This window comes from Felis catus, chromosome C1, assembly GCF_018350175.1.
Source record: "Felis catus isolate Fca126 chromosome C1, F.catus_Fca126_mat1.0, whole genome shotgun sequence".
Lineage (NCBI taxonomy): Eukaryota > Metazoa > Chordata > Mammalia > Carnivora > Felidae > Felis > Felis catus.
In genome coordinates, this window is record NC_058375.1 from 61909158 (window position 1) to 62340907 (window position 431750).

At 37.6% G+C, this 431750-nt stretch overlaps 3 protein-coding genes, 1 non-coding gene and 1 pseudogene across 17 annotated transcripts; 2 read left to right on the forward strand and 3 right to left on the reverse strand.

Moving 5' to 3' along the window:
• The first annotated feature begins 439 nt into the window (after positions 1-439).
• Positions 440-285751, forward strand: LOC101085560 (serine/threonine-protein kinase TNNI3K). Of its 5 annotated transcripts, XM_045036009.1 has the most exons (26): positions 442-609; positions 1197-1305; positions 11767-11852; positions 12979-13076; positions 33263-33373; positions 85024-85122; positions 91415-91553; positions 98229-98373; positions 98460-98564; positions 101858-101952; positions 102790-102939; positions 116079-116165; positions 117250-117306; positions 118279-118371; positions 118456-118513; positions 118640-118834; positions 119585-119689; positions 184953-185005; positions 185327-185379; positions 186229-186327; positions 189206-189338; positions 202023-202132; positions 229236-229295; positions 232353-232522; positions 281928-282007; positions 285221-285751. In XM_045036009.1, exons 1-26 carry the CDS (start codon positions 570-572, stop codon positions 285295-285297), a joined length of 2607 nt encoding a protein of 868 aa, XP_044891944.1. In that variant the 5' UTR covers positions 442-569; the 3' UTR covers positions 285298-285751. The 5 variants fall into 5 exon arrangements, with proteins under 5 accessions (XP_044891946.1, XP_044891947.1, XP_044891945.1 ...); XM_045036011.1 differs by lacking the exon at positions 118279-118371 and having other exon boundaries at positions 440-609; XM_045036010.1 differs by lacking the exon at positions 229236-229295 and having other exon boundaries at positions 441-609.
• On the reverse strand, positions 55041-55144 carry LOC111562081. The gene has a single exon (XR_002745138.1). It is a non-coding gene; the product is annotated as a U6 spliceosomal RNA (small nuclear RNA).
• On the reverse strand, positions 206894-222077 carry LRRC53 (leucine rich repeat containing 53). The gene is made up of 4 exons (XM_045036016.1): positions 221757-222077; positions 218598-219413; positions 212852-213367; positions 206894-209671 (listed from the first exon to the last, which is right to left on the reverse strand). The coding sequence occupies exons 1-4, from the start codon at positions 221845-221847 to the stop codon at positions 207372-207374; spliced, it is 3723 nt and encodes a 1240-aa protein (XP_044891951.1). The 5' UTR covers positions 221848-222077; the 3' UTR covers positions 206894-207371.
• Positions 285752-301674: 15923 nt separating the features above from the next.
• Positions 301675-412021, reverse strand: ERICH3 (glutamate rich 3). 10 transcript variants are annotated; one of them, XR_006584403.1, is made up of 17 exons: positions 410676-412020; positions 385502-385595; positions 382936-383061; positions 379078-379149; positions 377048-377176; positions 372088-372246; positions 367568-367786; positions 354339-354519; positions 346219-346405; positions 339660-339958; positions 334216-334452; positions 323117-323566; positions 312675-312800; positions 306547-308954; positions 305732-305872; positions 302897-303077; positions 301675-302691 (listed from the first exon to the last, which is right to left on the reverse strand). XR_006584403.1 is itself a non-coding variant. In XM_006934846.3 (15 exons), the coding sequence occupies exons 1-14, from the start codon at positions 411248-411250 to the stop codon at positions 306565-306567; spliced, it is 5244 nt and encodes a 1747-aa protein (XP_006934908.2). In that variant the 5' UTR covers positions 411251-412020; the 3' UTR covers positions 303335-305872; positions 306547-306564. The 10 variants fall into 10 exon arrangements, 1 of the variants encoding a protein (XP_006934908.2); XR_006584404.1 differs by having other exon boundaries at positions 301675-302759; XR_006584402.1 differs by having other exon boundaries at positions 301675-303077.
• LOC123379659 lies at positions 365492-366113 on the forward strand (annotated as a pseudogene).
• Positions 412022-431750: the final 19729 nt, after the last annotated feature.

Genomic DNA, 431750 nt, shown 5'->3' on the forward strand with positions numbered 1-431750 from the left:
TCATGGTCTATGTTGAGAATTTCTTCTTACAATTTTGTACTTCTAATATAGGCTAAACTTACATTTATTTCTATTAGTAGCGTGACATAAGATGTGGGTTTCCATATTTATATGGGGAGACAAATTCTATCACCAGTTACTCTTTTCCAATTGGCATTACTTTGACTCAGGGGTAAATGACTAGAAAGAAGCTCTAGATAGTTTTAATAGCTCTTTGTGAACCTCAGATGTAACTGAACCGCTTTCTAAATTTACCTACTAAAGAAATGACCCATGAAAGTATTCATGGGTAGATAATCAATTGATAAGGTAAATAATCCCATTGAAACATTTACTATTTATTTTTGATACAGCTGTTTTAAACAGACTGATTAGTTCCCTTTATGAGTTCACCCTTGAAAGCACAAACTATTTTGTTCTTTGTCATTGTTGCATGACATTCCATTTGGCAGTCAGCTTATTTTTAGCCAGACTATCAAAGTATTTTTCAACTGGACTGTCACTGCACTTGAACTTGGAATCTTGTAACCTGAGGAACTGCACTGGAGACAAGAAGACACCTCTAACAAATGGGAAATTATAAATCTAGACCAACCCAAACTTGCACTGGTAATTATTCTTATGCCCTAAGTGTAACATGGTTCTGTAGTTATAGATAATAAACATTTCATTGGAGTATCTGTTATTTTTTACATGGAGGATATGATAATGTATTATATGAAACCGTTAAGATATCTGAACTCAAATTATTCTTCTCTGAAAGATTTTTAGAGAAAACAGAAAATTTCTTACAAAAGTATATTAGTTGCTAGGTATAATGTTCTTAGGAATACTGTTGAATATAGGGATTTTAGAATTATATCTTAAATATCTATAATTTGAAACCTAAAAACTTTTGTCTAGAAACTAAAGATTGCTGTAATTAAAATGTAATAAAATCAAATGAAATAAGTCAAATATATTCTTCTATGTAAATATATTATCCAATATCAAATGGGTTCTTAATTACTACAATTCAATATAATTGCATTTTAAATATAAACATCTGCATTTTAAGCTCACAGTCAGTAATTTAAATTAAGTATTATAGAATTTAGAATTAAAAACTGGAGTTTTAATTACTTGTATGTTATGATCTGTGTCTACATTTTGCAAAGCGCAGCTATGAATCAGTCTCATTTGTTTTTCTTTACTAGATGAATGGAAGAAGAAAGTCAGTGAATCTTATGTTATTATAATAGAAAGATTAGAAGATGACCTTCAAGTCGAAGAAAAAGAACTTGCAGAACTAAGGCACATATTTAGGTAAAGTTCTCAGAGTTATTATTTCTTCGTATAAGTACGTTTGTTACTTATCTTGTTTTTAGATACATCTATATTTAAAAACACAACCCGTATAATCTCAGATGTCACTAATCATGGTAAGCCTAAAAATGTAAGGTTACCCCTTTCTTGGCCATTCATATAGCCCCTAACATGCAAATATCTTATCTCCTTAAAATATGACTTGCATGGTCCCATCACTAAAGTTTAAAAAGAGAGGAAAATAAGGGCTGACTTTTGAATACAAGCTATTGCTAATATGAATATCTTCCCTGGAGTTAGATTTCTTGTAAACCATGCCAGCAACGAACAGCAGGACTTCTCTTCTATTCTCAAATGGTGGTAGAATATTTGCCATGTTGTTCTTTTTGAGCTACTAGGGTAAGTCCAATTTTTAACAAACCTTCTGGTCTCTTGACATTTAAGGGCTGTCCCCTAATGGAACTGAGTATCATTCTGCCCCTGAACAATCATATAACAACATGCAATACTGGCTTCAAACTTTCAGTGAGTTTTGCTCATGATAACAAGAGAAAAATAATCTGGCATAGTGTCACAACCTTGGAAGACACAAAATGTTCAGAAAAGAGGGGCAGGACCCTTATATACACAAGCAACCTACTGGAGAAATTGAATCTGACGTTGAGAAACTAGATGCATTTTTGAGGGTCAGTTTAAGTTAGCTGCTTGACTGAGGAAAAGTTCCATGTAAGCCAGTTAAACATGTTGACTTATACCTATGTTATTAATCTAATGTACTCATGACAAAGGACCTCCTCTATTTTACTTGGAAAACAAGTGTAAACCAGTGACCAAATGATATATTCCAAAAGAATTTTCAGATATAGTAAATATATAAAGTTAACATGACTGGCAATTAAAGTTATCCACATATAATATAGTTGTCAGTGGGTTAATAAGGCTTTTTCAAGTGATCAGTTTACTGGAAAAGAGATACAAATGTAGAACTTAATCATAAGTCCTCTAGCTCTTAGTGACTCAGATAAATATGCTGAATGAAATGTGGTTAAACTGAAGAGACTTCCCTCAACTTTATGAACTCAAAATCTCATTTATTAATTTATTTTTTAATTTAAGAATTACTGTGCAAATATGTCAAGAATAATTTAACTAGACATATCCTTTTAAGGATTAAGCTTAACAATGGACTCGAGATGTAGGTTTTATTCTGTGTTTTCCATTTATTCTACATCATACCCTGAGTTCATCAGTACATCATACTCCATCAGCAACGGACAGTTGTTTTTCCAGCTCCTGCTATAGCTGACTTTTCCTACATTTCCACTATATGCAATAAATGTGACCTCCTTTTTACTAATCAGTATTGGGGATGAGAGGCAGGAAACAGTGTCAGAGAGAATATAGTTCAGTATTTATTGTGCCAAATACATTCAAGTTGTTATTCCAGACACATGAAATATGAGACATTATGTAATTCTCACCATGACTCTGTGTGATAAATATTAATTCTGATGGATAATAAACTAAGGACTAGAGACATTGTATCTTATAAGATCATATGGTCAGTAAGTGCTGTAACTCTGATTTGTAGCAAGGTCAGCCTGAGTCCATAGAGAGAGTTCTTCCTACTTACTATACCCTTCTTCTTGCTCCAGGAGTTCATAATCTGGTTTAGGGGAAAGACATATATAAAGAACTCACAGAAGACATTCTATGACAAGTGATAAATGGGAAGAAAAATAAAATGGTTTCAAATACAAAAATTAAAAAAAAAGAAGATTTGGGAGCTCTTGATTTATCCATTTTAAAAAGCATGCCAGGTAAATGGCATAGTTAAGTAAAGATATATAGGCAAGAATGGATGAGTACCATGGAAGGTCGAGAGGAGTCAAGAAAAACTAATGTCTTGACCATTTTATCTAAGTTGAGTAAGAAGGTTAGGTCAGTCAGTATAAGGGTTTTACAGTGATATAGTTTTAAATGCAGTTTCTTCTTTTTACAAACTATGTATCCTTGGATATATTATTTGGTGTCTTTGTGCCTCATCTGCATCTGTAAAATGAGGTTAATAACAGCCTCATGGATATTTGCAAAATGATGTTAATTAAAAGCTGAGTAGAGAACTTAACACACAGTAGGCATGAAATAACTGGAGGTTTCTATTTTCATCATTGATTGGGTAAATAAGGACAGTTTGAAAGACTGAACACTTTATTATCCAGTAGAAGTAACAGTTTATTAAAAGTTAGGAAGTAAGAAAGTTAGGATTAAATGTTTTTATGTAAACAGGATGTTTTTAAACGTTAAAATGTAAAATGTTAGGACAATTCAAGATGATGCCAAAATCTGAACTATAACTTTTAAAGATTGTGATCAAGAGAGATTTGGCTAGGGTACTAGAAGGCTCATCAAAATGGATGCCAAATTCCCTAAGAATAATGGTAGGGCATTTTGGGGAGAGGCAGACTGGTGGTAGCCTGGTGCTAAAGCTGTTAAGGAAGTGACAGAAATGTTGCATTAGCCAGAAATGGTAATAATGAAGCTGAGGAGAAGATTACTCACAGCCTAGAATCATGTTTCTCCAAGGGCTAAGAACCTCATACAGTAGAGTAACCAGCAGTGCTTGCTAAAATTTTAGATTCCATGATTCCACCCCATATCAAATGAATCAGGATCTCTGGGGCTGACTTCCAGAAACCTGAATTTTTAACAAGCTCCCCAGGTAATACTCTTGCATGCTAAAAATTATACTTCTGCTGAAGTTTAAAAACTACTTTAGAAAGATACTCAAGTTGCACTGAGAACTCTGCCTGAGGTGTTATTGGTGAAAGGATGAAGAACATGAGAAAAAAGAAAGCAGGCAACTAGTATGGTCTACAGAGATTCAAGGGAGCAAACAAACAAACATAAACAGAGTACTCTGTCTGATTCCATCAAGACTGATAGCATCATCGGGAAAGAAAGGCAGTCATGCCTAGGGCAAAGTTCTGAGGATTTTCTTTTCTCTAGAATAAAATGATGGATGACAAGGAAGGGAGAGAATGGAGTGCTGAGAATATAAATTGTCTTACTCATTGACTCACATGCCAAAATTTTATGGCATTTGGGAAGATTAAACATAATATTGTATGAGATCACATTTGAGTATCTAGGACATTTTGGGTGTTTCTTTCTCATCTTTTCCCATGCCTTGTATGATGTAATTAGTATTTCTGTGGTGAACAACTGTGTTATGCCTTATGACACCAGGCTTTCTCTAAACATGTCGGTAAGAGGAAATGGTATAAGATGCCCAAAAAGAAGCACTTAACACCAGAATCACAGGTTGAGGATCACTGATATAAACACAGATTTGGGAGTTTTCTGGAGGTTTTTTGTTGTTTTTGTTTGCTAACAAGTTTATTTATGGAATTCTTGGTAGATACTAATTGCATTCATTCAAAGAGATTTTCCACACCATAGTACACCAAGGCTTCTGTTAGCTCACAAACACAATCTCCTTGTATAGCTTTCACCCACAATATAATATAGAGCAATATGGTACTAAACTTTAAAAATATAAAGATAACCATTATATACTTATGCCAATTCGTAGCAGCTTTGGAATGAAAGCTTGATAAGGTAATGAAAGAGAATGGAAATGGAATAATCTCTCTTCTTCCACAATAAAATTGCATTCACTCATAACTTTGGACATTTGTTGGGATAATAGATGGAAGATAGGAAGAAAAAGGGAAGGCAGAAGAAGGAAAGACAGAAGTGGCCCATTGATTACCATTATCTGATTATTTCCTCTTCTATGCCATCTCTAATCTTTATGTTTATCAATATAATGGCACTTATTACAAGGTGTTGTCTATCCATTTACAGGACTGTCTAACCACTAGTATATATGTTTACTAAAGGCAACTTCTTTGTCTTATTTGGCTTTATTTATATTTGTATTTATTTGTAATACCTATTTGCATGGCACTTGAAAGAAAAACAAACTAACAACTTAGTGCCTACCACATGCTAGGCATGCTACCAGGTATTTTAATATGCATTGGCTCATATAATCCTAAATGTATATATGTAAAGTGCTTTGGCACAGTGATCAGCACATGGCAAACACTCAAAAATGGTAGTTAAAAACTAATCATTGTGTTTATGTTAACAACATCTGAGGTAGTCATTCATTGCACTTGCCATTTTATACCTAAGGAAAATAAGCTCATCAAATTAAACCGGTTTGAACTAGGATAAACAACGTGTATAATTGTACTGGGATTGTACCCACTTGTATTTAATTTCAAAATGTGTAATCTTCATGACCTTGGTTCTCAGCTTGAGAGGTGGAGTAAGTATGGATCAGAATTATCTTTTAAATATTTTTATTTTCCCTACACCACTCCACAATTTTGCTATATCCTGTGTATTAGAACTATCCCTGGGTGTGGGAGTAGAAAACTATATTTTAGCCCCCGACTCCTACCCCTGGTGATACACGTATCCCACCCACAACTTTTGAAAATGTTTTACATAAGTAATGGCCCTCCCCATGTAACTTTTAAAAGCCTCCCAATTACATTACTTTGTTTCAATAAGTTTTAAAGTCATTAAAAATTTTAGAGCTGTGCTCTACTAATTTAATTGTCAAGGCTACTTTTTTATCTGCTTAATCTGCAGTATGAAATTTGACCTCAGTGAGGAGTTCCAGAGAAGTTATATTGTTCCAATGCCACGATATTTCAAAATAATCAAAATAACCCTATTTTTTTCTCATTTTAAATCTTATTTTGACATTGAGTAGACGTACCTTGGTTAATAATGATAATATCTCATTTTGAAATTGATTGGGTTTCATAAATAAACAAAAATATCAAAAGAATGCTTTGTTCCATGAGCAAGCAGTTATAATACTTTCATGATAAAAATGTATTAGGGTGGGGGGAAGGGAGAAAAAAAATATGTATGCCATTCCTGCTCATTTTCTCCCTGAAAAGTTCCTCTGGACCCAGCTGCAGTCCACCATACCTATCCTCCAAATGAAACATCTTCCAAAAATCAACTTTTTCAAAACTATAACCAATTATGAAATTTAGCTATTGTAAAGTGAATAGCTCCAGGCACATGGCAGGCTGACTTAATCTAAAATGAGTGAAATTCTCCAATAAAGTAGAAAATGGACTACTGAGGGAGGACATGTTATCTTATAAAATTAAAATAGAGTGAAAGTATTATTTGACATGTTAGTGCATTGTGCTACTTAGCAACAAAACAAAAACAAACCACAACAACAGAAAGACAATTCACATTGCCCCAAGACTGCCTACCTCTGTACCTCTTTTCTTGCTTGTCTAGGTAAAACTAGTTATGAATAATAATTGTAAAGTAATATCTTGCTAAAACATTATGAAGCAGCTGATCTCAATCTCTCTCTTTCAGCCTCTTTCTCTCCCTCCAGCTTGTTACCTCACTAGCTTTATCTTTCCTCCTTTTATCCACCCTCTAGTCTTCCCTTCCATCCTATACTGCCCCCCATCTTCCTTTTTTCTTTTCTAGTCTCCCTTCTCAAATGCAAGGCAAAGCAATAAAGTTGTTAAAATACCAATATAATAATCAATATCAGTGCATTATTAAAAATAATTATTTTTGTATTTTGTAATGTTTGTAAGTCTTACAAAAATCTAAGCCTCATAATAAATCATTATTGTCTCAATTTTATCATCCTTCACTATTCTTGCTCTATCTGCCACCATATTTCAATAATTATTTATTGTATGATGAATTAATAAATATACTTCATGTTATTAGTTTGCTGATTGGACCTGGGTGATATTGGACAAATACATTCTCGATATTTTGGGGGGATGTATCTTGGGAACAGATCTCATTGATGATTTTTCTGTTTCTGTTGTTTGATGGGGACCGGATCAGAAGCAGCCACAAAGAACTACATTAGGAAGTTATAGCCAGTCCTTTGAAACCTAAATTACCAAATTGGGAAACTAGATGATCTATAACAAATCCATTTCTCCTTTCTACCTTCTTGGTCTTTTCCTAAATTTCAGCAAATGAATTAATTTAAAAAAATGTAATCTACCTATGAGAATATTTTGGACAGTAGTATGTTATTTAGGGCCAGCTATTCAAATGTTACATTTTAATTGGTTTCCAGTTGTGTTCATGTCAAATATTTTCTTGAAAGGATGAGGTCATGAGAAAGGAGTTTAATTGGATCACAAAACTGCATACTTTTCTGGATACAAGGTAAAGGCTAAGAAAAGAGTTCATTATGCTACAAGAAAGAAAGTAACCTTTGGGTACAGAACTACCATTTTTAATGATTAAGGACAGAATTTACTGTTAGAAATATATTCATAATAGTGAGTTCATTTTAATTAGGAACTTCATCCATACCCCAGCAAGCAGTATGAACTCATTAGGATATGTTAAGTTACAGTCTGGCATGGCAGGTGATGAAAAATATAAAGGAAAATTAAAAAATAAATTGAGCTTAGGGTATTAGAATACATAAGTGATGTTCAATTGACAGTGAATTTGACATACACAGTTCCTTTAGAAGAGGCAAAAGAAGAGAATATGAGATATCTCTCCTAGGAATGATTGCATTAAAACCTTGAATATTTTAATTACATGTTTCAAAACAGAAATATTTGACTAAAAGTTAATGGGAAGTGAGAATTAGGATTCAAATATAGCCCCAAAGTAACTCTCATTAAAAAAATTACATTCCAGTTATTAAAGTTAAGATAAAAATTGTACTATTAAAATTGCACTTGACTGCCAAATATTGTGGGAGCCTATTCTCAGTTAATTCATTTTTGTTGGTATTAATAGAAGTTGTATGAGTTCAAGGAGGATATAATTGAAGAAAGAACAAAAACAACAGGAAACAGTTCAGTTTTGAGCAAGGAGCTATTTAGGACTGTACATTGAGTCACTTATGAATGGTCAAGTCTACTTTAAAATTCAGTGAGCTGAGAATTGATTGTTGAACAGAAAGTAACTAATATAATTCATGCTTTCAATGTGACTTATATAAACAATAGATATTCATTCAGGGTTATTCATATTTTATTTTTTTTAATTTTTTTTCAACGTTTTTTATTTATTTTTGGGACAGAGAGAGACGGAGCATGAACGGGGGAGGGGCAGAGAGAGAGGGAGACACAGAATCGGAAGCAGGCTCCAGGCTCCGAGCCATCAGCCCAGAGCCTGATGCGGGGCTCGAACTCACGGACCGTGAGATCATGACCTGGTTGAAGTCGGACGCTTAACCGACTGCGCCAGCCAGGCGCCCAGGGTTATTCATATTTTAAATAAAGCAATAAACTGTGGCATCTTATATTTTGTTTATTCAGTGTTTACTTTCTTTGCAAAGCTGGTCTGGGCATTAGAGATCAGAATTAATGCAAAGATCAGTTGCAGGATTCTATGTAGCATGCATTTCCCCAGGACTGAGGCACCTAAAGGATCCAGAGATTAGTGAGTAGTTTATATCCAGTAGACTGTTGAGAACATAGTAAAGTGAGCATTAAGAACAGAGGTGGAGCATACAGTTGGTGTTGTGCCAGACTGACTGAATACATCATCAAAGTTAGATCATGCAATAAGAAAGCAATTGAATCTATCTTCTTAATAAAACATTTCAGTGCAATCTTTTTTCCCCTTTGGATTTTTAATATCTCCCTTTTCCCTTCATTCTTCTTTTAATGTCTCCAGTGTTGATAATAGCCTTCCCATTGACATGATGCCCTAGGACTTATGTTATAAAATTGTGATTCTAGTAGTTGCTCTGAATCACTGACAGGTGCTAGGTGTCACAACAGTGAGCTTGGTAGCCATTTTTAAAAGCATGTGAAGACAGGGTCAGACATTGTCTAGGAGCCTAAATGAGAGTCACCATGAGCATAAAGTTGTCAAAATCAGGAAATTTTACAGGTTGTCAAATGTGAGAGATTGAAGAAGGTCAAACTTGGTTTGAAAATTATGCTAAAATCTCCCAAGGTATAGACTATGCAGGGGAAGTTGTACATTCAGTGATCTTGATAATACTAGTAATAATAATAAAATAACAATTTATTGATAACATATGTGCTAGATACTATAGTAAGCCCTATCCTCATGTATTCTTCATAACAATACAATGTCTATGTATTATTTTAATCATTTTATAACTGAAGAAATTAAATTTGAAGAGGTTTAATAACTTGCCCAAATTGGAGGGGAAAAAAAAAAGTCTACTTAAAAAGCAGAAGCAGGATAGGATTTCAATCCTGGTGTAAATACAAGGACAAGTTTTTAAGGATTACCTACATTTCAGCTACACTGCTGAAATGATTTTCCACTTTTAAAACATCAAAACATGGGAAATATTGCTGTATAATATTAGAGATACACATTGAAAAACTAATTTTCTCAGGAGTTTATTGCTACAGAGGACTCCCAAGCCTTTCTTCTTTCACCATTTGCCATTAAGTTCATTATGGTTAGCTCAAAAGGTACTTCCTTCCCTGTTCTTCTTTTAGGATGAAGGTTATATATTTCTTTACATTTAACAGAAGGCCTCCCTGTCCTTCTCCACCCAATACTTTGTTTTCTGTCTTTTGATCTTATTGTGTGTTTTCATTGCTGGATAATGGAAGGACAAAGAAAGAAAAGCCAACACAGATCAGAACTTCTAAATCATTGTCAATCAACATCTTCAATTGCTAGTCACAGTTTTCTTTCCCTTTTTATTTACGGACACTGATTTCCTACAAACTTCAAGAGAAAAATCCCATCTACCTAGCTTTAAAAAGCAGAGTTCAGCTTTTCAGAAAACCTGTATTATTTGAAATCATAACCACAGAGAAGACCTCTGTGAATGCACTTGTAAGTCTGGGCTGCTGAGTGCACTTTGTTTAGTACTACCTATTAAGTTTTTTTTCTCCAAGACATCTGTAATACAATCAGCTTTAAGAGTTTAGAAGCCTGACTCAGGCAAAGGCCACACATTTCCAAGAATTGTGTTATTTTGTGAAGTTATTTCACATACCATAAAATAGGTATACCATTTACAATTAGGTTCATTTCAGATAGATATTTTAAAAAGTAGTATTTTCATCAGAAATATTTTTGGGGGGGCATAATTCATTGAACTGTGGGAAAGTACAGATAGGAATGGGTTAAACTCTTAGCCATTTCTCCTGAAATACTTGGCTCCTTCCTCTATTATATTATTAACATTTGTAAAATTGACCCTGAGTTTACTGCACTCCTACATATAGTATTCCAAAGCAAGTTGAGGTAGATTTCTCAATATGAATAAGCATGTCTGTGGACTTGGCAGCTGGGAAGTTGAACATTCAAGGCAAGATGGTTATTAGGATGGGGAGGTTTTAGGATATTCTATGAAAACAAACCACTGGGATTGCCATTGCTAATTACGACATTTCACCGAGATCCTTTGGATGTCTCTAGATTTAAAGGCTTTCTCTTTTTAGCCGCACCCTGGAGAATAGCACCTTTTCTTTTCTATTTTAAAATGCCAGTAGCTTTTGAAGTGCTTAACTGGGTGCCTTGATGATAATGTCCTGAATTTATAGTACCTTTCAAGTGTAAGTACTTTACAAATGATATGGAAGGCTCACTCACCAAAGACTATGCTATCTCACTAAAGCTGCTGGAGATTTAAATAGGCAGGAAGTGGCTTGAAATTGACCTGGGAGGCCAAGGATATGATCTCATTTCTACTGAAAAATGTCCTGGGAGTACCAACGATTTCAAAAGGTCAAGAATTTTAGCTTTACATTCCTTTTCCAAGGCTACCTTTGGCTCTCTAGGGCCCTCCTGGGGTAATGGTCTTTGTTCAGACAAAGGCAAGGATTTTACTAATTGAATCACTAACACTACTCCTCTCAGGGGACTGTGTATCATGGTACCCAATCAGAGTTTAGACCTTCTTTATCTGTGAAACCTGACCCAGTCAGAGTACAAGGAAAACTTTGCTTCAGGCAGAATTTGTAAAACTTTGGGATTATATTACTCTCTCCAATCTCTTACCAAAATGCTTCATTTTTTTTTTTCTTTTTGGAGGGAATTTCTTGACTTTCTCCATAAATATGATGTGAAATTTTGCATGTGAATGATTTACTTTCAAATGTCTGTTTTCTATTTCTACATTAATTTTAATTCATAAAGTTGCCTTGAAACGTTCAAATTATACATAGAAAACAAAATGCATAAGAGTCCTTAATTTGAACCTGGGCTCTCAAACTTCCATATTATTTTCTCTTGACGTAGGTTTTCTTCATATAGATGTATATTCAAAATTATTTTTCTAGGTACAATGAAATCCCACAAAAGACGTATTTTTTAATTTATAGTAATAGTAGTCCCTTTTATATTTTTTCCAGTAAAAAATAATAAACTAAAAGGTGAAATTTTTGATCATATGAAAAAATTCTTTTTCAGCTCCGATGATGCCTTCAGTAAAGTCAACTTAAATTACCGCACAGAAAATGGGCTGTCTCTTCTTCATTTATGCTGCATTTGTGGAGGTGAGCGCTTGAAACTCAATACTTTATAAACTCGTTATATGTAAAGATGGTCAATGATTTGAGCTGCTTTATAGTCTACAGGAGGATTCTATTCATACTCAATTTTCTTTTTTGCTTTATCCCTACAACTCTGATAACCTTCAGGTGAAACAGTAACTACCAGGCAGATGTTCCAGTTGATTTAGCTCTGAATTTAAGTTTTATTGTGTTTGTACCCTGAACCAAGTCACTTAGTTTGCTTGGAAATCAAAAAAAGCATTTTTCAGCATTGGGTTTGCCAGTCAGAGATTAGGTTAATTTCAGAAGCACTTAAAGCATTCCCTAAAATATCATCATGCAATTGCTTTACAATCTACAGTAAGATATGTGGAAGGTAAGATAAATGCCAAACATAAAATCTCAAAGTGAAGATTGATCAAAGTGAAGATTTAGAGTTAAATTTGGCTCATATTTTGTTCTGCTTTGTTCATTAATGTATTCCAAGCACCTAGCATGGAGACTGGCATTTGGTAGGTACCTAATAAATTTATTGAATTAATGAATGGTTAGTATTTATTTTGTTAATCCAAACTAGTATTCATTGAACTTGGGTTTTTAAATAAAACACTAATGTAGAAATATCAACTCTAATCCTATTCCTTAACCATTCCTCCCAAACAAATTAAGCATACTCTACTTAACAGATTTTCCTCCCAAATTTAAACATACTTTCCCCAACCTTCATCATTTCTTCCAGATATCTCTAATCTAAATAAGTTCTGCTAATGATGTTCTGAGGTATCCTGGGCAACTCGATTTCTATCTAAGCCTTTTCACTAATAATTTATTAAGATTTTTTTCCCTTTTTTTAATGCTTTAAAACCAACTAATGATGAAAGCACTATAGAAAAATATAACACAAATGCACTAAAGTAAACAGCATTGATATAAAGTTTTATAAGTGTAATACAATGTTCACTACTAAGGAAGGCTGTCAATTAATAGAAAACTTTACAAATTACTTGTAGAACAGCAGTCTGACATTTTCATACATCAGTGTGAATTTATCATTAAGTCAAAAAGATATTTTAAAGTCACTTGGTCTATCCCCACAACAACATAAGTTTCTTTCACTCTTCTCATTCAGGCAACAAGTCACATATTAGAACCCTTATGTTAAAAGGGCTTCGTCCATCTCGACTGACAAGAAACGGATTTACAGCCTTGCACTTGGCAGTTTACAAGGTATAATATCTTTGTTCCCACAATACTGTATTAGAACCAAGGATGATAATGTATCTTCAGGCTGCTGCTGCTGTCTTTCTTCTTCTTCTTCTTCCTCCTCCTCCTCCCCTTCCTCCTTTCTCCCCTTCTCCTTCCTATTCCTCTTCTTTCTCCTCCAACTCCTTCTTCTTTTTCTCCTTCTCCTTTCCTTCTTCTTCCATACTTTTTTTTTTTTTTTTTTTTTTTTTTTTTTGCAAATTGACAATCGTGTGAAACGTTCAGAGGAACCAGAGCATTATTATATTACTAGATGAAGTTCTTTCTCTATATTTAACAGGTATCATCTATATACCAGACACATACTCTTTTCAATGCTTTCCATGTTGATTTAATTCTCATAGCAAACCTGTGCGTGAGTACTATTATTGTCCCCAAGATTACATGGTCAGTGGGTTAGCCAGGATTTAAGACCTGGCAGTCTGGTCCCCTTGCCAGAGCTTCTGACCAGGAGACCAAGCTGCTTCCATGCAGAAGAGGATGTATTTGAGGATAAAAGCAGCACATTGAAGCTACATTTCTTTTTCTTCACATTATTAAAAATATCTCCAGATATTAAAAATGTCTCTAGATTTCCCTTTAGTCTCCTTCTTTTATATCTCCTACTTTTGTTTTAGTTTGTTTCCAGTCCCTGTTTCCAAGCTAATCTCAGTACCTCATCAGAAAGTAAATGTAAAAATGGATTGGAAAAACTAGGATACTCCATATTGGGATAGATCCTTGAGATTGTCATAAATATAAATTTATAGAATATATAAAATATTAAAAAATAAATTAAAAATTTAAAAAGTTGGAGGCGCCTGGGTGGCTCACTCAGTTGGGCGTCCGACTTCAGCTCAGGTAATGATCTCACAGTTCGTGCGTTCGAGCCCCATGTCGGGCTCTGTGCTGATAGCTCGGAGCCTGGAACCTGCTTCAGATTCTGTGTCCCCCCTCTCTCTGCCCCCACCCATGCTTGTGCTCTGTCTCTCTCTGTCTTTCAAAAATGAGTAAACATTAAAAAAAATAAATTAGAATATATAAAATATATTCTCTAATCGTAATGAGTTTCTACTTACTCTGCACTTACGAGTTAACTATCACACTAGGTTTTATATGCATTATTTCTTTATTAATATAACTTAGTGAGATGCATAATAGGGTTTATTTTATAGAAAAAGGAAATTGAAGGTTAAAATTAGATATCTAGTAAATGTCAGAGTAATGATTAGAATCAAGTGCAGTTGGCTCACACTTTCAGACTCTCATTGTTATATTGCATATTTTGTTCTTTCTCAATTTCATGTGAATCTGTGACAGGATTTTATTTCAATTTTGTATGTGCAGGTATGGGGGGTAGGCAGCTGTTTGCTCGTACCAGGATCACTTTGCACTACATTCTCTCCTTCAACCTTTGGAGTTCATCACTGGGGGAAGAGAGCCATAGTTTGCCATGATTCAGATTCACATATTCCTGTGATTCATAGTGCAAATGCTCTAATGCATACCCTTTTCTACCCCCAGTCAATGCCCAGTCAATTTTTTTTTTCTGGGAGAAAGCATCAGTTATGTGATAACTGCACATAACTGTGCAGGTTTAAGGAGGAATTGAATACCAAGTTTCCTGTGAAACTTGTATTGAGGCTGAGTTCAGGAGGTAGGAAAACAGTGTCTGATGCTGGCTTTTCTGCTGACTAGCAGGAGGTGAAAGTAGAAGACCTCCAAGGAATAGGAAGGGAATGATGGAGAGTTAGGGCAGTATGCAAAACCATGAATCCTGAATCTGACTGGGAGATTCCTTTTTGCATTAGTTTGTTTTCCTAACACTTAGCATGACACAACCACAGAAATGCATTCTCAATGATTTAGTGCTACAATCTTTACAGAATCTATTTCTTCCAATTCTTTTTATCAAACTAAATTTCCATTTTTAGGATTCCCTCTATTTCTTCTGTTTTCATATATTTTACAGAAGGATATATGGACTAGCTTTCTTGTAGCAAGTTTAAAGAAATTTAGAATCTTAGGACACAGAGTAGGCAACGTTTTTAAAAAGGCCATAGTAGAGTACATGATTACTCATTCTTTAACAAGGGCAAAAACAAATTAAATTTATAATTTCCCTTAAAACACAGAAACCATTGCATTAAATCTAGTTCTAACTATCCACTCTGCCCTACCTAAGAAAAAGAAAATACACTTACATAATCATAATACAATGATCAAAATCAGAAAATTTAACATTGATGCAATGCCATTATTTAATCTATTGTCCAAAGTCAAATTTGGTTAATTATCCTATTAGCATCATTTATAAAAAGCTGTTTATTTTTTTTCTTGTTTAGGATTGATTCCAGAATCATTCATTTTTACTTTTCTTGTCTCTGTAATCTCCTTTTATCTAAAAGAGATTTCCTTTCCTTTGTTTCCTTTTCTTTCCTTTCCTTTCTTGATCTAATATTTTGGTGCATACAGAATAGTTATGTATTTATATGTACTTATTTGGATGTTTATAAATATTGCAAATGAACTGAATTTTTTCTTAACACTCACAAAATGAATAATTTGATTTTCACACTTTTTATTGGTCATATCAGCAGCTTTTTCAAGTATACACCCTGGCATGCTGGGCCTGCCTCAGACTTGGGTAGTTTTTACCAGCAGGGCAACTCTGCTTTTATTGATAATAATGGAGCAGATGTTTTATTTTTTAATTCCATATGTATAGTTAGCACTCCTCTGACTTTTTTGGTTTATTTTTCCTTTGTTTCTGCTTAGTTTATTTTTTTAATAGGGATTAAATTTATTGATATATTATTTATGGACAATAATTTCACAATTTTAAGTGGACAATTTGATGAGTTTTAAAAATGTATAGAGTCATGTACTATCATCACAGTTATGACATAGGACTTTTCTATCATGTAAAAGAGTTCCTTCATACCTTTTTGTGGTTAATTCCCTGCCCTAGCCCCCTGGCCTCTGTAAATACTATGTTTTCTTTCACTATAATTTTTCCCTTTCTAGAATTTTACATAAATGCAATCCATTTAGTATATTTTCTTTTATATATGGTTTCTATCACTTAGCAGAGTGCTATTGTTGTGTGTTTAGTAATTCACTTCTTTTAATTTGTAGTTGTATTCCATTCTATGGATATACCACCATTTGTTTAACAATTCATCTGTTACGGATATAAGGGTTATTTCCAGATTTTGACTGTTATAAAGCTGCTATTAACATTCATGTACAGATCTTCGTTTGAACATACATTTTTATTTCTCTTGGGCAATATGTAGGAATGGAATTGATGGGTCATATCATAATGATGCCAAGATCTTTACCAAATTAGCTGTATCATCTTCTATTCCCATCAGCAATGTGTGAGATTCTAGTTGTTATGTTACACACTCTTGCCAACACTTATCAATATTTTTTATTTTAGTGATTCTATTGGATGTATATTAATATTTCAGGATTAATTTACATTTCCCTAATGGCTAAGGAAGTTGAATAGATTTTTATGTGCTAGTTTGTCACCATTTTTTTTTGATGTAGTGTCTGTTCAAATCTTAATTCCATTTTTAAATTTGGTTTATTGTTTTCTTAAATTGTAAGAGGATATCTTTATATATTTTAGATATGGGTTTTTTTGTTGGATGTACATTTTGCAAAACTTTTCTCCAGTCCGTGGCTTGCATTTCATTTTCTTAGCAGTGGCATTTAAAGAGAAAAACTTTTATGCATTATTTTTTAACTGATTACTCTAGTGATTACACTATGGATCTTGAACAAACATGTGCATTGTCTGTTAATATTGGCCTATATCACTTTAAATGTAAGCACCTTCCATATTATAGTTCCACTTTATCTTCATTCTTTATAGTATTGTTTCCATGTACATTATTTCTATATATGAATATACTGTCAGAATTTTCATGATAAACACTTCATATATTTTAAAGAAAATGAGAGAAAATATCTAGCTTTCAGCAGATTGGTTATAATAATATTATGTATGATTGTCTCTGTATAATGCTTTTTAGAGTTCACTGAGCTTCTTAAATCCATAAGTTTATGTTTTTATCAAATTCATGAATTTTGATTATTGTTTTTTCATATATGTATGTTAGAATGTTTGATAATCTTCCATATGTTACTGAGTCTCTATTCATTTTCTTCTCTCTTTTTTTCTCTGTTTTTAAAATTTGATTATTTCTATTTACCTGAATTCAAGTTCAAAGACTATCACTCTGCCATCTCCCATCTGATGTTAATCTAAGAATTATTCATTTCAGATACCATACTTTTCAGTTCTAGGATTTCCTTTGATTTTTAAATATAATCTCAATTTTGCTTTTATGATTACTCATCTGTTTCTTTTATTTTTCTTTATTTTCCTTTAAATTCTGGAAGCTATGATTAATGACTTAAGTTTTTTAATGTTTATTTGTTTGTTTGTTTATTTATTTATTTATAAATGTTTTTTTAATGTTTATTCATTTTTGAGAGAAAGACAGAGAGAGACAGAGTGTGAGAGGTGGAAGGGCAGAGAGAGAAGGAGTCACAGAATCTGAAGCAGGCTCCAGGCTCTGAGCTGTCAGCACAGAGCCTGACGAGGGGCTCGAACTCACCAGCTGCAAGATCATGACCTGAGCTGAAGTTGGACGCTTAACCAACTGAGCCACCCAGGTGCCCCATGTTTATTTATTTTTGAGAGAGAGAGACAGAGCATGGGCACTGGAAGGGCAGAGAGAGAGAGAGAGAGAGAGCGAGACACAGAATCAGAAGCAGGCTCCAGGCTCCAAACTGTCACCACAGGGCCCAATGTGGGGCTCAAACACACAAACTGTGAGATAATGACCTGAGCTGAAGCCGAACACTTAACCAACTGAGGCACCCAGGCACAACAATGACTGCTTTTTAAATGCCTTATCTGTTGTTTCTAACACCTGGATTACCTCAATGTTTATATCTAGTGGACACTTTTCTCTTGGCTGAATATTACATTTTCCAGTTTCTTCACTATTTATTAATTTTTTATTGCATGTTAGACATTATATATTATTTGTTTTAGTAAATCATCATGTTATCTTCCTTTAAAGGGTGTTGAGTTTTGGGGCGCCTGGGTGACTCAGTTGGTTAATCATCAACTTTGGCTCAGGTTATGATCTTACAGTTCCTGAGTTCAAGCCATGCATCAAGCTCTGGGCTGTCAGCAGAGAGGCTGCTTCAGATCCTCTGTTCCCAGGTCTCTCTGCCCTTCCCCTGCTCGTGCTCTCTCTCTCAAAAAGAAAAAAACATTAAAGGTTGTTGAATTTTTCTTTTGTTTTGTTTCTGGAAGGCAGTTACATTTTTGGTGGATTCATTTCACCTACTCAATCTTGATTTGATTTGTTGTTAGGATGGGTCTATTTGAGTTTCAAACTAAGCTTAATGGCATACTTCTTGCTCCAGGATGTGGTCCTCATTCCTGAATATGGTTCTTAGCTTTTGATATCTTGAATGCCCAAGTCACTCAGTAAAGTCTCCATTCTGCCTTCTGATACTCCAAAATCTTCTATTATTGCATGACCTCTTCCATCATTACCACTCACCTTTCAGCCATAAATCAGCTGATTTTATCTACTATAGAGTTTTTCTCTGTTCCTGTGCGGCCCAACTCAAAAACTTGCAGTGAATCTCAATGCAGATATCTGCAGTTCTCTGTCTGTGAAGCTTCTTCTGCTGCTCGGTTACCCTGCTTGACAAATTACAGTCATTTTATAATCCCAGAAATTTCATCTCCATTGTCAATTCATTATGATTGCCCTTCCACTTTATCTTCTGTGACAGGGAAATAATCTCAGGCAGAAAGCCACAGCAATCATGGAATATTGTGGAGGTTTCCTTTGTATCTTTCCGTTTGTCCGAAGATCACAGTTCTTTGTTCGTGTTCTTCATATTGTCATACGTTTTGTTACATTTTATGGGTTTCTTTGACTTGCCAGTAGGGAAAATCTATGCAAGTTATCCAATCATACCCCCATCTATTCTTAGATTACTTCCAAAATGATCTGCAAAAGACACACATCTATAATGTCAATATTCTGTTTAAAACTTACCTTTGTCATCTATTACCTGGATAATAAAATTCAAGCTTTTAAATAAGAGATTCAAAATCCCTTAATTCATAATGTTTCCTGGAATCACTTTTCAGACTTTTTCCTGCAGACTTTTTCTATTCACCCAACTCTAATGATTTTTAAATTTAATATGCATAAGAATTATATGGTAACTACATGTTTAAAATGGATATATCTTTTTCCATCTCACCTCAATCAAATTTGATATATGTAGAATATACTGGGAATCTAAAATTTTAACAAATGGCCTAGGCAATTTTGATGTAAGCAATGTAAGGCTACCTGATGAAGATCATTGTTCAAGTCTTGCAAATCAAATTGTGGTAAGACCAGCAGTACCTGCTTCAATGAGAGATTTTTAGAAATGCAGAATGTCACTTCCTATCCCACCCCTAACCATCCAGAATGTTTGTTTGTCTGTTTGTTTGTTCATTTTTAATTCTGGCTGACAGGTTTGCAGGCTAAAGTTTGAAAAACACTGTTCTAGATTACTTTATTCTTTAGGACAAGGGTTTTTCATACTCCAATGTTTTTATCCTTATTATTTCTTCTGCTTAAATGTATGTTTATTTCTTTTCCTAATAGGAAATTATTACTTATTTAAAATCCAGATAAATTGAGCCTCTTTGAGCTTTCTTGAACTCCCAAGCAGATTTTATTGTACTGTCTTTTGGGTTTCAATTACAAATTCACATTGTTTTATATTACAGCACTTATAATTATTTGTTTGGATATTTCACATATTGGTCTGTGAACTTTGAGCATTAAGATAGTCTTTTTCTTTAATTCCTCAGTGTGTAAGGACCTATAAAAGATCCTTTATAAATACCCATGAGATATTAATGATGAGTATCCAAACACGAGCACAAAAAATACTTGATTGATGTAATGTACTTTAAGAAAGATGGTCAGCTTAGAAGCTAGACTATTTGTTTCCACATCTCAGTTCTGAGACTTGTTAGCTGTGTATCTTTAGACAAATTATTCTCTCCTTAGTCTTGAAATGGAGGAAATAGAATTACCTATTTCATTGGGTGGTTTATAGTTTTAGAAAGACAAACCATATGTAATATTCAGCAAAACACATAGCACACAGTAAGTACTCAATAAAAATTAACTTCGTTGAACTTCCGCTTCAAACAAACGTTTTTTGAAAACCTAATGTTCTGCCATTTTGTACAGAAAAACAAAAAGGATCGTGTCTTTTAGATTATTAGATTCTAAAGAGATGAGAATATGTAATCCTAAAAACATCAAAGTAGTGAAATCTGTACTTATATCAATGAACTCCAAACTTTTTTTTATCATAATCCATATAAAATTAGCATCCTCAAATGCATATATTTGTTTTTAAATTAAAATTATGAACAAAAATCATAAATTTGTGGGTGTAAATCCATATTTCATATATCCTTTTTGATAATATCAAAATATTTTGACATATTTGTTTTCAAATATGATTAGATTGTCATTAATTTTGCCTGGAAATTTGGTGTACAAAAAGCTCAGATTTTTAGAAAGAAAAGTGCCAGCTCTGCCATTTTCCTTCCCTTCTTCTTATATTAATAACATACATATCATCTGTGATGGCTTCACAGGAATCTTTTAAAGATAGCCTCCTAATTTTTTAAGGATAAATTCAGATAAAATTAGATATTAAAATCTATAAATCTACTTAATTTAGCTCACATAGCTATAATGCATCATTATGTACTAATTGCTAAAAAAAAGTGAGGAGCAACTCTCAGCTTATCTACATTTGGAATTATAAGTATTTATTTATTAACTTTGGGTATTGTATGTGACACATGGCTCACTGATGTATGAGCTGAGAGCTGAGACCACCAATATAAATTTTCATGTTCAATATTAGTAAAAATTTAATTATCTTTATTTACAAATAAAGATAAATAGAATTTCTAAATTTTTTTACATATTAATTTCTCACTAGATACCGGTCATATTTGCGTCCCACTTTAAATGGAGCATACTTTGGGTAAATTCCTAGCGATGCTATTGCTGGGTCATAAGGTAGTTCCATTTTTAATTTTTTGAGGAAGCTTTACACTGTTTTCCAGAGCGGCTGCACCAGTTTGCATTCCCACCAACAGTGCAAGAGGGTTCCCATTTCTCCACATCATTGCCAGCATCTATAGGCTCCTGATTTGTTCATTTTAGCCACTCTGACAGGCCTGAGGTGGTATCTCAGTGTGGCTTTGATTTCTATTTCCCTGATGATGAGTGACCTAGACCATGGGGGAGGGAAAGGGGAAAAAAGTTACAAACAGAGAGGGAGGAAGGCAAACCATAAGAAACTCTTAAATACAGATAACAAACTGAGGGTTGATGGGGGCTGGGGGAGAGGGGAAAGTGGGTGATGGCATTGAGGAGGGCACTTGTTGGGATGAGCACTGGGTATTGTATGGAAACCAATTTGACAATAAATTATATTTAAAAAAAAGAATGTGAAAAAAAACCTGTATAAAATTCTCCAGTGCACAATAAATGATATAAATATTAAAAAAAGAAATAAATAAAAATAAATGGGGCATACTTCTTTAAATGGTATCTAGGTTGTAGTCCTAAAATGAAACATAAGACTCTGGGGGAAATCTTGAGATTTCTATGGTTTCAAAGATCTTAAATAAGAATTTTAATGAACAAAACCATATTATACCTTCTAATTAACCTCACATATATCTTTCCTTCACACAGGCAAACCACTTAAAATTTCTCAAGTGAAAGAAAAATAGCATTTTGATTAGTCAACTTTTTAAAAAGCATTTTATGTGATGAAAGCAGGTGTTGAATGGTCATTTATTCCATCCTACAGATTTCTAGCAAGATCTCTTTCCAGTCATTCAGAAGAAGTCATTTAAATATTTATTACAAAGAGGAAGGGCATAGGAGGGGGGTATTTAATTCAACCTATGACAGTTTGGCTTACTAGACCTAGGTTCTTATTACCACAAAACAATGCCTGACAGAAAGCTCTGTGTTTTCTATTCATGGTGATGTATAGCCTGGAAACTGTTGAATCTTTTTTTTCCAATGTTTTTTTCTTCCTTAACATGTGTATTTGACTGCAAAATTGATATTTTTTTCAACTATCCTAAAATCCAGGTCACAAAGCATGTGTTTCATAGTTTCTGAATCCTTTACATATTTAAGATTTTATCCGTGTTAGTTCTATTCTTATTTTAGATTGGATTGTTCCATGTTGTGGGGGCTGTCCTGTGCATTTGTAAGATGTTTAGCAGCTTTCCTGGCCTCTAGTCTCTAGCTGCTGGTAGCCACTGCACTCATCCCCAGTGTGACACCAAAAATGTCTGCAGACGTTGCCCCTGGGGGACAAAATCACACTCTGTTGAAAACCATTAATTTAGAGGACAAAGTTAATTGATATTTTAAAAAAAAGGTTTTTTTAGTGTCTATTCGTTTTTGAGAGACAGAGAGAGACAGAGCTCGAGCAGGGGAGGGACAGAGAGAGAGGGAGACACAGAATCCGAATCAAGCTTCAGGCTCTGAGCTGTCAGCACAGAGTCCATAGCGGGGCTTGAACTCACTGACAGAGATCAGGACCTGAGCTGAAGTTGGATGCTTAACTGACTGAGACACGCAGGTGCCCTGATATTTCTTTAAATCCAAGTTACATTTTATTGAATAGTTTCTTCATTAAAGAGAGCATTTTCTCCAGATGGGAATTGGCCAAGATAATAATAATAAATTTCTTTGGAAAAAAAAGAAACAAAATTCATACCCACAAAAAAAAGAATCTTATTTTTTGCATACTTAACTAAACTTTATAGTTAGTTGCAAGTTTTAAACACTGTTTAATACTTGACTCTTACTTTAAGGAACCAGAAAACATTTATACCCACAAATGAGAGTATACATTAATATTTATATTCATATTTCTTCTTAATAATCCAATATATTTCATAATCTCTAAATGAACATATTCTCAGTAAAACATTGATAGGATATTAACTGAAGACACTAACACATGCTTCAATTCTTATATTAGCACTATTTCCTGGAGAATCTTCCCTGACCCCTTCCAAGTCTGGATTAGGTGTCCCTCCAATGGACTCTTGTAAGCACCCTGTACCTTATCATATTGTGAGCGATTCTGTATTTCATTTCTTGGTTATTTCTCTACATCTTCCTCTAGTTTAGGAGTCACAATCTTACATGCTTGCAGGAATGATGCACGTAACATAAATGAATTAAGATGATAGTGATATGACAAAGTTAAATGGGAACTAACACTCAATGTTTCTGAGACACAAGAAGTGGTGGAGACTTTGGAAAATTAGAGAATTTATGCTCCATGTAAAGGGAGTAGTAATTCATCTCCAGGTAATCATTGCCAACTAGGAATGTAAGCCCAGTATTGCCCCAAATTTCAGAGAATCAGAAATTATATGAAGCTTCCTGATATGCAATTTCCATTCTTTCAAATTTTTAGTTGTGTTATGCAGGCCAAACCATATATATCCCTCCCCTCTGCACCCCCCCACCACCTGACTTGTGGCCTGTTTGTAATCTCTGGTAAAATTATGAGCACCACCAAGGCAGAGACCGGATCTAAATTGCTTATCATTGTAATCTAAATACTTAGAACAATTCCTGGTGTATATTCATCAATAAATACATGTTGCATAAATAAATTAGTAAGTTATAATTCTATGGTGACTAGGAAAAAGAAAAGCACTCCAAAGGAGGAAGAACTATGTTGACATTGGACAAAATATGGTTCTATTTTGGCCATTATAAGTGGAAATTAGGAAATTGTCATATATCTCTTTAAGGGATATATTAGTGAATTTGTGGGAATAGAAAGTGCAAAAATGGATTGGAAATAAATGGAGTTGGGAAAATGTAGGCAATGAATATTGATTGTTCTTTCAAAAGGCAAAAGACTGGGCAGTATCTTGAGGAATGCCAGAATCACAGAAAGATTTCTACAATAGAATGTTTTTGATCTTTTTAAAGTTTTGTTCCTTTGAATAAACATCAACACTCTCCTTTTCGAAAATAAATAAGCATTAAAAAAATTTAAAAAAAAAACAAAGGGAGGGTGCCTGGGTGGCTCAGTCGGGTAAACATCCAACTTCAGTTCAGGTCATGATCTCACATTTTGTGAGTTTGAGCCCCTCATCAGGCTCTGTGCTGACAGTTCAGAGCCTGGAGCCTGCTTCAGATTCTGTGTGTCCCTCTCTCTCTACCCCTCCCCTGCTCGTGCTCTGTCTCTTTCCCTTTCAAAAATAAATATACATTTAAAATTTTTTTGAAAACTCGACATTCACTGCCTGCTTAGATTTTTTTTAATTTAAAATAATTAAAATATAAGTGAAAACAAATTAAAGAAATTATAATATTCAATTTGCTTTTTCAAACAGCATGTATTTGCATTCTCCCAAATTCCCAGAGATTTTGATTAGCTCCTCCCTATTAAATCATCACTATATTATTTGAAAAGAGAACAAGTGTATTCAAAAGCCAACTGGAGGAAGCCCATAGGAAGTCATTATAGAAAACAGATGTGGAAGGGTCAGCAGAGGTGATGAGAAAAAAATAGGTCAAAAGCAAATTTGGAGACATTACCTTTAGTACAGGTACTCAATCTAAGAGTGGGTTCCTTCTCTTTTTTTCTTTTTTTTTTTTCAAAATTTCAAGCAAAGTCAAGTGCTTCTGCCACACTGATACCTTTAATAAGTGATATCTTTTGTGAAGATAAATTCAGAATTATTTCAACAAGAGGCATGTAGGTGTGAACTTTCATGAACAGTTATTTTTATACTGATTAATGGATCCTTTCACTGGAGCTGTCTATGACGCATGAGGCAGCTCTAGTCCATTAAACTTTAATGCTTGGAACTAAATATATTTCATACTGAAGCTCTGCATAGTCCCTTGCCCTAAAGTAAACCTTAATATTATTTGAAGTCTACAAAACTTCTTTATTAATTTTTTCCCTACTAACACAAACTGGCTATAATAATTACTGGGCTGGCTAAATTGTGTTGATACAAAAAAAATACTTAAATAAGCACATTATTAAAATATTTATTTCTATACCCCTGTTTTCACACCCAGAAACCCAGTCTTCTTTCCAAACCCAGTTCAGGTCTTCCTTGTAACTTGATGTGACATTTCAGGGACTATCTGAATATTTGCATTGGGTAGGGTGTTACAGAAAACAATTTAGCCTAACTTACATCTTACAGGTGAAGAAATTGAGATATTTCATGATTAAATATATTTAGAAATAGAGTGGACTGTGATGTAAGGTGAATGTTCTCAAAGGTCAGTCTTTGAGGTGATACGTTTAATATTAATATATAAACTTGTAAACATCTTGAGTTTATAGACATTCATGTATACATTATACAATTTGATCCTGTTACAATGCTATAAGATAGATACAGCAGATATTAGATTCCCTTTTTACAGGTGAAGAGCACTTGGTCAGGGCTTATACATGAAAGGCAAAAAATTGAGAGTAGATTAGTTGGGGGTGGAGGGTAACATGTCATATTGAGAAAAGCATACTATTTAAAATCAGAAGATTAAGTTCAAATCCCAGTTCAGCTTTGATTTAAATGTACATTAAATAAACATATTTTATGGTATGGTGTGCCATTTGAGTTCTTGAAAACCAGGCTCTGAAAGGGATTTTGGAGTGCAAGAGATTTATTTGGAAGTGACACCTGTGAAAAGGAAAGAAAGGTAGTAGAATTAGTCTGGGTAAGATAGTAGAGTTAGACTTGTTAAAAATCTTTGCCACCCCAGTGGGAACCTCAGAGCAAAAATTGCCTATTAGAGGAGTATCACTAGAGTGGCTAGGTCCTTCTACCATCAGCTTTCTCAGTCCATGACTGGGGCCACCTTGGAAAGATAGTGATCTTCTTGGCTCTACTGCTACAGTGGATCCTGAAAGAGCTAGCTAAGGGAGGCTTTCAGCTAAACACACTACCAGTACACTCTTCTTGAAGGGAGATCTGAGTGACATATTTCTGCATCTGCCATGCAAGGGGAAATATCCATGATTTTATAATAAATGAAAAAGGGAGATTACTTACCTCTATATGTAGTATGAGCTCGATTGTATACATATTAATAATAAAGATTATGTGTCAAGCATTATGCAAAAATGCATTACATTTTTTTATTGAGTCCTCACAACTCTATGAGATTGATATTATGATCGCCACTGAATAGAAAAACACTCCATAACCTACGAAGTTAGGGGACCATGTCCCAAATGTAGGAAGTAGCTGTCAGTATGCAAACACAAGTTTACTTTGTTGTGATATTCTTTGCTCTATTTAGTTTCATGAAGGTTTGTACCTAGGGAAAAGAATGGAAGGAAATAAACACATAAATGATAATAGTGATTATATGGTAGTACTACAGGTTATAAATTGTTATTTATTCCTTTACTTTCTACATTTTCTATTATGACATGTTCTAGTTATCTGTTGAGGCATAACAAATTACCCCAACCTTAGTCCTCTAATACAACAATCATTTAATTATTCTCATGGATTCTCAGTTCATAAATTCAGACAAAACACAGGAGGGATGGCTTCATTCTTCTCCACTGTATTTAGGGCCTCAGCTGAGAAGACATAAATGACTGGTGTACTTCATCAACCAGGGAATTGGAAACCTTTGAAGGCCTCATATATCTGGTTGTGCCTGGACTAGAATGACTAAGTCTGGCTTTAGCTAGGTCATTTGATTGGAAAGACTTTATGTGATATGTAGCTTCTCTGTCTATGTGGCCTGGGACCTAGTATAGCCTGACTGCTTCAAATTAGTAAGACTTCTTGCATGGTAGCTAACAGCTTCAAGAGCAAGTTTTCCAGAAAATAAGGAGGAAGGAATGTGGCTTTTTATGACCTAGACTTGGAGGTCATAGTTTACTTCTACCACACTCTTTTGGTCACAACCCACCCAGATTCAAGGGGAAGGGCCACAAATTTCACATCTATACGGGAAGATCATAAATTAATGTGTGCCATGTTTTAAAACTTGGAGAACATATATTTCCAAATCAGAAGAAAGTAAATTTTAGACATTAAAATTCACAGTTTAGTTTTTATTCTGAAATAGGATTGGCAAAACAAAACAAAACAAATGTGTGTGTGTGTGTGTGTGTGTGTGTGTGTGTATTTAACTTATGTAATTTGGTGGTAGAGAATCTGAGCTCTCTAACACTAATGGTTACTTATTTTTGGCTTTATCCATAGTAACAATCACAAAGCTAACAACAGGCAAGATATTAGATGCTGTGTTAGAGTTTTATGCATAATACAAAGTTGGAGTTGCTACCATTACAAAAAGCTTTCACCCATCTACTTAAATCTTTGTAGATCTATTGTATCCTGAATCCTATTTTTTCAAGGATTTCCTGGACAGATTTTTTTGTCCAAGCCTTACTCTACCACATGTGGATTTTCTTTTTCTTAAAAATAAATATTATATACATTAATGCATTACAGAGGCTTATTTGCCCCACACTTCAGAATGCTTCTGTGTTCCACTGAGTAATAATGATGTAAATTTGGCTAGACAGTGCATAAGGGAAAACCTGTCCATTCTCCAGAAGACTATTCCCTATCCAAGGCTTAAGGGTCATTCTTTTAAAAAATTTGCCATTAGATACTTGTTATGTATCATAGAGCAAGCAATTAATAAGATCAGCTTTATCATATTTAAAATTTACCTAATATTCTTATTTTGTATGAATTTTTTTTCTGGGAGCTGTGTACCATATTGCTGAATTTTAAAATTCTTCCATTACAACTTAAGACTTCTGTAGAGGAGGATAGAAATATTTGGGACTTGTCACTTAAATGCAACAAAATACAGCAAAAATCATCCTCTCTTCGATATTGGAACAAAGGAAAGATCGGCACCATGGATCGTCAAACATGCAGCATGGAATTTGGAGTCAAACAGACTCAAATTTGTATCTAGCTCCAACACTTACAAACTAAGTTTCTACAATTCAAATTCTTTGAGTCTGATTGTTATCAGGTATAGTAGGGATAGTTCTATTTTTCTCATAGGTAACTTGTGAAACTTGAAAGAGATTATGTCAAAACATTTTACATGGTACTTAATCATAGTAAGCAAATTTTAAGTAGCAATGAATGTTTTGTTACATTCTCTTTAGCACAGCTTGGAAAGAGAAGACTTCTATTTTTATCGCATTTGGTAAAAAAAAAAAAAATTAGATCAATCAGAGATCAACTTAAGAAATCCAACCAAGATATGAAAGGATAATTTAGTACTTTGAACTGACTCAACATTTGACTGTTCTGGAGAAATCATGACAGGGCACCTGGGCTCAGTCATTAAGCATCTGACTTCAGCTCAAGTCATGATCTCACAGTTCGTGAGTTTGAGTCCCACATCAAGTGATCTCAAGCCCTGCTCCGGGTGAGCCCTATTTCTCTCTCTCTCTCTCTCTCTCTCTCTCTCTCTCTCTCTCTCTCTCTCCCCCTCCCTCCCTCTCTTTCTCTCTCTGTCTGCCACTCACTCACTTTAACCCTCTCTCTCAGAAAAAAAAAAAATCATGACATACTTTCTCTTACATTCCACAAATTTCGGCTAAATAAGAAAAAATATATAAAAATAGTTGAGATTGGGGTGCCTGGGTGGCTCAGTCGGTTGAGCGTCTGTCTTCAGCTCAGGTCATGATCTTACAGTTTGTGGGTTCGAGCCCCGCGTGGGACTTGGTGCTGACAGCTCGGAGCCTGGAGCCTGCTTTGGATTCTGTTTCCCTCTCTCTCTGCCCCTCTCCCACTCATGCTCTGTCTCTGTCTCTCAAAAATAAATAAAAATGTTAAAATTTTTAAAAAAAACTTTAAAATATTAGTTGAGATTACTAGAATCTGCCTGATAAATATTTTATATATTCCATTTTTTACATATAACTATTTTAATATAGTCTAGTACAGTGCTTGTCTAAAGGTAGATATTCATTAATACGTATTTGTCAAGTTAAAGACTATCCATCTTTCTGCTGATTTGTACGAGTTCTTCATATATTAGATACACAAACCACTTGTAAATTTTACATATTACAGATGTTTCTCTAATTTTTCATTTATCTTATTGTATTTTTAATCGCTTTATTTGCCTAAATTTATCATATTTTTCCTCTACTTTAAAAAATGATTTTGTGCTTAAAAAGACCTTCTCCACTTCCTGCATTGCCTACCCATCTGCAGAGAAAAACATTCTAATTTTTCATTTACCTCAGAGACTACTCCTGTCTTTAGCCTCACCATTTAAAATTAAAAGTTATTGATGAGGTTGGAATTAATTCCCATGATTTTTTTTTTGTTTTTATTCCTGGAGAAAGCAGAACTCATAGACATTTCCTGTTTCCAGTACTGCTTTAGAGTTTTCCTGTTTTATTACTTTGATTATTTCAGTGGGTAACTAATGAATCAGAGGAAATGAAGTTGTGGGGAGGAGGCAAGGGGAAAGGAGAAACAGAAGTTAGATGATAGAGTCAAATCACTTGCTTATTTGGAAGCTTTCACTGAGGACCAAACTGAGCTCCAGTCTTCTATGTCCAATGGTGATAAGCTTATTGAGTTATTATTTTTCCAGGTACCTTTTAAGTACTTTAAATGTGTTATCACAGCAGTTGTGAATGCACAGTTTGTATGTGTATCACATCAGGAGATGCAGTTAATGTCCCCTTTATTGAAAACCAACGAACTTCATGTGAAGAGGTTATGTAACTTGCCCCAATTGACACAGTCATTGGCAGAGCTGGGATTCTAACTAGGGAGGTAATTCTAGTACCCACAGTCTTAACCTTATGTTGTAAGTGTCTCAAACTTAACATGTGACAAATTAAACATTTTATTTCTCCCCCAAACTACTTCTTCCTAATTCATCCCTAGCTCATGTCATTCTGTTAGCTATTGCACTTGGGAAAAATTCGAACACCAAATACCCTGGTCTGCAAGACTCTATGAGATCATGTGGCTTTGACCTCATCTCAAACATTATTTTCCTTTCTTGTTTTTTTTTTTAAACCTTCTCTTCAACACTGACCTTCAAACACACTAAGTTTATTTCCATCTTAAGAAATTATATGTTTCACACTAGCTGCTCCCTGGCCTTTAGTGGCCATCCTTGAAATTGTGGCTTGGATTTCTCCTTTTTGGTATTTACTACATATCTCAAGTGCACATTTACCTCAATGAAGCTTTCCCTGATTACTCAGTTTAGAGTAGCCCCTTTATCATTTGCCTGTTTTCCCTCATAGTCATTGGTACTGTATCATTCCATACATTACTTTTTATGTGTTATCTCTCTACTCTTACATATACACAGTAAAAATATAAGCTCCATGAAGGCAGAAATTTAACTGTCTTACTGCAGTGTCTCCACTGCTCATAACAGTGTTTCACATACTATATATGCTCAATATATATTTGTTAAGTGTATGAAAAGTGTATTGAAAAGGAGAATAATGTCATAAAAACTGTGCGTAAGAATATTTATTTGGTAGCAATATGGAAAATGGGCTGCAGTGGGAAAAGGCTTCATCAAGGAGACTAGTTAGAAGGTTGTAAAATGGAGGGTGATGTTAGAAATGAGAAGAAATATAGGAAGTACGAGTAAGTTAAAACCAGAGGAATTCTGAAACTGATTGAGTGGAAGAGATTTAAAGTCATTTGGAGTAAGAAAATGTCATTAACATGAATAAGAAATACTAGAAGATGACAGATAACACTGGGGAAATTATGAATGGTATTTAGAAGAGCAATTTTGAATTTTTAATTTGAGATGCTATTGATAGGCAGGATGCATAGAATTTGGACTTAGAAGATCTGGACTAAAGATAAAGTTATCTGGTTGTGTAAGAATTACCAAAGGTGGCATTTGGAATGAGAAAGTAGCTTGGGCCTAAACTCACTTTTTGGAGGCAGACAGAAATAAAGAAGAGGCAAAGAGAAAGAAATCAGGAATATATGGTTTTAAGACAGCAAAAGAGGTAAGGATTTTAAGAAAAAAGAGATAATCTGACTATAGAGAGGAGATGGAGGATTGACATTGGATTTGGTGAACAAAGTTACCTTCTGAAACTTGAGGAGGTGATTCAGGACCATGGTGAGTCCTTATGTCTGAGGTGGAAGAAACTAGCATAGTGATTTCTCTTGATAATATAAGGCAAGGACAAAGGGAGAACCAATGGTGTGAGAAAGAGCAGAATTCAATGTGTAAGGAGTATAGTGAACTCAGTTGGGATTATGTAAGATTTGTGTATACATGGCTAGGGATTACTAAAGAAATGAGATCGGAGCTGTCAACAGTGAGCAGCAATAACTTTATTCAGAAGCTTGGAAAATGAAGCAAGGATAGAGATAACTGTAAGAATAAGCTTCAGTGGAATAAATTTGTTTTGTTCTGTTTGTTTTGCTTAAAAGAATGGAGAAGAGGAACCTGGGTGGCTCAGTCAATTGAACGTCTGACTCTTGATTTCAGCTCAGGTCATGATCTCACAGTTCCTGAGATGGAGCCCTGTGTCGGGCTCTGTGCTGACAGCACCGAGCCTGCTTGGGATTCTGTCTCTCCCTCTCTCTCTGCTCCTCCCCTGCTCACTCATGTGGGATTCTACCCCTCTTTCTCTCTCAAAATAAATAAACATTAAAAATAATAAAGAATGGAAAAAAAATAATAAAGAATGGAGAAAACTTAAGTCTCTATTCTGAACAAAGGGAGCCAATGGAACAGTAAAGAAACACAAAATCTTTAACTTACTTAGTAGAACAGATGTACAGAGTAGAGAATTTTGAAACTATAACATTAATTTTGCTGTTTGGAATTCTTTACCAAAGTTTTTTCTCTTTTTTATAATTTCTCCTAGACCTTCAGTTATGTATAACAGGATTAAGAAATCGAACTTTTTTTTTTAATGGGAGGATTTTCTTAACCAACAGTATTTGAAATAATACTTTTATGCGTAAATGCAGTGGCCTATCCCATGAAGACTTGACTTTCTTGCCACAGAGTATGTTTGAGATGTTGGTGGGTCAAATATTATACAGAAGTTGTGGTTTGAATTCTTGCTTCGAGTGAGAAATAATCTTTTCACTCAAAAGAAAGAAACATGAAGACCTTTCTTTGCATTCCTTTCCAGCTGTGGAGTTTTATGAATACGTGACCCTCCATATCACTCTTTTGAATGTTCTGACTTATAAAATAAGGTATAAAATAGTAACTTTTCATAGGGTAATTTTAGAAAATATTTTTTTTATTTTTATTGTTTTATTAACCATCTTTGAAGTCTTACCATATACCAGGTTTAAATAAGTTAATGCATCTGAAAGGTTAATTACATAATAAAAATTCAATGAATGTAAATTGCTATTAATATTGTGAAAAAGTTCCTTGTCTCTCCAAAGACAGAAATACAGTGCAAATAATAGTATGAGGAAAGTAAGGACCCCTTTGGCCATTGCACAAATTATTCTAACTTAAAGGCCTAAATACTACTTCAAACATTTTCACTGTTAAAATAAGTCAAGTTAAGAAAGACACTACTGATTGATTATATGTAGGCTCATGACACTATGTGTCATTAATTATGTATAGGTGCTATGACACATATGCAGAGAAGAAACAATTACTGATTACCATGAAATAATCCCCTGCAGTCAGTCCAATACCACAGTTGCTGGAGAAAGCACATTTGTTGGAGTGACCTACACGTAAGATTGAGTTGAGTTTTCAAGAACCTCACCATAGGTAGTGTCCTTTCTATCTTTCATGGTCAAATGATAGAGGATTGATTGTAACTGAATAGCCCTGTCATTTGGTCCTACATTTCAACCATCTCAGAGTTGCTCTCTGCTGTCTCGTGTGCTCTTATGCCAGAAATCACACTTAGGTTTTCTTTGAGCACCTGAACTGGCTGACAGTTAGGGATCAATATATCCTGTTGCACAGTGTCCAAACCTGCTATTAGTAGAAAAGTAACACTAAAGATGTGTTTCCTTACAGGACAGTGCAGAATTGATCACTTCCCTGCTTCACAGTGGAGCTGACATACAGCAGGTTGGGTATGGTGGCCTCACTGCCCTACATATTGCTACAATTGCTGGTCACCTGGAGGTAAGTCTCACCTTGGTCACCTGTAACAAACCTGACTCTTTTAATTCTTGTTCTTAACTGTTTTTAAAGGCTGACTTTTAGGAGCTGGTTTATTTTTTAGCTATTGAACACATCATTTATTTGGAGGGTCAAGTTAAGTTATATAAATGTTCTTTTGATAGTCAATTCAGTCTGTTTTGTAACAATGTAATCAAACACCAATTAATATAAAGATGGCTGGGTACACACAGGCTATATAGCAGTGATTAAGAGCATAGGTTTCGGGAACAAAAAAAAAGAGCAGAGATGTTGGAGTCAGGCAGTTCATTTTCCATCACTTGCTGTGTTTTCCTCAAGCAAGTTACTGTACGTCATGATATCTCTGTTTTCTTCATTTATAAAATAGAAATAGTAATAGGCCTATTGTAATGATTAGATTAGACAATCCATATAAAGCACTTTTCAGATTGCTTCATATAGAGTAAATACTCAGTAAAAGATCATTCATTCATTCACTTATGTATTAGTTGATTTATTAAGCATCATTTGTGCTGTAGATACTGTTCTAGCTCCGAGGTGAGAGTAGCAGGAAAGACAGGCAAGATTCCATTTTCTTGGAATTTAGTTGTAGAAAATGAGACAGACAATAAAAGAAACAAAATATATAACATCACTAGTGAGTACTAGAAAAATAATAAAACAAAGTAAAATGAAAACAGAGTGGAGAAATGGGCACCATTTAAAATAAACTATATGGTAAAACTGTATATAAAATATATATGATAGCACATGCAAAGACCCTATGACAGAAAAGACTCAGGTGTGTCTGTGTGATATGAGTGAGCCAAAGTTGTTTATGTGGTATGAGCTAGAGATAGAGTGATGGAGATTGAAATCAGGTGGATATGGGGCGCCTGGGTGGCGCAGTCGGTTAAACGTCCGACTTCAGCCAGGTCACGATCTCGCGGTCCGTGAGTTCGAGCCCCGCGTCAGGCTCTGGGCTGATGGCTCGGAGCCTGGAGCCTGTTTCCGATTCTGTGTCTCCCTCTCTCTCTGCCCCTCCCCCGTTCATGCTCTGTCTCTCTCTGTCCCAAAAATAAATAAACGTTGAAAAAAAAATTTTTTTAAAAATAAAAAAAAAAAAAAGAAATCAGGTGGATGCTTACAAACCAGATCACAAAGTATTTTAAAGCCCATGGGAAGGATTCTGAGTCATGTCTTAGATTTAATTGTTGAAATATTGATTTCATACATACAAAGCACTTTCATTTGTATTACTTATTTAATTCACTCACAAATTCTCATGAAACAATTTTTAGCAACAGTGCCATTTGATAGATATAAAACCACTACTCTTGTATAGTAATTGTCTTTACATATTGCAAATCCACTGAAAAAAAGAGCCATGTCTGGAATCCTGGTCATTTTTCTCAAAATTTCACACTCTATTAGTTATGGTAACCATGGTACCTTTATTATTAAACAGTTATCTATTTCTCCCTTTTAGTCACATTGCAAGTTAAATTGTATTTTCCTTGCTAATACACTCACACACACACACACACACACACACACACGCACGCCAACTGTGAACAAATAGAGCTGCGTATCATATAAAATACATAAAACTTATGAAGTTGGTGTAATCTACTTCCCTTAAGAGTGTCACTTTAAGGGGCTCTTACACTCGATAAATATTGACATATTTCATCGAGAGAAAAATCGTTTCCTTCGTGCTTACATTTCCACCCTTTACTATTTCTTATTTCCCTCCAAAATAAATCTTTTGGTGAGATTCACTGTAATTATAGGTGATTCTGTGTTATTTATGAGTAAGGAAATTTTATTAGAATCACCTAAATATCTTTTCCAAAAAAGAAACCGACTGAGGCCAGTAATAAAGTAAATGGAAGGTAAACTTTAAGGAGTCTGGGTGGAAGTTTTATGGGATAGACATTAAGTTCCAGTGAGATACATCCAGCCTCTTAATGCCGGGAAAATGGCAGAATATGTTTTGCAAAACAAAATCCTTTTTGTCTAGTGCTGAGCTGATTACATTTGTCAGGGATAGAATTACAACAGGGTCAAAAGCAAGGTGGTTAAGAGCCTGGTCTCTTCTTCTCCTATTGAAATATCTATTTTCTTACTTATGTAAATCATAGTGTAGAATGAAATATAATTCTACTAGCCTTAGGGAAAACTTTACCAGAATAATTCCAAATATGTCTCTAGTCTTGTCTTGCATTTCTTTATAGGTTCTCCAACTTCATTAGCTGTTGTATAATATTTTGTGATTTTTGTAGACAATTACTGATGGTACATAAAGCAGGTGTATATTCATTAACCTTTATTCTCTTTTTATCTAATAGATGAATTAAGTTACAGGTCAGATAATAAAACAAAATGGTATTTAAAAACCTGTAAGTTTCATATTCAAAATACAAAATTTTTTCTCTGAATTATGTTTTCAAAGCTATTAATTGCAATAAATACTTACTATTAATGTATTTTCTTCCGTACTCATATTCATTCATTTAATAAATATTTTTAGCCTCTACTTTTTCCATAGCATAGCATTAGAATATGGGAATGATAGAAGAAAACATGTATGACATACTTTTTCCTTCTAAAGGTATTATAGTGTAGCTGGACATACAAAATGAATACACAGGAAGGGGCACCTGGGTGGCTCAGTAGGTTAAGCATCTGACTCTTGCTCTGTGCTCAGGTCATGATTTCACAGGTCATGGGTTCGAGCTTCGCATCAGGTTCTGCATTGGCAGCATGGAGCCTACTTGGGATTCTCTCTCTCTCCCTCTCTCTCTGCCCCTTCCCACTTGTGCTCATGCATGTGCTCCCTCTCTCTCTCTCTCTCTCAAGATAAACAAATAAACATTAAAAAATGAATCTACAGGAAGAATTATATAAACAATTCAAAAGTAAAATTGTAAGGAAGGAAGGGGAAAGAGTCAAAGATCAGAGTGAGTTTGATAATTAGAAACAATTAGAAATGTGATAATTGCATAGCAAAGAATGACAACACAAAATGAGAAGTGTTACGTGTTCACTGGGAATAGAAATCAATGTAGACTGAAAGATTTGGGGAAGGATTTATGAGAGGGGTTTTGAAGTTGGGCTGAACTTTAAGGAGTGGTAAGAACTTGACAGAAAAAAAAGAGGAATCATGTCCAGAAACTGTAAGAAGAATGAGCTGAACACACTTAGGAGAGAGTGAATGTAATGACAAACAGGTTGTGAAAAGTCCCTTTGGATGTTAGGAATGGACCAGACTAAGGAAACTGAGCATAAAAGTCCAAGGAGTTTCCTTCAACTTAGTAAGCATATATTGTAGTTTATGATGTACAACACACATGACTAAATGGATAAGGAGATAAATAAAACAAATAAATCCCTGCTCTTTAAAGACATTTACAGCCAGTAGGATTTTTTTCTAATAGGAAATAAGGAGCCATTGGGACTTTTTGAGCAAGAGAATGATTGGAGTTTTGATAAGTAATGTATTGAAGAGGATTTCTCTGAACAAAGAATTTACTATGGATTCCAGAGTGATGATATGATGATTAAACAGAGAGAGATAAAAGATTGGGTAAAGGAATCAATTTGGAGGAGAACTCAATTAGTCCCAACATGTTGATCTGATGACATCCAAAGTTTCAAGTGGAAATGTTCCTTAATCATTTAGAAATATACAACTAGCATTCAATGGAGAAGTTGGGGTTTAATGTAAGGTTTTGAAAATTATATGTGAAGAGGTGATATTTTAAACCATAATAGCTGAAAGTTGTAAATTGGGTGTAATAGATAGCCAGGACTGAGCCTATCTATAGAGACTTGAGGACTTGCTGCCCCATTGAGGGACAAAGATGCATTGGTCACAGTGGAATGAAGAAAACAAGGATATTGTACTATCACAGTAATTAGGACTATGGAGTCTTTCAGTAAAGGATCCTGGGTATCAAATGGTGTAGAAAGTGCAATGAGAACAATGGGATAAAATACAGATAGCTCTACTTATTATACCAAAAATTTAGATGCTTATTTCACTCCTGTTTTTCACTCTTGGTTAGCAGAGATGGTAGCAGTGGATCAGTGGGAGTTCCCTTTCATTAGTAGCCACTTTCTTTCATTGCCCACCTGTCTCTGTGCAACAATAAGTGATGCTAAGTCTGACAGCCCTCTTTGTCTACACATATCAAATTCAGAACCTCCATTAGTGTCTCAAGTGTGTTTGTCCTCCCATAATTGTGAATTCTATTAAACAATTTTACAATAAAATTTACATTGACTAGGCAGCTGTCTCCTTCAATAATAGAAGAGAACATGTGCTGTGGATTCCTGGACATGCTGATTGCAATTTGAGAACTCAGATTTAGATTTACTGTGCTTTGAAAAACAGGCAAATACTAGTTATCCTGAGTCTCACTACTTCTCCCTGACCTATCCATCTATCAATACATGTACATATGCTGCTTTATGCAAGGCCTAAGATCCTGTCAGCAGTTTACAAAAATGAACTAAACCCTTTTCTCCCCTTTAAATCCAAGGGGCACATGAGTCATATGTTCTCTCAACCATGAGAAATGAAAAATATTAGCTAACATTTGTTAGTGCTTTGGTATTCACATGCATTTGTCATTTGGCTCTCCTGTTAGTTACCATTAGATTTAGTTTATTAATAAGGAAACTGAGGATTAAAGTAATTCAGTGGCTTCCACAGAGCCATTCAGGCAATGAATAAATGAGATGAGTAGGACCCACACCTGATTATCTATTTCAAATCTGCAGTCTTGTATATAGAAGGACAATTATTCCCTTTTGACTCTTGCATGTGTTGCTAAAACAGACTTACACCCATAAGACACAAAAAATATATTCAGAAAATAAAGCATAAACTGAATATCTTACTATTTAAAGCCCAGACGTTGCTACATATACAAATAAATCAATATTAAATTAATTCAAGAATAGCTTTATATGACACTTAGAATATGGGCACCAGAACCCATGGAGGTATAATGCATATGTGTGAGAATACAACACACACATACACCACACATACACAGACATCTCCCCCAAGTGTAAAACACTTTATACTTAGTCAAATAATTCTTTTAAAAGCTGTTACACTGTGATACTTCATACAGTAGTTTCTAAAGTCATCAAGAGACAAATCAATTATCTGTAGCTGTAGACAGCTGTTTGAATAGCAAATAGAAAAGCATGTCTGGGATGACACAATATGTAATGTATAGGGGATGGGGAGTGTTTTATTTGTCACAGAAAGTCACAGTTTCATATACACTTTGTGCAGGTGAGAGTATTATTTTTGTAGTTGAATTTATTGTATCCTACCTTATCCTTTCTTCAGATTGTAAACACTTCTCCAAACACTGCTTCAGAAAGCCTTCCTAGTTATTTTGGAATTTATTTCTGATTTCAAGGAAATGCAATTGATGTTGTTCCAGTTCATTCTTAACTAAATCATCTGAATGTTTCAGGAGAGAGTTTTGTTTACCAAGAAGCTTCTAACTCTCTCTAAGTTATTTCTTTTAAAATGGCTTTAGTTTTCTTCCCAAAGGCACAAACAAGTGAATGCTTGGAATTATAAAATGTGCTCTCTCTCTTTCTCTGCCTCTCTCTCTCTCTTAAAGAGATAATGTACTCAGGAGTAGTATAACTAAAAAGTATTAGACCTGTCTACAGTCTTATGAATAGACAGTCGTCCCTTATGAACTTCATTCGGAATTAGAAAAAACAGAACCCTATGTCATTTCACAGTGTGCAACACCATTACCTTGTCTCTGATGTCTCCCAAAATTTTGCAAGCAGAGAGACAAATATTACATGAAGATCATGAGCTACTACAATTCTGGTACAAAAAGCATAGCAAGGGCCAAATATACCAGTTAATGCACATTATTATAAATGATTGTTTAAACATCACCTAGTGAATGCCATTAATGATTGATATGTATTCTAATTACCATTCGTTGGCATTCACTTTAAAGTTGGTCTGAATAGTCATTTGCAGTTCTGTGATGCCAAAGTTTAATATACCTTCCTATCAAATGGCTGTCTGAAACTAAATATTTATTATACAAATAGTCTTTAAAAACTGAGACCTGATTTAGGAACAGTACATCTCCTGTGGCCTTCAAAAGTGGTTTTCTCAGAAGTCAAAACCAGAAGTTCTATGTCCTAATTGCTGAATGCGCTACAGAGCATACTGTTTATTAAAGGCAAGGAGACAGTCTCCTACTGTCTAGGTTTTTGGTCTAGAGACTGAGACAAGATCATAGACCATGCATCATAGTCAGTAATCTTATGGTTTCAGAAGAGGTACCTTGTGTATATATCAATTGTAATATTGATACAAGAGGGCATTAGCTTGAGTGTCATTTTTTTTTTGGGGGGGGCATTTGAGTCTTTGCCAAAGGTTCTATTAGCTATCATTAAACATTAAGTATTGCTTTTGGGGTAAGGTAAAAGAGCATAAGCAGGAAAAGCTTTATAGGCTAATAAAAATGTAAATGAACTGTTCATCAGCCTGCTACCATGGAAAATGATGAAAGAAACATTACCTGAGAAATTAGATTCATAGATAATTGCTAATCAAATCAACCTGAATGAGAAATCCCTTTGTAACCATTCAGCATTTTGTGTGAATTTACCTCTCTATGCCAACCCTTCTGTGCACTGAATTTGATTCCAATACCCTAGGTCCTCCATACATTTTTAAAAAGATAGATATAGAGATAATATATATATATATATATATATATATATATATATATATATATATATAAAACGTTATGCAATGTGTCAGCTAGGCAGAAGTAATTTCTGTGCTAGGTATCTGTGACAGTTGATAAGAAACAGCTGTATATTTTGATGCATGTGAATTTAACCTTCTTTTTCAATGCCATACTCCCTACCAGGAATTTGAATGCTGAGTTATGAATCAAAGCTTCTATAGCTTGCTTAAGTCACAGCCCCGGAGTTTCAGAGCTTCTAAGCTCCCTGTGTCCTAAGCAGGCAGGAAATTACTACTCTTCTCCCCCTCAATTAGGAATACATTGGAAGACCAATATTTTCTCTCTGATCTTTAAATACAGTAGTAAAGTAGATGGTGAGTACTACCTACTTTCTCTCAGGGATAATTCATTCTGGGATAGTATTTAGGGAGTAGAGGACTTTAAGTATTTTATCTTTTCTGAACATTGTGTGAGTTATTCTCCCTATGGCTGCCTTTTGTGGATCTCAAAAGAACCTTTAGAAAGTTGCTGAGGTTGGACGAGTGAGAGTGAGAGGCTAGAGTCCCCATGAGTGACTCTCAACAGTTGTGCTCTGTCACAGCATCTCTCTTCTGAGGTGTCCCTCAAAGACACTCAGCACCTCTGCCTCTTATCCCTTATTCTTGCACAACTGAATATCAGACTAATATAGCTATTATAAAGCAGGGAACTGTTAAGGAAATCACACAAAGCTTTCTAGAGTTACTCTGAGATGTAATTCAAGTACAACCACTTGGAGCATCTTTAACCTTGATGCCCTTTTACTTTGTTCTGTGCCCTGAAGTAGGCTACTAGCTCCCTTAGTCCTGGGATGAGCAGTCGCATAATTACTGCAGATTTCCACACCTGAGAAAGATCCTACCAGGAGTTGAAGAATCATTTTCATAATACTTTCCTGAAAGGTATTCATCAAGCTATCCAGGAAACTTGGGGGGAAATTCCAAACTAAATAAGACAAAAGCAATGGATGCAAATCTTTTGTCTAGAACTATCAAAGACATTACTGATAGTGATCAATATGTTGCCTCATTCTGTCATTCATACTGTCATTATCTTACTCTTTATTCACAGTGTCATTATCTTCCTGGACTTCCTGCAATAGTATTCTGACTTATAAGGCCTGTCTTCCAATCTTTTACAGTCCTATTTTATCCTAAATACTCCTGAAATTTTGCCAGGTTCTCTAACATGTGGCTTTGATTGAGTCATTCCTCTGACCAAGAGACTTGCTTATCCCAAAACACACCCAGCAGGGATTAAGTGATAGTGATACAATTCTCCTACCTTTTCAGCCATGGGTTTTCATACTTTTCATTTTGCAGCCCATGCTCTAAATTCAGTGAACTGTTATGCATTTATATTCCCTATGCTTTTTATTATACTATAGTCTCTTTATAGTTTGCCTCTCCCACCCATCCTCAAATTTCAGCTAAAATGCCACTTTCATTAAACTGCTGGATTCCCTTAGCTTGAGGTGTTTCCATGTTTCTAACCATGGTACTTTTTCTATACCTTTCTCGTAGTATTTAACACTGCCTGTTTTATAAATATGGTTATATTTTACTATTTTATTATATAGTTTTCTTGAGCATAGGAACTGCATGTTAAAATCTCTATATAGCTCTCACAGATTCTAGTATGGTGCTTTTGCATATACTAGTTGTTGTTTTTTTTTAACTTAGAGCATTTCTTTTTTTTCTTTATTTCTTTTTAAACTTTTTATTTATTTATTCATTTAAGTAATCTCTACAGCCAACTTGGGGCTAGAACTCATGACCCCAAGATCAAGAGTAGCACGCTCTTCCAACTGAGCCAGCCAGGTGCCCTGAATATAGTAGGTTTTTAATAAATGTTTGTTGAATGACTAAATTAATGATTATGCAAGTGTTTTACAAATCACACAGAATGAGGAAAATGATTTCTCTTCTCCATAAATGCACAAGAGATTATAATGATATCTTTAATAAGGAAAGTAGCTTACAAAATCACAAGCAATTTTCATAAATAGCTTCATACAAATTACTCTTTAAAAATCTATAAAATGAAGTAAGGGGGAACCTGGATGGCTCAGTCAGTTGAGCATCCGGCTTCAGCTCAGGTCATGATCCCACAGTTTGTGGGTTCGAGCCCCGTGTCGGGCTCTGTGCTGACAGCCCAGAGCCCAGAGCCTGCTTCTGATTCTGTGTCTCCCTCTCTCTCTGCCCCTCCCCTGCTCGCACTCTGTCTCTGTCTCTCAAAAATAAATAAATGTTAAAAAAAATTTTAAATGAAGTATATAGCCAATACAAACAAAAATAATGATCAAGTTTTGTTTTTAAAATTTTCTTTTTGCCCATTCAGTATCTTTTTTTAAAGTTATTTATTTATTTATTTATTTATTTATTTATTTATTTATTTATTTTACATATTAATATTATATGTGTTAATATTACCTTTATTATTTTAAGTTAAAATTTAAAAATAGTAAAATACACTTTCATTTAAGCTAGAACTCTCTTTTTCTTCTCTTAATATCTATTGGTGGAATTCTGTATGCTCTTATTTTTTTTCAAGTTTTTATTTCAATTCCAGTAAATTTTTATTTAAATTCCAGTTAGTTAACATACAGTGTTAGTTTCAGGTATACAACTTAGTGATTCAATGCTTCCATACAGCACCCAGGGCTCATGACAAGTGCACTCCTATTTAAAACATAATGGAGGAATTTGGACTTAATCTATTAAGTTTGATCTAACAAAAAAAGTAACGGAGTTTAAGTTTATTCTACTCCACAAAAAACAAGCCCGACATACCCATAAGGGAGCATGGTTAGTCTTTGAGATCTGCATGTCTCTCTCTGTGACTTGGCCGAAATTTCCTAATCTCCATTCTAATCAGTACTGTTGTCTCCAATCTCACATGTGAATTGTGCTTTCTGACATAAAATCAGTTACTGACTCACAGCAGCCTCAGCACTGATAGCTTGTGATCCATTTATGAACTGTCAAGATAAATAAAGATCTTCAGATTATTTATATCTGCTTTTTTTCCCCAGTAAACTTATACTTGGAGAATTACTATATATCTAATCCCTCTCCAACTTGATTTTATGTCTTTTAGCCTAATTGGTTGCCAAACTGAATATACAACTTTCACATTGATGATGCAAGAAGAGTAGAAATGTGTTGTTCCAATAAGGAACGTGAATTGGTTTAGATGTTGGCACTCCCATCAGCAAGTGTGATAACATAAATCCTTGAAATCCAGTCAATAAATTCTGGAACTGTAATATTTTATAGTAAAAGCCTTTGAAATTTTTTTAGCACTTCCTTCTTTTTGGCGAGTAACCAAGTCTAAACCCTCATTGGAACTTCTGGAATTGTTGAGATTGTGTCTAATATAGATAGCCAAATCTTTTAAATCAGAGTTTAAATAAAATTTGTAATTGAACAAAACCCAGTACCAGTATATGAATAAACTTATTTTTGTTGTACTGCTGTCAAAATTATGATGAAAACTCTCTGTGTTTTGGGCCTTAATATTTTGTGTGTGTTATGATCCAGCAAACTGACTTTTAGAAATTTATTTTATGGAAATCATAAGAGATTAGATCGTAAGGGTGCTCATGTAAAATAAATAAGAAAAACAATCTAAATGCCAAGAAACAAATGTTGATTGAATCAAGATGATACATGGGTACAGGGGGATACTATGCAGTCATTAAACATGGCCTTGCACAAGTGTATACAGTTACAAGATGTAAGGTAGTGGTCCTGTTTTATTCTTTTGCACGTAGCTGTCCAGTTTTTCCAAAATCATTTATTGAAGAGATTGTCTTTTCCCCATTGTGTATTCTTCCTTCCTTTGTCATAGATTAATTGACCATATATTTACAGTTTTTTCTGGGTTCTCTATCTTATTCCAGAGATCTATATGTCTGTTTTTGTGCCAGTAGCATACTGTTTTGATTACTCTAGCTTTGTGGTATGTTTTGAAATCAGAAAGCATGATATGTCCAGCCTTGTTCTTCTCTCTCAAGATTGCTTTGGTTGTTTGGGATCTTTTGTGGTTCCATACAGATTTCAGAATATTTTGTTTTAGTTCTGAGAAAAATGTTGTTGGTATTTTCATAAAGATTTTATTAAATCCATAGGTCACTTTGAGCAGTGTGGATAATATCCTTATCCATGAACACAGAATATCTTTTTGTTTATTTGTGTCATCTTCAATTTCTTTCATTAGCGTCTTATAGTTTTCAAAATACAAGTCCTTTTACCTCCTTGGTTAAATTTATTCCTAGGTATTTTATTCTTTTTGATGTGATTGTAAATGGGATTATTTTCTTAATTTCTTTTTCTGATAGCTTGTTAGGATATAGGAAAGCAACTGATTTCTCTATGTTAATTTTGGGTCCTGTGACTACTAAATTTGTTTATTTGTTCTAACAGTTTTTGATGGAGTCTATACTGTTTCCTATATATAGTATCATGTCATCTGCAAATAGTGACTTTTATTTCTTCCTTTCCAGTTTGGATGCCTTTTATATCTTTTTCTTGCCTAATTGCTCTGGGTAGGACTTGTAATACTATTTTGAAAGAAAGTGGCATTCTTATCTTGTTTCTGATTTTAGAAGAAAAGTTTTCAGCTTTTCATTATTGACTATGATGTTAGGTGTGGATTTGTCATATATGGCCTATTTTATGTTGAGGTATGTTCCCTCCATAGTGAGTTTCTTGAGAGTTTTTATCATACATAGATGTTGGATTTTGTCAGATGATTTTTCAACATCTGTTGAAATGATCATATGATTTTGATCTTTCTTTTTGTTAGTGTGGTATATCACATTGATTGATTTGTAGATGTTAAGCAATTTTTGCATCCCAGAATAAATCCCACTTGATTATGGTATATGACCCTTTTAATGTATTGTTGAATTTGGTTTGCTATTTTGTTGAGCATTTTTCTATGTTCATCAGGGATATGGGTCCATAATTTTGTGGTGTCTTTGTCTGGTTTGTTATCAGGGCAATGCTGGCCTCATAAAGCATTCCATCCTCTTTAATTGGAATACTTTAAGATGAATAGGTTCTAACTGCTCTTACCTATCTTATCTTCAAATGTATTTGAGTTACTTCTCCTACTTTTTTAAGAATTTCTTTTAAATTTCTTAAGATGGATACATGGCTTAGCTCATTAATTTTTAGCCTTTTTTCTTAATCACTTACAAGTCTATATATTTTAAACTTCTACTTTGGCTATATTGTCCAAGTTTTGATGTATCATATTTTGTTGATATTCATTTCAAACTACTTTCTTATTCCAGCGTGAATTCTTTTTTGACCCACAAGTTATTTAGAAGTAGGCTTCCAACTTTATAAATTTAGTATTTTTTATTTACCTTTTTCTTAATGATTTTTAAGTTAATTTACACTGTGGTCAGAGAACTATGTCATTGTTTCCCAGTATTTGAAATGTGTTGAGGGTGCCTGGGTGGCTCAGTCAGTTGTGTCCACCTCTTAATTTCTGCTCAGATTGTGATCTCTCAGTTGGTGACATCAAGCCCTGTGTTAGGCTCCGTGCTGACAGTGCAGAGTCTGCTTGGAATTCTCTCTCTTTCTCTCTCTCTCTCCCACCCCTCTTGAGTGCATGCACTCACTGTCTCTCTCAAAATAAATAAATAAATAAATAAATAAATAAATAAATAAATAAATAAATAAACCTCAAAAAAGAAAAGAAATATGTTGAGTGTTGGTATATGGGCCAGTATATGATCAATTTTGTGAAAGTTCTATGTGTTCCTGAAATGAATATGCACTCTGCTATCGTTTGTTAATGTGTGTTGTAAGAGCCAATTAGGTCAAATGTTTATGTCCTTCATATCTTTTATGTATTTTGTGGGTTTCTTGTTTGTTTGTTTAGGCTTATGCTTTCAACTCTGTGTTAAAAATTCTCTACTGTAGATCTGTTTCTTTGTTTTAATTCTGTACATTTTTCCTAATTTATTTTGATACTGTGTTACTAGATATGCACAAATTTAACATGATTATAGTTTCCTGGGAGAATCAATCCTTTCATTACAACAAATTAACCTTCTTTATCTCCAGCAATGTTTTAATTTACCCAAGAAGTCTAATTTTTCTCATATAAATATAGCAATATATACCTCTCTTGCTTAGAATTTATTGGGCATATATTTTTCTATCCTTTTACTATAAACCTATATAAACCTCTTACTTTACAGGAGTCACTTATACATAGCATATAATTGGATTTTATTTTATCCTACCCAGAAATTCATTATTTTAATTAATCCATTTGCATTGTATAGAGTTAAATCTACCAACATATTTTGAACTTCCATTTGTTTCATCTTGCTTTGTTTAAAAAATTAAATGTCTGTATATGGATGGCCTATTTCTAGACACTTTATTTTATCCTATTGTTCTGTTTGTTTGCTGCATGTGAAAATCACTCAACTTTCATTGCTGAAGCTTTATAACAAATTTTGATATCCAGGGGTATAAATGTGATAATCTTTTTATAATTATTTTTAAAATTTTCTTTGCCATGTTTGGTCTTTACATCCATTATAAATTTTATTTTATTTTCTTAAAGTTTTTATTTATTTATTTTGAGAGAGAGAGAGAGAGATAAAGAGAAGGAAAGAGAGAAAGAATCCCCAGCAGGCTCCACACTGCCCACACAGAAGCCGATGCAGGGCTCAAACTCATGAACTGATAGACCATGACCTGTACTGAAGCCAAGTGTCAGACGCTTAACCAACTGAGCCACCAAGGTGCCCTACATCCATTATAAATTTTAAAATCAGATTGTCCATTTGTGTGATATTACAGCTATGGGTCCTTTTTTTGTCATTTATTTACTTTAATATTTATACTTCAATATTTACATATATTCAAAATATACTTAACTCCTCCAATACCCCTCTAAAAGCCACATTCTATTACCACATCATGCTCAAATTCCAGGATCTCCTCAAGTAAATCAGGTTCACGTGTGGATGAGAATTCTTAAGTTTGGTGCTTCTACTATGGTTTATCTCAACTGGAATTCCTGTGGAATAGCAACAGGTTGTTTGCCTCCCACACACCCAGCATACAGTGGTAAGTAGGCATAGATAATCACAATAGACATATCTATTCAGAGTAGAAGATGGACACACACAGCAGATAACCTCATATTGTTGTCATAGAGACTCAAACATCATAGTATGGTCAGATAGTACAAATAATAATGAATGATTGTAATGAGATGTGAGGGCTCGTGGTCATTTATACAGTTTTGAAGAAGAGCATTTTTAGGTAATAAATGGTAATGTGTGTGTATGTTGCATTTAAATATAAATGCACAACTGCTGTTTGATTATTATAATTTTCATCATGCTATATATTCTAATTTCTTGATCCTTCAGCTTTGGGAGTTAAATCATGTAAAGTTTTAGAGATAATATGTATCTGGAATAGATCAGGTCCTAGGTATTCAGCGAAATCTTCCCCTACTGTACCTTTCTCTCCTTTTAAATCTTCAAATCATATTATAGTTTTGTACTTATCAAGTTTGGGCAATGAAAACTGAGGCTCTTCTCCCTTCTACTACATAGAACATGCTTCCCTGTATCTTACAGGGGGACACATGAAGGAATAATATTAAGATCAGCAAAATAGTAGACATCTCTTGGTTAATAAAATTCTATAAAATATTTTAGATGTTTTAATTTTAATTCTGAAGGAATGAGAAAGTGTCCATCTTGGCTTATAAAAGAACATCAGTATCTCTTCTAAAAGTGCCATAAATAAGACAGAAACTGGCAGATTTATTGTTGATCTATGTTTAATTTAAATTTGTTTTTAGAATATAGGAAAAGTGGTGAAAGGAAACTGACAGCTTTGAATAGATATATGGTCTAAAACTCTGTACTACATCACTCATTTTAAATTAAGACTTGATATTATTCTTTCTGAAATATATCAGATGTGGAAAGACACAGAGTGTGGTCCTCTGAAAAACGGGAGAGAGGGGGAGAAAAGCAGAAATAAAGTACCTCTTAAATTATTGATTTTGTGAAACATATCAAATTACTTGTCATCATAAATGTGGCAGCCTATAACTTGAAGTGTGTGATGACCTTAATGTGTTTGGATGCTTACTGGCTTTTGCACCTTTATGGCACAGCATTAAAGTATATTTTATGTTTAGATAATTTATCAATGTATAGGTGTGTAATCCTATTTATCTTGCTATTTTATCAGGTTGCTAGTGTGAGGCCAATATTTTAATAAGCTATGTATCAAATAAGTAGACTTCAGCAATTTGAAAGGCATTTTTGATACAGTATATTTCTATACTAATAGTATGTCATTGGCCAAACTATTGGGAAGTAAATTATAGCACAGATTAAGCTCCCTCTCTATGAAAATAACTTTAATTGAGTGTTTTCAATATGCCAGTTGTTTTCTAAGCACTTTACATTATCTCTTTATATTCTCATTATAACTCCACAAGATGGGTGATATTATTATCCTCATTTTATAAATGAGGAAACTAAGTCACCCTACTGGGTGTGGGAACATTCAAGGTGGGAAAAATAGTATAAGAAACATCATGGTATATGTGGGGAAATATAAGCAATTCTGTGTAAACCTAACACATTAACAAAGTCCTATATTTCACAGTGTATTAAATAGCCAAATCATATCTCAGCTTTATATGTGTTTTCTCTTAACAACACTCATATCTGACCTGCAGCCAATGTTTGTTACTGTTCCTGATTGAAACTCCTTGAGTGGAATTACAGAATTGTCATCTCAGTATTAAAGGTATTAAAGGTGAAGATTAAAGTGCATAAATGATTTGTCAGGGGGCAGAGTGAAAGTCAGGAGAGTGCCTGGAGAAGAACATAGAGCACTGAAATCTTACCCCAAAGCTTTGGTTTTCTAGGTTAGATAAGACCAGCTCCAACTAAGATGTTGGAATAGAATTGAGCATGATTATTTATAAGTCCCATCCCAGTTTCTAGCAGACACCAGTCATGAGGCAATACATCTATTGATTAAAAGTGTAGGTATGCTCTGGAGACCAGAAAATTTAGGTTTAACTGAGTAGGGGTGGGGCAAATACTTTAACCCTAAATTTCTTTCTCTCTAACATAATCATAACAGGATTTACTTTTTATGTTGTTGTGAGGAATAAATGTAACTAAAGAGCCTAGAACCATGATTGGTATTGACATATGCAGGTTCTGTTTCTTTTATTCTTTATAAATATGCTGACAATGTGTGATTGTGCATTTCTATGGAAATGTATACAGGAATTCTGTCAAAGATATGACTATAAAATGCACACATATTCCCTTTGTTTTGTTTGACATTTGGTAAGAACATTTAATGTGACATCTACCCTCTTAACAAATTTTGAAGTATACAGTACCGTATTGTTAACTCTAGGCAGTATGTTATACAGAATTTATGTTTCTAGAATTTATTCAAGTAGCATAACTGAAACTTCATACCCATTAAACAGCAACTCCCAATTTCTCCAACCCAACAGCCTCCAGCAGCCACTGTTGTACTCTCTACTTAAAAAATTTGACTATTTTATATACCTCATATAAAAGGACTCATGCAGTATTTGTCTTGTGATGCTTATCTCCTGTAGCATCATGTCCTCTACATTTATGAATGTTGTTGCAAATGGCAGATTTTTTTTATGGCTAAATAATGTTCTGCTGTATATCCATTACCACATTGTCTTTATTTATTTTTCAATGGATTCTTAGTTCGTTTCCATATATTGGCTATTGTAAGTAATGCTGCAATAAACATGGGAGTGCGAATATCTGTTTGAGGTTCTGATTTCAATTATTTTGAAATATCCGGAAGTAGTATTGCTGGATCATTTGGTATTTCCATTTTTAATGTTTTGAGGAATATCTATAGTGTTTTGCATGACTGCTGTGCCATTTTGTATTCTGCCAACACTGTATAGGGTTCCTATTTTTTCACAACTTCACCAACACTTTTTTTTTTTTTAATTATAACTATTCTAGAGATACCTGGGTAGCTCAGTCGGTTGATTTCTGCTCAGGTCATGAACTCACCATCATGAGGCTGAGCCCTGCATGGGGCTCTGTGCTGAGCATGGAGCCTGCTTAAGCTTCTATCATGCCCTCTCCATCTACCCCTCTCCACTCATGCTTGTGCATGCTCTCTCTGTCTCTCTCTTTAAAAAACAATCAATCAATCAATCAATCAATAAAGGCTATCCTAACAAATGTGAGGTGACATTTCATTGTGGTTTTTATTTGCATTTCCCTGATAGTTACTGATATTGAGCATATTTTCATATTCATGCTGGGTGTGTGTATGTTTTCTTTGGAAAAATGTCTGTCCAAGTCTTTTGCCCATTTTTTAATGGATTGCTTGGGTTTTCTTGTTACTGAGTTGTAGGAGATCCTTATATATTTTGGAAATTAGTCCCTTATCAGCTATATGGTTTACAAATATTTTCTCCTATTCTGTAGGTTGCCTTTTCATTTTTTGAATTGTTTCCTTTGCCATGCAAAAACTTTTTAGTTTGATGTCTCTTTGTCTCTTGTCTCTTTTTGTGATTGCAGTGACAGTAAACGTGTTATTGCGTATGTCCAAATTCATCAAATTGTAACCATTGAGTATGTGCAGTTCTTTGTATATAAATTATACCTCAATAAAACTGCTTAAAAAATAAAATATGTACACATTTCTCTCTTATCTTGTTAGTAAGGAGTGATATAAGGAATTAGGAGTAACCTAGATAATTCTAGAAAATGTAAGAACATAAAAGAAATCAATAACATCAATCACATTAAATGCTCATACAGAGAGGGGGTATAACAGAAGGTGAGTTCAAATTCATAGATCATTTACAAGTCCCAGAAAGAGTTGAGTGTGGAGAATTAACCCATTGTGTCCTAGGACATGAAACTTTTGGATGACCCTAGTGTGACAGAGCTGCTCACCAAAATCTATATTCTCCTTCCTGGATGTTCAGGAAGACTACATTCCCCACTCTTACTTGTGGTCTGGTTTGACCTCAAACTGAGCACTCAATGAAAGTGAGGTACATCATTTTCAAGTGTGGCCTCCAAAATCTTCACAGCTTTCTCTGCATACACTTTTTTCTTTTCTTGTTGACTGGAATGAAGCCAGCTCTTAGAGGAACCTTGGGAAACATTTGGTGAAAATAGCAGAAACTTCTAAACAACTGTGTGGAAGAAGGCTCCATGCCAACTTGTTTACCGAGTGATTATTAGTAAATGAGCAAGAAATGAACTTCTACTGGGTTTGAAACATAAATTTGTGGATCCACTTATTGCAGCAGTGACTATTACCATATTATACTTATTTATTACAATGATAGGGTAATGGGATATAATGAAAGTTATAGTATATAGAAGTAACATATCAGATATCCATTTCTGTGGGCCTCCACAGGAAGAGGAGACATGGAGAAAGGATTTGGAAGTGAGAAAGAGATAGAAAGCAAGCGGGGACTGTATCTCTGGATAGTTTTTAAGTCAGATCTTCATCTTTGACATTGATTCTCAGGCAGGCTGCAAGTGGTTAGATGCTCTTTGAAAGCCAGATTAGGGTGAAAGCACTGTAGAAGCCTATTGTGGGACTCACAGGAAGCAGAGTCACACAGACATTAGGCATCAGGATGTTTATTGGAACATGCCTTCAGAATCCACACCAAGGGAGAACAGAGGAAGCAGGACTGAGCTGGGGAGAGATTGGACTGTGATGCAGTCTTAGTAAGAGCTCAGTCAATCCAGAGAGAACTCTGAAGCTGGGATGACCTTTGAGAGTTTTCCAAGTTGGAATGAGGAGCCTGGGCCTTTATACTGGCAAAATAACCAGTCGTTAGATTCTAGAGACAGGGCAGCTCTTTTTGGCCAAGGGAGATCTCCAGAGAGGGCAGAGAGCTGAGGGCTGTGCTGTTAGCCCAGCAATACTCCTGGCATCTTGGGTAATACATTCTTCAGACATTAGAAAGCCCTCTTATCTTAAGTGATCAGGACCTACAATTAATTGGCTAATTGAAAAAACATTGGTAAAAGAGAGAACTTGTATTAAAAATACATACCATAGTTGAATATTTTATTTTCATTTTAACATAAATGCACATTTATTCGTCACACTTTATTTTTTTATTTTTTTTAACATTTATTCATTTTTGAGACAGAGAGAGACAGAGCATGAATGGGGGAAGGTCAGAGAGAGAGGGAGACACAGAATCCGAAACAGGCTCCAGGCTCTGAGCTGTCAGCACAGAGCCCGACGCGGGGCTCGAGCTCACGGACCGTGAGATCATGACCTGAGCCGAAGCTGGACGCCCAGGTGCCCCAGTTTGTCACACTTTAAATATGAAGCCAAAGCTTTTCTTTACATGCAAGTCCCTAAGTTGGTATTCAGGAAACTCTTTCTTGCTTACATAATGCTTGTTAATGAATTAGGTACAATTTATTGCTTTAGTTTCTTTTGAATAAACAATTTAAAATATAGTAATCGGAATATGAAATACCACTAAGATTTTTACTACTTTTTTCTACTTATATTTCATTAGTTTTTATTAATACCCCTATAAATTATATACCTAAAATAAACAGGAAACTAATATTATCAGTTTGGGAATGAAATATAACTGGTTTTTGGAAAGCACGGGGTTTAAATCAGAGGAGAAATTTTGAAAAGATACCGACAAGCTGCAAATGTTTAAGCAATATGTCACCAAGTCTCTGTTTTGCTGCATTAGAAACAGTTATTTTGGGACTGGCTAAGTGAGATCCCCAGGTAGGTCTTGCTATGCAGATTTTTTTCAGCTTTATTAAGGTATTATTGACAAATAAAAATTGTATATATTTAGGTTGTACAACATTATGTTTTGAATGTATATATGCATTGTGTAATGATTACTACAGTCAAGCTAACGAACATATTCATCACCTCTCATAGTTACAATTTTCTTCATGGTAAAAACACTTGAGATCTACTCTCTTAGCAAATTTCAAGTGTATAATACATTATTATTAACTATAGTCATCATACTGTATATTGGGTGCCCAGAATTTATTCATCATCTAACCACAGGTTGTTAGCCCTGAACAACATCTTCCTATTTCCTCCAACCCTTCCTCCAACCCTGTAACCAGTACTCCACCCTCTGTTACATTGAGTTCGATTTTTTTTTTTTTTTGAAGTCCACTTGTAAGTGAGATCATGCAGTATTTGTCTTTCTGTGCCTGGTTTAAGTCACTTAGCATAGTGTCTTCTAGGTGCATTCATTTGTCACAAATGGCAGGATTTATTTTTAATTTATTTTAATGTTTATTTATTTTTGAGAAAGAGAGAGAGCACAAGCAGGGGAGGGACAGAGAGAGAGGGAGACACAGAATCAAAAGCAGGCTCCAGGCTCTGAGCTGTCGGCAACAGAGCTCAATGCGGGGCTCAAACTCACAGACAGTGAGATCATGACCTGAGCCAAAGTTGGATGCTTAACCTAGTGAGCCACCCAAGGAAAGCCCTTGGATTTCCACTTTTTTTTAAAAAAGCCAGATAATATTTCATTACATATGTATGTCATATTTCATATATCTGTTGGTGAGCACTTAAGTTGTTCCATATCTTGACCACTGTGAATAATGCTGTAATGAACTCATAGTACAGCTACCAATCTGACATAGTGACTTTATTTTCTTTGGCTGTATACTCGTATGTGACATTTTTGGATCATATGATACTTTTTTTAACTTTATGAGGAAACTCCATACTGTTTTCTGTAATTGCTGTTCCAGTTTACATTCCCACCAATAGCATACAAGTGCTCCCTTTTCTCTACTTTCTCAACAACACTTATTTTTGACTTTTGGTAATAGTCATACTATTACTATGAGGTAGTATCTCATTGTAGTATCTCACTTTGGTTTTGATGTGTGTTTCTCTTATGAGAAATTATGAGTATTAGTGATGTTGAGCATCTTTTATGCACGTGTTGTCTATTTGTGTGTCTTCTTTATAAAAAATATCTTTCAGATCCTTTGCCTATATTTAAATGGACTTATTTGAATTTTTTGCTGTTTAGTTTTATGCGTTCTTTATGTAATTTGGATATTAATCTCTTGTGAGACATATGTTTTGAAGATACTATCTTCTATTCCATAAGCTGCCTTTTCATTTTGTTCATTGTTTCTTTGGTTATGCAAAAGCCTTTAAGTTTCATACTGTATGCTTCATTTATTTTTGCTTTTGTTGTCTGTGCTTTTGGTGTCAAATCCCCCCCCCTGCAAAAAAAAAACAAAAAACAAAAAAAAACAAAAAACAAAACAACTTATTGCCAAGAGCAATGTCAAGGAAGTTTTCCCCTGTGTTTTCTTCTAGGAATTACATGTCTTCATTTAAGGCTTTCATCCATTTTCAGTTAAATGTTACGGGTAGTATGAAATATGCATCCTTTTTCTTTTTCTTTTCTTTTCTTTTTTTTTTTTTTTTTTGGTATGTGGATATCTAGTTTTCCCAAAATAATTTGTTGAAGAAACTTTCCACATTGTGTATTCTTGGCAACTTTGTCAAAGATTAGTTGAATACATATGCATGGTTTTATTTCTGGGCTTTTTATTCTGTTCCAATGGTCTAAATATCTGTTTTTAAACTAGTACCATAGTGTTTTGATTTTTATCACTTTATAATATAATTTGAAAGCAACAAGTGTGATGCCTCCAACTTTGTTCTTCTTGCTCAAGATTGCTTTAGCTATCTAGGCTCTTTTTTCTTTTAATTCCACTAGAGTTAACATATAGTGTTATATTACTTACAGGTGTACAATATAGTGATTCAATAATTAAAAATCTGAAACACTTCACAAATATGCATGTCATTCTTGCACAGGAGCCACACTAGTCTCTGTATCATTCCAATTTTATTCTATGTGCTGCTGAAGTGAGTACTATCTGATCACTTTTGTGGTTTCCATATAAATTGTTTTTTTTTCTATTTCTGTGTAAAATGCTATTGGAATTTTGATAGGGATTACATTGAATGTGTGTGCTATTTTGGGTAGTATGGATATTTTAACAATTTTAATTCTTCCAACCCATGAACAGTGGATATCTTTGCATTTATTTGTATCTTAAGATTTTTGTACAACTAATTTTTGTATGTTGATTTTGTATTGAGTATCTCTATTGATTTATTTATTATTTTTAACAGATTTTGGTGGATCTAGATAAGATCATGTTATCTACAAACAGAGACAATTTTACTTCTTTCTTTCTGATTTGGATGCCTTTTATTTATTTCTTTTTCTTGCTGAATTTCTTTGATGGGACTTCCACTATTATATTGAACAAAATTGGGTATCCTTGTCTTGTTCCTGATCATAAAAGAAAAACTTTCAGCCCTTCACCATTAAGTATGATGTTAGGTGTAAACTTGTCATATATGGCCTTTATTATGTTGAGGTACATTCCCTCTCTACCTAAATATTAAGAGATTTTACGAAGAAGGGATACCAAATTTTGTCAAATGCTTTTTCTACATATACTGATATGATCATATGATTTTTATCTTTTATTTTGTTAATGCAGTGTATCACATTCATGGATTTGTGTATGTTGGACCATTCTTGCATATGAGTGACAAATCCCACTTGATCATAGTATATGATTATTTTAACATGCTATTGAATTAGGTTTGATCGTATTTTTTTTGAGGATTTTTGGCGTGCATATTCATCTGGGATATTAAGCATTAATTTTCTTTTCTTTTAATGTCCTTAACTAGTTTTTGGTATCAGGGTAATGCTGGCCTCATAAAATAGTTTTGGAGTCTTCCCTCTTCTCTTTGAGAAGGACTGGTATTAATTCTTTGAATATTCAGAATTCACCTGTGAAACTATCTGGTCCTGGACTTTTGTTTATTGTGAGGCTTTAATTACTGATTCCATTTCCTTTCTCATTATTGGTCTGTTCTGATTCTCTATTTCTTCAATATTCAGTCTTGGTAGGTTGTATCTTCTTAGGAATTTATTTAATTTGTTGGTATATAATTGTTCATAATAACGTCTCATGATGCTTTGTTTTTCTATGGTATCAGTTGTAATGTTTCTTATTTTATTGTTGACTTTATTTGCATCTTCAAGCTTTTTTTCATAATTAACCTACCTAAGGATCTACCCATTTTGTTTATCTTTTTTTTAAAACCACCCTTAATTTCATTGATATTTTCTGTTTTTTTTCTAGTCTCTATTTCATTTATTTCTCCTCTGATCTGTTGTATTTTCTTCCTTTTGCCAACTATGAGTTTTTTTTATTGTTCTTTTTCTAGTTTCTTGAAATATAAACTTAGGATTTTATTTGAGATCTTTCTTTTTTATTAATGTAGACATTTATCATATTAGCCTTCTTAGAACTGCTTTTGCTGCATCCTGTAAGTTTTGCTATGGTATATTTCCACTTTATTGCTTTCAAGATACTTCCCTTTTGATTTCTTCTTTCACCCTTTGGTTTTGCAGGAATACGTTGTTTTATTTCCAAATTTTGTGATTCTCTTTTTAGTTTTACTCCAGTTATTACTTTCTATTTTCATACTATTTTGATCAGAATAGATGTGTGATATGATTTCTATACTGTGACCTAACATCTGATTTACATTGTGACCTAACATATGATTTTTCTTACAGAATGTTCCATTGTGCTTGAGGAGAATATATTGTGTTGCTATTGGATGGCATGTTCTGTGCATGTCAGTTAGCTCCATTTGGTCTAAAACATATTTCAAGTACAATATTTCCTTATTGATTTTTGGTCTGGATGATCCATTCATTGTTGAAAGTGGAGTATTAAAGTCCTTTATTATTATTGAATTTCTGTCAAATTTTCCCTTAAGAGCTGTTAACATTTGCTTTATATATTTAGATGCTCCAATATTGGGTGCATATGTATTCATAATTATTTTATTCTCTTGATGAATTAATACTTTTATCATTATATAATGATCTCCTTTGTTTCTTGTTACAGGTTTGACATGAAGTCTATTTTGTCTGGTATAAGTATAGCTACCCCTGCTTGTCTTTGCTTTCCATTTGCACGGAATATCTTTTTCCATCTCTTCACTTTCAGCCTATGTGTGAGTCTATTAATAGGCAGCCTTAACTTGTGTCTTGCTTATTTTTTTTTATTAAGACTTAATTTTTTAGAGCAGTTTTAGATTTACAACAGAGTTAAGAGAAAAGTACAGAAATTTCCTATACACCCTCTGCCCCCCACAGATGCATATCCTCCCACATTATCAACATAATTCATCAGACTAGTACACTTTTTACAAAGAATGAACCTATGTTGGCACATCATAAATCACCTAAAGTCTATAATTTACCTTAGGATTCACTTGTGGTGGTGTACATTCTTTGGGGGTGGACAAATGTTTAATGATGTATGTCCATCTTTACATCATATAGAGTATCTTCCCTTACCTAAAAATCCTGTGTTCTGCCTATTTGTCTCTTTCCCACTCCCCACCCTTGACAATCACCAGTCTTTTAATTTTCTGTATCGTTTTGCCTTTTCCAGAATGTCATATATTTGGAACTGTACAGTTTGTATCTTTTCAAGACCTTCCTTCAGTTTGTAATATGCATTTCAGGTTCCTCTTTGTCTTTTCATGGCTTGATAGATCAATTTCTAGCAGTGAATGATATTCCATTGTCTGGATGTAGTAGAGTTCATTTATTATTTACCTACTGGAGGACATCTTAGTCACTTCTAAGTTTGGCAACTATGAATAAATCTACTATAAACATCTGTGTGCCAGTTTTTGTGTGGGCATAAGTTTTCACTTCCTTAAGGTAAATAGTAAAGGAGTATGATTGCTGAATCATATAGTAAGAATGTATTTAGTTTTGTAAGAAACTGCCCAACTATCTTCCAAAATGACTATGCCATTTTGTATCCCCATCAACAATGTCTGAGAGATCCTGTTGTTCCACATTCTCACCAGAGTCTGGTGGTGGATTTTGGCCATTCTAATAGATGTATATTGGTATCTCATTGTTGTTTTAATTTGCATTTCCTTGGTGACATATGATGTGAAGCATCTTATATATATATATCTTATATATAAGATATATATAAGATATATATAAGATGTATATGATATATATATAAGATATATATATAAGATATATATCATATATATATATATCATATATATATATATATATATATATATATATATATATATATACATATCTTCTTTGGTGATGTGCTTATTAAGGTCTTTGGCCCATTTTTTTAATCAATTTTTCATTTTCTTATTGTTGGGTTCTAAGAGTTCTCCTGTATTTTGAATAAAAGTCCTTTATCAGATTTGTCTTTTGCGGACATTCTCTCCCAGTCTGTAGATTGTCTTCTAATTTTCTTGATATTGCCTTTCATAGAACAGAAGTTTTTCATTTTAATGAAGTTCAGCTCACCAAATATCTCTTTCATGAATCATGTCTTCAGTGTTGTATATAAAAAGGAACCACTACATTCAAGTTCATCTAGGTTTGTTCCTAGGTTATCTTAGGTCATAGATCCATTTTGAATTAATTTTGTGAGGGCTGTAAGGTTTGTATCTAGATTCATTTTCATTTGCATGTGGATGTCCATTTGTTCCAGAACCATTTGTTGAAAAGACATCTTTGCTCCATAGTATTGCCTTTGCCCCTTCGTCAAATATCCGTTGACTTTATTCATGTCTGTATATTTTTGGTCTCCCTTTTCTGTTATGTTGATCTACTTATGTACTCTTTTGTTAATACCACTATCTTGATTACTGTAGTTTTATAGAAACGATTGAAGTCTTTAGTAGCATCAATTTTCTAACTTTGTTCTTCTTCAATATTGTGTTGGCTATCACAGTAGCCTATCTATATAAACTTCAAAATCAGTCTGTAAATATCCATAAAATAACTTTCTGGGATTTTGATGGGGATTGCATTGAATCTATAGAACAAGTAGGGAAAAACTGATATCTTAACATATTTAGTCTTCTTACTTGAATCTGAAATATCTATTTATTTAGTTTTTTTTTATTTTGTCTATCAGTATTTTGTAGTTTTCCTCATATAGATCTTGTATATGTTTTGTGAGATTTATACTTAAGTATTTTATGTTAATGTAAATGATACTGTGTTTTTTCATTTCAAATTTTACTTGTTCATTTTTGGTATATAAGAAAGCAACTGACTTTTGTACCTTGTAACCTTGTACCTTGCAACCTGGCATAATTGCTGATTAATTTTAGGAATTTTTTGTTGATTCTTTCAGAATTTCCACTTGGATAATCATGTCATCTGAAAACATAGCTTTATAGATATATAGCTTCCTTACCAATCTGTACACTTTTATTTCTTTTCTTACCTTATTGCATTAGCAAGGAGTTCCCATACAGTATTGACAGGCATAATGAGAGAGGACATTGTTGCCTTGTAACTAATCTTAGTGGAAAAGCTTTGATTTTTCTCATCATTCATATGATGTTAGCTGTAGATATTTTGTGGATAGTCTTTATCAAGTTGAGAAAGTTTTCCTCTATTGCAATTTTCTAAGACTTTTTGTTTTGAATGAGTACTGGATTTTGTTAAATGCTTTTTTGCATCTATTGATATGAAGTGGTTTTTCTTTTTTATTCTGTTGATGTGATGGATTACAGTAATTGGTTTTCAAATTTTGATCCAGGTTTGCATATCTAGAATAAATACCACTTGGTTCTAGTGTATAGTTATTTTTATGTTTTTTATTTATTTTCCTATTTTTGTTGAGGATTTTCATATCTATCAGAGATATTGGTCTATAGTTTTCTTTTTTTGTAATGTGTTTGGTTTTAGTATTAGGGTAGCGCTGGATTCATAGAATGAGTTAGGATCTATTCCCTTTCCCTCTTTTGTTTGAAAGAAATTGTAGAGAATTGGTATAATTCCTTCCTTAAATTTTGATAGAATTCACCAGTGAACCCATCTGAATCTGATGCTTTCTGTTTGGGAAGTTTATTAAGCTGTTACTCAAATTCTTTAATAGATATAAGCCTATTCAGATCATCTGTTTTTTTTCTTGTTTATGTTTTGGTAGATTATGTCTTTTAAGCAATTTTTGTTGTTGTTGTTGTTTTATTTTTTTTTCCAGCACTCGGAATATATCCTCCTGCTCTGTCCTGGTCTGCAAGGTTTCTGCTGAGAAAGTTACTGGTAGTCATATGGAGGTTCCCTTGTATGAGATGGGATGAATTTCTTTTCTCTTGCTGCTTTCAGAATTCTCTGATTTTTTTTTTCAGTTTTGACAGTTTTATTGTGATGTGTTTTTATCAAGTCTTCTTCTGTGGCATCGGTTTGAGGGCCACTGAGCTCCCTGTACCTAGATATCAGTATCTCTCCTCAGATTTGGGAAAGTTTTTGGCAAAGGTTTCTTTTAAATTACCTTTCTGCCCCTTCTCTCTGTCTCTCTCTGTCTCTCTGTCTCTTTCTCTCTCTCCTTTTCTTTTTTCCTTTTGGGTTCCCATAATATGTGCTTTTCTTTCTGATGGTGTTCCATAAATCCCATAGAGTTTCTTCCCTCTGTTTCATTCATTTATCTTTTTGTTTTTCTAATTAAGTAATTTCAAATATTTTTTTTTCATATTCACAGATTCTTCTACTTGACTTAATCTGCTGTGGGTGCTATGTATTGTATTTTTCATTTCATTCATTGTATTCTCCAGCTCCAGAACTTCTCTTTGGTTCTTTTTTATAATTTCTATCTCCTTTTGAAACTTCTAACTTTGTTCATATATTGTTTTTCCTGATTTTGTTGAGTTGTCTATGTTCTCTTGTAGCTTGCTGAGGTCCTTAAAACAATTTTTTGAATTCTTTGTCAATTCATAGATCTCTATTTCTTTATAGTAATCACTGGAAAGTCATTGTGTTCCTTTGATTGTTTCATGTTTCCTTGATTTTTTTTGTTTCTTGTAGCCTTGCATTATGTGTGCACATTTGACAGAGCAGTCACTTCTAGAATTTATGAACTGCTTTAAGTAGAGAAAGACCTTCATCCACAGGTGAGCACAAGGGTGCCAGCTGGGTGTAGTGTGGCAGTTCCATCTCTGAGGAGGGCTTAGGAAAGTATTCTTCTTGTAGCTCTGTCAGCTAAGGTCGGCATTGATGAAGATTGTATGGGTACTTAGCAGCCAAGTTTGTAGGTATCCACAGTGGCAGCAATGGCTATTGGGTTCTTTGGTGCAAAGGCTTTTGGGATTCTTTTGATCTTTCTTTTCTCCCATGGGAGAATTTGTGGCCAAGGGGCTCCCTCTTGGCATCACATCTGGCCCATCAGTGCACTCATGGTTACAGTGGCACTAGTATCAGATGCTAGAGCTTAGAGTCCGTGGAGTCGTGGTAGAGCTAGAGGTCCAGAGCTCAGGCAGAAATGGAACTAGATTGGCTCCAGGATCTGGGTTATGGGCATTCTCACTGTGGCAGTGGCTTTGCCATTCTAAGTGAGAGTTCTTGCAGAGTGACCATGGAGCTTGCGTCTAAAGAATAGGCATATTCCAAGCAGCCATGGCTCTGGGGTTTGAGGAGCAGACATGCTCACTGTGGCTCTGGCTCTGGAGTCTGAGGTACACATGCATATGATGCTGCCATAAGTCTGGAGTGCAGGCATGTGTACAGCAGCTGTGGCTCTGGATTCCAGTGCATGTCCAGGGTTGATAGAAGGGGAAGCCCCAGTTCCAGGGTGGTGGAACATGTAGCAGTTCCTTCTGGGGCAGGAGTCACTAGATGTGCATAGCAATATCTCCTTCTCCAGGGGTCTTCAGTGACAGTGGATGTTGTTTACCTTGGTGGCAAAAGCTGCTAGTGTCCTTTCTGGAACAGGCCACTGGAGTCCACATGAGTAATTATGAGCTTCTCCACTGTGAAAGCTGTGAGGGTCTGTGGCTGCCATATGCTTCAGAGGCTGTTGAGATACTCAGGGCAAAAGCTACTGGGGTCCTCTTCAGTGCAGAACACTGGAGACCGTAGTGGCATTCGCTGTATGGCTGATACTGATGGGCTTTGACCTTCTTTGCTCCTAGCCATCTCCAGACATCTCAAGTATGCCAATGTCCCCAGCAATCCTACATGTGTGATTATTCCCATTTTTAGTTCCATTGTGTTGCCACGGGTTCTTAATTGGCCCCTGGGCCCTTCCAGGGCTATTTTCCTTCATGGATAGTTCATTGGGATTTTTTAGGGAGACGAATGGGGCAAGAGAACAAAGATTGGTACCTCCTATTCTACTTTCTTGCTGATACCACTCCCAGATGCTCCTTCACTAAGTTAATTCTGAGTATCTTCTAAAGAGAGAGCTGACTACATGTAACATCATGGAAAATCAACTCTTTTCCTTTCTAGCCCACACATATATGCCATCCCTCCTACTTGAATTATGTGACATGACACCTCTTATTCATTTAGTTTCAGTGTTGAGGCACCTCCTTCTAGCTGGGAAGATACAACGTAGCCAAGTGTAAAAGCTCTACCACCTTACTGTGCTTTCTGTCCTTACCTACAAACAAAATAGGGCTAACTTTTAGACAACTCCTATCACTTAGTTGCTAAACATTGTATCTTTTCAGGATAGAGGTTTCCAGTTGTGGATTAGTTTATTGTTGGATAGATTTCCTCACTCACCCGGTCCCTGCCCACAATTAATTTCAAGGTGCAAGCTTCATTGTCTTTGAACTATGCTCTATAGTAAATTTAGAGCCGTTTGATATTTGAAAATATAACTTTGAATCATTGTTCTTCTTTCACAAATGTGGAGCAATCTAGGAGTTAAACTAAATTATTCAAATAAGTTTTCAGTTCTCATAACCAGATAAATTAATTCAGAAGTTGTAGGCTTCTAGCTGTCAGGGAAAAAAAAATCTATCACATACAGTGAAGGTTTTTTTTTCTTTTTTTAAATTATTACTTAATTAGTTTCCCTCATAGAAAAAAAGAAAGAAAGAAAGAAAGAAAGAAAGAAAGAAAGAAAGAAAGAAAAGCAAAAAGTCATTAGTCAAATTATAAGTCCCCTTGGTTCCAGAGAACTAGGACTAGATATGTTACACCCCCTAGTTTTTCTATGAAAATAGCTAAAAATATATTAACACAGAATATAATACTTAAAACAAAGGATGCAAGCCTTTCTTTCCATAATAAACTCCCAGGGCACATTTTATGAAGGTATCAAGGGCCGTAAATTATTTTTAATATAATTAGAAAATTTCTGTTATCTGGACCAAATTTGAGGTTTCTTTATTCTTAAGATATTTTATCATGTAAATGGTAGTGAGTCTTGCCATGGGTCTAAACATGAAATTTTGGTCTCTTTGTTCAATGGTCTTCTCTGAATACTGAAATTTTGTGTATAGAAAATCCCCTGTTCCTTACCTAAAGGTCTTTGTTCAATGACAAATACAATATATTTTGTGTAGGTATGTGTTGTGAAAGAATTTACAAATTTCATGGCATTCTGGCCTAATCATGAGTAATTGAAAGAAAAATATGAATTTTTTCCTCTCTAACTTTATAAAATAAACAGCCTTTGATAACCTCTGTGATTTCCTTTTCATATTATATGTATTAAGATTGTAGGAGTTTCCTGTTACCTTACTTTTTAAAAAGATGAACAGCTTTTCTGAGGATATATGATTATTATACTTCTTGTGTTAAGATTTACATACATTTATTCATTCATTTATTTTTTTTTTTAATTTATGAAACATATGGCCATGAAAAGAATGTCAGGAGGGAGATGTAAATACAGAGAACTTGTGGAACCTCTCTTCTATAGATTATTAAAAACAGGATAAATCACCATCAATCTTGCTTGTTGTAAGTAGTTACCTGCCTAAGAGACCAGAAGCAGGAGGTCCTTCTAGCTTCTCAATGATCCTCTATCCTAAGATATACATGTCCTACAATGTATGGCATTGACTGGTTTGGGGTTTGGGTTTAGGGAGACAACATTTATGTAAGATACAAGGCTATCACAGAATTTGTTCATGGAATCACAGTAAAGATGAGTTAAGGACAAATAAAATGTAAAGAAAAAGAAATGGGGTGTCTTGTACTGAGGTTATTTATGACTGGTCTTCTTGCCTTTGCAGCTTTACTGAAAGATGGTGATGAGGTCTTATGCATTTTCTGTCCAAATAAACATATGGATTTTAAATGATGTAATAAGGACAGGTTAGAATAAGAGATCAATCTCTAATTATTCTGGACTACTTTCTAATTGGCAAAGTGTCCTAGCTACCCCTCACCAAATGGTCTTTTTTGGCCATTTCTGTCTTCATCATTACCTTGATGGGAGAATTAGGAAAAGAAGAGACCATGATATCTGGCTATTTTACTAGTCACTGATTAAAGTTCCAAATAGGAGAAATGAGTAATCTTAACTAAGATGAGAGCCAGGGATTATGTGTGTATTTCCCAGCTTTACTACTGACTCCTCTATTATTGTCCCTGTTCTCCTTGCCTCAGTTACTTAGCCTCTGCCTTCCTAGTTCATCCCATTGGGCTACTTGAGCTTTCCTAAGAAGACTCAGTTCTGCTTGAAGAGTAACCAGTCTGAACCTAAACAGTATTCAAAACAGCCTTGACCACATTTTACCTGATTTCTTCCTATGAAGTTGAGAATGTTTCACTCTTGTGGACACTAGAGACTGGGAGTTCTGTAGTCTTTATATAGTTGGAACTTCTTTTACCCTTTTCTTGGATAGCTCCTATGAAGCCTAAGCAATAATCAATATAGGCACTATCTCTGGAGAAGTCACTCCCCCAATCCAGTGCCTCATCTTTGCCTCATAACACCAGGTTTATCTCTAGCATACTTCTCTCACTATATTGTCTGTCACCCTAGACAATGAGTTCATTAAATCCAGGACCAGGCATCTCTGTTTGTCTCACAGGCTTGGCACCAAGTAGGCATTAGGCGCTTCTAAATGAATAACTGGCTGACACAGTCTGAAATTGCCCTGGAGTCACAATTTCCTCACACCAATTTTCTAGTCTGGCCTTATGTTTAGGCTCCTCCTTTCCTAGCTCCATCTTGTCAGATTTCTTTCTAAGCCTGCAGTCCTAGTTTTTGTTTTGTTTTGTTTTGTTTTGTTTTGTTTTGTTTTGTTTTGTTTTGTTTTGTTTTGAAAGAGAGAGAGTCAGGGAAGGGCAAAAGGGAGAGAGAAAATCTAAAGCAGGCTTCATGCCCAGTGGAGCCTGACGTGGGGCTCCATCTCACAACCTTGAGATCATGACCTGAGCCAAAATCAACAGTTGGATGCTTAACCAGTTGAGGCACCCTGGCACCCTCAGTCCTGTCTTCTAAAGTCTCTCTGAGGTTAACTGCTTACCCAAAGGATAATAATCCACCTGCTAGACTATCTTAGTGCACTAAGAACTCCCAAGTCCTGAGCTTTCTCCACAAATTCAGCCCCAATGAATGATGTGCCCATTGCAGCTAGACTTGCCTTGCGTTTAAACATGGCATCAGGCATGATTTAGATTCCTGGACATCTCACTGCCTTTTCTATCTGGTAGGAAGGTGCTCTCTCTATCCTGTTGGTAGACTTGATGCTCTAACCTGAGAGCTGAGGAAATTAATATTTATGAATAATTTACTTTAGTCATATCTTTTGCTTATTACACCATTTAATTTAATCCTTGCATAACTTTATTGAAGAATCTGAGGCTCAAATAGATGAGATGATCTGTACCAAATCGCACCACTATTAAGTATCAGAGTATCTTACCCAAACTGGCTGACACCAAAACTGAGCTCCTGATCAATTTTCTGTAGAGCCAAAGACAGAGGACCTATGGAAAGCTTCCTCAGAGAATCTAACAGGAGAAAGTCCATTGCTTCTGTATATTCTATAGTATTTCTACTTCTACATTTGGCTTTGCTCTTGTTTTTAAGATTATTCCCAAGATTTCTCAGCAATAAGACAATTTTTTTTTTGGAAATTATACTTTCTATTATGTTCTTCATCTGTCTTTGGCGAAAGGCTAAAATGCTAAGGATATATTTCAAAAGAACTAGAAAAGAAAAAAATCTTGCTTGTCAAAACTTTTGATGATAAATGTTTTCTTTATCAATTCTGATTAGAACTTATTTTCTGTAGCACTGAAAATGTTTTTTAACTCAGTAACAAGAATATTTTTTAAAAAATATTTACAACAATGAAAGTGTCACTTTGTTTGTCATTTGTTTCTATCTTATCATTGCTGTATCATTTGCTTCAGCTGCTGTCTTAAAACCCAAGATGTTTGGTTCTACGTATTGCTTTCTTCTTTGTTCAGAATTTTTATGTTTTTGTTTTGCTTGAAGGTTCTACTAGTCAATCTACTTGGATTAGCCATCTTTACTGATTACATAATTTGCATCTCTCAACAACAACAAAAAAATATGGAGCCCCTTGTTTAAAAAAATAGGGATAACTTCAAGATAGCAAAGCAGAGCATCAAACTAAGAATGAGGCCATTTTAAGTATGGGATCTTGTGTGACTGCATAGGTTGTACATCATGGTGTTTGACCTAGTTCTTATACAATTTAATAAATATTACTGAAAATATTCTTAGCAGGAAAAATTATCAAAATCACAATTAAATGAAAGAGTGAAAGGGGAAAATTTGTATATGCATATTCTGTGTTCTCTAATTCAGTTAGAATTAAGGGTGGGGAGGACACTGTGTTTAATTAAATAATAATAATGAAACTCCACAGCCTCTTAAGCTATAGGTTATATTTTGCTAGAGCTTTGGAAAATTATTTGGGTTGTTCCTAGTTTATACTTGAGAAATAGGTTAAAGGAAATGAAAGCAATTTGAAATATATGTTTTAGGTCTCATCGCTTGTCCAACCATGAAAGAATTGCAAGGTGCCTTCTACTAAACTTGCACTAATAGTGACCAAAACATGAGCATATTGAAGGATATTTCTGGAAAGGAGGCAAACTCATTGGAACTTCTCTGTTATATGAATGCTGCATATACTCTATGATTTGCATACAAATTGTTCACGGAAAGAAATTAGGTTCTGTTTTGATTTAGTAATGGGAATTTGACACATAGTGAAAGAGAGCTCATAATAGCAATTTTGCAAATAAAGGTGTCTTTTGAGAAGAAAAAGTAATCAGAGATAGTGAAGACTCTATTATTAGCCTAGTTTAAATACTATTTCTAAACATGGTATTTAAAACATTATATACTTTTTAGTCCAGCAAAGAACCACTAGAGAATGAATAATGTATTTATTGTGTATTTAAAATTTATCAAGTATTCCCAAGCACAAAAAAATGTATTATTGTTGCACATTTCAGTCATCCAATTAATGCCTACATTTTTATGTAACAGTATTAGTAAACTGGACTGAAACTTGATTGGTAAATACTGTAGCTTTGGTTCTCTCAGTATATTTTTGACAAGTATGACCGAGTTTTAGTTTAGTTTTTCTTATTTTAAATTGGAGTTATAAGGAAACAAGATAACTTGCCCCATTATTATTGCTTTCCTAGAGGCAATTTTGCAACTATGATTATAAATAAACTTCTATTATCAAGTCTTATTTCCCAAAAGACAAGAAAAAAAATCCATCATTGGTTTTCCCTTGTGTGAGTTTCATAGTTTCTGGCAATATGTAAACCTTAAGAGTTCGTGTTCCTTGTTTAGGCTTTTTAAAGTTTATCTTGACTTTTAGAAGTTTTATTTTGTGATTCTACAAGTTTTTCTTCAAGAATATTTATAGTGTAGAAGATGTGAAAGTTGACCAGGGAAGAACAAATCAAGTTACTAAGTATTTACTGAGCATTTATAGTCTAGTTGTGATAGAAATTGAAAAAAGTATAAATCATAAATTTGAATATCACCTAGGAGCTTGCGATCTGTTAAAGAAATAAAAAATTGGAACATAATAATATACATTCTTCTTTCACTCAATTATTCAACAAATATTTATTGAGGAATTAATAGGTTATAAAATCTTTGTTTGATACTGGTAATTTAATAGTGAGTAGAATTATATACAGTTTGTAGCCTCATGGAGTTTAAGATCTAGCAGGAAAAAAAAGGAAATCAAATAATCATATAATCACCCATAAAATTGCCACTTAATAAGAGCTATGAAGATCACCAAAGGTGCCATGCCTAAAAGAGGGTAATTTGGTCTCCCTTCTACTGTTTTCCCTTCAACCTATTCTCTGACAAAGCAGCCTGAGTGAGTCTTTTAAAATGTATATCAGATCCTGTCACTCCTCTGCTCTCCCCAAAAAGCCTCCCATATCAGTCAGAGCAAAAGTTCTCATTGCCTACCTAACTGTAACACTCTTTTCTTATTCATTCTTCATCCACCTTAAGTTCCTTGAACATACCAGGAATGCTCTTGCCTTAGCACCTTTGCACTGCTCTTCTTTCTGTCTACATGGCTCTTAGTAACGGACTATTTTACCTTCTTATCTTCTTAAGATCCTCGTTCAAATGTAACTTTATCAATAAGATCTTCCCAGACCATCCTATTTTATAATTTCTTTCTTTAGTTTATTTTTGAGAGAGGGGCGCCTGGGTGGCTCTGTTGGTTAAGTGCCTGACTTTGGCTCGGGTCATGATCTCACAGTTGGTGAGTTTGAGCCCCATGCCAGGCTCTGTGCCGACAGCTCAGAGCCTGGAGCCTGTTTCAGATTCTGTGCCTCCCTCTCTCTCTCTCTCTCTCTGCTCCTCCCTGCTCACACTCTGTGTGCGTCTCCCTCTCTGTGTCAAAGATAAATAAACATTAAATTTTTTTTAAAAAGTTTATTTTTGAGAGAGATAGACAGTGAGTGAGGGAGGGGCAGAGAGGGAGGGAACACAGAATCCAAAGCAAGCTCCAGGCTCTGAGCTGTCAGCACAGAGCCCCACACTGGACTTGAACCCATGGACTATGAGATCATCCTATTTTATTTATTTTTTTTTTAATTTTTTTTTCAACGTTTATTTATTTTTGGGACAGAGAGAGCCAGAGCATGAACGGGGGAGGGGCAGAGAGAGAGGGAGACACAGAATCAGAAACAGGCTCCAGGCTCTGAGCCATCAGCCCAGAGCCCGACGCGGGGCTCGAACTCACCGACCGCGAGATCGTGACCTGGCTGAAGTCGGACGCTTAACCGACTGCACCACCCAGGCGCCCCAAGATCATCCTATTTTAAACTGAAACCTCAAATCTCTGGTATCCTAATCTCTTCCCCCCTTTATTTTTCTCTGGCACTGATCACTATATAGTAGCCTATTGTTTATTTACTTTGCTTTACTGTCTGTTTCCTATACTAAAATATCAGCTCAAAAAAGACAGATTTTGTTGTTCTTTTCTCTCTATTATCAGTTCCTAGCACAGGGCCTGCCTGGCACATAGTAGACATACAATATTTGTTGAATGAATATGTCAATTGTCATGGAAGTTAGGAGAGAATCTCTGAGGAACTGATAATTAGGTTTATAACTCAAGGACCTAAAGTAGATATTAACCAAGTAAAGAGAGGAAGAAATAGTACCAGTGATAGTAATGAGAATTACCTTTAGTGCTATGTACTAAGTGGTTTATGTATATTAACTCTGAATCCTTAAAGTAACTCTTCAAAATACATAAAATCACTATCTCTAGTTCACAACTGAGAAATTGAGACAGGGAGAGCTTTCCAGCAGTGGAAATTATATGTGTAAAAGCTTTCTGACTGTAGGAAATACAGCAAGGAGACAGTAAAAGAGTGTGTGTTTGGAACTAAGAGAGAGCTAGGGGATGTGATGGAAAAGGAATAACCTGGAGAAAAAGGTTAGGGGTCAGGTAACCAAGGGTCTTATTTGTAGTGTGACAACATATGCCTGATGCCTCAGGAAAGTCCTGGGTCTATTCCTGTCTGGGTCTATTCCCGTTGGCCTGGTGTAATTAAATGAACTTCCCTTTACTCTCAAAATTTCCGTAGGTTGGATGATAAACTGAGTTAAGGAGTTCTGTCTCCTAAGAGTGATGAGAAGTCATTAAGAAGTGGTAATGTTATCAGATTTCCATTCTGAGAAAATAACTTTGGTTGAGATGTTAAAAATAAACTAAATTAGAAGAATCTATGCAGGGGGTTGTATTAGGAGGCAATAATCTATAATGAGTGACTGAATGCAGGTGGTATTCATAAAGATGGAGACAAGAACAGATTTGCAAAATATTTAGAGAATAAAATCAAATTATTTTAGTGATGGATTACATATGAGGGGGTTTTAGGAGAAGATGGTACCAACAAAGACTTCTAGGTTTCTGGTGTCAGCAACTAAATGACAGATTTCCAGTTCATTATGATGAGGAACAATGAACAATGGAAGACCATTGTACGTAGCTTTATGTAGAATGGGAGGTAAAAATGTTGAAGATAAATAAGTGTGAAATTTTAAAAAGTTCATGTCATGATAAATTATCAAATAATGTCTCCAGTCAGTGCGTAGTATTCTACTATTTGAATTTGCCACAATATTTATTTATCTATCCACTCATTGATGGGCACTTAAGTTTTTTTCTAGTTTTCAGTGATTATAAGGAAAGCTGCAATGACATGTATGGACATATACTTTTATTCATCTTGCACAAATATCTAAGAGTAGAATGGCTGGATCATTTGGTTAATTAATATAACTCTTCAAGGAATTAAAAAAAAACTGTTTCCAAAGTGTTTGACAAACTGTTACACTATTTTACATTCCTATCAGCAGTGTATGAGAGTTCTAATTTCTCCATATCCTCACCAACACTTAGAATATTCACTCTTTTAAAATTTTAACCATTCTAATACATATGCAGTGATGCCTTATTATGATTTTAATTTACATTTCCCTAATGGCCAATGAGTTAAGAATGTTTTCATGTGCTTATTTGACATTTATTTTGATATAGTTTTCTCATCTTTCTTACATTCAGGATTCATCGAGTTTCTTGTATCTATGAATTTGTGGTTTTCAACTTTGGAAGATTTTCTGCCGTTATTTCTTTAATATTTTTTTCTGTCTCCCCTCTAATTACATACACATTAGGCTGTTTGGTGTTGTCCATAACCTCAGTGATACTCTTTTCATTTTTCTTAAATTCTCTTTTCTCTCCATATTTCATTTTGTAGAGTTGCTACTGCTATATCTTCAAGTTTAGTAATCTTTTCCTCTGTAATATCTAATATGCTACTAATCCCCTCTAGTGCCTTTTTATCCCCCGTAATATAACTTTCATCTCTAGAAATATAATTTTGGTAGTTTTTGTATCTTTCATGACTGTACTTCCTTATCATATGGAATAGTTTTAATAACTGTTTTATTGTTCTTGTTTTAACATTCTTAACATGTGTATCAATTTGGGGGCAGTTTTGATTGATTATTGTTTCTTTTTATTATAAGTCACATTTTCATGCCTCTTTGAATTCCTGTTAATTTCTGATTGGATTCTGGATATTACAAATTTTATGTTGTTAGGTGGTGGTGGTAGACATTTTTTAATTCCTATATATAGTCTTAAGACAACCTCTCCAGTTCTAGTGGGATACAGTTATCTTACTTGGAAATAATTTGGTCCATTTAGGTCTAGCTTTTACAATTGCTTGGTGGGACTAGAGTAGTGCTCAGTGTAAGACTAATAGCCACTTTTGAGGGAAGTCTCTTAGAGTATTTTACCCAGTGTCCTATGAATCATGAGGTTTTTCCAGTCTGGGTGGTAGGAGTAGGCATTATCCCTGGACTTGTGTGATCACTGAAAATTATTGCCACTAATCTCCTTTGTTGGTTCTTTTCCCAGTCAGTAGTATTTCCTGACATGCACACACTGATCAATGCTCAGCTTAATCTTCTGGGTAGAAGAGTGCTCCCTCCAGATCTTTGTAGTTCTCTTGTTACTCTCTTGTCTCAGGTACTCTGTCTTATGAACTCTATAGCCATCTTGGCTTCTCCACACTAGTCTCTGTTACTCCATATTGGATGAAAAGTAAGTCTCAAAGTCGCTTTTTTAAAATGCAGATTTGTAGTATCAGTAATTTTGGGGAGATTATCTGTAATGAATTCTTTTTATGATCCTCAATGTGATTCTAAATCTATCAGGCTATTTAATCACATGTCTTGATAATTAGTTCAATGAGCCCAGAGGTGTAAAAGGATTTCATGAGGCCAGTAAGCTTTGATCTAGATTTTAAGAAATAATAGAATTTGGTCAATATGTGTTCTGTGCTAGGTACTACTGGATGATCAAGAAAAGTTTGAGAGATGAACGAATTAAGTGATTGATCTTTTCTTTTCTGTTTTGCGAACTCCTACTTCAAGTCCCATATTTACATTTCTCCTCTATAGCTTTCTCTATCTTCCTCAGACTGAGTTTATAACTTGTGCCCTTTGTCTCATGTTATGATACCCCATACATTATCTCCATGAAATCCATAGTTACCTTATACCATCATTACTTTTGTTTCTTCCACTGACTTATATATTGCTTTTGAGCAATTAATTTACCTTTGACCCCTAGAATGCAGCAGAATGCTTAGAATACCTAGGTGCTTAAAACTATTTGTTGCTTTGAACTGTTTCTTCTCTTATAATACTCACAAATGGACAGTAATGAAGTCAGTTCTGACCTGGGTGTTTTTAGTAATGAACTGAGAGGCACAATAGTATATTAGTTAATTATTGCTATGTAAAATCTTACCCCAAAACTTTGTGGTCTAAAACAACAAATATTTATTATTGTGCAGTTACTGGAGTTCAGGAATTTCAGTTTTAGCTGGGTCCCCTGGCTTAGGGTCTTTCACAGGGTGTCAGGTGGGGCTGTGATTAGTTCAAAAACCAAAAAAGGAGAGAATCCACTTTCATGGTCACTCACATAGATGTTGACAGGCTTAGATCCCCTCTGGCTGTTATCCTGAGACATCAGTGCCTTGCCATGTGATCCTATGCATAGTAAAGCTCACAGTAAGACGTCTGGCTCCCATGAGAGAGAGTGATGGAGAGATCTAGAGTAAACAAGTAAAATGAAGTCACAGTCTTCTTGTAATGTAATCTTGGAATTGGTATTCCTTTGCCCTGTTCTTTTCATGATAAATGAGAAATTATGTCAAGCCCACACACAAGAGAACTACTTATCCTCATATATAGTCAATACCACTTATATTTTCTTAATGACAATAGCAAATATATACAGACATGGATTCATAGAGAGATTATGTGTCTGTTTGGAAAATACACTCTGTTAACCCAGGAAATTTGGCATGATGCTATACTCATGTTCTGTGGCCCAGTTTTCTCCTAGGAGCAGAGGGTCTAGCAAGTCAATGTGGTGGCAGTTTTATTCTCTAAAAACTAGCAGCTTTCTTTTGTGGAACGATAATTTCCAGTATGCATTCTCTGGATACCTAGGGTTTTAGTAGTGCCTCAGATGTCATACAAGGAAAGAAGGAGAGTGCTAGGCCCATGCCCCTAACCCCCAGGTGCCACTCCACCCAATTCTGTCATAGTACCTATGCTCAGTTCTGAATTCATAAATAAAAGTTTGGAAACATATTGTTTGAAATGTCTGAAAAACTGGGATCCTAGAGCATTGGTTTCTCGCTACAGCAATATAGTATAGTGTGGTGGTTAGGCCTTTGGGCTCTGGAACCAGCCTGCCTGAGCTGCTTTGTATTCAGATTCTGCCATTAGCTAGCCATGTTATGGGATTTAGAAAAGTCTGGGCTTGAGTCTCATCCACAGTTATTTCTTGGCCCTTTCTGTTTCTGAAGCCAAAACTACTTGGGCAGATTTGACACTGCGTTTCTTTTTATTTTCCTTGTAGGCTTCTATTATTATCCACTCTGTATTTATCTTAGTTTAACATGACCAGTGGAATGGTTAATGTATTTACCATCGTTATGCCTACTGTTTTCTGTCCTGATAATAGGTCTTTGACTAGATGATGTGTGTTCTTCATTTTAATAAAGTCCTTCTCTAGAAAGAAAATTATCTATAATTGATTTCTATACCTGTCAATGTTTAGTGCTTCATAATCCATTAAAACATTTTTACAACTGTGGATTTATCAATTTCATTGTGTTGCTTTTTCTTATTACAGACCAACATTTTCAATTATATTATAAAATGAAGAGCCATTAGGTTGCAATTAATTACCCACATCTGCTGTTCTAATATGAATTAAGGTAGTATATTGCAGTTCATCTGATAGTGAGTTTTCTGAATTAATGAAAAAGCTCACAAAGGGGAACACTAAATATTTCATATATTGTGATCATAACAGGACTAATCCTTGAGCCTGAGACTTTACTGTTGATGATGCTGGAAATTAATCATTGATATCATTTTTAGGAGGATTGTTATTACTTAGTCTTGTATAAGAGCCAAAATCTTTATGTGTCCCTTCTTATGTTCTATTAGTTGACTCCAACTCACCTTCAAAGTATAATTTAGAAGTTGATTTTTCAAGTGGAGGTAAATCATTTATATTCAAAATACTTTGGCAGAAGAGTGAAAAATGGAGGAACAGGTGACTTGGGCTGGAGAATAAAAGTCATGAGAAGCCTGGTTGTCAGATGGTACCTGCACTCCATAGGATGTCCAGGGTATGAACATGCAGGGAGGAACATTAGTGAGAGGAAACCTAAATGTTACTACAATTTTCACGTCTCCACAATTGGACTATAATGAAAAATGTTGGGCCTTTGGCAAGCTACATAAGTAAATCTCACAAGAAAAAAAATTGTGGCTTTTGAAATGCATAAAACATGATATATTCATAACAGAGTAAATGTTGAAAGCCTGTTTTCTCAGCCAAGGATTTTAAAATAAGACCCTTACATAAGGAAATGCTGCAAAAAAAAAAAAAAAAAAAAAAAGAAGATGAAGAAGAAGAAGTGTATTTATAAAGAAGAAAATAGCATAGCAAGAGGATGATTAGCTGGAAGGCTTAGAAAATTTTGTCCCTCTTTTCTTAAAACTATCTCTTCCATGGACTTCCTTAATAAGCATTCCTTTGTTCTCTTTTTCTTTCTTAGATGACTTCTCCCTTTGCTGGCTCCCTTTATTATCACTTTTTAGCAGTAAATATCCCATAAATATCTCCTTTTACCTTACGGAAGTGATGTTATCTCCTGGTTTCAATTATTACTTTCATAAAATGATACCACTTGTATCTCCAGCCTTGACCTCACTGCTTCTCATTACTGTTTTTCATATATCAGCTTTTCTACTTATGCTCTCATCATTTCCTGAGAAGTGATACATTTATAGGATTGATGAATTCTTTTTTTTATATGTATATAAGTTAATATATGCTTCAGCTCTATTTCTACAACTTAAGAATATGGAGCTTCCCTTTAATTTCTTTGATAATATTATCTTGTGGAATCATTTTCTAAGTAATTTTCAGACCAAATTTAATTTTAACCTTAGATAATAAGAGAAAGATCACATAAGAGAACCTCATTTCTGTGACAGCCTGAAGAAACTATTTTCCAATAAGTTTTTGTACTCAAATATTTAATTAGAGGTATGTCAGGTAAAAAAAAAAGTCATTACAAAAATATTCAGCAAATATTATAAGAGAAAAACTCTGTGACTACATGATAGAGAGTTCTCACCTAACATTTGTAGTAGATGTCAAGAAACGAGTGTACATATTTAAAAATAGAAAATTTTACAGAAAATAGAGCATAAAGCCGAAAGAAATGCTTATTAAATCTAAAGAAAATGCTACTATCTGAAATGTTTTCTAAGTAATATAAGCCTTCAATACAAATGGATAAGCAATTATTGGTATCTTTAATTAACATAATTTTTGGTAGTTGTTTGAAAATTTGAGACTTATGTTCACATCGTGATTGAAGGATTGGCCCCAATCGAGACACCTTATGGTATTGGATAAGAACACAGTGAACTGTCAAGGGGAATTGGAAGAAATTGGCTATTACAAGTGATTAATCTGAGAGACAGAAACTGTAGGTAATGTTCTCACTTCATAAATTCATGAAGAAGATAAAAGTTTTATCTTCACACTCATCTCCCCTAAGAGGCTTCTTTTAAAGACATCATTTGTTAACAATTTCTCGTCATCTCTCATCGTCCCCAGTCTCATCTGCTGAGTCATATGATGCCACCATCCTAATTATCTCTAAAACCCACTCCCCATTTCCAAGCCACTACTGCTACCTCAGCTCATTTTATCCTTTCCTCTCTCTTTTTACTATAGGACCTTGCTAACTGATTACCCTGCTTCCAATCTTGCTCCTTCTTCAGTCATTGCTGTACTATTACTAGACAGGTCATTTTAAGATGCAAATCAGAATATATTGTACTCTTACTTAAAGTCTCTTGGTGAGTTCCTGTAAGGAAAAATTTTAGGAAAAATTCTAACTCCCTGCTGAAGTATATGATACTCTTTAAGATTCCTAACAAACAACTCCTACTTAGAATAAATTTTACTTCATTTGTTTTTTAGTTGACTGCAAATGATTACATAGCGAGAATCAATCTTACTCACATATTGGCTGTTTGACCATGTTTGAAAATCCTTGAGGGTAATATCTACCAAGAGCTACATCTTTCTGCAGGACTGTATAAGGTAGCGAGGAATTGCTAACTGACCACAAATAATAACACACATAAGAAGAAAAACAGCAGGGGATAGTATGGTGCTTTGAACTTCCATAGACCTAAATTTAAACTTTGGTGTTTTTCCTTACAAGCTGTATAATTCTGAACTTCATTATTCTTATTTTTAAAGTGAGACTATTAATAAAATTCCATGAGATTGCTATAAGCATTAACTGAAACAGGTATTCTCATTTAGCTCATAGATATTCTCAAAGTACCCATTCAATAAATACTAGTTCCCTTTGTCTTCTAGTGCTTCATTCACATTTACAAGAATCAAAGTGTAAGTGATAAAGAGATCAGTGCAGGGGGGCTCTATCCTCCCAGACAAAAAGTGGTTGGGAAATAGAGTGGAAATACATAACAGGAATAGCAGTTGCCAAAGGAGGTAGGTCTTATGTTAAAGGAAGTCTGGGAAAAACACATATAACTGGAGAGAGGTGGAGTAGTAATAGTAGTAGATGGGATCAACCAGAGAATGTATACTGCAAGATGGCTAATAGCTACCACTTATTGAATACTTACTATTATGTACCAAGTATTTTGCTAAGTGCTTTGTGTATATTAACTTCAACAAGAGATCAAAAAGAAACACAACGAAACAGTTGTCAGTAAGGAAAAAGCAACACTTCAGAAACACTTAAGAGATGAACAGTCACCTCTATAGAGGAATAATAATAAGTTCGCAGAGGGGTAGGGAGCAGACTCAATGACTACAATGTCAATCAACCCAAGGGAGAATAGAATCTCAAGGAGCAGACAAATAGTAAAATGAATAATAAAATAAGGAAAAGACTAAAAGGTATCTGTTGGAATGGGCAATTAGGAGGCCTTTGATGTCATTATACACAGAAATTTTACTAAAGTGGTGAGGTCTAAAGCCAAATTGTAGTGGGGTGAGGAATGAATAGGAGGTGAGGAAATGTGGACAAAAAGTATGGACTAGTTTTAAAAGAAGATTGTCTGTAAAGTTTAGGAGTGAGGGCAATGGTTCAAGGGGACATAATTGAAAACTGGTTGTTGAATATTAGAAATTTTTTAAAAAAGGAAATAACTGGGAAATATCAATCTAAATCAACTTGCATGTTAATGTCTCTGGGATCATTTTGAATTCATGAAGCATAGACTTTAGAAAACATTTTCCTCTATTGTAAATAACACTGCTATAAACATAGGGGTGCATGTACCCCTTTGAATTAGTGTTTTTGTATTTGGGGGGTAAATATCCAGTAGTGCAATTACTGGATCATAAGATATTTCTATTTTTATGTTTTTGCGGAAGCTCCATACTGTTTCCCACAGTGGCTGCACCAGTTTGCATCCCTACCAACAGTGCAAGACATGGATGGAGCTAGAGAGTATAATGCTAAGTAAAGTAAATCAGTCAAAGAAAGACAAGTATCATATGATTTCTCTAATAAGAAACCAAACAAATGAGCAAAGGAGAAAAGAGATGGAGTGAGGTAACCCAAGAACCAGACTCTTAACTATAGAGAACAAATGGATGGTTACCAGATGGGAATGGGTGGGGGGGGGGATGCTTTAAATAGGTGATGAGGATTAAAGAGCACACTTGTGTGATGAGCTCTGAGTAATGTATAGAATTGTTGAATCACTATGTTGTGCATCTGAAACTAATATAATACTCTGTTAACTAACTGGAATTAAAGTAAAAACTAAAAAGAAAAAAAAAACATTTTCCTCTAAAGTTTTGCCGATACAGATTTTCCAATAAATGGAAATGGGTATTATCCTAAAATAGTCTCATGATTCTGCTCTCTGTAAGTCTCAATTATAAAGTGTAGATAAAGCCATACTGAAGTAAAAATTATGGCTTTAAATGAACTATAAATCCTGAGGAAACATCAGTATAGACATAAATTTGAGGAACACTACAGGGGCCCCTGGGCAGCTCAGTTGGTTAAGTGTCTGACTTTGGCTCAGGTCACAATCTCACAGTTCATGAGTTCGAGTCCCGCGTTGGGCTCTGCCACAGCTCAGCGCCTGGAACCTGCGTCGCCCTCTCTCTGCCCCTCCCCTGCTCATACTCCGTCACTCTCAAAAATAAATAAATGTTAATTTTCTTTTTTTAATTTGAGGAAGACTACAAAAAGTCATGGAAAATGATACCACTTAAAGTAAAGAAAATTTTAATTTAAAAGTAGATATTTACTGGTATAAGACACTATATTGAACTTTGACAATTTCAACTGATATTGATTGCCATTTTATTCCATTCAGAATTTACTTTATTTTACTTCTTTCCCCTGGGACATTTAGTTCCTCTTGATATGATCTTTTTTTCTCTTCATTGCTATCAATGGCTTTCATAAAATGAAGTATAGAGGGGGTGCTAAATGAGACCAAGTCAAATAAGTTAAAGTCATACTGTAGGAGAAGCATTCAGCAAGCAAGAACAATAAGGGCCTTACTCTTATGGACATTCTTTTAGCATCTCTGGAATTTTAATTTATTTTATTTTTTAATTTGAATTCAAGTTAGGTAACATACAGTGTAGTACTGGTTTCAGTAGTAGAACCCAGTGATTCATCACTGCCATATAACACCCAGTGCTCATCCCAACAAGTGCCCTCCTTAATGCCCATCACCCATTTAGCCCACCCCCCACCTACCCCCCCTCCAGCAACCCTCACTTTGTTCTCTGTATTTAAGAGTCTCTTATGGTTTGCCTCCCTCTATCTTTTTATCTTATTTTTCCTTCCCTTCCCCTATGTTCATCTGTTGTGTTTCTTAAATTCCACACATGAATGAAATAATATGATATTTGTCTTTCTCTGACTGACTTATTTTGCTGAGCATGGTACACTCTAGTTCCATCCATGGTGTTGCAAATGGAAAGATTTCATTCTTTTTGATTGCCAGATAATATCCCATTATATATATATATATATATATATATATATATATATATATATACACACACACACACACACACACACACACACACACACACACACATACACACACACATATATATATATATAAAATAAAACACAGATTTTTTATCCATTTGTCAGTTGATAGACTTCTGGCCTCTTTCCATAATTTGGCTATTGTTGATACCACTGCTATAAACATTGGGGTTCTGTGCCCCTTCAAAACAGCACACCTGTATCCTTTGGTTAAATACCTACTATAGTGCAATTGCTAGGTCATAGGGTAGTTCTGTTTTTAATTTTTTGAGGAACCTCCATACTGTTCTCCAGAGTGGCTGCACCAACAGTGCAAAAGTGTTCCCCTTTCTCTGCACCCTTATCAACATCTGTTGTTTCTTGGGTGGTTAATTTTAGCAACTCTGACAGGCGTGAGGTACCTCATTGTGGTTTTGATTTGTATTTCCCTGATGATGAGTGATATTAAGCATCTTCATGTATCTACTAGCCATCTGGATGTCTTCTTTGGAAAAGTGCCTATTCATGTCTTTAGCCCATTTGTTAACTGGATAATTTGTTTTTTGGGTGTTGAGTTTGATAATTTCTTTATAGATTTTGGATACTAATCCTGTATCGTATATGTCATTTCCAAATATCTTCTCCTATTCTATTGATTGCCTTTCAATTTTGTTGATTGTTTCCTTCACTTTTCAGAAACTGTTTATCTTGATGAGGTCCCAATAGCTCATTTTTGCTTTTGTTTCCCTTGCCTCTAGAGACATATCTAGTAAGAAGTTGATGTGGCCAAGGTCAAAGAGGTTGCTGCCTATTTTCTCCTGTAGGATTTTGATGGTTTCCTGTCTTACATTTAGACCTTTCATCCATTTTGAATTTATTTTGGTGTATGGTATAAGAAAGTGGTCCAGTTTCATTCTTCTACATGTCTCTAGAATTTTAAATTGTAAGCACTGGCTATTTTAGTTATGATTAAATTGCAGTGAAAAATTATTTTTCCTGAAGTCCAAACTTCTTACACTTAACTGAGGCACATTTAGAACAGGAAAATAAAAGTTTAAGATTTTGTATAATAGTGGTTTACCCCAGTGATAATTAATGGGAAGGTTAAGTTGTGAGGATAAGTATTAGAATCATTCAGAGAAAGAAATTATCAATATGGTAAAGTATTTGTAGGAACTTCTCATGAAGAACATGAGCTTGATCAGGGGCGCCGGGGTGACTCAGTTGGTTAAGTGTCCAACTTTGGCTCGGGTCTCACGGTTTGTGGGTTCAAGCCCCGCATCAGTCTCTGTGCTGTCAGCTCAGCACCTGGAGTCTGCTAAGGATTCTGTCTCCCTCTCTTTCTGCCCCTCCCCTGATCATGTTCTTTCTCTCTCTGTCTCAAAAATAAATAAAACATTTTTAAAATTAAAAAAAAAAGAATATAAGCTTGATCTTGAGACTGGTTATATGACAGGTGGAAAAAGAGAAGGGAGGCTTTCTAGGAAAAAGAGCAGAATGTACAAATACATGTTTAAATTACAACCTGAAAATCGAAGAGGCTCCACTTTGATCTTTTGGTGAGTCAACTGGTAAATAAAAATATCTGTAAAGTATAATATATATAGTAATTCCTAGTATCAAAATAATCAGGAGCTCTTAAAATAATGATCCACTTTCTATGCTCATAAAACAACTACTTAATGGGAAGCACTTTTTGGTATTTATCCTTCAATCAGGAAAATGTACCTAGTTACCAGACCATATTTGAGTATCATTCCTTTAATCATAATAATAATACTGACATATATGTCAGGTATACAAATCTAAATATAATACAGTTCACTTCCTTAAAGTGTTTAAAGATTATTAAGATATTCTTTCTGTGATAACACTTTTTTCTACTTTACGATTTCACTAGTAGTTTTGATATTGCTTTCAAGGAAAAAAATCAAAACTGTATTTTATCAAAAAATCTTAAGCCAATAATTTTGTGCCCTGCAAAAAATGTTTTTAATTCTTTTTAACATTTATTTGAGAGAGAGAGAGACAGAGCATGAGTGCGGGAGGAGCAGAGAAAGAGAGAAACACAGAATCCAAAGCAGGCTCCAGGCTTTGAGCTGACAGCACAGAGCCCAACATGGGGCTCAAACTCACTAACTGTGAGATCATGACCTGAGCCAAAGTCAGACACCTAACCAACTGAGCCACCCAGGTGCCCCTGCCTTGCAAAAATCTTAATGAGATAATGTATACATATAAAACTCTAATCACAGTTCCTGGCGTGGAGAAGGCACTGGGGTTTGCTAAATATTAATTTAAAATAAGTGATCAATAAATATTTATTGAATTGAATTATTTAAAATTTCTATCATATAATTGAGTCCTAATTGTTAATATATAAATTCCCTTATAAATGATGATATACAATTTCTTGTATATCATTATATATCAAAATTAACATATTTCATAATATATAATTTTTTACCAGAAATACAGAACAATTGAACAATTATTTGGGTGTCTATCATATACTTAGCATAGTGGCAAATAAATAGATTTAGACTGTGACTTTATGGGGCTTCATGTAGTAGAAAGCAAGTGAAATTGCTTTCCCAACTTTTTCAAGTTCAAGAGAAGGGAAGCATGGATAAAATGATCTGATACATATATGTTCCAGGCTACATGCTAATACAAGTGTATTTGTCTTAGCCACATGACAGACATATTTGTACATCACAATACATTACATTCCCATAATATATGCCATATCCCATATGCCAAGAGATACTCTCCCCATATGACTCCAAGAGTCATAAAAATCAATAAGTGCATTCTACTCATATAAGTAACATATAAAATTTTTCAGATAATTCCAATGTACATTGCTCTCAATAGTTAAATATTTCCTTAAATTTTAAAACAAACTAAATAAAGCCTACAGTTCAATAATGACTCTGTGTGGTTGCATTAAGGCTTACATTTTGACAGTTTCTCAGAAGGCCAGCACTCCATAATTAATGAAGTTTCAGCCAAAAGATTGACCTTCTGAATGACTGGATAAGTGCAAACTTAGGAGGAAAAAAGTTTGCTTTGGACCATTTATTGAAGCCTAAGAGCTGTTATCTTTTAAAATGAAAGTAAGTTCTGGAACCATGCCTAAGAAATTGGCTCTATATGTTAACATTGGAGAGTCCCTATTACAATAAAAATGCATGCTGTCTACTTTATTTTATGCTATATTTAAAATAAGAGAAATTGTAAAAAGCTTCATTTACTTGATCTTTTGTGAACTTCTGTAAAGGTTCCTAAGATTGAACTCTCAGGCATGTGAAGTCTAAGATATGACACGCTTTATATAAATGGCTCTGGTATTCATTTCCAAGCTGAATCTACAGAGCTTCTACTGAGAGAAAGTTTCCTCTCATCTGGGTTTGAGTCAGTTCATTTACTTAAAGGTTAGCCTTAATGAGGTCAAGGTCACAGGAGGAGCCTGATGGAAAATGTTTAAAATCAATGGGAACCTAGATTTGAATTCCGGTTCTGCCCTTTACTAGCTGTAGGAACTTAACTAAGTTCATGAGGCTTAGTTTCTTCACCTTTAAAATGGAAGAGTAGCACCTATATTTCTGTGTTTTGTGTGAAACAGGACACTCCAGTTACCATTTATGCACTTAGTGCAGGGTCTGACACATAATATATCCTCAATAAATATTAAATATTAACTGTGCTTTTGATTTGTTATTAGGAAAACAATTCATTGTATACATTATGTATTCTATGGATCATTAGTTAGCAATACCCAAATATCAGCAAAAGCATTATTCTGGGAATGTATAGAAGCCTATACACCTGTTTATATTTTTGAACCCAGCAGAAATTTCACATGGCCCAACAAGAATTCCTTTTTTGTATGTCAATCACTTCTAATGTTATTCTAGTGATTGAATAAATTTTGAGAATAAACATGTAAAACAACACAGCTTTAGCTCATACATGCTCAATAAATTGTGTATTGATGCATGAATAAATGGATGATAGAGTGAATGAACTATTTAAAACTGGAGCACTCAGTCACAAAGCTTAAGCAAGAGCCTAAAGATTCATTTCTGTGCTGACAATTGCTCCATGACTTTGAGAAATTTTCTACTTCCTCTCATTTTCAATTTCTTTCTCTTTCAAACATAGGGGCTTAATACGTAATGTCTGTTCATGGTGCCTCTCCAGTTCTGAAAGGCTATGATTCAAACAGGAAAGGAAACTTGACTAAGGACGCAATTTGTTTATTGGAACAGAAGAGTTGTTAGAACATAAGTCCTTTGAGCTTTTAGATCTTATCTTCCTGTTTTCTCTCCTAAGTCTAACAGACTTTTGAAAATTTTCCCAAATGTATATTATTTTACCACATGACAAATAGATAGTGCATTAGGAAAATCTACAATAAAAATGAGCGCATCTGAAGGAAATGATTCTAAACAATTTTCCAGAGAAGTGAGACATAGAGATAGGTCTTTGAGAGGAGAAGAAATCTGAAGGGCTAGCAGATTTGTTGGCAATCTGTAATTTTCCATGAAGACAGTTGCCCAACAGCTCCTGGTAGTGTTATTTACTTGCTCATTCATTCATTCACTCACTCATTCACTCATTCATTCAATAAATGCTTTGGAATGATTACTATTTGCATGTAAACATGCCAAGGTAGGATTATAAAGATGAATGTGATGTATTTTGTCCTTAAAGGATTTATTCTTTAGTAGAGATGAAAAGACATGTATATAATTTTTTTACGTTCTATGTGGCATGAAAGAAAGTTACATGAGATTTAAGAAGAAGGAAGACAAATTCAGAAAGTCAGTTGGCAATGAAGGGAGGAAAATCAAAGAAAACTGGGAGTAGAAGGTAATTAGCTTGGGTTTAAATATCTGTAGATTGGGCAGCAGATAATTCCTGGCTGAGGAAATGATGTGATCAAAGACTGAAAGGAGCAGGAAATGGAATGCAATCTTACTACATTATTGAGTTTAAGAAAGAGAATAATGGGAAATACATTTAAAGGATAATGCCAGATTGAGGAGAACTTTGGAAGCCACAGTAAGGGATTTGGTCTTCATTTTCTGTACAAAAGCAGCCATTGGAGATTTCAGAGAAGGGAGTTGGAAGAAAACTCATCCTGGATGGTGATTCCTGAAGAAGAGTTGTACCTGGTGGTTGTAAAATGAATTTTGATAGGCAGATGCCCCAAATAAAGGTCTTACCTGAGCTCTCTTTCTTGTCCAGGTTGCTGATGTCCTGCTGCAACATGGCGCAAATGTCAATGTTCAAGATGCAGTTTTTTTCACTCCATTGCACATTGCAGCATACTATGGACATGAACAGGTATGTCTGATGGTAGGATTTCCAAAGGCTGGGGAACCATTCCAGGCTTTTGTGGAACTGCCCTAGCCTCAAAGAAGGAATATTTAAGCTATCCTTTGGATTACTTTTGCCATATTATCATCAGTTCCACCTTTAGGGTCTGATAGATGCATAGAAACATTGCACCTGCCAAGTGATTCATTTTCACTAACTGTTTCAGTACCCAAGGGAGGTACTACAGTAAGTGTACACTCCCAGGAATCACCCAGCCTGTATTTTAAAAATTCCTAGCTTTGTGACCATGTGTAGATTATATCATCTCCCTGATCTTCAGTTTCTTCATCTGTAAAATGGCGAAAATATTATAGTGCCTACCCATAGGATTGTGGATATGATGAGATACTAATTTCAAGTGTTTGGCAAATTCTCAATAACTGTCACTATGATGATACTAGTGCAATAACTTTTAATAAAACAAATCATAGGGGCGCCTGGGTGGCGCAGTCGGTTAAGCGTCCGACTTCAGCCAGGTCACGATCTCGCGGTCGGTGAGTTCGAGCCCCGCGTCGGGCTCTGGGCTGATGGCTCAGAGCCTGGAGCCTGTTTCCGATTCTGTGTCTCCCTCTCTCTCTGCCCCTCCCCTGTTCATGCTCTGTCTCTCTCTGTCCCAAAAATAAATAAACGTTGAAAAAAAAATGTTTAAAAAAATAAAACAAATCATAAAGACCTTCCTTTATGAAAAAATGTGTCTTTCAAAAACTGGGCTTTTTTTCTATTGTCCTGGAATGTAGTAGATTGAAAATATCCCCCAAAATATGTTCATGCTTTAATTTTCAGAACCTGTGAATGTTACCCTAAAAAGGATTTAGCAGATGTGATCAAGTTAAAGATCTCAAGTTGGGGAAATTAGGCTGGCATTATCTGGGTGGACCTGATATAATCACAAGGGTTCTTATAATAAGGAGCAGGAAACCTAAGTGTCAGTGAATGTAAGAGGTTCAAGTGACGCTAGAAGGGGTAACAAGCTAAGGAATGCAGGCAGCCTGTAGAAGCTGAAAATGCAAGGAAATGAAAGCCTCCAGAAGGAATACAACCTGCCAACACCTTGGTTTTAGACTTCTGAACACCAGAACTTTTAAGAGAATAATCTGTGCTGTTTTAATCCAATAAATTTGTGGTGATTTGCAGCAGAGGGAAATTAATACATGGAATAACCTAGAAAAATTTAAAAAACAGTCACTAGGGGCGCCTGGGTGGCTCAGTCAGTTAAGCATCCAACTTCAGCTCAGGTCATGATCTCTCGGTCTGTGAGTTCCAGCCCTGCATCGGGCATAGTGCTGACAGCTCAGACAGAGCCTGGTGACTGCTTTGGATTCTGTGTCTCCCTCTCTTTCTGCCCCTCCCCCACTCATACTGTCTCTCTCTCTCTCTCTCTCAAAAATAATAAACATTAAAAAAAATACTTATATATACAATGGAATACTACTTGGCAATGAGAAGAATGAAATCCTGCCATTTGCAACAACGTGGATGGAACTGGAGGGTATTATGCTAAGTGAAATAAGTCAGTCAGAGAAAGACAGATATCATATGTTTTCACTCATATGTGGAACTTGAGAAACTTAACAAAAGATCATGGGGGAAGGGAAAGGGGAAAAATAGTTACAACCAGAGAGGGAAGGAAGCAAACCATAAGAGACTCTTAAATACAGAGAACAAAGCGAGGATTGATGGGGGGCCAAGGATGAGGCGAAAATGGGTGATGGGCATTGAGGAGGGCACTTGTTAGGATGAGCCCTGAGTGTTGTATGTAAGTGATGAATCACAGGAATCTACCCCTAAAACCAAGAGCATGCTGTATACACTGTATGTTAGCCAACTTGACAATAAATTATATTAAAAAATTAAAATTAAAAATAAAAATAAATAAAAAATAAAAAACAATCACTGAATGTGCTTTAAATATAATTTGCTTTAGATATGTAATTATATAACAGGTAATTATTTTAAAATTTGATATTCTGTAATAAAATAATAATAAATATAGAATGCTTTAAAGTTTATAGTGTGCCTTCATTCAATGAATAGTTTCATTTGGCCTTCACGGAAACCTAATGAACTTAATGAGTTACCATGTGAGTGAGCTCATACTATGGGACAGGAAGTTTATGTGGATTATTTTGTGTGTGTGTGATTTTTCCACAATCCTAAAGTTAACTATTATTTTCCCCCTCTTGCCAATGATATGCATGAGCTCACTCAGGTCAAGTAGCATGCCAGAGTCACACAGTTAATTGGAAGATCTGGAATACATATTCAGGTCTATCTGATCCCAAAGCCTATAGTTATTCGTTGTACCTAAGAGCCTCTTCTTATTTGTTTTTTATTAGTGAGACAAATCAGAAAGTCGAGGAAATTTGCTTGAGGGGTAGGGCTAGTTATTCAAGGCCTAGTGCTCTAACTCCCAAGTGCATTGATTTTTTTTAATAATTGTTAACAACTTTATTGAGATATAAAGAAATTGTGGTTTATATACACAATGGAATACTACTTGGCAATGAGAAAGAATGAAATATGGCCTTTTGTAGCAACGTGGATGGAACTGGAGAGTTATGCTAAGTGAAATAAGTCATACAGAGAAAGACAGATATCATATGTTTTCACTCTTATGTGGATCCTGAGAAACTTAATGGAAGACCATGGGAAAGGGGAAGGAAAAAAAAAACTTAGAGAGGGAGAGAGCCAAACCATAAGAGACTCTTAAAAACTGAGAATAAATTGAGGGTTGATGGGGGGTGGGAGAGTGGGGGTGGGTGGGTGATGGGCATTGAGGAGGGAACCTGTTGGGATGAGCACTGGGTGTTGTATGGAAACCAATTTGGCAATAAATTTTATATTAAAAAAAGATATAAATCATCAATTTAAATTGTGTAATTCAATGGCTTTAGTATATTCAGAGTTGCGCAACCATCATCACAATTAATTGAATGAAGCCATTACCCCCAGAAACAACACTTACTTCCACCTTCTTCCCAACCTCTTTCTTCCAGCCTGAGGAAAATACTAATATTCTTTCTGTTTCTATAGATTTACCTTCTGGAGACTCCCTATAAATGCAGTCATACAATACATGGTCTTTTGTGACTGACTTCTTTCACTTAGCACAACGTTTTTAAGATTCATCAACTTTAGGGGCACCTGTGTTGCTCAGTCAGTTAAGCAGCCCACTTCAGCTCTGGTCATGATATCACGGTTTTTAAGTTTGAGCCTGGTGTTGGGCTCTGTGCTGACGGCTTGGAGCCTGGAGCCTGCTTCTGATTCTGTGTTTCCCTCTCTGCACTTCCCCCACTCATGCTATGTCTCTCAGAAAATGGATAAACATAAAAAAAAAAAAAGATTCATCAACTTTATAGCGTTATACCAGTACCTCCTTGCTTTTTAGTGTGGCATACTATTTTGTTGTATGGATATGCCAGGTTTTATTTATCCATTCATCAGTTGATGGGTATTTGTATTTTTTCCATTTTTTGGCTATTTTGAATATGGTGCTTTGAACATTCAAATTTTTTTTTATTCACATATGATTAACATACAGTGTTATGTTAGTTTTGGGTGTATGATACGATGATTCAACAATTCTACACATTTCTGAGTTCTCAACAAGATAAGCATGTTCTTAATTTCCTTTATCTATTTCACCCATTTCTCCCCTCCCCCGGCCCATACCCACATCATGTACAAGTTTTGATATGGACATCTGTTTGCATTTCTCTTGGGTACATCTAAGAGTGGAGTTGATGGCTCATGTGTTAACACTATGTTTAACATCTTACGGAATGGTCAAACTGTTTTCTAAAGAGGTTAATGCCTAATGAGTTAAAAATCAAATTGTCTCCAGAAAAGAAAGCTTATGTGACATACCTCCCAGGACAAAATAAGCCCATTGATTTTAACCTTAACATATTGAAAGACAAAATTTGTATGTGCTACTTTCAAACATCGCCAATTAGCTATCCTTAGGAAACTAAACTGACCCAAATAAAACAGAAATAACAAATGTAATTGGATAACCAAAACTTAACTCTTCTTTTCACATCCCATTTTCACTCTTCCTCACTTTATATCTCTACATCTCTAGTCTTACTCAATTATGGAGTAAAATTATACCTTTTTACCTTTGTAGAGGTCATGCCATTGCACTGCCTCAGGATCCCAAGTTAAAAATCAAACTTACTTGTGTCTCTGTGCTCTTCTAGTCATTGTGCCTTTATTTCTTTGCTAGCTGGCATATGCTTGGACACTCTCAGACCTGTGAAGCGTGACCTATAGCTAGGAAAGATTTCTCATTTCATTTGATGTGCTGCTCAAAGTGCACTGGAGTGTACTGGAGAGCTGGGCACTGAAAATGCTTTTGAAAGTACAGGGTCTAAAAGCCCAGATGATGAAAAAAATCCGTACTTTTCTGACTTTAGGCAGAAACAGGATATACACAATGCATATTATTTGTAGAGTCATCCTCTTTGGTGATTAACCTCCTCACCCACAGAAATATAAAGAGCTTCTATGCATGTTGGATGGAGAGCTAAATTTGTTTACTTTCCCTGAATATATAGTCACAGTCTTATAAAATTATGCTAAAATGTGGATGGCCTTTTTATGATAAGGGACTCACTTTCTGTGTGCAAAGACAGCACATAAGTAATTTATGGATGCTATTGTCATTTGCTAAAATATGCTGACAGGAGAATGGTACTTTCGATATATAAATGTGCCTAATGTTCCATGTCCCTTGCCATTTGTTTATTTACTTATTTTTAAGTGGAAGAGTAGATGTTTTGGACCAAAAGCAATATTTCCTAGGTATATAATAATAGTGCTTAATAGGCAATCGATTCCAAAGATAGTTTAAAGCTGTCCATTATAAAGTCACATAATCAGAATTTATGGAGTCTTTGTAAATGGAAGTATCTGCTTAGGAATGCACAGTTCTTGAGACTAACTTTTACTGCTCCAATTTCTCCTGAATTAAGTATTGGTCTGCCCATTAGCCAACAAATGGATAAAATATACATGTTACACATTTGTGCTACCACTTCTGCTAATATTTAATGAGTACCAGACACTTTCGTAAGTGCTTTACATGTAATAACTTATTTAATCCTCATAACAACTCTATGAAGTAGAACTATTGTGATTCCCATTTCAGCAATGAATAAACTGAAGTTTTGAAAGGTCATATAATTTATTAAAAGTGACGTAGCTAATAAAAAGAAGCCTGACTTCAGAACCCTTGTTCTTTACCTACTACACTCAATAGAATGTTTTTCTACATCCCATACTGCTAATTTTTTTTTTGCCTAGAATTTCTATCAAATATATACCATATTCTTGACAGTTTTCTGTTCAAGACATGTCTGTTTGCTGCCACATAGAAAGTCAAAATAGTTTTAGAGTTTGAATTCACTTTTATGGTAACACTTAAGTTGTCAGGTCAGTTGAGGGCTTCTCCCATAACTGTTATTTTGATGGCACAAACTTACCTCTAATTTACCTCTTGAGATCATTATAATGACTTCTGCATTCCCAGAAGAGACAATGTCAGATTTGGAGAAATTATTTGGAAATAATAAGTAGTAAGAAGATATATAAGTAATAAGTAATATTATTATTTAATATGTTACTTATTACTTATTATAAATAAGTAGTATAATAAGTAGTATAATAATTACCTAAGATTAATAATAAGTAATAAGTAGATATTATAAATAATTTAAAGAAATCCTATGAATTACCTGTAACAATCCCTGGAAGACTCCTAAGTTGAATAACATTCCATCTCTCTCTCTTCCTTTGGGTGTGGATCTCAGCTAATTGAGGAAGATGCTGATAGTTCAGCTATGTCCCATTTATTCATAAATTCAGAAAAGAACCCAGAACTCCAGTAACAAGATGGCCATCAGTGACCTATGCATGGAGTTGCTGTGAAAATGAAGAATCAAGTAAATACTGCTGGCTTTAGCCAGAAGACAGCTTTGGAAAAGGTGGTTCAGGGCAGATTATGAGTGACTTTAGAGAGGATTATTTATGTACACTGAAGATCCAACCTTGAAATTGCTCCAATTTTTGACTTCTTGTGAGGTGATACAATAATAAATTCCTTATTGTCTAGGCCAATTTAGTTAAGATTTGCTGTTATTTTAAGGTAAAAATAATCTAAGAGAAGTATTTAATGATATGTCTTCTTCCATATTTTTGAAAGCTTTGCTTTATTGTTTGACTTTTGATACTAATTTCAAATGAATGGATCCTTTAGGTAACCCGCCTTCTTTTGAAATTTGGTGCTGATGTAAATGTAAGTGGTGAAGTTGGAGATAGGCCCCTCCACCTTGCATCTGCAAAAGGATTCTTTAATATTGCAAAACTCTTGATGGAAGAAGGCAGCAAAGCAGATGGTAAGATTATATGTTTAGAACACTTTTGCTATCTTCTACTTTATGTATAGTTTTTACTTGCATTTTCCTTATTTAGTAGTGAATAACCCTGAAGCTGATTAATTGCATATGCTAATTTGTTTCACAAATCATAATTTATTATTTTAATATAATAATGAATCTATATGTTAATCCTTTTTATACATTTTAGTTCAATTCTTAATATATTAGATACTTCAAGGAAACTAAGGTTTTTTTCTAGACAAATCATTCTTATTTTGTTATTTTTCACTAATATGTTTCTTAATTGAGGTAAAACTTGCATATAGCAATTAAGTGAATATTGACTTAAGGGAATATTTGTCATCGATAAATTCATGCAAAACCACCCAGATCGTGATATAGAACATTTTAATATAGAAAATTAAACTCTGGGTTGGGGGGCGCCTGGGTGGCTCAGTCGGTTAAGCCTCCAACTTCGGCTGAGGTCATGATTTCACTATCCATGAGCTTGAGCCCTGCGTTGGGCTCTGTGCTGTCAGCCTGCATCAGATTCTGTGTCTCCCTCTCTCTCTGGTCCCTCCCCACCCCCCCCAACTCACACTGTCTCTCTCTCTCTCTCTCTCAAAAATAAATAAAGATTAAAAAAAAGAAAAGAAAAGACAATTGAACTCTGGAAAGTTCCCTTGTGCTCTCTTCTTAGTAAATAGCTTTAACAACAAAAGGTAATCAATATTGTGGCTTCTATTGCCATAGGTTAGTTTTTCTGTTCTTGAAGTTCATATAATTTGGGACTGCCTTCTTTTGACTGACAACATGATTTTAATTTTTATCCATGTTGTTGCATGAGTCATAGTTTGTTCTTTTCTATTGCTAAAGATTATATGAGTATTCTACAATTTGTTTATCCATCATCCTTCTAATAGATGTTTGAATGTTTCTAGTGTTTGGCTTTTATGAATGTAGATGCCAGAAACATTCTCATTCAATTTTGTGTGTATGTGCGTGAACATATATATTTATGTCTTTTGGGTATGTATATGGGAGTGTGTGTGCATGTATGTAGCATTTCTGTATGCACATGTTTAACTTTTTAGGAAATTTCAAAGAGTTTTCCAAAGTGTCTGTACTATTTTTTACTCCCACAGCAGTATATGAGAGTTCCAGTTGCTCCCCATTTCCTCCCCAATATTTGATATTACTATTATTTATGGTGGAAGCAACATTACAGCATGATCAGGATGGGAGGAAAAAAAGCTTTAGCATATACAGAAAGATTTTAGGATGTGGTTAACAGAATAGAATTTCCCACAACTTTTAGTTTTCTTAATAATAAAATGAATTTTAGAAAATTGATTAAAAGTAGAGTGTTGAAGAAAGTTCTTCCTTTCTCTTACTTTTTCTCTTCCTTACAAACTTTATTTTTTGACACAAATTCACTTAGAGTTACATCTTGTCATTAAATTCTCTCAGGCACATCCAACATTCTTCCATTGACCCCCAAGAGACCTAATTAAAAGCCCAGCTGTAAGAGCTGCTGGCCTTTGCAGCAGAAACGATGCACATTTACAAAAGGACGAGGTTGTCAGAGCTCTAGAACTGCCAGTTCCTTGGTCCAAAATTGAGATCAATATTCAGTTCATAAAGCTAATCAATGTTTTCACCTACATGTAAGGAAAACACAAAGGCTTCCAGAGACAAGTGAGCAAGAGGCAAGGGTAGTTTCCAGTTTCCATGTTGGAAAGAGGGCTATTTTATTTCATAAAGTTTGAGGAACATAGTTGGTGTCATTTTCTATGAGCCAGTATGTAATAACGGAGGTATTTCTTCTATAGCATTATCATAAATAACCTGTGTTGTCAGGATACAAGGAATGCCGTTCCTTAGACCTTGTTTAAGCAGTCTCTTTGATTCTGTTGGTTTAGAATAGGCAGAGGTACACCTGTATGAACCACTGAACACATAATTGTGTTTTTGAAACTGCCTCGCTCTTCCAAAGGGTCAGGAACAGCTCACTTTTTTCCTTTTATTATCAATGCCAACCTCAGCTTTTTATTCCTCTGTGCAACTCCAAAGCTCGGTGGTGTCAAAATGAGTATCATTGATCAGCATGTCTCCAGGATCAAAGTTCCTTTCTTACAAAAGACATTGAAATGAATATTGCACCCGTATTCCCCCTACATACCAGCATCATATGATAGAATTTTCAACACTTTCTTTCTGATTCACACAAGCACTACATGCTTTCTACTCAATCATTTAAAATATCAAGAGACAGCATGACTCAGATTTTTATGTATTTTTATTTCCTTCTAATACACACTTGATATTTAAGTCCCTTTTGTACTTCAACCAATTGCAAAGAATAAGCCAGAAGATCTGTTGTGCTACTGCACACTGCACAGGATTTATTATCAGCTAGTTCATTTATTCCAAAGTGTAGCTAAGCCTCCAGATGATTTATTTTAAATCTGGCCCTTGCCTGTGGTAAATGGACATAAGAGGAAGAGTAAATTAATGACCCCAATAGGGGCACAATTTGAAATCTGGTATGTACAGTATGTTTCCATGGTAACAGAATTTCACAAATGAAAATAAATTCAGATTACAAAATTAGCCAACATGTAATTCTGAAAGCAACCTCTTCAGTTTAGCATGTTTGGGAGGCTGACCTATTCAGTCATATATATGTTTCAAGTCTCTAGTTTTCTTTGTACCCCTTAGGAAAATGAAAAACAAAAAGGAGAAATGTAATGCTTATTGAATGAGATTGAAAAGGTCAAAATGTTTCTGGACTCCATAAGAAGAAAGTAGTGATCAAGTCCTCACAACTTATCATTTGAATAAAGTTAAATGTGGGGGGTGCCTGGGTGGCTCAGTCAGTTAAGCCTCTGACTTCTGCTCAGGTCATGAGTTCGCTGTTCGTGAGTTAGAGCCCCGTGTCAGGCTATGTGCTGACAGCTCAGAGCCTGGAGCCTGCTGTAGATTCTGTGTCTTCCTCTCTCTCTGCCCGTGCCCTGCTTGCTCTCTCTCTCTCTCTGTCTCTCTCTCTCTCTCTCTCTCAAAAATAAATAAACATTAAAAAAAAATTTAATGATTGGCGCCTGGGTGGCTCAGTCAGTTTAGCCTCCAACTTCGGCTCAGGTCATGATCTCCCGGTTTGTGAGTTTGAGCCCCGCTTCGGGCTCTGTCCTGACAGCTCAGAGCCTGGAGCCTGCTTCGGATTCTGTGTCTCCCTCTCTCTCTGCCCCTCCCCTGGTCATGCTCTGTCACTTTCTGTCTCAACAATAAATAAAACATTAAAAAAATTTTTTTAATTTAATGAAAATTTTAAATTCAGTTTATTAATTTTTTGTCATCTGACTATTAAATGCTACAGTTCCTTTCACGTGGAACTGGATATTATATAAAATCACAAAAATTTCTAGGGCATGGCCGGTAAGAGGAAGTATTTTATTTCTAAAAGTATATCTTGTCAGAGCTATTACACAGATTTGTTATTTAAAATGTGTTTAAGATACATTAGGGAGTTGTTTTACAGAGCTAATGGGAAGTACTTACATTGCTGGGTTACTATGGAAATTTTTATTTCATCTTTAAGATCAATAAGGAGAGAGAAGCAAGAAGTAGCACCCATCCACCCACCCATTTACCTAATCTTTCTTTCAAAAGACTTTACTGAACACATGCTCTCTTCAGAAGTAGAGCACTAGGCGATAAATATTTTCCTAATAATTATTTACATCTACTTCTTTGGTTGAAATTCTTCTTTATTTAAATCTCCCAATAAAATGCTAAATTAGAGCAAATAGAATATCATTCATACATTCACTTACCCTTGGACAAGATATAATGATATATAGGGTTTTTTTGGTCACTGAAAATTGGCTCAAGACAAAACTAAGTAGATCACAATGACTGACGCAGAAATATAGATGTGTATATATAAACTCTGTGTCTGATCTGGATATCTCCTGGCTTGTTCCTTCCTTTGGTTGGTATTTATCTCTTCTTTGATGAGAAGACCATCTAGGCCACTGCTGGTAATTCACCAAGTAGATAATCTACTTTGAAGTTTATTGATTCAACTAGAGAAGAATAATGTTGGGTGGGGCTAGGGATGGCCACAGGCAAACTATGAATTAATGGAAAATTGTGCTGCACTCTGCTTTACAACGTCCCCTCTGGACCTCAGGAACTCTTATGTGACCTCCGCTTGCCCTGGACTCCCTACTGTTGTAAAGCATTGACTCATGGTATTGACTTTTCCTGGCTTCCAACAGAATGTGAACAAAGGAGAAGTAGCATAAAAAGAAAGATAATCAAAATAACCCGGAACATTCTTCTGAAGCAAGGGTGTCCTTCTGAGCCACTCATTAATAAAAAAGATTCAAAGATTTATTTTTCAATAACGGCCATGGGAGGAGAAGTTCAGCGACTTTGTTAAAGATTTCCCTTTGGCTTAAGATCCTGCAGGACAATAAAATAAGAATCATTGTCTACAAATAAAGCAGCTACAAGGACTGTGTTCATTAAATGTTAAATGTTAGTTATAACAACAAGTAGTAATAAACTATTTGCACATTTTTTAAATTAACCATTACCTTCCCTTTCTTTTCTTTCCTATCCTTTCATTTTTTTCTTTAATTCTTTTGATTCTACGGATACTTTTTATTATAGATACATAAGAATGATAATATATGGGTTTTTTAAGGATTGTTATTTTGTATTTTGAATAAAATACCTTCTACAGATGAACAAAGTAATCAAATTCAATAAATGGCTATAAAGCAAATGATTCAGTTATTTTAGTTTTAAAAATTGTGCTACAGCAGATCCAGAATTTAGCAGCATGGTTCAGTTGTTATTACTTCAGGCCTGTAATTATTGAATGTCCAACTAGATTGCAGGTTATTTGAGGGTATAGATGCTATACATTTATAGCATATTGACCTTAACACTTAGCAAACATCTAGGAGGCAAATTAGTGAAAAATAAGAATACACATTTTTATTAAGTGACTAATATGTTACAGGAATCATGTTAGATATTTTCTCATCATGATCTCTTTTAATCTTTTTCGCATCCCTGCAACAGTAGTGTTATCATATCCATTGTTTTCGATAATAAAAAATCAGTATCTTCAACACTTAGCACCCTGCTTGGCACACAGTGATCATTTTATACTTGTTGAGGAATGAGTATGTATCAATCAGGTGTTCTTATTTGCAAGCATTGGAAACTAACTCTTGCTAATTTAGGCGTAAAATGAATATATTAAAGGATACAAATTAGTGCAAAGTGTCTCCCCTGAACAGGATGGAAACCCAGGTTTGGAATTCTTACAGTGAGGAACAATATCCAAAATCACACCCAAAAGTAGTCACTTAAAGACACATTGCCGGGGCGCCTGGGTGGCGCAGTCGGTTAAGCGTCCGACTTCAGCCAGGTCACGATCTCGCGGTCCGTGAGTTCGAGCCCCGCGTCAGGCTCTGGGCTGATGGCTCAGAGCCTGGAGCCTGTTTCCGATTCTGTGTCTCCCTCTCTCTCTGCCCCTCCCCTGTTCATGCTCTGTCTCTCTCTGTCCCAAAAATAAATAAACGTTGAAAAAAAAAATTTAAAGACACATTGCCACCCCTGCTAGGCACACATGCCAACACTCTGTGCTCCTGGCACCAACCTTGCAAGGCACCGAATCTGTGACTGGAATCATTGCCTCTGGAAATCGGATGGAGCTACTCTACCATTACTACATTGCCAAGATAGGTTAGGTCTGCTTTTCTGTGTGGTCAGCTGTGATGTCAGAGTCTTATATAATGTGTCAACTGGAGGAGCCTATGGAAAGTGTCGAAAGCAGGACACTGTTGAAAGTAAAAGGATCACCATTAAAAATCATGCCAGAATAAGAAGTCTAATCCAGGACATACGGTCACTATCTGCTGATCCTGTGCCCTAGCTGCAAAGGAGGCTTGGAAAGCATATGCTAGAACATGGGCTTGGCTTCTAGTCAGTTCTCTCAGTGTAGGAAATTCCCTAAATGTCCAAAGTGGTTATGAGGCTGGCTGGGCCAAAGAGAAGGACAGATGCCCATTACTGAGTGAACACCTAAATATCAAAAAACTGTGGTAATATAATTAACACGGGCTGCCTCACTCTAAAGCTTATTGTCTTTTCTTTATGCCAGGCTTTGTATTCTGTCATATGATAATTCTCAGTTACTGGCACATCAGAATTTCCTAAACAGCATTGTAAACATACACAGTGCTAGACCCCAACCTAACCTACTGAACCAAAATCTCTGGGAATGGTGCTTTAGCCAGGATCTATAAGTTTTAACATCTTACAGAGGAGAAAAAAATCACTTTGGAAGGAGATACTTGTGGAAATAAGACCACAAAGATCTTTTGGATACTTATTAGTTTCCTGAACTATTCCATTTGTGCAAGGTATATTTGATTAGATGCATTCCATAGAATTTATGGAAGCTAGAAGAAAGCCTGTTTAATGTGGCAATGGGCAATGGAATAGAATTATAACTTTTTAAATTGGTTGCACTTAATTTCCTTTATTATTATCATTAATTGGTAATTTCCAGGAGTCTCTCGGGCACTTAGAAAAGTCCCTGACACTACACCTAAGAAGGCTGAGAAACAGAGGATTCCAGATAACATAGTTTTCCTTTCTTGTTGATGACAGTGAATGCTCAGGACAATGAAGACCATGTCCCACTGCACTTCTGTTCTCGTTTTGGACACCATGACATAGTGAAGTACCTGCTCCAGAGCGATATCGAAGTTCAGCCGCATGTTGTTAATATCTATGGCGATACCCCTTTGCACCTGTGAGTAATATGTATAGTTCCATACACCCTCCAGCTCTACTACCTGTACTTTCTTACTACTATAAAAACATTTTCTTTAATTTTAGGGCATGCTACAATGGCAAATTTGAAGTTGCCAAGGAAATCATCCAAATATCGGGGATAGAAAGTCTGACTAAAGAAAACATCTTCAGTGAAACACCTTTTCACAGGTAAAATAATGTTTAAGTGCAATAGCCACTAAGGGTGGCTGATACACTTTGGCACCTGAAGTTGTGCACATAAAGCAAGAATGGAGAGTGGCAGATGTTGCAATCAGAGAGCAAGAGCAGAGGGTGGGCAGAGGACAAGGAGCCCAAGCTAGATGCACAGAAGAAAAGGTAGAGGCAGATGCTGCAGTCAGTACAACAGATGGGGCCAGAGCCAGATGCTGCATTCCTGGCAGCAGCCACAAAGACAGGGACTGATGTTGCCAAGGCAACAGGCATATCAACATCTGTAAGCATATTGCTTCTATTCCACTTCACTCAGCGGAAAGCTGCCAAAAGGGGCAATGCCCATAATCCTCCTCCGACAAGAATCTCATTACCAGAATTCATCAGCATCAAATGTGACACTTTTTTCCTTACCACTTAAACCTTATGTGCAAATGTATCTACCTATCTAAGACATCCATCTGTCAGCCTGTAAAAGCCTAGTCGCGGTGGCCACTGAGATACCTAAGAAGGCATTAACTCCTTTCTAGGAATGCATGAGAGTCCTCTACAATGTGCTCTAGAAAAGGAGGGATAAGATTGCTAAAAATAAGATCCATAGCTCCCTAAAATATCCAAAAGTGAGGCAGATGTTTTATAAAAATTGATATGCTCGTTTTTAACAATGCGCTACTTTTGCTATAAAAATAACACAATACTTTGAATTTAATACACCTTGAATATAAAATCATTTACATACACATTACAGATTTCTTGGCTAGTTTGCAACCTCTAAAAAATATATTTAAGACTACTATGTTATTTACATAGTGTTTGTATTGCACTGGTGACTAATAGAAATGAGGAGACTTTTTTTTTTCATATGGAATTAATATTAAGCTTGTGCTTCCTGATAAGGCATCACCCTGTCCAATTTTGCTTGGATATTCAGATTTATCTTATCATACAAAAAGTACAGCCAAAAGGGAGGTGATAAAAACTATTTATGGAGTGGTGAGTATATGTCAGATATTTGCACCCATTATCTCATTTAATCCTCATAACCTTTTATGAAGTAGGTTTTATTATCCCTTTTTGACAGACGAGAAAATTGAGGCTCAGAGAAGGTAAGTATCTGCCAGAGAATATTATGACTAGAAAATCATGTATTAAATACCTACCCGATTCCAAATTCTGTGCTTTTTATATGTCTTCATGTTCTAATACCAAAATATTATGTCTGTGTTCTGCATGTTCTGTAACAGAACAGATGCAAGAACTCTTTGGACCATGCTTTCAGTCAAAATTGGTCAAAGGGATAATTGGCAGAACTGATATGTACAGTTACTGGTGTCCTCTTTCCCCATTAGGTCATGCTTGTTAAGGCTGACACCTTAGGCTAGTTTTCAAATCATTTTGCTACTCTGTGCACATAAATTGGAACCAACTATAATCAAAGGATGATTGTCACCTCTAGAGTCTCTATGACAAGTTCAGTGAAGTGAGTTAAAAGTATGTATCGAATCGTTTTATTTTGTATAACCCTGTGGCTACTACGAATAACATATTAATATTTTTATTCTATTCACTTTAAGCACATATTTATAAAAGAAACTTTCCCTTTACATGAGGAGTTCACTCTGGTTCTGAAATTTTTCTATGTAAAAATCACAGTGCTTTGCACTCAGTAGAAAGCATTCAATACATTTCTGTTATTGTTTTCATATGTATATATATATATATATATATATATATATATACACACACACATACACGTGTAATACATATGTATACACATGTATGTATATATTTGGAACTCATCAATTCCTGTAAATGGTTGCTTTGAAAAGAAACAATGAGACAGTTCAGACAATGGAACATTAAAAGTGTAGTGTTATGGGTCCTACTTATAATGTGAATAATTAATGGTGCTTAGATCTTTTGCACTGAGTGGCAGCTTTTTATCCATTCAATTATTCAAGAAAGACTTATTAAGGACCTGCCTTGTATTGGCACTGGTAAAAACATAAAGATGACACCGACCCTTCCCTCCTTAAAGGAACTCTTTTGTAAGATATCAAGATAATCAGAGGTGTGTCCATTACCATAATGCAATGTGATAAGTGCCATAAGACTGAAATGACAAGGAAACAGTGGAGATAGCAATGAACTTGGCCTTTGGTTCATAAGAAGTCTTCATAGATGGACTAACAGTTCGGCTAGATGAATAATGTATTTCCTTGAAGAAAATAATGATATTTAATTAAAGAATAAGGATTTGGGCAAGGTCATCTCAGAAAGAGGAAATAGTAAGATCCAGAGAACTACCTCTTCTAGAACTGAGTCTGGAAGGAAAAACACTCAATACTTCACTTCAAAATATAGGATCCTAGCCATGTGTGAGTTGTTCCCACACCAAGCAGTTCTCCAAATCTTCTGCCAACACCAAGTGTGCGTCCTATAATTCAATTTAATTCTGATACTATCTACCTGGAATTAGTGTCAGATCCCACAGGTTAAGGGCTCAGGCCCACAAAACTGCCCACCCCCCACTTCAGATGCCAATCACAAGTCCAAGTTGTCACCTAAATCTCTCTGGACCCTTCTAAGTTCCCCCATTCAGTTGTCCTGCAGAATGCCTAGGACCTATAGGTAAAACTGAAAGAAACTTGCAATATTTTTCCTCCTTTTATGAAAAAGAGTATCATAAGAAATATTTAATAATAGTACACTAGAAGTTTTATTCAACTTCTTATCTCGAAGGCCCAGATTTGGGAATCTCAGGATTTTATTGCCATATGTGCTTGTTTTTTATCACTTCCTTCTCTCTCCTTTCCTCATTCTCCCTTCTTTGTCTCTTTAACACTCTTGTATACACACTAGCATCTGGAATAGCCTGGTGAATCAGGACCATATTCATGTTCTAGGGTTGCCATAATAAAATACAACACACTGGGTGGCTTGAACACCAGAAATTTATTTTCTCACAATTCTTGAGGTTGGAAGTACAAGATCAAGATGTCAGTGGGTTTGGTTTCTTCTCAGACACCTCTCCTTGGCTTGTAGATGGTCATATTCTTCTTATGCCTTTTCATGATTGTCCCTCGGTCTGTGTCATCTTAGAACAGCAGTAATATTGGATTAGGGCCCACCCTAATGATTCCATTTTAACTTAAATACCTCTTTAAATTGTACCCCTTTAAATACAGTTACACTGTGAAGTTATAATGGTTGTAAGTTATAACATATTAATATGTGGGGCACACAATTCAACCCATAACAGAAGTCTTGTTTATGTTGTATTTTTGCAGTGCTTGTACCTATGGTAAGAGCATTGACCTGGTTAAATTTCTTCTTGACCAGAATGTTATAAGCATCAACCACCAAGGAAGAGATGGGCACACAGGTAAGGCATTAGTGAAACATAACCAGTTTTTGATGTATATCAATACTTAAGAATAGTGGGATGCTCAAGAGGGAAGGGAAAAGAGGGAGTGGTCAACCCTAATGAGGAGGGATATTTTATCAATGACATCATTTGGAATTGATGGTGCATGGTGATAATAAAAAGCAGACTGACTTTTGGTCAGTTTCATTATTGTGCTAAATTATCTACAGTTGATGTAACTATTATGATCTGTACCAGGAGAGACTGACCCCACTGCCTTAGCCTGGCTTGCTGCTCAAGAAAAACACTTGTTTGGGGTCTTTGTTCTTGTAAAAGGATGCTAACACTTGTTCTTGGTAATTTCAGTGGATGTAGAAATACTAGAGGGGCGCCTGGGTGGCGCAGTCGGTTAAGCGTCCGACTTCAGCCAGGTCACGATCTCGCGGTCCGTGAGTTCGAGCCCCGCATCGGGCTCTGGGCTGATGGCTCAGAGCCTGGAGCCTGTTTCCAATTCTGTGTCTCCCTCTCTCTCTGCCCCTCCCCCGTTCATGCTCTGTCTCTCTCTGTCCCAAAAAGAAATAAAAACGTGGGGAAAAAATTAAAAAAAAAAAAAAAGAAATACTAGAAATTGTGCTAAACATAAGGAAATCTGTCTAGAAGATCAACTAGAATAGGATACTTCTTTTGCTTGAAGTATGTCATGTTTGTTCAATAAGTAGAATTAATTTTTCATCAAAGAAATCTATCTTTGATTTATATCTCTGGCAAAAATGCTATGATGTGGTAATAACTATCTTTTGAAAATTGGGGTTCGGTTTGCCTCTTTTCTCCTTTCATACTTTCATTCTATTATAGGATTGCACTCTGCTTGCTACCATGGTCACATTCGCCTGGTTCAGTTCTTACTGGATAATGGAGCCGATATGAATCTGGTAGCTTGTGATCCCAGCAGGTCTAGTGGTGAAAAAGATGAGCAGACCTGTTTGATGTGGGCTTATGAAAAAGGTATATTTTTTCACCATTGCATCTCTGTAGTGATACATTGAACTGTGTACATAGATTATGTCAATGCATCAACAAGTCTTTTGCTTGTATGACTTGTGCACTCTGATTTCCTCTGTAGATTATATTTGAGACTTGGGAACTTGATCAAAGAGTCCAATAGACCATCAGTAAGGCAGCCAACTCCTGGGCTGCAGGTGAGCTGAAGGCACTCTTGGTACTGGCACTTTAAAAAGAGAATGAGCTATAAAATTCTTAGGTATCATAGAAATAAAATTGTAATATGTAACAATAGTTACTTTCTTAGAGTAGACCTAGAACTACACTGTATCTTTTATATAAGGGAATTTTTATGTGAATTCAAATTTCTTTTGATGAAATAAATACAAAGGAAAGGAATATTTATTACATCTAACCTTGCTGACAATGACTGATCTAGAAAAAGTAAGGGAGCCAACGATTAGTGAATACATATAAACTTACTTCAGCTCAAAATGATGAAACTTTGGGCTCTGATGTGAGAACACCTGGGTTTACATCAAACCATGTTCTTTGATCTTGGACAAGTCACCTATTCTTGCTGACGTTCACTTTCTTCATCTGAAACAGAAAGGAGAATTATCACAACTTCTCCTTCACAAGACTGTACAGATTAAATGAGAGGATGTAGGCAAATTGATTACAACACTGGCTAGCACACAGTAAGTACTAAGAATTGGTATTTCAGTAATGGTAACAGTAGTAATAGCAGTAGTTCATAAATAAAGATGACAAAAATTAATTCTTCATTTAAAGGGAGAGGAAACTAGAAATAATCAACAATGGAGCAGCCTCTTTGTCATTGCTTAATGATGTATATGTACCTCATAAGCAAGGTTTGCTTATATACATACTCTCCTATGGAGTTTAAATTTCCAGGTGAATGAATGAATGAATGAATGAATGAATAAATATTCAGGTGAAATGGAATGGTATACATCATCATTGAACTCAGAGGGTTACAACTAAATACCTAAAATATATCAAACTTTGGTGCCCACCTTTGCTATCTTATTAGGATGTTTAAAGCACATAAAGAAGTGTTCTTATCTTTTTAAATGCTAGTAGAAGTCCATACTAAAAATGAGAAATTGCTAAACTTGAAGATTTCTCAGGCTACCAATTTGACCTAAAAGGTTTTCTGCCTGAAATAGGACATTAAATTCTATTAATTAAAAGAGAGATGGGGTTTCATTGATAGAAATGGGGAGTTGTTGTAAGCACATAGAAAGAAAAGTATGAATCTGAAGACTGCTAGTGAAAAAATGATTATTGGAGTTACTTTAATAGAGAAAAGTGAACAGACATGGTATAGTAAGAAATGAGTTAGATGTAGGCCTGTTATGTTTTATACTTTTTATTTGGGTATAGTGCAAATATACATGTGTGCATGCGTGCACACACACAAATTTTCACATTATAGCTCGATGAATTTTCACAAACTGAACTCACACATCCAGTACCCGGTATCCAGATGAAGAAACTGTACATAGCCAGCACTCGAAATATCCACTTACATTCTTTTCCAGTCATTCCCCAGAGAGGGTACCACTGCCTTCTTGGGGCATAAATTAGCTTTGCCTTTTTCTGTACTTTATAAATGGAACATTATGGTATGTACATTTTTTGGTCTGACTTCTTTTGACCAACAATTTGTGAGATTCACTCATATTATTGCAGGCAGTTGTATATTGTTAATTCTTGTTATAATGTTTTGTTATATCACTATTCATTCTATTGCTTAGGGTCACCTGGATAATTTTCAGTTGGAGACTATTAGGAATACTTTTGCTATTAGTATTCACATACATGACTTTTGATGAATTTCTGAATGCATTTCTGTTAGTTATAATGACCTTGTAATTTGTATAAAATAAATTCCTGGTAGTCTGTATTTGAGTATCTCTTTGAAAATCCTACATATTCTGAAGCCTTAGGAGGCCTTACTAAGTTCTAGTTACTCAACACATTGCATTTATTCAAGTGATTCTCAGACAGTGTCTCTCAAGAAACTTGAGTTTCAGAAAAAAGACTGTTTACAAAGCATTAGTCTTCCGGAAGACAGCTCAGATATAGCTGCTGTAGGTAACTCTTCACAGGGGTTGGCTTTGTTTGTTTTTAGTTGATTGAGAGTGATAGTTGAAAACTGGTTTTAGTTTTAGTTTTTGTGGAATTCCACATTTTAAGAAACAATGAATCATTATGTAAGTTCCCAACATTTCGTATTGAATGACAAAAAAAAAAATCTTTTAGCATAGAGGATTTACCCACTGGTCTCTGCAACATATGCCATACTTGTCACCCTTATTTGTTCAACTAATGTGATAGGCATCGGTGTTCCATTTCATTATTACTATGAATTTTAACAAACTGAATGTTAGTGCTCAGGAGACAGATGGGTGTTTTGCATATGTTCTAGAGCAGAACAAGTCAAAACCAACAAAATGAAAATTGTTGCTATTTTCTCTTGGTAGAAAAATGTTGGATTGTTTTTGTGTGTTCAGGAAAGATTGAAATGACCTTGTTAAAATATTGTCAACAGTGCACTGTCCCTGTTTCCTTTGGATAAAGAAATGCATTCCTTTCTCCCTTAGGTAGGGAGTCACCAAATTGACTGATGTAGCAGACTAAGGATTTTCCTGAGAAACTTGGAGATGGAGTTGAGAAAACACTAAGGCTTCACTTGAAGTTCCTTCTTCATAGGATAGAGATGTTATATAAATGGTCCCATCGTGGTTTACCCAGTACCTTATTCTCTCCTGGGAGAGATAAACCCGAAGGGAGCTTTATAACCAGGGTCTCTCTTGAAAAGGAGTACTCTTTGGATGCATCCAATTTGAATAGCTCATCCTAGTCTACCCTCTTAGTAGAAAATTGGGAGTTTTTTGCAACTGTACCAATCTTTTCTAAGAAAAATTTTTTACCTGACACCAACAAAATTTTTAGCTTACCCTCTGCTATTCTGACATAGCAAATTCATTTCAGGGGTGCTTTGGAGTTTTGTAAGAGTTATCAACTCTCTTTTGGAAATTCAGAAAAGAGTTCACTCACTATGGGTCCCTGTGGAATCAGATATGAAGAACTGTTTCCATTTACATAGCCCTTTTAACCTAAAGATATCAAAATCAATCTTGGAAATAATTTTCCCTGTGAACTTGATTCTACACAGAAGCCTACTGGTTAAGTTGCAATATTTCTCTGCTAGACTGCTCAGAGCTCTAATTTTACAATATTTAGAGTGTTTCCCCTCCTCTAGCCTGCCACCCTCCCTTCTTTTCTACTATTCCATCTAACAGTAGCGATAGCTGTCTCACTCACTTGGATTTGTTCTGCCCTTTCCCTGGGGTACAAAGGACTTGTATGAATCAATTTAAATTGGCCAGAAGAAATAGCCAGCAGCCTGCTTATGTTCAAATCCTCTGCCCTAATCACCAGTATGGAAAACCCATTGAAAAGACCTACACATAATCTTACATCCATTGCATTAAAGATGAAACTGCCGAATTGAAAAGATCTCAGCCAATTAGAATTGAACACATAGCTCAATAGTGTGTCTGGCAGTTAGATTTGAAAAGGCTGCCTTTGACAAAGAAAAGCACTTCTTTATGTCAGGCTGTTTAGGGTCAGAAAATAACCCAAACTAGAAACAGAACTAAAAACTTCTTATTTGCTTCAGTACTGACACCAGTTAAAGTAATTTACAGAGGCTCCTATCCCAATATCTAATTACACAGAATACAATATTTGTATACATCAGAACCACTCTAATTCACAGTGACAGGGAGCTGCAGTTGGAGAATTAGTGAGTAAGTGAGCAAAAACAATAAAAATCAAGGCTCCTGTACCATGATATATACTTTGTTCATTCCTTTTGACAAGTGTAGTATGGTGTGAATTATTTATAGTAAACGTACTATCGTGTATCCTCTAAAAGTAATAAAGTCTTACAGTTGTGAGTTTCTACAGTTTTCAGCCAGTAAAAAAAAATAACTAAAAGAAAAGAGTGGGGAGGAGTTGAAGGAAGAGTAGATTCATTAAGTTTTTTGATAAATCTTCATCAGTGGGTTATAAGTTCCCAAGTTTCTTCTATATTGAATTCTTACTTATTTGGAGTTTAGTTACTTAGTTTAGTGTGCTAGAGTAAATTATGGGTGGGGTAGAAGAAGGAAGAAACAAAAGATTTAGATGGTATTTCAAACTCTGTGTTCATTTTATGCATACTGGTTACCTTTCTACATGTTTAGTTACTCTCTCTTTTAAAAATAAATAAATAGAATAATATCAACTCTAGTTAGAATGGTCAGAACTTACATTTTTGTAGGGGAATAGCACACTGAAATATTTTTTGAAACATAATAACTATGTAAAAAGCTGCATATACTAAAATGGATAGTAGAAGAGAACTTACATTGATTACATGCCTATTACACAAGCATATACATGCATGCATAATTAAATTATCAAGATAACCCTTTAAATTGGGATTACCTTTCCATTATAGATTAAAAGTTTGAGACTTAGAGCTGTTAAGTCACAATTGCCCAAACCACACAGCTCTTAAGTGGATAGCTGGTACCAAACAGAGTTCTGTCTTCAGATTTCAAGCTCTTACCACCTTGCTCTAGAATCAGATAGATCTAAGTCCAAATTCCATCCTTAGTATTTAATGACTTTGGGCAAGTCATTTAACCATCTCTAAGTCTTGATCTTCAAATTTAAAATGAGTAAATTAATAACCACTTTACAGAATTCTGAAGTTTTGGGATAACATCTAAGTGTCGGGAACATAGCAGATTCTCAATAAAAATAATGATATTTGTTATTATTATATGTATAACAAAGATTCAGTCAAACCTCATATAACCCCCAAATCTCATAGTCTTTCCTAATTTACAACATGTTTTAGTGTCCAGTAAGAAATATGACATATTGACATATTAGAATCATTGAAGGGTTTATATCCCTGCCAAACACTACTAGACAAACCTGGAATATATAAACACATGTGTTGTTTTGTTGTGTTTATATTTATTTATGAATCAAGCAATACCATTTATCTTAAAACATCAGGACTAAAGCAAGATCAAGGAGGTTTTGAAAATCACTAATCAAAATATTTAAAAAATAACTTAAAAGCATTATTCTAATTTGTGTGGTTGCATGAAGATATATTTTAAAACAATACTCTAAAACTTTAGCACAAATTTGCAAGTCCCCTTAGTATAGCTGGGTTTCCCCCTCAGTCATGGACAAGTGTCAGAGGATTTGTAGCCATGTTTTCAAACCAGCATACCAACTAACATGCTGGGTCTTTTTACCTGGATATCTGAGAAGTATGCAAAACTCAGCAAGTCCAAAATTGAACTTAATATCTTTTTTGTCCTCATCAGTCAGTTTTCCTACCATATCTCTTATTCATTCTGTCATTAATGGCACCACCATCCACTCAGTCACTAAAGTCAGAAATCTGGATTGATGCTTGATGACTTTTTCTCCCTCAATCTGCCTTTCTTCGTATCCATTCAATCAAAAATTCTCATCATTTTATTTCATAGGTACATTTTAATCCATCCTTTCTTCTTTATTTTTACTGTCATTGTTTTAGTTCATAACCTTATCATCTTTCTTCTGATCCATTTTAATAGCCTCATAACTCTTTCTTTCTTTCTTTCTTTCTTTCTTTCTTTCTTTCTTTCTTTCTTTCTGTCTGTCTGTCTGTCTTCAGCATCTTTGATTCCATTTTTTAACTATAGTCTTAAAGAAGTATTCAAGGTGTAAACAGGGCCATAGCATTCCCCAGCTTAAAATCTTTCAGTAACCCATTATTACCTATAGTAAAAGTTCCAGTGTATTTTCATGACAAATCCTGTGCCCATGCCCTGTGCCCTCCTATCTCTCAAACCTCATGTCTAGTCACTCCTCTCACATGTGTGACCCCACATGCCGCAATCATCGTTACATTCACTGCATCACTAACATTGACTCAGGGTTCACTCTGTGCCAGGCATATTCAAAATATTTCATATGCATTAACTCACCATGTGTACACAATTACTCTGTAAGACAGTATGTATTCACGTGATAGTAATACAAAATACTTGTTCTTCCCATATATACCATGTTGTTCCATGTTTCCAAGCCTTTTCTCATACAGTCCTATCTCTACACCCTCCCCATCCTCTCTACCCTACTCCACGCTTTCAATTTCTCATTTCTACCTAACTTTCAAAAGTCAGTTTACAGATCCTCTCTTCCTGAAAGTCTTCCCTGACATTCCAGGCTAGCATACATGTCCTTTCATTATGTTTTATTAAACCATATGTGCATTTCTATTTCTATATTTCCACTTCATATTGAAACACTGTGTCCCTTACCAAACTATAAACCTTTATTTTATAGTCAGCTGGAAAACTTTTTTGTTGTTTTTCCAAGATTTTATTTAAATTCAAGCTAGTTAACATATAGCATATAGTTTAGTATTGGTTTCAGGAGTAGAATGTAGAGATTCATCACTTACATATAACACCCAGGGCTCATCACATCAACTCCTTAACACCCATTACCCATTTAGCCCATCTCCCAGCCCTCTCCCCTCCATCAACTCTCAGTTTGTTCTCTATCATTAAAAGTCTTTTGTGGTTTTCTCTCTCTCTGTTTTTACCTTATTTTACTTTTCCTTCCCTTCACCTATCTTCATCTGTTTTGTTTCTTAAATTCTACATATGACAAATTATAAGCTTTTTGAGAGCAAACATTTGAGATATTATTTTTTGTCTTCCAAAAAGCTAATTCAATGACTGATTCCTAATAGGTGCTCAATACATGTTTTTTGAAGTGGATTAGAGAATAAGCAGATATTTCAGTCATAACGTTCTGTTCTATGTCTCACTAAATAGCATCTGGTTTGTCATAATATAGTTGATGTTTTCAAGAATACCACTTACCACTATTCTGTTGTCTATGTAGATATTTCTTTAAATATTGTGGGTTTCTTATTATCTGTGCTTAAATTTTAATAGGCAGATGATTTTAAAGTGTGCTCTAAGTAAATCTCCTATTCCTATGCATTGGAATTGTGAAACATTTCCCTCTGTCTCTAACACTGTTCTCCTCCCCTTTTGCATAATCAACTCATATTCATCTTTCAAGTTCAGCTTAAAAGACAGTTGCTCAAGGAACTCTTTCCTGAATCCTCTAGCCTACTGTGAAATAACACTGCTATGCACATTCACAGCATTTGCTACCTTTTCCTTCCTAGAACTTGGCCAAATAAAATTTGAGTCAGCATTTATATAATTAACTTTTCTCTTTTCTACTAGAAATTGTTTATTACAAGATTAAGGACATTTATATTTCAACATTAATCTCTCATACCCAGTTCCATTCATTTATTCAAAAAATATATTACATACTTAATATGTGATAGACACTGTGCTAGGAACTGAGGTGAAACAGTGAGTTAGACAGTATTCCCTTGCTCTTAGGAAGTTTGTATTTCTAGCAGAAGAGACAGGTCATAAGCAAGAAAACAAATAGAAACTATCAGATAATAAGTCCTATGAATAAAATTAAAAGGAAACACAACAGTGAGTAAAAAGTTTAGGACACTATTTAAAACTGAGAAGTCATGGTGGGCTTCCCTGGGAAGATGTTACTTGAGCTGGTATTTAATGGATGCCCAATAAATATCTATAGAAGGACAAGGAAGGCGGGAAAAAGCCATATAAGAAGAAGAGAAAAGGAGGAAAGAAGAATGCTAAGTGACTTGGTTTATATAGTGTTCTTTTGGCAAAAACATTTGTGATTGTGGATTGTTATCTCAAAGTGAAGAAGGACTGACAGCATTCTTGTTTGAGCCTGGTGATTAAGGGACAAGAATATGGGGAGAAAGGGATGTGTGTACCCTTTCTTATGAAAGCATCTTTCAGATTTAAGTGATGAGATGGTGTAGCAAATCTTGAATTTTTCTTGCCTCTAATTTAAATGACAGTGTTTAGACCAGAACTGGCAGGAGGAAAAATAAGCATCAGGAGCCATCCTCTGGTCCCACTTTTCAATGCTTTTGGAAGATGAGTTTTTAACATGCAGGCAAGGGGAGATAACAAAATTGAGCAAAGTCTCATCTATACCATTACTGTGAAAGTTTTCTTCTTTGAGGCAGTCCAAAGAAAGGCTGAGACTGCTCCTTTGATCACCTGGGCATTTTGGACATGTGAAGTCAATAAGAATTCCTTAGCTTATGTATTCAAGACCCAATCCCTATGTTCTCCACCTCAGACCCAGGGGGCTTCAGAGTCACAACATCTGGGAGAAGATCTTAGTACCAGTGTCGTTTACTGTTAATCTTCAGACCTAGTACTTAAAATAATTTTTCATAGCAATAAACAGCATCTGTCATTCCTAAGACGAAGTGGTGGGGGTGGAGACACAACTTTATAGGGATATAATAAGATGGGTCCTTTTCCTTCTTGAATAATTAGGAACCCTCTGTTACATACCATGACATACATAGTAAACTGTCTATGTAACAGCCCTTTGAATGGACGTGTAGCCTTACACAACAACCTAGATTTTAAGATACAGATATTCAGAAAGCTGAAAACAAAGCAATTTGCAGTTGGGGGAAATAGCTCCCAAGTATAAGGAAAGCAACAGGAGATGAATTAAAGGGAAAACATGGAATTTGAATGGTACAGACAGACTGGAAGAGTGGGGCGCAAGATATGAAAGACACTCCAAGCTGGCAAAAACCTTCATGGGCTCCAATGAGTAATCCTCCGAATGTGCAAAGCATTATTATAACTGCATTAGGCTAATAACATAGCAACCTCCTGTTTTGGGTAAAATACTTGGATGTAGATAGTAAATTCTTAGATATGGGAAAACATTTTATTTAATTAGTGGAAGTTTGATTATCTCTGGACGTGTTCCATTAGTGTGCCTTGGTTATCTGGGTATATCCATTATCAGGAGTTTGCCTTAACAAGTCCATTTAGTGAGTTCCATCAAGGCATTTTTCTACTTAACTCCTTGTGCCCAAGTATCAGGGAGTTGGGCCCTAGTGGTTTTCAGGTTTCTTTGCATACACTTTGGTAGTTTGTCAGAGCAGTGATAGCAGTGGAGAATTTCCCATACATGTGCGCCTCAGCCCATAGTTAGCAGGAGGTGGGAAATCAGGCGGAGATGACTTCCAGAGTCAAGGGGCCTCTTGGCATTTCCCTGGCAGCCTCGTGCTTATCATCAGCCAGAACCCAGGCACTCATTAGGCTCTTGATGAAAAGCATCCCAAAGAAAATGCCAGCAAATTGTGCCACTGTGCTGGCAGGAAATTAAAACTGCTCAGAGCAAGTGGAGCCAAGAGAGCTGTTGAAATGAAAGGTAACATCAAGGGTGTGATCACGGACTTACACAGACGGTCAGGATTCAAGATGCGGCTTTCTGCTTCACTAGGGAAAGCAGGAGGCCCTCTCCCTCTCTGCTGTCAGCCACAGTCAGTCCAACAGAGAGGCTGAGACAGGCAGGGATGTGGGCTTTGTGAATTAAGCTTTGTTATGCTTGGGTAAATGCTTGGGGTTTAGGTTGTTTTATTTTTCCCAAAGGAAAAACGGAAATAAGATAATTTGTTTTGTTTTGTTTTGTTTTTTGTTTTTCTTGGTCCCAAACACTTAAAGACCAAATTAAGTAAAAGAACAACTTAAAGCAACACAGGTCCTATTAAAGTGGGGGCAGAAAGCATAGACAGGAGCAGACAAACCTCAGAACCTATGAATCTAGCAGCAGGACAGATGAAGGGGAATTTTAATTCCAGATAACTTTTTGTTGGTTGTGCTACTTCTATCTTGAAATTAAAATGACCATCAGCCCTGGGAAAGAAAGGGAGGTGCACAACAGGAAGCAGTACCAACACGCAAACAGAGCACACTGAAATTTTCATCATACTGGGGGTGGTGGCAGAGTAATGCCCCCCAAAACTGTCCAGGGCCTATTTCCTGAAGTTTATGAGTATGCCGCCTTACATGGGAAAGGGGAATTAAGGCTGCTAATTAGCTGACTTTTAGAGAAAGACTATCCTGGATTATCCCAGTGAGCTCTGTGTAATAGCAGGGGTCCTTAAATGCAGAAGAGGGAGGCAGAAGCAGAGGTCAGAGTGATGTGGAGTGAGAATGATTCAGCCAGCCATTGCTAGCTTTGAAAATCTAAAAGGGAGGCCACAGCCAAGGAATGTCAGTGGTCTTTCAGGGCTGGAAAAAGCAACAAAATTGACCTTCCTCAAGAGCCTCTAGAAAGGAATGAAGCTTGCCAACACCTTGCTTTAGCCCATTGAGAGCTATGTCGGACTTCTGACTACCAGAGCTAGAAAATAATACAGTTGTGTTGTTTAAGCCACTAAGTTTGCAGTAATTAACAATAGCAGCAATAGAAATGGAATATATTGATGTTTAGAAAATTTATCTGAAGTTCCATAAAGGAGTTTCCAAGTTCATTTACAATTCTTGGGGCTAAACAGTAAGGCAAAAAGCAGTGAAAAGATCTGAGAGGCATATTTATATCTTAAAATTGTTAGGCCTATCACATGCATTATCTCAATCTTTACAACAGCCTTACGAGGGTGTATCATAGTTCTAACTTGTAAATAAGGACCTTTTTTAAAAGGTAAAACAAGTCATGTCCTTCTACTAATTAAAATCCTTCAGGGGCACATAGGTGGCTCAGTCAGTTAAGCATCAGACCCTTGATTTCGGCTCGGGTCATTATCTCACAGTCGTGAGATGGAGCCCCACATCAGACTCCTGGTGAGTAGAGCCTGCTTGGGATTCTCTCTCTCCCTCTCTCTCTCTGCTCCACCCCTGCTCACTCGCCTACATTCTCTCTCACTCAAAATAAATACATAAACGTTAAAAAAAATCCTCAAGTGTTCCCCATTTCACCTACATTAAAATCCAAACTCTGTCGTAAAATCCAAAACTCCACATCAGTAGCATCAAAGTGTGGACTCCTAATCAGCATCACTTGTGACTTTGTCAGAAAAGCAACTCTCAGGTCCCACTGTAGACCTTTCAGTCAGAATCTCTGGGGGCAGGGCTCAGGAATCTGTGGTTTAACATGCTCTCCAAGTGATGCTTAAACACACTAAAAAGTTTGTGAAGCACCACCTGACGTGATGTGTACTCATCTGTTTCTCCAGCCAAGTCTGGAACCACTCTCATCCTTGCCTGTGATGCTCTGGCCACACTGGCCTTCTTTCATTTCTGAAGGTGTCACGTTTGCTCCCATCTTGGAACCTTTACATTATCTGTTCCTTCTGCCTACTAGTCTCTTTAGAAATTTGCCTATTGGCTAATGCCATTCGGGTTCTGAGGTTTCCCTGATTGTGATCACGGGAGAATCCAAAGAAAAAGTGTGAATAGGACTGGCTCCTCATTATTTCGTCATAACCTATGTCTGTGATTTGAGAAAATTATAGATCTACCAGTCATAAATTGATATCTGCGGATAAGAAAATGAACACCAGTTGTTAACTCGGTAGATTTAAGTTTTGCTACCAATTTTATTAATCATCATCACAATGTTGTTTTTCTTGAAGAAGCTGGTGTTGGGATATTACATTTGGAAAAGCTTTTTTTTTTTAATGTTTATTTTGTTTACTTTTGAGAGAGAGAGAGAGAGAGAGAGAGAGAGAGAGAGAGCAGGGGAGGGACAGAAAGAGAGGGAGACAGAGAATTCAAAGCAGGCTGTGGGCTGCCAGCACAGAGTTACAACACCTGGTTTGAACTCACAAACAATGAGATCCTGACATGAGCTGAAGTCGTTCGCTTAACCAACTGAGCCACCCAGGTGCCCCAGGAAAAGCTTTTAATGCTAGTTAGTATCTTAATTACTCCATCTCATGATCTTGCATGCTCTATTAAAATCTTTTTCTCTTTTTGAAGGGGGATTTGGTAAGCAGGCATAACTCTCAGCATATACTGTATACATTAGCTAGGTGTTTTCTGAATCAATGTTAACTATGAACCCTCTGTGATGGATAAGCACTTCTGCTTTCTCAATTCCTAAAGTGTACCATTTTTACAATGAGTTCTGTTGCATTTCACAAGTCTTTTGGCAGGGTCTTTAAGGCTGACTTTATTTTTCTCTTGTATAAATTAGCTTCAGTAGATTATTTTTATAGTTAAAACATAATACAATATCAAAAAGTTTAGTTCTATTTAAAATCATTGGTCTACACAGAGGAGCATTTAGCATTTTTTATCTTACACAATAAGTACCTATTACAATTAATAACACCCCCCCCCCTGCCTAATTTTGGTGGTGTTAGGTAGTAGAAATTTATTTCTCGGTTGTGTAAAAGTCTAGTGTGGGCATTTCTGGTCAGTAGATGGCTTTCTTCCATCTCCCATCTCCCAACCATCTGCATCCAGCAAGCACATAGGAAGAGTAGAGAAGGTCTTTTTCTAAAAGCCCAGAGTTGGAAGCAGCATCACTTTTGCTCATGTTCCCTTGGTGAGAATTTCTCTCAAGGCCATAACTGGATGCAGGGATGACAGGGCACTGACCTCCCGGGGTGGACAGCCATTCCCAGTGACAAAATCACTACATGAATGGGGAGTACAAATATTGATAGCAAGCCAGCCAGCTGTCTCCTGTCACAAAAACCTATGTAAATTATCTTAGGGCCATGTTATATACTGCAGTTGCCAATGAAATGTAATGTTCAATCAAAGCAAACTCATCCCTCTTTCCTGGTTACCATATGTGCTTTTCACCCTTTTAATGGTGCCCTTAGCACCTCATATTTCCTCATTTAAAAATTCTCATCATTATTCAACTACACTAAGCTTCTTGGGGATAGAACCAGAGTCACTGTTCTTTGTATATCCCCCACCCAATATAGTGCTTAACATAGAGTCTCACGTGTAGTAGAGTCTCAGTGAATTATTTTGACTGACTGAATGAATGAAAGTACTACATTCCTATTGCAGTATATTATCTCTTAAGATAGAGCCTATGCTTCAAGCTGTCTCTAGTCACTTTTGAGTTATATGGTGAGCTGAATAAATCAAACAGAAGTTAAGACTCTTTGTCCTTTTTGTCTTTTCATGAAGGACATGATCCGATTGTCACACTCCTGAAGCATTATAAGAGACCGCAGGATGAATTGCCCTGTAATGAATATTCTCAGCCTGGAGGAGGTATCACTTTCTTACTCAGTTTTTGTTGTTAGTACAATATTGTGCCCAAAGGTAAACCTTTTTTTTTAATGAAATTTATTGTCAAATTGGTTTCCATACAACACCTGGTGCTCATCCCAACAGGTGCCCTCCTCAATACCCATCACCCACCCCCCACCCCCAACCCTCCATCAACCCTCAGTTCATTCTCAGTTTTTAAGAGTCTCTTATGGTTTCACTCCCTCCCTCTCTAACCTCTTTTTTTTTCCTTCCCCTCCCCCATGGTCTTCTGTTATGTTTCTCAGGATCCACATAAGAGTGAAAACATATGGTATCTGTCTTTCTCTGTATGACTTATTTCATTTGTTTCTATTACTATTATATTCCAGGGTTAGAGAGGAGGGCATGTCAGATTAGCTTCATTTTAAGAAAACTTATGTCTGGGTGAAGCTGAAAATAAAGAAGCCTTCACTTGGGGCACCTGGGTGGTTCACTTGGTTGAGCATCCAAGTCTTGATTTTTGGCTCAGGTTATGATTTCATGGTTTGTAAGATCAAGCCCAGCATCTGGCTCTATGCTGATGGTGTAGGGCCTGCTTGAGATTCTCCCTCTCTCTCTGCCCCTGCCACACTCACTCTCTCTCCTTCTCTCAAAATAAATACACTTAAAACCAGAAGAAGCCTTCATTTAAGCTGTTTTTTCTAATTTACCAATCTGTAGTTCCTTCAGGTTTAACTAACATTCCCTGGACTGGGTTTCTATGAGGCTTATGCATGACTAGGAAGGCCTGGGTGAGCTGAGAGCAGTCATGTTCCATTTTAGTAATCTATTAAGGCAGGCCAGAGAATATCATACCCAGACACAAATTAAATCTGTTGGAGTCTGCTAGACCTTGTTTTTTTGTTTTTTAATCTTTTGTGTTCTCTCTAAATAAACACTCATTGTGCAGTTTCAGTATACAGAGAAAGACCTGGGTTAAAGCTATATTCTCACTTGGTTTTCTTAGCAAATTTCTTTTGTCACCTGCTTCTTTTTATAATGTTTAATGTTTGTGTAGAAAAAAATGATGGCTACCTTCAACTCTATAATCTAATTTGATTTCTAGATGGCTCCTATGTGTCTCTTCCATCTCCCTTGGGGAAGATTAAAAGCATGACAAAAGGTATTTCAATATGGGACAATTGTTACACTTTATCACTCAGGATAACAATTGGCTCACATACAATAACTTTCTATTTTGTTTCACATATTATACATGATGACTATTTTGCGTGCATAAACAATATTACCAACAAGCCATTGTTCCCACAGTTAATCTTACCTCCGTACTATTTTTCATATGGCATCTTGCTTCATGAAGGTATAACAGTGAGAATTTCATAAGTATTAAAGAAAGATCAAGTTCTTAAAGACATTTGTACTTTCAATGAAATCTAAAGTACCAATGTTAATATCTTTGAGGAGAATTGGGAATAGGTTTGCCATAGGAAAATAAATTTGAACAAAGAAGTTATTTTTCAAAAGACCCCAAATAAGTAATACCTTGGAAAATTCTTGTGTGGATGCTGCACATAGAAATTAATAGCATTGAATCAGGAAAAATTTTAAAATATATAATTCAACTATAAATTTATATGTAACTATTTAGAATTTGAAGTTTTTTAAAAAATTATCTTTGGTTTGGGATGTTTCCTCTGAATGATTCACATACTTATTTTTTGACATCTAACTGGCATCCCTTTGAGATTTAGCTGATGGATATTTGGCTAAGCCTACTGTGGTATGCTTCCGGGGTTGACCAGATAAAACTCCTTATCATGATGTGATACGAACTGTACTCCAGGGTTGCCATGTCAGGCAGACAAGCTAGTTATTGATCAGATTAGGAATAAACCCTTAGCCCTGATAACAAAGGTCAGAGAACAGAGACAGAAAACTAACATGATTTTAATGCAGGGAATAGGGATCATTTGTGATAAGGTTTTAGTATCTCCAAAGAGTCAACTGTATTTGGAAAATAGATGCTACTGGGGAATGACATTTTTCGTTAAGTAAAGCATGTATGTAAATCATGTGGACACATCCATGTGTGCTTTTTAATCTTAAAAAAGAAAATAACAATTCCTATTTGCAGAGAAGGCAGATGTCCTCCTCCTAAGGGCTGGATTACCCTCACATTTCCATCTTCAACTCTCAGAAATTGAGTTCCATGAGATTATCGGCTCAGGTAACCTAAGAAAACACTAGTCTGCTGTTAGTTTCAAGAGCTCAAGATAATATGTGTTTATTCATTTCTCTTAAACAATTTTAGGTTCTTTTGGGAAAGTATATAAAGGACGGTGCAGAAATAAAATAGTGGCTATAAAACGGTAAGCGAGCAAATGAGAAAATTTAGTATCAGACTGGAGTTGTGAACTTTAAGAAGCATATGCATGGCAAGCCCCTTGTTTTGATCCATCTGTTGACTGAGGATTCCCCGCTCCTGCCATTTGCAGTTACCGAGCCAACACCTACTGCTCCAAATCAGACGTGGATATGTTTTGCCGAGAGGTGTCCATTCTCTGCCGGCTCAATCATCCATGTGTAATTCAGTTTGTGGGTGCTTGCTTGAATGATCCCAGCCAGTTCGCCATTGTCACCCAGTACATATCAGGGGGTTCTCTATTCTCCCTCCTTCATGAACAGAAGAGGTATGGTTTTCGTGTTCTGACTTATCCTTTTAAGTGTCATTGGAATTATCCTTGCAACACCTCAGAGACTTTCTGCTTGGGTGACCCTTTACCTTCTGGCATCTCTGAATGCTAGGAAAGGTAGCATTTTAAAGATGGCTAATAATTTATGCCCAAGAATTATGTTTTAATGAATAGAAATATTTCCGTACTTTCTTAACAGGAATTCAGTTGAAGATAACAAATCCAAGGAATTTAAATTAGCAACTGAAGCTTACACTAATTAAGTTAATATGACATACCAATAAAGCAGATATATGTAAGCTCAGAATAAAATAATTATCAGGGGTCCAAGCATTTATGCTTTAAAGTTAAAAAAGAATAGCCTTGCACAGTCAATTCTAATTCACTTCCTAGATATATGCATACAATAATCAGAGTGTGGTTTTTCTCAGTTATTAAAATAGAATCAATTTTATGCTATTATAAAAAATTAAGTATAATGTTATAAATATTATAAACTCAAGTAAAATATTTTTAATATGTGGGGTTGATATCTAAACTGATTTAGAATTAAGCATTTTCTGATGTGGAAACCTATTTTTCCAGATTTTTTTGAATTTTTAGCTTAATCTTCAATAAAGCAAAAAAGGCTGAAAGATACACAGAATAACAAATCACACACACACACCATTGATTTCTTTTAGAAAGATGTGTTATTGGCTTTGACCATTTCTTTCTCACTAAATCTTTTTTTTTTTTTAATTCTAGGATTCTTGATTTGCAGTCTAAATTAATTATTGCAGTAGATGTTGCCAAAGGTATGGAGTACCTTCACAACCTGACACAGCCAATTATACACCGTGACTTAAACAGGTATTCCCCCCACCTCAAATAATGAACATAGGATTGTGTAACTAACTGGGAGTCTAAGACAGATTTAAGTGTCTGTTCACTGAAGATACAGTGCAAATCAGTTTTCTTCTTTGTGGGTAAGGGGAAAGGCTACTTTAAGGCTAGGTGATAGAAAGTTTTGTCATTGTCTTTTACAGAAATAGAAAGCTATATAACTGCCTCTCAGGGATCTTTCAAATCTATGAGAAATGGCCACAAAGAGAATGATGTCTGTAAGATTCACCAGCTAGCTTGTTCTCAAGTCAATAAAGTCAGATCAAAAATTTAGGTCAGAGACTATTATAGCAGGTCTCATACAAAGTCAGGTATTATAAGAGGTCCTGATTCAAATTACCTACTTTTGTGCTACCATTCTGATATTTTTCTAATAGTAAATTCAGCCAAAAACACAGCAGCTCATTTACCTAGTTTTCATGTGAAGTTATTTTCGTGTGGGTCAGAGACTTGAAACAAATACGGAATTATAGTATTCTAGGGGTAAAACCCCAAGGGATTTCAAAAAAACTCTAAAAAAATTTTTTTTAATGTTTATTTCTGAGACAGAGACAGACAGAGCATGAGTGGGGTGGTGCAGAGAGAGAGGGAGACACAGAATCAGAAGCACGCTCCAGGTTCTGAGCTGTCAGCACAGAGCCCAACACGAGGCTCGAACTCACAAACCGTGAGATCAGGACCTGAGCCAAAGTCGGTCGCTCAACTGACTGAGCCATCCAGGTGCCCCTCAAAAAAACTTTTTAAACAGTGAAAGCTTTCTAAGCAAAGTCTTACAAGAAGGCCAATATATAAAATGTAGCAGCTTTAGTTGAAGGCAGAATGCAGAGTACAGAAATCTGTTCACTTACCATTTTCTACTGCCCAGGAGAGAGATCCCCAGGCCACGTCTGTGGAGTCCCAAAGGTGCTGTGGAGAAGAGCTGGACAACCACTGATCTAGTTTATGAAGCGAGTCAGATTATTCAAAGGCAATAATTTTCATTGAATGATTATCAATAACATTCATATAGATCCCATACATAATCTTTTGTATAAAGTCCACAATTCTGAGACTACTAACAAGTAATCACTCCATTCAGCCTTTTGTTCAACAACTATTTGGGGATCTACTATGTTTGAAGCCTTTATACTTGGCCCATTAGAGCTTATGATGTGAAGCTGCCATATGCTCCATTCTCAAGAGCTTTTCACAGTTTTAGTAAAGCAGAGAAACACTTACCTAAGTATGTTTTAGGTATAAAGTAACAAGTTCCATAAGAGAGACATTTTAAAATTCAATAAAATTTCAGAAAGAAGAATATTAACTACTTCTGAGGAATTTAGAAACATCTTCATGAAAGAAGGGACATTTGAACTTGGCTCTAAAGGATGGGTAGAATTTGGGAGAGTAGCCTAGGCTTAGAGAAAACATTAAGAAAATAGAGATTAGAATGTTAAAGGCATATACAGGAACAATGAGTAGTTTAGCTTTAGTGGATGAAGTGTCTATGAATGTATGTAATATGTGTAATGTAGGAAGCATGTGATTGGGAAAGAAATTCAGGAAGATAAATTGAAACAATAGCACAGAAATCAGTGAATCCTAGACTTTAGGTAGTTTAGACTTTGTTCTGTAAGAAAGTAGGCAGTGCAAATGGTTGAGCTAGGAATCAGAAGTTTGGAACTGTGTTATGCAATAATTAATCTAGCATCATTGGAGAAGATCAACTTGATGGGAAAGTCAAGAAACTGATGAAGCAGTTGTTGCAGTAATCTAACTGAGAAGTAATGAAAAGCAGAATTTTACTAGTGGCAGTGGAAATGAAAGGGAGGACATATTAAAGATAGGGGAGATAAAATAAATTAGATATGAGAGTGAATCTTAGATATTAGAAGTAAATGTTTGTGAGATTTAATCCATTTAAAATTATTAGTTTTCATACAAAGGTCATTTCTTTGTTGTTATTAGGTTTTTGGGGTTTTTTTTACCTCTCTTTTTTTTAAAAATACTTATGTTAATAAGTTTTCATACAAAGGTCATTTCTTTGTTGTTATTAGGTTTTGGGGTTTTTTTTTTACCTCTCTTTTTTTTAAAAATACTTATGTTAATAAGTATTTTTTTCTTTGAGTTTCAGTAAAAATATTTAGGAAATAGATTTAAGTGATAAGTTAGCATAATATAAACTGATGATTTGTGAGGTTTAGGAGTGTTATCTTGTCATCACAACCATTTTGCATGTGGTATTAAAACAAATGAGTGATCATCGAAAGTTTTGTCTAGCTATAACTCTTCAATTATGGGGCAATTGGATGTGTATTCTGTTGCCCTGTGAGTAAATGCAAGTTGTTACCACCAGGTTGTAAAGCAGGACCAAAAATATAAATGATGATTAAAAGTAGAAATAGAACATTTACTGTGTAACAGATATGTTTATATTTACAATTTTTTCTGTTTCTAATAATTCAAATGCTTTAAATCATACCAAAAAGTCTTCAAATTTTATAAAACACTGTTTCATAGGTGCACCCAATGTAATAGAATCCCAAACTATTGCATTTATTATTTGTGAACTAGTTTTTACTAATCTTAATCTGCCAACAATAAAACATTCAGTTTTTCAGATTAATGCAGATATAACACTGTATATTGCTCAAAAGAGTATAAGTCTTTCTGCTTAGAGGGCTTACTACTCTATGGTTGGGTACATAGAACACGTGCCCAGGAAACAATTTATTTCCCATGTAAGGTATAAAATTACTAGGAACCAAAATGATTAAGTGGCAATTTTACTGGAAATCAAAGGATTTCGAGTAAGTCAAAGATCAAAGTAGAGTGGAAAGCTTCCTGGAGGATGTAGGGCTAAAGCTGGACTTTGAAGAATAGGCGTGTATCTTCCCTCAGTGTTCTCACAGCATACTAACCCTTGCATGTCTACAATGCTTCTGAAGTCCCACTGAAAGAGGTAAAAGGAAAGATGCCCATCAGAGTGAGGAACTCGGTCATGTTTGAGTTTTTGTATTGAAATGACCTGTTTACATTTTTCTTTTTTCCCACTAATCTGGGTGTGTCAGGGCTTCAAGAGCAAAGATCCTTTTCTCTTTATCACAGAGATGTTCAATCAATGCGTTTTTAACTGAACCAAGTTCTAGGGGCGTTTTGGTGAATATCGTTTCAGGAAGCAATGGCATAGTTGATACAAGTATGGCTACTTTTAGGTAGTCTAATTTTCCCAATACTTTTTTATGGTGCAAAGTAAAGAGGCTGTTTGAGCTTATTGATCAGCTTACAGAAAGGGGACACTTCTGTCTTTGGTTTTGTGGTTGTTGATTTATATGAGTGAGAGGAAGGAACTCTGCCTTTCCTTTGGCAAGCTTCTCACCATACAGGTCTGGAAGTTAATTTTGATCTTTAAGTATGTACTAAGGAGAAGTTGTAGGAATGAGTAAGGAAGTGGTTCTTTCCAATGATGATGATTAGAATGATGATAATACCCACCATTTATTTACCACTCACAATGTGAAAGGAGTTCATGTATGCTCAGTTAATCTCACGACAATTCTATAACATAGCTATTATTATCTCCACTTTACTGATAAGGAAACTAATTCCAAGGTGACATCCATAACATACAGTATTTTTAACATTATGTTATGCTGTCCCAAGAACAACAACAAAACCAAGTCAGAACAGAGAAACAGAGGTTGATGGTATTAATAAGCATCATCAGCATTTACCAACTTTGCTTTTTGTGTTTCCTGTGACCCAAATAATTTCTCATGTCATCTCCTTGTGTTTCTGTGTTCCTGCTTTATTTCTTCTTTTACAACCCATGTTCTTTTCGTGTGGAACAGAAAATCTATATAATATGTTTCCTTTGGTCTATAGTGTTTAAATATTTTTTTAAAATTTTTTAATATTTATTCATTTTTGAGAGAAAAAGAGAGAAAGAGCACGAGCAAGGGAGGGACAGAGAGAGAGAGAGAGAGACAGACACAGAATCTGAAACAGGCTCCACACTATGAACTACCAGTACAGAGCCTGATGTGGGGCTCGAACTCACAAACCGAGATCATGACCTGAGCCGAAGTCAGACGCTTAACCAACTGAGCCACCCAGGCACCCTTAAATATTTTTTTAAATGTATATAGCTTTAGACAGGAATGAACTTAACAATTTGTTGTAGACCCCACTACCTACCAACTTACCAACTTATACTTGGCCCAATTTATACATTCATTTTGCAGCATTGGAGCTTGCAAAGCACGGTTTACAGCTAACGGCTTTGAGCCTTTTTACTGAATACAAACAGCTCTCTGTGTTTCCTTGGAAAAGTACATTTTCCAAATTGTTTAACATTGAAACCAAAATATCATTGCAAACATATATGGATCAAATGAATGGTCTTTTCCCCTGTATAAGTATATATAACAACACTGTATGCAATGAAATAGTGATACTTCATAGAGCGGCCATTGTACTCCCATGAGATATGTATATCAAAGCATTTTGTAAACTGTGAAGCACTATACAAATGACATTTGCTATTGCTATTAACCCTTCACTTGTTCCCTTATATGTAGAAGATGGAAAATACTCTACAATATTCTCATACATATCAATATTTCTTTTTATGTAACACAAGTAATTAGTTGGGGGTGTAGGTCTACATCTGAGAAAGACTACTATTGATTTTTGAGTGTCAGCTTATTTGGGTATCAATAAAGGAAAATAATTAATGACAATTTAAAAACAGCCAACTTACTCATGAATAATGACAGATACTATAAACTGACAAAGCTGGTAAAGGCTAAAAGAAGGTTAATTTTGAAGATCACATTTAACTAAATTTGTGAAGGTTTCAAAAAGCATGAGAGAAAAAATTATTGGTAAAAAATGTTTAATAATTGTTTTTAAGCTGATGTGTGCATACGCCTTTCAATTGAATTCACATATAAAAGCCTTGCATTGAAAAAAACTCAGTCAAGTACGAATAAACGAGTTGTTAACAGTTTCTTCTAACTACTCAACTGTTGGGTACAGTGGTATTCCTTAGTTCTTATAGTCTACTCTCAGCTATGTCTTTCCCTGGTGACTTTCCCAATAAGTGGTTATGTAGAGTTTAATATTCACTGGCAAATATTACCTTGCAAAGAATTCTGAAGTTCTAAATGCAAACCAATTGATTACAGTGCAATAATTATAGTAGATCATGAAAGAGAATCCACTGAAACTCATGAAATCCTTCATAACTCTACTTTGTAATTCTCTAGTATTAAACCGGTCACAGTGACATTTTAAATTTTGTCAAAATTTTCTCATCCATTTCCACTTTCAAAGTGGAATGAATTAATTAATTAATATGAATACTTGAGTGCTTAATATGAACCAGAGTCTATGCTATGCCTAGGGATACAGCTGAGAATGATAGCCCTTAGCATTTTTTTTCTAGAAGAGCTTGGAAGCTAATGAAGTATTTTCCCAAATTTCCCTATCATAAGCATCATCTGGGACCCTCATAAAAAAAACAAGGGGTGCCTGGGTGGCTCAGTCGGTTAAGTGTCCGACTTCGGCTGGGGTCATGATCTTGCGATTCATGAGTTTGAGCCTTACATCCGACTCTGTGCTGACAGCTCAGAGCCTGGAGCCTGCTTTGGATTCTGTGTCTCCCTCTCTCTGCCCCTCCCCCACTTGTGCTCTGCCTCTCAAAATAAATTAAAACATTTAAAAAAAATTAAAAAACAAAAATTCAAAGACTCCTCCTTTAAAGGCACAGATTGAGAATGTCCTAAAATGGGCCTAAGAATCCATACTTTTAAACAAGATTACCAGCTAATTCTTATGATCAAACAAGAAGGGGAAATATTGTCCTAACAGTTTTCTCAACCCCAGCTGCACATTAGAAACTGTGGGAGAACTTTAAAAACAAAAACAAAAACCTGATGCTTCTTTCATCAGAATTTCCAGAGGTGGGGCCCAGTTACCATATTTTTATAGAGCACCCCTGGTGATTCAACCTTTGAGAACAACCTTCAAGTCTCATGGCAATTACACTAACCATTTGCCATACAGTCTCACCCTTCTCTGCTGCCAGAGTGGAGTGGGAATATTGAGGAATTAATTCATAGTAGAATTCTAAATGTTTTGAGAATAATTGCCCAAAGTACAGTATAATCATTCATTCATTCATTCATTCATTCATTCATTCATTCATCTATTTAATAATGAATGCAAAAGACTGAGTCCAAAGGCCCATGATACCTACAACATAGAGTAGATCCCAAGACCCAGCAGTTTCCATAGGAGTTGTGCTATGTATACTTAAGGTACTCTGGAACATCTAATTTCTAATTTATGGTTAATACTAAAAAGTTCCCAGGAGTGTAGAATCTTCAAAGGCAGCCAAAACAGAAGTATAAGTTTCAATATTGGACAATTGCAGTACACACAGGTGATATGGGTATTCAAGACTATAAACTCTGGAAGAATACAGAACTATATATAATAAATCAATACACATATAGAAGGATAAAGACTCGTATAAATTGTGTCTGTGTATTATGTATCAATACACATATAAGCATACACATTTGCATGTTTTTGTAAGGCTTCCAGCCTTTCTCAACTGGAATCCTGAAGGAATTAAGCCCTATGGAAATGATTTGAGGGACAATTTTCTTAATTCTCCCAAGGATGAGACATAGCTATACCATCCGAGATACATAGACGAGAAATGTATTCATTACCTACAATGGATGCCTTAGAACTTAGGGCCTCAGGGTTAAAGGGGTACCAGTAGTTCTGAAATGTTTTTGTCCAAAAATATAATGTGAGTTCAGATTTCCAGATTAATTTTTAAAGCGATCTCTGTGCATTTCATTACTGCGTTGAGTAATAGGGGAAAAAAGACACTAAACTATTCAGTTTTCTAAGATGAAATCTGAATTTGTTAGGGTATTATCTGCTACAATAATAGACTAAAAAAAATGGATAATGGTCCCAAAACAATAGAAGTGTGTATCTTGATTATGTGAATAAATAGGTTGTTGGTGTGGCACCTTTCCATGAAGTCACTCAAGACCCATTTTTTTATTTGTTTTTTATTTTTCATTTTTTTTTATTTTTTTAATATGAAATTTATTGTCCAATTGGTTTCCATACAACCTCCAGTGCTCATCCCAACAGGTGCCCTTCCCAATACCCATCACCCACCCACCCCTCTCTCCCACCCCCCATAAACCCTCAGTTAGTTCTCAGTTTTTAGGAGTCTCTTCTGTTTTGGCTCCCTCCCTCTCTAACCATTTTTTTTCCTTCCCCTCCCCCATGGTCTTCTGATAAGTTTCTCAGGATCCACATAGGAGTGAAAACATATGGAATCTGTCCTTCTCTGTATGACTTATTTCACTTAGCATAACACTCTCCAGTTCCATCCACGTTGCTACAAAGGGCCATATTTCATTCTTTCTCATTGCCACATAGTATTCCATTGTGTATATAAACCACAATTTCTTTATCCATTTGTCAGTTGATGGACATTTAGGTTCTTTCCATAATTTTGCTATTGTTGAGAGTGCTGCTATAAACATTGGGGCACAACTGCCCCTATGCATCAGTCCTCCTGTATCTCTTGGGTAAATTCCTAGCAGTGCTACTGCTGGGTCACAGGGGAGGTCTATTTTTAATTTTTTGAGGAACCTCCACACTGTTTTCCAGAGCAGCTGCACCAGTTTGCATTCCCACCAACAGTGCAAGAGGGTTCCCGTTTCTCCACATCCTCTCCAGCATCTATAGTCTCCTGTTTTGTTCATTTTAGCCACTCTGACTGGCGTGAGGTGATATATGAATGTTGTTTTGATTTGTATTTCCCTGATGAGGAGCAACGTTGAGCATCTTTTCATGTGCCTGTTGGCCATCTGGATGTCTTCTTTAGAGAAGTCTCTATTCATGTTTTCTGCCCATTTCTTCACTGGATTATTTGTTTTTCGGGTGTGGAGTTTGGTGAGCTCTTTATAGATTTTGGATACTAGCCCTTTGTCCGATATGTCATTTGCAAATATCTTTTCCCATTCTGTTGGTTGCCTGTTAGTTTTCTTGATTGTTTCCTTTGCTGTGCAGAAGCTTTTTATCTTCATGAGGTCCCAATAGTTCATTTTTGCTTTTAATTCCCTTGCCTTTGGGGATGTGTCAAGTAAGAAATTGCTGCGGCTGAGGTCAGAGAGGTTTTTCCCTGCTTTCTCCTCTAGGGTTTTGATGGTTTCCTGTCTCACATTCAGGTCCTTTATCCATTTTGAGTTTGTTTTTGTGAATGGTGTAAGAAAGTAAGACCCATTTTAAACATGTGGCTTCCAGAATCTCCTTTGAGGTCATCTCCATTCATGTGAGCAAAAATGAGACAAAGGTATGTGAGACACGCATGAAATGTTTTACAGGCCAGGCATTGCAATGTCATGCATCACTTTGAGTTACATCTCATTGGCTAGAGCTCAGTCACATGGCCATGTCTTACTTATGTGTCCAGAAGAAGAGGGAATGAATTTTCATGGGCAGCCCATAGTCCGTGCTACCTTCGCCCTATTTGCACTAGTGATAATAATTTTTACTAGGGTTACTAGGTTTTAGGTAAAGATAATAATTGAGAAGCCTGGTCTAAATTTGCATGAATCAATTGCACTAATATAATGTTAATTGCATGCTAAATATTTTTTATGAATACAATTACACAATTTATAAACTAATACCACTAATCAGGAAATATACCAAAAGCTATTTAATAAAGCAGATTACGTATGAGTTAATTTTGAAACAGTTCTTTTCACTTACTTTTGTTGGTTACATTGAAGATATGAGAATAGCTTTGGGAGTGTGGAGACATATGTCCCTGAATCAAAACATGGTTCGAGACCAAAACATGTACTGTAATGAGATACAATAGTATGGAATAGACTATACAAATTGAAAACAGAAGTAAATTCCATGTGCTCTGTGTCAATTAAAACATGCACACACATTTTCCTTTAAGAGTGAAAATTAAAACACAGAAGGACTATCATCACTCTATCCAGAGAACCTTATTGTACCATATCCAGCAGAAAGCATTCCTTAACTATTTAATTCTACAAATTACTCTAATGGTGTTTATGAACTCCATTCAGGTGCTGATGTTCAGTCATAATTTCCATTTCTGACATTCTCAGTCTCCATTTAAAGTCAATCTGCCTGTCCTCAGCTACACAAACTTCCAGAGAGTTCCCTTGGACTCTCAAGTTCCTACCTATTATTTAAATAGAAATTTCACAATCCAACTTGTCCTCATCTCCTCTGAATGCAGATTCATCCCCGCCTCCTCACCTGATTGCCACGGTTCCCAGAGGCAGTGTCCCAAACATTCCTATCACATTTCATTTTGGTTCAGGTTCCTCATTCTAAATTAAAATAGCAGGCCCCTCCGTCTCTCCTGCTCCACTTCTAGAATGTCCTTTAGTCCTGAGTTGTCCTCTCTTTGTACTCCAATGGAAATAGCTAAAGTTCCCTCCCAGGGCCAGTTAAAATGTTCTTCCTTTCTCAGCTGCCTCCATTAGAACGTCTCATTTAATTTTGGCTACATCCACTAATTCTAAAAATAGTGCTCTTACTTAACACCCCATTAAGTAAATTCCCTTAGACACACACTCCCTTTAAATTAAAATGGTATATTTAAGTCAAAGGAAAACTCATCCATTCTGTTCACACTATCATATTGTTCACACAAACCTAGTCAAACCTGTCATCTCTTGCTTGCTTTCATCAGAATCTTGGCCTCAATGGTCCCAGTCAGATAAACCACTAAATCTCACATTTACATTATAGAGATGGGTTCTAAGCCACCATATGCCATTTGAAACACTACACAAGATTGTGTGTGTACAAAACAAATGTATCTGTGTGTATAATAACACAGAAAGGGTTTGACTGAAAACAGGAATTCTGTGATGCCAGAATTCACTTTTGAATCACTCTGGAACCTGGCCTCAGGATTTCTTATTCCTGAGCATTTTGTGATGAAGTCATCCATTCTGTTGCCTCTTTCCATAATACAACACAGCTATTCCCTCAGAATTCCCAAAGTCAGGGAGACAGGAGTGCTTTTCCTGTAACAGTGTTACCTTCTCTCAGCCCAGGGCTGACCTTGGAAGAGTAGAGGTGATGCCCCCTCTTGATCCTCTAAAACCTTTCAAATGCTTCCCTGTGACTGGTGGTGAACTTACTGGCCTGCAATTTTCTAGTGTTACTGGTTCCTTATATTGCCATTTTCCATTCTTCAGGGATACGGCCTGTATAAAGTCAGCTTTTGAAAATGTCAACAAAGGCTTTGCTCTGTTCAGCCTCGTTTCTTCTCTGCTCTCATTTCTTGGGAGGCACTGTGAGTGCCCTCTTGGCACCTTGTCGATTTCCTGAGCAGCTAACCTTTCAATAATGATATTAATGCTGCCTTGTGGTTATCTGTGCATTTCTCAGTTCATCATTTTCAACCCTTGCTTGCTGAGATTCATTTACGTTGTTGTGTTTTTAAGATCCTGGAATTTAATTGAGTGCAACCTGACTAGGGACCCAGAGCCAGAATTTCTAGCTAATAAAGCAGAAACAATCTTAATAGGTGGGTATTTCTTTTCCCATTGATTGAATTTCCAATAGCTATACATTGTATTTTGCCTTGAAAAAGAGATGCAGGTAATTGTAAATTTCCTTGTCTTGTTTAACAATTTTTATTTCAAAATTTTCCCTGTCACTCTTGGGAGGAAGTAACTTTTCAGATAATGTCAGTATTCCCATTTCTGGGAATCTATGTTGGTATGGTTTCCCACCCTACTGGAAGGCTATAGGATGAACCAATTGAGAGTACAGGCTATGGAGCCAGACGGTGCAGGTTCAAATACCACCTCTGTAACACCTCATCTGTGTCCTTGGACAATTTGTGTAAAAACCAGTTTTCTAATTTATGAGGTGGTAATAATAATGTATATTGTATTGAGTTTAAATGAGAAAATACATTAGCTATTATTATCATTATTTTTCTTCTTTATTTTTCTGAAAGCGTATTTTCACTACTTAATATTCTTGATGGTGAAGTTTATTTACTGAATTAAATGTTTTTAAAGGCCTGTCTCTCCCTTTGATTGTATCACTATAAACTTTGATTATAATATCTCAGATGGCTAATTTCTTCTTGTCATTAAGATCTAGGAGATAACTGGATGGGTTTGATTGTAGATCTCTTACTATATATGAAGAAGGACCAGGGAATTCTAATCCTGTATCACTGCATGGTTCAGATTTGCAACAGGGATTCTGACACTCCCCTTAGGCAGATGCAGGTCTGGAACAGAACAGCTAAAGGTTGGAGGGCGTTATTTAATTATCCAAGACCCTTCTTGGTAAATCTTCTTCCTATACCTCATTCACAAAATTTAAGCATACAATTTAAACACCAGCGATTCGATGACTCAACAATCATTTGTTGGTGAATATAATGGCAGAGAAGGGGAAGCTTCATCCAAGGCACATCCCGGAGATCATGCCAAGCAAAAAAGTCAAGTAGGAGAAGTTCTGGTTTGGTAGAGGATTTGTGGAGCATCTATGTAGTGTTAGGTAGCTTTTCTTCTCTATGCCCAGTGAGTTCACCTAATGACTCTATTCAGCAATTTTCCTTTTCATTACAAAGAGCGCTGTAAGAAAAGGACAGAATGTTTTCAAAATTAGCAGTGAAAATGTTGTTCTGCCCTTCCTTCAATAGAGAAAAGGAAGGATTCATCCCATCATATCTTTCTTGATTCACAGGAGACAATCATTTTTCTCATTTCTATTCCTATTCTTATTGTGACACTGTTGTCATGTCACTTGACTTCTTTCTGCCTCAAGTTTCTCACTTGCAGATGATAATGATGTCTAATGTGTACCTGTCCACAGAGATATCCTTGCAATTAATAGGGGTGTCAGCACAATGTTACATGAAGAACTCTAGAGAAAGGTTCTACAAGAGAAACCCATATATCATTTTTATTAATCACATGAAACTGAGTTGCCAGAAAGTCTTAGAGTAAAACTCATTTTGTATCCAGCTACTGGATCTGTACTATTTGTAGGGTAATTGGATTATCTTCTTCCAACTGAAGTTGAAAACTGTTGTGGTTACTAACTGGCGTGGAGAACAACATACTCCTTTTCAGAAGGCTTAGTATTACCTTGACCAGCATGGGAACAGAGCATACAAGCCTCACAGAATGATTAGAACTCTTTAATCCTGGAGGGATGGTCTTTGTATCAATTATATTTTAAGCCTTGTATGTGATGAGCTGTATTCTCAGTCACTAAACCCTTATTTAATGGCTTTAACAACCTACAGAAAGTTAGTGAAAAGCAATGCCTGGTGCCATAGATGAAACAGTGTTAGAGCATTGATGATGTCTGGCTTCTTTTCTTTGGGGAGGGAAATCCCCTTCTAAATTCTTAAAATAGCAGTTGGCTTTCATTAAGTCTATTCAGACTTAAGGGTCTGAGGATCTTGAGTGACCCTTTCTTTGGGAATGGGGCACATTTTAATAGGCTTTTTCCTGTCTGTGGTCCCTGAAAGACTTAGCTGCTGGCAGTCTCCTGAATTGCTGGGATTTGTAAAGGAAAGGATTGATTACATGCTTCTTCTAATTCTTTCTCTTTCTTTAATTTTTTTTCCATTTAGTACAAAGAATGAGAAAGATACTCTGAGTATCCTTCTATTGAGATATGGTTGGCCTTAAGGACAGATATTTTAGCATTGAACTGTTATTAACCTCTTCTGGGTTTGACAAAGTTTCTTCTTTTTTGGTTCTTAAATATGAGGCTAAAGAGCTGTTATTTGCCAAGCTTGTTCTCTAGCACTGTAAGCAGTAGACAGAAAACAAAGTTTGAGGGGTTTTTTAATCTTTTTTTTTTTTTGTCTTTGTCAGTTGAATTGCATCTGTAGTCTCCCTGAAAAGTTAATTTTTAAAAATTTTTTTAATGTTTATTTATTTTTGAGAGAGACAGAGATAGAATGTGAGTGGGTTAGGGATAGAGAGAGAGGGAGACGCAGAATCTGAAGCAGGCTCCAGGCTCCAAGCTGTCAGCACAGACCCTGACGCGGGGCTCAAACTCATGAGCTGTGAGATCATGACCTGAGCTGAAGTCAGACGCTCAACTGACTAAGCCATCCAGGCGCCCCCTAAAAAGCTAAATTTAAAAAAATATATAGGCTTTAACACATACTGTTTGCTCTGATGGAAGCATCTACCCCTGCCCTACCTCGTTCCCTACTTCCCCTCATTGCTCCTTCTCTCTCTTCCTCCAGTATCACTTTTCTTCTAAGTAATTTCTATTCCCTCCTCCAGGAAGCCCACTCGTATATTCCCACAGCTTACCCTACTCTTGCTTATCTCAGGATAGCACTCTATGGAAATTGGTCATGTATTTGCATGTATTCCCTACTACACATGAGGCTTAATTAGGACTGGGGCTGTGGATTTTGTACCATTTGATCCTAATAAAAGTTCACTTAATATTTTTCAAATGCATGAATTAATTAATAGCATTTCAAGGAATATGAAAGTATCATTAATGGCACAATTTCTTTGTGCCAGGCATTGCTCTCAGTGTTTCATATGTATTAGTTTATTAAATACTCATAACTCTGTATCTTTTTTAAAGTTGATTTATTTATTTTTGAGAGAGAGAGAAAGAGAGAGTGTGCATGCAAGTGGGGGAAGGGCAGACAGAGAAGGAGACAAAGGATCCAAACCCAGCTCTGTGCTGAGAGCAGACCTGAGCCGAAGTCTGATGCTTAACCGACTGAGTCACCCAGGCACTGCAGTGTAAATTGTCTTTTTTAAACAGATAAAGACTGGGGAGCCTGGATGGCCCAGTCAGTTAAGTGTCTGACTTCAGCTCAGGTGATGATCTTGTGGTTTGTGAGTTCGAGCCCCCCATTGGGCTCTGTGTTGACAGCTCAGAGCCTGGAGCCAGCTTCAGATTCTGTGTCTCCCTTTCTGTCTGTCCTTCTCCAGGTTGTACTCTGTCTCTCTCTCTCAAAAATAAACAAACACTTATAAAATTAAATAAAAAAAATGAACAGATAAAAAAGGGCTTAAAGAGACAAAGAAATTGTGATACAGATGGTAAGTGACAGACTAAGGTCATTACTTATACTATATAGTCACCTGTCTCTATAGTTATCCAAAACATAGGGATATATAGCCATTTAATCACAAACCAGGAGTAACTCTGATTGAATAGCAAAGCAATATTTGTTAGATTGCCTCACCAAGGAAGGCATAGATTATGAATTCATAGCTGAAATTAAAAGGTTGTTTTCACTTAATATTAAACAATTTAGTGGCATTTAATAATATGAAAGTTATTCTTTTACTCAATTCAGACTGCTATCCCACAAGTCACTTACCTAGCTGTTTTGTGCTATAATTATTTGTATGCTGGTCACTAACGCCTGTCCAAAAACACAGTGAAGACAGTGAGAAAAAAAGATATGATCAGTTGTTTGACTGCTGTGATTTTCTAATTTACTCAGGTGAAAAGTTAGCCAAACAAACTGATTTTGCAATGTAGACATAGCCCAAGACTATCTGATGATTCTTTAGAAAAAATATAATCCTCTGAAATTCTAGTGATTTCTGGTCACTACTGACTATGTAGATTCGAACCAATACCTGCTTTTTCTGAATTGATTGATTTTCCTTCTCACAGGCAACATTTTTATTTTCTAACCTGCAGCATTTCTGTGCCTGACTAGAATATTTTTGCATTTGATTAATGTTTTCATTTGACTTTCAATGAGGTCTCAAAACTGTTTGGCTTGTCACAGTCAAATTATTTAAATATCCTCTGAAAAGAGTATGTGGGAGCTAAAATCAGATTCAGGTGAACCTGAAAAACCAGTGGCGACATTTCTTGAACTTGTTATATTTTTATGTCTAAATTAATCATTTCACAATTTTGCTTTATTTTGATGCTCAGCTTCTTAAATACAGTGATTATTGTATGCCTTAATGGAAAAGTTTTAATTTTTAGCTGACCCAGAAGTTACTCTCTGGCAAGAATTTATATTCCTTTTTTAAAATATTTTTTGTGGTTTCAACAGCACAAATATATTATGTCTCCTATTTATATATTTTTTTAAAAATTTTCTTTGGTTTCTTTAACACAAATACCTAAGTCATCCTTTTCACTTCTCAGTTACTGTTCACTCCCTAATTGATTGGAATTATCCCAACCATTTATTCAAATATGGCCAGCATTCTCTGCCTATATTCAACTTATGCCATGTCAAATAAAGCACACATAAAAGAATATATACCATAAGATCTAATTTTGTACAATTTTAAAAAATGCAGACTAATCTCTGGCATCAACAAGCAGATCATAGGGCACCTGGGTGGTTCAGTCGGTTAAGCGCCCAGTTCTTGATTCTAGTTCATGGGTTAGAGCCCCATGGCAGGCTCTGCATTGACAGCACAGAGCCTGCTTAGGATTCTCTCTCTCCCTCACTCTCTCTCTCCAAATAAATAAATAAACATTTTAAGCAGATCAGTGGTTTCCTAGGGCTGGACTAGGAGGAATGAACTGAAAGGGTGGTTAAGAATCCTACTGGGGTGACACAAATGGTTTGTATCTTGATTGAGGTGGTAGTTTCACAGGAGTATACATCTGTTAAAACTCATTGAATTGCTGTCTTTAAATGGACGAGTTCTTTCTTCTAATGTGGATACAAGGAATTTGTCTAATACAAATGGTAAATATAAAAAATGAAATCTTTAAAAAGAAATATATAAAGTAATACGAATTGGCACCTTTCTAATCATGAATGAAAGGTATTGTTCTTTTGAAAACCTTAAAAAGGAGAAATAATCATTTGCCAAATAATCTCGCTTGAGGATATCGAAACCAATTCCAGCTAAAGGAGAAGAATCAACATAGCTGAACTGGAAGAAAAAAGGTTTACTCAGATGACATCACTGAATACAAATCTGTATTGTACTGAGGTTAAGTTGGCTGTCTGCAAACGTTAGTTTTTAGTCAAAGGACCATAGACATTGACAGGGAAGAAGATGAGAAAGCGTCCTTGAGACTCTGCACCTACCCTCTATTCACTTTTGCTGGTTCAGTCTGGTGCAATGGTATTCAGTATGGGGATCTACTCCTCAGCCAAATGTGAAAGTGCATTCTTTGCATTGAATGGCAAAGAAAAGGCCCAGATTGTTTACATATCATCAAAAACCTGGTGGGTTGGAAACATTAGCTCTCAAAAATTGCAAACTGGCAAATACAACATGTGAAAAAGGAAAAGCTACCCTAATATCACTAAGTTGATTAAAAGTGATGTGCTGCTAGATAACACAGCATGGATCTGTGGATCAGGAGGCTTCAGCTAGAATGGCTTTTTCCATCTTCCAAATGTCATTTACAAGAGGAGGTCTATGGAATCTAATGAATGTTGATGCTGTAACTCAGAAAAGATACAATGAATTAATTAATTTACATTCAAGTTCAGAGAAGTGAGATAGCATAAACAACATAAGTCATGTGCAAGAAATATATAATTAGACTCCCTCTTCAAAATGAGACTTGTAGAGCATCTCTATATAAGTCTCAACAAATTAAATTAAAAAGTATATATCAAGTAACTGGTCTGTGGAAAATGTTCCCATTGCACTCTGATTTGGGGTCAGTTTAGCCCAAATTCAAAAAATTGGATTGGACAATCCAAATTTAGTTGACAGAAGGAAATGAGCAAAGAGAATGTTCAACTTTCAACAGTAAACACAGTGAAGGTATTTGTGATAAATTGCATTTTTTTCTTGATGACTATAAGTGATTCAGAAAGGTGTAGTTCAGATGGTTTTCATTTGAGCAGTAGCTTATTTTCTAAATTTAACTGGATGCTAAGCATTTCTACTCATTGTCAGGACAAGGCAGCTTTAGACATTTCAGAGAGCCATTTGTTTATTGTGAATGTTAAAATTCATATAGAAAAGCTACACAGTATGTGTCATCTATATGTATTCTTTTAATTTAGCAAACACATGTAATAGTTTTTGCTACAAAAATAAACAAGCAATGAAGGAAGCTGGATTTTCTGGCTTTATAATCTTACCTCCTTTTTTCAAGTGTCTCAGTAATTGGAGATTACAACTAGGTTATATATTTTTTTCTATTTTGCTACATATTTTTTCAGAAATTTTTTAAGGAAAACTATGTTTGTTTGTATGGTTGGTAAATAGAACCTACAGTAGTGAGAACTAAGGAGAATATACTCTAGGTGAAAGAAAAAAAGCTTAATTAAATTTAAAATTTTGACATTTTAACATTTTTGACATTGTTAACTAAATTTAACAATTTAACATTTTATTTTGAGCATTTCATCAGTGGAGTACTATTAAAGTCCTAGATTGGTCAAGTGCTTGTATAACCAGCAAGTTTACAAAACTTTGTCTAAAAAAAGTTTCCACTTGGGAGGTGAACCCTTACAACTAGGATTTGTTACAAAAAAAAAAAAAAAAAAAAAAAAAACCTTTGAGACTTCTGGAACTGAAGCTTTTCTCCCAAAAGTTAGGTTTGGCTTTCTCGCACTAGTTTTCAGTATCATTTCTTATAAAAGAAGTTTCTATAGGTTTTGGCCAACATTGCAGACACTAAGTATTGTCGTAGCAGTTTTCAGAGCCCTGGTTGTATCAGAGAGAATGCATCCTAGTTATGGCAGAAAAGACTGTGCACTTTCAAGTCAAATATTAAGACTTAATCCAAGCTATGCCACTCCCTAATGCTCTAATGGTTGACAACTTATTTCTAAACATCATTTTCTTCATTTATAAAATAGGGATAGTATCTACCTCATAGCAGTGTCTGGCACATAGTAGACATTCAATAAATATTAGTTCTTGGTGCCTTCACTGAAAATGGTTCCAGAACCATTTGAATGTATGTTATCAAAGTCCCAACTCTCACATCTTTGCTACAAATAAGGGCCACAAAGAATATGTCTAAGGAAAAAATGCTTAGTAATTATTTCTCTATCTTCCCACTCTCCCACTCAACAAAAATTCTTCCTCCTGATGGTCATAATGTGCTGTTTAGCTCCACCAATCATCCTGATAGAAAGAAAAAAAAGTGAGAGAGAGAAGAAGAGGAAGAGAAGGAAGAAGAGGAGGAAGAAGAAAACATGCAGAGGGAATGGCACTGCAGAGAAAGTGGTAGCCAAAAGGTCAATATTCAAAATATACCTTCTTATGGTTGAAATCATATGATATCTGTCTTTCTCTGACTTCCTTCACTTAGCATCATACATTCTAATTCCATCCACGTTGTTGCAAATGGCAAGATTTCATTCTTTTTCATCACCGAGTAGTATTTCTTTGTGTATATATACCACACCTTCTTTATCCATTCATCAGTCATTGGACATTTGGGCTCTTTCTGTATTTTGGCTATTGTTGATAGTGCTGCTAAAACATTGGGGCACATGTGCCCCTTCAAATCACTGGAGACTCTTAAATATGGAGAACAAACTGAGGGTTGATGCGGGTGCATTAAATGGGTAACGGGCATTAAGGAGGGCACTTGTTGGGATGAGCACTGGATGTCATATGTAAGTTATGAATCACTGGGGTCTACTCCTGAAGCCAAGACTATACTGTATGGTAACTAACTTGAGAATAAAAAATATATACATGTATATGTATATACATGTATATATTTTTATTATATATACACATATTATTTTTTATTATATATACATGTATATACACATTATATATACATGTATATACATAAGAAGTTAATTGAACTTAAAATTATGTGTGTGTGTGTGTGTGTGTGTGTGTGTGTGTGTATCTTCTAACAGTCAAATCCACTCAAATAATCTCCCTCTCCTCTCCTCTTCTGCAATGTAAGGCCTTGGGCCTTGTCTCAACTCAGCCACCTGAGATCTTCTTAAGTAAAAAGGAAATATGGGATCACCAAAAAGAATTTATAGATAGATAATTTGAAAAATGACACTATTCTACTTTTGTCAATTTTTTCAATCATAGTTCTTCTGACTTATCTGGGGAAAAAAAAGAACAAAGGAAATTGTTCTCATATTTGGACAGTTCCAGGGTATTTTATTATTTTATTTTGATTCTTTGGAAAATATACCATCAAATAATAGGTATAGAATCCCATTCTAAACCTCCACATTCCCCTGAGAAGCAACTCTTGGGGATGTCTCCCCACCTCCAGTCTTTCAAATGGGGCAACAGCTGGGAATCTAGGATAGTGAAAGAGCTACTGTTCTTGCTAGAAATTCTTGTTTACCTCCATGATATTTGCATGCTATCTGCAGCAGGCAACTAATGCAAACTTTAACCATCCTGAAAGCACCCATTCCTCTGTGAGAACATTGTTGGATGGAGAGAGTGTGCTCTACTTTATTGTTAGCTAACAGGCAAGAGAATGGACTACAGACTCAGCACATCGTAAGATAAATTTTCAAAAAAAGAAGAAAAAATACCTCTGGCAATGTTATAGTGACTTATTACAAGAGTATTTGCCATGGGTTAGGAAAAAGTTAAAATAGCTCAGGCTAGAAGTGAAAAGGGTCTGCACTGAGACAGTAGCAATGGGAAAGTGAAGGAATGTAAGCATTATAGACCTGTGGTAGAGTGAAATTGACTGAATCTGGTAACTGGTCCAAATCGAGAAGAAGGAGGAAAAAAGATAGAAAGATACCAAAATTTCAGCCTGGGTGGCTGAGTAAATGGTGATACACACAGTAAGATGCAAAGATTGAAACTGATTTCAACCATATGTATTTTAAATGTAGTGAAATAATTCTCTTTACTTTATGGGAAATTGTGGGGAATATGGTATAGGACATTTGGAAATTGCCTGAATGTTACTTTTCTTTGGACACCTTTTCTAATCCACCTCTCTTAGATCAGAATAGGTACTTCCTTGATGTGTAATGATACTTGTTTCCTTCCTTACACTTACGTCCCTTTAATCAGAATTGGTTCTGCTCACCTTAGTACCACTACACTAAGCATAGATCCTAATAAATATTAAATGCTCAAAATCTATTTCTTGAATGATTAGTAGTGCCTTGGAATCTTTAGAAGTTGTAAAGTGCTAGTTGTATATTTCAAAGAGGTGATAACTATGCCTATGGGATTAATTGACTTTATGTAAAGAGTACAAATAGAAACAGAAGTGGAAGTAAGAGCTGATACAGGTTGAAAAACGTTTATTTTTTTAATGTTTATATATTTAAGATTTATACTGAGAGAAAGAGAGCATGTGCACATGCATGTAGGGGAAGGGCAGAGAGAGAAGGAGACAGAGAATCCCCAGCAGGCTCCACACTGTCAACACAGCCCAACATAAGGCTTGATTTTACAACCATGTGAAAGCATGACCTGAGCTCAAGTCAAGAGTCAGATGCTTAACTGACTGAGCCACCCAAGGACCCCTGGATGAGAAGCTTTTAGAGAAGGGAAAAAAGAATAGTCACAGAGATAAAGCAAAAAGGCAGAAATTTTAGAAATAAGATGTCAGAAATGCCAGGTATCTCAAAAAAGTCCAGGATGTCTAGGGAGAGGATAATGATACTAATGATCTTTGAAAGGTAGTGGACAGTGGAGAGCATTAGTAGAGCAGAATAATAGGATGCCCATTATTCAGAATTAAAAAGAACAGGCTTACGAAGAATAGGAGGGCATTATAATGACCTCTATATATACTGGATTCATTAATTCAGTGTTTTCCTTAAAGGATATTTTTCAAAATTCTAGTCAACTGAGATACGCCATGGAAAAAAGCTTTCTGAAAGAAGAAGATTGGGTAAGGTTGAATATTACCTCCCACATTTAGAGATGAAGAAAATCCATTAGAGCTTCTGTAATAATTGTTCAATTTCAGCAAAGTATTTCACCAACTTCTTTGACAATTTACAACTTGCCTATTAACATTCCAGAGGAAATAATATTCCCTGGAATGCGTTTTAAGATATGCTGCTTTGATTTTGTCACTACAAACACGTTTATATTCTTAATTTTACAGGTAAAATAGTGGGTACTATTAGTGTTTGTCAGAATTCTTTCTGATTCAGCTGACTTTGTGAAAGTGATGTATTCTTTGAGTTCCACTGAAGTTCATCTTGTAGCAGTGATAACATTGTACATTGACGTTCCTTTATTCAACCAACACTTACTGTATGTCTACTACGTACCACATACTGTTCAGTGCTGAAGATGCAGGATTAAACAAGATGGCAAAAGTTCCTGTTCTCATGAAGTATACATATTAGAGGTGGATAAGGGGTGAGGGGAGGCAGACAATAAGATAAATAAACAAGATAATTTCAGATAATTAAAAATGTGCTTTAAAATGTATAGATGTGATAGAAGGTGATTGGTGATAGAGGGACTAATTTTGACTGTTGGTCTTGGAAGGCCTCTGTGAGAAGCTTATATGTAGAGCTGAGATCTGAATACTACAAAGGAGCTAGCCTGATGAAGATATGGATGTGATATGATTCTAGAGAAAAAACAAGGCAGCAAATGAAAACTTTCTTGGTTAGAATGAAAAACAAAGATATGCACAGAAAGAGAGAGGGAGAGAGAGAGAGAGAGAGAGGGAGAGAGAAAGAGAGAGAGAGAGAGAGAGAGAGAGAGAGAGAGAAGGAGAGAGAGAGAGGACCAGGATGACTGAAGCATACTGGATAATGAAGGAATGATAGAAGATAAAATCTCAGTTTAACAAGAACCAGTTCATATATGGCACATGGGCCATTTGGAAGTTCAAATCTTATTTTGAATGTGATAGTAAGCCACTGAGATAGACGTTCAAGCAGGAGAAAAACTTTATCTGATTTACTTATTCATTCAACAAATATTTATAGAGCATATAATATATGCCAACACTTTGGCATTGGGGATACTATAGTTACCAAAACAGATCCTGCCTTTTTGAAGATTACATTTAGTAGATTAATGGTTTTAACATAGAATATTCTAAATGTATTGTAGAGATTGGATTAATATGGGGCAAGAGTGGAGGCAAAGAAAGCAGTTAAGAGTCTATGGTAGTGAGGCACCTGAGTGACTCAGTCAGTTGAGTGTCCAACTTCGGCTCAGGTCATGATCTCACAGTTCATAAGTTTCAGCCCTGCATCTGGCTTGCTGCTGTCAGCACAGAGCCTGCTTCAGGTCCTGTCTCCCTCTCTCTCTCTCTCTCTCTCTCTCTCTCTCTCTCTCTCTCTCTGCTTATTTCCCACTCACACTATCTCTCTCAAAAATGAATAAATATATTTAAAAACAAAAAAACAAGAGTCTATAGCAGTGTTCCAGGTGAGAAACAAAAGTGAATTGGGCTAGAATGTTAACAGTGGAGATGGAGAGATGTCAGTAGATTTTATTTTGGTTTTGTTTTGTTTTGTTGCAGGTAGAGTCTTCTAGGTTGTGGATAGATACATATGGGAGATGAGGGAAAAAGAAAATAGACACAAGATGCCATTTTTTGAGATATTATTTGGGAAACAGAAATCAAGAGATCTTTTGTGGCCATTTTAAATTTGAGGAGCCTATTTAAGAAAAGACCTTAAGAAGTCAGTTGCAAATGAAAATCTAAAGCTCAGGAAGAGATCAGTACAACTATGAGTTAGATGCAGTTTTTATTCCATTTTACTGTTAAGGAAGTTGAGGCACAGAGACACCCAATAACTGGCCCTCACAGTGCTGGGATTTGAGCCTAGACTGCATCTAGGCTGGCTCCAGTGTTGAGACTTTACTACTTTACTGCTTCTCTAAAACCTTAGGGGTGATATGGAAGGCAGGGAAGTGGAGACCAATTTTTCAAGAAGTTTTGAAGTAGGAAACTGAGAAATTGGATTATAACTAGAGGGGTCTGTGGGTCAGGCAGGGTTTTTAAAGATGGGAACTACTAGAGCATGTGTGCATGCTGATGGAATAATCCGGTAAGAGGAAAAGTTGATGTTGCAAGATAGAAGCGTCTAATTGTGTGAACAAAGTCCTTGCACTTGGCTCGGGGGCCTGGCAGCAGTAGGGACTCTGTATGAGTCTGCTGAATTACAATAAGTTACTTAAACCTGGCAAGTAACAGAACTGGGATTTAACCCCAATCTCTGAATCCTCTGCACTTCTCAGGCCACTAGACCGTGCTGTCTCATAGCCCTTAGTCTAGTCTACTTCTCATCTAAAAAGTCATTTCCCTCTGGTTCTGTCACTAGCCCCACTGTTTTAGATGCAGAAGTCCCTGATTCAATTTCTTGCTGGAATGGATTCTCCACAAATAAGGATAATCCTCCATTTCATGTTTACTCACTTGGTTGACTTCCTCTATTCCACACTCTCTCCACAACAGGCTTTGCAGTTTCCATTTTCTGAGACATTCAAAGAACTGTGAGTTGGTATTATGACCAAGTACTTCCTAAAATGCATAATTTTCCCCCTTTATCGTTTTTGAAACAAATGGATAAATTGCAAAGGAGCTACATTAATGAGATGTTTAATTTGAGGTTTTAATTTTGCAAATGTTGGGAAGTATAATTAAGATTCAGGCAGTACATAAGGGTCTTCAGGAATACAAAATAAACCATATTTTGCATCTAGAATTTTGGGAACATTTTCTGCTTAAATACAAACCTCAGATGGCTGTGTTCCTTTGTTCCACAAGCACCCTGGGCACTGTGAAGAAACTGAACATGGAGTCCTCGCAGAGGTGGCAAATAAATAATCAGCATGCCTGTTATTGTGACAATTAGCAGAAAACAATGTGCTGGGGAGGGTGTGAGGTGAAGGTGGAAGGGAGTGGGCACTGGTTTTATATTTCTTTTATTCTCAGAATTGCAGGGCAAGTTTCATTTTCATTCTAGATGATATCTCAGATAATTAAAACAGTGAGGGGAGAAAGAAATAATGAATTAGAGGGGGATACAGGTAGGATGCTAAAGGCTTCTGGGTAAAAAAGGTAAGCACCGAAAGGATTTGAAAGGTTAAGAAAAAAATGTATTTACAAGCATTTCTCTAGATTGGCATATCACATAATTATTTTAAGAAACCAACAACAACAGCAAAAACAAAAACAACACCTTACACAGACATGATACATACATCAGGATGGAAGAAGAAGAGAAAGTGAGTTTAGATGGTAGAGAGCTACCGGTGTCCAAGTATCTGAAATAGCTCTTTCAAACCTAGAAATGTAAATTAATGTCCCAGGCAATTTCTTTCTCAGGCTGGCCTAGACACACAAGTCAGTTTGAACGAAAAAAACAAGATGAGTCAGGTAACAAATCCTCATAAAATGGCTATTTCTACTCCTGTTGCATAGTATCATACGAGGTAAAAGCAGCAAAAATATATTGATTTATTGATTGATTTGTGAATTCATCTGTTAGGTTGAACCATATGAAATTGTCCTTTTTTGGTCAAAATTGTTGCATATCAACAGTATATGATTCAAGGTAATACTATCATTAAGCTAATGGAGAAAACTTCTCTTGTGATTAAAGTCAATCAATATATGTTTACTAAACATGGATTATAGATTCAGGACTGCACCAGATGTTGCAAATCAGTGATAACAAAGATTCTGACTATGACAATAATTTTAGCATTAAAAGTTTGGCAGACCTCAAGGCATGCTATTGCTATTGTTCCTTTAGATGCTTTTGTACCATCAAGTGAGAGAATGCATAACCCAAGTTGGTGTAAGGTCAATAACACTTATTTATGCACAATTTTTCTGTATTTTATTTATCACAGTAGTGTTGCATATATCTGAAAAATATACGTATGTGTGTGTGTGTGTGTGTGTGTGTGTGTGTGTGTGTGTGTAGTATTTTTTTAATACTATTTAATTTCTAGACAAAGCTTAGTGTAAACTTGGATTGTTAGACTGTATTAGACAGGACTGTTCAAGTTGCAAATGGCAGAAAACCCATGTAAACTTGATTAAGCAAAACAGAAAATGATTTTCACTTCTGTAACTGAAAAGTCCAGCAGATGTGTTTTAAAATACAGCTAGACCTACAGTTCCATATATCATCAAAACTTGTTCTTTCTCCACCACTAGGCTTTTTCTCTTATTAATTTCATTATTGTTAGCTTGATTTTTATTCTCCACCTGGTGACCATCGTTGCAGTGTAAGGAGGTCTTCTAGTTCTATGTTACCAACACATGTCCTAGAATTGCATATCATAATTCCTGAGCTAATCACTAGAGATCAGAGAATGTGATGTTCTGATCATTCTCTAGATGCTAGATCATTCACAGACCACTCCTGGAACCTTAAATCTACATGAAACTCATGAACTAAAAGTGAGGAAGGGGGACTCCCCATGGAAAATAAAGAAATATGAATATATGCTTAACAAGCAAAAATAACAGTTTTCCAACTGTGTAATCCCCATGAAATAACCATTGCCACACTAAGGACCACGGAACATGGGTTGGATATCACTGTTGTAAAAATTATACAATGAAAGTTGTGTAGCCTTGCCTTGTTCTTATGGCTTATTATTGACGCATGCATTTATTCAGTAAGAATTAAAAGTCTACTGTGTATGATTTTTTTGTACTAGGGGATTCAAATTTAACTAAGACATAGTTTCCATCCTCTAGGAGCTCTGAACCTAGTAGGAAAACAAAATTGCTGAATAATAAAATAAGTAGGTACCATGAAAGTACAGAATAAAATGTAACCAACCATGTACAAAGAATGTTAAAGAGATCACAGACACAGTGAATTTTGTCCGGAACAAAAAAATAAAATAAAATAAAATAAAAAATAAAAACAGCAATGACTAAGCCAGATTGGTTCTTAATCAAGACACCTAAACAATTAATGCTGTGTGAGCTGATAGAAGAAGCCCATGAGGGTCAGGAGGGAAAACTTGGAGAACTCATACATACCACAGACGTAAACACCAACAGAATGAGGAAGATCAGGACCAGTTTAAAGTATTATGGGAATTTAGAGAAAAATTTAGAGAAAAATCCTATACAACATTTTAGATCACTGTTTGATACTGCAACTTTTCTCAAGAGCAGTTTAGCAAGAGAGAAAGCCAATTACAAAAGGAAGGGGAAAATGGTCCATCAATGCCTTGTGGTGAGAAAGAGAGGAATGGGAAGAAATTCAGATTATTGCAGTGATGTCTTTGGAAGCAGAGAACTGAAACACTTCCATCTCTTGCCTTATAAGGAAAAAGACATCAGAAAAGTTTTGTGTGATTTTTGTAATCTAAAGGAGACCTAACCTTAGTAGCTCCCAGAAAGAGGATGTCCAGAATATTAAAATGTTTTAAAGTCTTGAGTTCAAGATTCACTTTATTACTTTTCAAAATTAACAGTATGCCTTATACTAAAAGACAGTTTCTAAGTAGCTACTATGTACTGGCAAAGGGAATGAGTGAGCATAACCTCTATGGTTTTTTTTTCCTTCTATATAGATAAGAGCTTTGATAAAGACATAGATGTATTTCTTTCTATAACTCATTCAAATCCATATGTATACATATATATGTCATATTTGGGTGATTTTCCAGGTCACAGCAATTTTGATACTTTGTACATTTCTTTGTGATGAGCTAAAGAAAAGCTCTTTTTAATGCATTCACAGTGGGAAGAAAGATTTTTTTAACTTTTTTATTTATCAATTTTAGTACTTAACTACATAATTCAGTCCTTTGTTACTCACAAGTGGTATTGAATCTTTAATAACACTATCAATGAAAAGGCATGTACCTGTCTGCACTTTGAACAAAAAGGAAAATATATAAATAGCTTGCCATTGTTTGGTAAATTCTACCATTCGGGTATGGGGAAGCTAAATAATCCATAGTCCATGTGAACAGGTTAGAAAAGAGCATTTAATGAGCTACAGAGGGAAGTATTTTCAGAGTACTATACTCATTTTCATAAATGTTGCTGGAGAGGCAATTGCTCAAATATAATTCTCCCATTAGGAGGTTAAGAGAGATAATAACAGCTTAACACAGAAGGAAATAACAAAAGAAATAAGATGTCAAATATGATCAGCTCTGTCTTTGCCATATAAATTCAAACAATAAAATTGCTATGTAATTATTTAAAAACTCTGCCTATTTTATTTTTCAATATTAAATTCTTCAAGCAAGGGTCTGCCAGGACATCTGGGCTTTGGATCACCCATAGTATTTGCATCAGGAGGGGAGCTCATTATTTTGAGAAGAAAATGCAATTTCAGATCTATGCTTATTATTGCCATCCTGAATGATATTCATAGAAATGATACAATGTTTAGATGTGTATGTATGTATGGATCATTGAATGAAAAACTCAGGTTGGAATAATCTGAGTATTTTCATTCTTCATATTTTTTTTAAATTTCTTTCTTTCTGTTTTAATAGCTAACTTTTGTTCCATCATAGAGTTATCCAAGTGTAGATAAATGAAAATGGCACTTGGTCAAATGACGTGACTGCTTATCAACTCTTGACAGTAATTATGTGACTCTTGGAAGTAATGGAATGATGCAGTAATAAGGTGATATTTCAGTAGGCAACCCAAGATGTCTAAAGCCTGCCTTGATGGTGATTATACTGCTTTTCCTTTAGAAGTCCCTGAGGGAAATTAATGTGCAGAGAACTATGACAAAATTAGGAATAGTAAGGAATCATTCACTTAGAATTTGGCCCCCAAACCCACTGAAAAATTTTTCTGTTCTGGACCATATGTAAAGCTCGTTTTTCCCCCTTATTCTAGAGGTACAATAGAGTCTTGAACTATGGCAAGTCAGATGCAAAGTCAGACCTCTAATCAGTATCCCTTCCCCAATCCTGATGTAGAACACCATGGATTAGTCTTGCCTGTTTTTTTTTTAATTTTATATATGTAGATTCATAGACAATGCCTTATATCTGGCTTCTTATGCTCAACATCCTTTTTGTGAATTCACCCATTTAAAACATTCTATAGTATTCCATTCAGCAAATATATTTATTTTTCCATTTTACTATTGATGTATATTTGGGCCATTTCTATAGTAAGAATATCCTCCTCTGAACATTCTTTTCATGTCTTTTGGGGGTCAAATACATGTAATTCTATTGCTTCTTTATTTCGAAATGGAATAGGAAGATTCCCAAAGGGGGAAATTGACTCCTCAATTTTGGGCTCATATCTATGGGTTTTCTTCTCCTCCTGATCTTAGATCCTTAATTCTGCACTGCTTTTCAGCTGTTTTGTGCCTTCAAATAGATTTTTTTTTAACATTTTGTATAGCTTCTCTCAATCTGCTATTACCAAAAGTGGAACTCTCAAAGCACATCCTCTTTTAAGTGATTTTAACTTGTCAATGTCAGGTTTCAGGTTCATTTCCACATAGCAAATAGGAGTATATTTTGTTCTGAATTTTCTTAGTTCAGAAGTAACATTTATATTTCTCCTTTTCTGTATTACTGAAGATACCAGTATCTAAACTTTGGATACCACATTGGTAATTTAATTAAGCATTGCTGAACATCTAGTAGGATTAAATAAACATTTTATCAATAGATTCAAAACAACAGCAAGTTACTAGAAGGAAAAAAGCACATTGTACCGGCTATAGCTACCAAAACATCTACATGAAAAATGAAAGTAAATCAGTGACTTTGTTTTTACAATGCCAAATATTTAGATTTGGGGAGATTCCCATAAAATCTATTGGGTTTTAATTCTTATATGAATCTTTGGCATCATGTACACAACCACATGGAAACTATGTTCCTTGTTAAGAATTTTGCTACATAGTTAATGAGGAATATAGTTGAAATATTTGGCTGAAGTCCATGCTAATCACATTACCATGGATAATGAAGAGTAAGCTGAGTGTTCGTTTTTAAAGTTCTACTTCTTGTGCTTCATGTTGCCTACACCATGTTCTTATTACCATCACGTGAGTAAGTGACTGCAACTTCACAGTCTTCGTATGTGTTATCTGCTTAAAAATTTGTGTCTGTTAAGAATCTGCTCTCCACACCAATATCCTACTATTTGAGCTAGATTGGATACTTCCTACCTAGGCTTAAACCTCAGTTCTGGCTCCAATTCAGAATATTTGGATAAGGATTATAATAAAATAATGCATCTCAGGGGAGCTGGTTAAGCGTCTGACTTCGGCTCAGGTCATGATCTCATGGTCTGTGGGTTTTAGCCCTGCATCAGGCTGTGCACTGACAGCTCAGAGCCTGGAGCTTCCTTTGGATTCTGTGTCTCCCTCTGTCTCTGCCCCTCACCCACTCACTCTCTGTATCTCTTTCAAAAATAATTAAACATTTAAAACATAATAATAAAAAAATAAATTAAAAAAAAATGTATCTCACTTAGGACCAAGTGGTAATACATATCAGAATCACCTGGAAAGACTTTATTAAATATGAATTCTTACTCTCATCTCTTTTATCACCTCTAAGGATGTATCAGAATCTATACCTCCCACTAGTCTATTGAGACTTAACACCTTAGGAAATATTGTTTCAATACTACAGTCTTATTTGCTTTTGTTTCCTTATAACTATTGTTCTATCTCTCTATACCTGTTCAATTCCATCAGGATTGGTAGCTTAACTTTTCATATCCAGTGTCTCTTAACTTTGTGCCTTCTTCCCAGCAACTTGATCTCTTAGATATTTGGCACTACTTGCTAAAATCCAAGTTCCCCATCTAATTCACTTGGCCTATGCCAGTGGTTCTCAGACTACAATCTGGAGGGCTTATTAAAGCATTGATTTCTGGACTCCATTCCCAGAGTTCCGATATAGTAAGTCTGGTTTAGGCTCAAAACTTTGAATTTCTAAGAAGTTTCTAGGTGAGGCTGATGCTGCTGGTTTGGGAATCATACACTGAGAACCACTGGCCTCTGCTGATCCCCCAGATTTTAGACTCATTCCACCTAAGTTCAATTCCCTTATGGTTCCTTTCCTATATGAACTTCCAATATTTTTAGTTCTAATTTTTATCTGTATTTATAGCCCACTCTTCTTCTACTAAATTCTTGGTTCTGACTCTGTTTTTTTTAAAACGCTGAAGAACAACCAGAGTTCTGTTAACTTATTTGATTGAATGATTAATTGGTTCATTTATTCATTCCATCATTCATTACATATTTAATGCCTTGTATGTGATAGTCATTGTCTCTACAAAATGAGAAAAATTTATTCCATATTATTAAGGAGCTTATAGTTTAAGGAGAGACCACTGAGTAAGCTGATAATGCCAATATAATACACTAAGTTTTATGATAGTGTTAAGCACTGGGTTCTATAAAAACACACAAAGGTGAGAGATTTAATCCTGACTACACAGGGAGCACAGAAGGCTTCTGGAAAGAGAAGATGCCTAAGTTGAGCCTTGAATTACCGGCTGGGTCATCCAGTTAATGAATAAAGACAAGGCACTCAGAGAAGATGGAGTATACACAAATAGGTTAAGAATCTCAGTGTGGTTGACCAAAAGTGAATAGACACAAGTCTAAAAAGAATATGAGGCTAAAGAATTAAGCAAGGACCAAAATATGCATGATTTTTTAGGCCAAGCAAATGAGTATGGAGCTATGGGGAATCATTGAAGGATTTTAAGCTTGTAAATGATCTGATCCTCTCTATATTTTTATAATTGGAAAATGATGAATAACAGTACTCATAGGGAAATAAGCAATGATCTAAGTTAACGATAATGAGAAAATAAACTGACATAGTGAAAACCAATATGCAGAGAACTAAAGACATTTTTACAAACTGTTTATGAAATAGCATTTCTACAACTTCATGGTATAGAAAAGTGCCTAAGATTATTTAACTCTCTTATGGCAGAACCAACTGGCACACCAGGAGGAAAAATTGAAGAGGCTAGTTACACAAAAGAGAGTTAAAGAAGAAATTTTCTAGGAATAGAAAGAGAGAAACATGATTTCTTATGATCAACTACTGGGTTCCTCAAAAGCATCTTTGAGTAATATTAGAAGAAGCCAACTGAAGTAGTGTTCCCTCATGATTTTCATAAAGTCAGCTGAGTACTAATCTGACATTTTTACATCTGAATATTGATCTTTTACTCATATGAACACCTTCATATTTCATTATATTCGTGTGTTAGTTTTTGCTAGTTTCTGCTGTATAAATTACTACAAATTTAACAACTTAAAACAATATAAATTTATTACCTGATAGTTCTATAGATGAAAATTGGGTCAGCTTGGCTGATTTTTCTGGCAAAGAAACCCCCCCAAAATGAGGTATTGATTAGCCAGGATCTTACTGAAAGGCTCTGGGAACCCACCTCCAAAGTCATTCAGGTTGTTAGCAGATCCGGTTTTGTAGGTGGAAGACTGAAGTTCCAAATTACTTTCTGGCTATCAGTTGGGAGCTTCTCTTAGCCCCTAGAGATGCCTCTCCAGCATTGCGTGTCTGTCACTACATCTCATAGCCAGCCAGCAAGGCACACTGAATCTTTCTCATGCTTGGGATCTCTCTGGTTTCTTCTGCCACATCTCTTCTGCTTCCAGACCAAGAAAGTTCTGTGCTTTTAAGGTCTCAGGTGATTCTGTAGCCTTGACTACATCTACAAAGCCCTTTTTGTCACATTTAATTAACATATTCACAGTAACAGGTGCATCTTGGGCTGCCATTCTGCCTACCACAATTCATATTAAGGTTTTCCATTTACTAAGATAAACAAAAATTATAGTCCAGTGTGCATGGACTATGCCATTTACCATTGTCATTACAGAATGTCTTAGTTTCTCCCCTAATTAGCACAGAAAACCTCCATAAACAGCCCACATCAGGCTACCTGCTGAAAGCTTTGCTCCTTGCTTCTTTCTTTCTCCTAGTCTTCCATCACTCCACTTGTCAAAATTAGTGTCTTTAGTATCAGTTAAAATACATTTCTGTCAAAGCTATCCACAATAAACCAGTTGTTTATTTGAGTTCTTAAGCTAATGAACACACAGGATTAGCATGTATGGTTGCAGGCATAATGGTTCAGTGAAAGCCAAAGTTAATGGGAGAATCAGCAATATTGCATGAAAAATAATTCAAGATAATATGGTTAACATTCACTAGAAATCTACCAGCAGTTTCGAAATTTGCATTAACTTGAGGATCCCTTGGAAGATGTCATTTCATAATATCCTTTATTGCAGTTGTGCTGCTTTGCCTTCTAGCAGAGACTTCTAATATATACGATACATGAAAATATAATTCTGATACCTAACGTGAAAAGGAAATATGGTGGCAGTAACAATAGGAAATTAAATTAGCATTTTTACTAAAATTTTATTCAGGGAATTTTTAGGTCTTATGATTAATAGTTGCATTTTTGCATTTGACACAAGTCATTAACTTTTTGTTTTTCTAAGAACAATGTATTTTTGTTTTTCTAAAAGTACATATTGGAGTAGAGTTTAGGCTTGGGTCCTTATTTTTTCTCCTCATGACTTACACACATTCTACTTTTTGAAATACTTGAATTGTCATGCATTATTTTCTTTTAGTGTTACAGAAAAGATGGAAGCACAGCCGTATTGGTGGTTTGGAAGAATTCGGACAGGCAAATGATTATTAGAATATTTCTCCTATTTTTTTTGGCCTTTTCCTAGTTCTTTTTGTTTTAATTTCTTGAAAAGAAGGCTAAATTCATTCTCAGTAAGCCCAAAATATGTAGTATCAGAGACAGAAATATGTAAGATGTCAGGAGAATGAAAAGTTCTACACGCAAAATAAATAAATAAATAAATAAATAAATAAATAAACAAACAAACAAACAAACAAACAAACTGAAATGAAATGAAATGAAATAAAAACAATGTGTGTTAAGTATAGATAATATTACAATCCAAGTGGAGATGATGCCATCTGATACCAGACAGCCATCTAGTCTCTGACCTCCCTCCCCTTTCTATATTATGAATTATGCAAGAGGTACAAAATAAAACCTACCTTTAGCTCCCAACCAGTGAAGATGTTAGGGTTTTTGCTTCTCTAGATCTGCTATAAACTAATGTAAGGAGACAACACTTACGATGCCTAAATAAGACTAAACGTAGGCTTTAGTATTATAGTAGCCACCTTCTCCTTTTTCAGTCCCTGCAGGTATACGTTCATGATTATTACCAAGTTTTTCTCTCTATCTCATCATGTCATCTGTCCTCATAGATCACACTCATGAATGTGAACTACTTTACTCTCTGTTTCAGTCACTGCTTGTACCACCATTACCAAGCCCATGGCAAATGAAATAACCATTCTTCTCCAAGAAATCTCCCAAGTTCCTAGAAAACCCTCCTCTACCACTTGAAGAACAAGATGTTTTTCTCTCAAACTCACCACATATATAACAGCTAGATATGAGAACCTTATACCTCATCACAACCAGTCAACCTTGCTTCCTACCACAAAGTTTTACAGATATATGAGTGGGGTTTTCAATGCTAAGCTGATGACAATTTTCATGTATAGCTAGCCTTTCTCATGAAGTACTGACTTTAGAAAGGATGTTAGTGATCACTGAGACTCATTACCTCTGCCACTTAGTACCTCATAGACTAGACCAAGTATCCAATCTTATTCACTCACACTTTCTTATTCCATAAAAACTGAAATTAATATTGCCATCTGCATAACGATCTAGAGAAGAAAAAAATGACATGTTTCTAAAATACCTTCCAGATGCATAGCAGATACATACCAAAAATTTGTTTCCATTCCTCAATTCTCCTTTTGTTGCTTTTGTCAGATTTGCATTCTTATTTTCTCAGTCATTCATTCTCTCCAGGCAATCTACATCTCTGTGACACATTTTCTCCTCCCACAAATCAAGTTCAGAAAGATCAACACCCTAATTTTGAATTCCCTATTAATCAAGTTAACTCAAGTTAGTCACAAGTCATAGGCTGAGCATGTTAAATCTTTCTTTATTTAGTGTGTCTTGATAAACAAATCAAAAGCCAGTGATTCAAATCCAAATGCAACATGGTGTTGTATTTTTGAAGTCCTTCAGACTAAGGCACACTTTGACACTAAACTTGACAGTTTCATAACCCAAGTCTGTGTAAGACATTTTGTAGGGTTATACTTTTTGTAGAAAGCTTATTTCAGCCCATCACACATACCCCTTAATTAAAAAGTCTCTCTCTTCATTGTATATATGAAGAAGACTTCAAGAAAGATGACACTTACCTAATGCCTCCGTATAGCCAAAAGCACAAAGGATCTTCTTAGTACCAGAATTAGCTGCTACTTCATCAAATAAAATTACATTGGCATACACTTTGCAGTTTATAAATACTTTCCATCCATTACTCATCTGATCTTCTCAACAGCCTGTAAGACAGTCAGAAAAGACACATTTATCACCAATTTGCACAAAAGGAAGCTGAGGCTAAGAGAGGTTATGTTGCTTGCTCAAGATCATGTAATTAGTCCAGCACTCAGTGTTCAAAACCAAGTCTGACTAATGACAGAACCCAGGCTCCTCACCATTATGACCAAGAGACACCCAAAATCCCTTTACTCAAAAGTCAGTGCTCTTTGCTCTAATCCATGTTGCTACATTTTTTGGTCATTATTTTTAAATATGTGGAAGAGTTCTTTATTCCTTTGGTTTTACTTGAGGTTCCATCCATAACACTTTGAACTATGTATTCTCCAGGATGTAAACTATTTTGTTTCAGACTTCTAATTGCATTTGTGTATATCTTAAATTTGAATGCACATTTTTTGTAGAGATTTTGCAAATAATTTTTATTATTATTATTTTTATTAGCACTTAGATAGGTTAGTGACTTTATTGTGAAAGCCAGTATATGAAATCGTACCAACATTCCAACTGATTCAGTGATTCCTAGATACTCTAAGAAACACAGGTTCTGTGGAAATACCTCAACCACTGAGGTTGCTAAAGATGCCTAGGCAAAAAGGTAGTTGAGTTGGAATAACATTTTTATTTATTTTTGCTTGTTTGTTTGTTTGTTTTAAGTCTTTATTTAAATTCCAGTTAGTCAAAGAGGTGGTTGCCTGTGTTCTCCTGTAGGATTTTAATTGTTTCCTGTCTCACATTTAGGTCTCTCATCCATTTTGAGCTTATTTTTGTGTACAGTGTAAGAAAGTGGTCCAGTTTCATCCTTCTGCATGTTGTTGTCCAGTTTTCCCAACACCATTTGTTGAAGAGACTGTATTTTTTCCATTGGATATTCTTTCTAGCTCTGTCAAGGATTAGCTGACCATATAGCTGTGAGTCCATTTCTGGATTTTCTATTCTGTTCCATTGATCTATATATCTGTTTTTGTGCCAGTACCATACTGTCTTGATCACTACAGCTTTGTAATATAGCTTACAGTCTAGAATTGTGATACCTCCAGCTTTGCTTTGCTCTTTCAAGATTGTTTTGGCTACTTGGGGTCTTTTGTGGTTCTATACAAATTTTAGGATTGTTTGTTTTAGCGCTGTGAAAAGTGTTGGTGGTATTTTCATAGAGATTGCATTAAATATGTAGATTGCTTTGGGTAGTATAAACCTTTTAACAATATTTGTTTTTCTAATCCAGGACCATGGGATATTTTTCCATTTCTTTCTGTCCTCCTCAGTTTCTTTCATAAGTGTTCTATAGTTTTTAGCATACAGATCTTTTACCTATTTGGTTAGATTTCTTCTTAGGTATCTAATTGTTTTGGGTGCAATTGTAAATGGGATCGATTCCTTGATTTCTCTTTCTGCTGCTTCACTATTGGTGTAGGAGTTATTCAAAGCTTTAATGAAAGAACAATTTTGTTTTAAAATAATTCTTGATTGATAATATACTAATGGGATTCTACATGATTAATTAATTCTGATAACATGTATTAGAGGACCCAGGCTACTAATCACATCAATACAGGCTTTTTCTATTTTTTTAGTTGTATATTTTCATTTATAGATACTTAATAAAAATATAAAATTAAAGTAACTACTAACTCCCAACTTCCTATTTTAAAAATGTAGAATTTAAGACTTCCCAGAGATTATATTAATTTCCCCCCAAATATACTGCTAGTTAATGGTAAAAGGGTATTATAATTCTATTTAACTCTGACTCTTAATCTACTGTTCTTTTCACTACCCCAGATTCCCTCAATGTTTGAATCTCCAAAATTTCATGAGAAAATAAAAGTTATATCTCTTAAGAAATAGAAAAGTATAGTTTCTAACAGAATGAAAAATTTGTATTTTTATCTGCATTTTACCATTTACCTCAAGTTATGCTACAGTTCTTTCATCAACCTGGTTTCAGACCTTGTCCTGTATTTCTCTTAAGAGCATACCAGTTATAAAATTAAGCCAGGAAAAACCAGAAATAAACTTGACATCTAAGGCGAGAATGGGGGGAAAAAAAGAAAGAAAGAAAGCCTGGCATTCCTTTTAAGATACAGTAGTATAATAGCCAAGATGATGAGATAACTGTCAGAACCCAATAGAGATCTTAAATTGAGATTTATTCTTTGAAGGCCTGACTATACTCTTATGGTGCTCTCAAAATCAGTAGTGTCTTACGAGTTATCACAGCCTGAGACTTGCTTTGAATGATCTCACCAAGACTTTCAAACAGACTGATTTCTTTCAGTGCTCACTCATGTCCTGTGGCGATTAAGAGATTGTTGAAAAGAAAAGGTTTCTCTCCTTGACAAATGGTGGGTTATTGTGGAAGGAATTTTTTTGTCTTTATGTAGTTATACCTTAGAGCATACATTGCATGCTAAGTTTCAGGGCTAGAAAAGTACTAATGGTCTTCCACATTTCAATTTTATACCATAAAATTGAAGTTGCTAGCAAAATGCATAGCATCACTAACTCTATCAGCTTCTAGGCTTTTATGATATCTATATTCTGTAGGTTTTTATATTTGAAGATTTCTCAATGAAGGATAATAGTGTGACCGTTCCATTAAATAATAAGCGTGGCTGTAAGGCCCCTGAATAGGTAAGCTTCTATTTAAATGCTAATTATCATCATTACAAACCATTTGGGATGCAACTAAGTGTGGATACCCTGAGATAAAATCTTTTTATCTAAAAGAGAGAATAATAACCATGGTTAAAACTTATTGGCTCTTGTAGGTATCAACCCAAGACAACCCTCAATTAGAAATTCTCTTCGTACCAATGCAGCAAAAAGGGGTATAATGTGTGGGTCAAATAGGTAACAAACTATGTAGTATGCATTGAGTAAGGATCTCCCTCACCCCATGTACACACATGCACACCTCTTGTCCAGAAATAATGGCTTTAAAGGACTGTGACTGCTGTCTGAAACTCTTTCAATGCATGTGTTCACTAAAACTTTCTAAATTGCCTATTTTGTATCTTGCAGTGAAGGGACAGAAAGATAAATAAAAAACAAGGTAGGTAAAAAAAAAAGATATTCAAAAGAAAGAAGAGAAGAGATACAGGTAAAGTAGGGAGATACTAATATCCAACTGTTGGAGGAGTGAGCATGGAGGAAGAAGAATTAGAGAAGGTATATTTGAATTTGCCCTTGAAGAATGGACAGGATTTGGGCACACAGAAACGTGGAGAACAGGCATTCCAGGCTGAAGAAATCAGGTAAATTAGAAAATTATTCCCAATTAATGTCCAAATAGCTTTTGAATGTATACCTATCAATTGATGGCAGGTGATTAAGATTAATTTACTAGATTCAACAATAAGATAAGTAGGTGAGTCAAGGAGGACTGATGCCTTTAACATCTTTATTGAAGTTTCTGCCTGTGAGAATTTTTTAAATGTTCAAATTTTTCCTATCTCTAACAAATTAAAAAATAAAAGAGAAGTAAGTTCATTGATTCCAATTTTCCTTCCAGGTATCTGGAAGGTTTCTCCCCATCACAGGTAAACTTCTGGTAAAAGTTGGAGACACTAAGCTATCTCTATTTCTTCTTCAATTCCCTATGCTATACTCATCAGTTCAATTTCTACCTTGATTATCCCATTGCAATGGCTTTTTCAAGGTGATCTCATGACTTTAATTATTATCTGAAATTTTATCTTTGGCACAGACCTCTCTGTCCTGTATTCTAGACCTAAATAGCCAACTATTTGGTATGTCACCTGGATAACTAAAGGACTCTCCAACTCAAAATATCTAGCACCAAATTTGTGATCATAGTATTGTTCTCATCTGACATCTCTCTTCTCAGAAGTGGTGCCACCATATGTGCAGGTTCACATACCAGAAATTTTAGAGTCATCCTATGTAACACCTAATCTCTCACTCCTATGGCCAATCATACCAAATTTTTCTATTGTAATGCATAGATAGCTTTCAAATTTACCCACTATCCTCATCCCATTGCTATTCTTTTAGTTCAAGCTACCAATATATCTCCTTTAATGTTGAATAGGCTGTGAACAGGCCTCCCCAAATTTTGTTTTCTCCACATCTAGTCAGTTCTCTATTTTGCTTGTAGGGTGACTGTCCCAGAATATACAACCAATTATGTTACTCTTTGGTGTTATTGTATTTATCTCACCCACCCAATGAATCATACCTCTTGGGTATCCATGAAGCTATGTAGTCTGCTCCTACCCCAATTTGGGATTCAGACAGGTGACTAAATTTGGCCAAAGGGAAATCAGCTAACATGATACAAGCAGAGGTTTGGAAACTACTTGTTCATTGAGACTTGTCCTCTGGAGCACTCCCATTACCATGTGAGGAAACCCACAATAGGAGTATGGAGGAAAACATAGATGCATTTAGTGTATATTGAATTTAGTGTGTTATGTTGAACGCTTGGGCTATTTAAGATCCCTACTAAATAACGTCTCACCTTGACTTAATTAACAGCAGGCCACAAATTTTGTACTGTTTCTTGATTACACTCAATCTCAATTCTCTGTTCCTCTAATATAGGCCATGAGTTTTGAGTGGGCCAAGTAAGAAAATGTCAGTAATTCAAAAAAAGACAACCATTATGGCTAGAAAAACAATTCAATACAAGTATTATAACAGTGATGTCAGATTAACAATTAACAATTGATTGATTGACTGATTGATTGATTGGCTAATTCATTCATTCATTTATCTGTTTATTCTTTCATTCATATAGTAACCATATATTTAACCATTTATTAAGTAACACAGAGGAAAATCCTAGATCTTAATATAAAACAATCACTAGAAGATGTGATTTATTTAACTTTCTAGCCTTTTCCCAATATAGTAACACAATACATTTCACTATATAAAGTATATATTGTATGTCTTCCTAAGCAATTCCAAGCTGTATTAAGAAAATCATAGTTTCTTAAATAGTGGTAATCAATTATAAAATAGTGGTCACAGGAAAGCCACATATTCTTCCTAAATTTCATAAGTATTGTAAAGTCTGATGTATTAATTTTCAAGAAATTAACTGACCTCCTCTGATGAAATGTCTTTAATGCAAACTATATGTGTCATTACTTTTAATATAACTAAAAAGAAATTCAACTTTCGTGGAAGTTAATTGCAGGCTCTTTAAGTTCTATATGAAGAACATCGAGAGTTCTGTTTAATTTGAATGCAAGGAAGTATCAAAAATTTTATGTGTATTGTAGGGTACCACATTACACGTGGTGTTTTAGTGTGTATCCAAATTATTTTACTTTTGAATGTTATTTCCTAAAAATTCCCAAGATGCCTTTCTTTCAAAGAGAATAAAAAAAGAAATGTGAAGTTAGAACAATATATAGATCTTACTGAATTCAGTTGCAATCAGTTCTTTCAGCCACATGATGGTAGGGGACTTACAGTTGGTATATTTATTTTGCATTTAGAATGCTGTAAGATACATATTGTGTATTGGATTTCATAACAATGAGCACATCCTTTTCAATGGCTATTTGCTGTGTGGTAGTAGAGTAGGAGCATTCTGCAAGTTTTAGCTTCATCAAAACCTACTGTAAAAATTTTGAATCAATGGATCATTGAGTGCATTGAGAGTAACCATTTTGTAATTGAGCTGTCATATTTATTATTATCATAGTTATAGCATCTGAATTGACCACATATTAAAAGTCCCTTGAAGTCTTTGCTTGAAAATGTTCTAACCATACATAACAATATATGCTGGTTATTTTACAACTTTGATTACATAGTACCACATGTCTTATGACTTTTTTCTAAAATTTATATTTTTGACATTATGATGTAAGAGTATAATAGCAGCTCATTTTAAAAAATTAAATATGCATGAAAAAATTATAACAGTGATGGAAACATATGCCCACTTGGTCTAGCATATTAATCTTAACCTTTCTTCCAGTTGTACTTTAGATTGTTATTCTGCTTGTGAACTTATGTCAAGTAATGGGCAGATAAATTCTGAGTGATACTGAGTGCATTTTGCATTGTTCAATGTCTATTACCATTCCACAATGCCCATTTTTAAATATCTGTATACAGAAATTAAATTTAGTTTTAAAATATCAATTTCTCATTATAGGGCAAATGCTATATTAGTGCAAAGGATCTAAGCTGAATAATACAGGTGTTTTGTTATTATGGAACTCTTAGCCTTATCAGGAAAATAAACAAGCAAATCAACAGCTACAAAAGGCATCTAACCAGTTAGGAAATTCTGTCAACTCTCTCCTGAATATATGTTTAGAATTGGACTATTCCTCACTATGTGTACCACTACCATCCTGATCCTAATTACTATTGTGTCTCACCTGGACCATCACACTATATCTCTAATTCATCTTTTCCTTTCCATTCGTGCTCCCCTAACCCTTCATTCTATTTTCAACAGCAACAAATGTTATTTTTTTTAAAGCCTATGACATTACTACTATTCTCAAAATGTTCCAGTGGTTCTTCAGATCATTTGCGATAAAAGTCAAAATACAATCACTTAAAAGGCTGATCCTGCTAACACTCTGACATGAACCCCTGTTACTCTCCTGGTTTATTCCCTTTCAGTCACAATGGCCTCTTTATTGTTCTTTAATGCTCCAAGTATGCCCAGTTTCAGCCCTTTGCACTTGCTGTTCCATCTGCCTGGAACATTCTTCTCCCACCTATCCACATGGCTGTCATCTTTGCCTTCCATTCTCAGATAGCACCTCCTCAGTGAGGCCTCTCCTGACCATCCTAGATCAGATAGCAACTCTTGCCCCTTCAGCTCTTCCTGCTTTCCTTACTATGCTGTATTTTCTGTACATCCCTTCTCACTCACTCACAAACGGTGTATTCAAATGGTTTGTCTTGTCCTACTGTATGTATATTTGTGAGTGTAGATTGCTTAATACAGTGTATTTTTTTTTAATTTTTACTGTCCCTTCTTTCATTGTTTTTGCTTATTATATTTGTTTGGTAAATATTTCCTTAAGAAATATTTCTGTGAAAATCTTTGTCTTTTAATACTTAACTACAATGACATTTATTATCATACTTAGATTTTACTGCTTTCTGGTTTCTATGCTCTTTCTACTTTACTATTTTTTTTTATTTCCTTGCTGTTTCCTTGTGTTTTTTGTATATAGATTAAACATTCTTTACTTTATTTTCTTCCCCAGTAATTTGAGCAGTACAGATTCTGTTCTTGGTTCTGGATTATGGTCATCTTTATATTTTATAAACCATATTGAACTTTTTTTTCTCTGTTTATCATGAAGGAGACAAGACTCCTAGCTCTAACCAAGTTTTGACTACTGACGTGCAGCCATTTCCAGTTTTCCCTTCAAGAGAAACTGTGCTGGGGCACCTAGGTGGCTCAGTCCATTGAGTATCTGACTTCCGTTCGGGTCATGATCTCACCATTGATGAGTTCGAGCCCCACATGGAGCTTGCTGCTGTCAGCTGCAGAGCCTGCTTCAGATGCTCTGTCCCTCTGCCCCTCCCCTACTTGTGCTTTCTCTCTCTCTCTCAAAAATAAACATTAAAAAAAAGAGAGAAACTGTGCTTTAGTTGGTTGCCATAAGGAGTTCCACCGACAGCAGGAGCACAAAAATTCACCCCTGTAGAAAGGGGAGAACTTTTAGCATAGCCCAGCCTCAGCCTGGTCCCAGACCCTTCCTAGGACTCTCAGTTCCAGAATTTTTGGCAGAAGCAGCTGTACCTTAGAGTCACAGCTCCTCTTTTCACAGCAGCATTGTTTGGTTCTCAAATGTTCAAATATGGCACATAATTGAGGAGAGGGAATTTCTGCTTTGACAGGAAGCAAAGCATAGCACTGGAATTTAAAGACCAGAGGAATTCAGAGCAGTCAGTATTTCAGTATTTCATGGACATACAGCGACCTCTGGTGATAATCACCTTGGAAGCCATGATGTGTACTATCAAGAGACCTTGGGATGGTGTCCTCTAAGGTCTGTGCTAATAATAGAGACTAATGAACAGAACTGAAATAGACTGGTGAACTGGCATAGAGCAATTGAAAAGAAGTATTTGTTAGCATGTGTAATATAGTAGTTCTGAGCATCCTAGAAATTATTAAATTAGTTTTTTTTTTTTTTCCGGGAGATAGAGGCCTTAAATTAGTAGATGCAGTTGTAGTAAGATAACTTATAGAGTTAAGTCCAAGAACCATATCAAAACTTTGGACTCCCCTGATTGAAAGCAAGAACTTTAATATGCTTTTATTTCCCATCTTTAATATTTTCTAATATGATCTGGAATTAGATACATAGATTTTTATTAATACATTTTTCTTATTCTTATTAAAGATCTTGTCTTTCAAGAATAATTTTCACTCTTGCAATTTAATTTTGCTATATCACCACTCTCATTTGATAGAAACCTATACATTTTGCTGGTACTAATGTTCTCTGGAGTTCTATGATGCTACAATTTCTTTATTTCTGTCTTTTTATTTTCCATTCATTTCTTCTAGAGAATATCTTTGTGTAAGACCTCATGATGTGTGTATAATTTGAGCCTTTGACTATCTTGATAATTTTCTCTCATTACTTTTAGATATTAATAAAACCTTGGCTTGGTTGTCTATAACTTTTTTTACTCTCCACTGAACTTCAGAAACTTATCAGCAACTGCCTACTGGTTATCTCCACTTGAATGTTTAAAAGATATCTCAGGTTATACCAGATAATGTAACTGTGTCAGTGTGAAATTTCAGAGGCATAATAATGGCATTGTAGTTATGCAGGAGAATAATTTAGTTCCTGGAAGATACATAATTCTAGTTCTTAGGAGATACATAAAAGATGGAGGGCCATCTTTCCTTTTATATCAGATACAATATTAGATGTTGTGGCATTTATGAAAATGTGCCACCCTGATGTGTTGTGAGGAGCATAACTGATTGCTTCTTGATCCAACCCCACATACGTTTCCTGTAGGCTTCTCCAAGCCATGACTCTGCACAGTCAGGGTATTAATGCAAGCCCGGTCCTACAGGGAGTGGGCTTCTTTAACAGGTAGTTTTTGCTCAAGGACTTCCCACTGTGCTGCCTTCTGAGATTCTTTATCCCCAATCCTCCCTCCTCTTCTCCTTCACAGGAATTTCAGTCTCACCCCACCCCCTTCCCTTGCTTCTTGCTCCCTCTACTTTTATTGCTCAAAGTTTTCCCCTCCGGCTGGCCCACAGGCAGTTGCTTTTGAAGCCCCCAAACGCATTCCTGCCTCAGAGCCCTGAAACTTTCAACTCCTCTCTGGGACACTGCATCAGATATCATTCTGGCTCACTCTGACTTTCTTCAAGCCACTGCTCAAAGATTGTCTTTTCAGAGAGGGCTTTTTGAGCCACTTTTGAAAACTAGAACCCCCACCTCCATATTCCCTTTCCACCTTACTCTGTTTTGTGTCTTTCCCTAACATTCATCATTATGTGTTATTAGGTACTTGTTTGTTTGTTGAATATCTTCTCCTTGGATGTAAGTCTCATGAGAGAAATAAGTTTTTCTGCTTTGCTTACTGCTATATCCTCAGTGACTCTAACAGAGCTTAGCATAGAGTACCCTTTCAATAAATAATTGTTCAGTAAATGAGTAGGAGTACAAAGGCTTAGTTAAAATCCTATTCCCCCAGAATGCTGTTTTTGTTACTCTATTGCCTTCTGTCATGCAAGTTGCCAAGGAAAAACCTACAGTAAACATGATTTTTATCCCTTTTGTTTAACTTAGTTTCTTTCTTGGATGCTTGTAAGATATCTTTAATCATTAAAAATTTTTAGACTTTAACAAGATATGTTTAGATGCTGCTAAATGGTCCACATAATAGGTAGGCGATAATCATGAAGGGGAATTTGAGTGCCTTCTCCTCATTCCTCCTTGGTGTCTGGTGTTGCTCTGTTTCAAAACTCTGTGTATGAGTTAGCAGGGAATTATTTTTTTTTATCTAGTCCATCTATATTAGTTCCCTATGGCTGCCATGACAAATTATCACAAACGTGGTGGCTTCACACAACAGAAATTGATTCCCTCACAGTTCTGGAGGCTAGAAGTCCAAAATTAAGGTGTCAGCAGTTTCATTCTCTCTAGAGGCTCTAGGGGAAATTCTATGCCTGGCTTCTTCTACTTCTGGTGGTTCTCGGCCACATCATTCCAATTTCTGCCTCTGTCTTCAGATCACCTTCTCCTCTGTATGTCTGTCTTCTCTTCTGTCTTTATTTATAAAGACACTTGTCATTGGATTTAGAGCCCACCCAGAACATCCAGGATGATCTCATCTTGATAATCTTAATCACATCTGGAAAGACCCTTATTTTCCAAATAAGGTAATATTCACAGGGTCTGGAGACTAGAAGATAGACATATCTTTTTGAGCCACCATTCAAACCACTGTGTTAGCCATGCTGCAATTAAGGTTGTTTCCTTCAAATGATTAGCAAATCACTGATTTATGCTACTGTATACTGTGTGTGTATTATAGTGCTTGTGTAAATTTATGAATATATGTATTTGTGATGTGTGTCTGAACATATGTATGTGTGTTTTGGGTTTTTTTGTGTGTGATATTTTAAAAGGAAGCTCAAGAGTACCAAATAACCTGTGTCTACAATTTAGATATTCAGGATGTGTATTAAATGTTACAGTCAATTGTTTTTCAGGCAGAATTTCTCCCTAGTTTTCTACCATCAGCTAGAATATTTTGATGTAATAATTTTATATATTTTAATATGCTGTATAGGATATTATTGAAGTAGCATAACAAATATAAATAGATGAAAAAAACTAAGTATTATTTCATTTCTTCATTAAGTACACATTTCTGGAATGACTGCTATATGCCAGGCACCATGCTAAGTATAAAGGTAATTAAGACATATATTGTACTGAAAGATTTTACAATATTTGAAAGGGTATAACATAACATAAATGGCTATACATCAAAAGAGAAAATAATAATGTCCAAAGAGAGAATGAAATCAAGTGACATGAATCAGGAAGAAAGACAAAAGACCAAAATTATAGATGTGTGCATTTAAAAAAATGAAGACTATTTTTAAGAACAATTTGAGGGTCACATCAAAACTGAGAGGAAGGTAGAGATTTCCCATATACCCTCTTTCCCAACACATGAATAGCCACCCCCCGAACACACACACACATTGTCAACATTCTCTATGAGAGGGGTACATTTGTAAAGTTGATGAACTTACACATCATATGATATGTTACACATCATATCACCCAGAGTCCATATTTTACATTATGGTTTATTCTTGGTGTTAAACATTCTATAGGTTTGAACAAATTCATCATGACACGTATCTATCATTAAAGTATCATACAGAGTAGTTTTACTGCCCTAAAAATCCTCTATGCTCTGTCTATTCCTCCTTCACTTCTCCCCACTAATCCTGGCAACCAGTGATCTTTTTACTGTCTCCATAGTTTCACCTTTTCCAGAATGTCATATAGTTGGAATCATACAGTGTGCAGCCTTTTCAGAATGGTTTCTTTCACTTAGTAATATGCAGTTAGGTTTCCTTCATGTCTTTTTATGGCTTGATAGCTCATTTCCTTTTGGCACTGAAATTATTATGTTGTCTGGACGCACCAAACTTTATTTATCCATGCAACTACTGAAGGGTAGCTTGGTTGCTTCCAAGTTTAAGAAATTGTGACTGAAGCTTCTATAAACATCCACGTGTATACTTTTGTGTGGACATAATTTTCAACTCCTTTGTCTAAATACTTAGCACAATTGCTGGATCTTTTGGTAAGAGTTATGTTTCCCTTTGTAAGAAACTGCCAAACTGTTTTCCAAAGTGTCTCTGTCCCGTTTTGCATTCCCACCAGCAATGAAGGGGAGTTCCCGTTGCTCCACACTCTCACCAGCATTTGGTGTTGAGATGCACATTTTGATCGTTTACCACACACGTATGAAAAGATTGAATACATAGATTTGCGTGTGTAACTACCAGAGAGGTAGAAATCTGTGTAAGCCAGAAATTGCATGGAAGAGACCCCAATATATTTGGAGGAGTAAAACTGCAAATAAACATTTGCTAGATGTTTTCTATGTTTAAATTTACACATTTAAAAACTGCTGTTTGGAAAAAAAGCATTTTGGAATGCACACGATCCATTCTATGCATCCAATTGCTCAAACAAAAGGAGAAAAGAACAAGAAAGAATTCTAGCAAGACCGCCAGCGGCAGGTGCTGGGATTTGCTTCCATGAAGTGTCTTTCTTGACTTTCATTTTGCCTTTGAGGACAGTCACAGGGCTTGAGAAATACTTCAAAGAAGTTTTCTGGCCAGCTATGTTTTGCCAAGCTGTCGTAGCTTTCTCAAAGCTTTCAAAATTATCAAATACCAACATACATCTCCCACACTATTACTTTATCAGGAAAGGACACTGCAAATAGCATCGCAACTTTCAGAATTTTTTATCATGTCATAAAGCAGCTGCAGTCAAACTGCAATGCCTCCACTCAAGCTGTAACAAGGCAACGTCGGCATTAAGATGTAACGTTCCACAGATGCCAGTTTTAGCAATAGCTGTAATAAGTGTCAGAGGAAACATTATCACATAGTACCTCTTTCAAGTTGGGAATGTGACTTGCATCAATCCTGGAAAGTAATTTTTTGACTTCACATTTCATGCCACCCTAAAAGGGAAAAAATGGTTTGTTCTTACTTGTACTGTCCAGACTTTTCATTTGTTTCACTCCTTTTCTTATCTTTTGCATATTATACTTCCATCCTGGTTGGACCATCAGTTACCCATTAGCTTCTAGATGGGAGGGAAAGATTTTTTTAAAGAGTTCTATGACGTTTAAATGTTCGTTCTGATATTTGACAACCCCCACAACACTGCCAGCATGAATAATATCTATTGAATATCCACTGTGTAAAAAAATTAAAGCTTCACCAACTTCTAATCCCTGAAGATTCAAAGACATTAAAACAATGATTCATGCTTCTAAGGTGTTTATAGCTGAGTGGCAGATACAAAAGTACACATAAATAATGAAGAGTTACGTTTTTTAAATTTTTTTATGTTTATTTTTGAGAGAGAGAGAACATACATGTAAGCAGGGGAGGGGCAAAGAAAGAAGGAGAAAGAGAGAATCCTAAACAGGCTGTGCACTGCCAGTGCACAGCTCTACAGCGGGGTTCAATCTCACTAATCATGAGATCATGACCTGAGCTGAAATCAAGAGTTGGATGCTTAACCAACTGAATCACCCAGGCCCCTGAAGAATTACATTTAATAGTGTTTTGCAAATTGCTAAGGTCTTACAGACTTAAACTGTTTAATCCTTACAATAACCTGACAAGACATTTATAAAGATAAGAGAATTTAAGGTAACATATTAAGAAATAAATAATTTGAGTAATTTTTTTAAAAGACTATTGGCAGAACGGGACTAGAGTCAAAGTTTTGTTTCTCTAAACCCACTGTTCTTTCTACTACACTATATAACTGTAAGAGTTTAAACTGAGAAGAAAGATGGTTATAAAATGAGGAAATTGGTAGAGACTTCAAAAGGAGAGGTGACTTAATCTGATTGCTAAGGATAAGAGGACTGACATAACCTGAAAAGCTGGCAGGAATAAAGACATAAGTCATGTCATAGCAGTAGGCATTTTCTGGATCTTGTCATGCCCACTGTGTAGATTACCACTATAAGTACTCTTACATGGAATGTCCTGATCCAAAAACTACCTAGCAACCTTCTGAAAGCTTTCCCAGAAATCTAAAAAACCAAGAGTAACATACAAGTCAGTGAAGAAACAAGAGCCGTGGATTGTTTTGCTTTTAATTTTTTCAGTGTAATGACTTCTTCTTAGGAACATACTCTTCCTAAGAAAGAGCTTTTAAATTGGGGGCTAACCTAACCACTTTGAGATATGTAATCATTTATAATCCTTGGAAACATAAAGGGTTAGCACGTCTTCTAGAAGACTTAATGCCTTAAGGTGATTTCTACCTAAGGATATTTGGGTTTTTTTGTCCAATATTTAAAATTGTTCACACATCCCCATTTATGTGTCATAAAGTGAAGATACATATATGTATTTATTATTATTTATTATTGTGAGGAATGTATCATTTGTTTGCATTGTCATCCTCCATTTTTCTTTTGAGAAACCAATTAATTAATTCTCTGATTCTGGCATTTCATTTCTTTTACTTATTTCTTTTATTGAGAAAACACTATGTGTCAGGCTTATGCCACATGAATTTTTTTCCACAAGTATTATGTCATTTAATCTTTATTTAGTGAACTCACAATCCTGAATTTGAAGTTCAACAAATTTATTACTTTCCCCAGAGTCACTCAGTAGCCTAAATGGCAGAAGTGATTCTTGAACGCAAGTGTTCTGATTCCCAGTCCGTTTTCATTTCCACATTCTACTCACATTCTTTAACCAACTTTCATCATCTTCTAGAGACCAGACACCCAAATTGCTGTTTGCAATTGTTTCTTTGACTATACAGGGTGTGTGGGTAACATTTGTGACTGCTGTTTCCATCATTATGGAGTTAAATAGAAGACTACACACAAATCAAAACCAAAATGAAAAAAAAAATCAAAAACATAAAAACAAACCCCACTAAATTCTTTAGGAACAAAATGTTCTGCCGTACTGGGTAAGCCCAGAATACAAAGTATCCACAACTTGCTGGATAGCTTATAGACTTCTTTCGAATACTAATCATTTGTCATTTCCATGCTGCGTACAAAGTCTGGGTAGCTGTTGGTAAGCTCGAATAAAATCACTCGGTGTCTTTTGGCTTTGTTTCAGCTGGTGGATTCCTGAGTAACCCAGTCACATAAAGCCAACATCATGAAATATGCATGTTGTTGAACTATTTAGTCACATACCACAGTTTCTAACACATTCTCATTAGATTTAAATACCATCAAGGCAATTCATGCTTCAGCTTAGCCCCTCCTTCAGGTCCCATTGGATCCACCACATCCCCTACTCCCCCACCTTTCTGTTTCCTTCCTTTGGTCCTGTTTCTCTTCCCTCTCTGTGTTTAGCCTTTTCTCCATAGTCATTATTGTTTGTTCTTTGTTGCATGTACTTTCTTTGAACTTATAGATTTCATTATTTTCACACTCACCCTCTTTGCTTCCATTAAAAACAATATCAAACACAAGTTAATATGGCAGATGAGAAAATCAGTCTGTACTTTCCAATTTAGCTTTCCTTAAACCACTCTGTGTGGTGCTTTCAAAGCATGTGTGGAGGACAGTAAATGAATTTTGAAGCCAACTAGTGGATTCTAATCATGATTCTGACACTTTTACCAAATGGGTGGCCTTAGGAAAATTATTTTAAGCTTCTCAGGCTCAATTCCTCAGGTGTAAGGTGAAATATTAATATCACCAAATAAAGCTACAGTAGGGTCTAAATGAGATGAGGAATTCAAAGTACCTAGCTGTGTTACCTTAGGGAAGTTACTTAACCTTTCTGCGATTCCATTTATATTTAAAGTGAGGTAATAATTATATCCACCTCGTGGGGTTATGTGACATTGTTAACCATAAATTGGTTAACATATATTGCTTAGAACCATGCCTAGCACATAGTAATATAAGCATTACTTATTATTACCTAATACCTAGCACTATGCTTAGCTTGAAAGATCTCCTATCGGTAGTACTTTTCTACAAATGGAGTACTAACAAACCTGTTTTTAGATTACTGACTTGTCAAAATGGGATAAAGGCCCAGTGCAAAGAAAGCATAAATGGACAGATATAGAACATATTAGAAAAGCAAAATCAGTAGGACATAGTGACTGGTTTTATGAGGGGGTTAAAGGACAGGGAAGAATCAAGGATGGTTCCCTAGTTTTTATTTGGGTAATTTGATTCATGGTGATATCCTGCACTAGGAGAAGAGAAGCAAGCTTTACTCAGGAAGCAGAGCTCAGGATTAGATGGCTCAAGGCTAAAGAGTCCATGGCATTTAGCAACACAGATGTTCATGTTGGAGAAAAGATTTATTGGAAAGGAAGGAAAAAAGGTGAGACTAGTGGATTGAAGAGGAGGAGCTGGCCAGTAAAGAAGCAGAAATAAGTGTAAGAAAACACTTCAAGAATATTGACTATAAAGGGCAAGAGAACAGTAGAATGTTGTCCAGAGGATTACTTTGAAAAAAGCAGGATGTTGTATCAGTAGCTATATTGATTATTCACAATGGTAATGTTTCTTGAGCAGCTATAATTTGCCAAGCCCTAGAGATCAAAGGATAGAAACTGGTTTAGGAATAGTTTTACTCTCTCTTTGGGAAATAGGAGATATGTAGAAAAAAAAAAAAAAAAAAAAAAAAAAAAAAAAAAAACTAGAGCATATCCTAAGTACCAAATGTATTGAACTGAAAACTGTGTTATTGGCATTCAGTCTCAGATTTATTGGTGTGGGCTAGAATACTTGGGTAAGATTTCAAAAAGAAGGCAAGATTTAAACTTATTCTTGAAGCAGGGCTAGGATTTAGGTGGTCAGGAAAGGCATGGCAGGGAGGGGTAAATGAGATGAATAGAACTTCAGGCTCATGCATGGCAGTCAGTGATTAGAGGGATAGAGTGAGAAGTGTTTATTCAGCTCATTTCCTTATCTTTACTGGAAAGGTGGGTTTGTTCTAAAGCTTTTTCTGTGTCCTGCATAATATCCAGCAGTGTGGTAGATGCCAAATAAATATTAACCAAATATTTGTTGGGTAAATGCTGATTATATAGGAAACTGACAGATAAGAATTTGCCTGGAGTAAGACTAAAATGGGAAAATTAAGGTATTGAGTCTCAGAGAATTTATTCTGAGTCACAAATTTTGATCTTTATAGAAAATATGAAACATCAATTTGGCCTGAGTAACTACAGAATTCATTCTATGGAACTTAGAAAAAGTTACAGCTGAATATAATCTCCCCATAAAATTCCCCATCATTCTCAGTTGTTCTTTTCCTTTATTCTGCCAGTATTAAAAATATATTTTAATTAAATAAGATTTTATTGATCGCCAATAATTTCCCAGGTTCATGGGTCTTCCTCCTGTAGAACTTATAATCTTATTGGAGACAAGCACTGTGAAAGCCCAGATAAGAAGAAATCACTGGACAGGGTGTTGAAAAATTAGGATATTTGTTTATAGGATAATTGGAAGTGAATTCAAACTTGGAGAAGATAGCATGAACAAAAGGAAGGAGAGAAGGAGAAAGGAGCTGGGGGTACTGTGGGGACAGTCACACAGCATTGACAAAGGGTTAGAACTAAAATAGCCCTAAACCGTCATGGTTGATAACTTGTGTTTCTGTGACTAATACTTCTATCCCACGGGGATAGACTATCTAGTGTCTTGAAAAAAACCTACAGCCCTCTTCTCAGCAACTGAAGAGATGCTGAATGGTTCAGTGAGTTTTTAAAAAATAGACCCGTTAGTTTCTTTTGAATTTTCAAAGTGTCCTTGATGGAAGGCATGTGGGACTAAGCACATTTTTAACCTGGCCTTTTGCACAGATACGGGCATTTAGTCTCCCTGTGCTAAGACGAGATAGAGATACCACGGTAAAAGCCATAGCTTCAGATTAGTCCAGTAGGTAAACGGTTCCTTTCCTGAGTTACCTACAAATCCCTGCCTCCAAAGGGGCTGGAAACAAATTCCCCTGAAGCCATACTTTTTTAAACACTTATTCATAGCTCAGGTTAGAAGGAGACACCCCTTTAGAGGTCAGGCTCCGCAGGAGTACAGCCTCTGTTTGTCAGAGATAGAGCCACCTCGCCTGCTCTCGTAGAGTTGCTCAAGTCCAAGACTGCTTTACTTATTCAGGAAAGCTTATTTGTTGATAAAGCCCAGCTCTCCTCTCAGCTGTTATTTTTAAGCTCAGTCCTCCTCTGCTTAACACATGTACACCTACTTCAGGGTCTTTCTTTACACAGGAAACTTGGCACACAAAATATCAATGGTGTCTGCCATGCCAAACTCCAGAGATTTTCTTCTCTTACTTACATATTTGTGTTCTTATTCTCTTCTCTCTCTGTCCTTGTTTCTTTGTCCCCATTAGTGTCCATGATTTTATTTTATCGTGAAGAGATAGAGTTAGAACACACCTTTTGTGTTTTAGTGTGTATGCTCAGAAGGCACATTCCCAAAGAATCAGTATTGGACCTGGTTTCTTAAACGTGGGTGGGGAGAGTCCTAGCACACTTTTCAGTGCAAGTTGTGGGCACCCTTAGCATCTATATGTCTGCACTTAACAGAGGCTGGAGACATGCTTAGATTCTCAAGATCAGGGGAAAGGAAGTAGATGAGGCAGGAAAAAGAACAGTTACTAGGGGCTGAATAAGGTAACCTAGGCAAAACATAAAACAAAACAAAAAAAAAAGCTCTTCAAATTATTCCTTTATAGAGTTCAAATTCTGCAGTTTGCATACCTGACAGTCCTCATCCTCTTAAGACTCTATCCCGTTAAAAGTAATAAGCAAAAGCTGTAGCCATCCCTAGAAGCAGAAATTATACTTGCTTGTTGATTCTAGGATACTAACTCGTAGAAACCTTACAATCAATAGCATTTGTGCATGTGGTTCGATTTATCCAGTCATTATCACTCTTCCACTTGCATTTCATGGTGTTGAGCAAATAGTAAGTGAAGAGTATGGAGTTTTTTTCACATTATTCTCAATAAATGGGTTTAACCACAATACAAATCTTATAATCCACCTCTTCAATCCCACTGGCAATGGGACAAATCCAGTAGCTTTAGAGGTAAGCCTTCAAATATACTTCTACTGACAGACTGAAGTTTGTTTTAGGAAAAGTCAAGGTTCTGCAATCCTTTGCATTTATTGGAGTGTTCTGTTTCCATGGTTTCCAAGGGTTCACTGAAATTGGGCTTTCAGTGTTTAGAAGTTAATGATATGGGGCTTTGGTAAATTCCTCCTCTCTTACCTATGTTATGTTCAAGATCTGTATTTTACTATTCCTGAATGAGTTTGGAGGTCTATTTTACTGTTAACATGGGTTTTCCCCAGCATGCCATCTCTAAAGAACCAATGGTGGATACAAGCTATCTTGCCAGCATGTATGAAGCCTAACTAGGGTTATTTTCTGGCAGCATAAAAAATAAAATTAAAGTTCTTAGTTTTAATGAAGAACTAGCTTCAAAGGGATTAATAGGAAAACTTAGGCTTGGGATTCCCTTGGCCTTTGTCAAGGAGGGGCACCTGATGAAATAAAACCCAAACAAAACAGAGTTCCAGAGATCTCACTTTTCGGAGAGAAACAACAACAAGAAAATCTTCTGGTTACGGTGGGAGTTCTGGAACACTTTATGTTGGGCCCAAAGGTACACAGATGACAAGAATAGAGGTGGAGGCCTTATTAAACTATGAATCAAAGTACATGATATCCAGCGGTACTGTACCATTGTTATCAGGTTTGTGTGTGCAGCCCAAATTGTGAGGGACCCTCAGGTGGTCGCCGAGGGCCCCACATAACATGCATAATAAAGAGATATCAACCAGGTCTCTGAAACCAAATGTGCTATCTCATTATCTGGGGCTCACACCCAGGATCCCCAGCAGTTATCCCTCATGATGACACTGAATTTTTGAACTTTTTTTGTTCCCTAAGGATGTAAGAAGCAGAGATAGAAAAATAAATCAGAGGAAGACAGATATCAAAAGAGAGAGCATGTGAGACTACATCTGTGACTGAAAGGAGCTGATCTAGATGACTTGGAAGTGTTTCTTTTTTAGAAAAGAGTGCAAAGCTCCAAAGCGAGTAGATGTGAGCTTTACTGCATTTCAAGGATCTAGAAAGCACCTTACATTATACTTGAAACAAATTGGAAGTAACTCAGGGTATGGGGGTTACATACTCAGAGGTAAAGAGCCACATTTGGTTTGGTAGTGGCAATGGCTTAGGAAGGGTTTTCAAGGGGAACTTGATAAGTGAGAACAGTGTATAGTTGCCCATGCTGAAAGTCAAGAAGGTGGTACTCCCTCCCGGGATGTCTGTAGCAAGACGAATCCTGGGCCATCAAGTAGTACCACCAGCAAAATGTGGCAGCAGGCAGATCCGGGACTCCTCAGCATCAGGTCTGAATGATTGCTTGTCAGGCAGATGTGTTTGTAAACTAATGACTTTCACAGTGTGATGAGATTGAAAATGAAGCCTAATTGCTTCCACTGATTTAACCCTTGGAATGCTTCCAGGCATGCCGATAGCCATGTGTCTTTAATCATGTAAGTTAATCACCTTCAGGCATTTATCAGAAAACAGTGGCTTATAGGAAATCTGGGGAGCATTGCTGTTGCATTATTAGGTTTACACTTCTGAGGCTGTCATCTCTTCAAATAAGGACACTGAGAGGTTGGCCATGGTGCCCTTAAACTAGTGTTTGTTAGTAGCAACTGACACAGGCAATTACATGGCTCTATAATTCAGGAAAAAAGTGAATTAATATTTATGTGGGGTTTTTTTAAGTGACTTAAAAAAAGTGCTTAATGGTAGGAGAGTAGCAACTCACCTTGATCCTTCTAAGGCCATCATGAACTTCAGTCTGGCTCTGGAAGAAAGTCAGAATTGGAAAATGGTCTAATAATCAGGCCAGTCTGATTAATAGTGACAATTAGTATTGGACTATAGTGCATAACCAACTGATTATGAATCATTTGAGCACTTTAGGTAAATTTTCAATATAGGCAATTAAAATGAAAAGACTCATGATGCTTACATAATGACTTCATTAAATTAACTCAGTTCTGAGGTTGGAGTAAAAAAAAAAAAAAGTCACAAAGAACCAGCAGAATTTAACTTCCATTCACTTTTGTTTTAAAAAAATGGAGAAAATACTTAAAAGATATAACTACACCCACCACATTGAAAACAGCTTATTCTTTTCTGAAAGTGAACTGTGTTCCTATGGAAGAAAGAACTGAAGGTCAGAGCTTGGATTGTATTCACATTGGATGAAGTAAATCTTGCCCTCTGCTATATTTTGTATTCTACTAAGTGCATGCATTGCTAAGGTTAAAAGAACTTTATTGTGGAGTCATCTGTAAGGGACAGACATTTCAAAGAGATAAATACTCAGTTCTGTTACATAAACAATTGACCCAAATCATTTGCTTCATGATAAAAGACAAAGCTGGAGCCAACTCCCAATTCTGCAGCATCAGTGCAGTCAGGGGAACAAAGATTCCTTTAGGTGAAATGCAGTCATTCAATCAAAGCAACAATAGTTTTATAGAATTAGACAATGGGAATGGAAGGAGAAGAGACTCTCTAGGGCTAAGAATGAGTTCAAGTATTCCATAGTGAAGTCAGTTTCTACTGTGGGTTTTGATTCAGAAAGTCATATTGCTTCCAAGACTCATCGCTTAATACCTAACAAGTACATGGCTGTATAGTTTACAAAGGGCATTGTTTGTAAGTTGTACAAACACTCTGTAAGCTAGGTCTTTCGTATATTAAATAATAACCAATACCTATTTAGCAGTTTAGAATTTACAAAACTCTACGTATTACCTCTTAATGTTCTTCATTCTTCTCAAAATTTTTAAAGATAAGAAAATACTATATGTCCAAATTCATAGGACGTGTAACAAAAAAACAACAAAAAACAAAAAAACAGGCATTCTGACTTCAGGTCCCTTTCCCACATACTACCTTCTGTTCATCCTATTGCTTAAGACCTTCCCTTCTACTTCAGTGATCTTCTCCAGAATTAATTCTCATATCCACCATATTCTTTGCTAGGTCTCTGACAGTAAAAGCTGCTTTACATTCTAGCTTATGTGTGATAATATTTCTCCCTTTCAGTTGACATGTCATCCCCAATCAGATTGTCATCTTTTTAAAAGCAGGTGCTGCGGTTTCTACCACAGAACAAAGCCTTCACAGCAGGAAGGGTAAACCTATGCACATATCCACATTGGTGAACACCATTCCAGCATACCATTTCTCCTGTATTGCATGATCACCAAAGACAGCAATAAAGCCCTATGAGCTACTGACGCTGCAAGGTTGACTTGGCATGCTCAATAGCTAAGCTACTTGCTTCTGAGCCTGAGCTTCATTTGCCACAACAAAATTAGTGTTTTGCAAACAACGTGGACTTTTGGAATCACATCATATTACTAAAAGAAAGGATAAGAACCACATGATCCCCACAATAGTGCACAAAAAGCATTTGACAAATTACATCCTTTCTTGATTTAAAAAAAAAAAAAAAAAAAACCTCAAGGAAGTGGAAATAGAATGAACATACCTCAGTCATAAAGGCCATATATGGAAGACCCACCACTAATATCATCCTCAATGAGGAAAAACGGAGAGCTTTCTCCTTAAAGTCAGGAACATGACAGGGATGTCCACTCTCACTACTGCTGCTTGACATAGTGTTAGAAGTCTTTTTTTTTTAACGTTTATTTATTTTTGAGACAGAGAGAGGCAGAGCATGAATGGGGGAGGGTCAGAGAGAGGGAGACACAGAATCTGAAACAGGCTCCAGGCTCCGAGCTGTCAGCACAGAGCCCGACGCGGGGCTCGAACTCACGGACCGTGAGATCATGACCTGAGCCGAAGTCGGCCGCTTAACCGACTGAGCCACCCAGGCGCCCCAATATGTTAGAAGTCTTAACCTCAGAAATCAGGCTTCAAAAAGAAATAAAAGGCATTCAAATTGGCAGATGACATGATACTCTAGGTGGAAAACACAAAATACTCCACCAAAAAATGCCTAGAACTGACAGATGAATTCAGCAAAGTCACAGGCTATAAAATCAATGTATCTGTGGCATTTCTATACACCAATAATGAAACAGCAGAAAGAGAAATCAAGGAATTAATCACACTTACAACTGCACCAAAAACCATAAAATACCTAGGAACAAACCTAACCAAAGAGATAAAAGATCTATACACTGAAAACTATAGTAAACTTATGAAAGAAATTGAAGAAGACACAAAGAAATGGGAAAAGATTCCATGCTCATGAACTGAAAAAACAAATATTGTTAAATTGTCAATGCTAGCCAAAGCAATCTACATATTCAATGTAATCCCTATCAAAATAACACCAGCATTCTTCACAGAGCTAGAACAAACAATTCTAAAATTTGCATGGACCCAGAAAAGACCCTGAATAGCCAAAGCAATCTTGAAAAAGAAAACCAAAGCTGGAGGTATCATAGTTCCAGACTTCAAGCCATAATAAAAGCTATAATCATCAAGACAGTATTGGCACAAAAACAGACACATAGATCAATGGAACAGAATAGAGAACCCAAAAATGGGCCCACAAATGTTTGGCCAACTAATCTTTTTTTTTTTTAATTTTTTTAATGTTTATTTATTTTTGAGAGAGACAGAGACAGGATGCAAGTGGGTTGGGGCAGAGAGAGAGGGAGGCACAGAATCTGAAGCAGGCTCCAGGCTCTGAGCTGTCAGTAGAGAGCCTGATGTGAGGCTCGAATTCACAAGCTGTGAGATCGTGACCAGAGCTGAAGTCGGATGTTCAATCAACTGAGACACCTAGGTGCCCCAACTGATCTTTGACAAAGCTGGAAAGAGTATCCAATGGAAAAAAGACGATCTCTGTAGCAAATGGTGTTGGGAAAACTGGACAGAGACATGCAGAAGAATGAACCTGGACCACTTTCTTACACCATATACAAAAATAAACTCAAAATAGAAGAAAGACCTAAATGTGAGACAGGAAACCATCAAAATCCTAGAGGGGAAAACAGACTACAATCTCTTTGACCTCAGCTGCAGCAACTTCTTAAAAGACATGTCTCTGAGGCAAAGGAAACAAAAACAAACATGAACTATTGGGACCTCATCAAAATAAAAAGCTTCTGCACAGCAAAGGAAACAATCAGCAAAACTAAAAGGCAACCGACAGAATGGGAGAAGATATTTGCAAATGACATATCAGATAAAGGGTTAGTACCCAAAATCTATAAAGAACTTTCAAACTCAACACCCAAAAAACAAATAATCCAGTGAAGAAATAGGCAGATGACACAAATAGACACTTTTCCGAAGAAGACATCCAGATGACTAACAGACACATGAAAAGACACTCAACTTCACTCATTATCAGGGAAATACAAATCAAAACCACAATGAGATACCATCTCACACCTGTCAGAATAACAGGAACAGAATAACAACTCAGGAAACAATGGATGTGGTGAGGATGCAGAGAAAGGGAAACCCTTTTGCACTACTGGTAGAAATGCAAACTGGTACAGCCACTCTGGAAAACAGTATGGAGGTTCCTCAGAAAATTAAAAATAGAGCTATCCTATGACCCAGCAACTGTACTACTAGGTATTTGTCCAAAGGATACAAAAATGCTGATTTGAAGGGGGCACTTGCACTGCAATTTTATAACAGCACTATGGACAATGGCCAATGTATGCAAAGGGCCCAAATGTTCATTGACTGATGAATGGATAAAGAAGATGTGGTATATATACATATATATGCAATGGAATATTACTCAGCAATCAAGAAGAATGGAATCTTGCCATTTGCAACAACTTGGATGGAACTAGAATGTATTATGCTAAGCAAAATAATTCAATCAGATGAAGATAAATATATGATTTCACTCATATGTGGAATTTAAGAAACAGAACAGATGAATATAGGGGAAGGGAAGGAAAAATAAACAGAGACAGAGAGGCAAACCATAAGAGACTCTTAAATACAGAGAACAAACTAAGGGTTGTTGGAGGGGTGTTGGGTAGGGGAATGGGCTAAATGGATGATGGGCATTAAGGAGGGCACTTGTTGGGATGAGCACTCGGTGTTATATAAAAGTGATGAACCACTAAATTCTACTCCTGAAATCATTATTGCACTGTACGTTAACTAACTTGGATTTAAGTAAAATTTAAAAATTAAAAAAAAAATCTCATTACTCCAATGAGATTTTCATTGATTACATGTCACTCAGAGTGTTTTGGACTGAGTCTGTGGCTGGTTTTCAGAAGAGAGGGGCTGGCATTAATTGCTTGCAGAATTGAACAGTTCTGGTTCTGGTGACTACTTGTTTCTTTGGCCACACAGACCAATGAATCTTTTCAGTGTGTTTAAACTCTAATTGAATCCCAATGTTCACTGATGTAGTTAATTTTCATTGAAAATAGTTTCATTTGTGGGGAAAAATGTTAAATCAGAAATGCGAAAAATTACTGTAAGAATTAAGGATTGTTGATCTTTACCTCTTGAACTTCCTTGTGTGGTTTTACCAAACCTACTGCCTTCTGGAGAGCATTCCTCAGCATCATGTGACCCTTAAAGATGTTTCCAGAGAGCTTACATGGCAAGTGTGCATGTATATGTATGTGTGTGCACTGCTTATGTGTACATATGTGTATATTACAGCATCTGTTCATCATTGTCCTCCTTCCTTTCAGTGTAACCCATCTCTTCTCATCTCCTGCCCCTTCTTTTCTCATCTCTTTATGCCTCTCTCCCAGATGGTAGGACTTGGGCTGAAGTGCTAGTTCAATCAATTACTGACAGGTTTGCATATCTACCAAATTCACATCAGAAGGGTCTGACTCAAAGGGATGTTTCCACACAATGTTATGTACATGAAGATGCTCCATAAAGCCTTATCTGTAACAGAAGACTGTCTCTCCCCAGAATTTTATACAAAAGCAAGCAGATAAAAATGAACCTCCCAGGTGGTGTCCTGGTGGAGAAAAAGCCTTAGAATTCCCATCACCTTGTTTTCTTTCACTTTTCTGATCTTGATGACATTCTCTGTGTACCTAGCTTAATTCCCAGGTCAGATTGCAAGTTTCCTATTCACAGGGATTGTGTTTCATTCACCTACATATGACACATTAACCACACACTGGAAGGGAAGAAGGTTAGTATTTGTCTACTGGTTCTTGGTGGATCAAAGGTGTATTAGATTTATTTCCATGTAGCTTGTTGACTTCATTCTTTTTACCTTACAGTCATACATTGAACACAGGAATTTTTAGCACTAGCTGGAATTTTGATCACTTTTTCACTCAAACTTTCTGGACTTTTGCCCTAGACATCAAGCTGGAAGAGTTCTGGCTCCTCAGGGCCTATCTGGATGATGTGGGAGTCAACTTCTCCTAAAAAAGGCACACTTTGGAGACTGAGGTTTGAATGCTTCCTCCACCTCTTACTAGCTATGATACTGGCCATCTTAGGTGACCACTCTGATCCTCAGTTATCCATCTGTAGGGTAGATATGCTAATATCAACCACACAGTGGCTCCATGAGGGATGGAAAAATCTCAAAAACACCAGTGCTTGCCCACAGGAGGCTCTCATGCAATATTTACTCACTTTTTTCTTTACTGCGACCCTCTCTGTTACCTCCCCTCAATTTTTATTGTTCTTCTTCCTCTCAAAACTTGCCATTCATGACAAATCTCAGGTAAACTCTTCAAATTATCACTAATAATAATTGCATCACTTCTATTGTCCTAACTGGCTTCTTCTACAAACTCATCCTCTTCCCTAGATATCCTCAACCCCAATGCCAGTGACTCTCTGACACAGCACAAAGCCTACTTCAAAGCCTTGCTGCTGTCACTGATAAAATAGATTCTCTCAGCTTCACCGCCTGCCTGTCTCTCTCCATTTATTTCACTCCAGATAGGAAGTATGACTCAGCACCAACTAATACAATGAATGGATGAATTTTAGGGGTAGTTTAAAAAGCTAGTTTCCATTATTACTGAGTGGTTAGAGAAGGAGTGGACAAATCCAGAAGACTATCTTGAATTAAGTAGAAAATTCCCTTTTATTCCAGCACTTCCCAAAGTTCTGCAAAATTATTTGCAATATTTCCCTTTTGGAATTTGGCCCCATTTGCTGCTATGAACTCAAATTGTCCAGTGTCCTAAATTGTCGCTGCATCCTTTGTTTTGTTTAATTTGCTATTGCTTGTTAAGAACACAAGAGTTCAGGGGTGACTGGGTGGCTCAGTCAGTTGGACGTCCAACTTCTACTCAGTTCACAATCTCACAGTTTGTAAGTTCGAGCCCCGCATCAGGCTCTGTGCTGACAGCTCAGAACTTGGAGCCTGCTTCAGATTCTGTGTCTCCCTCTCTCTCTCTGCCCCTCCCTTGCTCAAACTCTGTCTCTCCCTCTCTCTCTGTCTCTCAAAAATAAATTAACACTAAAAAATTTTTTTAAAAAACAAAAAGAACACAAGAGTTCATGTTGCATGTTATTTCAATTTGATAAAAATAGTAGTTATTTGCCTGGTGAGTCCAGTCTTGCCAAGCACAACATTGACTTTAGTCAAGTTTCTCAGCCTCCCAAGTCAGCCACTATCCTTTTCATAAAAATTCATAGAATTTTTAGTAAGACAACCCTTTCTAATTGGATATTTTATTGCTTTGTACTTAAGAACTCTAAACTAGAAAACTCATAGTGTGATGAAGGATGATCCTTGGTTTTCTGTTCTTTTTTGTCCTCTCTATGTAAGCTATCCCAAGATCTAGACACTTTATTTTAGATGTTTTGATGGATTTACCCTATCTTATTTGTTTTCCACTCTTTTTACTTTTGTCCTTAATACCCAGGGCCTAAAATTATTCTTGAAGGCTAATCTCTCTGCTTTCAGAGCATTGCACCCTATGCATAAAAATGTGCTATTTCCTTGTATCAAGCCTAGAATTCCCTTCCCAGCTTTCATATTTCCTTGTAATAATCTAATACTACTTCCACCTGATTTTCCTCCATTATTCTCCAGCATGCACTAATTTAGTAAGTATATTCTTCTTATAATTCCTGATACCAACTACAGGCATCCCCAACTTTTGGACTTTACTAAGATTATCCCCCAACTTGGATTTTTTTTCTCCCTTCATCTGCCTCATTTCCTCCTCACTACAACATAAGCTCACAAACGCTTTGCCTATATCCACTATATCCCAGTATATAGGAAAGTTCCTGGTATATAATCCACGTTTAGCCAATTTATATTTATAGACTTACTGACTGTCTCTCAAGGCCCACTTCAAAGATAATTTCCTTTTTTAACCTACACTATTTTTTCTGAATTTTTACATAACCCACATTCATCTTTACTTTTTATCAGCTGATTATAAGTTCTTTGAAGATGAAATCTATAACTTGCCTCACTTTGCATCTCTCAGAGTGTCTTGATAATGTGAGGAAAGTAAATATCATCCTTGAGGGGAAGGGTCCATAACACAACACAAAGATGATTCATAAAATCATTTTTCACCTACTGTTTGCCAGTCCCTGTTCTAAGATCTGGGATGGTGGCCTACATGAACTGGATTCTTCGTCTTCACTGTTACTACTTACCTGTGTAATCTCTGTTGATACACTTAAGTTCTCTGAACTTCAGACTTCTGCAGGAACTAAGAGGGTTATACTAAGTTAGTTCTAATGTGTCTTCCAATTGTAGGATTCTGTGAATTCTAAATATTTATCAGTAGACAGATGAGCGGTATTCAAACAGTACTCATGACTGTCTATTTTCAGTTACTTTTAGTTAATTTATTTGCTAACAAATGTTTATTGAATACTCCTGTGCAATGTATGTGCTAAAAATGCTGGAGGTACAGCAAGGAGCATAATCCCTGTATGATTCCTGACATACCCTGCTTCTTATACTGTGATGCACTGGGTGGCCCAGTGACTAAATTCATTTAAATTTCTTTGATAAAAGAGTAAAACTTTGCTAAACTCTCCACCCCAACTCCAGCTAGGTGGTATAATCAGTCTTAATAACATAAAATATTTACTTTGGAAGAAATGTAAGCAAACGAATAAATATTCTAAACAAATGTAACTTATCTGGTGGCTTCTCAAGATCCATGGTTTTAAGCTATTGCCTTGATGACTACTATTGTGGAAAAAGTGAATGTTTAATTGGTGGTTCAGGGAGCCTTTCCCTCTGTTTAACTTGAACAGCTCCATTTAAAAATCTATATTATATGTTGAGATTATGCTCCTCAAAATGTTTTTTAATAACCACTGTTCTAGATAACTAATCAAAATTAAAATAAAATAACAGACAAGATGCTATACATATAGGTGTATTGTGTTTAGGGAATCCATGCTCAATATGTGTTTTAATGATATCTCTAAAATGTAACACCCCATATCCTTTGATAGACCAAGATATTGTGGTATTGAAACTCCCATAAATCCCTCAGAGAATCTGGTGGTACACCATTAGATGCATTTTCTTGTCATACTTGAACTTCCAGAGAGTTCCTGATGCTATCAAGTTCTTATGACAGTTGTCTCATCATATGTTGCAACTGATAAATTTGAAGTTAAAGAGAGCATCCTGGGGGGTTTGTTTTGACATCCTTGATTACTTCTACACTGGGTTTTTCCAAGCAAATTGGCTTTAAACATATTCTAGATTTTAAGTAATTGAAAGAGGATTAAGTCTATATTACTGAAATAAAATTCATTAATGATACTAGGGAAATTCAAAAGTAACTTTCTTATAACGCCGCAGTCAGCCCCAGAAAGTATTTATGTAAAGAATTCAATATCTTATTTGGGTCTTATTCAGGGCTAGAAAATAATAGTGTTTTCTGTATATTGATCACAAAGCAAAACAATTAAGGATAGAGCAAATACAATGAATATAGTATAACCTATAGACACTGAAAGAAATCCAGTGGATGATCTCCTAATACTGAAATGCCTCATTTACAAGGCAAATGTGAACTAAGCATTCAGTAAGAAGCACTCCGTGACAGTCTTGGATCACGATGTGTTTGTCCATCCATAAGATATCCCACAACTCATTTTACCAATATGTGGGAGGAAGAATGACCTCTTTGGGGGCTGTCTCAGCCTTGATTTACTTTTTGAAAAGGCAGGACATTCTTAACCTCGCTTGAATTCTGGGTTGGAAAGACTTTGGTGATCTTTATAACTTTTTCTCCCTACAACCTTAAAAAGGGGTTTAGCTAGTATCAGGCTTAAAAACACTCCTTCTGGGGCGCCTGGGTGGTGCAGTCGGTTGAGCGTCCGACTTCAGCCAGGTCATGATCTCGCGGTCCGGGAGTTCCAGCCCCGCGTCGGGCTCTGGGCTGATGGCTCAGAGCCTGGAGCCTGTTTCCGATTCTGTGTCTCCCTCTCTCTCTGCCCCTCCCCTGTTCATGCTCTGTCTCTCTCTGTCCCAAAAATAAATAAACGTTGAAAAGAAAAAAAAAAATAAATAAAAATAAATAAAAAAAAAAAAACACTCCTTCTTCCTGGGAGTGTAGCTAGAACATGTTGGCCAAGACTTATTCCACAAAGGGTCCTTTTATTATGTTCATGTCAGGCTCTGACTTGAACTGCCCTTACGCTTAGGGTTCCAGCAAGCTGGTTCCCTTGCTCTGGCTCTCATATGCTCACGGATGCCTTTGACCCTGCCTGTTAACAATTGTATTAGCAAATGAACCACAGAGAGCTGAAATACTGACCTTCAGCGAATGAGTCTTTTTGACAAGTTTAGAGGGCTTATCCAAAGTGAGACACCGCGTATACTTTCCAAGTTAGATATAAAATGATTTTGTAAATATTCCTTTTGAATTAGCAAAATTAAAAAAAAAATAAGAAACACTAACCTAAGATCTCTGCCAGTCTTTTGCAGCTTGTTCAGCCTCTGGGTAAACAAATGATGACTATCAACCTCTTCCTTAAGGCACCAGATTCAGAAATAATGAAGTTTACTCAAAGTCAGTGTTTTGTTTTTTGTTTCACTGTTTTTGTTTTGTTTTGTTTTTTACAGTCACAATATTCTTCTCTGTGAGGACGGGCATGCAGTGGTGGCAGATTTTGGAGGTGAGATTTCCATGAGAAATCCCCAAATGACATCAGTTTCTTTCTTCATTCTTAGTTGGTGTCTCATATTGTATGATGAAGCTGAAAAAGCAGTTCACACTGACAGCTATACTTTTCTAAATCATTCAAATTTCAGTGACCCTGAATTTTAAAAGTATATCATTTATTTTCAGTTTTTTTCTCTTTGATATACCCAGCTACAAGAAAGGAAGTAAGCCTTTAAATAAGAGGTTTCTAGGGGTTTCAAAATTTTAGTTGTGATTTTGACCTTGTTTTTAAAGATGTTTTCTTTAACACGAATTCATTTTTTCTTTCCATCAGAATCAAGATTTCTACAGTCTCTGGATGAAGACAACATGACAAAACAACCTGGGGTTTGCTGCTGCTTATGTTCCTTATAATTATGAAACAATTAAAATGTGTAAACTCAGCATGACAGGAAGTGAGATGAGAGCAGCTTTAACTGGAAGCATTGTCATTGTCCCAGGGGCAGGAGAAAGTTTTATGTTTTTATTTTCAGGAAGCCCTCAAAAGAACTCTTTCAAGGCTGTACCAGAAAAATAGATTAGATATATGTCTGGAAAATGAGATGGATAAAATAATACAGAATTTATTTCAGATGTAACTGAAAAAAGTACCAAGCAGGCATGGTTAATTGGCTTTCATTTTTAGATCTTCTTATTAAGTAGTGGAGAGAGTTAACATTTAATCAGTAACTAACTACAGAATTTGTAGTTAACCAGCATCTAGTAAAACTTTTTTCTGCTTCAGCATTCATTATAAGGTAATATGGCATATAACCAAGTATTAATGTTTAGCTAAAATATAAGTTTTAACATCTGGAGCAAACATAATTGTATTCAAAAATGCCTGCTATTAAAATCATTACCTGCTCTCTTCTTTACTCTCCTCCCCTCCCCCAAAAAAGTAACTTCTCTTCCTAGACCACGTGTGTTATTTAACTACCTAAGCTTAGGGTAATTTCCCATTCCTTCCTTTTTCTGCTTCCACAGACGCATTACTCAGTCATGTTTTCTGTTTGTTTGCCTGCTTGTTTTAAGTTCATCCCAAACTCTCATTTTCCACTTCAGTTCATGTCTTCATCATCCCTTTTCTGGACTAGAAGTAGGATTCTAACTCCAGTACTGTCTTCCAGTTCCTTCTTTGCAACATCAGCCAAGTGTTAGGTTCTGACAATTCATCTCCTCCTATAACCATCACAGATACCCAGTACCCACAGGCCAAAATCCAAATTCATTGCCTGGAAGCCTCCTGCACTCCCAAATCTGGCCCAGGGCCCCTCTGTGACCTCTTCTCCCAGAGTAAGTTCTCTCAAGTCCCCCACACCCTAATACACAAGCCTCCTGTTCATTCCCCAAAAAGGCCATTCACATTCATATCCCTGTGTCTCTGCTAGTGTGGCTTTCTCTGCCTGGACAGTCCTTCACTCCACCTCACCTAGAAAGGGTTTGCAAGGCCTAGGAAATTTTATCCATTGTAAGTGCCTTCCCTTCCATAACATCCCCCCCACACACACACACACCTGCTGCCTCCTCCCCGTGCATTTTTCTGTCTGTGCTTTTGTAGCATTTTGTACTGCTAATTCATACCCTTACTCATTCAGTCAATAAACATTTATTGAGGGCCTACCTGTGTCAGACATTGTGCAAGGGACCAGGAATGCAAAATGTGAAGAAAATCTTGATGTCAAGAGCTCATTTTCTATGGGGAAAACACAGTAATAAGCAGATAGATTTAAAGCAGTATGGAAGTCCTGTGATAAATAAGGTGTGACAGAGCATCTTGAGATGAATGGGAGTAAATTAGGTGCAGGGAGAACAGAAAAGAGTGCCAGGTAGAATGAACAACAGCATGAGCAAAGACGTAGGGAAGGATGAGAAATATCAGACTTCCTGAGGGAACTTCAAAGAGCTTGTCATTGTTGGCATGCTCTGGGTGAGGAAGAGAAAGTGAAAGATGAGTTAGAGAGGAAGGCAGGAAATACATCATGGACCATGTTGTAAGTGAGATTAGGCATGTCTGGTTTCCCCAGTTAGATTTCATTCATTCATCCAACAAATATTTATGGACTACTTACTAAATGCCAGACATCCTTCTAGGAACTGGGAATATTGCAGTGAACAAATTAATTTTCTTATTCCCATGGATCTAATATTCTACTAGAAGGAGATAGACACTGAACAAATCAACAAAATATGTATCAGGTTGTGATAAGTGTTACAGAGTAAAAACAAAGCAAGTATGTGAATGGAGAATGGGGGTATCACTTAGATAGGGTAAGAGGGAAAGATAACATTTGATGAGAGGCCTGACCAGGAGTCATCCATGTAAGGGGAAGAGCAATGTAGGCAGAGGGAACAGTCAGTGCAAAGGCCCTGACACAGGAAAATTCTTTGTGTGTTCAAAGGCAGAATGACTAGAGTGGAGTGAGCAAGAGGAGAATGGCAAGATATGAGGTAAGAGAGGAAGAATGAGTCCTCTTTTGATAGGACACACAGTACCTGAGACACAGAGATAGCTAGATCAGTGATTCTCAACCCTGGCACCACATTGGAATCACTTCAGAAACTTTTTAAAAAGCATTTTTCCTGAACCCATCCCCCAGAAATTCTGATTTCATTGGCCTGGGGTTGATCTTGGGTACCTGTATCTTTTCAAATTTCCCCCAGGTGATTCTCAAATACATCCAGACTCTGGCTAAATAAACTTTTGTTGAATGAAATTGAATTGAATTTCACCAACAGCAAGTAATTTTTTTTTTAATCCTAGCAGCACAGTCTTTAAGCACAGCACTACTCTAGATTTATTTTGAAGGCTATTTTGTTTCTTACTAGTTATGTGGCCTCATGTAAGTTGGCTAATTACTCTATTACTCCCCTGTGGGAAAATGGGCATACTGTATGCCTACTTCCACTTATGCAATGTTGTGACACAAGGCATAATCTGCTACATAAGTGGAGGCTATTTGGAAGGTGAAAGCCCATGTGGAAGAATTGCATATAAGCATCATAATCGGAATACATATATTCTTAGAATGCTATAATTATGCATGATTTCAAAATAAGGTAGACACTTGAAAAGAGTTATCAGCAGCCAGCTCTACATAGAATTTCAGTAAGAGCAATAAAAGAATGCTGGTTTTTTCCAGTGGAAATACGAAGAAACAAGGTGTTTGGCGAAGTTCACTGATAAGGTTATGGAGCCATGGGATTTTAGAGCCGGAAGGGCTTGCCTCTTCTGTTCTGCCCTTAAGGAATCTGAGGTCCAAGAGCATACAAGACTTGCCCAGGGCTGCTCAAATAGTGAATGGTAGAGCTGGAGCTGGAATTTTCTTCTCCTAACTCAAAACCTAGTGCTCTTTCCCCTAAACTACAAATCAACCAAATGTATGCCATTTGCATCTCAGAATGCAAACTTATATTTCAAACCAAAAAAATACATAACTGCAAGTGAAAAGAATGTAAATAATGCCATCAAAACATGAATATAAAACTTCGTACAGAGAAAACTATAACATTTTATAGCTTTTCTTCCTGGAATACTGCACAAACCATATTCAGAAATAACACAACTGGGCAAACACAGAAGATATGACAGACCTGATCCTGCCAGTGCGCTATCTGCTTCATAAGAATGTTCTGGGCACTCCTTTAAGGCTCTATCTCTCCTCAGTCATGAGAGCATTATTTATGGGTCTAATTTAGTGGCTTCCTAAACTACAACCTGAAGATCTAAAGGAGGAAAGGTGTGATTCATCCCCAGAGAGGCATAGAGCTCTTGGATGAATCGTGGTTGGCTATTCATAAGTTTATAAGGCTTCTAGGGGAAAGATACTCAGAAGTAAACAAAAAATGCTGCTGCTGTGATCATTTTACAAGATGTAGGGTTACTTGATGATTAATATTGTTGCAATATTTTTGGAATGATTATGAATTTCATGATCTTCCAATGATTAAGAAAAATGCCTTTGTAAAACTGAACAATGATAGTAAACATGTTATTAATGTATAAACACATCAGCTTATTGCATGGTACAGGGTAATCAGTGTTATTTTATCTTTATATCTTCTGAGAACAATGGGAGAACACTTACCAAATCCTCACAGAGAAGAGCACTGTTTCTACAATGGGATGACTAAACACTTGGCAAATGACTTGTGGATGTTTCTGAACACACAGAACCTCCGCTGGATGGCCCCTGAGGTGTTCACGCAGTGCACACGCTATACCATCAAAGCTGACGTCTTCAGCTATGCTCTGTGTCTCTGGGAACTTCTCACTGGTGAAATCCCATTTGCTCATCTCAAGCCAGGTAAGACATCCTGAAAGGTTTCCAGAGTTCTATGCCTTGTCACGACTTCAAGAAATATTTTTTTCCCCAAAATGATTACTCTTGGTGGGTCCACAAGATAAGAATTAAGTAAACAACTTAAAATTGTTTCAAGGTATGTGCCCAATCCAGAAAACTTACTGACCTAACTGTGTGACTTTAGGCACAGGCACACACAAGTGTAGGTATATTTTATTAAAGTTTAGGGCTTTGATTTATCTGTTGTTAATAAAACAAGCAAATGACTATGGTTACATGGCAGGTGGGTGAAAATAATGTGGACAATGTAATACTTATTTTTTGAGATTAGATTCTAGAAACTCCTTTTTAGTGTGTATACAGGGGTGAGCTGAAAGTAGCAACACATAAAAATAACCTACCAGGACAGTTTTCTGCTTGTCTCATGTTATATAAAAGAGAATTGCTTTTCATAATAATTTTGTATTACATAAATAGATGCGCTCCAAAAATGGAGCTTTGTGAGAGAGCCTAATTTTTGGTGATAATATACATTACACTCTATGTACATGTAGACAGTAGAGGCAGGAAATCTAATCACATGAAAAATATACACATATTTGAGCCTTAAGGTAAATTTTATTTGCATCTGTCTCTTCATTTTATTTGAGTTTCAGCTTTTATGTTTTGTCAATCTATTTACTTACTTGTATTCACCGTTAGACTGGGAACTCCTTAAGGGCTTTGCATCCCCAGAACCTAGTATGCTTAAAAAGTAGTTTTCAAATTAAATCACAATAAATTTTAAGTGAATTACTTTGCAAGCTCCTGGTGGCCACCCTATCACAATATATCAGACAAAATCAAAAGGGATGTTAGGGAAAGACAAATCCCATAAATGTGGATACTCACAAATTAAAAGTCTTAACCAAGATCCCAATAATTGTTAGTACTCATTTGCAGAGCAAAGCTACATCTCACACTCTCTTTTCAAGATATTTCCCCATAATATCATATGGTCTTCAATTATCCTCTGCATAGTTTCTAACTAATTGTCCTAATATTTTTCTATATACTTTTCATAGAAAATTATGAGAGTTAGTCCTTATTATAGTGTGAATGTAAAGACTCTATTTTGAACTGAAACAACATTGCCATTTTAGGTTAATAATTCCACTAGTTTCAACAAATACATAACCATGATCATCACCATATAGAGTATTTCCATCACTGTAAAAAGTTCCTTAGTGCCTCTTTTGAGTTAATTCACTGTTCCCACATCCAGCCCCTAGCAATCACTTATCTGATTTAGGTCTTTATAGTTTTGCCTTTTCCAGAATGTCCTATAAATGGAATCATGTTGTTGACTTTCAGTCATTTATTCCTTTTTGTTCCTGAGTAATACTCCATTGTGTGGATGTATCTCAATTTAATAATGCATTCATACATGGATGATTATTTGAATTATTCTCACTTTGGGGCTGCTGTGCATAAGATACTAAAACCATCCAGGTATTTGTGTGGATGGTTTTACTACTCTTGAATAAGTATATAAGAAATGATTACAGTACTAGATCTTATGATAAGAGGTTTTCTAAGGTATCTGTACCATGATGGATTTCTACCAGCAATGTATTATAATTTCAGTTGCTACACATCCTTGCCAGGATATTTTTGTTGTCTGTTCAAAATAAGACATTGGCCATTTGAGTAGGTATATAATGGTGTATCATTGTAGTAGTATTTTCTATTTTTCTAATAGCTAATGATATGGAAAATCTCACATGTTTGTGTTCCTCTTTCTTTGGTGAAGTGTTTGTTCAGATTGCCTTATTATTTACTTGTAAGAGTTCATAGATACCAGGTAGAAGTCTTTGAAAGTATTTTTCTTTAGTCTGTGGCTTGCCTTTTCATATTCTTAGCAATGTGTTGAAATAAGTTTTTAATTTCAATGAAGTCTACCTTATCAAACTTTTAAATCACATATTTTTATATTCTTTCTAAAATATTGTTGCATCACTAAAGCCACAAAGATTTCCTCCCATGTTTTTTTATAGAACTCTTATAGGTTTAGGTTTTATATTTATAGAATCTACTTATGTTCTTTTTTTTAATGGTTACAGGTATGAGCTTTTGTTATTCTTTTGTTAGTTTATTGTGTTTTTTTAGTTTATAGTTTTAGTTTATAGTTTAGTTTATGGTTTTTAATATGCATGCTTAAGTTTTTCAGCATGATTTTTTGAAAAAACCTTCCTTTCTCGATTAAACTAGTTTGGTACTATTGTCAAAAATCAATTGACCATATATGTGTATTTATTTTTGGGCTCTGTTTAACTGATACATGTCTACCCTTACACCAATACCATACTATATTCAGAGTTTATAGTTAAGTCTTGAACTCAGGTTATATAAATCTTCCAACTATGCCCTTCTTTAATAAAATTGCTTTGGCTCTTCTAGGCTTTTGGTTTTCCATATAAATTTTAGAATCAGTTTGTTTATTTCTACCAAAAAAAAAAAGCCCACTGGAATTTTGGGTAGATTACATTGAGTTTATAGATCAATTTGCAAAGAATTTACAACTTAAGAATATCAAATCTTCCAGTCAATCCACATGGTATAGCTCTCCCTTCAGTTAGGTCTTCTTTTATTTCTGTTATCAGCCTATTTGTAGTTTTTAGCATACAAACCTGGCACATTTTTTTAGACTTATCTCTGATACTATTATAAATGTTATTTTTTTTTAATTTCAATATCCAACGGTTCTTTGCTAGAAGAGAGACTTAATTAATTTTTAAATAACAACCCCATACTCTGCAAATTTGCTAAATTTACTTATCAATTCAAGTAGCTTTTTTTCTACATTCTTTGGGATTTTCCACATAAATTTTTTTGGTCATCTGTAAATAAAGAAAACTTTCTTTTTATTCAGTATGTCTGTTTACACCTTTTTCTTGCCTTCTTGCACAAGTGAATGTTGTGATGAACAACAATGAACAAAAAGTGGAAGTGATGAAATATATACCTCAAATCTATCTACTTAATTCCACCCACCACCATGCTAGTCAGAGCTGCCATCTTTTTCACTATAACTACCTCAATAGCCATTTGACTTCTTTCCTTTATTCTACCCCCTTCCTCTCCACTCCTTAGATATCCACTGAAATGGTATTTTAAAAACATAAAATTGATTATGTCACCATTCCTTAAAATCATTCTATGTCTTCCTGTGTTCTTAGGATTAAAGCTCAAAACTATTAATATGCCCTGTACAATTCTACATGATTCTATAGCTCTGACTGGCTCATATTAGTTCACGTCCTATGTTCCAGCCACTGTGTTGCTTCCTTCACTGTGTCCCATTTCTCCTGGCCTGTAAGCCCTTTCACAAACTCTGTTTCCTCAGTAAATGCAGTTAATGATGACTCCACGAAGATTACTGTGAGGATCACATGAAATGGTATTTGTGACTGAACTCTGTAAACTGAAAACTCTCTGCAGCTGTAAGATTAAAGATGAGGGCAAAGTGTAACACAAGGTTGAGACTTCCTATGATTCTGTATCTGCATGGCACTCAGTCTCCAGAATGCTCATAGGAAATCTGCAGTCACCTTTCACTCTTCTCTTTCCTTCTTTTCCTCATTATTCCTTTCCTTCCTTCCTTGCTTTTCTCACACATTTCCTTATTTTTGACCCCACTTTCTGAACATCTTTTGAATCTTTCCACTTATCTCCTCTCCCCTGCTACTTCCTTATTTTGCATGTAGAATTCTGCACAGTATCTTAAATGGTGTTCTCATCTCCAGTTTTTCTGACTATCTTCACCAGTTGCCATACTATCTAGGTTTAGCTTTCTAAAAAACTCAAGTTAGGTCATCTGGCCTCCTTTAGTTAAAATCTCCAATGTTTTTTCTTTGCTCTTAAGATAAGGACAAAATTTCTTAAAATAATCTACAAAGCCTCACACTACATTCCTACTTTCCTCCCCAGATCTACCTTTGCCATCTGCAGTCTCTCATCTATGTTCCAGCCACAGAGCACTATTTCTCTTCCCAAATGTGACTTGTTTCCTATGACTTCCTGTCTTTGCACACATTAGTCTCTGTCGAGATACTCTTGCTCACTTTTCATCATACTAACCCTAATTAACTTTTAGATCTTAGCTTAAATATCACTTCTTCCCAAACCATCTTCCTTAATCCTCTAATGTTGACTTAAAGCAGTCTCCTCCATGCCCCAAGTCATCATTTTTTTACAGTATTTATCATATTTTACTCATATAGTTTAGGAATTTTCCCTACTCCATTATCCTTTGCTAATTATAAAGTGAATATTTCAAAGAGATAAAGACTTCTTCTGTCATGGACCCCCCAGAAATATTTACCCTTTTTGGAGGGAGAATATTGTATAATAAAACAGTTAAAAGGCTTGCCTAAGAATAACTTGATTCCAATATCCTAGATATTAGAATTTATAGTACTTTATTGGAAAGAGAGTTTGTTTATGATAGATGTTGATTTTTTTAAAGTTGGACAGTGACCATGCATCAAGAAATGAGGCTGTTTATATCATTGCAGTGGTTAGGCAATCTAGCATATGTTCAGCAATAAATTATGTGAAGCATCAGATTCAATATAAGCTACATATTAGCCATTTACAAAGAGGAACAAATCCATGACTACAATGTATGACAGCATTATCAATTATGGTAGTAGCAATATTACACATGGCTCATCCTCCTGGATTTAGCCCTGGAAGCACTGGAAGAAATACAAAAGTAGAACACAAATATTAGCATTGACTCCTATGTAAGTGATGGGTATTCACTGAGAAGAACTTGAAGTTAGAGTCTCTTTTGCATAGTACATGTTCAAATTAACCTTATTATCTCAGGTCTAAAATGAACCAAAAATCCATCACATTCAGCATCCTAAGGGTCATCCAAGATCAAATGGCCAAAGGGCTGGGGGAAACAGGCAAACACTCAACAGAGGACAGTGTGATGGACAGGAAATCACATGCTCTGACTCAAGGGAACAGCTGCTACCCAGATCCAGCCAAATAATCCATGTAGGAATGCAAGGATTCCTTTACCATATCAGCCAATTTCTGTGTGTTTGTTTAGATACCTAAAGGTTTTTAAATGTTGGCAATTAATTCAATTTTTAAGAAAGCATTTTCAGGCCAACACAATAGAACTAAAGAGAATTGGCATAAAGTGTAAGAGCATGAGCCTTGTAACTATGCAAGCTACTTAACTGAGCCATACTTCACCTTATTTTTAAAAGTGGGGATAATACTAGGACCTATCTCAAGAGGTTGGAAGGATGACTGGGAATAGGAATCACTCAATAAATATTAGCTATTTTTATTATGTTTAGGCTATCATTGAGTGCTCCTCTGGCTGGGAACTATGCTAGAGTTAAGAGGAAAACAGAGAAGAATAGAGTGTTGCTCAGGGCTTCATAGCACAGAGTAGAGGTAAGTCCCAACTAGAGAGAAGCAGAGAGAAAGTGCTAAGGATGCTCCCTGGAGGAGTCTCCTTCTGAAATTGTGAAAAATGGGAAAATGGTATCAGAGAAGGACTCTGAGAACAGACGATACCTGACCTGCAAAAAGATGAAAGCTAATTAAAAAGGTAAATTAGTGGGGAAGAAGAGAAGGAGTCCCAACAAAAAGCAGTATGGGCAAGGTGCAGAGGCATGAGAGATCCACAAATAATTCAATAGGGATGAATCAGAGAACACAAGGGAATCCATCACATCTAGAGCTAGATGGTGAAGGGCCTTGTGTGTCAACAATGAAAGTCACTGCAGAAGTTCAAGCAGGGCAATCATATAATGCTATTATTATTTTAGAATGCTCCCTCTTGCTACAAAGCAAAGGCTGGACTGAAGAGGTTTGAAACCAGAGGTAAAGAAACCAGGTAGTCTAGATAAGAATGTATAAAACCTTAACTAGGGTAGTGACTTTAGAAGAAAAAGGAGAGGCTGGTTGTGGGAAATTTGAATGGACTTGTGGTTGGGTTCAGGTGGGAGAAAAAGGGAGAGGGAGGAATCAGGGATAACTTCTAGGTTTCTGGCTCAGCCAGCAGGAGGATGATGGATCCAGGGAGAAAGCAGATTTGTGAAAGAAGTGACAAGATTAGGAAGAGAAGGAGCCAAGGTGTGAAGCCAAGCAGAGAGAAAAGAACCAGGCAAGATGAAAAAGGAGCTGGTATGACCTGGCAAACAAGAGCTGTCTTGGATACATTTCAGAGAAAGAAACCAACACCTGCTTCCCAGATTTTATATCTCTCCTGGGTCTGTCTCCTCTGATGTATCATGAAAAACTAAAGAAGAAATCTAGGATAAATCAATCCATCGATATGTATTCTATCCAATCCCATTCCCTTACAACTAGGTACCAAGTTTTATGGATCACTTTCAGATTATAGTTTGAGACCAAAGAAGAACGCCTCTTGTTTTCCTTTTGTTTTCCTGTGTGATGCCAGCTGGTTCACAAGGAGACTCAACTCTGTGTCCTGGGATTCCTTAATGCCAAGCTGTAACTAAGTCTCGGATGTGGCAGCAAATTAAGAACATCTGCCAATTTATTCTAGCCAGATTTGGGTGAGACTTCATATTGAGGTTTTAACTCAGAGTTGCAAACGGTAGTACAGGGGCCAAATATGGCTTTTTTTTTTTTGTCTCACATATGGTTGTAAAAAATATGAATTTAAGTACGTTTAGAAACATAGTTATATCACAGGATCTCATATTTGTAGTCATTTGTGTTTGATACCGCTGCTTAGATATTCCATATATGATTAGGATCCTAAAGCGTCCTAAATATTGTAACCTCAAAAAGCATAAGCACATCGATGATGTGGACTGTGCCTTGACAAGTGATAGGAAAATAGGAGTGAGCTAACGTTCTGAAATCCTGTGTTTGCTGTGTTAATCTTTATCAGTTTATCACTGATAGAGCCAGCCAATCACTACACAGATCACTAGAAAGATCAAATCGTTCCAATGGATGGTGATATTTCTATGAACATAGCTGATATTAACATTCCAATACTTCATTACACTGACAAAGATTGCAATGAGAATAGACACTGGTGCAAATTAATCTATTCTTCTGACAGTCTGTAATGAGAATGGGATGTGGTTTAAAAAATTAAGCCATTCTTACTGCAATCTCAAGATTGCAATCTCATGGTCTCTCTCAGATGCTATATGCTCTGGTGATACATCATTGAAAAGTGTCAGTTTAACAAAGAGTGTGTCTTAGCTCTTGCTGGGATAGCCGTACGCATTTGCTTTGTTTCTCTACAGCCCTACCCATAAAAACAATGAAGTAGAATCAATTGTGTTTTTAGAACACACATACACACAATCAAAATTGAAAAAAAAAAACAAATAAAAAACATTCTAGCAGTTTTATCTTAGTCAAGGCTTACAAGTAAAATATTGTACTTTATTGCTCTCTGTTTTTATGTGAGTGCCTAGATTTATTTTTATAAAACATAAGAGTGATAGTTTAATTTAGGAATTCAGAATCTAGTACCAACTTATCCATAAGCAATATAGCTAATTAAATTCATCATGAAGAGGTGCATAGTCATCCTCTCCACAGTAGCCATATTACATTATGAGCTGGAGCCAATGACAGATGAGAGGGTTTGTAGCCTTGTAATTTGCAGTAATTCAATGCAATATTTTACTTGGTATTCATACTCCCAAAAAACCTCAAAAGGATAGATGATTTCTGGTCTAAACAGAACAGAAAATATTCAACAATGTTTCTGATACCTAGTTCTCTAGATTCAGACTAAAAGGAAAAGGCAAAACCCTTAGATCTGTAGATGATAATTATGGCAACAGCAACAGCTAACGCTTCTTGAAAACTAACAATGTGCCAGATGCTCTCTGTACGATGTCTCCTTTAATTCTAACAGTAACCTATGGTTTAGGTTCTATTAGGATAAGATATATGCTCAACACAACATGCTAGTAAGAGGGATAGTCAAGACTTAACTAGCATGGCTCCTTGTCCCCAAAGCCCATGCTTATTACCATTACACTGTGTCCTCACTGTTTCATCTTACATGAACAGAAATTAATACTCACACAGGCAAATTAGCTTAATTAGGATCTCTCAGGGAATTAAAAGCAAAGCCAGACTGGAAATTAGGCCCCCAGATTTCCTTGTTAAGGGCATTTCTTTTTTTTATTTTTTTATTTATTTTTTTTCAACGTTTATTTATTTTTGGGACAGAGAGAGACAGAGCATGAACGGGGGAGGGGCAGAGAGCGAGGGAGACACAGAATCGGAAACAGGCTCCAGGCTCTGAGCCATCAGCCCAGAGCCTGACGTGGGGCTCAAACTCACGGACCGCGAGATCGTGACCTGGCTGAAGTCGGCTGCTTAACTGACTGCGCCACCCAGGCGCCCCTTAAGGGCATTTCTTAACAGTCATACTGTTTTGGTTTATTAAAGCCACCTCCCCAAATGTTCTGAACAAAATATAAGATTATTATCTAAATATGCCACCAAATATGAATAATTTACCCAATTGTGTCATAATTTAATATTAAATAAACATTATATTCATTCTACAGTGTTTCTTGGTGACCAGGCATTGTGCTCTGTCCTAAAGACATATAATAAAGAGCAAGATACTAATAGGCATTAATCCATCATCTTTATTCATTTATACAATACATGTTTACTGAGTCCTCTATGCCATGATCTGTATTATTTCCAATGAAATCATATTTTGAACTGTCTCATTTATTGATTCATTTAGTGCACATCAATTGGATGCCTACTAATTTCCTGTCACCGTGCTAAGCACATGAGATATGATGGTGAAAAGATACAGATCCTGACTTCAAGGAGCTTGTGATCTATCTGCAGAGGCAAGCAAATAAATAGGCAATTAAGTATAATATGACATATATGCTATTGTAGTACCAGGTGCTATGGGAGTACCTAGGGAGCGCACCCAGAGACACTTCATTAAGCCAAGACCTAAGTGACATTAGATGTAATGTAGGAAAAGAGGGTATGAAAGAACATTTCAGAAAAAAAAAAGGATCACAATTCTGAATTTGTGTTTGAACCATAAAAAGCAAGAAAAATCCAGTAATTCATTTCTTTAATAATTATCCATTTATTTGCCAAATTTTATTGATACCCTAACACTTTATTTTTTCTTAGCTTATTATCACTCATATGGAATGTTCAATAGATTTTGTCACATGAATAAATGAAGGTTATCATGTGTTGTATTGAATGCCTTTTGACAATCTCTAGTCCTATCCATTTTTTCTTGATAAATTATTAATGAACAATAAAGAACTTGAATCCACAAATAAACACCATGGTTATATAAACCCTTGAGGCTGACTCACAAAATCATGTTTAATTTGAATCTTATTCAGGAAAATAGGAGTGGGAAAAGGCTATGCTCTAGAATTGTGCAGTACAATACGGAAGCTTCTAGACACACATGGCTGTTTAAATTTAAATTTATTTTAATTGAAATGAAAATAAAAATTCGGTTATTCAGTCACACATTTTAATGCTTAATAGCCACATTTTAAGTGCTTCATAGCCGTATGCTACCATATTGAACACTGCATAACATTTCCATCATTGTAAAAAGTTCTATTAGACAGTCCTACTCTAGAATCTAGATTATAAGCTTCACTAAATCATTGGTAATTATCACAGTGCTGAAGAAATGGTATGTACTCAATAGTTATTGATATTTTTATATTTAGCCTTATTCTCTCTTAATAGCAAAGTTTCCATTGTGAATGTAGAAACCAACATGTACATAAATCACTTAACATATTTTATGTAGCAATCAAGGTAAAAATTTGATAAATGGGCTGACAATCCCTGTCCTGAATCTGAAATACTAGAAAATTTCCCAGATGTTAGTGTAGCATGGCCACTCAGGCAAGACTGACAAAGCAATTTTAAAGGTGACAAATTTCAACTCCATGACGCCTCATGTTGCATTGTCCACTTTCTGCTGCTAATGAGTAGCATCACTGCCAAGGGTGTATAAAGCAAAAGAGAGAAGGAGATGCCAAGGCCTTGCAGAATCTACTTTGAATAATGAAGAATTAAATAGCGTTCATCTTAAACTGATTTTCCAGACACAGTGCCAAGAAGCAAAACAAGTAACTTTATAGACTTGGTATCAGAGTCTGAAAGGGTTTCAAAGGAGACATTTGGCACCTGCATCTGAGTTTAACTCACTTTATGAATAGTCCCTCCCCACCCATTAGGATAGGTATAATTAGTTTAAATGCATTCACTACACTGGTTTATATGCTTATAGCTGCACCAGCTCAACAATATCCAAATGGTCATAAGGTGAAAAAGTAGAGTTAGAAGATCAATGATTATTAAGCATTAGTTAATGTGTTTGCTTATTTATTTACCTCATTCCAAAAAGGAATTAAAAATACTCAAGAGTAGCCAATGGAAGGAATCTAACATGCCTAGTTTTTTTTTTTGTGACACAAAAGACATATTTTGTAAGTTATGTTAAGTTTGCTAAATATGTTTTGGCCAGTCTTTTGTTTCTGTGTTTTCTTAGTGTCAGCAACTACGACTCTAGCTGATAATGGCTAGAAATGGTGGGCAAATGTGACAATGCAAATATTCTATAAATGGCCTTGAAAATAAAAGCAGAAATGGAATTCTTGACTCTGCCCTCAAACTGGAGCCATTGTACAATTAGAACGGCTGTTGCAAAGAAACATTAAAATGCCAGGCAGCAAAGGAAATGAACTTAAAATTTCAAACACAAATAACTAATAAATACTTGGGAAAATATTAAGCCTCACTGGTCATCAAAGAACACAATTTAAACAAGAAATGAGCTGATATAATTTACCTCTCATGTTAGCAACATCTCTCACAAAATGAGAAAACCTGATTCCGATGTAATGAAAGATTGCCAATGTAATGAAAACTCTCTCACACATTGGTGACTAAGGGAATAAATTAGTACAACTGTTTAGGAAAAAAGCTTATCAGTATGTGTCAAAAGTCTTATGCCATTTGACATTAATCTCACCCCTCAAAATATAAACAATGTGTGAAATTGGGAAATTCATATTGAAAAGATATACTTTTTGAAGTGTTTATGTCCAAATTTGAACAACCTAAACTTGAAGAATGATTAAGTAAATCATACTGAATATAGAACCATTAAAAATATGTTAACCTGGAGTTTTAATAACTTGGAGAAATGCTGATATTTAGGGGAAAAAAGCATTACATAATTGTATATTGGATTGGACATGAGCTCAATGATACAAACAATATATGAGAAATACTCAAAATATTTTAACAATTGTCCTCTATTATAATTGTGTTTCTAAAACTCGACAGAAAACAAGTATAAAGGTCACATTTGTCAAAATTAGATAGTAATTCTGACTGATCCATAAAGCAAAATGTTGATTAAGTTACACTACATATAATTTTACTAGATGAGTAGATCTTAAAACAGAATTGAATTGGAGCAAAGTTTGGTGGAGAGTAGTGGTCGTAGGTCATATCTCAAAAAAAGTTATTAAGATATAGACAAATGTTTATGACATCACAATCTAGAAGATAGGAAACAGCTTTGTCCTGGAACTTTAACCTCCTAATCGTACAGAGAAGTTTTTCTGAAGAATAAAAAGAGCTTCATGTGTTGTGTACAAAGTATTTTCAATGTGAAGTGGCTGAAGAGAGCATAGAATCTGGAACAAGAGGCTACACCAACTACTAATTATATTTAATTTTTTCACAAATTAAAAACTAATTACATACACACACAGAGTAATACCTACTTTGCATGAGTGTTAGGAGGTTTAAAAGAGCTTTGTATGTATCTTCCATGATGCCTAATACAAAACATGTTCAATAAAAGTAGCTGTGAACTTGCTTTCCAAGGGAGTATAGAAATCACTGGTTGCAGAATCGAAAAATAGGCAACAGCCAGGCATCAAGAGTGAAGTCCCAAGAATTACGACACCATAACGGGGAGTTTAAGATGAGCAATATTTAGAAATCCAAGCAGGCAGGTAACACTAGGGAATTCAGTCAATGAGTGGTATTAGCTAAAATGATGGATTAGCTAAAAGTTTAAAAACTAGTAACTACTTTATAAATATTAAATATTAAAATCCCAACATTCTTATAAGCACTAATTGTATTTAAACAAAAACTCATCTGTTTTGCCCAAGTGATACAAGTGCTTTCAGAACTGCAAAGTTCAGTGGCACCCCATGACTTGCTGTGTATAGTATAAGCCCTTTATTCTAGGACTTATGACATTGTACTGTCTAATCTGCCTTTCAGTCTTTACTTCCCATAACATCACATACATACACACCCTATACTTCAGACACACACACAAAACTACTTGATGTTTGTGTGTTGTTTTGTATGTGTCTTTGATCTTTTGTAAATTCCCTCTGCTCACAATTTGTTGAATGAACAACTGAATGAATGGAAAATTATAAAGATAATCTTATAGTATCAAATTATCCAACATTTTCTTTAAGCATTAAAAAAAACAGCATGGAGCTCTCTTTGATTCTCTGCTAATGTTGCACAGATTGATTTTTGATGACTTTTTGTTGTCTGTTCATGTTTCTTAAAATAAATACGTGAATTTCAAAATTGACATGATCATTTGGTTTGCAGCGGCTGCCGCAGCAGACATGGCTTACCACCATATCAGACCTCCCATTGGCTATTCCATTCCCAAGCCCATATCATCTCTGCTGATGCGAGGGTGGAATGCATGTCCTGAAGTGAGTAATTTTTATTTCCTCTTAGAAAATGTGTTATGGTCAAAATCTGTCACAAATAGTGTAACTCCAAAGTCTACTTTCAGTGTGTATTTTAAGACTGTCAAGGCAGGAAGACTGATTTGCCTTCTGCTCTTTAGTCTCTAATTGCCTCAAGAAGTCTGAGTATCTCATATTTCTTTGCTGCTGCTCTCTGATTTTGAAATGTTTCTCACAACTGATTAGCAAAAGAGAGACCGGGGTATGACAGATGACTCACAGTCTCATCTCAGCTGCAATTTTATTAACTATGCTTGAGCCACAGTTAGTCATTTTCTGAAGAAAGAAGTTTGGCACAAGATGGATTTGTGTTGGCTTTTCACCATGAGGCAGGCCTTCAGGCAAAGGCCCCATGACAAGTGGTCTTTAGTAGCACTGGCTCAAGCAGGAGACAGGAGACCTAGCCCTAGTCCTTCTCTAACTCTCTGAGTGGTTGTGAAAAAGTGGTTAAGAGCACAGATGGAGGGATCAATGTTATGGAAGGAATAAGTAAAGTAGAATATGTAAACAGTGAAAAAAAATTAAATGTGATCATAGATCTAAGATCGTTGAGGGAAACACACATATAATCCCAGAATGAAATCGCAGACCACTTGTCTACAGGAAAGGGTTCTTCTTATCTATGCCAGACATTTCAATGCCTACTTTGTTCTCAGAGAATGACAAAGGAGGAGATTCCACAACTTTCTCCTGATAACACAGTGTCTAAAATTTCCCTGCCCGCATATATTGTTGTCTATTGATATCCTTGTGTTTTGACGTCTGCCACATTGATTCTCCTGCTCTGAGTAGAGAGAACCAGTTCACATTCTTCATGCTGTAGGTTCTTATACATAAAAGCCCAATGGCCCTTATTTGTCCAGTCCAAACCACTCTAGTTATTGTGCTTTTCTTATATGACCTTGTTTCTCATCCTTTGTCTCTCTTCAACAAGGGAGCAGATAAAGTGTAACTATTGTTTTCTCAGAAAGCACCTCACCAAAGGAGAAATAGAGTAAGCCCCAGTCCAGATATTGGAAGGAGAAAGCATAGTTCCCCACTTCTATTTTCTATAGGCAAAACCCACACGAAATCATTACCCAATCCCACAAGTGTACACAGAGACTCTTAAGGAGAAAAATAAAGATTATTATGGCATGTGATTTGAATTATCTCAAAAGAAAAAAAAAAAGAACTCTTCTTCTAAGCATTCAATCTGGCAGATTATGTATTTATTTGTGTAGAACCTTCTTTCACTACCAGAAAGCAGGGACTAGCAGGGACTAGTTTGTTTGCTTGTTCTGTTTGCTGCTGTAACCCCAGAACCTAGAACCATACCTAGTAGATGGTCAAAAATATTTGTTGAGTAAATGAATATCACTATTGCTTGTCAATGACTCCAATCCACTCATCTGAATTTCAGTGTCCAAAAATTGTCTTGAAAATTACATGACTTAAAATGTTTGAGAAAAGGCTTTGTTGTTTTGTTTTGTTTTGTTTTGTTTTGTTTTGTTTTGTTTTCAATATGAACCTTAGGCATATTTTCTAGGAATAAGTATGTCAAAGAGATAATGCAGAATTTCTTTCTCTCTTTGGTGTGTGAGTTGTTCCAAAGTATAACATAAAAAAAAAAAAAATCACAAGAGTCCCTTAGGCTTCTATTAACTGACTCTTCATGATTATGATTATAAATAAGAAACCTATAGAAGTTTTCATTTGGAGATAAAAGCAAGTTATTAGCAACTTCTAAAAGCATTTGGGCGGGGGGTAGATGGATATCACAAGTAACAGGTGAGGAAATGAGAAAGAGAACCTGAATAAAGCCAAAGGAGGGTACATATAAGGTTAAAAAAAAAAAAATACTAAGAGGCCAAAATCAAGTGCTTACTGGAAAAGTTTTATTGCTAAGCAGCAAAGCCTACCAGCCCAGGGCCTGGACTCCAGGAATGAAGTTCAGGGTGAAGGATGGGGAGAAAGCACAGTAGGAAGCAAAGTATCTGACTAGCTGGCTATCTCTGGGCTGGACAGTCAGGTTGGGCCCTGGCTTAACCATGGTACCCATCTCATTAAGAAGTTAACTGCCTCTGGATGTGACACACCTGAATCATCTTGGCATTATGCAATAAGGTCTTCATGTGAGTAGGCTGAGTAGTGAGGAAAAGGGAAACAATGAGCTGGTTTTCTTTCTTTCCCTCAACAATTATTTATTGAGTCTCTACTATATACTGCCCCAGGAACAAGTTCTGGGGACTCAGTGAAGATGCACTCTCCATGGAGCCTAAGGGCCAGTACCCAAATGGAGATTAATTGAATAAACACATTAATGATTTTATAGTTACAAGGCAGAGCAAGGAAAACAAGATTAGATGAGAATGCATACTACAGAAATTGGCAAGTGAGGGACAAGGAGTTAGTGTAGGTCAGGAAAGGCTTCCTGGAAGAAGTGTCACTAGACCTGAGATCACAAGCATAAATAGGAGTTTGCTGAATGAAGGGGGTTGGTGAGAGAGAAAAACAGTCCAAGCAAAGAGACCACGTACAAACTCATTGAGAGAAAGGACACAAGGGAGAGACTTATTAGTTATGGAAACATGAAGCCACTGAGGGATTAAATCTCTACACCATCATTTGAAACAAGTTCACCTTTAGATCTGAGAACTAACGCCATGCTCTCCTGGCCATTACTTTCTAGGTTATCTAGTTTACCACTCATTCTTTCCTTCTTGTTTGTCTTTGCCTCACTCCTTAAATTGAAAGCACATTATTATTTCCTATGTGTGGGAAATGGAAAATGTTGTTTGGAAAATAGTGAAAGGTGGAGGAAAAGTCCTGTTAGGTCAGATTTTGGAAAGCTTTGGAAACCAGAATAGGGAATTTGGATATGAAATTCGAGGCAATTATGTTTTTTTGTCTCTAAAGCAGTGCAGAGATATGATAAAAGCAATTTTTTTTAGAAAATCCATCTGAATTTGGTATGAAAGTTTAACTTAAAAGAATTATATGTAGTCTAGTGAGACAGGCACTGAATTATCTTCTAGTGTGCATTGGGATAGCTGAGCATTGTTTCTTAATATGTAAGCTCCCTATTACCTGCTCCAGTTTACCTGGGAATATTTCTTAAAATGAAGGTTCTGGGGCCCTATTCTAAATCTACTGAATCAAAATGTCTGGGATGGAGTCTAGGACTTGTCATTTTAGCAGGCACCTCAGGCGGTTTGTGCCCAGTAAAGGCAGAGAATTAGAGGGCTGAAACAGGAGCAAAAGACAGGGATGTCAGAGCTTCCAGCTGGGCTGCTAGCTGCATTAATCCAGTTGATTACAACACAAAGACTATAATGGTTACCATGGGGATTCAGGAACAAGGGTAAATTTGAGAACTACTTCAAAGGAAACAAAACATCCTAAGGAAGTGAAAGACTGGATTTAGGAAATGAAGAAGAGGAAAGAGCCCTGGAGAACTGTCAATGGCTGCCTTCTGAGAATCAGCTAGTGACCAGAGTACTGGTTCTTTAGGCCCTTAGGTGTCAGGGATATTGTTGACAATGAGAGAAGAACAAAGCCAACAGCTCTGCAGCAAGGTGAAGTTGCTTTAAAAAAAAAGCATAGAAAAAGGAAAAAAAGAAAGATAGCTACCAAGAGATAAAAACAAAAACAAAAACAACTAACCTGGTCTACAAAACTTAGGGAACTGTCAATTAGAAAAAAGTTATTGCGCAAGAAGTTGGCATAGCTGCTCTTCTCACCTTAAAGGCGCTTAACCAAATGAAGTAGGATCAGGGTAGGCAGACAGATGGCATAGGAGCTAAGCTCAAGCAGAGAGGCTGAACAAAAATAGAGGGGAGAGGAGTTGGAGTTAAAAGCAAGGAAATTTTAAACCCAGAGAGAAAACAGAAGAGAAGGAATAAGGTTAGGGACTTTCAAAATAAGAAAGTTACATCATTTGCTGGCAATTCTGAATAGGAGAAAAAATAGGAGATAGGTGGGTCATCTAAGAGTATTTACATTATTCTAGTAGTCCTTTAAGCTTAACCATTTGCCAAATATAGACATAAAAATAGTGATATATAAAGATATATTAAGAAATATATAAATACATAAAATATATAAAGATATAAAAATATATTATATATAGATAGGAGCAGAGAAAGTACAACCTTTTTCCCCCCACTAGGAAATATAAAATAGGGTAATATTGTGTACCATGAAGGTATGCTTTGAATGTTTTACTGGGATATCAAAAATAAAATGGTTTCAGTATACCTCTATCTTTCCAATAACTCTGGCTTTGAATGAGAGAGGCTTATTCTACTATTACTTTTAAATCTAATATTTATAAGAACATTTAATTTCTGTGCACAAGGAGTACTCACACCAAAAAATTGTGACATGCTAAACTCAAGAGATCAAACCTTGAAAGCTTATACACTAATGGGTTATTTAGTTTTCAAAATCTTAATAATAATTGGCAATAAAGCTTGTTAAAATTCCTTTTGTTCAGGATCCATTGTGTTGATCTTGAAGCCCCATTTGTTCTTCTAAAATGATTGAAGCTGAGATCCCCACCTAGTGGATTTAGAGGATTTTACAGGTTTTACAGAACAAGCCTACTACCCCTGGAAATCCTTAATTTTTTTCTCTTATTGAAATAACAGGTTTTAAAAACTCTACTTAAGATCTAGGATAATTGTCAACAGAACAGTTGCAAATGGTTGAAATATACCAATATGCATATCAGCTAGACTACAGTTAACAAACAAAGCTCAATTTTTATTTTCATACCATAATTAGGAAAACAGATCAGGCACAAATATGAATATATAATCATCTGTGTAGAAAGCAATATTGTAATACCACTAATTGAGATGTGTACAGTAATTTCCATAAAATAAACATCAAGTGTAAACTGTTCAAGTACTTTTTTCTTATTTAATCTTTCATTTGCTTAAGGCTTTTTTTTTTAATGTTTGTTTTCTTTTCCAGGACTAGACAAAACTTTTCTTTCCCATTTTTCTGTTCCTTAGAGAAGCAAACTCAATTAATTGTGTCAAACATATCTTGTGGCTCTATCTTTGATATTTGCATTATATTCAGTCATACTTTTATTTCATTGATAACAATGAGGTACTGAGGATTTTTTCCTCCAAAATAATGCATTGGAAATGTATGCAAAGGCTAGGGGGTGTTTGTGTGTCCTTTTGAAGAAAGCTAACGTAGAAAATGATTATTAGTTGAGTTCTGCCTCTAAAGGTGATGTATTAACATAATCAGCAGATGGTGGATACAGTGTAGGTTTTGAAGCAGAGTTTTCAGCTTCAGTTATTCTTCTAGGAATTAGAGGCACCTTAGTTTTTGTCTCAAAACTAACGTCTTTTAACTCTGATAAGGAGGAAAGCACCTCATGTATCTCCACTCTTACTGTACCTTCTTCATGTGTGTTGTTATCTTTATCTGGTTGAATAGTTTGAATGGCTCCCAAATCTTGCATATTAGTGTTAATTTCACTACAAGAAGGTCTATTTTCAGTTTCAGGGGAACACGTGATACTCAAATCCTTAGCCGTAATAGTAGCCTCAACAGAACTTGAATCATACAACATGTGTTTTTCACTTTTTCCATTTCCCCAAGTTTGCTGCATTTCTTTTCTGCTGCCTTTTAAGGTCATCTGTGAAGTCCTAACTAATGTACTAGAATTTGCCTCACTTTCATCAAGCATTTTCTTCTCTTCTTTTTCTAATATTTTTATCTGTAGTGCTTCAGTGCCATCATCTCTAGGTAATGCATTTGTGCTGTCAATTTCTTTTTTGCCACTATTGGTTAGATTCCAAATGGCTTGAGTACTGAGAGAAGTACTGATATCTTTGGGAGTCTCTGTTCTATTTTGGTAGGGAATAGAATTTGTCTTCATCATTGTTAGGTCACCCTTGGCTTGTGTCTCAGAGGGAATGAGAGAGGAATCATAAGTTTCTGTTTGAAAAAGTTTTTTTCCTACATCATTTCCCTCATTCGTAATACAACTTTCCACAATTTGATGTGATAGTTTTGGTTTTGTCATTAACGTTTTTTCTTCATTTCTAAGTTGTTTATGACTTGAGTGTTGCTCTACATGTTTTAAAGTTTGATTTTGATCTAAAGTATGTTCCTTATAGGTGTCAGTCTTGTGGACACCTACAAGTTGTGTTTGATTCCCCAGGGACAAAGAAAGCTGATTTGGCTCAGTGGTCTTTGGTTTGTCCTGCTCCATGTGCTGGGTGGGCTCTGTTGCCTCTTGGTCAGTTGTCTCCCTGGTACTGATGGGTGGTAAAACCTCACTTCCTGTACTTTCCCAGGTAGCTGGTAAGTACCCAGGAACATCCAATGCAAGGGGAGTTGCACCTTCCATTTGCTCAGTTGAGAACTGAGAGCTTGAATGCCTGTGTTCAGCTTTGATGGATGTGGGCTGAGGCAATGTTGACAGGCTGCTAGCAAGAATGAAGCCAGTAGGGTGACAGTTGACTTCTGTAGAGCTCTGGTTGACTAGAGGTAAGTCATTAGTACTGAGCAGAGGAGTCTTTTTAGTGTTTTTTTTGTAATGTGGGGTCTGCTTTGGAGCATGTTTGAGAGGCACACTCTTTGAAATGAGTCTAACATAGTTGTTACTCTCTTGCTGTTGGGAAAATTCTGCAGAGGACACAAGGTTTATACTGGCTTCTTTCTGAGAAGCTTTAGATAATTTATTCGGTGGTAACAATATGTGTTTCCATTTCCTTGGGAGTTCTGGCAAGGATTTTTCTGGATGGACTTTGACTTTTCTAAAAGGGTGTAAATTTAATTTTATCCTTGAAGTTTGTTTTTTAATTTTCCCTTTGAGGTCAGTTTGACTGGTTCTCTTCTTTTTCAGAATCTGTGGATCAGTAAGCCATTTTCCTCCCTTGTTTCCCTCCTGAAGATTGACACATTTTTTAAGATCCAAGTTGGTCAGGTGGCTACTTTGACTTTTCTGCTGTTTCCAATGGGTTGATGTTTTAGATACTAAATCAGGATTACAGAAGCTAACCCTCTTTGGGGAATATGTTTTCTTGATTTTTGTTGACAACCTTGATAACTCCATGTTGTCCTCACTCATAAGGAATTTTTCTATTGCACTGTTAATTTGGAATTGCTCTTTCTTAGCCTTTGAATGTTCTTTACGATTTGGCTTCTTTTCTTTCACATAATCTTGAAATTGATCACAGGGTACATATTTACAGATAAGAGAATTTTTCGGCTGAAAATACCTAGGCCTGCTCTGTTTTAACAGTCCACAAGGATCATCATATTTTGATCTATGTTTTTGTAAGACCTTTTGTACACAATGTTCCTCAGGCTCACAAGGCTTGGATGATGAGCCTGTAATAAAATGTCTCTGCCTGTGAGGTTGTAAGCCATTGTCTTTTTTTTCTATTGGAGGCTGCCATGATTCATTTGTTAAATGCTTTTCAAGACTTTCTCTTGCCAAGGCTGAACCGGATGTTGCATATCTTCTACTAAATGTGTCACTGTTGATATCTGCTGAACAATAAATGCAGAAATTTAGCACTGAGCAGAGTTTTATTACCCCAACCAAACAGATGCTTAGAAACCTTATGAAAGGTGCAAAAATGATTCCTCTGATTATGGCAATTCTTGAATATTTCCTGATTTTTAACCAAACTCACAAAAGACTTTGGGTAGTTTAGTGTGTTTACAAGGCTACTCTTTATGGCCACATTTTAATCAGTTGCAATGCTGACCTAAAAGTTGCAGAATTAGAAATTAAAACATTCATAGTTGTATGTTTTTACATTAGTTGTTGGTTATGTCAGCTTTAAAAATGAATAATAGCTAAACTCTTTTCACATGGCCAGCATAATTTTTTTCTGCATTAATTTCCCAGTTGGAACTAAATATTAGGAAGAACATGATACTGTATTGAGTAATGTTCAGATTTCAAAGATAGAATAACCTCAGCAACAACAACAAAATAGTTATGATACTATTGGCTACAAAGCAGAGACCATATCTGCCTTATTTCCCATCACATAATATGGTATTAATTAAGGGGTGTCTGGGAGGCTCAGTTGGGTAAGCATCTGACTCTTCATTTTGGCTCAGCTCATGATCTCATGGTCCATGAGATTGAGCCTTGAGTCAGGCTCTGTGCTGACAGCAAGGAGGTTGGTTGGGATTCTGTCTCTCCCTCTCTCTCTGCCCCTCTCCCATGCACATGTACACAGGTGTGCTCTTCCTCTCTCAAAAATAAACTTTTAGGGGCGCCTGGGTGGCGCAGTCGGTTAAGCGTCCGACTTCAGCCAGGTCACGATCTCACAGTCCGTGAGTTCGAGCCCCATGTCAGGCTCTGGGCTGATGGCTCAGAGCCTAGAGCCTGTTTCCGATTCTGTGTCTCCCTCTCTCTCTGCCCCTCCCCCGTTCATGCTCTGTCTCTCTCTGTCCCAAAAATAAATAAACGTTGAAAAAAAAATTAAAAAAAAAATAAATAAAAAAAATAAACTTTTAAAAAATATATAGTATTAATTAAATATTTGTTAAATGAATGAGTATTTTGGAATATGGCCTTATCTTTATTGCAGAAATCTCTGTGAGTTTTAAATTGTACATGTTAGCATAATATTAATGATACATGTTAAATAATATTAATGACAAAAGTAATAGAAATATTTACCATTAATTAAGCATCTACTAAGAGCCAGGCATTGTGCTAAGTATTATACCTTCATTATCTCATTTAATATTCACAGAAGATGTGATCCACTGGACAAGTCCTATCATCCTATCACTTTTAAGGTGAAGAAATAAGCCTAAAGAGGTGAAACATTTCCCCTCATCACATGTCCACTAATGATATGGGCAGAACTTGACCCAAGTCTGTCTGACACCAAACCCTATTCTCTTAACCCAATGCATATTAGACTTAAAATTACATCTTATAAGCGTACTGTCTCTTGTCTTCTGAAATTGTTTTACCAAGAGGAAGAAAGAAGTATTTCTGTTCAGCAATAGAAAGGAAGAGGTGAACTAAGCTTCACATTAGCATCTAACTTGAAGATTTGCCTTCAATTTTCTGTGTGACCTTGGAGAAGCTATTTACTCAATGGGTATCAAGAGACAAGACTTAGATGAGAATTATATGTGGGTGTAAAATTATTCTAGGGAAAGAATTTTAGTCTTTATCAGATTCTAAGAGAGTTCTGTGACTCAAAGATAAATATTAGGAACTTTTGTACTACATAGTCTCTAAAGTCTCCCTTACTCCTGAAATACTATGGTTCTGTGTCCCCAAGTTTGAAGACATAATCAGAGTGACATTGCCTCTTACTGACTTCTTTTGTGGTCTTGGTTGTTTTTTCCTCAAATACCTGTCTTCTCTATCTCCATCTGCCTGGTAGGCAGCAGAATTTCAAGTCTTTCTTAAAAGTAAATATATTGATTTGACAAACAAATGTGTTCTCTGTGTGAAACAAGGGACTGGGTTTAAATGGTTAAGAGACAGCATTCCCTTCAGTATAAGAGTTTCCCATAGAAAAGTTAAGGCATTGGACAAAGCTAACCATCTGTCTAAGGTGTGACTCTGTTGAAAGGGTAAGTACTTATTTCTTTATAAAATAAAGCCAATCTGATCTGGTTTCTATGGCAGATGTTTTGTTGTTGGGATTTTGTTTTTGTTTTTGTTTTTTTTGCTTTTTTCCCCCCCTTGGCTATTCCTCTCTTGAATCAAACAATCAGTCCCCAGAAACTAGTAAGAACTGGAGTCTGGGGAATACAATGGAATAAATTCACATCCTGCCTTATGCCACATCTGAGACAGCATACGGGTTCATTCTTTTCCAATTGTCCCCAAATCCATCCTTAGGGCCATATCCTCATGGTACGAATTTCTTGGTGCAGCACCTCTGCCATTCATATTTGAGAGAAAGCCCTGCTTGTTGTAAACCAATTCACATAAATGACAGGAACCTCTTTACAGAGAAACTGTCAAAGTTTCACTGCTGATCCTGAAAGCATTACCTTACTATTCAGGAAGGAAAAGGAAGACATTTAATTCATTGCCTCCACCTAAATATTGACATTGCCCATGTACGGTGGGTAGATGTCATGGCCAGATTCACTTGGCTCCCAACATGGGACGATGAATTAAGTCCTGACTTTCCCTGGACTGGGAAGTTATCATCCCTGACAGCTCAGCAAGCAAAGTGTGTGTCTTGACATCATTCCTGAAATGAATCACTAGCATTAGAAGGCTCATTCTTCTAACATGTCATGCTCTGAGAAGGTTGCTTACTGCAGAATTGGCATTAGAGCTCGAAGGATGTTGGAATAGAAGCCAATACTCAGCCTCTCATAAATCTTAACAGTATATTGCTATTTAAAAGGCTTCTTTTCTTAAAAAAATAAATAAATAAAAATAAAAACCAAAACACTGTTAGGCATTGGATCAGAAAATTCACTTTCCAAAAGGCACAATATATACTTACTCTCAGCTCCTGGGCGGGGGGTGGGGGGTCCTCATCTACACGTCACCCCCAATCCACACCCACACCACACCCAGAGGGGGCCAGTATGTTTATAAGAAGGATAGACTGGTGCTACACAATGATTTTTATGGCATTCTTCTATTGAGAAAATTAAAGGAGATTACCTCTTTCAGAGAAATTTAAACAGAGTGGGATTTTCTAAAACAAGACAACTCACCTATTGTTCTTGTTACATGCTGTGGCAGACTTTGAGGTTGGACTTCCCCCAACTCGTGATTCCTTAGCTTTTTAACTCTCTTTGGACAGTATCTTGTAAGTAAGCTGGCTTCATTAAAAGCTGCCACATTCCCAGGAGGCTGTGAACATCCTGACTGCAGCAATCTGCCACCAAAGCAGAAGAAAGTGCTGTCTGCCCCATGGTCTTTCCCTTTCAGGTTTCTAAATGATCTGTCAAGGGCTGTGGACTCAGAGGCCAGTGCTGCTTGATGGCTGTTTTCCTGTAAAAGCGGCATTTCCTTTCTGGACCCCACAATGGACATGACCTTTATCTCGTTTTCCTGAGTTAAGTGGCAGTTACAGTATCCCTTAGTGTGGTAATTTCTTGCCTCATGAGCACACAGGGATTCATCGAAGGTTCTGCAACAAAGGTTTTCTGATGTGTGTTCATTTGCTTTGCCTTGTTGGAGTTTCCAGTTAAATACAACTAAACCTAGGCAAGTGAGACCAACAGCTCCTGTGACAAATAGAGAGACCATTAAAAGATAACATCATAGGAAGAAACGTATAAATCACCAAATGTGAAATCCACAAATATCAAGGTTAATGGTTTAAAGGGCATCAGAATAGGTGGGCAGTCTATCACCATGTAGAAAAATGTCAGTCCAGACAGAGGCTGTTTATTCAACATTGTTCTGTTTGTTAATTTGGATCTTTTTTTTGTCTCTATTAAAAATTTTAAGAAAAAAGTGTCATCTGGAATATCTTTGGTAGGAAAAAAAGGGTTTTTTTCATGGACTGAGATTCATCCAAGATAAAATAATTCTTGCATTAAAGTTCTTTTTCTGCCTATAGGAAACCAAATTTTCTATTTCTTAATCCCATAGTGAATAAAAATAGACTATATTTAGTACGTACCTGGAAATTCCCATAGAACATAACCTCCTCCTATTGCCATATTTTCATCAGCCCTAAAGATTCACCCACACCTCTGTAAAAGTCATTGGCTTCCTATTAGCATAAAGACCAAACTCTTGGCATCCAAGATTCCCTGCAATCTGGCCATAACCTCCCTCCCTTCTCTACTTTTTCATTTTTCGTTATTAAAACACTGTGTTTCAAACTCTTCATTAGTCTTAAAGTACTTCTGAGCCTTTGTGCACACCCTTAGTGATGCCTGCAATACTTTCTCCTATCTGCTTATTTGAAATTTATTTATCTTTTAAAAACTGAATCAATACCTCAAAATTTCTTGATATGTTTGCTGTTTTTTCCATCTTGTAAAGATCATTCCCTTCTATGAACTCCCACAATAAAATGACTGACGTCTAATCTCAGACTGTCTGGTACTGTTCTTTCATGTTCTTTGTATGTGTAGCTTATTCTCTGAATAAGTTTATTCTCTAAATAATATAGTTTATTCTCTGAATAAAATTATAAAGGGCAGTGTTTCTCAAACTCACGTGCAGAGTCTAACCTGTTTAGACATCCCTGTTTCCCATCTTGACAAACGGCATGCTCAACCACCTAGATGTTCAAACCAAAGTCTCTGAGTTATACCCAACTCCCTCTCTGTCACAGTGATTTCCTTTTTTTCTCAGCACTTATAACAGTATAAAATTATTGGGTTCACTTGCTTGCTTGTTCACTGTCTGTCTCTCCCCTGCCCGCCCCCACCCCCCCCCGCGCCGCTAGAATTAATCACTGTGAGGAAATGGACCTTTTCAGTCTTGTTCACTCTGTATCTCCAGTACCCTTAACTCTAGCACAGGCACTCCAGAAATGTTTATTGAATATTCTTAAATAAACAGAAGGGATTCTGTTTATGAGTTCTAATAATGAAATGCACTGAGTGGTCTAATGTTACAAATGATGATTGGGAAGACATGGCATCACTATCAACTGAGCTAGGAGCTCTGTCTTCTAAGTCTAGCTCTGACCATAAATTGCCGTGTGACCTCAGGCAAGTCATTTCCCCTAGAGAACACAGTTTCCTGACACTGGAAATGAGAACAGTGAAAGAGATGATGTCAGCATTTTAGACTTTTCAATTGACTGCACCATGCCTGGTTCCCTCCACTGCAGGCAACTTTAATGAAAATATGATGTTATTTTTTGAACTTGAAAGAAAATGGGAAGTGTCAGGCATGGTCGCTTCCTTGTTCTGTTAAGGATGAAGATTCCAAAGAGAACAGCAGCCGCTGATACAAAACTTCAACCTTTGGGTAGTTTACTAGATCTTGAAGTCTTATAAGCCTCATTTTAATTTAGTTGACAACAGTATATTCTTAGTGCTGTCACAGTTTGAAATAATTTAATATCTATTGAAGACTCAACATTTTTTAAAAGTAGTAGCAAAATATAGACCAGAATGTTTTTATTGCCAGATCCTAGAGCTAGGGTTATTCCAAACAATGGTTTAAGCTTTAAAATATTAAAAACATATGAAAATACGAAAATTTTGGAAACACTCTATATCTCTTACATGGGGTAAGAAAACTCAGGATTCAAAGCTTTGTTCTGACACTTCCCTTGGGCAAGTTTTCTTTAAAAAAAAAAGAAAGAGAAAGAAAGAAAGAAAGAAAGAAAGAAAGAAAGAAAGAAAGAAAGAAAGAAAGAAAGAAAGAGAAAGAGGGTATTTATTTATTTATTTTGAGAAAGAGGAAAGAGCAAAAGGGGCAGAGAGAGGGATACAGACAGAATCCCAAGCAGGCTCCACGCTGTCAGCACAGAGCCCGATGCAGGGCTGGAACTCATGAGCCATGAGATCATGACCTGAGGGGAAACTAAGAGTCAGATGCTAAACCAATTGAGCCATCCAGGCACCCTCCCTTGGGCAAGTTTTCTAACCTCTCTGAGCCTTATTTTTCCACCTCTGTCAAACAGGGATGATTACTACCACTCAGAAATTAAGTGAGGTAATATATGTGACATATTTAATGCAGTGCTTTGATTAAAGTAAGGTTCAGTGAATTATCATCATGATTCATGGTTATGATTGTTGCTTCTATTGTTTAGGTTTGATATTGCCCTATTAGGTCCTAGAACACTTAATGGTTGGGGGAGGGGAGAAGGATTAAAAAGTCCAAAAAGTAAAATCATTAAGAGAATACTTTGTATGGCTGGTGCAGTTACTAAACCAAATAATAAAGGAAATAAAGACCTAAAATTTTTTAAACACATGCATCAGCCATTGAAATGAGAGTAGGCATAATCTGATTATAGGGTAAATTTCTCCTCTAATTGTGTCTAAATGGCAAGGAACCACTCACTCTCCTGCTGTTGATGCTAGAAGTATGTCTGTATCACATTACCACTCAGGTATGGTCACTTTCTATTAGTGCAGGGAGCAGAAAGCAGCAAATGAAGCTTGTAGGCAGCCTGAACGTGCTATTAAGGAGATGGTTGAATTTTCATTGCCATGGGCATTGTTGCTATTTTTAAGAGGTTGTTCTAACAATCTTTCTGAGTTGGAAAAACAACAATAACAACAAAAAACAAATTTAATAAGTTCTCATTGGAAATGTTAGAGCTTCATGAAATCTTTCTCTTTTCACCCACCAATTCAGAGTAGGAAGTGTTAAGATGTTAGCGTTTGATGCCAAATAATCACTTAATAGTTTTAAATTCACTGAATATGATTATATTCCCTGGAATTGTAATGATTTACTGTAGCCAAAGAAGGAAAGGGAAATCAGAGGTCAAATTATAGTTCTAAGTCTTTTACCCCATAATCTACAGGTATAGATTATTGACTACACTTTTACTTCAAAAGGAGTAGAGTCTTAATAGAATAAATTGTACAAAATCAGAGTTTTTTAAAAGACAAACACCTTCTCAAAACAGCATCTGTAACAATTACTCAGTGAAAGATGCATTATGATACTTTCACACTTTAAAACTTAACATGTGTGTGTTCATAACTATACGAATTTACCCATGCTTCCTATTATAAGCTTCCTATTATTTTGACAAAATTTGAATCTTCCAGAATTTATGTCTATCTCTACACTAACATAAGTTGTTAGTAAAATCTTTTCCGAAAATAGATAAAAATACCTAGAAGATACTGAAAATCTCTATTGTAATATTTCCAAAATGATGCCCTACAAAATACTAATGTAGTGAAATCCTCCGTGAAAAAAGAGTTAATGGTTAAATGAATTTGAGAAGTGCTCCACATTGTATGAACTTTGGGGTTCATAATGCTTATTAGAAAATGAAAGGCAATGAGGAAAACACTGCAGTAAAGAAGCCGGTTTCACTTTGTTTAGTCCAGCATTACCCAAATCTATTTGAGCCCCACAACATTTTGCATCTGTGTATGTTCTTATCGAAAGAAGTATTAATTATTCCCTAGAACTAGTCTTTGAACTCTAGCATTCTCGGACATTTAGGGTAAAACTCCCTGCCCTATTACTTTTGTCTTTTATGGTAAATTATTTCTTAACACTTATAATTACTGACATGGTTACACAGTTTTTAAAACAATTTATCTTTCTGAGAGGATTAAATTCACTTCCAAGTGAGTTTGATTATTGCCGATGGTAGTTCATTGTTTAGACCTGACTCTGGTTTCCATCTATTCTGATTAAAAGTGTAACTCTCAGGAAGAGTTGAAAATATGATGTTCAGATTTCACTGGAAACCTACTATAGAATAATTATATATAGCACATATTCAAAACCTTCATTTCAGTCCTGGATGTAATTTGCCCAGCCTCTGGTCTTCTAGCTTTGAGGAACCACCTCCACCCCACCCCACCCTACCCACCACTCCTCGCCATGGTTACCTACAAGTGCTAAGGATTTCACCACGAACTACAAGCATAGGGGGAAAATACACATTCCAGGTAGATGACTCAAGAAATTTCATGTGTATTTGATCTTTGACTAATGACACTAAGTACCACTTTATATCATTCATCCAGTGAAAGGTAACAATAGCTGATGCATAGTTAAAGAAATGCTTAAACTACCACAGCAAAATAATAGAGTTGAAAATTATCTTCTACTTAGTCAATCTGGGGAGGTATGCGCCAAGTTTAGGAATGAGTTAGACAAACAGAAATCTTGTAAGAATTCAGAACCCCCAAATAGGAGGAAATCAAGGCAGAGAGAGGCTAAATAACATGCCCAAGGTCACATAGCAAGTAAGAGGGGAGCCAGGATTCAATCTTGGGCAATCTAATTGCAGAGCTCGTGTACTTAATCATTGTGCTGTACAACCATTATAGAGCAGGATTGCATGTGATTGTCCTAATAGCACGTCCTCGTGCACGTGGTTAAGCTCACCAATTCTTACTATCCCATGGGGAGGCATACACATGTATGTGAGTGCCTTGAGGAAAGAGACCACGTCTCATCACTTTTTAATCCCCATTCCTAGCATTTTAATGAATGTACCAGTAGTTCATGGCAGATGGATGATGGATGAAATATAGATACTATTCCCACACTAGACAAGATAACTGAAGTCTAAATAGCAAGGTAATAGACTCAGGATTACAGGGGTAGTTATACCAAGACCTAGCCCTTGAATTCTGGTCCAAGCCCCTTTCTTCTGTTAGCTTCTCTGCAACAGGAAATTCTAACAACCTGTGCCAAGTTAATCACTATCCTCCCACATTCAGTGACAACCTCTCTCTTCCAAAGCCCTGGAAAATTTCCCCAATTGCCCAGGATTGGCATCATTCAGTGTATTTTAAGAATATGGAGAAGAGTTGGACACATTTCTCCGTGGCATACCTGCAAAGCCAAGGACAGTCAGCAGGGCCACATCCTGCCCTGGGAGGAGGGAACTTCTGTCCTTTAGAACCAGAGTCAAGTTGGAAACCTTGGAATCACAGTTGGTCTCAGACAGCTTTAGCACACTCTTTGCAATGGCCACCGCTGTGTCAGACGGCTGACAATTTAGGTCCTTGGCATTCCTGAGCATGTGAGCAGAAGACTTAACGTAGTTTCTTAAAAACCGGGCAAGAGGGTAGAGATCACAAGAGCAGCTCCACTGGTTCTTATCTAAACTCAGAAGGATCAACTGCTTCAATGGAGTGAAAACATCTGGCATGTGGGCCAACCTATTTCGAGAAAGGTCCACTTCCTGTAGTTGAGGCAAGGGCTGGAAGGCATCTTTCCCAATGTAGGAAATAAAATTGTTAGATAAATCCAGATGCCTGAGACTGTGGAGCTTTGTGCCTCCAAAAGAACTGTCTGTCAGATTAGTGATCTGATTCCCATCCAGTTGGAGCCGGGTCAGGCCCTTGGTGTTTCGGAACCAGGACCCTTGCAGGGTGCGGAGAGCGTTATTGCTAAGCACCAGAACCTGCAGACTGAGAAGCCTGCTGAAGGTGTGATCAGTAAGCGAAGAGCTGGATATGCGGTTGTGCTCCAGCAACAATGTCTGCAACTTTGAGAGGCCATGCAGGGCATCTTCCCGAACATCCTCGATGCCATTTCTGCTCAAGGAGAGCAAGGCAAGATTAAACAAGAGAGACAAGTTTGTGCTGTCTATAGTGGAGAGGTATCCATCAGTGATGATTAAAACCCTCGTGGTCACAGGGGCTGCTGTGGGGAAGAAAAGCACACACCAGAAACAAGGCACACACAAGTGAGAGGAGAGTACAGTGGAGAGCTGAGACAATCGATGCCCTCTGAGCAATCTTATCACCTGGGTAAGAACAATAAACAACATGAAAATAATTCTCTGATTTCTCAGTTTAAAGGGAAGCTGGCTCTTTATCAGAATGATGGATTTTTATATTCTTTGTTTCTATGACATGTTTATTTGAGAAACATAAACCCATCTGTTCCTTTCCATGTCAAAGTTAATTCACTGTTTAGAATTATCACCACTGATTTTTTTTTGAAGGTGGCTTTATAGGCTTCTCCTCTGTGAGGCTGTGCAGTGACCTGCTCCAGCCCTGTTGGCCCCAAGCAGATTCCCCCAAGAGCCATGCCTGGGTCTGAGCTTCCTAACCCATTTCCCACCATCAGTGTATATTGATGCTGTGAAAGCAGTCACCTTTTCTTTCAAACTTAAAGGTATAGATTGGATGGGAGGAGTGAAAAGGAGGGTTGGTTTCTGCTTTTTAGCTCCAGGTTAAAAGTTGGCAACTTGGTAAGGATCCATATTCTCTCCGGATGACCTAAGGATCTGTCAGTGGGGTTCTCATTATAGTCTGGGCCATCTTGGCCTCCTCCCTAATATCTGTTCCCTCCAATGAAGTATATCATGTGATGGCAGGTGGTACTCAAGGCTTCCGACTGTTAAATCCCTTCACCATAATCACCTCAGAGCCATCACTGCTCTGTCATTAGAAATCAAAGCATTTTAACTCAATAAAGATGTATTATAATCAGGAGTTATTGTAACACATCTTTATCATGCTAAAATTGTTTTGACTGCAAATGACAGTGTCATAAAGATGGAAGAGACCATTGTCCCTGGGAGGTCTACAGGTGATATTTGAACAATCAACCATGGGGGAAGCAAATCACAATTCCCTTATGGAATTCAGACTTGCACTGCTGAAACAAAGAGATAAAAAAATGTAAAAAAAAAAAAACAAAGAATTTTCACAGTGCCTTCTCTTGGAAGAATTGTTCCCATCTCTACAGCACCAGCAAGCTTAAGTCATGGTGTTTTTTTTTTTTTCTTTATAGTATTATCACTGATTATTTGAATTCTATTAATTCTGGCCAGTTTAGCATTTTGTTTCTCTCAATATTGTTTTTGATATGGGTTGAGGGAGTTTCATTTTTATGGATCCCCAGTTCTCTAGGGATTTATTGAGTCTGAGGGAGCAGGCTATTGATTCTGTCAATTACTTCTTGTCTAGGACTAGACAGACGCTCCACCCACAGGTCATCCATTTACTGCTCTGTGTTTATGAAATTTAACTTCACAAATGTGACGTACTGTAAATGAGAAGGAAGATAGAGAGGTGCGACAAGGTAGATGAGGAATATTTGTTTCTTACCGACATCAGCTATCTCCGATGGGGTGCTGGGGCGGGGGGAAGGAGTGAAGTCAGGAAATCTATTTGAGAGGGTAGGATTTTAGTGTTTAAGTGTTTTTGATACTAATTGGAAACCGTGTACAACAAACTACCCTTGAAACTGTCTCTCTCCTGTCAGGGATGACGATAACTTCTATCTCTTAATTCTCATAGAGTCATAGGATTTTCAAAATGAAAAAAAAAATCAGCTTCATTTGCTCCATCTTAACTCGGACTTGTTTCTGAAATTTTTCCATTGGAAGAACTTATAGCTTGTTTATCTCGTCTTGGATATCGGAATGTAAATCACATTCTCCTCAAATTTGTTAATAAGGTGTCTTATTAAATTGTTGACTTAAGCAAGCAATATGTAATGAATACAGGCAGTGTATCTTGTTAGCATTTCTACAGCTCATTTACCACCAATAAAAAAAGACTAGACTTTCAAAATTAGATGCACTTTGATAATAATCTGTTTTGCTGGTACATCACTTAATCTTACTAATGTTGAGCAATTGTAGTTCAGGTTTCTGATTCATTGATATTTTTTTCCAGCCAGCGGTAGGGTTCACATATGCACAAAGTGTGGACAAAAATATAATTAAAGTGGCTTGCTTTTTTTTTCTTTTCTTAGAAAAAAGTATGTAGCTGCATGAAATGGTAGTATTCTTTTGTAATAGCAGAATATTTCAGTTACCTCTGCAGGTCTTAACATAGCTTTGGTTGAGACCACCAGGAATTGGAAAAATAAAATAATAGTATCAGTCTTCAGTCACTGTGAAAAGCTTGCTCTTTAAAAATTTACCTCTTTCAGGCTGGGCCCAGAGAGCGCTCAGTGTAATGAAAGCCATGGCAACGGATTTGCCAGATACACTTAACACTTTCTTTTAAGAGTTATTGGTTTTATTACCTACTATATAGGTGAGCTGGTGACAGAGGGTCACATCTTTGGCGCACACCACACATGACGCAGGGCAGGCCGCCACCACCTGCAGCATCATGGCGAAGAGTATGAGCCATCCACCTGAAAGGAGAGAGCAGGCACATCATGATGTTGGTATTTATTATCCGTGCTTTCAGTATAGTCAGCTCAGGAGCCATTTGGGTGATTTTTGCTATTTAATGAGCACCTTGGGTTCTCACAAGATGCCAGATAAATAGCTAGAATTCTTAATTTGTGTATAATTTAAACCAAACTTTTAAAGCATTTGGCCATAAATTTAGAGACCTCATATCCACGGCACACACATTAGTACAGATTACTTAAGAATTAAATTACTTCGTAATTTTTTTTTTTTGCTTATACATTATCTTATTTAATTCTTTTAACTCTGCAACTCAATTTGAGGCTGAAAACCTGAAGTTCAGAATGGTTAATCAACTATCTAAAGTCGCATAGCCCTTCAGTATTTAACCTCACCATCTTTTAACTCTCTGTTAAGTGTTCTTTCTAGTGTGCAGAAGTTAATCTCAGGCACTGAATCTTACATAAGTACAAGCAAATTATTCTGTACAGATTTAGATGCCATACTTAGAAAGGGAGTCTGGAGGAGCATTAAGATCACAAGCTCTACCTAGCTTTGAATTCAGTTCTGCTCTTTACTGACGATAGTATCTTAGGTAAATTACTTCTTTTTTCTTTTATGCCTTTTCATGTTTGAAATAGAAATAATAACAAATGTTTACATTATAGAGCATATTGTAAAAATTCAATAGAATGCCCTATTTAATAAATGTTAAATTCTACCATTATTTTTATGCTCTTTCAGCCCTCCAATGAAATGTTAACATAATTTGGATATAATATTCCCCACAGCCTATTTATTTATAATGTATTATCTGACTGATTTGGGGAGGGGGAGAATATGAAACACATTTTATAATAAAAAACTCTCTATATGATAACATAGTTTTTGAATTAAATAAAATGTAAATAAAACATAAAATTATTAATTCTGTCATTCGTTCAACAATATATATTGAATGCCTTCTGTAGTCTGGACACTGCTAACATCAGTGGGAATAATGTAGTGACAACAGTAAATCCCTGCCCTCATGGGGCAGACATTCCATAAGAGATATAAACGACAAATAAAGAAATATGAAAATGGGTATTAAGTCATCTGGTAATAAGAGCTATGAAATAAATCAAGCGAAAAAGGGAGCAGTTAGCACTGGCTTGGGGGTTCTAAATATGGTGAACAAGGGAAAACTCTGATAAAGTAGCGTTTGAACAAAGACCTGGAGGAGGTGAAGGCACTGGTCAGTTCTGGTAGAGAGAATAGAGAGAATACTGAAAGCAAAAATCAATGGGAGCCCGGTGTGCTTGGCCTGAAGAGGTCAGCGTGACCAAGAACACAGTAGGAAGGGAAGGGAAGGTCAGGCAGTCTAAGGGCAGGCTATGTGTGCCTTACAGATGAATGTAAGGGTTTAGGTTTGTATCCAGATCAGATGAGTGTAATTGGAGTCTTTTATGAGTGATATTACTTGATCTGTAGTACATTTTTATTTTTTTTTTCCAACGTTTATTTATTTTTGGGACAGAGAGAGACAGAGCATGAACGGGGGAGGGGCAGAGAGCGAGGGAGACACAGAATCGGAAACAGGCTCCAGGCTCTGAGCCATCAGCCCAGAGCCTGATGCGGGGCTCGAACTCCCAGACCGAGAGATCGTGACCTGGCTGAAGTCGGACGCTTAACCGACTGTGCCACCCAGGCGCCCCTGTAGTACATTTTTAAATGATTATTTTGGCTACTGTGTTGGTTACTCTAGCTTTGTAATATAGTTTGAAATCAGGCAGCATGAGGCCTCTAGCTTTGTCCTTTTTCAAGATTGTGTTGGCTATTTGGAGTGTTTTGTGGTTTCATACAAATTTTAGGATCATTTGTTCCATTTTCATGGAAATACGCCTTTGGAATTTTGGTAAGGATTGCACTGAATCCATAGATTGCTTTAGGTAGTATGGACATGTTAACAGTATGAATTTGTCCAATCCATGAGCACAGAATATCTTTCCATTTATTTGTGTATTTTTCAATCTCTTTCATCAACATCTTATAGTTTTCAGTGTACAGATCTTTCACCTCCTTAGTCAAATTTATTCCTAAGGGTCTTATTCTTTTCAACATAAGTAAAAATGGTTTTGTTTTCTTAATTTCGCTTTCTGACAGTCCATCACTAGTGTATAGAAATGTAACAGACTTTTGTACATTTGGTTTTGTATCTTGCAACGTCACTGGATTTTCTTATCAGTTCTAACAGTTTTTTGGTGGAGTCTCAAGGGTCTTCTGTCACGCCATCTACATGTAATATCATGCCATCTATAAATAGTGACAGTTTTACTTCTTCCTTTCCAATTTGGATACCTTTTATTTCTTTTTCTTGCCTAATTACTCTAGCTAGGACTCCCAATAAATACTAGGTTGAATAAAAGTGGCAAGAGTGGCATTCTTGTCTTATCCCTGATCTGAGAGTAAAAGCATTGAGTTTTTCACCATTGAGTATTATGTTAGCTGTAGGTTGGCTATCATGTTGAGAATACTTTTGATAGGCAAAGAACAGAAGCAGCAAAAGTAGTTATAATGCAACTATACAACTACAAGAAAGAGATGATGATGGTTTAGATGAAAAATAGAGGTAGATTATGGATAATTTTTTATTATGATGCAATTTAATGTAACAAATTTGAGCTCAGACAAGCTATCCTGTACAATGGAACATGTGAGGTTATCAGGAATAAATAAGGCATTGCTTATTCTCAAAGCGCTTTCTAGTTAGTGACATAAACACATAAATACCTAGTTATAACACAAGGAAGAATGAAGTAAATCTAAACAAAGTTGCAAAATTAATGTTTGGAATCACTTGAACACTTAACGAAGGATGTATCTTGTGAGTTGGGCCTTGAAGAGGGCAGAGGATTTCTACAGGCAGAGAATAAGAGTTAGATAATTCTAGTCTGAGAAAATAGTAACAATGTCCTACATTTGGCAAAAGACCTAATGTCAGTTCATTTTTTTAAGCCTACCTGAGCTGCTTAGTCAACCCCATGCATATGTGGTCCAGAGGTCAGCCAGAGATTTAAACAGAGTTTATATGCAGATCCTGGGGCTCCCTTTCTCAGACTCTTGTCTTCCAGAATCTCCCCTCATTTTCTAGCAGGATTCTAGGATGGCCACCAAGATCCCTGCCCCCTGGTATACGTGCCAAGGATAATCCCCTCCCCTTAAATATGGGCAGAACTCATGAATATGATGAAATATTACTCCTATAATTATGTTTCTTCATATGGCAAAAGGAAAAGCATCCTAGGTAGGACTGATCTAATCAGATGAACCCTTTAAGAGCAGAGAATGTTTCTCCAGTTGTCACAGAGGAAGAAGAGAAACATGTCCTTGCTGGCCAGGAAGAAAACAAATGGCCATGTTGTGAACGACTTAATAGGGACCATGTGGCAAGAAACTGCATTCTCCAGAATCTGAGTCATCCCTGAATTACTATCGGCAAGAAAACAGCAACCTGAGTCACACAACCACAAGGAAATGAATTCTTAAAAAAAAAAAAAAAAAAAAAAAAAAAAATTAACATGTATTTATCTTTGAGAGACAGAGAGAGAAAAGCATGAGCAGGGGAGGGGCATAGAGAGAGGGAGACACAGAATCCAAAGCAGGCTCCAGGCTCTGAGCTGTCAGCGCAGAGTCTGACACGGGGCTCGTACTTGTGAACCATGAGATCATGACCTGAACTGAAGTCAGACGCCCAACCAACTGAGCCACCCAGGAGCCCCTGAAATTATTTCTTCAATAACCAGTGATCTTAGAAGAGGTCTTGAGCCTCAGATGAGAATCACAGTGCTAGCTGACACCTTGATTTTAGTCTGGTGAGACCCTGAGCAAAGGACCCAGTTATTTTGCACTCAATTCCTAACCCATGGAAACTGTAAGATAATAAATGGGTATCGTTTTAAACCAACTAAATTTGTGATAACTTGTTATAAAACCATAGCTGAAAAACTTTGATTGCCCTGAATTTTATCTTCTGGTTTTTTAAGCAACCAAGCCTGCAGGCTTTCATAAGAATTTTAATTGTTTCCTAAGACGTAGATGAGGTCTGCCCTTAGGGTAGGTGTTGTAAAAAAAATTTTAAAGCGGAAAACTTACTACATGCCTTTCCTTGTTTCTAATTGACTCCCCTCCAGAATCTACCAGCTTTTGTTCCCTCTCTTCTGCCTTCAGGTAGCTGTCTTTTATATTTAGTCCAGAGTTTACAGCTGTCTGGGGGAGGGTCCATCTGCTATAAATGCTATCTGACCATTCAGTTTCTGGATACCCTTTGAAAGCAGAATGAATGTGATTTCCTGGTAGATTAGGAGCAAGAGTATGACAAAGAAAGAAATTAGAGATTAGTCTATGGTTTTTGGCCTCTGTAAGTGAAAGGATGGTGTTGCCATTTACTGAAGCAGGGAAGACTATAAATATAAGAAATTGCATATGTGAATTTAGCCTAGGGAGTGTACTGGGCTAGATATAGATATTTGGGAGTTGTTTTTTAAAACCATGAGACAGAATTAAACCCTCAACAAATTAACTCTAAAGATAGATGAGAAGAGACCCAAAGCCTGAGTCCTGGTGCAATCCAGAATTTAAAGATAAAGAAGAAAAGCAAAATTAACAGAGGAGACTGAGAAAGAGCAAGTGAGAGAAGAGAAAAATAGTGAGAAGTAGTGACCTTAAATCCTATTAAAGAATGTTTCAGGCATAAATGAATGATTATCTGTATTTAATGCAGTGCCAAATAGGCTGAGCTTTGAAACTTAACCTTTGAATTTAGCAATGTGGAGACAGGTCTTTGTATCCTAAACAAGAGCAGGGTTAGCAAAGTGTTACAGGAGAAAACGTGATTTGGGTGGAGATCACATGGAAGGAATAAAGTAAAAGACTGTGAATTTAGGCAATTCTTTTGAGCAATTTTGGCGAATAGAGAAAATGGAGTACTAGCTTGAGGAAGAAGTGTAGTCAAGAGTTTTATTTTGTTGCTTATTTGTTTTTAAGATGGAAGAAGTAATAGTATGTTGGGATTAAATAAAAGAAACATTGGTGATGCAAGAAAAGTAGAAGGAAAAGTTATTGTTAGAGCAATACCCTTGAAGATTGGCAGGGATAAGAATTGGCCTCAGATAGAATCAGGCAAAATTCATCCATAAAAGTGGGACTGAAGGCAAATTATGTGAATTTAGGCATTGGTGAGTGGTCAATGTAGTAGTGGGAATTAGACATTTGAGGAAAGAGGAGAAGGTACAAGACAGGTCTGGAGTGTGGAAGAGTGAGTGAACTAAAAATGTGTAATCTCCCAAGGGAGTACTGAGGGTGCACTTGAGGTTAGAGTGAAATGATTTTTTTTTTTATTGTTGAGAAAGAAAAAGAGAGAGAGAGAGAGAGTGCACACATGTGTGGGTGAGGGGCAGAGAGAGAAGCGGGGGGTGACGGGATTTGAAGCAGGCTCTGCAGTGACAGTAGAGAACCTGACGTGGGGCTTGAACTCACAAACCATGAGATTATGACCTGAGCTGAAGTTGGACACTTAACCAACTGAGCCACCCAGGCTTCCCTAGAGGGACATGATTTTGAAGTAAGTCCAGTCAGGATGGATTCAGTCAAGATTGGGATTTTTCCCAATACTGTATAAAAAGGCATGATAAGGCAAGGGAGTTGAGGTAGTATGGAAGAGAGTGATTATGATTGCCAGTGAAATCTAAGCTAAGCACAGGAAGAAACAAGGTGAGTAAATGACAGTGAAAAGGTGGTAAGATGAACAAAAAATAGGGGAGATTAGATGAAAAGTAGGTAGATAGATATGGACGTATGTATGTACATAGAAAATATTAGCAAAAACATGTTTTTTTAAGGCTGAGTGATAGATACATGAAGGTTTATTGAATTGTTCTCTCATACTTTACGGTATATTTGAAAATGTTCACAATAAAAAGTTGGTTTCTTAAAGTGGTAAGATGGTTTGTGTAGTTAAAGATTGTTGGAGTCAGGGTTTCAGAAGAAGTAAGCTAGAAAGAAAGGAGATATAGAGCCAAGATAGTGATCTGATGGAAATTGACAGATTGGAGACACTGAAGGGTTGCAGACCTTGTTAGTAACAGGGTCTATCTAAGGAGCTATGTGACTACCTACCAGGAAGGTGGGGTGTAAGATCAAGGCAGAAGAGGAGACAAAGGAACCCAGAGGTCAGACTATTGTGATGATGAGCTACATGGATATTAAAAGCACTAAGTAGTGTTAGCATGGCAGGAAGCCAAACACTAAAGCCTTCAAAGAATGGGGGAGAATGACTGGTGGGAGAGCTTGATGAACCGGTGGTTTTTAGAGGAGAAACCATTCGGAAGTTGCAGGAACAGTAAGGAAGACCCAGAACTCTACTCACCCCATCACCTCCCCCACCAACCAGAAGGTACCAGGAATATGCAAGATAAAACAGCTTCCACTTGAGTGGGCTCTAGGGGAAGTAGTGTCCTCAGGGGAAGGCTAGATATTAAGGGAGAAATTGTTCTACTAAGAATCTAAATTAGTCGGTTACTGCACCTGAATGTTAAATTGGGCTATCCACCTCCTGGCAGTGAAAGTTACATAAAGGAGAAATGATAGGTTATATAGTCCTTAGGATCTGACAAAAGGAGGCATATAATTTCTTCCAAAGAGAACAACACTTTCTAAAATTCCCAGAATTTTTTTCATAGATCCATAATCATTTTTGTATCCCTAGCAACTAGAACAAAGTTTGGAATATGATCAGAATACAGTAAATGTTTGTTTAAGCAGACTCATCTGACACAGAAGTTCATAACGAACAATGTCTTTAAGGGCAGGTTTTTTAATATAAAAAGCTTATCTTAACCCTAAAATAGGATATAGTCACGAGGTTTCTATTGATCTTAGCTTTGAATCTGAGGTGGCATTTTTCAAAAATGAAGCTAATTATAAAATTTGCTTTAGTCGTTCTTTTCCTACAGACACATTGTACAGTATATTATAAGGCACTGAGATAGTTAACAGTTTTTAGTATTCACTTTTATTCTTTCATTTTGAAGAGAAAAACCTGCCATTTAAAAGCATGCAAAGCTAATTAAAGCTTTTCCACTATTTCATTATCTGAATGTAGTTGCAAATTCTGACTTAAAACTCTTATCAGAAGGAGACTCAACATCCCTCCCTGAACAGCAAATGAACATTCAATTAACACTTCAATACAAGTGTATTTTAAATAAAAATATACTTTATTGTTAATCTCATTCTTTACAAATGCAAATACCCAATTTTAAAATCCAAAGAGAGTTGCCTCCCTTTTATTCTTTGGGGGAAAAAAGTCTTTTCTTTATTTACAGGGAAGACCCGAATTTTCTGAAGTTGTTACCAAGTTAGAAGAGTGTCTCTGCAACATTGAGGTAAGAACTTTAGCTTCTGAAATATGTCCATAAAAAGTCTTGAGTATCCAAGGGTGTTGGGGAATAAGTAAGATGGTGCTTCTAGAAAGATAGTAGTTATGGAGGTCTATAACTTCATTCATATTTTTAACCTGTTCATTAAGTTTCTAGGGTGGACTAACTGAATCTATAGGGATAAAAACAAATCCAGCATGAATCTAGGCCTTTCCAACAAATAATCAGTCAGGCAAATGGACACAGGTATGCCCAGCTTTAAAATTAATATGTAAAAACTTGAAAATACAGTAGTGACCCCTGGGGGGCTCAGTCCCTTAAGCATCTGACTCTTGATGCAGCTTACATCCTGATCTTATGGTTTGTGAGGTCAATAGAGCCTGCTAGGGATTTTCTCTCCCTCTCCCTGTCCTCCTCCCCTGCTTGCTTGCAAGTGCATGCAATACGTTAGAAGTTAATTGTTTAAATCAACTTTTTTCTATACAAAAGCTCCTATATACAGTGAAACATAAATTAAATTTTAAGCCATTGTGTATTTATGCTCAATAAGAAAGGGAAAATTATCACTAAAATTAGTGCATAAATTAATTGGGATGCATTGCTTTTATACCACACATATGTTGCATAAAGTGATATATGTTGGTAATCAGGCTAATGGAATTTTCTTCCCTTAATATCAAGGAGCTGTTTGCTTTAATTTTCTCTCTAATTGCCTTAATTTTCTATACACCTGGTCAGAAGATAGGATTTGAAAATAAGTAAGGAAGCTAAAACATGAGCACTAATTCAAAAATAATAATATATTCCCAAGGCAAATGAATGCTGCAAGAGAGGGGGGTGGATATCACACATATAGGCTCATATATACATATGCATATGAAGGGAAGGGCCAAAACAGGGGAAACAGCATCAACCCAAGATTGCACAGTGAAATTCCAAAGTGGAACCATCCCACTTTTTTTCCCAAAAAAAAAAAAAAAAAAAAAAAAATCTCAACTTAGTGTCATTAGAACCCAGTTTATCGGGAAAGGGTTCCAGGTCTTCACTTACAGCCTGGAGTGAATGGCTCTGTCTCATAACTCTTTACCAGAACTTCTAAAAAGGAAGCCTTGTATGTAGGAAGTAGCTTCAGTCTCTGGACATTAAACTTTCATTCCTTTCTCTTCGGTCCTGAAACATATATATTTGGTGGGGCTTCAGCAGCTCCTACCAACAAGAGAATCTGCCAGAGGCCTTGAATGTTGAAAGACAGTTTTAAGGCTTGAGTTCCAAGTGTCCCCTCACTCGGAACCTTTGAGTTTCCCAGGGCAAAACTGCTGGGTATATAGCCAATTAGATGAAAGAGATATCCAAGTCTGGGGAATATATCCAATTAGATGAAAGAGTGGATTCCAGAAACAAGAGACAATGGTAGGACTTCCTAAACTAGTTTATCTTCTTATACTGACCAAGCCTCTTAGCACAATCTCCCCTCATAGAGAAGATGAATAACTATATGCAAGAGAACTTGCTGGACTGGGTTGTACTAAATAATGGACCCAAATCAGCTTTCAGGGGCTTGGTTTGTGGAATTCCATATCTCAGAAGATAAAATGATGGGACATGTCTAACAAGAATCAGTATAACATCACACACCAGGGTCAAAGAAACAACAGTAAGAATATCAAATGGTGGAGATATGGTTTAGGAGCATCATGAATGTCAATGGATAACAAACTCTGTGGGAGTTAGAATGTGAAGTAGCTATCTTGCTACGGAATAAGGATGGGATTATTCCTCTCTCTTCTGAGATAGCCAAACAAAATAGTACCCAGTTTTGTCCTTTTAAAAGGATAATTATAACTGGAACACAAATTTTAGGGGAGAGATATCAGAATGATGAATGGATTGAACTCATGTATGTAAGAACCAATTAGAGGAACCAGGAGTGTTTGTCCCAGAGAAGAGAAAATCAGGATGAGTCCAAGAGCTGTTTTTTAAACACCTGAAAAATGATCACATGCAAAGGGATTGGCCTTGTTCTCTATGGGCCAACAGATAGAAATGAAGGGTAATTAAGGTTTTTGTTTTGTTTTGTTTTGTTTTAATGAGAAAGAACTTTCTTTCTAATTGTCAGATCTGTCCTAAGATAAATGAACAGATCTGGAGGCAGTGAGTTCCCCATCACTGGAAGCTCCCCATCAGCTTGCATAGCTAACTTGGAAAAGAGGCACGGAAAAGATTCAATCATTGAAGAGTTTGAAGGTTCATTTCAACACTGACATCACATGATTCTCAGAGCTTTACTTAGAAATGCCTTGGCTACTGTGAAGAGCCTAGAATTTAAATATATTATATTTTTAAACCCAAACCTACAGTCTACATGTCTTAGGAAATTATAATGTCAAAGCACTAATGTTCTCAGTTGGGTTAGGTAAAGTGCATAAACAGCAAGGTCGTCAGAAATTCAAGAAAACTACTCTCCTATTTTTTCTCTACTCCTTCTGATTTTCTTCCCTCAATACTCTTCTATTTTCTAGCTACATTTAACTATTTGTAACTATTTTTAAAAATTCTCTCCCAAAGACTCTCTTTAGTCCTCATGCTTGCCAGACATTAAAGCATCCTTCATTTTATAAAATGGATGTATTCTTGGAAAAGTGTATAAATTCATTTTATGTAAAGGAAATAATTTCATATAGAGGGGATAATTTTAAGCTACAACTTAAAGGAACTCTGCCATGAATCTTATCACCATTGTGAAAAATGTAATCTTTTAGCCATTAAATAATCACCTTTTAAATATCTATTTTATGAATCTGATTTGAGCCTACCATGTTTTCTGAAAGATGAGTGTAAGTTTAAAGGGCCAGCTCTCAGCATAGAACTGGGTCAAAAAAGTAAATTAAGTGAGCCATGTGTTGCCATCAGAGGCCGATAGGAAAAGCCAGAAGCAAGCTGAGATGAATAGAAATTAAAAATGAGAAATCCTAGAATAGAAAGCTAAAATAAATCTATATTCTATTCTTTGCCCTAAGCCTGTTGGTTTTATTAAAGGATTGAAACTACCCCTTCTTCACTCAGCTGATGTCTCCCGCATCAAGTAACAGCAGTGGGTCTCTGTCACCTTCCTCTTCTTCTGACTGCCTGGTGAGCCGTGGAGGGCCTGGCCGGAGCCATGTGGCAGCTTTACGAAGTCGTTTTGAGTTGGAATATGCTCTAAATGCAAGGTCCTATGCTGCCTGGTCCCAAAGGTGAGTAGCAATCTAAGCAACAATCTCACAGTCCAGATGAATTCCAGAATCTCATCAAGATAGTTATCTGATGTGGTTAGTATCAATGGGGGGTTTACCACCCCATGCCAAACTTTGAAGTAAGAGGATTTAGCCCATTTTTCTTATAATATTATGTTAATATTATGGGACCAAAAAATAGGAATTCTGTTATTTGTTAGTTTAGTAATTCTAAGTTTCAAGTAACAGCAGTTAACTCTAGCTTAAGTAAGAATTGTGTAGCTACAGCAACAAAGGGAATTTATTGAAAGTATTTTGTGGTTATCTTATGGAATCCAAGGAAGAATTCCTTGTGTGGCAACCAAGAAACAGCTTTAGGATCTGAGCACCAAAGGTTCAGCACACTGAGGATTACTCTATGACCCAGCAATTCCACTCCTAGGTATATACCCTAAAGAATTGAAAACAAGTACTCCAACAAATACTTGTACTCAAATGTTTAGAGCAGTCCTATTCACAATAGCCAAAAGGTGGAAACAATCCAAATATCCATTAACAGATGAGCAGATAAACAAAATGTGGTACGCACACAATAAGATGTTCTTCAGTCATGCTACAACATGGATGAACCTTGAAAACTTGCCTTCATTGGAAAGACACCAAGCACAAAGACCACATGTTATATGATCCTATTTATATGAATATTCAGAATAAGTGTGTGAGTCAATTCAGGCTGCCATAACAAGATACCACAGACTGGATGGTTTAAATAAGAGAAATTTACTTTTTCACCAGGGGAGACTGAAAGTCTGAGATTAGGGTGCCAACATGGTCAGACTCCAGTGGGAATTAGAGATGCTCATCTTCCTTGCTCACAGATGGCCTTCTTCTCACTGTGCTCTCACATGGCAAAGAGAGCTCTGCAATTTTCACCTTTTTATAAGGGCACCAGTCCTGTAGGATCAGGACATCACTCTTCTGACCTCATTTAAACTTAATCACCTCCTTAAAGGCCCCATCTCCAGTATCCTCACATAAGGGGTTAGTGCTTCAACATACGAATTAGGTGGGAGGGTGACACAACTCAATCCATAATAGGTAATATGTAAACCCATTATAAAAAAAAGAAAAGATCAGATTGGTAGTTGCCAGAGGCTGGGGTGGGGATGGGAAATTAGGAATAAAGGCTTAATGAGTACAGGGTTTTGTTTCGGGGTGATGAAAATATTTTGGAACTAGATAGAGGTCATTGTAAAACACTGTGAATGCACTAAATGTCACCAAATTGTTTACCTTAACATGGTTAATTGCATTTATATGAACTTTACCTTAAAAGAGAGAGAGAGAGAGAGAGAGAGAGAGAGAGAGAGAGAGAGAGAAACTTAACTAAAGGAGCAAGTCAGAAAAAGAGGGAAAAAAAGTTCAACATTCTTCCATAGCAAGCTCTGCCATTTACATGCCCCTGTTCCTCTCAATAGGAGATCTTTTTGTCTCTCAGCTGAATTGTAAAGCTTCAAGAAGAGATATATTAGTTATGTAGTGCCATAATAATTCTTCATAAAATGCATACCAAAATTCAACAATATTTGATCATAAGCTTTTATTTCTTGCTCATGTGCCTGTGAACTGCTTATTGGTGGGCTTGACTCTGAGCACAGATTTTATCCAGGGCTATTCCACATGTCTTTCTCTGTCCTCAGACCAGCAGCTACCTGAGACATGTTCTTCTCATGGACAAAGGCTAGGAATTCAAGAAGACAGACCCAGCTTCACATGCTCATTTAAAGCCTATGTTCAAGTTGCATCCTATGGCATTCTATGGGCCAGCTCTAGGGGCAAGTCACATAGCTGAGTCCAACATCCAATAGGAAGAGAAAATATATATACACAGCCTCTAATAGAAAGAACTGAAAAGTCACATGACAAAAGGCATAGATACAGAAACCATAATGATTTAAGAATAAATGGAGTCTGCCATGAGAGAGAGAATGTGATTGGCCTTTTTTGGATCAAATGGCCACTGCTGGTATAAGCAACCTGATTGGAGTGGCAGTGGGGTCATATTTCATTAATATAAGCATGGCTGCCGGGAACCCCTGTTCTGGATGGGAAACAGAAAAGGCATTTACTTGTAAGCTGAATGGATACCCTACTGCATATATACTGAAAGCTATGGAAATCTGAAAAAAATGGCTTAAAATATCTGTTCTGCATGAGCTCCTGAGCATTTACACATGAGCTGCTCTACATGTATACTCAGGCACACATATAAATGCCTACACACTCACTCACACTCTCCATCATCAGAGTAAGAAATTTTACCCTGAAGATGGAGAAGGATCATCTGGAGTTATCAAGGATCTTATACCATACACAAATTGCTCATGTTGCTTTTTTAGCTGTAGTTATTATATTCTAGGTCTAACAAAAGAGTGGCAGCTACAGCTATGAAGAGATGGGAATCTGAATCATGAAGCCTTTAATCTACAGAATGTCATAAAATTAAGTATCAGCAGGTTGATTGATAACCAGGCAAACTAGACACAATTCTTTATTAGATTCCAGTCTCTTATATAATTTCATAAAGGGCCCATAGGCCAAGATTAGATTAGGCTCAGTCACAGCATTGTCTTCTAGTTCCATTTGGTCTTCCTACTCTTTACTTGTGGTTTTAAAATGAATTCTCTGAATGGTCAGATTTTGATATTTCCAAAGCACAGTCACCTGAAGTATGTCTACTCTGAGGCAGAGGTTAAGAGGATAAGTTGTGGAGTCATACAGACTGAGGTTCACTCTCAGCTTTGCTATTTACCAGCCCAATGACCTTAGGCACGTTTCTTAAGTCTTATACATAAAATAGAGATAATAACACCAGCTGTTAGGATTGTTATTGAGAGAGGCAGTATTGTCACAGGAGTCAGTGATTGATTAAAAGATGCCAGTAGACCCAAGCAAAAAATACAAGTTCCAGGAATGTAGGTAAGTCACACAATTTACAATACAGAGACAGCTACACAGCACGGGAGGCACAGGTGTGCTCCCAATCGGGTGAGTTGGGGGTGGAGGGAATACAACTTCTCTGGCCTTCAAGAACCCTGAGAAATATACCACTGCTAATAAAACTGCTCAAATGGGGTGGGAAAAACCCATCAGGTTTTTTGAGATGTTCCTTTAGATAGTCTCATAAGATTTCTTCTACCTTTCTGGCCCTTCACAACTGTTGCAGAATTCTGCTAAGTCTTTGTCTCTCTACTTGGTTCAGGTTTCTCTTAACAATGTAGTACATCCTGAGTATTTGCTGTGAGGGTGCATTGAATGTCAGTGTGTTAGCTGTACTATCCCTCCAGCAAGTTCAGTCTCTGGACTGCTTGAAATCAACTACAGAAATAGGTGAAGCATTTAGCTAAGCTGTCAGATTCACTAAGATAGGAATCATGTCTGTTTTATTCATAACTCTACCCCTAGTATCCAGCAGTATGGTTGGCATAAAGTCGATACATAGTAAATATTTGTTTCATAGATAAAGATTTGGATACATTGGCTCAACAAATTATAATTGTTATTAATTTTAAACATAATCAATGAAAAAGCTTTAATTTCTCTGTGCTTTCCATTTATATACCTATCACTATTGAGTGCATGCTGCGTGCTGGATGCTATTTTAGACACTGAGTTGTCATCTAAGTAAACCTTAGGAAGTAGGTATTCCAATTTTACAGATGAGGAAACTGAGGCTTAGAAAGGATAAGTCACTTTCCTGAGTTTATGGAGGCAGAGCTAGAATTCTCACCTAAGTCTCTTCTATGCTTACTGAATTTCTCTGGCACAGGAGTTGGCACTTTTCAGAAGCTTGATATATTTTGCCAATACTCATATTTGTTGGACTTCTTCCAGTTTCTTCTGGAAGTCGGTCAGGGAAAGAATTCAGCTACTTCTCCTAAGCCTGCCTTTTCAGCTTTTATATATGAAAGACAGAGCAAGTGAGACCAGAGATCAATAGGTTCTTAAAGTCAAAGAGCCTGAGGATACAGGAACTGATGGAGTAAGCCCAGCAGGGCCACGAGTTTAACAGCCTGCAAGACAGTGGCTCTCCACTCTGGCTGCACGTTAGAATCACCCGGGGAACTTTTACAAGTACCAATGCCCAGGACTAATTAAACCAAAACACATGGGGGTGGCACCCAGATGTCAGAAGCTTGTAACATCTCCCAGATGATTCTAATATATATCTCTGAGTATGAGAAGCACGCTAGAAGAGAATGCTACAGTGCTAACCTGTCAGTCACTCCAGGGGAAGGGGATACAACCAAGGGGATAAACAAGGAGAGGCAAGTGAGAGCAGAGGTGACCCAGCAGCTGTAACCAAAGGATATCGTTTTGAAGGTTGACTACCTGTGTGGCCTCTCCCAGAAATCCTTGCAGTGTGCTAGTGACTGCTGATCTAAGAGGCATCCTAACTCGTTAGAATCACACAGGTGGAATTTTTAGCCTGGCATCATGCTTTTAAGAAAATGGTGTAGTCCTAACTAATGTATGCTTCCAATTCTGGGTCTCACAGCCCTCAACAGTGCCTTTAAAATGGTGCATTTATTTTTCAGTTTTTGGTTATGAAGTTCATAGCCTGTACTTTTATGATGCATGATTTGGTGATGGCTTTGGTTGTTGTTCCTTTGCATATTTGTTTTTAATGATTATTGTTGTTCTTCCTAAAATAAATGTCAAGGTGGGAAATAGTCAGATATTTTTTCCACAGGTTATAGGGATTTGCCAGTTCCTACTGAAACCACAAATTGCTGAAATCTGAGATTGAGGAAGGCTCTTCTGAAGTACTGCCTCTTTTAAAATATTTTGTGTCTCTAGATATATTTGGAAAACTAAGCATGTGGCACTTGCTCCTCCCACTGGGTATGAAATCTCTCCCATCTTGTACATGGATTACATCATGTAAATTTAGAAATGACAAAGTGATACACAACCTTTCAGATGCGAAAACCAATTAGTGTTTGTGTGGGGCTGGGCTCTGAGAATAGAACGCCACGACCTAGTTAGCTGTCCAGGAGAAGAAAACCAGAGATCCAGGGACTGCAACTGTAAAACAGATACATTTGGAATTAATTTTTCACATTACGAAAGGGTCCATCAAAAGGTTCCTTTAAATAGAAAGCTTGCCGAGTGCACTTGGAATGCAATTTGACTTATAAAAGTTGAATGTAAGTTATAAAATTTTAATTTACACATAGTTTTTCCGGAATGCAGCAATTGTGTAAGATGATAGCACCCTGAAACTGATGTTCCTGGGAGGAATGAAAAAAAAAAAAAAAAAGGAGAGCGGTGAGAAGAGTGTGGCCATTTGCTGTTATGGAGCAGAATGTTTATCAAGTACAAGCAATAGCGTCTCCTTCTTATCAGCAAAGGTCAACACTCTCTTTTTAATCTACCACCTCTCCTACATGCATCTTTGTACTGAACCTTCCCTCAGGCTCTTTGAATGTGCTCTTTCATTCTTTTCTTCATCCCCATTTCATCCCCAATTTATTTCCCTCACCAGCTCACCACAATCAGCAATCTCAACACTGTGCTCATGAGCACTTTCAGCTCCTCCTACCTTGCTTCTCTCGTCTTCATGAGTTTTCTTGTGATGTCATATTAACCCTCAGCTCCAACTCTCACACACACACAGACGCACACACAGTTAACCCCCCAGTCCTTATGTCTCACATGACCATTCTGCTTCCTTTGTCTTTAACTTCTCTCCCCTTCCGGCTTTCTTCTGGCCTTGATCCACGTAACACTCTACTGCCAGCATGACCTTTCCTTCTGTAGAACTCCTGTTACATCATTACTCTACTTTGAAACCACCAATAATTCTCCATTACCTCTAAAATTAAGTGAAATTATGTCATCCCGGAATCCAAAATGATCAATGGTACGTTTTCCAGTTACACCTCCTGCTGAGTATCATATGTTCCAATGGTTCTAGGCAGAGAGTGATACGGTCACTTCTCTTCTCAAATGCATGCTAGGAGTTTGGGATCTGTGTGAGGCACTTTTTGGTAGTCCCAGTGACAAAAGGAGGTGCAACCAGTGTTTAGTTTGGCTAAGGCCAGAGTATTGAACTTCCTACAATGTTTTGGACAATTCCACAAAATAAAGAATTATTCTGTACAGGGGTACCTGGGTGACTCAGTTGGTTAAGTGTCTCACTCTTGGTTTCAGCTCAGGTGAGAATCTTGTGGTTTGTGGGATCAAGCCCTGCATCAGGCCCTACACTGACAGCATAGAGCCTGCTTGGGATTGTCTCTCTCTCTCTCTCTCTCTCTCTCTCTCTCTCTCTCTCTCTCTCTCTCAAAATAAATAAACTTAAAAAAATTATCCTGTATAAAATAGCAATAACATCCCCAGTAATGCACACTGTTAGACAAACTAGGAGTTCTACTATGTCCCATACATACCCTGTGTTGAACCTATTGTTAACCTATCCCCATACCCTATATTTTTTAACCTTGACACCCCCCAATCTTGTCAAAGTATTAATAAGCCATCAGTAATATCTCAATCAGCTTAATCACTAGATCATAAGGGAGGCTTTTCTGTGGCTACCCCATCACCACCCATGCCTTACTATGGGTCACAGAATTTTGTGCCACTTCATGCACTTACATGATTTTGTCTCATAATTATTTATTTTTTTATTCTCCATTAACCCATAAACACTTCTAGGACAAAAATTGTCTTCTCTTTTGTTTTTATTCAGATGCCTATAATATCTCTTTTATAATTTAACTGTGGATGGTGAATACTAAATATGTTTATTTATAATAAATTAGAGGAATCATTAGTTGGGCTATGAATGCCATGCTTTGTATTTCTGCATTTTAAGTGAGTAAAACTCTACCATTCAGAGTTTTTGGCCCCTACATTCCTATCAAGTTCAGATATGTTCTTATCCAAAAATAATGAACCGCCAAATCATTCAGACCTCTTTCTATACCACTCTGTCACCATTAGAGTATTAAATATCTACCCACATTTTTTAATGAACAAAAGAATAGAATGGAGGTACCTGAACTCTGTGAGGAGAGAAGTAACTGATCCATTCATTCCCAGTGTGTTTGTAAAAGAGAGAGATTGCTATGAGTTAAGTATTTAGGAGAGGTCTCACTGAAGATGGAGATGTTGTCCAGGTATAAAGAGAACAGGATGAACAAACATGAAATAATGATTATAAACTTTCTTTCCTTCTTTCCTGAAAAGAAGAAAAAAATAAGCATCCCTTCCCCAACTGATCTGTAATAGTAGTTCTTTTATTCATCAAGGATCTACATTTAGATAGATCTCTTTTCAGCTTTTATATTCTGTCCTATTGGAATATTTGTTTATCCCTATGTCAACAATTTACAATTTTAATTACAGTAACATTTTTAAAGTCTCGATATCTGGTAGGGCATGTCTCATCTTGGCTATTCTTGATTATTCTTGGATTTTTACTCTTCCATATAAATTTTATAATCAGCTTGCATTTTCCACACACAAAAAAATAAGATTTTGATTATATTTTTTTCAAGTTTATTTATTTTCTTTTAGTAATCTTTACACCCAACATGGAGCTCAAACTCACAACCCTGAGATCAAGAATCTCATGCTTTTCTGACTGGGCCAGCCAGGCACCCAAGATTATAGACATTTTAAAACTGTAGATCAATATTGGAAGATCTGACATCTTTATGATATTGGGTCTCCCTTCCCATGAACTTGGTGCATTTTTGCATTTATTTAAATGCTCTTTAACATCTTATAGTTAGATTTTATAATCTTCTCTGTAAGGTTCTTTATACTTTTTGTCATATTGATTGTTACATTCATTGATTGCTGAAATAATTGGAATTCGTTGCTAACATATTATTTTATTCTCTCTAGTTTTTCTTTTTTCTCACCCTATCCTGTTTTTGTTTGTTTGTTTGTTTTTCTTTGGATTCTTTGAATATGCACTCTGTTTTTCAATTCTTGGTGGGCAGGCACCCTAGAACTTTAACATACTTAACAAGTTCTATAAATTTAATATATGTTATTAAAATAAAGATCTCCCAAACAAAAGGTTTTAGAGCATTTTAGTTGCAAATCATTCCCTCCTGAATTATCTTATATTTATGTCCATTGTTTTCATTTCATCATGATTTTTTAAAGTTTAAAAAAATTTTTTTAATATTTATTTATTTATTGAGAGACAGAAGAGATGAGGGTGAGTAGGGGAGGGGCAGAGAGAGAGGGAGTCACAGATTCCAAAGCAGGCTCCAGGTTCTGAGCTGTTAGCATAGAGCCCAATGTAGGGCTCAAACTCATGAACGGCGAGATCATGACCTGAGCCCAAGTTGGATGCCTAACCAACTGAGACACCCAGGTGCCCCCATCATGATTTTTTTTTTTAATTCTACATCTTAGGTATTATTTTATTGTTTTATCCAACTATGGTTCATTTTGACTTACCCATATTTACTGTTTCATTATTAATTGTGCTTACATTTCACATCTTCCTTCTACATCGTTTTCCTTTTCCTCAAATACATCTTTAAAAATTCCTTTAACATGACTCTGTTAGAAGTGATCATATGAAAACACCTTTATTTTCCCTCTTTCTTGAAAGATACTTTAGTGAATATGGGATTTGAGGTGTTTAATTACTCTTCCCCTATACCTTCAAGATGCATTCAACATGTTTCTAACTTTCCTTGCTGCTGGTAAACTTTCATCTGTGGATCTAATTCTTTCTTTTATTTTCAATCTATCCTTTACAACTGCTGTTAGAACTTCTCTGTGTCTTTGGTATCCTACAGTTTAACTATGTTGTGTATAGTAATAGATTTAATTTATTTATCTTGCTTTGAATTTGTTGGATGTCCAGAATCTGAGAACTGACATCTTTTTATACATTCTGGATAATTCCTCACCACTGTCTCTTCTACTATTTTTGTACCCTATCTTCATTTTAACTTTCTGCAACTCTAGAAGTTTTTTAGATATTCTCACTCTATTTTCCACATTCCCCAACCTCTTTACATATATTTCCCACCATTTACTTTTTCTTTGATGCCTTCTGGTAATTTCTTCAAATCTATCTTCCAGTTCACATAGTCTCTCGGTAACTGGATCTAACATGTTGTTCTATTCATTGCACTTCTATTTCAATTGATTTCTAATTTCTACTCCATATCTAGAAATTGTGTGTGTGTGTGTGTGTGTGTGTGTGAGACAATTTTGAAAGTCTCATGTTTCATCTACATTCTTTTAATTGATTATTTTCTTTCTTCAAACACATTTACTTTATATTCTATATCAGAATGTCTGATATTTCCCATCTCTAATCTCTACCATCTTTATAGTCTAATTATGTAGTAGTTTGTTGTTTTTGCTAATTCTTGCTCCTGGTTTCATCACATATTTAGGCCTTTGTGTTTCTACTGTGAGCTCATCTTCCTTGGAACTTTATCTCTGGAAATTTTTTTGGCACTTATTTGGTGTACACGACATCACAGATGCTTTGTGTTTCTTCTTGCTAATCATATAGGTACACTAACCCCACAGAACCACTTTAAAACTTCAACTTACAGTTTTACATAAAACACATGTAGTACTATTTCTATTTTAAAACTTGGGTCTTTGGGGCGCCTGGGTGGCGCAGTCGGTTAAGCGTCCGACTTCAGCCAGGTCACGATCTCGCGGTCCGGGAGTTCGAGCCCCGCGTCGGGCTCTGGGCTGATGGCTCGGAGCCTGGAGCCTGTTTCTGATTCTGTGTCTCCCTCTCTCTCTGCCCCTCCCCCGTTCATGCTCTGTCTCTCTCTGTCCCAAAAATAAATAAACGTTGAAAAAAAAAATTTAAAAAAAAAAAAAAAACTTGGGTCTTTGTGGACCGTGGATGGGACTTCTCAAGGTAAATGTTTCATTTTTAATTTTTTTTTCATTTTACCTGGAGCCAAAGATGAAATAGGACACATATCCTCTGCTCTCTTTATGCAGGGTGGGTTTTATTTTTTCTGGTTCACCCTGGGGTTGTCCTTTGAGGATTTTAGCTTTATACCAGTGTTTCTTATTTGATCTCCCACCTTGCTTGAGCCCAGACTGTGTTTTCCCCCCATGTGGTTCAACAAAATTCAAGCTTTAGATCAACAGGAATCAGTATCTTCGTAACCCTTACATTGACCTGGAAAATTTTGGCCAGTCATTTACTTTTTCATTGGTATCTACATTAACTATAAATATCATGAGAGCATGAACTTCTCTTCTTTTTGATGCTGTCTCTCCAATACTTAGAACAGTGTCTGGCATATGGTAGGTGCTAAATACCCCTTTGTAGAATGAATGAATGAATGATCATGATAGGTCTTCACAAACATTGACGCCATTTAATCCTCACAACAGTCTTATAAATAGGCCTCATGGTTTCCATTTTTTGGGTAAAACAACCTGAGACTCAAATGGTTTACGGAATTTGTATGAAACTAGATAGTGGGAAAATGGTAGTTAATTGCTGAACCTGGGCCTGCTGGTCGGGTTTCCATTACACCATGCTATCTCTGGATACTAAGCCTGACCAACATGTCTGAACCATCCGTAAGAAGCAGAAGCTTGTATCCTCTCATTTGAGCTTTCAGAGTCAGCAGCAGCAAGCTACCTACCTCTAAAGTTCTGCTAGCTCTAATGGAACATAGAGCACTCTCAGTCTACAGCCAGTACAACGTGTGATGGAGGGAAATTGTCCCTTCTCACTCCCACTACCTCTGATACTAGCCACTTTACCTCGGCCTATGCCTGCTCATAACAGACCTTTATAATCAGCTGTCTGCACTGATATAGCCTAACATGAACACAGCAAAGTCCACATCTGCTGCCTCATCCACCAGCATGCCATGGCCTACCCCTGCCCTCTCTATTTTCTTTAATCATGTTTCTGAAAACGAGCCTGACTCCTTGGCCACATTTCAAAGGCACAAAAACCAATCAGAACATTAAGAAAGACAAACCCTTTCCTTCTAGACAACATGGGGCCAGTTTTGAGGATAACTGTGATTCCTTTATTGCACTATATACATTGCAAAACTAGACTTTTTTTTTCATTTCTTCATTATATATTCTCTAGTACAGCAGTCAGTTGCATTCACTGTAATTTTTTTAAGGAATCTTTTAGCTGACATTTTGGGGCAACAAATAGCCTATCTAACAATGAGGGTTTCAAGAGTTTCTTAACCTGGAAATGAAACACCACACTTTCTCACTCATGAACACAATCTTCTATCCAATCCTAAATTGGAATAATTTTAAGATTTATAAATGTAAGGAATAATAGAAAGATATCATCTTTGATTTCAGAACTCTTATTAAAGATTGTTGGTTTAGCCACCTGGGTGGCTCAGTTGGTTAAGTGTCCAACTTCGGCCTGGGTCATGATCTCGCGGTTGGTGAGTTCAAGCCCTGCGTTGGGCTCTCTGCTGTCAGCGCAGAGCCTGCTGCAGATCCTCTGTCTCCCTCTCTCTCTCTGCCCTTCCCCCACCCCTTCTCTCCCTCTCTCAAAAATAAATAAACATTAAAAAAATGCATGGCATCAAAGAATTTACAAAAGACCTCAGTGTGTATCAGAGCCTCACAGCAGTATCTACCTCTCACTTCAGCAATGTCTTCTAAGTTTGTAGAAAGAGTTGTCTTGGCCAGTTCTATGGGCCTTGCTCACATTGTTTGTATAATGAGGACAGGAAGATGTTGCTTGCCTCATCTAGGGACAAGAAAACTTTTTTCCTCAGGATAGTTATCAGCCACAGGATGTGTAATTTTTGTGACATCCACTTGCTGAAGGTCAGTTATCAAGCTCATTAAGGGTCCACACTGAAAAAAATATAAAAGCCAAAGAGAGCAGCTAGAATCTAAGCAAGTGCCATAATGCCTGTCAGTTGCCTTTTATCTCTTTCTTTTTAAGCTCAGATCTTTTCAAGGTGCCCATAAGTTTTTCTAATTAACAAAAGCAGAAAATTTCTTAATGCCACAGGGTATGGGGTCGAGAGAGAAAATATACGGCTATTCACGTTGATACGAGGGTGTGAAAGTACTCTGTATACCTCCTCATTATGTCCCCAAATGTCATCTAATAAGGAGGGAAGATTAAAGAAAGAGGAAGGAAGTGGAGAGGGCTTCTACAGGAAGTTAAAACTATTTCCTCGAAGGGCCAAACAACAAGCACAGCTGTTTATATTTACAAACCTCTTTACCACAGCCCTAGGTGCCCTACCCAGAAAGCACTACAGTGAAATAAGCAAACGATTCCCATGTGTACACATACACACAAAAAAAGTGGAAAGAAAACTATAAATTGATTGTTCATGCCCTCTGCATTTTATGCTGCTGCTCTCCTACAAATCATCAGAACTGGAAATCGTCTGTGCTGCAATGTGATAGAGCTCTGTGTAAGAACTTCCTTTCAGCTGATGTGAACCTAGAGCAATCAATCGTATCAGTGGCTCTTGCCTAGTTGCCTTGCTCTCTAGCGCCACCTAGCAATCAGTTGACAAACCACACGTGGGGCCTCCAGCCTGTCTGACTGCTGTATACTGAGAGAGAGGCTTGGAGATTTCACACTGAACAAAGGCATTCAGCCTTAAAGTTAGGAGCCTGTGAAAAAATGTCAGCCCTTTCCTCCCGTTCCTTGACTTTTAAAACCACCCTAGGGTGGAAACAACTCTTTTCTATGAAAAATGTAAAAGAACACCAAACAAAACACTGTTCAGAAGAGGAAGTGATGAAAAACGGGAAATTAATAAAAGTGAAAATATGAGAAGCGCCCTATGTGTGTAGAATTGGCACCTTTTTATGAGTCTTAAGGACCTGAATGTATGGTCAGGCATAAAAGATTTACATGAAAAGAGCAAGCGAGTGACATATCTAGGTTACAACACGCACTTGAGAGAGAATGAGACGCAGCTCTCGCCGTGGCTATTCTGATGCTGTATTTTCATGTTCTTTTCTGTCCTCCAGCACTGCCAGTTAGCAACCTAAAATGGGCTCCCTGGTAACCCAAAGGGCGAGCCTGAGTGCATTTCCCTCTTCGTGTTTTGTAATACTAATTAACTAATTCCCAGCCACGAGAAGGGAACCTGCAAAGATTCGCCAGAGGCAAACTGCTAAATAAATGGTGACAGATTTCTCAGTTTTCAATTAGATGAAATGACATATTGGGACAACGAATAGCCCGACTTTCTAATGATGAGCGTTTTATGAGTGTTTTTTTTTTTAATTATTCCTGGAAATGAAGAGAAACCCTGGCCCTTTCTCCATTCATAACCAAAACGAGGGCCCAGACCCACTCTTGGGTACACCAAAGCATACATCCTGCCTTTGGCGGTGACATTTGTTTAAGACCGAAAGTAAGACTTGGTCCAAAAAATGCTGCTTTTGAGACTGCTTCTGCTCTACTGAAATGTCTGACAGGCCACAGCACAGGGACCAAAGAGAACAACCGGCCTAATTAAATCTGTACAGGCAGCACTGAACGCTGTTCACCAGCCGTGACTCCAGCGCTGGCCCCGCCCTGCCCCCTCCTGACTCCAGTGTTTGTGCTGCGAATCTCTTGCTAGCATGGCAACTGTTGCTATGTTTGCAGTAATAAGAAGTGGGTGATGCTGGTGTGTCTGTAATGATTCAGATACAAGAGCAATGATTTCTAAATGGATTTCTGAAGCAGCTCTTACAATGGCTGTGCACCGTGTAACAGGTTTAATTCCTCCCAGACGTTTTTTCTTCTTTTCGCTTTCAGCACCTTCCATGTGGACTAATTCTAACCCTCCTATAATGCAAAAGTAGCAACATCCTTCCTTTTCCTTGCTAGTATTTGAAACAAAGTTTATTGTTAAAGAAGACATTTCACAAGTTATTGTTTCTCATTATCTCCTTGGCAACTATGAGATTGAGTTTTTCTTGGTATGTAGGTGAGCAGCTAAAACAAACAAAAAAATTGTGGACCCAGACAAAAGAAAAGTCTTGTATTCACCAGAGTAGAAAGAAAAATCTCTACCATTAATATTTGTGATGTTAGGTGAGCATTTTCTATTAATGAGCAGATGTTTTAAAGGCCTCAATTGCAAAGAAGGACAAAAAATTCATTAGTGGATATATGTTTACCTTCCTGAATCCTCTTCCAAAGAATCAGAAAAAAAAAAAAAAAAAAAAAAGGAAAGCAGGAAGAAAGAAATCTTCATTTTTTGGCCCAACCAAGCACCTATTTGCCAGCCAGTGTTAACTGCCCCCGCCCCTACTTATCACTGGATGCCAGCACAGCCCACACCCTCGAGATAAGGCCTTGTTCCTTGATGGCAATATTAACATGGCCACAAAAAGGGAGAAGAGAAGACACATTATGTGTTTTGATTACTTACTACCTGCCAGACACTATTGTGCCTTTTTTCTTCGTCAGTCATATCACTGACTTATCACAACTCTTCTACAAGGTAGGCACTATCTGTCTGTATTCCACAAATGAGAAAACTGGAATACAGAAAGAATAAATAGTCTGCCAAGGCTTTGCACCTAGTAAACAGCAGGGCCAAGACTGAGCCTCGATCACTCTCCCTGCAAAGCCCATGGTATCTCATCACTTCCTGAGCTGCCGTGATGTGAAACAGAGTTGCTCTCGTACTGATCAGCTGTGTGGCATGGACAAGTCCCTTCCTTAGGAAACCCAAGGACCTGGGTTTCAGGATCCTCTTCTATCCTAATGCATGTGAACTGGACCCTTGCTACTCAAGGTGTGGCCCCCAGACCAGCAGCATAAACATCACCTAGAAGCTTGTCAGAAATTCAGACTCCCAAGCCCCACAGGGACCACCGAATCACAATCTGCATTTTAACATGACTTGTGAATGTACATTAAAATTAAACAAGCACAGGACTTACCTAACTCTGGGAACCTTTCTAGCTCTAGTATATTTGGAATGTTGTCCCCTCATCTATTTCTAGATCCTACTCCTCTAAGCTTACTTCACCTTTCCTTACAAACTTTCGTAATCCCATCTTTATGCTTGATGAAAAGATTTTTCTCTCTCGTAACAAAAGGTTCATTTACCTTAATTCTTACACTTTCTACTTAGTATCATGTCTATGTGTAGGTTCCTATGTGTAGGCAGAGCCATCCATGTGAAACAATTTTATACCTGTAATGCCAACTGGCATAGTACATTACACTAAAGAAAACATGTTGAAAGAAATGTTAAATAAATCATTATATGAATTTAGTTATAGAGATCATATAGTGCACTAATCATAAGATCCCTGTATTGTCCACTATGAATATTTCAAGGCAATCACACTCCAAGAGTTCTATAAATACGGATCCAAAGAAGCGTGCAAATTGTACATGTAAGAGCAGTTTTCAAACTTCCTCACCCCACTCCTACCTTTTTAGCACAAAAATACATTAAAGATTCAATTAAGACCAAGCTCAACTCCAAATTCTCTCTTCCAGGAAGTTTCCCTGGATGCCCTCAACTGGTTAGATACCCATCATGGATTGTTGCCATCTTAGCTTGTGCATACTTCATAGAAGCACAGAAACTATATTATAATCATATAATTATGTCAGCTGCCCCCCTACACACAGACACACACATACATCATACATTCCTCAAGGTCAGGAATTATGTCTTTATTTGTGCATTCTTAATATTTATCACAATGTTTGGCATATAATAAGTGGTAGGTATATGTATATTGAATGAATGAATGAATGAATCAATCAATCAATCAGTACAAATGTTTTTACTCCAAAATATCATTTTTTTGCTCCACATTAGGGTTTGTTGACACCAAGAATGTGGAGAAGCACTGGTGAGATTTAAGAGGTACTTGTTTTAGGGGCACCTGGGTGGCTCAGTCAATTAAGCATCCAACTTCAGCCCAGATCATGATCTCAGGGGTCCTGGGTTCAAGGCCAATGCTAGGACTCTGTTCTCAGCACAGAGCCCACTTTAGATCCTCTGTCTCCCTTGCTCTCTGCCTCTCCTCCACTCGCTCACTTTCACTCTCTCTAAAAAACAAATATTTTTTGAAAGACTATAAAAGGTACTTGTTTTAGCCACAGTGACATTCTCTACCAATATGGCACTTTAATTTAGTGTCACGTGAGCTAGTTGTCTAGGCATATAAGCCCTGAGACTTAGGAACTCAATGGTCTTGGGGATACCAAAGGTTGAAAATTGAATCAGTGTTTGTTTTCTCTCTCAGTAAGTTAGTCATCCATTCATTCAATAAACATTTACAGAGTGCCTACATTGTGCCAGGAGTTTATAGGGATTGGGGATGTCAGGAAGAGTACATAGTATAATCTTTCTTTCCTTTCAGTAGTCTAGTCTTAAAAATATACCCCAAATGTATGTATAATACAATATGATACATACAGTAATGGGCAAGTGACTCTTGGGTCATGTGAACACAGAAGGAGGTATTACCGAGAATAAGGAGAGAGAGGCCATTCACTGGCCTGTAGGTGTGCACATCAGGTCACCCATTTGTCCTTCTCTGGAAAGAACAGTGAATTTGGGGAAGAAGAAGAACACTCCCTAGTAACGAATCTGTGCTAGGGAGGAGAAACACTGAAAACATAGAATGGAAGAGGAGGAAAGTTGGTGGGGCACAGACTCACTAGTGGCGCATGGTAAATTTAAACAGGATTTATAGGAGAAAGTTATAAACAGAGAAATATCCAAGTGCACACAATCTCTTGAGCTCATATCATCCCTCAGAATGGTCTACTCTCTAGAAGGAGCCTATGCTTTTGCTCTCTATATATTTAAAAGGAAACTGGAGCAGGGAACATCTGGGTGACTATTTAATGATGAAATTCCCTGCCTGGGGTGAGAAATAGTTTTGTTAGAAAAGTAAAGTCACTAGTGCTGACCTCTACCATCTTGGACATAGGAAGCCAGCCCTTTTTCTTTTCTTTTATTTTTCTTTTCTTTTCTCTTTTTAAGTTTGTTTATTTATTTGTGTGTGTGTGTGTGTGTGTGTGTGTGTGTGTGAGAGAGAGAGAGAGAGAGAGAGCAAGGGAGGGACAGAGAGAGAGAGAGAGAGAGAGAGAGAGAGAGAGAGAGAATTCCAAACAGCCTCTGCACTGTTTGTACAGAGCCTGGGCCGGGGTTCATGGGACTCACAAGGCTTGATATCACGAACTGTGAGATCATGACCTGAGCCAAAATCAAGAGAGGGAGCTTAACTCACTGAGCCACCCAGGTGCCCCAGGGAGCCAGCCCTTTATTATGCTTTTAAAAAGGGAAAGCGAAAAGCCTTCAGGGACTATCAGATCTCTCTCTTGTAAAGATGGTGTCAGGATAAGGAATAGGCAGTGGGAAGGGAGAGAGATCATGTTCTTCCTCACCTACTCAATACATCATTAGTTACCTAATATCTAATTAGTCAGATTTCAGCTAACATTAATGTATCAGGTAGGAAAGCTTTCAGCTGAAAGTAACAAACTCAATGATAGTTATTTAATAAAGCAGGAACTTGTTTTTCACACATAACAAGAAGTCTGGAAGAAGGTATTCATGGGCAATCGTTCTGCTGCTCCCTGGGCCGTAGAATACCCAGGTTCATGTTCTCCCCTTCATCATGTTCAGCATATTGGTCTTTCTCATGTTTGTAGCTACATGGCCACAGAATGACCGCAACAGCTCCAGACATCATGTCTTCACTTAAAGCAGATGTAGGGGATGAGATATCACCTCACACCTGTCAGAATGGCTAAAATCAACAACACAAGAAACACCAGGTGTTGGTGAGAATGTGGAGAAAAAGGAACTTTTGTGCACTGTTGATGGAATGCAGATTGGTGCAGCCACTGTAGAAAACAATATGGAAGTTCTCAGAAAGTTTCTAAACATAGAACTACCCTACAATCCAGCAATTGCACCACTGGGTGTTTACCCAAGGAATGCAAAAACACTAATTCAAAGGCATACATGCACCCCTATGTTTATTGCAGCATTCTTTACAATAGTCAAGATATGGAAGCAGCCCAAGTGTCCATCCATAGATTAATGGATAAAGAATATGAGAAGACATGGTACATATACAATGGAATACTACTCAGCCACAAAAAAAGAATGAAATTTTGCCATTTGCAATGACACAAATGGAACCAGAGAGTATAGTGCTAAGCGAAACAAGTCAGAAAAAGACAAATACCATATGATTGCACTCATGTGTAGAATTTAAAAAACAAAACAAATGAGCAAAGGGGAAAAAAGAGATAAACCCCAAAACAGATGCTCACTTATAGAGAACAAACTGATGGTTACCAAAAGGGAGGCGGATAGGAGGATGGGTTAAATAGGTGATGGGGGAGTAAGAAGTACACTTGCTGTGATGAGCAGCAGGTGATGTATGGATGTGTTGAATCACTATGCTGTACAGCTGAAACTAATATTACACTGTATGTTAACTAACTGGAATTAAAATTAAAACTTAAAAAATAAATAAATAAAGTAGGCATAGGGGGCTAGTGTGTACTGGCATGTTTTTTCTGTCCCATATCTTTTTAGCAGGAAATCAACAGCCTTCTGGGAATACTGACTGTGAGTTAGTGGTTAGAACCTGGCCCAGAGAGGTGTCCTATGGAAGAATGGCTCAGGAAGAAGGGGATGATTTGCTGATAACAGAAGGGAGGGTTAGCACGCTACACTACAAAAGCACACATATCTTAGAGCCAGAGATACCTGTGTTCAAACCCCAGTTCCAGACTAAGAACAGTGTGAACGTGGGCCTGAGTTTGCTAAAGTAGGGATCATGATATTCCCTTGGCTAGTTTTTGCAAGGATTGGAGAAAAGACATATAAAACAGTTAATATTATCCCTGGGAAATTTGTGTTGTTTTGTTTTAAACTAGAGTTAATTGTCCACTATTTTATAGTTCTACCCAGAGACAGATAAATACCTTTCTGAAACCGAGAAAGTCTATGTCTGCCTGGAGTTCAGAATCCTAATTCAGGCATTCTGTTCTCCTTGTTATCACTTATGCTCTTTGAGAGAGTAGGACATTCCTTTTTCTCATTAAATAGCAGCTTTACCCATAAATTTCTCATAGCTTCTCCTCACCTATCTACACTACTTGTTTGTCAAATTCAATAATGTTGACCATCCCCTCGTTAGGTTGCCATTTGGATTAAAGTCAGTGTTTCTGGATGTTTTCTATCCAGCAGCTATTTCCATGAAAATGACAGAAATCAAGAGAAATTGCTTTCAAGGATTTCAATTTTTCTTTTTTTGTAGGCCTAGAAGGGAAAACTGTGGTTAATTGTGAACGTTCCTGCTAAATGCTAGCGTACTGCATGAAAATGGAAAAGATTTAAAATGCTCGAGAAACAACAAATCTAAATATACAGGTTTTACCCCAAAAAACATTTTTCATTCTATTAAAAAGCAATCCTTTATTATTCAAGGAAAGATGAGAGTTACACTCTTATCTTCAATAATAGTTTACCAAATCAGTCCAGAGAAGAAAAATGGAATCATAAAATAAATAAAATAGGGGTGCCTGGGTGGCTAAGTCGGTTAAGCCTCCAACTCTTGATTTCGACTCAGGTCATGATCTCATGGTTCATGTGTTAGAGCCCCACAGCAGGCTCTGCGCTGACAGTGTGGATCCTGCTTGGGATTCTCTCTTTTCCTCTCTCTCTCTCTCTCTGTCCCTCCCCTACTCTCTTTCTCTCTCTGTCTCAAAAAACAAATAAATAATGACACGACACCATGTTAAGATGTTGGTTGTTGTTTTTGATGTATGATGTATGTTAAGGAAGAGAGTATTTGACTATGAAAGTTACCTATGAACTACTTTCTGATATTGAGTGATCTGAAGTTCCTATTTTTAAAACAAGTTTTCTGCTGCTTGTGTATTCTTTGGCTCTCTTTCTTTCTTTTTTAAAGTGTGGACAATTCTGAGTTTAAAGATTACTTTAGGAAAGTTGAACTACATTATTCACTTCCAGATTTTTACTTACTGAGTTCTTTACCACAAAAGACAATAAATTCCCATCCTTTTTTTTTAAATATCTAAATGGAAGGGGAAAAAAGAGATAATTGAAATATTATCAAGATTCTTCTATTTTTTTTTTCAATTACTGCCCATTGAATTAGGCCAGCACCTTGCGCTATAATTTGTCGTAAAGTACAAAGATCTATGTGTTACGTCTATTTAAATAAATTCCTCTTTATCTTAGGGGACATATAGGAATGTGAACAGTATACAAAGTTTAATTGAATATGGCCAGAATTGGAAAGTTCATGGAAGTAATCAACTAGCTCACAAATGTGCATTGAGCTCCTGCTAGGTACATAGGACTGTGTCTGGCCCCATCCAGAGAGCGCCCTATATTTTGATAGCTAGTCTTATGTAAACGTTCTTGGAAAACTGAATAAATTGTCTTTTGTTCTTTCCTCCCTCTTTTATCTTTTCCTTTTTTTCCTTTACTTAAAAGATTAACAATATTTTACATATAGGTGAGAAAAACCCGATGTGCATCATGTTCCCTTATTATTCTGGCCCCTTCATGTATTCTATTGCTACTGTTGATTCTATTGCTCTTTCTTTATGTTGTTCCATGGAGATTATTCATCTACCACTTACTAAGCATCTACCATGCGCCAGATCCTATAGTCAAGCAGTAGTAGTCTTTGATGAAATTGCACTGGGGCATGAGTCTAAATTTCATGTGACTGAATGAGCATGACCTCTGCCCCTGGGTTTAGAATGGGTCATCAAAAAGACTCAGGTGGGTAGGGAAAATGTAGTGATGCAGATGAGACATGAGTGACATAGAAAAGCAGAGGTCCACCTTGAACCCAAGAACATTCTCTGGAACTGTGCAAACCAGGCTGCACTGCCGAGTGGTTCTTGTCACTCAGCTAATCTTGCATTGATGACACCGTGCACATGATTATGTTTATGAGGCTGTCTCTTTAAATGGTGAGGAAAGGGAAATAAAAGTGTAAGGATCCTGGGAAGGAAGGAAGGAAGGAAGGAAGGAAGGAAGGAAGGAAGGAAGGAAGAAGGAGGGAGGGAAGGAAGGTGAGAGGAAGGGCGGGAGGGAGAAGGGGAGGGAGGAAGGGAGGAAGGATAGAAGAAAGGTAGGGGAGAGGAAAAAGAAAGGGAGAAAGAAATTAACTTACCCAAAGGTTTCACAGCTTGTAGTTTGCTAATCTCTACATTGAAAGGTGGACGATGAAACTGAGACCTACTGAGTTAACTGCCCAGCGCCTCAGCCATATGCCTTATTCCTCTTTATATGCATCTCCACTCCTACACCGCTCCCATCTGCCTTCATCCTTAGTGCCTAGAATAGCATCTAGCACATGGTAGTTCCTCATCAAAAGTTCATTGATGACAGAACCAATACCTACCACTGACAGAGTGCTATTTATACTGTCCTGTCTTCCCTGTAGGGAGCTCATACTATGTTTTTCAAAATAGGACTCTACTGTGGCATGCCTCACTCCACATGGGGAACTTCTCTCTTAACAAGCATAGGACTGGGAAGACTGTGCAAGCACTCCAAGTTGGCCTTTTCTGTCTCTCCCCCAGGAAAATGGCTCACCATGGAAAAGCATAGATGACTTTTACCCTCTCATGAGCATTACTCATGACAAGACACTTAAAAAAGAAACACTCTTGACTCTGTAAAGCTGATGCTAGTTTTGGATTGCTAACAGAGGCTTTGTCAAAGGATTTTGTTGTTAGATCATCTGAGCGCACAGGTTGCTCAGAGTCAATGCTGTTTGGCTGGCCCGAGATCACAGAAGCACCTGAGATGAGGAATTGGTTGTGGACAAGGAACTGGCATGAGCCAGAGGGCCACACATGCTTTTCTGATTCATTCACTCAGCTGACATTTACTGAGCACTTATAATGGGATTTGGAAATGTACTTGACTGAAGCTCCATCCCTTCTCTCCATGAACACATTATTTTAATCTAGTGTACTAAGTGCACTTATCGGAGTGAGTCCATGGAAAGGTGGAGACACAGTGACACTGCTAGGAGTTGAGCTCCTGGTGGTGACTCTCTTGCCATGTTCCCTCAAGAGGAAAGGTTTGTTCAGTAGGCATATCCTTCTTCAGAATCCTCCACATCTGCAGAGAATTTTGCATTCTCACTACAAGAGTAATTCCTTTCCCGTCCTTCCTTCTTTCTTTTTTCTTCTCCTCCCTTTTTCCCTAAACCAAACCTAAGCAAGTCTACATTATCCAGAAGCAGCTGGTGCCACAATGTGGGAGTGTTAAATGTTTAACATCTTGTCACTTGTGAAACTGATGGAGTCATCCTTTTTGTTTCAGAGTTTCGTGTTTAGGGGTTGAAAAGCTAGATTGATGAGCATTACCAGAGAGAAATATTTTTTGAGAAGTTAGTGAAGCTGATGACACGTTACTTTACAGTTTAGTGAAATTCAGCAAATCTAATTCTATTATCCTGTCAAAGTTTCACAAAAGGGAGACCTGAAAGCATATTTAAGATGAATCTTTAACGATTTCAGAAGCCACAACCACATCTGCAAAAATCAGATGCATCTGGTGCTGACAGACCTTTGTTTTTTTATAGACTAAGAGGAGTAAATAATCTCCCAACAACTAATTAAGTTTAAATAAAGTTATCTTGGTGATTCAGTGCCTGCATTTTCTCCCTTAAAAAGACTGTCAAGCAGTAAACCATAACTACATTTTTTAATTCAAAGGCTTTACAGAGTTTACACAGCCACATTTACCCAGGCACACCAAAATGGAAGCTTCCTTTATGAATCAGAGTACAGAGCACTGGAATAGAGATTTTATAGAGCATTTAAAGCCAGATCATTTAGGCCCTTGTTTATTTTCACAATCAAGTATGAGATATGGTCTAATAAATGCATTCTTGCCAAAATGTCAGGGGTAATTGTTTTAAAGCATTTACCCGCAACTCTGTTTTATTTGAGGTTCACAAGCTGACAACCTGAAAGGGCTTTATGATCCTTTCAGCAGTTGGTGTAACTATATGCAAACTTGTACTGAAGTGTTCATTATTAAGTCCAAGAGAAGCATTGATGTAAAGGTTCATCTTAATAGAAATTGCTTTTCTTTCTCTCTGCTATTTAATAATCATTCATTAAAGAAATATAATTAAAGAAGTTATATTGAGAATTTACTATGCACTATACTTATATTATCTAACTTAATATTCCTAGCTACCTGCAAAGTAGATGTTTTTTATTTTGAAGATGGCAATACTGGTCAAAACAGGAGTTGTGCCCTGAAATAGTCAGCAGGGAAGCTGGGGTTGACCCCAGTTGGACTAACCTTATATAAAGCCCATATGTGCTGTTTCCAGAACAGCATAAGAAATTCTTGGGGGGAAGGGGGCAGGGGGAAGAAATTGTTTGCAATGCATTATGGCAGCAAAGTCAAGGCTGTGGTTTCAAATGTGAGGGGATGTTGTGGATTGAATTATGTCCCCCAAAAAAGACATGTTGAAGTCTTAACCCCCAGTACCTCAAACTGTGGCCTTACTTGGAGCTAGAGTTGTTGCAGATGTAATAAGATGAGGTCATACTGGAGTAAGGTAGGCCCTTAATCCAATATGAGTTGTGTTCTTCTCAGAAGAGAGAGAGATAATCGAGGTGGAGGTGATGGCATCTACAAACCAGGAACATTGAGAATTGCTAGCTGTCTCCAGAAGCTAGAGACAGGCATTGAACAGATTCTCCGTCAGAGCTTTCAGAAAGAACCAACCTTGATTTTGGACTTCTGGCTTCCAGAACTGTGAAAAAATAAATTTCTGTTGTTTTAAGATGCCCAGATTGTGGAACTTTGTTATAGCAGCCCTAGGAAATGAACACAGGGATGATATTTACTGAGCACAGAAAGAAAACAAGCCCGAGACCTGATGTTAGTTAGGCTGATGCCCTATGTGAGGAATAACAGTCACTTGTAATTTTCCCTTCATCATTTGTGGTTCTACGAAAACCCACACCATACCAAATGAGATTTGAAAGCCATTTTTTTTGGTGTCTTCTCAGAAAGAAAAAAAATATGACTAGCCAAAGTTATGATTAAATTCTAATATTTTATACTACCCATATGTGTCACAAGGACACTGGGAGACAATGTGCTCTCTGAGGTCTCATTGGGGTCTCTTTGATGGTTGCTGTTGGCAACCGGTTCTACAAGAGGCACAAGTGAAGGCCTAATTAGGGCAGGAGTCAGGAAGAAATTGCAGGTAATTGAGGTCAAACACAACTGAGGTCTGGGCAGGTGACTGACATCCGATGTAGTCAAACTAAGGAGATCAAGGTTTTAGGCGGGCAGAGATAACAGGTGAGGGCTGGAGACAGATCACTGATGGAAATAATTAAAAGCTGGATCTGACAAGGACATTCAAGCTAGGTCAAACAATAAGTGTGATGGAATCTAAGATAAGTCTGAGGTTTTCATCTCCAGAATCCTAGTCTTCCTCAATCGGTGCTTACCTTGAACTGAAGATCTTCAGTTGTTAAAAGGACTATACGTACCCATGCCAGCCTAATGCCCTATAGAGCCAGGTTACCTCCCTTATTCTCTCAAAATGCTGACTCAGTTGAGAAGGATAAATTTACCTTCTGTGGAGAATATAAATAGAGAATAGCACTATTGGCTTAAGAGGCTCACTAGAACAGGGCACCTGGGTGGCTCAGTTGGATATGCGTCCAACTCCTGGTTTGGGCTCCGGTCATGATCTCACAGTTGGTAGTTTGAGCCCAAATCTGGCTCTGTGCTGACAGCGTGGAGTCTGCTTGGGATTCTTTCTCTCCCTCTCTCTCTCTCTGCCCCTCTCCTGCTTGCTCTCTCTCTCTCTCTCTCTCTCTCTCTCTCAAAAATAAATAAATAAACTTAACAACAACAACAACAACAACAAATGAGCCTCACTGGAGAGGTGGGAGAGATCATCCACTTACTGATAAAATCATCCTCTGGGGATCTTTGAGCAGGAAATGTTGCTGAGAATGTGAATCTGAAATGTAAATCCTTCACATCTATAATTTTATTGATGATAACTTGGACATTTCAAGATTTTAAAAAATCTGGCTATTTCTTTTTGTTCTGAATTTTCCCATTAGCCAGAAAAAAAATTAGCTAATGTTGAAAACTAGTTAATGAATGCTGCTATCCACTCATTCATTCATTCATTTGTTCAAGCATTACTTACTAGAATAGGGAGAGGGTTCCAAGTTTCCGGATGTTTCACTAAATGCTGAAAATAAAGGCAAAAATAAGAAATGGTTCTTGACTAAAGATGACAAAGGTCTAGGCAGGAAGCAATTATCAAATCCATATAGTATGATGCAGGAAATGGCTACAATCAAGACAGAGAGTCCCTGTAGTGTGGGGCTTATGTGAGGGTACTGTGACAAAGAAATTCACTGGGGGTGGGACCTATCCATATAAGGTGGAGAGCACCTGGAGATGAGGCTGGAGGAGTAGACCGGGTCTGCTGCTAGGGACCTGGGCCATGGGACCTCAGCAGTAGGTGGCATGGTCACCCTTATTTTATACGAAGGTCATTTTCACAACTTTGCTCTGGCTTGGAGAAGGAAAGGGGCTGCCTGGTAATAGAGTAAATCAGTTACAGTATTGTTAGATATAGGCTTTAGTTAAAACCTCACTAGGTTCAAAAGAGAAATGATAAGCCATGGAGAGTGTTACAGATTGCAAGTGATACCATGATATCTACTTCATATATGGAGAAGGCATTGCTATTCCTCATCACCAATTCAAACATTTTATTTCTCCAGCGGTAGTAATGGATGCGCCCTCATACATCCACTTGATCTGACCCTTATTATCACAGCTTAAGGCAGATAATTTCTGGGATTTTCCAGTGTCCAAACATTCTACATGGATGTTATGTCCTTATTGATAATTCACACAAATGATCTCAGGAATTGCTAACCACCCAACAGACAATACTTTCTCTAGCATCCTCTCCCCAAATGTGACAGAAGTCTAAAAGAAATATTTATAGTGCCTTTTCCCATTAGCAGAATTGAAGAAACACTGACAACAATTAAAAATAAAACAGACACACCATTGTCCCCAGTCCCCAGATCTGTTGATGAAGATTATGTATAGCTTTTCCCCCTTTTGCCAAACGGGATTCATTAATATTTATCAGAGGAATCATTTTCAACACCTGTGAGAACTTTCTGTGTGCAATGTATCTGTAGAGGTAATTCTTTTAAAGGAGGTTAATGACATTAATCCCATTTTACAGATGGGAATAAAAGCAACTGGTTTATCATATTTTCTCGGGTCAGATAGTAAATCAATGTCTCATTAACATTCATTAGAATTTTCACTGCATTCAATTTCAAACTAAGCTCCTTCCCTGAGGCACTTAATTATTATCAAGAATTTTCTGGCATTCGCTCCTCACTGATTCAAACAGTTGAACCCATATATGAGCAAGGCACTGTGCTAGTGATCTAAGACCTGCCTGGAATGGTGAGTGGGTCAACTGAGCCAGACTATGGAAATTAGTTTAGGGTCAGTGCAGGGGTAGTCTTTAATAACAATAGTAATAGTGATATTTATGGAGGGCTCCATAAGTGTAAGCCTTGTATTGAGCATTATATATCATCTGCTACTTATAACTCATAGTAGCAATCTCAGTTAGACCCCCATTTTTAAAATGAGGAAACTGAAACCTAGAGAGAAACTTGTGTAAAGAACACAATGAGTAAACAGAAAGAAGATTTAAGGGGTGCCTGGGTGGCTCAATTGGTTGAGCATTCAACTCTTGATTTCAGCTCAGATCATCGTGTCATAATTCCTATTGAGCCCCACATCAGGCTCTGTGCTGACAGCACAGAACCTACTTGGGATTCTCTCTGTCCCTCTTGCTCTGACTCTCTCTCTCTCTCTCAAAATGAATAAATAAACATTTAAAAAATAATAAAGGGTATTTGAGACTAAGCCATCTGAAGCCAGAGTTCATGGTCTTAATCACTAAGCCAATGGTTCTCAAATTTTCATATGCATCAGAATCACCTAAAAGTCTTTTTTTTTTTTTTTTAAGCATAGATTTCTGGGTCTCCTCCCAGAGTTTTTGTTTGGGTAGGTGTGATGCAGAGTTAAAACTCTGCATTTCTTTTTTTTTTTTTTTCATCTTTTTATTTATTTATTTAAATTTTAGTTAGTTAACATACAGTGCAATATTAGTTTCAGGAGTAGAATATAGTGATTTATCACTTACATATTACAGTCAGTGCTCATCACAAGTGCCTTCCTTAATACCCATCACCCATCTAGCCCATCTCCCTCCATCAACCCTCAGTTTGTTCTCTATCATTAGTCATCTTTTTTTTTAATTTTATTTTTTCTAATTTACATCCAAATTAGTTAGAATATAGTACAACAATGATTTCAGGAGTATATTCCTTAATGCCCTTACCCATTTAACCCACTGGCCCTCCCACAACCCCTCCAGTAACCCTCTGTTTGTTCTCCATATTTAAGAGTCTCTCATGTTTTGTCCCCCTCCCTGTTTTTATATTATTTTTGTTTCCCTTCCCCTATGTTCATCTGTAAAACTCTGCATTTCTAACCAGTTCCCAGGGGATGCTGAGGCAGATACCACACTTTGAGAACCACTGCTCTAAGCGAGACTTAATGTAATCATATTTGACCGTGTTCAGCATCAAATAGTGGACAAATAGTGGGAAGCCACTCAAAGTTTTTGAGCAAGTGGTGACCTAGTCAGAGTTCTTCTTGGAAAATATGAATCTGGAAGCTATGTGTAGGTGATAGAAGACAGGTGGTAGGTCAAGAGGTTCCCAGTGAGAGTAAGGAGAAACAGAGACAGTAAGAGATGTTGGGAAATATTGGCCTGGTGGAGTGGACACAGAGGATTTGAGGATTGCGAATAAAGGGGTCATCATAGGTGACCCTCTACTTTTTGGTCAGGGTAGCTAGAAGAATTGTTGAGCTCTTAATAGGAATTGAGAGGACAGAAGGGAATTCTGCCTTCTTAGGTACTTTATCTCCTGCTCCCACATAGCTTCCTGCTATTTGTTGCCTTTATTTTTTGTGTATATTTCCACAGCCTTTTTCTTATTCCTCTTTACCTACAGGACCCTGTGTATCCTAAGGGCAGCTATAGATTCTTTTTTTTTTTAACTGAAAGAAAATTGTTTTTAATGTTTATTATTGAGAGAAAGAGAGAGAGAGAGAGAGAGAGAGAGAGAGAGAGGAGGAGGAAGGGCAGAGAGAGATAGAGACACAGAATCCGAAGCAGGCTCCAGGCTCTGAGCTGTCAGCACAGAGCCCAACGTGGGGCTTGAACCCACAAACCATGAGATCATGAGATCATGACCTGAGCCAAAGTCGGACACTTAACCAACTGAGCCACCCAGGCACCCCAGGGAAGCTACAGATTCTTGTTCTCTTCTGAGATGCGGTTCTTATCCCCAGAGGACTTTTGATTCTCTTGCTTCTACATCATCTCCTCCTTTTAAGCTCTGCTTGAAGGTCTTAGTGGATTCTACTAATCATGACTAAGTTTCTGGTTTCTGTTTTACCAGAAGCCCACCTGGGGAGCTTGCTGTCAGCGATGGAGGCCTCTTAACCCATCATAAATGGTGTTCAAAACAATATCTGTTTTTTAAGTTCAAAATTATTGTACTGATTTTTTTTGGTCTCACATTTTGCTTTTATGTAATTTCTTTTCCATAAGTAAAGGATGCATTTTTAAAACACCATTTACAAATATGCATCCTTGAGAAAGCATTTAGTCTTCAATTTCAAACAAATTACCCTACCTTAAAAGTACAATTTTTAAAAGTCCTTAGATTGATTTTTTTATAAACTAAAATAATAGGGAAGCTACTGTAATAGAAAACTTCTGAGAATCTCTTTATTAAGTAAATAGTTTTACCCAACAATCCCACAGAATGTATCTTTAAAAGAAATTTCTGTTTTATACATGGAATTTTCCTAAAGTGAGGAAGGTATCCATAATGAGGATACATTATGGCTGAGATAAACCAAAGGTTAACATTTAGAATGTTCACCATTGTATTGTAAAATATTTGTTACCTACGCCTTGATTATGAATGACAGTTCTTGTTTTTTTCTTCAAAACATTGACTGAACTAGGTTCAGAATAGGTTGTTAGTATGAAAATGTAAATGCATGTCATTTAAATACATTCACAGAATTCATGTGACCTTGCCTCCTACTTTTCCTAAAAATCTGAGACCATCTGGGGTGCCTGGGTAGCTCAGCTGGTTAAGCATCCAACTCTTGATCTCAGCTCAGGTCATGATCTCACAGTTCTTGAGATCGAGCCCTGCATCAGGCTCTGCCCTGACAGTGAGGAGCCTGCTTGAGGTTCTTTCTCTCACCCTTTCTTTCTCTGCCACTGCTCAACTCATGCTCACTCTCTCTCTCTCTCAAAATAAATAAATAGACTTCAAAAAACAATTGCGACCATCTCCCATGATTGCCACCAACTTTCCCCCTCAATCCCTCTAAACCTCTTTAAAAACTTCACAAATCCTCTTCTGTTTACCTTCAGATAGAGAAATAGTGCTTCTCCTTTTGATTCTGGCCCCTCCCTTTGCCCCAGATCTTTCCCCATCCATACACGGACTCTGATAAATTCCTCTGCCTCTGGCTCTTTCTTCCTCTGTCCCTACTTGTCTCCTTCAAACTTCTCTCTGCCTCCTGTCCTTTGACACCAAAATGTATGTCTTGCAACTTTAAAAAGGCAACAACCTTATTGTTCTGCCTCCGGTGTTGATATACTGATAGCTAAAGAGAGGGAAGAAGGGAGGGAGCCCTGGAACATATTAAGAGGTAGGGAGTCTTGGTCCACTTGGGGGTGACAATGGAGTCCCCTCTGAATTGTAACATGTTTAAGCATGGGGGGACTTGAAATCAGCCTAACAGAAAACAGGATTCTGACTCTACACTTAGACCTGGAAGTTCCATATGGACTTGATTCATCTTGGGATACTTGCTTGAAGCTTTAATTCCCTCAGTTGTGAATAATGGCAATATGGGAGCAGAGGTAAAGGGAAGCTTGAGTAGTCCCTAGTGTTCCCTACGGCAGTGTTGAGGTCCCATCTACGAGAGCACAGATCCACTTTCTCTATGCTCTGGGCACCCCGGCTGGACAGTGTTCTTACAAGTATTTCTCCTTTGGGCAAGAGCTCAACAACCAGCTTTAATCCCAGAACATTTTTAGAAAGTGTCCTAAATGTCCTCTCTCTGTCACTATGGGGGTTTGCAGAGGGAGGGATTCTGATACATCTATATGGAGGCTGTGTATAGCAGTGACAAGGAGCACATTCTTATGGCCCTACTGGCTGTGTTCATATTCTGGCAATGCCTTTCCTATATGTTATGTTGGCCAAACTAATTAAACTCTTTCCATGTGTTTCCTTACCTATAAAACAAGGAAAATAATAGTACTTACTTCATGATTACTGTGAAGATTAAGTGAACAATGTCCATAAACCTTAAAACAATGTCTGGCACATAGTTACTGCTCAATAAGTGTTAGCTATGATAGAAAATCTGTATTCCAACACAATAAATTTCTATCTAATCATATACATACACACACGCACACACATATTTTATATTAAATGCTATTTTCATATAGCTTTTTTCATTTTTTTCTTTCTTTCTTCTTTTATTTAGCAAATAATTGGTAAGGACCCACTATCTTCCAGGCATGGGGCATACAGTGGTCAGCAAAGTGGACTCATCCCTGCCCTCACAGAGTTGTTGAACAGGCCATTTAGCAAAGCATTATAAACTTTATGATAAGAGGGGCACAGGGTTTAGCAGACAAATGCATGCTTGAATAAATTGTGAATGGATGTTTCTAGTTATTTCTACATAGATATTAAGGTTTCAATCCTGAAAGTTAAGTAGAAATTTCTTTCAAAACCATGCCATTTCTGCTATGACTCCTAACTACTCCAAAGCCCAGGGTGATTGTGGGTTTGCATCCAACCATTGTTAATCTCCTAAACAGGTAGCTGGGATCCAGGTAGAGCAGAGAAATCCAGATGAAGGAGATCTATCAATATCCTTCCAAAGATAGATCTTAGGAAGTAATTACTGTCTGCCTTAGTTCCCACCCTTCTCACTTTTCCAGCTCTCTCATGCTGAGATTCACTGGCTGGGGATTGTTCTTTTTAAAAATCTGGTTCAGGCTCTATTGGAAGCTTAACATAGCAGGTGAAGCATTCAGGCCGTGATGGATCAGAGCCAGACACAAATAGGAGGCTTGGACTCAAGGGCTTCAAAGAGAGACATTTAGGGCAGTTCTGTGCTTGGAGCTGCTGCTGCTTGCACTTGCGAGGAGCCAGAATCCAAAGGACACAGCTGCTGCAAATGTGCAGGAATAAAGGGACCGCGTTCCTCGTGTTCCTATGGGGACCTGGGCAGCTCGGCTTACCCACTCCCTTAACACGGTTTCCATTCAGCCTGGCGTCTTACATTAAAAGGTAGACCAAGGGGTACACTTCCAGAGTCGTGCTTGGGGGATAGTTGTAGTGGGCGTTGCATGACTAATTCCTCCAATGTAGTATGGAAGACTTAACTCCTCAGGATACTATATATTTAAAACACAGCACGAGAAAGAGAGACTCTGACTCTCCCCCACACATTCTAAAAATGTTGATCAGTTGTTTTCTTTCTTTTTTTTTTAATTTTTTAAAATATTTATTTATTTTTGAAAGACAGGGAGACACAGTGTGAGCAGGGGAGGGGCAGTGAGAGACGGAGACAGAGTCTGAAGCAGGCTCCAGGCTCTGAGTGTCAGCACAGAGCCCAACGTGGGGCTCGAACCCACAGGGCTCAAACTTGGGAGCCGTGAGATCATGACCTGAGCCGACCTGACCTATACTACATTGGTCACTCAACTGACTGAGCCACCCAGGCATCCCTAAATCAGTTGTTTTCTAAGTCTCTAAAGTGTGTGTGGGGGGGGGGGGGGCGGGGGCGGGGTGCGTGCACACACCTGTGAGAAATATCTAGGGAAGCAATCCCAGCATAACATTCATTTTCTGGTTGGAATATTGATTATGGATTCAAATCTAGTTTAAAAATTGGCGTTTTTTCAGGTTCAAAATCCATTGTCTTTTTACCTTCACCCCTGACTTTAGTGGAAACTTTGCCTATTTGCCTGTAGAGGGAAATCAGCACGAGACTGAATTCATAAAACTCAGCTTCTTATGGTCCAAAGCATCAATAGGTCCACGATCAGAAACCCAAATTTCTAACACCAAGCCCACTTCCACTGGAAATTGAAAAATCCAAATTGCTAATGAGAGGAAAGAAGCCCATGCATTCACTTCACTCCACAGATCACAAGACTTTCCGTGGTATAGTGACACCGTAAAGCAGGATGTCCTGATTCTTCTCCTCCCTGTTAAGGCGAGCTCACTCACCTCAGGCAAAGCACCTAGCCTTTCCGCTCTTTAGTTTCTTCATGAAAATAATGATGCTAATAATAATAATACCCATCCCTCATGGTTGCTGGGAAGATTAAATGAGATTTTAAATATATATGTGGAATAAATATTCTAACACTTATGATGTTAAAAAGTGCTCTTATAAACATTATCTTAATTGACACTTCTGTGAAACATACGGCTTTGTAAAGTCATGTATTATAGAATTGTGAGCGTGGCATTCGCTATTCTCTAGGCCATCCAAGAGAACAAGGCAGTTCTCCTAAGCCACGGTTCCAAAGGTATGGGTGCATATGGAGTTCTTGCTTTCACTAGAGAAGTGCTTTTGCTAAACTTTGGCATTGGGTGGCAGCCCAACTGTGACCAGCCACAAACACAGTTGAGTAATTTTTTGCTACAGTGTCCACAAAGACTCCAGTGAATTCTTCTATGTGAAAAGTCTTTAAAGCACACAGTAACTATGTGGTAATTGACACCAGATAGTATTTGGAGGCATTCAGGAGAGCCTGTGGGGTTATTTTAAGAGCCTGATCTCTGCCCCATGCAGCTAGTTATGGAAATCTGCAGAAGGCATGCTCTGTGGGCCTGCCTAGAATACAGGGGTGTGGCCCTTGTATGGGGAGGTGTAGGCCCTGTTCACCTGGTACTCTATGCATTCCAGGGCTGATGCCCAGCCCCATTGGCTGTGGCCAGACCCAAAGTAGGGCCAACTGGTAACTCACTGGAGGGCCTCTACAAACCCTTTCATGCTTAAAAACTGTACACGAAATGTATTGTTAGCAAAAAGCCACATAAACCCCTCCAGAAAGAAACTCGTAAATGATTTTTCATTGTTCTCAGTTCTGAGGGCTGTGGATATTCTTTAATTTAATTCATTCATTCATTTAGCAAATATGTATCCAGGGCTTACACTTCTAGGTTCTGCAGTACAGCAGCAGATAAAAACAAAATAACCCCTTCCCTCATGGAGCTTTTATTCTAGTGGGGGAGGAGAGTGACAGACTTTTATTTTATTTTATTTTATTTTATTTTATTATTTTATTGAAATGTTTTTATTTATTTTTGAGACAGAGAGAGAGCATGAGCAGGGGAGGAACAGAGAGAGGGGGAGATACAGAATCTGAAGCGGGCTCCAGGCTCTGAGCTGTCAGCACAGAGCCCAAAGCAGGGCTCGAACTCACAGAGTGTGAGATCATGACATGAGCTGAAGTCAGACACTCAACCCACTGAGCCACCCAGGCGCCCCAACAGACTTTTTTTTTTTTTGAAAGAAAATTCTGTAGTATATTAAAACAAAGGTGAGGGATAGGGAGAGCAGAAAGAGATGTGGTTTGCAATTTTATTTTTTTTTTAATGTTTATTTATTTTTGAGAGAGAGAGAGAGGAGGACAGAGGATCCAAAGCAGGCTCCAGGCTGACACCAGTGAGCATGATGTGGGGCTGGAACTCACAAACCACAAGATCATGACCTGAGTCGAAGTCAGATGCTCAACCGGCTGAGCCTTCCAGGCACCCCATGGTTTGCCATTTTAAACAGAAAGATCAGGGAAGACCTCACCCATGAGGTAACATTTGAGCAAAGAGGTGAACAGAGTGAATTAGAAAACCAGAAACCTCTAGAGAAGAGCATTCCAGATTGTGGGAACAGTAAGTGCAAAGTCCCTGAGGTGAGATCATGTCTGTGAATTCAGGGAATGGCCTGGAGACCAGAAGGAGCAAAATAATCATAGGGAAGAGTCATAGGAGACAGAATAGAGAAGTGACAAGGGGCCAGATCATGAAGGAGGCTCAGGCCATTGGGAGGACTTCGGCATATACTGAGATTGAGACACATGCCACCACAGGGATCCGAGCAGAGAAGTCACATGATCAGGCTGCTTTCTAAAGGATCACTCAGGGCACCTGGTGGCTCAGTCGGTTAAGCAGCTGCTTTTGGCTCAGGTCATGATCTCACGGTTTGGGAGTTTAAGCCCCACATTGGCCTGTGTGCTGATGGTGTGGAGCCTGCTTGGGATTTTCTCTCTTCCCCCTCTCTGCCCCTTCCCTGCTACCCTGCTTGGGTGCTCTCTCTTAAATAAACAAACTTAATTTTTTTTTTTTTTAATAAATAAGTAAAATAAAAGGATCATTCTGCCTGATGTACTTTGTGGGACTGAGAGGAATGGCGGTCAATTCATTTGTTCTTTTAAACCTACTTCCCTCTCATTCAATTATTTAATAAATATTTTATTTAGCACAGGCTGTGGGCTAGGTGCTGGGGAAGACAGACGTGAAAAAAAGCAGTGATGAACAATTTGACGAAGAACATACTAAAGAGGGCAGCTAACCAAGTGAGGAGGAAGCCGACATGAAAGTGAGGCACAGGAAGGTTATGTAACTTGGTCTAAAGCCACAGCTCCGCAGGGGAGGTGCCAGGACTAGAAACCTTATGCCCCTGAGCACGTGGCCAACCTGCACTGAGTGCCGGGGCTGAGAGACAAGGCTGGAGGAACCACCAGGAGTTCAGTTCCATCAAAGTCACTTTTAAAATATGTGTGGAGAGCATACTCTATGCCAGGCCCCAGATGCCGGGGCCACAGAGGTAAATAACCAAACATGGCTCCTGTTCTGAAGGAGCGTGCAGTCGGGAGTGCACATTTCAAGGCTTAATAAATACCAGTATAAAAATAACCATGGAGGTCTAGCTCACAAGCCGGCCACAGAACACTTCTTACAGAATCCATAGTCATGTTCCTGCCAAAACAGAAGGCAGGAGCAGTTGTGGGCTCAGCAGGAAATGTCAAACCCTGAGTTGCCCCAGGATTCAAAGAAGCTTCGCAGCACATCACACAAGAGTGGGGTAAAAGCCCCCACTTACTGGCAGTGGAAGAGCTTTTCAATAAGAACAAGGCACCCTAGCAACATAATAACCATTTTGTTATTCAGGGTCTGACAGCAAAGAATACACAGAGGAGGCGAGGAAAGCTTTGGTGTTGTATGATGAGGCAAAAGGTCCCCGAGGTTTAGTATACATTCACTTAAAACAAAAAAACATTGCTTGTAATTTTGTAACCTCCTTAGGGTGTTTCAAATGGTTTGTGAAGATCAATGTTCCACATGTTCAAAGAGTTTAGGGAGTTTTAAAATCTCTCCATTCAGACTGGCCTGTCATAAAGAACAAAGGAACATGGAATTTCTTGCAGGGATCTGAATTCACACAACAGAGCCTGGAGATGTTAAATCAACAAAGATGGCCTTTGAACTTTCCTCAATCCAAAAGGGGAAACGAATATGTACTGCTCTGTAGGTGCCTATCTAGATGCCACTTTTATCTTCCATCAATAAAATTGGTTTTGCAATTTTTACTTATATACCCACCAAGGGACCATTATTATAAAATTGTGGTTAAAAGCTTGGGCTCAGATGGGCCTGAGTTCAAATTCAAGCTCCACCACTTATAAGCTGTGTGACCTTAGGGAAGTTAGTTGAGCTCTCCGAGTCTCAAGCATCTTACCTATAGGATGAAAATAATGATGTCGCAGTGAGCGTTAAGTGAGAATACACTTTGTACACGTCTGACATATGGTAGACGCTGAATACGTATAATTTTTTTTCTGTTTTGCCATTAGCTCATATATTTTAGTCTTAATTATTCCTCTTCTAAGACAAACTACTAAAATGAAAGATGCCTGGAGAGCCTACTTTCATTGGGATTGCATTGTTTGGCCCAAAGGTGGAAGACAGCTTGGAGAAGCACCACATAAAAGGTTTATCTCTTGCTCTAAAGGAGAGGTTGATAAACTATGGCCCACGGGCCAAATCTAACTCTGCCTGTTTCTGTAAAGTTTTTGTGAACACAAGCACACTCTTTTGTTTACATATTGTCTATGTCTGCTTTTGTGCTATCATACCAAAGTTGAATCATTGCAACAGAGACCATATGGTCTGCAAATTCTAAAATGTTTACTATCTGGCCATTTACAGGAAACATTTTCTGAGCCTGACTCTAGGAACTTAAAAACTCCAATTTTCTCAAGTCACGTAGCTCTAAAACTGCTTGCATTGGAAACTCCTCTCCCCATGGAAAAATAATAAGTCTACCTTCAAGAAGTCAACACATTTACTCCAACTAGTCAGTGCTAGGTGCTATGTGAGGCCCCACGGGACACTGAGATTCCTAAGGCAGGGTCCCTCCCGATAAAGAATCTATAGCCCGCTTGTTGATCAGGTGAATATGCAATATGAGGCGAGTTCTGCCAACGGTGAGAGCAAATGGCTGGGGCAGCACTGTGGACCCTGAGGTTCCTTCTTCCTTTCCATATGGCCATCACCTCTATCCCAGAAGACATGTTTGAAGAGACATCTCCATCGTGTTCCATTTCACTTTCATATCTGGAAAGCCGTACCACAAACCAGTGAAGGGATGAGGATACCACAACAAAGAATCCTTCTCAGATTTCCCTGGCAATGAATGACATAGAGGGTGGAATAGGCTGGACAGGAAACAGGAATAAGGATCCCTCAGTGGAGGTTACTGTTCCAATACATGTAGCTGGGGGAGCACAGCTTGTTCCTGAGGCTAAGAAAATGGAAGGAGGCTAACCAATGAATCAGAGGTAAATAAACAAAGATTAAACTTGAATCAATAAAGTTGCTAGGGAGGAATCATCACTCATTCATTTAATACATATTTATTGGGTGCCTAGTTCATGACAATGAGTTTAAGGCACTGGAGAACAAGACACAGTAGTACACAAGACAAGTCCCTGCTGTCATGAAGCTTACATTCTAGTTGAAAGAGGCAGGCCATCTTAATTTGGATTTCTTCCAAAACAGACCATGAGACAAGGATGTGAGTGAAAATTATTTTTCTGGGATGTGATCTCAAGCATAGTGAAGGAAAGAGAAGGAAGAAAAAATAAATAAAGGGATATGTATGTTAATGAGTAAGTCACTGCTGTGGGCAATGAAGGCTTAATTTTATGTTGTAAACTCTGAGGGTATAGACCATGTCTCAGAATTTTCCCAACAAGCAGCAAGGATGCTGGAGTCTTTATCCACCAACTCTTGTTCCTCACTGATGGTAACTCATTTGGGTGGGTGGGAAGGAGCATTAGTTACCCCACCTTTAAGTGCAGAGAAACACAGGAAACCATGAGCATGTATGCAAACTTCTAAAGGTGACTTCCCAAGTAGACCAAGGTATATAGGCAGAGTACTGTATCTACCTATACAGGTGACAATGGATAAATACACAAAATGAGATTGTGGCAAATACTATGCAGGCAGTTAGAATAGGTTGGTAGGATAGAGTGACTGGAAAGGTAGTTTAGATGGGCTGGTTAGAATCATGAAATCAAGGAAGAAGCCTGGGAAACAACATTCAGCAGGGCTAAAGAGCAAAAGTGCAGAGTTCATAAGACAGGAAAAAGAGGAGAAATAGAAGGCCTCTGTTGTGGACACAGGATAGGAGGCAGGCAAGAGTGTTACAGGGTGAAGTCCCAGGTAGGTAGCTAGAGGTCAAACCATGAAGACTTCAGCAGCCAGGACAGGGCATTAGAAGGTTGATCAGCCACTGAGGGATTTTCAGCAGGAGTGTGACAGGATGTAATTAAGATTTTAAAAAGTCCATCCTTGTTACTCTTCTTTTCCTTTCTTCCCCCCTCTTCCTAAATGCCTTATTCCCAAAGCCATTAGATAGGGCTGAGCAAGAGTGACTTGTCCATGGGGTGTGGAACAGGATGTTTGAATCCAAGTACGGTGTGGAGAATGTCCATGTGGATGGCGAGAGTGGTGGTGGGTGGCAGCTGGCTAGCATGGGGTGTCAGAGCTAGAGTGGGAGGAGGGAAGAGTTTTCATGAGGGTTTGGGGCTACCCAGCCAAGGTGCTAGAGCCCAGGTATGGTGAGGAAGGCATCTACATGGGAGAGCAACCTGGCATGGGAGGCCAGAGTGCAAGCCTGGGAAGGAGGGCATGCATGAGAGGGTTCAGTGAAGAAGTTACCCCACATAGAGTGTCAGAGCCCAAGCACAGTGGGAAGGACATTCATGAAGGTAGGTAGTGGCCACTGTGGTTCCATGCAGTTTGAGAAGGGTATCAGTTACAGGAAGGTGCTTGATGTGGTGAAGTCGGAACATGAAGGTGGTGAATAGGGTGTAAGTGTAGTCAGGCAGCCCTGTCCTAGTGACTGGAACTCACACAGGGTAAAGAAGGTGTCACACGGGGCACAGCTCAGTGGAGCCCAAGGTAGGTGAGGTGGCACCTGCTTAGGGCAGACAGGTGGGAATATAGCCCAGAGTGGGGTGTCAGAACACAAGAGGGTAAGGAGAGCCACCTGGAGACAACAGTGGAGCCCAAGTGGGGTAAAGGAGGACATCTGTGTATGTGTTGATGGACGCGGGTGTGACAACAGTCAGGGATTTGTACTTTCCAGGGCATTGATCATATTAAGGATAATGGGAACCAGGTTTCTCATTTTCTCATTGTCAGAGAAGAGTGTTAGAAACATGGAAAGGGAGAAAACTAGAATGGGCCTTGTGCCGTTGGATTGTATTGGAATTATATGAGAGTGGAGGAAGAGGTCTGAATGTGTTTACACACGTATGTATGTACATACATGTTCTTCAGTTTTGCCTGCTCTGTGAGAGGGTCTGGGAGCAGCAACATTTCAACCAAGCATCTAGGTCTTCATTTCTTAATACTATTCTCCACTAAAAGTAAACAGGGCACTTTGGAGAAATGGCAGATTTCAAGGCTGGGACAAGGAGAGTACAAAATAAGCCTGGAATGTCTGGTGCCACAGAGTAGAGAGGTTTTCAAGGGTGGGTGTGTATCAAAGGGACAGCTTGACTGGGCTCTTGCTTGCCAACTATGGGATAATTTAAGCATCAAAATGAATAATGACAGTAACCTTACAACCCCTTGAATAAAATAATAATGAAATCCATACAGAAATAAATAAATGAAGATACTGAAATTTGGTTGAGATATGGGATATTTATATAGTCTCAAAGTAACACCCCACAAAATCCTTATTAATTACAGAAAGAAAAAGAGTAGTTTTGTAGTAGAGAGTCCTGTCAGATACTGCCTTAACCAAGTAACAAAAATTAAGAACACAATAATGGGACAAATCAAAATGTGATGGGATAGAGTGAGGAGAACACAGCAACACCTGTGTGATGCTTCCTGCATCACATGTAATTTTAATTTAATCAGATAAAACCAAATTGAAGGACAGTCTGCAACATCACTGGCTTGTCATCTTCAAAATTGTTCAGGGTCATGAAACTCAAGTAATGACGGAGAAACTGTTTCCAACTGAAGGAGATTAAAGAAACGTAACAACTAAACACAGTGTGTGATTCTCAGCAAGAATCACACACTTCTCGCTGTAAAGTATTGAGATAATGGGCAAAACTTGAACGGAGTCCGAGAGAAGACGAAATCAAATGATTATATTAGGCTATGTAGGAGAATGTCTTTATTTTAGGAATACACTAAGGTATATGGGAAATGGTAGGCAATCAGATTGGCAACTTACTCTCAAATGGTTCAGGATTAAAAAGAAAATTATACCATGTTTGCAACCTTCCTTTGTTTTGAGATTGTTTCAAAACAAAAAGTTAAGAAAAAAATTCATACATTTACTTTGGCCACTTCATTTCCCAGGTCTTTGCACAGGCCCCAACCTATTTCTATCCCAGTAATTCCCTCCCTTTGAGAATCCACTTATCCTGAAGCTCCTGTGTGTAGGGAGGGTGCCCTTTATAGTATACTGTGTCCCCAGGCATTGAAGTTCACCTGCACGTGTCTACATTTCTATTTACCCCAAAGGGTAGAGTACATGTCCATCACACTCATATCTGGGTTCCTAGCACTTAGCACAGAACCTGGCATTGTGCTTGATAATCAATCATGAAGAGAAGGAGAGAGACAAGGTTGTGGGTGTAAATTTGGAATCATTTCCAGAGCTAACAGTGTTAAACGGGAATAGCAGGTGATTTGGGTCCTGCCTAGCCTACATTTGAATTACAGCTGTGTGATCCTGGACAAGACTTAAACTTGTTTTCCACACGTGTAAAATGGGTTGTTAGGTGCAGCAAATGTATGTAATAAGATTGGTGAGGCATCTAATAGACTGTGACACTTAGCAGGTATGCAACAAAATTTGGTTTCCGTGTTTTCTTTAAAAACAGGAATCAAAATTAACAAAGAAGTCTAGAACCCCAAGCTATATCCTGATATCACTATAACCTTGATATATGAACTTAGGTAAGTTATTTCACTTCACAAGGCTTCAATTTCATTCTTGGTAAAATGAGGTGGGAAAATGGAGGAGTGAGAAGTGAGCTTTATGATCATCATGCTCCTAAGATCTCCTAGTTCTAAATTTAAAATACTTCCCCTTTTTGAGGGGGAATGATAGTAAGTACAGAAGGTGAAGGATAAGAAGGATGTTTGCTGGGGTGCCTGGGTGACCCAGTCGGTTAAGTGTCCAGCTCTTAATTTCGGATCAGGTCATGTTCTCATGGTTTGTTAGTTCGAGCCCCCCATCAGGCTCTATGCTGGCAGTGTGGAGCCTGCTTGGGGATTCTCTTTCTCTCCATGTCTGCCCCTCCCCCACTTATGTGCATGCACGTTCTCTCTCTCTCTCAAAATAAATAAATAAACTTAAAAAAAAAAAGATGTTTGGTATATTTAAAGGATGTTCCTCAGTTTTGAAAGCAGCCAAGGCATGCAAAGTTCACCTCCTACTGGATTGCACAATTCCTCATTTATACCTGCTTAAAGTATAGGTAAATTGAGAGGTGGTAGTATTGTTACGTTACTGTTAAGCACATTAAAAATTGATGAGCCATCAAGGAATTAGCGCACAGTTTCAATTCTTGCTGCATTTTTCCTTATTCATAATTCTTTTCCTAATTGCTTTTTCCCTTAAAAATGGGGGAGCTGAGACCTTGGATATTTGCCTAATGGCTCAAACAGAGCCATGACCCATTGCCAAGTCTTTCAGGCCTTTTATAGCTGGGGACATTTGCCACTGAAAGAAAGCTGATGGGTTTGATTTTCCTGAAAGAGATATTTTGCACTGACCCCTGGCCCCATTAAATATTTTGGCCATTGCCCATTCACTGTAATGGGAGCAATAAATTTGTTTTAATTTAGGACATTATCAAGTAGGGAATATTGACAAAGACAAAATAATGTTCTGAAAACAGTGGGATGAAATCATGAATAAATAAATATGTTGAACTTAACTGATAAATTAACAAATGCTTATTCATAAGAGTCTGACTGGACTATTTCAAAGTTAGGCCAAAGGTGATCCCATTTCTAATAGAAATGTCGCCTCTCTTTAGGCCAGAGAAAAGGTGGGCTACATAGAAAGACATTGTAAGGCATGGAGAGGCATTTATCCCTTGTGACAGATCTGTTTTAAATAGATCTATTTGTTTTCAGCTAAATGCCAAAAGGGGCAGCCAGATGACTCTAGTAGCCTTTTCTATGGCAAAGCGTTTACTTTCCTTGTGTAAACACCTTTATTAGGGATCTCAGCAGGCTGCTTCTCTATCTTTTCTTTGTATTAGTCCCTTAGATTAGTGTCAAAGAAATGAAATTCTGGTTAGCTGTTACCTGTATGTGTTTCATGTTGAGTGAAAGAAATGACTTTTCACTTGGATACATTCCTCTTGAGGAAGGGGATAAAGGTGCATATGGCACTGATCTCCTTGCTAATATTCTTTCACAAGTAACATCATTATGACAGATGGCAAAAAAAAAAAACAAAAAACAAAAAAAAAACAAAAAAAAAAAAAACCTAACACACCACAAAGCATATTTGCAAAGCTGTGTGGCCTTGGATGGTGTTGCCTGGGCAAAGTCCAAATGACTCTCTTCTAGGTTACAGGTAGCCTGAGGGCACTTTTAGCTGCGTAAAAACTAATTGGACCAACTTGAATGGAAGAAAATTGTGCCTGAAGTCTTTAATCACACTAGCGACCTAATGGTTTTCTGTTCAATATAGCCGGAGCAGTGTTTAGGAAGATGAATCCATGCAGCTTAGAAAACCTTGCACAGGATCAGAGAGTTGTGGAGAGTTATAAACATCTTATTTAGAAAGGTTGGGTAGGGGAAAATAAAATTTTCTTAAAGATCTAACAAAGCAAGTCATGAGAAAGCTGACTCTGGTTTCTTTATGATGATAAAGGATATTTTTCTATGAGGATCTTCGTGTTGGTCTTTATATGCAAAGAGTGCAAAACTGTAACTCATGACTAATTCAGTGAGCTCCTCAGATGGAAACAGAACAAGAGTTTGACAGGGACTGCTATTAAATGTAGTGTGCTTTAGAAGAAAGAGCATGGACTGGAAGTCTGAAGACGTTTTTGTTCAAGTTCTGTCTCTGCCTCTTGTTAGCTCTGTGAGTTTATTCAGGTTGTTCAAACTTCCTGAGCCTGATATAGAATGGAGGTAAAATTAATGCTTTCCCAGATACCTCATGGAGGTTTTGTAAAAATACTCTAAGCTAATTGATATAAAAGTGTGCTCACGCTATAAAACCCTCTACAAATATAAGAGATTATTATATCATTATGGTAGAACTTAATGTTGTAGGTCTCTTTGTTTTTATTTAGTTGTTTTAATTTCAGTCTTGCTTTCAATCCATGCAGACTATATTCATTTGCTCTAATTCACCCAATCAAAGACCCCAGCTCTGTGAAAACCATACTTGGAAGAATATGATAAAAATGGTTTCTTTTGGACTCTATGCCCACCTGATGTCTTCTTTGGAATGGAATTCAGTCAGAAGCCATTATGACACTAGCAAATACTCTGAGAATTTATGAAATCCCACAGCCAAAACCATGATTCATTGCTCCAGTACCAAAAGCATTTGGCAGGCTTTTGTTTGGAAGCCACAATACTGGCTGATTTTGAGGCTCTAAATGGGGCCATTTGAACTCATTGTGGCACTGCCCGCTCCTGCCACTCTGAAGAGATGGCACCAGAGTTCCCTGGATTCTCTTTAGACAGTACTTTTCTTACTTCCTCATAGGCTCTGGTTAACAATATACCTTTCTGGATTAAGAGATGACATAGTGTGGGAGCATCTGGGTGGCTCAGTCAGTTGAGCATCTGACTTTGGCTCAAGTCACGATTTTGTGCTTTGTGGGTTTGAGCCCTGCATCCAGCTCTTTGCTGTCAGCCTGTCAGTGCAGAGTCCCCTTCGGAACCTCTGTCCTCCTTTCTCTCTGCCCATCCCCTGCCCGCATTCTCTCAAAAATATATAAACATTAAAAAAGAGAGAGATGAATTAGTGTTTTAGAGTTTTTCTCCACCCCTCAGGCATTGCAACATGAATATTCTACAAATTTATCTTCTTTTTAAAAAATTTTATGTCTCTATTTTGAAAAAGAGAGAGAGAGAGAGAGCAGGGGATGGGCAGATAGAAGGAGAAAAGGAATCCTAAGCAGGCTCTGAGCCGTCAGCACAGAGCTAGATGTGGGACTTGAACTCCCGAACCATAAGATCATGGACCTGAGCCAAGATCAAGGGCGGGATGCTTAACTGACTGGCGCCCCTACAAATTTATTTTCTATAAAAACTTTTGTGAAGGAGCTCAGGAGTTTTTAGTACCAGACTTACACAACCCGTCAGTCAAATCCTTAATGATGGGTTTATGTGAAAGTGATTTCTCCACACTTTTCCTTTGCTTCAACTTAGATGGCAATGCGGTTCTTCCTTTGAAATACACCACGAAAAGAGATGGTTCCTTCAGGCAAATAGCACGGTTCAGTTACTATTTCAAATGAAAAGTATATAGACAAAAAGCTACAAACACCACCTTGAGTAGTAGCAGCAATGTGTAGCCAGGTATGCTGTGGCAGGTATAGGGAAATGAGGCACTCAGCCATGGACAAATGTCAGACACTTCAGATAAGGAAGATAAAAATCTTCTGCCTGAGTGGGAAATGTAATCTCAAGCTGCCTTTCCAACACATCAAAGCCAGTTTCACGAAATCTACATGGTTCATGAATACCTTCCAAAGAATCTTAGAATGTAAGAAATAGAGGGACCTGGAATGGCACATCACTTGGATCCCTCTACCGCACCCACGGCCACGATGTACTCTAGCCATACCTTCAAAATTTCCAGGAATGAGACAGTACCCCCTTCTAGAACAACTCAATCTATTTTGGGACAATTCTAACTTTGGGAAATGTGGTGTTTTCTTTTAACTATTCCCAGTGTCTAAGGCTCAGCTTAACCCTTTGGAGAATGTCACCTACCTGAAGTCTTGATCAGTCCTGGATATCCACCCAGTGACAGTTCAATCCAACCACTTGTCATTTGGCACAGATCTCCCCTTCTTACTTACAAGCAATCAGGAGAAACAGTGTCCAGTATCTAAGGAAACTAGATGTGCATATTTCCCCCTTGAAATTTATCCTCACCATGGGGCGCCTGGGTGGCTTGGTCGGTTAAGCGTCCGACTTTGGCTCAGGTCATGATCTCATGGTCTGTGAGTTCAAGCCCCGCGTCGGGCTCTGTGCTGACAGCTCAGAGCCTGGAGCCCATTTCAGATTCTGTGTCTCCGTCTCTCTCTGCCCCTCCCCTGTTCATGCTCTGTCTCTCTCTGTCTCAAAAATAAATAAACGTTTAAAAAAAAAAAAAAGAAATTTATCCTCACCAAAAAGAAATAAAGCAAATCTAACATGATGGATTTTTTCTTTCTGAATAAATTATTTATTCCCCAGTGCACCTTTGTAAGAAACAATGGCCAATGACTATGTTTATCTGTACATGTATATCACAGAACTAATTCGAACTATTTAGCCTGAAATAACTGAAATTAATTTTAGCACTAAAAGATATATCAATATAATGTGGTAGTGTGCAAAAACTAACATAAAGATTCTATTCTCTTTGTTTAATGTTTATTTACTTTTGAGAGAGAGAGAGAGAAAGCATCAGCATGGGAGGAGCAGAGAGAGGGAGACACAGAATCCAAAGCAGGCTCCAGGCTCTGAGCTGTCAGTGCAGAGCCTGATGTGGGCCTCGAACTCACGAACTGTGAGATCATGACCTGAGCCCAAGTCGGACACTCAGCCGACTGAGTGAGTCACCCAGGCACCCCTCTGCTATTCTCTTCAAAAGAGAAAATTTCATTACACTGTCATTAAACATATACATGAAATCACTCATATAATATCCTATATCATTGATATATATGCCTCTGTATGATATATAGGTCCTTTTAACATAAAGAAGGCCACCTAGTTGGCCAGCAGTATTGAAACACTGCAAAATCGAGTGCTTTTCTTACCTGTCATTGGTTCACATTTACTTTCATTGAATTCATGGGACAGCTGCATCACTGGAAATGCCTATTTTCACTGGCCACAACTTCAGCCAACAGAGGTCCCGGTATGTCTCTTAAACTCTGGGCTTCTGTGAAACTCCTGCTGAATTCTGGATGTGCATGAGTTGAGGACAACTACTTCCATGGATCAGGGTTTGGTTTCTTCTGCTTTGTTTGACCTGGGCACAGTTAGCTTCCATCTGTCTGTCATCCTAGAACAGCGTCCAGAACCAGCCAATGTGGTATCTCCTGGGCCAGAAGGTTAAGTCCCCTGGCATGAATTGCATTTAGCAACTGAATAAATAAGACAGCTTGGAGATGGGCTTTTATTCATAGGAAACCAGATAGCCTTTTTGATGATAAAATATTTATTCCCTATTATCTTGTTGTTGCCAAGACCACTATGTACAGCACATTTCTTAAAAGGAGCTGGAGTGCTTAAGAGGTTCTAGTAGGTAGGTAAATTTTAGGGTATTAGTAGGGTAAATTTTATTTTGAAAAATATCTTGAATGACAGTCTGTTGCCCAGAACCGAGTGTGGTTTGCCATTTAATGTTGATTGAGATAATCCCATGTCCCACTTTAAGGCAATACTTTTTCTTCTTTTTAATCATTGCTCCCCTCTAAGAAACAGCTTCACATTATCCCTTAAGAAAGTGAGGCCAAACCTGCAGTCATTTTAAGGCAGCTAAGTGGACGAAGCAGTGTGAATTTATATTAGAGTTTAGAAAAATCTCACTTCTTCAGGTGGACATTTTGTAATAATTTTATTTTAGCTATTTACAAAGTACCAGCTAAGCCCTGTGGGAGATCCAAAGATATCAGATGGGATGTCTGACCTCCGGGAATAGGCTGTTTAGTGGGCTTCACTAGCATACAAATACAGGCCGTTGCCACACACAGAGGCAGACTCTGATAAGCACTGTGCTAGAAGTACAAAGTACTAGAGGGTATGAAATTCTGAGTGGGGTTTCCAAGAAGACTTTGAGGAAATGTTTCCTTTGAGTTGGACCTTGACACATAATAAAAGTAGGTAACGTTTATTGAGTGCTTACTACATACTAGCACTCCCCAAAATCTTTTAAACTTCTTAATTCTTTAATTCTCATGATTAACCTTATAAGTCAAGTGTTGATATAATTCCCATTTTATAGTTGCATAATCTAAAGCAAAGAGTAGTTAAATAACGTATGCCCAAGGTCATTGCTAGTAAGTAATAGAGTCAGGATTCAAATTCAGGGAGTGTAGCACCAGAATGTTCCTTCTTAATGCTTCCCCTTAGAGACAAATAAGATGTCACTGGGGCTCCTGGGTGTCCCAGTTGATTAAGCATTGGACTTCTGCTCAGGTCATGATCTCAGGGTTCATGCACTCAAGCCTCGCGTTGGGCTCTGTGTTGAGAGCTCAGAGCCTGGAGCCTGCTTCGGATTCTGCATTTCCTTTTCTCTCTGTCCCACCCTTGCTTGTGCTCTGTCTCTCTCTGTCTCTCAAAAATAAATAAATGTTAAAAAAAAAATGTAACGTTAAAAAAAAAGATGTTACCACGCAGATTCAAGTAGTGGGAGCAGCTGAACCACAACCGTGGAGGAAGGAAAATTCAGGATGTTTTAGAAAGTACAAAGTCTATTAGCGTGGCTTGAACTTGGGGAGAAAAGATACTGAGGAATTGTAAAACATGAGATACACACAGAACGGAAGTAGGTTTGGAAGCAGAGGGTTTGGAACGTGGGCCTGAGGAACCGCAGTGGGGAACAGGGGAGAGTCCTGGCAGGATTTTTGTTACCAGAAGACCTTGTACAGGGGAGGATTGAGTGACCTAAGAGAAGGACATTATTTAAGGACCTATCAATTAATTAAATTGTTCAAAACTTTTTTTTTTTTTTGGAGTTTCTCCTATGTGCCAGGCACTGTAAGTGTTGAGTATATAGCAGGGAATAAGGGAGATAAGATAGACAAGGCTCCCAACTTCATTGTGTGATATATAAGAATATATAAGTAAATGGATAAATGGACAAGATAATTTTATATAGCTTCATGTCAAAGAAACATATTGACATGAGATAGAAAGTGATGATAAGCCAAGGAAATGCCACTTTGGAACGGTGGTCAGGGAAGGCCTCTCTGAGGAGGTGATGTTGCAACTGAGGCCTGAATGACAGAGGATCCAGGTATGGGTGAAGGCAGGGCAGTGGTTCATTAGAGCAGAATTTGGGTTCATTAAGAAGATCATTCCATGCAGAGTTAGTTAGCAAGTGCAAGAGCTCTGGATTAGGAAAGAGCTTGGACGGTGTAAGGGACAGAAAGAACATCATGAAGTGCTTACCAAAAGATGGGGAGAAGGGTACGAGTTGAGGTTGAGGTAGGCAGGGCCAGGGCCTTGTAGGTGAGGGGAGAGCATTGGAGTACATTTTACTCTAAATGAACTGGGAAGCCACTAGAATGATTTAAGTAGGAGAATGTCTTAATCTGTTTTATACTGTGAAAAGAACATTCTGGATAATATATGGAAAATGGGTTATCAGGAGACAGGAGTGAAAGCGGGAACGTCAATTAAGAGGCAAACTGCGGAGATCCAAACAAGAAAATTATATGGCCCGGATCTTGAAGGAGAAGGCAGATAAATGGATTAGGGTTCCATGATGGAGGCAGAGCTAAAAAACATTTGCATTAGATGAGAGTTGTGAAAAAAAGAAAAATTTTGGCGTAAGTAACTGAATGGTGTGGTGCCGGCAACCGAGATGAGAGCTCTGGCTTGGGACGGGGGAATTGAGAGTTCTGTGAGCACAGTGAGGGGAGCACTGGGGGGAACTAGGGAAGCCTCCTGGAGGACGCTAAAGTTTGGGTGAGACATGGACACAAGAGAAACCACAGATATATGATTAACTGACAGATGTGATTCAACATGAGGGTGAGGGTTTTGATGACTTCAGGTTTTGAGTCTGAAGAGGTAAAAAGAAAACAAGCCCATTAACCAGTGTGGTAAAAGGGTAGCGGAAGTCTGAGGAAGAGACAAACAGGAAATTCCTGTTTGAGTACCGGATAAGCACACAGGCTTTGGAATCTCATATAATTCCTACTATAATAACAGCAAAATAATAATATCTCTTGGCATGTGTTTTACTGATAGTGATTATTACTAAGATAATACTCTGGCTATTAGTTGCTTTTAAGAAATACTTGCAATTATATTAACTCAGGATTTAGATTCAACACTCCTTTTTGTTACATTTAATCATCCAAACAAACTGGAAATTATTTATGTACTTTTCCCATCTTACAGGTTAATAAACTGAGGCTCAGAAAGGGTGGCGTGCCCAAGTTTACACAGCTGGGAATCGTAGCCTACCTGGAAGAGCCAGTACTCACACCGAGATATGACTTACTCCAAATAATTCTGAACTCTCTCCCAACTAGTCACTTGTAGCATAAAAACACCTTTGTATTACTTTGCCAGTTTTCTGGGATCTATCCTGAGTGAATAAGTTGTGTTTTATAAAAATGTTGTTAGCAAACCACCACCATAATTTTCAGAGTGTGAAATCATATGTTGCATGGAATTTTCCAGTGCTGGACAGTGTTCTTCTCAAGGCCTGTCTTTGGAGGAGATGAAGAGGGGTCTTCAATTATCACCCATTGACAAATACGGTAAGTACATAGATTGTTCAGAATGATTAAGGAAACTTCCCCTAGGAAGGTGATATTTATTCATAATAAGGAAGAATAGATTCTATTTTATAATAGGATGCTTTAAAAACAGTATGTTATAAAAGTACAAACTTTGATCTTATGTAACTCTGCATTTACCTTTGAGTTTACTAATGTGTGTGCATAAGTGTGTAAGGATATGTGCAAGTATATCAGAGTGTGTGTATACATGGAAGAAGAGATAAGTCTCCTGCATCTTGTGATATTCCAAACACCCCGTTGCCACCTTCCTGAGTTCACTGCCTGTAAGCCTCACATCACAGGTATGTAGGGAGGAGAAAAACAAGAGATGAGTTTCTACAATTACATCATATGCTGGGGGAGCTCCTCCCCTTTGGCAAGTACCTAAGGGTAAATTGTAAACCCAGCCATACCCTCAAAAACCTAGAGAGGCGATGGAGGTATCACTGATGGTATCTTTTTGCACAGGTCTACTTTAGAAGGAATTAATAAAGCTCTTTGAAATAATTAACACAGTTCTATGCAGGCCCTTGGAAGCCAGAGGCTGGGTAATCACCCTTATCACCAGCTGCCATATTAATGTGCTAGGCCTGTAATGTCCTTTTTCCAACCTCTAAGCCCGAGAGTCTCTATATTTAATTGGAATTTTAGCACAATGGGGTCATTTATTCATGGGAACTTTCCTTGACAATATGGAGGACCAAAAAAAAAATGTATGTCAGTTAAAGAGATCAGATTTATTACAAGAACTGGGTTTGGGGAAGAATAAATTGGATGATGTGTTCCCGGTTCTCTGATTTAGTGAATGGTAATAGACCCTGGAAACCCTCAGCTTTGGGATCCTCACCAGTGCACCTCGTTTGCCAAGTATTATTACCTAAGGCATTAGAAAGCCTTTAAGAAATGAAGGAAAAAAAATGTTCTGGATAGATGCAGACAAACTACTTGGGAACATTAAAGAAAGGAAACTTTGTGCTCCGACTCCCAGGACGTGTCTAGAATGCAGCCGAGTGCTTTTTATCATCAGCTTTACAGCATAATTGGCCAGTCCAGTAACCGGGGAAAATGTGCTCTAAGTGTCACATCATCACATTTTTTATAGATATACTATCGTTTTTTCAAACCTTTACAGATGTGACCACACAACCACAAAATACAGGGCACGCTTTGAAATGTGTGCTTTGACCAGAAGTCTTTCCTTTCATGGTGGATGAAACATTTCAAGATGAAGCATTTCGTTAACCTAACGATCTGTTTCTTAAAGGAATAAGACTTTGAGCAGAATTCTTTAAGATGGAGAAGACAAAAGTAATGCAATAAGGCAAAAGTTGGGTTTCCCTATGCATGTTTGTGCCAGAGTTGAAGAAAACATTAGGGTGTTTGAAGGGAGTGAGAACCCCAACAGGCAAAGAAGATATATTTAAGATCTCCCTCTAGGAACATCACGTAGTACAAGAAAGAATGCTTTAATTGCCCTCCATTTCCATTTTATAAACCAAGTGTGGTAAAAAAGCTACATTATGAACCGTTTCTTCCTCTCCACCCTCAAAGACAGGGCTAGAAAATGAAGATAAAATTACATGCATTGCAATTTTCTCTGTATGTGAGACCTTTCGCCCTACAGCAACAAAATGTGCAGACACGGCTCAGTCTTTTCCTAAAGCCTGTGGTCAAATTTCACTTGGGTTCCTCTTAAGCCAAGTGGCCACACAAGGGCCTGTCGTTCAACTTTGGCAGGATGCATCAATAAAAAATGTCAGCACCCAGGCCCTGCTGGTTTTGCTACCCATCCCAGAAGGAGAGTGTCCCCCCTTCCCGCTGCCACACACACACACACACACACACACACACTAGAGAGATGTGCACTCACAATCAGATTTCCACTGGAGCATCACAGGCCAGTAAAATCGCATGTGGTACACTAGAAGGTTGATGATAGCAATAAAAGGATTGCAAGCTTATGAAAGCATCTATCCAGGCCTGGAATGAAGGTGCAGTTTCAGTCTGAACAAAAGGAACTATTTTGCTTTAGGATGTAGATTTTATGTAGGTCCACCCGAAATTAGGATTCAGTGGTGTGTATCCTGCCTCCCCTCACCTCAGCTTCCCCTGACCACAGCCTTCCTGCCAGCTGACCGGGGTCAACCCTGCTGGAGGTGAGCGAGACAGGCCAGTCAGCAGCAGCCCCAGCACCTCCTCTCTGGAGAGTTTATGTGCTGCCTGAGAGACGTTGACAGAGACCCTTCTTACGAAAATAAATAAGCCTATCCAACTGCATATTGCTAGATGCCTTGATGAAAATGTAGATGGCTGAGTTGGTTCTGAAAACTCAGCTATCACAGGGAGCAAAAGCAGCAATAGCTGTTGACAAATGTGCCCATTTTCCCAGAAGCAATGAACGGCTTCCTCACTTGCACTGGAAAAGTTAACTGCTTCCCTGCACGGGTCCTGTGTTCTCTAGGACAGCGGCTGGATCCTGAGCCACTAGCTGCATTCTGTGGACACAGGGTTACTGCTTCAATGAGCATCAAATACCACCGGTATTTAGACCTAAGCATTGAAGTACACTTAAAAACCGGGTGCTCAGGGAGGAAAAACAAAACAAAACCCAACCAGAGCTGACCTGCTGTAGAGAGTGCCTCTTTCCTTTTTCTCTCTGCTAGTTCCACCTTCTTTTTAAAATTGCCATTTGCTCAACACTCACTGTGTCACACACTGTACGGATTGTCTTACCAACGTTACCAACCTTACAAATAAGTGATGTTAGTGTTCCTATTTACAGATGAAGACACTGGGGCTTAGAAAGGTTAAGTGGACAAAAATCACAGAACCGGTAAGTAGTGGGGCCAAGGTTTAAACCCACACTGGCCTGACTTGTAAGTCCATGATTTTAGCCATCGTGATACACCCCCTTCTGGAACAGTCCCCTTCTTTACTCCAAACTTGGCCTGCGTGGGTCTAAATCACACATCCATCATTTGTGTTCCTCTAGTCTCAGCTCTATGTTTGCATTTTAAATTTTGCCTGTGTTTTACGACTGCTTGCCAGCAGCCTTCGCCCAGATTCTCTGTTCACGTGAGCCGAGAGGAGCCGCTTGGCAGCTGTGGTGCACTGGGTGAGGCTGGTTAAGAAAAATTGGGAAGATGGACTGAAAGGCCGATAAGTAACAGCTGAACTTCTATTCTGATGCAGGCTACGTGTCCGATCCCATGAGCCCGATGCATTTCCATTCTGGCCGGAATAGTGGCAGCTTTGAGGACAGCGGCTGACAGCGTTCCGCATATACCTAAGGAGAGATTTCCCCCAAACTGACAGCAACAATTCCTACCGTGGCAGGCTTGCTTCCAATTATAATATTTTACCCTCTAAGGTCTCCTTAAATTGGCTTGTTTATACTGGTCCTCTTTAATTCCCTACCACAAGTTGGGCTTTGGATTTATGGTTAAGGAATGAAATGCAAAGGAACCAAGACAGAATGTATGTAAAAAATTTGTTTGAATTTTGTAACTGAAAGAGCAAATTTATATCATTACTTGGAGATGGGGCCTAAGACTATGGTGGGCACTTCACAATGATTATGTTTTCCTAGACTGAATTATGTGGACTTGCATTTGAGAGCCACGGCTTTCATTTTGTAGAATATTGTTCGTTTTCTTCTCTCATTAAGTTACCTCTAGTGTTCAGCTCTGTGATTAAAGGTTCTTTGTTGGCATCCAAAATGGATTCAGAAGTGTACTGACTTCTGAGTAAGTGTTCTTTAAGACATATTGGTACAAAGAAGTAATGACCTTCAGATCAAGACACTTGCAAAATACTGCATGTACTTACTTAGCCTCCTTTCTACCTCATACCGAGTGCTCTGTGGTGTCTGGGCATCCTGTTACTGTCAGCATCAAGGTGTCATAAATGCTACTGGTACAGTTATGACAACTGATCTGCAAACGCAAACCTGCTGTTCATACCCGAGTCCGGCACAGCGCACTGGGAGGATGTCTGAGGTACCCCTGGCCTTCCTTCAAAAAGTGAGAGAGCTGGGGGCACCTGGCTGGCTCAGTCAGTAGATCATGGGCCTCTTGATCTCAGGATTGTGAGTTTAAGTCCCACATCAGGGGTAGAGTTGACTCAAGAGAGAGAGAGAGAGAGAGAGAGAGAGAGGGAAATCTGCTATCCATGTTCATTCCACTCAGGAAGAAGGGAGCCCTTCCACCAAACAAAATAGTTTTTCTACTGAAAGGCAGACGGGGAAAAAAAAGAGGCAGGAAACTATGAAAATTCAGTGTGATAATTACTGCTTTTAATCTTGCTAATGAAAAAAAGAGTAAAGGAAGATTGGGTAGTTGCTAAATCAAGGTTTCTAGATCCCAGCACTATTTACAGGTCGGAGGGAATCATCTTTGTGGGGGCTGTCCTATGCACAGTGGGGTGTTTAACAGCTTCCTGGCCTTTACTGCCAGATGCCAGTAACAGCTCCCCTAAAAAGCCTCCAGACATTTCTAAATGTGCCCTGGGGGACAAAGTTGCCCCAGAATGACAGGATAAATCCTGAGAGGACAACTAGGGTCTTGAGGAGCAATGAAAGGAATCTAGAGCCGAGCTTTGACTACATTTAGACAAATCTGCTTTCTTCTCCTGAGCAATGTGGGCTCATAGACAAATGGAACTGGATGGGAAAAGTGCTGATTGTTCCTCCCATGTCTGTGGTGAGCTCCTTCATCCTCCCCTCTCCCCCTACAGATTAGAAATTACGTTTCTTGAGGGCAATTTCTATCAGAACAACGACCCCACCTCTAAAACCTCTCCGAGCCTTTTCTATGACCTGTGGTTACAAAGTTGTAAGTCCTCTGAACAGCTTGGGGCTAGCCCGTTACAGTCCAGTAGAAGTTAAAAGCACGGAACTTCCATTTACATTCACTCCTTTTTAGCCCGCAGCCTCTTCGTCTCCCCACCCAGTCATTCTGGAGTCATAGATGCTCTTTCCCACCGTGCAATTTGCCAGGGGGCTCTCTAATACACGGGAACAAGGAGCTTGAAGTGGTCATACAAGCATAAAGCTTTCTAGTAAGGAGCTGGCTGAAGAGCCCCTGTCTCTACATCTCTCTCTCTCTCTAGGCCTCTGCTCTGGCTGCTTTAGGAAATGAGCCGGCACCTAGCCTGGGGTGGCCTTGATCCTTTTATCAGTTGAGTTGAAAGGAATACCTTAGAAAGTTAAAAAAAAAAAAATAATATAAGTAATTGAGTAACTTAATACCCAGTTTTAACTAAAGATTCACAGTAGGGGTGATGTTGATTATATGTATAATCAGGACAGTGCTGGGGTAAACCTGCAGTCCTTCCAGTTTCCCATGGAATGTGGCCATGTCCTGAGGAAGGACAAAATTTATGTCTGAAATTTATGTCTGAAATACCTCTTTTAGAGGGGGATTTTCTGGAACAAATTTGTGACACTCCCTTTCTTTGTTTCCTTTAATTAGCCACCTCCTCTCTCCACAATGTATCTCCCTACGTTAGTGCTTCCCTCTGGCTCTTGTCAAGTATCTGCAAATAATGAGACTAATACGTCTTGATTCCTGAGAAGGGGAACCTTTTCACAGATGCCAACCTGTAGCTCGCAAGCCCTTTTCATTACTGCACCTTTAATGGGGCCCAGCTATCATCTCAGAGCTAGTCTTGAGATCATGAGGTTGTGTGTGTGTGTGTGTGTGTGTGTGTGTGCGTGTGTTTTTTCCTCCTTGCTGAAAAATGTCTCACTAATTGCTTTCTTTTTCTGCTGGTAAAAATGAACTTCTGTGATCATGTTTTTGCATGCTTAGCACATTACATTTTTTTCTATGTGCATGCAGCACTGAGCTCACTTCGAAGATGTTCAATTAGCTATAATTGTAAGCCAAATTACAGCAGCACCAGGAGAGAGTTATTCCAACAGAGTGATTATTTGGGTTAAATTATTTCCAAAGCTGACATTTCCCTGGGAAAGAGGAAAAAATGGGTGCTAGTGGTACAGGAAAAGGCTAGTGCTAGATAATACATCTGAAATGAAGGACCTGATTTCTTTCTCTCTCTCTTGCTCTGTCTTAATTTCCTTTCCTTTTTTTTCCTTCCTTCCTTCCTTCCTTCCTTCCTTCCTTCCTTCCTTCTTTTCTTTCTCTCCCTGAAGTCACTCAGACCTTCTACAGTACTTGTATAGCCTTGGGCAAGTCACTTAACCTATCTGAGCTCCAGTTTATTATTTGTAAGATGGTAATAAATAACATTTCTCTTGTAGAATTGCTATAAGAATTGCATATAATATAAAATGCATTGTATAGTTCCTGGAACACCATAGCAGATATTGTTGTAAATATTGTTTATTGTTATTCTTAAATCACCATGCAGCCAAAGAGCTGTACTACAAGAGAGCATGAGAAGGGTGGAGATTTTTTTCTCTCATGTGACAATAACCATCAGTGTCCCTAAAACCCCCTAGCAAATAGCAAACTTCTGAGCTTATCCTTCTGAGGCAGTGTGAGCCAAGATCCAGCAACCTTAGGATGGTCTTATTTTGTAATGTCTTATTTACACCTGAAATCAAATTAGAAATCAGATCCTTTAAATCAAATACAAGAACCAAAAAAGCATTCTCCAACAAGGAGGATGCTAAGTAAAAATAGCAAGAAAACACATTTATTGAGCACTTACTATGTGGCAGGAACTGTTTTTGGTGATTATATGTGCTATTATTTCACTCATTACTCAAAATAACTCTGGAAAGGGAGAAATATTTTTTTTTCTTTATTGCTCAAGTGGATAATGAATCTAAGCTAGTATAGACTGGAACCAGGTGTCAAAACTAGGTTTGCCTTGCACTAGTATCCGTGATTTGTTCACTACCCAGTACTGCCTCCTTTGTGTGGAGGGAACAGAATAAAAATAGCAAATGTTCACAAGCCAGAACCGTGGTAAAAGCAAAGAAATCTGCACTTCTGCAGTCCTGGGGAAAATTTGGGAATTACCCAGGAGAAGTTTCAGGGACCAGAAAAAACAAACCTTTCCTGATTGCTGTGGCTCATTATTGCAAAGTAAAACCAAAAATATAATCATCATCATTTTCTCTGTGTTAATTATGGAAAAGAAGGGGCTGGAATAATCTCAAGGCTCAAAAAATACACATTGTTATTTTCTAGGCAGAATGAACCAGAAATGATTGACAGAAGCAAGACTCTCACCGTGATAAGCAGGAACAAAAAAGTTATGAGGGCAAAGCACAGCAATTAGGGAAGCCAAGGAGTTTCACGTTTTCCACTCCTCATTAGCACACTGGGTAGGGAAAGCAGGGAGAGATAGTGTAGCCATTACCAGTAAGATTTGAATACCTTATTCCTTCCTAGTTTTGTGTTGCTTGAAGTTACTCAAGCATGCAGACTGAAGAGCTCCCCCTGATCCGTTCCCTTCCATATTTCAAGAGCCACGAGGGCAAAGATGAGCCATTTGACATTTGCAGTCCCTTCCCCGGTATCAGCTGAAGGCTCAGCTGCTGCAGTAACAGACTGTGGTCCAAGACTGTCAGCTCAATTAGCACCGTATGCAAAACATGATGGAGAAGCAAAGTTCCTCTCCCTCCTTGGACATCCTACCTTTTATGAGGCTAACTGGAAATAAAAAGAGCAGGGGTTGCCCATTTCTCCTCAGGCCAGAGATCCAAGGCAGCACAGCGGCCGACCCAGTGGCAAGGCACTAATTAAATTAGGCTTCTTGAATTGAAACACTGCCACGGGTGCCAAGCCCTGCTGATGAGGACACATCTCCAAAGCACTCTAGTCAGGCTTTCTGTGTAATTAGTGAGATAAAAAGAATATTATCTCAAGTATCTGTCTTTTAAGCAATGGGCTTATATGCAGAAGAAAGGTATCTTCGCCATCTTTAAAAAAGGGTTTGAAGCTCACTGATTTCACTAACCTCCATCTCTTCTTTTATCTCAACTAATCAGTAAAGGGTAAGACTCCAGCCAGACCATGAAATGCAATAAAAATCATTTGAATGTTGGTTTGCCCTTCAGTTTTCTACTCATATAATAATTGGTGGTCTGCTCAACGCCACTTTAAAAATGAATCCTCAGTGAAGAATCCAGATTCTTCTTTCAGGGTTGTTTTTTTTTTTTTTCCTTTCCCGAAACTCAAATTAGTCTAAGGGGAAAAAAATCAATGTCAAGATTGAGGATAATTTGAAGTAATCAGAATAAAAATGAATGGGACATTCGATGACGTATGTTTATCCTATACCAAGTGCAAAACTGCAGGAAACAGAATAGCATAAAGCAGTTCTTAAATGTCAGCCTGTGTCAGCATTACTAGAGGACTTATTCAGATACAAATTTCTGGGTCCCGGCCCCAGGGTTTTAAAATCAGAAGCTTTGGAGTGGGGCCCAAGCCTTTGTATTTCCAGTAAGTTCCCAGGAGATGCTGGTGCTGCTGGTCCTGGGACCACATTTTGAAAAGCACTGGCATAGGGGTACCTGGGTGGCTCAGTTGGTTGAGCATCTGACTCTTGATTTCGGCTCAGGTCATGATCCCTGAGTCGTGGGATCGAGCCCTGAGTCGGACTACACACTGAACATGGAGTCCACTTGGACTCTCTATCTCTCTCTCTCTCTGCCCCTGTCCCCTGTTCTCAAACTCTTTCTCTTTAAAAAAAAAAATATATATATATATAGGAAGAAAGAAAGAAAGAAGGAAAGAAAGAAAGAAAGAAAGAAAGAAAGAAAGAAAGAAAGAAAAGCACTGACAGAGTGGTTAAGGGTATAAGCGTGAGAGTCAGACTTGGTGAAGTTCTATTTTTTTCCCCTCATTGTGTGACCTCTTTTGGGCAAGTTACTTAGTCACTTTCATCCTCAGATTTCCCATCTGTACCTCACAGAGAAGGTTAAGTAAAACAATGCATGAAAAGCACATATCCCGGTGTGAGGCACATGATAAATGTTCCATAACAATTGGCCATGCTTTAATATAACATGACTGAGAGCGGAATCAATCAAGCACCAAGGGCTAATCATTTATTTCCTGGGAAACTAATGAAAGGATTGTGGCTGAGAAAATTTAAGTGTTTGTAAGACAACACCTAAGTTAAGGTCCAACAATTTAGGCCATATAACAGAAAGAATGAGAATAACACAAAAGGCACAACATGGATAAAATTATAACCAGATTTGCAATGCAGTTAAATTAAACATAAACAGTTAATTACTAATGTCTCCAAGATTCAAGCATTAGACACCTCTTAAGGGTCATTTCAGATCTTCTTGGCCTCACCTATGCCATTTGCCATTAAGTCACCCACCATCACCATAACCAACTTCTTGTGGGCAACCTGACCATGCCTTGCCTCAGGTCAGGCTAGGTCTCTACTGCCCTGCACCTCCCAGATCACTGCTATTAAGCTCCCTCCCTTATTGCTTGAGGAGACATGTCTCAGTTTCTGTAGACCTTTGCAACAGAACCTGGCTAACACCTGTGCACCTGTGGAGTAATCCTTTGACCAATGAGACACCAGAGCCAGGAAATCAGTTCTTCTCCTCTCTTTACCACAACCCCTTGTCCTGAGGCAGTCATAGTGCTTCAGAAAACAATTTGGTGAGACCGGCAATCAGTCGCCCTTGATACCAAATGGCATCCAGCTCAACACCACACTGTAGGGTTGGCTCTCCCTCCTCTCCTCCATATTCCTACTTTCCTGGTTCCTGCTACCAGGGATTGCATTACTGAAGAAGTAAACAGTTTATGAGCTTTTGCTGGGGGTCTGCCTTCTTCTAAGACCAAACTAGGATAGCAGGCATGCAAATGATTTGAATTTTGACCACTAGCTCCTCCATAGTAAGGAGTGGTTTGTGGAATGAAGGAGTAAGTGGTCAAAGAATAATTCAATTAGAGTAAGAATGAACAAATGAATGAAGGGTTCAGGAGGCAGCTAGGCTAAGACCCAATTTTAGCGTTGTTTCTTTCAGCACTTTTTGAGTATCCTGTTTTCTCTGTTGTTACAAGATAAAGTGAGGCATATTCAACATGTTAAGTTTCTTTGAGTGAAAATCTATTTGAATAGGGCAGAACCAAACCAGAAATGGTTAGGACTGCCTCACCCACAGGAAATGGGACCAAGACTTTTATAGAAAAGACAAGGAAGCAAAGCAAGGAAATTATTTGATTGACTACAGCTTAAGCAGTTGCTTTATTTGGGAAAGCTTAGTTGGCTGCTTGTGATTGGTTGTTCTTAGGTTTTAATTTCTTAACCTTGAGACATTGAGAGGCCTAGGTTTGGGTTTGTTTACAGAAGGTACTGAGGTGTTAGAACCACCTCACTCTCGTGGCCTCCTTTTTTAATGAATCTAACACCATTTTCACTCTGTTTCAGCTGTTAGGTGTGATGTACTCAGCACGACTGTGTTTGGTCATGCCCTCTGTAAGTCCCCCTATCACCAGCAAAAGTGGTAACAGTTCTGGATGTTTGTTACCCTTGCTCTAAATTTTTATAAGCTGATTTTTACCTCTTTCCTTTTGATTCTTGGGATTTCTCCCATTCCACCAGTCTGCTCACTCATTTTTCTACTTTATTAGGACATTCCTATTTAGCCTTCTCATCATCACTCGTATTTATTCTCCTCCCTAGTTGTGTGTTCAGTGTCTCTCTGCAAGCTGGAAATGACTTTTTGCATGCCTTTTGGGAAGTCCTGTCATTTGCTTGAAAATAACTGGCTTCCTGACAGTGCCAGGAGGGTACTAACCCCGCCACCCCCCCGCCCCCCTCCCCCATCCCCATCCCCCACCCCCCTGCCCCCCCCACCCCACCCCCGACCCAACAAACTCTGTGTCTGTGGTGCTCATTCTTTCAGCGGAAGCATCCCCTCACCTCCATGGAGGTCTAATTAATGAAATGTCTTTTTATTACTTTTGCTTTTAACTTTTCAATGTTCATTAAATATGGGCTTTGTGTACTTTTTGGTACCAGTCTCAAGAGAATAAGGGAGCACACCCTCAAGTTTTGTTATAATAGAACCCACCTACTACCTTATAGCTCCTCCTTAGTTTCGGTAATTGCCTGCTCATCCTTCAAGCCATGGTTCTTCACAAAGAGAATAAGGAAGCTGAATTAATTAATTAATCAAGCAATAATTATTAACAAAAGACTGCTGGATTGGAAAGGCACCAAGTTAGAGAGGAGGATGAAAAGCAATGGAGTACTGACACAAGATTGTTAGTCTGCTGCTCTGCAGAACCCCAAAGTTCTACAAGTATTTTTGGCATCCACATATTCACCAAAAACCTTCCATCTTCTAGAATACAAAGTCCATGCATTTGGGGGAGGGGGGGCAAATTCAACTGGTCAAATCTATGCAAAGCAAGCACATTTTAAAAAAAATTCTAGTAATTAAAATAATTGGCTAGCTTAGAAAAGAATGTCCCAGTTAATTGGTCTCTACTGAAGAAACATTAGGCTTTAGGGAAAATGCATGTTTAATAGAAGTAATAAGTTATTAATACAAATGGAAATTCTGCAAAACGTAAAATAGTGAGTGGTGGAGAATGTTCAAGTTGCTTGCTAAAGCTAAATTAGTTTGTTCCTTTCTCCCACCCTATCCATTAAGCTTTTAATTGCTTTAAAATATTAATACAGCTCAAGAATCACAAAGAGACACCTCCTTATGTGCAATTTTCCTGTCAAATGTCTTACTACTGTATCGAAAGTGATAATTCATAATATAAGCATATATTGCAATTAATCAGAACCACAGTAAGTACTCCTGTTTACAAATGTTTATGTGTTTACAAATGTTATCAGTGTTCTTAGCCTGGTTAAAAACAGATCCTCCTATGCCCCACATTTTAAACAATGTGCCTTGAAAGTCATGTTTCCTCCTATTTTCATAGACTCTATGGAGTTCATTTTTCCCGTGGTGCTAATTTATGGTGTTTATTTGTAAACATCGCATGAATAGCTATCAACATAACATTTGAAGGGAGCCATTAGTTGGATCTCCAAGGAGAAGATGACTGGTTGTCTACACTCTCATCCAGGGGCTTGTCACCTTGCCAGGTCACTCAGGGATCTCACAGCAGGCAAATGATGTTTGTTATCACTCGTTAGGGCTCTGGCCCACTATGCCTTTGGAGAACTAGGACAAATCCCAAGGGTGCCACAAAGAGTCCCTTCTTCCAGCTCTTTGGAGGCCTGGTAAGAGCCAGGTACAACGTTCTCCCTCACACCCCCTTGCTAGCTTCAGCCTTACTCTAGTCTCCCCACTGCTATTCTTTTTTCTTTTTACTTTTAATTTTAAATAATGATCATTTCACAGGAACTTGCAAAAATAGAGAGTGCAGAGAGGTCCTGTATATTCTTCACTTAGGTTCCTCCAGTGGGACATCTTATAGAACTATAGAACAATATCAAAACCCAGAAATTGACATTGGCCTATTCCCCTGTTCCTCGCTTCTAAATCGAAAGAGGACCTAAGCCCTTATTCTACCATCTGTAGTGGACAAGTTACAGGAGAGTGAAAGCAATTGAAAAATGAGGTGAGTACTCAGAGGATAGACTACGTCAATTCTTTGCTTCTCTAAAGTTTCATACAACCTAGTTATTTCCATGACCCATACATGAACTCTTCCTTGGAGTTGAAATATGGGAAGAAATACCACCAACAAGAGAACTACAATTTTAAATGCCACTAAAAAGAGCACTACAATGTTAAATGCCAATAGTAAGAACGTTGCAATTTTAAAATCTCTTCGCAACCATTTTAAGACAATTGTGTTAAACCGTCATTTGAGAAGCTTTAGTTGCTGGAAAGTTTAGTCTCTATTGCTGGTATCTTCACAGTCAATCCAAACCTTATTTGGGGGAACTTGTACCTATGAATATTTGAAAAAAAAAATATTCTCTTACTTTACAATTAGATGATGTAATTATTTTGAAGATTATGTCAAAAACTCTGCCTTTTGTAATACAGAGACTCACTACCTCAAGAAATTTCTGACTACAATACAAATAGATTCTGCCTAAAACTTAAATTTTTATTTTACTGCTGAACTTGCAGGGAATAGGGAAACTCTTTTTTTAAAAAGTGAACCAAAACAAGGGAGGAGCCAGGGTGCCCTGAGAGTGATGGAATATTAGAATTGAAATTGGAGATTAAGCCTTGAGCCCACATGAGGGGAAGATTTATTAAAGACTGACACATTAAACTGGACCCCAAGAGAATTATTCACCAATTCAGATTAACTCAATACTCACAAACAAATGAGAAAGAAACCACTATGAATGAAAGTCAGCAGAAGTAACAAACTATAGATCCAGGCTTCCAAGGATGCTAGATATTAGAAGAATCCATTTCAGAATAGGAAATAACTAAATTTTAAAGATGAAATGACATGAAGTAGGAAAAATTTAGCAAGCAGCATGCAATCACCAAAAATGAACAGGTAGACTTGGATTAAAGAGTAAATACAACTTGAAGAAATGAAAAGATTGTTGAAAGCACAAGCTTAGAAGATTAGACACAGATAAATCAAAGAGAATTGGCAGATAGCCCTGAAGAAATTACACAGAATGCAACATTTAGGAAGAGAAAGGTAGACAAATTTCAGGGCCTTTTTACTCATTTGTAAAATAAAAATTAGAATTATTGCCCAATTTTCTTCTGTTTACTATGCGATTTTACTTCATGAGAACAATGCAAGGTTTATGTGATAATGACCTGCAGGCACAAACCACTATTATACACCAACAAGGTATAATCCAGACTCTCTCTGTCCCTTTCCATCTCTTTTCCTCAGGATACCCATTCTGATTTACTTTTCTCTTTATCGGTTTTCTTCAAACCATTGTTGTTTATTTTACCCTGATGTTCCGTGGACCTAACTTTTGGAAGGCAAGGTGGATATAGACTGTGATTTTGCCTTTCCCCAATACTTGAGGATCAACTGAAGCACTTGTTTTGTTAGGTGTGAACTGGACAAGTCTGAAGCTGTTTCTCATCCTGGTTAGAAGTACTCAGTATAGTGGAAATCCCTTGACTTGGGTCGCTCAGAGTGCCTAACCATTTTACACTGATTCTTAGGAGACACATGGGCTAGAAATTGCCATGTGTACAGACTCTCTTGGTTGAGAAATGGTATTTAAGATGTGATGGCTGGCCATAAGCTAAATCACCCACAAATCCACCAGGATTCAGCTTCACAGATCTTACAGTTTGCAAATGGAGATTAAGATTTGAAAACAACAGCATCTCACTACTGATGGAGAAGTGTTTATTCTCCTCTAGAAGGGACCTCCTTGGTAATGGGAAGAACATTTATAAGCATCATGGAGCCTAATAGAGTATAACTCAAATACTGCCTCTCCAGTGACAGAGCAATGATCCCAGCCTGATTCTTTTTTAAGTTTTTATTTTAATTCCAGTTAGTTAATATACAGGGTTGTATTAGTCTCAGGTGTACAATACAGTGATTCAACACTTCTATCCATCACCCGGTGCTCATCACGACCAGACCAGTGTTGTAACTGTGGCAGTACAGTGCTTTGGAAGCCTTCATCTCCACATGGAGGGCAGGATAGAATGTTGCAGCTAAGAGAGTACACTCTAAAGCAGTGATTCTCTACCGTAGCTGGATGGGGAGCTTTAAAAAAGACTGGTGCTGGCCCTACTCCCCAGAGATTGTAATGGTCTGGAGTGCAGCCTGGCATCAGAGCTTTTTAAAGCTTCCCAGTAGATCCTAATGTGCAGCTCAGGCTAAGAGCCATTGAGAACAGGGGTTCTCACACTTAAGTGTGCATCCATATCACCTGGCAGGCTTTTTAAAACACAGTTTGAACTCTAGATTCTCAAAGTCTGGTCCTTGGCCCAGCAACATCAGCATCATATAGGGACTTGTTACAAATGCAAACTCTCAGGTACCCTGCAGCCCTAATGAATGACAAACTCTAGCAAATTCTAATTGAATCAGCCCTCCAGGACAGTCTCATGCCAGGTAAATGTTGAGAACTTTTACAGATGGAGCCATTTTCTTCTGGGTTAAGTCCCAGTGGAGACAATTCCTAGCTCTGTGATTTGAGCATGTTAACTTCACGTTTTTGTGTCTCAGTCTCATCTATAGAATGGGGCTAATAGTACCTTCCTCATGGCATTGTGAGGCTTAATGAGTAAAGGAGTAAAAGAATAAAATGAGCAAAGTAGTAAAAGCAAAATGTGTTAAGCTATATTATACCTGTTAAGTTAGAATTCTGAAATCACATTACAGTCTACCTTTTCAAATCAGGAGTTATTCAGACTTGAAGTCTGTGGTGTAAAACCTTGACTACATGGATTAATCACCTGTGGAGATTTTTTTAAATCCTGAAGACTGACTCTCACCCTCAGAGATTTAAAAAATTTCCTCAGGAGAATTCTTATGTGCAGCCAAAATTGAGAACCAGAGATTTAGATTTGAGTTGTTAAGCCAATCTGTACATGCTTAAATAGGTTTGTAGTTTGTTGAATTCTCCTGCAGAATTCTGTGCTAAGTAGACAGCCACTAACATTATGATTAGTTCAGTGGGGAGAGTTTGTTCATTCTCAGAGATTTTCTTTTCTTTAATCCATGACAGGCGTGTGTGTGTGTGTGTGTGTGTCTGTACGTGCGCACGCACACACGCGCCTGTGTGCGTGTGTGCATAAAATAACTAGCATGTGGGATTTCTGCTGTCTCTAGCTATAAACCTTTGCATTGTCAGTGGGGATTACAAACAGGCAATGATAACCTTGGAGACATCTATAATCCACACAACCAAAATGTTTCACCTACCCTGCATTTGAAAACTTGCATTTCAGTGTTTGCAAAGCAATGACTAGGTTAGCAGTCCTAAAAAAACAAAATAAAAACAAGCCACCAAGTTTTAGAGAATGGATTTGATTAGAAATCAGGATTTCGCATCTCCAAAAAGAAAATCTGACCGACGAGCAGCAGCATTGTGAAGTGAAATAGGCTCTCGACTAAAGATAGGAGTTCTAATCCCACTTTGGCCTCAACCAACGCGTAGCCCAGTCCTCAGAACTTTTGGGCCACTGCTTTCTCAACCTGGTATCTGAAACGGAAATGGTGGAATCTCTGATCTCTAGTGTCCCTGTTACCTCTAAAATTGTATGAAAATATCATTTTCAGTCAACAAATTTAGATGCTTCCTGCATCTTATCAATTTCAATTGAATTTGGGCTTAAATGTTCAGGACAACCTATAAAACATTATCTCAATCTGCATTTTATATCATTTAGCCATTCATTTACCAGATATTTATTGAATGTGTGCCATGTGCCAGACAGTGTTCTTGGCACAGGGAATTGAACGTGGGCCAGAACAGAGCATGCTTCTTCTCTCATGGAGCCGACACTCTATTGCAGAACAAGTCAGCCCATGTTACATGAAGTGTGATTGTCAGAACTCTCGGGTTCCTTTTTCCTTCTTCACAGCACCTCATGTTTGCACCCTAGCAGATGTACCAGAGAAGATGGCGAAGGAGGGGAAGGATGGAGCGAAAACATGGCTAAGATTTAACAACAGTCTTAAAGAGAAAGAAAGATTCTAATAAATCATCCGTTCCACCGAGGGATTAAAGGGCAATTTGTTCCTCATACCAGTTGTTTCCAAACCTTTATGATTAGGGAGTATTTCTGAAAAGTAAAATTTCTGTGGCATATTGGGAAGTGAGGATTAGTCTACGTAGTTTTAGAACTACTTACTTGATTGCTTTCTAGCGCAGGTTAGAAAAATACAGTGTTCAGGCCAAATCTAGCATTCTACCTTTCTTTTATCAGTAAAGTTTTATTGGAACACAATCTCACTCACATAAGCATTGTCCATGGTTGCTTTTCCCTAACATGGTAGGACTGAGAAGCTGTGACTGTACATCCCACAAAACCTAAAATGTGTAACATCTGTTCCTTTATAGAAAGACTTTGCTGACCCCTGCTCTCTAACCCTGAGTCACTGTTCGAGTACAACTGTTGACTGCCTTGACTGTGTACTTGGACACACCCCAGAGGCACATTTCCTTCCCTAGAAACAGCTAGACATTGTGCTAGGATTCTTCTTCCCTGTAGCACCCCCAAGCTGCATGACCCACTCATTTATTTTTCTGACAATCACTTGAATAGTACATAGCCAAAATAAACTTCATGCATTACTCGACCTTTTAGCAACTCACTTGAGAAAGCTGCCATGCCTTGCAGCTAGAGGAACAGCAGCCATGTGCTAGTCACCTGGTCCATTATACCAGTGCTCTTCAAATATGTTTGCTTACATAACCACTGAGAGAACTTTGGAAAGCTGTCAGGAACCCCTCGCACATTTTTTTCATTGACATCTACAAATTTTCCTGTAAGTTTAAATAATACTTACAGATGTCGTTTTTAGCATGTTATAAAATGGGATGTTTTAGGTAAAACTGTTATATCTCTTTCTTAAATGGGTCCAAAGAAATCAAAATGCTATCGCAGTTTCCTATCCATTTTATCCATGTATTGGATGTTGGGGGCGGTGCCAAGAATCCCCATTCTCAGTCAATACATTCATTCCCTTGCTGGGGTGGGGTCTGCTGCTGGCTCATATCTGAGTCTCTCCACAGGAAGTGATTTTGACTGAAGGGAGCTACCACTCAAAGGTTATGCTCCCTCCTGAGGAAACAGCCAACATCAGTGACTGGCCTATAGTGGGGACTCAGAGACCCGGCTCCTTCTGCCTTTTTTTGCCATCAGAGCTCCAGAGCTTCCCACATGATGGACTGCGGCCTTAGCGGCAATAGAAGTTTCTGGGGTGATGACATCACAGCCCATCTTCTCCTTCCACCCATTTCTGCTTCCCTCACTCTCCCATACTGTTATTCCCAAGAGCATGCCCCAGTAAACATTCTGCATGCAAGCTTTTGTTCTGGAGCATTTCCTGGGGAAACTGAACTAAGATATCCATTTTCAAAAGTATATGGCTAAGCTCTTCTTTAGCTTAGGAAATCTCACATTCTTTTTTTTCTTTTTTTTTTTCTTTTTTAAAAAATATTTATTTTTGAGAGACAGAGCATGAGCAGGGGAGGGGCAGAGAGAGAGAGGAGGGCACAGAATCCAAAGCAGGCTCCAGGCTCCGAGCTGTCAGCACAGATCCTGATGCGGGGCTTGAACCTACAAACAGGAAGATCATGACCTGAGCAAAAATCAGATGTTTAATTGACTGACCCACATAGGTGCCCCTCACATTATTTTTTTCTTAATTTCCATTCCACTTGGCCCACAGATTTTTATCCTACTGTGGTGTATTTTTATGTTTGAAAGTCTTTTTTTAATTTTTATTTTTTATTTATTTTTTTAATGTTTATTTATTTTTGACAGAGAGAGAGACAGAGCATGAACAGGGGAGGGGCAGAGAGAGAGGGAGACACAGAATCCGAAGCAGGTCCCAGGCTCTGAGCTGTCAGCACAGAGCCCAACGCGGGCTCGAACCCACAGACTGCGAGATCATGACCTGAGCTGAAGTTGGACACTCAACCGACTGAGCCACCCAGGCACCCCATGAAAGTCTTTTTTGATTGTCCTGTCATACTTCTCTGTAACTAAATTATTGTATAATATTTGATTCAAATATTTCTTTTTTTATTTGAATTCCAGTATAATTAACATACAATGTTATATTAGTTTCAGGTGCAAAATATAGTGATTCAACAATTCCATAAATTAATCAGTGTTCATCATGATAAATGTGCTCTTAATCCCCTTCATCTATTTCAGCCATCCCCTCACCCACCTCCCTTCAGTTTGTTCTTCATAGTTCAGAATCTGCTTTTTTGTCTCTGTAAAAATTTTCTTTTTTTTTTTTAAATGTCTACTTATTTTTGAGAGAGAGGGAGAGAGAGAGAGCATGAGCCAGGGAGGGGCAGAGAGAGAGGGAAAGAATCCCAAGTAGGCACTGCTCTGTCAACGCAGAGCCCCATGTCACGAACTTTGAGATCATGACCTGAGCTGAAATCAAGTCAGATTCTCAGCCACCTCGGCACTCCTAGAAAACTTTTCTTATGAATATAAATTTCTATGTGTTAAATTTCTTCTGGGCTGAGCTATCATTGCAATAATGAGTAATATGCATTTGATCGAAACAACATACATGTATGATAAGGTTTTATAAACGTTACACATAAAAAGTAAAAGTAGAAATGCATCTCTCAAGATGGTGACTTCTAGAAGCATCTGGGTGGCTCAGTTGGTTAAGTATCTGAATTTGTTTCAGGTCATGATCTCATGGTTCTTGAGTTCGAATCCTGCATCAGGCTCTGTGCTGCCAGCTCAAAGTCTGCTTCAGATTCTGTGTCTCCCTCACTGCCCCTCCCCCCCTCTCTGTCTCTCTGTCTCTCAAAAATAAATAAACATAAAAAAAAAGATGATGATTTCTATTTTTAATTAGTTTGTGTATCTGTGAATGGATACTTTTACACTAAATGAGAGTGTTGACCATCAGTTCTATTGCATTTTCTGTTTTATTCGTATAGGTGAACAAATGTCGGATTTGTGCACATTGCATAAGAGATGGGAGTGGAAGCGGTTTGGTGTATTGTGCTGCAATATCTTCTCTGACCTCCTTCTGAGTGATTTGCCAAAAACCACAGACTGATCAAATACCAAAACTTATTTTAATGGCTTATCAGCTGATAACTCAATTAAGTCCTCAGTTGGTTTTCTTGAAAACAAAGAATTGAAAACCACTTGACTTTCAGAAGGATTCGTTAACCACTCACTGAGGTCATTCCCATTCTCAATACCTACAACCATATTTCAAATTGTTCAGCATTTGTGACATCCCAGAGACCACACAGAAAGTTGGTAAATGAACAAAGACTTATGATGACACCTATGGTGAAGAGAGAACAGGAACCTGGCAAAGGGAGACCTTGAGTGCAGGCTAGTTTTTAAGTCCATTTTATGACAAAAGTGCATGTGGAGGCTGAACACTTGGAAAGTAGCCTTGCCTGTGAATCCCTTGAAAAGCTTCATTTCCCTTCAGGGGACCCCCATGCCAGCTTGAAGATCTCTGTGTCACATTAGTAACAAGCTCCTGAACAAGTAAGAGATTTCTCCTATAATTATTTTCTTTAGCGTAACCTTTAGTTATAAGTAGATATTTAATAAAGACCAGGAAACATTTCACAAAGGAGGCAGAGAGCTGTGTCTTAAATAGATTTTGGCTCCACAATCTCTGTCCCAGGAATCTTCCATGTACTCTCGTTTCCCTAATAAAACATGGGGGTATTGCATCATTGCAAAGTATGGTAAGGGTTGCACAGATTATTAAATAGTCTGAGACTTCTGGAAGGAATTTCAAAAAGAATGTGTATTTCTCAAATAATCCAGCATTTTATCTTACAGAATTTATATTGCCCTTTATAGATTTCCTGTCACAGGGCACAGTATTAAAAGAAAGGAAAACACCTAACAAAGTAAAAAGAAGGGTGAGTTTGAGAGTCACTTTGAAAAAAATTCTAGTTGTATTTATTCCCTGTTCCCTTTTACCTCTTGCTCCTGGCTGTGGTGACAGGGAAATTCTTTTAAAGGACACAATCAGGTGGTATAGAAGACTGGAAGGAAATATTGTCCAAGGTCAGAAGTGGCCTCTCCTGGGCTGTCCTTGATGCTGTTGGAATATTTCACTTATTAGATGAATCTTTAAGGCTTTCTTTTCTTTTCTCAAACAATCATTTTCTAGGGGCAATAATTGTGGCAAAATTATTGGTCTTAGAAATTTTAAGGAACTCAACTATACTTCAAACTTATAACAAAGAATTTATAAAGCCATAGAAAAGGCTTAATTAAAAAAATAAGTAGCCTATTTTGCCTACCTTTACTTTGGTTGTCTACTTTTCTGTCTTCAATTATTTAAATAATTTACCATATTCTTTGATTGGCTGTAAATATAATTCCCTTCTTGCTGATACAGTATATATTAATGAGATTTGTTCTATCCTCTTCTAAGCCACCTGAATACATCATTTAAAAGAAGTTTCCTGTCACTGTAGCCAGCTGTAAGAGATAAAAGAGAACAGGGAATAAAATACAGTTGGAATTCTTTCAAAGTCACTCTCAAACTCACCCTTCCTTATTTTCTCTGTAAGTTTTTTCTCCCTCCTTCTACAAGTAAACGAAAACATGTATAAGTGTGCATGTAGTATCTTAGTATCTATTAAAACATCTCTTCCTGGAAGATAGTGTGCGAGATGAAAAACATCAGTGTTTGGGGCCAGAAGACCTGAGACCGACCATGATTTTAGACAAGAACATGATTTTGAGCTTTTATTTACTTATTTATGAAATGGTGATAATTTTCCTAATATTATCTCATGTATATGAAAGACATGTTTGAATATAGACAGTCAATATAAACAGCTCAATAAACTAATTTTCTCTGCTTTATGGAGTCTAAACTTTGTAATGAAAGGACAAAGAAGATGTTCAAAGTCTAATCTTATTGATAAAGAATCATTCACATGTCTTATCTGTAAACATATAGTTTGTTTATGCTTTTAATGATGAAACTAGGGGAAAAATCAGTTCAGTTTCACATACAGTTTTATCAACATAGTATTTGCAGAGAAAGAATTAATTCATTTAATCAAAATATCACAACACTGAATTTCACACTTAAACCCACATGCAGATTGTAGAATTATGTTGCAGAATGTTTTGACGGAATGTGTTAAATATAAAAATAATTCAATGCAATTTCCATTTAGCACATTGTACAAAACTCATTCTTCAATGGAATTAACAAGTTTACAATCTTTCCCATAAGGTGCTATGTATTCACAGTGCTCTGTGGCATTCAGGTTGAGATCAGGAAAAAATACTGTAGAGCTCCACAGTAATGCAGCTCAGTAATAAATGGAATTGGATATAATGTAGATGAAACCCACTCATAAAACTTAAGACAGACGATGGAGATCTATGGTATGCTATGGCTGATGTTCAAGCCTCAATGGGGGATGGGGCTGAAAGACCTCATAAACACATCATTGCAGCCATAATAAAATTGAGCTTAATATGAATCCATCACTTTTATAGTGAGTGCCCTTTCCTAGAGAAAGAGAAATAGAAAAAGAAAGAGAGAGACAAAGAGAGAAAGTTCACAATGCTTCTGCAATCCATTTTCCAACTGAGACTAATCCTCGGTACAATCCATAGTCCACAACAGCAGTTTCCAGACTTTAGAGTACATCAGAATTACCTGGAGGGCTTGTTAAAACACCACTGCGAAGCCCCAGCCACAGAGTTTCCAATTTAATAGGTGTGAGATGAGGGCGGGAATTAGTATTTGGAACAGTACCAGGTGATGCTGATATCCTGATCAAGGGACCACATTTTGAGAACCACGGTCCATTATAGCTTTGATCATTCAACAGCTCCTTTATTGAAATGAAACATACCTAAAAAGATAATATGCCTGGCCCCTAGGGACACAGAGTGTAGGGCAGCCAGCATAGATTATATGATGATTAACAGCAGCTCTTCTCAATTTTAGCTCCACAGTAGAATCAACTGAATTTCAAAAACAAACAAAAAAACCCAAAAAACAAAACAGCTGACATCGACACCCATCTAAAACTAATTAAATCCAAATCTCTGGGGAAGGGGGCCAGGGGTTGAATCATTCATGAAAGTACTCCACGCAAGTCTAATGTGTACTCCAGCTGGAGAATCACAGCTTTAGGAAATTTTGTTTCACCTCCTCATGTGAGAAAAGATGGCCAAACATATGTACCCTTTAGGGTACTGCTATATGAACAAAGATGTCTTCAAGGAAATCGAAATCTCCAGTAGGCACGCTGATGCACAACTACTTCTAGTAATATCAAGGGGTAATTTAGAAAGTGATTCTGACTGTTGATTTACAATGCCCTGCAAGGTTAGTTCACAGGTTTGAAATAACAGAACTTGGGAAGGTGAGCAGCACATTAATTTAATCCAAGTTTCTTTTCCATCAAATGACATCAACCAAAGAATCTAGAGTTTAGAATGTTGGTGTATGTGCTCATGTGCACTGTTTACCTGCTATAATTATTGCTACTCATTTCAGTCAGCTAAATTATTTATTACTTTGATTTAAATTTGAATGGACCTATAAATAAGGCCCCCAGGGACAAAATGCCACAAGCATTTATGTCTACCTCAGAAAGCAGAAGTACAGAAACCCACACACACAAAAACAAAGGGCATTTTGAAATAAGATTGCCACTTTACCCTTCTGGTATAAATAGGATGAATGACTATTCCTAAATGTAAGTGAATATACATGCCATAGAATCCCTTCCTGGGAGGATTTACAGGGTTAGAGCAATCCTAGTACTGAGGTTCAAGGAAGGACCTTTAGAGCTCATTCTCACAAATCAAGTCATTAACGCCCCAAGCCATGGACTTGAAATAAAACTCTGATGTTTGAAACTGGGACTAATATTTGATTAGAAATAAAAAGGAATTTAAACAGATGTGAGGACTGAGCCTTTCAGGTGCTCTTTGGTAAAAGTCAAACACGTGAGAACCATCAGTTTGGTTGGAACAGAGACACGTTAGCCATGTAGAATACGTAACAGCCTCACCGCCCTCCATTAGGAACCAGTGCCCCTAGAGAGGGTCCTACAGATCTACTCAGCTATTCTCAAGGTGTTCACCATGCTACTGACCAGCACTGCCAGATTGGGAACCAGCTCAGACACGCACAATGATTTTTTTTTTTTTTAAGATAAAATCTAAAGTTCTAGTGAGACGATTGGGTGCATCTTTCCCCACTCTTTCAGTCTTCTGGAAGACATCTTTGAAATATCCTGAAAAATAATAAAAAGGATAGAACTATGAGTAAAATTACTCAGGGTAGTAGAAACAAGCACTTAAGGACATGAGGGCATCAAGGAATTAGCAGGAATGCAGGAAATGCTAAAAAAATATTTTCGGCCTTTAGTTACAATCTTCAATATTTTACATGTTTTCATAATTTGTATATATTTTTAATATCGTCATATATTTTATAATTTATGCAATATCTATATTAAACTTCACGAAAGCTGCAGAAATGAAGGCAGAGAGCCCATCGCAAGGCAAATAATCACAGCCATCCTTTTAACCACTAAAAGGGAAATGAATTCGGGAATAGAGAGTGATTCTTTTTGTCTGTGGTACGTCCCTGTGGCCCATTCTCTTGATTTCATCTCTGGAGCCCCGAAAAGGAGCCAAGGATTTCACCACTGCAGAGAGTTGTGCCCGCAGAGCAGAGTGTGACTCAGGGGCAAAAGGAGTAGAAATGGGTCGGGGGTGCATGTTGGCTCCACCAGGGCCTTACCCAGCCTCTGTCCTCCTGGGCTTAGGGTTAAGCAGCACAGAAGTGAAGCCGCTGTGTGCAGTTGCGTGCAAGGACTGATGAGGCTTTGAGCCCGCGGGGAGAGCAGGGGACCTCAGGTGGGGTATCTGTTTAGTCCTGCGAACAGAGCAGGCTTAAACTCACCTTCTGCCACAAAGTCTCTTAGGCCTTCATGTTGCTCAGGGAGACATCTGCGTTCTCACTTTCTCTTTCTCTCTCTGCACTGTAAACTGCTTGCTTCTCTTGGGTTTCAGGGCAATCAGGCTTTGCAGGGAGTGTTTCCACCCCCTGTAGACTCTCTCTCCCAGGCTCTGACTCCCTCCCTGGGGACATTCTCAGGCTGAATTCCTTAGCTGCACCCAACTCCTGCTCCCTGGCACAGCCCTCCAGGCCTGCCTCCGTGCCCACCGACTCCACTCCCTGCGTGGGATCAAGTCCCCTGCCCTCTGGATCCTGCCCTAGCTGTGGGGCCTTCCCTCCGGGATCCGAAGGGTCTCGTGGAGCCCCCACCCAGGTCCCTGTCACCATCTCCACGGCCGCCACCTCCCCCCTGCCCAGTGCTGTTTCCTCTACCACTTCCACCTTCTCTGCAGCTGCCATTTTCCCCGGTAAGTCATCCACTTCGTGCCGAGGCCCCTTGCCAGCAACATCTGACAAGGAGGAGGCTTTATTTGCCTCTGTTTTCCCCTCAGCCGTCTTCACATCTGCCAACACCTCCCTCTTCTCCTCGGTGGCCGTTCCTGCCGCTTCCCTTGGGTGGAGATCTTCATCAGCGACTGCCACTCCCCCTTGCAAACTCCCAGCCCCGTCTGTGTCCCCATTGGCCATCACTCCTGTCCCCAGGGGGCACTCTTCATTAGCCTCCTCTTCTGGGTCCCCACCCATAGCTTCTTCACTCAGCTTTTCTGCCTTCATGCAGTCTTCCTCAGAAACACCTTGGGTCATCACTGTGACCCCGGCTCCTTGCTGCCCCTGCACGGGCCCTTCCTTATCCCCGCCTTCCAATCCTGCCAGGCTATCTTGATCTTTGGCTGCACACTCCTGGGCCTCACCTGTAGCTGTGGTCATCACATGGGGCACCTGCCCCTTTCCCGCTAGCTCAGTTTCAGGAGCTCCTAACACCCCCTCCCCTTCAGGGCCTGGCCCCTGGTGCTGCCCTGAGGGAGCCCCGTCCTCCTGGGGGAGCAGCTCTGCTCTGTCTTTGGGCTCTGGGTCCTGGGCTTCCCTCAGTCTTTCCCCTCCTTCCTCTCTCCTCAGAGCTGTTGTGTCTTCCAGTGACTTTTCATCTGCGGGTGCCGCTTCAAACATGGTCACCTCTGTCTCTCTCAGTGAATCTCCTCCTTGCGGCCCTGTGTCTCCAAGTGATTCAGATGCCCCCATGGGTGCCTCACCCTCAGCATCACACTCCATTTCAACTGGGGGGACTTGTGTCTCTTCCTCAGGTGTCACTTCCTTCGCGGTTCCCTGCTCTTCCCCTTTAAAGTTTTGCTCTTCTTCTAAAATGTCTTCACCCTGATGTGCATTTGCCCTCCTCACCTCTCCGCTCTCAGATTCAGTTTCCTCCAGAGGTTCCTCTGGCCTCTCAATTTTCCTCTTCTCTCTTGCTACACCTAATTCCTTGGGTAACATTTCTTTCCTGTCATCTTCTTTATTAGATTCTGGCTCAGTCTCAACCTCCTCCCTTTCAGCATCTTCCTGACAAAGCTCTTCCAGGCTGTCCTCCACAACTCCCATCCGGGGAGCCTCAGCCTTCTCGGAAGTTGAGGAGCTCAAGGGTGTCTGCCTTCCCATAACTACCTTCCTTTCTTTGGCTGGTTCTTCTCCCCCAAGCACTGCCTCTTCTGAACCATCCTCTCTCTCAGATGCAGCATCTTCCATGGCTCCCAGGTCCTCTACCTCCGTAGATGCTTCCTCTTCACTGTTCATCACATCAGGCTTTTCAGGCCCTGCCTCACTCACGGCCTCCCCTCTCTCAGCCTCTCTCATTTCCGTTGTCACTGCCTCCCTCGGGGCTGCTGCCTCCTGCACACACTCTAAGTTCACAGCCGCTGCCTGGCTTGCAAACACTGTCTTCTCCGAGCCCTGCTCCTCCTCAGCAGCCACCTTCTCTGTCTCTAGCACTGTAGGCAGCAAGGCCCCCCCTTCAGGAGCCTCATCCTGACCTTCATGCAGACCTCCAGAGGCTCCGGCTGCTTCTTTCCCCCTGGGGCCTACCTCCTCTTTACCCAGCCTCTTATCCCCTTCTGCTTCTGCCTCAGCCCCACGAGTTACGCCCCGAGGGATCCCTCTTTCCTCTGTAAACTCTTCTACTAAGGCTGGCTGCTCTGCTGTTGGCTTCCACTCCCCCAAGGGAACCTCATTAACCCCAGCTGTTCCCCACCGTGCTGCATCCCCTTTCCCTTCTATTGTGTCCACATCCCTGTGCTGGGCAAGTTCAGCTTCCTCCACTGCCTCTTTCTTCTCCAGTGTGTCCACTTCCGATGCAACTTGATTGGATTCCTTGTTTGAGTTGAGTGGTACCCTTTCCTCCAACACAAAATTCCTATTCAGTGCTGCAAAATAAGGTTAGAAAGCAAGGTTGCTGTAATCAAAGTGCACAGGGAAGAGAGATTCTGTATAATCATACACGAGATATATATATATATATATATATATATATATATATATATAATATCAAGGAGCCACTGATATATATAAAACATTTCCTCAATTCTAGGATGCCATCGACTACATCATGCACCATGGTTAAATAATGGCTCTTCGTGATGAAAAGAAGTGCTATCAATTTAATGGACGCATTGATATTAAAGGAAAATTGAATATCAGAAATGTTAAAAACAAACAAAACCCCCATATCTTACAGTAATCTCTCTCTCTCGTGCACACACATACCCCTGCACACACACACACACACACCTCCTACTTTCATTTGAAATATTAGGACTTGCAGAAAAATACACAATAAGAAAAATACTATTTTACTTCTTAGAAATCATTGTTCCCTATAGCATCATAATATGCCTGTCCTCGGCCTGTGTTTCTTGTACTCGTGTGGGCATTCGGCAACACAATCACAAAAATACAGTGTGAGCTGATTATTATCCCACACATTACTCCCACATTTTAGAGCTACTATATCTAGATTTAGTCATCAAATAACTTTATAGCTCAAGGTAAGACTTTTTACTAAAGACACCAATTTGTATTATAGGTCAGGATACCTCCCATCTAAGTTCAGAAACTGATTTGCCTTTGGCAAAACAGGATCACAGAACAAGACAGGACTTTGTAGTCTGGGACAAATTTCAACATAAATAACCTTCTTGAAGTTATTTCATAAGTTCTCATCCATAATTCCCTGGCAAATCTGGGTGTACTAGCCATCATACTTCAATAAATGTAAGTTCAGTATGTTTCTTAAAAGCTTCAAATACATTTCTTACTATTTAACAAATACATGCATTTCTGTTGAAATGACCCACGCAAAATAAATAAAGGTATGCCGTGCCAAATACCCAAAGCATTTAAATTTTTCATCTGTAGAATAATACTTCGGGAGATAAGAATTTCTAAAATGGTCATCTTAATAATTTCGCCATCAATCTAATCTTTTTCATTTATAGAGGCCCCTGGACTAGATACTATAGGTTATCACACCAGTTGTCAACCTCCAAATTATATAAACTTATAAAGTGGGCAAATGTGTCTTCCTCATATTTTTTATTGCTTGGCTTTTTGGTTAGCCATCTAATCCCCACCCCCCACCCCCCACCTCACTGCCAACAATCTTCCAGAAACCTAAAGCCCTGATCTTCTTCCCTATTCTGATACCCCATTCAGGACTGTCTCATCATTCCATTTCCTAACACAAAACACAGCTGTCCTTTGTGGCGTTTCCTTGGTCTCTTGCAGCTATTACAATAAGCCATTTTGAAGTAAGGCAGTGATAGCTGATATTACATTCCCCTTAAAAATATATTTGGAAGGTAACTTTTGATGTCTTCTTTCAAAGGAGTAACAGAAATTTCAGGCCTGTCAGTAGGGTTGGTGCTGACTTTTATAGGTGGTCCTCAGCATGTCACAGCAGTTATTTACTAAATTGTACCTAAAAGCTGCCAGAGGGAAATGTAGAGCCAAATGTTCATTCAGAGAACAGGTAGCCAATTCACCTGAATTTTATTTCATTATTCATATTTCATTTCATTGGTCCATTGTATCTCATTATAGATTATTACTGGATTAAAAAAAAATTAAATTAAAACAAAGTGTGTCAAGTCTCTTTAATAGTATATTTGTTGCTATTCAAATTCTTGCATGAAAGTATATTAATGTCAGTTATGAAAAACATTTAAATAAAATTCTCTGTTTTGCTAAGCTAGCCTTTAAATTTATGAATTAATTAAAGAACATTAAGGAAAATGGGGGAATAAAACTGCCTAGCCACCATATAATAATATACTGTGCCTAAATTCTGGGAGAGAAAGGGCTAATGGCATCCAGCTGAGCTATTATATGAACACGAACACCACGGGGGAGTCAGACATGACATTCCTGAGGTAAGAGAGAGAAAGTAATTGAAATCCTTCCAAGAAGTATCAGTATGAAAACATGACATGTTTTTGGATAGTAAAATCATGGACTTTTGGGGGAAAAGTAATATAAGAGAGCAAGCAATATTCATAAACAGAGGCAATGTGATTTAGTGGAATGAGTGTGGACTTCAGGGTCAGATAGATCTGGATGAGACCATCAGCTCTGCCACTTCTATGTGTGTGAACTTAGGAAACAATACCTCTCTAAGCCTTCATTCTTCTATCCATAAAATGGGAATAGAAATGCTTGACTCACAGAATCCTTGTGATAGTAAACTGTAAAATGCTTAGCATAGTTTCTGGCACACAGGAAGCCCTGCCGAGTCTTCCACACTCCTCTTCCACTGCTTACAATAAACCAAATTTTCTTGCTTGAATCAGAGTTGATCAAGAACAACTGCCAGGCCCGCCTTGCAGAATGTCTGTGAGCACATTGGAACACCTCTGGTGGAATGCCCACCACAAAGGATTTGAATTCTCTAAGCCCTCAGGCTCCTTCTCCTATAACTTGTCTGCTGCATGTTCAAGCATCACTGGCCCTCTCCACATTACTCAGGGGGAACTGGAGCTCAGGGAACTGGCATATGTGCAAATATCCTTGCTACCATTTATTGTGAGTAATAATGTCCTTTTTCTCTGACCCAGGAGACTTGTGTCTTCTGCTAGCACCATGAAACCATGGCTGGCAAACTTGTTTGCTTGAAAATGGGGTAAAATCTCAAATAACCTCACAGTGCTTAATGACTGTCATTAAAAATTAGAAGTGGGGGGGAGGAGGGAGGGAGGGCACCTGGGTGGCTCAGTCGGTTGAGCATCTGACTTGGGCTCAGGTCATGATCTCACTGCTCGTGAGTTCGAGCCCCGCATCAGGCTCTGTGCTGACTGCTCAGAGCCTGAAGCCTGCTTTGGATTCTGTGTCTCCCTCTCTCTCTGCCCCTCCCCCGCTCATGCTCTCTCTCTCTCTCTCTCTCTCTCTCTCTGTCTCTCAAAAAGAAATATTCAAAAAATTAGAAGTGGGGGTAATGTGACCATAGGATGAATGAAATGAATAACCCCTCCCCCTATATATACATACATAAATTCAAATCAGGGTGGTTTTAAAAAGCCTGCTACTAAAAATGGGGAAACCTGATTTCAAGGACATGGGATGTTTGCCCCAATGCATAGGAGTCATGGTGTGTTGAGTCACTCTAATTGGAAATCTTGCAGCTGGAATACTCACCACCAAGAGCCAAGTCATATGCTGATGGCAACAAATTCTTCCCCAATTTTAAAAAATAAGGACTTCAAATAAACCATTATGAAATGTGCCTTGGCTCTCCGGGTCTCCAGTAGGTCAGTTAGGCAAATCTTCTTCTCTAGTCAACTTACTGGGAGGCCGACTACGAAATAAGACTGATCTGAAAATCCCTACCAATATTTTGTTTTATAATCTAAAGTCTTTTTTCCCTCCAAGCTAGGCACCAATGCATTCAAAAAAGAATAATAACCTTCATATCTGATGTCAGCTTTAAAGCTCCCCTAAGGCCTCTCAACCACCTCCTGCCATCAAATTCATTAGTTGAAAAGAAAATAAAGGTGGAAGAAGGAGGAAGCAAGGGTCGGAAGATGAAAGATGGAAACGAGGCTGTCTTGCAGAGGATTTCTAAAGGTCTTTCCTAGGTAATGATGTGCCCTTACCTGCACCTGTGTCAATCTCTGGCTTCCTCCAGTGCTTCTCCTCCTCGTCTGTGCTGCTAACACCAGGCTCAGTGTCAGAGTGACAGTGGCAGCCAGGTTCCACAGCTTCTGCTACAATCTGCCCAACTGATTGGAGATCACATGAGATATCAAAAGGCATAAAAACAGGTCATGGGAACATTGCTGAGCTATTTCATATCATTTCAACAAGTGGGGTTAATTTTAAAGCATTCACATTAAAATGTGACCTTGTTTTTAAAATCTATTAAGATTAAATAGCTTCCAAGCCGTAATTTCAAAAGCACAATGGAAGATCACGAAGTACAGAAATCCATGCAAAGAAGTACTTCAAACAAAAAAGACAATAGCCAGAAGCAGTGACAGATTTGGCAAATGCACATGCAATGAAAAGATTTAAAAAGAGGTTTAGTTGCCTTTTCCTTTCTAGAAATACGTGTTATGGCTTTTATAACACCAATCATCACTGCTCTTTGAAATTGCTGAAACTACCAGAGCTGACTATACTATGAACATTTCATCCATTAGATTTTAGTGATTTGACCCCAATACTCGCTCCATGAGGACAGAGCAAAAAAGGCTATTGCATGATTCCTATATATTTGACAATAAACGCTGTTGTAGAAATTCCTGTTATCTGCAGCTGATTACTAGTCATGGAACTTCAGAAACACAACAACCTAAGTTCAAGTCCCATATTCCATACTAACTGTGTTACCTTCGGTAAGTTCTTTGACTTAGGCCTAAGCCTCAGTTTACCCATCTGTCAAAAAAGATACCTACTCCGTGGTTATTGGAAGGATTTAAAAAGTAATATACGTAGAGCATGCTTATCTTTCACTTATTAGCAGGTGCCTAAGCATTTAATAAATAATAGCTATGATGTTGATGAGCATGTCTATTATAAGTATAACCACCCAATCTGGTAGAATTCTAGGCAACACTGTAATATCAATTGTCTTTAGCTTCTGACATGTTCCTGTCTACATCCCTTGCCTATCATCTGATGATCCATGTTCCTAAATCCCTGACATCTACCATTATGCCACCTTCTGGTTAATTAAAGCTCACTGGAATAACACTAGACCTAGATCTGCCCTCCCAGATAATATCTCCAAAATACCCTTTCCTTCTTCTCTCCCCTCCTCCCCTCCTCCCTCCCTCTATATCTATATTTCTCTCTTTCTCCCCCTCCCTCCCTTCTTCTCTCCTTTCCTTCCCTCTTTTCTTTCTTACTTTTTCTCTTTCTTTCCTCTTACGTATTCTGATTCAATTGACCCAAAGACTATACTTCAAGAACAGAATTAGAATGTGGTCTCTTGCTCACCTTAAGGTGAATTGCTAAGGGGTAGTTACTTACTGATCCATCTGTGTTTGGAAGCAAATAATGAAATGTCTGTGTCATGTGGCTTTTGGGGGGAAAAATGGAATGACTTAACTTTATTAATCTTAAGAGAACAAGCATGAAAGTGAAAATAGGTGCATCAAATAGTTCAAATACGTATTCTGTTTAAAAATTTTTTGAACATCAATTTTCCTCATTCATCCAGTATGCCAAATAAAAAAGTTTTTTACAACAATATAGTTTAGAGATGACATCAACTCATGACAATTAGATTATAGTTGGGTTTGTTATCAAGTCAATCTTTATTTTAGGAACATAGTACATATAAGCTAAATATCATCTTGCCCACTATAATAATGTTAACAGTATATAACTAATGAGTTTAAATAAGCAGTGTTTTATGTCCTGGTGTATAAATTTGCTTGGCTGATTTCTTAAATAGAAATCCCAAAGACAGTGGGACAGGAGGATGGGAGCAAGTCTGATTTCATAGCAATTGCTTGAAGCTTTGTTTCATCAGAGCCAATGAGACATCTGGGTTTTTTTCTAAGTAACCTGTAGGCTATAAAGGAATATGGTTTATTATATAAATATGGAGTCATTAGGTTGTACACCTAAAATAATATAATGCGCATCAATTATACCTCAATAAAAATTTTTAAAGAAATATGGTTTACAATAATAATAATAAAAAACAATGATTAAAATACACAATTAACAACTATTGAACCAAAGACTATTCTAAGAAGCCAAAAGGTATTAGCATAATGTGGAAATGACAACTCACTCAGAATGGACAGTGAAGCATGTAGTCACTCTGTCTCAGGACTGTCATCAGCACCTGGCCACGTCTGCTGGCTTGCGCCTGGAGGGTTAGGCTTTGGAAGTAGATGAGAAGGCTTTTGGAAGTAGATGTATAGTTAGGTGATGCCTGCTTCAGATTTAGCAAGAATGGGACCCTGGCCTGAGCATCAAGGACTTATTAGGTATGAGACCAGAAAAGGCCTCACTTGGTCATTTTTTCCTCAGATGTTCTGAAACTGAAACTTAAAAGCAAGAACTTGGCCAGGGTCTAACCTTGAGGGTTTCTACACAGAGGAAAGGACTGTGCATGCTGATCCCTGGCACCAGCAATGTGACACATCACTTTGTGTCCTTAACTACTTAGCTCTTCACCCCCCGAGGCTCCTCTCCTTCCCTCTCTCTAAAGATGACCATTAAAAGCAAAGGCAACTGTCAGTTCTCATAGCCTTCATAGCAAAATAGAAGAGGCTCACACAGAGAATTTCTTAGAAAAGCACCTTTTCCACTCAAATGATGTAGAATATTTTAAGATGTTTTTTAAATACCAAAATATTATCTGATAATGTGAGCTTTTTCATTATGAAAACATTTTAAAATAATATATACAATACTTTCCTTAACTAGGGAAATATTCTTACCTAAAACCTTAAAAGACTATAAAGTACCAAAAAGGAAAAAAAAGGGGCGCCTGTGTGGCTCAGTCAGTTAAGCATCTGACTTCCACTCAGGTCATGATCTCGCAGTTTGTGAGTTCGAGCCTTGCATTGCACTCTGTGCTGACAGCTCAGAGCCTGGAACCTGCTTCAGATTCTGCGTCTCCCTCTCTCTCTGCCCCTCCCCTGCTCACGCTCTGTCTCTCCCTCTCAAGAATGAATAAACAATAAAAAAAATTTTTTTAGGTGGATTAAAAAGAGTGGGTTCTGTGTCTTTGTCTCTCTCTGCCCCTCCCCCACTCATGTTCTCTCTCTCTCTCTCTCTCTCTCTCTCTCTTTCGAAAATAAATAAGACATTAAAAAAATATCCTAGTTTCACCATTCAGAACTACTAGTTAACATATGGGTGAATCTATGTATTTTTTTAGCCTCCTCTTAGTATAGATAGCATTTTTACCCCATTTTATTCATTTACCAATGTATTGTGACTATTTCCACATATCATCAAATAAAAAAAGATTCTTCAGTAACTGCATAGAATGTTCTAATAAGTTTTTACTAAAATTTGGCTAACCAGGGGAGCCTCGGTGGCTACGCTGTTTAAGCGGCGACTTCAGCTCAGGTCATGATCTAGTGGTTCACGAGTTCGAGCCCCGTGGGCTCGAGCATCGGGCTCTGTGCTGATAGCTCAGAGCCTGGAGCCTGCTGCAGATTCTGTCTCCCTCTCTCTGCCCCTCCCCAGCTCATTCTGTCTGTCTCTCTCTCTCTCTCAAAAATAAATAAAACAGGGGCGCCTGGATGGCGCAGTCGGTTAAGCATCCGACTTCAGCCAGGTCACAATCTCGCAGTCCGTGAGTTCGAGCCCCGCGTCGGGCTCTGGGCTGATGGCTCAGAGCCTGGAGCCTGTTTCCGATTCTGTGTCTCCCTGTCTCTCTGCCCCTCCCCCGTTCATGCTCTGTCTCTCTGTCCGAAAAATAAATAAACGTTGAAAAAAAAAATTAAAAATAAATAAATAAATAAATAAAACATTAAAAAAATTTGGTTAACCAACTGCCTGCTGTTAAATTTTGAGTTATTTCTATTTGTGCGTGTGTGTGCGTGCATGTGATTAGAAAGCTATTTTAAATACCACTTGTAATCATTTTTGTATTTTTTTCTGACTATTCCCTTAAGGCAAATTCTTGGAATTGGAATTGCTGGCTCAAAGAGCATATTTTTAGAAGCTTTGATACATGTTTTTTATATGTTCTTCAAAAAATGAGGTATCAAAACTAACAACTTCACCTGTAATGATGAAAGGCCGTATGTCCCCATGCTTTGCCAACAATGCCACAATCTCCTCCAATTATTTCTATATTTGATAATTTTGTAATTGAAAGGTGGTGACAAGAATAGAGTTTTCACTATTAGTAGGCAAGCTTTCTAAATACATTCCTTCTTCTCTGCTTGTTTTGAAACAAAATAAACTGATCCCATCTGAAAAAATGCTAATAATCCTGAACATTTCAGTAGCAGGAGAAAGTTTTGCTAAGAACTTCTCATCTTAATTTTAAGAAGGTATGATGTCCATAAAGGCAAAGTGAAGACATATCCAAGTTTATCCCAAGTTCCGGGTCACCTTGAATACCATCCGTGTGTTTCAATCGTTCTTTGTGTGGCCAATCAATTACGTTCCCAGCTAGTCACCATGACGAACTTCATGACTAACACCATCTACCTACACAGTAAAGATGCTCCTGTGTTACCTCCGGCATTGAAACATGGCCCACACAAACCCAGGATTAATTACAAACTCAAGACCACAGCTGTTCGGAGATAACAGCTGCAGAGAGCTAAAGTCTGTCTTCCACACAGTAGCTAGAATAATCTTTCTAAAACTTCCAGATCATGGCATCTGTATGCTAAGACTTTTCCAGTGGTTTCCTACCTCAGAATAAAATCCTCCCTTTGGCATACAAGTTTCCTCCCCACCTCCCACCTTACCCCCATCATCTTCCCCCACTTTCTGTCTCTCCCATTCTGATCCTGTCACACCAGCCTCCTTTCCAGACCCTTCACTCAGCAACTATGCTCCCCATATTTAGAGTTTCAATTTGTTATTCCCTCTGCTTCCTGTGCTCTTTCTTCAGATGACCACCCCTTTCTCAAACCATTACTCTGCCCTCTTCCCCTGATTTATTTTTCTTCTACAGTTAGTCCAGGATACCTCATTACTTGTTAATTTTTTACTTCTCAGGTATATCTCTCACTACAACATAAACTCCGATACGGGCAGGGACTTGATGATGTTCACACCAAGAACAGTGTGGCATAAAGCAGATAACCAAAACATATTTATTGGCAGACGAAATCTATTGGAACAAATAACTGTGTGCTTTCACAATTCATCCAGAAATGGTATTTGGACTGCAAATCATAACACATGATTGTCTTGTTCTCTCATCAGGACTATCTAACTTGCCTGCATGATGATCAAACTGAATATTACTTTAGCCATAACATTATTTAGGTTTATATTTCCTAGCCAAGCACTATGACATCTTCCCATTTACATATAAATATATATTTTACTTTATATTACAGTACTCTATTCTTAATATTTTATTTATATTCGTGATGTATAAATTATATTAACCTCACAAATTAATCTACCTTAATTGTTCCGCCATTACAACATAAAACAAAGATCGTGTCATAATGCATTAATACAGCTTAAACTGAAAATAACAGAGAAAAATAACACATAAAAATAACACTGTGCCCTATCATATTGAATTACTTCCCAAGGACACTATCTCATTGTAGCTAGCAATTATAATCTTTCACTTTACCCACTTCACTGCATATAACACATCTTTTATATCAATTCATCTGATTTGTTGGTGACAAAGCCCAGTTAATAATGTGAGATATAACATAGAAGGAAAATATCACTTTACGTTATCAATCTGAAAGGTACATAGGCACTGAATATAGCACTTTACTACTTTATCCACTGCTTTGATTTTAGGTAAAAACAATTCAGATTAAGTTGTGTTACTTTGGACACTACAAAACATCATTAACTGAATGTAATTTTTATAGCCCACAGACCTATTCTTAACATAATCACGGTTTTTATTCTAAATCTGGTTGAAAATGATTAATTTGGCACCATACAAATATGAGAGATAATCTTCTACACGTTACCTCAGCTCCCATTTTGACCTAAGGTTCTAATCAGAGATCTAAGTAAAATAGTACACATTTCAATCTTTACCACGCCTTCTAATCTAATTTACATAAGCTGTGTTTTGCAGCATAGTCACCTGTGTGACCTTCACTTCAAGCATTAACTTCGGTTCCATCCCTCTCTCCCTGAGCCATCTAACTGAAGGCTCAATTAAGAAAAAGGAATTAGCCATAACCTCTTTGCTTGGCATCAAGCAAATCAGGACCCAGTTTATTTTATCTGAAATTTTCTTAGAATGTTTATTCATGTAAGGGTCTTTAAGACTATTTATGACTTCTCTTAATCTGTTATTTTAAGTATTTACAAATTCATTGTATCATTTCCTTATATATACTTAAAACATCAGCACCCAAGAGTTATAATCTATACATCCTTGAATTTTGATAGTATTAATCCTTCTACATCATTCTGAACATTTTACATGTTTTTTTGTTTGGCTGTTTTTTGTTTTTGTTTTTTTTTTTTTAGTCTATCAATGTTTTATTTTCTACCGTACTTTATTATCTTTGTCTCTGGGCCTCCATAACCCAGAAATTTTGTCCTTTTGTGGAAGATGGGTCATAGAACAAATCTACCCATTCTTGCACAGAAGGCAACATATTTTTAAGAAAATTTGCAAAGTTATAAAATAAGCACTACAATGGAATACTATGTATAGTAGATAAGAGTAAAATACAGTTATGTGCAATGATATGAAAAGATGTCGAAGACACAGTACTAAGTGAAAAAAAAGCAAGTTGTAAAACAAAATGTATCATTTCCATCTGTATGTAAAAATAATATATGTATATATGTAATACATACATTCATTTATATATGTGTATAGAGAGAAATTTTTCTGGAATCAGACCTAAAAAAATATTCTCCACAGTTATGACTCTGTCTCATGGGAAAGAATAGAGGGAGAAAAGGAAAACTAGATTTCATTTCATTTTCTTTTCATTTTCTCTGTCCCATATTGTTTCAACTTTTCAACCAGGCTTTTGTAAAAAACACATTTTATCAAAAGCCTTAAAATGTAATCCAGAAATTACACTTTTTGGAACTTATCCTAAGAAAATAACTATAGGCTTTAAATTACCATAGGTAATAAGATACTAAAGTCCTATTAACAATGGTGAAAATAGGAAAAATATAAATATCAATAATCGGGTAATGATTAAATTATATGAAAACCACAATACGGGATAACACATAGACATGAAACATATTTGTAAAGATTACATAATGACATAAAAATGCTTATGGTATAACAATAATAAAAATCAAGATAAAACATTTTATTAAAAAATATGACAACGTAAGTTTGTAAACCCAAAGTTTAGAAACTGACCAAATGTTGAAAGTAATTCCTGTGTGTGTGCTAAATCTATGGGTCATTTTTTAAAATCTGCTCTTCTCCATTTTCTAACTATTATTTCATAAGCTATTAATAAAAAATAAACACAGAGAGTCTTAGTACATGTGTTAAAGCCTAAGAAAGATTAAAAAAGTCACAAACCTTGCCATCTAGTGTTGAACCTGCCTTAATAAAAAGATAACAGGGGCGCCTGGGTGGCTCAGTCGGTTAAGTGGCCGACTTCGGCTCAGGTCATGATCTAGCGGTCCGGAGTTCGAGCCCCACGTCGGGCTCTGTGCTGACAGCTCAGAGCCTGGAGCCTGTTTCAGATTCTGTGTCTCCCTCTCTCTGACCCTCCCCTGTTCATGCTCTGTCTCTCCCTGTCTCAAAAATAAATAAAACGTTAAAAAAAGTTTATAAAAAAATAAATAAAAATAAAAAAATAAAAAGATAATAAAATGCTTTAGAATTATAGATGTTATCAAATCAAGAGTACACACCTCTCATAATATTTAAGAAAAATATTTAAGATAAATCTACACACTTTTCATTTCACACATCTGGAAAAAAATAAACCACCTCACTTTCTTCCAAGTGGCATAATCCTAGACTAATGTTTCTGCTATTCCATCCATCATCTAAATACAGCCTGCATTATATGCATCTTACTTTTCAAAAAGATGTCTATGTACACAAGTCCAGGCAAACAATCTATTTGTCTGAAATGGAGGTAAAAGAAGTAATAATAGCATCAATGTTACTAATGAACTTTAACATCTTTACCTTTTTTGAGCAGCAGCTTGTCAAATCGTACAAATTTCCTAGATTATACATGGTATGCTCCAGAAATGAGCAATGAAATCCAAGATTGAAGACTCGAATTATTTTATAAAAGGGTTTCAAATTATTTTAACAAGAATCTTAACTCTTATATGAAAAAAAATCATTTTGAAAATCTCAGGGGTCTGTGTTATAATCCCAGGGCAGAAGATGGCAACCTTTTTCTATTTAGGGCCAGATAGTGAATTCTTAGGGCTTTGTGGGCTATACGGTCTCTGCAGCAATGATTTAACTCTGCCCTTGCAATGCAAAAGCAGCGTTAATAACAAACAAATGAGCATGGCTCTGTCGCAGTAAAACTTTATTTTCTGACCCTGAAGTTTGAATTGAATTGAATTTTTATGTCACTACATATTAATATCCTTTTGATTTTTTCCAACCATTTAAAAATGTTAGGGGCACCTGGCTGGCTCAATCAGAGGAGCATGCGACTCTTGATCTTGGGGTCATGAGTTTGAGCCCCAACGTTGAGTGTAGAGATTACTTAAACAAATAAATAAATTTTTAAAATTAAAAAAAAAATTCTTAGCTCACTGACAATACAAGAAAAAAATAAAAGTGGTAGGCCAGATTTGGCCTGTGGGTGGAAGTTTGTCAAGTTGTTCATTCCAAAATTATTCAAATTTGCTACATAACACCATCTGAAATGTTTTTATTGTCCTCCATTCCATCTTAATAATCATACCTAACCTTAAAGCCTTCCTCAAAAGAATCCTTCACAAAAACATTCAAGGTGTGCTTAACCAAATGGGACTTTCCCCTTCTTTTGAAACGCCATAGCATTTGTACCTTCTCTGGTTTTACGAATGACTACTTACTGACCTTTGTCTAATTACTGGCGTGCCAAGATTTCCCCTTAGCATTTCATGGCAGGTACCCTCTGTTACACATTACACATTTCTTATTGACCATGGTGTCCTGCACATAGTAGAAAGTTAATGATAATGATTGAATTGAAAGATAACTATTCAACATCTTCAATTCCTGTATGTAGGCCACAGTGGTTTCATTACAGCTTTTAAGGTCCTATAAATGTTAGAAACATTAAACGTATTCATAAGTTTTAAGCAGATGAATTTTAGTAATACTAAAATATGAGCACAGATTTTATCTTGGAATTAAGAAGAATGCCCACTATGTTGGCAAAGGAGACAGATGAGAGGGAGCAGGGAACAGAGAGAATTACAGGCCACAGGATCTGTGTGAAAGCCAAGTATCTGGCAGGTCCAGCTGTCCACAGGACACAACTTGGTCCCTTACCTGTCCTACTAAAGTTGAGAAAGACATCAAACTTTCCACATGTCTAACGTCCTGGGACCTGATTACTGTGGGACACTCTCCACTCTTCCCATGTCAGATGGAACTATGCTGCATACTCACTCAGGAACCCCTGGGTCAGGAAGTTACTCAGTTTCAGAGAAGAACTCAAAGTAAAGTTAGGGGTTTTCTATGAAATTTTCATATTTTCATCTAAATTTAAATTCCTATTGCACAGATACAATAGACAATCTTTAAAATATGGAACTACTGTGCTTGAATTCAAATCCTAGGAATGCTTCTTATTAGTTGCATAATCCTTGACAAGTTATTTAACCTCTCTGAGACATAATTTTGTCACCTATGAAAAAGATGATGATAATAGAACCTAACTATGGGGATATTGGGCTATTACGGGGAGTACATGAGTTAATATATGTAAGTGTTTAGAACTGGCACATAGGAAGTACCTACCAATGTTAGCTGTGTGTGTGTGTGTGTGTGTGTGTGTGTGTATACGTATATGTGTGTGTGTGTATATATATATGTATATATATATATATATATATATATATATATATAAATGCATATATAGCTAAGAACAAATAGTATTCCTAGTATTAAATAACCTCTAAAAAGCCACACATACCCTTGCCTTCAGACACATATTGTGTTTTATTTGATTCTTGAAAGAGAATTACCATAAGAAGGAATTTACAGAAAATAGGAAACAAGCTATATAAGGTTTATCAAGTAATTTTTAAAACGCAATAGAAGAAAAACAGCAAGCTGAGTGTACATGTATGATTATGTGATGAAGAGAGAAATAAGAAAATAATTGAATGACTCTGGAATTATCACAATAGTATTTCCCAAGCTTTGGCAGAATGCAATGACCAAAATCAGCTTCCATGCATGGGAACAATGGCAGGTCAACTCAATGGCCATACTTACCACCTTTCTCCACCCTATAGGGACCTGCCTTTTTGTCCTTCACCTTAGCAGTGCTTCCTTCCCAAAGCTTACTTTTATCCTTTTCTTTTTCTTCCTTGGAAACATGTTCCCTGGACTTCTCAGATATGCCCTCTGCAATCACTTGGGTTCCTTTCTCCATTTCTTCTTCAAGAACATTCTCCAAGCATTCCTCTATTGGCAAAGGCTTGGTTTCTACATCTGCTGTCATTATTTCTTGGTCTTCAATTTCAACTTCTTGGGAATCCTCAATTGGAAGGCAGGATTTTCCTGCCTCATCATTTTCACTCGACTCCTGAAAAGATGAACTTCTGGAACTTTTGTTTGGACTGTTCTCAGTGTGGGCTTCCCTATCCCCCAGTGTGGATTCATCTTCACTGCAACTAGAGCATGGGTGACTTCTGGATGAGGACGATGAAGCAGGTTTTATATCTAAAAAAAAAAAATTATGATATCATTGTTTTTCCATTAATCAATTGGTTTAATTGTGGGAATTATGTTAGCAAAAATCAAACTAAAATTTTTTAATATAGGTTAATAGACTTGATACCCTTTTCACATAAGTTGTGCATAATTACCAAGATAAAAATAAAAATCTATGTAATCTGTGAGTCTCCAGAAGTTTTCAATAGAAAACCATATCTAACTGAAAACCAACTGTATTTATTTATTTATTTATTTATTTATTTATTTATTTATTGAAAGCCATTTTATTGGAAAACATTTGTAAGTATCTATTTCATTGTAGAAGTAGCCGATTAATCTTTTATTTATTTAGTAAGAGCACTTATTTCATTATCATCCTTGGTAGCCACAGTATTCTCTGTGTGTAAAATTTAAATTTGTATCTACTGTAACATCACCATATCCAGCTAGCAAGGTGTACTAGAAAGATCTATGTGTTTGCAAACTACCAAGACACTTTAAAAATGTTTTGAGGTGATGCTTCTGTGTGTGTGTGTGTGTGTGTGTGTGTGTGTGTGTGTAGGAGGAGATGTTGTCTGATCTCAGGTTCCCCCAAAAGCAGACCCTGAAGTCAGGATTCATGAGCAAGTGATGTATTAAGGATATGCTCCAGGAGAAACTCTTACAGGAATATTAGAATTTTTCCTCCCTTAAGGAAGGAGTTGGGCTTTCATATTCTGCTCCAGTCAGACATGGCTACTGGCCACCCCAGGGGAAGGTAAACTCCTTGGCACTTTCAGGCGCTTTGCACCTGTGGGTGAAGCAGCTCCATGGCCCAGGGCTGTCCTCTAAAGAAGTATCCTCTGAAGAAGGTAGAGAGTGCAGGAGCTGGGAGACGTGCACATGGAATCAGTAAAAGGGATTCTAGGAGACTTAGGCAGTAATGCTGATGTAATGCAACAGATACACAGTCTAGAAACTAACCGAAGCCCAAAATGTGCTTACTACCCAAAAGCACTTTCAAAAATCTCCAAGAAAGCAACATACATACTGAATCTCTGTAAGGAAGATGCACATCCTGAAAGTCATGGCATATGCTGTGGGCCAGAGAAAGACAAACTTGCTTTTGAGTTTTTAATCAACAGATCTGTGTTAATAATTGCTTTTTACAGAACATATTTTCAAATGAAATATCCTACACTTAAAAGCTTCCTAGGTTTCTTGTTTTCTCTGTGTTCTCCTTACTCTTTTCTCTGTTTCTTTTATTTCTGCTTGGCAGCTACACAGATGGCTCTAGCAGCTGATGCAGACTTTAAGGGAAGAAATACCTGTCTTTACTCTTATCCTTCTCCTTCACACCCTCCAGCCCAATGGCTCTCCGTGACAGGGCTTAGAATTTTAAGTATAGTCACAGAGACTTATCAGAGTTTCCACAAAGATTTGAGAGATGCTACACAGCGGTAAAAAAACAAACTCTAAAAAGCCTTTAAGCAACAGAACCCCTTAAGCACAATTCCATTTGTTCTTATCTCCCAACTACCTTGACAGGCACCAGTTGACCACTGTTTTCCAAGGAAACGCATACTTGAACCACTCTTTCTTTATCTCCATTTTATAAAATCTGGATATACCGTCTCTCAGTAGGGAGCACAGCAGATCAAGGACAACTGTTCTCTATCTTATTTGTCCCAATTCAGACACTCTAGGGAGTATGATCTCCCTCTCTCTAAAGCATCTCATTTTTTTTTAAAGGAAAAGAACTCCTATTTGCTAGCTGTTCAATCAGTAGCTTTCATTAACTGCACAATTAGCTAGAAGGCCATATTATACTTGTTCTGCACTTCTGAAAATATTCGTGTCTACCATCTTAATATTGATATAATGGCTCTGACTTTTGGCTCTGAGAGTTGTTCACATAATAAAAAAAATGAGCGTTCCTCTACTTTTATTTAGTAGCTACCTTTCTTTAGCTTCTATTAATTGTGTTACTTTAATTCAAAAGGCTGGAACACACTCTGGCTCATTTTGAGCCAGTCCCATAGAGAAGAGAGGTCAGGAGAATGAATGACCTTCAAGAGGCAAGGGTACCTGATCTCCCATATAAACTCATTTCAGTTTTCCAATTTCTCTCTAACCTTGCCGTACAACTTAGTTTCTGTCTCATTCCTTTATCTCATTTTCATGCAGACACTGGGGCAAGACTTTGCCTAAAAAAAAAAAAAAAGCTCAAAATGTTTTAGGGCCATGGACTGGGATTTTCAACACTAATTTTATTTATTATCTTAGAAATGAAGCAAATTTTTATATAGAAATTTTTGCCTAAAAGAACTTTTTACATAAAAGAACTTTGAGGGAACATATATAATTTTTTTTGTCATTAGTAGGGAAAAAATTAGCTTGAAGTCATGTTAGTAAGCAACTCTGCCTCCCACCCAATTCTATTTGTCTCTCTGGCGCTCCCTCCAGGTACTGATGCTGAAAGAATCTGCTCTTGGTGTTACGGTAAAGAAATGATCTGCACTCGTTGCCCAAATCTTTGGCCAAAGCCAGCATGTGTGGTACTATGATTCCATATCATAAGCAGGACCTCTCACTTTCCACTCTGCCCATTCAGTCTCCACATCCTTCACTGTCTTCTCTTTTCATGTCATTGATAACTATTCCTTCTTCTGCATCACTACTACTTCACACAACATGAGACTGAGAGAAAATAACATGTCCTCCTGTAAGATAAACCTTGGTGTTTCAATCATGACTCAGCTACTTACTAGCTTTGACTTTGGCTATTCCACTAAACCTCTTTAGGCTTCTGTTTTCTTGCCTATAAAATGGGGCGAATTCTACTTATTTCTCTCTGTAAGTCATTGTAGAAATCACATGACACAAAATTAACATAATCAAATTGAATAATGATTTCTTTATGACTTTTAGTCTTTCCCCCTCTATGAAATCATCCATGTTAAGTATAGCTTAATACATTTCTGTCTTGTGATTTCACCCTGTGTTATATGAAGCATAGTAACTGCAGCTACAAATTGCTTAGAAAAAAAAACCACAATAAAACCTGATCATGGTCATGCACCTACTGTGTACCAAAAAATGAGGTAAATACTTAACAAACATCTCACTTAATCCCACGGAATAGCTATCTTCTTTTCTAGATCTAGAAAGTAAGGCCCAGAGAAGTTAAATAATACCCAATGTCCATTAGCTATAAAGTAGCAGGTTTTGCAAAACATTTTTTTTAATGACCCACTGTAGTAAAGCCAAGACCACTCTTCTTGCCAAAAGGCCTTCAAACAGAGAGCATCCACTGTCATGGACCTACTATTGCTTCTCTTAACTAACTCTCTACTCTCAGCACCCTAGAACAACAAATAAAAAATAGTTCTTTCCAAAACATCTGAACTCATGGAATTCAATCTGTCCTCCTTTTATATCTCTAGTGGCCATTCTCCATTTTGGCCACTGTACATATATGTGTGTATATACACATATATATATATATACAGTAATCTCCACTGTTTATACTGCCTGCCTAGCCAAGTCAATACACACGTGAACAAGGGTGCCGACACTCACATCCACAGTCAACACCAGTCTCACAAATTCATGAGGAGCTATGCTCTCCCCTCTCATAACTGAGGCGCTGAGTTGTTTACCTTTCTACCCACTTACATAGATTCATTCATTAAATGCATATGGAGCACCCCTTACGTGTCAAGCAACGCATTAAGGTTTAAGGACCCAGAATAAAAAATGGCAGGCCAGGTCCCTGCTTCCACAGAGACTACACACTCTAGCCAGACACTGCTTCCTTTTGTGAGAACACAATGGATCAACCACACATGTTCACTCAGATCTTTATTCATTCTCCTTACAACGACCATGGATAGCTCTCTCAGAAGCTGCTGTTATACTCTCACCATGATCAATAGCTATGTTGTTTGCTTTGAACCAATTTTAAGTCCCAACCTTAGCTTTCAATCATTTCCTCACCCTCTAGCATAGAATGTTTTTTTTAATTTTTAATGTTTATTTATTTTTGAAAGAAAGACAGAAAGAGTGTGACCGGGGAGAGGGACAGAGGGAGAGGGAGACACAGAATCCGAAGCAGGCTCCAGGCTCTGAGCTGTCAGCACAGAGCCTGACGCAGGACTCAAACCCACAAACTGCGAGATCATGACCTGAGCCGAAGTCGGATGCTTAACTGACTGAGCCACCCAGGTGCCCCGAACATGGTTCTATTATAGTTTAAATTCACCATTTTCTCCATTAGTGTCCTGATTTTAACTACTTTGTTTTGGGTTTACTAGCTTGAAACCCTATGGACACTTTAAAAAGTGCATAAACTCAAATACGTAAATTCAGTTAATAATGTAGATCACCCCAGTAACATACCATGCATCCCAACCCAATGAACCCAATACTCTTTCAAACTCTAATACAAATTGCTTCTCTCTCCCATTCTTTAGTCTGAGGGTTCACAGAAAAATCTGCATAGGCACTGTTCCTACTGTCTTCAAATTGGCCACGACACATGAGTTTATACATCCTGCTCACACTAATAGTTCTATCTTGATTATACCCGTGAGTTCATAAAACTGTTTATATTTTATATTAGATACTATGATTTAGTCAATAGTTTCATATACAATAATGCCTAACTAGGCAAGTGCTTTGTACTCATAAATATTATCGAATGAACGTATGCTTAAGAAAATAAAACTAGAAGTCATTAAATTCTAGCTATGAACACTAACTAGTTATTTGTCTTAAGGGAGACCACATGTCCTCACACTGATAAGTCATTACTCAATTCATCAATGAGACAAATATATGCATTACTTTGTAAGAATAAATATCTATAGGTAAATACAACTCTGTTAGGGGGAGAAGAAAAAATTTTAAAAAACTTAAAAGTTTCTCCATATGTACCTTTAATTGCACTTTTTAAAACACTGCAATGAATACTTAAAATACTAGGAATATAATCAAATCCTGTGTCACACTGTCCTGCCTAAGTCCTTTTATATTTATCATTAATCTACTCCATCAGCCATATATTCCACAAGACTTTACTGGGTGTCTTCATAATGCCTTTGTTGTGTACAAGGCAGATTCAAAACTGTAGAGAAATACCTCATAGGAAAGTATTTTATGTGGACTAAAAGATGAGTCTGCATTTAAATATTCACCTGAAAGCCATGCCTTCTTGCTTCAACAATCAAAAAGTGAATATGGATTGAGGAATTCTTGCCATTCAGAAAAATTAAAGTTTGACTAATCATGTAAAAAACCAACCAACCAACCAACAAAAAACCCACACATATAGAGTCTGACCAGAAGGCCACCTACAATCTTCCCCTAATCTTCTCTGCTCCAAGGAGCAGTCAAGTTACACTGAACTCCACAGAATGTGGTTTCACATCACTTATAATTCAACACGGAGGGAGGAGGCTTCCCTCATGCTCCTCTTCAATAGTCAGGCCAAGAAATGAAGAGTGAGATTGTTGAAGTCAGTAAGTCAAGTAAATAGAATATCTTTTGTGACTCGGGAATTTTAAAAGTCTATAAGGACTATTTCTTCAACAGACTGGAAAATAGCACAAGTGAAATATTATATTTCTTACTAGAAAAAGCATTTGTTTTAATTATTACATTCTATCTTTTGCAATTCTGGGAAGAGTTTTTCTCTTTCTTTCTCTCTTACTCTACTCTTAAGGAGCTATTTATTCTTTACCTCTTACTCATAAGCATTATCAACCAAACTGTCCATAAAAGCACAAAAGTGTATTGTCAGTGACATGACACTTTTCCCCTCAACCTTATAACATTCATCTATGACAATATATTTTCAACTAGTGAATTAGCGCCTAGGGTTGCCAACACAAATGCAGAGAAAAGGAAGGTGTCATTCTTTGTAAACGATGGAAAGTCTCACCCGTCATTCCTAAACCAGGGTGCTCTCCTAGTGGCTCTTGGTCCCTAGCGCTCATCACTCATGGGCTGCTCAGCAGAGAGCATTCATCAAGGCAGGCCCACGCAATTGTTAGCTGGCAGTTTAAATGGGACCGACTTGTCACTAGAGTGACAGCCTGGGCAATTGTTTGCCCTCTGGGAACAGGTGCAGGCAGGTTCAAATGAAACACATCCAAATACTAACAGCAAGATTCTTAATCATGTCAATAAAAAGGATGAACTGGTGTCTCAGATTCAGTGGTCACAATATGCCTCTTACACTTCTGAAGATGAAATGCTGTCTGGCTTTTTAACAGAGTGTTCCAAGGAATCTATTGTGTCATTATCATTTTTAAAGCATGCTACTTTGTTTGCTGGGTGAAACCTCTAATTTGGATACTCCACATGCTAAAAGGAATGTTTCTGAATAACACAAGGCCAAGTTATCAAAATCAAGGGAAGGGAAATAAAAGAGCCTGGAGGTAGAAGAAAGAAACAGTAATAAATGATGAGATTTTATTTCAGAATAATGGCAAAGTTTTATTGTAAATACCAAAAATGCAAAAGAGCTCTGAAAAAGGATAGCTTAATAATATCATTATTGAAACAACAAAATAAAATAGTTGATGGGGGCGCCATGTGGGCTTTGTTGGTTAAACATCTGACTCTCGATTTCAACTCAGGTCATGATCTCACAGTCCTGAGTTCAAGCCCCACGTTGGGCTTTGCATTGGGTATGGAGCCTACTTAAGATTCTCTCTCTCCCTCTCCCTCTGCTCTCTCTCTCTCTCTCTTTCTCCTTCTCTTAAAAAAATAGTTGGCAAATTTAATTTTTGCCTTTTAAATTTCCCAACCTTTCCGTGCTAGATTTTGTACGTTGTGGTAGCTTTTATTACATATCTCTTTATTATATATTCTACACTTAAATTGCAGCTAACTCTATACAATCTTTTTCAATAAAATTCTAATAACAATATACAGTGTAAATGTAATTAGATATCATGGCATCTTAGTATTCTTGGTGTTAAAACAATCAAGTATTCCTGGTGTTAAAACAATCAAGTAATTAGGGTGCCTGGGTGGCTCAGTCGGCTGAGCATCCGACTCTTGATCTTGCCTCAGGTCATTATTTCATGGTTCGTGGGTTTGAGCCCCACATCAGGCTCTGTGCTGATGGTGTGAAGTTGCTTGAGCTTAGCTCTTCTCCCTCTCTCTCTGCCTTTCCCTCGCTTGTGCATGCTTTCTCTCTCTCGCGCGTGCGCTCTCTCTCTTTCTCAAGATAAATAAACTTAAAAAAAACAGTCAAGTAATTGCTTAATATTTACGAAATATCTTTTAAGAAATCACCTTTGTGAGGAATAACAAAGACAACACACAGTCCTAGCTTTCATAGTGTAAATAACTTTGTCAGTAACTTGTGCAATGAATTTGAAAGGTAAAATTTAACATATGAAACAATAAGAGAATAAAGAATTACTGAATGATAGAGTTTCATAATATAAAGAGATCAATGAAGGGTGCCAAAGGAGGAGAGTGTGGGTGGAAGAGAAGGGGGCTAAGCTGGAACTGAACGAAAGGCCTGGAAGTGGACAGGGAGGCCCATCCAGGGAAGAGAAAGGTAAATTTGAGTAAAAGCAGAAAATGTCTGTTTTTATCTCCTCTGTTTAAAAACAAAACAAAAAACAGAAGCTAGAGAATAAGATGAACTCAAGATAAGTACCTCTAAAATGTATTGTCTTAAGGAAGCACAATCCTTTTATTAGAGGGATTTGCTTTACTTTTAGATAAACAGATATTTTCTCATTTGGAAAAATCATAGTTATGTTGTTTCTCCAAAATGCAAGCTCTAAACTTAAGTAATGTTTATATCCTGGCTCTGTTACTTTCTGGCTATGTGAGTTACTTAATCCCACCATTTCCAAGTTTATTTGAAAAAATGGAGATAAAAAGAAAAAGTACCTTCCTTATAAGATTGTTTGAGGTAAAACAGATAATTCATATAAAATATTTGGTATAGTGCTTAGCACGGAGTTTTAATAAACAATAAATACCTTTGGAATACCTTTCGAAACATAGGGTTCCAATTATTTACATGCAAGCAGTACTCAATGATAAAGCTTACCAATCTCTGCCTATTATTCAATAATTACAGGTCTAAATGACTAAAGCTTTTCCTCCAGGAATATCCAGGTACTGCCTACACCCCTCTCTGTTTGAACATAAAAATTAATCTGTCATAGAAAAAATCCATTTGATCCCAAGAAAAAAAGATGATTAAGCAGCACAAAAATAACCCCAGATGCCCAACTATTGAAAGAATGTATTGAATCTTCATGAAATCAGCCCTTGATAATTCTCCACCATACTGAAGAAGTGAAAAATTGAGTCCTTTGTGTTTTGAACCAATTATATTTACATGCACACACATTTTCAATTATTTTCCAGGTTCAAGTCATTTGTACAGCTTCTTTAAAATTTGACTCAGGTGACATCACTTTTTCATAGAATTCTTTAACTTTCCCTATATCAGATAGTAATGTAAACTTAAATTCGATGCTCACATTCAAATTGAGGGGGAAAAAAGCTTACATATTAAGCATGCCTGGAAACATAAAATATAAGTATTAAGAGAAATTATAGAAAAGGGCTAGTTTAAGACTTCACAAAAAATATTTCAATGCCAGACCATTAATCTTGAGTAGTTCTTTCAACTATAATGAAAGTGACAGCAAATCTTGTTTTCAAGTTTACTAATAGTGAACATCATTCTAAATTTTCACATCATGCTTCACTCTTTGCTTTGACTGTCAGGAAACTCAGGATTAAATTTTTAGTTCAAGCTTATTGATGGTCTCATGTACGGTTCCTAGTAAAATTATCTTCCCTTTTACTCTAAATTATTTCTGCATGTTATTGCCTTGTATATGTGTGCATGAAATTTTAGAATAGGTTTGCTTAAATTCTTTCTTGAAGAGAGTGAAACTATAAATATTTGCTCTTGTGATTACTTGATTACTGAATTTACTTTTATTTTATATTATCCTAATATATTTGCCGAATTCAAAATTTTGAGATTAAAAAAAAATATTTATTTACTTTTTGGAGAGTGTGAACAGGAGAGTGGCAGAGAGAAGGGGACAGAGAATCCAAAGTGGGCTCTGCACTGACAGGAAGACAGTAGCAGTTAGCCTGATGTGGGGCTCAAACTCACGAACCGGGAGATAATGACCTGGGCTAAAGTCGTACACTCGACCACCTGAGCCACCCAGGTGCACCCAAAGTTTGAGATTTTATACAGAAAAATTGCTGAGAGCTGGAAAGAATGGTGAAAATAGACAGCAATTCAAAAAGTCATCATGGGGGCACCTAAGTGGCTCAGTTGGTTGAGTGTATGACTTTGGCTCAGGTCACGATCTCGCAGTTCCATGGGATTGAGCCCCTCATCGGGCTCTGCACTGTCAGTGCAGAGCCTGCTTGGGATTCTCTGTCTCCTCTCTCTGCCCTTCCCCTGCTTGTATGTGCTCTCTCACTCTCTCTCAAAAATAAATAAATAAACTTTAAAAACAAATAAAAAAGTCATCATGATATAAACTTATTTTCTAGCCCAACACAAACTACAAAGACATACACATACTTAAATATGACAGTGTTATGGTTATAACTATTAATGTTCTGGATGTACCAGGAAAGATCTCTGATTAACTAAGAATCACATAGCCTCGGCCAAACCCTTATGGGACAAAGCAGGAAATCGGTTCCTTCTTTGACCAAACATTACTTCGGTAAATTGACATATTAAAAAAAAGTCTTCAAATGTTTGAGATAAGCCTCAGATGATGGTTTCTTTGTCTACCTGAAAACCTCTCTGTATTTTTCCCATGAACACTCAGAATCATTTTAGGCTTAAGGACTATGAGGAGGTCTCCTTTGCCATGAGAGATGATCCTTACATGAAACTAAGACGTCAGCACCCTGTGTTCAGGTAAGTTAAGACAAAAAAGTGAACCTAAGGCAGGAGTTTTCAACTTTCCCTTTAACTGAAAAGAAGCTACTTTTCATTTTTCTAAGGCCACAAACTGGTGTGTGTATATGTGTAAGAGGGAATGCTTTGGAATTAAAAAAAAAAAAAAGAAAAAGAAAAAAAAAAAGGAGGGGCACCTGGGTGATTTAGTTGGTTAAGCATGACTCTTGATCTCTGCTCAGGTCATGATCTCAGTTTGTGAGTCCAAGCCCTGCTTGGGCTCTTTGCTGACAGTACAGAATCTGCTTGGAATTCTCTCTCTCTCTCTCTCTCTCTCTCTCTCTCTCTCTCTCTCTCTTCCCCTCCCCTACTCATTGTCTCTCTCTCTCTCTCTCTCTCTCTCTCTCTCTCTTCCCCTCCCCTACTCATTGTCTCTCTCTCTCTCTCTCTCTCAAAATAAATAAACATTAAAAAAAGGAGTAACTTTCTAAGTAAACAGAAGACATGTCACAACAAGCTTTACCTGACCCCTGTTAAAAAATCCCAGCAAACTAAGGAAAGAGAAGGGGTTAAGGACCCACCCCGTAAGTTGGGTATCTATGGAAGACTGATTGATCAGCATCCTCTGGTTAGGGAACCAGGCTCTAAAAGTTCCCTTAAAAGAGGGTCATCTCATCAAATATATAAAAAAAAAGAAAAGTAGTCAGCACCTTTGCCGAACAGCACACATCACATGGTAAGTGGAACAACTTGCCTTGTTTCTCCTCCTCCAGCTCACTGTCAGAGCATCCGTCACCTTCATCTTTCACATTGTCATCAGCATCTGCCGCCTTCTGCCACGAGGTTTCACTCTCCTTTGCAGGGTCTAAATGATCTTTTTCATCATCTGAGGGTGACTTTGACATCCCATTCATTTGATCATCAGCCTGTCCTTCTTCATTAGCTTTCTCATCTTGTTTCTCCTCATCTGCTTCAAAATCTTCTTCATATTCTGAGAAAAAAACATCTCCACTATGAGAATGAAAACAGAATCCCTGATACTTAAGCCATTTTACTTTAATGAGAACCTTGACTCCATGACTTTCTCTTCTCTGGGCCTTTCTTCACATCTTTTTCACACAATTAGTGAACATGGAAAACTAACAGCAAATGATCAAAGACTGCAATCAGTCACATATACAAGCGCACAAAAGAAATAAGGCTCTAAATGACAAGCCTGCAACCTAATGAAAGTTCATTTACAAATGTACATCATCATCTACAATAACCAAAATGGACAAGAGAAGAACTTGATAGAAAACAATAAATTAGAAATAAATTAAAAATGAAGAGAACAGGGTTATAATAATGAAAGTTAATTTGGAGACTCAGTGAGGTCATATTTCATATGAAGAATGTTCAAAATATTTGGATATCAAGTTAATGAATAGCGAAGTGGAAAAATTCAATTAATCAAGTCCAAAGGCCCTGAGAAGTAACACCATGAATAGCACATTCTTTGAGAACCAAATGGACATCAAGAAAAGGCATTATGAGGGATTCTATACCTAGACCAGAACCCAAATCATATGCATTATTCATCCTTACAGTCAATGAAATAATTACATTCCAAGGATAAAAAAATTCTTATAAAATAGAACATTCCTGTCACAGCCACTAATTTGCTTCATTCCCTACAGAGGTGCAACAAATCTGTAGCAGAAAAAGGAAATTGTCACATCAGATAAACTCCATCTGTCCCTTGTGGTTATAATTTTTCACCTTTCATATTTAATTGTTCCCCTTTTTCCTCCACCAACAACTAAAAATCTTGAAGTGACAACATGCCAAGGATGGAGAGCAAAAGGATTTCATGCAGAACCAATTAAGCACATAAACAATTATCTTTAAAATAAAAATTACAGGGAAAATAAAGCTTTCCTCATTTTGTGTGTTTTAGTTATTAGATATTCTGGCTTCCTTTCCAGTGGTGGGGGCCTCTCAGGTAATTACTTGAGAGCTACCCTGCTGCAATGAAAGAAACTTAATTTAGAAATGCATGCCCTGTGCATATGAAGAAAGCTCTGTTAATGCAGAGATTGTATGAGGGAGATGTAAGGGGAAAAGTGAAATCAGAAACTGTAACGAAGAAAGGCAAACAAAGAGAATTCATCACAAGAATGTTTTCATGAAAGAGATTTAATATGGGGAACATGAAATGCAAATTATTATCAGCAAAACAAAATTATAAATGAACAAGAAGATGAAAAATTTGGTTTATATTGCGTGAAACAAATAGGAAATACTAATAAAAACAAATACTTGGATCCAAATATTTCAGACCAAATAATAGAATAGTTCCTCACTTGGCCTAGTTAGCTATCAATCAATAAGCCTTTATTGAGAATCTTTAATGTGCAAGAAGATAAAATAGCAAAATAAGAGACACTACAATAACACAACCCCTGCCATCAAGGAATGTCCAATTTTTGTTGAGGAAATAAGACTCAGGTACAGAAGAGATAACTGTACTCGTAGTAGTTTTTATACATGGTTCTCAGTAGTGTTAGTTTCAACACTACTGGGCTTGATTGCCTATGGATTTTTATATAGGACTCATGATTAATTATACGAAATAATGTCAAATGAGTGGAATGGAATTTAAAAACAAAGGGCAGAAAGTCATCTGGAGATCGTGGAAACTTCATACAAAAAAGAATTCAAGTTAGCTACAGAACTTGCATGTGCATGCATACCCCCCCCCCCCCCACACACACACACACAAGGAAACACAGGAATCTGTCACTTTACAGATATTTCTTCCTGGTCACAGGATAAGCAGGGGGCCCAACAGAACATGAGTGAATTGCTATAATTCCATCAATAGTATTACATAGTGGTGACATATGAGGGTTTTAGAAGCAGGCTGTCAGGTGCCGAAGTTCAAGTTAAAACAGTTGCTAGCTGTGTGACCTTAGGCAATTTGCTTAATCTCTTTAAGCTTCAGTTTCTTCATCTGTGATGGTAGCTGCTGCCTCACAAAGCTATGGTCAGTATTAAAGCAATAATCCCTGGAACATGCTTAGTACAGTGTCATGGACAATATGTGTCTAGTGATTACTAGGGATTAGTAGTAATAGTGATTGTGATTGGAAGTGGAAAGAGTTGGTTGTAGACCAGGAGAAATACACTTTAATGGAGGCACCTGACTAAAATTGCAGAAGTACTAGGGCCCACAATTAGGACACAATTACTGTTATATTACTGAAGCAGAGAATAAAATTAAAGGAACATGTAGTGAACCATAAAAATAGTCCCTACATCCTATTTTACAGGACCTTCTGTGTTTCTCTCAAAGTATGGGCTTCAAGGCTGTCCTGGCTTAGCCCTACCCACTACTGCCTTCACATCTAAATAAATATCATCCCTCCATTAACCACACGTGCTCAATTAGCATGGCAGCTCAAAGCCATATACTTTGTGTTAGCTACTCATGTTCTCAATATGAATGAACTGGTGGCATGCTTTCTGGATTCCTTTTCATATTTCTTCTGTTTCTCCCATTTCATCTTCCTTCTTTCAGAGAATTTAATTAGCTTGTTGTTTACCATCCTCACTAATGAGGAAGTGAGTCGACATAAGGTTGACATCAATCCAGCTGCAACTCTCTCGCGCTGACCTCCACTCAAGTTTCCTGCTGCTCTTACCATCAGTGGATGCTCTGCAGAGAGCAGAAGCCTTGCTGCTACTATTTTTTCTTCTTCTTTTTTTAAAGAACAAGTCCATTGGGGCGCCTGGGTGGCGCAGTCGGTTAAGCGTCCGACTTCAGCCAGGTCATGATCTCGCGGTCCGTGAGTTCGAGCCCCGCGTCCGGCTCTGGGCTGATGGCTCAGAGCCTGGAGCCTGTTTCCGATTCTGTGTCTCCCTCTCTCTCTGCCCCTCCCCCGTTCATGCTCTGTCTCTCTCTGTCCCAAAAATAAATAAATGTTGAAAAAAAAAATTAAAAAAAAAAAAAAAGAACAAGTCCATTAACTAGCCAACACAGAAGAAGACCTTAGGAAAAGCTATAGGCATAAAGTACACTACTCATAACACTGGCCATGTTGGTTTAAGGAAAAAAAATGAAGAAAATGAAAAGCCTCTCCTGAACATAGCTCTAATAAAACTATATGTCTTGAAAGTTAAAACACATAAAAACACAACCCATTTGTTAATCTCTCCACTATTGCTGTTGCCGTAGATCATTTTAAATTCTCAGTCTAAGATAATAAAGACTAGAAGGGATCACAGAGATAAACTGAGTCAAAGTGTTATAAGTGAAATCCATTTTAAGATGATCATGTTATTTCAGTAATGAACAAAGTGCAGTGTTATAATAGCTCTGTAATTATTCTCCGGGATTTCTGAACCCTTGAGCAAGATGAGATGAGAAGGAAGTACCTGGAATCTGCCCCTTGCCTGATGCCAGTTCTTCCACAAGTCACCCCAGCCCATAGCTCTGCTCCCCTAATCCTGCTCTGTCTCCTTGCTGTAGGAGGGACACCCAGGTAGCTCTCTCTTTCTGACTCTTTGACATATCACCCACAACCAGGCAACATCTAAAGTAGCTTTTACAGAATAGGAGGTTGTACAGTGTGGGAAGTCTGGGTTTTTGAATTAGACAGGCCTGGCTACTGGAGTATGGCAGAGTATGTGGCCCAAAAATAGCCACTTTGGTATAAGATTATTTTGAGCTTAAAGCAACTGAGTAATAGTAGATATACGACGAGCTCTCTGCCCTCTCCCTAAAAGCACAGCATACATTTTTGAAGGTGTCTCCCCTCCTCTCTCTACCAAGATGGACACAAGTTAATCATAGGAGACAACTTTAGACCCTTATCAGCCCAGACAAAACACCAAAGGAATCAGCATAATAAACCTCACTGAAACTAGCCCTTATATCATTAGTTTTGCTACATATTTGCCTTCCCACAATTTGCTGCCCCAGAAGCTTAGTCCTTTCCCTTTTTCCTGTCACTTCTCTAAAAATGATTGTTCTTTTGTAAGATGCCACATAAGCCCAAGTTCTAACCACCCCTTTGAGTTACTCAGCTGAGTGCTCCTGAGTGTATGTGATGCACATGCTAATAAATTTCTTTGTTTTTCCCATTTTACCTCTTTGTCAGTCTAATTAATTTATAAGGACACAGCCAATGAACCTAAATGGGCCCAGGAAAAAGTTTCCTCTCCTACACTATGAATCTTAGTTCTGCTGCTTTCTGTCTGTATTCCTTAGCCTCAGTTTCCTGTCCTGTAAAATGGAGGGAATAATAATATCACAATGAGTGGTGAGGATAAAATGAAATAGTGTGTGAAAAGCTCCTGACCTGGTGCTCAGTGCCTGGCACTTCAATTATTGTTATTATCACTACTATACATATGAGTGAGTGTGTGTGTGTGTGTGTGTGTGTGTGTGTGTGTGTGGAAAGAAAGAGAAAGGAAGGAAGGGAGGGAGGACAGAAGAAAGGAAGGAAAGGAAGAAGGAAGGGAGGAGGAAGAAGAAGAGTGCAGGAGAGGAGAGAAAAAAAGGGGAGAATAACAAGGCAGACAGATAGGCTCTAGGACCCCAAGCCTATGTTAACTGCTTTAGTTATGGAATACTCTTATTGCTACATAAGCATCGATTTCACCAAAGCAAGTACATGGAAATACTAAAAAAAAAAAAAAAAAAAAAGGTAAAATTCTATTTGGTCAACCTGGTCTCTCTCTGTAAAAGTGAACAGACCTTCTGGTTCACACAGACATAAACTCCCCTTCCTCTCCTGCCCCTATGAGCATCTTCACCTCTCCAGAGTTAGCTGCCTATGGACTATAACTGAGTAACATTTAATAAATATTGTTGCAAATTTTGATAATGGGTTTTTATTTTTATTTATTTATTTATTTATTTATTTATTTATTTATTTATTTATTTTGAAAGTGCAATTGTGTGGGGGAGGGGTAGAGAGAGAGGGAAAGAGAGAGAGAATTCCAAACAGGCTCTGCGCTGTTAGCTCAGAGCCCGACATGGGGCTTGAATGCACAACCACGAGATCATAACCCCGGGATCATGAACTGAGCCCATGTCAAGAGTCAAACACTTAACCAACTGAGCCACCCAGGAGCCCCTGATAATGGCATTTTAAAGACGTAAGCAAAACAACAATAGCAACAACAAAAGAACTCCATGTTATCCATTACCGTATTTAAATATATTTTCCTGGTCATCTTCACAAACATCTTGTCCTGGATTTCCTTTACGTTCCATTTCTTCCACAGCTGTTCTCACTTCTCCATTCCTTGTTTTTTCTTGAGCTGAAAAAATGACTGAAGGGGAAGTTTTGCTCCCCGCCATCTCATACCTTCTTGGTATCATGTACCCTCTATCCTTCCTCAGTTTCCCCTCACCCTTCTTTAGTTCTTCTCTTTTTTCAATATTCTTTTCTTTCCTAGGTTTTGGTGAAGTTGGATTTTTGTCAAGGCCCATTGCAATAATGCACCTGTGAAAAATATAAACACAAGGTGATGCTTAACCTGTATTTATACCACAGTGGAACCTCAGAGCTTTTTAAATCACTTATTTCTTACTCCAGTAAAAAATGTTATAAGAAATCTTTTTTATTATAGTACACATAGTTAATTAGAATAAACTCTTTTCTCCTTATTAATACTAAAATCTTGTAAGTGAACACAGTTATTAACAATTTTACCCACAGTAATAAACAAGAAAACAACTTAACAACTAAGAACGGTAGTTTCAAACTAAAACTTGTGACTTCAAGCATATTTTTGGCTTTATAATGGAGTCCAGTAAGCATATCATTCAAGTCCTTAAATGAGAATTATGTGCGAAAAGAACATTCAGGTTTATAAACATATGGAAGCTGAGATAAAAATAATCGGAAGAAGAAAGATGCCAGTCTTTGATAATTTGTTATTCCAACAACACAGCAACAAAAGACCTACATACAAGGTTGACTCTCAATAAATATGATTGATTTTTTAAGAAACATATACAGTCAAATGTTGTTGTGCCCTTTAAGTAAACACCTCGGGAGCCTGCATGCTTATTTTAATAGAACTGTCATCATTGTTTTTAGAATGGCCTTTTGAAGCCTGTACAACAATCTTTTTTTGACTTTTCCCTGCAATAAGCTTTTTTTCTTTGGAGATGGCAATAATTTGTAGAGGTCATAAAGTCATTCCAAGTCGAATCTGGTGAAATAAACATATGATCTGAATGTACTGAGACATTAAAAAATATTTTAAAAATCAGTTATAACAAAAGTAACATGAATAAAACCTTCTATAGCTTTTTTCCTATCTCTGAAGTTAATATTGATATAAGAATTCCAGTCATGACAATAATACAGACATTAATAAAAATATGATTGTGATAATAATAAGATTATTGAGCATTTCTTCTGTGCCAACCTCCTTGCTGGGCACCATATACACATTTTCTTGCAGGGTTCATTACCCTGCCCAGAACAATAAATTAAGAACCAACATCACAACTTTACAAATGAGGAAACTGAGGCTGACAGTTGCCCAAGCTCACCCAGCAGGTTAGTGATGGAGGCAGATTCTGGCTCAGGACTGCTAGACTCCATCACCTCCCAATGAGGTACACAGATATTGTTAGATTACAGCCCGCTCAGATGAACAGCCACATGGACAGATGATACACTGCTGGGCTGCCCACTGGGGAAAGTGCTCACACTCTTCCCCAGAAACTAGCACAAACTGGAGCAGTTTTCACCAAGGCTTAGAGACAATCTGTGACCTGAAAAAGGTGCCTGGCAGTTGTCAGTCTCCACCATCCTTCTCCTCTAGCACCACTTGCGTCCCTTTCTCTACAGGTTACATGACTTAGCGGGAAACTGAGTCAATATAGTGCATAGGTGAAAACAGATCCGAATGCAGTCAAGACGTGTCAGTCCAGGAGGAACAGAAATAATAAGTAAAATTTGAATCAAGGTGAATCAGATCCAATGGAGAGTTCTTGAACTAAAGATTTCACTGAATTTCAGCCATTCCCTCTCTAGAAATAGCAAAGGAATCAATTCTCCCAGCTTACGAGAACTTAGTTGTATCACTTATCTTTTCAATATCTCCCCACAAAATAAAGCTAAAAGGATTTGCACTCAAAGTAACTATCAGGCTGCAAAAAATGAGATAATAAGAATACACTTACCTCCCCCATATTAAGCATGATAAATTCTTGACTGTAATGATGATGTACTTAGCACACCACTTTCCTTGGAATAAAGGTGTCATGAATCTTCACAGAATATGATTACTAGCACTGCCTTCTGTTCAAGCTGTTCTTCCCTTATCAATGGCAACACCAAATCCATCGATTTGGGGCTTCTGATATGCTGTTACTTTTAGTTTATGTTGTGGCTGTGTGGAGGCTTTGATGCCTCCCTACTGCACGCACAGACTTTTTATTGCCCATCTGCTTGAGGGAATTGGACGAACAAAGTGAGCAACATCTGTGCTCTCCTCGTCACTGACTACCTATTTGACTTCTGAGTATAATTTGAGGTGTTGATTTTGATTACTAAAGCTCAGAGCTGTCTGCGTTCCACTTGGCTAGGCAATTCTTCCTCCTGGTGTTCCACTCTAGCGACTGGAAATAACTACCTTGTCTTTTCAGTTTCCATGACTGAGGGATGGGTGCACCTGTGGAATCTTCACACCTGTTGGTGACTGCTGCTGAGCCTTTCTTGTTTTCTGAGGACCTCAAACAGCTAATTCCTAGTCATGTTCAGAAACAGAACTCCCTCTTGTTGTATCAAATACTTCCCTCCTCATAGCAAAAGTTCCAGAGTCTGTATTTTTTTTAAATGTTTATTTATTTTCAAAGGAGAGAGAGACAGAGTGTGAGTGGAGGAGGGGCAGAGAGAGAGAGAGAGAGAGAGACAGAATCTGAAGCAGACTCCAGGCTCTGAGCTGTCACCACAGAGCCCAACGCAGGGCTCGAACTCACAAACTGTGAGATCATGACCTGAGCCGAAGTCGGACGCTCAACCGACTGAACCACCCAGGAGCCCCTGGAATTTGTATTTTAAAAATGAGTTAAAATTAATTTAATTTTTAACAAATTAGAGGAATTAATGTACACCCCTTAAAATGGCTAAAAGCGGGTCACCTGGGTGGCTCAGTTGGTTAAGCACCTGGCTCTTGATTTCGTTTCAGGTCATGATCTCACAGTTTGTGAGTTCAAGCCCTGCCTCGGGCTCTGTGCTGACAAGCATGGAGCCTGCTTGAGATTCTCTCTCTCCCTCTCTCTGCCCCTCCCTGCTTGCACTCTATCACAAAAATAAATAAACATTAAAAAAATAAAATAAAATAACTAAAAGTGTTATTGTAGATATGATCCTGCCAAAAAGTTATATAATATTACAAGTGAGTTTATATATATGTATATATATAATAAGTAATATAATATGTAATATAAAAGTAATAATATATTATATATTATAAGTGACTATACTAAATTATATTATATTTATTATATTATATTATATTATATTATATTATATTATATTATGTTATATTATAAGAGGGGTGGTTCTCCACTGGAGAACATTCACTGGAGCTGTGCAGTGTAGGTGCTTCCAGAATAATCAGAGTAGTCTCATGTGGGGCAGACCCAAACAGGCAAAGCTCTAGCATATATCCCTGCCCCATTTAAAACATTCTGCCTTGACTTCTATTTGGTCTGCAGCAGGGAGGCATGAAATGACACCACACTTTTCTACTTTGGCCATGCACACATTTCGTTTGGAGAAATGATGAAGCCAACAAAACACTGAAAACCAGTGTCCTTAAAAACTATGCATTTTAGTTAAGGATAACAGGTCTTATTCTTTAATACCACAACCATTGTTTTATTATTATTTGAAAAGGTCAAAGAAAGAAGCTACAGAGAATCAAATGAAATCATATAAAAATTGTACAGAGACTATTAAGTGTTAAATAGGAAAGTAGAGGTCATCAATCAGATTTTGGTACTGATTATTAAACCTCCATAGAAGGTGTTTACAACCAAACATTTACAGCTTCGATCTGTATAGTAACTCTCAAAGAATGCAATGTGTTTGTGCTTGGAGGACTGTATGTAAGCTCATTAGCTTTCTTAGGAGTTAGAAATTTGCTACGTGACTTGCCCAACAAATATGGAGAAAGCGTGTTTGTGCTAGAACAGGAAAGCAGCCTCAGGTGGGTCCCAAGTACTCCTGGGCACTCCTACTATATTGCTGTAGACCATTCACTCTGCCACTTGCTGGATGACTCCTCCACACCTTTTCTCTCACCGAAAACCTCCAATTCCCTCTCCCTTAAGCCTTAACCTAAGCTGATAAATTATTATTTGGCTGAAAAAAAATAGAAACAATCAGCAGAGAACTTCCAGTTGGTCCCACCACATGCATCAACTTATCTCTCCCTCTACCCTATATGCCATCTCTCCTACAGTTACTCTAGAAGAATGATTCTCCTCCTCTAAGGCTAATGTCTTAATTTGAGCCCTAGATCCCACCTCCTCTCGTCCACTCAAGCCCTTGCTCCAGCAATTTCTCCCTCCATGTCATGCTTGATCAAATTCTTTTTTTGATTTTTGATATCTCTCTCTAGTGTATCAATTCTATCTATCACATATAACATATTACTATATCTCCCACCTTAAAAACTAAAAAGCCCCTTTGGCCCTTACATCTTTCTTTCTGGCTGCCACCCAATTGACATCTTTTATAGCAAAATTCTTTAAACAGAGTAATCTGTATTCTCTGGCTTTACCTCTACTCCAATTATTTGTTAAACCCACTCCAATCAAGTTTGCATTCCTATTACTTCACTACAATAATTTGTGTCAAGGTCACCAATAACCACCACATTACCAAATCATACTCAATCCTCAGACTTCATTTTACTCCACATATACACACATTTGACCTAGTTGATTATGCTGTTCTCTGTTCATTTCCAGGACACCATGATCTCGGCGTTCTCTTTGTAATCCCTTGCCTTCCTTCTTAGGCCTTTTTCCAGTTCCTCTTTATCTCCTTCATCTTTAAACTGGAGCGACCTGGACACCAGACATCTCTATCTGCATTCAATTCTTAAACAATCCCATCCCATCTTATGAGTTTAAATGCCATCTACATGCAAACCATTCTCAAATTTATATCTCCAGCCTGGACCTCTCACCGGACCCCAGATTCACATATTCAAACACTTAATTAACATCTCTGCTTGCATACTCATAGATGTCTTACATTTAATGTGCCCCAAATCAATATCCCTTCATTTCACTCCCAAACCTGCTTCTTTCACAGTCTTCTCCATCTTAGTACATGTTAACTGGACATTTTTGCAGTTGTTCAGAACAAAAGCTTTTCAATCACCTTTAACTCTGCTTTTTATCTCACGCCTTGCATCCAATCCATCGATAAATCCTGTGGACTCTGCTTTCAAAATGTATCTAGAACCCAATCACTTGTAACTGTACCATTCTCTCTCCTCTGGATTAAATTAGTTTCCACTCTTCCCTTGCCCCCACCCCCTTGTTTATTTTTCCCATAGGAGCTACATTCAAATCAAGACAGGTCATTGCTCAAAACCTACCTTAGAAGCTTTGCATCTCGCTTAGAAAAAGTCAAAATCCTTGCAATCACTTTAGGATGTTCCATGTCTTGGCCCTACTGTCCCTCTAATCTCGCCTTCTGCTATTGTCCTATCCCTTACTTTTGCTCTGGCTACACTAGCTTAAGCACACCAAGCATGCTCCTGTCTCATGCTCTTTGTATATTCTTTTCTTCTACTTCAAAAACTTTTTAGAGGGACTATTTAGGGAAAAACTATTTAGAAAACTATTTTTTCTGATTTCTGTTCAAAAGACATCAAAGAGGCCTTTCCTGATCATCCTAGATAAAATAGTACCACCTTCTGCCCCTTGTTCCCTTTTACTCCACGTATCTCACTTCCCTGCTTTGTGTTCATCACTCTTAATGCCATCTGGCACCTATTAATTGGTTTACTTGCTATTTGCTTTCCCCCATTAGAATGGGCTCTATGAGAGCAGAAACTTTGGTTGGTTCACTCCTATTTTCCAGCTTGGCATACATTAATTCTCCATGAGTACATTCAGAAAAAAATTAAAGAAAGCCCGCACGTAAGTGTCCTAATTTCAAGCAGAATGTCCAATATGAAAGCTGGTAAACAACAGTCAAAATTGACCTTTTATCATGCCTGAGATAAAAACCAGGCATTTCATTATGTCTGAGATTAAAACCAGGGGCATGAGAATGATAACCGGGCCACACCATAATGAAGCACACCTCTGGTATGACCTGTAATACCCAACCGTACAAGACACATGCAGGACACATGCTCAGGAATTCCCCAAACCAGTTCCTAAGAAGACTGAGAATAAAACACCCTTTCTCCTTCACTTCAGAAACAGAATTTAAAGCAGTATGAGAAAGGGAGAGAGAGAGAGACAGACAGACAGACTTTGAAACACCACCAGCTTTTACCCCCATTATATAATGCATCTGGAAATCTAATTCATATCTTATAATTTCAAATATAACACACCTGGTTATAATAAGCAACCTTTAACTTAGACATTTTGGGCTCATCTACACTGATATCTTTGTTAACAGACTGGGCTGAGAAATGCATCAGTAGAAGCATGAAAAGAAAAATGTAGCAAGACTTGCCCTCTACCAGAGGACATTTGTTTCCATACTTGTAGCAAGGAGATGATCTCTCCACGCACACAAACCCAAAGTAGCCTCGTTTGCCTCCAAGTCTGGAACCTTTCCGATGCTTATATTCACAGCAGGAGCTCAACCTGTTCACTTGCATCCCATTCAGGAAAAAGGTGAGACTGAAGGGGAAACCATGGTGCCTTTTGGAAATAAACTGAAAGGTCTCTGGAATTAAAAAAGTAAATACATCAGTGAAAGCAACCGACTTTGGACTAATATGTTCAAAATCACAGTTTTCTATTAGATAAGTACAATAGTACGCTCTAGATCACCTTTTTAACTTGAGGACAATTTTTAATCATAAAAACACCTTCCATTACTTTTATTTACAATAAATACTCCAAGGCATTATAAAAGTCTGATTTGTAATAAAATAATAACATTATGTGAGCTCTTACTATGGCCGGGCATTCTGCCTGATGATCTTAGGTGTGTTATTTCTCAACAACCACATGAAATGAGAATGTTATTATCACTAGTTATATGCAGAAATTAAAGTTTAGGAGGACTCAGTAATTTATCCAAGATCATACAGTAAGTAGGACACTTAGTATTTGAGTCCAAATCTCTCTCTTGAGTCCATCTTGCTATGTTAGCTACTGTTAAAGTATATGACAAAAGGTTACTGTGGGCTCAGTAATGCTTTTAAATAAATTTGTATTTTTAGCTGTGACTTGAAACAGCCTAATACGTATGGAGGAGGGGGAGTTATTCCATCTCTAATTCGTTCTCGATTCTGCCTGGATTGGTTTCCCCTACTTGCTCCCCCACCCACCCAAAAGTCCCACCAATAAATTAAGAACCACTGCTCGTAATTAGTAATTTTTAATCATTCCAAGTCTTTATAATGCTCTTTGAAAAGGTTTCACCTTAGAGAGCCCAAATTCTAGGTCTAAGAAAACCCTATTCTACAGAATGACTCAGAAACCTTCTTCTCATGACACTTCTAATGTTACTTCCTACAAAAGAAGGCTCCCTGGACACTTCCATTTGCACTAATAATGGGGTTGATCATTTAATCTCTCTGCATGTACACCTTTCTTGTTATTGCAGTATTTCAATGTATAGTAAAAATTTGGCTGTACCGCTGCTTCTCAAACTAGTGTGCATCAGAATACCCTGAAAGGCTTATTATAACGCAGATTGCTGGGCTTCCTGCCAGCGTTTCTGATTCAGTAGGGCCCAAGAATTTGCATTTCTATCAGGTTGCCAGGTGATGTTTGCGATTCTGGTCCAAAGACCATACCTTGAGAGCCCTGAAGTGGATGTCTGTGACCTGCATGCTTGTAAAATCCATGAGAGCTGGAACTCATCTTCCTCACCTTTGTTTCCCCAGATCCCAGGACAATGGCATAGGAGGCCCCCGATAAATAATTAATTCATTATTACTTTAACCTGTTTCTTTCACTGTCATCTAGAAATAGTATGTTTGGACCACATTCTGCCCCTAAAAAAAGTCTAAATCAGATGCAACTTGTATAAAGAACAGAATTATTGAAAAAGTAATTCCGTTATTTACACCTTAGTATTTGTGATGCAAAATTAAACACACTAGGGAGGAGAAAATTGAAAAGTTATTGTCTAGGGAAACTAAAATACAACAGATTTAAAAATCTACTTGTCTTTGGGTGCCTGAGTGGCTCAGTAGGTTAAGCATCTGACTCTTGAGTTTGGCTCAGGTCACGATCTCCTGGTTTCCTGGGCCCCAGCATTGGGCTCTGTGCTGACAGTGCAGAGCCTGCGTGGGATTTGGGATCCTCTCTCGCTCTCTCTCTGCCCCTCCCCCGCTGCTCCTCTCTCTCTTTCTCTCTCTCGAAATAAATAAACCATTTTTTAAAAAAAGTTCATAAAAATCCACTCTTCTAAATGACATATGGGCTCCTACGTGTTGACTAGAAAGCTAGTTTGGCTGCTTTCTTTACCGAAATTTGAATGGGACATTCATGTAACAATGATCTATTCTGCTGCAGCATCACACTCTGTAACTACCTAAGTTCCCAGTCTGGGAAGAAGGTATAGGCAATGAAATGCTGAGAATGGGCACAGGAGATGAACTGCTAGACATGACTGCCTTTCCATTTTGTACTCATTTGGCTAGAGACCACATCCACCTATTATTCCATTTCTTTCATTTTTTTTTCCCAAACTTACTGAACAAGAATTGACACCATCTGCTTTTCTTTCCTTGTTATCTATTTTTTAATTTTATATTTTAGTTTTTTTAATGTTTATTTTTGAAAGAGAGAGAGAGAGAGAGAGAGAGAGACAGAATGCAAGTGGGGGAGGGGCAGAGAGAGGGAGACACAGAATCTGAAACAGGCTCCAGGCTCTGAGCTGTCAGCACAGAGTCCAATGTGGGGCTCGAACCCACGAACCGTGAGATCATGACTTGAGCCAAAGTCGTACACTTAATTGACTAAGCCACCCAGGTGCCCCTAATTTTACATTTTAAAATTTATTGACGCTTGGCAACCCTGACTTAATGGTTTCTGTGTGAAATGATGGAATGAATATAAACCAGAAGTCAGAAGATTCGGGTCCATGTCCTAGTTCTTCCCTTACAAGTTGAGTGTCCATTGGTAAATCATTTAATTTTGCTGCATTTCAGAATTCTCATCTATAAAATGAGGATGGCCGGGGATGGGGGTGAAGGAGTGGGGTGGAGGGAGTGACCCAGTCTGCAGAGTAGTCTTAATTAAGGATTATATAATGTCTAATGTTAGAAGGCATTCCAGACTATTTGTAAAACGTGGTTATTCATTGTGGACTGGCAGTGGTTCGCACTGTTTTAGGCACTAAAGAGAAACTAAAATACCAAAAAAATATCAAATATGGTCTCCTCCCTCAAGAAGTTATAATTTAGCAGGAGAGATGAAAATAATAGACCAGCTTTCTGGAGTGAGGTCACCAAATCCTCTCCCCTTAAAATTTTGTCTCTAAAAATGGGCCAAAGACTTAAAACAAACTGAGCAGCAGTTATTCATCAAAAATGACTGAATTTTATGTAAGAACAGAGGGAGTCTGAGGCATTCTTGCCTGGGGCTGCTCCCCCCTCCCCAACCCCGCCACCATTTCATCGCCTCGTTCTAATATGGTAGGGCAGGCCAGAAATAACCAGCAGCTTCACTGTCAGTGGGGGCTGGCTTCATTGGGAGCAGAAAACAAAAACTCCTTGGCCAGTAGCATTACCAGTAATAAGTAGCAATCTTGGAGGCAAGCTAACGTGGAAGGTCAGGGATTCTGCTAGCTGAGACTGTATTTTTAATTAGGGCAAGCAGCAGGCCAGTGGACTAGTCAGAAATTTAACAGGGAGATGCGGGCCATAAGGCAATTATAGACACATTCAATAAGCTCTCAACACATCCCCAGCTAACGGGAAGTGGCATGGATTGGAGTAGACCCAACCTATTCACACATCCCTGACCTGCTCAGAGCTTCCATCTGTGAACAAAGAAAACACAAGAAAGCCTGGTGGAAAATAAAAGTTAAAGCAGACTTGAAAACTGCCTGAACTTTGTACTCCTGAACCCGTTACAGTGGGTTGAATATTGCCCTCTAAAAATCCATGACTGGGGTGTATGCAACTCAGTTGGTTGAACGTCCAACTCTTGGTTTCAGCTCAGGTCATGATCTCAGGATTCATAGGAATGAGCCCCATGTCATGGCTTGGGATTCTTTCTCCTTTCCCTCTGCCCCTCCCCTGCTCATGCTCTCTCTCTCTCTCTCTCTCTCTCTCTCTCTCTCTCTCTCTCTCTTTCTCTCAAAATAAATAAGTAAACATCTTTAAAAAATAAAAATAAAAATCCATGACCACCCAGAACCTCAGAATGTAACCTTATTTGGGTATGGTTTCTTATTTCTTTGGATAAATAGTGAAGGGTAAAGATGAAACTATGTTGGATTTGTTTTATCAAACAAATCCAATGACGGACGTCTTTAGAAGAAGAGGACCCAACACTGACAGAGACACAGAGAAGAATGACATGTGAGGACAGATACAGAAATGGAATTGCCAGGAGATGGAAGAGTCAAGGGAGGATTCTCCCCTAGAGCTGCTAGATGGAGTATGGCCCTGCTAATACCTGATTTTAGACTTCTGCCCTCCAGAACTGTGAGAGAGTTAAATTTCTGCTGTCTTAAGCCACTAGTTTTGAGGATTTGTTACATTAGCCCCAGGAAACTAATTCATCTACAAAGAGATCCACCAGCAGAAGTTGGAGGCTGTAGTGGTTCAAAGTGTTTGAACACAACTTCTGACAAATCACTAGATGATCAATACACTATGAAAACACAGGGATAACCCTAAGAGACCAGCTGAAAAATAAAAATAGATAAAATCTGAGCAGAGACATCACACTGGCTGTCTACCAAGGACAGGGGGCATGGATTTCACAGATTTGTTTCAGAGAAGTTACTAAAGAACAACAAAAACAGCAAGAACAATAACCTTCAAGTGGGAAAAGTCAGAATCTAGAATCCACAGCTGCTATATGATCAAAACTATTCTGTTTTCAACAACAACAACAAAAATCAAAGAACATGTATGTAAAAAACAGAAAAGTGTGACCCTTACTCAGGAAAAAAAAGGCCATCAAATCCACCTCTAGGAATCTACTCAAGAGACATGACCAGATGTCTGCACAAAAACTTGTATTTGTAGGGGCACCTGGGTGGCTCAGTCGGTTAAGTGGCTGAAGGGCGTGAGTTTGTTTGGGATTCTCTCTCCCTCTCTCTCTCTGCCCCTCCCCTGCGTGCACGCTCTCTCTCTCAAAATAAATAAATAAACAAACAAACATAAAATAAACTTAAACAAACAAAAACCGAATTAGAAATAGTACGAATGTCCATGTAGTGGAATACATTCAGTGGTACAAGAGAACAATTATTGATAAATGGTATGAATTAGACGACTCTCAGAAACATTATGCTAAGTGAAAAAGCAAGACACAAATACTGCCTATTGTGTGACTTCATTTATATGAAATGTTCAGAAAAGGCATATTTGTAGAGATCGGAAGCAGATCAGTGACTGCCTGAGGCTGGCTACAAAGAGTGAGGATTCTTTGCCAATGGGCACAAAGGAACTTTCTGAAGTGATAGAGATATTCTGAAACTGGTTTGTGATCATAGCTGCACGACCCTATAAAAATGTTTAAAACTCAATGAATTGTACACTCAATAGATGAATATTGATGGAATATAAGTTACACCTCAGTAAAAACTAAAAACTCAATATATATAACAAGTAAAAGAAAAATAAAAACACAGTTACTCTAAGTCACAGTGTAATGAAATGTTCGGTTTTCGGTGGAGACTAAGAGCCAGAGCCATGGAGGGAGGGATAAAATAGTAGAAGTCAGCTGAGAAAGCCTCACAGCCTCAATCTGATTCTTAAAAGATGGGTACGATTTGAATTTAAAATCCTATTTTGAATTTAAAATCCTTTGTCCTATTTCAGACAAAGGAAATAGCACCAGAAGAGACAAGCTAACAGCATGGGGGTGGGGACACGGCAGCGCCACCGGTTTCTGAGGGAGTAATGAGGAATGCACAAATCAGTACAGCAGGTTATGAAAATATGGGAAAATGGGGCAGAAAAGCAAGGGATTATAAGGGGCCCAGAATAAAAAAAAGGTATTTTGCTCTTTGATTCCACATGAACCCAGGAGGCCAAGGTTTTCCTTGTTTGAAAGGATGAACATGGTAAATAAAAATGCCTGTGAAGAACCAGACTCTTTACAAGCAGCAGAAAGAGTCCGTGACTTCATAGGTGTACCTAACAATCAATATGTGGCTTGATATCTAAACTCAAACTGTAAGACATCAATGAATTACTGTGGGAATAAAAGATGCACTTGCCACACTCCTAAATAATTAATTTTATTGTTATTTCTCATCCCAAAGCAAGACAAATTAACGAATGCCACATTTTTAATTAGTTTACTGCTCCAAGCAGAACGTTAAACGCCTTTTTTTTTTTTTAAACAGAACTCTTCTAAAAACCTATTCACATTTCACTGAATCATGCACAGCTTTGATTTGTAAAAACGGGCAGATTCTTTTCAGTCCAGCTAAATTGCTAAGATTGCTGAACCGCAAGTCAACTCTGAGCCAACCAACTTTTCAATTTTGAACAATTACTTTCCTGGCAATCAAAGGGCAAGCCGAGACAAAATTATTGTGTGGACAGGATTCAATTATTTAAGCTCCCATTCCATCCTATTATTCAAGTCCATCGAGTGACACAACAAAAGTCAGTCCCAGGATCGATATGTATGCAAAACAACACTTAGCCAAGTCCCACTCTCCCTTACTGGTTTTGCACCGTTCCTACAGAGTATGTATCATCTCCCAGAGAAGCATTCAGCTCCCCGCTTCTTGTTTTTGTTTCATTTGTATGTACCATGTTTTCCAGTGGGCAGAAAGGCATGTAGGCATTGTCCGAAATAAAGCGTGATCCAAGACCCAGGAAAAGTTTCATTGCATTTGTTCCAATTGTAGACTATAGCTAATTTCAGCTGTTCTTCTAAATTAATAGTTGAAAGTCACACTTTCAAAAAATAAGTCTATCTATGCCACTATCATTAGGGGTTTCATGCCACTCATATTATGAAAACGTAGGAAACCCTCTGCACTGATCGCTAACTGAGCAAGGATCCTGCACCAATTCAGAGGCCCAGTATTTGCTCTTGACCATGCCCCAAACTGTACATGGGACCATACGAAGCCACTATATCTCTGGTCTCATTTTCCTCACCTACAAAGTGAAAGGAATGGACTTTCAAATGCTATGACAGAATGACAAAGTAAATTACATTTCAGCAAAGTAGAGAAAATGAGGAAAAATCATTTCTAGAATATACTGAGGATTATTTTTTGTAAGTTTTACAAATCTGTATAAAGTAAAAGTTAAAACTAACATTCAAGTGTTTACTCTTTTTTTTTTTGACGTTGGAAAGTTTTATATATGTAATCCTTAAATCTGTATAGTTTCTTTTTAAGTACCTGAAATTTTTAAAATTAATAGTCATTATTTTTGAGTGATGAGGGAAATCAGAAAAGCCAAAAGTAATAATTCCATGCTTGCCCCCAATTCCTAAGACTCCCTAAACCTATATCAAGATTGCCCAAGTGTAAATATTTCTTTCAGTTAGTAAAAATACAATAACTTTCTAAACAGAGTTTCTTAAGCAAGGAAATAATAAATATAATCCTATATTATATCCTCATCCTTTTAAATAAGTTTTTTTTTTCAACTTTTTTTATTTATTTTTTTTTGGGATAGAGAGAGACAGAGCATGAATGGGGGAGGGGCAGAGAGAGAGGGAGACACAGAATCAGAAACAGGCTCCAGGCTCTGAGCCATCAGCCCAGAGCCTGACGCGGGGTTCGAACTCACAGACCGCGAGGACCGCGAGATCATGACCTGGCTGAAGTCGGATGCTTAACTGACTGCGCCACCCAGGCGCCCCTATCCTCATCCTTTTAACTGCTACTACAAAGAACTAAATATTGATGAAAACCATTTCAGTACAATATGAGAAACCCTGTATTGGATATAAAAATTATCTTATGGTAAGAAACATGGATTTATGATCAAATGAAAGCAGAAATGTACTAAAATCCATCTAGCCAAATTCTGCACCAAGTTATTTAGGTGTGATTCACCCTGAAGTTTATTGGATTTGTGATTTTATCTCAACATTTTTCTAAAGAACAAATTGCCAATCTGGTATTTTTCCCTTAGAATAATGTGTGATATAATTCATTATGGCAGGCCAAATAGTTAACTTGTAATTTGGGGGACAGTTTATTCGTGCAACATTTTAATGATCATATATCTCTATCCCAAAATTAATCTGTTAGTGGGTTAAATCACTCCAAATTCTTTCTTCCACAATCTTCAAGAGTAATTGCTGTTTCGGTTTCAATCACGGAGCAGTAAATCTAGATTTACTTTTAGGCAGCTGGTTTATAAGTCCCTGGATATGCATAATTTCATAGAGTGATTGAAGTCATTTTGATATTATATCAACGATAGCTTATCTATAGCATCAACCTCAAGCAACTTAAAAAAAAATTCACATTTCATGTGTACCTTTTTCAAGTAGTTTGCCTTTGTAAACACAAAGGTTTTCCCCACCACAGTGTTGTTGATACACTTTTATTTCATCCCGGAAGTCTGGGTGATCATGAGATAGGTGCACGTTTTTCCCCAAATAGATCATTGTAATAGCTGCATTACTATGCAGTGGTGTTCTGTGAACCTTTCTTGAATCCTAGAGTAAACAAAAGAAGGGGACTTATTAATTAATTACCTTCTAATCAGAGGGTAATGGTACTGTAATACGAGGAGTAGAGAAGTCTCGTTTTATGTACCTAGCAACAAAACCTTTATAAAATGTCAACCTTCGCAGTGCACAAAAAGTCAAGCCCATTACAAAACAAATCGCTCTAATAATTACATGCATTTTGGGTTTATATTTTTCATGTAAATGCCAGGGGTCTGGACAAAGTTTGTCACTTTTTATTTTAGTTGTGTATGTACCTTACATACAATGAAAATACCAGTGATGCCAAGATGAAACTGCTCTTGGTTCTTTTAGCGGATTCTTGAATCGAAATTCAAATCAAAATAATTAAATACCGGTGGCATAGTTTTGTTCTAACTTGAATTGATTTTGTGATTTAGCAACTGTCTTTGCAATTGAGTGCTTTATCTTTATACTTGAGCACTGACAATATATCCTTCCGTGATCTTCTATGTGAGAGGGGGCCGGCACATGTCCAATTCCTTCTACAGTTGCTCTGGGGATTAGAGACATGTGCTATATGCCTAGGACTCTCCAGTTTTACAGGAGACATTCAGTTCAATGAAAAACCAACATTATTAGTATTATTTTTAATATCAAACAGTACACCCAATCAAAAAAGGCTGTTCTATGGTGTTCACAAATTTAGAACGTAAACAATAAATTGATATGCCAGAGATGGAAAGAAATGTCCTTTTTCTTGCCTCCTAGTTTGTATTCGATTTTCACAATAATGAATGAGCAAAGAGTTTAATCTCTAAGAGGAATATGAGGAAAGAGAAGCAGAAAAAGGAAGAGGAGGAGACAGAGAAATAGTCATGTAAAAATACTGTCAGCTCAAGAATTATACAGAGGCCAGGCAATAATTTTAATCTACTTCACTTTTCTGAAAATCAATTTTCAGCTAAATGGAAAATGTGAAGAGACCAACTTTCACTGAACTCAAAGCAATTATTTAAGTTTGATTTCACTGAATTACGAATGCCTTGGAAACATGCATTTTTTTTTTAAATAACAAAGCTACAACAAAAATTTCTGAAGGAACTCCTAAAATAATTCCATCTCCAAATCCATCCTCTTCCACTTCAGAGGATTCTTTTTTTCCTCATTCAATTCCATTTCTCTGAAGCAAAAACCAGAGGAAGTACATCTGATTAAATGAAATTCTGCAAATGACAGTGTAAAAGTATAAATGGGGAAGGAATCCCAAGATTTAAAATTTAAGCAAATGGTTTTGCCTATGGCAGACAGAGCTCCCAAATAGAGAGGTAATCACCAGAAATATTTCAGGAACATCAGTAGCCATGAAGGTAAATCAGCAACCTGGATAATTCTTTGCAGATTAGAAACATCTCTCTGAGTCACAGTGGAAAGCAAAGGGGGTGATGGCAGGCCTGACTCCAAATTGCAAAAGCATGCCACGTTTGCTCTGGCCCGGGTAGCTGTGGAGCTGTGACATGCACTTGTGCGGCCCAGTGCACAATCACCCGCCTACAGCAAATCCAGTTCCAAGCTCCCACTAGAACATTTAATGATATGACGATTAAATAAGAGCATCTCCTTTTTGTTAAGCAATACTTTCTAACGTGGCATAGATTCAGAAGTAGCCCTGTGAGCTTCTGGGAGATAAGCTCTATATAAATGCAAGGTAATAGTGAGATTATGGTGGAGGAAAGGCCTGCCTCATATGTACAAAATGAGAGAGTGGAAGTTGAAATGTTTAAAAATAAAATAAAGGAAATGACAGCTCTTCACCTTTTTCATTTATTCTTACTCATTTTTTTTTTCCTGCCAAAATGTGTTCCTGATAACATCTCTTTTCTCCTGGGTCTAGTTACTTCATTCTTTTAAAAAATATTCCCCAATTATTGCCACCAAGTAACCTTTTTTGGATTTTAACAGGAGGCCCGAGTGACAGCTCGTGATTAAATACGTGCAGGAGGAAATGAATAATTGTTTCCTTCAGTTGACTCGATTGCCTCTATACTTACCATCTTCCAAGGTTATAAGGACCCAGGCTGATGAAACTTTAACAAGGTTTCATGGCCCTTTCTGCTGTCCTCAAGCAAGTATCAAAACCTTCCATGAACATTCAGTTCCATTTCAGGAACCAGAGCAGGGCCTCATGCCCTTGCACAACTAAGGGTTATCTTTCTTACTTCCTGTACCACTTGCTTATGACTTTCCTTCTCATTTCTTTCCAGATATCTCAGGCAAGTATAATCTGAGCTGACAAATAAACAGCATGCTCGTTGAGTGGTTAACTAGTCAGCCATCACATATGTATAATATTTAGCATTCAATTAATATACTCAATTTTCAGGGGCACCTGGGTGGCTCAGTCGGTTAAGCGTCTGACTCTTGATTTCAGCTCAGGTCATGATCTCATGGTTCCGGACATACAGCCCCACATCAGGCTCTGTGCTGACAGTGTGGAGCCTGCTTGGGATTCTGTCCCCCTCTCTCTCTGCCCTTCCCTGTCCCTCTCTCTCTCAAAAATGAATAAATTTAGTATATATATATATATATACTAAATGCTCACTGGGCCCTCTTGTATCTCTGCTCAGGCCTGAGTGAGAGGTGGACTTAAGAGACTCTAAGGGGATCAAAGGGCCTGTTCTTGCTGATAGCGTTGGGCAGTCACTCCTCTTCATCCACTTAGCCAAGACCTGATGAACTCCAAGCACCATAGAGTCTTTTTCCAGGCCACTGGGATAAATCTGTAGTTAGTAGAGCGGCCACAGAATTTATCATCCAAACTGGGAGACACAGTGAAAGAGGTATTACTGATAATCATACTAGAAAAAAACAAACACAAATTTGAACTGTTCCAAGAAAACTGAGATGTTACTCTATTCGCTGGTCTCCCTATTTCTAGCCTGATGTCTCTCAAAACCTCCTTCCTCTGTGGTATCACAGTGATCTATTGTCACTAAATAGATTACGTGATTCTTTTGCTTGAAGTCCTCCAAAGATTCTCAATATCCATGGGATAAGGTCCAACATTTCTCAAATAACAAAAAAATGTCTTATATTCTTAACTTCTCCTATCTCTCAACTATTTGCAATTTCTTTCGATACCTTTAAAGGCCCCAACAGCTGCACTAATTGTAGTGGTCCGAACACTACCAAATGCTTTTAATCTCCAGACCTATATGAGTCTGTAAGTCACATGGCAGTGAAACCATTCCCCTGTATCCCTCTCACTGTCAGTAGATAAAGACAGTATCTTACTGATCTTTATGCCCCCAGCGTCTTGCCAGGGCTGACACCTAGCAAGGGCCTAATAAACATTGATCTGACTGGACACAGCCATGCAACAGTTAGGGATTCCACATTCTTTCCTCTGCTGAGACAAAAGCTACAGTGCCAGTACGATGACACTGCCCTAAGTCAGAAGCTTTCTGCATTTATAGGAACTCGATCGGTACCACATCATGAAAACGGATTCACAGGGGCCTGTTAGACAACGCCTTTGGTAACTAAGCCGTGACAAAGATGGATTCAAAGCGTGGATAAGGAGTAGCAGGCAGTCCCCACGGTGACTCTGATTCAGGTCTTAGGGAGAGAAAATCCCCAAGTGAGCCAGAGTTAAGAGTGTGCCATTGTTCGATGTTTGTATCCTAAGGATTCAAGAAGCAGCGGGTTGTAAGGGAAACCTCTTCTCACGGTATCCATTTGGTTCCTCTCTCTCTCTTTCCTTTCATGCTGGTGTTTCCTTGTTCTCTCCTCCTCCCTCCTTCGCTTTCTTTATGCTTCCTCTTTTCCCTCTCCTCTTGCCCATTTTTCTTCCCACTATATCGCATGTCTGGGGCTTATTCCTGACACGCCCCCCAATGCCTCAACCCTTCTGGAGGTATCAGAGCTCCAGATTTTGAGGAGGTGGGGTTGACACATGAACCTTCCCTTCCTCATCTCCTTCAACAGAACACATTCAGTAAGTCTGCTCAGAGGTGGAAAAGATCTGGCTGCGTTTTGCTTTTGGTGAGAAAGTCTGGAAAGCTTACAAGGTCTGCCAGTTGGACTGGCTTTTGCACCTTTTTAAAAGTCTTTTTTAGTAATGCAGTTACCAAACTGCGATGTTAATTTTAAGCGAAAACATTCTTTAAAGGAAAGTGCCTGAAATAAATCAAGCCATGTGAAATATGTTGAATTATCCTATATTAAAATCATGCTGATGCTTTCCTTTTTCATTCTCAAATCTGAGTCCACTGGTGAGGAAAACCAAGAATAAAAAATACCAAGATAATATGTTGACTAGAATGGAAATTAAAAAAAAAAAAAGTTAAAGTAAGTCAAACAAAGGAAATATGCAATCTCTCTCACAAAGCTAACATTTGTTAGACTTTGTTGTTGAAGAAAAGGGATCTATGTCTGAAAGGCATAATTTATTTCTATAATATTTCCATAAGCTAAATAGTACAATTCAGAGTTTAATTTTTTGTATGGATAATAAGGTAATACCTCTTTATGAACACAATACTAATAAACACTTGATTAAGTGTAAGTGAAATCAAATGCCTGCCCTCAACAAGCTTCATAATCTGGGAGTAGAAGTGACAATTAACAAAAGTACATGAATATTGATACTAAGCAGAATATATAAGGGACATAAGAAAGTAACAGAATCATTTTTTTTTTAATTTTAGAGAGAGACAGAGAAAGAGAGAGTGCACGAGTGAGGGAGAGGGGCACAGAGAGAGAGAATGAGAATCCCAAGCAGGGTTCATGCTCAGGGTAGAGCCCAACTCGGGGCTCAATCCAATGACCCTGGGATCATGACCCGAGCTGAAATCAAGAGGCAGATGCTCCACGGACTGAGCCAGCCAGGTGCCCCACAAAATCCTTTTGAAGAGAGGAAGAGATGGGATCTTATTAGGATGTATAGCAATCACTACAGAACATAAGGCCTCTCACAGGGGCTGGGAGAGGTGAGAAAGAAGATATAACCTCCTTCTTATATCTCAGGCACTCACAGGCAATTCATAGAAAAAGAACATCTCTGCACTGAAGAAGCACCTGACCAATTGTGATTAATATCTTCAAGGATTTGAGAGAAAAAAGACTTATAGATAAATTCCATATAATATGGATTTGAGGATTACAAATGCAGGCTCTTAACTGTAAGTATAGTGAGTGTATACACTTAGTCTGCCACTAACTAATTATGTGATGATGGCCAGATTATTTAACCTTTCTTGCCTCAGTTCCCTCATCTTTAATATGGATAAATTATCTCATCTCTTTCTTGAGTTTATTATGTGTATTAAATGAGAAAATGTATGTAAAACACTGAGCAAAACTCCTGGAACATGCTTAGGGTCCGTCAAATGGAAGATAGAATCATTGCTGCCATCATTGAATGTAAACATAAACATTTTATTTTATTAAAAGCTAAGAAAGGTAATTAAATAAGAAAAAAAAGTTATATAGATGATTTAAAAGGGAGTAAGCATCAGGCAGAAAGTAATAACAGAACAAAGCACAGATCAGAGGTGGGGAAGTGGTGGGCCAACCAGCTGAGGGTCCAGGGAGTAGCTCAGTTTAGCTTGGATGGGAGCGGAAAGCTGGAAAGGAGTCAAAATATGAGAGTCCTTGAATGCCAGTGTATAAGCATATGTTTTTATTCTGATGTTTTGACATCTGGAGCCTTACTGACTCTGGGGAAACTACCTCTCCCAAGACTAATTCCTAGGGAGGGTAAATGACTTTCCTGGGAGCATGCTTTTCATGTACAAACTAACCAACCCAGAGCTCACATCCACCCTCCCCTTACCTCTGTGACCTGGCTCTTAAAGTCTGGGCCAATATTCCCCTGCCCTTAGAACCCCCTTCTCTAGGACCAGACAACTCAGGACAGCTTCCACACTCTGGATCCTGTCGAAATTAGTCATACTGTTCAATCCTAAGCCTGCTCACCCCATCTTCCCTGTTCCTTCTCTCAGAAACCACAACAAAGGCTCTTGCCCATGTTTCCCTCCCACTTCCCAATCTCCTGACCAACCCTGGTGCTGCCTTGTGTGGTCCTGCATGACTTATGTGATGGTTAGTTTTATCTGTCAGCTTACCTGGGCCACAATGCCCAGATATGTGGTCAAACCTTATTCTGGATAGAACCCTATCGTACATGGCATGCCCCTTCCTTTTGGGAACTGTTAAGTGCAAAGTGTCCTTTCAATGACAATCATCTCCTGATCTGTAAGTCTCAACATACCTGAATAATCATGAAACCTACATTTTAAAGCAATGAAGCATAAAACATACCTGCTTTCATTAGGAAAGAAGCTGGTGAAGGTTTTAATCAGGGGAGGAGTATGTTGGGAGCTATTCTATCAAGTTTTATTTAATTGCATTATGTAGGTTCTGTCAGTACTGAGATGGACCCAGCTTGCTCTTGCTTCTCCTTCCTGCCTTTTACCCTCTGCTCCCTGAGTCCATCTGCTCGCTTCCTACTCTTCTTTCAAAGCCCATTTCAAATGTCATCTTCTCTCTGAAATGCTCTTCAATCTCCCCAAAGCGAGTATTTCCTTCATTGTGCTGTATTTATACCACTATGACTATACTCACCACAATGTGTCATGGTTAATGGTAGATATTTCTGTCTCCCTTGCTATACTGCAATCCTTCTGAGAATAAGGATTTGGCTTTACTCATCTTGGTAACCTCAGCACCTAGCACAGTGCTTGTCACAATCAATAAGAGCTAACTTGAGCTATTTGTTGACTTAAAGGCATAATGGAAGTATGTAGATGACTGCAACAGCCCGGTGAAGAGTTAGGTAGCCAGTCCCTGACCCGGGGATGTGGCACTGAGAAGGGAAAGGGATTATCAGACACATGAGCCACCGTCCAGGTGCTAGAGATGTACAGTCTGTGACAGCAGCCACTTGGCTGTTGGGCATTTGAAAGGCAGCTCATTTGAATGAGATGCACCATAAATATAAAATGCTTACTGAATTTCAAAGACATAGTATGAAAAACATTGTACAGTGCTCATTAAAACTCATACTGATTACATGTTCAAATGATAATATGCTGAATACACTTGATTAAATACAATATGTTAATAAAATTAATTTCACATGTTTCTTTTTACCCTTTTTGGTATAGTTATGAGACATTGAAATGGCATATGTGGCTTGCATTATATTTCCATTGGATATTTCTGATCTGGAGGACTTAGCAATTAACTGATGTGCGATGCAGACAGAAGAAGGAATCCTAGATTTTGAGCCCAAATTACTGGGAAAAAGGTCATGCTTTATGAGATACGGTACCTGAATGGATGGAGAAGCTGGCTAAACCAGGTCAAATTTAAGGGGAAGCAGAATCTACCAGTCAGGCACCAGTAATTGCACAGGACTCATGGGGACTGTAGGAGGTAGGGAGGGGACCTTGACCAGATACAGAGAAAGCCCAGACTAGTTCATGCCTGGAGAAGCTCTTTGTCCTTTATTTCATAAAACATATAAAAAAATAAAAACAAACCTTTTTTGTTTTTTTTTTAGATTAGTAACTATAATGATTAAGTAGCTTCTTATTTAAAAGCTCATGTTTTCACATTTATATACACCATTTATGGAACCATTCACATTTTAATAGAGGTGACCAGCAATATTGTGTGAGAACATAAAAATCTGCAGATGTGTGAGGTAAACCTCAGGGCAAAATCTAACTAGTCTGTAAAAGCGGTATAACTAGTCTCACAGATTCTGTAAAAACAGTGTAACTAGTCTCACAGAGTCTGTAAAAACAGTGTAACTAGTCTCACAGAGTCTGTAAAAACAGTGTAACTAGTCTCACAGAGTCTGTAAAAACAGTGTAACTAGTCTCACAGAGTCTGTAAAAACAGTGTAACTAGTCTCACAGAGTCTGTAAAAGCAGTATAAAAGCTCTGCTGGTTCTAGAACAAAAGGAAACAAAGCAACAGGGAACAGTAGCAACTTGCCAGGCTGTAAGATCTACCACACCTTGTCATTTAGCTCCATGGATCATCCCCTAGAGACACAGATCACAGAAGGCGGAGACTATGCTCTACAGAAGAACAGGCCTTATTTCTTTTCCTTTTCTGACATGGTTTTTTTTTTCCTTTTAAGATGATTTGGAGGATGCTTTGGGGGTGGTAGGCATAAAATGAGTAAATCTAATGTACAAACTACTCATGAGAGCCACCTCTCCTTAAATAAATCTTTTCTAGATTTCTATAAAGTAAATCAAATTACTGAAGGAAAAGTGCAAGACTTTCCCCACTGTGCCAATTTTATTCTATACCTGAGGACCCAGGAGCTAGTGACAAATCCAAGAGACATCTAGGAAGTTCCCGAAGTCATGCGACAAGATGACTACATCTGGAATACAAAAACAAGAGTCAAGATCTAAGCCTGTAGTGATGGCTAATAAGTATGAAGAAGAGTCACAAAGGAGGCAAGATGAGAGGTAAAAGGAGATGGCAAAGAAAGATGAAGGTAGAGTGTCATGGAAGGCAAAGGAGGAAAGTTTCAAGGAAGAGGCAATAGACAATAATAGCATAAAATGCTACTATCAAAGAAAAATCATGGTAAGTAGAAAATACAAATGAAGATGGCAGAAGTAAGTCTAAGTATACTACTAAATCAAATAAATGTGATTGACCTAAACTCACTTATTAAAGGAACAGATATTTTCAGATTGAAAAAAACACAAAGCATCCACATGCTACATAAATACATTTAAAACCTAAAGTTTAAATTCAAAGATATTAAAAGGCTGAAAGTAAAATGAATATATATACACACACACACATATATATATATAATATTAAATACTATATATTAAATACTAATTTAAAGAAAATAAGTACTGAGACAACAGAGATCTTAAGGCTAAAAGTAATGTGATAAAGAGGAACATTTTTTAATCATAAAGAATCACTTCACCAGTAAAATAGAATAATCCTAAATCCGAGAGCATATGACCAGGGATTCTCAACATTACAAAGCAGAATTTGACATAATTATAAGGAGAAACTGACAGGTCTACAATTACAGAGAATGAATTATCTCTAGAAGTTAGGAACTGAGAGAGCAGATAAACAAGAATGCTAAGCATGTGAAAACAGGAAAGACATAATTAACATTTCTTATCTACTGGACATTTATAGAACTCTATTCCCAATATTAAGAGACTCACTTTACAAAAACTGAATATATATTAGTCCAGAAGAAAGTCCCCACAAATACCAAAGAATCAAAATCATAGAGTAAGACATGTTTTATTGATTTTTTAAAAAGTTTATTTATTTTGAGAGAGAAAGGGGGCATGAGCAGGGGAGGGGCAGAGAGAGAGGGAGAGAGAGAACCCCAAGCAGGCTCCATGCTGATAGCATGGATCCATCACGCAACCATGAGATTAAGACCTAAGCCAAGATCAAGTGCCAGATACGTAACTGAGCCACCCAGGCACCCCAGAGAGCAAGATGATTTTTAAAAGTAACATTGAGTGGCGGGACCTGGATGGTTCAGCCATTTAAGCTTCTGACTCTTGATGGTTGTGAGACTGAACCCCACATTGGGCTCTGCACTGGGCGTGGAGCCTGCTTAAGATTCTCTCTCCCCCTTTCCCTCTCTGCCCCTCCCCTGTGTGCTCTCTCTCTCTCTCAAAAAAAAAAAAAAAAGTAACATTCAGTGAACCAAAAGTGAGTTCTTAGAATTAAAATAAGGCACCAAAAGAAAAAACTCAGTAGAATGTGTGGAAGATAAAATTGTGGAAATCTCCTGTCAAGTAGAACAAAAAAAAAGAATGAGAAAATAGAAGAGAAAAGCTAAGAATATTAGAGTTTCAGTCTAGTAGCTCCAGCATTCCCCAAACAGAGATTCCAAATAGAGAGAATAGAAGTTTGGAAACAAAACAAAAGACCAAGTCAGGCTAAAACCCTGTAACTCAAAAGACAGACATGCTAAGGTCTATGGAAGCCAGGATGCCCTCTGACACCATGGTGTTGCTAACCCCAGTGCAGAACGCCCAGCGGAGGCTGGCTTACATGCTTATCTGCACTTCACTTTTCATGGCCACAGGGTGGAAAAGTCCCTGCTCTCCCCTCCGTGCCCAGTACAGAAGCCCAGCCCATCCAGTGGCTGACCCACACTAGGACTTGCCTAGATGCCCTGGCCCTGGTGAGCCCCATCTCCCTGGGAAACTCTCATGACCTGGCTTCTCTGACTTATCCAGAAGAGGCTCTTAAAACTATCAAGGAACCAAATTTGGACTCTGACCCAAAGACTCCATTCAGCTTCTTTCTCCTTTCTCCTGTAAACATTGTTCTTTCATTACAATGGTAGATTTGAGCTTATTTCTGAAGTTTCATGCATCTAAATCAGAGAACTCTGAAGAGAAACAGGACTCAAGAAAGAAGTCAGTATGATGGTTACTCTGGGAAGCAGTAGGGGATGTGATGGGGCAGGAAATGGGTGCTCATAATATGACAGCAGTGTTCTACTTGGTTAAGAAATAATGATGTGTACATGGGTGCTTGCTTGATTACTGTTATTTAACTTGCACATATAGATTTCATATGTTCTTATGGTTTATGAGATATTTAAACCCTTTTTTAAAAAAATTAAAATATGAATGGGTCGAGCTTATTCCTGTAATATATTTTAACATCAGAAGATCAAATGCTGCCAGCATGTGAATATCATGAGAAACTCACCGTTCTCACTAAATAGAGGCCACAGACTTCAAGAGCACATGTTTGCTGGCTTAGTGCAGGGGGACCAATGCCAGCATGTACAGTTCAGAGGTAAGTTAGTAGACACGGTGGGTTTTATTATTGGCCCAAATATTCACTGCCCCACTCCGTGGGAGGAAGATACTTCTTCTTCCACCGCTGTCAGGCTTTGGTAATGGAATTCAAACAGAAGTAACACGTTTCCCTGAGTGGAATCTTAAAAACTTTCCATGGTTCTGTTGTCCATGAAGGCAACATACCCCAGACATACCCCAGACAGGGACTGTTTCTCCAGTCTGGGTCTCAGAATTGCAGCTGATAAACAGCAGACGATTATGCGAACAAGAAATAAACTCCGTTCTTCCCTTCTGCAGCCAGCCACCGCTGAAGCGCCAGCAGCCAAAATAAAGCTCCAACTCCTTGTGACTTCCGACCCAAGCAAGAACCATAAAAGGCATCCCAAAGCACCTTCCCACATTCGCAGAAAGATTAGGTCTTCCCCTCTTTCCCAAGAGCTGAGACAGAAGTACAACGTTCAATCCATGCCCCTCCAAAAGGATGCTGAAGTATAGGTTGTGCAAGGACACTACAAAGGTCAGCAGACTGGCAAAGGAGTCCAGGTTTACAGGAAGAAATGGGACATGTGCATTGAGCAGGCACAGCGAAAGAAGGTGGGCCTTCACCTTGGAAAGATGGTTATCACTAGACTAAAACTGGACAAAGACCACAAAGAGATCCTTGAATGTAAAGCCAAGTCTCGCCAAGTAGGAAAGGAAAAGGGCAAATATAAGGAAGAAACCATTGAGAAGATACAGGAATAAAGTAATCTGATATACTACTTTAAATAAAAACTGTTAGGGGTGCCTGGGTGGCTCAGTCGGTTAAGCGTCCGACTTCGGCTCAGGTCATGATCTCACGGTTCGTGGGTTCGAGCCCTGCATCCGTCTCTGTGTTGACAGCCTGAAGCCTGCTTCGAATTCTGTGTCTCCCTCTCTCTCAGTTCCTCCCCTGCTCATGCTCTGTCTGTCTGTCTGTCTGTCTCTCTCTCTCTCTCTCTCTCTCTCCTTCAAAAATAAATGAAAACATTTAAAAATTAATTAATTAAAAACTGTTAAAATGAAAAAACAGAGAGAGAGAGAGAGAAACCAACCTTTTTTGTTGTAAGCTGAGCTGCCTGGGGTTGTTTGTTAGACTAAAGCGACAGCTAACTACTCTTCAGGGGACTTTGTTGGAGGAGAGAAGACGAATCTCAGGCTACAGCACATGAAGAGAAGATCCAGTTCCTCTCTGGAAGCCTGGGTACGCTGAGACACGGAGATGTATGTTACAGGGAGGATGAAAATCCAAATTAGAGAGGAGAATGACAGGCAGTGGAAAAAGGTAAAATTGAGGACCCATGGGACAGTGGACCTCTGACATGAGGAATACAAAGTTCTTCAGGAGCCATAACAAAGGAAGAATAATGGTGAAAATGGAAAAGAGAAAATTTGGGCAAGTGCAAGGAAGACAGTCCCAATATTTTGAGGTTATTGATGCAGAGAGCTGTGGGATTCAGATACGGAATGAGGTCAAAAAAGAATGCTGGAATGAGGCTGGTTTAGAAGAGTCAGTATGCAGTCTGTGTGCAGGTTGGAACTTCACTCCCTGATTCTCAATCAGTGAAAGGTAGACCTACCTATCTGCTAATAATCACAGAAGTTACATATAATTTTCATTAGTTGTGTATTTACATGATAAAAATTAAGAGATCTTTTGCCTTTGTCCTATAAAGTGTCCCGTACAGTCTAACTGGTCTTTGGGCTATTTTTTTAATCAGTATTTTGAGAAAATGAGTATAACAAGCTCTGCTATTTTCAAAGAACACTGAAAGAAAATATTATATAATATTTTCCCAAAAATCACTAAAAGGAAGCTCTAATAGGTACTTGATGTGGCATGTTATGTTTTTTGGTATACTTAAGTCTCTAAATTTTCACAAATTACATGTTAAAATACTTCTGATAACACGTGATTGAATGGGCAAATTGAAGGAAATAAATAATTTGGAAATGGGCATAGTACAAACTAAATTTGACCTCAAGATTTACTGGATTTTTTAATTAATTGTGCTAAATTACTGAACTGAACTACTCAAGTATCTGATTTCAGATTCATTCAAGCTTACAATTACATTTATAAAATTATTATATTTATTTTTGTAAGGCATTTGCATTTGATTCCCCTAGATTCATTTTTACTATACATCCAGAAATTTAAAAGCACAATGTAATCTGTGCTAAATTAATAAAAGAAAACTTGATTCCATATTCACCCTGGTAAAGAGAGGCTCTAAGCCATTGGGAGCAGTGGTTGGACGAAATCTTCTCCTTCTCCATGATTCAAGTCTATTTTCCCTTGTGATTTTTCCTTTGTGGGGAGGAGGTGAAGGAGGAATAGGCATCATGTAATTGTTAATGTTTGGAAGTTGATAGCGATTCACTTCCTGTGAATTGTCCATGGAGTTCTTGAACTTCATCACTGCTTTCTTGCCCTGTAATCACATTTCATGACATAACAACCAGTAAAACAGAAGTAGTGACCAACATAGCCCCAAATTTTAAGACTATGGTTTACATTGCTTGTAAACACAACTGACATCAATAGGCAAACTCAAAACACTTCATGTTTTTATTGAAAAGTGGCTTTTTGTAATATCCACAGCAAGTTAAATTTTCAAAAAATTTTAACCTTATTTAAGTATACTTTTAAGCCAAATACACAGTTATGGCATTTTCAAAGTACTTTGGGATTTTTCTTCAACAACCCATTAAATCTATGGGGACCCAGCACAATTAAACAATTTAAAGTCAGGAAGTTTGGAGTATTGTACTTTGAAGCAGGGTTAGATAGTCCACTTAACAGTGGAGTGTTATTATTACTTTTTTCACACTGATTTTCACCCATCCTGGTGTTATTACATTCCTTGATAATATAATATCTAGGAACTAAATGCAGACTCTGACCCAAAGACTAGAAATTTTTCTCCTAGAAATTCAACTTGTAGGAATAAATCCTACTAAGATACTGCACAATACATTGATATAAATGTGTATAAGGGTACACACACACACATGCACACCAAATTTAGTTGAACCATCAAGTCCAACAATAGAATATTTAATTACAATTTTTTGTGGTCTTTGTAATAGATTCTCACCAGGCTTCAAAAAGAACAGTATGAATCTATTCATCCTGACATAAAAAGGTCCATGCAATGTGATCACACATTTCTTTTAAATAATTTGTATGTGGATTTTGATAAAAATCAAGGATGACAGGAAGACTTTGAACTAAGGGTTACCTTTTGGGATTTGGATTATTGGAGCATATCATTTTCCACCTTATATTATCTCCACCTTGTATTATTTGCAAAAAATGTATCAATCAAAAATTAAAGAGCACCAAAGGTATAATCAATAATTATATCACATTTTCAAGTATATTTGAGTATTTGAATTTTCATAAATTGGTCATTTTTGTGTATCTGAGGTAGTTTCCCACACTTTAAGGCATGTTTAATCACTTTTATCCATTTTATACCCATTTATTTGGTATGGTGTTTTCAGTCAACTTATTCTTTGAGATGCTTTAATATAATGAAAAGTTATTGTTAATAAAGGAGAGTCATTCTCCAAACATTTCTCATTGCTAAATAAGTAAAGGAGGATAAATAAAGGCACATATGGTTCATATTTTGATTGAAAGCAACATTTATGTGAACATAAAGGGATTTAAATAGGCACCAAGGAATTCAGAATTGTTCAATAGTTGATATGTAGGTGCCATTTATGTTCTCATTTTTCTTTTTTCACATTTTCTGATTTTTCTGTGATGGGGTGCATTGATATTGTAATACAAATATAAATTAAGTGAAAATAAAAACAATAAAATAAGAACAATGAATCCAAACTTTGAGGCTTTGGGTTTGTTCTGTTTTGTTTTTTTCTAAGTAGTTATCAGTCAATGGTATGCCTTATTTGGAAATGGATTAGTGAATTTTTTAAAAAATTAATATGCCATTCCTTACCTTGCTTTTTTAGCCCAAAGTGTCTTGGACATCTTTCCATGCTGGTACAGATAAGTTTACCTTATTATTTTGTTTAACATACTTTAATAAACTATAATATTTTTATACAACATCCTATTACATTGTTAGGTGTCTTCAATTGTTCACTATTGCAAATATTATAATATTAAATATTCTTGAATCTATTTCTTTGCACATATGTGTATATTCCTAAAATAAATTCCTATATATAAAAATGCTTGAGTATGTTCATTTAAAATATTGATATTCCCACATTGTCTTCACAAATAGTTGTACCAATTTCTATACCTATCAGTAGTGTATGAGAAACTCTCATTCTAAGGATAATCATTTTCAATCAAGTCACTATTTTTACTCAGTTGCCTCTTAACCACCCTGTTTTGACCAAATTGCTTTTGCCTAAATCAAAGATCCTCATTCCTGATGCTTAGAAACTTGCTTATGCCTATTTTCCCTTCAAAAGATTCTCCTCATATGCATAACTTTGGGAATGCTGGCATCTTTGTAAATAGTTTCTTCATTAAACTCTTTAAGAAAGCAATAAGAATTTAGTGGGTACTCATTACATACTCAGCAATCATACAGACTACTATTCTTGAGAAATTTCTAGTCTGATTTTATATTAAATCATCTTCATCATCAAGGCCATGGAAAAAATTACTTGTATTTCTGGCCAGTAGAGTTTGCCTATGTATATTACAGTAAAAACTCCAATAAGTTAGAGACTTTTGTCTGCCGTGATAATTGACATATCATCAATGCCTAGAGCAGTATCTAGTCCATAGTAAGTGCCTGATAAATATTTACTAAATGAAAAGTATAAGTTTACCTAATTTAAATTAACAGGGAATTGATCTCAACCTTGTCAGCCTAAGCAAGCTACCACTAAGTGGCTATCTCTTGCTCATACCCCAAAACTTGAAAACAGGAAAATATAAGGCCCTATGCAGATTTAATATATCTACCCAGTGTCTCAGAACAGAGCTGGAAAATCACCTGAAAGAAAAAAAAAAAATCCCTCCCTAGCCAGCAGAACTTGAATATTACTTGACTGATAGTATTTATGTATCTAACAGGAAAATGTGTCTACCAAAGTATAGGAGCTTAGGAAAAAATATAATCACGTTGGCAAATGTGGAAAGTATAAAGTATATGCCAGCACTATCTAGGGGAGAGAAAATCCCACCTATTGGACTTTAAATATTTCCAGTCCTAATGACAAAATTATCCCAGGAAGATACACAGGATTTTAGCCAAAGACCTTTGAGTTTTCTGGTACCTTTGGCAAGCCCATTCCTAAGATGAGATAGGTGCATCAAGCCATTTTAATCTGATTCCATCCCCCTACATACCATCATTCTGATTCCATGCTCACTAGGCAACCTTCTCATTGTGATCTGGCTTCCCATGTAGGTCTATCTACAGAGGGATAATGACCTGCTTCTACAGCTTTGATTATTTGATGTCTGGTGAATTAATGGCCCTTGATTATGATTTGGCTCCCTATTTTGGTTTACTAAAGGAGAAAAATGAACTTGTTCTGTATTATTTTAGTTAACCTGAGACAATCTCTCAGGATCTGACTGTTCCTGGACACTAGCTGAAACAGGAAACCTCTAGGCTTTCTAGCTGATCCTAGAAGGTCAGCTTAATTGACTTATGAATTCACGAGCCTCTGCCTAGCCCTAAGCACCATTCCCTATACAAAGTGCTACCACTCTTGGTTTAGTTTCTCCTGCTTTCTAGGAAACAACTATTAAATTAACTAAAGGTTTGGGAAAAGTGCTTCATAAGCTGAAAAGCATATTAAATGGATAAAATATTAGTTATTTGTTAGAGTTATATTTATACTTTTATCATGAAACACAATCATTTGTCTGAATTAATTTCTTAGTATCAAGGTTATCTGTCAATTCTAGATGAAAAAATCTTAATTTCAAAAAAAGAAAAAAATAATTTCATGTCTTATATTTCCTAATAAGAAATGGAACTAAATTCACCTATTTGAATGCAGTGACAACTGAACTCGTGACACAGATTCTTTCTTAAGCTCGCAAATGTTTCTTCTTCATGTTGGAAATACAAAGGATACCCTCCCTAATTACTGAATGCTCTAATGATTCCTCCCTGCTTAACTAACTCATATTTTATGTTTACCACATCTCCCTCCTGAGCTCTATTAAAATAAGTTCAAATTACCAGAGATATAACCTTGAAAATGAAGCAAGTCAAGCTCCTATGTGTGATTAATTCACCATTTTTTAAAGATGGACATTCTTTTTCTTCTGTATCCAACTTTCTCCAGAGTCAAACTTGAAGCAATTTCATACACTGATGGTAAAGTAAGTCGGCATGCAAATGTAAGCCTATTCTTGGAAAGTTTCATTTTCGAGGTTTCATGCATTTAAAATTTAGAATCAGTCAACACTGGGTCTATTCTGATAGAAGTCATACCTGGCTATAAAAAGTTTCTCTTTGTTTTTTACACATCCGTTCGAATTAATGAAAGGTGACCTTATATTATTACAAATCTATTCCTTACTCTTTTTGCTTAATAGCACAGAAATCATAGGCCTTCCAGTTAGAGTAAGATGTAATTAAACAGAAGTACATAGTAAATGCTTAATAAGTGCACAATATAAATTTCACTGAGTAGATTAATTGAATCTTTGTATCTTAAAACCTTGGTAATCTAATATTCTAATGAAGGATAAAAAGATATTTCTTGAAAAAGTAACATTTACCCCAATGGGAAATGGAGCTTCATTTTCCAGCAATGAGGTTTTCAATCTGGACCCCGAAGTTATCTTTGGAGCGGTTCCTACTGCAGGATTACTGGGAAGAGGCTTTAATCGAATTGGAGGCTGCATATTTCCTGGGGCAGTGTATGGTCGAGGGGCTGTCTAGACAATTAGGGAAAAAAATTCCATTTAAATTAGTATCTTGACATGTTTCCAGAACCAATTAATAACCCAACAAATTGCCTAGAGTAATTAATGGTGCCTTTTTACTGAACAGATTAAACTTTAATTATGTCCTTCCATTATACATAGCCTTATGACCCAAAGTATTTGTTAAAACATATGGTGTGGAAGTCCTCTACATAACTAAATGCCACAATTATAGAGTATTCTAGACAAAGGAGATGTTCTCTGTTAGGTTCCTGTATTTTATTCATTTTGTAAACTTGCTGACAATACCTAATTTATTCGGTGCATGAAAATGGCTTTGCTCAATTAAATGTTACCTTGAATAATGTTCCTATTTTAGAGATCTAAAGAGATATGATTGGAATGGACTCATTTCCATTTAAATGTTTTCAACATAAACTACTGTTGAGTCCTTTACATCTTAAGAATGGTGCTGAAGTAAAAGCAGACAATATGATTCAAAAAGAGAAAAGGCGGATGCCTAACTATAATACATTACCATTTATTCAACTTCTCCCTTGAAATATCAGAAAAGTAAAAATGAAAAACAGTAACCGGCAAATGGAAAACACTGTGTAAAAATGGAGAGGTTTTCTAGGCTGGATCTTTTCCATTTGCCCCTCTTCTGCCTTCTCTGCCCTGCTCTGCCCTCTGGGAGTCATTTCTTTACTGACTGCACCAGCTAATCTCAGGATTCCAGTTGGATTTGGCCGATGATAGGCACTGGCAGGGGATCAGAAGACAAGAGGCAAGAGGTTGGGGTCTTAATTCTCCTGGACCCTTCCCACCAAAGGTTGTGTGTGATGGGTCAGCTGAGTCCACAGCTCCTGTCAGGCAGTCCTCTCCTAGCTGACAAGTCCTGCCTGCTGGTGCTGATACCCAATCCTTCCATCTCCCTCTCTGGTCTAGGTGCTGTGGTTTCCCATCGTGCTGACCCCAGCACGCTTAACATTCCCAGTTGGTTTTCCTTAACCCTGCCGGCATCTTTGTAAATAGTTTCTTCATTAAACTCTTCCTAATTACCCTATTTGTGTGAGCCATCTGTTTCCTGCTGAGACCCTGACTGATGCATTTTCTAATCAAGAATGTACTATAAAGAATATAAAAAGTGCGGGTATGGAGCATCAGAAATGCTTTTTGTGCCACTGACAGAACACTAAGTTTAGTATAAAGATCAGCAACCTTTCAAGAAGGAAAAACAAGGTTTTTGGCTCCATTGTTCTATTACAACAAAAAGTAGGAACTTGTTGAGAATAATTCATGTATATTTGGGCAAGAGAGTTAGAAGGATGGTGTATAAATGCACTGACTCAAGAACAGTGAACAACAAATATTCAACTCTGGAAAAGTGTTGTGTAAATACATAAAAAATGATGAGACAGCTCCTACCACCACAATTTGGTCTGAGTGCCATCTTTACAAGTATGTCATATGTCACTAAATGTCCGATTTTGTTAAGTCAACATTCACTGGATTCCAACTATAGGCACTATGAGGAAAATAAAAAGTAATTTTTAACATCTAATGCAACACAAGACAATTAGTGCCAAATAAACCACACAAATACTGCCAAGAGACAATAGCAACAATAACAGAATATCTAAGAACTAACAGGACTTAGAACTAAATGTTGTTTGGAATAAACCAATGAGACTAGGACAAATTCAAGTTTTCACAGAAGCATTTTATCCAAATGGATGATCAAGGGAAGAAAATGGATGAGCAGAGAAGAAGAATGATAACTCTGAACATCAAAGTAAGGAAAGCTGCTTGTTGAGACAGACATGGGAAGGGTATCAAAAATAATATTGCTCAGTATCTGTTTTTCTTTCTTCACTAGTAATAGAATTTTCATCAGGGAACGTGGCTCTCATAAATAAAAACTATATTGCCCAGCATCTCTTGCAACTCTGTACAGATGTATGCCTAAGATTTGGCCAACTAGATGTGAGCAGAAGTGATACATGAAACCTCTATATCGAAGAGATGTGCTGTCACTTTCCCTTTACCCCCTTCCCTCAGATTGAAATATTCACATGATGATATGCCATCCTGGCTTATGTATATGAAGACAACACACTAAGTTTGGCAGATCAATGACACAATAGGAGTCTGAGCTTTTGATGAGCTCACACAGTAGCACTGGGCACAACAGCTGAAACTCACGTAAGTGTGTTACAGTAGGGAAGGCACCGTTATATTTAAGTCATTGCTATCTTGGGTCTCTGCACACAAACCTCTTTCATGACCTATATGGAATCCTTAGTGGATTGACTAAGGCAACATTTGATTTAAAGAAATAGAACACAAGATTCTATGAGCCAAAAGGCAAAATGTCTTAAAACCCACAAAGATATATCAAACTAGAGGTTTCTGAACAAGGAAATCAGATCATCCAAAAGAATTCTTTAACACTCTGTAAAACAAATATGCTTAAGACTCTCTCTTGTCAAATAATTCAACTGAACACAAACACATGGAAAATCTAATGTAGGAATTCAAGAAAGCAGGTTACTATAAACTAGAACATGATCTATTCGCTTCTGGGCTCTAAATTTTATTTCCCCCATTTGCATACAGATATCATTCAGTTAGATGAATATGGCAGTCAAATGTTTAACTGATTACATTTATCTCTAAAAACAAATCTGCATCATTCAACTAACAGCTGTGAGCTACAAACTGTTGTAGTTCACATCAGAAGCCACCTTAAATTTTGCTATATTTGAAACTGTTTGTAATATATTTTCTTGGAATAAATACGGCACTGTAGCTTAACATTTTCAAAACTGTACCAGAATGTGAATTGAAACTGACTACCTGGTGGTTACTCAGCTTAGCTGAGCATTTTTAATTCTTAGTAGAAGATCTCCAGGGGTGAATTTCCCAAGCTTGTACAGAATTAGTTGAACGGTTTTCCACAGTTTTAATGGGAATGGTGTAGCTAAAAGCCTATATGCTACTCTGAAAGTTTAGGTTCAATTAGTGACCAAGTGCAATAACTATTCACTGGATGGTTTCTTTCTTTATTCAAGAAAGTTAAAAGAAAAATCAATGACAATATCCCAAAAGGATTATTTTCTCCATCTCAATGGCACACGGAGGTCAGGAGTCAAATTTAAAGGATATGTATCCAAGTTGGGAGAATTAAAAGGAAGATTTGAATTTCTGTAAAATGGGAACTACAATTCAGAGATCACAATAGGTATCCCCTATGGTGCTTTTGCACCATAGGGGGTGACCAAGTGAAGAATGGTGGCTTACCAGATAGAAAGGCTTCTGAAGTGCTGGTGTCAGTGTTTCCTGTAATTTTTAAATTACTTTCTCACTCCTGCCACATTAAGATCTCCTGGATGTATCATAAACTACTTATTGAGGGTGTTCAGCTGGAAAATTGAAAAGAAAGCCTTTCAAGGGTTTTTCCTCTCTGAAACAGGTGGGAAGATGGAAAACAGCACTTGATTGTTTCTTTTGTTTCAACCAGGTTAAGTTTTTGAGAGCCTAGTGAATTTGCCATCCAAAACCAAAAAGAATTATTTGTGTACGTATACATTTAAATGAAGCTTGGAAATATGGTATCAACAAAGGGAAAACGGTTGCTTTTCATAACTTGAGCTGTTCATCGGGAAATGTCAAAACATATTTACCTTTGAAAAATGTCAAAGCTTAACACTATATGCGATGAACCTACTTCAACAATCTGGGAAAGCTTTGCAATTTCTCTACAAATATTGTGCAATCCAAAAAAATGTTCATGCTAACAAGAAAATATATTAGGCCACATAAAATAAGAATAAAGATGTGATCAAGCAATTCATTTACAACTTAAACCATCAACCTCCAGCAAATATTTTGCAAATCTTTTCCTGTATCTATATTGTTTCAAGCTACCTTACCTTCTTTCAAGCAAATATCATCTCTATATTATAAGTGAACCAAACTGGAATGAAATGTCGGCATGAAATTTCTTTAAACAGAATCTCTGTATATTTAAGTATTTTTGTTAGGGTATGTGTACATACTTTTGATAAAAGAAACACAAATATAAGTATATAGCCCACCATGCTATACAGTATGACTGAGTTTGTGTGCATAAATAAGTTTTACAGATAAGGTGAGAGTGGAGGGAGCAGCAAGACAAAACCCAGAGGTCAGAAAACACAGAACATATGTGGAACGACTCATGGTTCCACAATCTTGCTGTATTGTAGGGTGCTAAAGGGTAATCATGAGGGGAAATATTGAGTTGGCTAAATTGAGGTCATAGGGCTTAGAGTTTTAAATGTCAGGTGGAAGAATCCAGGTTTTTCTAAACATGTCACAGAGCCAGTGAAGTCATTTCGGTATGTAAGTAACATAAATAATCTTCACTTCAAGAACACTAATCTATGGGGCACCTTGCTGGCTCAGTCAGTTAAGTGTCCGACTTTGGCTCAGGTCATGATCGCATGGTTCATGAGTTTGAGCCCTGCATCTGGCTCTGTGCTGGCAGTGCAGAGCCTGCTTGGGATTTTCTCTCTCTCTCTCTCTCTCTCTCTCTCTCTCTCTCTCTCTGCCCCTCCTCCACTTGTACTCTCTCTCTCAAAATAATTTGAAAGGGGTGATATTGATTGTAACTGGGACATTCAGTAAAGACAGTTGAACAGATACAAAACCACATTGTCATTTAGTAGGATTCACAGAATTATACAGACAAATAGAATTCTTTCTGAGAGTCATTGGAAATTATAAATTAGTTGGGATGGCACATGACAGAGTGTTTAATAAGACTCACCAGTGTTATTGGACTGGAATGTCCTTCATCAACCAGAACACTATGGCCACGGTTAGTCTTTGGGCCAACTGGGGGGTGAGGAGATAGGATTGGCATGTTATTTTCTATAAACCATCTTGTGGATTCTCCCTAGGATAAGAAAGTGATTTGATAAGTTGATGCATCATTAGTAATCTAGGTTAGGTTATTGCCTGACAGGTAAGAGATAATTTATTATCAAAGAAGTCCTTTCTCATTACTTTCGATAGTGTTCCTTCTGGGGTGCCCGGAAGTGTTCCTTCTGGGGTGGCTCAGTCAGTTAATCATCCCACTTTGGCTCAGGTCATGATCTCGTGGTTCATGAGTTTGAGCCCCACATCAGCTCTGTGCTGACAGCTCAGAGTCTGGAGCCTGTTTCAGATTCTGTCTCTCTCTCTCTCTCTCTCTCTTTCTCTCTCTCTGCCCTCCCTCGCTCATGCTCTCTCTCTGTCTCTCTCTCACACAAGAATAAATAAAATATTTTAAAAAATTAATTCAAAATAAATAAACATTAAAAAAAGTGTTCCTTCTGAAGTCTATCATGACAGAAAAAGTTTCACAGCTGTACTGGGGCTTTGGGTGTGTTAGTAAGAGGCAAGAATTTCAGTCTCCTATGTTGGAAGAAACAGCTGTACTCAAAGAAATAGCAACGGATACAGTGCATCCTGAGTTCTAGCAACAATAATATTTATTTATCTGCTTTAAGCAGATCATTACAAGAAGCACAATGCTCTTCACAGCTCTGATTAGTAAAGACTACCAGCAAGTATTACTTTTCTATCTTAAAAAATTAAATCATGCCCCAAGCAAGAGGGTTGCATATTACATAAAAGGAGCCTAAATCATAGGTCTTTCAGCAAGTACAGCTATAAAGTGAAAACCGTTATAAATAAAAATCATATAGGGAGGAAGTGGAGTGTCCATCAGGAATTTCTGCCACTGTTGTAATGCACTCATGTGCTTAGTCAGTGTGTCTGGCAACCTGGGTGAGGGTGAACCACACACTGCTTGAAGCAGTGTTCGTCACTATTTCCAGTGACCATTCTTCTCCATGAGCATTTAATCAGTAAATCAGAGAATCTATAACTCAGTCCTTGATGCAGGACAATATTGGCAAAGTTGATCTCTACACACCAACTTTCCTGATCTTGAAAAACTCCCCTATCTGCTGTTATTTAACAACACTTTCCTAACAAGATTTTCTTTTGACCATGATGAAATAGATTTGAGTCTATCAGGTAAGAGGGAAATATGACTGTCTTCTATGGCAAGTTGTTCTACAGAAGCTTTACAAATAGTTCTCAGTCTGTGAAATGTGTCTTAGGTCCCACATTTGTAATACGACACGGAAAATAAAGAATAACATGTGAGTTCGAGTGGCTCAAGAATAAAACTGCTAACCTAAACTGAAGCCTTTCAAACATGCTTAATTGAATCTCTTATCCTCCCAATTCAAATTTATGTTTTATAAGTTCACTTCAAAGAAGAGATGTCAAATACAAAAATGGAAAAACAAGGAATTTTTAAATGCCTTGTACAGAATGTCTAAATCTTATGCTTTTGTTTGCCAAATAGATCTTTCCTGCCATCTATTTTCAAGGGTCATGCTTGCATGAAAACGTGCCATTGTATAATTTTTAGAATGCCATTTTCCACCACTTTGGGAACATCACCATCTATTTTCAGCTTTTTAAGACAAAAAACAAAAATCCTTTGGCGTCTATCACATATCAATCAAGAAAAGACAAAAGCAAAATTTCAAACTTGAAAAGAATGTTTGCATGTTTCCTTTGAAAGGTTTGTACCTTGTAAAATTTATTTTGCACAAGGAGCTCCTATTTTGCCAAGATCTTCTGAAATAATGGTGGCCAAGACATAGTCTTGGTGAAACCATCACCTGACTTCAGCTGAGTTACCCAAAGGTAAAGTGCCTTGAAAAACTTCAATAACAGCACCACTGACTTTTAAAATCATAAAATAATTTAGTAAAAGAGAATTGTGTAGCTCCTTACCTTAAATCTCTGAATTTGCTCCTTCCTAGCCAAGCTCTCCAGTTTTTTCTTTATTTCAAGCTGATGATAACGCTAAGCACACAGGAAAGAATGGAGGAAAGGATCCTATCAATTATAGCAAAGAGTTTTTTAGAGGAGAATAATCCCCCCAGCTAGCTGTATTCCAATTCCCCACCTTGTCATTGAGATGGAGAAGAATCACCTGCATACGTGTGCAAGTGGGAATATAAATTGATACAACCCTTTGGAAAACCAATCCCTAACATAAAGTGGTGAAAAGGGTCCCAATCCTTTAACCAATACATTCCACTTTAAAACCTAGGAGAAAATCAGAATTAAAAGACAACATATCTGTGTGGTACACAAAGATGCTATCTGAAAGGATTTTTCTCTTCAAAGCAAAAATTCAGAAGCAATATAAACCGTATAGAGAAGGGTTAACTTTTGGCCACATCTGTATAATGAAATAGAATATAATCATTAGAATAAGATTCATAAAGAGTTTGTTTAAAAAAAAAGATTGAAAATGCACGTAATGCAGAAGCAAAGTAAAATACAGAATTGCACAGAACTATGATTTAACTGATCACACTTATACTGTGTGGTTGTCCCTGTGCCAGGAAGTCACATCCTGGGCAACATCTCTTCTGGAACAATGCTAATTGCTAGGCAGTCTCACTCCACAAGTGCAGAAGCTGAGGCAGAGGACCATGAATTTGTCCCAGGTCATATATCTAGTCAGTGGTGGAAATGTAATTTGAAGTTCAATCTATTGGACAGTAATTTCCTGTTTGTTTGGTTTTTACTTATTTACTTATTTTTCATAAAATGTGTCCCTGTCACAACATAGCATATTTTTATCAATGTATACATATAAATAGAGACTAAAAGGGAATGTGAGTATGTTAACAGCAGTTCTTTCTGAGACAAAGATTTTATGTGGTTATTTTCCTTTTTATGCTTTCGTGCATTTTCCTAACTTTCTGTAATATATTAATTATATAATTTAGAAATAAACCCCATATGAAAATAATCTGCTCACAATTTTGTTGGAAATCATTCAGACACATTTGAGAGCGTTTTAAAGAGTGGTTTTTTTCCTGTTTTTGATCTCTTCGTGCTTCCTTTTGGACCCCGCAGGCTCCATCCTTCCCTACCCAAGTATTATCAACCTCTTCAGATACTTCCCTTTCTTCTCTCCCTCTTCCTTGCTCTCTCACACTGATCACCATTTTGTGAGATTCGCTACCAATAATTTTCCATCTTTTTTTTTTTTTAATTTTTTTTTTCCAACGTTTATTTATTTTTGGGACAGAGAGAGACAGAGCATGAACGCGGGAGGGTCAGAGAGAGAGAGACACAGAATCGGAAACAGGCTCCAGGCTCTGAGCCATCAGCCCAGAGCCTCACGCGGGGCTCGAACTCACGGACCGCGAGATCGTGACCTGGCTGAAGTCGGACGCTTAACCGACTGCGCCACCCAGGCGCCCCAATAATTTTCCATCTTTTATTTATTTCCAAGTCTCTGCAGCCCTCTCTCCTACTGCCCCTCCTCTTCACCAAGGCCACCAATGTCTTTGCCTCTGGGTCAGACCAAGGTCCTTTTTCCCCCAGTACTTTTCTGTTTAAGCATTGCACATTAAGCTTGTGAGAGCCTGCTGGCTTCCAGGACACCTTTCCATAGGGCCCAGGTTTCCACCACGCGAGGGCTCTCTCCTACTCCCTGTGGTAGGTAGTTCCTGGGCCCCAGCAGTGCACTGCCACCCGCCAGGTTAGCGCCCCCAGAATTGCTCTGGCTCCTTCTTCCCCACTCCATGTCATTCAGTGTCAGTCTCTCACCCCCTTCACATCTCTAGGGACAGCTGCCTTTCCCCAGCGTGTCATGACTGTTGGGAGTCCTTACCCTTGGGCAACAGCTTCCTAATTGACCTCCCATCTCCAATCTTTTCCAACTCATTAATCTATCTCCCACATTTTTAGCAACATCATCTTTCTAATGATGCTCTGCTCACTCATTTTACGCCCTTGCTGAAAAACGTCTCATTGCCTCATCACCTATGCTCCAAACCTAGTTAGGAATTGAAGGCTTTCCAGAAACCAGGCCCCAGCTTACAGAAGAGTGCCTCTTCCTGCTGCTCCTTCAACCAACCTGCCTTGCGGTCTGGCCTCAGTGAGCTTTCCTGCCCATCCACAATGGCCTTTCCCCTCTAACGTCGCGCCAGCTGTCCTCACTCTCTCGAATGTTTTTCTCATGCTTTCATGTGCAGCTTCACTCAGCCTTCAAGGTCCAGTTCAAATAGCAGGACCTCCGTTCTGCTTCCTCTGACTTTCATAGAGATAAGTCATCATTCTCTACTTCCCGGAACTAGGTCTGTTTTTCCTCTCTTCTAACACTTGATCACTTTCTACAGTAGGTTTTTGTTTTTGTTTTTTTGTTTTTTGCTTTTTTGTTTTTGTATATCACAGCTACATCACATAGCTTCAAACTGGTACGTGGTAAGCCTACAATTAATGATTAATGTTTGTGGTATGAACAAATACATGAATACTAATGTATCAACATTAGTAAATAGCATCAGCATAAAATAAATGTGAGATAAATGTAACAATTTAGAGACAGCTATTCTATTTGTTAATCATATTAATATATTACATATCATAGTTATATATATTACATCATATGAAATTATACTATATATTCTATATTAACACTTATCTAAGACATTTATTCCAAATTTTAAGAACATACAAAGACTCTTAAATGATAGCATATTCTACAGTTATGATGTGGAAGTTACATGAAAGTTTGGAAAACCAAAACTTCAAGGATTAAAGCTAATACAAAATTTGGTGCCTATTGGTTAAATTTGAAACTAAGTATAGATTAATCTACTGTACTATTTTTTTTAACATTAGTTGCAGAATTCCAACTAATACGTTTATAAGCAAGTGAATTTGAATGATTCCATATAACTCATGCACATGTCATAAAGCACAAAATGAATTCCTAAATTAACAGATCATATACATCTTATCTGAATGCAACACTTGTTCGGTATAATGGTAGCATAATAATAAATATTTTCAGTGCCACTACACTTAGTATTGGTTTACTGGTGATTCTACAGTTGTTCATAAATGTTTACTGCACTCACAGGTCAATGATTTTACCAGCCAGGTTTTCTGATTTACTGCTGTATGGTCAAGCCAAGAAGTGACATGCTTTTTCACAGAGATTAAAATGGTGTTGATGCTTGAAACTATAAGTTCCATGGAGCAAGGCTAAAATAATTTATCAAGTTAGCTATATATCCTACTAAAAATGCCATGTCAGGTTTGAAAAAAAAGTTGTTGATGCTCGGTTTATGAATCTATGCTGACCAATGTGGCCTAAAGTGGGAGGGACAGCAGATGTTTCAATGCCTATTCCCTGAAATTTAGCATACGGCCCAGCTTCAGAGCCTTAAAAGAATAACAAATCTGAAATAATTCATGGCAGTGGAATTACTGATATTTAAACAGATGTCACTTTTTTTTTTAGCAAATGGAAATTGGGGTACAGATGGTGAGGGCTGGTATGTTTGAGAGTAGCCATTATGGATTAAAAATCTACATTTGTTAAATTAAATATCACAAAATATATAATGATGTCCATATTTTTCTGTAACTGAAATCGAGAAAAGCTTACTTCAGTCTCTTGGCTCTTTGCTACCCAGAGATTATAGAGTATTTCTCAGGGCACCTTGTTCCATTCCTTTTTAATGAAATACAGGAGGAATTCCTCTGCTTCTAGTACAGAAGTAGTATTAATTATCATATTAGAAACTATCTATTATAAAGAAAATATGAATACTTTACCTCCATATCAAGAACCTTATGGAAAATAGCCTGAGCTAGGCACTCCCGGATATATTTTTGGTGATCCCTCTTCATGATATTTAGTTTGTATTCTTTTTCGGAAAGTATTCTCCCACTTCTTGTGATCTGTCATGAACAAATAAAACATACATGGAAATACAAAGCAAAAAATGTATTGTTTGTTACCAAAAATGGAGAGATGGCGTGACAAAGAGACAGAGAGAGGGGCAGCGTCTTCTAAGCCTAAAAGGGCATACTACTATGGCTGGTAAACTCACTCTTCATGAATATTTCATAAGGGAAAAAAATCGGTCTCATATACCAGCATTGGCAAAAAACACACAGGTGGTGCACTTGACGTTTAAAACAAGGTTTTCATTAGAGTCACAATTTCTCCTTGATGGAACCCAGGTGTTCTTTTCACGTCTGTCTTTTGAACACATTTGGGAAGAAGAGGTGGAGTGCTACCTTGAAACAATGAATAGGAGCAGTGATCACAGGACTGATGATCTCACAGGAAATAACGTTGAAGGGCAAAACACGTAAGCTATAGAGGTTCTCATCAGTTTGTTTTAAAAACAATTGGTTTCATTACTTTATTTTCACGGTTTTTTCTCCTTCCACTCTCCAACCCAGAATGTAATTTAATGTGTCATGATTCAGATTTCTTTCAGATTATGCAGTGCTGCACATATAAAAGACTCCAGATTGCTTTCAATTGGCATCATTGAAAATGCCAGGAGTGGTAGTTTCTGGTTTTTATTTACTTATTTTTCTTTGCTTTTGCTTTTAATCCTTCCTGAGAGCATATTTGTGGTATTTTTCTGTATCTTCTGTCCTGGAGTGTTCATCTTCTTCCTTTCCACTTAATTATGCCCTGCTCTTTCAGGTCTAATCCAAGCCCACATATTTCTTAATTTTGAAAACTGTAGTTTTTTAACACTGTTGTGGCAACATATTGGAGCACTGGGACCAAGGAGATTGGTGTTACAAGTGATTGGTTACTGATGATCTTTTTTTATATCTTTTTTTTTTCCCTGATGGAAAAAAAAGGGGTGTGTGGTTCTAGAAAGTGTTCCCAATCACAAATAACTCAGTTACGGTCTTTGAGATGTGTTCTCCGCCCGGGATATCGTGCCATATGTTTCCAGATGAGAATAAATGTTGAGAACATTCTGCACTGTGTGTGGCTCCCTCCTCAGTTAACAGGTGTCATTGTTCTCCCCCCCACCCCCTCTTGGGGGAGATCTGATCTCCCCAAGTAGACTGGAAGCTCCTATAGGGCAAAAGTTCTTAAACTGGAGCTCACATTAGAATTACCTAGAAAAGTGTTGAAAATAGATTGGTGGGCCTCACCCTACAGCTTTTGACTCAACAACAGGTCTGGAGTGCGGCTCCAAAATTTGCATTTTCTAACAAGTTCCCAGATGATGCTGAACACAAGTTCTAGAGAAATCTTCCTTATTTGAGTTGTCATGCTACATAACCAATGTTCAATAAATACTTGCTAATGATGTTAATAAGTAAATACAAAGTCCTTTCCACTTATACATAAAGCTTACCAATTGTTATCCAAAGAAGGAATGTTAATAGTAACCACAATAATTGCAACAAGCATTCATTACACCTCTCTTACTGCTGCAACAATCCTGAGGGCTGGGTATCATTATCTTCATTTCACAATTGAGGAAGCTGGAGCTGAGTAAGTTAAGTATGTGATTTGCTCAAGATTCTATGACTTGTAAATGGCTGAGCCAGGTTTCAGCCAGGTCTGTCTGATAACAAAGCCCCAGGAGACAAAAAGCAAGCTCTTAGGAGATCTACCCTGCCAGAGTTCCAAGCACAAAAACAACAATTAGAAACACAATGCATATCCTTTCAACACCATGGCAACAATAGTTAAGGAAATCTTTGTGTTTTAAGAAGGTAAACAGCTAAAATCATTACTCACACTTTGTATAACCACGCCTATTTCTTTCAGTGGAAAACTGTAGTATTTTTTTTAAAGATTTTCACATTAAATACATTTAGAGGAATAGAAATTTTGTGGAAACGATAGTTTTAGAGCTAAGAAAAGATACTAATGTTATCAATAAACCCAAGAAATGAAACAGGTTTTTAAAATTCAAGGGGAAATTTTGAACTGTTCGTGTCTTCCACACCTTATTCTGTGATTATTAAAAATAATATTTTTTTTCCTGAAGACAGTAAAGTCTTCTCTGTGCTTAATCCCTAACAGTTCCTGGCTCATACAATGTGTTCAATGAATACGTGTTGAATAAATAAATGAATTAACAAATAAATAAAATATGCTATTGGAAGCTCATAGGGTTTTTCCTCAATAATTTATAAGTAGCTTTAGCAGTCATTGTGACCTCTCTTCCTATCTTTTGAAACACAGCTTCAAAAAGATAATCTGAGCTCTGGAAAAGAAGTAATTTTTCTAAAAAAAAGGGGGATGAGGAGGTAGGTGTCACTGATTAGCTCAAAAAGAAAACCAGAAAAGGGAGGAAATTACTGGATTTAATGAAACAAGAGGGCAGGTAGAAAGTAAACCAAATCTTACCAGCCCTGATCTTAAAAGATGCCGTCTTATCCTTGTGTTGTTAAAATATCCAGTCAGGTGTTTATCAGTAAGACTATTATATGCTGCAAGTAATCTGGAAGATAAAAATGAAGCCATTAAGGTTTTATGAAGTGTTGCTTGATAACCAAGGCAATTCTTGACTTTCTCATCCCCAAACTGTGCATAATCATTCACTTGTCCAGACAGACAATCATTCATGTGTTTAATAAACAGGTATTGAGCAATTACTGTTTTCCAGGTTTTATGATAAGAACTGGGACAGTCCTGACATTGTTTATTTTGCACACAAGTATGGAAATCAGGCATGAACAATTAAATTGGGTGTGAAAAATCCAACAACAGAAATACGCATAACTCACGGGGACACAAAGAAGGAGACAACCAACTCCAGTTGTCAGGAAAGCCCTCACAGAGGAAGCCTGATGGAAAACTTGGGAATTCCTTCAGAGGACTCTTCAGCCTCCTGTTTCACCCTAAATTCTAGCAACAAACTTACGTGGACCTCCTCAACATATTCATTCATGACTTCAGCATACAACACATGGTCCCTCTACTGCCAAGGCCTTTCCCCGACCCTTTAGCTAGTGGATGAGACCCATGATTAACAATCATCTCTTTCCAGAAAACATTCCCTGACACAAACTGGATGGACCTGCCACTCCACTCCCCCCACCCCCTGCAAAACCTTGAGTTATATTACTCATGATTGGAAGGCCAGAATCGTGTGTTATTCTTGGTATCCCTATAGATATTATTTATTGTGTTCCCAAATAATGGTGTGTCAATAGATGAAAACACAATTTTGCTTGAGACTTATTTTTACTGGTGTAAACTTCTAAATTTAAGGTCAGCAGCTTAGAACTCTTAACTTCCAGATAGATAGATAGATAGATAGATAGATAGATAGATAGATAGATATTTCCAGACAATGTCATTAATTCTGAAAGGAACAATCCAAATGACAGCCCTGCCTTAGTTTAAAGCTAGGTTCTCTTTTCTGCTTATTATGGATCTTTGATAAGAAATACAATTGCTGAGAAGTCTGTTTTGCTTGCTGTTTGCTACGAGCATTGTGAGGCCTTTCCTGAATGTAACCCGCTGTGTAGTAGAATGGGTTGTAAACCTTCCTAAATGTAGTCTGATATGTAATAGAATGAGTGATTGTACATAAACTAACCGGCATTTCTCGCTTCTGTAAACCTGCTTGCTTAGCACATTCCTCACCTACCCTACCCCCTTCCCCCTTCCCCCTTTTTTCCTCCGGCCACAAGTAATGGACAAAGCCTTCCCGCCAAAGGACAGACAAAGGACGCCCAATCAGAGAACAACAAATGTCCTTACTTTAAAATCAACTAATCAGGCCCCTCATAATTTGAAACCTCCCCTGTGCTATTTGTCTCTGTCTATAAAAACGCTGTACCAACCCTGATCGTGGCCTCTTGCGTCACCGGCGACGAGTGCGCAGAGGACCAGGTTCGAACCTGCAATAAACGACCCTTGCCACTTGGCTTTGACTTACGACTCTGGTGGACTTCTGTGGGAGGTTTCGGAACTTCGGGCATTACAAATTCCACATCCAGAACTCCCCACCCTTCCCCCAAAATTCACAAATTACTTTTGCTTTCTAGGATCTTTTATTTTAAGAGTTAAAAGCAAACAAATTGATTGATGTTATACCTGGGTAGATGGTCAATCTGAGCCTATAAATCAAGGTTTGAAGCTATTTTTTCTAAGTTTTAACTTATCCTCTACTGATTACTATCACCTTACAAAAGCACATACACATACATGTACATGTAGGTATATATGTTCATCCATATACGTCCATATACATAAAGGTGAATATATGTACATATATATATGTATACATACAGAGCGAGATGAAGACAGACAGAGGCAGAGAGAGAGAGAGAGAACACAAGTCTAAACATAACCCTAAAATAAGGCTGTCTTAAAAAAAATGTACACCCTATTACCTGCAACACAGATTACAATGTATACATACTATGAGCAGTTGATCCTTAACTTACTTGGAGGCTAGAGCAGGGACTCATAGAATCAAGTAAATGTCATTAGTGACAATTTTATTTAGCTGCCTTAATTACATGGAGATAGTATTGGTGACCTTTTCCTTTCTCTTTTCTCCTTAATGCCCATCTTAGGAAAGTTATATACTGTCAAATGGTAAGAAAAGTTTAATTTTGTCCACAAAAGACACTGAAAGCCGTTACAAAACCCAGAAAGCAAGATGCCACACGAGGGTTGCCGACGTGTGAACAACTGCGGAAACCATTATTTCACTGGGTTTATGTAAAAAGACAACCTGAGGGCTTCAGTAATGCACATACGAAACCAGCCCCAGATAATGGTTTGAAACTATCTTTTAAATGAACTGTCTTGGAGTCCTATAGTTCATCAAAGGTTTCCTGTCTCCAAAAGGTCAACACTGTATCCCTTACCCTTTCTGAATCTCAGAATATCTTTTCAGCAACTCATTTCAGAAAGGTGAGCAGGTGTCTCTCGGTCCTAACAATCATGATTCCACAGCTCACAGATTCTTAAGATAAATCATTAGACAGATATCATATATGGTCTTTTGTCTGTTTTTCAGGCTCAAGTTTTTAAAAAAAAAAAGTCAATAGTTTTAGGATAGCTATGAGCGCTAAAACCCTGATTAAATGAAATAGGGTCAAAAAGTTAGGATAACATAAACTTTAACTTCCCTACTGACTGAAAATAAGCCCCTTCTTTCAATTCAGAATTTGTTGCAATAGTTAGGTCCTAAGGATAAAGCTTAGCCAGCTTTGGCACCACTTCATCTTAATTCTTCTCTCTCAGGCTCCTACGAAACAAGTTTGTGTCCATGACACCCCTCCAGTCTTACTAAAAGGCCCAGTTGAGTTGAAACCTTTGAACACATCAGCTTTCTCACCTTTAGGAGAGACTGAAAATCCCTGGTTGGGATACCATTTGTAGAGCAACTCTTTCCATGACTATCATTTACAACTGGCCTTGGCAGAAAAGCTGAAAAATAACTAGCTGGGTCGATCCAGGGTCAGTCATTTCTTTTTCAGCAGTACCTAATTTATTTTTTGTACTGAAACTTTAAGTTAACAAACTGATAACAAGACATTGTAACTAGAGTAAACTGTATATGGATTTAGTAAAACAGCTGTTATGGACTCAATGTTTCCCCCCAAAATTTATATGTTAGAGTGCTAACCCCCAATGTGATGGTATTAAGAGGTGGGGGCTTTGGGAGGTGATATGGTCAGAGGGTAGAGCCCTCACGAATGAGATTAGTGCTCTTATAAAAGAGACACCAGAGAGCTCCCTTGTCTCCCCATGTGAGAATACAGCAAGAAAATGGCCATGTATGAACCAGGAAGCAGCTCTCAGAAGACACTGAATTTGCTGACACCTTGATCTTGGACTTTCCAGCCTCCAGAACTGTGAGAAATAAGTTTCTATTGTTTAAGGTACCAGTCTATGGTACTCTGTTAGAGCAGCCTGATGGTACTAAGATAGCAGTCAATGCAAACATTTCTCTTGTATACATATAAATGTACCCTGTTCTGACCATGAAGCCTCCTCCACAGGGAGATGGTAGTAATCCTGTGTCTCAGCCACAGTCATGGTCTGTTTGATTCCTCCTGCTCTGCTTCTCTTCATTTGTGCTTGGTATGGGTTTGTAGCCTCCCTTTGCATTTACTCAACTATAAGAACTTTACTGACCCAGCCACAAATTTATATTGGTAGAGTTTTTCTAATGTTTCTGCCTTTGTCCTCACCATTCACTGCCACTGTTTCCCCAACACACACACACACCGTGTTCTTTTCTTTCTTATACTCAGCAGAGCCCTGGGCCAGATGAGGTCACCTCACCTGAACTTGGTGATTGTGTTGGTAATTGTGTTGCCCTGGGAGCACTCCACTCCCTTTGTAAGTCACTCTCTGCATCTCAGGTCAAAGCTGGACTTTTGGTCACACTACCCAGTCCTGAGAGCCTCCCCTGCTGCCATCCATAGGATCAACAACAGCACTGGTCACAGCAATTACCAGGCCACTGGGACTGTATCATTTAAAGTCCATGCTGTTCACACCAAGTCCCACAGCTAAATGCCCAGATCAGCCTAACTCATTGGCTTCTTTATCAGATGCACAAGACTGCTTACTCACCTCCTGGTCTCTGGGTGGAGAACAACCGGCCACCTGGCTTAATGCACCAGGGAAAACAGTACCCCAGGAAACAAAGCAACCCTGTCCCTTTCCTCCACTTCAGTACACACCCCACATTCCTGTGGTGCATCGGGATTAGAGGAGCAGGCTGCTGATACACTGGGAGTGCTGTCTCTCCAGCTGCAGCGCTTCAACACTAAACCCTCAAACCCATGCAATGTAGAACATATAAATAAGGCTCTGAAATAATAAAGTTGGGGTTTCTTATCAATCCCTCCATCTGCCCCCAAAGAGAGAATCTATCCCATAAAACCCCCAAATGAACAGACAGACATTATAATATTATTAATCACAGACATTTATTGAGCACTGACTATTTTCAGGGTATTCCATAAGGTACTAGGGATACAGAGACAGCACAGACCCTGCACCCACTGAGTTCCCAATCTAGTGGGGAAGTGTGTGTGCACATACAGAGTGTGTGCATATGTGTGTGTGCATGCACATGTGGGCATCCTTCATTTCTTCCTGTCATAAACTGATTCATTCACAAATAGATCATGAGTGCTTACGTGTCTCCATGTCAGATTCCGTGCCCTAAGCTGGGCAAGGAATGTAATATTCCCATCCCATGCTGCAGATTGCAAGCATCCCCACATACATAGTTTCATGTAATTTCTTTTAGGCCCCTATTATAGATCTTCCATTTTCCTAAAGTTTAAAAGCTCTAAAACAAGATTATCATTTAATGAGTCAGTCCTGGGAAAACCTAAGGTAACATTTTTTCACAGTGATAGAAGAATTTCTTCAGGCCTCAGCACTCTTGAACCTCAACCTCCTCTCCCAGCACTGCCTGTTCCCACACTGCTTACCCTTGGTGAGAGAAACAGATGTCGTGGTTAAGACTCCAGTTCCAGTTCAATCCTGGGTTCACCATCACTGGTTCCATAACTGAGAGCAAGTGACCTAACTATGCCTGGATTGTTCCATCTTCCACAAAACACTAAAACATGAACGCAACTCAGCCAAGTTCTTTGACACTTTCTAACAAGGATCACCTTCCCTCCAGTTTCCAATAACATGTTCCTCATTTCCATCTGAGACCTCATCAGAATGGCCTTTACTATCTGTTTCTACCAACATCTCTACAACATTCTGTACATGATTATTTATGTATTCTCTGAGAAGTAAACTTTCTCTTCAGCTCTCTTTTCTTTCTGAGCCCTGACCAGAATCACAAGAAAATCCCTTCACAAGAAGATATTGGCAAACCAAATATCTGATAAGGGGTTAATATCCAAAATATATAAGGAGCTCATACAACTCAGTAGCAAATCACCATCATCATCATCACCATCCAAATAAAAATGAGAAGACCTGAATAGACATTTTCCCCCCAAAAAGCATACAAACGGCCAACAGGTATATGAAGGGATGTTCAACTAATCATCAGGGAGGTGGAAATCAAAACCACAATAAGATACCACCTCACATCTGTTAAGATGGCTATTATAAAAAAGGTAGGACATGAGTGTTGGTGAAGATGAGGAGAAAAGCGAACACTTGTGCACTGGTGGTGGGAGTGTAAATTGGTGCAGCCACTGTAGAAAACAGTATGGAGGTTTCTCAAAAAATTAAAAATAGAATTCCTTATGATTCAGCAATCCCACTTCTGGGAATACATCCAAAAGAAATGAAATCATGATCTTGAAGAGGTATCTGCACCCCATGTTCACTGCAGCATTATTCATAATAGCCAAGGCATGGAAATAATCTAAGTGTCCATCAATGGAAAAATGGATAAAGAAAATGTGATATATTTGCATTATAAATGTGATGCCATTTGAAATAACATGGATGCATCTTCAGGGCATTATACTAAGTTAAATATGTCAGAGAAATATAAACACTGTATGATCTCATTTGTATGTGGATTTTTTTTCTCAATTTTAAAGATTTAATAGGCTGGAGAGCCTGGGTGGCTTAGTCGGTTAAGTATCCAACTTTGGCTCAGGTCATGACCTTGTGGTTTGTGAGTTCCAGCCCCATGTCAGGCACTGTGCTGACAGCTCAGAGCCTGGAGTCTGCTTCGGATTTTGTGTCTCCCTCTCTCTCCGCCCCTGCCCCACTTGCACTCTGTCTCTTTTTCTCCCTCAAAAATAAATAAACATTAAAAAAAATTAGGAAAAAAAGATCTAATAGACACAGAGAGTAGAATGATGGTTGTCAGGGATTGAGGGTGGGAGAAATGAAGAAATGTTGGTGAAACGGTACAAATTTCCAGTTAGAAGATGAGTAAACTCTGGGGATCTAATGTACAATACAGCATGGTGACTATAGTTAATGGTATCGTATTATATAGTTGGAAGTTGCTAAGAAAGGAGATCTTAAATGTTCTCACCACACCAAAAAAAAAAGTAATTAATTATGTAAGGTGACCGATGTGTTAACTAACCTTACTAAGGTAATCATTTTTCAATATATACATTTGTCAAATCATCATGTTGCACACCTTAAACTTACACAATGCTATATGCCAATTATAGCTCAAGAAAGCTGGGGAAAAAAAGTTTTTGCACCTTAAAACTTTTCCAGTCTCTACCCATTCCCAGTTCCAAACCTGCTTCCATATTTTTAGGTATGTGTTATAGCAGCATTCCACTCCTTGGTACCAATTCCTGTCTTAGTCTGTTCAAGCACTGTCACAAAATGGACTAGGTGGCTTAAACAACAGACACATAGTTTTCACAATACTGGGAGCTAGAAGTCTGAGATCAGCGTGCCAGCATGGTCAGATTTCTTGGTGAGAGCCCTCTTCTTGGTTGACAAACAACCATCTTCTCTTTGTACTCTGCACAGTGCAGACAGAAAGGCAAGCTCTCTCTCATCTCTTCTCATAAGGGCACGAATTCCATCATGAGGGCTCCATCCTCATGACCTATCTCTCAAAAGCACCAGCTCCAAATATCATCACACTGGGGTTGTGGTTTCAACATATGAATTTGAGCCTTAGGTTAAGTCACTTGTTGAAGATCATATAACCTAAAACCTGTTCCTGACAATATTTGTCAGATCACAGTGAAACGCCACTCACAAGGGCTTGCTCAGGTAGGGACCAGGATGCTAAGTATGATGACAGAAAAATAAGAATCATGAAATATTCACAGAAAAATGTAATTCCATAAATTCCCCAGTATAGAAATAGAAAAATTTTAATTAAAATTCTTATAGACAAAAATTAACAAATAGATAACTTTCCTTTATAAATGGCCATATCATTAGCATAAAAGAGATGTACCAAAATCTTTAAATTATCTTATTCTTTAATATATATTTCTGTAATTTGCTTTACGATGCAAATTTCTCTCGCAAACTTGTTCAGAGAGAATATAAAGAATAATTTTGACACAACCAGTTTTATTTAGCTCAAATTGTGACCTCGCCCATCTGAATTAATGAAGCTTATACTAATTTATTATTGCTGTTGTACCAAAGTACATTAGTAGCTTAAATAACACAAATTTATTATCGTATACTTCTAGAGGTCAGAAGTTCAAAATGGGTCTCACTAGACTAAATTCAAGGTGTCGTCACATTTGCATTCCTTCTGGAGACTCTAAGGGAGGATCTTTTCCACATTCCAGAGGCTCCCCACATTTCCTGGCTCCTGGCCCCCTTCCATTGCCAAAGCCAGCAATGGCCGGTCAAGTCTGCACCATCAAACACTGAGTGGGGCTCTATCTTACAAACTGGGAGATATGACCTGAGCCGAAATCAAGACTTGGACGCTCAAACAACCGAACCACCCAGGCGCCCAAAGTTCTGGCTCTTCTGCCTCCCTCTTGCCTATGCAGATACACTTGTGATTACTTACATTAGGTTTACCCACATTAATCTAGAATAATCTTTTTATTTTAGGGTCAGCTGACTGGCAACCTTAATTCCATGTGGAAAATTAACTTCCCCTTGCCACTTAATATGTGCACACGTTCTGATGACTAAGACGTTGACTTTTTTGAGGGGCCATTATTCTGTCTATCATGTGCCTTTTCCTATATTCCAGATGCCAGGGAGCAGAAACACTGGCTGTCGAATGTTATGGCAATTAGGCTACAACACATATTTTCCAATGACCATGTTCAGTTGTGTCAGTGATCCTCACTTTCAAAAAGGACACTTCCCAGATGGAAGAAGGCAGTTCTTGGAAACACACCAGGAGGAACAAAATAAAAGGGAGCCTAAACTTTGATGTGCCAAATGTGAATACTAAGGCAAAAGAACAAGAGGTATACTGTGGAACAAATATATTCAAACAATATCTTTTTCTTAAAAAAATTTTTTTTAACATCTATGTCTTTTTGAGAGACAGAGAGAGACAGAGCATGAGCGGGGGAGGGGCAGAGAGAGGAGACACAATCTGAAGCAGGCTCCAGGCTCTGAGCAAGCTGTCAGCACAGAGCACGATTTGGGGCTCCAATCCACAAAGAGTGAGATCATGACCTGAGCATGACCTGGCTCAACCAATTGAGCCACGCAGGTGCCCCCATATATTTTTCTTATAAGGATAACAATATAGAGATAACTTCTTTAGGTGAATCTAATATGTGAAATGACAGATTAGCCCACAGGATATAATTGTATTCACGCCAAACACTAATTAACCAGCATTTAACATATCTCATTAAATTCAAATAATTATTATATGAAACATTACGAAAGAAGAAAATGTTGCCAATTACACTGCAGCATGCCACTGATGTAAGCACAAATGATTTTAGTAATGTTAAAATGTGAAAAAATAATCTTAGCATTGATGACATAGGTTACTATACATGCTTGATTACTGCACATATATAGATATATCTGAGGAAGAGGAAAAGAAGACATATACAAGAATATGGCAGGGTTGCCACCATTAGAAGCCTCAAATTGAGGTTAGAGGATTTTACACATAAAATAATCAGAAAGCATACAAAAGTATATTTTAAAAGTAGTAACTGTGGAGTATTGGAGCTGACTCATACTGGATCTAATGAGATAATTGTTAAAATTTTCATGAGTTTTGCAAGCCATTTTTAGCTTGAAATTGGCCATTGTGGGAATAGTTACACCACAGAAATTAACAGACACTATATAAATCAAGGCTCTTTTTCTTTCTGAAAAGCCAGTTTACCAGCACACCACTAACTAAATTTCAAAAGTAAGTGGCAAGATATATCATGGGAGCTATTAAATAAAACGATTCATTATATGAGTCAACATATAGAAGTATGCCTTACATAGTATTATCCAGAAATTCATCTTCTATATGCAATATTTGACCAAAGGGGCTTATATACCTGTTCAGCCATTTCCTATCCCCAACAAAAAGAGCATGAGGACTCTGGAAAACACATTGACATTTGTCAGTGGCATTTCAATAAAGAAATTTTATGCAAGATATCTCTTTACATTGCCACAAATGGAAAGGTTCAACTCACCTACCAATCTGGAAAAACTGATTACATCATTTTATGCTCAACAAAATCAAATGAGACTTAGGTGAATGAGCACGGTTTTATTACTAAAGATGATCAAGATGTGCTTTGCATCTACAAATCTGCAATTTGTAGAGTCTGATAGTGTTCAAAGAGGGCCTACCTTCACTTGATCTTAGCCAAAAGGCCGAGAAGTGATGGGGAGGGCCTACCTTAAGTCTCCACTGCCAAGATAGGGTTCTAAGCAATGACAACCAGATAAAATGTTTCTGCAACTCACTTATCAAGTCTTTGTATTGGGAAAGCAAGTTAAACAAATCATAGAATATTGTGGTTTGATTCGCATTATGTTACAATTCACAAGCAATGGAGCTCCATCTCCTGACCCAAATAGATTTCTCACTGTCCATTAAGAAGACTTGTAAGAATCCCCAGAATTTCAGCTCTGTGAGGAAACTCATCATACTCAAGCCAACAAACCAAGACTAAGACTTTGAATCTCAGTAAGATTCTTAGCAAAGAAGTAAATAAAATCTAGATGGGAACAACTTTCCCAAATAAAATCTCTGAAAACAGCGCCAATAACCAGAAAACTAAAGAAAAATTAAACTACGTAGCTTCCTATCACTGAACACTGCATGTCTGTCATTTAAGAGTGAAAAAATTTAAGAAATACGTGACCAGACACTAAAACTGTTAACAGGTGCAATGATTTTCCTGTAGTTATTTAAGGCAAATAAATCTATATCAAATACTTCAGCCCCAAGTAAATTTGATGAGATAAAAAAAGGATGAGATTTGGGGCTAGAAGGCATGAGGTCAAATTCTAATTCTGCCCTTTATAGGATGCATGACCCTGGAGAATTCAATCTTCTCCCTTTTGCAATTATCACCATGAAGTCAAACGCTGTGACTGCTTCCTGAAGTGGATGATCTAAGTTTACTGGTCTGGAAACGTATTTACCTGGAGCCACAGGATTATTTATAGAAATGACCACATGAGGTCTAGTCAACTCTCTCAATTTTATATTCAGGATACTGAGGTTATACTTATAAAAGTAGGCATAACTCATCAGTAAACTCAGATCAAAGGACTCAAAAAGAAGATGCCTGAATGTCACAGAAATTCTCATAGAATTCTACCTGTCCCTTTCCTAGGGTCATTGTCTCCCTACCTTGCACCAGAATTTCTTTCATCATGTTTGAGCGCTCCTTTTATTTTATTTATTTTTTATATTTAAGTCTATTTATTAATTTTGAGAGAGAGAGAGAGGATGAGAAGGATAGAGGCAGAGAGAGAGGAAAGAGAGAATCTCAAGCAGGTTCTGCACTGTCAAGGCATAGCCTGAGACCGGGCTTGAACTCATGAACTGCGAGATCATGACCTGAGCCAAAATCAAGAATTGGACACTTAACTGACTGAGACACCCCTGATCACTCCTTTTAGATTCATGTAAGATTCCTGCCTGTATCCCTCTTGCAGATTGTACTGTGATGCCATGTCTACAGTAAACACTCTGCCAATTTTTGTGGAATAAATGAATAAATAGTTAATGGAAACAAAATCTATTGGCCAAATTCCTTGACATAGATCCTTTCAAAAAATCCATGTGTAAGGATCATAAACCCTCTTTTGCTTCAGGATAATAACTGAAAAGAGTTTATACCCAAAGAGGTTCAAAAGCTTGCTTTGCCTAGATTGGCTTTTTTAAGATTCAGAATGCACAGTGTGGATGATCATGCCAACAATATGTTTTGTTGTTTTGTTTTTGTCAAATAAGTGCTTTTGCAGCATAATACAAAATTGTATTGAAAGAAAAGTTCCTAGGGAGGTAGGACAAAAAAACAAAACAAAACAGAACAAAAATCTTTTGAGGAAACTTGAAGAAAGACCAATACAGAAGAGTAATTGACAGAAGGGTCAATTATTTTCCAACACTTTATAAGAAAAGTCTTTGCCAACTAAAATTAGACCATGAGTCTCTGCTGCCTGCCACTTTGTAGAGGGTGATTGAACTACTATTATACTAATGATTTTATATTACATTCTTCATTCCTTTTATTTGTATCCAAACCTGCCAGATCTCTGCAATTATGCTAAATATTGATTTACAATTTCTCTCAGCTTATTCCAACGATGCAGACAGATGAGAACCACAACATTATTTTATTTATAGCCTTAATATGATGGTTTGAAGTGACTAGTAAAACCAAAACTACTCCAACTGTGCTGACCACTAGTGGGATAGTTTTGCAATGTTCACAGATGAGGCAGTAAGAAAACAGCATGCGGGAAGTCAGTAGGCCTGGGCCTCCCTGAGGTCGACAGTTCCCAAAAGATGAAGTTTGAGCCTCTAAGCTCTTCTCTGGAGACTTAAGAATTTTACTTCTTTGAACAGGAAAAAAAACTGTGGCCACTTAAAAAATATGCATTAAAAAAAAAATAGTATGCAAACCAAGGGAGATAATGAAGTTGTTTGGAGAAAAGATGATGGGGGGGGAAGTTCTAGAAATCAGTAACTTTCATCACTAGTATTTATTGATCATTTAATTTTTTTGTAGTGCACACAATAAACACTCTATATAACATGAGTTATATATTTTAATTCTCAAAGCAATCCTGCAAATTACTATTACCTGCCTTTTTCACAAAGAGTAAACTAAGGTATAGAGTGCTTAGATAAGTAGCTTACATCTAGTTAAAGACAAATCCACAGTTCAAATAAGGCGCTGTTCTGCTTTAACCACTATAACGAACTATGTTCTACAAGGTATGATCAATAGTCCTGAAGAGCTCAACCTAAAGAAGAAAAAGCATATGGGGGCCAGATAAGTGAACAGTTGATCTGTCAAAGATGCTAAGAAGGCAGGATCATCTAAAATCGAGTGAAAATACAGTGAGGGCTGTCTGGCTCAATAAAAGGAAAATTGTTTAAAAGTCAAAGGAATGGGGGCGCCTGGGTGGCGCAGTCGGTTAAGCGTCCGACTTCAGCCAGGTCAGGATCTCGCGGTCCCTGAGTTCGAGCCCCGCCTCAGGCTCTGGGCTGGTGGCTCAGAGCCTGGAGCCTGTTTCCGATTCTGTGTCCCCCTCTCTCTCTGCCCCTCCCCCGTTCATGCTCTGTCTCTCTCTGTCCCAAAAAAAAATAAACGTTGAAAAAAAAAAAGTCAAAGGAATGACCTATAAGATATCACACCCAACAAGCCTGGGACTGGACAGTTTTGTAACAGCAGTGAGGGTTTTAAGCGGGGAAATAGCATGACTGGATTATTCTAAGTCTCCTTTTAATACTAAAGTCTTTCTGCTGTGTCTTGAGGACGCATAGTATGGTAGTTGAGAGTTTCACTTCTCAAGTCCAATTCCCTGAGGTTGAACCTTAACCATTTAACTATCTCAACTATTCAGTAGATTAGCAATAAGGGGCAAGGTAATTAACTTCCCTGTGCCTTATACCTTCCTCTGAAAATGGAAATAATACTAGTGCTACTTTAGAAAGTCATTTGGTGCATTAAGTGAATTAATACTAAAAAATTATCAAATTACCAACCACATACTAAATGCTCAATGGATTTTGGAAGTTATCAATGAGTTGATGTACTTTAAGAATTAATTGCTAAAGACTTAAGGATGTGTTAACTAATCTTATTGTAGTAATCATTTCATAATATATACATATATAAAATCATCATTTTGTACACTTTAAGTTTACATAGTGTTATTTGTCAATTACATTTCAGTAAAGCTGGAAAAATAAAAATGAGAAAAAAACAAAAAAGACTTAAGCAACATATGTTGTGGGTTTTTTTAAGATTTTCTCTTTTAAATGTATTTATTTTGAGCAGGGGTGGGGGGCAGAGACAGAGGGGGGAGAGAATCCCCTCTCTCATGTGGCTTGATCCTATGAACTGTGAGATCATGATGGACACTTAACAGACTGAGCCACCTAGGTGCCCCTTAAGCAACATATATTTTGTACAAACATCAAAATAAATACACAAGAGCTGCCACTCACTGAGTCTCTAATATGTGTCAATATTCCTGCAAGGAAGGTAATTATAAGCCCCAATTTTTGAAAGAGGAAAGTGAAGCACAGAGAAATTAACTTTTCTAAGTCCATGTAAGGCACGACTGAGATTCAAATCTATGTCTCTCTGACCCCCAAAATATTCCTCTTTCTACTGTAGCATACTTAATCTCATATTTTTTAAATGAAACACTGATTTTCCTTTTGGAATGTCATCCCTTTTCATTTAAGAGATCACAAACAATAAGATGATTTTCAGACACTTCCAATCTTTTAGACACTTTAATCACTTGTTTGTGCCTCCTTTGATATGCTCTAACCTTCTGTTCACACTCTCCCAACAGTTTATAAGTTTTCTTGCGCCTTATCTCCCAGCGTCCTTCTTGAGCCACCCTGCTCCTTGAAATAGGACTTTGGGATCTGGTTCATGCCCCATGCTCTTGCATTTGGCCCTGATACTTCAGGCTTTCCTTTTTTTTCTTCTGTGGGCTAATTTCTTCACCAAGGACTGGAACCTCAATAACCCACTTCATAGACTACAGCCTGAGGTCAGCCTCACTCACTCCCTAAGCCCACTTTCTATTCTGGAAGATTCTAGCCTGGGCCAAAGCTCTAAGTCTCAAGTTTGACAGAGAGGAAAGAAGAATCTGTAGGAAAGAAGAACTTAACAGTGATAACCTCATATAAATCCCTATGAATTATGATAAAATAGTCATTTGCTAGTAGCTTGAGAGAGAGATTCCAAGTGACTGATTTCAAGGGGAAGAAATATTCAAACTCACTTTTATAAAGGTTGACAAGATGAACAGAAATAAATCTGAAATTAATTTAACCTAGAATTAAAGGCAAAGATCTTTCACTTAAAACAAAACAAAACAAAAACAAAAACAACTAGTGTGCACATTTAGTGTTGTATCTGAGGTTCCAAAATGGGCAAAAGACATTACGTGGAACCTAATGGTAAAACCAAATTTGAGGTATCAACTTCTCAGGCCAGGCCAGCTTTCACTTGGTTTTATATCATCCTTGCTTGCTCCTAAGAAGATGTCAGCTAATAAACAAGTAATGTTGTCTCCTCTCACTTATTCAAAGCCATAATACTAACAGACACAGATCAAAGTTATAGTGGCTAATGCTGACATGCAACGTGTAGTTCCCAGGGAAAGAGCTTGGCGGGGCCACTCTTGCTGCTTGGACTGCATGCTACCTGGCTAAAGACTCACTGCAAAACACATGCTGGATGCTGTTCTTGCTTTTCACCTTGTTTTATAAAAGGAAAAATCTTCTCCAGATTTCTTCTGTTAGCAAAAACAGGTACTAATAACATAGGTCTTTAGTAAACGCAAAGTGGCTTAATGCAAATGCACAAAAAACAGGGAATATCTGTATTATGTTTTTAGAGAGTACTTTTTACTCTCTTTAAATGTTTCTGGATATTTTATGTATCTGTACATATTTTTAATGCACCCTCCTTCAAAACTCTTCCTGAAAATTAATCTCTCCAGAATGCCTTGTCCAATTACTCCAACTCTACATCTAGCTCAGGACTTAGGAGTGGAAATTCTCCTACAGAAATCTGGCTTATTCTTGTACATTAGTACCTACCTTACTGCTATGAGGCACTGCGTTAGCATATTTAACACTTGCTATGTGGCAGGCCTTGTGTTAAATGTTTTAAAATACTTCATTTAATGCTCACAACAATCTACAAAACGGACATATTTTCTACATGGATGAAAAAAAAACAAAATCAGAGAGATTATACAGAATTCATGTAGGGCCACATGTGGCGTATCTGAACTCAAACAATCCAAGTCTAGAGCTAGACAGCTAACTACTAAAACACTGTGCTACCGGACACGGTTGACTAGCACCAGAAGCAGTTCCCAAACCCTTCTCCCTTGACTGTCTCCCACTAAAGTTACAAAGATCAATACACTCTTTCCGGCTCTCTCTTGCAGGTAGGCATACCCACTGATGCAGTTCTGGTCGACAAGATATTAAAGGAAAGTGCTGGAATGTTCTGGCAATGTTTTTCCCCCTTGATTTAAAAAAAAACAAACCTTCTTTCACCCATCTTTTTTCATTCTGTTTTGGATGCTTTTATACAAATATAATGACTGGATCTAGGGTAATCATCTTGCTACCATAAGGAAAAGACCAAGAAAATTGTACAGGTAAGAACCCAAGTCCTGATATTACAAAAAAATAGTCACCTACCTCCAGACTACTTGTGAAATAAATAATAAATGTTGTTATGGTTTAAGGCACCTTTTGTTTGGTTTTCTATTACTTGCAGTTGAACATACTCCTAACTGATAAAACTACCCCACTGCCCCTGGACAGCAAAACTCAATGAGGTTCAGTGACTTTTGAAGTCTTAAAGAAAACCCCTCACTATTTAGGTTTTCTTCAAGAACTCAAATGAATTTCTGGAACAGAGTAAGTGCTTCCTATGATAGCTTAGTAACTAGCACATACTCGGCACTCAGTACATATTAACTGAATGAATGAGCAAATGTATTCTTGAAATAATCATAAATAATCCCTAACTTAGGAAACGTATGTCAGCAATTATTGAGCTAAGTTCAGGGCACAGTACTGAAGTACACAGAGGACTGAAGTATGTAGAGAGGTGAGGCCTCCACCCTCAAAACATTTGTAGGTATAAGGGAAATACGAAGACGACTGCAATGCAATGAGGAATTCCCCTCCTGGGATTTGTTGGTGTAATTTAAAAAACAGTACAGTCTTAGAAACAGCTTTTCAAACAATACATCATTGTCAAGATAGCTTTAAAAGTAGGTTAATACATAGGAAAATGGAGAAAAAAGAAAATGACAAAAAACCCGATTCTAAATGGTAGGATTTCAAGCAAATTTTATTTTTCTTTGTATTTTTCTTCTCAAAGTAGAAATTTTTAAAAATACAGATAAGAATAAGGAGGAAAATTAAAAACTACTTGTAACCCTAATGTCTAGAAATTTGAGATCCCTTCTAAGTATATTATTCTAATTTACAGCAGATCATTTTTATTTGAATCTAAACAACAGAAACAATATTATTATAAATATCTTGGAGCAATCTATGAAAAGAGACAACTTCTTAATATGAGAGCCACATAATATTAACAAATATAAAATATTATAATCCATGGTATATCAAGAATGTCAGATTAACTGCTACTCTAAAACACTATGATTCAATTCAATTTAAAATCCTCAGTTTTTAATGCTGTTTCATAACTACTATGTGCAATTTATACTGTCTGTTTAGTTTCCTGCTGGTTTTCTCTTGTTTCAATATTTTGCCCTAAGAATTTTCATTAATTTATAAATGCTCATTACTATTATAAGAAAATAATAACAGTCACAGAAAAATGGATCACCGGCTTACAAATGTTCAATTTTCTGTCCCAACTAGTGTAAGATGCTGAGAGGTAGGGAGTAATTTGATTACTAATCAGACTAAAAACAAAGTTTCAATACTTACCAGTAGAGACCATTGACTTATTATCTTAATTACTTCTCCTCACTAGTGTTTTAATCATATTTTATGTTTGCTTTGAGTTTTATCTCCCTGTTCAACTTTTGGCTTCCAATTTCCACGCTTCATGACCCTTATATTGTTAAATCATTTATTTTCAATGACTACTTTTCTCATAAAGACCATCTTTAGTTTTCGTAGGGCTAAGAAAGAAAGAGCATCAGCAATGACAAAAGGTTGTATTAGTGTGGTAGGGCTGCCATACAAAGTAGTACAGACTGGGGGTCTTAAACTACAGAAATTTGTCTCATAATTCTGGAGACTAGAAGTCCATGATCAAGGTGTCAACAGGGTTGGTGTCTTCTGAAAGCCATGAGGGAAAGGTCTATTCCAGGCCTCTCTCTTTAGTGTACAGATGGCCATCTTTTCCCTGTATCTTCACATGGTCTTCTTTCTGTGTGTGTGATTGTGTCATAACCTTCTTCTTCTTATAAGGACACCAATCATATTAGATTAACTGACCCAACTGACCTCATTTAACCATAATTACCTCTTAAAGACCGTATCTCAAACTATAGTCACATCTGAGGCACTGGGAGTTAGCACTTCAACATATGAATTCGGGTGAGGTACAATTTAGCCCATAACATAAGCACAGCCCAAAAGATGACCAACTGAAGTATGTAACATTGACTTAGATAGAAACAAGGAATGTATATCCCAAGTACAAAGAAACCTACACTTTGATTCTGAATTATCTGTGCTGGCAAACAGAAAAGGATCATTGATGATCCATCTGAAAGGGGAACAGATACCTTCTGGATCCCACCACATCCATGTGGGTAGTTTGGATGGATGTGGAGAAGATAATGAAGCTCTCCAAAGAGAACCCCCAGAGCACTGGGCAGAAGAAGAAATTATACCTCACAGTAATGTTCCCATAAGCCAAAAAAGAGTTAACCATATAAAAGAGACCAGGAGACAAGAAGAGTGGGGGTCAAAGGGGACTCTCAAGAGAATGAAAAGTTATTAAGGAATCCTGACCCATACATCTGCACTTTGAAATGTTCTTCACTTTTAAAGTATATGTCTTGTGGTTCACTATAAAAGCAATGCTTTGACAACAATTCTCAAAAAACTTTTAGTCCTAATATTGACAGAATCTCAGTAAAGCGTGATTTTTCAAGCTGCATCTACTGAAGTTACAACATCTTTTTCTCTTTCCCCTGGAAAGACATTAATCCAGAAAGGCAAGCTCTCAGGTGACTTACTTTAATCCAAATATATTTTCTGATATAACAATCTGCAGCAATGATGTTGTCAATGAAGGATGTGTTTTCTAATTGGAAGTCTTGGAAGGAGAGAGTTATTTAGAGCTTCTAGCTGAGAAAAAAAAACAAAAACAAAAACAAATGGCTTCTGATCAGTTAGAAACCAGAGGTATAACGGAATCCTATTTAACATTTGGGTTTACTTTTTTTAGTCAGCACACAATGCAAATATATTATACAGTCTCAAATATCATTAAAAATCATGAGCTTAATCCATAAAGTACAACACTCATGGTTTTGTGTATACCACACTATCCAGTAATTCTTTGTATGCCTTAGTTTCAGAGCCATGGAGTTAGGCCAAAGCAAGGAACTAAAGAGAAATAAAATGCAGTGTCTATACCCTCAAATAATTTGCCTTTGTGGGCACTACCTAAGATTTATTCAATGAAGTCAGGACCAGTAGTTGAATATTCAAACAAAACATTGAGTTAATGAGGTAACTATACATAAATGTATTTACCTTAAATGCTTATTTTAACTCAAAGCATAAATGTATGTCAGCTTACTATATTTATTTTGTTTGTAGTGCCAAGGGTTTACTTTGACTGTGACTCAACTTATTATCATCTTTCCTTATCCTTTTTAAAAATATAAATCATATTTGTAACAGATCATTTGGGATTTCAAGTTTAGGGAAAGGTGATAGAGGTACTTGCAAACCAATACGAATGTTGAATCCTAGATATTTTTTCTTTTTTTTACAAATTTTACCCCCCATCTAATTTAACAGTTTATTTTAAACTGATGGACATATATGGAATTATTCCAAAGCCTACACTACTTTCAACTATTTGTGTGGGGAACTAAGTTATTGGTGGGAAAGATCCAGTAATTCAATATGCATACTACTTCTCTTGATCTGTACCAAAATTATTAATTAAAGCTTAAACAATTATTTCAGTACTATCTTCCAGAATCTGGAGTTTTCATTGAACACGGTATTGGGAAACTTAAAGTCTTGAAAATACATCAATACCCCAGGCCCAGATTATTTCAGGCTGATTTTAGTTTTGAAAATTGGGTCACAGAAGTTTTGTTTTCTCCTCTTCCTGAAAAACTTTTTGTAGTTATTAGCAATCAAAGTAAGTTGGGGAAGTCTCCACTTTTCCCAGTTAGAAATACGTTTCTTCAGCAGAGACTGGGAGAAAGGAAACAGGATGCCACAGTGACTGCCCCTGACGGTACCCTGTTCTCTACACCAGGAGTGTAGATACTGGGATATGCACATCCCTTAGAGACCTAAAGACTTTCCTAAGAAAATCTAGGCAAGGACCGTTTTAAGGGAATTAATTTCTAGATGCTCTAGCTTCCTCTGGGCTCTCCTAAAACTGATCTGACTGAAAATGCACCTCCAAGTCATATTGATCTGCCAGCCTCTTCCCTTTTATAATCATCTTTCCATTTTTACAAAAGGAAGGTACACCTCTCACCATCTGGTGTCTTATTAGGGTGCACTGAACTTGGGAGAACATCTGAAAAATAAATGGACCATTTGAAGTATTGTATAGATGTTAATACAATTCGCTTTCATGATCAGGCAACAAATATGATTGCAAGTAATTTCCAATCCTTTGCTTTCAGCACAGTTGAAGAATCACATCTGAAAGATCATGGAAAACATTTTTTGGTGATAGATCATTATGTGATTTGGGCATATAACCCTGAAGGAATTCAAAGAATTGAGTGATGTTGAATAAACAAATATCTTTCCAATCCCATCTACGTATGTGAACAGATTTGTTAAGCAAAGAGCTGAGAGAGACATCCCACCCATAACAAAAAGGGCAGACTCTAGAACAAAGGATCAGAGAGGAAGTGAAGACAAATGATCATATTCAATTCGCCTCGTTTAACCAGAAACAATTTATTCCTGAAGTTAAATTGTTAATATGTAATAGGAGAGTGAGTAGAAACTACCCCATTTGAATTCAAATAATTAATGACTTCAAGTCTGAAATTTTGTGTCACAGAGATAATTTTGGTGGTGGGAGTGAGTGGGGAGCAACAGACTAGAATGTGACCTCAGCCGTCGAAAGTACGACACTTTACTAAGAAGGCAGAGACACCACAATAAATCTAGTTAACATTCATTAGCATACATAGTTACAAATTTTGTGTGTGCGCATGATCAGAACTTTTAAGATCTACTCTTTTAGCAACTTTCAAGTTAAAAAAAACAGTATTATTAGCTATAATCACCATGATGTACATTATATTGCCGTGATTTATTTATTTATCAGTTGGAAGTTTGTACCTTTTGACCACCTTCACTCACTTCACCACCACCTTCCCCCACTCCCTGTCTCTGTCAACCACCAATCTGTTCTGGTCTCTGTATCTATTAGTTCATTCATTGCTGCTGCTGCTGTTATTGTTTTAGATCCCATATGTAAGTGAGATCCCACGGTATTTGTGGTGATCATTTTGCAATATGTACAAATATCAAATTATTATATTGCACACCTGAACTAATATAATGCTATTTGTTAATTATATCTCAGTCTTTAGAAATACCATGTTGGATCAAACAACCAAAAAAGGCAGGGACAAAGTACAATGGGCACTCCAATTGTAAATGAATGGTGGGTTATACTTTCTTGTCATTTTTGGATATATACATATACATATCCACTCTCTAAAAACTGACAGTTTTACTCACAGCAGTTTTTATTCTACCTTTCATGAAGAAGGACTAAGTTATCCGGGAGTACTAGGGATGTGTTCATTCTTTCTATACCACTCTTAGGTATACAGAGAGTCCCCAACTTACAATGGTTTGGCTTATGATTTTTTGACTTTATGATGGTACAAAAGCAATATGCACCCAAAAGAAACCATTTTGCATTCTGAATTCAGATCCTTCCCCAGGCTAGCAATATGTGGTAGGATACCCTCTGGTGATGTTAGGCAGCCCCAGCTCCCAGTCAGCCATACGGTCACAAGGCTTAACAACTGATATACTTACGACCCACACAACCATTCTGCTTTTCACTTTCAGTATAGCATTCAGTATAGATTCAGTATAGCATTCAGTATAGCATTCAGTATAGATTACATGAGCTATGGAGAACTTTATCATACGACAGGCTTTGGGTAAGATGATTTTGCCCAACTGTGGGCTAATATAAGTGTTCTGAGCACATTTAAGGTAGGCGAGGCTAAGCTATGATGTCCAGGTTAGGTCCATTAAGTGCATTTTTTTATTTACATTACAGTGGATTTATTGGATCATAACCCCACCATGAGTTGAGGTAGATCTATACTCTGTCACTACAGAAACACTTGTTTACATTTAAAAAGATACATTAATAAGTCTAAACAAAAAAAAAAAAGTGTGTCTAAACCTTGGAACAATTTTTCCAAACATACCTCTTCTGCATTTTTATCTTGTCATAAACCATAATGTTCCCCATTCTTCCAATTCCTCAAAGCAAATTTACAGACGAGTGTGACTATCACTACTTAGAGCCAAGCTTATCTTTCACACAGGGAGTCAACTTCACATGGATTCAGTGACGATCCTTTGAAGGAGTTAGAAGAGCCGTATCATTTTATCCTCATGCATGACTGAGGGGTATAAAATCCCCATTCCACCTCCAGGACTAGTGCCCAACCCACAAATACACACACACACACACACACACACACACACACACACACACACAAATAGTAACCCAGGGAGAGATTTAGCAAACCAGAGGGACTATCGGTTGAAATTTTCCACACTGAAACAATTCCATTAGAGATGGCAGTGCCGGAAGCAGTATTTTATAGTTGACTTCCCCCAAATTACAATGCAGCTCAAATTCAAAGTCTCTATTATAATCTTTGGAAGAAGTTTTTAAGACCATTTTTATTTACTCCAAACTCTATCCGAACTAAGTCAGCACAGACCTTTAGCAATTTTTTCATCAAGTGTTTCATGCTGTAATTAAGTGAGCAGTGGAACTCAAAAGGAAGCACCAAGAGAAAGCACCAGGGCGTCTCTTATTGATTGGTGGAATTTTAGGGATTTAAAATTTCTGTTTTATTGTACAACTGCACTTCATTACCATTTATCCTTAAAATGTAATAAGTACAAACTGCTTCAGCAATGATGGAAAAGCTTTCTCAGCTTTAATGAAACCTTTTATTTGCTACTGAAACTTTTATTATTTCCAAATGGTGTCACAGGCAAGAAAAATGATCACTACTTATATTGAGGAAAAACTTGAGCAATTTGAATAATTTTGTTCTTGGATGAATTCTAAGGCATTTAGATTTGTTACACTTATGTTTATTGCTTTCATTTACTTTTGATGAACTAAAAACAAAAAATATACACATACACACACTATTACAAAAGAATTTTCTAATTGTATATCAAAATACTACATAGTTATGCACAGCAATCACTTGTCAGATGTTGGTCTGATGTATCTAGGGCTCCAACGCATCTCAGCTATTGGCCATGAGAGGCAATGCAGTGTAATTGTTCAGTGCACGTGCTCTGAGGCTGGACTGCCTGGCTTTGCATTCCAGCCCTGACATCTCCCCACCCCACCTCTGAAACCTTCAAAACTTTTCAGTCCTCCCCAGCACCTGGATGGCTCAGTCGGTTGAGCACCTGACTTCAGCTAAGGTCATGATGTCACGCTTTCCGAGTTCAAGCCCAGCATCAGGCTCAGTGCAGACAGCTCAGAGCCTGGAGTCTGCTTCTGATCTCTCTGACCCTCCTCTGCTCACCCTCTCTCTGACTCTCTCTAAGCTAAGTAAACATTAAAAAATTAAAAAAAAAAAAAACAAGAACGAAAAGCTTTTCGGTCCTCAGTTTCCTTCCCTGTGAAAATGAGGGTGAGGTATTTCATGTAAAACATTTAAAAAAATGTTTTTAAGAAATTTAAAAAAATGTAAAAAGCCTGGCACGATGTAAACACTTAACACGTGTTCAGCTCTAATACCATTTTCATATGTGAATATGTCTACCTTTAGACTGGATGCAGTGTCAGAATATGCCATTCATTCAACATTTATTCAGCTTTACTTTATGCAGAACATTGTCCTAGGTAAAGGGGGCACAAAGATTACTGAGACATTCCGCCTGCTCTCCGGGGGCTTACAATTTTAGTGCAAAATCATTGTCGCCATCTTAATATCTTTCTTGAAGAGTATCATGAAGCATACTCTTTCCCTAGATCATAAATTTTCCTTTTGTCCATGGGCTTGGAACTAATGGAGCTTCAGAAAAATTTCACTTCAGTTTCTGAAATCTTAATCATGCACAATTTAATAACCAGCTACAGGTTTTTCCACATTTTAAAATGGATGATTAAATGGTCTAATAAGATTCTAACTTAGCCCAAAACTTGAAAAACATAGGAAGACAACCATGACTGACACATTCATTTTCCTGAATGTGGACATACTGCAAACAGCAGCTGCAGAAAAATAGTGCCATTTACATCCCACATGACCCACGGCTAACTAAAATTGCACAGGAGTTCAGCATCAAAGCGTTAAAGTACCTAAACCAAATTCAATTTGAGATAAAATGAGAAGCTTGTTTAGTCATAGCTACATCACTTTCCAAAAAAAAAAAAAAAGTTCTTAAATTGACTTCCAACATGGCACCTTGTATACCTTGAGTTTTTCAAACGTTTTGTTTATGTCATCACACTCAGAGAATTCATTAAAAAATAAAATCTTTAAGTTCAGCTATGAATCCGAAACACAACTAATGTGGTATTTCAGACGTCACAAACTCCAAATGATCTTAAATATGTTGTCCTTTGCTAATTTGCTGCTCTTGAAAATGTGCAATAAATTCAATTAAAAAGGAAAGCATTTTCAAATTAGTTGCAAGATCAACTAGGATATTATCTGCTTACTAGATGTATCATAATAAAAAACCATCTAATACGCATTACATTGTTTAATTCGGGAGGAAATTGGATATTCTCCTTTCCAACAAAAGGACTTTTTTTTAACAACAGCCAATAATGACTGTGTTAACTTTCTAGAATAGATTGAATAATTGCCAGATATATCTTCTGAGGAGTCACCCTGCCCAAAGCAACAGGAGATCCTGTGTAAACACACAAGGACACAATTCCTTCCTTCTCTCCTTCCTCTCCAGTATCATACCACCTTCCCTGTCAAAACACTTTTTAAGGATCCCTACGATCCTGAAATAAGGGGCATCCCTCACAATAAAACCTCCCTCGACATTAAATCAACTCACACCTCGTTTCTATGCAAGACGCCACAGTGAAAATTTATCTCAGTTCCAAATCTCCAAACGAATGCATATTTTGGTGACCTCTACTTTTACATTCAAACACACATGTCCCACACTACAGGATCCTTTTGATCCCAGCTAACGTCCCTGCTTAATGTATGCGTTTTTCACATCCGTTTTTTAATCCTTCCAGAGTGAAAATTTCAAAGAGACAACGTCAGTGAAAGAAGCGAGGAAAGAGAGGGAGGCGATACGAAGCCTGGGATTTCTGCCATCCTCAACGCAACCCAGAATTCGTATTATTTGTTTCTTCTTCCCCAGCCTTCCCTCTCGCTTCCCCTCTCGCCCCAGTCTCCTCAGCAGGAGGGAGGAGGAGGAGGGGCCGCTGGCTGAAGCCGCCACCTGCCGCGGGGTGGAAAAGCTCCAGTTGTCACTTACCCAGCGGGTTGAGAATGGCTCATTTTTGCAGGATCCCTTTTGGACCCCGCGGCAGGTGCGGAGGTAGGGTGCGCGGCCCCCGGTGCGCGCTGGCGCAGCGACACTCGCGCTCGCGGGGTGGCTCCGCACTGCGGTCGCCGGTGCGCGGGGCACCTGAGCTGGGCCGCCACCGCCCCCGAACTACCCCGTAGCCTCCGGGGGCCCCCACCCGCTGGCGGTATCCACAGCCTTGCGGTTGCTAAGGGAGGAGGGAAGGCAAACGCAGAGGTTCTGGAGAGGCCCGAGCGCTGCTGGAACGGAGCCTGGGGAAGCTGGAAATGAAGCTCGGTCTTCCAGCCCCGGTTTGCGGGCCCTAATGTGGGAGGAGACCCAGGCCCCTGCTCTGTTGCTCTGGGCGCGCGTTCCCCAAGCACCCATGCATCTGTAATTTGACAATACAACACACACACACACACACACACACACACACACCTGTTTAGGTGCCTGTGCTTCCTGCTAGGCCCTGGGGAAGGAAGGGCTGGGTGTTGGTTGAAGCTAAGGTAATAAAAGCCCAGAGCTGCTCCACTGTGATGCATTTCCAGTTGTAAAACACCCTAGCTTCTAAGTTCAAGGGAAGGAGAGGTCCTTTCAATCTGTTTAACGTTTTGATTTTCACTCTGATATCCAACGCATGGCAGTTGGTTCATTTCCTCTTTGGAAAATCTCCATCTTTGCTCCTACTGAGGTCCCAGCTCCCAGCAGGCAGTGCTGATGGTTCTGAAGTTGAGAAGGTGGGAACGACCTAGCTTCTCAGTGAAGCATGCGAGAATCGTACTTGTGTTTGAATCCAGCACATAGAAGGCAGGGCTTAGATGAAGAAGCCTGGATTTATACGAGAGGGCCTTGATGTGGAGGAAGCTTAAGGCACTGGACTTAGATGATCTATCCCTAGTCCTGTGTTGCTTTATCAAGTTCTTTGTTGCCTGACTTGCTCTCTGGCCTCAGGTTCCTCCTGTGTAAGTGACAGGTTGAACACATCTGTGGTGACTGAGCTCTCCATGGATCTCTGTTCTAGCTCAGCCACACTTATAGGAAGGATGGGTGTCAGCTCACTAAATGGCATTTTGCTTTCCCACACATCATAAAGGCCCACTGACAATGTCAGAGTCCACTCTCCTTCGCGTATTCAAGGTCCTTCATCACCAACTTTCACATCCTTTATCAGCCTCACTGTGACCACTTTGTCCACCTGTGCTACCCTGAACTCTAGCAAAACCAAATCTTGCCCTATCCCATGAATGGGAACATGCTTCTTCCCTTGACTGCTTGACAAACTTCTAATCTTTCTTTTCTTTCTTTCTTTTCTTTCTTTTCTTTCTTTCTTTCTTTCTTTCTTTCTTTCTTTCTTTCTTTCTTTCTTTCTTTCTTTCTTTCTTTCTTCTTTCTTTTTCTTTTTCGAGGGACGGAAAGAGCAGGGGAGAGGGGCAGAGGAAGAGAGAGTGAGAATCTTAAGCAGGCTCCGTGCTCAGTCCAACGTGGGGCCTGATCCCATGACCCTGGGATCATGACCTGAGCCAAAATCAAGAGTTGGACACTCAACTGACTGAGCCACCTAGATGTCTCTCTATTCATCTTTCAATACTTAGTTTGCACACTGCCTTCTTTGATGTCCCAGGTGTGGTGATGACTCCTATTTCTGGGGCCCCACTCTGCCTGGACATACTTCTGTGTTACACTCACCTCTGTACCACTGTAGTTACTGGTATATGACTGCCTTTTCTATGTTCTATGCCTCTGTTTCATGTGGTGCATTGATTTTGTTTCTCTGTATTCTCAGAAGCAACAGTTCGACAAATGTTTGGTGCATAAATGAAGGAAAAAAATTTTAAATCTCTTCAAAGTGGTAGTATTTTTATTGACTGTTTACTCAACGCTCTCCTCAGCCTTTTATCAAGCACTTACTAACTATTCATTATCTCACTTAATCCTCCTCTCCACTCGGTGAGGTAGGTTTTCTCCCCCATTTCATAGCTATCCAAACTAAGACACAGAAGAGCTAATTATTTTGCTTGAAGTCTACAATAGCTCCTAAGTGGAAAAACCAGGATTCAAATCCAAGTCTGTCTGATTCCAAAGCCCACAAGTGTTTTTTAACAATGACAACATTCCTTCCCCCGTAATTCCTGTGAGTTGCCGCAGGAGTCAAATTTCCTACACTATCAGAGTTTTCTGACCTGAAAGATCAGAGCCATCCCAGCAGGGGGAAAATAGAGTTCTAGTTCAGTAGCTTAGATCCTGAGACTGAGGACTCAAGGCTGCTTTGGGGACCAGAAGGCTAGAGCTAGAGAGAAGCAGAGGTTGTCAAAGAGAAAAAGATGTGAGATGTGAGAGTGGCATCTTATGCTTAAACAAGGAAGATCTATAGATACCTAATCACTGTGCAGCTGTAAGTGGGACTTGAGCCAGTTCTGCCCCATATGTGTCTACTCCCACAGACTGTGGTTCCCGTTTGATGGTGTCCTTATGCTCCCTGTGACTAGGTTTCGCCTGGATAAAAATTGGCAAGGAGGGAGGAGGTACTCAAGAGAGTTATTATAATTTGCCCAAGTCCTGCCAACCCCTAAGGATGGTGTAAATAATATAATCTTATGTAGGTACTAGTTGTTACATATTAATTCATTTGTGCAAATAGAAAATGGTATTCTCTCACTGGTGGAATGAGAAAGAAAATTCAAATACACTATTTAGATACTCAGGATTCTGTAGAAAAGGATCCCCGGCACTCAGCAGACAGCAAGGTACCCTTGGCAGCATGTATTAATTCATAAATGGGGTTTGAGTTCTCCACCCCTGTGAGCTGCACAATTTCACATCCCTGATGAAAACTGCAAGGAAGCTACTAATTTTCACTTCAGAAAATGCTCACTGTGAAAATGTATTGGGAATTTAGCCAGAAAGAATTTTTATGTTAATTTCTAGTACGGAGAGAGGGAAAGGGAGAAAAGGAAAAAAAAACTAAATTAAACTGTTTCAGAGACCAAATAGTCACTGGAGTCATTTTCATTTTCTCACAGGAAAACAAGTCCCCAGATGTCCCCAGTAGTATCATAAATTTATAAAAAGATTTTTGTTTTGTAGAAAGATCTGTGGAGTTGGGGCTTGGGGGCCAGAGACTGATATCAGTAGGAGTGACGAAAAGACAAGTGGATCTCCACTTTGGTTAAACAAGAGCTAGACATAGAAATCACAGATTTGAACTACCAGTGACCATCTCCTAGGTCAGGAGTGGGCAATCTATGGCTCAAAGGCCAAATCCAGCCCCCAGCCTCTTTTTGTGCAGTCCACAAGCTAAAAATAGTTGCTACATTTGTAAATGGTTGGACAAAGACAAGAATAATATTATTATATGATAACATGAAGGTTACACAAAGTTCATATTTCCTTAAATAAAGCCACATCCATTTATGAATCATCTATGACCACTTTGGTGCTATAAAGGCAGAACTGAGTAGTTACAACAGTGCATGGCCCACAAAATCTAAAATATTTACTATCTGGCTCATTACAAAAAAGTTTGCTGACCCCTGGCCTACAGTGTTTCTGCAATCAGAAAGGTAATTTCCCTTTATGGACTTTGAGAACAGATACCACATCTTTCACTGTTTTATCCCTAGCACCTGTCACAGTGCCGCTCACAGAGTAAGTGCTCAATAAACAAATGAAAGAATGAATATATTGTTGGGAGGAATACACCTTCCCACCGGTTTATCTTTCTCCCACAAAATAAAGGTGAAGTCATCAAGACTTCCTTATAATATAATAAATATATCATATCATATCATATCATATCATATCATATCATATCATATCATATCATATCATATTGTATCATGCATGATGATTTGATGTCACCCCAGGATGACTTTCTTTTATCAACACCATATAAAGCCCCAGTAAATAATGTAAGCGTTTCATTAGGGCACAATTGTACAGCATGCTATATCCTTCAACATTAGCTTAGGTCACTCAAAGCTATAGCACTGAGAAGCTGGAGAATGAAGATCCCATGTACAAGGATTTAACTTGAAACCTGAATTGTTTTCCAGCCTTCCCTAATAAGCTTCCTTAATTAGCTTAATTCCAGTAAGCCATTTAGTGAAGCATGGTGTTATAGATATAGAAAAGGCTGAGAGGGCATGTACAACAGGTAGAGTGACAAACTTAAAGGGACATTCTTAATTCAGAATTCTGAGTAACCCAGATAGGCAGATAGATCCTTCTATCCCTATTTGTGGGTTGGATTGAATCTGCAGACAGATCAGTTGAATTAGGGCAATGAACTTTTTTGGTGGCCATGGGAAATCTATGGTATTTACTACACCTGAGATCTCAAAGATGACCAGGACTCCCTTCTGCCCTCAAGCTTGAAGTCTTAACTGGCTCTGCAGACATGCAGACAAAGAATGATAGACTGCTAAGTGCTATGATGAAGTATGCATAAGGTGCAATAGAGATGCCTTCTGACTAATGCTCCTACCTTATCCTATGCTCATCCCCCACCACTTCCAGCCACATACCCACTCTTTGTGATGCTGAATATCACTTCTCAGTAATCACATTATTCCCTCTAGCTTTGACCACCCTAATTCTTCCTCACCATCCTCTCCCAGGTATTCTGCACCAGGAGAGAGGGAAGACATTGGCCATGAGGGAGAGAGAAGGAAAAGAGAGAAACATAAAGACTGTTGGGGGGGGGGGCACAACCACTACAAAATCTGCAAGAAGAATAAAGGGTATTCATTATTTTTATTGTTTTCAAGTAATCATATTATTGATAAATACATTTCCCCACCTCTACCTCAAAAAGCTTGTCTAGGAAAGTCAGAGAAAAACTCAGAGGAAGCAGTGCTTCAGATAAGCCCTAAAAGATGTGTAGGGGTTGGCCAGGTAGATGGGGCCTGGGGAGAAGAGGCATGTCTTTCCCAAGCTAACACCTCCTCATTTAAGCTTCTTAAGCCAACACAGGACTCAGCCAGTGTGTGTAGACCCTGTTATTCTAGCCCAAACGTTAATGGAGGCTATGATTTGGAACAGAGAACAGGGAAAAGGAAAAAAAGGGGAAAAGGTAGGAAGGCAATGGCTTAATCAAGGAAAAGGGATCTGAATAGGGCTCAAGTATGAAGCCACAGCTGTAGGGTCACCTCCTCCTCTAATGTGTATTGTCTGGAGGGATCATGCCACACATTCATACACTGTGTTGGTTGCATGCATGTCTTACTCTCGTCCAGCCCCAGACTAAGTTCTGGTTCTCTCCTTCAGTGCCAATCAAACCCCCATGAATTTAGAAAGTGTTTAATACGTATTTCTTGGATAAATAATAGAAGAAGTATAATCCATATTTTCCTGGACACTCCAGTTGGAGTAAAGGACGTCAAGAAGGTTATGTAATAAGAGTCATAAGTAATTATTTCCCTGGCTCTGGCCCCACCCACGCATGAGTGAAGTTGTCAGATGTCAAGGAGCTCGCCATATCCATGATTGTTCACCATCAGCCAAAAATGCATTTGAAACCACAAGCATTACATCTGGGGAGAGGAACTGAGCAGAACCACCACAATGGCCTGGTGCAATGGAAGCCAGGTTTGCTTACTTGATCCAGTGCTTCCCAAGCAGCTGTAGATGGAAGACACCACTGTTTGCCAAGAGAAGAGACCATGCTTGGAGTACACAGAACTGAGAGTTCTGAGGCTCCACTGGGCCTAAGGTCGGAGAATATCCATTGACTTTACTATTTATCAGGCTCTATCCTCAGGGCTTCACTCATTGAATCCTCACATACTTTAATCCCTGTTTTACAGATGAGAAAGCAGAGACTCAGGTAAATTAAGTACCAGCTGGCAAGCGTCCCAGTTGAGATTTAAATCCCATTCTCCATGATTCCAGAACCCGCACTCTTTCTCTTTTTCTTTTTTTTTTTTAAGCCAGCAGTGCCATCTACACCTGGGAGCTGGTTGGAAATGTATAGTCTCAGGCCCCACCCAGACCTATTGAGTCAGCACCTGTATTTTTTTTTACTTTTAAATTTTTTAAAGTTATTTTATTTTATTTTTTTTATTTTGAGAGTGTGTGTGTATGTGTGTGTGTGTGAGCAGGGGAGGGGCAGAGAGAGAGGGAGAGAGAGAATCCCAGGTAGGCTCCGTGCTATTAGCACAGACCCCGACACAGGACTCGATCCCACAAACCTTGAGATCATGACCTGAGCCAAAACCAAGAGTCAGATCCTTAACCGACTGAGTCCCCCAGGTGCCCCCAGAACCCATACACTTTGCTTGATTCCCTCCCACACCTCAGAGGTAAGGAAGCATGACCACACAATGGGGAGGGTGTAAGGTCACTGATCCCAAAGGAAAATTGTTCTCAGTTGTAGCAACTATTCTCCTCCTCCCAACTTCTCTAGGAACAGCAGCTCGATAATGTGACTGGTGAAAAGAAACTGAAGAGCAGGAATTTCATTTATTACTGCACATCTGTTTCCTGACACAGTAAAGAAAACATTCCACATTTTCTAGCCCTTAAGAGTATCCATCTCTAAAAAACTTTACAGCTTCATTTGGTTTAAATGACGATGGACTTGGCTCTTCCCTAGAAGCGGAACAGCACTGGTCTTCAAGTATTCCGGCATCACAGACTGCTGACTGAATTATTCTGTTCTCCTCCTCTCTACAGCTAGAGGGAAAGGGGGAACTGTAACCCCTTGGATTTGATCATATAAACAAAACTGCACTTCTTAAACTCAGGTTAGAAGTACATCCATGGCTTTGAGCAGAAGAATGGGATTGTTCACATGGGAGGTAGGTGATAGTCAAACTCATAAAACAAACCATCAGGACTACAGCAACTATTTTAAAATAAAAGCATAGCTTTATTACTTACAAATTCATGTTGCAACTCAAAACTAGATTGAGAAAGTGCTACCTGATAGGTCCTCAGGAAATAGATATTGACTAGATAAAGATTTTTTTTGGTAATTAATATTTTAGCTTCATGTAAATAAGCACCCCTAAAGGAGTTTGAGGGTGCTTTCACTAACAATTGCTCAAGCCAACACTTTCTCCCTAAGAGCACAAAAGTTTAAAAACAAGTTTCATCATTGTCAGAGTGATCACAAATTCTAAACTAATAGGACCTTCCTACTGTGACAAAAGAAATGAAAGTATGGATCAAACCTCAGAGAACATGCAAGCAGGAAAACCATTCTAGAGTGGGAGTTACAGATAAAGATTATCCACCGGTCAACTGCAGGAAAACCCAATGCAGATTAAAATAGCAAAACCATGAGCTCCTGAGCTGTATAAATGCAACTGGAAAGAAAAACCTGGCAATTCCTTGACATATGTATAGGTTTGTAAGACAGGCCCCACAGGTGACCCAAGATCAGAGTTGTGGAATTTCTCCCTTCCTTGAAGTTTCGTTTTTAAATAAGTTTTTCTCTCATTTAATAAAGGCCACTTCAGATTCCACATTTTGGTTGAGGAGAGCAGGCTCATGACTACAGGGTTGATTGTCTGCACCTGTGCAGGGCTGTCACCACAGGGAGCTTTTATCCCTGAGCTAAATGGGCAGTCAGGCAGGGATGCAGGAGAATGCTCTGATGAGCCCAAGTTCCACAACATAGGAAACAGAAGCATACAATGTCATGGCCTTGTCCCTCCAATGTGTTCTATAGTCACACGTAGCAACTGAGCTATTTCCTCAGCTGTAAACAAATTGTGGGGGGAGGGGAAGCAAACTTGTTAGCACTGGGGTCTGCTGTGATGTAGAGAAGCATTTAGCAAGCAGGAACAGGAAGTCAAGAGGAGGAAAATGCAGCTTTACTGACCTAGAAGGCAAATAAATGACAAAGAAAGAGGCGAAGTCTTAAGTGGAAAGTATTTACTCTGTTCCAATTATCCATAATCACAAAAGGTAGAACACTCATAAATGCCCTTCATTTTGCTTGGCATCATGCCTTTACACTTAGACTTGAGTAGTCACACCTAAGTGATCTTGTAAATTGTGAGAATTTTCTTTACATGTACAGTGGAGCCATGTTATAAAGAACTGGTTTAAGAAGAGGTAAGAGGTTCTGGCTACCCTATTTTGTCCCTATTTAAGTCAAGGGCTTGGGTTTGAATTGGAATTCTGTCACTGTGGAAGGTGTTCCTATTCACCAATGTCTGGTTCTTGTCCACTTCAGGATACAGGAGAGGCTTCCATGTCTCCATTATCTTGAAGGTAGGCATGGCCATAGGACTTGTTCTGGTTAAAGACATGTGAGTGAAAAATGATACGTTGCTTCCTAGTAGAATATTTTAAGAGCTTGTGCAGGATTCTCTGTCTTTCTTTCCCTGGGCCAAGCAACCAGCAACATTCTAGATGGTGGCACTTTCCTCAGCATGTCCTCCCAGGTGAGGGCAGCATGGAACAGAGCCCCCCCAAGGCCCTCACAAACCCAAGATGGGCCAGAACACAGATGAGGAACAAACCTTTGTCATTTAAAGCCACTCAGATCAGGGGGTTGTTCATCACAGCAAAGCTAGCCTGTAGTGATCAATAAGTCACATAATAGTTATGTGACTTTGGGAAAGTCACTATCTTCAGTTTTTTCATCAGAAAATGAGGAAGGTCTGTAAGCCTTGAGGAATATAGTATTGAGGAATACAGTAAGCATTCGGAAAATGGTAGCTTGTTCATCCTCATAATAATAACTAAGCTTTAATAACTACCTACACTGTGCCAGTCATTATCTTCTCTACACATACATCATCTCTCATCCTCAAGCCAATCTTATAAAGTTATAATATGGGTTTGCAAGCTATTCTCAGGATTTCCACAGGTCTAGAAGAAATAATATGTTTAGAAAGGGCAAGCTGACCAAAGCTAAATCAAGATAAGTTTTCATTTTTTTCTTTTTTATCAGAATTTACAATGATCATCTCATTGTGGTACGTTTGTACATTGGTACAATGTACAATGTGCTTTGGTCCATTTACCATGATTTTTTAAAAAAAAGTATACAAGGGGGGCACCTGGGTAGCTTAGTCGGTTAAGCTTCCGACTTCGGCTCAGGTCATGATCTCGCAGGTTGTGAGTTTGAGCCCCGCATTGGGCTCTGTGCTGACAGCTTAGAGTCTGGAGCCTGTTTTGGATTCTGTGTCTCCCTCTCTCTGCCCCTCCCCCGCTCATGCTCATGCTCTGTCTCTCTCAAAAATAAGTAAACATTAAAAAAAAATTAAAAATAAAAGTACACAAGGAACTCTTGGTTATATAAAGGTTGTTAAATACTACTATATCCCAAATCTCAATTTTTGGCCAGGACAAGCCTAAATTAACCTTCTTCTCTCTCTTTGCAACTTAGCTCCTAATAATCCAAGTTATCCCCCATAGTTCTGAGATGTACTGGGAAGCACCACAGCAGAAACACAGATGGCTCTTTAGTTAACGTGATAAAAGGAAGAGCTGATGAATGAAATAAAAGTGACAGAGCAGCCTTGTCACTTTGGGGGACATGGACAGGACACCTAGAATTTTGGGAAGGATACCTCTCAGAGGAATTGGCAAGAAATTTTAGTAGAAAATATGGGTCAAAATTAAGGGGAAACCATCAAAATGGCATTCTGTGGGCATTCCTCCTTCTACTTCCCTCTGCTAGAAATCAGCTAATCATTTTCAGACCAAATTAAAGGCACTTAGTTGTCCTCAGAGCAACCTTGACAGTGGTCAAGGTATTTCAAATAGATCTTTTGTTCAGATTTCTAGAGGATAGTTACAGGCCTTGTCATCAAAGAAAATAAGAAACTATTATAGTTGCGGGAGTAATGACAATTTTAAAAATTACCGAATACATGCCGTGTGCCAGGCTCTGTGCTAAAATATTTCACATGTTATGTCTTATCTTATACTCAAATACCATTATTTTCCCCTTTTTACGTAGAAAATTTCTGAAAAGCAAAAGATTGAAGTAATTTGCCTGGAGTCACCTGCTTGTTGTAAGTGGTGACATTTCCTTAGCAATGGCTCTCAGTCCCTGTGTTATACTGTCCCCTGCAGGGTGCCTGGGGATGACGCAAACCGAGGGTGTCATCAAGAAGGCAGAGGGGAACCATTTATCAAGTACGCCCAAAGTGCTAACCATACACTTGCACCACCTCACCAAATTCTCAGAATTCTGAGGGTGGGGGAGGTGAGGTGCCATTATTCTCATGCCACAGATGAGATAATTGAGGCTCAAGGAGATTAATGGGTCAACCAACAAAGAAGACAATGAGATACAAACCAAGGAATTCTAAATCCACATTGAATGATCTGTCTCTGTAGGAAGCTGGTTCTGATTTAACTGCAAAAAATTATGTGCTCATAGAAAATATCAAGATATCTAACTGAGAAGATATCTAACAGTCTGTATGAGAAATACCTGGAAGGTTGCTTGGAAACTCCACATAAGGCAATTTTGAGATCAATATAGTCTTAAAACTAAAGATAAATACGATATTGGTTTACATTCTCAGATATGCAAGTTCTTCTATATTTTGCCTTGATACGATCACATCTGGAACAGTGAGCTTCCATGAGGCATAGCTCAAGATGTGTATCATTCACTGCATTTTTCAAATTCAGAGGCAAGGCCAAAGCTCTCTGAGTTGTGCTCTGAAATCCTTTCTCATTTGGCTCAAGGTAAGGGGAAAGCATTCCCTCTCATCCATGGTAGGTAGGTGTAGGAACAGAGAGAAATCAACACACTTATAGCTCTCTCCAATGAAATCCTCATCACCAGCTTGTTCCTTCTTACAATGAATTTTCTTCCTTATACCCTGGTAGTCAGTGAAGGACTAACACATATCCTACACGTGTGTCCAGCACTTCTCTCTTGGGAAGCATCTGGGAATTTCATGCAGGGTCACACAGGGTCATGCAGAACTCCAGGGTATACTGCTGGTACACATGTATACTCCAGGGTATACTCCATGGTACACAGACCATGATGTGAATGGTGCCCCCTGCATTTGTGCAACTTGGCGGCCTTACTGACATCTATTGTTTTATTCTCTGCTTATTATGGAGCCTCTCCTGAAGCTTAGATAGAAAAAGCCTGTTTCACTTACTCCTGGGTATTACAGTCACCATTTCAAAATAAAAGCGTGATATTTAAAAATGCAATTATCAGAAAACAACAGATGTTGGTGAGGATGCAGAGAAAGGGGAACTCTCTTACACTGTTGGTGGGAATGCAAGCTGGTGTAGATACTCTGGAAAACAGTATGGACGTTCCTCAAAAAGTTAAAAATAGAGCTACCCTATGACCCAACAATTGCACTACCAGATATTTATCCAAAAGATACAGGAGTGCTGATTCAAAGGGGCACAGGCACCCCACTGTTTACAGCAGCGCTATCGACAATAGCCCAAGTACAGAAAGAGCCCAAATGTCCATCGACTGATGAATGAATAAAGAAGATGAGGCATATGTTATGGCTTTGTTACTCAGCCTTAACAAAGAGTGAAATCTTGCCATTTGCACAACAACACGGATGGAACTAGAGTGTACTATGCTAAGCAAAATAAGTCAGTCAGAGAAAGATAAATACCATATGATTTCACTCATATGTGAAATTTAAGAAACAAAACAGATGAACATAAGGGAAGGGAAGCAAAAATAAGATAAAAACAGAGAGGGCGAGACTCTTAACTACAGAGAACAAATTGAGGGTTGCTGTTGGGGATGGGTTAAATGGGTAATGGGTATTAAGGAGGGCACTTATTGGCATGAGCACTGGGGATTATATGTAAGCGATAAATCACTAAATTCTACTCCTGAAACTAATATTACACTATATATTAACTAACTAGAACATAAAAACTTGAAACATTAAAAAAAAATAAACTTAAATATCTGCAGAAGGTAAGACAAATAAAAAATTAAAATGCAAAGATAAAATATGTTTATTAAAATGGGGAATACCTTGGAAATCATTTTATAGAAGAAACCATTGAAATAACTTGTGATGTCTAAATTAAACATGATAGGACTATGGAAAGTATCAATGCCATCAAATATTTGAAAGGGTTTGATGGATAAGAGAGAAGAGACTTGAGAAGTTTCATGGGAGATAATTAGAAATCGTAAGATGATTTTTGGCTCAGTAAAAGAAAGAATTTTCTAGAGCCAAGCACCAATTAGAAACTGTATTGCAACAACCCTAAGTAAGAGCACACCTCTGTTATACAGAAATGTATCCAAAAACGGAATGGGAAGTGTTTGATAATAAATAGTTCCTTATCCTGAGAAATGATCAAGGGGAATCAAATGTCCTAGAGGAGATTTTCACATAGAGTTATACTGAACTAAATGGATTAAAAGGCTTTTTCTAGGAAACTCTATCTCTGTGATGGTATAGAGACTGTGACAGTTCGCTATGAACCTCCACCAGCCCAGAAAGAAGGAACTCCTTCACCTTCCCCCTGAAGGAGGCTGAGGCCTTATATAAGGTACCTGATCCAACTTGATATGTGACCATTTCAAATCTCCTATAAGGTCTTATGTAGTTAAGCAAATGGCCAGAGAGTAGATGGTACAGTAACAGACCTGTTTTATTTTTTTATTACTTCATGATCCAAGAATCACAATTTTAAGAGGGAGTGAGAGGGGTGCCTGGGTGGCTCAGTCAGTTTGGCTCAGGTCATGATCTCATGGTTTGTGGGTTCAAGCCCCACAACCAGCTCTGTGCTGACAGCGTGAAGGCTGCTTTGGATTCTGTGTCTCCCTCTCTCTCTGCCCCTCCCCAACTCACGCTCTGTCTTTCTCTATCTCTCAAAAATAAATAAACATTAAAATAATTTATAAAAGGGTGTGAGAATAGAAATAAAGAACATAACACTGCTCTGTGTATTAACGAGTTCTGCCAACTCCACTGTGAGAGAGATGTTCAATCTTGAATGTTTTTCTTCCACCTTATGGTTTTAAACCAGGAGTCAAAAACTCAAAAGAGAGGAAGAAAAGTGTAAGATGCCAGGGAGTGACAAGCCTGTACAGATGAGGCTGCAGGGCCAGTCTTAAAGGCCGGTTTTATAAGGCAACTGCCCTTGGGCTCAGCTGCTCGTTGCCTTCTAGAATGCTTTCTAAAATTGCCACATCTTATTTTTCCAGAAAAGCTAAAAAGGCTTTTTTTTTGGTGAATTTTTCTAATTTTGAGAACATTATCAGGCTGCACAAAAATTACTTGTTAGAAATCTGTTCACTGGCTTCCAGTTTATGGCTGCAGGAAGGCTGATCCTTCCCAGAAAAGTGATGGGAAGCCCATGCATGCACTTACATCTCCATGCGAATTACCACGCAGCTACTGGGCAACTGAAGATAAAGTACAGACAACACTGTTGGTGGGAAGATCTAAGGGAGGCTGGATGAAAGTTTCTGCCCCCCATGAGATTGCTCAGCAGGGTTTGAAGGGTGAGAGGATGCCCTGCCCTGTGCTGCTGGAGCTCCTGTGTAACAGACCTGGGAAGGCCACTGGATCCTCAGGCAACTCCAGCCCCTGTAGAACTCCCTGTAGAAGGGAGGAGATTTTTCCCCAAAGGGTAAACAAAAATTCTCAGGGCAAAGAGAAAATTATTTAAAAAAAAAAAAAAAGTTTATTTATTTTGAGAGACAGAGCCATGAGCAAGGGAGAGGCAGAGAGAGAGAGGGAGACACAGAGAATCCCAAGCAGGGATCCCAAGAGCCTGATGCGGGGCTTGAACCCAGGAACCGTGAGATCATGACCTGAGCTGAAACAGAGAGTCAGACGCTTAAGCAACCAAAGCCATCCAGGCACCTTAAGAGAAAAATCATTTTTATTTTTTTATTTTTATTTTTATTTTTAAATATATTTTCTCTAGTTCTTTTTTTTTTAATTTTTTTAACGTTTATTTATTTTTGAGACAGAGAGAGACAGAGCATGAACGGGGGAGGGTCAGAGAGAGGGAGACACAGAATCTGAAACAGGCTCCAGGCTCCGAGCTGTCAGTACAGAGCCCAACATGGGGCTCGAACTCACAGACCGCGAGATCATGACCTGAGCTGAAGTCGGCCGCTTAACCGACTGAGCCACCCAGGCGTCCTGAGAAAAATCATTTTTAAAGAGAGAGGCATTCTTATGAAGGAGCAGAGATCTAAGAAGTTCAGCAAAGACAGACATGGGGAGGCCACCAGAAGACCTCATGAATGCTTTCGTTCCTCGGATTTTGTTCCCCTCACACTGGGGGAAAGTCTTCTTTGCTGTGTAATTTCCTCTCTCCCTGATTAAGGTATAATCCTTCAGTACACGGTGCATCTGACAGCAGTCCTGTGTTTATTTATTTTTTTCATGTTTATTTATTTTTGAAGGAGACAGAGACAGTGTGAGCAGGAGTGGGGCAGAGAGAGACGGAGACACGGAATGGGCTCCAGGATCTGAGCTATCAGCACAGAGCCTGACGCGGGGCTCGAACCCAAGGACCTGAGCTGAAGTCGGATGCTTAATTGACTGAGCCACCCAGGCAACTCAGCCCTGTTTTTAGATGGAAGCTCCAGCAGCTTGTTCATATAAATTTGAGTTTTGGTAGAAGTTTGGTTAAACTGCAGAGCGCTAGAAGCACCAAAAAAGTGACAGCACAGAATGATGGTTTCCCTGTGTGGGGGAATGTGTTTAAAAGGAATAAATGGACAAAGAACGGAGTTTGAGATAGATTGTAAAGGTGATGGATGTAATATATAGATATTATAGCAATGTATTTTATAATCATGTGTGTTTCCTAAAATTATAGGCAAGTCACAGACAGGCAGTCTTTATAATTTTCTAGATTGAGAAGAAATGTGATGAGCGGCATCAGGGTTTGTGCACTGTGTTTTACTTAGCTAATGCCTGACACACTCTGCTATTCAGGGAAATCCATCAACGTGGAGAACAGCCGCATGATGAAACGGCTGGCCAAATCAGGCCAGATGGCATCCGGTCTGAACCACCCCTGCACACAAATGGGTGTCAAACAAGGTCATCGAGAGGCCCTAAGCCATCCAGCTTTTCCTGTACGGGGCTGGTCAGTGATGCAACAAGCATTGTGAACACCTGGGTGAGAAAGTGCTGCCGCTCCTCCCCAGAGCTCTTCGGTCTCATCAGATGGCTGGCCTCCACTAATGTCTGTGGGGCAGGCCACCCTGAGTGACTGAGTGCTAATGAGTATGAGCTGGAAGGTCACATACCTGAGGACGTATATCCAGTCGTCAATCATTTCTCAAGTTTGGCACCACCATACAGGATGACAATTAGCCTGAATAAAGCTAAGGTGATGTTTTTAGTTGCCCCAGGCAAATTAGGCGAGCAACCAAAACCTACCATCAATGGCGTGGAGTTAAAAGCCATATCCAATTCCCATTGCCTATGTAGTCCGCTGTCTAGTGACAGGTCCTCTGCTTCTCTGTGGTTCTCTGAGCAGCCACCAGTGATGCAGCTCATTATTGGAACAAGAAGTAACAACCTGTATTAATAAATCCAGCTTATTTGGGGGGAGCTTGACAGACAGGATTTTTGGTGCTAAAGCATCTGATTACAGATAAAGACCAAAGTGCAAGACTGCCCTGCTGCCCAGTCTCCACTATGGATGTCAAGTTTAAGTTCATTACCATTACCTCCTGGAACAACATTAATTCCACTCTGCAGAAAACATCAAATGGCAACACTGGTAAACTAATCAAGGAATAGATCTACTAACCAGCAGCTGACATAATATTTGCCCTGCCTTTTTACTAACTGGCAATAGTTTCAGCTCAACAGTCTTGGAAAAATGAAATTCTGCAGAAGTACGCAAAAAAATCTATAGAAATTATAATCCATTGCATAGATTGCTAATATTCTAACAGTGTGTGATACCGATCCAAACTTCTACAACGTTTTTAGGATGAAAATTTAATTTCCTGCATTATTTGGTTTCTTTTGGCAGCAAATACCGCAAGTATAATCTCTATAAAAGCTAAGGATAAATAGAAGGATTGCACTGAGGACACACACTGCTGCACGGTTTGCTTTCTACACCTTAACCTGAGTAAGATCTTGGAATTTCCTTACTTTCACTATATTATTTTTGGCTACTTCTTCACCCAGCCCACATGATGTTCATTAGAATATTAACCCCCTTGATCCCAGTGCATCCAAAATTATGAATGTGCAAGAAAACATATTTTGCTTGTCCAAATCCAATCATTCCTGGAATGGAAATCACAAACTACTAAACAAGTTATAATTCTGTTCATGTATTGATAACAATACATATTGTATTGATAACAATTTATTTCGTAAACATTGATTGAGAGCACATCCAGGGCTAGGTTATTCCTGCTGTCTCAAAGTGTCATCTTCCCAGGTCATGACCTCACAGTTCATGGGTTTGAGCCCTGCGTCAGGCTCTGTGTTGACAGCTCGGAGCCTGGAGCCTGCTTCAGATTCTGTGTCTCCTTCTCTCTCTCTGCCCCTCCCCCTCTCTGTCTCTCAAAAATGAATAAATGTTAAAAAAAAAACAAAAAACAACAACAACAACTGGTTTTACCCTGTAATAGAAGGAACCTTTTCAGGGAAAAACAGTCTCATCTATTCACCCCATGAGGTCTAAAAGGTCTATGTATTCTTGATCTGATGGCAGATTCCTTTAAGTCTTTTTCCTTCAAAAAAAGCTTCCACGAGGAATTTGTTAGCAAACACATCCAGAGGTTCCCCAGAAGCACTAATTCTAACTGACCACTACCCCAAGGCACCTGGAAGCTGAAAACTACGAGTTGTGATAAAGCTCACCCCTGGTGAAGATCCTTCAAAGTTTAGGGACGGCTAGAAATATCCATACTTTCTATATGATATTTATTGGAACATGGTGATAGGGCCAAGAAAGAAAGGGGATATGGGAAAGAGGAGGGCGGTGGCTGCAGTTCATTGATTGGGAGAGAATCTCACCCAACTGGAAGAAATTGAAGGTGTTCTTATGTGAAGTGCCCAGCACTTACCTGCTGCAGGGAAATGCTAAAAAAAAAAAAAAAATGTTGCCTTCACTTTTCTCCTGTAAGACTACTTTATGTTAATGTAGCATTTTAAAGAGCATGATTTATGTTTACATGCATTATCTTACTTGACACTTGTGACACTGGAGGTAACACTTTATTTTTTGTTTGGAAACACGGATGATGCAAGGTCAGATCTATTGGCCCTAGGGCACACAGCTAGTACATTTTAGAGTCCATAACCTGGATCTTCTGATTCCAAGAACTCTATCTCTTTATTGCTCTGAGCTGCAAGTACTCAGTGATGTGTACCTGGCCGCTTTTTTTTTATTAAAAAAAAATTCTTCCTCACTTATGTCTTATCTTCAAGGATCATGTGATCACTTATGTCCTCACATTTCCTTTTCTTTTTTTTTTAAATTTTTAAATGTTTATTTATGAAAGAGAGAGAGAGAGAGAGAGAGAGCAGGAGTAGGGGAGGGCAAAGAGAGAGAGGGAGACACAGAATCCAAAGCAGGCTCCAGGCTCCAAGCTGTCGGCACAGAGCAGGACACAGGGCTCGAACTCACGGACCATGAGATCATAACCTGAGCTGAAGTCAAAGGCTTAACCGACTGAGCCCCCCGGGTGCCATCACATTTCCTTTTGTTTGCTTCTCAGTTTCCTCTGGTTCTGTTTGTAAAAGTGTTACAAGTATGATGTTCACGGATCCATGATTAAGAGTTCTTTACACAGGATCTTGAGCTCTTCAAAGTTAAAGAAACTCTACAAACAAGGCACATTTCATTCCAGCCCTTGTTTTTCCTTTCAGCACTTTTGCTCAAATACCAAACACAATTTGCGTTTTGCTTGAGATGGAAAGAAACACTTGTGTAGCTATAGCTATTACTGGGCCATTACCATTCCGAGGTGTTGATTTTGTGCTTCACATTTTTCCTGTGTTCTTCACTTGATGCCCTATCTTGAATTTTTATTTCACTCTAATCATTTTTTAAATTTGAAGTCTTCCTTTTTACTTTGGCAATTTCAGTTGGAACGCTAGGTTTGGGGGAAAAAATGTTCGCAGAAAAACTGAAGGTTAAATCAGTTTTATTCTGTAAACACTGCCTAAATTATCATCTCCTTCCCATAACAACCCAATTAATATGTTAGAGCAAAGCTGGAAAGCCAAAAACTGTGCTGAAAACGTAGAGTTAGTGTGACACCTTCTGGTGAGGAACAAACTGCATTTGTCAACAGCAGCAAAAACTAATTCTGACAAGGGTCCTCCCGGATAGCTTTTATTCCAGCAAACCCATCTTTTGTGAACACCCAGCATATCTCAGGCTCTCCTGCAAGTACCAGAGATACACATTCAACAGTCTAACCACCTCTTGGGCAAGAAATATCTCTTATCTACACTCCTACCTACAGAGATGACAATCAAGTATGTTGGCAGTCTAGTTAGGTTGGGTGTTTCATAAGATGCTACAGGGGCCCACAGGGCCAGCCAGTCCTTATGGATCAAGGACAGCCTCACAGAGGTGGTGCTGCTTAAGTCTTGAAGGATAAGCCATTTTTGTGAGGCAACAAGGTAGGAGGTGGGTATATAGTGCGGAAAGTGCCACACACTGGGAACTAAGGGGACAGCACGTGGGCAAGGCTGAGAGGCTGAGAATGCGGGTTTACTGACCAGAACTTATTTCAGGTACCTGGAGAAGACAGAGCATGGAGAAGGATGGGGCTAAAGCACAGAGAGAGACTCAACTCAGAAGGGCTTTGGAAGCTTAGTTTAAGAAGTGTGGGTTTCATGATCAAGGCTTCAGGGATCCATTGGAAGATGTAACCGTGACAGTGATTCGGTCAGATTTTTCCACTACTAAAATCAGCCTGGCTCCAGGGTGGAGGGAAGGGAGGAGGACTCAAGTCCTTGTAAAATAGGAAGCTGTTCAAAGCGATGAGAACCTGAACTGCGCAGGGAACGGGTGCAGTAGAAAGTGTTTTAGGAAAGAGTGGCAGCCGGTATTAGAACATGTTTAAACGTGGGCTCTGAGAAAAAAGAAGGATTATATCTCATGCCCCAAATAAAAGGAACATTTCTTTTCCTTAAACAAAGAGAGGAAAGCCCCTCCTATGAATGTAGACGTCTTACTTCTCTTTGTATGTGGTCTTAGGAAAGAGTTAAAAATATTTCTCATCACATGAGAGCATAATTGCTCCACAATCCAAGCATGCAATTTTACAAACTAAATTTGGAGACTTTCAAAAAAATATTGATCGCACCTGAAAACATTTAATGAATGCAATTTGGAAACAAGGGCCCAGAGACACCAATTTGTATCAACAGTGCTTAAATACTCCCATAAAAAAACACACACCCAGGGCCTTGGGAAATTTGGATCACTATAATGTGTTTTCAGAGGAAGGTTTGAAATTTTTAGATGAACAGCTATAATTATAAATTGAAATTAAATACAATGCGAGAGAGGCTATGATTTCCCTTGCCGTCAGAATAAATCTAAGGAATATATCGTGTCCACTGAGTATCAGACAAGGGCGTGCACTTATTCCCTGTATAAACCATGTCCTGCTTTACATACCAGAGTGCTTTTACTTCTGTATCCAAATGCTAATGGATACATTTATCCATCTAACTCAGATTTAAAATCTAAATATTTCCACTGATGTGCAAGGCTCCCTGTTACCTCACTGATGTCATCTTCTGTTACTCTCCCACTCTCTCATTCCACCTGGGTCAGGGCACCTTCATCATCCTGAAATACTACAGAGATGCTCCTTCCTCAGGGTTTTTGCACTCACTATTCCTTCTGTCTGGAAAGCTCTGTTCAGATATCTACTTGCATTTCTCAGTCTCTCATTTCCTTTAGGTCCTCTGTTCAAATATCACCTTCATAGGAAGGTTTCCCTGACCACACTACATAAAATAGCACCTGCTCTCAACATTCTCTTGCCCCTTACTCTGCTTTATTTCTCTGTATAGCTCTTATCACCACTCCACGTTCTACGTAATTAATCTATTTGTGTATCATTGCCTCTCTCCACTAAAATTCAAATGTTATGAAACCACAGACTGTCACCGACGTTTAATCAGGGCATAGAACAATGTCTGGTTCAGAGTAGGTGCTTAACAAATATTTGTCAAATGGATGATGTTTGTTTGAAATATTTATTAAGTTTTTAGTTAGATGGGCAAGCTAGAGGTTTTCAATCAATTTACCAACCACTTACTCTGTGGCAGGTACTATTCTCTAGCTTTTATGAGACAAAAGACCACCCATGGATCCCTGGATAAACAGAGCAGTGGGGGTCGGACAAGTCAGTTGATAATTGTAGTCAATTATACTTCAATAAAGCTGGAAAAAGAAACAGATAGCTGTAATCCACCTGTTCATTCAACATGTACTTATTGAGTACTTAATAGAAGAGAGCGGAGTTTCTTCACAGGCTTTTTATGTGCCAAGCATTGTGCAAAGGCATAGAAAGATGTATCTATTATATTTTTTAGAACAGCCGGTAACCATTATCCCCGATTTACAACCATGAAACTTGAAGCTTACCAAGGCCCAAGGTTGCCACACTAGTGAAAGATTAAGACTAGACCAGGTCTGGGGGCCTAAGTGGCTCAGTCGAGTTAAGCATCCGATTCTTGGTTTTGGTTCAGGTCATGATCCCAAGGTTTGTGTGCAAGCCCTGCATGGCACTCTACACTGACAGTGCAGAGCCTGCTTGGGATTCGCTTTCTCCCACTCTCTCTCTCTGCCACTCCCCTGCTTGCTCTCTATCTCTCTCTCTCTCTCTCTCTCAAAATAAATAAATAAACATGAAAAAAAAAAAAGCCTAGGCTAGGTGTAACTAAACCAGCCCTGCGAGAAATATTAAAGGGGACTCTCTGAGTGGGAAAGAAAGACAAAGCAACAAAAACTCGAAAAGAACAGGGAAAATCTCAAGACTAGACCAGGTCTAGGTCTAACTCTGTATCATAGTTATTCTGCTAAAGAAACTCAGAGAAGAATCATCTAACCTATGAGTGAGCTTAGAACAGCCTTCCAAGCAGAAGTAAC

Bases quoted from the DNA above. Each gene is read 5' to 3' on its own strand.
- LOC101085560 (XM_045036009.1), top strand. From the start codon at position 570: ATGGGAAATTATAAATCTAGACCAACCCAAACTTGCACTG. The intron at 101,953-102,789 runs GTAAGGCATTAG...ATTCTATTATAG, and splicing joins AGGAAGAGATGGGCACACAG to GATTGCACTCTGCTTGCTAC. The intron at 186,328-189,205 runs GTAAGTTCTCTC...CTGAACACACAG, and splicing joins CTGTGACCTCTTCTCCCAGA to AACCTCCGCTGGATGGCCCC.
- LRRC53 (XM_045036016.1), bottom strand. From the start codon at position 221,847: ATGATGCTGCAGGTGGTGGCGGCCTGCCCTGCGTCATGTGTGGTGTGC. The intron at 219,414-221,756 runs GTAATAAAACCA...TCTTCCCCACAG, and splicing joins CCAGCTCACCTATATAGTAG to CAGCCCCTGTGACCACGAGG. The intron at 213,368-218,597 runs GTATGCCACGGA...TATTTGTCACAG, and splicing joins GACTGTCCTTGGCTTTGCAG to GAGCTGTTGGTCTCACTTGC.
- ERICH3 (XM_006934846.3), bottom strand. From the start codon at position 411,250: ATGCATCACAGTGGAGCAGCTCTGGGCTTTTATTACCTTAGCTTCAAC. The intron at 372,247-377,047 runs GTGAGTCTTATT...CTAATTGTCTAG, and splicing joins ATTCCAGTCCAATAACACTG to ACAGCCCCTCGACCATACAC. The intron at 354,520-367,567 runs GTGAATATGGAA...TGTTTACTCTAG, and splicing joins TAGAGCCTCTCTTTACCAGG to GATTCAAGAAAGGTTCACAG.